The 434,707-nt window shown below is 38.7% G+C and overlaps 18 protein-coding genes and 2 non-coding genes across 35 annotated transcripts in view; 8 read left to right on the top strand and 12 right to left on the bottom strand.

The window, feature by feature from the left end:
• The window catches only part of LOC148424837 (histamine H2 receptor), a 4,802-nt gene extending 3,620 nt beyond the window's left edge, over positions 1-1,182 (bottom strand). Inside the window, exon 1 of the mRNA XM_088413681.1 lies at positions 286-1,182. Within this exon, the coding sequence (XP_088269807.1) occupies positions 286-1,054 (769 nt within the window). The 5' untranslated portion in view covers positions 1,055-1,182. The remainder of the gene's footprint in view (positions 1-285) is intronic.
• Positions 1,183-25,419: 24,237 nt separating this feature from the next.
• On the bottom strand, positions 25,420-62,661 carry cpne7 (copine VII). The gene is made up of 16 exons (XM_088413090.1): positions 62,520-62,661; positions 58,640-58,876; positions 54,983-55,165; positions 54,814-54,888; positions 53,041-53,115; positions 48,778-48,861; positions 48,606-48,695; positions 47,180-47,278; positions 46,936-47,022; positions 46,461-46,520; positions 45,809-45,942; positions 39,137-39,191; positions 36,176-36,227; positions 34,266-34,399; positions 33,486-33,722; positions 25,420-30,782 (listed from the first exon to the last, which is right to left on the bottom strand). Exons 2-16 carry the CDS (start codon positions 58,811-58,813, stop codon positions 30,630-30,632), a joined length of 1,692 nt encoding a protein of 563 aa, XP_088269216.1. The 5' UTR covers positions 58,814-58,876; positions 62,520-62,661; the 3' UTR covers positions 25,420-30,629.
• Positions 62,662-67,339: 4,678 nt separating this feature from the next.
• rpl13 (ribosomal protein L13) lies at positions 67,340-70,861 on the bottom strand. The gene is made up of 6 exons (XM_088414004.1): positions 70,794-70,861; positions 70,204-70,321; positions 69,791-69,932; positions 68,212-68,385; positions 67,954-68,010; positions 67,340-67,531 (listed from the first exon to the last, which is right to left on the bottom strand). The coding sequence occupies exons 2-6, from the start codon at positions 70,305-70,307 to the stop codon at positions 67,373-67,375; spliced, it is 636 nt and encodes a 211-aa protein (XP_088270130.1). The 5' UTR covers positions 70,308-70,321; positions 70,794-70,861; the 3' UTR covers positions 67,340-67,372.
• LOC148424835 (small nucleolar RNA MBII-202) lies at positions 67,607-67,677 on the bottom strand. The gene has a single exon (XR_015865514.1). It is a non-coding gene; the product is annotated as a small nucleolar RNA MBII-202 (small nucleolar RNA).
• LOC148424834 (small nucleolar RNA MBII-202) lies at positions 68,472-68,550 on the bottom strand. The gene has a single exon (XR_015865515.1). It is a non-coding gene; the product is annotated as a small nucleolar RNA MBII-202 (small nucleolar RNA).
• A 1,739-nt stretch (positions 70,862-72,600) lies between the features above and the next one.
• Positions 72,601-76,263, bottom strand: gcshb (glycine cleavage system protein H (aminomethyl carrier), b). Its single transcript, XM_088413505.1, has 5 exons — positions 76,067-76,263; positions 74,581-74,660; positions 73,002-73,065; positions 72,792-72,923; positions 72,601-72,719 (listed from the first exon to the last, which is right to left on the bottom strand). The coding sequence occupies exons 1-5, from the start codon at positions 76,245-76,247 to the stop codon at positions 72,625-72,627; spliced, it is 552 nt and encodes a 183-aa protein (XP_088269631.1). The 5' UTR covers positions 76,248-76,263; the 3' UTR covers positions 72,601-72,624.
• Positions 76,264-76,906: 643 nt separating this feature from the next.
• On the bottom strand, positions 76,907-85,219 carry kars1 (lysyl-tRNA synthetase 1). Of its 3 annotated transcripts, none has more exons than XM_088412797.1 (15): positions 85,137-85,219; positions 83,881-84,046; positions 82,765-82,903; positions 82,523-82,688; positions 82,344-82,437; positions 80,923-81,109; positions 80,115-80,240; positions 79,875-79,994; positions 79,576-79,738; positions 78,977-79,150; positions 78,782-78,867; positions 78,637-78,722; positions 78,426-78,552; positions 77,624-77,767; positions 76,907-77,406 (listed from the first exon to the last, which is right to left on the bottom strand). In XM_088412797.1, the coding sequence occupies exons 2-15, from the start codon at positions 84,018-84,020 to the stop codon at positions 77,332-77,334; spliced, it is 1,827 nt and encodes a 608-aa protein (XP_088268923.1). In that variant the 5' UTR covers positions 84,021-84,046; positions 85,137-85,219; the 3' UTR covers positions 76,907-77,331. The 3 variants fall into 3 exon arrangements, with proteins under 3 accessions (XP_088268923.1, XP_088268924.1, XP_088268925.1); XM_088412798.1 differs by lacking the exon at positions 85,137-85,219 and adding an exon at positions 84,826-84,880; XM_088412799.1 differs by lacking the exon at positions 83,881-84,046 and having other exon boundaries at positions 85,137-85,200.
• A 777-nt stretch (positions 85,220-85,996) lies between these two features.
• Positions 85,997-120,716, bottom strand: nfat5b (nuclear factor of activated T cells 5b). The gene is made up of 13 exons (XM_088412795.1): positions 120,519-120,716; positions 106,596-106,718; positions 100,027-100,651; positions 98,115-98,301; positions 97,320-97,510; positions 96,683-96,855; positions 95,786-95,920; positions 95,649-95,701; positions 94,913-95,045; positions 94,159-94,227; positions 93,127-93,218; positions 91,085-92,729; positions 85,997-89,998 (listed from the first exon to the last, which is right to left on the bottom strand). The coding sequence occupies exons 1-13, from the start codon at positions 120,589-120,591 to the stop codon at positions 89,832-89,834; spliced, it is 3,666 nt and encodes a 1,221-aa protein (XP_088268921.1). The 5' UTR covers positions 120,592-120,716; the 3' UTR covers positions 85,997-89,831.
• Positions 120,717-121,330: 614 nt separating this feature from the next.
• Positions 121,331-142,802, bottom strand: pkd1l2b (polycystic kidney disease 1 like 2b). Its single transcript, XM_088413155.1, has 41 exons — positions 142,481-142,802; positions 141,720-141,878; positions 141,445-141,633; positions 141,073-141,183; positions 140,791-140,938; positions 139,404-139,636; positions 138,917-139,327; positions 138,727-138,833; positions 137,919-138,054; positions 136,984-137,182; positions 136,733-136,844; positions 136,500-136,641; positions 135,992-136,180; positions 135,770-135,912; positions 135,479-135,658; positions 135,270-135,407; positions 135,014-135,163; positions 134,813-134,937; positions 134,551-134,671; positions 134,331-134,459; positions 134,013-134,238; positions 133,345-133,535; positions 133,028-133,258; positions 132,401-132,502; positions 132,147-132,325; positions 131,669-131,815; positions 131,371-131,570; positions 131,034-131,260; positions 130,697-130,910; positions 130,119-130,591; positions 129,501-129,597; positions 129,275-129,415; positions 128,200-128,385; positions 125,933-126,263; positions 125,711-125,844; positions 125,506-125,633; positions 124,772-124,932; positions 124,154-124,364; positions 123,675-123,776; positions 123,445-123,576; positions 121,331-122,002 (listed from the first exon to the last, which is right to left on the bottom strand). The coding sequence occupies exons 1-41, from the start codon at positions 142,800-142,802 to the stop codon at positions 121,814-121,816; spliced, it is 7,446 nt and encodes a 2,481-aa protein (XP_088269281.1). The 3' UTR covers positions 121,331-121,813.
• Positions 142,803-143,701: 899 nt separating this feature from the next.
• Positions 143,702-145,922, top strand: bola3 (bolA family member 3). Of its 2 annotated transcripts, none has more exons than XM_088413365.1 (4): positions 143,702-143,860; positions 143,958-144,081; positions 144,582-144,670; positions 144,847-145,922. In XM_088413365.1, the coding sequence occupies exons 1-4, from the start codon at positions 143,798-143,800 to the stop codon at positions 144,910-144,912; spliced, it is 342 nt and encodes a 113-aa protein (XP_088269491.1). In that variant the 5' UTR covers positions 143,702-143,797; the 3' UTR covers positions 144,913-145,922. The 2 variants fall into 2 exon arrangements, with proteins under 2 accessions (XP_088269491.1, XP_088269490.1); XM_088413364.1 differs by having other exon boundaries at positions 143,943-144,081.
• A 1,515-nt stretch (positions 145,923-147,437) lies between these two features.
• vat1l (vesicle amine transport 1-like) lies at positions 147,438-160,177 on the top strand. Its single transcript, XM_088414068.1, has 9 exons — positions 147,438-147,897; positions 148,716-148,845; positions 149,312-149,527; positions 150,391-150,533; positions 151,532-151,635; positions 152,381-152,436; positions 152,567-152,761; positions 157,223-157,306; positions 158,588-160,177. Exons 1-9 carry the CDS (start codon positions 147,683-147,685, stop codon positions 158,684-158,686), a joined length of 1,242 nt encoding a protein of 413 aa, XP_088270194.1. The 5' UTR covers positions 147,438-147,682; the 3' UTR covers positions 158,687-160,177.
• A 1,962-nt stretch (positions 160,178-162,139) lies between these two features.
• clec3a (C-type lectin domain family 3, member A) lies at positions 162,140-165,292 on the top strand. Its single transcript, XM_088413556.1, has 3 exons — positions 162,140-162,313; positions 162,401-162,481; positions 163,766-165,292. Exons 1-3 carry the CDS (start codon positions 162,205-162,207, stop codon positions 164,161-164,163), a joined length of 588 nt encoding a protein of 195 aa, XP_088269682.1. The 5' UTR covers positions 162,140-162,204; the 3' UTR covers positions 164,164-165,292.
• Positions 165,293-166,335: 1,043 nt separating this feature from the next.
• usp47 (ubiquitin specific peptidase 47) lies at positions 166,336-188,908 on the top strand. The gene is made up of 28 exons (XM_088412210.1): positions 166,336-166,581; positions 172,366-172,560; positions 173,444-173,560; positions 174,144-174,297; positions 174,382-174,478; positions 174,670-174,815; positions 174,933-175,012; positions 176,696-176,845; positions 176,953-177,048; positions 177,150-177,302; positions 177,450-177,608; positions 178,356-178,487; positions 178,651-178,727; positions 178,838-178,893; positions 180,869-180,981; positions 181,091-181,192; positions 181,273-181,480; positions 182,457-182,572; positions 183,055-183,174; positions 183,316-184,120; positions 185,249-185,424; positions 185,507-185,587; positions 185,665-185,780; positions 185,853-185,971; positions 186,498-186,628; positions 186,746-186,793; positions 186,881-187,011; positions 187,690-188,908. Exons 1-28 carry the CDS (start codon positions 166,537-166,539, stop codon positions 187,862-187,864), a joined length of 4,098 nt encoding a protein of 1,365 aa, XP_088268336.1. The 5' UTR covers positions 166,336-166,536; the 3' UTR covers positions 187,865-188,908.
• Positions 188,909-188,920: 12 nt separating this feature from the next.
• Positions 188,921-198,536, bottom strand: dkk3a (dickkopf WNT signaling pathway inhibitor 3a). Of its 3 annotated transcripts, XM_088412219.1 has the most exons (8): positions 198,451-198,536; positions 194,285-194,479; positions 194,141-194,206; positions 193,950-194,009; positions 192,881-192,973; positions 192,505-192,649; positions 190,455-190,590; positions 188,925-189,604 (listed from the first exon to the last, which is right to left on the bottom strand). In XM_088412219.1, exons 2-8 carry the CDS (start codon positions 194,336-194,338, stop codon positions 189,517-189,519), a joined length of 642 nt encoding a protein of 213 aa, XP_088268345.1. In that variant the 5' UTR covers positions 194,339-194,479; positions 198,451-198,536; the 3' UTR covers positions 188,925-189,516. The 3 variants fall into 3 exon arrangements, with proteins under 3 accessions (XP_088268344.1, XP_088268345.1, XP_088268343.1); XM_088412218.1 differs by having other exon boundaries at positions 188,921-189,604; positions 190,455-190,575; positions 194,141-194,479; XM_088412217.1 differs by having other exon boundaries at positions 188,984-189,604; positions 194,141-194,479.
• On the top strand, positions 195,647-230,101 carry mical2a (microtubule associated monooxygenase, calponin and LIM domain containing 2a). Of its 5 annotated transcripts, XM_088412211.1 has the most exons (23): positions 195,647-195,838; positions 195,912-195,985; positions 206,177-206,548; positions 209,375-209,582; positions 210,171-210,287; positions 211,383-211,484; positions 214,092-214,247; positions 214,371-214,471; positions 214,893-215,150; positions 215,289-215,404; positions 215,501-215,627; positions 215,707-215,797; positions 216,195-216,342; positions 217,600-217,799; positions 218,618-218,721; positions 218,843-218,914; positions 219,199-219,330; positions 219,612-219,776; positions 221,838-222,095; positions 223,807-223,914; positions 225,960-226,140; positions 226,399-226,478; positions 228,770-230,101. In XM_088412211.1, the coding sequence occupies exons 3-23, from the start codon at positions 206,285-206,287 to the stop codon at positions 229,136-229,138; spliced, it is 3,357 nt and encodes a 1,118-aa protein (XP_088268337.1). In that variant the 5' UTR covers positions 195,647-195,838; positions 195,912-195,985; positions 206,177-206,284; the 3' UTR covers positions 229,139-230,101. The 5 variants fall into 5 exon arrangements, with proteins under 5 accessions (XP_088268337.1, XP_088268338.1, XP_088268340.1 ...); XM_088412212.1 differs by lacking the exon at positions 195,647-195,838 and having other exon boundaries at positions 195,843-195,985; positions 219,666-219,776; XM_088412214.1 differs by lacking the exons at positions 195,647-195,838; positions 219,612-219,776; positions 221,838-222,095 and having other exon boundaries at positions 195,843-195,985.
• A 9,816-nt stretch (positions 230,102-239,917) lies between these two features.
• tead1b (TEA domain family member 1b) lies at positions 239,918-279,160 on the top strand. Of its 4 annotated transcripts, XM_088413086.1 has the most exons (15): positions 239,918-240,065; positions 240,507-240,636; positions 250,956-251,208; positions 264,237-264,301; positions 266,496-266,558; positions 266,650-266,712; positions 268,749-268,760; positions 269,903-270,034; positions 270,320-270,366; positions 270,687-270,748; positions 271,083-271,207; positions 271,983-272,156; positions 274,339-274,479; positions 274,563-274,715; positions 275,729-279,160. In XM_088413086.1, the coding sequence occupies exons 3-15, from the start codon at positions 251,052-251,054 to the stop codon at positions 275,840-275,842; spliced, it is 1,308 nt and encodes a 435-aa protein (XP_088269212.1). In that variant the 5' UTR covers positions 239,918-240,065; positions 240,507-240,636; positions 250,956-251,051; the 3' UTR covers positions 275,843-279,160. The 4 variants fall into 4 exon arrangements, with proteins under 4 accessions (XP_088269212.1, XP_088269213.1, XP_088269214.1 ...); XM_088413087.1 differs by lacking the exon at positions 266,496-266,558; XM_088413088.1 differs by lacking the exons at positions 266,496-266,558; positions 268,749-268,760.
• A 955-nt stretch (positions 279,161-280,115) lies between these two features.
• rassf10b (Ras association domain family member 10b) lies at positions 280,116-283,256 on the top strand. 2 transcript variants are annotated; one of them, XM_088413539.1, is made up of 2 exons: positions 280,116-280,902; positions 281,830-283,256. In XM_088413539.1, the coding sequence occupies exons 1-2, from the start codon at positions 280,213-280,215 to the stop codon at positions 282,313-282,315; spliced, it is 1,176 nt and encodes a 391-aa protein (XP_088269665.1). In that variant the 5' UTR covers positions 280,116-280,212; the 3' UTR covers positions 282,316-283,256. The 2 variants fall into 2 exon arrangements, with proteins under 2 accessions (XP_088269665.1, XP_088269664.1); XM_088413538.1 differs by having other exon boundaries at positions 281,827-283,256.
• A 4,396-nt stretch (positions 283,257-287,652) lies between these two features.
• btbd10b (BTB domain containing 10b) lies at positions 287,653-296,237 on the bottom strand. Of its 3 annotated transcripts, XM_088413900.1 has the most exons (9): positions 296,139-296,237; positions 295,625-295,795; positions 293,168-293,361; positions 292,232-292,538; positions 292,056-292,158; positions 290,699-290,819; positions 290,354-290,551; positions 290,173-290,283; positions 287,653-288,611 (listed from the first exon to the last, which is right to left on the bottom strand). In XM_088413900.1, exons 2-9 carry the CDS (start codon positions 295,723-295,725, stop codon positions 288,280-288,282), a joined length of 1,467 nt encoding a protein of 488 aa, XP_088270026.1. In that variant the 5' UTR covers positions 295,726-295,795; positions 296,139-296,237; the 3' UTR covers positions 287,653-288,279. The 3 variants fall into 3 exon arrangements, with proteins under 3 accessions (XP_088270026.1, XP_088270027.1, XP_088270028.1); XM_088413901.1 differs by lacking the exon at positions 296,139-296,237 and having other exon boundaries at positions 295,535-295,678; XM_088413902.1 differs by lacking the exons at positions 293,168-293,361; positions 295,625-295,795; positions 296,139-296,237 and adding an exon at positions 292,661-292,842.
• Positions 296,238-297,962: 1,725 nt separating this feature from the next.
• Positions 297,963-298,368, bottom strand: pth1b (parathyroid hormone 1b). The gene is given in 3 exon segments (XM_088413199.1): positions 297,963-298,071; positions 298,073-298,195; positions 298,289-298,368. Coding segments are annotated over 3 exon segments (312 nt in total).
• Positions 298,369-359,656: 61,288 nt separating this feature from the next.
• galnt18b (UDP-N-acetyl-alpha-D-galactosamine:polypeptide N-acetylgalactosaminyltransferase 18b) lies at positions 359,657-431,507 on the top strand. The gene is made up of 11 exons (XM_088412221.1): positions 359,657-360,091; positions 393,009-393,204; positions 393,959-394,125; positions 404,802-404,985; positions 405,318-405,515; positions 406,959-407,073; positions 421,693-421,878; positions 423,719-423,856; positions 427,235-427,330; positions 430,034-430,198; positions 430,560-431,507. The coding sequence occupies exons 1-11, from the start codon at positions 359,848-359,850 to the stop codon at positions 430,704-430,706; spliced, it is 1,836 nt and encodes a 611-aa protein (XP_088268347.1). The 5' UTR covers positions 359,657-359,847; the 3' UTR covers positions 430,707-431,507.
• The last annotated feature ends 3,200 nt before the right edge of the window (positions 431,508-434,707 follow it).

Here is a 434,707-nt window from a genome sequence, read left to right as displayed (position 1 = left end):
GCATGAGCTCATGTCATTTTCAGGCGACATATAAGTCAGGCAATTTTGCTGCTTCATTCTTCTTCCACAAATGCAATACTAAGCAAAATAATGTATTCAAACTGGTGGGCCCCATAGAACCTATTCATTGCAATTAGAAAAGCTTTGACTTGACTTCCTTTTGTGACCAATATTTTCAAGAGGCTATTTTTTCTTAGTTTGTGTGCCAACAGTTGTGAACCAAGCATAACTTACAAAATTTCAAGCGTGTTCTCTTTAGATATTGACATGTGCACTTGTGCTTACCGTTATAGATCATCGCTGCCATGCACGGCGTCCAGCAAGTAAAGTAAGCAGCCATGACTGGCACCAGCACCCTGGAGGCCACGTTGTGTCTCCTGCGATGCACGCGCTCCAACCGGCGCAGTTTGCGGCTCTGTCTCCGGGCTGCGCACCACACTCTCATGTTGGCGTAGGTCATGACCACGGAGCACGGGAAGAAAATGACGCAGGCCAGGCTCAGCGAGTAGCCCACGTTGGTGGAGTAGGACGGGTTGCAGACCAGCGAAGCGGTGGAGAAGTGCACCTGGATGATGCCGTCCGGGAAGCAGATCGGCGCAAGGAGGCACGGGGGGAAGCACCAGGAGAAGGCGATCAGGAGCAAAGTCCGCCTCCTGGTCATCAGGGACGAGTACTTGAGGGGGTAGAGCACCGCGATGTACCTCTCCAGGCTGATAGCGGCCAGCGTGTACATGCACGTGGAGTACACAGTAGCGTTGCAGTAGGCCACCAGGTGACACAACTGGTCGGGCCCGTCCGTGTAGTCCTTCAGGAGACTCACCGACAGGTTTAAGGGCATGACCAGCAGCCCGAAAGCGGAGTCGGCGGCCGTGAGGGAGAGGAGGAAGTAGCGGGAGCTCCTCGACCAGCCGGCCACGGAGGACGTGATGACCAGCAGGACCGCGATGTTTCCCAAAGTGATCATCACCCCCAAAACGATGATGACGCTCACCTTGACCGAGCGGTGGTGCATTTGCACCATCCTTTGGGTGTCAATGTCCAGTGAGGCGTTCATGGTTTTCCCTCACAGAAACATTTCAGGAGCGATTCTCCCCCCAAAAATGTGGTGCGTTCAAGACCGACAAGCTGCTGGCTAACGTTGGCAGGGAGGTCGCCCTGCAGCTTCTTGCAGCCATTTGCACAATCAGCTGCACACCTGAAGCAATTAGTAAAGGAAGGACAGACGCAAGCTGCCTGAATGGCCCTATTAAATTCATTTTCATTCTGTCAACCTTTTTCACTAAAAATATGCCTGTATGATTAGTGTGGTATAAAACAAGATGAGAAAAGAAACATTTCCAGTTTTGACTCACAAAGAGTTATTGGGATATTTTCAAGATGAATCCACAATTGATGAAAGATTATTCAACAACTGAATGATGTATGACTAAACGATATCAAATAAACAATGACTGGGTGATAAAAAGTATTTTAAAAATGGTTTTGTAATGCAAATTAACGCAAATTTAATGCATTTTTTGACAGAATAATCGATTGAAAATATTCAATAGTGACAAACTATAACCTTTCTATAGCAGAACCAGATTCGAACTTCTCCAATGATTTAAACGCTCTACTTCCAGTTGTTCAGTCACATGCATGCATTGAAACATTTAGAGAAAGTCCAACTAAAGGGACAATGCGAACAAAAAAATAATTCATTTTAAAAACCCACAATAAAATTCAATATGCAAACATTTTTTCTGTCACATGAACGTCAATATTTTTATATAATTGTGGGTCTAGTAATTTGTATGACATATATCGCATCTACTTAACAGATGACTTGACATGTTTTGCCACCTTCTTTGTGTTATGCATTCCTTAAGGAGAACAACTTTGGGAACACGGTGTTGTGGTAGTAGGCTAGCAAAGTGTGATTTCTAAGAGACTTAGTAGTGTGAGTGCTTCAAAATTATTGCATTCTCATAGCTCACCATTAAATGGCGCTAGTTTTACACACTGTCACTTTAAGTTGTAAAAAGATTTTAAAGAGACACTGTGTAAGATTTTGACCGTTTTTCATCAAAAAATGAATACATCAAAATATAATAAATTTCAAAAACTTGCAAATACATGTGTTCTTAACAACCAACAGTGTGTTTCAAATATAATCGTAGGTCTATTTATCATTAGAGTGCACAATAGCACAGAATCTACAAAACCTGGGCAAATATATATCAGGCTTCAGTGGACAAAAACAAGGAAGCCACAGCCAGAGGTGGGCAGCAGTCCATCAGTGTCAACGAATGACGACTGACACACATGCTGCACAGCATAGACTTCATGGCAAAGATCTAAAACTTTCCACACAAAAACAAAAGCAGTCTTACCTGTCAAATACAATGCAGGACAGCAACATCAAGTATAGTAATTCTGGCACCTGAGGCTTAACACTTGATCACATGGCACTTCAAAGCAGCAGGCCAGTGGACACAACAACATTCTCTTTGCAGGCTGTTTTCTACTATTAGATTCTTGTTGTGTTTTTGTAGTCTTTGCTGGAGTTTTCTTTTGTCTGGTGATTTCAAATGCTTAGAATAACTGTTGTCATCGTAACCCTAAAACAGATCGTTGAGCCCTGTCGTGATACTTTCTTGGGTGATACATGGAACGGAATCCTTCCTTCCTCCTCCTCCGCCTTCAACCGCTCCTTCTTCTTTCAGGGATATTTACGAGTACTAAAGGGTTAATTCCGATTTACGCTGAAATTTGGGTTACGTTAACAGTATGGGAACAGAACTCGCTTGCAACCTGAGGACTGCCAGTGCATAACTGTTGATGTGATAAAATAACTTTGTTTGCAAGTTATTAAAATTTATGGTGGATTTTTAAAACGAGTAACTCACTATATTAGTCACACAGAAACTTTAAATCAAGAAATAATAATACATGTAAATTGAGCTGAAACATAGACACACGAGCTTCAACATCTTAAAAATTTTGACCTGAAGGAAAAGGTATAACACGTTGTGCTATTTTATTTTTTTTTTTTTTTTTATAAATCAAATTTATAAGCACTTACATAAGGAGTCAGTTTTGTCCAAGGTTTTCAAAATTTCTCAACTATCCTCCTCCAGGAACCAAAATGTACAAAAAGTATACGTCCATCTGTTCGTAGTACTGCTTGTCCTCATTAGTGTGGCTTGTGAATTGGAGACTATATATAGGTAGAAGGTGATGTATGTCAGTATGCTAACCTACTTAAGTGGTTTTTGTGAAAACCCCACACAGAAGATAAAAGTCACCCTTGAGTCCACTGCAATATTTATCAACCACTTGCTTGAGATGCAGATGAATGACACTGACACAATTCATCACGATTTGGCCATCCAACAATAACAACCACGACAACAACAATACACAACAACAATAACAGTGAGTCAGACCGCACAGAAAATGCATGTATCCTGTATCAATCCCAAACGAGCTAGATATTTCTTCACCAATCATGTCAAATTTCCCCAATCACACATCATCAATCAAGCTTGTGTCATGCGCCAGTTACAAAACAACAGGCTTTGGTGCTTGTGCTGCTACAGTGGATATAGGATTTGGTTTTAATTCCATTTAATTGTATTTTTGTTATTTAAAGGTCACGTCAATATGAGACAAAGTTGTTACTTTTTTATTCATTTCAATGTTGTGTATATCCTAAAACCTGGTATTGATACAGAGGTGTGTAAAATTTTGATAACCACTGTAAATGGTCGACACCAGCTGCTCACCTTCAAAACCATTGCACAACAAAAGGAGGAACAGGAAATATGGTCCCTCACCAACCAATCTGTTTTACAGTTTGTGACAGCCAGGTGATTAAAGCGATATATGCTGGCTTCCTCTGAACACTGTCAGCCAATTCCCTGTGCCCCCAGGCATGGTAATATAACCCGGAATTGATCACCGTCCACAGATACAACCATGCAGTCCTACATGTCAGTGAGACAATTTATATGAAATACACTATTTTAAATGCTGTTTATCTTGCTGAATTCATCATATCCTTGGAAATTAATTTACTTTCATATTAATGGGATATTTTGTAATGGAGGAATAACTTTTTTTGTACGGTTGACAATTTGACTGATATATTTACAGTAGGTGCATATTCATTTAAATAGCAGTGTGTTTATCCATGTGTTTGTATAGTTTGGAGTAGAAGTGCATTCACCTAATTAACCTTAGGGAGGCTAGCTTTTACAAATAGCTTTGAAAAGGTTTGGTTTTACCTTTTCAACCTTTAATACTTTTCCTTACTGAAATAAATGTGAATGTCATTAGATTATTTCAAAATGTACCGTATGTCTCCAAGTACAAGTCTTTGTCCAAGTTTTTTTTTTTTTTTCCCCTCATTTTCAACCCCCTTATTAGGGGCGTTGACAACCGCATAACCCAAAATAGACAGATTTTTTTCCACATATCTGTGTTTGAATAACATCAATTTGAATGTGAAATAAGTTGTATTAAGTCATTTACAAAGCATAACATGATTATATATACCTCTAATTCGATACAGATATATTCTCTCACCACCATAACTTTACATGTCCAGTTAAAGGTTGGCTAAAGCCTGAAAACAGAACACACGTGAGAAACACCACTTTCAGGCTAAACATGCATTGTAATGCATTGCGTTATTCTCATTTATAACGAGTCCAATATTACTATTTTTGTGCGCGTAATATATTACACTATCACATTAAAAGGAAATGCATTACAGTTATTATATTAAATAAATACCAACTTGTATCTTGTAAATACAGTGTGCTTTATAAACCTCGTGATTTAAAAAAGAGTATATCAGCTGCTGTATGTGTGCCACATAAGAAATTATATAAGGTATGGAGTATGCATGTCATGCCCTTAGGCACTGGCTTACTACCGGGATCCCTGGCGAGAACTGACAGCTACCTGCCTTTTGATATATTACATTCTCACTGTTCTAAAGAGGAGTGTTTGCTCAGTGTCCAACATGAACCATACAGGATAGGTGTAAGACTCCTGCTCTGGGATCAATTTTCTCTTCTCATATCGCCTACCAGATTCTCTTTTTTCGTGTTATGAAAGGCCGTGGAAGCATCGATGATACAGTATATTCTTTATTATTCATATCAGTCATGTTGCCACACTCATCTACAAATGTTACCACATTGTTAACTATTAAATTAGGAGTCAATGCATGAACATCTTCCATATTGCCTGATCACAAAAACAGGGCCCTTAGAGTCACATTTGAAGTGTCCTAACTATTTTTTTCCTTCATATCATCTTTAGCAACTTTGATCTTAATATCTTTTGCCTCTCCCTGAACTATGAACTTTTCATGGTGGAGGAGTTTGTGTGTCCCAGTGAGCTAAGGTGTGTGCGGGTTTACGTCCCTGGCAGCGTCACCCATGGCAAACCAATCTGATGTGAATGACAAGACTAACGACAGCTCAGAGACCCTTTATGATAAATAAAAATGTCAAACTCGGTTATCCCTTGTACAGTTGCGTTACTCCGCGAATCCCTTCTGGGGCCAAGCCTCCAAATGGGGTTTATCAGTGAGCGCCTACACCCATGGGACTGGGCCAAACACAACCCAAAGAGCCAACGAGGCTCCAAACATCTAACCGTTGACTAAAAGAAGAAACCATTAAACCTACTGTATTTGAAATAATGATCGCGTGGGAAAAGGGACCAAGCTACTTGCTTCCTGTTAGTCGCTTCGCGGCAAGCGTCAAGGATGTGCCATGTTGCCATCTGTTCCCCCTTGCACAAAATTAATGGTGGTTAGGCACCCTAATTCATTCATGAATCCATACTTGGAGCCTTTTTGCTGAGTTTTTCATTGAACAGAGACAGGTTGTGATGTCTTGTATGTTTTTGTGTTGGCAACGGTGGTTCTTACATGTATTAATATAGTGGACCCCAGGCAGCGACTGACACAATGGAGAGATAGCTGATGTATTTGTCCACGCTTCCAATTGAATATCCTGTGAGTGGGCGGACTCCTCCGCAGGCCACCCACTGTGTACAGAGCTTCCCGATGTGGAGGAAGGTAGCCATTGATTTGATTTGTCTGTGTGTGCACACATTTGTGAGTGTGCGTGTGTTTGTGTGGGTAGCAACAGTACCTAATTCGGCCAGCGCAGCTTGATGGATGATGTTTAAGAAAGATTGTGAGGCGGCGAGGTATGATTGCCGTTTGATGAAAAGCTGACTGGTTGTCTCACTGATAACAGGCTTCTGCCAAGTTTGACAAAATCATCCTTCTAACATCGGCTGTGTTTTTGCATCCATCCGTACTCACCTTGGAATTTGAAGTAAAGGCCACTCTGTGGTGTTTGGTATGGAAAAGGTTGGTGAGGCATCAACCTCAAATAGGTTGCATACCATGAAAACCAATATGCTTTCGTTCCCAATTACTCTTCCAGTTACCATTGGCCCTATGCAGGGTTGACACACCCATTAGAAAATGTAGGTGGATGCTAACGGGGCGATTCCACTGCATGTGTCTCCTCTCCGCTGCGGTCCGCATCAGCATCGACTCCGCACACTCTCACCCACTGTGCATCCGCTGTCCGCTGCGATGCGCCGCGCAGTTACGCTTTCCTTGGGAAGTCAAACTAATATACAAATATATATTACTGTTTGAGTCACGATTCAATAATTCACTTAAACGTCAAAACGAGCTTTGTATGTACTCACCCATTGTAACTGAAGAATGTGTAACATATTTAGTATGTATTGTCTTCATTAATTCACATTTGTTTTCTGTTTTGAATTGATGTGCGTCAGGAGTTAGCGTGTTTGACTGACGTGCGCGCATGAGAGGAGGAAAAGAGGCAGACTCGCGCTGAAAGAAAAAAGAGATTTGATTCTGTCGTTTTATGGTGTTTTAGCATGGTATTCATTCACGGCTTCACAGTGAATGGGACCCGTGTACAGTTGCCTTCGGAGACCTGAGAAGCCCTTTTTACAGCATATGCAATGAAGTGTTATCCAAGCAAACCTTCCACAAATGGAGCGTGGTTTGTTTCCGGAAGTTTGGAAAAGTTGTTTTTTTTTTCAATCGACCGAGTTGATGATCCCAGGGCCTGCATGGTTTGACTTCCCAAGGAATGTGTGATGCTGCACGGCCCATCGCGCCGGAGACGCACGCATTGAGCATGGGTGTGCAGAGTCGTTGCGGATGCGGACCGCAGCGGAACGGAGCGGAGAGATTTCCTGAGAGTGCATTGGTACACGCAATGGACATTTGTCTTGTCGGCATGAGGCCGATTCTCGCTCAATGACTGTCAAGTGTGTCAAACTTGTGAATTGTTGTTTGTCTCGGTGTGCTTAATAATTGGTGACCAGTTCCAAGTGGTCTGCCTTTTACCCACAGTCATTTGGGATAAACTCTAATTTCCACACCCCCTTAAACATAATCATTTTAAAATAGATAGATGGGAGGAGATGCTATACCTACAGTCCAAAACCCTCCAAAATAAAAAGGGTTCTAAAAACCTGATTTATTGATTTAAGGACTCTCAATGAAAATGATATCTAATGTTCTATAATCCATTGACTGACAAAAAAGCAATGCTCCGGAATTGGACAAAAAAATTCAAACGCAGGCATGAGCTACCCCTTTGATCCGAAAAAGATATCACAGAGGGATGACAACAATACCACTGTGGGAGTTTATTGATTCCGCTTCATTCCTTTTCCAACATGTAAAATTTCTTTTGGATTTTTCAGAACAACCCTGTTTCTAAACACTGCATGAACCCAAAGATAAAAATCTGGTGTTAGAATGCTAAAAAAGACATCTTGGTAATTATAGCATCCTGTATTGACATTGTTACACAATATATGCATGTCATAATGTCTCTGCTTCCCTCCTGAGTCCAAAAATATCAATTATAGATGTATGATTTCTGCATTGCATAAGAAATCCAGTTAGGACAAGCCAGGATCCCAAGTATCATTGAAGGTGAATATGACCACACATTGGCCACATTTGGGATATATTTTCAGTGCTTTTAAAAACTAAATAAAATACAATAGAGGTCTGCTGTGGACAACTGCAAACTACATCATGAATATGTTGATATATTTGTGTCTGTCAGACACTGTCAAAAAATTAGTATCATAATCTTGTATAATCTTAGTTCACGCAAGTGGTCATAATGTTGTGGCTGGTCGGTGCCTTTCTAAAATAAATTGTTTCATGTTGACAGAGGAGAGAAGAGCAACATTTGTCATACTGTTCTAACACGATTTGGGTTTTCAACAAAGCACAGAAGAATAAAACACCAGCAGATCAAATCACAAAGACTGTGATGAGGCTGACAACCTTGTCTCCTTTTTGATTGCTCTTCCTCCACAGCCAGGGTCTTCTTCTTTTGTCAGCTCCTAATGATCGCAACAAGAAATGTTTATCTGTTGACGTCATGCAGGCGTGCGTCAAACTCTGGAAGCTGAGTAACATGCAGTGACTAAAAATGACTTGCTGTTTAGAATCAGAGCCACAGAGGCCACTCATTTACCAAAACAACCTCCCCTCCAGCCTTGCTCTGTTTTAAAAGGCAAAGCTTATCGGCAGTTTATTTGTGCCAGCAATCACAAATGACAGGTTGATTGTCATGTAAACACAAAATATTGAAGCAGATTATTTTGTCAAATATCTGGTGGTCAAGCTAATACCGGGTCTACTCCTCAGTAATCATCATATGAAGAAGACAAATCACAAGTCTTATTTTTCACCCCGCTGGGAAGGATGAGGAGAAATGTCTTATTTTTTTCTAAAATACTTGATAGTATGGTAAAAAGCCTTGCCATTTTTTGCATTTACTTTTTTATGAATAAAAGTATAGACTTTTGTATTACAACTAGGACTATTATAGATATTACAGGTGCAAAACCTCAGTTTTATCATTTATCATATTTAAAATTGTTAATTGACCCTCAGAGAATGAAACAAAATGTATATGGACAGTACCAGACTGACTAAATACACAATACAAGCAGGGAGGAACATTGAAATGGATGAATACAGAGCGAGTTGCTTGCAGGTCCAGCGTGAGGCCACAAAGGTCCCAGTCCAGAAAATTGGGAATGATGAAAGACATCAGGGCAAATGTAGCCTTCTTACTTCATTCACTCCTTTCAGTAAACAAGAATATGTGCTCAAGGCGACAGCGATCCTATTTAATCATACAGGAAATGCTTCATGTAAAACAGGAATGCACAAACATTTTTTCCGTGAGATGTACAGTACTTTTACAGCACTCCCGAATTTGTGTAAGAAACCATGGTTGATATACCAATAACCAGTCATTGGCGGCAAACACAGAGGAGAGCCAATATAATAAATTAATATCTCCTCTTTTGCAGTGATATCACCAAGCAATGTTTAGTGATATCATAGAGTGGTGACACTATGATACTCATGTCTGTACATTCAACTCAACTCAGCTCAACTGCAGTGAGAGATGGAGTCTGACTCGTTTTGCTTACTTAGGCTTGCAGTACAGTACTCATCACTTCTCCTTTCAGACAGGGAAGGGTAAAATGACCCTGACAGGATAGACACTTTTACTATCTGTCTTTTAATATCTGTTTTTTTTTAACTTAAAGTGCAATGAGACATACAGAAGAATGTGCTGCCTGTCAAGCCAGTATGTTATTTTAAAACGGCCAAATGTTGTGAGCAGGCAAGCCAATGCTTCAAAATAAAATATAGGATAAAAAGCAACGGAATGCTCTGGTATGCTTGCATCCCTGCATCCTAGACGCATAATAGTTGCCAAGGAAATATACTTTCAAATCAATGTGCGTCCACTGAATGCAGCATTTTTTTTGTAGAGGTGTGCTAAGAAATGGTTTCACATCAGTACCACTGTACGTTACTGCATCGAATTACGGCGAGGCTAACATGTTTATGATACTTTCACGGAGCGTTGTATCTGATATTGCTCGAGGTAGGATGCGAGCAATCTGTCGAGCTAAAATAAATAAAATGTGTAAATTTTGGTGGGTCGCAGGGAGCTCAATAATTTGATGGAATATTTAATATGATGATCGGTTTTAAAATTCAATCGTGACAACCCTACAGACCACAAGTGTTTTTTATTAAAATTTTATAATTATGGTTGAGGTTACTGTAATCCCAAAATATTGACTAGCTCTTAATGGTGTTTGGAACCATCCATTATCCCATTCCTCTTTTCAATTCAAAAGTCAACTCAAATGTTGTCTTGACGCCTTCTATTTAGCTGTTCTGGACTTTGAATTGATAAAAGCACGTACACCGAAATATTTTTACTGTCACGCTGTCATGTCACTGTCATCTAATTCTCTCTCAGCAACCACAATTAAAAATGTCTTGCTCTCGCGTCTTGCTCTCGCAATGGGGAGCTATTTTCAATTGATATACTGTACTAATAAGAGTGAGTGTGTATGTCTTCATTAAAACAAATTTGAACTCAAAGTGGGCCGATCTTAGCCATTAAATTCCAGGGCTGAAAATGAGTCCCACTCCGGCCGGTTCTGATTCACACTATAAGAGTAGTGTAAATTCAACACTGTTTATTTTTGAGTTGAGTCTCATTTGTATCGTTATTCAACACAGTAAAGCAATTGAATTTTAAATTCAGTCACGATTATTAGTTGTAGCTATTTTATGGTGCAGGAGACATCCTCTAAAGTGATTTTGATGAATGATAGAGTGCTACACTCACCTACATGACACAAGCTTTGCACGTTGCACATTCACATCCCCACAGAGCACCGCTTCCTGTTCTAGATTCACTGCTGTTTATCTGTCGGAGCAGGTGTTTGCAGAAAAATCTCGCAGGATTTCAACTTTGTCTGAGCCTTTTGTTTACCATTCATATTGGTGCCCTGTTCACTCAGCATGGAGCTGCATCCTCAATGTGTCAGAGCTAAATAGAAAATATGGATTTCTGGAAGCCATACAAAACACTGCAGTTTTTTTTTTAAAGTTTATCAGCAAAAACAGCCATTGGTCCATTGTGGTGGTGGTTGTATATTGCCCTCACATAGCTGCCATTCTATTATTGATAGTTTTTACATTACCAGACGTGTTGCTCTCATTATGTTTTCATTTGGCATCCATTTATCCCTTGCAAATTCTTCCATTATGACTATGTTTTCTCAAGATGCAGGAAAAGACATAGTGACCTGTTGGAGGAACAAACAGTTATTGGATAGGAGTTACAGAAAGCATAAATCTTTCACCAAAATGAAAGGAACCGTTACTCATATTTCTTAGTATATTTATTTCTTTTTAGATTTGCTGAAAAAAGGGCATTTCAACTCAAAATGTTGAATTTAAAAAGTTCCACAAATTGTTGAAGACGGTTATGAGAACATTTTGCACCATGCTTGCACCATGTCCATTTAAAATGATGACACAAAAGGAAGTGTGGCTTGAGACTTCTTCAACAACACGTTTAGTCCTCCCAGACATGGAAAAAAATGTATTTAGAGATTGGCGATTTCATTGTTTGCGTGCGCTCTAGAATGGCTGCGGTGTGGGCTAAATATGAAGCCATTACATGGAGACACACTATCTGTCTATGGCCAATGGACAGTGGGCCAATGCCCCCCCCCCCCCCCCCCCCCCCCAGCATTGACTGTGCCACGGACAGCCCTAGTATTCAAAAGGTTGGGAAACACTGGTCTATGGACTGTATATGTTTTTTTTCTTGTAGGTTTTGCGAGTGCGATATTTCTTAATGTCATTTAAAATTGAGTTTTTGTGTTGTATTGTAAAGAAATGTAATCTTTTTAAGACATGCCATTGTTTGAATGCCCTTGTGAAATAGTTTGCAATAGACTTGCACAGTGGTGGGAATATGCCCTTACTTTGTGTGTTATGACTTTTCATATGCAAACATCATGACAAAATATTAATACATAAATAAAGTGAACAGAAAAATATAATATAGCTGGTGTAGCTATACACTCACAATCACACACAAGGGCAATTTGCAGTGCCCAATTGCCCTACCATGCATGTTTTTGGGATTGTGGGAGGAAACAGGAGTACCCACAGAAAACTCAGAGGAGAATATGCAAACTTTACACAGAAAGGATGGAGCTAGAATCAAACCTGGGACCTATGAACTGTGAAGCGAACATGCTAACCAGTCTTCCAGCGTCCTGCTTTTCTACAAATTACAATGACTTAATATTTTTTACTAGTTTTGTTTTTTATATATATAACGGAATTGTTAACTCATTTTATGACATGAATACACCTAAACCATTTTGGAATGTAGCCATTTTATTTTGCACAAGGTTGTGTGAACATTTTTGAAATGCTAACAAAAATTATTGTAGCTAAAGGCACCCAATGTACAGCTTTCTTTTAGACATTACAGCAGATTTGATTAATTCTGACATTGTGTCTCCTCACTAAACTTTTCCATTTATTCAGCCTGCCAATCATTACATCTATTATCCAGCTCTGCGTCCTGAGCCAAGATTGGAAATTGGCGTAATCTTGACACCATCTATTCACATGATATCTGCATCAAACTTTTGTAAATGTCAGGCACGCTGACATCAGGTGGGATGTCGGAGGAAGTTTGTTTGTGCCGCGGGGGGGGGGGGATTGACAGGAACTAAGGGGGAATTTTTTTCATCTCATCTTCAACATATCTCTGGGTTTCAGCACAGATATTAGAGGAACATAAAGCAGATGAAAGGAAGAAGCTCAATAACTTAAATGGGGTTTTAGAACAATTAGCTGCTTTAATGCTTTCTGTTATGATTCTGTTCTCTTCTGTTATTACTTATTTCCCACCATGTTGAATGATCCACCAAAATGTCATAATTACCAGTGAGCTCATATTTTGTCACTCTGCCTTTTTTCTCAAGTCATACTAGAAAAACACTGAATATAGTCAAGAGAATCCAAATTTAAATCAGATACCTCTAAAGATGTAGTCCTACTGCTGTGTCATTAATATTCTGCATATACACTGAGAAAAAAGAACGATTGACTCGTGACCTTTTAATGGCTTTGGGAAAGAGCAGAAAGTTGAAAAGCTTATGGAAACCACATGGAAGAAAATACTCCAAATATCAGCTCTACGTTTGAGATTTGAATGGCTTCATGTTTGTGTTAGGAGTCCTCACCTGAACCTTTTTTTACTGACAAAAGATGGGAGGAAAAACCTCAAGGCTGCAAGTCTTTTGAGAAATAAGAGATTGATGTGACAGACAGACGATGGAAATATACATTGAGAGCACTTTTCAAAACAGCTATCCTCAATAAAAGTAAATTTGTATGCATTGCATCACTAATAGCTTGTATGTGACTATTTCCAAATGAACTCGCCTTGCGCCTGATGCTAAAAGAAGCAACGGGACACATACAAATTCAAGTTCTCAAGAAAACTTTTACATCTTATTATTCATAACAGGTTGTTGTGTGTTTATGCTGCTGAACTTTGTGACTTCACGTCCACCTCCCGCTTGGGGTTTCTGTTTTGTCACTTATGCCTGGCCTCCAACAAGCTGCTTGTCAAACTATAAAAAATAAATACATGAGAGCCATGGTCAGGAAAAATGCTCTGCTGAATACCAAAATTAAACAAGAGATGCATAATTAATAACAGTGGTCATTATTTCTGCATACCTTTTTAATTAAATCACTGCTTGTACATTTTCTGTTATCACTGGTAATAAGAATAGAAATGCAAAAACATTAATTTAGCATACAAGACATTATATAAATAAAAATCACATCTACGGTGGAACCTTGGTTTACAAACTTAATTTGTTCAGAGGCCGCAAACAAAATACTTGCAAAGTAAAGCTGATTTTCTAATTAAAATGCGTTGAAATAGAGTTTAATCAGTTCGGAAATTATGTGAAAATAGATACAATTTCTATTTTAATTTTAGGTGGAACAAATTTTAATTTAATAAATGTTTAAGTATATTGTTTTTATTTTCCCATATCACATGTGGCATTGATGCTCAAATTGTTAAATTTGTTAAATTGTTAAATTTTAAAAAATTAAAATCTGTCTCTTTTATCATCAATACTCAAGCCTGTATTTTAATGCTGGGCATGGTCTAATACTCCGACAGCAAATGTTTTAGGTGCAAATTGATGATGTAAAAAGCATGAGAATCATATTTTCTAGAGTGGCTCCTGCTCTAATTAATCATCAGGCACATTGTTCAGGTATATTTTGTGTATTATGGGCTTGCGCCCCACAAAAGTACAGTAGTCATCTTTTTTAATTGCAGCAATATTTCAGCTTGTCATCTCTAATAACCTCTACTTTGCGTAAGAAGAAATGTCCAAGTCATACAAAAATCGTAAATGCGTCTGAAAAGTCGCAATAAAACGAAGTAATGACAGATGTAAATCGATGACTGCAGACCAGGAAGAACATAACATTAATTTGGTATGTATTCAAGATTTTGTCATTTTAGGAGCATCTTAGGACAATTTACCCAAGTTTGTTAGCTAACAAAAAAAAAAACCAACACACACACACACACACACACACACACACATTAATCTTAACGACAAAACCAATATAACACTGTGGAATTTAGCAAAGACAATATCTATTATTGTGATTTTCTGCTTTCTCCTGGGTGCTATTGTAGTTATTAAAAAGCAGAAAAAAAATATAGTTGTAGTCTTGGGGCTGGATTGAGTATTTTGTTGATCCATGATTCTTGAGGTTCAGCAAGGTTGCTGTTCATGGAGTTATACCTCACATCTGGGAGGTTTTGTTTCAGCTTCTTGCAAATCGTTAATTTACTAATTCTTTAGCGTCCTTTCCCAAGTCGTTTTTGAATTTCTGAAAATAAAAAGAGAAGAATAATATAAAATAAAAACTGAATAAATTCATGAAATCAGGTTTGAGTAAACCCTTGCGATTTAGCTAGACCTGATCAGGGTCTACACAGATGTGGAAAAAAAGTTTTTATTGAACTTTTTATTGATATTGTGACAAGAGGTTTAACATGACTTAGAGTTAGGCCATTAGCCTAATGCAATACTACATAGCATCAACAAAACAAACATATAATTTGCTATCAGAGGGTAGGAAGAGTAATTGCACAGTAGCTTACACTTGAAAAAGGGTTACCTGTCTATCTCTCGAAAGAGACATCTTATTCGACATGTGATGAGGGTAATTGTGATGGCTGAGAGAGGCAGACCAAGGAGTATTGAGCTAGTTCCTCGCCCACGCCCAATCACATACTGCGGAAAATCAATGACAGTGATTGAAGCGTTGTTGAACACGTCATCAAGTAAAGGACACAACCTACAACTGGACCAATAAACTGCAAACAAGGCAAACCAAACCAAAAGAAAGTGGCTTATTCGAGACACAGGCCTTTTATGACAAAGACAGATGTTGTTGTTCATTGGCTGTTTGGTCACACTGTTGGTCAGGATGTAAGTGCCATAGCACAAAGGTTTAATCTCCACGTTCTTCATTTAAAAAAGAGACTTGGACGAACAGCACTGTTGTAAAGCTCTGTTTTTGTCTTCATCACCATAATCCTGATGAAATGTCTTTGCAGTGAGGCGACCTTTGTCATCCACTTCAGTGACAGTGACAAAATAAATGTTTACATGTGCAGAAAGGCCAGGGAAATTCTAGATTGACTATCATATTTGGTCAAAAGAAAATGGGCCTATTTAATCACTTCCTTCTTCAATGTTGCTGTCATTTTGAGGTTCTTCAAACAGTAAAGTATACTTTGGTTTATTTATGCACCTCAACATTAAAATTAAACAAATCAGAAGTCACATTTTGATGAATTTCATATTAAAAAAACAAAAAAAACAAACTATATTATTCAATGATGGTTAGACAAATTGGACATGTCTGAGTTTTCTGAAAAGTGATAGCTTTGACTGTATGAGAATTCTGCTCCAAGGCAGCGAAATGATAAAAGTGGGTCATTTTAAAGGAAAATGTACTGTTATCTGGTAGGCTAACATTGCTAACCCTTATCATGTCTGACAGACCCACATCAGAGGAAAGGCAGTGGAATAAACAAACAAACAAACAAACAGACAGACAGAAAGGCAGACAGACCGACAGATAGATAGATAGATAGATAGATAGATAGATAGATAGATAGATAGATAGATAGATAGATAGATAGATAGATAGATAGATATTGTAATCTGCTATATTTGCCCTTTAAAATCGAAAACAAAAATTGAATTATTTGATGAGTTTTTCCATAATAACGTTCAAACTACACCCCCGTAATAACTAATAACGGCAGAAAGAAAGAAAGAAAGAAAGAAAGAAAGAAAGAAAGAAAGAAAGAAAGAAAGATAGATCAAATTCATTTTTGCCAGTTCTCTCTGTTGTAAAATGACTGTAGCAGTGCTCTCCTTTCCCTGTGTCCCTGCGTCCTAGATGCATAATTTCGACAGGGAAGTGTCAGGTTCACCTGTTAGGCATTTATGAATCCATACACAAAGGCGGAGAAAAGGCATTCTTTTACCAGATCATGCATGAGGAGTATGGAGAATGGCCGCACGAATACAATTCTGCTGAAGCAGTCTTTCCGAACACATTCTTTGTAGTTAGACTTTCTGACGATATTTTGTAAATCACAAGTGAAATGAGATCTGTCTGCGGTTTGAGCTTGGACAGGTCGGTTTGAGCTGGCCTTCCCACTGACAGCTCAAACCGGCATTTCTTCATTGCAAGAAGGTATTTTGATTGTAGCAAATGTAGGATCACTTTATTTACAATTACTGTATTCTGACAGGAAGCATATTTTCAATTCATTGTGCATCCGTCAGACGACATTTAACTTTTATCCCAAAAAGCTAAAAACAAACAAACAAACAAACAAAAAAACCCTGATCTTGTCTCATAGTTACTGCCCCGTAAATGTGTCTATCCTGCCTGGGTCATTTTACTCTTCCCTGCCTGAAAGGACAAGCGATGAGTACCGCAAGCCTTAGTAAGCTGGATGAGTCAGACTCTGTCCCTCACTTCAGTTGGACAAATCTGAGCACACGAGTGACACTGCTCAGATGTATATTTTCATTCATGGTGTTTACTAAACTGTGATATCACTAAACATTGTTTGGTGATAACACTGCCAAAGAGGAGATATTCATTTAATATAGTTTGGTGAATTTGCATCGCTGGTTATTGGGACATAAACAATAGCTCCTTACAAAGATTCTGGGAACTTTTTTTTTTACTATTTCCTAACGTTGTCCTTTTTACTACGCAATTTTTGGGACTCCAAATATTTCTGTTGGGACCCATATTTTTTTAGTATTGCAAGTCCTGGTTACCCAACAGTTTCCTGCAGTAAAATGAGCTTTGCTATAGGTGAAATGTTCTTATTGTAATCCAAGTCTTTATTGTGATAAGAGTTTCAGGGACCCCAAAAGTTACTTGAAATATCAGCTGATTATTTAGTTATGAGAATTTCATTCTGAAAAATACTAGAATCAGTATCGGCCACAAAAAAAAAATGCAATATTGGTCGGGCCCTACTTCTCTTGCAGCTGTCGGTTGCAGCCTGATTTTGATTCTCTGTGTAGCAGCACCAAAGCAGACTGTGACGGATGAACACAGAAGTGACTTAACTGAAAGCTGTGAAGACGTGTAGAAATTGTGTAAATGTCAAGTGACGCGCTGGACTTTGATGCAGGCAGCGTGGGCTCACATCTCACTCAGTGATGGCGTGAATGTGACTGCGAATGGTTGTCTGTCTCCCTATATGTGCCCTGTGATTGACTCTATCATATTGGACCAAACAAAAACATGACGGCTTTTTCATGTCATAGATTGACTAACAGCTTTAGTATAATCGTGGGCTTTAGAAGCAGAGCAAATAAACTGCATTCACAGTGTGCTGATGAGCACCAATATCAGCCATTGACAGCTGTTGGGAATGTGATATGTAGGGATGGAGCTCACCTTCCAGTTAGGACTACTTGTTTGTTTTTTGTGTGCACCACAAAACAATAAACCTTAGATATTGCTAGTGAATGGTGCGGTTAAAGCAGTGGCCATAATTGAACATTACCATTTTTGTGGGGAAGACCTTTTGGTTGACTCAAAACATATTATAGTCCCCCAAGATGAATGTTTAATTAAAATGGCTACCCCGACCTCATGTCTTCCTTAGGGATGGTCCGTGCTTGCAAAGCAGCGAAGGAGTTCAACGTTGATAAAGGTGGCAATGCCTGCTCATACAGGATGCTCCGAGGGACAATGACATCAATTTATAATTGGCTACCATTCCCACAGGAAGCATTATTTTATTACAGCACTTACATAAGGGTAAACACTAATTGCGGAGGCAAGTGCATGATGAAGATCCTCACGGGCCTCTCTGTGTTAATCACGACTTATCCTCAGGTAATTTGGGGTTATTAGTCACTATTTGTTTGCGCATGGGAAAGAAGGCTTAGGGTTGACATTGGAACATAACCTTATGAAAGTCATTCCGCAGAGGTTAATTAAACAAGAATCAAACATTAAATACAAGGGATTTTCATCTTCTTGTAGCATTGTTTACATCGGCATTGATTAAAAGTGAGATGAATGGGACATAAACACATTCTACCCATTTTCTAACCTCTGCATTTATTTTTCAAATTACAGGCTATTTTACAGTCGCAATTTCCCATATTTTTTCTGCATAGTGAAAAAAGAGAGCAAGTCTATTTTGCTGATTTCTACACACTAGGGTTCTTATTCTGTACAGGAAAGAAATTACGTGTTACATGCTACACGGGTCACCATGTCTGCTGAGATATTGCCCCTATCCGTTTTAGTCAATGACATATCATGATATCATAGGGCAAAAGAGATGCTATTCTTTTTTAAATAATGAAGGCTTGGGAATGAGGTTTTGGGGAGTCTTGACCAGACAATTGATATTGCGGTTCATTAAATTACAGACCAGTTCGGTTGGCTTTGATTGGGATGTTAAGGAGCTGAAGAAATGAAACGCATTTGGAATCCAATGCAACTCATTCCATGACCACTCCTGTAACTAACTATATTTTGATCTCAAAACATCTTTCTACAATGAAATGAATGAAAATGCAACTAATCACTTCCATCTTCGCCCAATAAAATGAACAATTGACAAAAAAAACCCGCTTTAATATTGTACTTCAATAAGACCAACATTGAATACAAAGTAAAGAGGTAAAGTTTTTTGTTTTTTAGGTCTTAAGTATTGTCTATATTTGTTGCTCCACTGTTTTTGTTTGAATAGTGATTGTTTAAAAGATTGTTTAAAAGGTTGTTTATTTTGTTTAAAGTACATAGTTCAAATTTTAACCACTATGAGCAAAAGTAACATCAAAACCAACAACAAATACCAACAAAAATTCATATCTTGTAAAAAAAAATGTCGGGTCTTTCGTATTTCTACAGTACAATTAGAGTCATACATTAAGACATTATATTTTAATCCACATGAAATACTGTTTATATTCTCATTGCTATTGTTTATGATCAGCATTGCTCAATTGGGTCCTTTAAACAGTGAAGACGGTTTATTTTGGGATTAGTAGAATAAGCCATGAATGAGGAAGCTAAGCGAAGGCAAAGGCACTAAGACAAGCAAACAGCTCAATAGTGAATCAATAAACATAAATGGTCAGCAGGTGAAAGAAATGTCGCAGGTAAGGCATTGACTGGGCTCATTAGATTCATAATACAAAGTGTAAAATATAAGTATAGCCGAAGCATTGATGGAGTCCTGTTTGGGGGTCTCAGCATTGCATCTCTGCTATTTGCGGATAATGTGGTGCTGCTGGCTTCTTCAGGCCGTGACCTCCAACTCTCTGTTGAGTATGAACCCTCTGGGATGAAGATCAGCACTTCCAAATCTGAGACCATGGTCCTTAGTCGGAAAAGGGTGGAATGCCCACTACGGATCGGGGAAGAGATCCTGCCCCAATTGGAGGAGTGCCTGACACTGATCAGAGCTTGATGAACGATATAAAATTAAGTAGATAACACCCCTTCGCATCGGAATTACAAAAGAAGATTAATCCATCCTATTTGGAGGCTGTCAGAAATAGTAAAAACAAAAACACAATTGTCTTAATCAGTAAAAAAAAAAAAAAAAAAGTAAAACGTAAGTTTAAAAAGCAGGTCATAGTAACAAACTCATAACAATTTTCAGTTACAACTTTGAGGATCGAGACCTTTCTTTAATAGACTTCTTCTTTAAACACACTTAGATGGAACCTGGACAGCCACTTATGATGGTCAACTTCTTCCCAAGTATGTGAACAAACAACAAAATTGTTCACCGGCCTTGATGAATTCCTTGTATGAAAATATATGTACAGTATATGTTCAATGCCCTATCGCTCTTACATTGACATTATGGGTAACTGCTCTTCTTTTATCCTATCGAGAATATTTTGCTTTAAAACTACAGGCTGAATTGATGTTAGAGATAGTCCAATTCGTCTTGTCAATATCTGCGATCCCTGGTTTAAACCTCCAATAAATTTTGCTCACTGCTGATCAGTGGAGATCACATTTAGATAAGTAAATGTTTGTTAGTTTATTGTTTTGGACAATTACCAAGCTCCCCTTACTTTTCAGTATATGTTCTTAATGCCAGCAAAACAGCAAGGAGTGAATCAATAAATAATTCAGGTACTGGGGACTCTACATGCTAAATGACTATAAAAGTGATTGCAAAACACTGGGCTAATTTGAGGTTGGGGAAATAATCCTCCCAATGTTGATTGTAGATAATACTCATGTGGCATCAATGTGTGATGTTAGTAGGCAACTTGGGCCAGTTAGAAACTAAACACCTCAGAAAATGAAGCCCATTTATCATGGACACGAGCAACGAGCTAGTGGAGGTCTTAAACAAGTCCATCACTTTATTCCCTTCACATGCTCCAATCAAACCTGATGGCTGATGATACATGAGGTGCAACTTTGAATCTTATCTCATTAATAAAAGTCGTTGAGTCATCCATCGTCTTCTCCTGGTACGTTTGTGAGTTTTGTTATTGATTTAGTCATTGATGTGACTGGTGAAGTGATTGATTACTGGAAAAATCAATAACAACAACTCTGAACTCCTGCCGTATGAGCTGTGAGCCCAAGCACATCTGAGGTGGAAAATCAAGAAGAAGATTTGTTTGTTTAAAATATTCATTAATTTCATAATACTATTTGTTTCAGAGAGCACACTATTTTTTGTTAAAAAGAAGAAAACACATGAGAATTAAAACTATTCAAAAGTAAGAAGATGAAACTCAATGACTTTCAACTCAGGACTCTATTGGGAAAATAAACAAATAACATTACAAATGATATACAGTACATATTTTATACTTCTTTATATTAATATACAGTTAGGCTTTTGGGTCGCTCTGATCTACAATACAGCTGTAATGAATTGTTGATTCTAGTTCCGCTTAACGAGCATTTTTTTTCTTACAGATACAAAACATTTATTAATTTGCCTCCTATTTTGCTGTTCCAAATTGAATGTACTCCGCTTTAATGTGGTTCCAGCCAGATGTCAGTGAATGGAGCTAAACTCAAGCACTTTAATCCCGGCGAGTGGCATTAATCTTAAATTAGCGTAGCAATTAGCATGACTTCTCCGTCTTACCTCACCATCCCTTGATGAGATCGATTCTTATCAGTAATATAAGTTATCCGCCTACAGAGATGTTGATTGCTGACTTAGTAGTGATCCAAATACAAATTAGTTCACACAGCATGCTGCAAATTTCACCGTTTAATCTCGAGAGTTACAACTGGTTGCCTGGATGCTCTTTTGAGGTATCAAAACCAAAACAGGACTGGAGCCTTGAACACGCAAACACAAGTACAATCAAAGGTGGAAACCGGGCCGAGGCTGGAAATGAGATGTCACACTGATTAAACTCTCCTCTTGTCAATACACACTCACACACACCTCGAAATGGAACACGCTGATGTCTAATAATATCTAATGACCATCAGGGACTAACAAACAGTATCTTACCTTTGACGCCAAAGAACACCGATTTCCCATATAAAGGTAAAAACAACCCATTCCTCTTAATATTTTGATAACATATGCCGCAGCACGAGGTTTCGTGACTTGATTTGCCATTAAATGATCTCTGTGCCCTTACATATGAAAGCTCCTTTAATGTATTTAGCTGCTGTTTCTCATGGAAACCTTAAGAAAGCTGACTCTCGAATAAAAATATTTCAAAAACCTTTTGGGATCCTCTCGGCGGGCGCTCTATTCTCAGTTTTGTGATTCAATGTTACTACTGCGCCATATACCCTTTCAATTGGCTCTCGGGGACAAATAAAGTGTTTTTGAATTGAATTAAATGTCTTTGCTTGAGATGCAAAGTCCTAAATTTACCTTGTAAGCTGCAACACAAATCTACTTATTTCGAGCCTTGATTACATAAACATGAACAAATATACCATGAATAACAGTTGGTATAATCTCTATAATATTTCAGTTCAGTAAATTCCCCTTGTCAATGATACTACAGTACATCTATAATGTTACGCACAAGATTGCATTAAATGATTAAGAATTTATCTTCCTTTTAATTTGAGGATAAAATATTTCTCCAAGCATATGACATGTTTTTCGAATAACTGTTGACGCACGCTGGCCTTTATCTTGCGATGCGCATCCCATCATTGCATTTTAGTTCAGAACAGATGTCATTTTCTGATAAGACAGCACACGCACAGTTATGACCCCTTTTCCGTGGAGCTGAATCACAACATGACTGATGTTATAATGCACACCCATGCAAGCGTGAGTGTGAAAAGGCTGTACAAAACTCCACTGCAAATACATTTGGGAGCTGTCACCATAATATTGACTGGATCAGATGTAAATATTTTGCCTTTTTATGAGAAATTGCTGATTGGCTGTCATCTCATAATTTGCTGATCAATCAATGATGTCATGGATCGCATCCCCAAAATAAAAGACAATAGCAAGCACAATCTTGTTCACTCAAGATGTTTTTTGGGGGGGTTAAATATGTACACTTTTACAGTGACTAGAGTGCCAGATAAACTAATCAGTTTGTGTGGTTGATTTACCAATATTCCATGATCAACAATACACAAACAATTGCACAAATCTAACAAAACAAGGGCTGTAAATTGATTGCATCTAATCATCCATTGTACAGTATGTTATTTAAAGGCAACAAATGAAATCCATATACGGTACATTAATCCATAAAACCAGAATGGAATTTCTTATTGATGTCATTGAACGTTATAAAATCACTCAGCAAAACAAATAAAACCTTACTTAAGAATGGCAGATTGAGTACTCAACTGTAATTTTTGGGTCCTTAATACCTAAACCATTCATTCCTCTTTAAATGCGCTTTAACTAATTCAGTTTTATGAACAGTTGGGGAAAACGCTCATCTGAAAGGAATAATTCTTAATGGTTAGCAATTTGTCATCTAAAAAACAAAACAAAAACATACATACATACATATTCAGAAGTAGGTAGAAACAGAATGTAATAAGCAGGTAGCTTATCTTTAGATGAAAAATGACTCCAGCATAGTTTACGGTTCAAGGTTTCCCCTATAGACCCTTTCATCGTAACTACCAAGACGATCATTTCTTATTTTTTTAGTATTTTTTTAGTATTTTTTGAGTTTCAAAAGTGGTACACAAAGCAAGAGATGACTTCTTGCAACTGGTTCTTTTAGAGCGGACTTTTTGCTTTTTTTTTTTTTTTTCCAGAGAAACCCTACAATACTCCTGACATGCTACAAGAATCTCCTCACTCCATTAATTGACACACTCATGTAAACCAGTGTATCAACAACAACATGCATCATTTGTGGAGTGCAGTATTGCAGCAGCGAGGTGTGTCACAGCATGGAACATAATAAAAAGGGTGCCTGCCGTTAGCTTTTATTTTTCTAAGTTTGATTTGAAATCCTACGACTTGTCTCCTTGTGACATCACATAGCACCTGTGATTAAAGTGGACCTGAAATTGAGCCTTGGGGTATGCCACAGTTCAGTTCATAGCTCATGAATATTCATGCAAGCTTCCAAAACCATCTTTGTTGCTAAGATAGAGAGAATATGCCCCAAAGGACCTTGCATAAGTGCTTGCTCACAGAGCAAGCCTTCTATAATGCTGACATGTTATCAAGTCTTCTGTCAAGCACGTCAGTCGTTGTCACGCTCAGATAAACAAAGCATCATTGTTGGGGAAACAACATTAAAAATTCATTGGTCGTTTGTCACAGGCCGTTTGTGCAATGTCCTGTGTGTCCACTATGGTGCGATCACAGTGTTTGTGTGATATTCTGCGCAGTGGGGATTCTACACAAAAAGTGGGGGATAGGAATCATGTGAAAAAGATCAGTGGAGCTCACTGGAAGTCTTTCAAAGGTGTGCGGTGCTCCCTTGGGGGAAGGAGGAGACAGCTAATTACCACTGAGCTATTCCACTCTTCGCCTGCCGTTAGTTATTTCCTCGTTAGTCAGGCAGCCAAATGCCGAGAATGACAATGCTCATTCAGCGGCTCCGTCAGGTTTTACCTTAAAAACAAAACAATGCGGCTTAAAAGGACGCTTAACGATGAGCGCTCATACCTTTCCATAAGTACGTATTTGATGCCGTGAACATCAAGGACAGCGGTCCCTTGCCTTGTCTGTCAATTCCGATCGAAATCCTCGTGTTGGAATGAGAGCATGAAGCAGCGTAAAAACGACAACCACTCATTCCAGAGTGAACACCTGCTGTAGTTTTTATTGCTAGTACCTATCATGAAGCTGTGTTTAATTGTCTCCATCAATCAGTCCTAGCAGACAAAAAAACAGTAGAGCAAGAAGATAGGTTGAGGGTGAAGAGGCTTCAGTCGATCACGGCCTTCACCTGTGTCTCGGAAGGACAATTACCGGCCTCACCGACCACCTCAGCCGTTGCATTTCGCTCGGCCCACTTTTTTCATTTTCCCACAGTGCAGGGCGCATCTAACATTTGTGTCCCTGAATCTGACAAAAATGAAGGTCTTCCCACAAGTAGGTGTCACCATGGAAACAACCGTTTTTCAGCGCCCTCGACAATGGCTGTTAAATGAAAGGAGCTGTCTGATGGAATTAAGGACTGGGCTCAGTGCTTCATGCCATCCACTAAGTGCTCACATCATCAGCACCGGCTAAACCGCATAGAGCCAATGTGCACCTGATAGCTGAAACGATCTCATCAAGCGCATCAGCACTCCTGTGATTAGTCGTTTGTGAGCCCATCACTAAATACTTTTCTGCTACAGTGCACCCGGGGTGAAAAAATATGTAGAGTATACAGGCATTTAAATATGGATTTGTCATTGGAATGATGCAATGTCGCTCTTTTTGTATGGCCAGGTTTATTTACATAAACTGCAAGACAAATAGCGTCAAAGTCACAAACATCATTTGAGCGAATGCAGGCTTACAAATCACGCATTTCATTGTCAAAAGAAAAGACAACACGGCATAGGTTCACAATCAAGGTAAGCATGCAAGTCCCTTTATTTCCTTTTTTTTTTTTTTAAATCCTATCTCCACAAATGACAAATGGGTTGCTTCTTACCCATGTGTAGTGTTGCATATTCGTGATATGAACTTCAAACCATATCCTGGGCAGTAGCGGGTATGTGCAGGGTAAAAAAAAAAATTCCCAAGGTGAAAAGCTTCAAAATGGTTGAAAACTTCGGACTTGCGGGATCACAAGTACAAAGTTAGATAAGAGCAGCCATGCAGCTCAGTTGAATTTATGGTGCTTCTTTTAATCCTTATGCAGCATTGTTGCTGCCACTATCTATGTTTGCACCATAGTGGTACAAAATGACACCTAGGCACCATAGTTCGGCTGGACTATGAATTGCAGCAAACTCAATGCCATTGCGATGAGGCAATCAAGTTCAAAACTTTGAAAAACACATATAGAGGTATTTCATAGAACTCAAAATTCATACAATGCTTACCGGTGCAACTTGATGTTGATATTTGGACTGATTAGATTATCACAAAACAAATGTAATTTTGCATTAACTGTAACTTGGGGACGAGTAGCTCACGTTTGCGTTATTTGCTGGGGTATTGTTGTTCAGTCTTAACCAGCACACCTTGTAAGACCACACACGAATAGTATTTACAAATCTATTTATAGATATATGCATATACGTATTTATACATATAAATATATGTATATTTTTGTGTTTATACGTATATTGTTGGTAAATATAAATTTACAGTGCTGACAAATTAATTCATAATGGAAGATGACGAGAAGAAACTCATTGCTTTACACCCTCTCAAACTGAGCTGTACCACATCAAATCAAATTGTAATCCTGCTGAGTCGAACGGACTTGCCCCGCTTTAAATGTGTATAGCTGCCAATGTGGAGGAAACATGTTTGACTGACAAACCCTTTTGAATGCAAATATGCAAGTACTGTATGTTCAAACGTACTCGCGCACACGTATTTGCAAATATCTTCCAACGTGCTTCCAAATCTGTCCAAAACTACTTGTAGGATAAGTGTTAAAACCATCACCTTTTTTTTTCCCCATACTGTGTACTGACTTGCACATGCACATACCCCATGGCACTAAGGGGAGAAGCAATAAAGCTCCCAAAATAACTGATAGCTATTGTTTACTTACTGATAATTTGCAAAACTGGAGGCCGAATTCTAAAGTCGAACCACAGACAATAGATATGGTAGCTCAGACAATAACTCGTGGCATCATGGGGAAAAAATGCTACGGTTTTAGCATTTATCTTACATGTAAGTGCAAGTGTATTCGCATGTACATTCAAATATAATTGCAAATACATTTAAACATATTTGCAAGTACATTTAAATGATTTTGCCAGTCAAAGATGCTTACTCCACATTGGCACTTCCATCCTTTCGTAAAAATGAAGCCCCTTGATTTGTATCTAATCTAAGTCTAAAAATAATTCGAAGTTAACTAGCATGCCGTTGGCTTACAACTTCAGAGCTCACACTGTATTTAAATGTGCTGTCTTTAGACTTGCCCAAGAAGAACCCTTTAAAATGTGTGAATCCCTCATGACTGATTTGACGCCAGACGTTTATGAGAGAGTGGCAAGCTGCTAACCGAGATAAATGTTTTACAATATGCTTCACCTTTCTGATCGGCATTTGAAAGTGGCACACGCTTGTGGAAATTGTAACACACACAATGAAACACTTTACACAAGGGGATCATTGAGTTGACCTGCTGTGATAGGTCAAGACAAGCTCCTTCGATCAATTGCTGTTTACTCCAGCTGTGCTGCTTTTCAATCTTTGTTTCCCCTGCAGTATTGCACACCGGTCACGTAAAGATTGTTTTTAAGTTACGGGGCCAAACTTCCTTTAGGATCATTTAGAGGTATAAGTCCATATCCAGGCCCTTTGGATCAATAGTCCTCGCTGCGTGATCCACGATATGACAGGTTGGTCCTCCACAGTTGGCTTCTTCAAAGCAGTCCAACAACTCTGCGTGCTTGTGTATGTGCATGTTGTGTATCCACCAGTCAATAGTTTGCATCAAGGGAAAGCTGGGGGAGCTCCGGAGGACAGATCAAAGTTACTGTAATATCTGTGTCTTTGTGCATGGTGCGTGTGCTTGTATGTGTGTGTGAGAGAAGTAGCGGTAAACACAGTGACAACGTCCTTTTTAAGTTGACTTTTTTTTTTTTTTTTTTAGCAAAGTTGCGCGTTTGAAGAGAACCATTCAGCAGTTATGCAAAGCAATTGCGAGAAGACTTGGCAAAAGGAAATATACTGAACAAAAATACAAAGGTACCATTTTTGTAAAAGAGCACATTTTAGAGTGGCCTTTCTATTGGGGCCAGCGTATCATTCTGCCCAAACAGCACATTGATATGTGAAAACCATGAGGTGGTTATTCTTGATAAAGTAGTGCTCATTGCCAGTTTGTCAACAATACCCGTGAAAAACAGGCCTGTTGTTTACATTAAAAAAAAATTAAATAAAATAAAATATATATATATAGCATTTATAGTTTTTGTTCAGTGTATAATGCCATTCAAGCAACAAATACTGTGTTTTTCAAGAATTATTATTTTCAACTACATCATATTAAATTCCTATGAAGAAAATGCACATTGTGATTTTCAAAGAGGGGATATGGCTTATTTTCACAAGGGATAAAAATGGTTAACAAAGCTAAGACAATAAAAAAGAAAAAAAATCTTTTGAATGATTTTTCTGTGCGCCAAGGTTGAGGAGGTATATGTGTCATTTTGTATGAGAGTTTCTGGTTCAAACCCAGACAGCTCACAGGTCCACTATCATTGCGTCTTGTACATAAACTAAAGTGTCCTATATACCCTACTGTGCATGTATAGAAAAAATATAAACACACTTCTGTTTGAATGCCAGATTTGTGAAAAAAAAAACCCATTGAGACCAAGATGATGCCATTTAAACCTTCATCTACAAATAATGTGAAAACCTTGAGTGACGGTGAATTCTGAACACCGCAATGTTCCAGTCAGAAGACGCTGTGCGTAGCAGTGCGACCGCAATATATTACTTACTAATTTTCACTTCCCCTGTCACAAAGTTTTTTCATTTCATAATTTCAATTGAGTTGGGCAGGTTACAAGCCACATTGATGGATTTTTTTTTTTTTCTTTAAGATGATTGTCTTGATCTGGTTTATTTTCTCATCACCCTGGGATTTGAACAGGGGTGTGTAGACATTTTAGGCACACGACTGAATATACTACTTCTGTACTATACAATTTCTGCTTGTGTTGCCAGTCTGCTGTGTGCTTTGAATCTGATTATTGAAACATCTTATAAAGTTGCACAAAATGAAGACCTCTACCACATAAAAGTATGAGAGAATGTAAACAACACAAGGTTTTGGCCCCTTGACAATCTTACAAAAACAGGGGCCACATCTTGAAGTGAATAGTTCAGAGGCAGTTTCACAGACATAGACAATGATAAACATGACAAACCAGAGATTATGGTGATAACGATCAATATCCTAATATGATCGGAAGTAGCTCATCACACATGCAAGATATGCTGCGCTGACAAAAGCTCATAAGCGCTGTGCTAAAATTTTGAGACAGGACTCACATTCAATAAGCAATTACGAGTGGTGCTATTGTTGCTCTTTTTTTTTTCCAAGGCATCAAACATTTTTTAAGGAAAATCAGTTTGATAAAATGTCTTCCACTGATAATGTACATGACGCCGTTCAGATCTTTGATTGTCTGACGGCGGGGCATCTTTCTTGCGTTTGCAGTGCTATTTACCCTTTTCATAATAGTCTAAGGCAGTGGTTCTCAAATGGGGGTGCGGGAACCCCTGGGGGTACTTGAAGGAACTCCAGAGGGGTACTCGAGATAGTAAATAAAACAATCAAACAAATATGAAAAAAATCCTTTCAAAATAATTATTGAGGTAATGAAATGTTTCAGGAAACTATAAGTTCATAAAACAAATGTTATATTCACTAGATTATTCAATTCAATTTTTTAAAACCCAGAATTTTCCCCATATTAGAATGGTTCGACCCAACTTGTTACCTCTCGTTAGCTGTCAAGTAAATGATTCATTTTTGTGAACAGATGTCTCCCAAAAAAAGGACTCCTTAAGTTGAATACTTTTCTGAGGACAAATATCTATCAATATTTTTTTTGTTTTTGTTTTTGGTTTTCAGAGCAGGTTTGACACTTTATGTTGATTATTTTTTGTGGACATTTTTTTTTTGTAAATTATTCATTAAGATTTTTAAAGATTTTTTTTTCAAGATTCCTTTTTGATTTCCTTTTTTTCGAACCCAAAAAATGCTTAGGGTGAGAACCACTGGTGTAGGCGACAAACAGAACCTGGTTGAAGAGTGTTCCATGATGGATAATTCAAGTAGAAACTTGGACAGTTTGGTAACCCACCCATATGACATATGCATAGCACACTGAGTGGGAAATGTTATTGTGTCACCATTGTGAAGGCTTGATCAATAAATAGTGCCCTTAAATAAAGCCAAATGCATTCAAGTGCATGTGATGACTGATGGTCAGTGTAGCAATCCCACCATGGAAAACGGATCGCCTTTCATTGCAGGCCGCTATGATGAATGTATCACAGATTGATTGCTTGTGTTACTCTTTGAAATATAGTTGTTGTACAGTTTTCTAAGCAATGATACTAGAAGAAAAGAAGATAATATGAAGAAAAAAAAAGTAATTCAGGTGAGGAATACCAATCCTCCGTCTGTGATTAATGGTTGACAGATTGGCTGGCATGCACAAAGCCATGGCAAAGAAATATAATCCTTCAGATGCCAATTCAGCTGGGACGGTTCCATCGGAAAGCCAGGGAGATGAGCTGAATCCACACTGAGCAGAAAAAAACGTAACTCCCGATCCCAGGTGGAAAGTCGATGAAATCTTTTGTAGGAGTGGAATAAATGATTAACGAGAAGACTATTTCTCATCCCAGCGGGCAGGCATCGGCTCTCCCTCTTAGTTTGAGGAGCAGGTGCTGCTAACGCAGTCCGGGACTAGTGGAGTGGAGTTATTCTGTTGGACTTGTGGCAACCGGGCTGAGGATGGGCGTGGGCAAATCCCTCAGCGGACACATCGGGGGGATGGCCTTATGGCTGTAGTACTCCACAACCTGTTTGGGCACCTCTGCCAGGACACATTTGGCCAACGCAGCCGGTGAAGCCTGAAACACAAATATTGAACGCTGGTGACACCTCCTCAAGTTAATTTATTCCGTTCTTTTACCTGAGTTGGGAACTGTTAAACCCTTAAGGGATATCAGCTGTCAATCATAGCCCAGATTTTGGTAGACTGACATCTAGTCACACTCACGACTTTCCCTCAGCTGAGAGTGAAGGTAGGAGCGAGGCTCATCGAAAAGGCCATCTCTATTTTTTAGACACACACACATTTTTGCTACCATATTCATCCAATCATTTTCTTCACTGCTTGTCCTGTTCAAGGGCACGGGTAAAATGGAGCCTATCCCAGTGACTTTGCCTGAGTGGAAGGGTGTGCCACAGACTGATCACCTGTCAATCACACAACTGGCACAGAAGGACCTTTTTTCTCGCTGCAAGGTTGAACAGTCCTCTCTCTGCAGCCTGCATTTTTATTAGTACTAATTTAGTCATTGCTTTGTGTCAGATTGATGCTTAGGGCGTTTTGAGCAGTCCTGCCGCAGCTCCTGTCTTTTCTCAGTCGTTAACAAAACTAACTTTCTTGAGGCAGGTGTAGCAGCTTTGCAACAATGAAACGATAATCCCCAAACTATTCCACATTAATATTTTATGAGCCATTTTACCTCACAAATATTTTCACTCTTCTCATGAAACATTCACTTAAAACCAGTTGGATTGTACTTTGGACATAGCCTGAGGGAGTCCGGATCGCTTTTTGAGGCATTTTATATTGCCCTGGATACCCTCTTTTAGTGTGAAAAAAATGTCAAATCAATTGCAGCATTAATTGCTAATGCTCTGCATGACAGTAAAACACGCTGGTAACATTTTTGGAAAGGCCAATTTCAAAACAAAACTTTGCTCACCAAATAGAAATATGTGGACATGAATGCCTCTGTATTCTTACTTTAAAGTTGCACCAGGCAGCATGTCTCGGCTTAACAGCTTGACTAGTATTTCTACTGCAAGTATTCCTAGTTTACTAGCGGCTCGGGCTCTCTTATACCTGCGTCAAACATAAATCATCCTGCTAGATAGCAGTGCTCTTGTGCACCATATAGGCTGGTATGATAGATGTAAATGACTGTACACTTTAATGCTGACAGCCTGACACAGTTGCCATTCCAACTGATCACTTTCTAACAAACCATGCTGACACAAATGTGCTTTTTCAGTCTGCAAACATACCTTATAGACCAAAATTTATGGAGGATGAAAGTAATGTCTTGCTAATCACAGTATAAATTTGAGTAAAAAAGAAATGTTGACCATCAAAAATGATCAAAGTTGGTCATCCATAATTTAGTGGAAATAAAGTATTTTGTGCTCTGTGTTTATATAGTTGTTCCACCAAGCAAATCAATAAAGTATGTTTTACTTTTCAAATACACTATACTTGATTAGAATTTACCATCAACTATCCCAGTACCAAAAATACTCAATAGCTGGGATGAACCAAGTTATCTTATTTAGACACAGACAGTCAAAGCTTTACCCTCCATTATTTTCAACAACTTCCACACAGATCTTTTATTTGCCGTCTAAAATGGCTAAAACAACTACACAAACATGCCTCGTGGCCTGTACTTATGAAACAATCGTACATGGAGGAATAAAATCTGTTTTAAAAACGATTGCATTCCTGTCATCCAAGCAAATGTCAAATTTTTCTTTCCAGAAGCAATGGACATGAGAGAAAATCTCACATTCCTTCATGAATATTGGAACATAACACTTTTTAGCGAGTGTATATGTCGCTCAAGATAATAAGCTTGATAACGCTTCTCCAGTAAATTGCACTTTTACAATGACCATTCGCAACACATTATTTTTATAACCAATATATACGTCAAGTAGGATATTAAAAATATAGTTTTTGATAAGGATGTGGAGGACAAGTTGGTGCTCATTCTCAGGCTACTCGCCTAGCATGCAAATGTTTTTTTTGTTTTTTTATGGCTTAAGTACTGGGATGCTTGACTGTTGTCTGTGTTTTCAAAACAGCAAAAAAAAAAAGACTTTAAATATTTGTGTTTTCTTGTCACTTGTGAAATAAGTGAGCTACAATCTAGTAGATTGTAGGGTTTGAATGAGTCTAGAACGTTTTAAATTGATGACACAAAAAATGATTGTGATGTGACATTTTTTTATGCAATATTATATTATATTATATTATATTATATTATATTATATTATATTATATTATATTATATTATATTATATTATATTATATTATATTATATTATATTATATTATATTTTTCTGTTGTAAACTCACCATCTGCAGACCTATAACACAGGCCCCATATAACACAGGCCCCATGATTCTCTCCTTGGTCTCGCTGGCTCAACCCCAGTCCGACTCGTCCAATCAGATTCAGACCCTCGCTCATCCATTCACATTCACACACCGCATCGTAGACAGTCGAAATGCTAATATGGATTCATGGAACACAACTCCGACTGTGAGGTAGTGGAACTCTCCGGGGGCTTGGTCAAATGACAGGCGGAAATGGAGCATGTGTGTGGAATAAAGGGTTGAGCAAGACACTGGTTGAAAGTTTCTCATTAGCGTGGTTACGAATTGACTCTACTCCTTTCGTTTCAACGGCAAAGCAGATGCTATACTTCGTTTGTTACATATAACATATAACATATTAACCTCTACGGGTAAAATCATTTTGTCATTGACAAGAGTTAACTGACCGTCTTGAAGTCCCGGAAGGGCACAAATTGCACAATGTCCCTCAGGACCGGCTCGCCCTTCGGTGAGCGCAGGACACCGTCATCTCCATCCAAAATCTGCATGTCGGTGAAGTCCGCGTTGCCAACCCCAACAATGATTATGGAGAGAGGTTGATAAGAAGCCCTGACGATGGCTTCGCGCGTGTCTGCCATATCTGTCACCACGCCATCAGTGAGGATGAGCAGGATGTGGTATCGCTGTTGGAAGATGCAGAATGTTTATGTAAGTGTTGCCATCGGGCTCATTACACAGTAGGTTGTGGTTATGGGTGGTTAAGAGCACTTTTAAATGAGTGGTATCATAAATAGAGTCAAAAGAAAAATGAAAAGCCCACTTTGCTGTCGACATAACGGATTGTGAGCTGAATATGTTATTTTATGGGGAAAAATTGCCCTAAAGGCCACAGGAGAAAATGAAGCATTGACTTTGCGTAAATAATGAGAGAAGGTCAATGCCCAAAGTGAGATTAACAAGCAGAGTAATGTTATTATTGGCTTTTTGCGGCACACAAAAAATGCCAACAAAATCTTTTGCTCCACAATTATTGTGTTGATATGTAACAGCAGTCCAATATAAGGGAAGAATACTTGTTTATTTATATGGGTCTTCTCATCTCTGCTTTCTGTATCATTCCTGTAAAGAGCGAGTTAAACCACAGGCTGTTCACTTGAGGGACTCAGTAGGAGGTGATATAACAAAGGCTTCATTACATCCATATGTATGCGTGGAGAGACACTCACAGAGGCATCTTTAATGTTGCCGTCACCAGCTGACAGCTTGGCTATCCTGTTAATGATGGGAGAAACATTGGTGGGGCCGTACAGCTGAATTTTAGGGAGGCAGTTCTGGTAGGCCTCTACCACGCCTTGAATCTCTGATCAAACACAACAACAGGACAACTGTAATCCAAAATACAAGGAGATAGCTGTAGGGTGCAGTGATAAAGATGTATTTTTGTAAAGATGGGAATGGGCATGTTTTCTTTGCTGATGAATTCTGAAGGACAATATCCACAAGAAACACAAACCCAGAGCTGTAATGGAACTACTGTTAACGGCAAAGCATTCAGTATAAACATTACACTAGCAGACTGAAAGCCTATGTGGAGAGGTTAGTAGAAATTAGGGCTGGGTATTGTATCTTACACGTGTATCACGATGAATTCCGATACAGCAAAGGCATATTGCGCTACGTATTGCGACATATTGGGCAATGTTTGTAAAAAAAAAAACCTTTTTGGTCAGCTCCTCGGCTCTTGGTGAGTTGCTCTCATACTTTTTGTTACATATTTGGAGAACAAGTCAATTATAGACGGTTGAGTTTGGATATTAGTGCCCTTCTCTGGAAGACAGGAACATAAACAGGAGCTTACTAGGATGACTTGATTACTGTGCAGAAGCCCGAGATGTTACTCCATCAGCAGAAACGAAGAAAAGGTATCTTTGTGTCGTTTTCTTAAGTTTTCCTTTTCTGCTGTTTGCCCTCCCTCCTGTTGCCGCCATGTTTGTTTTGAAACATGGGCTTACTCAGAAAGGTAATGTACAGTATTGGAACATTTAATGTGGTGTTTTTGAAGCGCTTGGAATGCTTTACTTGTAAAAGACGACACATAATATGACAAAAATTAATGAAAAAAAGCCACTCCGGAACGAATTGATTTTAAAATATCTCATTTCAAATTATGAAAAAAGGCATTTCAAAATGATACACAATGTATTGGAAACTAATGTCATATTGTAATATGCGTATTGCGTCATTTCGGATTGCAATATATCGATATTATCGTCCAGCCTCAGTAGAAACGTACTATGTGTACATTTACTCAGTTACAGTTACTCGTGTAACTTTTAGAATAAATTGGGTTTCGTACTTTTAGTCCATGTTAGCAACATTTTTTTTTGTCAATTTATTCATATATTGTTTGTACAGTATGTGTTCTTTTTTAAGACAGAAGTGTTGGATACACCATCATGTGATACACCATCAAATTCAGAAAGAAAAATACCCCCAGCACATAATGTCAAAGTTTACGAGTGTACGAAAAATACGTTTCAATTGGTATTTCTTATGATGGGACTTTTGGCTATTTAAACTTCATTTGTGAACGGTTCACTAAAAAGAGATTGGCTCTTTCTTTAGTTTATTTTAAAACATCAAAGTTTTACTCTTAAAATAAACACTATTTTTAAGATATGTAAATGGAAATGTCTACAAATTAAACATGCAATAACTTATTTTTCTCTTTAGAATAAATAAATATAAACATGCAGTGCATCAGAAATGTTTTGACAAAAGTTATTACATAGTCTGTAGCCAGTAATGTCTAAATGACATCTTTGGCAGCTTCTTTGCTCCACCTCTGCCCCTCACTTCCTTCTCTCTATACTCAGTACCTGTGTTACTTTTTTGTACTATGTCCAGAGCTGAAACAAAAAAAACCCCACACACATACATAATACTAATATGCTAAAATGGACATGCTCTGCAGAAGTCGCGCGCTGCATAAGTGAGTGGCTGGTGGGGGTGGGGCGGTGGAAAGGAAGGGGGTGATCGACAGGAGGGAGAATGAACAGCAGGTTACAAACACTCCGGTCCCAATATTAGTATGCAAACGTCATATCACTATTTCTGAAAGGCCATTCAAATTTACCTTCACATTCATCATCTTCTGGATTGAAATTGATGGCAAAGTCATGTGACACCTGTAGCGAGATACAATGAATTGAAAATTATTATATACAGAATCTCTTTAACAGGATGATAAACTTGCCCATTTCATAGCAATTGAAGCCTGTGTTTAAATGGAATGAATCAGGTTTGAGAACTATTGCAAATAAGATGAGGGAAGGCAGAATTTGTCCTTTTTTGAATATTCTGTCAATTAAAAAACAACGCATAACAGATGAAGTTTTGGGATATTAAAATAATACAATTTATCAGGGAAATAGGCATTCATTAGCATGTTTTTTTTTTTTTTTAATAGAATGCAGGCCATCAGCATTAGCACTATTGGCTTAGTCCTTTGACATACAGCTGTTATTAAACGTCACCTAGCGACAACAACACAAACCCAAACCAATGCATGATATAGGTGTACTGTATTTACGATTGATTAATCAACATAGCACCACCCAACCACTCTAACTCAATTTTATTGACAAATTGCAGGAACACCGCAAGCTCTATGTACCGGTAATAGTTTTCTCTTCGCCTTTCATAGAGAGCCAAGCATGCATGTCCCCAATCTTCCAAGTCTAAGAATATTTGTTTGTTTACTGAAGTGGCTTGGACTGGCTGCCCGGGCTGCGTATCATTCTGGTGAAGGAGATCGTTTACGTTGTCACCTCACAGTTGACAAAGAATTTACCTCTGACTTTCATGGACTAATTAAACCGAATGAACCACGCAAACCATAACTGAGAGACTTATGAAACTTTTCGAGGGTGCATGCTGGCTGTGTGCGCAGAGATGGTGCGCTGCTAATGTGGGTGTGACACTAAGAAGGAAGAAGAGGAAGACCGTTTTTAATGAAAGAAAAGGTGCGTACCAAATATCATATCCTGGTATGTCCTAATGAGCGTAACCCACAAAAAAATTATGTGCACCAGTGCATATTCTTACTATTTACCTATTACTTAGTTAATTCATTCGCTGCCAATAGCTGCTGTCAAAGATCAATTTTCATTAGATAGGTTGACAGTGAATAAAATAATAGACTAAAACAATGTTTTAAACATCTGGTTGTTTAAAAAAAAAAAAAAAGGCAAAAGAAAGAAAAACTGTGCTGCGGTTTGAGAGCCACTGCATATAAAGCATGTATTTATAAGTACCATAAGAAATTGCCCACACACAAGACATTCTGATAAACAACTTTGCTGAATTACTAACGTGCAATACAGTAAGAGCATGTGTAGAAATTACTACTTTAATTCTATTACTTTAACTGCATGCAATTTCAAAATAAACTTGTGAATTTTTTCCCCTCCGAAAACAGTAGCGACTCTAAGATAAAAACAAGTAGTAACTTCTCTCCATCTGGCGGAGTAGTTTTTAAAGGATTCAATGCATGAATGTAAAATGGATAAAGAGATAAATTGGAATGGTTGCCATTATAATGAATCATGCGGATCTTCCTTTAGTTTCTACAGTCGTCCTTCACTGCAAACTGCGCAAGTGTGACTAATGCAATCAGTAATAAAGAGGCGTGACAAATGACATCAGGAACGCACAAGTGTGACTAATGATGAAATTAAATGTGGTAATGGCCACTTGTTCAGGTGTTCCACTGTGATGTTTTATTTGTGTGCCAGCTCCATCTGACCATCGATGACAGCAAATTTAAGGTAATTAGTCTCACTTAGGGTTATTTCATTATTTAGCGGCACAAGCTCATCATCGTGCATTGGTGTTTTTTTACATGACAAAGTAAATAGGTGACATGTTTTTGAGAGCAATAAGAAAAAACTGATATTAAAAAAAGAGCATAACATACTAATGAAATTGTCTCTGTGAGTCAAATGAATGATTTCAAATGATTTCTCCTTTAGGCCTAGGCTTCTTCTTCTTTTTTTTTTGAATTTGCAAAAGAACTAACTAAAAGCAAATGTTGTGTCGTTGCAAGAGTTACAGTTAGCACTGACATTGCGGTCCAGCACATCAACATCTATATTCAGTGTAAGAATATCATTCATTTGGACTGTAGCCACACCTAAAATTAGAATCAAACCATGAAGTTTAATGAAAACATGAAATGTTTGGTGTGGTCCTTAAGTCTAAAGTGGAGCAATATATAATAGCCCTAACCCTTTTCTCACGGAGATAACTATGGTTCTCGTCAATTTGTGTTTGAATTGAAGAAAGTTTTATTGATGAATTTTTATGAGACCACTTGGAATCCGGGGCCTACAGGGGTTTCCTGCGTTTTCCTAATGGAATGTCTGCCCCTGCAGGGACTCAAACGCAGAACCTCTGACAGTGAAACAAACACATTAAAGATATGCTCCACTGTGTCCAGATATAGTTGTGACTGTAAATGATATCAATTCGTAGAAAAATGTTTTTATTTTGTTTTTATGTACAAACAATGATGAGGAAATTGTGAGTGATATTTAGCATAAATCTACAACCATTAGATCCGTGCAAGACACACAATTGATTTGTGTGTGTGTATGCGCACGTGCGCATATGTTCATGTGTGCCGCAACTCCCTGGAGCCGCAGCCAATCACAAGAAGCCTGCGGTTACCTAAGTCCAATTTACTTAAAAAAAATGCTCTCCCACTTATGAGTTCTTGAACGTAATGAATGTAAATTGAGCATCACCACCAAGGGGTCTATTTTTCTATCCCGACATTATTTTCTCGCAACTAGTTGCTATTCCAAGGTAAGGGTTTAATGAATAAAAACAACAACATAATTAGTTTTAAATGTGGAATTGGGATCGCATGACGAATTGTGTTGTCAATTAGTTTTTTATGGAAATCATCATGAGCGGTTCCTGGTTATTTGAAAAGGCAACTGAATATAGAGTGTGTATGTGCGTATGCGTGTGTGCATAATGTCGCCTGAAGTGAAGGTCAATTGAATGCATAAGGCAAAAGGTGAAAACTCACCTCATAATTTGGTGGGATTCTGGCACCAAAACCTAAGGCTGAAAATCTTTTGTCACTGGAAAGAAGAAAAAAAAACCATCAGGCGCATATAGCAAGTCTATAGTGGAATTTGTGAAAGCTTTTGACAGTAATCTCAAACATATTCATAGTTTATCCATCTGTTCACATATCCAAGGTCAAACCTCCTGCTTGTTTGCATTTCATAAATGTTAAAAGCCTGAATTACAATTTGAAATTTCTCCCACGGTCCCCGCAGGCAGCTGCTGCACCTCATCTTCTCAGAGACCAGCTCACAGTCTTTATCTTCTCCACTTTCCTTCATGTGCTCGCTTTAGATGGTCTTGATAATAATGAAACATTGGGAGCTCATTGTGATGTCACCAGGTATTAATGGCAAAGATGAAGATTTCAGTCTAGCCAGATGAAGTGATGCAGCTACAGTGTTAGGGACTGAGATGCAACTGCAGGATTGTAAACAATAAAAAGGAGGTGAATATTTTTAATGGGTTAATTTGTCATTTATTATAGTAATTAGAATTCCCCAAGGGAGAAATTCAACTCACTTTCCGCGCTTTATATATTTGTTGCTCATCAAACAGAGGACCAGATCATAAACTGTGGCACAGCGCAACTAGATTTCTCAAGTGGTCGTTGTCGGCCCCTCATTTTTTTTTCCAGCCATACAAATATTGTAATCGTCTGTCTATCAGTCACCACCGTCATTCGTCGGTCTACTTCTGTCTGCACTCATACTAATTCTTTTTTCTGTTTTAGTGATTACATTTAAAGTTAACACCATGTCGATGGTTATACAGTTACACTGTATTTGAAACACAACACAACACGTGTAACACGAAAACAAGGCTAGCTAAGGGGTTTAACCCTGGGCTATAATACACAATCATGTTTATGATGCATGGGACAAGAGTGCCAATAGTAATCACGTCTACTGAGTGGTATTATCATGCTTTACATGACTCTCAAAAGGTGGATGTCGGTTCTCATTTATAACTGCCTGCCCTACAACTATAGAAGATTGTTTCATTAACATTTGTATAAATTTCATCTGTCATATACACTAATAGTGAAACAAAGCTATGCTGAGGTTGAATATACACATATAATACACATGTAGACCATATATTTCGTCATGGTGTGTACCATATATATGTATATATATATATATATATATATATATATATATATATATATATATATATATATATATATATATATATATAGATTATGAGGCACCTGGGATTATAAGGAACCATACGTTATATGGGACACACCAGGCGCATTACGGCTCATTAAGGTAAACAAACCAGTACAAAAACTTGATTCAACTTCAGTTCAGCATGCATACATAAGGTGCAATGTCCATTTTTAACAAAATTAAAGGATAGTCCAAAAAATACAATATTTATATTTACATATATTCTTTTAATGCAAAAGTATTATTTCACAATGTGCGTGTTTTATTTCTGTATTACAATATTATGAAATTTGAAAACTAGGCAAAAAACTTTTTTTTTTAATCACCAGTATTATTAAGTGTCTCTTTTCGGGACTGGTTTGAGAAACCTATACACGAAAAAAAATCATGCTCAAATTAGATATAACATAGGATACCATTCATCTACTGTCTTCAGTTAAAAGCTACACTGGCAATGAGGTAATTCCACAAGATATGCTTCACTACCTTCAAGAAAACGTTCCCTTTTGAAATTGTCATGTCGCTGCACCGCCAAAGATTTTGACGGATGGATGTTGTTGTAAAATTTTGAGTGACATTGAAATTGAGTGGCAAAGTGGATTCTTTCTTCACCTCCAACTGTTTTTGGTTTGGGTGGTTGGTCTTTGCTATCTGTCTTGCAAGACTTTTGAGTGTAACCTGTTTTTATTTCACAGTGAGTGCACTTCACAACCAGCGTCATAACCCATCTTCATGCAACGTGTTTCAAATGTCAATGAGAGAACACATAGTGTATTCCTCAGTATGCGTTCTTTTTATAAGGTTCCTTTCAGGTGTATGTTTCACTTACTGCAGGGTCAGTACCTCTATAAAGTGCACGTTTTGTGCTACTCACCAGCATTATTCAGTCATCATCAAATTATAGCAGTACAATGACACTGAAGGGTCTTACTATAAGTCATATAATAATAATAATAATCCCGCTGTTGAGTGTTTTTTTTCTTTTTTGTTTGTATGTTTGTATGTTTGTTTGTTTTGAGGTAACGCCTAAACACTTTCCTTTATGTTTTTTTTTTTCATAAATGGCAATTAAAGAATCTGAATTATTATTATTATTATTATTATTATTATTATTATTATTCCAGGCCAATGGTAAGATTTTTTAATGGTGTTTCCTTCCTGAGGTTTTGACGTGTGCTACACACTGCTTTACCAACTATACTTAGTTATATTGCTTGATAACTCTGTTTAATAATGTTATTTGTGATGTAAAAGTACTTTTTTGTGTCATAATCAGAAAAAAATATGGTATGTTGTGATTGAGACTGAAATTTTATTAATTCATACTGAGGCTTTAAAATAAAGGTTGAATCATTTGTTCAAGCCAATTAGGCCGTTTTCTCAATCACTGCTTTGGCCAAATGGATAAAAAGGACAAATTTGAAGAGTCTGTTACATTTGACCATGACCAAAATGAGCAAGTACATAGGTATTTTTATTGACATTATGAAAGCAAGATACATATTTAATTACATGATATAAACAGTGAACGTGATGCCCACATCCATTAACCACTCTTTACAAAAAACACATGTTTTTGATGGTAAGGGTGAGGGCATTGAAACAATTATTGCAAATAGAATTGATGCTGTTTTGATAGATGCCTGAATCCCATTTTGATCGCCATATTAAAATGGGCTGTGGACCCTCTCTGTAAACCCACAATACATAATACACGATACAGCTTAATAAAAAGAAACTATGAATACAAATAAAGCAGTCATTTAAATCACTCATTAAAAAAAATGTCTATAAATACCTTTTTGTTTCAGTACTCAGTTCTTAAGAGCGCAATTAGGGATGTCAGATTAAGTGATTATTTGTGATGACTTATTTACAGTCAAAGTTAAAGCATCATGTTTTGTAATCGTGTTCATCTCATTTTTGATCTGCAACTTCATGGTTTCAGTATGCTGGTTAGATCCATTTTTATGCATCGAGATTTTTGTGCTTGAGTTGTTGGGGGTTGGAAAACAAAGATCTATCACACCTTGGAGTGGATGGACACTGGTTGGCTGTCATTGTGTTTGTCATGATAGGCTTCTGTTGTGGGTGGGTAGACAAGTTCAGAAGCAGAAGGAAGACATAAAAATGGAGGCTTATGTGAGGGTTGTCGGATGAATGGTAAATTTAACTTTAAAAAAAATGTCCCGATGGCATCATTCATGAAGGTAGAGTGCTTACCACAGGAGCAGCTCACGTTTGGCCAAGCACATCAATGCGAAGCAAAAAGAACAGTGACTGCAACCATAGCTACCCATAACAACACAGAGACTAATGTGGAGAGCCATAGCAAAGCTTTTTGCCCAATTAAAGACGAGAACACCACGCAATTGAGCAAATCTTTGACGGCCGGGATGGACAATATTGTTTTGTTAATTATTTGGCGATTGGCAAAAGAAAACAACATCATTCCTTCTGATGGTCAAAACTAAAGGCTGCAGCAATTACTTGGGACTCAGTAGATGGTTAATAGTTACAATTGCATTAGTAATTTCTGTTAAAGGAAATAAAAGACTGAAGACATTTTTAATTGTTGAAAATCAATCTTTTGATGCGCCAGTCAGGAGATGAATGAGAAGACAGTGTTAAAGCACTTTGAGTAATGAGTACCATTTTTCTCAGTGTTCATTAATTATGAGAAATAAGAAAAATCTTAATTTACTTGTGTTACTGAAACAATACATCATTTTTAAGACTTAAAAGAGTCAGTTATTAGAGTCAAATGAATCTTTGCAATCTGTTTTATTTCCAACTTTTTGAGTTAAACTAACTCCACAGTGTACTTTAGTGGCATAACTCCCACGAGGACAAAGCCATGAAAATAAGTGGCTTGTTCATAACTCCACACCATTAAAGTTGCTGATAACAGCAAACTGCGGAATTTAATAGACACCACTGAAAGAACGCTGATTTGTTTTCTTCAATAAAGTTGTTCTATGAGAGGGATGAAAAACAGGTGAGTCTAGCCATGCAGCCTGTTCCCATTCAGTACAGCGTATGCTCACCCAAATGTGAGCATACACTTCTAATAAATGGGATTTATTCTGCTACTATGTGACGCCATTGCCCACATTAACCTTCAAACTCTATACATGTTGTATACGAACACAAATATGATTCCTATTATACGGTATAGGGTTTTGCGGTGAGGTACGCAGTGGTCTTTTTTTATCCCACTTTGTCAGCACATGGAGCATAATAGCACTCTCAGCGAGGTAAATGAGCCGCTGCCCACACAGACAAAAGCTTGTCATGTTAGCTTCCATCATGCACTCCTCTGCAAGAACTCGAAAAACCCACATCACCTCTATTCACTAAAGGCTAAAAGGTTTGCTTGCCCACATTTTGTACCTCACTATTTCAATTTTGCAGGGAAGGGCTGCCTACACTCGTCACTCCAAGACCCATTAGCATGGAAAATGCACTTGTGTCTCTCTGTAAACACATACACAGATAACCTAAATCATAAGTCTTCATTCACCGTCTCCAGCATTATCTCTGGGATGCTATAATTAGCCAGACAGTCATCCCCTGATATTCAATAGGAAGATCTGCATAAATCAGGATCCAGTCGTAATCCTCATCTGGCTGAGTTTCAACAGATAATGGAGGTCTCACTCTAAAGCAGGTCATGCAACGAATCTGTTCATATTAATTGACAACTAGTCATAGTATCTGACAACTACGGTATTGTGTTATTCGATATGCATCAGCCATCTTTCTGTTCAACATGGAGCTCAAACATGTCTAACTTAAGGTAAAGCAAAAGCAACACCCTTAAAGTATGCTTCTTACCAGATTCACAACATGATTACACTCTCTAGTTTGCATAGTACTCTGCCAGTACTGCATGTGACGTGTATGTGTGTACGGTTCAGGGTAATGAGCCTATATAAGCAAAGCGGATGAAGTGTGAGTTGCAACAGATGCAGAAAAAACCTTCTCACACATTGGTGCGCTACATGCAAATAGTAACGCTCCATATAAATAGCACGGCGTACGGATCGGAAGGTTCTGCACCATTTGTTTATATTGTCATTGCAAACCTTTCAAACCAACGTTATAAAACAAAAATAGTCTATTTAGAAGAGGCTGTGAAAATGATACAGTAGTATTCATCTGTCTCGTTCCAATGCATCCCTGGAAATTAAATATTATGAAAAAAATGCATATTTATCCATTTCAGTAGTTCAATTCAAAAAGTGAACATGCAGTTGGCGCCAGGTTTCAAGTGTTTATTAAAAGTGGTCCACTTTGATCTGGTTTAATGTGTTATTCCATTTAGCTGGCAGGAATTAAAACCTTCCATTTTCAATGACTCATGGTGGAATAAATGTACTTAATATGCACTTAACATTGACTGCACTGTTCAGCCACACTTCAGTGATCTTATATATTTAACAATTACTGTTTATAGATCTGCCACATGCTCACATGCTATAATAAATACAACATATTTTGTAGAACTATTAAGATCAGAAAGGAATAAACATTACAAATGTGTCATGTTCTGTTGTTGTTTTTTTGTTGTTGTAGGTTAACATTGGTGTTCCTATTCATTTCTGCTTTGGGGTTCTTATTCTATGTTCCTGTTTTGTTTCCCTCACATCTTTCCTTATTAGTGCGAATGGTTTCCACCTGTCTGTGTGTATCTGACCCCCGTGATCCTGTTTTGTTCCTGTCCAGCTGTTTCGTGTTCCCTTGTTAGGGTTGAGTGTATTTCATTCTCAGTTTGCTTTCAGCTGGTTGTTGGGTTATCGTCTACTATCATTTTTGTCCTCTGTGTTTTCTGATCTCCAGTGTTGTCCAGTCCTTTAATTGCAGGTTTTGTCACTTTGAATGCTTTTTGTTCATGTTTACTTCCCACCAAGCTTTATTACACCTTAATTTTCTCAAGCCCTACTTCCCTGCTGCCCTGTATCTTGGGTCCACCACCACACCCGACAATGTGCAAATGCAACAAAAAAAACAAACACTTGTTGCCATCATACCCGAGTTATGCAAGAATGAACCATTAAATGTCAAAGAAATCATTTCAAAGAAAGTGCGAATAAAAAGGGATTTATAATGGCTGATAGAAAGGTCAAAATGACATCTTTGTAATATATTTTCCTGTTCCAAATGGAAACACATCATCAGGCGGTGTGTATAGAATATTATAACAATATTTGTGACTATGCTGGTTCACATATTAGCTTCACGCAATTATGCCAAGTCCAGGGAGATCTTGTCACCCACAAATAAATAGGATGATGGTGTTTTCCCAAGGCTGACTAGTTGCTTTAATGTATTTTTTATTATAATCGTCATTTGGTTATATCAGTCGCCCAAATGATTGATGAAGCATTTTGAAGTCTTTTTTTTTTTTAAAGCACACATGACTGTCTTTCCAGCACAAAACAAATGTAACAAACCTATCATAGTCCTGGCAGATCTCGCCCACAGCAATGAGAGCCTTCAGGTACTCATTTGGCTGGTAGGGGTTAATGTAATGCAAAGAGCAGCTGTTCCTGGGGTCTCCATTCGAAGCTGTGAAGTCAATGGCGACCTGGCGAGGAAGAGAAGAGTTTGATTTGAAAAACACCGGGCCAACCACGCAATCATTTACCTCAGGAAACGATCATGTCAGTTCGTGTCAGCCATCCATAAATAAGCGGAATAAACGGTGTGATTGGCGCCAAGTTGTTGCTCTTTATACGCCCACACAGATTGAGCAAAAATCCCCCTCCGTTCGGATTCTGACAAACTTTATGTACCGCGGCGGTGGTAGCATTAATATTCATTGCTTCGGGATTGAACTGATGATGAAAAAGGCGCACAAGAGGGGGCCCACCAAAGGGCATGAGTTGAAGGAGGCTCAAGTGAGTGAATCCATGATGCTGCCTACAAGAACAACTCTAACTGTGCACAGTGAGGAAAAAAGACACGTGAGTCACAGTGAAAAAGTTGAACAATCTGAATTTAAACAAAGACACAGTGTGTGATGCAAGCCTAAGTTAGTTCACAACAACACAAACAATTAAAATCACAGTGGTGACAGTGAGGTGAGAAAACAGCATTATTTACCGTAAAGTGAATTTGGCATCCTCCCATGATGTAATCCAAGAAGGAATAAACTCTGTGTAGCTTCAGGAAAAAAAAAGACAAAATAAAACATATTTCTTTCAGTGAAAGCAAACAAAAAAAAAAACCAGTCTTCCTGTTCGAGTGGGTGCTGACCATCTGGTTATAACCATCTGTTTAAGGCAAACACCGTCATATTGAATGTTGTAGATTTGAAGTTTATTTTAATGAGATTTTACACACAATACGAAACGTGTGCATACAATGACCTTAGACAACAACAAAAATATGCTGGATTGTTATTTCTAACCCACTCACTTCGAGCATTTTTGGTTGCGTTTACCCAAGGTTGGGTGAATTATTTTTGACCCGGCAGATACGGTTGAAGATTGGGTCTGGGCGAGCTGAAGGTTATAGCGGGGTTAAAATCTCATTCAAGGTGAACAGTAACATCCATTTGAATCCACTTGAATCTTACCTTGACATCAGTTAAGATGACAACGCCGGAGTTTTTATAATTTCTTTTCTTCTGTTTGTATTTGGGATTTACACAATCCCACGTTACCTGAAGTATGAATAAAACAACAACATGATACTTAGGCAATATGCTTCCAGCACTCGTTGAGGCGGCTGTTTGGTCTGTGAGAGGTTTTAGTGACGGGATGCAAATATATAATAACAATGTGATATGACTGTCTCTCCTCCTCCTCTGCTTCACTGACCTTATTTCCACTGGAGATTTTCTGCATTTCTTTGAAAGTAGCGTAGAACTCTCCGATGAAGTCATGCTTGCCCCTGGAGTCGTAATCCCACACGAGGCACTGTAGATAAATACACAAATAATAAATACACTGCACTATTTTGTTTCATTTCTGTTGGTAGGACCCATACAGCCATGTAATGTTCATAAATCATTTCTTGTCTTTTACTTGTCTCCACTACATTTGTTGCTCTGGCGCAATCTAGTGACGAGTGCTGTATCAAAGTTAAGACTTTAGAAAGATAATAGTTGCCAGTTTTGATACAGTTCGAGAGATGCGATATTAAATTTGAGCTATCAATCATTTATAACTCATTATGGGCGATCCTGAATGAATGTTTCTAATATTCGTTCTTCTCATTCATATCAAAGCCTTATAAAGAAAGTGTTAATATTAATATTATTGCATTATGAACGTGTCAGTTGGCTTCAGTGGTCCATGGCCCACCGCACAAGAATTAAGTAAGTTATACATTACTGTTATACAACATGGGAAAACAAACAACCTTAACCTCGAGAAGAAAACACCATTAGAAGTAGCTACTTCGAAATGCAGAAAGGCATGCTGAGAAAGTTCTTCTCTTGATTGAATTTGAATTTCAAATAATGTTAACCCGTTGCATTACTGCCAAGCAAATGTGGAGTATGGATGTACTGAAATCTATATGTATACTTCATGGAACACAATTTCTTCAACTTTAAATAAATTATAAAAATGAAAACTCAACACTCATCATCTTAATTAATAAAAAAAATCTGGGATGATCCACAACTTGAAATTATCCTTTGACATTTTGACTAAATGAATTTTCTTTTATACACAGTATATCCATTCATTCACTTTTTAATGTTTCCTTTGATTTTTCATTTTTTTGTTTTACCCTGCTTATAATGCCTCATCTCATGATATACTCTGCGAAAACTCGAAAAGACTAAGTGGTTTGATGAAGGGAAATTGCTGTACTTAGAACTGCATTTAGTGCAATGTGAGTTACATTTATAATCATATATTTTAATTCATTTTATGTCTTCCTTCCATAAATGTGTTTTCATTTGAAACTGCTTTGTGATTTTAAATCAAGGCTGGAGTCAAAAAATATCAGTGATGTTCGACTTATGCTTGACTTTTATCCCAACTATAATCAACATTAAAATATATATATATATACAGTATTTAGTTCAATCCCTACTCTTCACTGTAAAGGAAACCCAATTGGTACAAGCTTGGTATTGGCAGGTTTTCAGGTTACAGTTTGCGGGTTTACTCAATTGTGTGGCAATAAAACATCAAAATATTGGACATGTTGTTTTTCCCATTTTCTCGCTTTTATGATTCCAGCTGAGTCAGAACGAGAAAACAAATTGAGATATGTTTTGGGGTCATTTACCTTGAGTTTCCTCTCCTCATCACAGCTGCACAGGGATATAAGAGACACTTTGAAAGGCTCCCAAACAGGATTCAGGTTGTTCTTGATAACCTGTTTGAGGAGGACATTGAGCAAAGTAATTGTCAGGGGGTGGAAGGCGTCTGCGGCTGAACCCTAAAGATGATAGCTTTACCTCAGTTCTGTGAACAAGCTGCTCCGTTTCGTCGTCGTTGATACGATATATTTCCAAAAAGGGGTCAGACTTGCTGAAAAGGTCCTGCAGAAACAGAGCAGACTGCTAAAATGCCCGGCCCTCTGGCACTGAATAGTAGCAAATTCAACAGAACGTCCTATTCATTTTGCTTAACCTTATTCATGCATATTTTGGATGCGTTCTTTCATAAATTCATCATGAGGCTGGGACAGAGACAACATTACCAAGAAGTGTATAATGATGATGGGTTATGTGAACAATCATCTCCATGGCATTTGCAAGCAAATATCATCAAAAGGCTTGTTGAGGTTGATTTATGGTGGCCGATTGTGGAGGCAAGTGAAATTGTGTCTGTGATTAAAGGTCAGAGAGAAGCAGCGCAAACATTTACTGCGCCGCGAGGTGCCTCCTCCTTTGGAGAAGCCACGCTAAATAATCATCGATGTCAGCGTTAGAACACGCGAGCTTTCGCATCACGCTATTCGCTTAGATATTGGCAATTACATACGTGGCCACATATCATTGTTTCCAGCCAACACATTTCAATGTAGAAACTTTGAGAAAGCGCACCGCACCTGGTGCTCACACAATACAGAAAGCTCAGTGAGAGAATTTACATTTAACTTGGAAAACAGTGGGTAAATATGACGCACTTTTGAGCATCCCCCCGTTCTCTTCATGTGTATGTCCGAGCGCTTATGTTGTCTTGTACTCCAAACGAGACATTTAAGGCTGCATTTCCCGCCACATTAGCCTGAAACGGTTCCTGGGGGACAAGAGCATAAGGAGCTGCAGCATCCTGTCTTTGTTGTCATGGCAACGGTCAGCCAGCGGCACCGGCAGCAGCGCGGACCGATCAGACAAGTCCAAATGTAATCTCGGGCTAATTACAACTAGCTGAATGATTGATCAACTGGCACAAGTCATTATGTGTAAATAGGATATTTCATTGTTAATTCCCCTGTGCCATTCAGTGTAATTGCCCGACGGGGTTTGGTGTGCTTGTGTGAGTGCCAACAGGTTGCAGTGATTACACACACCAATGCCTAAAAACAACAGATCATCAGTTGTGATCAGCTGGTGCTGAGGAAAAATACAATTATTTAAGTCAATCAGGGTTTGTCAAATAATAAAAAAAAAAGAATCATTAACATGTGAAATGGGTTTCATTTGACAGAATCAATGAAATGGCCTTTTCTAAATAGTTTCTATTAGCTCTTTCCTAGATAGATTTGTAATGCATGAGATTAAGTGTCAGTTTAGGTCTATTCACCGTGGAATTGATTTAAAATAGTAATGGACAAATTAAGTACAAAAAAATCCTTTAACAACATAAATATGAATTGCATTGCCTAATTTATTCCCCGACATCTTGCTCATAAACTTTAAATCATCTTTCCCCACTGAAATACATGGAAATGCCATCAATCCGTTCCACATATTTCATATTTTAAAAAGTTATTTGGGTAGTTTACCTTTAAATATATTTAAAATTTTGAATATTCAACATATAATTCTCTCTGTTCTATGAATAGTTTGACAATACACTTCAACAGGGAGTGGCAATAAACTACTCTTTTTTTTTTGTAAGTACTATTCACCATCTACAAAACCACTTCTTTTGAGTCAGATCAGTCATTCCAGTGCGGAATGGAAACTATTAAGTCAATCACGTTTGAGGAGGCTCTAACTGTAATAAAAAGTTATTGACGGACATACTAAATTCTACTTAGGTGTTATCGGGTGAATTAATGGTTGTTCGTCCCAGTGTTCCCTGCATTTGGCTGGCAACCAGTTCAGGTTGTCCCCCGCCTACTGCCCGAAGTCAGCTAGGATAGGCACCAGTAAGCCTGTGACCCTTGTGAGGAGAAGCAGCTATAGAAAATGGATGGATGGATGAATCCAATGACTACAAGACTCTCAAGATTGATCATGATTTCAGTTACAAGTTGTAAAGGAAAGTCATTTTCATGCTTTGTATATCCATTCAGAATATTTGTTGGGGTCTTTTTACCCCTTTTGCGGTATTTTGTCAATACTAAAGGGACAGCATTGAAAGAAGACACCATGAAGCTGAAATTTCACCCAGATAGTGACAACATTTCAAAGTTCAACATGGCATGACTACTCATCTATCACAGCACCAGGAGTGTGCCAGAAGACTAAAAAATTTTGTGGGAGAAAATGATCCAAAAATAGCAAAACACATGGGTTAAAGTAGGCAGGCATTTTTTTTTCTTTTTTTGTCTTTAGAAATACCTGCAGAAATGTTTATGTTTAAGAAAAGCTTATGAAGCAAATATCACTTGCGCTCTTGGAAGATTTCTAATTAAGACCCTCGATCATTTCCCTCATACACGTGTCAGCTCAATCCCAGGAGGGGCTGTAAATTGCACAAGTGTAATTAAAAAAGAAAGAAAGAAATGTACACTTTGTAGGACTTTCTTTTTCTTTTTTTGTCCAGCTATGCTGAGATGCGCCGAGTCGAGCGCACGAGAATCCTAGGAAGAACATAAAGCACTTTCACAGCATTGCGGTTAAATTGGATGTAAGCTCCTGCTGCCTTTTTGATTGAAATATGCCCTCAGCCAAAAAAAGAAAAAGAAAAGAAAAAAGAATAAAAGGAAAACGAAATCTGGGAATGTGATGAGGATCAGCTCAGGTCAGCATTACCCATCTGTGATGCGAATGTTAGTGTGACATATTGTTGATAAGATCAGTATGGAGGTGTCTTAATATGCGTTGCCTGACTTCATTTTTGAGACACAAACCGTCGTTTGATCATTTAGCTTCGACTTGTGAGCAGCGATTTTATATATGGTTTTTTGAGTTGTTTATTGACACTCCCTAGTTGCACACTTTACTGTCAGACTAAACCTTAAACAAAGACAATTACACATCGTTGAGAATAAACACATAGCCCGGCCTAGTATATTTCTTGAACTAGTACAATACAACATCTTGAATCATCAGTTGGTATCTCGGGGTCAGCATTTTCTTGGTTCGGATCTTACATCTCAGAATGCATCGTGTCTCTCACGGCAATGTGCCCCCCGAATCTTTTACTGTTTCTTGTGGTGTCTTGCGGGGGCCAGTACTTGGTCCTTTACTCTTTAACATCTACATACTCCGTTCTTGGTGATATTATAAAGAAACATGTTGTTAGTTTTCATTGCTATGCTGATGATACCCGATTATACATGCCTTTAGAAATAACAAATCCGTGTAACCTGGTGCTGTAACCTGGAGATCTGCCTTTCAGAGAATAAACAATGGATGTCTTCCAGTTTTCAGCTTCTCGACCCCTCTTGGTCCTGCTCATCATCAGCGCTTGTTTGGGAATACCAATTTCAACCTGGATAATTGTGCTTTTGTGTCTCAGCGAAAAACCTCGGTGTGGTATTCGACTCAAGTCTCTCTTTTCAAATACGTTAAGAACACGAAAATAGCGTTCTTTCACTTTCGCAAAATAACCAAAATTCGCCCTATTCTGTCTCCTAGCGATGCAAAACATTAATTCATGCGTTTGTTACTGGCTTGACTATTGTAACGTATTGTTTTCTGGACTTCCCATGTCTTTCATCAAAAGTCTGCAATCAGTACAAAATGCAGCAGCGAGACTCTTGTCAAGGATGAGAAATTTCAATCATACTACCCCGTTACTAGCCAACATGCATTACACCTTCCAGTACACCTGAGATGTGATTTCAAGGTGTTGTTACTCATAAGATTTGTAGACGGGTTAGTTCCTTCCTATTATCTATCGGGTTTGTTCATTCCTATGCTGTTGTGTATTTATGATGTTCTGTATGACCTCTTTTTCACCCGTAAAGCCCTTTGAGACTGTGGTGATTCAGGGCTATACAAATAAACTTGACTTGACATTTAGCTCAATGCTAATCCATAGACCTGACTAATACTATCTGTGCCGTTGTTTCATCCTTAAAACTATAGATGCATGCACACAAATGGTGAGGCACACGTGTATGTTTCTACAGTTAGAGTAGTATATTTTTCCTCATTATTATGGGAGGTGGGGTGCTATAACAAGGTATTTACATTCCATTCGTTTTACTGGCAAAAGATGATTGCAGTGTGGTCACAGAATAAACCTAAATTGGAGCATCAAGGCAACACTGTAGTAATATAATTCTCGCTGAGGTTTGACTACAGCTCTTCCACTAAGCCATATTAGATTGTTGATGTTGTTGAACATATCAAAAAATACTGTGACACGCTCACCTTATCGTCAAGCTTCTTTGCACAGAAGGACAGCTCCACATAGCCATTGTTGCCGGAAATTTCCTCTGCATGCACCTGGTAGGAGATAAGATTTTATTTTAACATTTTACATTTCATATTCTTAGTATTCATGGATAAGAAAAGATACACGCTCATAAAGTAAATGTCATGTTGAAAAAAGACTTGATGCCCTGTGAATGCAAACAAGGCCTGTAGATCTTTTTTTCTAGTAGATAGAATTTTTATTTCATAGCCTTTGTTCACATCACCTTTTATGATTACTGTTACTAGGACAGGCGAAATCTTCATCTATCATAAACACGTTTACTCAAAGTTAATTAATTTATTTGCTTCATGGGCATCCAGCGACCAATTCACCCAGGACTAGTTGCCAGTCACACGCAAGGCATGTCAATGAGAATCAATGACAGGCCATTTACATTGCTCCCTTTTTCTTAAAACGAGTCACCATGAAGGCTGTTTTGTGGAAGACCGTGGATAGTGAACTGTTTAATTAAACCCTTAATTGGAAAAGGCTTCCTGGACACTTAAAAAAGGACATGAGAACACAGAAGGGCTTCATTTTATGAGTGTAGCTGTCTTTCAAAGCGATGTAGAAGGTAGACACACGGAAAAACACACTTAATGGGCCATTGCCAAAGACCTGCTGCAATATGGGGGCAGGATTCCAATGAGAGGTGAATTCCCTGTGGCAGGTATGAAGGTACGTTTCTGACCATGAAAGACCATAAAAAGAACATATTTCAGCTTTGTTGCACGCTGATTTTAAAGTAAAAACGTCTGCATTACGAGTTACGAAATGTGGGCAGAAGAGTGTGGTGTACCCAGAGAAAACCTTAGTAAACAAAGAGCATTCGAGCCCCACACAGAGCTGAGTCAGAGTTGAGATTCAAACCCTGAGAGGGAGACGTGCTATCCAAATGCTACTGCTATTGCAGAGAATACAAAAAAAATTCAAAGTGAACCAAGTCAGAGTTGTTAAAAATCATTGAAGTTGCACATTGCGTCAATCTAACCCTTGGGTGAAAATATCCATCCATCCATATTCTAGATCCGCTTATCCTAACAAGGGTCGCAGGCTTGCTGGTGTCTCAGCTGGCTCCGGGCAGTAGGCGGGGAACACTCTGAACTGGTTGCCAGCCAATTGCAGGGCACAAAGAGACGAGCAACTATTCACGCACCCAATCACACCTAAGAACAATTTAGTATGTCCAATACGCCTGCCATGCATGTTTTATTTTTGGAGGGTGGGAGGGAGCCGGAGTGCCCGGAGGGAACCCACACGGGCTCAGGGAGAACGGCAAACTCCAAAATGGAAGGCCGATGCAAGATGGATTAGGACTCGGATCCCTTTAACTGTGAGGCGGACATGCGATACACAGCGCCACCGAGCTGCCCGGGTAATAATTAAAGAAAAAAAAAACTATTATGAACAAATTATTATGATTTTAGTTGTTTTGCAAAGAACATTCATTATTCCATGGACTTATGTACATGTTACTTATGTATGAAAGCCTATAAATAAGACAAATCAGATTAGAAGAATTCACATCAGTAACGGAGTAAAATTTCAGGAAGACAGATTTTACATTATGAGCTAATTATCTACTAGTAGTCCAATTTCTGGAGTCAGATCTACTTTGGAGCTGAAAGCGAATGCTGCAACTGCGAAAAATGTGCCAAGTATGACAGAATATATCTGCAGCAAAAAGTCCTGACAAAGTAATGCAGTTACAAGTTGAAAGGCTTTACCGTGATGGTGGATTTGCCAGCGTATTTTCCATACTTGAGAAGTAGAGGCTTCACCATCTTCTTCTGGGCCACAATCTGCAGAAAGCTTGGCTCAATTACACATCAAACAACACTAGCGATTCAAGTGACATTGAAATGACCCCACCGAAGATGTGTAATTCACACAGACCTGGCCGAGAGTGCACTCAACCCCACCCAAGAAGTCATCGTCTCGCGTCCCGATGCTGTGAGTGCCGTGAATGTCGTACACTTCGAATCGGAGCTTCTGAACCTCTTCAAAGTAGTAATCCAAGGAGAAAACCTTGGCGAAGACTGGGTGCAAGTTGCTCTTGATCACTTCTGTCCTGTCCAACTGAGAGAAAATATGCCTAATTCAACTTTTGTACGCCGCTGACATTTCATTTTCATCCATCACGACTCAATCGATATCAGAAGGGATAGCCGGCCTTTTGGTTGACCGACGGGTCACAACTTTGCAATTATATTCTCACAAAAGAGAGAGACGTAATCAAACAAATGTGCCATTATTGAGCCAGACCATTCTCTTATCATACTCAGTCAAGAGGAAGATATGAGAGAAGATTGGAGGATTCTGACATTTAATCTGAGTACACAGACGATGTCTGAGTCTGCCTTGCCTTTGACTGCCTGGCGAGAAAGATGAGCCCCATCTGTTCACGCTGTAACATTTTTGCTCGCCCAATGCATACGAGCTCCGCACTGTCTAGTATGTTGAAGGTCAAATCATCCAAATGTGAGTGTGTGTGTATGTAAATATATATATATATATAGATAGATAGATAGATAGATAGATAGATAGATAGATAGATAGATAGATAGATAGATAGATAGATAGATAGATAGATAGATAGATAGATAGATAGATAGATAGATAGATAGATAGATAGATAGATAGATAGATAGATAGATAGATAGATAGATAGATAGATAGATAGATAGAGAGATAGATAGATAGATAATCTAGCCTCGCAGCACGATGGACTATTGGTGCCGGCTTTATTGTTGGGAGATTAGCGATTCAAATTTCAGGTCTATCCTTACTGATGAGTTTGCATGTCCTCCTTGTGGTTCCTACAACATTGGAAAACACGCATGTTATGTTTATTGAACACTATAAATGATCCATTGTTGGTTGTTGTTGCTATGCGACTTTTTTCACCCGATTTTCTACTAAAGATCTTGTTGTGGATAAATGGACTTGTTAATATACAGTGTGCTCCAGCTTCAATGTTTATTTTCTTGGACTGCTCCCAGGCTTATTCAGAGTGTAGGAGGCAAGTCTGTCATTTCCCCTGTTAAGTCTTGGGCAAACGCCAAAAACAGTGAGCTATTCAGTTACAAGTTAATCATTCTTTTAACATGGCATTTAAAGGGCTTATATCATGATATTTTTACCTTTCCTCTGATAAATATAAAATATAATATATAATTTACATTTAGTACATTGTTGATTTAAATTCTTATTAAATATGAGTTGTTGTTTTTGTAATCCTGACATTCTAAACTGGAAGTGAAATGTCACCTTTGACCGCCCCTCTCACCGTGTGGCTGTCACACCTCCCCTAGGGAAACCACCACTCATAACAGTGCTGAGTATATTATGTACTACAAGAGTAATTGTCCAACTGTGTATTCCCAAACACATCTTTTTGCCACTTTGACCGTTTCCACAGTAAAACGTTGTAACTAATAAATGAAACGTTGCTGTTTAATTGGCAGACTCGGTGCAAAACCCCTCCTCTCCAACTCCGGAATGAAAACGATAGTAAAAGACATGAATGTCTCCTGGATTTTTTTTTTTTTTTGCATTGGTGGTACGGGGTGGTGTAGAGGCCGTAAGAGAGGCTCTTATCGTCATGTTGCTTCTCGCAAGCCTTTTGCTCAGGCGGGGCTGAGCATACAGAATAAGCAGGGAATCCTTAGAAATGCATCAATGAAGAAAAATAACACTTTGTGTCGTGTTTAGGGTGAGAAATCATATTATAACATGGTTGATAGCTCCCAAAAGTCGAATTTAAATTCTACAGGTCCTTTAAAAAGTGATTAAAGAGAATATATTAGATGTCATAAATGTAACTTCACCTTACTGCATATGATAATGGAGTATTTAGATACTATTTTAGAAACTAAAACACTTGGCAGGGAGCAATGAGGACAGCTATGGATTTTTCTGGCTGTAATCTGAGACACGCTTGTCAGATGGGATAACTAACCTGAGTTCAGTGTGGCATGAACACAGCAGAATATCTACACTGGATATAAAAAAAAGCCTTCAAGCAGCAGTTTTTTTTGTTTGTTTGTTCGTTTTTGAAAATAAAACCAAGATTAATCATTTCAAAACATTTTCAACCGTTAATGTATTTACATTTATAAGAGGGTAGGTAAAAATCAATAACTGCGATGATGAAGTTGCATAAGGGCACTCACCCTCTCATTCCTGAAATATGACTACATTCAGAATGAAACAGCCACATTCTAAGTCATGTTATTTTTTTTCACATAACTTGGCACTAGAACATGGTGTGCGGACTTTTCACACCTGCTGGATCTATCACCACCACTCTTTAAAAAAAATCAATAAATAAAGACCACCAACTCATTTTTGCTATGGCCAATTTCCAGATGAAATGCTCATTTTGATTTGTTGCCAACCAGCAGATGCGTGCATATAAACAACCCTCATGCGTCCATGCTAATGAATGTGTTCAAAAACCAGATGTGGATGCATGTCAAAGGCTACAAGGCTGCTTGGTGATCAAACTATGCAGATAAAACTCTTTGAGAAGAACTGATTAAAAGGAACTTTAATTTCCCATGGCAGGGACGTTTCTGTAGCGGAGGCTTTATACCTACAACAGCATCCTATTCTCTGGCACGAGCTATCCTCTGTTGCTTAGATTAACTGTCATCAAGAAACAGACTCATCAAACTCATCCCAAATCTGTCCATCCAGATGGCACCAAATGAAGAGGAGGATGGTGAGGAAAGAAAGGATGAAGAGACATAGCTTGGCTGGCGTTTCTTTGCTTTTTGAAAATAATAGGCGTATGCACAGGTTGCATTTAACCCCCCCAGAAAAAATCACAGTAGACCTCCATATATTCGTGGATTTTTTTCGATTAGCAAATCCTCTTGGTTTTTGCAGAAAATTTGATCTATTTTTTGTTTTGTTCTAAGGGAAAAGTAAAAAAGAAACAAAAAAGGGATAGAAGGGATGACATTTGTATTTATTTTTCTTGAAAATGTTAACTTTTAAGTAACCAAGTTGCTCCCAATGAGATTAAGAACTTTTTTTAAGAAGAAAACAGATAAAACCAATAAACACTATTTTATAGACATACTGTACAGTAAAGGCCAACTGTTTGGACGCACCTTCTTATTTAATGCATTTTCCTAATTCCATTGACAATTTCTATTGTACATTCTTACTGTATGCATTAAAATGATGAGTGAATTGGAGTTATGTACTTAAAAAATAGAAGAAACAGAAACCATGTTTTATTGTCTTATTTTTTTATTTTTATTTTTTTTCAAAATAGCCACCCTTTGCTTTGACTACTGCTTATATATATTTTTACTATTTTGCCACTTTGGTGCTTAAATGTTAAAATTTATATTACGAACAACTGTTGAAATTAATATACAGTGGTTACCACATTTTTTGTATGGGAGGGTGCTGCACAGGACTAATGTAAGATTTACAGTGTGCAGAAATAGTATATTCTCTGAGGGATTACACTATCCCTCACTACTGACTTAAACAAAGCATCAAAAACTAGACAAAAAAGGAAAAAAAATCTCTCACCTCTGTCCACTGTCCGTTGGTCTGTACCATGAGGATCACACAAGGGTCTGACTTATTCAGAGTGTCTCGGTCCAGTAGAGCTTTACAAGACACCCGCAGCTCTACTTTGGAGACGCAGGTCGCCGGACCACCGAGACTGGTGGCTGGGGAGGTGGCCTCCTGAATGTCATTCATCCTGGCGAGGGGATGAGAGGAGCAGCCGAGCAGCAAACAAGTAGGAGGAGATGTGCCCTGTAACTGTGAGGAATGAGAACAGGAAGTGGTTAGGCAAAGGATGCTGACAGGAGACAACTGAGCAGAGATTCTCCTGTGGTCCCAAGGGGGACTTTTGTGTGGCATATTATATTACCTATTATGAGGGATTGTTGGAAGTGGGCTTTTAGGGATTTTAGATTACAACCCTAGATGGATAGAGTCCTATAGTCAGTGGCAGCATATACTAAGAAGTGTATCATATTAAGACGGTTTCATGTATATCAGGCTTTCGAAGTGCTTTTTGAATGAGGTGTATGAAGGATGGAAACGAATACTTACATATATATATATATATATATATATATATATATATATATATATATATATATATAATTATTCTCCATATCCTGTTCTTTTCATGTCAAATTACAGTATATCTATTTGGTTATGCTCCTTCTAGTGTTGTAATTTTAGGTTATAGTTTTTAGCCAATTAGATTTCAGCTAGCTTGTGTCGCCAGGCTGCATGAAATCTGACTCTGAATCTCAGACCCTTTTTAGGGCATTCGCTAGCTAGAGATGCAGGCTCCCGGGTCATGTGTATATATACACAGTGTTGGGAGTAATGCATTATAAAAGTAATGTATTTACTTTAATGTATTTGCTGTAACACAATACTGTAATATATTACACACAAGAAAATAGTACTATTGTATTTGAATTGTATTTGTTACAAATGAGAGTAAAGCAGTGCATTACAATACATTTTTAGCCTGTGGTGTGTGCCCCCCCCCCCCCCCCCACACACACACACACACACACACAAATTTGCCAGAAACACAGCGAGACAAAAGTCCGTACACAAGATGAACATACGCTCAGTACTTTCAGTTCATCAGAGATAAAGACAAGAAGAATATATAGTTATTGTTAGGTGCCCTTTGTGCGCAACACCTAAGGAGCTGTCCACGTCGTCAAATAGGACCAGTAATTTGACAAACCATTTAGAGCAGTGGCATAGTAACGTGAAGTTAGCGAAAAGAAAACAGGATTGCACTCTCTCGCTCAGGGGATTAGCCCTTTGACCTCAAAAGGTTAGGAGATTCATGGCAGACTACTGTATGTCGAACATTGAATATATGCTGCCGTTTCCCACAATGGATTCAGCAGCATTTGGAAAATTGGTCAGCAAGACCGCTGTCACAACTCGCAATAATGACAAGGTAAGCTAACGCTAATTTTCACTCTACCATTGCTGTTAATAATAGTCTAGACATACAGTAGTGCTGGTCAATATGTATCAAGATGAAGCATACAAAACTCATGTAAACACCTTAAGTATGATGTAGACTAGATGCTCACGTTAGCCCCACTGAAACCATCTAGTTTTTAAACGTCTGTCACTAACCTAGTCGACTGAAATTGAATTTGAATATTAACATTGAAATTGTGGAATGCACTAACTGTTTCTTTTCTAAAGCGTAAATGATGCTTCACCATACTGTACTGTGAAGCAAAGTAATAAAGGGATTGAGATACAAAAACAAAGATTTTGTATCTTGTCTTTAAAAGGTTAACAATACTGTACAATACAGATTAAATGATTAGTACTGTTTTTAGGCTTAAACCAACCTTTCACTGAGTGTGTAATAAGCGTAATGAGCTACATTTAGAATGGCAAATCCATATTTCCAGTTATGGTGGTGAGAGTAATACAATATTAGTGCAATTCATTATATTTCAAAAACAGTTATATTGTAATGTAACTAAGTACTTTGAAATGACAGTAATAAGTAATAAAAAAATGCATTACACTTTAGAAGTGTGATGCTGTGTGGCCTATCTTCTGTTTTTTATTTTTTTATTTTTTTGCTTGCCACCAGGGAGCAATCTTTCAGTAAACATAGGGAGAAAGAAGAAGACATCATCGCAGTATTGAATGCTAAGTTTGAAGTGCCATTTTATTCGCCACCATGGCTCACTCTCCTCTAGTAAATTTGTTGGTGCATTATTTTAACAATCTGAGTGTGTTATGTTGTAAATATGTTGGTGCTGCTCTTATTTCTGAACAAGCAGGCATGTTCAAGCTGTGTTGAAAGTGTGTTGATGCCGCTCTAATTTCTAAGCATGCAGGCATGTTCGGTCTGTGTTGAAGTCATGATGTGGTTGCAAATGTAACCAGACCAAAAGAATGTTTGAAATAATATAATACACACACACACACACACACAGATAAACATATATATATATATATATATATATATATATATATATATATATATATATATATATATATATATATATATATATATATATATATATATATATATATTCGATGTGCAATTCTCCACCAAACAGCAGCATGTGATGACAAATAGTGTGTGATATAACTTCCAGTGGAGACAGGATTTTTAGTTAGCAAGCGGACACAAGCATAACAAACCTTTCATAGTTGCAAATGACCCCCCCCCCCCCCCCCCCACACACACACACACACAAAAGTCATATATTCCCACATCATAAACTTAATTTATAGCAATTACTCTCGGAAATTAGTGATTGCAAATCTGACAGTTTAATTTGAGTGATCAATTCACAGTGGAAGTAGTCAATTTACATATGTGCAATCATTTTGTTGCGAATTAGAGTTTATGAGCCACACCCAGAGATCAGGTTTATAAAAAATGGGATATTGAATTCATACTGTAATATTGAACTTCATAGAAACATAGCAAGATTGCATACTTAAATTAGAATGTTAAGAAATTAAACCATTTTTGACATACAGTATTTTTTAAGAGCGGCTCGTTGGCAGCCTTGTTAGCAGATGTCGTGGGTTCTGTGTGTGTAGGTGTGTGTGTGTGTGTGTGTGTGTGTGTGTGTGTGTGTGGAGTTTGCATGTTCTCCCTGTGCCTGTGTGGGTTTTCTCTGGGTACAAATAGACATTTCGAACTGACACTGAGTAGCGACATACATACATATTTTGCAAAGTAGAAGCAAAATACAAGTCACACAGACATAACGGGAACATGCAAACACATAAGTTCCTGAGCACTGCTTCATCATGCTGCTTCATTTATACATACTCACTAACCAATATTAAGAATTAAATTGACCATACATGGTGCAAACAAAAATAGCATGCTTTTTCCAACTACAACACCATCTGTCACATTAATATACACTGTATGACTATATGACTTTATATATATATATATATATATATATATATATATATATATATATATATATATATATATATATATATATATATATATATATATATATATATATATATATATATATATATATATATATATACATACACACATATATACACACTCCTACTTTTGTATTTTTACTTTATGCCGCCCTTTAAATGTAACATAGCAACAGGTACAGACAATCAGCCACCAAAGACGCACCTGCTCCTGTTGGTTCTGGCACTACACCAGAGAGAAAGCCCAGGACCAAATTGTGACCCTAAAACTACTCAGAAGAGCTTTGCAAAATGCACAATTGACACAAAGCATCTGCTTCAGCAAAACTGGCAAGCAACGGCGAGTCAAACAGAACTTGGTGACTCATGTGGAAAAAAAAGAAAAAAAAATCAACATTCACCATTCTGCTTACAACATATGGCTAAAAATATTTCTCCAGTAAGACAATGAGAGACATCTACTTACTTATTTGTCCAGGGGTTCAAAGACGCGGGCTCTTCATTAACCCTCAGTGACAAACATTCATGTCACCCCTTCACTCTTTATTTACTCTTCTGTAGTGTGCCACTTTTGGATCCACTCCCGTAAAGCAGCAGCTTCATTTGCCTTCCTCATTGGTCACCACAGTGTGTGGGAAAAATGGAGAGAAAGAGAGGGTGAGGGAGAGGCTGAGAGCGACAGAATGGGAGAGCAAGCAAGAGAGGCTGGGCTTGTTCCCTTCCGCTCAATGAGTTGGAGACGCTAACCGAGCCAGCGTATTTGGTGAAACGAGTGAAATATGCAAATTTACTCTGATTATTCAAATAAAATGAAAGAAGCTATTACTGCTGTGAAAAAAATACAACCATTACAAATAAACAGCTTATGTCCTCACCTGATGTGATTTGTCATACTCATGTGTTAACTCATGTGCCAATCAAACTTGCAATCTTTTGTTTTGAAAACAATTAAACCCATGCAGAGGCCGGACATAATTATGCTAATCTACACTGACGAAATGACATTACACAGACAATTTCTTAGGCGGGGCAAATCCATTTGAAAAATGTTCACCAGTTGCAACTCCTTAGTGATGCAAAATTTGCCCTTACACAAGTGGATGATAATTTTAGATTGACCAAACTACAAGTATGACTCGCAAAGTGTATATAAAAGAATCATCACCCGAATTCAGTTCAGATGTTTCATTATTTCAAGAATCCCACATGAGAGAATTATCAGGTGCACATTTCTGGAGGAACCTGTGGATGAGGCGTGCAACTCCTCCATCACAACGTTCATGATGTGACACACCGTGAGTCTCTTCCATCTTTTAGCAGCAATATCTTATGTAATGCATTGTTTCCACACAGTGTTGATGTATACTGTGCAATACACCCACAAATGGATTCTTTTCATGAATGTATCTCAATAAATTGCATAATATCTTTTGAAACCATATGCCGGAATGGAAGAAAGACTCCACTGTTTGGGATGTTGCCAATTGGGGCCGTAGATGACCAAAGACGTACGAATGTGGCCTTAAACTGAAAGGAAAAAAAAAAACACACACACACAATTTGGAGATGAGTCACTCAAGCCAGTGTGCTGTTCTGAAGAAAAAGTGCGGGCATAATTGAAAGCACTTTCAAACAAATCCTATTTTCAGTGGCCTTGTGCTGAGAACATGTTTGTTTTGTTTGATTTTTCCACTCCGAAGCATTTGTCTTGAGTGTTGCAGGCAGCACTATTGGCTTCATTCCGCAAATTAGTCGAATAAAATCATGCAGCTTTTAGAAGCTTTTTGTAAATTCTAAAACTATACTAAGGCTTTTTTTCTGAAATTGCAAATAGGTAACATTTTTTTACACTCATAACCACTAAACACAAAATAATTGTAAAAATGACCTCATCTTACATTTGTCTATAAAGTGAAGATCTACATAGATATACCGTGCTTAAATATAACAAATGTACATACATATTGCAGCATATAACACATCCATTTTCTTAGCCACTTGTCAAAACACTTGTCGAACAGACCAACAACCATTCACACTCACACCTAAGGGCAATTTGGAGTGTCCGATTCACCTTCGATACATGCTTTTGGGATTGTGGGAGGAAACCGGAGAAAACCCACACGGGCACGGGAACAACATGCAAACTCCACACAGGAAGGTAGGAGCCGGAAGCAAACCTGCGGCCTCTGAACTGTTAGGCAGACGTGCTGACCGGGCCACCCGGTATTACACTTAACACAACAAATTTTATAACATAAATGGTGGAGCAACACATGTACATACACACAAGATACCAATAAACGGTGAATGGAGTGCACTGATATAGTACTTTCTACACCATATGATGCTCAAAGCACTTTGCAAAGTTCACATTCACCCATTTATATACACACAGTCGTACACCAATGGAGAGTATTGCTACACAGGGTACAGTCGGCTCCACTGGGAACAAATAAGGGTTCAGTGTCTTGCTCAAGGACACTTCAGCATAGTCGCAACGGTTGAGGATCAAAATGGGAAATTCTGTCACTGAGCTATGCCACCCTGTTATACTGTATATTCTATGACTATATTCTATTCTATCTTTGGCAAATGAAAATTACTCTAGGATTAGTCAGGCATTTTGATTGGCTCCATGTACAGTATATCCTTACATCTGTATAATACTGGCCTCAGGTGGCTAAAGTATACACGACATATGGGGGCCATATTGCCTCTTGATAGGAGGCAAAACAAAAAAAGTGTGCTAATTTTGTTCATAAAAAACGTGTTTTTTCTTAGGGGGGGAGCATACTAATGCCATTCTCATTCAGTTTATTGTGGGAACGTAATGGACGAAACGGTGCTTTGAGTTACAAGTATGGCCACACAATGAATGAATAAAACTTGAATTTCAAGGGAATGCTGTAATAAAATAATGAAACACAACTTAAATCAAAAGGCTACCAGATAGAATTATAGCACACTCGTTTTGTTCTTTACAAATACAGTAATATGTAAATAAGTTAAATGTTACAATCTAATCTTTCACTCAGTCTTTGTTATTTTTACATTTCGTAGATTCCATGATTATTATTATGCACAATATCATTTGCTAAAGTAATTATTTAGTTATTTACTTTAGTTCCTGTATGTAAGCACAGAGCTAATGTTCAACTGTGCATTATGCACAGAGGTGTATGATGAAATTAATACTTTTGAGGAGAAAAATTGCCATATACTGCTTTTTAATATTGGCCATCAACGGTGATACTAGATGGTGCTTTGTATAAAACTACTGAGAGCCACAGTTAAAACATGACTTACACCACACACACCAAGAGTATTACTGTATTGAAAACAGCAACCCCTTTCCATCGCAGGGGGTTAGTGAAATACACTATGAATTATTCATTACCAGGTATAAACCCTATGGTGTGTTGTGACTGTTTTCATGGCTTTTTTGTTTCTAAATGTATTTCATATCTTATTCCGACTTTGAGTTGATTAAAAATGTATTTTGATTTAACCAGATTAACAACACCTGCACTGTATGACTGCACAGAACAGACTGAACGGTCATTTGGGAACTGTAGTTCACCCACTGTATAAAAAATGATGTAATACTAAAACTCATAAAAACGAAAGAAAAACCAATAACCCGCTCTCAATATTAATAAAGACGAACTGAATTTGAAGAGAGAAAATAAAAACTACCTCGAAAGAAAAGTCTCGACTTTTATGACCCTGACACACATAGCCGAGGCACGCAGTTTTCATCCTTGCCTCCTCTTGAGTGAAGCGTCTGCTTGAAGGCACACACCTGAGCCCTGCAAATATGACGCCCATCTGAGGCCCCTCTCAGGATGTTCTTTGCTCTTACACATGGTTAATCAATGCACACATGCCCCTACCCCCCCGGCAGTCTCATCCTTGTCACTCTAGCAACTCAGTGTGTCTAAAGTTGCGTTTGAGTGGCATCCCCCTGCAGTCTTAACCACGAGCTCAAAGATTATATTTAAGTAAACATGAACGTTTGGAAGTAACTAAAACCCAATTCATGACAAAGTCTTATTTTGGATAAATCCAGCACTAAACAGATGTTGACTAACATCCGTTTTTAGTTCTGGACATCACCTAGACTCCATGTACCTCATTTTTGCCTTTTGTAATCATCGTTTAACCCTGGTCCACCAAAAGTGATTTTCGAGACAGCCAAGACAGAAATTGATTGAATATGACACTACTTAAGCAGTCTCTTCGCCAGGACGCGATACAGTTCTGAGGTCCACATTGATTGACCATGACTGTAAAACAGATGAGCCCCCAGTGCTATCTCACAAAAACTACATTTTTGTGTACACTTGCGTAAGCTAAAGTCATGCCTACAGATGATAATCATGTAATTGATAAGCAACAGACTATAACAATTGGCCTTGATACAGCTCTTGGTTGGGTTCTAGATTTCACAATTTGCCAAATGCTGTTGACTGAAAATTACATCACTGTTGCTCATGTAACGAGTAAGTGACCCCACAGCTCAGTTAGCGAAAGTCACATGACCAAGTCAAGAAAACAGGCGGTCATCCCCTGAGCGACTGTGATTTTCAATTGACTGTAGTAGCAAAATGGCCACTCGAAGTTTAATAAAACGGACTGTTCTTGCTGCTTAAATCTGTATTCAACAAATGCAGGAGCTATTTTTATATTAGCGGGGCTGCATATAACATTGTAAAGACGCACTTGACTTGACTTCTCTTAATGTGCGTGGAGGTTTGAAAGGTGGGGTGACATATCATTGTGATTACTGGTGAGGACATTCTCGGTGACTGAGACTCTCCTTTCTCACAACAGGATAACAGTCCCATCCATTCATCATTAGATCCATCTAAACAGCACACATTATACTGCGAAAACATTACACTTTTAAGGTTTGATTGTCCAAAAAAAAAAAAAAAAACATGAAATGCAAGCAAAGCAACCATTAAAAATACAAGACAATGTTAAGATTACAGCATTCACCAAATGCTCTCATCTACTTTCAGGCATCTTTCTTTTGCTACGCCTTACTAGGTAGTGCAGAATACATACCAAACGCTTTCAAAGAAAGCATTGTGACTCTCACGCCATCTACTGACGTTAACAACTGTTGCAACAGATGTATTTTAGTTCTAGGCTTTTTGAACTTGTCATTTGAGTTTATTCCCACACTGTGATGTTTTACAGTGCTCAGTTACATGTCTGCCCAAAACTTTGAAAATAACATCTCGTGTTAGGAAAGAGCTCAATAACAAGGCTTGAAGGTTCATCTTTTTGAACACTTTATTTCGCCAACTTTTACTTTTTTTTCTCCACATCCTGCTCAGCAGCCTCTTTAGCTCTCTTGGCGCGGATGCCAAAGAGACGAGCGTTAGCGCGAGCCATGCGCAGGCTGGCAAAAGCCTTGAACTTCTTCTCATCTTCAGAGATAACCCGGGCCTTCTCTTTCTTATGCACCTGGAAGCACAAAAAAAAATAAATCAACACCGGCAAAATGTGGTTCATGATAATGCTCAAGTTATTTATTTTTTGAACAACAGTCATCAGAAAAAGGGGTTCAAAAGTATCATCAATTAAATACAGAGATTCCGGAGAAATTGTCATCATCTGACTGCCACAAAGTAAATAAAGTCCAAACAGGTTTTCTACATGGAGTGCATATTAGGCAGGCTCTAGATTAGTGGTTCTTAACCTGGGTTCGATCGAACCCTAGGGGTTCGGTGGAGCCTTCGCCGCAAAGGTCCACCCCCCAGTCTAAAAAATCATATTTTGTTTTTTACTAAAGAAGGGTTCGGTGAATAAGCATATGAAACTGGTGCCTCCAACACAAGGTTAAGAACCACTGTTCTAGATGGTGTAAACAGAAGCATGCGACTCACATTTCTGATGCGCATCACTGGTCCTTTGAGCTGAGTGGCCATCTTCAGTTCCTCCTCCTGAACGCATAAGAGTATTACTACTTGAAGCATCAATGTACAGCTTTCAAACATCCTGCATAAACTAAAACTTCGTGGCTTAGACATGCATGTAAATACTTCCTTTGTTTACAGAACTCGCACAGCTTAAAAAATGCCGGTTGGGCAATGGTGTTGCAAAATAAGTGCTACTGAACCTTTCGTGCTACACTGGGAACTTACAGTGCTGTCTCCCTTCTTAGGAGCAGAAGCCTTCCTGGGGAATAGGATGAGCTTGGAGCGGTACTCCTTGAGGCGCTGCACGTTGGCCTGAAGAGATTCTGCGGACCTGTTACGGCGACGAGGATCCACGGCAATTCCGATGGTGCGGGCAGTCTTTTTGTGGATGCCGGCAGCCTGCGAGTGGGAGCATGGCGCATTAAGAAATGAGATATGTCAGGTGGATACTCATTGGGGTGAGGGAGTCCTGATTGGTTTTATTTGTTTAACAGAAACAGTCATCAGAGAGAAGGGTTCAATGCATTCATCAAGCAAATACAGAGATTCTGGTGATTGTCATCATCTGACTGTTCCAATTACAAAATGAGATACAAATGCTATATATACACTATATATATATATATATATATATATATTTTTTTTTTTTTTACTGACAAATCTGCACTTTTACATGTGTATTTCAGGCATGATCCAATAACCAGTTTGACAGTATACCATGATTTTAAAACGGACCATATCTGCCATAACCGCTATGTTCTTGTCCCTCTCGAGCAGTCAGCTTTAAAGAGCAACTACAGTGTGCAGCTGCAGCATACTCCTCCGCTGCAGGACCCAGTCACTCATTACAGCTGCTTTTGTCTAGTTCCTGCTTTGTGGGATTCGGTATCAACGAGTTTGCTATTGCGGCTAACTACCTGGATAACGTGCCTAACAACTTTTTTTCCTGCAGTCCAAACATAAGTCGGCTGTGTGGGCCATCTTTCGGTTTCGAATAAAGACCAGGGGACCGCCAATTGGAAAACTATCCCACTTGCAAAACGTGCATCCAAAGAGCGGCTTTGGATGGAGAGAATATATCCACAAGTCACAAGTGTTGGATAAATTCTAAGTATTAATATTAAACACAAGTGTCTTCAAATTAACGTTGCGAGATTCCACGGTTAGCGCAAGAGTAAGCACGCGTTTGCATTTGCGTGCGCATCGGCAGAAAATAAACGCTCAAGCGTCAACATCAAATGACAGAATCCAAATTGCACTATTAATTGATACATACAGTGGTTGGAGTGATGTTTTATCTGAAATCATTTCTTAAAGAATAATTGTATTGTAGATGTATACAGACTACGCACAATTGTTTAAATTCAATGATTTTAATAAAAAGAAAATTTGCATGTGTTTACTGTTGAGCTGACGTTTTGCTTACTTTGTTGTTTTACATTTATTTTCGTTTCGCAAGGGAATTGCTTCTTTGCTGTATCATATTTTGATTAAAAAAAAATAATGTTCATGCATTCATGGTGTATTCGTGGTCATTAGGTGTTTTTTTTAAAAAAACTGTTGTTAAGGTCCATACAGAATAAAAAAATTCTAATCTTAGATTTACAATAGAACTATTAGATTTAAAATAAGACTATTTTAAATGATGGTTATCTGTTCATAAGATTAAAACCACAATCATTATAGCAGGGGTCACTAACTTTGGACAAGCAAAATGAATCTATTGGGCGTTATTGCAATCATTCTGCACTTAGTTGAAATGTTTTATCCAAAGAAAGAAGAAAAAAAAATCCTTGTGAATTACCTTGAGCTCCTCTAAAGTGAAACCACGTCCAGCACGGACCTTAGTGTGGTATCTGATGGTGGGGCATCTGACCTGTGGCCTGAGTGGTCCGGCGACAGGCCGGGGAGCGATGCGACGGGCCTTAGCCTGGCGGGCCTTTCGCCTAACAAAAGACAACTCTCAATTACATTTTTACATTTGCCATTGAATCCAATACATTGGGGGGGGGGGGGGGGGGGGGGGCATTCAACTCCAAACAACCATTATATTTCAATTATATCGTAAACAAGAGGCCAGGCAGTAGCAAGAGATGTCTACCTGTTTCATGTTTACATGGATTCGAAATCACTTAAGACATGCATCACAGAAAAACGTAAGGTAAAACTTACATTCAGGGCAAAGTAGCATGACGCCAGTTGGCAACGCACACTCACCTGCGGAGCTTCCTGGCTGGCTGGTTGAACCAAGTGCGGACTCTCTTCTGCCAGTCTTTGTGGAAGTGTGGGTTCAGGATCATTCCATTCCGGCTGGGGGCCATGGCTGCCTACTTCCCTGAAACACAACGCGTTTCACGGGCATGAGAGTATTTCCTTGCCGGTACCCTAGCACCATGCATCTATTCTGCTCCGGCAATGGCTGACGGAACGCTAGTTAGCCACGCTAGCAGCAGGTCACTTCAGAACTGGCACGTTTAAAAGATAACTTTTACGAGTGAACGATGTGGAATTTTGACCTTGTGTGTTTTTACAAATTGACAAGTATGAACAATGCAATGTTCATAAACTGCAAACTGTAGTTGCTCTCATTTAGCAGCAACTCTAGCAGTCACGCTACTGCTGGTGGAAACCGCTGCAAAAACAGCCGCTTTTAGAGACTCTAACTAAAATAACACTGTCAATATTCATCTGAATGAAAAGGTGACCAGACATACTACTGAACGGAATAGTGTGAATCCGCAAAAAAGTATGCCTGTGTAATGGATTAGACGAGATTATCATGAAATGAGATGAAGACATTTTCATACCTACACGGGAGGAAAATGGCCGAAAGGAAAAAGGAGGAAGATCAGTGTTGGATTGTGGGATATGCGTCTACCAGCCAATCACCGAGCAGTAGCGCGAACAAAGAGTGCATAAAATGTCTAGATAGTACACCTCAACGCTTGTTTGTATATGTGTACGCCGTACGCCCTGTTTGGAAAATAAAAATAAAAAACTAAACTCAACTAGGTTGGCCTGTACCTGTCATTGTTTTGGATATTACGTTTGGCAGCAGATTTCATAACTAGAAAACAACAACTGGTTATTAGATTTTTGTTTAGAATTAGAATACAAATGCCTAATTTAAAATATGGCCACTTGACTTTCTTTTTTTTTTTTGTCCGGAAGGATCAAGGTTAAAGCTAAAATTTCACCTTTACGTTTTAGAGTCTAAAAAAATAAATACAGTATTTCCAAAACCAATAGAAACTGACAAGATTACATCTTCATACTGACCGGGAGATGGCGACAGCGTGGCGACTACACGTGTCATTGGTACGAAGGAATCAGATCTACATCACATTACAGTAATTGGTATACAGTACCTAACACTCTTAAAACGTCTATTTTATTTATTACATATATTAAATGGTGGTTGAACCTGGAAATGAAAGCAATGCACAACCACGTATATGTTTGGCTATTGCCTTTCACTTTAAAGCTGTTTTCTCGATATGGGCGCTGTACGCTTTGTCTTCATGCTGGCACACCAGCTGCACTGAAAAACGTTGCTGAACTCATCCGGACTGAGTTACAGAACAATGCAGAGAATAAAAGCTGAATTATTACACTAGCCTCACTTTGGGTGTTGCTCAATCAATTGACACGACGTACCCGTACAAATACAGAGAATTTTTTTCGGATATCTACAGTTGTGAAAACACAAAAACAAACAAAAAAAATATTGTGCCAATTTTTAATTAATTGCTGAATTTATAATTAATTGTTTCAATGTAAAGAACTTGCACTGTGTTACGCACACGCTCAAGACGATGCTGTATGACAATTGTGCAAGTTTGGTAAACTGAATGTGTTTTTTTTGTTTTAATTTTCTTTAAAAAAAGGGTTAGGGTGTGATAATGTGATAATCGCTGTTTTTGCATAATTGTACACCTCTCCTTAATATACAGCACGCCTTGAAATATGAAACTGTAGTATCAAAATCTTACCAATGGCTTATTTTGGGTCATAGGAACCCATTCTTACAACTTTGCACTCCTCTGACTGAACACCGGAACGTGCAATAACTACTGTTTGTCGTGCCATTAATTTTAAAAGTGCTGCCGCCTCATCAATCATTAATCAGGCTGCCTCAGTACTCTCTTCATATCTGCACCTAAAGGGGCAAAGGTCAAGGTGCATTGACTATAAGCAACAAGAAGCACCAAGATCAGGTGCACACACCAAAACCCTCATCAGCAAAAGCGATATGATGGACTTGTTTTGTTTTACTCAATTGCATTTTTGCTTTTGAACCAGTTTTGCTGTAACAATCATCCATTTACATTTGTGAAAATAAACTTGGACTCTTGCGTTTTTCTTCTCAAAGGAATTTTTTTTTATTTAACGGTGACAGCACTTTGAATCACTGTCCACTTTTCCATCTCATTTAAAATCAAGTGCACCAAAAGCGAGACCCAACATTTCTAAGAGCCCTTAAGTGGTCTTACCAACTAAAATGATTTAGAGAAGTTACTCACAAAAGAAAATATTCTCTTGGCACTGTTTCAGGATGACAATAAATAGCACAGACGATGAGGGATGTTGCGAAATATTACTGAAGTACAAAAGTAGCACAGCGACTCGAATGATTTATTATTCCAGTGATTTGAGCAACTTGTCATAGGCCGCTTGATCCATGAGGCCTTGCAGCTCATCCGGCTTTTCGATGGTCATCTTGATAAGCCAACCTGAGAAGAGGGGTCAAGCTCAACGACCGAGGACATGTTTTATGCCTCCGATTGTCTTAGCTAGATGCTCACCGTCTGTATAGCAGGCTTTATTCACCAGTCCGGGATTGTCGGCCAGCTCGGTGTTGATTTCCTTCACTTCACCCGTCAGCGGAGAATACAGCTCGCTGGCGGCCTTGACGCTCTCTAAGGCACCAAACTCCTCTGCGACGCAAGCGCGAGGCAACGTCACGCACACCTTATCTCACTTTTGCACAAGTGTACGGCGTGAGGTGGTCGTACCCATTTGCTCAAGGCTTTGGCCCACTTCGGGGAGTCCGCAGTACACCACGTCGCCTAAAGCTTCCTAAAGGAGAGGAGACAATGCAGTACATAGGGTTTAACTTTTTTTTTTTTTCCCCCATCGAGAATCCCTCCTTCCATTGAAACGATTGGAAATGTCAATCTGTTCCATTAATTTAATGAGGAAAAGCAGCACCTCATATTATTGCACTTTATAAAAACATACTGTTCAGTACAATAAAAAAATGGAATCAAACCATTTCATGTCACACTTTCTCCTTCATAATATGCTGCTCTTTCTGGTGTGCAACTTGAGGCCAGTATAATATAGTCAGACAATCATTAGGATGTCTCAACTCCTGGAACTCATCAGCGTGGCATTAATATTAGTTATTTTTTGCAGAGGATAAACAAGCGAATCAGCAATGACCTCAGGCACCACTTTCATTGTTTTACTATAATTTGCCATTTGTATTTGTTCAACTCAAATGCCATTATGTTTGTCTTATATTGTGGTGTGTTAAAGTAGAGGAACTGAATCGTTTTGCCAGTTTGAAAAGGGCTCATATCGTCCGAATAAATGGGTTGGTTGGGCCCTACTGAATAATGTCATATTGTCCTTCTGTGTGTGTTGTTGCACCATTGAATACGGATCGTTATTAAGTTTGCATTAAGCGAGTAGACTGAAAGCTTTAGCTGATTGTTTGCTTGAAATATTCAATGTGTAATTCTATTTTAAGTTAAACAGTACCTTTAAGCTGGGAAAGCAAATAAACAACTTGAAGCCTCTTTTTTGAAAAACTCCACTACTTTGTTGATTGTTGTGACGCGAATGGAATTAATTATTAGTTAACCTTTTTGAAACTTTATTCCCCAAAAAGTAGATGGTTTGTCATTTAATATTGTAGAGGTTTATCTTCTGTGGCTTGGTCTGGAACATATCCAAAACTAACCAAACAAAGGTATCTTGCAAAGCCTGAAACGCAATCCCCAAAGGCGTTATCATCTTACAAAGCATGATATCCATAATCCAAAGTTGTCAACACATGACTAAAAATGAATACATCCAATTATGCACATGGACTGTATTGTTCTAAGTGTCCTGCGCCGTTTTAAATTCGCCATTAACAACATCATGTGGCCTTCAGTGTGGAGAGTGGAGACCTAAATAAAGTTCAGGTTTCATGGCAACTTTACAAAGTTGTGTCTGTTCTGACTTAACCAATCATTCTATGGCTTTAGTTTCTGAACAGGTTTTGTCTTTAACACCCCTCACCTTCCAAAATTGCCGTTTTTGGCAATTATTTTTGATTTTTTTTTTTAATACAGCTTTTGTACAGAATCCTGTGGGAGCATGTGAGAGCATGAAATGTAACAGATTTTTTGCTAATACGTAAATGATCCGAACCAATGACAATATTCATAAAAAAGTGAACTTGCTGCAGGTGAGGACAAAGTACGGAGTATGCTAAACTGCTCTGCAGCTTCTCAACCAACCACACATCAATCACCATCAAACCTCTGGACCAAATGTGCCATAAAATGAATGATAAGCAAAGAGACAAAGACAAAGGCTTACCTGAGCATAATTGCTGATACCGACAGTGCCAATGTCACCTTCTACTCGAACCCACTCGTGCTTATCAGTGAACTTTAAAGCTGCACACAGAACAAAGCAAGAACAAAGATCAACAAAAAAATTAATAAGTTCATGACAATTTGTTTTACCCCAAAAAACATTTACCCTAAAATTTGTTGCACAATTGATAACCATAGGCAGAACTGTTGCAGAAATTTAGCAACACCAAAGTGATTCTTCATCCTTTAGTAAAAGCAAATTTTGAATACAACTTAAAACATTCATTACTTCTGTAGGTTAAAACTTTTCCTTTTTTAATATGATGTAGACTCTACAAGTGTCATGACACATCGCACCAAAACATGCCAGGCATGGTGGACGAGTGTTTAACAGTTTTGAGGGTCAGAATTTAAATATGCACTACATTCTTACTATGGAGTGGAGTGTGGAATTTGTCCGCACATGGAATTTATTTAAATAAAATGTATTTAAATAAACAAAAATAAAATACACCGTAGGTTTGTCAATGTCCTCCTTGATTGGCTGTCAACCCGTTTAGCATGTTCCATGTCTCTGTGTGTTAGTGAGCATAGTCAGTAGAGAAAATGTATAACTAGACCTCTTATGAGTCAGTTTATAGTAACCATCAACTCGTCACCATAAAACAGCTTCAAGCCAGCACTCGTGTTCTCTTTTTATTTTGGAAGTCTCTTTTTTTTTTACCCTCAGTGTAAACTTATATGAAAGTGTCTCATTTCTTGCCAATAGAGAAAGTATGATGGAACATTTCACAAAGGGTTACTTTTGGGATGTTTCAATACTTTCTTGGACCTATCTGCCAATACCAAACTCCAAAAATCATAGTCAGAGGTATTACAGACAGCGTATGCAGAAATATGTTACTTCTGGTTTTGGTGTATTTGGATATGTAGGTCAGGGCAGGTGCCAACGAACACAGGTTGGTCATAGACTTCAGCATTCCATTATTTCTATAATCAATTAGAACAGTGCTAGTGATTCATTCCCCAGTGCTGGCACCATTTCACCATGCAGACAAATACAGGCTGAAACCAGATTGTAATATGTTGATGCATGGCTGGGAGAGCACAGCCAGGGATGCTTTCCCCCAAGTGAGAAGGCTTGGATGCATTCTTTTTTAAATACAACATTCTTGCAGACTGCAATACTATTCAACACCGAATCGTAGGCATGACATTCATTTACTTACGTCATGTGGCATACGTTTAATGAGTTGCTACATGTTGCACAAGAAGACACGTGTTGGAAATAACAGGTCGCCTGACTGAAAGCGTAATAACGTCAGACTGAACAGCTAGTTTTAAAATGAACCGAAGCGTGGCAAACAAGCTGCCGCTAATCTTCAACACGAGTTAAAAGTTTTGCGCCTGGTCAGCCAGTCGAACATAAAGTCCACTTCCGTTTGGAATTTCCAATCCCAATTCCCAAGTACTGTACTGTAATGTACCTTCGGCGCGGGCGGCCGTGCTGCTTAGTGTCCTCGTCGCCCACACTAGCCGTGTCGCCGGGAGAGCCGCAGCGGACGACCGCAGAGGGAGTCTGGACGGCAAGTTTGCCGAGAGGAACAGGAGCCCCGCTTTCAACGCCATCTTCACTTGGTGTGGGTACGCGTGGGATCCCGAGCACATACACTTGACCTCGGGAGCGCGCATCATCAACGGGGGAGGGGACGGGCGCACGTGTTTGCCGACATCTAGCGGTCAATACGTACATTCATTCACGGAGATTATCCCGAGATTTCAGCCACATCTTCGATATACCGTACTTGTATTTTTTTCGGTGACACAAACTTGCAAAAACGTGCACAGGTGAGAAAAATGCTTTTAATTTAGCTTTGATTTAGTTGATGTGTGTCATTTTTGAGGGATGCAATTATTTTAAACAGGGAATAAATGTTTAAAATACTGTACTCGTTTTCCCAAATTAGAACTAAATGGGAGAAAAGTTAGAACACATATTTTAGAAACAATATCAGTAACGCATGTGTCAAGCAGTTGTCACTTGTCTTGTCATTTAATTGTTTAGTCTTGCAAACATGACCAATTTCAGGGAGAAAGTAATAGACATGAAAATTTGTTCATGTTGACTTATCATACTTGGTCGTCAAAGCGGCAGGCGACTAACATGGTGCCATTCAATCGAAGCTGACCGGTGGTTCTCTTGACAAGAAGCTGAGCTGCAAAGTTCCCATTTCAGTGAGATACAATAATGCTCAAATCGACCCAGGAATGGATGTTGCACTAGTGGTAGTAATTTTAAAAGTATTTAAAAAAAAAAGAGGCAAAGAGAGATTCATAAGCGCTTTATTTAGATGAACTGGATAACTGACTTTTGGAATTGGTCAATGGCAAAAAAACATGAGCATACATAATTGAAGAGACGGCAGTATTGAGAGGACTCAAAATATTTTTATAGACGTTTCGGTTGAATTTTGATGCAAATCACCTCCATATTTCAGTCGGACTTGAGCAACAACTGATTGTAGAATCGTGAAGTGCATTGTGAAACATTACATCATGATCTGCAAAAAGTGATCATTAAAATGTATACTCGTTGACAAGTAAGACCCAACAATTATGGTCACAAAAAGTGTAGAAAATATCCAAATGAAACAGTATTTGTTATGATTTAACATTTAGCCTAGAAAAATGCAGACCATTCATATTGAGCAATTGAGCAACCAAGCCTTTTACCCCATTAAAAAAAACAAAATCAGACAGAGGTGCCTTCTGCGGGAACGCTTGCTTTGTTGTCATCGGGCTTCATGGCTGGGAAGAGCAGCACCTCCTGAGAAAGACCACAAGAATTGTTAGCGGATCTTTTCACGTGATGATCCTCTTCAGCACCTAATGGAGAAGAATGATTCATTCTAATGCATTCATTTTAGATCAGAGCGGTTATGTGGTTCTTGACATTCCCTTTTTGCTTACAATACGGTTAAAATGGTTCTGACCATTTCATCACTTACTGAACTTAGGTTAAGGTGTGTTCAAGAAGACGTTACCTTGATGTTATTGGAGTCAGTTAGGAACATGGTAAGACGGTCGATGCCCATTCCCCATCCGGCCGTTGGTGGAAGACCATATTCCAGCGCCGTGCAAAAGGTCTCGTCAATGAACATGGCTTCGTCATCACCCTCGGCCTTGGCCTGAAAAATGTTGTGGGGGGGGGGGGGGGGGCATGAATATGTTATACTATATTTCCAGATAAAAGGGTAGCTGGTGAATAGATGGATGGATATACTGAATGTATGTAATGTGCACGTTCATAAAATCGTAGAGTAAACTCAAATAGATCATTTAAAATGACAGACCTCTGAAAGACTTCTGCGATAAAAAATTGAATCAAAATTGACTTCTTGAATATTTAACAGTATCGGAACCTTGATTTAATAAAAAACTCAAAACACTCCCTGACACACGTATTCAAATATTTTCAAATATCACCCACCCACTATACTGGAGGTTTATCAGTTTGTTTGTTTGTTTGTTTTTTTAAGCTTTTATTTTTCCGTCCTAAAATGTAAAAACAAAAAGTACTTGAATAGCATGGGCAGTCAGCCGTCAGGGATAAGCCCTTAACACAGTCCGTTAAATCAAGGTTCTACTTTAAATACATTGCATATATGGCTAATCTTACATTTATATACCGGAAAGAAGAAACGTTAGTTTTAAACCGGAACGAGAAAAAAAAACAACTGACAATCAACAAACTCTGTAGGTCAGCCTCTCCATTTGAAGTCTTTATGCGAATGGTCCGTACTCTGAGTATTTGCATCACACCATAGTACAAAGTTCATTACACACCTTGGCTTGCTGCTCAAAAAGCTCCCTCTGTCTAATGGGGTCATTTAATTCAGTGTAGGCATTGCAGATTTCTTTTTTCATCACGAAAAGCTCGAAGCGCTCCGTTAGACCTTTCTCTGATCGGTGCCTATTTGGAAAGAAGCATTTTACCAGGCATGCAGGAGCCTTTCCGAACGGATCAATACATATGAGATGGGGCGTTCCCCCTCACCATTTCGCTAACGGGCTCATGATTTGAGGGTGATCACAGATGAATGTGGGGTTGATACAGGTGACCTCAAGGAAATCTCCCACGAGCTGAGAAATAAGAAAACGCTCATTATTGAATATGATTTATTATTAAATAAATAATGTACCTTGTCAAGTAGGCGGGCTGTTGTTCTAGGGGGAGGACATTCAACTCCCTTCTGGGCACACAGGTCATCAAAGAATTTACGTGTCTCTGAAAATTGGAATGAATACATGGGATTGTAATTCCTGGATACTCACAGCGCCAATAAAATTGACCAAAACCATGAATGTTCATCCTTCATATCCTATCATAATCTTACCGGCACTGTCGTAACTGTCAGTGGGAGGGAATTTGACTCCCATCAGCTTCTCGAGGTCGTGTGTCATGCTCACTCTTCGAAACGGCGGAGTGAAGTCGATCTCAAAAGCTTCTCCTTCTGGACCATCGGGGTGGTAGGTCACTTTGTAACCTCCCGTGATGTGCTTTACCATTCCTGAAACAAAAACAAAATACAGACTAGGTATTTCTGTTCTAGACCTGACGATGTGACAGCCCGATGAAAAAGAAGTCAAAATATTCTCACTTAACAACTTATCAAATAAACAATGCATTACAGATAGGACAAACAAAAAGCATTGCGCGGTTACAGTCCTGAAAGTGAATCCTGCTCCAGTTTAGAACACTCACAAGATCAATCCAGTATGTGGCATGTGGTAGCTTATCAATTAAACGGTTATTCAGGCAGTCATCATTTTTCATTTTACGCTGTGCTTCTCATTATTTTGCAAAGCCCTCCAGGAAAGAGAAAACACGCCTTGAAATACACACACATACACACACCGCATCATGGTGTCCGCATGAAATAAAATGGTCTAATTCTTTCTTGACCCTGCACAATCAGTTTATTTCCATACTTACCAGACAGGAGTTTCTCTGTAATGTCCATCAGGTCGTGGTAGTCTGCATACGCCATGTAGAATTCACAAGTAGTAAACTCCGGGTTGTGAGTTAGATCGATGCCTTCATTCCTGAACTGACGGCCGACCTCATACACTCGATCTATCCCACCGACAACGAGCATCTAAAAGAACACACAGCGTAGAATGAAGAACATCTACAGTCCACCCGAGGTTATTATGCTATAATAAAACAGAAAATAATTATTTGATTGATAATTTATGATGTACTCAGGTGAAAACGTCCCCTCCTTGTATTACCTTGTGGTAAAGCTCAGGAGCAATCCTCATGTATAGGTTCATATCCAACTCATTGTGGTAAGTTACAAATGGACGGGCCACTGCTCCACCAGGAATAATGTTCATCATTGGGGTCTCAATCTTAAAACAACAATAAATATGTTTTAGAACGTAATAACGACAATAAAAGATGGTTAAGGAATGGAGAAAAAAAAAAAAGAGCATATTTTATAGGTTGTGATTTGTGTGTGGAGCCCTTACCTCCAAAAAGCCTAGTTGGTCCAAGAAGCTGCGCAAATATGTGATGATTTTGGCTCGTGTTACAAACTTCTGCCTCACATAGTCATTCAGGATGAGATCCAAGTAGCGCTGACGGAACCGTGTTTCCTATGAAAGTGTCAAGCCAATAATAACAAAGATTTTAAAAAAAAAAAAATCAGTTTTACATTTAGGTGAATCTACCACTTTTCTTGGTACCATTTAGGGCTGGTGCATCAAATGGACAGCTCACAAGGAGATTAAATCCGGCCCACAAAATAATTTTGTCACGCAATAAAATAAAAAATGAATAGGACTGACTCAATTAGTCCACCGCCCATAATCACTAGACAAAGATGGTGGAGCCGTACACTAGCATTCACATTAGCATTAGTAGCTAGCTTTGTTGTGCTATTGCAAGTACGTCATTACTTGGGTGCCACAGCGTTCAAAATGAGACCCTACAGCACCATTTTATTCAGTTTAATTTTCTTTGCACTACATTGTAATGCTTGAAAAGATATTCTATTACCACACCACTTATTTTGACTGAGAAAAATCAATATATTATTGACAATATATTATTGACAGTATTTGTTCTTAGGTTATATTCAACATTTTTACCAGTCCGGCCCACTTGAGAATACATTTTTCTCCGTGTAGCGGTGTAAAATCTAATTGAAAACTATAAAATGCATAAAACGGCATAGGCAAAGTTTCCACTATATTTTTGAACAATGTCCTTGCGGAATGAATAATAACACAGCGTCTTAATATGTAAGCATGGTTATTGCAGCTGGTATTTATTTACCTTGTCCTTAAGTCCAAAATGAAGGTGAGGCAGCATGTGAAGACAAGGTGAAAGCAGCGTCATCTCAATGGGGATGATGGATAGCTCCCCCTTTTTAGTCTTCCCGGGGTTTCCGCGGACGCCAATGATGTCGCCGCGCCTGAGCTTGTTGTTGATGGCCACAAAGGCTTCTTCAGACTTGTAGTTTCTGAAAAGGCGAGGAAAAACTCATGTGTTAAAAGCATCGGATTCCATAAGTCCATCAAGCTTTCTCTTTGTTTTCACACCTAACTCAAAGCACAATAAACTTTCGATATATAAATGTTGGGAAGACAACATTGCCGCTCTCTTTTTTTGATAATGTAGCGAGGGTTAACCCATTCATTGTCATGGACATTTATGTCAGTCAATTGGAGTCCAACTGTGTACTGTAAAGGCCTCACCAAGAAGCCGGCCTTTGAAATTCATGTCTGTAAAGCACTGTCATAAGTAATAAATACCTGAAGATGGCAGCATTAATTTAGATCAACACAGCCCTTGGGTAAAAAAAAATCAAATCTATTATGATGAAAAAAATGCCAACACACATTAAGACGGTTAAGGTCAGGTTTACTTGAGCAATGCATATGCATGGTATAAACATAGTGTGTGCTGTGGTAAATAGAAGAAAGTGTCTTGCCATCATGCGAAAAAGTGATGGCGGACATCACAAAGAAAAAAAAAAAGATCTTTAATTCGAGGCACGGAGTTAAGTCAGTGTCGCTTACTCCATATTTCAAAATCATTTATTTCTCCATCAATCCATTTTCTTTTGCCGCTTATCCCCAGTAGGGTCGCTGGGTAGAGTAGCAAGCACTGACGCCTATCCCAGCTGTCAACGGGCAGTAGGTGCAGGACATGCCCAACTGGTTGCTAGTAAATTGCAGGACAAACCACCAGTCACGCACCCAAGGACAATTTAGAAAGTCCAATACACCTGCCATGCAGGTTTTTGGAATGTGGGAGGAGGCCAGAACGCCCAGCGAAAATCCATGCGGGCACAGGAAGAACATGCAAACTCCACACAGAAAGACGAGAGCCGGCTGGAATTGAATTCAGAACTCTGTGCTGTGAGGCCCCAAAGTCATTCATTTGCAAATATTTATTTTGAAACCGAAAGCACTTTATCCTTTGCTTTTTCTTTAGAAAAGAATATTTATGGTGAAACACCCATGTGCTACTGATGAGTAAAATGTTCCTAAAAATATTTTCTAATGAAAAAATAATCTGCTTTGTGTTTTGACCTGTTGTGATGATTGTTTTTGTCAAAATATTAGTCAAAATCCCCTAGCTGGCAATACAGGCAACTTCTTTGAAAATGCCCGGCAGTGAATTGGTGAATCAATAAAAATGCATCCACATAATAGTCACTGAGGTAACAGGGATTAATTATGATTCAGTACCCGGAGTTTGCCATAACTTGCAACTTGGTGCCTTCGCCTCGCATGTCATAAAACAGCAACTTGGCACCAGAAGCCCTCTTGGCATGGATGCGGCCTGACAAATCAAAGGTTGAGAAAAAAAATACATCATCTATACACTTCAATCTAAACATTTCCAAAATATTCAAGCATTCAAATACCTGACACATTAAGAACAACATCTTTTAGCTGTTCTCCTGGCTGTAGATGATTGTATTTCTCAATGAACTCTGTGAGCGACAAGTCAACGTGATACTTGTGCGGGTACGGGTCCTCAGCTGTACCCTTCAGCTCCTGAATGGCCTGAGTGCGAATCTTGTAGTATTGCTGCATTTGGATGGAAATATTCATATAGACTTCAGTAAATGATGAGTGAAAGCCAACATGGCTACGAGAACCTCACGTTTGGGTCGAGCGACTCCTCATCCACAGCAGCATTGTCTGCGCAATTATTGGATTCGTTCTTTTGCTGCTGCTGTTCTTTGGCCTTGGCTTCCTTTTCCACAGCCTTCTTCTCCGCTTTAAGTCTCCTTTTCAGCTCACTGAAAAGACAAGAAAAATCCAAACAGTCCATGACCAGAAGTCGACATAAGTGAAACCCAGGGGAACTTTACTACACATAATACAGTTTGTCTTTCCTTCCTTCTTCCCTCCCTTGCTTAGCTTCACTAGGGTCGCTCGCTTGCTGGTGCCAATGCCTGCTGTCTACGGGCAGTAGGCAGGGGACACCCTGAACTGCTCGTCTGCCAAGTGCAGGGCACCCAAGGATAAACAACCATTCACGCACCCAATCACACTTAAGGACAATTTAGAGTGTCCAAAACCCCTGCCATGCATGTGTTCTAAGTATGGGAGGCAGCCGGAGTACTCGGAGCGAACACACGCGAGCATAGAAGAACATGTTAACGCCACACAGGAATGCTGGAGCGAGCAGGGCGCCACGGTGGACGAGTGGTTAGCACATCCACCTTACAGTTTTGAAGTCCTCTCTATAGTACTTTTTATTGTCTGTTAGCATTAAGCTAATGGACTTTCACAATTTATACATCTATGTGGGTAAAACATGCATTTTCAAAATGTGCTTTATGTTTAGTTTGACAGTAAACCTTTCACCACACACTAAACAACTTACTATTGTTGTGTTTACTTCAATGTCAAAGCAAGAAAAAAAATTGCCTAAACAATGGTTTGTACTTTGAAATAAGTTGAGTCATGTGAGTATCTCAAGGCACTACAAATTTTTTGTAGTAGTCCATACCTTTGAGTCACTTTTGTTTTGTCTTGTGTGCCGAGAAATTTCAATCATGTACAACAGGTTGTAAACACTGGACTGATGCAGCGGTCAATAAGACAGTTCCACTTACCGTTCATCATGCGAATGATGTAAGACAAAAAAAAAATGTGAAAGAGTATCTATTAATACTCAACTGCCCACTGTAAACAATTAGAAAGGAACCCACATTTACCCTGGTGACAAAAGGTTGGTTGTTATTCTCTCCCAAAACGAAAAGCCACCAACCTTTTGTCACCTCTCCAACGTATCCCGTAAATTTGGGCAGGCACTGCAGCTGTGCAAGGATGGGCATGATTATACCACTGTCCCCTGACTTCAATGGCATGGCACAGCTGCTGCCTGACTGCCCTGACCAGGCAAAGCATGCTGAGCCACCAGTTAGAAGAGCAATCTGGGGAAAAGAGATATATACAGAACATGCAAACAAGGTGTACAGCAAGCAGAGCGAGTAACAATTTTCTTTGTGGTATGCAGACCCCATTTATTGCTATGCACCTGGAACACATCTTAATAATTATGTTAGTACTTTATTTCCATTTTCTTATATTTCAACAGCATGTTTTGAAATGTGTAAATTTACAGTGATTTACAACACCATGTCTTTGAAAAAAGTTTATACCTCATTCTGTTGTTTTAGATGACAGAATAAAAGCTAAGTATTGCAATGTTTCCATGTATTAAAAAACTGCAATAAAGTCATACATAATTACTTCGGCTGTGTAATAAAAAAAAGAATAAAACTGGTTATTGATAACCGCTCTAAGGAATACAGTATAATGTGCAGAGATGATTATATTGGTTGTGCTATACTGAATCCCTCTTTAATGTGACAGATGACAGAAGCCATCAATGATCAAAATATGCACGAGGCGAGACAATCAACATCAGTTGATAGACAACCAAAACAGAAGGTACACACTCATTCATGTTAACGTCTAGTATACAAACTAGTGTACGTACACACCCAAAAATTGAATTCTTTTTTTGGATAGCTAGCACGTGCTTAGCGGTGTTGCTAGCATATCAAAGGAAGGTCAGAACAACTGGAGTAAAACGCATTTGTCATTAACAGTACTCTCTTATCTTAGCTCCAATAACACAGACTTTCGTTTTCAGAATTACAATATTTTCACGTAACAATATTTTAAGAGAGAGAAGTCCCAAATTTACCAAGTCGGCTTGTGAACGACCTTTCTTTTAGAACATTATGGAGCTTGTAGTTTTAATCATACACAAAACAAACCAACGTTGTAGGTAAATCATAATTTGAAAAACTACATTCCCCATTGACCAAAGCGGACAGAGTCCGGGGAAATGTAGGCTACAGAGCATGCCTCCGACGGGAAATTTGTTTCGCTATTGTTTTTACATACTGTTGCGTCTGCAGCCATCACTTTTCAATTTAATGTGACCATATACACCTGAAAACGAGGAATCTAAGGTTATGTGTTTAAAGTAAATGGAAAACACCTGAAACTCACTTTTTGCTGAGTTTATCACCGTCCGCCGCTGTTACGTCAGCCATGATGGTTTTGGTGTTGCGCGTTGAAGATTTTACGCATGCGCATAACATATCAAAGTGATCGACCGGTGATGCATTTAAGAAACTGTCGGAATTTTCAGAAGGAGCGGAAAAGATGAGTGGAAAATTAAATCGGGCATAACAGTTTGCGAAAACCAATAAAAACAACATGGTTTGACTGCTATTTGATAAAACCATTTAAGTTCATCATGTGTATTCTATCCTTCCCCAGATATATTACAGCTTTGGATAACAACAAGAACACAGTGAAAATAACTGTTGTACAATGTGAAAATGTGCTTTTTCTTTATTATAATTACAATTTATTTATTTATTACATATTATTTACATATTTATTTAATACGCATCGATCAGAGCAGTTTCCCATTTATGTTGTATACAATAGAGTAATGCACTGACACAAAGGCATTCTATTTTAATACTCAGATTAACATTTTGGATATCACTCAACATACTGTCCAGCCAACAGTCCCTAAAGGACACGGTCACATGTTTTCCTTGACATAACGACCAATATTTTATCTTTGATCACTAGATGAAAGAGCAAGTGAGTACAACAAGATTTACTTATGGTTTGTAATACCAACGTGTGTCGTTTGATGCTGCTGAATTTAACATGTGCATGCTGTTATTGTGATGTGTGCTGTTCTCAATTTAGTTGTACGCCTACATTGTCATTCTACGTTAAATTCACTAGAAAAAATAACAAAAAACAATGTCACTCAAGGACTGTTTGATTGATGTGTGTGTATATCTTTGAGTGTAATGTGCAAGAAAAGAAACTTCACAATAAATGTATCTAGCTTGCATATGTTTAATATAGATAGCAGCAAGTTTACAGAAAAATGAATCCAAACAAAGCCTGATTTTATGACAATTGTTCACATTGTTTGAAACCTAAAATTTGAATCGTAAAACAAGGATTATAAAACAAGAACTGAAGGAGTGCTTTAATTGTGCTGGGAGACTCTCAAAGTGAAACTGTGTTTTTTGCTCACAAGAATTAACTCTGAAATGTGATTAATGAGAAGTTTCCAAAAATTACAAATGGAATGTGATTCCATTTGGAATCGAGTGAGCTGATTTTTTTTTTCCTGGTCCCAGCAATCAAGCAAAACATCAGAGAAAAAAGCTCAAGAATGTGAAATAATGAGATGGAAAATCATTTTGCTTCCTGTCTTGGTTAAAAACTGAGCAACTACATAGAAAAATATATATTTAAAAACTTAACGGATCTACATTTACAGTTTTGCTGCATAGCAGTTTCAGAAAACATGTGCATCCATGTCTACACAAATGCATTGGATATTTCAGTACAAATGAGTATGCATGACAGACATTTCAAAACAAAATTAAACTATCACATCCCTGCTGTAGAGCATATCAGTATATTTAAAGTGTCTTGGCTTGCATCGTTGCAACATTGGGAAACAAGCTGGGTGTTAAGCAAAGTATGGTCGATGACAAGAACAATTATTTACAGTACAGTATCGAGGAGTGGTGCCTTGCGATACGTTTTTAATTGATTCCACCACAACTGTAAATGAAAACACTTGAATCTCATTAGTTTACCATTGAAATGAATGGGTTCCATTCCATGCTTCCTCCCAAAATGCATCTTCATGAGTAATAAAAGAGAACTTTAGAATGTTGTATTTGTTTAAAACAAACAAATAAAAAACATTGCAAGATTGATGCTCTTTAGCAGTATAGCTTGAACGTCGCAGACTAAATGACTAATCTATGATTTTAAAAACACAAAGTATAATTCTTTGCTTTATGTTTGAGTAAATCTCAACTGAGACTGACAAAAACAACCCATACCTTTGAGTCACTTTTGTTTTGTCTTTTGTTTTTTTGTTGAAGAATTGTTCGCGACTTACCCAAGTGCTACTTAATGTGACGTGAGATAGATGAGTTAACAGCTACAATGTCGTATCTCAAGACACCACTGTATTTGAAGTTATATTTTGAAGAGCGGTTTCAGCAAACTATACTTAAGTTTTCAACCTGGTAATACTAACAGCTTGTTCAAGAGAAAAAAAATGGATCAAAGAACTTCAATCGGTTTTCCCACACATAAAAATATGTACCTGTACCTCCTCAGTGTGCACTCAATGCAACTTAATATCAGTTAGATGTTTGCAACCCCTCTGTACAATCACAATGCATAGTCATGCTACTCTGACATCTTATCGCTTTGTATTAGACATAATACTGAAAGTTGCTGTTCCTATTTGAATGATGACAGTTCCTGTGTAGTTTGGTGCCATCAGCTTCATAATGTTTTCACTAGAGTGTACTTCCATACAAACTTAAAAGTATAACTTTTGATTTAAAAACAAACAAACAAACAAAACACTTATTTTGGTGTCAGTACAGGTTTCCAATTGAGAATCAGCAGACATGCTATTACTATCGGTCACAGTTCGAAAGATCTAAACCCAACTACACAAATAAATACATACTCCTAACTACTGTACTAAACTGCTATAATAACAAAGAAGTAAACAAGCAAAACAACACAACCATAAATACAGTATTTAACACTTGGAAATCTTCAGTTTCACATAAAGAGAGCCAAAAGACACGTAGCTGTCAGCTGTCCTTTTGGAGTAATGGCCCACTGAAAAGCTCTGCTCAAAGCAGCATATCATCATGCCATTAATCACATTAGTCGAGGTTTCACTGTACCACTACTTCTATTAGCCAACTAGCTGTTATGCTGGTGGATAACTACAACTTTGATGGGAATGCAGCATTTCCAAAACATAAAAACAATGACATCCACACAAAAACAAGTACATTGAACTTTTTAACCCCATTATGCCAGAGACCAGCCCCTGAAACGTCAGAAACAAAGAGAAGAAAAATATTGCTGTATGATTTTTTTCATACATTAAATAGATAGAAGAAAAATATGGAAGCAAACGGGCCATAAAACTGACCTGTCATCAGGTTTTATACAAAGCCAGGCAATAATTGCAAACTACTTACCTAAGAATGAACAAGAATTGGTAATACATACAAATGTTAGTCTACCATTATATATATATATATATATATATATATATATATATATATATATATATATACTGTATAGTATACACACTCTGTTCAAATGCCATTTTTTTTTGCATTTATGCTCACCTGGAGAATTTGTAGTTTATTTTTGCCTTTTTTAATTGTATTTTTGTTAGACTCTTTATTTATTTAAGATTTAGCTATAAAGATTATAGGTCATAATAATAGTGGAGGAAAATGTTTGAAATTATTTTGCTTATTTTCATTTTTGGATAGAAAAAACATTTTTTACATTTGAATAGGGGTGTGTAAACTTTTTACATCCACTGTATGTAACATATTCTCTGGTTTGAAACCGTGGCTCAGGTAGCATTTTGTCCAAACTCTCAGCTCCTTAGAGCCAAACAAATTGGCTTGCATAAATCAGTTTTGTCCACTTCCTTATTTTTCAACTTTTTTCGGGGTAAAGAGGCTGGAGTGCTGATATTCACGCAGTAGCGTGTTACAGTTCGATTATTTCCCAAAAATAAAAGAACAGCATTAATTTCCAAAACCTTTATGAAAAAGACAGCAAAGTAAACTATTTCTTGACGAAGGAAAGCTTCGGAACATTAACGTTTGGTTACGCGTACCTGACGCAAAGTGAGTCCAATGTGACTCCAAAGGACAAATGACATAATATTGAACTATTAACGTTTTGTTGTTTGTACTCCAGGTAGACACAGTCCAATACGATTATTCTTTCTAGGACATCATTTGAAACACTTTTGCTTCAAATATTCTTCACTTATCTCAACTTCAGTGCTACCTTTTGCAAATAATGTTTCATTTTGAGATGTGATAGTAGTTTGGCTCACAAAGGAATCGTATAAGAACTTGAAGTTGGTTGTTTGTCCCATCTCGAAAAACTAGCAATTTTATCCAATAAAGTAAAACTTTTTTTTTTTCTTCAATCACTCTTGTATCGTACTTGATACCATCCAACATTTTTTCTCATGCAGTCCAAAATGCAAATAAATTAAAGCTCAATTCGACAAAAACTGACCTGACATAGTTTCATCAACTCTCTGGTGAAAAAATTAAGGTCAATGGCTAAGGATGAGATCTCAAGTACTGTTTTAAAGGCACATGGGTGTCAAATATGGTAATTTAAAAAACATGACATTCGCTGCAGTTTCTTTCAATACACTTTCTATGCTCCTTTCAACCACATAACCACCATATTACATTCAAACCACACTGTTCAAACTTTCCTTCCACTTCTATCGATCTCACGACCCTGGAATCCTTTACAAAGTTATAGGCATTTCCACTTAGAGACATCCATTTTTCTCAGTACTTAAATCTAGTTAACCTGGACTCTTCAGAGATATATTTTTTAAATAATTCAGAGCCCAATGAGAGATCAAATCAAATCTCAAATGAGCAGATAACAATCCGTTCCCATCTACAATCTTTCAATGATATTTTTACCCTTTATGCACATTTGATAATACAACAAGGAAGTAATGAAAGACGAATCCACAAAGTTCTCTGAAGATTAGTATCAATGGGTTATGCTGTTGCCCGACTCTTGGCTGACCAGCACGTTGTCAGTCGACTCCTTTCTCTAGGAAGATTTCAAGCCGCTCTGCGCCGGCACTGACTGCGACAGCGACTGGTTGAACAACGACTGAATGCGGGCCTCACTCTCTCTTTGGTTTTGACCCGACTGGCTGATGGCTATGATCTGATCAGACACTGTATTTCCTGGTGCGCTCATCAGCTGGCCACATTCTGCAGAAGTGGAGAACATAAAGTTACGTATGAGAATTGATTAAGTAGTTTTTCTGATGGCATTATAAATACTGCTTATCTATCCGATTCATTATTAATGTATTTATTGTTTCTCAATTGGAGAAAGTTTTCTTCTAGATTAGACAAAATATACAGCATTTCCGGTGTGCCCAGATAATTGGCTATGTCATTTTTGGATTGAAGAAAAGGTAGGTTGTTTACTTCTTGAAGAATGATCAGAGACATTAACGGGGCAAACAAACATGCCAAACTCCTTTTAAAATAATTATTGAGTTAATTGAATGTTTCAGAAAACTATAATCATATAATTCTAATAACCAATATTCAGTATTCAATTTCCTTATTTTCAAAACCCAGATTCTTCCCCATACTAAAATTATTTGACTTGTCACGTGCCACCTCTCACAAGAATGATCTATTTTTGGGAACAGATCCCGACTATGATCTCAAAAGAAGACCCTTTAAGTTGAATATTTTTTCCGTGGACAAATATTTATAATTATTTCTTTATGAGAACAGGTCTAACAATTTAAGTTGATTTTTTTTTTGGACAAATATTTGTTGATAATTAAGTTATTTCTTTTTGAGAACAGATCTCTTCTGATCAAAAAGTGACACTTTATGTTGATTATTTTTTTGTGGACAACTTTTTATTAATAATTAAGTTATTTCTTTTTCATAACAGATCTCTTCTATGAACTAGTTCATCTAAAGTTCATTCCATTTGGATTATTAAGTGTCAGTCGTGGCCCAGTGACACGAGCTGTGGGCTGATTAGTTTGAGTTTGACGTGGTTTTAAAAAGACAAGGTTTCAATAACCACTAATACTGTCCGTGATCTGTAAAGGGTTCTTGTATTAGGTTTGAGAGGACTTGTAAACAGGGCACAATATAATGGGCTGCTTGCTAAGTTGAGTTAACAAGCTGCAAATTCCGAGGATATTTTGAGCTGTCATTTTAGTACAGTGGTACCACAATATTTTTGCGCACAGTTATCATAAGGTTAGAATTTAGTATCGGCCCACGCCTAAACCACAGGTTAAAAACAGTTAATAAATTGCTCACCATTCTGAATTCCAAAAAATAAGAGTTCAGATTGTTGAGTCTGGCTGGGCTGACTGATGGTCCCACCAACTGCAGACTGAAACAGATTCCCTGGCTGCTGAACAGGGGATGAGCTGGTCGTCTGGAGATTCGGCACACTGTTGGGTGACGCAAATATGGCCGACTGTGCGAGCTCCTGTGGCAATCCGCCTTGCAGAGGGGCCATGTTTGGCGGAGGCATGAAGAGCCCCACGGACTGTTCTTGTCCACTGTTTGTGGTGTTTCCAAGTTGCATTGGTTGCTGGCCTTGGTATAGCATTTGCTGGCACGCATCATTAGGGTCACCTAAGGCCATGGGCTCTGAACGAACCTGCTGATTTACCGTCACCATGCTGGCCTGTGAGAAAAGCAGGGAAGCGCTCTGAGGATCTTGGGAAACCAGACTGCTGCTGGTCAAAGCAGGCATCTGCCCCTGATTGCTGAAGAGCATGTTGGATGTTTGCTCTGTGGTGGGCAAGGGGTTGTTACAAAAAAGTAGTCCAGCTGGCTGTTGTTGAGCTGAGGGGAGCGTGTTTGCAGGTGGATGCTGAGAGATGTTCTGAAACAAACATTGCTGCTGATTTGTCTGAGAAAGGGGTTGAGGTTGGGAAGGCTGCTGCTGCTCCATAGGTGCACCTTGCTGAATTGGAGAGAGCTGAGGTTGCACTTGAAAAACAGATTGTTGATCGGGGACGGGTGTTTGTTGTAGAGCACCAAGAAAGGCTAGTTGCTGTTGTTGGCTATTGCTGCTTGTAAGCTGACCAGAAAGAGACGTCTCGGGCAGAAAAAGATTAGGGGTTGAAGGTTGCTGGTCAGCGGAGGGGAGAACTGACATTGGGTTTTGGAAGAGCACAGCCTGCACCTGCTCCGGAGCGCGAGACGCATTCTGGTTACAAAACAGACCCCCTTGGGAGTCGTGCGCTTCAGCCAAAGGACTGGGATTGTGAAAGGCTGGTGGTGAGGGGTGCGAGGTTGTCTGCTGGAGGAAATTGGTCTGCTGAAAGAGAGTCGTTTGTTGTTGCTGCTGCTGAGCCTGTTGGAAAATTGAGCCCTGGTTTGGCAGAGCACTTTGTGAGGAACCTTGTTGCTCCACATTCCCACACTGCATTTGAATTTGAGATTGAAAGATCTGTTGTTGGAGATTACCCAGTGCCTGCTGCTGCAGTTGCTGTTGTTGCTGATGAATTTGCTGCTGCTGCTGCTGCTGTTGTTGTTGTTGTTGTTGAAGTTGCTGGTTTTGGATCTGTTGATGCTGCATATGGTGCTGCTGGTTTGTCATTGAGTTGTCTGTCTGAAGCGGCATCCGACTAAACGCTTCGGGGTTAAGTTGTCTGACTGCCTCCTCCAACTGGGCCACTTCATCTGAAGGGAACATGGGGAGTTGCTGCTGTTGAGTTCCAGCACATGCCCTCACCGCAGACCCAGAGCTGCTGACTTGCCTCTCCTGCCCAAGACCCACTCTTGGCTGGATTGTAGTTAAGGGCTCTGTGTTGGTAAAAACTGACGTCTGGCTCTTGTCTGGGTCACTTGAGGACTGTGGCATGGTGTTGGAAAATTCTCTTTTGTTATTTAGATGGCCCGTAGACATGTCTGGGTTCTGCTGAGCTGGACAGAGGTCCAGGGTCTGCTAGGAGAACCAATGAAAAGCTAAGACATTAACGTAATATGTTGTTTGTAGGTAATACTTAACGTTTAAGTCAACTCAAATATTTTCTTTTTCAATAATAGATTCTATGCACCCTACTAGTCTAAACACGTCATTCTGATTACTACTGCATTTGTGGAATATAAATTAGATAGCAGAATCCACCTGTTTTTACTCATATCGGGGGGCATTTTGCCACTCACTGTTTGCCACTCACTGTTGACTGAATATGACATCGCTGTTGCTCAGCACTCAGGTAACAACCAATCACAGCTGATGCATTTTCTGAGTTAACTCTTGTGGCATCCACAGGATGAATCATTGCCATGAAAATTTGGGGGCTGACTTAAAAAAGAGTATTAAGAATATAATAAATTACCTTGAACACTCCTGATACTTGGATATTGTTGGTGACCTCCATTGGAGTGACTTCTTCTTTCTTCACTTGCGGAACCATACGAGACACCAGAACTGTAACAAGATGAAAGCTTACCCATTTATTGGTACATATGTACAGTAAATTCTTCTTAAAATACGTATCTTCTCGAAATACCATTTTTTAATTCAAATGTGTATGAGCAGACAATTTGGACTAATATGAATAGCTTAATGAGTTTGTTTTTCATGTGACAGGACATTCACACCAGTCACTATCGCAGCATCTGCGTTCTGCCCCAAAATTTTAGTCCCAATAAACTGAGCTAAAAGCGACTGAAGTGGACTGTCACAAAAGAGATTACTGTCGACTACTCATCGTCGCCCGCCGAGCCGTTGAGCAACACACATAAACCAATGTGCTGTGACGGGAAAATTCTAACCCTTTTCTTCTTTGGACTGGTGTAATACCAGAACGCGTTATTGTCTGAAAAATATGAAGCATTTGAAATTACAAGTATAGTTAAGTATTATTAGATTACTCATTACATTTTGTATTCGCTTGGGTTCAGTTGCTTGCCTTCAATCAGTTTCCACCACATCACTCTGTGTGGGGCAGTTTTTTGATAGAACAAAATCTAGTTATCTTTGAGTCTCATGCAAAGGTGCTGCATGAATCGGTTGAAAACATAACTCAGTCAAAGCTGCTTAATATGACTGTCACTAACAAGTTAAAAATAAAAACCACAGAACTGACTGTTTTGAGATACTAGCTTGTGCTCATGATTGTCAACTTTTATTTGTTTAATGCACACGTTCAAAGTCTAATATATCATTGTGATTCAATGTCATTCACTTGATTATGTCTATATATATATATATATATATATATATATATATATATATATATATATATATATATATATATATATATATATATATATAATAAAAGGAGGGTAATGCTTTTTTACATTAATTTAAACAGTGGTTAACTTTGATTAACTTAATACAATGCATATAAAGCAAGAAATTTTACTTTGATCATCAAAAGGACACGTCTTCACTGGAGATGATGTCTCTTTCTTCACAAAAATGTCAGTGCTTGCTGTAAGAGAAAGCAGTCACACATTTACATGTGATGGGGAATTTGCACTCCCAGCTTGAAAGAATTCTGAAGAACATTTACATCAGATTTCTGTAAGACAGAATGAGTCGAAATTTGGCAGGAAGAGTCTCAGTTTGAACAGCACCATACACAAAATTTTTACTGTTCATGATGCCACTGTTTACATATATTCATTGATCAAAGGATGGTAGTGGTGCAACAGAACTAATTTACTAATTTTTTATTAAAGCTATGAAGAACACACTTGCATGTAAACTTGAGTTACAGGGACAGACACAATACATACTGTGTGGCAATAAATGGATCTCCCTCTGCCTCACTGAACACACCCCCTTGTCTGAGTAGTGCCAAGGTGTTGGAATGTCTCCTAATTGCTGGTACCACTGTTGCGATTATATCACGTCAAACACTACACGTGCCGGGCGATACTTTGTTTGCTACGACATTGATACAGAAATGAGTCACATGTGTCAAAAATGTGGCCCAGTCTTAACAAGGACCAGATCTGATTCGGACACTTGCTTGAAAACAGTGTGGACTAAAAAGCCCTAAAAATCTGATTGGAAGAGGAATCTGACTGACGTGCCTGCAGTCAGAGCACAGCCTGAATGACGTGGTAAACAACATGCTGTGCAGTTGTTGCTCAGAAGAGATGGGTACAAACCTGAATCTGGATTATAAGTAAATGGTTGAACATCATGGGATCTGCCAGCATTGGTGACCACATAGATACCCACACAAACAGCAGAGGTGATGCTTTGGTTCTGGTAAGGTGGAACCTTCACTACCAAATGATTCTAGGGGAGTAGTGTGAAGAAGAAAGATGAAAGAAATACATTGTTAAATACTTTTCTCGATCACAGAGTTCACATTTCCTATAAACACCTCTTTGATAGTCTTTTAGAACAGCAAACATTCGTTTCGTTTGTCGAACCCCGAGCATGCTGCTTGTGATTGAGCTGAGTCAGCTTTACAGGAGAAGAGGGAGACTGTGTTTGTGTGTTAAGTTAGTTGAAGGAATGGATTCTTGGTCTGTTATTTGTTCTTATTACTGTGAGTGTTAATGTTTGTCAGATTTAAAAATGATGTTGACCTCCCTGGGATTATCTGGTTAAATAAAAGCTGTTTAGAAATGCATAGCTAAAGAGTTATATTTTATTGTTCCTTTGGACTGCTTTGTTTACAAGAGCAAAGGTCAAAACTGTCAGTGTTGAAACACTTTCGAGACTGTGTATTTAGGTCACAATACAAAGAGACCACTCAAACCTTTGAACTAGCAGCCATATAAGGTGATTATATCTAAATCACCATGCAAATCTCAAGTGGCTTTCACTTAGCTTATTATTGATTGCCACAAATTACTCAATTTAAAAAAACAAAACAAAACAATTGAGTCCAACCTGGTGAAACAATTCCATGTCAATTTCCGCCTCTGTCTTCCAAGATGCTTCATCTGAAAAAGGATAGAGCTGTTCAAACGGAAATGTTGCCATTCTGAAATTAGAATCTGTTTCATTTAAAAACAATTGTTTCTCACCAGAGACATTCTCTTGAAAAATGACTTTAGCATCTTTGAGAAAATTCTTGCCAATGATGAAAAGCTCATCTCCGCCTCTCACTGAGCAGCTGTGCAGTGATTTCTTCAGAATCTCAGGCACCCCTGCGGGCTGAGCTGTTAACGCAGCAGGTATGCACAATACTTAATTTCTGACAATGAAATGCATCCATTTTTTTGTGCTTTATCACTTTATGTTTTTGGCCACTGTGCATTGAGTGGAAAAAAGTTACAGTAGTATAGAGTTTATGACATACATAAGCCAAGCAAAGACTCACCAGTTTCTCCATCTTCAAACCAAATAATACTGTTTGAGAGACAGTACTGTAGTGTAAACCTCTTAGGTAGGCATACATTAGATTTTATTTTGACATTCAGCAAATGTAAAACAATGGTTTTCTCTCTCTAGGTGTAGAAAAACAACAAAAACATGTACTTCTGAAACATACCACTCAAACACACTTGAACATCTTTGTATTTCGCATTGCACTTACTTTATATGGAAAGACACTACTGCGTTGCGTGACGGCTCAGCGTAAATAGCATCACACGTCTATTGTTTTGTCCTTCCTTTCATTCCTCCCATGTCAATTCTACTGAATTAAATTTCCTACGGCTGTAACCGTCTTTCCTGTTTATGACGCCCACCACACCCTCATACTGTTTTCATTATCACACATTACATGAGATTTTACAGAATTTCTTCAAAAGCTTGCATAAAAAAAAAAAAATACATAGAGCTTTAAAACCTATAAGGCTGAATTAAATTTAGGACAGGGCTTTTTCAGGTAAATACTAGAAAAAATCATTGTTGTATATGTGTAATATTTGCTTAATTTTGTTCTTTCCTCAGTTCAAGAAAACAAAAGCTTCGCTTACTGCAAAGGATGGAAGATGACAGCGTTTGGAGTGTGAGGACTGAACCGTCTGGCCGTGGGATGTTGACCCGAAACACGAGCCTCGCACGGGTGCTCTTCTTCTTTGACCCTGCCACCCCAATGCGAGCCTCCACATCGGCATTTCGGAGTTTCAAGATTCCAACACAGTCCACACTGCAAAAAGACGCAGAGTTAACATTGTGAAAACATGCAGCCCAAGTAAAAACTCAAAATGTTCCACAACGACTGATAGATAGAGAGAGAGAGAGAGAGATGGATAGATAGATGTGTTGATCATACTTTTTCCTTTAGCATTTGTTCTACAACAGAGAGGAATTTGCCAATACAAAAGCATACAAAATAGTTAACCTTTAGTTTAGAGATAAATTTAGCTTTCATTTTGGCCCATAAATGTATGCCTGCCATACAAAAGCAACATAATGAGTCAAGTTACCTGAAAAATGCCCTTTAATGTAAACTCACATTTCTTATACTTCATTATTTTCTCACCATTTGGTAAGAATTTCAACAAATACACCGTATTTTGAGTCTGGGTTAACAATAAAACCTTAAACAGATCTAGTGTATGAGCACAAATGGTCAGTGTGCTCACCCAAACAATAAAGTACATAACATACGCTAAAGTCATGTTGGTGCTTGGGTCCAAGGGGACTTCAATGACTGTCGTGCCCCCAACGTCCACCTCTTTGCAGGCTGTTGTGTTGCGGCCAGTCACTCTGCAAGCTTGGTAAAATCCATGGGGCCTCACCCGCTCAGCATCGACTCCCACAAAAACTTGCAAAATGACGGGTTCATTCACACCCTCCAACTGTAAAACGTGAATTACAAAAATGAGCAAGTATAGATGGAGGTAAATGCACTAAACTGGTCACATGTTGCAAGGTGTCTGTCAACTTTTTCATAACCATATACAGTAGATACATTCTAAGTTAACTTCTTAACCAGGTTCCAAAAGATACTGTAACTTCTATGTCAGTGTTTGCCAACATTCATTGAAGTAAGACACATATTTATATTAATGATTAAACCTGACAGTAAACTGTCGTATTAAAATGCCACAAAATGTTAAATATAAACAGTACCGTGGGGCCTTAACATACACTAATTACATTGTGCCAAATCTTAGCTCACTGTAATTTTAAAGTTACCATTTGTTTTTACACTAATTGTGCCCGGCGTAACCATAAATTGAAAATGAGAGTGGTCACCAGCGATAAAAGCAGCACAATGATTTATTAGAGATAAAAGCTGCCATTCGGCTGTTATGGCTACCAAACCATACAAAAAAGGCATTGACAGGCTAGCAAAAAGCACTCTTGATGAAGTGTATCAATTCATATGAGAATGGTCATGCCTCTGTGAAGAAGCTGCTTAACAAGTTTTCCTTGAGAGAAACAAAACGAGTTAGGTACCTTTACAGTAGGGAAGCCCTGCTGAGAGCGATCCTTCACGGACCCTCGGCTGCCCTCAGTCAGGTAGCGAGCTCGGTGCTGAGACTCAGGCTGAACAAGGATCTTCAGCTCCTTCTGTTCACTCCTAGATGGGTATTGCATAGATAGGATTCCTTTTTGATGAGGCGTCGAAGCATTTACTTCTAAACTGCAAAAAAGAACAGACAAAAGCAAAGGTTGACACAGTTTTTATTTATTTTTTTTTTACAGATTTTATCACCCCTGGCCTCGAAAGCATTTTCAGGTGATAAGACTGAAAAGTATTTTCTTTTATATTTCTTCCCCATATTGGTAGTGTCAGTTCATGTGTGATAACATTAGTATAATGAAATACATTTTTTACAATAATATGTTCTTTGTGGAGTATGAAGGAGGCAGCCAAATGTAGCTGTTAATGTAAAATGTTAATGTTAAAATGTAGCTGTTTAATTCATCTGATGGGGGGTCTTTTTGGCCACTTATTGTCAAACATTATTAACATCACAAATGCTCAGGGCTAGGATAACAACCAAAGTGCGGTCATGTGATATTTGCAAGCTGAGTCTGGATTGGCCATTTTCTGCGCCTGAGGCAACTGTGATGTCAATTTCATCCAACAGCAAGTGGCAAAATGGCCATTCGTCGAGATGGATAAAAACAGCTGGATTTGGCTTGGTCATTTCATGCGCCACGTTTGAAATATTAATCTGAATACTGTGTTAAGACTAGTGGAGCGGCATAGAACATAGTATTGTAAAGAAAATCTCTGGTTTGAACTCCCCTATAATCCCCACAAATTGTTTTTCTACCAAACAATCAATGCATTTACTTGTATGCAGTTTAATTATATGTTTTGGCATTATACTGTACGTTTGGCTTATGCAAATATAAAAAAAAAAGGACATGAATTGATATGAATGAGTATCTTTACTCATTAGAATTTCTAATGGAACACTTTTACTTGCAATTCTTGTTCACAACTTTGCAACTTTCTGACAAACAAATGTGGTGTAAACTTCCATTCTATAAGTTTCTAACAATAATGCAAACAATTCTGTGGCTTTTTCACTCCAACTTCTTTTGCTTCATGAAAGAATGAGATGTAAAAATGTGGACTGTAATAAATAACACATATGAAAAAAACAAAACAAAAACGGCAACAACATAAAACTGACCGACCAAATGTTGATCAATAGGCAATTAAATTGCATCCTGATAAGCCACACCCACTTTCTTGAGCGAAAGGTAGTCAGTCTGGAAAGTCTCCCAATGACCACAGTTAGGCCTGCTGCAAAACGAACCGTGCAAGCAAATTCAGAGTCGTTGTGACCTGCTCTTTGTGACGTGCTTCATGGCAACTGTGCCCAGACTCATTCGCTGGTAAGGCAATGAGTCTAGTTCCCAGACTAACAAAGATGTATTCCCTTCTCATTTTCAAAGTGACTACAGTAACTTTTCAGTGTTAATTGCGCCTACTTTTAAATAATTGCAAAGGTGAGGCCGAAACCTTTTTACTCGAAATTATTAGCGGGTTTGGACAAAAGTCAAAAATTCCCTTTGTTGATCCTGTAGCAAATTCTGGTGATAAAACAAAGTATCTAACTATCAACCTTAAACAATCAGTAGCGAAAGTTGCCATGGTGCACTAAGCAATGTTAATGGCCTTAATCAAGCAAGTGAATTGTATCTGTTTATTTAATCGGCTCTGCTTACCCTTGGCCTTTGGGAGGGCCACTGTAATTCACAGTTGGCAACAGTAGCTACTTCCTACTGTTTGCGACTGTGTTTAGCCAATAGGCCCTGCACTGAATAACTTGACTGAAGGTGTTGAAGAGTTTGGTGGCCTAATCCTTACAGAGTTAGCAGTTGTCACCTTATTAGCAGTTGTACAAACCTTCCTTTTTGTCCAGGCTTGTTGTCTGTGCCAAACTGGGATATGACAAAGTGCGGTCCTTGGGCACTGTCCGCATCAAAAACATCCATGCTGGCTTCATTTGCACGCAAAGACTTGGGCCCCGGCCTTTGTCGCGGGGTGCGTTTGCGTGACTTTCGCGGCACTTCAGTGTTGTCGTTGTAAGAGGTCGTGCTCATGATACTGAAGTTGGAGAGCGAGTCTTCTATCCTGATGCTGTTGCTGTGCTCCGAGTCCCACGATGTTTCAGCTTGACAGGACATGTGACTATCGCTAAGCAGGTCTAGCGGCGGAGGAGAGATGTTCAGTTCGGTGCGGCGCTTCGGGGGCATCATGTGCTGATGGGGCTGATCCTCCTGGGATGCCACACCTGGCCCTCCTCCAACCTCGTTGGTGGGCAGGCATTGGCCGCCGCCATTGCTGTTCGCACTTCCACCTTCGGCACCGAGGCACTCTGGTAGAGCTCTACAAGTTCTGTTGTCCTCTGGGTCAACATTACCACCGTGAACAGGGTCACTGGCTGAAGAACTGCAATGTTTTGTGGTGCTGGAAGAGCTGGAAAAAGCACTGCAGGGGCCATCCATGGTCATGGAGGAGGACATACCATCTACAGAGGAAATAATTGAAAAGTTAATATCATTTCATATTTTGTAGGCAATTCGTTCATTTTCAGAACTTAAATTTGTTATTGCTTGTTTTGTGGTGCCTTGAGATACGAGTTACTCGATACAACTGTTTTTCCCCAGACAATTGTAAACAAAAAAAAAAAAAAATCAGCATTCGGTAGCTCTCAACTGAACAATAATTGTTAGTTTGGCTAATAGTGAAAGATTAATAATAGAAAAAGAAGCTTTAGGAACTACGTCATGGGCTACCTTCCCCAACACCCCTCCCCCAGCCATCTACGTTGTGAGAGATATGTTTTAGTGTCTTTTTGTGGACGCATGTGTGGCGATTTTTTTTCCAGACTTGAGCCATGCCCTCTATTTGGGGTGTGGTCGAAGACTTTTTTCTTTTTTTTTTTTGGTGTCTACCTACCCGTCAATCGTATCAATTGTATTGTATGTTTCTTGGCCAGCTCAAGCTCGTTAATTCAAAATGTTATACCTTGTACTTGTGCAGGTATAATGTTAATGAAGGCTATCTATCTACCTACCAACCGAGCTAAGCTGTTTAATGCCATTCCTTGTTGGAATTTACAAACAAAATGTAAAACAAGGAGAACATTTTATTCACCTTAAATAACTTATGTATTTAAAAGAAACACAGTTTAGCCTATAATACTTTCAACAACAGACAATACACAAATGGTGCGGCAACATGTAGATCAACAATATAATAATAAAAGCATTAAAGTTCAAATGACTCAATGAAGCCTTGAAGTACACTTGCTACTGCAATAAGATTGACTGCTGCTTCCAAGCAGGAGGGTCTCCAACTCATGGGATTCAGAATAATCCTCCAATGAACAGCATAGATTGTTCTGTTTTATAGATGGCCATGGTGGGCAGCACCGGAATGAGCAGTATCATCCTGGATTGAATATGACTGATATGGTTTACTTCTTTTTAATTTTTTTACGTCAATACTCTTTGCGTTTTATAAATTAATATAAAGAACAATGAAGTGTGTTTTCCCCATTAAATACAAATGTACAATTTGCTTTGTTGTTCACAAGGGAGCAAGGATAAAAGAAAAAAAAAGTACATTTCGGACAATAAACGTTTTTTTTTTTTCTCACACTTTGAGCCCCGTGGCTTATTGAGCAGTCCAACGGATCTGCAGTTTTTTTTTTGTTTTGTTTTTTTTGAGCCAACAGGGGGCAATCTCCATCACATTCCATAAAAGCAGCTATTAATAAAAGAAATCAATACCAGCTGTAATTCCTGGGGTCACAACAAAATATTGGCAGCGATTGGACATCAGCATGAAAAATGCATGGATTTAGTGCAGAAGGGTGAAGACGAAGATGACTGCAAAATAACCTCCGTTGGGCTTTCAATCAGGTGTGTTTCTATTGAGTTGGTGCAGTATTCTAACAATCCAAGTGTGTTGGTGTTATGTTGAAAATATGTTACTGCTGCTCTTTGTTTCTAAACATGCAGGCATGTTCAGTCTGGGTTGAAGACATGATGTTGTAACAAGACAGTTTGAAAAAAAAGGTTTTAAAATAAAATGAAAATAAAAATGAAAAAAAAAATCCATGCACCATCTTTCTGCATAAATATCAGATGTTTCAACCTGTGCCTTATAATCCAGTGTGGCCTATAAATGACAAAATAGATTTTCGGTTAAATATTTGTTGCTATGGCTTATCATTTGGTGCATTTTATAGTCCAAAGTTGACGATAGACAGAGATGCCGGTAACATGGGGAGGCGGAGCCTCTGGAATGAGTTATTCTGTACTTGCATAGTGACACTACCTAATTGAATGCCTTTTGTTAAAGGTGAAAATGTTAAAATGCCAGTGATGATGATATATTGTTTCTGTAAAAGGTGGTGTATTTAAGTTCTCATTAACGTTCTCATACTTGTTCTGAAAAAGGTAATATCCCTGCTAACAAGTTAATGATATGAAAGTGATTTGGTTCATATTAATATTTAGGATAAACTGTCAAATGGAACATGTTGACTTGCATTGAAAGTTTCTACAATGAATGAATCAATATTATCCAAAAATGTTTGCTTAAGGTTAAATTAACCTTATTTCTACAAGCCTGTTCAGTACAATTGTATGCAATACAATTATATCTCCCCCAGCACCTCCAACTTCCACTGCCTCCACAGTGCCCGTATAATAAGAGTGAAGATAAAAAAATAAAAACAAAATGCCCATAGCGGGACTCAATAACGATGATATTTGAGGATGTGGTTGTTCAAAAAAAAAAAAAAGAAAAAAATAATAATTAGCATAACTGGGGAATAATGAACAAAAACAAATAATATCATAGGACCTCTGTTTAAATTCTTACATGACTCTAAAATGGGAAAAGCAAAAAGGAGTGATTTATTTATTCATGAACAAAATGTGGCATGTCAGTCATCTGTGCTTCAATTGAGGTAAAAAAAAAAATATTGTGCCTCGTTGGGACAGAACTAGCCACAAAGACAAAATAATTGAGCTTCTGACCTATGAAGCAGAGAACTGCAGATCATTTTATATGCAGACCCTCCCTGCTTCAAAGGGAACCTCCTGGAAAAAAATGAGACAGCAAATGAGCAATAAGGGCTGAAAGTGAACAATAAAAAAATCTGTCAGGTTTCTAAATAAACCTACGCTATTTTGTATTTAAAAAAAAAAAAAAAAGTTGCTCCAGCATGTCTGCACACTGTAATTTACAGTAGAAACAATAAGATGGATGATCGGAGGAGAAGTCGTGTTAACTTGCAAGACTGGGCAAGCAATTGAAATTTAAAAATGATTTTCTTGGAATTGTCTTCTTCTACTCTTCTTATGCATGCATGGAAGTACACTGCCCCCAATAGGTCAATGCGTGCACAGCAGGTACAACTGGTTAAGTACTTACATTTATTATTTTTCATTCCTATCATTTTAGTATACAGTATTTGTATTGTAGTTTGTTACTACTTTCTTTTTTTAATTGTTTTTTTTTGTTCCAAATTATATTTAACATTGAATTTGAGTTTTTTTCTTATTGTCGTACCAATATACACATTTCCCCAAGAGTACATAAACGATGAAAGACTGGGTCCCAGGTAAGCCTAGTAAGTAATAGTGATTTCAATATCAAGCTGAATATTTGTGGGGGTTTTTTCCACAATCACACAGCCCTACTTGCAAAATATAAACAAAGTAAAGCTGCTGCTGGCATTATGAACTGCTTGGGGTTTCACAATTTTGCAAACAAAGCAAACCGTGAAGGAAGAAATGAGTGGCGTCACAATAGAGTACATCAACATTATTCTCAATCATTGAAAAAATATAGTTGCATCCATGGAACCATCCCTTAAAATGGAATCATCATAATGTATTCTGAAATAATGAGTCATAACAGCACGCTCAACACAAAAAGAGTTATCATCGTTTTCAGATTTTGTTGGGAAGAAAACACCAACATCCATTAATTTTCCACCACTTATCAGTCCAATGGGATGTGTGGAAAATAAACACACATCACAGTGGTGAAAGATAACCATAATTTTCACAAACTTTAAATACAGTTATTGAACGAGAAATAATGCTGTTTGAGTAAGACAAATTGTTGGTTTCACTGGACCAGGCTTGACGACAGAGGAATGTGTATCTATTGTTCTCTTTTCCTTTTATTAGTCTCTCTTGGCAACTCTGCCTTAAAACAACAGAATCCAAATCATCTTTTCATATGCACTAGGACTTAATGTACTGTATTTTCAAGTAACAAGTTGAGAATCATCTGTTTCCTCAAACAATACTTGATTATCAACTATTTGCCATCCTGCTTGCTTACGTGAACCGTGGCCTTTCTGGAATTAGTGATTTGAGCGATCCAGTCAGGTGGTTTAAAATTCGAGAAAGAGAACACGTTATGCTTTGTTAAATGCAGGCGGTATTTTCCTGAAGAAGTAGTGTAGAACAGAATGATGTTTTTTTTTTGCAAACTTGGCTGTAATGTGCTATTATAGTAATTATATTAGTTGCCCTATTTTATGCAGCACAACAAGTCTCGCATTTTCATAAGTAACTAATTATGTTCTACTTTTATTACTGTAAATTTTGGATTAGTAAAAAAGCCACAAAGTAACCATCAAATGGTCCAAAAAAGTATTCAAATAAATCTGAAATGCTGCATATTCTCTCAAGCAAAATCTTAACCTGTTGTATAATTACTTCTGACCACATGTGACATGTTTTTGTGGAACCCATGTATGCATGAATGCCAGAATGAAAACAAGAATGTGGGGAGCGGAGCACCGTTTTTTTTTTTTTTTTTTTTTTCCCCAACCACACAACCACTATTGTTTTCTGCAATCATAAATGTTTTGCATTAGCAAAATATCATGCGTAAGATTGCCAGTTTAACATTTTTTTTCAAGCAGTGTTCAGAATCACTCTCAATGCGTTTGTCATTTTGTGTAGAAGTGTTGTTCAATGTGTATTCAAACTAGATTATCCCCTACATTACATACAGGAGTAGCCACAATGTATCCAACAATGCATGTTGAAAAAGAATGAACACCCAATATCCACTTGGATTGCAAGTATATCTCCTGATGTAGTGCACTGGTATACTAAAAAGAAAATCACAAGACTGACAAAGGGATGCAGTGGGTGAAGTTAATACAAAAATATATATAGTGCTTTGCTTGTCATAGTTATGTAAATGAAAGACACTCGCCTAAAAATGATTATTCAAGATTCAAGAGTTTTATTGTCATATGCATTGTAATACTGCGTAATAATTCTTATTCTGTTCACTTCCCCGAGCAGACTACATTCCATAATCGAGCAAATAATAAAGAAGGCAATGAAAAAAAAAACAGTAATACAGAAATAAGGGCAGTTATTATGAACCACTAATAAATGAATAGACTTACATTCTGAGGATATTATGGAGTAGATGGCGTGAAAGAAACTGTATACATATGAGGATGACAGTGCAAAATATGTATTTAGCAGCTTTACTGCACTGTGCAGGGTTTGTAAGGTGCATGTGTGCTTGCGGTAAAGTGACTCGTGATGTGGCAGATTAGTGCGTGAGGGATTTGTTCAGACACTGGATGGCCTGTGGGAAGAAGCCCTCAGGCTACTGTAGCGTCTGCCTGATGGCAGCAGTTTAACAGGTATAATTATTATCATTATTATTATTATTTATGTGTTAACTGAAGATCCACAGGGTGACTTTGATCCACTGTAATCAACAACAATAATATACTTGAAGGCAACTGTGTGTTTGAAAACTACTTTTCATTTGGGTGATAAGAGGACATTATCCACAACTCCCACTATTTGTAGTGGATGGGAGTCAGGCCTTGCCACAAATAGCAAAAACTCACAAATAACTGTCGCCCACCCAAAGCGGCTATTGTAACTATATTTATAGATGCTGTGAAGCAAAACATCATCCATATAGGATGTACAGTACATGTTACATCGACAACTGTTGTCGGTAGTTAAATTATTTTAAATGAACAAAGTAAATGAGGCTCATCCATATTACTGGTGAGCATTGTATTCTAAAGATAGCATAAGCTGACATCACATAATTGCACACACACATACACACATGCACACACAAAAGATTCTCACCCGTTACTATATGATTTTTTTTTTTTTTTATGTAAATAACAGGAGAACGAAATATGGACCATGAATGAGCAGGGATTCACTGTAGTCCAAGATATTCCCTAACCCTATCGTGTGATTAGGGACTAGGGAATAACAATGACTGAAATTGAAGCATCAAATTTACAGCTCCACCATAATAGAATGCAGCAGATTATACATCTTGAGAAGATGAAATAGCACCGAAAATACAAGTTGTATGTCTATTGTTTGGGGGGGTTGGGGACACCTTAACCTGGTCAAAGAAGAAACAAATAATGACAATACCTGAAGCTAAAGCAGCTGATGAGGGTATGGCCTCTCCACCGCTGGTTTGGCTCATGGTTGATGGGTTCTGCTGGATGGTCGAAGAGAACTCTGGTTCCCTGGGCAGAAGGTCATACACCAATTCTGGAGGATGCAGAAGTGATTAAAAATACGAGAAGTTTCAAGCAAAACACACTCACACAACAATCAGTTCAATCAGAAAATGGCAAGCAAGAAACCACAGTGTAGTAGAAGTGATCAAAATGGCTTGCTAGCATTAGCAACCACTTGCTTCACCAGCATGCATTATTCATTAGTGTTGTGATGTTTATTAAAGTTCTGCATTTCAAAGACTAAGTAAGTTAGCAGCTAACAAGTGGTATGCTTTGTTTATCAGAATCAGGGCATCATGCAGGAAGTGAATGTCAACTGTGTGAAATTGTAATTGTTGACAACTCATTTGATTATAAATAATATTCTTCATCATATTTTGATTTAGGTAAATTCAGGCTTCTCTCTCACACTCCCAAATGTTAAAACCCAATGCAGTGGAACCACACAGAATGTCGTTCGGGATACGGATTGGGGTTCTTTTTTTTCTGTGCCAAGCTTTTCTTTTCTGTTTTCATTTAAAATTTATTGGAAGATTATGTGTTTTATTTTAAGAAATTCTTTTTATTTTTTGTGTGTGTTTTGTTTTGATTTGTGTCCCCAATGCATTCCTAACGGGCGTCAATTATCCGCAGATTTTCGCTATTCATGGGACGGCCTGGTTCCAAAAACATAATGAGCAAGTGGTATTTCTTTTTTTAATTTGCGTCAAATCGAAAAGAAAAAAAAATAAAACTTTCAGTTTGTTGAAAATGAAAATGTTACATTTTGCTTTGAATACTGCAATATCTTTACATGTGGCCGGACCAACCGACAAACGAACAAACTTAATTGTAACGCTGTGCCAAATTGCGATTGTTCGCCTGTGGCGCAGTTCGAAGATTAAGTGAGTTTTATCCATTGTAGATATTATAAGCCACCTTCCTGAAACAATAGGTTACAGGGAGTTAAGATAACAATGTCTGTAGGGATGTCCACTTGAGTCCAGTGAAATATCAAACGCATATCAAAATGACAAAGCAACTGAGGCGCGTGAACAAAAACAGCTCTTAACACAACACAGGGCTGTCCAGCACTTTTGGCTGTGCATTCTACGCCTTGGGTCAACACACTGACTAGTAGCCTGATTCATCAACCAAATATTATGCTATGAAGCTGGAGCAGCCATTAAAGTTGCCCCCCCACCCCAACTGCAAGCTTTAATTACTTGCAGCAGAGCCCTGTGGTTTGGTGTGCATGTCAGATACTTAACCTTCCCATTGTTAGCTCTCGCCATGTACAAAACCCAAACTCGGAACATACTGAAACCAGCCTGTGCCACATTATTCCCAAAGCCCTCTAGCCTCGTAGAGCTCAGGGCAGATGAGCAGGGAATGCTGATTCCCAGAAAGGGGGCTTTATTCTGACTTTCATACAGAATACTCAGGGATTGAATGTGGATTTCACAAACTCTCCCTCCTGCCACCTCGTACAGAAAAACATTCTCAGAGCCAGTATCTCTGTTTAAGGCGCCTGTTTTCTTGGGGCTCACACACAGAATGCACATGCAGAAACATGTGCTTCAAGTGGGCAGCCTTTCCTGTAAACACATTGCCAACCGCACAGGCAGAAAATATGTACACTTCCCTCCACTCACTGGTCTCGCATCACTGGCTGGACTGTTCAAAGTGTTTCCACAGAGCCTGGATGTTTTGAGAGAGTGAAAACTGCTGAATATTTGTTTCCCTGTAAGCAGACAGAGTGCAATTTTTCATTTGCACATGACAAAACACGCAGACTTTCACGCTAACTGTATAAAAAAAAACAACAAACTTGCACGTTTGAACTCAGTAGTGGTGATTTTGATACGCGTTTCTCATCAAAGATGACCACGACTGCCTGTGATCTTCATCACAAGGATTAGACTCGCTCATCAGATTTAGATTTACACTCAAAGGCTTTTTGCTCCTGTGGTTAAAATCTGGTATATTTGTTCTCTTTGCTTCAAGCGATACAGCTTGCGTTAGATTTCTGTGCCAGTAGAACTAAAAGCACAAGCAAGTAATGCCAGTCAATATTTCATCATCGTAACATGTGTCATTGTGTGTTATGGTAAGACGTGCAAAAAAACAAAACACTCACCATGTGGCCGGCGGCACTTGCACTCCCATTCATTCAGTTCACATTCCTGCTGCTTGCTCTTACTAGCCCCAACACCTAGGGCGTGGCACGTTTTTTGGGAGCTGATTAGAACCCTCCCTCCACTCCACTTACCTCTCGCTTTCTACCCTGACTTGTACACTATCATTATGGAATCATGTCTCGACTCAAACTTGTCAAGCAGGTTAACATGAACTCTGTCAAGCAGAACGACAGCCAACAGCATTTTTTTTTTAGATGGAGATATATATTTGGGATCTTGCTTGATTTGTAAAATAATTAGACACACAAAGTTGCTGTGTCAATATATTGGGGCTGGTGTATGCAAACCTTGTGCAACAACACTGAAATGTTTACAGCCAAGCCTACATGATGGCTGCCAAGGATTCCATAGCAACGCGGATCACCGCACAAGTTGAATTCAGGCTAGGTGGCTAACAAGGGAAAAGGAAACAAGAAGACAAGAAAGCTCCTCAAACACAGGCAGAGAGCAACCAAGAAGACAAGAAAGCTCCTCAAACACAGGCAGAGAGCAACCAAGAAGACAAGAAAGCTCCTGCAACGCATCCTTGACAATTCGTGAGACGAAACAGAAAAGACTTTTAGAACCTCATGACATAAAATATAACCACTAAGGTACTGATTGAAATGTATATGTGTATTTTTCCGAGGATCCCTCTAATTTCATATAAAGACTTTAGACTCTTACTTCTGGCATTGTATTTTGGTTAAATTTCTTTCTTGCAGATGCTAATCCTTAATTTCCTGCAATTGATTAATGAAGTCTATGAATGGGTGTGCAACCGAGACCTGTGTGTAACCTAGACCTTGACAACATCTCCTCCAGTCCTCACAGTAAGTCAAAGTAAAACGTATTGGAGATGGATGGACGCTACCACAAGCAAGGTTGAGAGCAAAAGCAACTGTGTGTGAGCTGTATTGTGAATAAGCCTGGTCGTCTGCTTAGCCATTTTCTGTTTCAACAAAATTTAATAGTTATTGATTAGGCAAGAAACATGGTAAAAGTCAGCTGGGAAGTCAGAGAATTCATCCCCTCGCGAGTTAGATTAGTTATTTTAAGAAAAAAAAACATATAATACCAGTAAAAAGTTTGACAACACTCCAATTATTACTAGAACTGCAACTATCATTTAATGCACATAATTTTGGAAGTAACCAGGTAATTGGATGTAAGAAAAAAAAGAAATCTTTTAAGTTTCCATCCTTTATTCAAAAAGGATTTTTTTTCAGATGGTGCAGAAAATGTTCTACCGTTTTTTACAGTTAATTTATTGGCATGGTATGAGTAAAGTCACAAATATGGCTGAAATATGAATAGTTACTTTCGTAAGTAGGTTTATAAATCACTTTTAAATCGACATAATAGTAATCAGTCAGCTTTTATGGCTGAAAATCTGTTGTGAAATTCCATTAGTTCTTTTGAAATTTAAGCTTGTCTCATTGTACTGAAATGAAAGGCACAGAACTCTCACACAATTTATGTAACAAAAGGAATCGTGGAACCCTTTCAAAAACCAATAGGAACTCTAAACTTGTAACTGTGTGGCTCAAATTCTGTTCTGAAATTCTCATTTGTTTATTTGAAATTCAAGCAGGTTGTCTCATTGTATTTTGAGATGAAAGCAGAGAAGTAACATACAAGTCAGGTTACAAAACAAATCATGAAACCTATCTACATATAAATGAATAGGAACTCTTTCCATGTAACTCATTATAGCTACTTTTGGTGATTTACGAGCTTAACGTTGCATTCTTTGTAAAATGAAAGTCAAGCATTATACAAGTAAGTTCTTCTTAACTCTCTTGAATGTGAGGTACAAGTAGGTTTATGTGTTTTTATGTCCAGTACATTCCAAACCAGCTGGATGGGGTTTAAGTCAGGAGTCTGTGCCTTTGTGTATCATTTTGAAATGTACATTATTTTTTATGCTATGGAGTAACTTTTCCTGCATTTTTTGCAGCCTTTGGCTCCATTTACATTTGTACCATTCAAGTAATGATTTAAACAAACTGGATTCTTCACCTCAATAAAAATATGCATTTGAGTGTTCTAAAACACTTGACCATACAGTACAGTACAGTTTTGGTGCAGCTTCGCAGTGCTAATGTTTAGAGTTGAAAGCTGCAAAAATGTAATTATTTTGGTCACAGCTTAAATGTTGCAATGCGATTCTATTTTTTTTTTTTTGGAGGGGAAAGAGAATCTAACAGTCAGCCAGTTGTTGAATCTCATATTCACACAGTATACTACACATAGTAGAGTAGATAGTTCAATACCGTATTTCTCAGAGTACAAGTCGAGTTTTTTTTTTTTTCCTCATTCAACCCATATATTTGGGGGGTTGACATAACTGCATAAATTAAAACAGACATTTTTTTCACATCTGTGTTTGAATAACGATGAATGCGAAATTAGCAATATCATGTCATTTGCCAGGCTTAAACTAATTATATAAACGTCTAATATGATACATATAGAGCATTTGCAAGGGACATCTCAAAAATGCACTTTGGCCAAGTTTCACCTAATGCCTCTTTGTTGTCAACAATGAGGCTGCGTGTAAACGTAAACGTAAACTGTAAACTGTAAACGTATTATGCAAAGGAAAAGACGGCTTGACTTGTCTCCTGCCATTAGATGCGTGCTTGAACAAGCCGCCATGGATGTCAGATGAGGGGAGAAATGGCATCACTCCACGCTCAAATCTCACAACAATCGTAACTTGGGTAAAGAACATCCCAAGAAATAAGAGAGGACGTCCAAAATGGGAGGAACTATTTTGCATGTCAGATAGTAATGATAACTTTAGGGCTTTTTGACCCAAAAAAATAAATAAATAAAAAAAATTACGCATTAGACTTCAAATCATTTTATTGTTGCAACATTAGTTTCAGCATCTGCACTTGTCTCGTTTCCGCCTTCCCATAACAGCAACATTGTTATTTTATACACGATGAAGAAATACTTCTGAAAGTACCGTAATTTCATCATTTTAATAACACACACCATGTGCTATAACTCAGGGGTAGACTTATAAGCGCTTTTTTGTAAAATTCACACAAATTGAAAAAAAAAGGAGGGTTGACTTGGACTCTGAGAAATACGGTAAGTTTCAGCCATATTGCCCAATGTGCGGAGGGCCAAAGAACAGTCAATTGATATCTCGACACACTAAGGTTCAAGATAAAAAGAAAACTGGAAAATTGAACATTTCACTCAAACATAATAATTGGTCTCCATATGGATACATTCTTGAACCTAATGCAGGCAGCAGCTCAGAAACTGAAGCAATACAGTATTGTGCTAATCTAAAATAACATTGAGCGTGAGATGAAAGCTGGAGCAGCGGAATTCAAACGATTTTAGATAACAACATACGCACACATGATGGCTCAACAGAAAATGCCACCTTCACGCACACACCTCTCTGAATGAACTGTAAATTTTACACAGTCTACTATTGAAATCAGAAAATGGCAAGCAAGCAACCACAGTGTAGTAGAAGTGATCAAAAATTGAGCCTTGCGTAAGCCCGGTCATTTCTGTCTGATTCACAGGAAAGTGATACTGAAGAAACAGGAAAAGCCTTTACCAACAAAGGCACGCATACGCCAACAACATGACATCATCAAGCGACAATGCACACTGAATGATTGAGTCAACGCCGCGAAGACAGTGTTGCGAAACTTTGTGCAAAAGATGTATGGAACTAGCAATTAGTCGCCTACCTTACATCTAAACTGCTTGATGCTAACTGCTTTGGGCCAAATAATCATACATGATGAATGAACAGTGAAGCTTGCTGATAATATGCATACATGTAAATGACAGGAAACAGGTCAAAGTTGAACTCGGTAATAGTGGTTTGTTCCTCGCATGATATCAGTAAACACTTGGAATTGTTGGCTATTGTTAAAACCAGTCAAGAGAATTAAAACAACTTGGGACACGGAGAATTAATGCTTGAAAACATATGATCAGATTTGACCGGCAGATTTTCTCATTAAATAAAAACAACAAATTAAAACAATACAATAGCTGGTAAAAAGTGAACGTTTAGTTCACAGTAGGATGATCATATTCAATCCTAAGGCACTCGCTAGGTCACAGGAGAAGAGTGAGAAGTCCAGTCCATAGAAATAATAAAATGGTAAAGTGAGACTGTTACAAAACAAGCACAGCCTTAAGGCAAAAGCAGAGAGATCAGATTTGTCATTAAAACGGACAACAAGAACTTAAAAGAGATGTGCATGAGATAATTATCTATTTTTATTTCTTCAGCACTTAAAAAAACACTGTAACAAAGTGCTTGACACAAATAATTAAAATATTCCTTTTATATTCAAAAACACTATTTTAAAAACTAAATCCTGCAAAGCTGCCACTGTGTCTTAAAACCAAACTTGAAAATAAATGACACCAGTATATGAAATACTCACCTGCATACATAAAATCACCTTTTTTTTTTTTAAGAGAAAAACGCTCAATTAAAATGTCAGCATGTAATGCCTTCTACATGTTAAACTGCATTTATTAATCATCGTTTTCCAGCACTGCAATACCTGCAGTAAACATGCCTGTGTGAGCGGCTTCAGGTGTAGAGCTTGTCAAATTGTCTGCAACACAACAGCGTGCAATTGCATTACACCGATTGTTTGTTACGTATTGCTGCTTTGGTAGCACAATTGGAATTTACTTTTGTAACATCCATGTGTGAGTCAGTGACATGCCCTAATTTGCACATTTTCATTCCCAACCACAAAGTAGGCTCTATTTTCCATCCATCCATCCATCCGTTCATCCAACTACTCTGTGGGAATCCCCTGGCATCCCCGAGCTAGCTGCGAGACATAGTCTCTCCAGCGTGTTGTCTGCAGGGCATCCTTCCAGTAGGGCATTCCCAGAACTCCTCATCAGAGAGGCTTCCAGGAGGTATCCTAACCAGATACCCAAGCCACCTCAACTGGTTCCTCTCAACGCAGACATGCAGCGGTTCGACACTGAGCCCCTCCTAGATAACTCGTAGAGCATATTCAATATGATATGATATGATATGATATGATATGATATGATATGATATATGATATATTTTGGTTGATGGCGTGGCTTAGTCTGTGTTGACATACCCATGAGCTGGTTAAGAATGAATAATGTGGGTTAATGACTCAAATCTTCGTACGGAAATTTGAATCACAAGTATATGCCCTCAATTACCCTGTACTGTATCCAATGAGTCCACAGGCTGTGAAGTACACAAGGTGAGTTAGCAGACATACAGAAAGCTGGATGACTTAAAAAAAAAAAAAAAAAAAGACTTAGATGATTAAGTTGCATTGATTCACAAACTTGAGTTTTCAGATACACTGTAAAGCTGCTGATTTAGACTTCATATAAAGTACAACGGTACAAGAATGATCGACTCTTCATTTAGAGTATTTGTCTAACTCAAAATGACAATATGTAAGATTTAGAGCTTTTTTTTTTATTAAAACGAATGTTAAATTATTATAAATGTCAAAAACTTGCAAATGAATTTGTTCTTAGTGATCAACAGTTTGTTTTAAATATTATCGCAGGTCTAGTTAAACTAAGTTATTTTTATTTTTAATTCAATCAAATTATATGACATGGCGGGTGGCACTCCTGCGAGGTCGCCATGTTTGTTATAGCTACGGACAGCCGGAGGAGGAGTGTGTATTGTTACATTTACCGTAATGCCCTTAAAGCTCCCATGGGGGCATGCAAAGAAGTACACATATTCCTCCTTTTTTAAAAAATAAATAAATAATTTAAATATCTGCCATTTGAAATCAAATAATGTAATGTTTCTGAATGAAGGGATGAAAAAAAAATGTTGACTCAAGTAAATATGCTCTTAAAAATAGCAGAAATGTCAAATCAAATTGAATCAGGCTTGGGCTTGCCATGAATGGATGGATAGATGCATCATCCATGACAATGTAATCAATCATAAAATAGCATGACTAAGTCTACTTCTGTGTGTCAGTGTTTGAAAAAAAAATGCAAGCTTTTTAATGGCACTCCGAGTTGAAGTTTACCGTGCTTCTATTTCAAACAGGCAAACTATGTTGCTTGGAGATTGCCTTCACATGCTTAATAACAAATTTAAAAAAGCCACTAATATGCTAATGATTAGCAATGGTGGTTGTGGTTTTACAGCCCTTACACAATAGATATTTGAACACAAATGGTGGAAAAAAAAGATGTAGAAAAAAAATCTTATATGCACTTGCATATATTTTTAATCCTCTAGCAACAATGACTATTACTGCAGAAGTTTACTGACTTGCATTATTACAAGTCTATTCTCTTCATTTGTGTCTACACACCTGCATTACTGTACTGTATAGAGCACTACCTCCAGGTGGCTGATGTGGGTACGCCAGAAGGAGCAGTGCAATGAATTGGATTACAGCAATAAACCATGATGCACAACATTTTATGTAATTATTCTACAATTTGGATGAAGTAACAAATACAAATTGTTCTATAGAAAAAAATCACTTTTGAGAGAGAGTCTGTAACAAATGAATAACATTTCAATTCATTTCAAAGGGGAAAAGTTTATAAGAAAAGTGTTTATTATCAAGACATCACTGGACATCATTTGTGAAACTAGTCCTGGAAATTTTCTGATACCTCCAAAGTTTTGTTTGTAGAAAGTAGGACAGTGTCCTCACACACCCTCCCTCCTTCCCTTTTCAAAACAGAAACAGGATTATCTTCATGATGGTTATCGCCTTACAAGTCAACAATAGTACAGAACAACACTCTACTTTTAACTGCTGCAATTTTTACTGCGATGCCCACAAGGCTGTTAGATCAAATCTCGCTTGGCTGCCAGCTGACACAGAACGGGAATCCAAAATGTTAAATATCTATATTAGCTGACCGTTTGGTATTCTAAATGTTTGCACATATTGAAATACACATTTGAATGCATACAATGAACCAAGGGCTTCATCTCCAAAAGCCATCGTAAATCCTCATTAATCTGTTTAAGTGATGTTCAAATAAAAGAATAAGATCAAGGCCATTCAGTGTTCATGACATTGAAATTTTACAGAAATGTGACTATTCTAAGTCAGTGTTACACAACTGATTATACAAAGGTCTTTTTGCCTAACAAGCATTTTATTATCTCATTCAAAATTGTTATTTGTTTTTTTAAAGAAACCACTGTAAATTTCAAACATGGGTACAAATTAGGTTGAAGTGACTTAAAAAAAGCAAATAATTGACCTCCAGCTCAATATCACAGCAGATAATTATATAGATTTCCTATGTTTTAAGAAGTACAAGTTTGTGTCAAGACCTGGTGAATGTGGCCATAAAACAAAATTTGAAATAAAAGAAAAAAGATTTCCAATAATAATAGTTTTCCTCTTCAATCAAAATGAAGACCAAATAAAAAAAAAAAACATTATTTAACATTTATTTGTAAAATGTGAAAAAGTGTCACTCTAAACACAATCCTTAATGTATTAATTTCAACAACAATACAGGAACACACTAAAAATGTCAATAACAATTGCACTCTTGTGAAACTAATTCTACTGTATTTATTTGCACCAGTCGGAGCAGCATTCCTACTGCGAACTACACATTATGTGCAGTTACAATAAAGGCATTCCATTTGATTTTAATAACAAAAACATTCCATTCATTCAATAAACATAACATGAATTAGCATGCATAATGAGCTTTTGTTATTTTTGGGTATAGATTCTCCTTCATAAGGTCTGCAAGCTAAAACGAGTTTGAAACCTCTGGTCTCAGCAGAAAAAAAACCCAAGTGCATCAAGGTGCCTGAAAAAAAAAATGCTAATCCTTATTTTATCGCAATTACATTTCAGGTGACAAAAACAAATCCTTTTCCTTGGGGTCAACCGCACGCCCCAGGGAGGCCCTCCCCCCTATTTGAGTAAGACTAGTCTAGTGTAACCATACTGGTTGTCAATACCGCCAAGATAGAGTAATTTCTATAACATACACAATGCTAATTTTTGCACCTGAAGACATTAACAATTAAGCCATTGTTTTTCATTATTCTTGTAGGGCAGATTAGTTTTCACGCTAATTGTATTTTCAATGTGTTTTATCCACTACTTTTTACAAGGGCAAGTGTTGAAAACCCTAACACCGCATTCTTTGTATTATTCTGAAAGTTTGATGAAAATATGTAATCCCTCTCAACATTATTCTGTTGGGTCTTGATTGCTTCAAGAAAACTTGAGCTGAACTTCCATTCTTATTCTCCACAGCGCAACAGCAAATCTAATTGAGATTTTATTTCAGGATGTGAATATTAGACTGCTGCAAAGACACCTTCACTGCAGTGTCTCTCATCAGCCAACGGAAAGAGTCTTGACAGCCAACATTGCCCTCACTTAATATTTAATGACGTCAGATGCATGTTGCTGTGGAAGGAAACGTGAGCCCGAGATGTTAGATCTCACAGGTGCTCTGGGTTTTTCGCAGCTGATTGGCAAATTCAGTGCCATATGATAAGAATCTCTACCCATATTGGAAATCAACTTACACGCATTCAAAGTTGTTTACAAATGACATCAAACCCAACTCGACTAACTTGAACCTTGGAGGAGGAGTTGATATGGATCCAACATGCTGAGGCAAATTTTGCTCCAAAGCAACACTTTTCATCAAAACCAATGTTTTTAAAGGAAACTAATACGATCATGTGCCCAAACAATTAGGTTTGATTTTTCACAAACATCACGCAGCTGGAGAAAATGGGCAGCGCTTCAGGCACAATCCCTGACCACCAGCTCAAATCGGAGTCTGGTGGCTTCAATTATTTGCCATAAAACCGTTTTATAAAATTAGATACACTTCTACAGTGGAACCTCAACATTTGAAATGTTGTATAATTTGGAAAACAATTCAACTTTCCTGGAAAAATATCCCTTAAAAAGCCTCGTTTTACACGTGTGACAATGTTAAAAAATGAGATGGATGAGGTCTTTTGTAAAGGTCTCCCTCATTCAAATTATTTGCGGTGACATTTATGTGGCTAGAAAAAATGTTAAGATTTTCGATTGAGGCCATTTTTATGTCGTATGTGACCCCAGTAGACTAAACATAGCATTCTGATTTACTTTGCACTCATGGAATTTAAAAAAAAAAAAAGGAAATGGAATAATTCATTCATTAGGGCTGGGGAAACTACTTTATATTTGATCAGCCAATATTAACTTCTTAAAAAATCCACCTGTCTTTATCCATCTTAGGAGGCTGCCATAATGCTACTTGCTGTCTAGTGAAAATGACATAGCTTGCAAAGGTCACAAGACCAAACCGAAAAAATAGGTGACTCCTGATTGGTTGTAACGTGAGCCCTTAGACATTGTGATGAGGCAAAAGGGGCACCGGCTTGGATGGATAAAAATAACTGGATTTTGCTGCTTAAATTATTTTTCCACAAATGCAAAATTAGTCAGAATATCATATGAACACTTGTGAAGAAAACATTTTTTTCCTTCCCCTACAAAAATAAGATCAAGTCAGCGCTGGGCAATTTTCTGCCGCTGTTTTTGCCTCGAGATGCCCTTGATAAGTATCTGGTAAAGGGACTGAGTTCAACCTTTAAAGATTCCTTTGTGTAGTACACATTGTCCAAGCATGCTCACAACAGGTTAAACCACTCATATATTGGAACGTGCGGCTCCAACAAAGTCATGAGTGTGCAGTAAATACCAGAGCAGGTGATATTTTGACCTGAACAAGATTTGTCTTTTTACTAGAGTTTGTTTAAAGTCAATGATTAAATCAATGAGATTCAAAAGAAGGTAGCAAGTGAGTGATCTCCGCCGCAATTTAATTGAGCATTATGCCTGGAAAAACAAACCTCTTTTGGATTCATTGAAAATATACAAAGTGTGTAAACCTGTCCTGGCGTGAAATGTCCTTGACAGGTGAAAGTCCTGCATTGTGAGAAAACACCCTGAATGGAGTCAATGCCGGGCCAGCCTTTTTAGATGACTGCACATTACAGAGTCATATTTTTCCAAGCACACCATAATGTCATAGAGTAGATGGCACACATTTTTCTTCAGAAAACTAAACTCACATTGAGTTCCAAATTGATGAGAGAAAAACAGAATCGTTGTAAAACACAAGGTCAAATTTGACGATTTACCCCAAATTTTATTCCCCCAACAGATATCAACAACTCTTCTAGGAAATCAAGTATTTCGAAGCACATGCCTGTTAGTTTGCTTAACACAGCAGAGTCAATATTAATCCAGCAATTTAAACCAGGGTTTACACACGCACTGCGCAGCCAGCCCTTTTAATGATTGACCAGTCTTTGCTTGGGTGTCAATATAAGAAAACTATTTAGAGATAGTTGTCTTTGCATTTCAGAACTTCACAGATTGAACGGAAAAGTGTGATGTTTTAACGTTTGAAATTTTAAGAGCACAAGAAGAAAATTTAGGGGGCACAAATACTTGCAAAGTAAACTTTCATTTGACTTTACTATGTTACTGATACAATTGTTTTTCAGCACCGAAAAAATAAAATAGCTCAAACAGGCATGAGTAAATGAAAAATGTTCGTGCACTCAACTTTTATGCACAAAAGTCACCATTTAGGGGCAGTCTGGTGCCCTGTGCGGAGTATTAAAACATCATGGAAAAAAAAAGAAAAAAACTGCAGCACAATATGTGGAATCTGCAGGTAAGGCTCGATTGCACATTCAGATGCTCGAGCACTCGAGCACTCACTCGCTCACTCACTCACTCACTCACTCACTCACTCACTCACTCACTCATCTGCAAGCCACACACAGCTCCGTCACGGCAGCTATTGAATATTTTTAGAATCAATTAATCAAATTTTAGTTTGCATAGTTAAACAGAGAGTTTGGGAGAGTTTGTTTTCACTTGGGGTTGCCCTCCTAGCTGCCACTGCAATATCTGTGACCGAGTGATGCGGCTTTCAGGGTTAAGATATTAACTGCTTTAAAAGCTGACGATTGAAATTGTGCACAAATTGACAAGAAGCAAATCCAATATTGCAATAAACAATGGCAGTTGCTATACGTGTGTTCTGTTTTGCTGTGTTTAGACTGACGGGGGCTGCATAGATCACTTTTGTAAAGACAATTTTGATGACTTTTAATTTGAAAGAAATTTTTATCCATTTTCTAAAGCCACCGAGCCTCACTAAGGTTGCTGGCTTGCTGGTGCCTTCGGGCAGTGGGCGGGGATACCCTGAGCCGGTTGCCAGCAAGTTGCAGGACATGAAAGAAAATGCATTTAGCAAATTCAATTAAAGTTGTTGACATACATAATAACTGACTGGGATTCAGTCTGACAGTCTGACAGTCTGAAATTGCATTGTACTACATTACGATGACAATACCTTCGTATAGTAGGTATATAAAAACGAAATATCAACCAGAAGCAGAAATGCATCACTTCTACTTAAGTAGAACTTTTCACGTTAACCTGAGGGCTTGTTTCGGCCCCTATCCGAGCACACGCTTATGTTTATGGGTCAAGCCGCGTCCACACTCCACTGATGTTGAGTCAAATAAACTTAAACCGGTTTGACCGCTGCGAGATGGGCTTTCCGTTTCAGGTGTCAAGCAAAAACACAACATGAGGTGTCAAGAAAGTGCTTACCTTTCGAGCAAAGCGATCCGGACAAGTTGAGGTCGAGCTCCCCGCTGAAAAGCGCGACGAAGTCAGAGGGCATCGCAATCCCTCAAGAGGGCGGAAGCCGGGCACTGTTGGGCAAAAGCGTGACGTCACGGCTATTCTCTCCTATGCCCGATGGTACTAGGGGGAAAACAAAAGTTTCCAAAAACGTGTCCACGCCACTGTTCCTACCTCGGTCCAGCTTGCTAAACGTGCGCAGTGCTTGTGTCGATTCCTCACTCGGGCTCACACACCCGCGATCTCGTCTCCGCCCCTCAGACCGCCCTCCAAAGGCACCCACGACACAGTGCCAGTGGCACCGTGCGCCACGCCCACACAGGTGACGCAAAACGTCACACCAAAAAAACACACACCCGTCCGGGCACTTTATTAGGAACACTTGCACAATCTCACGCGGTGCTGTTTCACAATTTTTACTGTTTTGATTGGTAGCAGGTGGTGTACTTCGGACCTCTGACTTTACATTAATCTAGTTCTGATGAAATCATTTCAAATCGACATCGCAACGAATGCAATTTACGAACCACAAATTCAACAATATTGATGAAGAATTGATTTATTTCTGCAACATATTTCATTTTTATACAGAATCCATTTGGACAATTGATTGATTTATGCAGTTTTTTTTTTTCAACAGCTTCCAATAAAAAGCATCCGTTATGTGCAATACTGTTATTTATACTTGTCCAGATCCAGATTCATTATTTTGAATGTACACTTAAAGAATTTCTTATTTGAATGCTCTGATAATACAATTGAAATAAACACGATGATGCTACATGTGCTTTCATTTATTTTAAGTTAGTTCATTTTTTTAGTTCCACAGTCAAGTCATTGGATTGTTATTGAATACATTTTACTCTACAGAAAAAGGAAAAGTTTATTGGTTTATACAAGAATAAGAACATTTCTTTAGGAATTCCTATGCAAACACAATGTTCCACATTTAGCAAATATTCTAAACTACTCAATCACGATCAAATACACCAACATGATTAAAGCATTGCGTCAGTGTATTTGATGCATATCGATACTTACACAGACTAACTGATTTAGCTTTTCTTACATTACATAACTGATGAATATAGTTAACAAATAATGAATTTACAGGAGCCTTGATATGCATTCAACAGCACAGTGGAACCAAATGAAGCAAACCAAGACAAACTACAACAGAAGCAAAGCACACACTGTGTTAGTAAAAAAAAAAAAAAAAAGTAACACTGTGTTACATTTTTTTTTTTTTTAAACATTGTTGACTAAAGGAGAACATAAGAGTCTTTATCAACACTCCCTGGAGAAATTGTGGCAATTCCGTTATTCGCAACACACGAGAGTCCGGCCTTCTCGGTCAGGCTGTCATCCTCTGCCTTAGCCTTGCATTTGATTCCGAACAGACTGCAAATTTTCATCATCATCATGTCCACGATCTCTTCCTCCTCAGATGGCTGCAATAAAGCACAATCAATTAAATGCTCGTTTCAGTCCAGAGCTAAATATACTAAAGTAACTTTTTTGTCTGGATGTAGGTTATTAGATTATTTTCTAATTTTACTTGGCTAGTTTGTCTTAAAAAGAACCACTTCTTTAAACTCATTTGCCTCATGATCTGCTAACTACTTGCACTTTTAATCACAGTGGGTTTATTTTTGAGTGTGCTATCTATTTTAATTCATCTGATAGACTTCTGTCACAGAAGCAACATTTTCAAGACAGGATAGAAATTGACATTTAATAGAAAATGGATGGATGGACAATCAAAAACAAAACAAAGTAGCTACAGGACTATCACATGCTGTTATGGGTGTCTACATAAAAATGCAGACTGCAAAGGACTCTACTTGAAATTTGAGGAGTATATAAGAGACAGTTTTGTCTGTGTTTTCAAAATATTAGTCCGTGGACTAAAACCAACAGGTCAACCACAGCTCATGAATGTAAATTGCAGTTCTTCCGACCCACTCAGACCCCTTGGAGCTCGCTGTTTCTTGCCATAGAAAAAGCAATCCATAATGTACAGGGTATACTGAGCACTTAAGATCAAGATATAAGTTGGCAGAACTCACATTTTTAAAAATTCATAAAATAGATGGTGACAGATGAGAAATGTGGGTAAATCCATCTGTTGAAGTTCAATAATCAAATTGCATATATATTGCAAGTTATATAGTTATATATTAGTTTTTTTTATATTAGTTATATATATCTATATAACTAACTATTAGTGTGTTATTGGGCAATACTGTATTTGAATTTGCATATTCAGATTTATTTTTCGGTATATTTAAGATCATTGTGCTTTTAAAAAAAATGCTTGAGTATTTCGTCGATCATCCAGCCATTCTCTTAACCGCTAGTCCTTACTGGGATCGCTGGTGTGTTGGAGCCTATCCCAATTGTCTTCAGGCAGTAGGCGGGGTGCACCCCCAACTTGTTGCTAGCCAATCGCAGGACACACACAGACTAACAACCATTCGCAGTCACTAACACACCTAAGGACAATTTTGGATCATGCAATATTTCTAACGTGCAGGTTACTTCGAGAATGTGGGAGGAAACTGGAGTACCTGAAGAAAGCCCACACAGGCACAGGGAGGGAGAACATGCAAACCCCACATAATCAAACACATGACTTCCATACATGAGGAGGACGTGAGTACTTCAATGAATACTTTTTACATGTTCTTACTTACATTGTTCTAAATTAAGAGTACACTGACTTTACAATTTCATATACTTTACACATCTTTGATTGAAATAACTACTACATTTGCAAGAAAAAACTCATTGTGAAATGGAATTATTACGAACAATCGCTCATCAAACAGTGCTGTTATCACTATCATGTCTTATCATGTTATCATGATCTGTCTAATATGGGCTGTGTTACCTTGTGATGTATCTGTTCTTGACTGAAGGCCACAAGGATTACAGAGATGAAGAGATTGAGCACCACAAACGTCATAAACACGATGCAGGAGCCGATGAGGAAAGCACCCAGGATGGGATTGTAATTAAGAATCTTTCAGACATAAAGCAGAGGACACAATAAGAGTGTATTTTAGTGCAGCTGATTCATATGTTACAGTATGAGGGGTTTAAAAGTTGAAAAACCTTTACCTCATCATAATTAAAGATGCCCAGTTGCAAGCTGACCATTGTCTGGGCAGCATCAAATAGAGTGCGATAGGAGTACAGCTTCCACCCGTACATCAAGTTCGCCTGAAAGAGGGAGTTTTAGTTATTTTTTTTCCATGAAAAAATATGTATAGTGTACCTACTTTTGCAGTCTTTCTATAGGCCTACATTGTGCTTTTGTAAATGTAATAATGTCTAATAGCATTACCAAATCCGAGGTTTTTTTTTTTAACTTTCCTCCCAGTAGATAAAGCGTAAGATCATCAATAGAAGGGCAACTAACCAACATTTATGTTCTGGTCTCACCACAAGATCACATCACCTACTATTCTGCCAGATAGCGCTGAGGACATTTTTATAGCCTCAAAGAATTATTCTATGATTTTTTTTGGCTTTGTTCACAGAATGTCAACAAAGCAGAAAGGAAACTATCAGCTCTTGCGGTGTGGGAAACTGCTCACAGCAATGGAGTAGGCCAGAAACATGATGGTCATGACCACCAGGAAGCCGGAGATATCAGTCCAGGCTCGCTGGAGTGTTGCTGTGATCATGTGCAGCTTAGGGTTGAGTCTCAGCAGGTGCCACAGTTTGACTGTGGCGAGCAGCACCAGGAAGGCAATCAGATAGCCCAGCACTGCATCAGCCTTGGCCGTCTCATGAAAACTGGCGTATCTGAGGACATTGCAGGATTCATTTACTATTGATGATTAAAAGTTTTGTCATATTGAACGGAAAAATATTGTTGCCAGCCCCCCACCCCAAAAGATTCAATATTACAGTCTGATGTCATGGTAACACATTTGACATTAAATATTACCGCGCTACAATTTTGAAAGTGTGAAAATTATAATGTTAAACTCATCATGTTAAAACAAGAACATTATTAATTGAAATCTTGGGAACAATTAAGACTCTTTTTTTCAGTCTTTTTTTCTTCGGTAATAAAGTAACAAAACTTAATATTTTTAAACTTTTACAGAATCCTTACTTGCTTTGCTTGTGCAAACACTGAAAACTACGGTAGTTGTTACTTTTGAAGATAAGTATGTTCCCAGTTTGCTGCAATGTGCAAAACTTACTGGTCTTTGTGATTCTGGTAGTACTCCATGTCTCGCTTCCCCAGCAGAGTCCTCTTGATAAAGACGGACAGCGCGCTCCAACTGAGAAGTATGATCGCCAGCTCGAGCAGATTCAGTTTACTCTTGAAATAAGCCCATCTCTGTTGCTTCATCAGCTTTCCCTAGAGGCACATTTGAAATAGAGTGAGACCTTGACTTACAAGTATAAATTGTTGAGTGACTAAGCTCCTAATCCAATTCATTTGTTTCCCAACTAGAAGAAACTGAAATTTTATCAATCCCTCCTGCGAAGCAAATACCATTAAATATATTGGAGTGAAGTTACTGGACAGTAGTTTGTTTCGGTCACAGTTCGGTTGAGTTTAACTAACAGTAAGTACAACAAATGTGCTTTTTAGGACTAAAAGTAGCAAAATAAATGCCTCTGTTTTTTGGGCGATATTTTAATTTTGGTCATTAAGGTGGCTTGAGGAGCACTGTAATCATGTAATCATGTACTGACGCACGCTTTCGAAACGGAGTGGCCTTGTGAGTGACATCAGATCCTGTTGGCAATTTAGCAGTTAGTTCTGCATTTGCATGAGCTCACTGTTCCGTGCAAAATCCTGTAATTTAGCCTTTATGTAGATGTATATTCTATTCAACAAAGCATGGATCTCCATTTTCTGTCCAGCACTTGAGCGTAATAAAAATGCAAATTTGCTAAAAATACATTATTAATCAACAGGAATTACCTGAACAAACATGTAGTGTAGAATGAAGAGAAAATAGATGGCTTCAGAGGCCATGACAAAGATGTGGAGACCCCCCGTAGATTGGTAGAGACGAACATTTTGCAGCTCACTACGAAACTGGAAAGCCCCTGATTATTAAAAATACAGATGTTGAAAACATGAGGGGTATACATTTCCGTCTCATAGCGCATAATTGACATTTTACCTATAGCTGTGGTCTCTAGCATGAGTGTGACAATGCAGAAGAGGTTGACATTGGCGTTGTACACGGTGAATTCGACAAAGATCGCTTGGGTGTGCGCATCAAACCAACGGTTTTCATACAGATACTGGAGGGATCTGGTGGGAGCGCAGGGTTGATTTACACTTCGTATACATTTTTCACAACTCTCCATGTGATGTTAAAAATACACGTGTTGGAAACAACCTGCTGGAGTTTTCTAAATCTGGTCCCAGATCCACCACAAAGCCTCCTCCCCTATACAGCGTCATGCTTCCCCAAATGGGATAGGCCCTCAGTTTACTCTGGGACTGGTACTTCCAGGGACTGGGGAGGTTCACTGATGTATTCTCAGCCTTAGAGTCATTCCAGCCTGGACTATAGGAGCCCATGTCCTCTGATTCCCATGAGTACAGCAAATGGCAGTCATGCACAGCATGTTGCATGCGCCGCGCCACATTGCAAGAGTTTTTCTGCACCCTCAGCTGGCGAAGACGAGCATTGCCCACTAGCTTTGAGTTTCCGTCCGTGATGAAGCCTGATACCAGTAACGAGCAAAAACACAATTAGTGATAGCATTTACAATGATCTAGCAGCTTTTTTTTTCCTATCCAAATGATCAATCCGTAGTAATGGCATACACAATTTTCAAAAGGCTATAGGTGTATTTTAGAATGGACATGAAATGCACTAGTACACAGGAGTCAAACTCAAGGCCCGGGGGCCAAATCCGGTCCACCACATCATTTTTTGTGGCCCTCGAAATGCTAATTACGACTTCAAGGTTCTGACTAAAATATTACATTTGCAAGTTATTTTCCACTTTTAAAACGTTTTTTTTTACAATACATAACAAGCATTTTTTGTGACTGATCCCTCTTTGGAACAGTTTTTATTGGCCTCTGATCTCAAAACTATGTAAAGGTGTGACGATCATATTTAAAAGTGATTTGACTTTAGTCATAACGGCTGATCGACAGAAACTAGAAGTACAATTTGGCCCACGATTCAACTTGCTTTGAAGCTTCTGCATTGGTATAAGCTTTACTTTGAACTTAGCTAAAATTTTGAATGCACGTCCAAGGTTTCGGTGCAGCAGTACCTTTTTCACAACTTGCTGTTCTCTAAAAAAGTGCACAACATTAAATTTTCAAATGTTCTCTCCTTATCCTGCTGTCCACATTTTGATGTTGTGATTGACAAGACCTTGCTGTTGCAAGGCTTCAAAAAGGTTTTCAAAAGGAAGTCAACTTTGAGTGTCAGCGATACAGAATAGAGACACAGAAAACTAACTTCGGAGAAATGTATAAGTTGATACAATGCTCTTGTCATTTGGCTGTTTAAAAAAACTTGTGAGAGAAGTACTGTACAATTTTAAAATTAGAAAGGCGGTCAAAGGTTTAGAGAAGTTCTTTTTTTTTTAGAATCAAATATCAACCAAAATACTTTGCAACTCCAAGTACTCCCTTTACATTAAAATGCAGTAATGTTATGTGTAAATGTAACTGTCACGTCTAGGCATGGCGACGTGAGGCGGTGGAGGGAAAGGGGCTCAAAAACGCAGGAGGACGGAGAGGGTTTGCTCAAACAAAAGTGCTCTTTTAATAATAAAACAGGGCAGGAAAAGCAGAAGACAAAACCTTGACAAAGTAGCAAAATAAATGAGGAACGGAATATAACTCACGAGACTAAATGGGACTACGGGGGAAGACTGGAGGACGAGAGGCACAGGGAACACGAAGTGACGAGGTACAATAATCCGACAAGAGCAACAGAGGGACGGTGGTTTAAATACAAGGAGACTAATTACTGACAACACACTACAGCTGGATGGGGACAGGAGGCAGGGGAACCGGATAGGCTAACACGAGAGGAGCAGGGGCACATGGACAACAGGTGGACGAGATAAAACTAACGAGACAGAGAAAGGCAGATGCAGGGAAAAACACGAATGAATGACGAAATGAACCATGAACTACTTAAACTAAATCCAAAAACCCGAAAACCCCAGACAGAACGTGACAGTAACAGGTTTTATTCCTATTTTTTATTACTATTTTATGCCACTGAATTACAGTATTCAACAAAAAATGCAGTACTGAATATTTGCTTTTTAAAAAACAATCAGATACAAATAAATGCAAATGTATTATTTATATTTTATTTCTCAGGCACGGTGCACTAAAGTCGAAAAGTAAAAAAATGTTCTGAAATGGTTTAAAAAATGTATATGCAAAGGTACAAGCTGGATTTTATGTTTGTGTGTCTCATTTTGAATGCTGCAAAATTATTTGTACTATATTTGATTCAGCACTTCTCTTGCAAATGTATGATCAGTGATACTCACAGCATACTTAGAGATACTTACTGCATTCTATATTCATCCCGACATTTCAGTACAATACCCAGCCCAAAACATGTCCATATCCATTGTGTTTAAATGTTATCAAACACTTTACATGCTATTTTGTCACCTGGGTGTTCTCCGAACAAGTTGCTGAGCAGAGTTGTGTTTGCCCAGTTGAACACATCTTGTATGCTCATAGTGTCTGAGATGCCTTTGCTGAAGCTCTGGCGAATGTGCTGGGTAAGGAAGTAAGCATTGGGATCCCTCTGTCCGTAGGCCACCAGAAGCAGCATCCACATGAACCCCATGTAGGCTGCATTACACGAGAGATGCAGGTTAAAACCGTGACAATGCTTTTAACTAGTTGTTTTTCAAATAAATGTACCAGCTGAAATGAAAGGAAAAGCTATTGATCTGGACCAGGCTTTCTCTCCGCCCCGCAAAAAAAGTCAAGTGTTTTAATGTAGGAAAACAGTGCTCTATGGTTTTGTGTTTTATACAAACACACAGCAATGATAGTTAAATAGATTGTGAAGAAAGTGTTGCCACACAGTTTTGTTTCATTCAGTAGAAATTGTTCTGCGCCTTTTCGTGTGCATGGCTTGGCCACGTGGTTAAGCACAGATGCAAAGAGACTGTCTTGCCTCAATAACCGTGCAGTAAGTACATCCAGTCAGTTTTCAAAGACCATTATAGATAGAATATGTCTGTTAGAATTTGTTAGTGTATCCAAGCATGTGTTGTTACATGTTGTGCTTAAAAAATAAGCTGTTTAAATCTGTACAGCTGCAATAATATTAAAGTTAGTTTTCTTGAGCCCAGCTATAGCATTTCCCATAATGTGCTCAGCTAGTAGATCGTTTTATGTGTAAGCATGAAGCTAACACTTTTTTTGTAAGGCAAAGTTAAATACATAATATGTAAGCTTCTTAGTTATATCTAATTGTTGACAATAAAACTAAACTGGGAGTGGCAATAAACAGCTATAAGACTATTTTTACAGTATTGGCGCCAAAGTGCTTATTGTTGTGAAGCGAGTTGAGTTCGTTGCCACTTCGAGCACCCACATTTCTAATTTTTGCTAACGTCAAAGCAAAAAAAAAAAAAAGTCTAAATGACAACTCATATCTCATGGCACCACTGTACTTTATAACGACATATTGTGCAGCATTTTTTTTTAACAAAGTCATCTGGGTTCTTACCCAGAATCTCCCTAATGAGAGCAAATACTTTCTGCTCTTTAATCATGTTGTTCCTCATCTTCTCTATGTCCGTTGGAGGTGGTGGCTGGTAGAAACTGCATGTGCTATCTCGCCGTGCTGCTCGCACCCTATCAGGATCATCTGCGCATGAAATTAAAATAGCGTGTTTAGTCTTTCATGTTTGCACATGGATGTTCAGCACATATTGATTGCACCAAGAAGGTACCAGAATTCTTAAGGCTCTCATCAATCTGAGGCTCTCCATATTCTTCTTGATCCACTTTCTTTAGCACAAGTGCAAAGAAGGCAGCAAATCCAAGAACCTGTAATAGATGTTTGCTTGCGTTATCGCACCACAGTGATGATACCCCTCACACACTGGTACATAAATAATTTCTTATATCTTTCTACAAGACAAAACTGATGTGATGGTGCTTTGCTAATACGTAGCCAGTCTTATACAATGGTAATTACTGTCCATTCAAAATAACGTGACACACACCCATTAGAGCCTAAAGCACTTACAAAAATTGCGAGTATAGCACTGAGGGAAAATGTGTGAGCGTCATTATTTTTCAGCACTGATAGATGCACTTTTATGGGATCCTGGCTGGCTAAAGAAGAGAGGCAGCATAGAATACCAACACTTAGGGCCCAATTTAAACATTTTCACTCTGGGGTGTACTCACTTTTGTTGTGAGTGGTTGAGACATTGTAAATGGCAGTGAGTTATTTTTAGGAGAAAGTAAATTGTATTCCTCATACCTTTTTTGGCAGTATTTGATTTTAAGATCATTTCTGACCTTTCAAATGTATGAGTCACTACGCATTACACTGTGCTCACCTTAAGAGGTTGTGTGATGAACAAACTTTCAAAGAAGGACACCACCATGGAGATCAACCAGCTTATGGAACGATCTTTTCCATAGGTCAGTCCATACATCATGGTGAAGTATCCAGACACACCGCTGGTCGCTATCACCAATATCCAGCCGATAAAGACAAACCACCATGGCAGCCCCCCTTGACAGCATTTCTTGCCAGAGCCCTTTTTGGCACTCTCGTCTGGACTAGGACTACGCTCCGATTGTTCTCCATCGAGGTTGTGTGACGGCAGGTGAAATTCCAGCAAATTCTTCATCCCCTGAACTTGCTGCATGGCTTTGTTGTAGCTGTCTGGGTTTGGAAATCGAGAAGATCCCAGAAACCCCAGCTTCTTCTCAACGTGACGCAGCTGCCTGTAAAGATACCTGCTGTTGTTGCTCTTCTTCTCAACCCCATCTGAGGTCTTCTCTGGACTGCCCCAAACAGTCTTTTCTGCACAATTGGACATTTGTAATGAAAGGTGTTATCATGTACTCCTAGAATTTTAAAAAGAGTTGTATTTAAGCAATATATGACAAATTCATTTTCATCTATTACCTTGGAGATCAACTGCCCCGAGACTGAGAATAGAGCGCTCTCTTTTGGCAGTATCTGTGTAAAAGTCAGAGGAAGTTCGGTTTTGCTGCCTGATGATGTCTTCCACCAGAGACAAAAGAGTGTTGATATCAGTTTGTTGACCAGGTCGAAGGTCCAAATGAGGCAAGGGACTCTTCATGGCTTTTGACAGTGACTGAGCTATTCTTTTTATGTCCTGGGGAGAAACCACAAACAATTAAGAAAGTAACCGTACTTCAGGGGATCATCGCTGAATGCCACACTTCTAAACAAAAAGTGAAAAGGTACATAGAACAATTGACTGTTGACATTTTCTCACCTTCAGGACGGTGTCTGGAGTGATGTCCTTCTGCTCTTTCTGAGGAGAAGACGTCTGCGAGGGTGATACTCGAACTGTCTTCCCCTGCTTGCTCTTGTCCGATTTTGGAGCTTTTGCTCGTGGACGGGTGTTTCTGAAGATGCTCACAATGAGGAGATTTATAGGAAACATGATGATTGAACTTTGAATACCAATCATGACCTGTTGCCAGGTGAATTCGATGTGACCTATGAACATACACAAGAACTGATTGTGTTAACAAGAAACTTGTTGGAACACTGACCATGGAAACTTTTGCTTTTATTGCACGAAAATGCCATCTAGACTCAGATCATACCCAGGTCCATGGTCTGCTCTGATGGATCTGTGGGGATGCCCCAAAACATGATGCTAGTCAACATAGTGCAGAGCAGTAGGGAAAAGCAGCAGGATACTCGTTGCACACGAGTGAAGGTGCTGCATGGAGGTCGACTGATGACCGAGAACCAGATGTGCCCGTCACGGAAATCCTTAGCTGTCTTCATGAAGAACAGATTGCTAGAAGTGCAAAAAAATAACAAAATCAAAGGCAACAACATGACAGCACCATTATATTTGTGGATGATCCTCAATGATCACACTGAGTTGGGTCAGACCTAAATCTCTTCAGATCCTCCTCAGTGGCCACTGGAAAGACCTTGTCAAGGGTGCACTCTCCAACGTCGACAGCAAGCCAGGAGTTACAGAGAAAATGCCACTTCTGACCACTCTCCAGATCTTGCACCATGACTTTGTTGACATACCTGCATGCAGAATTCTTTTTTTTCCATTTCATAGCATTTCTCAAGGTTGCACTGAGTCCAGTAGATTATGTTGAAATTATGAACAATCCAATGTTTTTAACCAATGAGACTTTGAAAATAACATCAATAATTTTCAATTCATCCTCTGACAGGTTAGTCAGAGAAAGTACTGTTCTGTATAGTACTCTATAGGGATATTTAGAAATTATAGCTCTCATAACATGATAGAGATGGTATAAACAGCTGGTTTGAGTCAGAGGTCTCAACAAAAGGCACAGATACCAAATGCACGGCCAGTCTCAACAGTCAAGTCATCAGCTAAATGATCTACCAAGCGGGGTGTGTGCCAGAGTTGTCATGCCACAGCCTGATGCTTTGCAGCTCTCCAAGGGAAAAGTGTGTGGTCAACAGAAACACATCCTCTCCGCCTCTTTCAAACAGGGGTTTCTCAAGATCAGTCAGGTGGTGGGGCTCGCTTTCCCCCTCTGTTCCAAGTAGGGTTATAGTCACCTGGACAATGATGTTTGCTTAGGAGACACAAAGATTTCCAATGCTACTGTTCAAGGGCAGGAGCATGTGACTGACCTGTGAGGAGGTAGATGCGCCATGGCGATGCCCTGTGCTGATTGTCAGCATGTAACAGTATTCTGCCAGTGGATCATTATCTTCAAGCACTGTTACTTTGACCTTGAAGATAATGCACACAACAATAGAAAAAACATGAGTCATGAAAAATGTTTATAATATGCTAAATAGGTACTCCCTAATAAACAGGTTTTTTTTATTCTTATTACATGATTTTTATTACAGTTTTATGAAAGTGGGAACAAGAAAATTAAGCGAACCACAAAATATTGTGGCTATAAGTGGCCTGAAGTACGGGTTAACTTAATATGATCACATGATCATATTAAGTTTGTGTTTTAAGTAAGTGTGTGTATGTTTGTGATAAAGTGTGCATACCTTCTTACAATTGGAAATGTATGTGTGCTCAGAATTTACCATCAAATTCAACCTCATGTTAAATTGGAGGCAGTTTGTATAATTTAAAGTGCATTTGATAACTCCAAATAAAGTTCCGCATTTTTAGTAGGATTGTCCTAACCAAAACCTGGCATTTCAACAGGGCTGTGCAGATCTTACAATACAATTTTAAGCGTGTTCTAAATACTGTATGGGAAGTTTTTTGTTGTTGCTGTTTTTCAGAGTTACCTTAGCTGAGTCCTGGATGTCTTTTCTGCGCGCCCATATAACCACTAGAAGATAAGCACAGAAAATGGCCCCCACAAAACACACAACCACGGGATTGTTAAAGAAAGTAGCAAAAAGCTCGGCTGTGCGTGTTACATCCACCAAGTTTGGCATGACAAAGAAAGAGCTGCCAAAGAAAGTTAAGTGATTACACAGACACTGAGTGAGCAAAGGTGTCGTCAGTGGGCCGACCTGTAGAAAGAAAAAAAAAGGAAAAACAGCTTCGGTTGATGCTTTTCGAGTCACCTGAAAAGATGGTCCAAAGTTTTCACACTTACCCTGCAGCCATCTTCGCTCCAAGATGACGCGTCTTCATCCCAGTACTTGCACTGGGCAGCAATGGTTACAATACTGACTGTGGCATTAACAGATTTGACGCCTGGTTCTACTTTGGGCTTCAAGACCAGGTAGTGCACACCAACATCTCCTGTTCTGTCTTTAGGACCGAGGACCCAAGTATATCTTTCCTCTGTGGTAAATGTTTTAAAAGAAAATAATTTATCATTTATTGAACCAAGAAATTGTATGGTATTTTTCTTAAATATTGCACTTTCAAGGCTACCAAATGTTAATTTTAACAGCAATAACTTCAGCTCATTTTACTCTATACAAATTTAATCCATAAGGCCAGTATTATTACGCACTATATAGACTATATTGGTGTGGCTTCGTAGTGGTAGGCAGAATTCTATTTTGTAACCACAAACATAACTTTTGTCATGAACGGTTGTGCTCTACAACAAGGCATTTACTGTATAATTGGCTGTTGCACCTGGGACCTTGGCGACAGCATTATCCTGCGATTAAAAATTCAAATCACAGCAAAACTAGTGACTGATAGTCAGTCACGTTTGAACACATCACTTAGTAAGCCTTACTTAATACAAAAAAACAGGATATTTTGATTTTATATATAAAGCACAATAACCTTATTTTTTCAATATACCTTCATTTACATTCTCCAAAGGCATCTCGGTTTTGGCCACGTAATCCTCAGTTGTTGGGTAATCCTTATATCCCAGAAGCAATACAAAGGTAATATTTTCAGAGGGCTCCATTTTTAGCACCAGTGTAACATCAGGTGAGGGAACTTCAATTATTACTGTGCTGAAATTGGCCAGATCCAGAACTGTACTGTTCTCTTGTCCAACGTCCGGCCTGGGCAAGAGAATCTGAGAACCCCATTAAATCAAAAACACACTAGTGAGGACACATATACATATTCATACAATGTTTAATATTGGTTATTTAATAGTTTTACTACCTCAATCTCTTCAGGCAGATTCTTAACAGGGATGACTGTGCCATTTGTTCTTGTTAGAGACACAGATCCCACAGTTCCTGAAATGTTTCCACCTTTCCAAGAGTATGGATTCTTTTCAAAACTCATCATCTATGAGATATAACATGTAGTTCAAACATTATTAACATTTTAAGGTCGGTAAAACATTCTATATCTGCACTGTAGAATGGTATACACTTACTCTGACATCCACAGGATCATCTGGAGAGAGAACATCAGAAGGTAGCGTCGGAAAGGAAAATCTAGAGGCGCTGCTCCTCTGGATGTGTATATCCTGCATCTGCATGGTTCCTGGAGTGACCCTGCAGAAAACCAGAGTTTATTTGCAGTTTCAACTACAATCAAAGGTATAATTTTACGTTACATTACTTGCAAGTGTGAGTGTGTATCACTGAATCTTCAATAATATACACATGTACCTGTTAAAGACAATCAGCTCTCACCTGTTTACATATACACTGATCTGATTAGAATCGATGATGATCGGCTCTCCGTCCAACTTTTTATGATTCAACAAGGCATTTTGTACATTACTCATTCCAGTCAGAAGGGAATTGGAAACTTTTTCCTGAAGAGATCACGTTATTTAGTTGGTGCTTTCGAAAGTGTCTAAACAAAAGAAAAAATGGTAGTTTTGCTCTTACGTTAGAGGAAGCATTCAAAATATTACTGGCTGCTTCAACAATTGGTGACGCTCCATCAACAACTTCTCCATCATCACCACTCCCATCCTGGTTAACACTGATGATGTTGAGGGAAGAGCTCAGGTCAACTAACAGTGAGCTTGCTTCTTCCTAGGTGTTAACACAAAAACGAATTGGAGTTGATCAGACTTAAATAGTTCAAACAATAAGCATTTCTCTCCCAAAGCTGAAGTTGATCAGAAATTTTGATCAGTACCTGTGCAGCTGGACTGAGCTCATCTGAGCGCTTTGTGAGTCCAGCTACGGCTTTAGCTGTCACTTGTACCTCATGACTAGTGTTTGACGGGGAGTCCTGTAGCACTGTTGTCATTTTGGTTAGCATCTGCTCTCTGAGCTGAAGTCAAGGAAAGATGCGTTGGTATCGCAAGTCCCGGGACATACGGTAATGCCGTTATTCCTAAATACCTTCGTCCTTGCGTCCTTCTGTTCCTCATCAGCCTCTGTGTTGAGCATGTCTGCTACAGAGGTGACAATTTGGCCAAGGGCTTCACCAGAGAGTAGGCCATCCTCCTCCAACTGAGAGACTGTATCTTCTAGAACTGACTGGAGAGCGTCCACGGAAGCACTGGAGTTGTTTTTACGAACCTTTAAGAAATAAATACTTTTTAAAGAACTTAACATCAACACTTTAAAAGCGTTTCTTCCATAACATAGATGTGCCCATTTACTCTGTTTCATTTTAATTTGTATGATTACCTGAGTATGTATTGTCGTGGTAGCTTCTGTGTATTCGTTTTTTACAGTCACCACAATAGTCAAATTGTAATTGTTCTTTTCATCTCCAACAGGTAATAGGATAGACTTCACAAATTCTTTATTACTGCAGCGCAGTTGTTTGCCTTCAAAATAAATGAGCAGGTTGGTTTTTCATTTCAATCAACAATTGCACTGGCAGGCAACTAAGTTGAATTTTCTCACCCGTGTCTGTCTTGAAGCAATAAAGACAGCCTGAAGAACAAAAAGAGCTAGCTTGGCAGGTGATCTCAAATGAGTCAAGCACAGTGCCTGAGAGTGGAAGGATGCTGCATGAGGGGTCTGTGGGGGCTTGAGTTGGTTCGGGATCCGGTATAGGTAGGGTGTACCTGGCATAACCTTGCTCCGAAGTTCCTGGTTTGACAAAAATGAATTGTTGAATGAGCCTACAGTAAGAAATCACAAAAAGCTAGTCTTTCAAGTTTTAACTGACTCACTGCCAGCCCAATGATGTTGACAATTATAGCCATCAAAGGCTGTGAATTAGTTAATTTTGCTAATTGTCCTCTACCATTTACCATCAGTATTATTCATGTTAGAAAAGCAGTTACATTAAAGTCAAATCATTGTACCTGTGTAGTTTGGATGATGCTTCAATTAAGAGAGAGAAATTGACTCCTTCTGTGACCCAATTTCTGACAATGAATTCAAGAGGTGAATTTAAGAAGCACACCTTGAGCGATCACAGTGATGTTGAGCAAATTGTCCCTTGAATATTTCAGCTGTTGGCTGTTTACAAAAAAATCAGAGTTGCCCTCTTGCTTTTTCACAAGTGGCCTTCTTCCTGCTTGTGCATAACAGGTTTCAAGATCATCCTAGAAAAGGTAGAGATTTTCTTTTTAAAGTGGCTACCCACCAGAGTGATATACATCACACATTGACAAAAGCGGCAGGTTTCAGACTTGCCATCAGTGGTTTTGAATCCTCCATGTACCAGTCCACATCTGGACAAGTTGCCACACAGTTCAGTCTCAACTTCACAGGGTTGTTCACAGTAATTGAAGTGCAATTGTCACAACTGTATTTGTAAAGATGAGAACCCAAATAGCAAAACATCATTTTTATTGCTACTTATGTCTAAAATGATCACAAATCCATTACAAAGACACCATTTGGACAAAATAATAGAATGCTTGATCTAAATCACAGGATTTTACCTAATTGAGACATGTTTGAATTCCTCTGGAACACTAGTGATGCACTTGGAAGCAGAAGCTAATTTGACCCATTTCCTAAACCAGGCTGTTTTCTTCACAGTCAGAGTGTAGACAGCCATCTCAAATGTAGTCGGAAGGCACTGCTTGTCTATTACGATGGTTTCGTCATTTGTTTGGTTGCTGCATTTGCAGTCCCCCCCTGAGCCGGAACAAAGAGAAAGAAACATGACAAATGAGGTTCACCGTAAGCCAGGTATGACCATTGAGTTCAAGTCACTAAATTAAGGTATCATACTTTAAAGTCAGCATAAAGAGAGGGAACAAATACTACTGACAAACCAAGCTGTGGAAAGCTTGATCTCCCTCCATGTAGAGCAGGAGTGGGCAAACCTTTTGCTCAAGGGCCATATTTCATGTTCAAGACACAAAGATGTGAATTATGTGGTGTGTATGAAAAGTTTTAAGCATCAGAAAAACTAAAAGGGGCAAAGGATTTTAACATTTATCTAACAATTAACATTTATTTTTCAACATTGTCCCCATCCCCTAACACTTGCTGAAGCACTTTTATCCCAAAAGAACTCATTTGTTTGGAACACACTTCAATGCTTCTTATACACAACGCTTAGTTTTTTTCATACACCCTTTGTAAAATACTTAATTTTAAGTATGGGCTAGTCTTAATTTGTAATTATTTAAAATGTGTATTAAATTGTTCAATTTAATCATATTCATTTTAATATTTAAGACAATGCAACAAGCAAGGGATTCAATGAAAAATAAAAATGAAAACAAAATTTAAGTGATTCATTTAATTTATTAAATCAGGGAACAAAACGGGCTCTTTATGGCCTTATTTTGCACAACCTGTAGTAGAGTGACTTGAAGTATTCATGATACAAAATTCCTCCCGGAAGACGAATGCTTGTACTTACTACACTTCCAGTTAAATTTGAGTCCTTTGCTGGGCAGTGACACACTTCCATTAATGCTGAGGGTGACATTCTGAGTGTTGTCAACTACAGACTCTGGAGTGGAAACAACTTTCAAGTCATAAGACACACCAGTAGTCTGAGAATGAGAAGAAGGAATTTAACAGCAATTGTACACCCTTCACAACTCACATACAGTGGTTTCAGGTTGCAATATTATTTCTAATTTTAAGTCAAATGCCTGTTTTTTGTATTCTTAAAGAGAGAGAACAAGGTAAACTCATTAGACCTTAACAAAATCTCTCAAATGCGCGGGGAAATGTGTGTTTGTCTGATGAGAGCAAGGTTTGACATTTTAGCTATGTGCACAAACCTTCAGGCTGAGGCTTGAAAGCAAAAATAATAATTATCAATAGTAAGAAAATATAGGAATAGAATTGTGGTTAGCAAATCTGCCTCAGAGCAGAGGTTGTGGGTTCAATTCTGACTTTAATTTTATTGAGTTGCATATATTATAGGTCACATTAAAAGAGCAATATTTGTTTAAATTATTTTAATCTGATTCTTTTATATTACAAAATCTTGGCATTTCAACTGCAACTGTAACCTAAAATCTGCCTGACATTTTCAATCAAAACGGAGAACATTCTTTTTAAAGGCAAAGTCTATGATACACCTATTGTAACTGGATGATTATAATTAGAAAACTCAAAGGAAGAGGCCATAATGTGGAGTATGTTGTAATGTATGAAAATGCAAGTTGACAACGTACATATGCTAGTATTAATCATTACTTTTGTGCAGTGCATACCATATTTTCAGAGTAGTTCTTGCATGCCAGGAATATACTCTCTAGGCTCACGTTAAAGTCAGATGTCGAGAAAGTGTTCACAGCTTGCACATTCAATTTAAATTGTCCTACATTAAAAAAATAAAAAAAAATAAAACGTTATTCATCGGCTTTGAAAATGCACAGTATGAATCAAAGCCGATTGACATACCTTCAACTGGCCTGTCAAAGGTGAACATTTGCAAACTTCCATTGAGCATGTCTCTGGTCTCAGAGCGAGTGACATTATTGACAGTCAGTGTGAAGAGAAGCTGCACAGGGGCTCCACGCTCCAGCGAGACCCCGATAATGAGGTCACTGGAGTCGGGACACCGGTCGTCCTCCGTTATCACAGAGGCCTGCAGCCCCTCAACAGGCTCCAGAAGACACAGCTCGAATTGGGTGGACACTGTTTGGGTGGTGACCTTGTTGGAGGCCGTTAAAGTCAGGTTGCTACAGCCACGCCCAAGCTGCTCCACTGCACTTGCATTCAAGGTAATGTTGTGGGGTATAATCCCTTGGTCAGCAGAGGAGTTTGCAAGCAAACGGTCCTTGTACTGAAGTACAAAACTAACGTTTGTGCCTATTTTGAACAGAGAATATTTGCTCATTTAATGCTACATTACAACATGTTTACCCAGCAGTTTAATAAAACTGACCTGCCTCGACTGCGACCTGAACCTCAACAGGCTCTCCCCTGTAGAGCAGGCTGCAATTACTGCCGCCTTCTGATGTGTTGGCGCTGTAGCACTTGATGTCTCCAAACTGACCTACCGGCTCCTGGATGCTTATGGATTTTTGAGCTGTCACATGCCAGTCGCTGGTGGAACACTCCACCGTGACCATGAACAGTCCAGGGGTTTTGAATGTGTGCATCACCGTGCTTTCCGTTCTGTCAAATCATGTAAAAACAGTTCAACAAAGCCACCATCTGGGCTTGTATATACTGTGCCAAAACCTTAAACCAAGGCACATTCTTTACATGGCTGAAAAAATCTCTCAAATCTCAATCTGTGATATGATGATGAATTTGGATTGACACTGTGCAGAGGTATTAACTTAATCATTTGTATTATTGTTTTTGTGATTGAAGTTTGCAATGTACAGTATATCCATATTAAATATGTGTAACTTTAGTGCTAATAATAAATATTTTACGTATTTGTGCAGGTAAATTGCATACCAAGGAGTCAAAACATTATTGTGAGACCACTTGGACAAATAATATTTGCCTCCATATAGGCAAAAAGGCTCCATTTTGTTAGACCGTCAGTGAACATTTCTTTTCCATTATGATTTATGCTGCAAAGTCAGAAGTTTGTCAAGTATCAGGTAGAAACCTCTGATGTCCAAATTTGGTAAATTTATCATATATTTACTTTTACTAATTATTGACTAAGGTAAGGTGTTGAAGTTACTTGCAATCTTTGATAATGGTTAAAAAAAAACGGTTATGTTTTCTGCTCTGGGTTTTGATTTGTCTTCTTGCATTCTGGGTTGTTTGTTCTTTTGTTCGTGTTCTTAGTTCATGTTTCTTGATCCCCTTGTGTCGGTGTGATTGCGTCCACCTGTCTTCGTTAATCCACTTCCCTTGTGTCTGCCACTCAGCTCCCTGCTCCTATTGTGTCATCCCAGATGTTCCTTCTTTGTCTCATCAGTTTTGAGTGTATTTAATTTCCTGTTTCCGTTAGGTTCTTGTCGGGTCATTGTTGAAGTTGATGTGGTTGTTTCTGTCTGTGCCTCATTGTCCTCATAAGTTCGATTCCTGAGCCTATAATCAAGTGTTTTTTAAAAAGTTTATTTCTTTTTATTTTTTGATACTTTTTATGCAGGTTTTCGATGTAGTCTATTTTTTGTAACCTTCATATTAGATTATTATTTTGAGCACAACCCACATGTCTACCATGATTTCCTGCATTCTGTGTCTGCACCCTCTCCCATCATGTTCAGACGTAACAAAACATGCCTATTTGCGTTTATAACCATAATGCTGTGGCTGGAAGATATATTACAATATAATATACTGCAATATCAATTATAGCTCACTCTTCTGGTGTGATGGAGTCAATAGTGTAGCCATCTCCAGCATTCAAAGCACATGTGAGGTTCCCCTCATAAGGTTGCAGGAGCCACTTGATGTTGATTGTGACATTATCAAACACAGATGCCAATTTACTTATCAGCAAGTGGAGTCCTGAGAACAAATCACATCACTGAATATAAATAAACACAATCGTATTAACAAACCTATGCGCTAAACTAAAATATTTAGAGGTTACTAAATGGCAACTTTGATTGGAGCAGAGAAGTGAAAGGAGGATATCTGACCATCTTTGCAGCGGTATCCCACAGACAAGTAACTTCCTAAGAGAGGACATGGGTCGCCGTAAGATTTAGCATCTGCTGGTGCTTGACAAGCCTGCAGGCCATGGCAACTGCCTGGAATGATATAAAAGGCCTCAATATAGGAAACTAAAAAAATATATAGTTATTTCACTGTTACCATGTATTGGAATTTGCAATGAAAGTAATAAAAATGGAACCTAAATAAAAGCTTGAAAATAAATTCTATACCGGTACTGTATTTCTAAAAGATTGAATGCAAATGCAATACACTACAAAGTTCAACACAAGCGCGTAAGATATACTGTATATATTTTTAAACCACAGTAACATTATGCAGAGTATCCTTACAAATACCTTTTACAAAGTCTGCCACATCTGTCGAAGTGCACTCCTCCACAGGAGATGTGGGTGTGGCTGTGAGTTTGGTCCGGCAGTAGTGAATTGTTTTTCGGCCATAGAAGCTGTCGTCTATCTCTATGACTTGACCAGAGCCGCACTGCAATGTGGCGTTTTGGCCTTCGCATGCAATAGATCTCCTCGAATCTGAAACCAAACCAGAGAGAAAAAAAATATTTCAAATGGATGAAACATAATCATAAACACAATTGATTGGATATGAGTGTATATACCAAACTGGCAAATGAAGCTCAGTTCCTGAGTACAATTCTCTGACGCCTCCCACCGGTAGCCTGACTTTTTGAGGACATATCCACAGGTTGCTTGTGCATCAGGTTCATTCGCCCAATTATTGTAGCTGACATTTGAACCATCCAGCCATGCCAGAGAAACTAGTTTTGAAGATAGGGAAGGGTAAATCACATGCATCATTGCTTTTGATATGAAAACAGTTCAAATAAGCTCACCCGAAAGTAACATTTCATGGCTCAGAACAAAACAGAAGGATCTAGAATGCATTATGAATAATGTCTCATGTTCTGTCAAGGGAATGAAAGAGCAATTGTAAATCATGGACTTGACAATAAGCCACTTAATAAGTCATTGTAAATGAGAAATAACCATGGATTCTTTTAGGGATGTACTGTACGTAATGAACTTCTGGCGTCGGGTCAACAAATAAACTACTCTATGTCTTATCTTAACCTGCTCAAAGAGATGATAGTCATTCCAATTTCCTTTTCATATAGTCAATTTTTTAAAAGAAATCTATTGTATAAACAAAAATAAGACTTATTTATTCATTTTACTCTGAGTACCATAACATCATTATATTTTTAAGAATAAAATGACCCTCTAAAACAAACTTTACACAAACGTGATCAGGACATAATTCAACGGAAATATTAAAAAAATAATAATAGTAATATTTGACATACAAAAAAAGCTACATTTATGCAATCGCTGGTTAAGTTGATGTGACATGACCCCTCACCCTGCAAGGCAGCAGTGTCCAGCGTGAGGTTTGGCGCAGCAGGTGCCAGTCCGAGCCACCAGTTCTTTTTGGGATCGAGGTGCCTCTTAAGAAACCGCTGCGTCTCGTCATTCAAGATGAAGGCTAGGTGTCCTCCTCCTCTCTCGCACCATTTCTGGGCACTGAGGAAAGGACGTTGCAGACCCACAAACTCGTAGCAGGAGCCATCAAAGTTCTCCTGGTATTCAGTACAGGAGACAGCATCTGGTTCAACTGCAGCAAAGCAAGTCACGCTGAGAAAGAGAAAAAATAAAGTCAGGACCGCAAAAGCAGTATGGTCCATCTTTGTGCACCTGCACATCACTTGCGCTCAATGTGGTAACAACATGACTTTAAAGGACAATGACGTCAGTGGCTCTGACAAAGGCCTGCTCTTTCGAGACATTTTTGACAGAAGGATAATTTACTCAATGGCTATCTGGCTTTGTGCTGCGCATATAACTCCTGTGCACAAACAAAGCTGAGCGATGCTCTGAAAGGAGACAAAAGCTAACAGTCAACACCCACTAATGGCTCCACAACCTGCAGAGAGAGAGATAAGGTTGTTTTGGGACCTGCCTCACAATGTTGATTTTACGTTTAAAAGCTGTCTGCATTGATCTGTCTTGTGGATCTTTTGTTTTGGACACTTTTAGCATTTACTGTACTGTAAAATTTACCTGCCTTCTGATTAAACTTTTTTTTCATGCCTAAAGCATCAAAAGAACAACAACATTGCATTATTTATTAAAAAATAAAAAAAATAATTAAAAAGGGTGACTTACTTTTAAAATGCATTCGCTGGAACAAACATGTTTTGCATTTTTTTTCTCATTCTGTACATACAAGCTGTAAACGCCTAAAATTACCCTTAATAAAATAAAAAGGTAGAAAAGAAGTCAAACTGATTTTGCAGGAAGGATGCATGCATTGGTTTTATGTCGTCTTAAGATACATAAACTGTTTTCGAGGTGTGTCTTGAGGACACCGTTTTAATTGGCCGATAGAGAACTGAAGTTTTCGGAATGTATTATTTTATCCTACAAAACAGTGCACCGTTGAACACATAAATATTTGTTTCGATAATAATTACAGCAATAAAGCAAACTTTTTGTCATTGTTATTTGGACTGGTCTTGAAAAGTATTCACAATTGTCTCGTTCCTTATGTACCACGGCGTTTAAAAAAAAGAAGATGCCCGGATGTGTGACGTCATATTTCTGGGACATTTGTGATAGGACATGTTTTCATAACAATTCGTACAAGTATCGTGAATAAAACAGACTTAACAAGCGTAGGATGTTTGCCTGTAAGGGAACAAGCGGTGTCGTTCCTGCGCTTCGGATTCTTTTCAGGAAAGAGGTAACTGAAAAGTCATACTTAAAATTTTAAACGCCGCATCCAGTGTGCCTTTATGCTAAGTGCTTGCTAACGTTCACCTCAGCGCCCTCACTCACAGGCAGTCGTCCATGGGCAAGCATGGAGATGTCTATCCACGCAAACTGACGGAGAGATTCGCATTGCGAAGGTACTCAAGGAAAAGTTCCCACTGGCGTCATCGCTGAAAGTTGTAGATATATCTGGTATGTTCTTTCATATCCTTCATGACAAACTGCTAGTGCAGCTTTTGAATAAACGAGACCTTTGACAGGATCAACTCAAATGAGTCATAGCTTTAGTAATAAATAGAATGTCGGTAAAATATATGAAAAGTAAGCAAAATTAAGTTTAAGCATAAATTAAGCTTACATTAATTCTACATTTGTGACACTGCAATCTTTTTTGTGTTTGTGCATATAAGTAGTGAGACATATTGATCACATATGACTGTTATTGTATCTTATAGATACTTGACGTGAGTATTTACTTTTTGATTACTTTTTTTTTTTATACTAGGAACGTGATTGCATTGTCTGTAGCGTGCTGAGACTGTACGACTGCGCTGCATTTATACTTTATAGAAATGCTCCAATACTATAATGCCGAAACCACATAATGGCCTGACATTGACCTTTGAAGCAGATGGCTTAATGTCCCACACCCTCACCAAATTTTACATAATTCAATGTTTTCTTGTGTCCAGGAGGCTGTGGGGCTATGTATGAAGTTCACATAGAGTCAAGTGAGTTCACAGGGAAGAGGACTGTTCAGCAACACCAGCTTGTCAATCAGGTAATAACTGTAATGGTTAGTCTCCCATTTTTATATAGTCACATGAAACATCAGTCAAATACAAACATTCAGATTTAAACCGTGTACCTTGTGGTATGGTTAGTGTGTGTATTATAAAGATGACTTCTATGTGGATGTGTGTTATCTATCATCATGTATTTCTTTGTTCTCCACAGGCTCTGAAGGATGAAATTCAAGGAATGCATGGACTTAGAATATTCACAGATATTCCAAAACAATAGTTCTACATAAGCAACAGCATAACTCCACTCAATGTTCATAAGGCCCGTTGCAAGTTGACAATGACTATGTTTACTTGCAGTCAGTAACTTTTTTGGAACCAGCACATTAATCTGGTTCTACAAGACCATGGAAACACCACCAAAAACCCAAATATGGTCACATTTAAATAAAAAAAATAAAACTACAATAAGTCCCTTGAAATACTTTTTGCTAACCTGAATATTTGGTCATATAAATGTATACAGAATATCCGAATTGTAAAGAATATTCACATGTGTTGCATGTTCTACCTGCAATCTTAGTGTTTTGAATACAGGAACTACCAACATAAAATGCAGCACACAACCCTTCGGAATTGTAAAAACGGAGATAAACTAACCTGGTGAAACTCAGACACAGCACAGCACCACACTTAGAGCGAGGAGGTAACTGACTACTTCATCAATGTGACGATAGACATGAATATAAAGCTTTTTATTAACTGGAGGAAGTAGTAAGTGACGTGTATTTGCATTATGATGTATTTGCATCATGATGTTGATGATCACAAACATGTTGTTATTGCAAACGTATCAAAAACTTATTATATTGACTGCATATATATATATATATATATACTGTATATGCATGTGTGTGTATGTATTAGTCAATTGGCGCTGCATTGCGCGTATTGCTTTCTGCAAGTGTGCATGTGAAAAATGCATACCAATCACTTCAATCACTTTTTAAACATAAGCCACACTTTAAAAAATGAGTGCCGCATACACACAAAATGTGAAAATTACCTTTTTAGTCTTTTTCGTGGTTGGTGAAGTTATTTTTGGATGTTAAAATATATATTGTATTATCATTTTGTCTGTAGCTGCAAGCAAATGTATAAATTATCGAGTATAATTTTTATTTCATTAGTCTGTCAGCATACTACACATGAGCCTATTGTATAGATACATCCAGCGTGAATCATATGAGTAATATATTCTGTTTAATAAAGCTCTTTATACTTAACTCATTCAGGGATGTGTGATGTGATTTATGATTGGTGAGGCACTAATTCTTCCTCCTTTCATCTCTTGGGGTGCAGTTTGTGTTCTTAGTTCATGTTTCTGGTCCCCTTGTATCAGTGTCTTGTTAGTCTGATTGCAGCCACCTGTACTTGTCGGCCCGCCCCCTTGTGTTAACCTGTCAGCTCTTTCTATCAATTGTCTCTTGTCCATGTGTTCCTTGTTGTCTAATTAGTTTGGGTTCTATTTAGTTCCCTGCTTTCTTTGAGTCAAGGTCAGATTGTTGTCATGACATGGTTTCCTGTCTTTGTACTTCTCTACCTGTCCTGCTTTCCCTGCGTCCTGGTTCCGTTTACCCTTTTTGTTAATTAAATACAGATTTCAGCATCAACTCCTTGCCTCTGAGCCTCCTGATTATAGTAATCGTAATTAATATAAGGTCAAGTTCATTGTTGTTTCTCGTTATTGTTTCATAATTAAAAAAAATGTTATGAAAGCCTCAACTATTAAAACTACATGTCTACATAGTATCATAACAATGTACATGTCTAATGTTTGGAAGAAAACGTCAACATCTGGGATTTGATGAGTTACAAGTCTAACCTTTTTCATTTTAATGATGCATTCTTGGTTGCAGCTCACTGGCACAGTGGTTAGCACCTTGGCCTCACAGTTGAGGGACCTCAGTTCAAATCCGCTTAGCTCTGGCTGTCCTTTGCGGCGTTTGCATGTTCTCCCCTACCCTGTCTGGGTTCTCTCTGGCCACCTGTTTTTCCCAAACTCCCAAAACATGCATGGCAGGTGTAATGGGCATACTACATTATCGGTAAGTGTTATTGAGTGTGTGAATGGTTGTTCGTGTCTGTGTGCCTTGCAATCGGCTGTCAACCAGTTCAGGGTGCCCCCTGCCTGTTTTCATGTATCCTGGCGTTTTTCTGATGGTAGCTACTGCGCCAGTTCCAAGTGCCCTTCAAGCACGTGTGTGGTGGTGCCACCCTGCAAACTTGCATCTCATTTCTTTTGCTCTACCTGGTGCTAGAGACCTGTAATTATTTTATTGCATCGTGTTTTAGACTAGTAGTGCGGGTACATTTGAAAAGTCCAAGTTCCACATGTCATTAGATTAGAATATGGCACGAGATATATTTTTAATAATAATATCGAGATTAAGTAGGTTTCGGCCTACAGAAAATGTGATTCGCGTATGTGTAGTGTGAGCTTTACTGTAATGCATATTTTAGTAGGCTGATATTATATTCTACAAACGCATTTCATATGGGAAGGGAAGTAGTGTTTATGAGAGAATTTCAGACGTAATCGTTAAATCCTGAATGACGTCCTTAAACGCTAGCAAACAATCAATGCACTGTAGAAGGATGTACGCAGTATATTTGATTTTTCCGCGTCCCCGAGTGCCTCGCACTTGTTGATTGACCGGCCACGACGGTGATTTATGAGTCTTATTAAACTGCAGATGGCGCATTTTTCCAACAGATGGCGCACTAGATACTCAAATCAAGCACATGCACCACCAATTACGCCCAGTTTCTTGAAATGAGTCATTAATGGACCTTATCAAGGAGGCGAGATGCTGTTGGTAATGATAACGTGATCATCTTCGTTTGGATACGCATTCGGGAGTGGATGGAGCATCAGACGACGAGCTGAGTGAGGCCGGGCTAAGGTGCACGGCGCCACGATTGCAAGCTGCAGCGCACATCAGTGAGCCGTGAAGAGGCGCGGTGAGACGCACACAGCCGGGCTCGACATGGCTCAAGACGGGACAGATTTGACGGAGGAAACCGAGTGCATGATAGAGAGAGAAGCAGAAAAGAAACCAGGGATCGGGGAGCCTTCCGGTAACGTGAAAGAGATGCGAGCGGTGATGTTATCAGGATTTGGAGGGCTCAACAAACTCCGAGTGACCAAGAAGCTTATGCCCGAGCCTCAGCGTGGTGAAGTGAAGATCCGCGTTAAAGCATGGTAAATATGACCATATTACTACTGCTTCATTGTATTTTCATGACGATATATCTATTTTTAAATCACTTTTTTCACACATCACATACATGGAGTAGCTACAGCAACACTATGGCAGTGGAAGCCACAGGTTCCCCCGCCCCAACGTTTTCTATCAATAGAGAGCAACCCTACATTTTAAAAGTCATTAATTCCCCCATACGTTGATTTTTTTTTCATCTGAATTGGTCACAGTTGGCTTTTTCACATCAACTGGTAGCAAAGTTTGGGAAAATACAATTTTAATCTTTTGCATTCAGGGTGAGTGCGTGACTGATGAATGTGGCCTTGCATTCAGAGCCCGTGACTCATTGCTCATTACAACTGCATAAACATGCTCATCATGATAAACACATGTAGCCACTGGTGACCAAACTAACATGGTTAGCTGCTGGTGCACATCTAATGAAGTCCAATACAAGAGAGTGGCACCATTTCTGCTTTTACGAAGATAACAATGCACACTTGATACTGCAAGGTAGAGGTTACAAACAGAAGGCTTGGGGCCAGATTTGGTCGGCCACATTATTTTATGTGGCCCACAAACCCAAATCATATTGTGCATGGCGATTTCTTGTTTGTTGCTAAAACATATTTACAACATCGTACTGCGAGGCAAAAGAGGCGCTAACCACTAAGGTTCTGTGCTACCTGTCATAACAAATCCTGTCAATTACTTGATCATTAATAACTCAGTCAATCGTATAGCATTGTTTGCTGGAAAATAAAAGCAACCTTCTGTGGCACAACACATTATTTACGACATGTATTGGATTTTTCAGTGGTTTAAACTTCCTGGATTTGATGGTACGTCAAGGGACTATTGATAGCCCTCCTAAGCCCCCTCTTGTTCCTGGCTTCGAATGCTGTGGGATCGTAGAGTCTGTGGGTGAAAATACAGAGGGATTTGAGGTTGGTGAAACTGAAGCATGCTCTCTGCCAGTAATGCACAAATACGCCCAGTGTATGAAGTGTATTCCAACTTTTAACTATAATAGAGTACACATGCATTGTCTGTGACATTGTCAAATTTATAAATATCAGCCTTTTTATAATATCAGAGAGTTTTTTAACAACCTGTTAAAGTTTAGCAGGACTGGCGAGGTAATCAGTCAGTCAGCTCACAGGCATTCCTACAAGACATGTGATTGGCTCCCACTGCGACATTAACCAAATGAAGGCAGGAATGGATTACAACTCCTGGGCAGGATTGGTTTACGAATCTGCCCTCATTGGTCAATGTCGCGGTGGGTTTTCGGTCCCCATTAACCGCAAAAAACAAGGGAACACTGTATTTACACAAGAATCTATTAAGTAACTTTCCAGCGTCTATAGTGAATTACTTTACCACCATCTGCAATAAACATGTTTCTTTCAGATAGGCGACCGAGTCATGGCTTTTGCCAACTACAATGCCTGGGCAGAAGTTGTCTGCACACCAGAAGAGTTTGTCTACAAAATGCCAGATGAAATGACTTTTGCAGAGGCCGCAGCATTTGCTCTGAACTTTGTCGCTGCCTATGTGATGCTCTTTGAGGTGGCCAAACTCAGAGAGGGGATGTCGGCGCTGGTACACTCAGCTGGGGGTGCTGTTGTAAGTCACTCTTTATTTGCCAGTTCATATAGTCCATAAAGCTTACAGCTCATAGAATCAGCTCGGCTCATCCCCTTTAAAGTCAGCACTAAAGAAACAAGCGGACATGGCAGAAGCAGCTCAAACCATGCACTCAGCGCATATAAATGTATTGTAAAGGAACTGCAAAGCAGACCTTCATGGATGGTTGTAAATTTGGCCACCACAATCACATATTACCGCTCTTATCTCATTGTCTAGAGGTGTAGTTTCAGCAAAGTTCCTGAAGCCCAAGGTAGCAAGTCAACTTGATAATGAGAGGGTATGCTAATACATGGCCAAAGATTGACACCTAATGGTTGTTTCTTTTCTATCTCTTGTGCTGTGCTTTCTTGAAAATCAAATTAGAGGTATGTAGGATGAAGCCATAGAAGGATGATTTCATTCATTCTCATGTATTACTGCCAGGTTATAATGGCCCTATTAACAACTATATAAATAAAAAGTTATGTTTCTTTTAACTAGACGATTTTTTTTAAGGTGGATATCAAGGAAACTGATTGAAATGCTCAAACAGCTTTCTATGAGTTACCTTATTGAAGGGCTACATTAAAGGCTGTCAATCAAAACCAAACATTATTCTAATAATTTTCTAACAACTATCTTTATTTAAGAAAATGAATTGTCAGCAGTCTCATTTTACTATGCAGTTGTACCCCAACCGATCTAGTGTTTTTTGCCTCAAATTACAATCATTTGAAAAAAAACAGTCTTTATAATCTGGATATATATGATTTCAGATGCAGTTATGCATTCTGCTCATTTGTATACTTACACTCTGGCAACTGCTGTTAAACTATTGCACATGTCATTGTTCTTTTCAGGGCCAAGCTGTGGCTCAACTGTGCTCTACTTTACCTAATGTTACAGTCTTTGGGATCGCCTCAAGTTTGAAACACTCTGCCATCAGAGACTCTGTGACTCACCTCTTTGACCGAAACACTGATTACATACAAGAAGTCAAAAAGTAAGCTTCAATTCCAACAGATAAATGTGGAGGTTATATTGAGTCGTTTTTTTAAAGGCTATCAGGAATTGGCTCCTTGTTATAGCATGGACTTCACAGAGCGAGGTTCACCTGTCTAGTGGTTTGTCGTCATGGTCCCCATAGCAACAAAGCACTAATCCCACAGGCACAGTGGAGGTCTGCTATTGAGCCAATCAGGAAGTGATTCATGATAACCTGGATTTTGAAAATGAGGGACTTTATTTCACAGCTTCTTCTAATTCATACAACGTTAAAAATTACACATTTTCCCCTGTCAAGGAAAATGTCCCCCATATTGTATGTATACAATATAGATAAACACAAAAATCTAATATTATACAAGTTCAAATTGCAATGAAATATTGCTTCTTGCTTGCTCCCTGCAAATCAAGAGTAGCAGTGGATTAATTTGGCTTTCATCTCCCTGAACCACACATTCCACCCGGGATCAAGACCAAAGTACAATTAAATGAGCGTGTTTTACTAAAGGGAATCACAAGACCACCAAGCAGTTTAGGTGTCCAAATCTTAAAGGCGAAAGTAAAGAATTTAGTTCTCCATGAGTATGGTATGCCTTTCATCCTTTTTGTAACCCTCTTTTTAATCACAAGCATTTTGGGCTGTTGATCACTTGTGGCGGCGATTAGCATGAGGCAGATTCGTTGATTCATTATGTTGTACAGTATACTGTGCAAAAAAAATAAAAAAATCAACCTTCTGAAAGTATGGTATAGCACTGGTAGATTCCACTTCTCCAAGCATTTGAAAGAAGCACCCCCCCCCACTCCCCTAGTGAAGTTCAGTTGTATTGACCATTAAAGTTTATTGTTATTTAACATTTGCATTTAATGTACAGGAAGTTACGAATGGTTGGTTTTAAAACACCGATTTAGGTACAGTTTTGTTGTATTTTATATTGAAATATTTTCATTATTTCCTTTCTGACTAATGAACCTTCTGCTTCACTCCTGATTTAGGATATCTCCAGAGGGAGTAGACATTGTGTTAGACTGTTTATGTGGGGAAAACACAGGGAAAGGCCTAAGTCTGCTGAAGCCATTGGGAACATACATACTCTATGGTAAGAGTTCCTCTATGAAAAGTATTTTTATTGCAAGTTAATGTTGCACTATGCACCATTTTAACACAAACTAAACTTAAACGCTTCCGATTCTGTACCTGCTGTACAATGACAATAAAGGGATTCTGTTCTATTCTTACCTTTTGAACTGAGCATCAAAACAAATCATACCGAAATCCCGCCGAATCCAACCGAATCGAATTGATCCACTTCAAAATGAGCTATCCTTCAATCAATTTGTAACCCTTTATAGCATATTTATGAAATTTTCATTGACTGCAGAAATGCACAACTTCTAATGTTCTTTCTTGATTTTTCATTGCTTATAACGAAAAGAAAACAACCAAAGTTGACCCTGCTGGTGAAAGGAGTAGTTGTCCAATTAAACTAGTTGTTTGGCTGAAACACTTACCTGTCACCTGTCTAAGCTTGAATAAGTAATGTTCCATACATAAAACATAGCCTGTGAGTAAAATGTATTCTCAGTCACATCTGAGCCTCTAATCCAGCCCCTGTTAATCACTTTAATTCTCGTCAAACCTCATGAATTAACCAGCAAAATTAACAGTCAATTAACGATTAGTGCTAGTTATATTGCAAAGACATGCATGCTTGGACCCTGAATTCTGAAGGTGCCAATTTTTCCTCCCCCACCTCGCCTTCATGTGTTGCTTGTTATTGTCCAGTCACCTCTGTCCAACCAGTTGCACCGCACACAACAATCCTTTTATTTCTGTTTTTTCAGGCGCATCGAACATGGTAACTGGGGAGACAAAGAGTTTTTTCAGCTTTGCAAAATCTGTGAGTCAGAAATTCCGTCTGTCATCTTCATTTGACGCAGACAGCCCTTTAACACCATTTTACGACAAATGAAACACTCAATTCTCAACTGAATTATACGTCTCTGACACATGCTGTTATTTCTTCCAAGTGGTGGCAGTTGGAGAAGGTGAACCCTATTAAACTGTATGAGGAGAACAAAGTCATGGCAGGATTTTCGTTGCCCAATCTCCTCTTCAGGCAGGGAGGAGCCCTTTTGGTGAAATCGGTGATGGACAAACTCATGTGCCTCTACAAGCAAAAGAAGATCAAGCCAGTGGTTGATTCTCTGTGGGCTCTTGAGGAGGTAAGAATCATAATCAAATTGAAGAGGCCTGGTTTAAAACATGAATCCCCTATGAGCCTAATCATGCTTGGGGGTTGCAGCAGCAGAAGGCGGCTATTGGGGCCAAACGCAGACTTGGACTGGTTGCCAGGCAGTCGCAGGTGATGAGGGCATTGAGTTCACTGAACTAAGAAAAATAAACTGCAAAATTAAAAGAGCAGTGAAGATGTTTTTTTTTCAAAGTATTGTACAGAAGGTATAAAAATTTCAAACACGCGCTTTCAGGTTTTTGTGATGCAACAAAAAAATATAGAGAAATAATTTCAAAACATTTTATGTGGCTTATAGCCTATATACTGGTCTGTGTTAGCACAAAGAAAGAAAGTTGTTACTCCGACATTTTAAATGGGTCTTCAAGACAGCAATGAACACTAAGGCAAGATACACTTGGAGCAAGGACACAATTACACTAACTAGACACTGACACAAGGGGACCAAAAACATGAAGAACTAAGAACACAAACTCAAACCCAAGACAACCGGTGTCCTGTATGTTTTAAATGTAACCCCGGCTGCAACAATGCTAAAATGCTAAGCTTTCGCAGCCCTGCTCTGGTCATTGGAATTAGAAGACCTTGAGCAAAAGGATTGAAGACCCCTGATTTAAATGATGGCAGGCCTGTGCTGACTAAACACTTTCAATTTGACTTGTTAATTCCAAATACAGCTACATTCCAGAGGTTGTCCCCACATGTGCAACCACGTTATTTTAGTTCTTTAGTTTTACTTCCACTCTCGAAATGGCTTTTAAAAAACTCCAACTCAGTTTCACAGGCTATGCGCTAAGAGTTATAAAATAATGAGCTTAGTCTTTTTATTTTCAGGCCAAGACCTCATAAAGTCACATTTTTGTGAATTTCACATTTTCCCCAAAATATTTACTCATGGTCAGTCCACACATGGGTGTTATTTTCACAAACACTTGACCAATCTTAAGTGTTACAAAAGGTGTGCTCTCTTTCATGACGCAATGCTAATGGTTGAACAAAGTTTCCACTTTTGGGGACTTCTGAAAACTGATGATTTTGGAGGTATGAGAATTTTGACCAACGCCAGTGATATCACATAAAATCTGTCATTTGAACACGGACGGGTGTGCAGACTTTTTATATTCACTGTATATATTCTGTATATTCTTCTCTATATTCACATCGCGGACAGCAAATAGTCTGATGTCACTCTTGATTTGTGTGGAAATACTGTCAGCTGTGGACGTTCTCCCACAGATGGTATGTAGGTTGTGGCTGTGTATCTTCTTGCTGCACAGTTACTTCACTCCCACACTAAAACCAATGGACCACCAATCATTTCAAAACAAGTCATAAGTTGATGGAATGAAAACACCTTATCTGCACACTGCCAGAAATACGATCACTGTCCCACATATTACCAACTTACACATTACCACATTACCAAAGATGAAAGACAAGACAAAAATTCACACAAAAAAGGGCATATGAGAAAAAAAGAGCACTCAAGAAAAAAGGAGCACAAAAGAAAAAAGAGCACACAAGAAAAGAAGAGGACACAGACAAAAAGACAACACAAACCAAATGAAAACACTTAAACAAAAGTGTAAACAACAAAAAAAGAGCATGCTAACTTTTCCTTACCGGAAATAGTTGGTGTGGGTGGGGGGAAAGGAGGTGTGGAATCTTGGCTGATTGGACGACAGCTAGCAACTTGATTGGTTGTGAACACAGTTTGTTCTTTGAGTATGATGTTATTTCTGTGACAAGTTAATTTTCCTCTTTTTAAAAACGAGCGCTACCAGCGATTCAGACGCTGTTGCTGCTATCAAAGAATCGTGGCCCTGTCAAATTGCTTCCCAGGAGCTAGTCAAAATGAGCGTAAACAAATTAGGCACCTTAATAACACACGTTTAACGCTACACATATTACTTGTACATATTTACACACCGTCCTCAAGTGGTGCTGTGGTTTTTGGCATCTGTGTTTACGCTGGTTTTGAATCCCTCAGCATTACGGGTTCATACTCACTGGTGACATCTAATTTTTCAGTTGTAGTTTTGTTTTTTGTTTTTTTCCTCTATGTTTACAACTTCTTAAAGACAATCAGTAGCTGAAAAGCAGCTACTTTGTTTCACGCATGTATTGGTGAACAGAACAGTTAGGCCCTAAGTGTTATTAATGAACAGAACACAGAACACTGAGGGTCTAACTGTTTTGTCGTGTTTTTTTTCTCCATTCTCTTTTTTGTTTGCTTAGTTTTTTATTTTTCTCATTTGTACTTCATGTCCACTATAAATAGCAGCAAAAATAATGGAATCGCTCTAATGTATCGCTCTACATTCAAAACCTCCAATATTAAAAGCAATCATAAGCAAGCAGTCCATTCCAGACTATGCTCCTGCTCTTCGATCCAGCAGTATTTCGATCTAGCATGCATCCTTTAGTTTACCTATTTTGTGTTTATATTATTTAAGTGCAGTTTGTCGTTGAATTTATGTAACCAAATTCTTTAGAATAAATTCATCACGTTTTCTCATACCTCCTATTGCCGACTATGTTTCTTGTTTTGAATAGTGTCACATTTCATACTAAAATGTAATTTAAAAAAGCTGTATCATATATATATATATATATATATATATATATATATATATATATATATATATATATATATATATATATATATATATATATATATATATATATATATATATATATATATATATATATATGTGTGTGTGTATGTATATATATATACACACACACACACACACACACCGTATATGTACACATTTTTTTTTATACGTCTGAAATGGTCCTGAACTTTGAATAATCTTTGTCTTTTATGCACTCTTCTGTCATTCACTTAAACAACTGTGATACAATGAACCTGCCAAATGGAAACTGCAATATGGCAAGGGATTGCTGAATTCCCTATACAGTCTTATTAGAGGTGTTATGAAACTCAGGGTGAGTCATCACAAATGTCAGTGCAATTATCTGCTGGTAGAAAATGTGAAGTAGTGATCTCTCGTTTCATATGTGCGTATTCACAGCAATTTAAAAATATCATAGCGTGTTGGGGATATGTGGGGAATGCATCACCTATTGATGTGTTGTGGTTGTGACAGCGATCTGGGACCATAATTGAAATTACCATCCACTCGTCCAATTATCCATACCATCTGTAGCCGATCTGGCTACTAGGCTGAGAACCCCGCAGACTGATTACCCAGAGTCAGAATTACGTGTGGCGTTGGGGGTATAGTGGTTAGCATAGCTGCATTCCAAGCAGTTGACCTGGGTTAAATTCCCAGCCAATGGATGTGTTTTAGGAAAGGTTGACTGTAAAGATTCACTGAGTTGGCTGAAGTTGAATGTTCATGGAATCCTCCAAATTTGTGTGCTCTATAGGCATGTCCAAAGTACAAGTAGGTTTTGATCAACTCCAGTCAGCATTAGGATGAGCATGGCACTTTTATGTCATTATTGCTTCTCATCTTTTCATGCATGCATTTTTTAACTTTCCCTAGCAGATTCCGGTTTAGTTGTTTTTTCGTGGTAGAAATATTTTTTTGTTGTGGTCATTAAATCTTGGCAAAATGTGGCGGCCATTAGTTGATCAGGGGGTGGATAGCGTGGGATGCATTGTCAGGGCCTCATTTGTTCATATGCCTGGAAGGAAAATTTACCGCTTGATTGTTTCTGCGTTGACTATGGTAACCTATTCTCATTGCTAGAATGAAAAGCTGCGTGCGTCATTTCATGCAGGTGGAAGAAATTTTGAATTTAGAAGTTTAAACATGTTAGTATAAAATGTTTGAGTGTGTTCATTTTTTATTTAAAGACATTAGTCTGAATATTTTAAGAATATAATAACCTGCCATAATGCATGAGACCAAATATTTTGACCTATTTTCATTCTTGCCTGGTGGTCGTCTCTAACAACTCAATCTATGAGACACAATGCCTTCTAAACAAAGGGGGGCATTCAATCATGTTCCACTAATGAGGTAAAATATAATTTATGTGATCTTGTCCCCTCAATGAATAAAGCAACAAAGTAAACATAGCTTTTATGCAACAACATGTCATTATTTTACCCTACATGTCATTATTTTACTGTATTATAAAGGCTTGAAAATCATTCAAATTGTAGTCTTGCCCTAATAAAATTGTGACAGAATTGTGTTTCTGTCATTTGCATGGTGACCCCAGATAACTACTTGTTTTCCGGCTCTGTCAATCATAGATTAGAGTTAGCCCTCTCACTAGTGCTAATGCTCCACACGGTGTTTTTATAAACATTCATTTATTGACTTGCTTACTGTAGGCTGTGTGGATTTTTGATTACGTCACAGATTAAAGTAATCTTTTATGCCCACTACATTTTATTGATTAAACACATAAGTGAAATTTTTATTTTTATTTTTTTATTTTTTTTTGTCAGGTTAAGGAGGCCATGCAGAGAATTCATGACAGAGGCAATATTGGAAAACTCATTCTGGATGTCGAGAAGTCGCCTACACCCCTGGTAACAGAAATTTCTCTAAAACTCATTCTGAAAACACATTCCTGTTACTCTAATTGATATGTTAACATTATACAGCACAGCTATTGTTATTATTGTTGAGTTAACATAAGTCCTACAATGTTTTAAACTTTATTTTATGGTTTTGCCTTGACATTAATTTTGTGACCACGCTGGTAACTCAAAACACTAATATTTCAAATCATCTTAGCCTTGGAAAATGCCATGATTTTTTTACAGTCCCGCAAAAAAGATTTTGCAACATGTTTTATTGAGAAAAATATTACTAAGTATTGTAATGTATCAAATCGGACAAATAAGAACATAATTAAATAGAATTACACAATTTGTGCATTATGCATTCTTTATTGTGTGGCTCCTGCCAGAGGATGGTATGAAATGTACAAAATGGATATAAATGAAGAAGATGGTTACAGTTATGACTGCAGAACAGTCAATCCCCCCTAATCGCAAGGGATAAAGCCCATGCCAGCAAAAAATCAGTCCATGATGACCATTGAAATTATATATATTATTTAAACCTGATTTTTTCCCATAAAATATGTTTTTCATGAAAAATGGCCGGGGGGGGGGGGGTTGACGGTGACTGAATATATTGATTCTCTTCATTTGTTGTTGCACTTATTGTGTTTGAATATTTGCTATTTAGTAGATACACTGTTGCATTAATACTAATTTCGCGAACCCACCGTTGGCATTTTGCTTTATATGTTAGCATTAAGCTAAAATAATTCATAATGAAAAGTTATGTAGTTCAATTCAATATGCAGCATGTAATTCTCTTCATTTTGTGTTCATATTGACAGTAAACCTCAACTGGCAGTGCCAATAAACAAAAGGACCCTTATTTCCAGCCATTTTCTCTTTTGCTTGCAAGCCAGGTCACTCAGAAGTTGAGTTACCACTCTATATGAATGCAACAGAACATGTATTATGAGTAGAAATAAATAACGAAAGAGCATAAAAATGCAAGTAGTTATTGAAAATGAGTCAAAAACATTCATTTCACAGGAAAAAGAAATACTATTCAATTTGATTTTAGAGAAAGTAAAAACTTTTTCCTCTTTGGTGGTGGACTATTGGTGGACTATCCTCTTTTCAAATCGTTATGTTAAAAATCCAAAAGTGTTGTCTTGTGAAGGTGTGTAAGTACAGTATTCTACAAAGTAAATGAATGTGTTCTTGTACTTTGTATTGTTGTGTGAGTGCTTCACTTTTGAGGCACTGATGGACCAATAAATCCTTTCCCCCCCAACCCATCAGATGGCCAGTGACAGCACTGAGACCAGTGAAGCAGGAGAGGAGGAAGAGGAGCCAGAGGGAGACAATGACAGCAAAGAGCGCATGCCTTTTATTCATTAGTGCTAACCTAAAATGCCATGAGATGCTCCCTATAGGTTTATCCTGTGAGGTTTTGCTGGCAGAGTTGTCCAGTGTTTGTGCATGTAATGTACTCTCATGTACTGTAAGTATTTCTCCTGTTCGTTTTCTGTTGTTACTTGCAGATAGAATGTTTGGAAAATGACCTGCTCGATTTTATGCATGTGCCAAGTATGAAGTGTATCGTTTGGTTCCTTTTTTTTAGTTTTGCAACAATCTACTGAAAATGTTCATAATATAGATGCATATGCATTTAACCTCACTGACTTGCTATAACCATTCAGCAAATAGTCAACTTTAGATTTAATAGACTGTCAACCAGTTTAACAAAACATGTTGAAAATCCTCCCTGTGCATGATTATGACTGATGAAGTGAAATAATTGTCATGCAAGAAATATATTATTGCAGAGGGTGTTATTTTTAAGCATCCCTGTAGGTACCAACCTTATTATATTATGGATCACATGTGCCTTGTGTTTGATACTTGAAGTGTTTTTTTCCCAAAATGCCAGGCTAAGTGAACAAATGTGTCTTTATCCAGAGTATTAAAACTTATCAAAAATGATCATATTCTCCTTTATGAATGGAGTTTAATGATCTCTGGATGAATTTACACAGCAGTTGAATTGGGGAAAAAAAAAACATTTTATTACCAAACCTTTGCCAACATGAGCTATTTTATTTTGGCAATAGAAATAATAATGTTAGTAAAACACTGGGCTCCAGCGATATTTTATTTGAAAAAACTACTTTCTATATATGTCACAGGAAATATGAGGAAAAGAAAAAAGACTCAGATTGTCTGTAAAATTGTCTCAGAAGACAATGATGATTTCTTCATCTGGGCTACCAGTTGGGAAGACTTTTTATCACTGGTCTGACTCAAGGTAGTGTATTTACTATCTGGTGCCTCAAAGCAAACTTGACCTGAGAGATTGCTTATTTTTAGAATAAACAGGCCATCAAATCCAGACACACCATCAAATGAAGGGAATAGCACAAACACTCCAATGACTTACCCAAGTGAAGTATGTAACACTAAAATAGAAAACTTGAATTGTATTTCACACTACCGGATGTTTTTTCTCAAGTGCCGACTCACTCAAAATAAGCTATAGGTACCAGCTCATCAAAATCAGGACTAACATTGAAAGGAAATATTGTTCATGGTAGAAATGTATTCAGATATGAGTAGGAAATTTTATGTTGAACGTAGGTACAGTATTCATCTTTTGGATCATCTCAGTATTGCGTAGAAATCTATATGATACAGTATGCGTGCTTATAAGAGAAACGGAAAAGCTGCATGTTTTGATATGTTTGTGTATTAAGTCATAATTCATTGGGGTAAAAAGGAAGACAAGTATTTAGTGTTTTGTTTGTTTATTACCTGTCTACTATTGTCAAGTATTGTAGTCTTTCATTGTGGATTTTGTTTACATGAAAATAAATAGATCTGCAAAGTATCAAACTGAGAAAGCTTTCATTTCACAGATTTGAATATAATAATAATAATAATATAGAGTAGGAATAAACAAAATTGTAGCATGATTGTCAGGTTCTTACATTTTTACTTATGCCTCACATTTCGTCGAGTTGTCTGGTGTCCTTTCTTATACCAAAATTAATGCATGTTAAGTTCATGGAAGGGAAAACTCCAACTTGTCTGTAATGTGAGTATGAATGCTTTCTTGTTTATTTGTGACCTGATCGGCTGTCAGCCAGTCAGAATGCACTCAGAATCAGCTGGGATATGCACCAGCTCACATAGCCATGACCCAAATGAGGACAAGCACTATAGTTGATGAATGGATGACTGAATAAAGATAAAGTGGTCATCGGTATCAATTTGATGTACCCAGTATACACCCAATCGCCATCAAATTCTGTGCATGTACACAAAGAAAAGAAGCAAACAAGTTGCCTCAAAAAATGATGCCTAGTGTACAACAGAGAGCAGTTTTATCACCATATAGCTGCATGTCATTAAAACGGGATGAAATAAAAAAGTGCTTTGATGATCCGCAGAGGGGAAATTCAGATGTTATAGCAGTACAGGGTAAGGCAGCACACAACAGACTTAAAAATAACAATAAATAAATGGAAAAATACATACAGTATAAGAAATCGCTACCTATATATATATATATATATATATATATATATATATATATATATATAAATAACACACAATTTCTGTGTGTTGACATCCATCAGCAAGGCTTTTTCTATGACCATAGAGGCTAATGCTGAAATCTGCATGTTGTGTATCTGCCATAAGTTTTAAGGCATTTCATTGGCAAGAATGAGCTCTCTACAAGAGTCCCCAAACATTTTTTTAAAGTATCGGTACTATAGATGATAAGTACCAAGCCATAATTGATGCCTCATTGCTGCTTTTGTGAAAATATTCAAATTGATGTTCAAAAATCCAAACAGGTCCAACGAATGAAAATGGTGCACCAAAGAACATCTGCAACGAGATCTACCTCTTCTTCTGCCATCATGAGTTAAAAAACAAACAAGCAAAAAAAACAATGTGTCAGTAGGAAATAAATAAATAAATAATTTGAATTCACAGCATTTTGCAGCAAAATGACACTGTCGGCCTCCCGAAGGAACTTATTCAATCGCAGGCCACCTACGTGTGGATATCGCCATGGGCCTAGCAACTTGTGCTGAGGTCATTGTCTAGTGAGATGACTGGTCAAAGCGTTAAATTGAATGAGCTTTGTTCACTCACCCATAGCGTGCGGACCTTTGTCTTTTCCGTTTAAAGGCTCTGACAGATTTCACAGAACGTGACCACACTAGCTAGCCGAAATATGATTGGATAAAAAGTTTTTATCCAACGTTTTGAATGGAAAAAACTCTAATATAATACAGTATATAGCCAGGGAAGCACTGCAAAAAAGGTGGCTGTAGTATGTCATGGAGATAACAGACAAGGGAGAATAATATTTTTTTTAAAAGATTTATGAATAAATGTGTTTTTCTGAGTGTGTTCCAGCCAGCAGAAAAGGCCTTGCTGGCCAACAGGTCCCACCAGTTTTTAAAGCTACATATTGATAAATTAAAAAAAAAGTGCATCAACTGATAAGCTTGATTATATCCTTGTTTTTATTTTTGCATTGACTAAGACGTTCACTGTGGCATTTGTTACTTGTTAAAAGTAGACATTGCACATCCAAAAATGCCAAAGAAAGGAAGTGCCAAATGATATTTCCAGTTTTTCAAATGAAAGGACACACTGCTTAGTGCACCGTGTTCCAAGTCAATATTCCCCACAAATCCCAACACAAGGAAGACATTATTTGTCCCTCCAACCCAATATCTCCCTTACCTCCTCCTCATGTTTGGAAAAAAAACATCATGAGGGCCAATGCAGTTGCAGTCTCCATAACAGCACACAGAGAGCTAGTATATACTGGGCTGTCCTCAGACTTTTTGACTCCTTTCACGGAAGTACAACGTGTAGCACTGTGCGCAGCCTCCGGCATGGCACGTCTGGGCCTCCCCGTATTAGTCGTTCTTTGCTTCTCTTTGCTCCACGCAAGCTCTGGACGCCCACCTCGCATCAGAAAAGCCGTTTCGCCTCGAGCAACAGGTAACCAAATGCATTCATCAGATCGCATTGTCGCCAATGTGCATCTTGGATTCACATAATAGTTTCTTCTTATATGCGGAAATGCAGAGGATGGTGACGTGAAGGGCCAGCTTGAGAAGTTGTGGCAGGAGGTGAATTTGCTAAAAGAGATGCAGGCTTTGCAAACAGGTACCATACTACAAAAAATGTCTTTGTTGTGTTTTTATTTTCATGACCAAAGTACTACATTTAATGTTTTACTCATTTATGGTACAGTACCGTTGTATTTATCTTTAAAATCTTCTATGCTTACTAATATTTATTAAGTACAATTTCTACTTAACTATTGTGTGCAGTATTGATTCACTAAATCAAAACATAGGTTCATTAATAAGTCTGATTTTGTTGATATATATATATCTTCTTGTACTGTACTAAGACATTTGTATTTGTCTAAGTACACGTTTCTATATGTTGATGTATGAGTGCTCAAAGAATTGATATCAGTGCTGTCACTGATATAATGTCAGCATTTATGGCACACTTAATAACGCGTATAACATACTGCACACAATGTGTACAGAAACATTATAATGTCTAAACAATTCCGCTAAGAGAGTCTGTTTGGTAAAGGTCATTATAGATTTCAGAAAAAAAAATCTTGGCGGTTGAAATTGGTAATTTGGGCTTTTGAATTTTATGTTATGGCATAGTGCCAAACAAGTTAGCACATCTGCCTCACAGTGCAGTTTGCATGTTCTCCCCATGCCTGTGTGGGTTTTCTCTGGGTGCTCCCCTCCACGCTCCAAAAACATGCGTGGTAAGTACTGTACATATATTGGGTTATATAGGGATCATTTTTTGTTTTAATTTTATGTTATGCATTTTAAACTGATTTTTTTAAGTTCATTTAAAAACCTCCATGATTGCATAGTCCAAATTTGCTTGTTTCACCAGTACTGTTATCTTTGTTTCAATTGCTTCCCGCTGCCTCCTTACTCAAACTATTCCACCACTATCTACTCACGTGAAGCTATTAATAGAGAAGATGATTAAAAACTTGGGGGTGGTTGTAAATAAATTGACACGACAGCTGCAATCCATGTATTCTTTTTTTTTTGTTCCAAATGACAGTCAAACATGAAAGTCATTTTGTCAAACTATGAACAATTCTGAGAACTTGATTGATTTAGATCCCAACTGAAACGGGATCTAAATAATAACCGAAACCCAACCCCGGTCTTAGAAATCTTAAACATCATTTTAGAAAATGTTTATTTACTCATATTTATTGTGATGCTGCTTATTTAATGGCATATAAAGAACTTGGTTTGCATGATAAATGTGTAAATCTAATAAAGTCGGTGTCTCATCAGCGGTGAACCTCACTGCATGTCACTTTCACTCAGGAGTATACATAATTGTGTAGTTATCATTTGATACAAACATTAAGAACATTGTCTATGTTCTCAGTGTGCCTCCGTGGCATCAAAGTTCACAGGAAGTGCTACCTCATGATTGAGGAACCCAAACACTACCATGAGGCGAACGAAGACTGCATCGCTCAAGGAGGAACTCTTGCGACGCCGCGAGACATCATGGAGAACAACGACCTTCGAGACTATGCCAAGAGGAGTTCCCCAGGATCCAAGGACTTCTGGATTGGTGTGGCGGACATAGTGAAAGAAGGACAATATGTTGACGTCAACAGTCAACCTGTTAGTTACCTCAACTGGGACCGGTCCAAGAAGCAACCCACAGGAAACAAGCGTGAGAGCTGCGTGTCTCTTTCGGTGACTGCGCAGGGCAAGTGGTATGACGAAGTTTGCCGCAGTTTGAAAAAGTACATTTGTGAATATGTCATTCCCTAGAGACTACATGTATTGATTCCACCAATGCAGGCTAATGATGACAGTGAAAGTTTGGAGCAAATTAACACTTCCCTCAAATAGGCATCCTTTAAAAAAAAAAAAAAATCAACATTTTATTTTGTTGTAGTTTTGTTATAGGTTTTTGAAAAATAGCACACTACATTACATTATTGTAAAGCCATACAGATATACTGTACATGAACAAAATACACACTACTGCTCAGTTAGATGCTTTTTTTTCACAAAAGGAGGAAAAAGAATGTATGCCTGCGAGCATTGTTATTTTGTCTGTCTACAAGTTTTGCTGTTCAAACTATCCATTGCTTAAAAGGTTACAACGGTGACCTATGAAAATTAGTTGACAATTTGTGATTATGTCACTATGCCAAATGCCATTGTTTGTGGAAGTACAGTTGATATTTGCTATTAAAAATCTAAAGATGGCTGATAAAAAAAAAAAAAAAAAATGTGATGGGGCTCCTGCTGTGGTGAAATGTTGTTTGTTAATGTTCACTGATCTGTATGACCCAAATGTAGTGTACAATTATTTTATTTAATTCAAGATGTACATGTAAAATTCTAATTACTCAAAACTAAAAATGATATTTAGAATGTGTTGCTACAAAGTGTTCAACTGACATTTGTTTAATTCTCCTTCAGTTACTAATTTTACTGATTGATTGATTGAATTGTCCCTCTGTAATGACCTATTTACCTTTCCTTTGAATCAGTTTATGGAGGTGTGCGAAGTTGTGCTTACCACTCTATGATACTGATACTGGTAGTCAGAATGAGTGCAATGCTAATATTCATTATCAACATGGATGTGCAATGTCTTATCAACCCCTCTGTGACAATTTCAAGCCAATTTGGGCATTTTATCTTGGTACATTTGGCAAAAATCATTGAAAAAAAAACACTAGGTCCAAAAGGGAACACCACATTCTTTTCAAATTGTTTGCAAATGTTTTTTTTTTGTTTTTTTATTGCAAATGTTACGCTAGGAACCTGTATGACCACCGACACCCAGGGGTTTTAAGCAAACAGTCGGCAAATGTGAAACAATAAAACTATCAAATGCAGAATTTATAAACATACCAATTAATGTCTGGTGCATTCACCCTTTCCTTGCTGTATTTATACCACTCCAGAAATGATTCATTTTCCTTCTTCACTGTTTATCATTGATAGGAAACTTTCCAATCAAGGCCCACAGAGAACTCACTCATTGGCCACAGAGCAAACAAATTTACAAGGGCAAAACTTAACAAAGACACTAATATTCAGTTGATTGTAAGTTCAAGAGATTTAAGATTCAAGAGTTTTTCTGTCATATGCATAGTAAGACTACACAATGAAATTTTATTCTGTTCACTTCCCCGAGCAGACTACATTCCACAATCGAGCAAATAAGTTCATAAATATGTTACTTAGCGGTTCTTCTTGTTGTTGTTCTTGTTGTTTGTAATTCCTAATTAGACCTCTCATATGTTTATGCAACTTACACAGCCTCTGGTCAAGTTAAAGATGATGTGCGCAAAAAAGAAACTGTCATGATCCAAAAAGAGTTGAAAAAAATATTGTAACTTAGTAATAACACAATCACCCCTTCTGAAATAGATAGACAAACACAGCCAAACTCTGGCATTTCTTCCAGAAAGTTTCTCCTCCATAATAACACAACACATACGTTTATCTAATGTTACATTACAAGAGCACATTTTCATATTTAGAATATTTGAAAAACTACCAGTTATAACTGTTAGCAATTTAAAACGAGATACTTGCGTTTTAATTTTACAAAACGTCACAAAAGCGACAACAGATGACTGTAAGAGCCGAATATGGCTACAGAGCCGCCGGTTGTCGATCGCTGCAACCAGCATTCAGCTCACCGGGTGGGAGGAAAGCACAACGAGTGCACTTGCGCCGTTTAGTGACAAAATTAGAGAACTACAGGTAAGTTGACCTTTTGACAAATGTCATGAAATTCGTGCGTATATTTTTTTGTTTTTGTACGGACACAGAAAATGTTTGAGATAAAAGTGCTTAAATATGTCCTCCTGAGAGGTATAGTTTAAATGTCAGAGAGCGCACACGTACGAGACGCAGAGTCGCGTGACGTCAGAGGTTCCTGAACAAACTCGAGCAAGAGCACACCGGCCATTTTTCTCTGTAGCACTGCTGCTGGTTTGGGGAGTGGAAAAGCGCTTCATAACAATTTGGAAAGCCTACAAGTTTGGACAAGAGTGACACGGCTCTGCAGACGTGGGAAAAGGCGAAACGACAGAAGGCGAACCATGCTGCCGTTGATGCGTGCAAAGTTCTTTTGCTGACATTGTCCGGATTTGGCTTGTCTAAAGTGTCGCACAAATGGAAATGGTGCCTAGCGAGGAGAACCAGTTCGTTTCCAAAGAGGTGAGCCGATCCGATCCGAGACCCAGCCCGGGTCGCACAATTAACCTGTCATCCCTAATTATCATCTCAAACCCAAAAACACATTAGTGTGATGTCAACGCTATAGGTGTTAAAAGAAGCTTGGTTGGTGTTTAGAGGCTAACTTAGCCGCTAGCTGTTAGCCTTCAAACATGACTTGGACGGCCTATCGTGACATGGCTAACTAACACTGCCGTTAAAAAATGTAGTAGAGTTTTGTAACTAAACTGGAGCTTTTGTGTCAGTTCAATGCCTAAATTGCAAACTCTATTGTGTAATGGCCACGGCACTTTTAGTTGACACTATTTTCCAAAAATACTATTTACTTAACTTACAAGTAGCATGAGCTCGGTGCCTAGCTAAAGTCGTCCGATAAGTCCAAACATTGGCAACACCTCTGCTTTGCTAATCTATCATTAGATGCGTTCAATGAATTCGTTAGAAGTGAAATGTTGTCCTCTTGGAACAGTGCAAACCACGTATTGTCATGCTGCGGCTTGCTTTCAAAATAACTTTTAAATGTGTTTTCTTCAAGGTGTGTCAGGTGCAAAAGACAGGCTCATATAACACAATTACACAACTCAATTAACACCAGTACTTTTGATAATATGCTCACCCAGACTTGTTTAATTTTGCGTTCTGCTTGGACGAAGAGTCTCCCAAAGCGAGCCTTTGGGCTCGATCCAGAGCGACCAGCTATCCCCTAGCCAGAGGTGGTTTAGATGAGAAAAAAAAACAAAAATAAATGTTCTCCACTCGGAATACTGTTACTTTATGATCATTTGACCCAAATGAAAGTAAAAAGCACATATCCATAGTATTACCTGGGTAACAGAACAATGTGAGACTACATATAAAAAAAAAAAAGAAAGGTATATTATTTAGGACATAGTACCAGCTATCCTTGTATTTCCTGTGTATCTGGGGGAAAACTATTCAAGGACTAAGTAACTGGTGCAAATCTTCTCATTTACCGGTTTGAATAAAAGCATACATTTCAGAAGAACCGCAGTATAAAATAGGAATCTGCAACCTCCAATATTGCCCAACATTTAAACTTTAACCACAACAATATTGGATACCAATCATTCCTTGCTATGTTGTGATCCACAATGTGTGTGATTCACTGTGTAGCAATACAGTTACCCCACTAAAAGTCTCCAGTAAAGCCAACATTGTTATGATGGAATATTGTCTAGCATTGCCTTAGAATACTTTGCAATCCATATTAGGTGGTTAAGAGAAAGAAAGGATGGAAACCACATGACAATAATACAAAAAACAAAGCACAAAAACTAAGCCTGACACATTAGTAAACACTGGCATGGCTATAGCTATAGCTTGTACAAAACCGACAAAGTATTATGTCCTCATATGTTGATTTACATGTCCCTCAACTGGCCAACCCCATTTGCGAAAGACATACTCACATTCACTGGCATAATAACTAGAGCGCAGAATGTGTGGAAAGTGACCACAAGTGGACACAATCACTGGTTTTTGATGGAAGTGTTTGCATGACATGACTGCACCTGAGGCTCAACTCCTTCTAACAAAGCAAAAGACATAGATCACACTTACAGTAATATATACATCCAAGGAGAAGTAGAGAGCAGAATTTTACTCACAAGAGTGTAACAGCAAAAGTAGTTTCTTGAAAAAAAAAGTAAGATAAGCCTAAAGTATGTTAAATTTACGACTTCTCTGACAAGTATAATTTGTCAATAAAAAATGAAATCAGGTAATTGTAATAGAGTATAGCTCAAACACAGTCCTGTAAATTAGCTGCTGTTGGCTTTCTGTCACTTCATTCATCTTCATAACGCTAGTATTGTGGTACCTTGACTTACAAGTCATTGAATTATGATGTTTCAAGGTTTGGGTCATTGTTCCGGCTATTTATTTATTAATTTTCCTTGACGCACAGTCAAAAATTTGACAAAAAAAGGGTATATGTTGGCAACAATAAGCAAGTTACAGTTTGGCAAATAGTGAACTATTCTTGAAAACGATGCTCTGACTTGTTTATTCAGACTAACTGATAATGTTTACCGTCAAATAAACAATAATTAATTAAGTAAATAATCATTTGTGTCTTTAAAAAACAACCACATAATTGGTTCGGCAAAGTCTGATTGCTTAAGGCTAATGTACAATTGAAAACGGCATGAATGAGCAAATAAAAAGTTGCCGCACATACACGCAATACAGGTATATAGCCTTTAACCCAGGGATCACCTGTGTGGTGCCGCGGGCACTGGGTAGCCCCCAAGTGTCACATGAGTAACATCGCAGACCTGTTCAGCAAATAGTTCACAAGTGATAGAACCTGGTCATTTTCTAGGAATTTTACCAACAATAATGCATATATGACATACACGTTACATACGGGAAAATCAGGTCTGGAAAGTAAAAACCCTGCCTCAATTTGTCATTAGCCACAGGTTCTTTTACTCAACTGGTATGTTCAACTCATTTGACTGCAGGTTGAGTAGAAGCATCTGTGCCTGTAGCCAAACTGTTGCAGGGTTTTATTTCTGTGAATCTGGTAGTTTATATCCTTTGTGAGTGCTCCTTCTTGCCAACAAGCCCACAGTTATAACAAAAATGCACAATACAGAAGATAAAATTCAAGTCCTTGGTTTCTGATCAATATCTGCTCTGGTTAAAGGTCCTTTCAAGGCAACCATTATTTGAACAATCACAGGAAGTAGAAACTGTCCAAAATAAATAGTGCTGAACAACATAGAAAAGAAACCTCATTTGTGGCCTGTCATTATGGAATAATTCCAGAATCGATGATCTTACCAACTGTTCTGTTGAGTAATTGACTCCTGTGATAATAGTAGAATAGATGTTTATGTGGCCTGGAAATGGGCGTGTAGATGGCATACATGGTGGCATCAACAACAAAAACTATGGTAATTGTTGCTTTTTTTTAAATCGACTTTGTCAAATTTATCATTGCCCCTATAAATACTGTGATTTATTATGTGATAAATTTTCACGGTCCCCATCACTTTTGACACACAGAAGCAATAAACTAATTTATAGTACAGAAAACTATCAGATTTACTGTACATACATATTTTGGTCTCTAAGAGCAAATGAACCGTGAGTCAAGATGAACGACTGTTTATCACTCCGTTGGCTTTAACTTTCTAAATTTTTTTAACTTCATAAATTCTTTGATCTGTTTGATTGATGAGGTAAAAGTTTTTTGTTTTTACCCCAATCTGGAAACATGACACCTGCTCTTAAGTCTGTCGCAATTGAAATGGCTGTAGTGGTATGACAAGTTGAACGCGACCAGTTAACTCAGATTTTGCAATGTGTTTCATGTGACTCCGTGTTCATCCTGTGTTGACATTTTCACTTTCACATTTAAATGTTTTGCTGTTACTGGGGTTCTTTCAGTGCCATTATTGAATTTTTGAGTGTGCTCTAGATAGTGTTGTTGTGATACAGTGTTGACTATAGTTTGTGTGACTACAGATTGTTTTCATCCAATTTTCTTCTAAATGACAATTGATTGAAATATAGTTCTGCTTAAGTGTCATTCTCTTTCATCGTGCAGTTTGCTAGCTTTTCTGTTGTTCCGTTTATTGCTCTGCCCGCTAATACTGTCCTTTGAATGAGGCCATAATGAAACAACAAAAGTTTATATTTGTGCTGTGCCACTGCGTGCGTGTGTGTCTGTGTGTGTGTTATTTTGGCTCCCAGTGATTATATCCATGGCAAAAATAACCTTTAATCTCATAATGCACTTGTGTGTTGTCAGCTGCAGCTCCTTTTATAGAACATGTTGCTCATGTTTTCCCTCAATTACAATATATACATTTCAAAGTTGTGCAAAAGATGAATGTTATTCTCATTAGTGCTTGAAATAGCCACTTTTTGCTCAAGCATGAGTATAGCATGTAGCTGTCTGATTTCAAATATATTGTACAAGTCTTCCATCTCTTTGTTCAATATTATTAGGGTATGTTTTGGAGTTGCAGACAGAGTCTTTTTGATGAAATGAAGAGGCTTTCTCAGGTAGAATTCCCTTGCATTTATGTGTGCAGTGCACTGAGCTCTCCTGGTCAGCATGTTGCTAGATAGCTGCATGTGGTCTCACATAAGGCATTAGCACTAATAGACTTTTGAAACATACAAAATATATAAAGACCAAAACTGAAGTTTCCCATTGTTTTATTGCTAATACTACTTAAAAATATGATGATATATGGACAACCGGGATAACAACGGCAAAGCAAGACAGACATAACACATATCACATCTGCAATTGCCAAGACAAGTTGTCAATTGTTAGCTAATTCAATGTAGCTTAGCATCGGTATTTAAAACAATCGCACCTGCAAGTGGTCTATGATCAAGCGGTGAACGATAGAAGCAGCAGTCAATGCTCTTTCAATCTCTTTATTGAACTAACGGTAACAGAATAAACAAGATATATTGACCTTGAATTGATGGGTTAATCAAAAGAATAATTCTTGAAAATTCTCAAAGGCTGGAAACAGCCCTACCTTTCAGATTTACAGAAGACGAATGTATTATTAGCGGCATCAGGCTTGGAACTTCAAGCAATTGGAGGTTACATTACAATTCTTTTTAATATTTGCATTTTGTACTGAACGATTATGTAATACGATTTAATTGGATTTAGTTTAGGAAAAGACTGGCTTCACTGAGTCTTAATCGAACTCTTGCATCATAGTGAAACAAATTGCCTGTAACCAAGCAGAGATGAGCTTTTGCATGTTACCTGTCAGGTCTAATTTACAATATTTAAAAATATTTCCCACACAAACTGTTGCGCAGTTGCCTCTACATTCCCTCCGTGTGTGCCATCTTCGTCCTGCTTTAGTGTGAGCAAACAGTATGCTGACGAATGTTGTGCTCAGTGCATAGTGACTTCATCACTTCCAAGAACCTCCTTTACACACTAGCTCGACCATGTTGGTCTGAGAGGAAGAGGGTTGGTGGCCAAAGTACACATGCGAACACGGACACATTTTCAAAACAAAGCTGCACTGTTCAATTTGTTTAAAAAAAAAAAAAAAAACACACTTGTACCTGTCATGTATTTGCTCATCTAGTAGTATAAGAATATAAACAAAATTGTTTATGTGAAATGCAAAGTCTTCAAACGGTGACATATTTTTACTTTTGCCATCAAGGTATTCTGACATTCTTAGTTTTTGTGAATGTGTATGTAAGTTGCCTCCTCGGTTAATTGATATAAACTAAACTTTGTGAATAGGGCTCCGTAGGTCTTTGGAAAATATACTTATATTTATATGTCAACAACTTGCCACTTGTTATTGAAACCACACTTCTTCTTTTTTTCCACAGTCTTCATCGTTTGTCATGATTTAATCAAGATTTATATGCACAGTGTGGTTCTTGAGACACGACACCATAAACCATATTTTACACCTTTGGAAAACATCAGCGATCTCCAATAAAATGCAAACAGAGGGTGAAATTAAAACTTTAAGCGTTTCATTTGAATTCTCTGTGCTACGGGCTCATTTGAATCTGGCTGGAAAACCTGCTGTATGTTTTTAAGAAATGTCACTCAACTTGTATTAAGTAGGTTGGATCTGTAACACGGCGTGGCGTGACGACTTATGCATGTTGAACAAGCATTGTGCAATAATTAAGTGTAAACTTTAAGCATCTCATAATAGACTGAACACAGGATGGAACACAGGGGCCACCCAGTCCTGCTGACTAGCTTCCCATTGTCTGGTATTGCAGATCCAAAAAGCTGCAGAGGAGCCCAGAGTGCTGTGTATCATCCAGGACATCACCTGTGCCAAGACTGTCAACGAGAGGTTAACCTTCAACCTGCCAGCATCCACCTCCCTCTCCAAACTATATGAAGATGTTGCCCACAAAGCAGGATATGTCAACGGTTCCTTTGAACTCGCCTGGGGAAACACACAAGACATGGTTGGGAAATTCTTCTAACTACACACCACACGATCAAAACTAAGTTGATTGTCGTATATGTTCTTTATGGTTTACAACACGGTCTCATGACAACTGTTCCCTTGAGGTTGTACTGTACCTGAACCTTAGGGAGGCTGATGATAATGCAGTCATTGAAAATCACACATGGCCTTAAAGTTTGAGTCAGTAGTGGATTTGGACATACCATTGTTGACATGCACAAAGTAAACATCATGTGGGGTTTTTTGCCAAAGATGATTGTCCATATTTGCTGATGTTGAACAATATGGAAGGAGGGCAATGTGTGCTCTTGTGTGTACATACCGACCCCTTTTCTTAAAGGAGTCCAAGCTAATCCTGTGGCTGACTCAGGCCAAAGCCTAGCTGCTGTGCCTGTTGTTATCTCACTGAGTAGGTCAGTGGATTATGCTACAGTATGTTTCCACTGCAACTCCCTCTGCTTGCTCATCCTCAGCATGGCCATCAGGAAGTAAATGTGTGATCTCGCTCCAAGCTGTTTGACTTCATTTAGAAAGATGAATGGTGAGAATTTTCTAATAATAATTTTAGAGGGAAGTGAAGCTTTCCTGTAAGTATGACCTGTTAGAGAAGCCTTGGATTTTGACTCCCAACATACATTTCACGGTTACAAACAGCACCCAATGTTTTAATTTGTGCATTGATATAATGATGTCAACACAGAAGACTCCCTCACTTACTACAAGTGCTGGGACCACCATCTTTTGGCATTTATACATAATGACAAATGTTACAAAATAAAACAAATTTGAACTTAACTAAGGACGCCACTTGCAGTGGAAAGAATAACTGTATTTACTCTAAAATACTATAACTGAATTGTGCTCTCCTTTTGTACATCTAGACACCCCTAGAACACAGCGGAGATGTGTCGCTTCTGGATTCTGGGTTTGAACCTGGTGGTAAGAGGAATTTCCTCCAGATAACAGACAAAGATGGAGAACAACCACATGTTGCCTCAGTGAGTTCTGCACAGATAATTGATTGCTTTAAATAAGCAAAATTGGTAGAGTCTCATCTGTAGGATCATTACAGTTGGTCAAGTTGTTCGAATTGGATTTTTGAACCCTAAAGATGTGATCTGGGGGTAAATAAGGTATCAATCTTTATTGATAAAAGAAACTTTTTTTTTTAATCAAACCTTTGAAGATAGTTGATGTAAAAAAAATTTCCATTATAACTCACAGCTATTAATACTAGCAAGGTTTCACACATTTCTCAATGGAACCAAGGCTTAATTGCTAGTGAGTTTAAAGGTTTGACTCATGAGCAATGGAAATTTAGGTCTCGAATGACTTTTCTAGTGTGATTGGTAAATCAGGTAAGATGAGAGGTGAACAATGGACTGCAGCCATCAGTCCCAGTGTTTACTGTACAAACCTGTGGTGCTCGTTTTTTTTTTTTTTTTTTATCACTGCTTGTGTCAGTGGATCAGGTTCATAAGTTGGACGTTGGGCAAGTATATTGATGGGATAGCACGAGGTTGTTTTTGATTACTATAAATATTTGACAATTTCTTTCCTTTGATGTCCATGCATTTATAGGATGAGTCAGGAGCAGCAGATAGCAGTGGACTGGATGATAGCTCCCAGGAGCGATTCATTGGGCCCCTCCCCAAAGATAGCACCATTGGCTGCAGTGGCGATTGCAGTAGCCCCTCTTACTCTTACACCTCCATCCTCAACAAATCTGAGACGGGTGAGGGGTTGCCACCCATAAAATGTGTAATGTTTTTGTATAGCCTCAGATGTCTTCTTAATTTGCTCTGTTGCACTGGTCTAGGTTACGTTGGTTTGGTCAACCAAGCAATGACCTGCTATTTGAACAGTCTCTTACAAACACTGTTCATGACCCCGGAGTTCAGAAATGCATTGTACAAGTAAGTGCAGATATGCAGTCAACCTCTTTGTTTTGCGGGTAGTATGGTTCCACTTTGATCAAAAAAAAAAAAACAACCCTAAAACAACGTATAAAGTGAGACTGCAGATTTTTGGGGAGGGGTATTTTGCCCCACCCACACACTAAACACATTTGAATATATTAAGCTTTTGCATATGTTGCTCACTTCAGCTGGGAGTTTGAAGAATCTGAAGAGGACCCAGTCACGAGCATTCCCTACCAGCTGCAAAGACTATTTGTTCTTCTCCAGACAAGTAAGAAACGTGCCATCGAGACCACTGATGTGACACGAAGCTTTGGATGGGACAGTAGTGAAGGTAAATGTTTCATCTCCCCCATGCCTGCAAAATGATTTTATTTGAGGGGGAAACCTCACGTCATGGCATTTCTTCTTTTTTCTTTCTTTTCTTTTTTCCTTTTTCTTTTAATCCTAGCTTGGCAACAACATGATGTGCAAGAACTGTGCAGGGTCATGTTTGATGCCCTGGAGCAAAAGTGGAAGCAGACTGAACAGGTGGGAGAACGCACAAACAGAAAATCAGCCCCAGATCACAAACAAAAGGGTTTTTGTAAGAAAAAGGATATAACCAGCATGGTTTGACACTTTCCTTTTATTCATTTATTTATTTTTTTACGTCATGGACCAAGCGGGATTGCAAACACTCAGGCCTGTGTCTGTGCTGACCACATGGCTGCACATGAGACAAATAAGCTTGTGATTGCCTTTCACTAAAAATAATGCGACTTACCCACTAAATATACTGTGGAAGATTTTTTTTTCCATTCTACCTTCTCTGTTGAGAAGAAATGTGAAGCTTGAAAAGTCAATACCGTAAACTTTAAAGGGACAATGTGCATAATGTAGACCATTTTTCATTAAAAATGAACAAATTAAATGATTATAAATTTCAAAAACTTGCAAGTAAATGTGTTCTTAATGACGAACAGTATGTTTTAAATATAATCGTACGTCTAGTTATCAGTAAATTAGATTACGTGGGGGGTGGCACTCCTCCGGAGGCTGCCATTTCTGTTATAGCTATGGACAGTGGTAAATGCAGCACCTCCTGCTGTCCGCAATGAAAAACGGGTCTAAATCTTACACATTGTCCCTTTTAAAGTTGAATTAGTAGGATGTCAGACAGAGGCCTTGAAAAGGCCTTTTCAGTGTGCTCTGTGGACAACAGAATAGGATTCCATGAGGTGACAGAAAAAAAAAATTGTACTTCTGCAAGTAATAATCCAAGCCTCTTGCAAAAAAATCCCCCCTTTTTTAATACAAACGCTGAAATTTTAGAGGCTAAAATGAGATTTATTTTATACCAAATTAGTTCACCATCCAAAATGAGGCAGAATATATATTATGTGATCAAATTGAGTTGAAATTTACTATTTATTTAAAATGGCATTTTGGTTTGATTTTAAAAGATAATAAACATGTAAGAAATATGACTTTAGGGTTCCTCATCTATGTTCAAGTTTAAACAGCTTAACAATTTAGGCTCTACAGGTAACCCTAAAGTACAACTATTTGAAATTAAATACTACTTCCCCCTTTCGTCTATGTGTCAAAAAGACTTCATCAGCAACCGTAGTCTTTGCCATTGCTCATTGTGCAAAATTTGAGATTTACTGTTTAAAGTACATCGTAAAGCAGCACTGCGATGTCCTGCTTAATGACGAGGAAAGATTTCTGTCTGTTTTTGTTCAATAATCTAAAGACAAAGTCGATAGTATATTATAAACCACATGAAAAAAAAAACTTCTATCAAATGAGGCTCATGTAATATTAATTAAATAATTGTTCACGTGTCCAAATCAGTTACCATTACGTTATATGGCCTCCACAGTGATTAGTGGAACAAATTTTAGCCAAACAGAGAAATCATGTACATATATTATCACCTCTTTAGTGCAAAGGAAGTGTAAAATTGAATGGTTGAAAAGGAATCCTTTCAAAATTGGCATCCCAGTGAAAGCCAGAAAAAAAAGGCCCACTGACATGTAACAACACTACAGGCTTCATTGAAATGTCAAAGAGCTCCTTCTATGTGAATGTTTCTGGCTGGGACAAAGAATGTGAGACATGTCAATTGCTTTTTTTCCCCACTCATGACTGTCTCTTCAATTGCGTTGCATGTTGGATTTTTTTCCATGAATCATGTCAGTGAAGGCCTGGCTTCATTCCTCTCTTCAGGCTGACCTGATCAACCAGCTATACCAGGGGAAGCTCAAGGATTACGTTCGCTGTCTGGAGTGTGGCTACGAGAGCTGGAGGATTGATACTTACTTAGATATCCCTCTTGTAATAAGACCATTTGGGGCCAGTCAGGCCTATGGCAGTGTGGTATGTTCACCTCGACATTCACTTTTTTTCGACCCTCATTTCACAAAATGTTGTCATAGGAAAGCTTATTTGACAACTTTAACTTGAATTAAATGTTGGTACTCCAGGAGGAGGCATTGCAGGCATTCATTCAGCCGGAAACTCTAGACGGGCCCAACCAGTACTTCTGCGAACGCTGCAAAAAGAAATGCGATGCCCGGAAGGTGAGCTCACTAGGAATGAGTTTGCACAATCTGTATGCAGAATGCAGAAGAGCCCTTCTGCGAATTCAGTTATTCCTCAAATCCACATTATTTTGTCATAGGGTTTGAGGTTTCTGCATTTTCCCTACCTGCTGACGCTGCAGCTGAAGCGATTTGATTTTGACTATTCCACTATGCATCGCATCAAGCTCAATGACAGCATGACCTTCCCGGAGGAACTTGACATGAGTCCATTCATTGATGTGGAAGATGAGGTGAGAGCAGTCATAATAGGAACATGTTTGCTGGTGATTTACAGGCTTTAACCTGCATTGTGACAAGCACTTGATTAGTAAAGGTTAGTGCTTGACCAATTGTCAATGAAAAAAAATATTGTTGTGGTTTGTTTATGTAATTTGTAGAAGTCCCCTCAGACAGAAAGCTGCACTGACAGTGGAGCAGAAAATGAAGGGAGTTGCCACAGTGACCAGATGAGCAATGATTTCTCAACTGATGACTGTATGGATGAGGGCATTTGCCTGGACAGCACTGCCAGCGCAGAGAGGGTCTTGAAGCCAAAGGTATTTGCTTCACAGAGGTCAATTGTTGGAATTGAGATCAAAGCATGATCCAGACCATGACTATTTTCATTTGAAACTTTTTGTTTTGAAGAAATTAGTTTACAATACACATTACATTTGAGTACTTGCTGATACTGAATATTGAATTTTGATCTTTGTCTTGGTTGCTGCGCTGTTTGGGTTCCATAATTATTTACATGAAGATCTGTATTGAAAGATCGTTATTTGTCAGCCCGTCGTTAGTGTTTCGCATTGTGTCAGCCAAATGAACTAATGAGCTAGCAGACTTTTGCCAAATGAAGTTATGTGTTTGCTTAAATATGCCGACTGTAATACTCCTGATTAGATGTTAAGTTTACTGTAAACCTAAGCAGTGTTTTATAAAGAGCTTGAAACTAGCTCATGTTGAAACTGCATATCATATATCAGAGCACTTAAGTGAAAATTGGATTATGACAGGCTGGTACAATAGTATCAGATGTCCTAGTATTGTTGTGTTTTTAGAAGTATGGAATATCAGCACAGCTATCATATTTATTAATTCATTACTCTACATATTATTCAACCCGGAGGGATATTTACATGGTGGAAAGTGTTCAATGAGTCGTAGTCAATGCTAATTTTGTATCACAAAAGTAAAAAGCAAGCATGTGATTTTATTTTTTTTCCCCTTTTGTCATGTTTTGTCAATGTGGGTATTATTGCTCCTTAATCTGAGCAAAAATATTTTCCAACACTTTTTGTCAGAGTTTGCCATGCTTTGAGCTGTTCTCCGTCATGGTCCATTCGGGAAGTGCCGCAGGTGGGCACTACTATGCCTGCATCAAATCCTTCACTGATGGCCAGTGGTACAGTTTCAATGACCAGCATGTTAGCAAGGTCAGTAGCAACCACTGAGGGCTGTCATGTCCTCAGGATTAATATGGCCGCTTCATTTCACCCCTGTGAAATATTCTCTATGTTCTTTTTCTTGATGAATGATCCTCAGCATTGTCATATATCTCTACCATTACTAGTTGATGTGTTTTCTTTTTTTGGCTAGATCACTCAGGAGGACATTAGAAAGACTTATGGGGGCTCCTCAGGGAGCAGAGGATATTATTCCAGTGCCTTTGCAAGGTTGGTTTTGTATGATTTTCTATTTTGCAGAATTTTACAATTTGAACACCCATACACTAAATGAATAGGATCACCTTGTGAAAATGTATGTTTTTTTTTTTCTCCAACAGCTCTACAAATGCTTATATGCTGATTTACAGATTGAAAGATCCCTCAAGGAATGCAAGTAAGAAATCGTATAGTCCTTCATGTTACTGGTGGAATGATTAACTTTTTTCCTGATCCAGTGTTAATCATTTCCATGCAAAACAAATGTATCACCAATTTGTAAGGAACTTTCTTAAGACTCTTGTAGGCGTTATTGATATGACGTACAGGACAGTAGCAATGCTTCAAGCAAAAGTATATGTGATGTACGGTATATCATTAAATGACCTCTCATAAGGAAGTACTTAGAGCCAAATGGTTAATATAACTGTGATAAAATGGTTAATAAATAACTAAAACATGACTACAACATTGATTAATGATTATCTTATTCTACTGTATGCAATTACACAGTGCCTAGTTTGAAAGAGGAACAAATTTGACAACAAACATTGTGAGCTCTTATACACGAACAGTGTGTCAGGTAAAGAGATATGCAAAATTGTTTAACCACTCAAACAAAATCAGAATGAGTACAGCCAGGCTGTCAAAGTGAAAAATACTTAGTGTTGATGGTGCACTGCTTCCTTCTGAGACGCCGGATGGTGGACCAAAATTTCCACAAAGCTGTTCGGAAGTTGTTTTCCATAGTTTTTGCCTCTGCGACTGCCAAAGCCGCAACCTGCAATGCCAGTTGGTACCTGTCAGCTGCCTCTGGAGTCCCACAGGCCAAAATGGCCGGATATGACTCCTTCTTCAGCTTGAAGGCATCCTTTCAGTGGGTTTGAGGATTGCTGCCATGAAAAGCACCGACCACCTTGTCGCCGCAACACCGATCAGCCGCCTCGACAATGGAGGCATAGAGCATAGTTCACTTGGACTCAATGTCCCCTGGCACGTGGGAGAAATTCTGCTGGAGGTGGGAGTTGAAACTCCTTCTGACGGGACTCTGACAGACATTCCTAGCAGACCCTCTTGATACGTTTGGGTCTCCCAGGTCTGACCGGCATCCTCCACCACCATCGGAGCCAACACACCACCAGATGATGATCAGTTAACAGCTCCGCCCCTCTCTTTATCTGAGTGTCCAGAACATGCGGCCGCAAATCCAATGACACAACCACAAAATCGATCATCGCGCCTATGGTGTCCTGCTGCCAAGTGCCATACGGCCACAACTATGTTTAAACTTGGTGTTTGTTAGACCAAGCGTGACAAGCTCAGAAGTCCAGTAACAAAGCACCGCTTGGGTTCAGATCAGGGGGGCCGTTCCTCCGAATCGCACCCCTTCAGGTCTCACTATTGTTGTCCATGTGAGCATTGAAGTCCCGCAGCAGAACGAGGGAGTCCCCATAGAGGGTGTTCGCCAGCACACCCTCCAAGGACTCCTAAAAGGGTGGGTACTCTGAACTGCTGTTTGGTACATAAGGACAAACCACAGTCGGCACCCGTTCCCCCACCCAAAGGTAGAGGGAGGCTACCCTCTCGTTCACTGGGGTAAACCCCAATGTACAGGCCTCACGAGAAGACTGGTACCTGAGCCAAGCTGTGTGTGGAGGCGAGTGTCTTGTCTCTGTCAGAGAGGTCACATTCCATGTCCCAAGAGCTTGCTTCTGCAGCTGGTGATCGGAGCGGCAAAGTTCCCGCCTTTGGCCCCCACCAGGCGCTCGCTCGTGAGCCCCATCTCCTGACCTGGCTCCTGACGGGGATCTTGGTGGCGAGGGAAACTTGACTCCATTTATTTTCTTCATCATTAGATGTCTATGAGCCGTGCTTATTCTGGTCGCTCACCTAGGACCTGTTTGCCATGGGTGACACTGCCATGGGCATACAGCCCCTGACAACTTAGCTTCTAGGATCATTGGGACACACAAACCCCTCTGCCATTTCCACTTCAGGAAAAAAAACGCAACAGCTTAAAACGCAGCGCTAATGTTGTTAAACTACAACTGTATTCTAAAATGTGTTTGCAATGTATAAGTAATAAGTATATTCTTGTGTTATGAACTATTTATTAGTTTTCACTCAATCCTGTACATGTCTTTTTTATGAAGAGTATTTAGCTGTAGATGACTTCCCGGAGCACATCAAGAGTTTGGTTCAGAAGGAGAAAGAGTCTGAAGAGCAGGAGAAGAGACAAAGAGAGATTGAGCGAAACACTTGCAAGGTAAACAAATGGATCTGCTTGCTTGATATCTCCTCTTCTGCCTGTGTAAAATCCCATGGTGCATTCTGTCTGTATTCCTTCAATTGATCACTCGTGTTCTTTACTTTAGATCAAGCTTTTCTGTATGCACCCTTCGAAGATGATGGTAGAGAGCAAGCTGGAGGTGCACAAGGACAGAACTCTTAGGGAAGCAACCGAAATGGCCTACAAGGTTTGTTTGTTTGCAGTCCCTGTACTGGATAAAGGTGATAAACTCAGATCAACCTGATCATATACTGTACTGTGTTTCAGCTGATGGAGCTGGAGGAAACTGTCCCCTTAGACTGCTCTCGTCTGGTGAAATATGATGAGTTCCACGAGTACCTGGAGCGCTCCTATGAGGGTGAGGAGGAAACACCCATGGGCCTTCTGCTGGGAGGTGTCAAGTCTTCTTACATGTTCGACTTGCTGTTGGAGACCAGACGACCAGAGCAAGCATTTTTGCCTTACAAACCTGGAGGTGAGGGTTGTCAAACTATATTATAGCTTCTTTTCCATTGTATAAGGTCTAACCTGGCTGGCTCGGTGGAAGAGTAGTTAGCATGTCAACCTCACTGTTCAGAGTCCCAAGTTCAGTTCTAGCTCGCTCCGGCCTTGCTGTGTGGAGTTTGCATGTTCTCCTTGTGTCCACATGGCTTCTCTCTGGGCACTCCGGCCTCCTCCCACATTCCAAAGACGTGCATAGTAGCTGTATTGGACACTCTAAATTGTCCTTATGTGTGATTGGCTGTGTGAATGGTTGCTTGTCCCTGTGAGCCCTGCAAATGGCTGACAACCGGTTCAGAGTGTCCCCCGCCTATTGCCTGTAGACAGATGGCTGGGATAGGCACCACCAAGCCAGCAACCCTAGTGAGGATAAGTGGCGAAAGAAAATGTTTGGATGAATGGAAAGTTTAACCTGAAACAGTGTGGTTCTGCCCTACTGCATATGGTGCATTTTCCATTTCAAGGCCCAGTGGTGACAATGTACAGAACATTGTGTATGGCTTTTTTTCTTTTTTTTTTTTTTTAATGTCTGAGCCATATTATGTTCATGCCAAACATACCTTTTGGAATTCTGGCCAAAAGATTCATTTGAGTTTGAAATGTTTGCAAAAACACATTTAAATTTTCACAAATGCATGTAGGAAAGTTTAAAGTTATGATCAGAATAATGATGGCAAAAACAATTGGAAATGGTTGATCCTGGTCCATCTTTTTACTTCAACAAAAAATGGCATTTGGACATGTGTGTGTGACCTTTTTAATCTACTGTACTTTGTACTTTTCTTAAAAAAAGAGTTCTTCGTGGCCCCAAAAGTATGAACAGTTTTGATTGTATTTAAATCATTCTACACAGAATATTAAGGCATACATATATGTATATTAATATATATTGGTATTATAAGAATTGCAATTTCCTTGTCATGTATGGATGTGGTTCTGTTTTCCCACAGAAGTGATGGTGAAGGTTCATGTTGTGGATCTGAAAACTGAGACCATCGCCTCTCCGATCAGTGTTCGGGCTTACCTGAACCAGACCATCACGGAGTTCAAGCAGCTTATTGCACAGGTTCACATTTTCTTTCTGTTACTGCTATCCTTTCTTTAGTCAAACGACTAATCTAGGGATGAAAGCAATTTTTAGAAAGGATACTTGATAAAATCATATGATTTAAAAAAATAATAAAAAATGAATCTTCCTTGCTGCTTCTAAATGATTGTTGATCACACACCATTCTATGTGTGAAAACAGTTGGTGGAGAGAGTGTATAATAAATATAACGCTCAAAGTTTGGGATAATATCTCACCTAATTGATAACTACATTGCATCTGCAATCACCAACACAAAGAATCCATGTATGGCACTGCTAGTTATAATGCATTCAAGAACAAGTGGTCAGGGATAGACACCACTGTCGGTGCATTTTCAGTTGCTGCACCAAATGGTAACTGAATACACACATAATAGGCTTTTACTTAGACAATCTAATTTGTTCCTTCAAGCAAACTGGTTTCTTCAAGTTATATACTTAATCGGTGCTTCCATTTAGGCTACAGGGCTATCATCAGAAACAATGCGCGTGGTTCTGGAGCGCTGCTATAATGACCTGCGTCTTCTGTATGTTCCAAACAAGACACTAAAAGCGGAGGGGTTCTTCAGGAGTAACAAGGTTTGTTTATTCATGTGTTTTACAAGGCCACATTTTCATAACATAGGTATTTTTGTTCGGTTATGGTTAAGGAAACTTACCATCAATAAACATTGATTACAACCCTTTCACTCTGTTTTTTTACATTTTGTTTTGTCTTAGGTTTTTGTAGAAAGCTCAGAGTCAACTGATCATCAGGCTGCGTTCACTGACTCGCAGCTGTGGAAGCTTTTAGATCGCCACGGGAATACTATTCGACTACAGGTCTTGCTACCTGAACAGTCCCCTGGCACCTTGGCCAGCAGAACTATTTGCCAAAAGGTTGGCAGTGACTCAGACGTGCCCTTTGAAGGGTCAAAAGGCAACAGGAAATCAGTTGAGGCTATCCTGGAGGAGAGCACAGAAAAATTAAAGAACCTGTCTCTGCAACAACAGCAGCAGCAGGGATCCAGCACCAGCGACAGCCAGAAAAGCTCAGACACCAGTGATTTTGAACATATCGAATCCCTGAGCCAAGAGGTGGACTCAAACCCGCCCTGCGTGGCCGCAGACAACAGAGAACTAGAGAACCGGATCGAGAACACGGCTGGGTGCAGTGGCAGTGCCTCATCTGACCCAGAAAACCACTTTGCCAGCGAGGAGCGCTCAGACTCAGAGGTAAACAATGACCGCAGCACCAGCTCGGTGGACAGCGACATCCTGAGCTCGAGTCACAGCAGTGACACGCTGTGCAATGCAGACAGCGGTCCCATCCAGCTGGCCAATGGCTTGGACTCGCACAGCATCACTAGTAGCCGTCGCTCCAAAGCCCACGAGGGCAAGAAAGAGACCTGGGACACTGCAGAGGAAGACTCTGGGACGGACAGCGAGTTTGATGACAATGGGAAGACAAAATCGGAAGCCCAGTACTTGTACTTCAGGACAGAACCTTGTTCCCAGGATGACTCTACCTGCAATTCACAAAAATGTATGAACTTCCTATTCACGATGTAGTTAAAAGAACCTTTTATCTTCAAGTAGTCATCTTTCTCATCATCCTAATTGCTAACAGATGCCACATGGTAGTGGCACAGCACTACTCCTCTCATCTAAATCAGAGGTGCCCAAACCTTTACCAAACCATTATGAATACTACCTTGGTGATCTAGACTCATCAGCACCCCTGGTCTAAATGAAGTTCCTTAATATACTTCCACATAATTTCTTTTCATCAAAAGGGCCTTAAAAGAGATGCAATATAAAGTACAACATCCATGTTAAGCATAACATGCCCCCTTGATATGAATTGCTCACTTAATTAGAGCCTGTGTAGTGTTTGATGCCCAGTATCCGATTGGGTCTATGTGTGGTTGATTGATAGGGCGAGAGTTTTTTTTTTTTTTTTTTTAACACCTGTGAAACAGCTGTTAAGTTACTTTTGCTATCTGCACATACATGCTGCTATAAATCAAAGTAACTGTCAAAAGAAGGGAACTCTGTTCCTATTATGGTCGAAGTTCAGTGCCCTCTTAATGCAATGAGCAATGCTACCCAAAAGGTTACTTCACAGCCTGTTCAGTCACTGTACATACTGCCATTATGCTGATTGTTTGACTGTCCGAGCAGATGAAGGGTGCCCCAAACATCACTAGACGCATCTTTTTTTTTTTTTTTTTTTTTTTTTTTTTTCCTTTGGACTGGGGTTTCTGTAAGCAGGGCTGGCCATTTAATATTGGAGCAGCACTGCAAAATGATCACCTAGCAAGAATTTGTTTCTTCCCCCAACTGCAGAGCAAACCATTTTGAGGTGTGTCACAGAAGCGTGGGTTGTCGTTTTATGGATGCGTCGCCCGAAGCGAAATGGTCCACTCAACCCAGTGACATTGCACACAAACATGTATCTTCGGAGAGCCTTATTCATGAGCAGGAATTTCTGCTTTGTTGCAAAGCCAAAGCTGTTAAATGCTGATGACCTTGTGTCGGTCAAAAAGATACTCAAATGAAATAGTAAAAAATGAAGTGTACAATGGTTTTTTGGACACCCTGTATAACAACTATGTTTGGGGGAGAAGAAAAGATATGCCTGCATTGAGTTGTTTCCTGTGCTGTTCCCCAGGTATAGTGGTTCATGTGGACAAGCGGATAACGTTGGCTGCGTTCAAACACAATCTGGAGCCCTACGTCGGTGTCACCTCGACCCAGTTCAAAGTGTTTCGGGTTTATGCCAACAACCAGGAGTTTGAGAGCGTACGGCTCAATGAAACGCTGTCGTCATTCTCTGACGACAACAAGGTCAGGATCCATATTGACGATCGATCGGACCAAGTTGTAATCGAGTAACACATTGCAATGCAAACTCCATTGCGTTTCGCAGATAACCATTCGGCTTGGTAGAGCCCTGAAAAAGGGTGAATACAGAGTAAAGGTGTATCAACTCCTAATAAATGAACAAGAGGTGAGAGGGAGAGCAAAATAAAATCTGCTGTTGCGAGCGAGGAGAGCTAATTGTTGTCTTTGACATGTGTTATGTAGCCCTGCAAGTTTCTTGTGGACACGGTGTTTGCAAAGGGCATGACTGTGAGACAGTCTAAAGAGGAGCTGCTTCCTCTCTTGAGAGAGCAGTGCAAGCTTGACCTCAGCATTGACCGGTAAGCCCCACACATGAATGGGTTGACGCACATGTATTACATACCAAGCAAAAATATTGTTGTATTGGTCAGGGTGCGTCTCAGGAAAAAGACGTGGAAGAATCCAGGCACAGTATTTCTGGACTACCATGTTTATGAAGAAGACATCAGCATCTCCTCCAACTGGGAGGTTTTCCTAGAAGTCCTCAATGGTAATTATGTCAGCAATAAACTGTACTGGGCTATAAGCCCCATTTGGACCTGTTTGCTTTTTTCCTTGACAACCATACCATACCGTATGTTTTTGCAGTTAAATTAAAAAGTAAAAGTGTATCAAAACATGATAGTCAGTCATACTTTTAATACATCGCGGCCGTTGCAAATGTAGTGATCAACAGACATTTTGAAATTGGAAGTCATCAATAGAACAGGGTGGCCTCTGCGTTCTTACATCCTGTCCAACAAGTGCTTCAGCATTTGTCGCAGCATTTGGATACTTTTAATAGAATTTGTTTATTACCATTGTGTTAATGAAATTTATTCATTAGCTAAATGGGTTGTTTATTGTAAATAATTGCATGTTTATTGTAAATAAGTGCATTCACCGTTACCATTTTGCCTTTCGGTATTTTGATTGTAGCATAATGCTCATTTCATGCCAATAGATGCCACTTCCACATCCCAAAATTGAAGAGTTGTCGGCCTGCTCTCTGAAGTCCCTTTTGATGACTTTTTCAGAGCACGAGAAGATGAAGTCCATGTCACAGCTGGCTGTCCTTACACGTAGGTGGAGTCCATCCACCATGAAGCTGGATCCCTTCCAGGAAGTGATTCTGGAGAGCAGCAATGTCGAGGAACTCAAGGAGAAGGTATCATCTCTCCTGCTAAATTCTTTTGAAGCACTGATTCCCATACATCATAGATTGTGGTAAACATCCTAATTTGTGATGATTTCCAATATAGCTGTTTGTTGTATGTCATTGCAGCTCAGTGAAATTAGTGGTATCCATCTTGAAAAGCTGGAGTTTGCAAAGGTTTGTGAGATGCTTCCTCCTTCCTTATTTTTTTTCCTCCATTTAGACTTGTTTGTGCGTGAGGCTTTCCGCATGTGCTATGTGCAGGGTCGAGGAACGTTTCCCTGTGACATTTCTGTACTGGAGATCCATCAGGATTTGGACTGGAACCCCAAGGTGTCGGCATTAAACATGTGGCCCCTATACATCTGTGATGATGGGGCCGTGGTCTTTTACAGGTAGGATCTTAAAACAAAAAAACTAAAAAATCAATGTTCTAATGAGATATTTCTTATCATACACAAAGGTTGTCAAAAAAATAAACAATGAGTCTTATACCAGTGAATATGAACATCAGTTTTGAATGAAAACTAATTTCTTTTGGTATTCATCTAATTACAGTAACAGTGTTGCAGTTTGATGCAACATTTTGGTCTAGAATACAAACATGCTAGCTGTTCGCTGCTGTGCTGACTGTCCAACAATCTTAAGTAATAATCAAGAAAAAACACTGGGGAGAACAAAAAATCTTCTAGATAAGTGAAAATGTTTTATAGGAATTTCATGGAAATACATGTACTATATGAGACACTATTTCAAAAGGCAATTATTTCGATTGAAAATATGTTTATGATTAAACAAAATGCTAAGCAAATTATTAGCTAGACATTGCAGCTAAATTGTATCAAGAGACTTCTTTTCATATGTTGCAGTTGATGTGTCTTGTCATTCAAGAGGGAGGGATGAGAAAACACTTAATTTATTTATTTATTTATTTTTTCCCTACTTTTAAAATTTTCTCACAAGATGACTAGAACGTTCTGCATGGATTATTTGCAACTTGTTTTGACTGGACAAACAATATCCTTCAATTACAGCATGACCCACATTTGAAAGCCTCCTTACTGTGTGTGCAGAGACAGCACAGAGGAACCGATGGAGCTATCAGAAGATGAGCGCAATGAACTTATGAAGAAAGAAAGCAGCCGCCTCCTCAAGACCGGACATCGGGTCAGCTACTCGCCGCGGAAAGAGAAGGCCCTCAAGATCTACCTAGATGGGGGTCCTGCCAAGGATCTAGGGCAGGACTGAGTCCCACAAGCTCTCCCCATGTCAATCAGATCTTCTGGATACTCTCTTGGAGTCAGTGTGGTTGAGCGATCCGAAAAAGACTTGAGCGTCAAGCGGCGTGAGGTAGAAATGCTCTCACCCTCCACTCTGAGTTGTGCACTGTTAGTTTGTGTTGTACTGTAAAGTTGAAAGGGAATTCGAGAAACTATTCCTGACAGATGACGAATCAAACGCTGTTTTGTCAAATGCCCCTGAAGCTCTGGAAAGGCTTGAACGCATACACGTCTCACAAGTCAGTCACCCTCTGCTTGTTCACGTCATCTCAAATTGACCCTTTCCTCAGAGATCAATAAGTGCTCACTGCTCTGCTTTTCACCTTCCTTTGAATTCCCTACAGTAGGCCCCAACAAAAAATGGATCCTCTCAGAGATACAAGCTTCTTCTTCTCACTTTATCTAAAAGCTTTCTGATGTTAAGCATCACAACGCGTAATGTCGCTCTAATGCGGAGCGGTGTGTTGACACAGGTTTGCTTTTCATCTGAGCTTCTTTGGCCTTCGTCACCAGCGCTAGATTTGGTCCAATTACCCTCTTCCCTTCTCCATTTTAACAAATCAAGTAAAGATGATCATCATGACCACTGTCTTGTTTTTGTAACTTTCATTCGACATAATCAACATTTGCAGGTCCCCACACACACATGCCTAACTGTTTTCCAACAGTTTGTAGCTTTCGTTCTCTCCTGCTTATCCAATCTTCCTGTGCAACATACTTCGAGGACGGGAGCTTCCGCATTGGGTTTTTTCGGACGAGCACGCGAGGTGGAGGTGGCGCTTGAACCCACTGCTGCTTGATAGATGGACACCAGAGGGTGGAAAAAGTTCACCGGGCCGCCTGTGTCTCGGCCTGCGGGGCTTTCGATACAGCCACCAGCTTTTCACTGTAGAAATGCCAATATCTGAAATTGTTTTTCTTCTGTTGGTGTTTATTTCTTTTGAGATTCAAATCCTGTGTGAAAATAGTTTGAGATGATTTTAGAATTTAATTAAAATGCTTTATTTCATAACCTCAGTTTTTCTTTTTGAAAGTCAGATGGTTTTGAACATTGTCAGGTCTGCCGCACGCTAAGCATTGCAGCCGAGGGCGACTAATGTGCAGAGGCCATTGAGTAGTCGTATGAGCGGCCAAACGTCAGATTTGCTGCAATTCAAAATTCAAGAAATGGTGTCAAAACAGTTGGACACTTGCTGCATGTAATGAAGCTGCTACTTATACACACAACACTTCAAAAAGGTTTATGTCCATTGTGTTTTGCTTAGATACGTGCACAAATCCAGTTCATACCATTGGGTAATATCAACTCTGCTGATAACATTCAGTAGAAAATGATTTTCAAACAGTAGGCAGTACAATTTTATTGCTCTTGAAGTGTTTTAAGCTATAATGCATAGTTCAAGCAAGGCTAAAAAAACAAAAAAATCCTGAACTTGATAACTGTTCCACGATGTCTTTATCGCTACTCATGCAGTGGACTATTATCTGTTGACAGACTTGTCAACTTCTGGAAAGCAAATCAAATGTATTTTTTTAAACATTTCATGCTTGTTTGCAAACAGGAAGTGAGCACAGATCCTGAGCGTCCTAGGGGAAACATTACTGCGTGAATGAAACATTTTAGAGGACGTAGTCAATGGATGAGTACAGGCTGTCTGTTAAGTCCTCTTCGCTTGAGTCGATCGCTTTAAGGCACATGGATCCTCGTCTGTCCGAAAGGAAACATATCAATTCACGGTTAATTCTCAGAATGTTTCCAGTTTGGCGTATTTGCAAAATTCCTCAGCTTCAGTTCAATTAAACTGGAGACATTAGAGACATGGAGATATTAGTCACCCACCCAACTGCGTTTCGGGCCGAGAACAAAACATACTCATAAAAATGAAAGATGTATATTTATTATGTGGGACACCTTATTAAAAGGTGGTCAGCCTCACGTTACTGAAACCCATGTGTTCAAATCTCTGCTCTGGCTTTCCTGTGTGGAGTCGGCATCTTCTCTTTGGTCTTGCATGGATTTTCTATAGCTTCCTCTCCTAATCCGATGCATGTTATTTTATACAGAAGTCTCTAAATTCATTCCATAGGTGTGAAAGTGAGTGTGAATGGGGATGAGCCGGCACACAGTCAAGGTGGTACCCCACCTCTTGTCAATTCAGCTCTGACATCCCTCCGCTCACCCACGAACCCAAGGATTGTCACGTTGTAGAAAATGGGTGGCAAATTTAAAGATACTTGTATTATCATTTCCCCCCACTATGCCGTATAGATACAACTAGACAGCATCAAACCTTTTCTATAAGGGCTTTGGCCAGAGCACAATAGTGGGACTTAAAAGGAAATGACAAACTAAAAGTTATTAAAAAAAAAAAGTAGGGATTATCAGCTACATTACATACAATGAAAGTTGAGTTTAGATTTCTAAAAAAAAAAACAAAAAAAAAAACAGTACAGTACTTTGTAGCTAAAACTGCAGACAAAAATTGTGCACAAATACACAATGCAAAGATTTAGTATATGCAAAATGCTACAGTATATGGCCATGGAAGGATGCTCACCCCAGGTGCTGGCAGTGGAGGTCCCCAGCACAGGGACAATGTTTTCTGGGTTCGTCATCCTCCGTCAAGTGGTTGGGGGTTTGAAAACAGCGCTCGCGTTCAATAGGCTTAGCAGAGCAGACTGGGAAGAGAAGGGCTGAACACAATACGCCATGGGACAACATGAATGCATGCTTTATGAGGGGATGTCAGGGATGTAATTCACTATATCCTCTCAATCACTTTTGAAATATCATACGCACCACTGAAATCTTATTATACACCATTAGAAAAATTTATATTTCAGTACAGTGTTCCCCTGTTACACTGTGGTTCAGTTATTGCAGCGTCACTGTAATGGATTTTCATTTATGACTAACTTTCTATTGGAGGTTTATGCCATGATATTTCTTGGATATGCATTTTCTGTTTGAGCAATAACAATGAATAAATAAAACAAAACGCACAGTATAACCCATAGGGACCTTAAATTGCACCCATATAAGAGTATTTTAATAAGTAATGAAATACAAAAGAAAAATGTTTCCAAGTGGAACTATATAGATAATTGTATTAGGGCCTTTGATAGGTCAATACATCATCATATGACTGATTTTAATCCCTTTCTATTTTTGGAGTAATGGCAGAGTTTGAAAAAAAAACCTTGTACTTCACCCAAGCTGATTTTAATTTCAATTACCAGGCAAAAAATAGCAATACTATTCATTTAAAAAAATAAATGGCAAAAATCAACCTCTAATTATATTTTCATTTATGACCATATCTATTGCAGGTGAACTGTGCTATTTTTCTATGAGAAGTGGAAAATACTGCTCAGCACCAACATAGTAAATTTATAATTCGTCTTTTACAGTGATATCGCTAAACAAAGAGTAAAATGGCCCAGGCAGTACAGACTTTATCAGGCAGTAACTAGTAAGGAAGGGAATAGATGGGTGTTTTTTTGTTTTATATTTAAGGCTTTTGGGTCAGAAGTGCATTGAAACTCACAGGGGAATGGGCTGCTTGTCAATCGACCCCATTATAGTGAAACAGCCAAATGTTCTGATAAGGCCAGTCAATGCTTCAAAATAAACTGCTGTTTTTTTGTTTGTTTTTAAGACATTTGGGTCAGAAGCGCATTGAAACACACAGCAGAATGGGCTGCTTGTCAATCTACTCCATTATAGTGAAACAACCAAACGTTCTGATAAGGCCAGTCAGTGCTTCAAAATAAACTGTACCTTTCTACACTTTTATTTTGAAGTTCCTTCGAAAGCATATTTCTAACAATGGTCTGCTTGATAATCTTTGCCTCTCGGAGAATGAGATTCTCCCAATTGTAAACGCAGTTTTGTTTTGTTTTTTTCCCCGATTACTTGGTTCCACGGGCAAGGCTTAGGTTGCTCTTGCTTCTATCTTCTGTTTTCGGTTTAAGGCACTTTGGTGCTTGCCCAATGCGCCCGAGTCCTGGACCCCCGCATACTTTAGTTCTGAGACCTGAGGTAGGCTCCACCTGGAATCTTACAGCATGTGGTATTCCCAGGTGCTTTGCTATTCAAGTACTAACCAGGCCTGGCCTTGCTTAGCTTCCAAAAGCGGGGCTTTGTTTGATCGTAAGATCAGTTTTTTCGGCTGACTCAATATTGAATAGATAGTACAATATTTGAAAAGCATTCATAAACACGATTAGACCCCATTCCAAATCATGCATGTTCATTAGTAAACCCCTTACTGCTGAAACATTTTCAAACTCACAATTTAATCACGGTCCCATATGTTTTTGTAGTATAAACACTACTAAAACACTCACACGACAGAAATGTTTTCATAAACACCAATGAAATTTGTATTGAAGTATATTATGGGTGTATTTCAGTAACATTTAGGAGAGAGGATTCTTGTGTGTGAGTGATTGAAAAAAAACAAAAAAATAATTAGTGGATGTATGTAGCATTTAAGTTGTGTAATCAAAAAATAAATACATAAAAATTGCCAGTGTTTCTGTAGTAAGCCAGGGCCCTGAATTATGTCCCCCTTATACATTTGGTGCAGTGGCTTGTAGCATCACCTGCGTGAAAGGCACAACAGAGGTCCGGGTTGCAGTCTGCCTGATGCTGACATGTGATGCCAGCTTGTCCTTTAGTTGCATTTGGACTGCACTGCCCCCAAACACACAAGTATCCACCGCAGCACTCGTCATGCTTAGTGCAGGACTGCAAAGACACCCAAGTAATACAATACGTTCGACCGGCAACATTCATATATTGTTTCAATTATTTTCAGCTATGTTCTACCACCACATAGTCAGGTACAATAGGGGTAAACACACCCCACCAATAGCAAAGCCTCTACTACAATTTTCCCATCCTGTCCTTGTTAGCCATCAATTTTGACGAAGAACCCACAGGCTCACCAGTCTAATTTGTCGGTCCGACATCACTTACCACGTCAGTGCCTTTGCAAGCTGTACATCTGGATTTGTGGTTCTCATGCAGACAGTACCTCTCCTTACCACAATCTATAGTGGTGATGCAGCCCTAAAACAGGCACATTCACAGCACATTCAAACCACAGAGCTTGCCTTGCAACTTTGATTACATTGTGTGGCTGTTTTTACTTTTTTCATAATTGAGGTCAAACTATTTTGACCAACAACCCAGTTGATTTATTCTTCCGTCCTGTAAAATAAGAGTCAAGAATTGTGTTGCCTTAATTCATGTTAGGAAACATTTCTTCTCATTTCAATCTAACCCTAACCCTTGACACTGTCCTCTTCTTTACGAGGTTGCATCATTTATCAGTGTTTGGACAAGTGAGTAATTCGGAGTGATGTTTCTATAAGAGTATGAGGCAATTTGAGGCTGTAATAATACTCTACGTTAGTAGCAACACAAGGAAAAAGGTGGAACTGAAAATGTGTAAAACGTCTACATGTACGTTTCAACCGAAAGGCTTGATTGATCATTTCAGCATTTTTACTTTTAACTTTGTTTTATTACTATTAATGTGACTTATAACTTGGAAAGCTAACAAATAAAAACAAATGAGATTATGTGGTTGCATGGCATGCACATCATTTTATAATCCGTGGATGTGTCTGTGTTGAGAATTACATTCAAACACATTAAACAGGATTCAACAGACACCTGCCACCTCAAGTACCTCTGAACAACCCTGAGCAAAAATATTCTAGTAGGCCTTTTCTGACATTTTCGTAGCCAAGTTTTGCATCAAAAGTTGTTTGCATTTTTTTTAAAATCTTTTTTTTTTTTATCATGGTCTCATTTTTTTTGTAAACTCCCATCCCTAGGCCCCCACCAAAAGGCATGACTGCAATGACTGCATTGTTTTGTGCATCTGCACTGAGCCAACAAATTGAAAATGAAAAGGGTGAAAAATAAAGAATTGTTATTTTAGATTTTGTCATTTGTGTGCAACTGTATCATTTTGATTCTCTTAAGTATTGAGTGGATTATAGAGAGACCCTCCTTGTATTGAACAGGAAGTACTCACAGTATCAATATGGTTGTCCACCTCAGTTGACTGCACAATTGCTGGAGGAATTGTTGTCTCCTATGTGAAAGTAGACATCAAAGAGTCAAAATGACGTCACATTATATTTTTATCTCAGGCAAAACACCTCCGGACATTTAGCAGTCTAAATTCACACACAAAATAAGAATGCAGTATCATGTTTTCCTTACTTGAGGTTCTGGCTTTAGCTGTTTATCCTTGGCCAGTTGCTGCACTTGCACCACCGCATGATCCTTCTGTACAGAATTGTCCTGGATAAGGTGAATTCCTGAGTGCACTAACTCAGGTAAGATGCCATTGCAGGGTGCCAATACCGTTAAAAGTAGAAGAACGGCTTGCATGTTTGCAGTCAGCAGTATCTTCATCATTAGTATGAGGTTGCTGCACCAGGAGGGAGGAGAGGCGGAGGCGGGCAGGGCTTGATGCTTGGAGCCTCCGCTGCGTCACATGACATTGCACTGAAATGCTGCACTGTGGACTTCCTGCTCAAAGTCCTGTTTTAAGGTGCTCTATAGCATAGAAAGCACAAGGTTGGCAGATGTTATATATATATATATATATATATATATATATATATATATATATATATATATATATATATATATATATATATATATATATCATTCACTCTCACTAAAGACAATAGGCACACGAGCACAACACTGAAAAACCCCAAAAATAATAAATATACTGTATTGTAATAATTATTTTAAATATAATACTAATAGTTATTTTTCAAGCTTCTCAACATTTTTACTCAACACGTTTACATCCGACAACTTTACCTTATTAAATGGGTACAACAAGCAAAACCAGTCCTGCAATTGGCTGCCCTACTGCCCAGAGACAGCTGGGACAGGCACCAGCAAGCCAGCCACCCAAGTGAGGATAAACTGTAGAAAATGGGTGGATGCATGAAAGTAAAAGAGTCATCCGGCCACAACAACACGACAGAACTTTTTGACCATATTTTTATAATTTAGTGCAGACACAACACAGCTGTCAAAAAGTGCAAGGAAAAGTCAACTAGAACACCTTAACTTTATTTGATTTCAGAATTTCATTATTCATTATTTGATAAACAGAATAGGTGACAGGTGGGTTTGAACGTGACTGGCACAGTCAGGTGACTCAACTCATCACAGGTGACAGATATGAGTAAATGTTCTTCAAAAAACAGGCTTCAAGCTGTTTATTGTCACTCCCAGTAGGTTATTGTCAAACGAAACCTAGGTTTTCTACTGTCTGTACAGTACGTAGTTCCTGTGGTATTTTTTTTAAGTTTGTTTCCGCTAGATGGTGCTATTTCCACAATGGCTTACTCATTTTTTACAAATTGGCCGCTAGATGGTTGCATTTATTAAGTCAAAGCATGGTAGATCTGCTGACTTTCGCGTCTTGCTGCTGACCGACCGAACCATCGTTTTCGCTGATACACTTGAAATATGTCGCGTATCGTCGAAAGTGTCAGTAAAAGCTTACTGGCGCCATGTATCGTACTAGAGTCATTTAAACATCATAGTCGACCTGTCCGCTTTGAAATTAACCCGTTTAGGGATGCGTTCAAAGGACCAATCAAGGTGTACGAATTTGTAAACTCTCCCTACTCTGGCAGTTAAACGATGCACTCAAGGAACGATCGATTGCTCATAAGCAATATGCGCAGTAATATTGTGTCTAATTCGGCGTCGATCATATCAACTTTATTTTTTTAAAGAAGACGCGTTCTTCCGTGGAAAAACAGCTGAGCCATTCAAGCTGGGGGCGTTAGCTGTGGGATGTGTCTGCGTCCGAGCACCGCCCTCACACACCGGCTGACGTCCGGCACCGAACACCCACGAGGGAAGTTGCTTTTTACTCCGAGACATGTGAGTGTGAATTACGTTCACGTCAGTGAACTGCGGGCGAGACACCTGACTTGGTTGCTGAACTTTTCTCAAGGCTTCAACATCGGCAGCAGGAGGACATTTGGATCCTGCTTCAATGAAAACTATTTCAACGTAACTCTCTGTGAGGTAAGGCGTTTATTGTTTTAATTAGCGTTGTGGGGATTCCAGGTGGGACAACCATTGGTGTTTGTCTCATCTCCCTTATTTAAAAAAACAAAAAACAAAAAAACAAACAAAAAACTTTTTATATATTTTCCCGCTGAGCTATCAGTGTGCCATTAATCTCTTCTCATCAAGATCATTGGCAAGCCTCATTTGTTCACCTGTTTTTAAAACATTGTTATTTAAAGTGATCCAAAACCGTTTGAACATTTATGTAAATATCATATCCAGATTAAGGCCTCCATATATTACCGTGCCCTCTTTAGTAGGACGACGACTTTACGGTTGTGGCATTTCTGCATTACAAATTTTGACAACCAAAATTCTACAAGTTGACATCTCGCTGTCACAAACACAGTTGTCACTTAAGCAAATGTTATGCTCCACTGTTAACATGTAGTTGTCCTACTGGTATGCAAATATTTCCTATTAACATGCAGAAAAATCATACTGTAGTTCCAAAACATAAGACACTTGTGCTTCTAGTGTACTGAATTGAAGATGAATGTGTGCTAGATGAACCTGTGGACTTAAGTGGACATCAAGGATATGGAACAAATGGATAAATAGCCTTACTGTATAACCATACACTAGTTAAAGTTACTGATGGAAATGAAATACTACTAAGAGACAGTTTGTCTACTAGTGCAGTGAATTTTCTGACAAGCGAGGACAAAGAGTGTACTAACCAAACAGACGGATACTAGATGGACTAGATGGATCAAGGAAACCCAGCATAAGTGAAGCACTAGATGTTAACTACTTGAATTTTATGTTTGTTTGTCTTTTAATGACTGCTAATAGTGTATTTTAAGTCACTATTAATTGTAGTATCAATCAGTCGTCTACTGTACTATTGCAGTTTTGGCTTCCAAGTACTACGCATGGTTCTCCAGATAACAGTATTGCATTCTTCCTTCTCATGTATAGAGCTGTCATACTAGAGTGGCACAAAGATTACATAGTAAGAGATTAATTCCGCAAGTAAGCCAAATCGTCCTAATGTCAACAAAGTTTGTACTTGTTCATGAAAATTAAGATGAATACAAGCGATTGCTTTTTTTGCAAATGGATGACTTCTGCTCTGTATGTGGACAGTTTTCACAAGCCCACCTGCACAGCAGCACCTCTCACCATGTAATTGGTAGTGGTGGCGTACACACACTAGTACCCAAAGAAAGGTGTGTCGACAAGCTATTCTGTCAGCCTACCCAAAGTAGGCTGCTGAATGACAAGCCTGCTTGTTAATGTTTTTTAAAGAGACGACAGGTCAAAATCCAGCTACTGTGCTAACAAACATAACAGAAACCAGGTTAAATGGGAGTCAGCACACACTTGGCACGCTCATTAGTCACAAATGCATTTTGGCTATTCATGTAAGCTTTTCCTGGCATTTGCTGAATATTAATACAGTAATAATTGGATAAAACAACTTTGTTCCACCCAACCAACCCACTGACACGGCTACTACTGATCAACCATAACTAACGTTAAATTGTTCTAGAAATCATCATGTGGGCACTGGCTTTAAGGCAGTTTTGTGCTTGAATTTCAGATAAGGCCAGAACAAAAATGCTTGTAATGTAACTATTTGGATGTGCAGTATGACTTAGTCATCTCCTCCACATGTTTTGTCTGGGATGATTCACATGTCGCGCAAGATGAGGCGTCATATCTTGAGCAACTTATCGTCTTGTCAAGCACTTATTATGTGTTTACTGCAAAGGCTTTTTTGGGCCTAATTTTTTATTCATTCCACAGCAAACGTGTTGGAATCTAAACTTTGCGCAACAGCTCAAGTTCATCTCCTGTGTCGCGTCCATAACCATTCAGCAGCGCCACAGTATTTATGGAATTTCCCCCAGTCATTCAAAAGAAAGTTAGGGCTCATTAAATGTTATTATAATATCCCTTTGCTCTTATTTAACAGTGTCTGGCTGTCCGCCTTATGTTCTGCACATGCTTGGTGATTATTGTTTTTGCCCTGATTTACATCCTTCCTCTCTTTTCAGTACACTACTTGCCCAGAGCAAAATTAGTGTATGCAAAATATTATCAAGACAAAGAACTGTTTTAACTACACATTTCAGATTACATTTACATTATAGAAGAGACATTTTTCCCTTGCTTGAGTTCCAATGGAATGAAGAAGTGAATGAAACCTTTACTGCTTATTCATTTGCCAGTCTTGGGGTTTTTACCTTGATTATACCAGCCTTATGGCTTTTTACACTCCGAACGTGTGAATAAAAATGTAAAGCAGGCGAATAAAACTACAAAAGGTGTATAAATCAAGCAGCAGGATTGACAAGTAAAATTTGGGTTTATAAAAACACCCGTCATGCTGTGGGTGAAGTGGATGAATTCAATCACACTGTGTTTCATGTGGTGCAATAAAGTGATCGTGAATGAAAGCCCACACACTTTACCGCCAGGGAGGTGTTGTAAACATTCGCCTTCCATCTTGCAATGTTTCCTTCCTTGCTTGCTGCTTGTCACCAAAATGGACTTGTCTACAAAAAAAACATACATTTTGGAATTACAGCCCTAATGTTCACCCTTGCAGTGCACTTCCACCCCATACAAACCAAAGGAAAGCCTACTGAAACAGCTTACATTTATTTGGAGTTAACCAGAGACACTTTATATCATAAGTGTCAAACTCCAGTCCTCGAGAGCTGGTATCATGCATGTTTTTGATGTTTCTCTCTCCAAAACTTGTGATTCAAATTATTAGCTCATCAGCAAGTTTTGCAGGAGTTTGAAAATGATCCTAATCATTTCAATCAGAAACGTTGAAAACATGCTGGAGCAGCTGTGTGGCATCTCCCATTTAATATGCTTTTGAACACAGCCACATCACAGTTGTAAGAAGGTACGAGCAGTTCTGCAACTACAATATGTCAGTTGTTTCTTTTTATTTTCTTTTGGAAAGTTAACAAATAAATCAATATATCGTAGGTCACAAAGTTTTGAAAGGTTTTGTCCGTCTCATAATCACCAATATCTGTCATTCAACAGGGGTGTGTCAGCTTTTTTTTAATCCATTTCATTTTAAAATTATTGTCTCCGAGTGGTAGATTGATGCAACAGGTAGATAAAAGTCTTACAAAACCAACAAAGCTGTAACTTGTTATGGCCACAGATTAAAATAAAATCGTAATTTGGGAAAAAAGATCTTTCACTACTCAGTGATTTTTTTTTTTTTTGTAGGCCAGAAACAACATTAAAATGTTATTTCAAATAAACTCATATCTTTGACACATAATGCATAAAAGATTTATTCAGGTAAAGTGGCCTTGGTGTTTGCAGTTAAGCACTTGCCTGCCAACAAGTTGAACGTTGTCCAATGTTTGTATCTTGTTTACATACTCCCTTGTCGGTATCTTTTACAGGTCATGTGTTGCAACCCAATAACATTTGTCTATTCTGAGCCTGCCTCAACTCATTGTTGATGGACAAAATTGTCTATTCTTGGCAAGCGGCTGCACCCCTTTACTGCTACGGACGTTTGCATGAAATATTGTTAGGGTTCCCGCCAAACCTTTAATCATCCTGTAAATCTGAACCATTTTATGGCATCCTGATGTGGAAGTGAGGGGAACACTTTAATCACGCCCAAGCCCTGTCTTATTAAAAAAGTTGTGTTTTGCCACCATCTTGTGTAAGCTGTATGCGATAATAAAACTTTTAGGGTAGAGGTTATCATTAAGTCAATCACGGTTGGAGTGCCTAATTATTGTTGGTTGTCCACTTGACGTCGCACTATATATATATATAAAAAAAAAAAAGAGTATGAGTCACACCGAGAGGAGGCTGCAGGTTACTGTGCGACAAAGTGATGTCTTGACAGTATCTCATACCGCAGTTCAAGGACGAGAACTAGCCGCCGAAATCGACTGCCTTTCACTGTCAAAAATTGCTGCATATCGAGCACGATGTCCGTTTGAGAATCTCGTGTTATTTTGGAAGCTCATGCTCTTGATGGGTCCAGTGGCGATGCAAAAGCGTCTTCCTCAATTGGAAAACCAAAATGTTGCTACATGGATTAGTTAAAAGTAATCAGAGCTTTCTGCATTTCTTCTTTCTCCTTTTCCTTTTCAATTAATGGTGGATTGCAAACAACATTGAGGTACATACTGCCATCTACTGTATGAGAGTGTAGCACTCACATCTATCCTTCAACCTCAATGCATTACACTTCTGGCTCAATAAACCAATACACCCTCCACAAAATGTGAGAAGGAAATTAATCTAGCATGACGGAACAAGAAATCTTGTGGCATTTGAGCTCGCGAGATCTCGTCTTGCGATATCTCGTCCCATCCCTATGAATAAATAACAGTGTATTAAGGCCGTTCACATGACCATTAATTGATAGCCTACCGTTTATTTTGAAGCATTGGGTGGCTTTCTCATAACGTTTGGCTGTTTCACAATATCACAGAAGCTTGACAGGCTTGACATTCTCCTGTATGTCTCATTGCACTTCTGGGCCATAAGCTAAAAAAAACACCAAACAAAAAAAAAAAACAGATCTCGGCCCATACTTAACTCCCCTGTAAATATGTCTGTTCTGCCTGGATCATTTCACTCTTCCCTGCCAACGAGTCGGACTGTCTCTCACTGCAGTTGGACGAATCTACGTGTGTGAGTGACACAGCCCAGATGTGTATTTTTATTCGTATGGTGTTAACTAAACTGATATCACTGCAAAAGAGGAGCTATTAATTTATTATATTGGTGCTGAGCTGTGTTGGTCACCCATCACTGGTAATTGTGATATCAGCAACGACTCATCAATATTTGGCAGGTGGGCATCTCTAAAAGCAGATCTCGGGCAAAAAAGTTTGCGCACCCCTGCTTTAGGGGGTGTCAAACAAAAACGTCAGATTGGCAGGTACCAAACAATTCTTCAAAAGCATTTTGGTGGCATGTTGTGGAAAAGATTATTGGCATTTCATTTGAATTTGGGTGGTTTGTGTTACGGTACGGACATGTATTTCAGAGTAAATTAAAAGCATAACTGCAATTCCCTTTTCTAGTTTTCGTTAAGTCATATGTAGGTACCGTTGTAAACCGAGAAGAGGAAAGAACATATTGCATCTTATTTATGAGACATTCATCATAATTGTTCAGACACTTGCCTGATATCAGGGCTGCAATAACACTGGTACCTCCTTTGACCTTCATGTTGATGGACAGAGCCCGTTGGCACTGTGGTTGCTTATCAGGGCGAACGGATGGTTCCTTCCTGGTTTTCTAAGGCCCAGTCTGTAATTACGTGCGCTGGCTGGCCGCACTGTTTGTGTGCGCGCATGTATGCGCGTTTCCCAGCACTCCCAATGTTTTCCTTTGTGCCGTCAGCTTCCTATTGTATTCCCTTGGTGATTGCGTCACCGCTTGCTCACTTGATGATCGCGTCTCTGTCGTCTCCTCCGGTTTCTAGGAGTTGAAGTTTCTGTTGATTGTCTTCCATTTAGGATGTGTCTGTTGGGTCAACTCTGATGACCTCTATACTATATTGTGTCCGCTTTGTGTACTTTCTGTTCTTTGATAAGCTCCACATTCCAGTTTAAACTTCCCACGGAGTGTTTGAATGCTGCCAAATGTTATCCACAAGGAAAAGAAGCATAAGGTTTACATAAGGGAGCCCTGTTATGGAGCTACAGTACTCTTACACAGTCTTATTTCCTGTTGTGGAGTGGAACTTTTGTTTTCCAATAAGCCTGTTGAAGAAGAGTACAGTACATCCATACAAATATTTGTTTTAGCTGCTGTGTTATTAAATTGGAAGGTTGGTATTGGATGACAGTAGACACAAGTGGAGCGATGGATAACTAGATAACTGGCACGCTAGATAGCTAGCAAGCTGCCTCGCTAGATATGCCCATGTTGGAATGCTAACGAAATGATCGGAAATATGTAAATTGAGTGAAGTTCACATGTATTAAGCTATTAGTTATTAAAAGAAAAAAACAACTTTAAAGTTTCAATCTTTAATTTATTGGGAAACAATCTGTTTCTTAACTTTTTATAGCAGGCCCAGTTTTTAATTTACTATGTGAAAATGCAATAGACAATGATAATGCACTGACCCAACCCGCTGGATGTTTTATTGCAAATATGCTTTTTAAGGCTACCTCCTTGAGTGAGAACACTATACGTTGTCATTCTTACAAGTACAGTACTGTATTGGACTTTATGGTGAAATGTGTCAGAACACAGTTCACACGTACATGTCTAAGTGTGTATATGTGTGTGCTGTTGTGTGCATGTTTAGTCGGGAGTCCTTCAGCACAGCAGTCCAGGTGCAACAGGTACATTCCTAACATTCCAACTGATGTCTCATGCATGCTATGTCTCTATGCCTGCATGGCCAGGCAGCCATTCTTTATAATGGCTTTCACTTTGGTATTCATGTAAATGGATAACAATACAAATTGGAATTTTACAGCCTTAAGTCATTTGGTTGATAATGTAGAGATTTCCACTGTTTATTTTTGAAGATATAGTTTGTAGGAGTGCAAACCAAACTGCATGACATCATACCCAAAACAGTCTAGTATGCATTTTGTCAACCATCAAGTCAAAATATTCAATTTTATTGTTGAATGAATATTTTGCTTTGTAGTCTTAAGTGCATACATTTGCAGCCATTTAGTGTACAAATGCAAAAATATGTTTGCGAACCACTTGGAATGGTCTTGATTTATTCTAACCAATAGGCATAAAATACACTGCTGGCCTCACTATACAAACATGCACAGTTCAAAGTAGAAAAGGTCTGTGAACCTCTGAGTCAGCCACCCTTCAGTCCAATCAATATGTGTTGAGTGGAGGTGTTAGGTAAAGCTGCCCTGTTCTATTAAACCCACACCAGTTAAGATTTCTATTCACAAAAAGTATGTATTGTTTTAATACATAATCAAGTGTCAAGGTAGGTTTTGCGGTACAAGTCTTTGGTATTGGTTTTCATTGGCTTGCTGCACAGATATTATTATTAGTGGCATTTAATACAGTGAAAAAATAAAGATTAAGCTGAACATCAGTTTTTTTTCAAAGGGCCTTCATCATGCTAATTCAACTTTGTGGAGCTTTTAACCATTTTAATTCTATTTCTCGGGTTTTCCCATTATTTTTTTAATTGTTTGCCAACAGCAATATCATCTCTTTAACAGATTGAACATCCCGGCATGTTTAGTCTCAACATATTGATAGAAGATGGATGGATATTTTCAACATATCAGCAAAAACAGAAAACAAATAATAATAGTAGCAAAATCATGTTTCCTATGAAAATAAATCTCAGGTCTTTTTGTCTAAAACCAGCAATCATCTAACTTTTTGCTGATCAAAGTAAGAAATAGTACAGTGTCACCCAGCGAGATGTTAAAAATTGACTTTGTAGGAAATTATCCAACGCTGTTAGACATTTCACGCTCCAGCTGTGATGTATGCTGCGTATTCTTTCCGTTTTGTCTGTCATTAAGTCGTATTTTTACAGCCGTGCTGCGGCCTCGACGTGTCTGCCCACAAGTGACTTTTCCATTCTGTCAGCATGCGATGGTCACGTCTACGCTACTTCAGTTGAGATGATCTGAGTTAGCGAGAGCTTTGACTTAGCTGAGGCGACGTTTAAGTGGTAGCTTTTCATTAGCCTTTGTGCATATGGTTCCACTCATTTGTACCGTTTCATTATTTTTGCGGGGTTCTTGGACAGAACCACAAAAGCAGACTGAGCGCTGTCAAGAGAATTTTTTTTTAATGAACATTCTACGATAGCCAAAAGATTTATGAGCTCTGGGAATATTGAGGAATAATTCAGTTATAAGTAGGTAGTAAAGAGTTCAGTTTCTCACCAGTATTGTCTTAATCACTCATGGTGATGGGTGTTATGTCAAACGCTTACCACATGTTAGAATGCACTTTTTGCACCATGCTTAAAAGCACCTGCTTCATCCATCATGTATTTTGTAAGTGTCTGGGCAGTGGCCATGTAACAAGCCGGTGGTTAACCTAGATCCTACAATAATATTATCATGTTCAACAACAAAGGTGAAATTGATAGCTGTAAACAAGATGGCAGGATAGAGTTACTCAAATTTTGGAACAAACCAGATGTGAAGTAGGTTCTAACAGTACCTACTTAGCATATACATTATACCTAAAGGCACTGATAACAGTGTCCAAGCTGTTTATTGACACGCCCAGTTGAATATAATGTCAAGCGAAACATAAAACAAAGGCATACATGCATTTACACTTGCAGTATATGAACCCAAAAAGTGGAGCGACACAAAAAAATTATTTAACACTACTCACAGACATATATTCTTATTATCTGATAAGAATAACTCTGTAATGGGTTGCACGTTTAATTTTGGGGTCATCTTCTATGTTACTGTGTAAAGGACGGATTAACACTTTTGTGACAATGTAAAAACTTTAGCACAACAGAATAAGTCTCACCTTTGTAAATTCTTCACATTTTCTTGTTTTCATATATGTACGTTATATATTTGTTGCCGATAAGTGTGTTTCAGATTTCTCACATTGTGAGTGGTCAGTGAACGCTGCGCCAGTGTGTATAAAAGACAGCGTGGTATTTTCATTAAATAACACAAACATAAAATTTTAGGGTGGCTTGCATTTAGGGTTACAGCAAGCTGGAAATATTTGGATTTCACGTGAGCAGAATACGGCTGATAATGGAGGGGGACGATCAAGGGGGCTGCTCTCCTGTTGATGGGGCAGATCTGAGCTGGTTGAGGCGCGTGGCAGAGGAATGTGCTCTGGCTGTGTTTGAATGCCTGATCTGAGGGGTGAAAGGTCTTGTTTGGCAGCAGGCGAGGTCCAGTAGGACAATGGTATAATTATATGAAGCAGGCTTTGTCTTTGAATGCAGCGGCTCAGGTTTGTTGGATGTGTGTGCTGGTGTCTGGCTTAAAAGCGCTCTATAAACAGTTTCATTGCGCTGCCACCTGAGGCCCAGGGTGGGGTGGAATACTAATAGGGCATTACTTTGGGTGTCGGTGTCCCGGAACAGCCAACCCATGTGGCTCCATAGGACATTGTTGAATATCAAAGGCTTTATACTTCACAGAATTGTGGTCTCCACCTTTTGTAAGTTCCACATTTTTTTTTTTAGATCTGGCTCCAATTTACTGGCTACGTGTTTAAAACGTTTGTTGGCTGACTGCTGGTAACACAAAAAAAGTTCTAACTTTTCAAAAACGTTGAAATGCATTTTTATTGCTTTTTGTTAAAGCAAGTGTAACTAGTGAAGTTACAAAAGACGTTTAACAGGTTTGACTTTTTTTGGTTGGCTTAAGGGGTTGCAGTCAATATATAAAGTCTATATACGCACCCTGTTCAAATTCCCTTTTTTTATCTTTGGAAAAAAAAAAAATCACCCATAGTTCTGCAGTTTACTGAGGCGGGCGTCTGCATTACTGCCCCTGGTGACCAAATGCCTCCGCACTGATTCTATGGAAATTTAAAAAATATGGCACAAACCTTTTAGCTCACGTGTGGCAAACTCATTTTGGCTCAGGGGCCGCATGGAGGAAAATCTATCCTCAAGTGAGCCGAGCAGGTAAAATCATGCTATGACAGTGTTAATGTAGATTTTTGCTCCGCACAAACCTGATTTAGGTCATTTGAGTCAGCCACTTGAGTCAATGTGTTGAATGGAGGTGTTAGGTAGATTTCTATTCACAAAAAGTATGTATTGTTTTAACACATGATCAAGTGTCAAGGTAGGTTTTGCGGTACAGGTCTTTGGTATTGGTTTTCGTTGGCTTGCAGCATAAATATTATTGCTAATGGCATTTAGTATAGTGATTTGGGTCTTTATAATTATGTCACTTCTTGTTTTTTTTTCCTAAAGCCCAATACAGTATTATTATGCTATTTTAAAAAAAGACATCAGGCCGGCGAATGTTATTTATTCATTTAAATATGAAAGATGATATGACCGTTTTGAGTTGGCGAGGTCATGGAACAAAACATGTCAATTCACTCATGTATTAGGGTAGTACAGTGGCCGAGTGTTTTTTTTTTTTTTTTTTTTTCTCAAATATTGTAATGCAATCAAAGCATCTGTATTGTTGGCCACCAGATGACATCACACAGTGTGTCTTTTCTCCTCAGACTGGGCATGATGGCACGGGCCGAGCAGAGGGTGTAGCCACTTCTGGCAGAGCGCTTGCACGAAGCACGAGCCTCAGCGCACCCAGCCGTTCGGCGCCATAAGGGGACATGGGAGAGACTGAGGACGAGAGGGAAAGTAATACCGGGAAGCTCTTTGAGGACTTTGCCCAGGCTTCCACTTGCAAAGAAACTCTGCAGGCCTTCAACATCCTATGCGGACAGCTGGACCTTGACCCCACTGACCATGGCACCTTCTATGACAGTCTCAAGGCCAAGGTCACCTCCTGGAAGGCAAAAGCACTATGGAGCAAGCTGGACAAGAGGATGTCCAATAAGGAGTACAAGAAAGGTGAAGCCTGTGTGGGCACCAAGGTAGGATTAGTTTTGTGTTGCATCAACCACAATTTTTGGTAGTTTTTTTCTTTACAAGTTACTGCAATGGACGGCGTGCATTTATTCCCTCTATATAGAGTATGGCCAATCATTTCATGCAAAGGCTCTGTATGGTAAAACCAATGTGTGCCCATCTGGAAAAACTTTCAAGTGTTTTCACAGTTAAGGCTGAAATAGACATGTGACCTCATGCCAATCCATGCACAACTAATTAAAATGTAATTATGCTTCATTGCTGTATAGACCACAGACCCACTAGAAACTGCAATTCCATCAAAGAGTGCAGAGAGGGAATGAGTTGTGTCTTTATCTATCAAGCTATCGGACTGTCTATCGGTCGATCCATCCATCAATGGTCCTTTTACAATTTTAAACAGATCCAATATGACAATGAAATGATTGTGACAGGATGAAAAACTGGCTTACATCTTATCTTTCAAATCTTAATTTTCTTTGGTGCTTCCATGTACTTCTTTATGCTGCTGAGTTGAATTTCCCAAACTAATCTTGAGCTCACATTGTGAACATTCCTGCTCATCTGTTTTCTTGATTTGTTCTTGTGATGGTCACGAAGCAAGCCCGAGGGCAGTTGGACGTCAATTTCAGTTGACAGCAGAGGGTGTTATTAAAATGCCATTATGGCAACTCCCTCATATAGATGTAAATGGATAGTTTAATCTTCTTAATTCTTATTCCATGAGCATAAGAATATTGTGTTTAAACTAGAACACATTTTTCCAAAGTTTTTTTTGAAGTTCAAAACAGTTGTAAGAGCATTTTTGCACTCTACCTCTGATTTCGAGTTATGAGTCACAGAAAAGTCTACTTGTACTTGACTACTAAATTGCCTGTGACTGTTTTAGGCCAACTTTAAAAGTGGCTCATGTGATATCACTCAACACTCAATGTTTACTTCATTGCTGTCGAGGACATGATGTCATCTGGGTTTTAAGGCGGGACCTTGCTGGGGGCCTGGATCACTCGGTTAGAACTACTGAAATAAACTGACATTGACTGGATTGTCTATGGAGTTGATCTGTCTTGAGCTTTTTAATGAGTTTAGCTCACCAGTGGGGCAGTGGACAAGATGGGCTAGGCAGTTTGTGGACATGGTTTCCTCTATGACATTGAGATTACCTCATGGGACAGGAAGTGTGATTGTCCTGACTCAGCAACTGGGCTGGAAAAAGCCTCTGACATGGAAAATACACCAGTGAATGGGAACAGGACTTAAATTAGCAAAATGCTAGTCACATTTTCATGGCTTTTCCACTAGATTGCCTTTTACATTGGTTTTTAGCTAAACTTGTCAAGATGGCAGTAGGCCTGTACGGGCAGTATGTCACCGGTGTAGTTTGACACCTGCAAATATGTTGTGCTGATAACCTCTGGAATCACATGCTAAAACATTATGTCATTACCCTTATCCCTGTGGAACCAGATGTAAAAACATAGTATCTACAGCCTCAAGTCATCACCTGTAGCGCAACAATAATTATTATCAACACAAATGTTCCCACCATTTACCTTGAGAGTTGTTATTTTAACACGGTCAGCAAGAGACTCACTCATATCCAGTTGTAAGTGGTACTTTGAGTCATTAGTAGCCCAACATGGAAAAAGTAATCCAGGATTTCATAATATAATTGTTTTTGAGCTGTGATGGTCAGTGAAACAATCCTTCCAGTTAGAGAACTTAGATCTTGTTATTTTTTTCCACTTTCCACAGTGAAATATATGCATATAAATTATATTTGGCACATTGGTAATTTCTTCTTAAGTTTTATGGTATTTCGAAATAGGAAGTGAAAGGTCTTGTTTACTGAAGCTGCAGCTCTCACGCTGTGGCTGCCTCACCTCACTTATGTTTGGCTGATTGTTTGGTTTTCAAAACACACTAAATGAAACTTTGCTGTTTACTTGGCTGACTCGGTGCAAAATCTCCCCTTTTCAACCCTGGAACCAAAAACAACTAAGGTATTACCTCTTGCATGGGTGGTACGAGGGATTACTATTGTTGTCAGGCCTCTTGCATGTTTATGTGCTTGGGCAGGTCCATTGCTGTGAGCGTAGAATAAGCAAGGAATGCTAAGAAATGCAACAATGAAGGAAAATGACATTTTGGGGGTGCTTAGTGTGAGAAATCAACATTGTTACATGGTTAAAATCTCCAAAAGTTGAACTCCCATGATATGGGGCCTTAGTTACTGGCTGTCTCAAAACTGGATCCCTTCAGTAGCTACCAAAACTAGCAACTTTTTTTTTTTCATCCTGTATGATATCCCAAAAGGGAAAAAAAAAACGATATACCACTGAACCACACACACTTGTGTTTAAACATTTAGAAAGGAAGAAAAGAAATAGATTTCCAGAAAGAGTACAGCATACTTGCGTCACTGCTTTTCATCTATCATCCAAGAAGGTGATGTCATGTTTGGACCCGATTCTTAGAACAAAGACAGACGCTCGTAGCTTCACGCAAGGTGACTTCATATGCTTTGTGGCGGACACACGAGGAGAGCATCACGTCCGCTCATGTCAGGCTGTAATCATGGCTCATGCTGATACAAGATTTTGGCAGATGTTCGCCTTGGCAACCTCTTCTAAGTTGCTTTTTTTTTGTTTAGGGTGATGTCACCTTGCCTTTCTCCCCAATCGGCGCAGTATAGTGATGATAATCTGCGCAAGTGTGTTTTAACGCTTAGAAGGGTTTTAGGAAATAAATTGAATGTCATCCCTGCAGGAAAATTTGCACTCTTGTGTGAGTAATGTGAAACCTACTTAATCACAACTTGTCTTCCTCAGTGCCTCATCATCGGAGGAGGACCGTGTGGCCTGCGCACGGCCATCGAGCTCGCCCTGTTGGGGGCCAAGGTGGTGGTGATCGAGAAGAGGGACTCTTTTTCCAGAAACAACGTACTGCACCTTTGGCCCTTCACCATCCATGACCTGCGGGGCCTCGGGGCCAAAAAGTTTTACGGCAAATTTTGCGCCGGGGCCATAGATCACATCAGTGAGTTTTAGCACTTCATTATTTGGTAGTCAGGGTAGGAAGTTATTACAGCTGTGGTATGTTCTACAGTTAGTGTTCAGCTAAGATGACATAATGAAACACAGCACTCTACAATAGTATTAGCTCAACAATAGTTTTGTTTGAATGACGGTAGTCAGTTTGAAATTGCACATTGTAGAGCAATTTGGTATGAAATTAGATTTTCTATTGTAGTTTTTTTTTAAGACAGTTAAATTTGTCATGCACAGTATGTGATAAAGTGCTGTGCGTGAGGTCACACTAGATACTATTTCAGAGTTGTTTTTCCTGTATGTAGTCTGAAATAATTGTTTCTTACCAGTCTATGATTACTAAAACAACAAATTCTTCAATTCTGTTTCCCATTTACGCTAATAATAGAAAAAGATAACAAATCTTCACAAACATTTCAACTTTCTCAAGTTTAGAGTAACCAGGTCACAACACAGGGCACAACTCAACAGCCAGTCTGTACACACTTTATATATTCACATATACACAATACACTAACAATGTAGGAAGTGTTCCTCACCCACAGTGAAGTATAGGCTATTGTACTGTGTCTAACAGGTATCAGGCAGCTGCAGCTGATGCTGTTGAAGGTGGCCCTCATTCTTGCAGTGGAGTTTCACATCAATGTGGAGTTTGTCAAGCTTTTGGAACCTCCCGAGAACCAAGAAAATGAAGGTACGTGTGAAGGCTTTCACCCATGCTGCACCTTCACCCTTGTATACTCTTTTTTTTTTTTTTTTTTCATGAACATGTACTGCAGTGCATTCAAAAATCGTCCACATGCAAATTTTTGTATCAAATTTAGAGCTATAGTGTTTTTCAGAATGTATAGCCTGCGTGAAATTTAAGAATTGGATGATTCATCCTTAACTCATTCACTGCCATTGATGTTTACAGACGTCAAAGTTCCATTTTTGCTGGCTTGGCATTTGATGGGATAAAAAAAACAAAAAAACAATCATTGTTTGTTTGAATACAGTACAAGTACACAACGTTACTGTTTGTAAGAGATTCCTGTTTGAAAGAAAACATGTATGACATGTTAACCCGTTTTTAAATCACCCTGTTTTTATTGTTAACATATACAGTACTTTAAACAGTTTTGATTCAATTTTAGTCGACACAGGTCACATTTGAGTAAGAACATTTCAAAATATTTTTATTGTAAAATGTCAAAATCAGTCATTTTTGACTTGAATAGTATGTAACAAAATCTAGCCAGGCCATATTAATAAAGGATTTCTATGTTTGCAAAAGCCCTTCACACACAGCTTCATTGTGTGATGGTAACAGGAGGAACAACTTGAGTAAGCCACTCCCAAGTTTGACTTTACCGCTTGCTTCCAGCTGTAATATCAATACGCTGATAACAACAAGAGCCTCGCCTAAATTTAGACATACTTCTTCCCCCTCTGCTGCGGCTTAGTTGTGCCCTTAATATCCTATTGCACAACAAAATACCAGCGTGTTTCAGTGCCCCTTGCAGTCTCATGCAAGCACTAAAATTGGGTTTTCATAGAATGTGTCTTGAGCCAAGATGTATTTGCTTCTTGAAATCATAATGGGAAGAAGCATAGCACTTGAAGGTTTAGTTTAACTCATATACAGTGTCCCTAAAGCCAAAGTGAGTCCTGATCAACTGACACCTCTCATGCTATGTGGCCATTTCTGTCTTCGCCAGAGGAATAAGGCACAAAGCGAATATTTATATAATGTGTTTTCCCTCCTTCCCCCCTCCCCGATCGTTCTGTGGTCGTCTCCTTTTTTCAGGGCCAGGGTGGAGAGCTGCAATCCGACCTGCTGATCACCCCGTGGCTGACTTTGAGTTTGACGTGGTGGTGGGGGCTGACGGGCGCAGGAACACGCTGGAAGGTGAGGGGACGCCAAAGAAAAGGGATGAACAGTGTCCATGCCTCGGGGTTGTACTTTTACTTGAAAGGGCCAAGGGGACAATGCCTCTTATAAAGTTACCACATGAGGTTGTAACAAAAAGAACATCCAAGACTCAAATAATCTTTTCCCACCAGTGCTGGAATCACATGGTTGGAATACTTTGTTCAACCAAAATATGTTTGAAAACAAAATGAAACTGTAGATAACCGCTGAAGGAAAGTTTTGCTCCTTCGGTATTTGCACTACAATATTTTTGACTCAACAAATAAGAGCATATTGTAGTTTTTAGTTTTAAGTCTATACTGCTAACAATATACACTACATTAGAAGTATAAACTTTTCATGTATTTTTATTTTTTGATTATCTTAATTAGAGTCCACTGGAGTCCATCCTAGCTAGCATGGGGGGTATTGGGTTCACTCTGCAATGTTCTCTATTGTCAAAGACATTGAAATAATAAATAACAAAATAATAGTCTAACAAATAGCATTTATGTGGGAGCGTTATATGCAACACATATCAGAATACAAATGGTTAACACATGTAGACGTAGATACCAATACTCATAAGCATATTTTCACTAATCTTTGATAAAAACATCTCCTATTACTGTGCTTTACCTCACACTTCTGTTTCTTTGCATGATTTACTATAATGCCCCCGGTGGCCAAGTTTTGCACACCACAAAGAACCACCGTGATGCACAAACCATTTAATTTGTCACATTTTATAATCTAATTGCCCTTCTTTACAAGTATAGTATTGTATAATGCTAGATTTAAAAAAAAACACACATTACAAATAGTTTTGCGGGTAGGCTTGAAATAATGTTTAACATGTTTTCCATAGGGGTGACTGTGTGGTACAGTGGTTAGCAGGTCCATTTCACAGTTCAGAGTCCCAAGTTCAAATTCAGCTCACTTCGGCCTTCCTGTGTGGAGTTTGCATGTTCTCCCCTTGCCCGCATGGGTTCTCTCAGGGTACTCTGGCTTCCTCACACACTCCAAAAAACATTCATGGCAGGTGTATTGGACACTGAATTGTCCTTGGGTGTGATTGCGTGCGTGATTGGTTGTTTGTCCCCCTGTGCCCTGCGATTGTCGGGCGAGCAGTTGTGGGCGGGTGTCCCCTGCCTCCTGCCCATAGACAGCTGAGATAGGCACCAGCAATCCTGCAACCCTAGTGAGGATAATTGGCTCTCAAAAATGGATGGATTTTCTCCCTAAAATATCATTTTAAAATATAAAATGTATGCATTCTTCAAAATTTCTACCAAACCACCAAATAATGCGCCTATCAAAAACATACAAGTGCACCAGTGTGCCTGTGTGAGGTTGTAATGGTCACGTTGTCAAGGCACAAAGGATCTGAATACATAAATAGAATTGAGGTATCCTTGAGTGGAGCAGCTGATGCTCGCTGGAGCCACTGCATAACTCTGTATCAATGTTTTTGGAATCTCAAAACGCTGCTTGCTGTGGTCAACCCAACAAGCAATACACATCTGAGGCTTATTCCTAAAAAGGTCAAAAACAAGACTTTTGGCTCATTCTTTGGTTATGAAGCAGCTCTGGGGAAATGAGTCACTCTGAAGCAGGTCTGTGTTTTTTTAGTGAGCTAAATGTGGCAAAGCAGCCCAAAATACATCCAGATTTTTTTAACAGGTTGTTTTGTTCTCATTTAAGCTTTCATTTTCTAATGCTGAGAGTTTTAGGTTTAATTTTGACTATAAAATGCTTATCTAAAGTGGAACCTTCACTAAAACGGTGTTATGTGCAAAAGCCTTTGAAATTTGATTGGGTGGGTGTCTTGCAAAGTAATGACTTCACTATTCTTATTACCTCCATTAAAGAGCACAAGTTTGGTTTGTTGATGGACTTAGAAATGAACTCTCATGTTAATGATAAGTCCTCTATCTTAAATGAAAATGAATTTGACAACATTTAAAGGATACAGTATCAGTACAATCAAATATGTTAGTAAGAAATTTTTTCACAAATATTTTGAATCTCATATGGTATGATTATACCCTTCAAAGATTGCACATTTTAAGTGCATTTAGTTGCATTTCAGTTGTATTTAACTTTGAAGTTTAGGCACAATATTTACTGTTGAACCGTTGATGAACATTTAAGGACATTATTTATCTTGCATGTGTTAGTTGACCTCTGTTAATCATTATTTAACAATATTGGTAATGTTCAAACTACACACTATTTCATTGGTTTACAATAATATTAAATATACCTTTTTAGAATAACACTTTTCTTTTTGATGTGGTTTAACATTGGTCATGATGGTACTTGGAGAGAGTTTTTTTTTTTTTTTTTTTTTTTTACTTAAAGATCTACTGTACTACTGTATACTGTATATCTAAGACACGATTTGTCGCTACTATATCAATCAGTGATCCAGCTCAAAGTTTTTGTTCTTGTTTTCAAAAGCTGTGTAAACCCTTTGAAATAACTGCCCTGTAATTAGCCTTTCAGTCTAGTTTTTCAGACACAAGGTCACGGGTCTTGTTTAGTTTTCCCTCCATTCTTGCCGTTTCGCTCAATGTCATCCTCTCTGCTTTTCTATGTCAGGCTTCAAGAGAAAAGAATTTCGAGGCAAGCTGGCGATCGCCATCACCGCCAACTTTATTAACAGAAACACGACGGCAGAGGCCAAGGTGGAGGAAATCAGTGGTGTGGCCTTCATCTTCAATCAGAAGTTCTTTCTTGACCTCAAAGAAGAAACAGGTGGGAGAGAGGAGAGCTGTGATGTCTCAGAGGACACGACGCGAATTATTTTTCTGCTTGATTCATTTTCTGCTTTAAAAACGATTTGATCACAAGCATCTGACAGGTCTGTCTTTGTTGTAGGCATTGACCTGGAGAACATTGTGTACTACAAGGACAACACACACTACTTTGTTATGACTGCAAAGAAACAAAGCCTGCTGGATAAAGGAGTTGTCATTAATGTGAGTTAATAGTTTTGTTTCCTCTTTCCTCTCATTGACACATGCAGTTGCTCGATGGAAGAAGCATACTCCACAAGTAGCAGATATTGAATGATTCTTAAGAGGCCAAGTGGTTGCCTCAAGCTATTAATTGGTACTCCCAGTGGATGTTTACTGTCAAACTATACTTAAAAAAAATGAAAATTACATGTTGTTTAAACCCCCAAATTTAAAGATAACAAATGATTTAATTCTTTCACTCTTTTGTACTTTGTGAAGGCATTTCTTTATTTATAAAAATGTGTCATTGCTAAGCTGGGCTAAAATAAACTTATATAAGTTTATATAATAAACTTACTTTTATAAAATAAAAGTGTCATTGGTTAGCCAGGCTTATATATACCAAGACGAGGCTGATATTGTCCTGTTTGCTGTGTGTCAGGATTACATGGAGACACAGAAGCTGCTGAGCAGTGATAACGTCAACCAGGAAGCTCTCCTGTGCTACGCCCGAGAGGCTGCCGACTTTGGTACCAACTACCAGCTTCCCACGCTGGAATTCGCCATGAACCACTGCGGGCAGCCCGACGTGGCCATGTTCGACTTCACCAGTATGCACGCCTCAGAGAACGCCGCTCTGGTTAGGGAGAGGTTTGGACATCAGCTGCTGGTTTCGCTAGTGGGCGACAGCCTGCTGGAGGTAAGGGGACGTGGAGGTTATTAAATAGACTATAGACACAGTTGGTGGCATGGTGTAGCCGCAGCCATGAATTATAATTACATCTCATCTGTTTCATTTTACTTATTGGTTGCGTTCATGTTTGTGTTGCGTTTGTAGCCTTTCTGGCCGATGGGAACAGGCTGCGCTCGAGGGTTCTTGGCAGCCTTTGACACTGCCTGGATGGTGAAGGGCTGGGCTCAAGGTCGAACAGTTCTTGAGTTGCTGGTAGAGAGGTATGGGTTGAAAAAAATGACAAAGCACAAATTTTTGTATGGTTAACACTCACCAGCCAGCCAGAGTTTACATTCATGGGTTTTCTGTGTATTTAGAGAGAGCATTTACAGGTTGCTGCCACAAACAACACCTGAGAACATTGGCAAAAACGTGGATCTGTACACCATCGACCCAGTGACGCGATATCCTAACCTCATATCCTCGTGTGTCAGGCCTCACCAGGTTCAGACAAATAGAAATTCCAATGTATACACTTAAGCAAAAAAATACTTGCTTCTTTTTGAACTTTTTTGTTTTTCAGGTGCGTCACCTCTACTTGAATGGAGAGCTGAATTTGTGTTCTCTGGAGCGTGCCTCCTCCATCCGTCGTCCGGTTAATATTTGCCGGCAAGGTAGGCAAATCGTTACTACACAAGCTGCAATGCAGTGTTTACCATTGTCACCTGACTCGCACTTTGAAAACTTTTTTAAGCTAAAACAGCATGCAGAGAGGAAGTCATATTCTGTGGTTTGTTTTCGCATGTGGGTTTACTGCAAGGAGGAAGCATGAAATGGGAGTTACCGAGTAAAAGAGTCTCCCTCGCCAAGTTCAGTTACTCGAGCTTCCTGATTTAAATCCAAACTGAAAAAGTTCCATTTGAAAACTTCTTGTGTTTATCTTGAGCAAATGTGAATTATAAGCTAGGTCTTGACCTTTGCCTCAACTGCCTGGGAGTGGTGCCTTCATTCCGGCATTTACTTGCTTGGACTATCATGGTGAAATTCAACCTGTTTGTGTCTCCTCTATAGATTCTGAAATCAGGCCGGCGAGGCTCCTCACATGGTGCCAGAAACAGACTGAAGGTTACAGGAATGTAAAAGTCACAGACCTGACGTTGTCTTGGAGCAGTGGCCTCGCCTTGTGTGCCTTAATCCATAGGTTCAAACCCCATCTGATGTACGTAAACTTTTACAAAGCCGGACTGAAGACTTTTTCCCTACATTACGACCTTACAAATTAACAAGTAACTTAGCTGCTTGCGTTAAACTTTTTTTTGGCATTGCTTTGTACCTCTCTCTATTACAGTTTCGGATGAGTCCGTTTACAGAACAAATTATATCCTCTCTTGCTTAAATTACTGCCTTCATACCTTCTTGCATGCCACTGCAATTTCATGTGGTCCTGCAAGTTTTCAGGAACGTGCTGGCATTCGCCCCCCTTTTCCGTCCCCCTAATGTACGCCTGTCAGCACAGTGGAATTCTGCAAAGTGAGTAGATTTGCAGAAACTAAAGAAAAAGGAGAAAGGGGGGGGCTGCTAGATTATAGTGCTTTTTTTGCCATTATTTCTGTATGTATCTCCACGCTGTCAGTGTTGGCTGAGACGCTAGAGCTGTTTCTGTTCTTCTATTCATCAAGTCCTGTGGTGCAGTTTTTTTGGCAAAAATGAGTGAAGAATGTTTTATGTGCAAAGCTACCGCTCTGCTCAGATGTTATCTAACAATGGCGACTCGCACCTAGCTAGCAAACCGTGCCTGTACCCAAAATACATCTTTCTCTTCAGGTAGTTCACTAGTCTGGCCACTTTAGATTGCCTTGTTTGCAGTGAGTGTGTACGTTACAGAAAAAAACATTTGAAGAACAAGGCTGGGGAAGTCTGAGGTAGTATTTGGGCTTGATTTTTGTCCTGTCTTCATTGTCTTCATTGCATCATCCGGTTTTGATGTTCAGAAGGATGTATTTCGTGGCTAATGTTCAGTAATATCTAGGTACAAGAGGAATGCTAGACAAAGGGATGTTATTTTATCGACAGTCGACTTGGGTGTTTCAGGGCATCACAGTCACAGTGTTGCAAAGTATAAGTTGTGAAATACACTTCTGTTTTGTGTAAAATTTACAAGCCATGAATGGCCAAAATGAGTAATTTGCAATATGATTGTCACAGTATTTACACCAGGTGTCCTTTCTGACACAACCCATTCACAACAGTGGCCAGCTTGTTTACAGTTATTTGATAGGACCATTGCCTTTTTCACCTTCCTGTCTTGTTATTCAAACCATCAATGATACTTAATAACTCTCCCAACTCACAATAAAAACTAAAACACATGCGCAGAATGCAGTCACTTCTGTGTAGACCATAGCAGGCAGGAGTCACCCAAGACATGTGCATGATCTGCCTCCCACACACGCCACTATCATCTTCTGTCCCACAGAGACTTTGAGTCATTAAATGAGGAAAACCAGGCTGACAACCTCCAGCTGGCTTTTGACATTGCGGAACGGGAATTTGGTATCAGACCATTTGCATCTGTGAAAGAGCTGAGTGGTTCCCTGGAGTTGGAGAAGACCAAAATAATCAGCTACCTATCCAAAATATACGAACTCTTCCGAGGCACACCTGTACCCGATGCAGGTACGACAGTAAAGTCATACTATGCTATGCTCAGAGTAATCTATAAATCCCTGTGCTATACTCTACCATCCTATATTGAATTTACGCTACGTTACACTAGCCCAATGTCTTCTCAGTTATATTTTGCAAAGCCCACTATCTATAAACATGGTATGATAAGTATTAGTAAAACTGCATCCTTTTTAACATTAACAAAAGAAAAAAAGCAATATAAATCAACTTTCAACAACTGTTCACTACTTTTTTTACAGCATTTATGCAGGTTACAGGGTTAGTCTAAAGCTGGAAAAAAAAACAAGTACATCAAATATTCTATGCCCTATTTTGCTTTCTAACCATCTCATATGATAATGTTTTGTTCTCAGCTGCACAGCATGGTACTATTGTTTTCTCATATCAGTTATATTTTACCATATGTTACTAGTTCATGTCTTCATATTTCTATTGTTCCCCCACATTCTGTAGAAAAGAAGTGTAACTCCCATCATTGCTGTTGATTTCCTGTGTGTGTTATGAATTCCTACCAGCCAAGAATGCTGTGATGTGTGGAATGTGTATTTGTACCAGCCCTGTGAATTGCTGTGGACTGACACTCTCAGAAGGGCCACTCACTTTATTTAACTTCATCCATATATTTCTGCCACTCTGACATGATAGTTATGTGTTTAAAGTAAAATGTTTGCCAGCGTCGGTTCACTAGCTCCTTATTACAGACTCTAGTCTGTTATGGGCATTATGCATTGATATTATTTGACGTTTATGGCTGCTGCGATGTGGAAAGTCTGAGCACTTTAATTCAGTCACATGTTATATCACAGGCTCCAAACGAGTGGATGAAAACCGGGAAGATTATCCATCTAGAGAAGTCCGAAGTAATAATAATGTTCTTAATCTTGCTTTGCCAAGGAAACGCATTCCGAAGGTAACATTGGACTGCATACTTTATTGAGTGTTTTGTATTATCTTTTTTTATTAAAAAAAATATTGTGTATTGAGTTGAAAGTCTTTAAACTCTGTGTTCTCCCCCTCTGATGGATTTCTAGGATGAGAAAACGACAGAGGGTACAGATACCATTTACAAAAGGAGGAGAACATTTTGCACTTACCTAGAGGAGGTTTGTTGAAACAATTATTGTAAAATGGTTGTAAAAATACTAATTCAAAGCACTGATTTAATTTAAACTGCAAGTCATCATTACTCATATAATCACCCTTTAATTCACTCACCATAGTAAGAAGACAAAAGTGCCATCTTGTTACTAAATGCACTGCATTTGTGTTGCTTGTAATGTGATGTAAGAAAGATTTGTCACTCAAGCAAACCAAAATTGCCAACGCACAGATGGCACCAAATGGTGTGTAGTATGTATGATTTATATGCTGTCTTTCTTCCATCCAGGCCACCAACTTTTCTTCTAAAGGGACTTCAATGAGGGATGGGAGGGAACCCAAAGAGAACAAAGTGCGCTCAATGGCGACACAGTTGCAGGCTAGAATTGAGAACACAACAAGCCACACCCAACGGAAACAGGTGTTGTTTTTATTATTATTTTCATCGTTATTACTTTTATTATTATGATTATCTAGTACTATTAATGTTATTATGTTAATGTTGTCATTTGCATCACAGTTTTGAGTGTAGCCATTTCGGGAGGCGATATTTTGCCATTCATTTGTGCATAAATTACGTCTTCCATTTCTTCAAATGCTGCGAGTTGGTCTGTGTGGATCCTCTGCCAGAAATGTTCCTGTTTTTTAACCGCTAAACTTTTTCCTGCCTCGTCTCTTACACCCAGCATTTGATCCTTTCAGCCTCTCCCAGCTCTGTGCCTTTTTATTAACTCTCTTCCCAAACTTTCTGCCAAGTCCCAGTCAGACTGTGAGAGTTCCGCCCCTCTTCAAACGCTCGTCTCTGCTGAGTGTGCACACTTTAAATTATCGCCTCCCATCCCGCCCAAGCCATCGCCTGAGATACAGGTAGAGCCATGAAGCCAGTTTGCAGTGGAGAAACACATTCAACATACACACATTCACATTTCAACATACAGTACAATAGCACATTTTTATGTACTATTTATCTTATTAAAGGAACAGTCTGGTGTTTCATTTTTTTTTTTATTTTTTTTTTACATTCTTTAGCCCTCACTTTCTTTGCTTATCAGCATCCATAAATTCCTCTGTGTGACATTGAAACACTGCCAAAAATTGTATAGTGCTTTTTTTTTTAACGTTAAAACTCAAAACGTAAAAACAGCAATGTGTAGTCCTCACCACACAGTGATTGGATTTTTTTTTAACTCTAAACCAGCACAGGGTTGATCAAAAACATGCACAAATACAGCCTTTAAACTCCAGCTACCTTCATTCCTGAGCAGTGATGGTCATGTCCATGGTTTTTCAATACCTCAGGGATCTGAACTCTCCTTTTCCTCCTTCTCCTGTTTTCTTCCTCCTGACATTTTTCTCAAAGTTCAATATCCGCTGATTTATACTTTAACTATACCAATTTGACCTCATTCAGTGTTATGTTTTAATGAAAACAACTAGGTAATTTGACCAAATGCAGTATTATGTTTAAATGAAAACGAGGTAAAATAAAATAAGTAAATTCACATGATGAAGTACGTAATTTGCTCCTGTGCTTTGCGCAAACTCTATTTCGGTAGTCCACATGAAAACATAATAGTCAAAGTGACCCAAAAAAACGTGCTGTATATAAAAACCAGTGCACAGTACAGCACAGAGTGATATATATCATGTTATTTAGGTTAAAAAAAAAAAGAAGTGAAGTTTCCAACTCAACCAACCCAAAATGTCACTCATTTAAAGATAAATGTTAGAAAGCTTGATGGTATTTGTTTTGTTCTATGTTTGTTTTTGCCTCAACACTCAGAGCACAATCAAAACAAACAATATTAAAGTAAAAGTGACTGGAGTTGTTAATTTTTCAAAAAGGTCACATAAGAACTTGAAATGCCACATTACAAAGTTGCAGTCGCATTTCTTGATAAAGCTGCTTACATCATTTTATCCTTGTATAAAACTCAGCTGGCAATAAATTCACTGTGATGGATTATTCCTCAAAACTGATTGAATAAGAAAGCCTGCCTAAATACTGTTCAATTGCACTAATGTTTTTTAGTTCATGGACTGAAACATGGTAGAGTAGTGGATCATATACAGTAGCTTACTTTTGTGCAGCATTTATCTTTATCAATGCCATATTAACAATGGGCCCTGTGATTACGTAATCAGTTCAAAAAGTGAGCAGGACTAACCTTACTCGGGTATGTTGATCTTGTTTTTAATCAGCGGCCACATCTCAGTATGTTTGATATTCTTTCAGCAGCTCAGGATATCCGCAACCTAATTCCTTAGTTGTGATTTTTTTTTTTTTTCAGCAAAAGAAAGGTGGGAGTTGATTTATCGATGATAACGTTGATATTTTTCTCAGTGGTGATTAAACTAGCCAAAGCTATCAAGGTTAATCGCTACTCTAAACTACAACCGGTTTATTTTTGTACGCTTGGACCTGCTCATACGTATGATGATGTCTCTTGGGTGGCCGGACATTTCACTGCTCCACAGCCTTAAGTATAATTAAGTAGGCCAGCAGATAGGCATCCTCTGTAAATTGGCCAGCTGAAAGTGGAGATTTCAGAAACTTGATTATAGGGATGAATTGCTTGTAAGCTTCAAACATTGATGTAGTCCAAGAGTAGTCCACCATTATTCACCAATGCGGTTCAACCCCTTGTGGCTAATGTGTGTGAAAGGTACATTTCTTGTTCTTTACCCAAAATGCTTTCTGCGGAAACCCTAACAATCACTCCGTTGACTTTCGCAAATCATTGTGCAGGCCTCGTAAATGAAGTAATAATCATGGAGGGCCAGATTCGATATCCGTGATCTCATCTAATGCAATAAGTCGTTTGGAAATGGAGTGACGGGCTGAAGCATGTAAAAGCACCAGTACGGTTCCATGTCATAAGCTTGAGCCTTCAGCTACGTGACAGCGTGTGTATCATCACTTTTCAGTTTCAAGTCGATATCAGACGCATGGCCCAAAATTTAGTCCCAACGGGGCCTCGACCCAAAACCCAAGAGCTCCAGCCTCCGTCACAATGCTGCTTCTCCATAGTGAAGCTCAGACATGTTGATCAGACACACAAGCAGCCCAAAACCTCACCAGAACCGGAGAGTGATGTGTGTACCGCACCCTCTGCCCAGTCTGCGGTCGCGTTCATGTCCAGAGTTCTGCAACGCCTCAAGGAGGTGGATGAACTCATCTGTGAGGTGAAGTGTTCTCCACCTCCTTCCTTAATGACCTCTTTCACTCCTTTTCCTCAATGTGATTGTTGTATGTTGTGATGGAACATGAAGAAATGTTGATCAAGTCGCATAACTTGCGTAACATGCACTCAGATAATTGAAGTCATCCTCTTAATTATCTCTCCAGTTGGAACACGACAAGGAGTGGGCTAGCAAACCTGGCATAGCTTGTGGCATATTATTGAAAAACCCACATCATATAAAGCCACCCGCTATTAAACCACACGGCATTAGCATTAACATAGAAAGCATGAAACAGTAGTAATTTCTAGTTGTAATTTCTAATTTCTCAAATACATCTTGGGACTAGCAAATGCCATGGCAACCCATTAAAAGAACCTTTTATGTTGTAATAGTGCTCGTGTTGATGCCAACCTTAACTCCAGAAGCAGAAATTTGCAATAGGAACGACTTAGATGGCAGTGAGCTCAACTCACTTAACAAAAAGCAGCAATTAAAATGTTGAAGATGGTTGTCAAACTAAAAAATGATACAAATTACATTTGGTTTATCTGCTTGATTAAATGCTAACAAACAAAGCCGAAAATTTTAAACAAGCTAACAAAATCCATCAAGGTTACATTGTTATAACCCTTTAACAAAGCTGAACATCATAAACAAGCTAACAAATGACCAAACTTACATTGTTATAATTTATAACCCTTTAACTCTTTCAGTGCCATATACAAGAATTCTCATCTTTTATAATAGTAATAACAATAATAAATAATCAAATTCTCGTCAAATACATTTTTTTCAGGGTAGCCGTCACCCTTGTAATACGTATAATGTAAGCCAATTGAGCGCTGTAGTGATAACTGACCATTGGATGGCAGTGTTTCCACACTTACGACAGATATTACCCACATGCAATTCAAAGTAAGGACTGGAAATCAGTCTTTCATCATGTGATACCACCCATATTTACATAGACAACGCACACAATATTCTGTCGGCCTTGAAAGGTAAGTGAAAATGCTAAATGTACTGGCCCTCTAGAGGTTTCCTTTTCCAATATCGCTTGGCACTAAAAAAGTTCAACAATGGATGTTCGAACATCAAAAGTGCCTAAAATTACTGCAGTTTGCTGCAGAACTAAACCAAAAGTATTAATTTGGTTTGACTTTGTGGCATATTGGCATCAAGAAAACATGTGAGGAGCATCATCAAAACATAGTAATGCTTTGCGGTCATTTTGTGCAAGGAATTTGTTGGTGTTCAGGAGCTTTATTTGGACGAATGCGGTGCTTTGCCACCAACCCGTGGCATCCATAGGCGATTACAAAAAATTGAAATGGAGGTGTCAAGCAAGTGGATTTCTGACATTTTTGGTAAAGCAGGGCTGGGTAGGCTCCGATTATTTTTCTAAACTCCTTGAGCCATTGAGTGCCCTATGCCAGGTTTCTGTGGCTTTCTCATGTTTGTGTTCCACTGCATTTTAATTCGGCACACCAGGTTGTGTGTGAACATTAGGAGGCTTTTCACATTCTTCTCACATTTGTTAGTCTAACTAACCGTAGCAGTAGCAAAAGAGTCAACATTTTACTTCGTTGGTCATAGTGATTGGAGATGAGCATGCGTGTTTCTTCGAAGATGTTTGGACGCTGCTATTTTGCTTGTGTGTCAACACACGGAAGCATAGAGGCTGATCTTTGGTTTCCGTTTCATGTTTTAGAAAAAAGCTCAATCACAACAAACTAGGGAATTTCTGTCAAAGAGCATAAAGGAGAAAGCGCTTCACCTCAGCGGTTTGATCTCAGCAGACAGCTCTGTTGTTTTAAAGGTGACTATCACATGCTCGACCTTTGACTTCTCTCTCCCTGTTGCTTGCATGTTTCGACACCCTTGCGCAATGCGTGATTTGATTATATTCAAACTGCTGGAATTTTCCCTCATTAATGAGTGACCACTGATGATATTGGGTTTAAACAGTAGGGGTGGACTAATGTTTGCACTCAAAAGCCACATAGGATTTTTAAAAGTGAGATGTGTCTTTATTGTCAATAGATTAACCAATTATTTAATATAAAAAATAAAATGCCAACTGTGTGCACTATAACATGTTGACTGCTTCTCTCACTATCACTCATGCATGGATGCGTCCTGAAATGTCGCACTTCTGTATGCATGTTGGCTTTGCACATATCTGCTTTTTCTGCACGTGTGCTGCAGCAGGGCCTCACAGAGGAGGATGTGGTTGTGCAGTGTGTGCACGCGTTTGTGTGTGTGCGTATGTGTGTGTCATTGGTGGTTTCCTTTTGGTTTTTACTCCACCCATATAGTCCGCATCGCGTCATCATCCACAGGTATAGGCAGTTTTCACGGGTTGCACTTACACAATATAGTATTTTCTTTTTGGTGCCACTTTTTTACTTAAATATTCCCACTAATGACTTATGATCTAGTTGGAAACATGATAGGAACTCCTAAAAACTGTACTGTGTATATACAGTATGCCCCTCGTTCTGCAACAAGCTTAAGTTGCCTTATGTCCCCCCCTTCTGTTTGCACTAAGCATGCACATAGTGGGTTTCACAGACACACAATTGAAATTGTTGAAAGGGTTAAAATTGTTGCGTTCACAAAAATAAAACGTCAAGCAGTAAAAGCAATTTCCAACAGTTTATTACAAAATAAACATGCTTACGCATCAAGTTCAAAGTTTTAATGAGATATAACATTTTTTTTTGTTCAACTATGAAGGCCATTACAGACAGCTAATATAAAATATTTGTTTAGTAATATATATATATATATATATATATATATATATATATATATATATATATATATATATATATATATATATATTTTTTTTTTTTTTTTTACCTCTGACAGTGTCATGGATAAGCCTAAAATTTGATTTTGAAGACATTCAAACATGCTTGGATTTTGCCTTAGAAAAGGAACCTGATATCATTTTTACAAAGGGTTTATGTCTTGATTAAATTTAAATCCTCAATTCACGGCAAAAAGAAAACAAATCATACAAAAAAACCCTGCTTATTCAAAACCAATTATTAAATGTATAAATATGACTGCCAGTCATTCACTCCAAAAATGAGCATCTGTTTGAAATGCTATACACACTTAACAATAAGCATGCTTGGCCAAGAGCAGGGGTGGGCAACTCCAGCCCTCGAGGGCCGATATCCTGCATGTTTTCCAGTTTTCTCTCCCTAACACACCTGATTTAAACCATTAGCTCATCAACAAGCTCTGCTGGAGCTTGAGAATAATCCTAATCATTTGATTCAGGTGTGTTTGAGAGAGAAAACAGGAAAACATGCAGGACACCGGCCCCCGAGGCCTGGAGTTGCCCACCCCTGGCCAAGAGTGACCAAGTCATCAAACAGAAGAGCCTCAGGAGAATCACATCTTGTAAAACAGCCAAAAAAAACTGCCTCAGGAAAGAGGTCCTTCTAGCTTAATGCTAACACATATTAGCATTGATGTTGCTTTTTAACAACAGATTAAACTCACATTTTTCTTGAGCGAGATAAATGATATAACACTCACTACTCAGTCATAAAATCATTAATGTTTGTGTAGGATGACTAATAGTGGCTTAATCTTGAGCTCAGGGAGGTATCATCAAAAATGCCACTTAGTCCAAGGCAGAACATGTCCCACTACATTGTGATAGATTAGTTAAATTTAATTAGAAGGTGCAAGTACCTGGTAATATCTTCAACCCAATTGCGCTGCATGTTACAACAATTTTTCTATAAGTACACTATATTTGGAGTTCATGTACCTTTTGTGAGATCTTTTTTTAAATGAAGTCTTCCCAATCTATCATGATCCTTTGTGTGTTACGTTGTTCAGGGCAGCTCGGTCCAAAGGGCGTTCCCCCAATCTGGGGAGAAATGCCACTCATGCGAGCGGCGCGTTTATTTGGTGGAGAGGATATGTGCCGAGGGCTTCCATTTCCACAAGGAGTGCTTTCGCTGCACCACCTGCAGTTCTTCCCTGCGCCAGGGATCACATGCTTTTGACTCTCAACACGGTACTACCAATTTCAATTTTGAAGATATTTATAGCATTATTTAACATGATCAAACACATTATATCAAAAATGCAGTCTTTACTAAGACGTTCACGAATGAACTATTGATGTTGCTTTTCCAGCTATAATGGGTATGCTGAAATATGCTACGAATGAGCATACTATCTTCGTAAGGGTGGAAAATAGAGCTTCTTCGATTATGCGGGTGCATCCAATGATTTGGTTGGGTTTATATTAACAATTGATATGTTCTGACAGGTAAATTGTACTGCAAGCTTCACTTTGATCAACTTAACAAAGGGAAAAGCCTGCATCGGAGTGTTTCATCTCCTCGATTGGTAAGAACTGAGCACCCCAAATGTGGGCGTATGCTCCGTCGGTGCTCTCCTTACTTACAGACGTGTAACAATAAAAGATTCTTTTACATAACTTTTGAATGACTTGCCATTGATTCCTCGAATTTGCTCACTAACATGTTTCAAGTTCTCAACCATTAACTGGAATTTAAAAAAAAATAGAACATTCAAACAAACTGGGAAACTCTGATACCAGGGCACCAAAATGCCTTTTACTGTAGTGCCCATGGGGTCAATGTGAAGAAAATGGTGAGATGTATGAAAGATGTCTAAAATTCATTGATAATACCACATGGAATCAAAATTCATTCATTCATGAACAAACCCAAGTATAAGTATAAAAGAGATGTCTGACTGAACATAAAAAATGCTGCATATTTATTGTTTAAACGAGAGTGCGTCTAACTGAATTCTGCAACTCTGTGTGTTAATGCATGCATGCGCAAATTTTATAGATATAAAAATGAATGTTGACTGTTACATGTTTCCAAGTTTTTGTTTTGTGGACCCCCTGAGATAGGCTTGACAACCCCAATGATTAAAGTCCAGCTATGTCACTGAAGTGGTCACACACTACTCAAGTTTAAGTACAAATACTTGTGTTAAAAAAATGAAACAAAATCAGGTTTTAATTTAGTGACTGTAAGTAGGCTATGGGGTTGGTTTCCAGTTCAAGACTTGGAACTTTAGGCAAAATGAACTATCTTTTTTAAATGTTTATTTTGTTTTGTTTTTTGGTCACTGAAGTTGTTATTAAACTCACTTTTAAACAGAATTAATGACATGTCTTTTAGCTAAAACAGCCACGTAGTTTTGCTGACTAACTCTGTTTCTAATATTCAATGTAAAATTCTATAACAGGCTGGCAAATACTGCCAATGTTACTGTGTTTTAACCCCTTAACTAAGATATATTTGGATAAAGTTTCACATAAGTAAGAGCGGATCATTAAGACAAAAATATAGATTTTGTCCAAAAACACCCTCCTTAATGTACCAGTTTTAATTCCCCAACAGATGAAAGGTTAAAATTGTAGTTGAAGTGTTTGAAAATAGGGGATTAGCATACGATGCGCATTATTGCTAATGTGTTTTTATCCGACTAGTTAACGCTTCTCCAAAATATGATGGAGAGCCTATCCTCAAATGTAATTTCCTCAGGTTTTATATAAATGCACATCACAACCAATTAAAGTCAGAAAATTACACTATCATGTTACACTTCAGCAAGAAATCAAATAAAAGACATACTTTTGTACAGCTCTTGTTTCCAATGTTGACAAGTCCGCTTTGGGCTGTATTAAGTGGGATGAAAATAAATAAAATGATTCATGATGAAATATCAATAAACTCTCATGTCATAAGCCACACCATGACAAATTATCTTGTGACACAAAAGTCCTAAATCAAATTTCCCATTGAGGTAATGCAACCAAACACACAGGTAGCAATAATAAAGTAAGCAAAGCATGGCAGATGCTGCCTCAGGAGTTGGAATGGAAGCATTATCTTCAAAGTTGTTTTGAGGTTGATTTTTTCCCTGTTTTGTTTGTTGAGAGGTCAAGCCTCCTCAGGTTTTAAGCTGAGTGTCAAAATTTTGAATGATATCCTTGCCTTCTATAGGAATTTATGTTCCAGTGGTTTATCAACTACTTAAAATTTAAGGTTTATCTTTTCCCTAAAGTACTGTTTGGTATGGAAGTTTGAAAGATGTATGCGCCAAAAGTATGGATTTCAACCTAGCAATATTAAAATTGCTGTGACTGTACATTTTTGAGGCACCTCCGTATATTATATATATATAATTTTCAAGGGAAATAACTATAGAATGAGAATATATGAATAACTCAATTTTGCTTTTTTGGCACATGAGGACACTTTTGCCAGAGCACATATTAAGACATCAAAAAAATGGTGGATTACTCCAGTACAATAAATAGTGACTGTAACAGTACTCACAAACATATTGTCATCTATAAAGAATGACTAATAGGTAAGCAGGTAAGGCAATTAAAACAGATTCTCTTTTGTAATCCCTATTAGTGACTATTAGGATTATTTTAATTCTATTGTTGTTACTGCAACAATTTGGACCAGCTTCATGTGCACTTTACAGCATTTGCATGTCTATTGTACTACCCCCTGGTGGCCAAGGTGGATACACCAGAATGAGCAGCACAATATCCCAAAAAGTTTTTTTTTTTTTTTTTTTTTTCTACAGTACAGAGGTGTTGTGCATTCCTTCCCACCACTGATGGTGTGTTTCTGTTCCAGAATCATTTTGGAAGTCGGTTTGGTGGCCAAGGTGCTGCCATGGAGCAGGGCGCCGCCTCGAACTGTGCCGTGGCCGGGCCGAGCCAGCCTGCAGCAGGTACCTTCTGCTCTGTACTGAGGAAGCAGCTGAGCAGGCCCTTGAGCGTGGCGCGTGCTGTGTGTAGCGCCCCCAAGCATTTGTGCCGGCTGGTGCGCGGTGCGGCGCAGGCCTTTTTTTGGCACCTCAGGGACAACGCCCAGGACTACGCTTTCCTGTATGAGCTACTGAGCGTGACTTTGCCCTTGCTGGTTATCCTGTACGATGTTCTGCTGCAGATGCAAATGGAGACCGTGCCTAACGGGTCAGGCTCTCTGGTCATGTGGGTGTAGAAGCGTATCGAGCCAAGGGCTCATAGAAACGCTAATTTTACTGTCAACACCAATCTGCGTGTTAGTATTTTCCACAAACATTTGAGGTGCACCTGATACGAAGTTAAACTAGATATGATTTATCAAGAAAAGCTGCATCAAAAGTATTTTTTGGTGTTGTTAAAGCTATGGAAAGCCATACTTGCCAGCGGGGTCTCGTTAATTCATCTCGCATTCAATGCACTTTATTTTCTTGGTAATATTCGGGCAAATTTGAGTCAGTCTCACAATTTTCCACAGTCAATACAGACGGATTGGAAAAACTGCAAGACTGACGCAGATTCACTAGACTAGGACCAAGAAAATAACATACATTGAATGGCTGCGCGCATGTTATGAGAAAGAGCTTCTTCGACCTATTTTAAACTTGCGCTAACACAAGCAGCAAAACTAAAAGCACATTTGAATGCAGTTTCTCTTGATAAATGTGTTTCTTCCTCAGCACCACAAGCACATTTTAAGGTTGGATCAAATACAGGACTTTTTTTTTTTTTACTTTTATGGGGGAAGCGAGGAAATACACAATTATTTCAACAAATAAGTCTTGTTTCAGCTTTTGCAGATAACCAAGACCTGAATGACTGAGAATTTACAAAGATGCAAGTTTTTTTTTTTTTTTTTTTTCGGGGTCAAGTCATTACTGTTGTTTTTTTTTTTTAATTGATATTGCGACACTAAGTTGAACATGACTTGCATTTATGTTATCAGGCTAACTTTGTACAACGGTTCAAGCTTTGTGAGTGTAGTAGATGTGATAAGTGACCTTTAACCAAATAGGTACCGACCGCAGAACTTTTCCCATTTTGATCCAGAGGAAAGTCTTATTTCAAGTCAGACCCAAAGAGCATTAGAATTAAATCACATCTGAGTATATTTAAATATAGTAGCTTCTGACCGCACAAAACGTGAAAATAAAAGTACTATATATATTATATATATATATATATATATATATATATATATATATATATATATATATATATATATATATATATATATATATATATATATATATAGGACTGAAAAAAATCATAGCCAAGCATTTGGCTGAATATCCAAAAGTAAACACTGCAATTTGCACACAAATAAACCCAGATTGCTTAAATAGCATACTGTGTTTTAGCGAATTTAATGTTAATGTAGTTTTTGGCAAGAGGGTGTGTACTTGACTTGAGATGTTAGGCTGATAAAATAACAAATGGTTGTCGGATGTTTTCCTAAGTGATTCTTGGAGTGGCTTTTATAGCACACTTCCAATTGCTTGACTCAGTTCATGATGACTGACTGCCTTCATGCACTTTATATTTGAGAACTGCCTTAAGAATTTAGCAGCAGGGTGGGGAAAAAGGACTGAAGTCAAATGTGCAATTTGCGTTAGTTCATACAGTGGATTTAAGAAAAAAAATCATATTTAATGTGTACTTTGCTGCCATCTACTGTCGAGTTCCAGTAAAACAAAGACGAAAACAAGTTTTAAGTTCTTTCCAGAACTGTTAAGACTCCGTTGTTTTTTTTTTTTTAAATATTTACTGTTGACAAAAGAGACTACCAAGCTCGCCACTCTTGCTGTATCCTCTTTCATTTTTTTTTTTTTAACAAAAACATCCCAGTTACTTCCTCCAATGGATTACGGCAAATTTGGTGTTGGATTTGCTCTCATAACTTTTAAATGCTGCATTGCTGAAATAGCTTTCAACCAAACTGAAATTGTGTTCATCACTCCACTGGTAAAACCTCATTGTTTTAGAAAAAAAAAAGGACTGGCCAACTTGTGTATGTTTATTTGCACATCACTTCCACAAAGGTGGAAACCAATCACTAAGTGTCTCCTCTCTAAATGAGTACTGTAACTTGTTTTCAAGGTTCTTTACTTTCCTTCTGTGTATATTCTTTGTGTCTTTAGACAATTCTCTTCACCTCGTATGATGTGTCTGAGCCGGCTGGATGGTTATCATGTTAAAGGTGATCTCGTGCATGGTCACAAAGTCATTTGATTTACTACCTGCACACATCAATTTCCAAATAATGAAAATACTGTAATACTTAACTGCATTTACAATTGTGAGGTGATTAAAGTTGGCCCTGGCTTTGACGTTACTCACCACGGCTCTTGAAACGCTTGTGTGGCCTTGTGTTTTGAAAACATTACAACTAACAAGGTTGTTCTTTAAAATTGACTAAATAGACATACAGTATTAAGTTTTAATTTAAGAAATTATGCTTTAACATACAAAATGGCTCAAAAAGTCTACACATACTCTTTTCAAATTTGCAATTTCTCTCTCTCTCTCTCGCTCTCTCTCTCTTTCTCTCTCTCTCTCTCTCTCTCTCTCTCTCTCTCTCTCTCTCTCTCTCTCTCTATATATATATATATATATATATATTATTTTTAATCTCTGGAGAATGAGAAAACAATTCATTCAACTCGTACAGGTTATATGCCACATTAATGGAGTTTATATATATATATATATATATATATATATATATATATATATATATATATATATATATATAAACTCCATTAATGTGGCATATAACCTGTACGAGTTGAATGAATTGTTTTCTCATTCTCCAGAGATTAAAAATAAATGATATAACATGGTTGGACAAGTATGCACACCCTTTCAGCAAAATTGTTTTGTTCTGAATTAACCAATCCAATTCAAATTATCCCCCCCCCCCCCCCCCCCCCCCCACCCACCCATATGTGGCTGGGAGATTGGGAGACACTTTTTTTTTTTTTGCACATTTCATTTCCCACCTTTGGGCATCTACTAGAAGATAAAGATAATGGCAGGAAAACACTGACATCTGAAATTAATCTGATGTTAATCAGATGTGTACAGCTTACATGAATGGTGGAGAGCATTTTAAAATAATTTGTCTTGGTCATCACAAAAATCGTGAATTTATACAAGGGGGTGTTAACTTTTTAAATTACTATATGCGATAAACAGGAATCAGCCACAGTTTGTTTTTTTTTGTTGTTGACATCATACACAGTCAAGAAATAGCTACAATGATATTTTTAATGCTGCAATTGGCTAGCAACCATTGAGAGTGTGCCTCGCCTACTGCCTGAAGCCAACTGAGATAGGCAACAGCAAGCCTGCGACCCTTGTGAGGATAAGCGGAAAATGGATGGAATATCCTTTTAGATGTTCCATATGTATTTTAGGACAATGTCTTCAATATGGAACATGAAAACTTGTCCTTGACTTTTTCCTAATTTGTGATTGTGAAATAACTGAGAGATGACTGGGAGGTCGAGTTTTGTTATAAAACTGATTGTGCGTGTGATAAATCATGCAACACTTCCTACTAATTTTGCATGTGGCTGGTCCAAAAAACACAATTTAAATGAAAGCGCAAGCTTACAAGCAACAATGATCCGTAAAGAGGCGCACTAACCACCAAAGTATTCTACAGTGAGGTCAGTATTTTTATTTTTGCTGGAGGCTGAAAACCTTTTGGTTTGGCATCAAATTATGATGAGATGAGCAGTTCATGTTTTATTTAAAAGTATTGCTATATGGTTAGATTTGATCCGCAACAGAAATAGACACAACATCTTAAATTAGGAACTACAGTTTTAGTTGAGCAAAAGCATTGCACATGCTGTTTAATACATACTGACATGAATCAAACTTTTAATGCTGCCATTTTCACTTGTTTAGTTGCATTTTCTATATGGTTGAGGTCAGGACACTGACTTGGCCAATGTTGAGCTTTGCACCTTCTGTCTCCGATCAACTCCTTTCCTCGTTTTAACAGATCGTTTAGTGTTGACATTCCCAATCAGTTTGGTTTCTTTCAGCTTCTTTAATCTCAGAATGGTTTTTGTAGACTCTTTGGTTCATGTTTGTACTGAAATCGTGTTCTATCATGCATGAAGATTAATGAGCCCATCCCGGCAGAAGAAAAGATCTAAGCCATGACATTTACCTCAATTCACAGTTGAGCTTTTGTATGTCGATGAGTGGATTTCTTTTTTCGATGTTTTAGCCTGCTAATCACTTGGATACAGGTTCATCTTTGTCTTTGCAGTTGGCTGTCTACTTTTTGGCAAATTCCTGCCTGACAATATATGTTGCTAATAAATGCTATGCATTTAATGTATATTGCTGTCATTTGGACAAATTCGATTTTTGGCATGCAACACATGACTCACTTCACTACAGGCAACAGATCTTGAGCAATTATTTAATAAAAGGTTTAACATGATCTTCCTAGCTAGAATTGACTAACAAGAAGCTTTAGATATACATTGAAAATACCGTAACTATATAGCATTGATTTTTAAAAAGGTCATATTACTTTAAATCTAACAATGCAAAACACCATGAACTAACAAATAGCATCAATGAGGCAGTGTTAAAACGCTTCGTGGAAAGGATATTTTAACACAAACGGTCCATCAATACATGTAGACAGACTGGGTTAGTCACAGTCGTATATTCTTCACCTTATGTTTACAAAAAAAGAGAACTGACAGCAGTTTGCTGAGTTGCGAGTTGTTATGCTTTGGTCTATATAGCTGTTATACTGCCTTCTGGTGGCCAAGTCACGCAGACACGAAGAGGTCACACTGCATGAACTGATTCTTTACCATTTTTTTTAAAGGAAATACTACATTGTAATGGGGTGCTTCATTTATTTATGTATTCATTATTAAAATAAACATTTTTAATTGAAGATGGATAGAACAGATCGACAGAATTCCCATACATTTTATTGTGAGTGTCTCAGATTCACAAATGCTTGTTTTTTTGTTTTTTGTTTTTACTCTATATCGGAGCTTTCATGTTGGTTGCACCACTAGCTAATGTCTAGCCTTCACAATATCCAAATCTTAAATTGAGTGTAGATGTGTAGCACTTTTTCATTGTTTGAATAATCATTAGTCACATTAAAAGGATAGATTCAATGGAAAGGTTCTATCTTCTGTTCATCTCTGATGCCTAACCCAAATGTTTTCCGTCTACAGCAAAACTAATCTTTTATTCAAAAGAGGAACATATTGCCTTCGTGCGGTGCTAGGGGTTACTGACCTTTTTTTTAGAGTTATGATTAATCGGATGAAAGCCAGATAGATGCAGTCTTAATTAACACTTAATAATTTCATTTCACTGTACTAGCTTGAATGAACTGAAGATGTTTTTTTTAATTAACATTTTTCAATGGTGTATTGTGTTTACTTCTCTTTAGAGACAACTGTACAAATGAGCTCACGTCATGCTCCAAGGATATGTGTTTCTTTCAATACCGGAATGATTCCCAACGTGATTGGCCATATAACTATGACACTGTAATATCAAACTTCTCTGTATGTGTTATTCTGATGACATTTAGTCAAGGTTCCCAATCATTTGTAAATTTCAGTTCTGTTTTATTGAAATACTGCACATATTTGCCGTCATAGTTGTTTGTCTTGACTTCTTTGCCATGCTCCAGTTTAGTGAACATCCTCTAGGTGAAATACATGTGCTGAATAAACCTCCTTGAGTTCACTTAAGTGCTTAGAGAGAAGATTACTCACGGACACTGAGTGACATATTTGCTGTAGCTGTTATTGCTGTAAATGTAATGCTTTTCCTTGAGTTTTAAACCAGAAAACAATTTACACAGTGATGATGATTAGTATTTGAGCAACTGGGCAATCAGCCTGAAATTGGACTAAAATTACAAATGCCCTAAAAACTGATGAAAACACACAAACCGCATGGAAAAGAATAATCTAAAACATAATGTCAGCACTTAGACATAAATCATCTCTTTAAGAGCCCGGGTGGAAGAAGATTCACAATGGGCAGTAGGAATAAATTGTTTTTTGGTCTATTTACATTTCCTCTACGGGAAAAAGATAATTACACTCTTCTCAACCCAAATGCTGCCCAGCTCAGTCAATATAAGCCAACGTTAAATGGCAGAAGTCCTTGAAGTTGTGGGCTTGCTGTCAGTCATGCAGGTTTCCTTTTTTGTCGACTGAAATACTGAGCAACTTTCAAATACATCCCTGCAAAATACATGAAACAACCAGGCGCTTTATTGAAGTATTGCAGTTTCAGCTAAAATGTACTTTGAAATGAATACGTTACCCTTTTAGCTTTGGAGGTAAGAGGCCATTCCGAGGCTTCCTGTTTCTAGTTTGAGAAATGGCTACAGGTTTCCTTTCTCCTTCGAACTGAATGAAATGAACAAGGCACGATCATCGAGCTCCACGAAACAATGCAAGGAAGTTCCGGTCAACGGAGTCTGACAACATCTTTAACCATACGTGCTGGTACTTGCGCTTGCGTGGCAACTTGTGGTGGAAGTCCACCACCATGTTGCTGGGGATTGAAAGAATACACAGTACTGTATTGTCTCCATCAAGACAAAGTTGTGGTGTGATCTTGTTGTTGTATTTTGAAGATGAAAAATGTGAAAACATTTCAGTGGAGAAATGAAAACGTTCCTATTCGTCTGCATATTAAATGCCTTTTTCATAGTTGCAATATGGTTTTTTTACATTCTCTTAACAGAATAATCTGGCAGGAATGTTGTTGATCCTTGGACTAGATTAAATAGGCATCCACATTAGAGACCCGATACCAAATAAATACCTTAATACAAATATTTACCAAGCATTTGTACCCTGAAAAGGTAACCACGGAAAGCACATTAACTGTGTTTAGTGGATTCAGAATTTTTCAAATATGTTACAAAACTCAACTGGAAATTCTTGGCAGCCTGCATGCATGTTCTCCATTCATATTACCAGTTGGTATTCTGTTGATTTGCCTCTGAAAGGTTTTATCTTATTTTAAAAAATATTAGTTTCTCGCGAAATCAAAATGTGATTATACAGTCACTCTATAACTATTATTTAGTTAATTTATTTTAAGAGCGTTACAGCAAGCAAACGAAGCCAGAGGACAACAATTACCAATTGTTCTGGTCCACCATCATCCCTAACATCCCTCATCCGCCAAGTGTTTTTTTCACCCAAAAGGAAATAATCACCCATAATCAAACATACAAACAGATGTTTTAGGAAAAAAATAAGCATTTACGACTATGAATGGGAATTACACTGCCGTCTTCAAGTATTGTACCTTGGTATCAAATAAGCATGTTTCATGTTAAAATGAGCGAATTTACATCCTTTTATAAACTCACCAAATGGCGACTGCGGAGGGAATGAGATGATGAGTAGCTTATATGCTAAACAGTAAGGAATTTGAAAATGTGTGTTACTGATTTGACAATTTCACTTTCCTGTCACCGACTTCGTCCGTTTGCAGCAGTTCAGTGAAAGCGGTGCTGTCGTTCCAAACATCAAGTTGTAGTTGAAGTAATTGTGTCAGAACACTTTCTAGATATTTCAGGTCAAACTGCGTTACAGCAGAACAATTTTATTGCCAGATGGCAGAATATCTCTTTCTGTTTCTTTTTGATAATCACACGCAAAGCTGGTTGTTCGAAAAACATGTCTCTGTGTGATATGACAAAATCCCTCGCCTCTGCAAAAATCTGCATGCACATCTGGTCATAATCACATTTTAAACATTGGTTATGCAATAATCTGACTTTAATGTCTGTATCCTTCTGGCTGTATCTTCTCTTGCACAGGCAACGTTTGCTGCCTCGGAGATAAAGAGATTAACCTGCAAGTGCGCAAACTGTTTGAAACAGTGTGACAACCAAATGGGTAAAAAAAAAAAGCACATTAAATTTCAAGGAGAGTTTGTCAGGACTTCATTCTTTTTTCTTTTTAACTTCCCTCTTTATTTCCGATACCATGCTGCAGCAGGCCTCTGAGAAGCTGTTTATGATTTCTGTATTGTTAGAATATTTTGTTCCTATTGTGCTATAACTTGCAGAAATTAGCTCAGGGCCGCATGAATGTAAATCAGCGAGCCATCCTTGATTTCATAGATTCTTCCTTTTGTGCGTGAATAAAGCAAAAGAGTGCGGCCAGCTGAGCAGTCAAAGAGCAGAGAGCCAGCGCTTGGCCTCAGACGCCTATCTGATTAGAGAAGGTTGGCGACCAGACTAAACCAGACCAGACAGTTGCAGCAGCAGAGTATATCTGGGGGGGAAAATGAACCGAATTAGCCTAATTCTATTGTACTGTGGCCGCCATTGGAAAGTTGAAATCACAGCACTGCCAAACACGTCTTTTGTCATGAATGTGATGGGTTGTATCAAGTAATAATTTTGCCTGGGAAAAAAACGTTTTAACTATCGATGTTTGCACACCCCTGATTCAAATGAGATGTTTAATGAGGTAAAAAAAAAAAAAAAAAAATGACAACAAACTTTTTTCACCATTTATCTGACCATTAACCTACACATTTTTTTTGAGTGGAAATATACAGTATGTAAGAAATTTCAATGGTGAGGATGCATATTGGCACACACCTGGCACCATTCAAGTTACCTCTAATTAATCCAAGATAAAGTTAAGTGGTCCTGGTAGGATTTTCCTGGCGTTATTTTTAGCAAATAAAACAGCCACATGCTAGTTACAAAAGAGTGTGCACACTTAATGCAGCTAGTCTCAGTTGTGTATTTTTGATATATACATTTAAAGCCGTTTTGGGGTCATTGAATCATACAGGTGAAAACAAGTTTTAAAATATTATTCCTTGCTCTCCTTTTTTTACAACATGTTGGATAGCAGTTCTACTAACTGCAAACTACAATCATGACAATAAATGTTTTTAACTGAATAATTATTTGATTACCTGATTTAAGGCAGTCCCTTCTCAAATATTGCTGCAGGCCCCCCTGGAGGGTTTTACTTCAAGCTTTCATCATGTATCGGGCTTCATTTGATGACTAAAAACACCTCCAGCCAGTCAACATGATAATGTAATGTATATTTAACAAATGATGAAGTTAAACGTGTGATGGTTGAATAACGTGGAACAAAAGTTGTATCGACAGACAAGAATGATGGGCATTTCTATAGCCTGCCTTCCATTGCTTGGGCCAAACGTGCACAGACAGGCGTTAAAAAAAGTGTGGATGGATGTCTTCAGAGTGGCAGTCGTTCATCTTTGCGATGGTTTTCTTTTGAAAGACCCGTGTCAAAACATAGGCTCTCTCTCTAATGGATGACTTGTTCAGACAGAACCACAGTTATGTATTTGGCTCTATGGACACACTCATGTGAATCCAATGAAAGACTTCTTTTGTAATTTGAAGATTGAGGCAAAGACCATGAATATGAAATCTTGATGTTTTGATGATGATCGTGATATTGGCTTTTAGCTTGAAATTTTGCTGCTATCATAGCAGTAACATGAAGTGGTTGAGATTACTACAATAATACAAAATACAATTTTAAACCAGAGAATGCAATGTCATCTTTCCAACTTTTCTTGCTTCTTTGCTCTTTCTCTTTGCCAGTACAGTATTACGCTTAGTTGTTTGTAAAGGGCAGGGATGGGCATTTTTCCCCCCCTGGTGGATATTCTACTCTGGTTTCAGTAAAGCTCCCGAAGCTCAAGGTAATATTTCGGTGTGGGGCTGCGGGGTGTACCCTCTATGCGAGTGTAACTGAAAGTCTTCTATCTCGGATTGGTTGTTTTTCCCTAAATGCGATAGTTTCTTGCAAATCAAATAGAGATACAAAATGAGTTCAGGGAGGGCTGATTTTTTTCACAGATCATCTCAGTATTGTACTACTTCTAGTTTCTAAACTTGAACAAATTTGACAAAAATAGTAGGGCTTTTCTTTTATATAAAGCTCCCCTCTTAATAATAATAAAAGAAAAAACACCATGCATTAGGGGAAGCATCCAACTATTTCTCTTAGCTGCTTCTCATGAGGGTCATGGGTGTGCTGGTGCTTATACCAGCCGTGTCCGGGCAGTAGGCGGGGTAGACCCTGAACTGCCAGCCAATCTTAGCACCCACAAAGACGAACAAACACACAAAAAGGACGATTTAGAGTCTCCAATTTACCTACCCTGCATTTTTTTTGGAATGTGGGACGAAACCTATGCATGGGGAGAACTTGCAAACTTCACACAGCAAGGCCAGAGCTGCAAGTGAGCTCATGACCTCCGCACGCGAAGCAGGTGTGCTAAACAGTCAGTCACCTCGCCACCCTGAAGTCAAAGGAAAAATAATTGATATGGCAACTCTTTGCCACATTTGACGTGATTGAATACTGCACATCAATTGACGCTCTGAAACAGTGACCTGTATGTGGTTTTGAGGCCGCACATATGCAATATGTATTTTAGTTTACGCAACCTATATTGAACCAAAAAAACCTGGTGCGTTGATCAAGGCAGATGTGGATACACAGAAAGAAAACAGGCCATAGTTTTACACTATGATAATATTGTTGTGAAACAGAGGATTCTGAACTATTGGTATGTGTGTCATGGTGACCTCCAGTGCGTTGTTCAAAATTCGACTTAGAACCAGGAAACGTATATTTTATATTTGCACAGCGTATCAAACAAGTCAGAAATGACTATCAGGGGCTGCGTGATTGTCAATGTTCGACTACTCTGTAGCGACAAACCCGACTGAATGAGACCGTGACGAAACTGTGAAGTCGAACTTTCCTCGCGTCCCTGAAGGCCACAGTTCCCGGGATGTCAACGCGCCCTCCCTGTCCCTGCTCCGCCGAGAGAGGCAGCGGGGCTCCGGGATGACGCCACCTCTGGCTCCGCCCCCAAGACAAACTCGCTCTTTGCGTTCATTTCATTCCTCTTCTCATTCCGAGCATTCTTCGCATCTCTGTCAGTGAGCGAAGCGATTCACCTTTCTTGCCGACCCAGAAACACCAGAATAACTTGACATTATTATTGTAAATACCCAGTTACACCACATGAGCTCAAAATGGACAATTTTTAAATTATGAGATATCAATAACGAGGTAAGTTCCATTGCTAGTTGCAGGCATTCCAAGTGGATGTTACTTTTGTTCGCTGGGTTTAGTTGATGACTCCTCAAATACTGGATAGTTGATTAAAAATATATAATAACGCTGGCCTGTTTATGTTTGTTATTCCTCCCCACGGAGAGGGCGGCTGTGCTGGGTTAGATGGCCGACTCGCTGTTGCAACAGGCACTTTGAACGCTCGCTCTCGTCGCTCGAGCGGCGAAAATCTTTAACATTTTTCACATTTTTGGAGAAGAAGGCTGCTCCTACGCCCCTTTTAAAAGCGCCACATGCGATGTGCTCCGTGTCAGATCCCCAGAAACACCGGGGGGAAATTTAAGCCTCAACTAAAGAAAATTTACACCCAGCTCGGAAAACTGTTTTTTTTTTTGGACAACATGACGGTTGAAAGCGTCGCTCTTCTGCCCTCTCTAGTTGTTCGCTCGGTGGACACTTGGGGGATTTCACCGGAGGCTTTTCGGACCACCTCGACGAAAAACACCGAGAAGACTTGTTGCTTCGCCACCTTGGACGTTGCTTTTTTCAATCGCCGTCGAAGTTCTGTGTGAGTATGATTTTGTTTCGTGCTTCTTTTTCCCTTAGCCTCACTTTTATTAGACAGCCGAGAGAACGGCGGGGGAAAATAAGTCAAAAGTCTTGTCACTGCTTCACGCTATTTATTTAACGTTCCCTCGTGACACAACGGCAAAATAATAAGCGTGTTAATTCGAAGGTTGAACAGCGCCTTCAACTGAGAACCTACACAGATTTCTACGTGCAAGTATCCCGGGGTTAAAGGTTTACTTGTTGGTACAGTACGTGTCGTAGGAATATGATCGCAAATTGACGCGTTCCTCGTTCGGTCATTAGATTACTCCGCTGTCTGGGACTAAGTTGCATGAAATGCTTAAATGAACGATACATTTTTTGTCAAATGTCACCATTGGCATTTTTTTTAACTTTTTGCCAACACTGTGTTTTCCTTAAGATGACTTCCTTTAGTTTGGGAACAGCCTGCTCAGCTGAAAGTAAGCCCATACAAGCGGTCCACTAAACCAGTAGCACCAAGTGTTACACGACTTCTTCCACATTTTGCATGCAATTTCTCCAAGCGATTCCAACAATAATGAATGGAAATAAAATAGGAAGAGTTGCTCTGCAACAGCTGCTTGTAGAAGTTCTAATAGGTATTCCAGACTTTTAGCAGGTATAAGATTTGATAGCTTTTGTTTTGTTTGAACCAAAGCAGTGCTGTAAGGTCACAAGGTCACCATTTGCACGAAGATAGGCTGCTTTGATTAAACTATAAGTCTTTTTCTCCCCTAAAATAATGTACTTTTTTTCAGACTGAATGTCAACAGTGTGCTCAATGTTGAATAAGATGATTAGAAAGATTATTCTCCAGCTGGACATAAATGCAAAACAGACTTGCGGAAGCGCCGAAGGAATTAAAATGCGCTCTCAAATATTTGTGTTTTAATGCCGGTTTATCTATGACATTTTTCGCATCTACACCTTCAGAACACTGCCAACTTCTTAGCTCTGTAGACGATGAACGAAACAAAACATGCAACAAATTGGCATAATAGGGTTATTATTTCCATGAATAATTCTGAACTCGGCACAACCCCAAACATTTCAGATTGTAAATCTTTTCGCTAGTCGAGGAAAAAATGTAAGGGCTGGAAATGGATGCTTTGTATTCAGTTTGTGCGATCAGGCAACCATTTGGACCTAAGCCATTTCAGCTTTTGTAGAAGAAATTGACATATTTTTTCAAGGTCCTACCAACATCTGTTTGCTTTGGATCACTTTTGACACAACACAATTTATTTAAGCTTGATGAATTGAGGTGTATTGTCACGAGTAGAAAAAAGCTAAAACTTTTTTTTGCAGTTTGCAGAGTTGGCTATTTTTATAGGCTTTTGTTTAAGGTAGCGTATTTGTGCTACTGGAAGAAAATATCGGCTTAGACTTCTTTTCATTCTTTCACCATTTTACAGGCGTGCCTGCATTACATGAGGAAATATTAATTGAGTTAGTTAATAATAACACAGTAATAGAGTTCTCTTTTTATCATTCAAAAACATCTTTCTCCTAGTTACTGTGTTTAAACGATTTCATTCATTTTCATAACTTGTTTTTATGTTTTGCAATCGTGGTAAGTCCCCATTTATTGCCATAAATGAGTTTTTGCTTTCTCTTCTATTTGCATTTACAAGGATATTTTTCACTTGTATTTTAATACCGCGGAATGTATTGTATTTTTGTCTTTTTTTAATTGAATAATTAAACACAACTGGGATTGTGATACGATTGTTGTATTTTGTTAATGTAAAAGTTTCTGTAGTATTCTTGAGTTCCTAAATATCAAGATTTTGCACTCTAGACTACGTAGCACTGCAGACTACTAGGATCATATATCTGCTTTCGTCTGTTAAAGCAAACTTTAAAAAGAGGACACTCCCGCAGGCTCCCAGACTGTGCCCTGAGGTAAACTCTGGTGTAGAAAGGGAATTTTAGAGTGTTTGTGTATTTGTGTGTGAGTGTGTGTGTGCGCGCACGCGATCGCACGCTGCTGCTCAGCAGTTTGAGCAAAGCCCGCTGAGGCCAGCTGAGAGTGCCACCAAAGATGGAAAAGCTGGCTCAAAGCCACTGACGTCATCTAAGAAAATCTGCTTCAAACTGGAGCCATAAATGGTCCACTAGCTCCCGGAAACACTTTGGTCCTGTCAGACCATCTTAGTTAAAGCGACACGGTTGTTGTTTTTGTTGTTGTCTCAATATCCACACAACTGCAAAAATAGGATGGCACTGTTTGTCTTTTGTGTTTTCAGTGTTCCAGTCCTGTATAAACTTTACCATAGATACATGTAATTTAATCCAACGGTGTCAAAATTTCATTTCTTTATCATGTTTTTTGTGGAGAGTGTTACTATAATTTTTTTGTATGAGGTCAAGAGACAATAATAAAATGCAAAATACTATAGTATTCTCTCAATCATCATACGGTATGAATCACTTTTTTCACTGTCATAACAACTGGAGTTCTTAACCGCAATGAAGGCAGGAAATCTGGGCTTCAACAACTTCCTCTCCCAGTGCTGGCAATAGTAGTGACCATGGTGCTCACCCTTCAATGATTAATATGAAACAAAGGCATGAGGCCACTTCATTTACTGAAAGTGTGTATAATTTTTGGCTTCTATTCAGACATTTATTCAATCAGAGCCGGCTATAAATTTCCACATGACACCTCTTCAATAGTTGCTGTACTGTAACCTGGACCGGTAGGGATAAGGCTCTATGGCCAGAAAGTGGTCAGGATTCTGTGGCAGCAAGGATAACCTAAAAGGAGGCTTGTAATAGGAAAATGCAGAAAGTTTTCTTAAAGTTAGTTTTTAATCTTTGGCGTCACAAATGGAAGTTATGCAGATTTGTCTTTCTATTTACTCAACGGGACCTATTTTACTACACAGCATACGTCTAGCACAAAAAGCTGTCTAGCTGTGCTCATGAGTGGAGTTTTCCTTTGTTCGGTAATTTTGTAGACGGGTGCAATTGGAAATGGGCGTTTGCAGGAGTAAACACAGCTGACTTACTTCCTGGCCAAAGGAAGCTGCTCCACTCGTTCTCTTTAAATCCATAGCAGGAGATGCACACACAGTCTTTGACGTAGTGGAAGCAGAAAAGGACTCGCTGGAGTCCATGCAGGAGGAGACTGACGTATGCAAAATACTGGCTGTTGATTTAAGGTTAGCTTAGGCGGACACATATCACCACTTTGAAGTGGGCACTTCGAGACCAACCGCCAAGGCACTCGGGCCTTTTGGCTTTTTTTTTTTCTCCTATTTTTTTTTTTTTTCAGAAAAAAATCCCTAAATGCTATTACAATGTTTTCTATTTTTTCACGGTTAATGGGACAAAAACAAAACACGGACATTGTATGTATATTAATAAAGTGTGTGAAATATGTTTAATAAAACTTTGCCTACTTTTCTTACACAAGCCCAGTGAACTTCTAACTGTACTGTAGTACGGAGGCATAGCTGGCATGTGTCGCTTTTTGGGTACAAACTCTATTTTCCTTTACACCAAAACATTTTCAGTGCGCCAGAGCTAACTCTCCCCACCGCCAAGTGAAAAGCGCTACCATATAAAAACACAGTGCCCATTCGCCTCATTAGAAGGTTCTCTCAAAGCGCGACGCTTAGCCTTTGTTTTCTTGTTCACATCCCCTGACTGTACGTTGTCAGGAGATACAGGGACATTTTCAATCCAGAGCTGAAGTTGCCCTTGTGGTAGCGGGCTACGGCTGTCGCGCGTTGACCAAACCGGAGTCACAGGAGGGCGGGGAAGCAGAGTTCACAATGTCGCAGTTATCTTATTTTAATTGATTTCTGTTAACATAACATAATATAACAATTGAGAGAAAGGATTGAATTGTTGCCACTGCAAATTCTTTTGGGCCAAAATTCCCTTTTTATGTCTCGACTCCATTGATGTAGAATCACCTCCAAAAGTGCCTGTATTTAACAAACTGTTAGACTGGTTCAGACTTCACTGGACTTGGCGTGGGAGTAATATTGCAGTACATCGGGTAGGCACTGCTATAAGGCAGTGACGTGAAGTCTCCGCAAAATGGAGAGGGAACACTGTTCAACATAGTGAAGTAGTTTTTATTCTCTCAAATTGTTGATGAAAGGCGAATGTTGGAGTAAAAAGATTATTGCCTTCATCATGTGCTCGCATGACCGACTAATGGCCCGATGGAGGGTTTCTCAAATGGTCATTTTGTCACATGGTCATATTTAAAGACCTCCTGCACCCCCACCAAAGGCGAGTGCCTTGAAACAGTCTACATAAAATACATAAAACGGTTCCCAAGTATGATGTAAAATGCGTTGAAACCCCACTAACAAAACAACAAACAAACAAAACATTTTGCAATATATGGACACCCCCAAATATAAAAAAAAACCATGTATAATACCATTCAAAAATCTTTTAAAGGGTTTCTATCTAAAGGCAGGACCTATGTTACAGTATTGCGTGCATACATGAGGGCCATTACTCGAAAACGGTTGGAGGCAGGAGCCTCGAGCTTCATATTCTTTCATTTGACATCAGAAGGCACTAACAGAATAAAAAAAATCTGGCAAATTGAGGAGGCGGCACTCTGGAAGTTCGGGGGATTTGAGTACATTGACATAGAATGACTTTCTACAATGGTTCAGAGGGTTCGATACTCGCGGTTGTTGTATTTATAAAAGAAATCTAATGAAATCCACCACACATATCAGGGGAACGCAGAGTTTGTCTGGTTGCAGCTCGACCAAATTGTGATACCCCACCCTCGCTATAACTTAGAACTGTTCCAACAGTCTACCTTCGTCAGTCTACCTTAGTCTAACTTCGGTCAATCAATTGTCCGCTACGCGTGCAAAAGAAAATGCCCTTGGTTCACCATAATGCAGAGTACGGCATTGTGCAAAATGCAAAATTACTTAGCATCTGAAAAGGATTTTGTGTGAAACGTACTATGTAGTAACTGGCAATTGGGAAAAAAATAAAGGCAAAGGTGTACAAGCGCAATGATGGCTGTAGACAAGGAAATGCAAATGCAAATGGTCGACCTCACACTCATCACTGTGATTTGTTTTTTCATGCCTGTCCGCACGCGTCTTGAATGAGCCTGTGGCTGCGCGCTCATAACTGTCACAAGATCCTTTATCTGACAGACCTTTATTTACAGCTTTAATTTCCTGAGCTTTATGTGTACAGCTCGCGCTCCACGCCACTGCATGCTTGCTGTCTGGAATGCACTGCATATTTTTGATATTTGAAAGGCACCTTTTATTTTTGCGTATTTCAGTATGACAAGCTGGAGACGTTTTCTATTTACTTATTTATTCAGCCTTAAATTTACCGACAAATGTTTCCTCGCGTTATCGTGGGCCACCTTTTAACTGTCTCCTTTTGGGACTGCAGATTTGTCTGATGTTGTCCATCCAGGCCATGTTGTTGCTACGTGGCTCTCATTCTGAGGCGGGTGGAGAGAGTGGCTGCTTTGATAGAACCTGTAAATCAATCCTATTCGCTGGCAAACAAAGATTGATCCCACAGTGGCCTGACTGGTTGCTGGGTGTTGAGGTCCAGGCCTCAGGTTTGAGCGTGATGACATCAGACAGATTCACAGCATCTAAGCCCACCGGTTCAAAGAGGCATGAAATGAGCGCAGAGCAATTGCCGAGACGGGCAGCCGAAGAAACTTTCCAAACCTCTTTCGTCAACCATCCTAAATTGGTATTGTAGTATTTTTTCTTCTTTCGGCTCTAATTTGACATTCTACATGAAATACCAGAAATATTGTTGTTGGGATCACTTGAATTCACATTTCCCACTCAACTTTTGTCCCTTAAATTGAAAAGTCGCACATCATTTTGTTTTCCGCCTCGGAAAAATAGTTTCAGTTTGCAAGCCTGGGGTCAGTGTGTCACTTTGGTTTAAATGAAATTCATAGTTGACTTTGATTTGCGTGGAAAAGATGGGTCAATAAATTGAATTGGAAAGGTAATTCCACAAGTATTTGCCTGGATTCATTTTTGCATTCAATTTTGCATTCATTCTGTCCTGTAAATGCATCTCAAGGTCTTCAAAGATGTAACACAATTTTCCTCATTACTTTTTTAATTTGGCATTATAATAGAAGCTGTATGATTATGAATGCTCCTAGTTGTTTGCACATTGCTCAAAATGAAATACTTTCGACATCGCTGGCATGATTACGTCTTTACAGCATCCGGAAAATGTTAAGTTTTTAAATTGCACCATAATTATGGTTTTACACATTGCGGCCTTAACTACCGTGGGTTATTATGGAGCCCACAAAAGTCATTCATGGAATCATTATTGCACCTTCTGAGATAACAGCACAAAAGAACTCCACATGGAAAATTACATTTGAGACCTCTCATCTGCTATTTCATTACCTTGCTCTGTCTGATGGCTGAAATGGGTTCTCTTAATTTAAGGAGCTGGATTCCAGCTCGGTGAGTGGTTTATGTAATCTCACTGTAAGTATAATTTCCCATAATGCCGTGTCACAGCTACTACTCTGCTTAGCTACCACCGTCACTTATTGCTATGCTGTCCATCTCTCTCCCCCGTATCTGACAAGCAAGACCATTTCTATGGTGTTCACTCTGAAAGGAGAAAAATATGCAATTATCTGTAAGCCACAAGTGTTTCTATGGGTGACATTCATACCTTCCTGTGAAAAACACAATTAGGCCCCAGATTCTACGGTACTAGGAGACCCCTTCATTGACGACTCACAAATAGCTTTTCGCCGAAGCATCCAATTTAAAGATGCAAAGAAACTAATCTGCTGAGGGTGGGTATGACTTGTGTTCAAAACTATTTATTTGAACCAAGAACCAAGTCAACAAACAAGACAGACTTACGCATCTTTTATATCTGTATGTTAAAGTAAAACAAATGTGGAGGATTAAAGAAGAAAATAAACAAAAATGTGGAAAATCAAAGACAAACCCTTTTAAATGACGGTAAATGTTGCAGTTAAATGAGAAAATGTATGCACCCATGATCTGGTGTATGAATAAAATAGGGAGATGCAAAAAAAACTCCACTGATTTTAAATGGAATCAAATTCATAATTTTCTCTCTAATTGTTGCAACAACACTTAGCACAACCCTGCAACATATATCATGCCAATAACTAGCTAAATATTTATGGTGAGAGTGAGTATCGTGGTTATCCAATTCATGATACGTTATTCATCTGTCGATCCAAATGCATTAATATGCAGTGCTAGACAAATTGATCAGGACACCATGCATTACTAAATGTAATCATATTAGAACAACTAGCATCACTAAACGCTATTGTGCATAGTTTTTGAATGTCACTGAATTTTTAAAACTCTATTTATCAAGGTTAAATAAACAGTTTTAGGTAGACTGCAAACTTCTATTAGCAGGAGAGGGAAGCACAGCATTCTTGCACCTTTATCCAGTCTGCAACAAAAGTAATGGGTTCCTTGGTCTGTGCCCCACTGTTTCACACATTTTCCTGGAAATATGTTACATAGTCTTTGGTAATCCCGGTGCATCACAAAACAGGCAGGAAAAAGTTACAAACAATGCTACTTTGAATTGTAAGCTGCAATGGTAAATTCGCACTTACAAAGGGAATGTAGAATATTTTATAAGGGATTTGATTTTCTTTTTATATTTATCAACTTTCGAGAAAAACTAACAGATTTCAAGCTTTGACAAGCCTCACAGTGTGAGTACAACACAACTTCAAGAAATGCGCCGTGCTTCACATTATTCTCCAAAATGACACTGCATTGTACGTGCAAAATGTACTAACATTTAACACTTTGCTGTTATGGAGTCACATTATGGCGTAGCTTTTCTAAAAATCCATGTTTGATTTTTCTGAAATTATTGGCTTGAAATCCTGAAATCTTCAACAGAAAGCTCGAGCTAGAAAGGAATGAAAGAAAGCAAGAACAGGTAGATTTAAGTTGGTGTGATTCAGAGACACTGTCATTAAGAGTGTCTCAATGATGACAAAGAAGACCTGGTTCCTCCGTGTCCAAATCAATAGAGCCTTTTACCCAACCGTTTCAGGCGAGCGACGTTATACCGTGGCTGTGCTTTGCTGCTCTATAGAAACAGCACGGCGACAGAATGGACTCGCGTAGAATGTCAGACTGCTGCAGTATATAAAGGTACAATAAGTGTAAGCAATCAAGGCATTTTTTTATGACATTAAGTGGTGTTAAGAAGCTAATGTATGGAGTTTAATCTTACTGCCTATTAGTCGAGTCGTATACTTGCTTTTCTATCTTTTTGTCCCTTTTTGGGTGCCCCCCCCCCTCCCTCCACCACCTGTTTTTTTTTTTTTTTTTTAATACTATGTCTTAGGTTTGGAATACAGACCTAATTTAATGAGGATTTTTTTTTTTTTTTTTTTTTGCAAGAGCTTACAAAAGAAGCAACACATAAAGAAAGACTTCTGACATTTGACCCCCCCGCAAGCACCTCACAATCGTTTGTCAAATAGTTTTGCGGTATCAGCAGTTTGGACACTGCCCACCCCCATTCATGAACTGACATGCTGAAAGGAACATACTATTATCACAGCTTACAGACAACATGCACCCCGTGAATAGGCTTCAACTCTCAACAATTGAATGTATAGAATGGCATATGAAAAAAAGAGTTGAGCTGTTGGCTTGTTGTTTAAAGTTCTACAATTGTTGTGGGAAATAATACCTTTAAAGATCAGGAAATACAGTACACTGCTAAACTGTTGATGTTAACTTGTCTTCATATATGAATCACGTTTTATTTTGAGGTGAGCTATACAGTAAAAGTCTTAAGTATATTAACTACAATGGAACTTCCAAAGATTTGGTTTGTTTTTGGACATCAGAGAGAATGTGTGACATCAGCCCCTAGCTCACCTTGCTTGACCCTATTCAAGCCAGCAGATGTAAAATGCTTTATTAGCTTCTCATGCTTATCTACTAACATGATAGGGTTATCGTTTGTTTTCCAAGGGTAGTCTTTTATGCTTCTGTTATATTTTAAAGCTTTACATGACTTTCTGTTAGTGGTTCATGTACTGGGATTTTATACTTGTATTGATACTAAATGGAGGGTAGATTTTTCAGATCACCACACAAAACAAAGCAGCAACACACCCTATCCACCATCAGTATCCATAATGGGACTGTTTCATAATAGTGAGTTGACGCACAATCTATCCAGTGGATAGTAAGAATAATTCCCTCTTCCGATAAGTTATATAGCAGAATAATATAACATAATATTTTGTTTGTTTTTCCGATGCATTGCTATGGCAACGGGATAACTGTTTATGGCCTTGGCTGGTATCGTTCTATGTTTTGATGAACTAGTGACAGAATTGAAAAATCATTTAGCATACAATTCATGACAATACATGTTCAGAATGCCTATGTGTGCTTACATCATGAAAACCGGCATTCAGAGTGCGTGCATTGGCTGAACAGATATTATGTGCAGGTGGTGATTTCTGCGCAGCTTTTGGACAGTAGAACATGTTGGTAAGATGCTTTTGTTTTTAGAGGAATGTTTCAGTGTGTTTGAGAGCACAAGACAGTCGGAACCCAGGCATCTGCTTTTCTAAATCAGTGTATTTTAACCTTGTTCATGATATTGTATGTCTGCTTATTTAGTAAGAAGTCCTTTAAGTCTACAAATTGGTTTTGCAAGCGATTGTTTTGTGTGCTTTGACTTGGAAGGAAGCTATAAGATACAAGCACAGGATGGTGCCAGCAAACTGACTGACTTCAACTAACTTCATAACAAGTAGACATTTGATAGTGAGCATTTTTTTAAAATGTGGCTTCGCGCTATTTATTGGCTCCCTAAAAATAAGATAATTTCATGTTGTGCCTTTCACAGAACCAAGTAACAGCTTTCGGAATATCTGCTAGTTTGATCTAACATACTTTGCAAACTACCATAGATGGGCTAATGAATAGCATTGGTGCCACAGTGTTATAACCCTTTCCAACAATGGACATTGGAATACAAGCAACACATGTAGAAAGACAATAATAAATAACAATCGTTAAAGACATAATATACATTCTTTTTACTCACAGTATTACTTCAATCTTGCTGTAGTTGTTGTCCTTTTATAAAGATATATATCTCTGCATACTACAAACAGAGCACACTGTCAATTTCAGTGCAGAAAGATTATTTGTGAAAGAGTTTTCAGTTATGAGAGTGCTCATTGAACAAATGAAACTTGTCTGTTTGATAAGTTTTGCTGTATGTGATATATATTCTTTCCAGGTCTCACCCTAGTCTGATCCAGGCCTCAGCTTGGATATCCCAACCGCCAACATTGACCCCAGCAGCTGGAGCGGCAGTGAAAGCCCTGCCGACGACATGGAAAGGATGAGCGATTCAGCAGACAAGCCTGTGGACAATGATGCAGAAGGGGTGTGGAGTCCTGACATCGAACAAAGCTTCCAAGAGGCATTAGCTATTTACCCTCCTTGTGGACGTCGGAAGATCATCCTGTCAGATGAGGGGAAGATGTATGGTGAGTACAAATCTGCCATTTATGACCTGCTATTTATGACCATGCTCAAAAGGCACTAATTTTGAAAATCCAACGTTTTGGATCTTTTTACCACGCTACGGTATCTCACCCTAAACACCCCCAAAGTGTTATTTTCCTTCATTGATGCATTTTGAAGAATTGCTTGCTTTTTCTGCCCCCAAGCCAATAATGAGGGACTTTTTGTCTCACATCTAATTTGTATGTAAAAATTAGAAGGAAAGCCCTAGTATCACCGTCCCCATAACACCCATGCAAGAATAAATGCACGCCTACCTTATCCGAGGAGACGTTCATTCTGGGTTTGGGGAGGGGAGGTTTTGCACAATCGGCCACATAAAAAGCAAATTTCCATTCACTAGTTTTACTGTAGAAAATGTCCAAGTAGCAAAAATGTGTGTTTGGGAGCACACAATCAGGCAATTAACGTTGTAGTACATAATTCACCTGAAACTGTTGTTGAGTAGTGCTTTTCCGAGAGGATCAATTTGACAGGAGGAACTAGCGTTACTGCGTGTGCTCTCTTGACACGTTTTTTTACCTGGTTGGCAACTTCAGTTCATTACAGTAAAATGGCAGTTTTTAGCTTCTTCATTCACTCCACCTCTGACTCCTATTACTGATCGCTACAACGGTAGGTTTAAAGTTGTTGTTGTTGTTTCATCAGGGCGGTCGGGTTAAGAAGTAAATAATTGGAGCGCAGCAGCCAGGTGGTGAGAGGCATGGTATCAGTGAACCCGTTTCACTTGTGCCAAAGTGCCAAAAGCAAGATCCCATGTAACTTTGCATGCAGAAATTTAACTATGAAAAGCTTAAAATACCATGATACAGGCCCTTTAACGACAAAGAACCAAACAAAAGCAGTCAAAAATATAGTTTTTCATGGGGCATGTTGATTTTTTTTTTTTTGTTACCCGCCCAAAAATATTCTAAAAATTGTCATGATGATAATGGTCTGGCATTCATTTTCCTCAAAAACAAAATGTGGGGAAATAGGGAGCCACACCCCATAACATTTTTTTTTTAATATAAACAGAACAGTATACATGATTGCCCTCTGGTTGATCAATTTCCTAAAACTATCTAATCACTCAAGCTTTGACAATCACATCTATAAATGTGTAAAAGCCACTCAGAAATCAAAAAGCCACTTTTTCCAGCTTGTGTATCAGACATCCATCCGTCCATTTTCGAGAGCCGCTTATCGTCACAAGGGTCGCATATCCCAGATGGCTTCGGGCAATAAGCGGGGGACCCTCTGAACTAGTCACCAGCCAGCTGCGGAACACACAGAGACAAACAACCATTTACACACCCAATCACTCCTAAGGACAATTTTAGTGTGTCCAATACTACTGCCATGCATGTTTTTGGAATATGGGAGGAAGCCGGTGAGCCCAGAAGCAATCCATGCGGGCTCGGGGAGGACATGCAAACTCCACACAGGAAGGTCGGAGCGATTAGGATTTGAACTCGGGTCCCTGAACTGTGAGGCGGACGTGCTACCCACTGCTCCATCGAGCCGTGTGTATCAGACAATAAATAAAAAATGGCACCTCAGTATTTCATTATGTTCTTCTGCCCTCTTTCATCAGCAATGAAAAAGCCCAAAACCATAGCAATAAAAATCTTGTAATTCATAGTGGATATTCATTCTCCTTTGGGCGTCCCTGCAGCAACAAAATATTATTGCTATTTATGAGCATTTTCATTAAGATTTGAGAATATTACAAAAAGTGAATTGGGCAAGTAAACCACAATCACTGCACTTAATACATGATGGTCAATCTCAAACTAACAATGTGGCGGCTGTGCAGATGCTTAAGTGCAAGTTTGTAAGTAAAACAGCATGAACTATTAGTCGGTGGCAGATGGTACTGTGGCTGCCACCAGCTGTGCCCCTTCTCCCCCTGTCCTCCTCCTACCCCATCTCTGGCTTGGTGATGTCATGGAAAAAAAGGAATATTTTCTTTCTGAGAAGTTGCACAGCTTGTCAATGTCAAGTGACGGCAGAAAGCCCCACAGCACATTCACTTGCAGCTGCCATGTGACCCCTCCGGCCAGACAAAATGTAAATTGTAGGATTTGCAAAGGAACCCCTCAGCTGCCACTCTGGCCTCTTTTTTTTCTGGGGGCCTATGGTGCAATGTTTTTGATACTGAATGTTATAATCCAGCAAGGGCAAATTCTCTGCTTTGTTGTAGAAAGAAACTCACAGACAGTGTGAAATCAAATTTCACTTCCTTTGTCCAAGAAGTATTGCTTATTAAGTGCGAAATCATTATTGTTCCTATTTAGTATGTACTGTGTGTCATTGGCATACAGTGAGAGAACAAATACTGTAAATGCTTCGATGTCAGAGTGACAGAAATAGAGAAAACAACTGTTGTCATTCATTCAACACAATAAGTCATGGCTTCCTACTAGTACTGTATATCAGCTTTGTGTTCAATTAACAGATTCATTCCCACCTGGGGTTGCAGCTATCGAATATATAAATACATACAAAAATCATAAACATATTTTTGCCTTGTAAAGAATAATTATGAATATAGGAGACACTAAAACACAATTTCACTCGATAAATGTAATTTTTTTTTTTTTAGATAACTGTGTGTGGCTGCAGATTATTTTACTCTAGAAACATTAGTGAGATTTTAGCCAAATATCTCTGTATGCTGGCTTTTTTCTGGCTAAAACAGCACTTTTGAGCCAGTCAGATTTGTACAGAAGTGATCGGTAGAAACAGCATCAGTGTCAGTTGAGCCCCAGCTACATGGGGCAGTTGATTGTTGCTGGTCGCTCACGGCGCTATCAATTAGTGCGGCTCGCCTCTACCACTGCTACTAGCTGCTAACGTCGGAGCCGCTAAACACTGGCAACAGATAATACTGTACAATGCCAGTGTGCATGACATCTTTTTTATTATAATTAGCAATTGGACTTGATTTTAGGACATTATTAGTGTCAGTAAATGTCAGTAATGAGTTAAGTCAGCATTATGCTGCGCCACGTTACTGGGATTTATGTGCACCAAGGCAGTGATGTCCTTAAATTATGATTTATTTTGAAATGTGTTTTCTTACCATGTTTATGGTGTGTTGCTATCATGCGTATCATGAACACTTGCTGCAGGTAGCTTGACTTCTTCCTGACAGTGTATCCTAAGGTACTGTAACTCCCGCCACTCAGGCTCATTTACTCCCAGCCTAGTTATGAATCTATGAACGTTGTCAGTGCCATGAATGAGTTGAACAGGACCAGTAAATTGAGATGAGATTATCAGTCGTCACACTTCTGGTGCCTTTTCTTTTTTTTTTTTTTGGGTCATATCCCTTAAGATTTCTGCATGCAAAATGTGTGCCTTGGATCAGCACAATTTGGGAATCGCAGAAAAATGTGTTGCACCAAAGGTTTTTATTCGTTTTAATCCGTCTTTTCAAGCTTTTTTTTTTTTTTTTTTATGGGGGGCAAAGTCTTTGCAGCGCGTGTTGTGATGGTCCTTTAATCTCGGTTTATAGTGCTTACAGAGAGGCACAGCCACTCATGGCATCTGAGATGAAAGTTGGCTACATGGAGACTGGTATTTTGTATTTGAGATGCTAGGGCTGGTCATGTGTTCCAAATGCAGAGCTCATCTCAAGAGAAGTCATCCTGAGTGCCATTAAGCCCTTTGTCATCCAGGGGTAGAGTGCAGTTAATTAGCAACAGTCTCTATAGCAACTGTGTTGCGGTACACACAATTTGTAATTTCTGCTTCTTAGTTTATTATTCCGGTTTTTACCTGAAGTGATTCACATATTCCGAGACCTGTGTTGACCAGCAATGTGCACATTCTCTTAACCTGATTGTAACTCGGATATAAGACATCTGCATAGAGCATTACCTCAACATGCACTTGGCCTGGCAAGACTTATTTGGAAGAATATTTAGAAAAGAAAGGCAAATAAGGAGCTCTGGCCCGAGCCAAAGCATTTGCACAATTCACCTGCTGTGCAAGGCTGCATTCATTTATTCCAGAAATGGCGATGATAAGTGAAACAACACGCTTCACTCAAAGTGTATGTTTATTCATTGAATTATATATTTGTACTTGTCTTGCAAGCTCAAGGACATATTGTAGGTACACTTTTCTCTTACTGATCACGAAAAAAAATATCAGTTGCTTCCAAAATAAGAACTTTAAAAACCATTGTACACCTATAATACTATTGTAGTTGTTTTTTTAATCTTGTCATTTTTTCAGTCTTGTGTGAATATATAAGTAGTAATAAATCATCAAATCTGGATAAACCACCACTGTAATTATATACATACTGTAGTCAATGGTTACAAGCTGAAAAGCTGAAATTTGCACAATTTCTTCTCGATAATAGAGGGTTGTAGACAATACGTGAATTTTGGCACATTTATCCTGTAGCCCCCAATGCTAGACAATATACAGTATTTGTGTGTGTGTGTGTGTGTGTGTTTTTGTCTTTCACTGCAAACCTTTTTCTATCAGCTCGTTTTGTTCTGCCATTTGGTCAGTGATCTAACCTAGACCCTTCCTGTGGGAACTAAGTGGCACTTGCTTTGCAGAGATGCTAAGAATGAGTTCGATATAATGAGTAGACCTGGCTTGGCCCCGATGGCCCAGCACTTTGCGCCTGTGGGGCTTGTATCACCAAGCCGAGACTGCTCTGAGACAGAGTGTGCAGACCTGATCCTCCCTGCTGGGCAGATAATTAGGAATTCTGGGATCAGCACAGACTCCCTGAGTCACCTGCATTCACTCAAAATGGAGTGTGAGGGACTTCGGGATAGGAGAGGCATCACACACCTCAGACTGACTCTTTGTGACTTATCAATAATACTAATTTTTTTTCATTCATTGAAAGAGCTTTTTTTGCACTCCTCAACATTTTGTACCGGGAACATCTCAATACATTTCGCTATTGTGATTCTATGTTACTCAACAATCAACTTCATTTTGACAAATTGAGACTTAAAACAGATGAAATGTTTCCTATCTTTTATTTAATCTTCACTGAAATATATGTATACCAACAGAATTGGGATTTTATCAACTGTTCTTTTAATCACAAAAACATTATGCAAATTAATCAACAAAAGCAATTTGCTTTTGATGGTTAAAATTTTAACAGAACTTGGGTAACCATACTGCAATAGAACTGAGCAATACTTGGATTGGTGACGATAAGTTACTCAAGTTCATCATCTTTGCTTGACTGCATTCTTTAGAGCTTGGACTCAAAGGGGGAAATCAATTCAAAAAGTGCAACGATTAATCGGCAATGAATTGCTAATGAAATTAATTCATCATTATTTTTGGTAACCATTATTCGGTCGTGGGTTCACTTCCGACTCCGGCCTTGCTGTGTGGAGTTTGCATGTTCTGTCCGTGCCGATGTGTGTGTGTGTGTGTGCGTGTGTGTGTGTGTGTGTGTTTTCTCTCCAGGTGCTCCGATTTCACCCACATTCCAAAAAAACATGCATAGTATTGGGCTCGCTAAATTGCCCTCGGGTGCGTTAGTGTGCGTGTTAGTGTGAGTGGTTGTTTGTGTGCCTTGGCTTTCAACCAGTTCAATTATTCCCTGCCTACTGCTCAGACAGCTGAGATAGGCTCCAGCACGCTCACAAACCTTATGGGGATAAGCGGTTTATTTTATTGATGGATTAATCGTTTAAAGAAAATTGTCCAAATTTACAGAATTTCTGAATATTTTTATTTATTCTACTGTGAGAGCAGATTGGTGTTAAATAAAATAACATAATATAATAATAAAAATAAGATCTTAACAAACGTTTGCATTTCCTCTGAAAAACAACTAGCAAGATTACATCATATTTTCTGACTAGTTGCGATCAAAACTGTCATCGAGAAATCAAAGAAAGTTTTTATTTGCGATATATTTTTTCGTCCGTTACCGGTAATTGACGAAATAATGAACTGATTAATTTGTTGCAATTAGTTGCAACCCTGAAAACAATCTGGACAATGATATGTTCTGTGCGGCCCCAACTATTATAAACACCCTCCTTCCGTTTAATATTGAGTGTGTGGAATATGAATTAAACTGCAAACTACGCCCATTGTTGTCCGTCTCAAGAGGTGGCTATTTTGCCACTTGCTTGTTGAGTAAAAATGGCATCGCAGTTGCTCGGGGCTCAGGTAATGACGGCTCACCTGTTTTTGAGTTTGGTGATGTGTTGCTCATAAGCTGAGAACAGTAATTGATTGTTACCTGAGCACTGAGAATTTGTGATTTTCAGCAAAATGGCCACCCCCTGAGATGGGTAAAAACAGGTGAGTTTTAATTACTATTCCAAAAATGCAATATGCTATATCGAACATTTTTTTAACCTTTGCCTTAAAGATTTCTCTTGGAATTATCGACATAATTTTTTCGAGTCCAAGGAGTTTCATTATTACATCCAAATAATTTTTAGATACTGTAGGTGTGGTCTCGGTTTGAAGTTGTTTGCTGTGGGTGGTAGGTAGCAGGCCACTGCCTGTCTGAATCAGTTGTACATGGGGTGTGTCCCAGCTGCGAGGTCTGTGTTAGGCCCTCGGAGCCAGGCTTCTGGTTTCAAGTTGCATGTTGCCAGTCGGCTGCTTTTGTTTGACTAAAAGACCGAGACGCGGCTCCTCTTAAAGACGCAGTGTCACTTTTGTCCTGTTTTCAAGAAATCACGTCTCACGCTGATTACATCATATCCCATTGATGAAACACTTTTATTCTGATGAGATCATCTCACACTGATAGGACCATTTTGAGTAATCAGCATATGAATGAAGTCTGAATGCTAGTGTTATTCTCTTGGCTCGAGATTGGGGACTGCACACCGCCGCTAACGGAGCCTGTCATCTATTCTTTTGCTGTTTGATGACAAGTGACAAATGTCTCTCAACACGGCACAGAATCACCGTCGACAAAAGAACTACTGACACCAAATGATCATATGCTGCGGCGCTTCTGTTTCAACATATTCTACTCGGCCCACAGTCTTATTAAATAGCGATGTAGTTTTACTGCATGCCTCTTGGGAACGTCAAGGTATCGCCGCCGTTGAGAGACTAAAGTGCCTCACAATCCTAACCGTATCTGACGACTCCCTCAGCCTACGATCATGATTTCAACTTGAAATAGTCGTTATCATGACCATGAAGTTAGGCCCTTCGTTTCTACATATTTATTGCAGGCAGCCTCTCTTCCTTTGTGCTCCGACGTGGCATTGATCCTGAGAGATTGAAAATATTGATTTGACTCTGTCTTACTTTGTCGTAGGGAAGGGGGCAGCGCAACTTCCTGACTGTTACTACCGTGTTCACACATTGGACTTGTGGCACAGGCAGTTCCTCGGGAGACTCATAATTATAGCCGTCTTTTCAGATTAGTCCAGCAGCCTGTCCAAGTGTAGCGTCTTTCCCTGGTCATTTTGTTCATCCCTCTCTTTCTGTCTCTGATGCTCCTCTCTTGAGAGATGCAGCTGAGCACAATGATCAGGCCAGTCCCTACAATAATGTATGTGATGATAAACACAGTGGCTCCTAATTGATAGAGTGATTCAGACAAGGGCTGGCTGCGCAAATTGGTCCCCTGTGAGTATATTGCATAGAGTGGAGCCTCGCAGGTTTCAGCTCTTAGCTATGTTCGAGGGGCAAACAGCACGGGGCAAGAAATCAGAACGAGATGGACCAGCCCGGGTGATAAAGATGCTGTCTTTGCCTCCTTAGCCTTGTCTGAATGCAGCTAGAGTTCAGCAGAGGTTGCTGCTGTAATCCTCTCAGTGTCTCCAGGAAGGCTCAGGTTAGTGACCCGCTGCTTTGTGATGTCTTGTAAGATTTTGAGAGAACACCTCACCTTTAATCCCCCACTGTTCAACTAACACATTAGCTGAACCGTGCCTGGCCCAGCCCCTGCAATAAAGCCTTTTAGCCAGCTCAATAAGGTCCTTTGAAGTTAAGTATTGATTTCTTTTGGTGTCCAGAGTAGGGACAAATGGATTTTTAAAGAGCTGTTAATTACAGTTGAATACAGCATTCTGAAGAGAACTTGATGTTCGCTGTGGCTGAATTTCCAAGTGGTCAGTGAAATTCACTAAACATTTGCCAATTACCCTGAAAATCTATGCAGCCACAAAGCTTGTGGACAAAGATTCATTCAGAATTATTCTTGAAATAGTTTTATTCATTGCATAGAAATGTTAGTTATTGACTGCAGATACAGCGTGTATACTAGAACTTTGTTTTTATGGCCATGCTTTTACTGGCGGAATTTGTTATTCCGTTTCCATTCATTTACATGGTATGAACAGAAAATCTTCAGTTATGTAGTTCCAATAATATGCGGTCCGCATACGTCCTTGTTTTTGTATTTACTTAATAGTGACTGAATAACATATTGTACCCGACGCATTAATATGGAAAGCAAGTCTGTCGTGTGACAAAGAATAACGTCAGGCATTTCAATGTATCTGCATCAAGGAGTGTATGGCCTTGGCTTTTTATTTTATTTTTTTTTTAAATCCAGCAGCAACTCTGTCACCTGAAAGCGGCTTGGATGGAGCCCGATGTCATGATGGCTAGATGTTATCCTCTGACTTTCACCAGCAGTGGCCTGAAGGCTAAACGAGCCTGACTGTTTTGTGGGGTAATAAAATCACCGGCCCCACTGTGCCATAGGAAACCACTGTGAGACACTCATTCATATGTTATTTCATTTCTATTTTGTTGTTTGTTTGTTTACAAATTATTGAGATTTAAAACTATATGTGGATTCTTGCAAAAAAAATCAATGCAAATAGAATGAGAAGTCAGTAACTACAAATCATATAAACGATCCTGGTTAGTACCCACTTTTCCAATAGTATCGTACCTGACGACAAAGTAGGATTTTCAAGGGGAAAATCTGTCACTTTGCAAAGCAAGAAGAAAGAATCATCAGTTGTTTTGGCATGTAAGAAGAGGAATCCGCCATTGTGCTGGTATGATAGAAGAGCAATAAGTAACGGTCAAGAGGCTGTGTGACAATTATTTCCTGGTCGTTAGAATGTACTGAGTCCTTTTTAAAGATTTGAAAAAAGGGCCATTGATAGCTCAGTCTCCACAGGCCAGCCACTGTGGCACATGTGCTCTGTGATGTGAGAGGCTGCTGTGTGTCTGTCAAGCAAAGTGCTAGAAGCCACACACTTGCAGACCACTTGCAGGCTATCTGCAGGCTGATTCCAAGCCAGGCTCCGTGCTGGAAGAGTGCTACAACCCAGATGTGGCTGTGGTTGTGCCTGCATTAAGGGAAAAAAAAGGAAGAAAATAAGTGCTATCACAGGAAATTGATGCATTTTAAAATTGGGGGAAGAAAAAGCTGGACAAAAGCTGCAAAGCATTGTTCTCGGAGATCAAAGGAGCGAGCCAAGACTGTTATTTGTTTAGCCTGCCATGACCTAAATTATCCTGCTTATGTTACAAATGGCTTTGTTTCCGAATTGAAAGAGAAGCGTTTTTGTTCTTACCGGGATTCCAAAAGTGCCTTACTCCTGGTCCACCGCCACTTCTCCTCAGGATAAACGTCTTGACTTGTCTTTATTTTATTTGGACACCTGTTGTTTTTCTGTGAGGGAAGTCATCTGTGGGTGTGGCATCACTGAGGTTGATCCACAGCAAAACGTGACAATGCCCCTCATTGTTATTCACAACAGAGGATGTCTGTCACAGCTTCCTAAGAAGGGATGCTGGTAGCCAAATTGGATTTCTGACTGAATGAGGAATGGACTTCTCGGGGATGGCCTCGTGAAAGTTGAGCTGCCATCCTTTTGTGGAGGTGCTGGTGGAGTGCCATTCATATTTCCTTGCTCCTCCAGAGTCATTGAGATTCAGAGGCAAATTTACTTGGGCGCCCTCCTCCAGCTGCTGAATGGCACACATCTTCTTGTAGATCACACAATAAATCTTTAATCCTTTTCCTCCTGTTTTGAGTGACAAGAACATGCCTTTAAATGGTTAATTTTCTCAGGCCTCTCCAAGCTTTAGTGCAACTGCAGGGTTTTACTAATGCGTGGAAACTCCCCCGCTAACTAGCAGAGCTTAGTCGAAAACAAAAAACAAAACCAAAACAAAAAAGCTATTAAGGCAGTAATCTTGTTTCTAATATTAAAACAATTACAAGTCTAAATGTTACTTGCACTAAAAGCTCTTTTATCACTTTAATGTAAAGTACTAAATGTGTTTTTCTATGTTTTAGAAAAATGTCTACACTTTGTGTAATAATTTATTAACAATGGCTATAATAATAATTAATAATCATTTTAACATCGTACATGTTCTTTGTTTTCGATGCTATTGCTAAAATTAAGTGAACCCATGGAGGCATCTCGTATCCTTGTGTTTCTTGTTTTTTGTTTACCCCCCCAGATATGCCAGAAATACTATTAATAGCCCTTTCATAAAGCGGAAGAACAACTTCATTCCAGGTTGCGTATGTACGTCATAACACACTTAGCCGTTGTCATAAACCGATATAAGTATGCTTATGCGGGAGTAAAAATCATGACAATATTTGTATGAAAATGACTTTGGTCAATTGTTAGAGACATTACATAATTGCCTAGGTCATTTTTATAATGTTTTGGGTAAAGAAGAAAAAAAGATCACAATTTTCAGAGCACACATTGGTATTTTTACTTAATCTTTTCCCTTTTGTTTACACAGATGGTTAATTGCACACTTTTTTATATTGCAGTAAAATTAAAAATAATTGTACTGCAATATAAAAAAGTGTGTTCTAATAGTTATTTTCTTGTTAGCAAAAAATATTGACAAATGGTCAGCAATTATGCTATGTGACCAAGGAAATATAAAGTAGTAGAATGAAAAACAGCAACACAAAAAGAAAGGGTGGATTATCAAAACACTCCATCCATCTGCTCCTGGTTCAGCCAGCGCTGTCAAATTTTAGAACCTTCTGTGGCCACTTGTGTCAAAAGGTTTGCCCACTCCTGGTCTACTCTGATGAATGTATTTATGGCATTATAGACATTGGACAGCCATAGCTAAGTGGTTAAGACCAGGGACCCAGGTTCAAGACCATCCACCCCAACATACTCTGGACATAAGGCTGTGGTTTCCTGCACAGCTCTTTCTTTCTCTCTTTATCTCGCTTTTTTTAAACAACTTTCCCCAATGGGGAAGTGAATTTACTAGCCCCATTTGGCATTTAACTTGCCCATGAAAGTCAGGCAGTCATTATTATTGATCCATGTAATATCTTGGTGGAACAACTCACCATATGATATTATGCCCCGCTCAGTATACACTGATGGTGTTTATGGCTTCACTTGGCTGCATCCGGAGAGTGTCTAAAGGATTCTGTAATGGCCTGCTCATGAACAACTAAGACCTTAATAGACAGTTGGGGTTTTTGCAAAAACCGACAAATCTGTTATGTGCTCGCGCTCCAGATTCTACATGTACAAATGTGACAGAAACATTTCTGCACTTGCCCCCCACCCTCCCTTTTTTTTTTTCCATTTTGCTTGAGGACTAATCTTGCACCTTATTCCAGATTCCAGGTCACTAAGGCAGAGTTTTGTCCGAGACATTTTTAAGCCATCATTATTTTTTTTTGTACAAACACAGGAGCCACCGAGCTTCTTTCCCCCCAGTTTAGTGAAAATAATGAATTATTCAATAGCAAGCAAGCTTTCAGCTGGCCATTTGTGTGCTTTGATCTCAAAATCAGGAGGTTGCATGAATGCCTGTATTGTCATTTTACGTTTCCACTGTGTGTGAATTATTGAACTCTTTACCCATCTGCTAAAGTATACAGGTCACAGTACAGGCAGGTTTGAGCCGCAAATCTCCTGATATTTATTTCCCGTGAGAAGGCATGTGGCTGTGTGCACTCAGGCTGATCTAACCTCAACATTAGAACTATATTGTCATTTGTACCATATTTATATTGTTAGAAATGAATTTCTTTGCAAATATTACACTATATGTAATTTTCCTTCAAAGAATAATATGGTTCTTTTCAAAATAACAATATAAAATAAATATCGAAAGTTTTTTTCTATGAATTTAGATTATGTTTGCTTGGTAACAGCATCTTGAAGTTTATCTTACATTTTAGTTGTATTTTGTCACTGTCCTACAGCCACAAAAAGTAAAGGTAAATGAATTTTGGCGATATGACAACATTTCAGTTTTCCTTTGCATTTGCTTCCTGGTATGCCACCGTTTGTAAATTTGAAGTGTCATAATTCCACATATTAGTACTTGTGTAATTTGTTCAGATTGATGGCGGGAATATCCTCTGATAATGAAGTGAAGAGACTCAAATATTGCAACAATTTGCAGAAAGAGGTTGCACATTTCATAGAACGGTAGATCAGAACCTTGGCATTGCTTGGCTACAGCTGGACACATAATTAGAGCCCCCCCACCCCCCAACCTATAATTTGTCTAATAGTTTTGTTTGGCGGCATGTTATTAACATATGAAAGGGCTAAGCAGGGGTCATGTGCATTGTGACAACAATTAGAGCAGACCTGAGGGCACAAGAATGTTGAGAGCTATTGTTAATTGGAAATCTGTGCAAAGATGCACATTAATTAGAATCTAGTCAGATCTGCTCTTTTCTAAACTTATTTAATCCGTTTGCTGCAATAGGTTGAACAGCTACATCTTTCATCTTGTTAGATTTTAAAGAGAAGAAGCTTAAATTATGTTCATTTGAAAGGCTGTGCTCATGGAGCTGTTTTTCTTGTTTGTTTTATTTTAATGCTGTTTTCGTGTAAAAGCAGAGTTTTGTGGGTTTACCAGCCACATAACTAAAAACATACTGTTTAGTATTTTACAACAGAAAAAAATGAATCTTCCAGTTTTCCATCAAAAGTCCAAAGGCGTATGATGACTAAGCACACTCAAGTGCAACCATGTGTACCCGTAGTCACATTAGCATCACATGACCTCAGCTGATACCATTGTTCTTTTTCCAATGTTCTCGTAGGTCGGAATGAGCTGATTGCCAGATATATCAAGCTTCGGACCGGGAAGACGAGGACTCGCAAGCAGGTAAAAAGAGAGGGCCTTTTTCCATTGCATGGCGGACTAATCCCCTGTCACGGCCATGTTGCATGAACAGATGTCCCTGGATTTAGACATCTCTGAAATTGTCACTTTAGTTCCACTTTGAAACACACATAAGAGCCTTAGCTGTAATGAATTTGGAGATGAAAACATCAGTCAGTTTCCCCTTTTACTATTCTATGAACTCATAACCACCCTTTGCTCAAAATGCAGCCTTTAATTTAATATGATAAATCAGTTTTACATGATGCATTTATGAGCATCAATGAGATGTCATGTAAAATAAAGCAACCGCACTTACTGAAAATATTCCTTGTCCTTGTAAACTAAATCACAGAGTTCATGCACTTGGCTGTGGTAAAAGTCTTTATTAATGGGGGGGAAAGTCAAGGCCTTAATAATTTGGTACCATCTTTGACCAAAAAGTGGTTTTACTGCTGTCTGTGTTAGTGAGTGCATCCTGTCTTCAGATGGCTGTACACACAGCTATGACCACAGATGACCTCATAATTCTGTATCAAAGTGATGAAATGCAGACTACTTTCACATCTGTAAATGACTAGGGATGCATGACACTACTGTTTTCAGACCACATTCAAGCTTGAGTTCTTGCTGATATCAAGTACTAATGTGTGATAATGCCATTTCAACTGCATTTCCTTTGTTTTTATTTTTCATCAAATATGTTTTTGAACATGGCACTAAAATACAAAAAAGATGATATACCAGTCCTGATAATTTAGAACCCAGACTTGCACCGGGAAAGAAGAAGAAGAATCAATAAAATTTAGCAAATACCGAATTGAAAGGACAATTTCTGTTGGGATGTAAAGCAAATCAAAATGAATTGATTAGAGCAGCCAGATAATACGAAAAGATGATTTGAGTCTCAAAGGGTCAAAGAAAGAAATTTCCAAAACGATGACGCTGTATAAAATGACTTTTGGTCATTGAGCGTAAGTATCGATCCGGTCGAAATGAAAAAAGATTTCTTTGTATCTCTGCTTTTCGACTCAAGTCCACATCCAATGGTTGGTTATAACACACACACACACGCACATATATATATATATATATATATATATATATATATATATATATATATATATATATATATATATATATATATATATATATATATATATATATATATATGCATATATATATATATATATTTTTTTTTTTTTAATTTGTTCTGTGACCATGCTCACGACTCAAAACACTCATATTACAAACTGTCTTTTCTTATTCCAATGGGATTGTTTATTCTTACCTGACATTTTACTCCACCCAGTGTGCGTGCCTTGGCCAATGGTGGGGGATAGTATAATACACCTATATGGATATATTAGAAGAGGAAACTCACGACTACCCAGTAAACTGTAGTTTTCAAAGAGGATAAAGAATATACCCCAGTGAATACGTTTAACTTTTGTACATGGGTTGCTACACAGTGGAATTAATGCTATTTGTTAGCTGTGTTTGCTGCCACCATCTTGTGGTCATATCTAAAATTCCAAAGTCAAATTCTAAAGTCAAAGCAGAAAATTGGCAAAACTATAGCTTGTATTCTCCAAAAATCTGTGAGCCAGGTCACCTGTAAGTCAAGGTACCACAGTGCAAATGACTACACATTGACGTAGGTGTGACAAGGGCCATGCGGATTTACCGTTCCCACTTCCATACTTAAATGTTTTTAATTGTAAAATTTTGATCTTAACTTTTGTCCGAGTCCCCCATCGCGTACAGGTAATAAGGCCTGTCAGAGTTCCTGTTGCACAAACCTCAACAGGTAATCATTTCCGTTGACGATAAGAAGCCTTCTTTGACACCCACCTGCCGGCATATTAGATATGCTTTTATTTACAATGCCGCCGTATTTTGTGCGGGGCGGTAACTTGGCCGATGAAATGCCTCGTCCAGTTCCCATCGGAATATGAGACGAACCAATTGACATTCAGTACACATCAGCTCACATCTGTGTGCTCTTAATGTGGTCTAAAGGGGCCTGCATCCTCCTTAATCAGCTCACTTAAGTGACGACGACACACAGGATAATGCTTTATTGGATGCTAGCAGGGTGTGCTGTGTGGAGATGCCACTGACCTGCACCTTGTCTCCCTGACAAAGGCGTCTGTTCTCGTTTTGTTTATGTTCCCCTTTTCTCTTTTGAATGGAGGTGTCTAGTCACATACAGGTCTTAGCAAGAAAGAAAGTTCGAGAAATCCAAGCTGCCATTAAGGTACGTCTGGCTTTGCCCAGTTACAGTGGGGCTTTTCATTGCTATGGTTACAGGCTCTTCCTTTGTTTTCCTCCCTTCCCCTACCCCGCAGGTGTCTAGTCACATTCAGGTTCTAGCCAGAAGGAAATCTCGTGAGTTTCATTCCAAGCTAAAGGTATGCGCTTTTCTGCTTTTGGCCTTGTTTGTTGCTGTGCGTCTGAACTAAACTCCCTTTTTCCCATGAGGATTAACTCATACCTGACGCTCCCCCCCGAACCCAAATCTTCTGTTGGCTTGGTCCTGCTTGTTCTCTAACACCTGTTCACATTGTCACTGCCCCTCACCTTCATACTCTCCAAAAATTTGATTTTTTTTTGTTCCAATATAAATTAAATATTGGTGGTGTTGAGCGTAATCCTCGTATCTCCAAAATCATAATTTATCAGGAGTCCCTAACAATTGCAGGTTTGTTCAACCAATAACTGCATCATGAAAGCGATCAAACCATCTTCGAGCTTCTTGACCTGGCACAAACCCGTCAGGACAAGATTTCTTGCCAGGCTGGTGGCGGTTTTGCAGTACTGCACCAGTGTCAGTTGGCAAGATATGGGCGAGAAAATAATAAGCTTAAAAAATTGCGAAACCTAAGATTTTACTTGGTGATGGTCTCATCTCTGTCTGAGAGAAACCTAAGACAAAGAAAAAGGTGTATTGTATAGTGACTTTGGAAAAATCCCGTACGCCATTGATGTTGGTGTGAGCCATAGTTTACCTTTCATATGAATCTGCCAGAATCTTGAGTGACTCTGTGCTAAACTGTGTTAATGTGGGAACCATTCTGACATTGGCTGTTTGGTGATTGGCTGACAGTACCAGCGCTGAGGCAGCTGCTCTCTAAAGGGGCCTGGCAAAATGGATGTGTGTCTCAATGAATAATTAAAATGACACACACACACCCCCGTATTTGACAGCGTAACCTAACTTCCCTCTGCTGTCAAGAGCTCAGCATTCACAGTGTAGAATGGCTGACATGCAGGCAGTTTAGTAAAATACGTACTGCTTTCCGTCCTCTCTTCTACCTGTTGAGAATTCAACAAAACCCTCTCAGTCATGTGGCTTGCCCTTGCTTTCCTTCCTTTTTATTTTTCTTTGGTGGTCCCATCAGAGGTTCTTTCATTTGTACTAACATTGAAAAATCACCCAACTGCACTAACAGGGAATTCATATGAAATTGAACAAATTCAAGTGAAGTTCATGAAGAATGAAATTTTACTACGCAGTACTACTATACATTTCGACTTTCACACGTTGTTGTTTCACTCCCAGTATTCCATCCATACCCGGTAATGACGCCTCATTAATCTGTGGTGTGTCTATGTGTAAAGAGCCACAGAGAGTGAGGCCGCCACATGAATGCCTGCTCTTTCAGAGGCGCAGGCAGCTCTGTGAGGAAAAACAGACAGCTTTTGTATGAATCCCTGTCTTTTCTCATTTAAAGCAAATTAGGCTCCAGTGGCAAGTGTGCCCTTCCTTTTTTTTTTTTTTTTTGTGGGCAGGGGGTGGTGGGGGTGGGGGTGGGGGGCAGCAATGAAAACCTGCTGTTTCTACTCATGTGTACGGCACCTCAGTGAAATGAGTCATTATGCTACTGTTGTTTTTATTTCATAAGCCGAGCACTGGACATTGGCATAGAAGTTTTTGCTCATTTACTCTAATTTCTGTCTAATTTCTTGGTGTTGAATTTTATGGACTACTCTTCAAGCGTTAGTGGTTCTTAAACTACGTTGAACAAAATTTACAATGTTAAATTATGAGATCAGGATTAAGATCACATGTTTACGATGTGTAAAATAAACAAGTAAATTCCTGTACTATGATCTATAAACTACGGAAAACATTAACAATATTCCTTACATTTTCTCATGAGATTTAAAGTGAAGAGAAAGAGTATGTGTTTCTGTTGATAGTTATTTTGCCTATGATGAATGCCTTTTTGACGTTTTATGGCTAAACACTAATTTTGGCATTAAGTGTAGCAGATAATTCCATATAAGTAAACTACAAAGGAGTATAAAGGCCACTGGAAAGGGTGGCTAACAAATCCTAATAACTCTAATAATACTGTTTATGCAGTATGCACTAGATTGTTTTAAGGAAATACATTTTCACCACATTAAATTATACAATGTCATTTTGTGTGTTTGTGTTCAGGTTACAAGTATGGTAAGTATTTACTTTTATTAACTTTATGTTTACTGCTGTTCTTCTTATTCTTTTCTTTTTTCTTCCCTTTTTTGGCCATACTCCATCGCTGCTGGTTTTGTGCCTGTGATTATAATATAGTGAGAGTATTTTCCAATGTATTGGTCCCTCTGTGTGCTGTCCTGCTGCTGTCGCACTGTAGCTGGACTCACCGGCTGTCAGCATGCTTACCCTTTAGCATCACTTTATTACATCTGCATGATTTCTCTAGATCAGGCGTGCATGCTCCTTCAATAAGGAATGCTTTCATAAGTTGAAATAGTATCATTTCTCTTTAAATTGTTAGAAGTGCACCTTTGTCCAACATTGTAGTGCTATTAGAAGAAAATAATGTTTCAAAAAAAGAATTACATCATCAGACAGCAAATAATATCCCTTTTTATGGTGTTGTGGTCTGTAACAGAACAGATATGATTTGCATCATTTTGCTTGAAAACAAAATTGAAAAAAAAGTTATAATAATTAAATGAGGACACTATTAAAAACCTAAACCCCAGGCATTGCACAGCGCCTGCTCCACTATTTGAGAATGACGGGCTTCAATTGAAGTAACTTTCTGAAAGCACATTATCGTCAAACCAAGTCTAGAGGAATTACTTAAAGCTCTCACAGTGATTTGATGTTTCAATATGAACATCTGCACATCTTTTTAATTACATCTAGTCCTGATATTAAAAGAGGTTCTTATCCGAGAGGAATCTGTGTCCTTCAGTTTTACTCAGCAAAACTGTTTACAACGTTCGAGGTTTTTAACATGCTGGTTGTTGAAGCCTTGACAGAAGTGCTGCTGCTGCAACTGGCTGTTTTTTTTGGGGTTTTTTTGAGTCAACAAGAAAACTTTTGCTCAAGTACATACCACTACTTTTTATTGTGATTAGGAATCCATGTGTTCGTTGTTCAGTGCACTCAAAAAGCTAACACTTGAAAAGCCACGCTGTTGCATCTTCATTTAACCTGCTTGTGTTGTTTGAGAGGTCACAAGTGCTTTCCGTGTGTTTACTGGGATCCGGTTGTTGCTACCTATGCAACATGCACTATTCCTCCCCTTCAATCGCCCGCTTCTTTCTGTGCCAGAGCTAAGCCTTTTGTGTCTGATATTAAAGGACCAAGCTGTGAAGGACAAAGCCCTCCAGAGCATGGCCTCCATGTCATCAGCGCAGATCGTCTCTGCCACGGCTATTCACAACAAGCTGGGACTGCCCGGCATCCCTCATCCAGCATTCCCCGGAGCGGGGGTGAGGGCCTCGCACCCTGACACCCTGCTATTGATCAGTCCTGTTCAGCTTCACGCAGGGCGGCTATGAGGCCCGCGCCAAAGCCAAATCACATTACACACACCAGGCTTTGCTCAACTGCCCCAATCAGATAAGCACATGATCAGAAGGAGTGCTTGCGGAGATAACTTCTTTCCCAGAACAAAGAGCTATTTTCATCTTGCTACAAAAGTAGATCGCAATTGGCTGTTCATTGTTGTTTGTTGTCTATTAATATCTTATTCTTGATTGGATCTAATTCTTTAGATATGGCAAGGGATGATATCAGCCAGTCAGCCAGGATCCTCACAAGAGTAAGTGTGCTCATTTTTTCAAATATTTCTTTAATACAAGGCGCACATGGAAAGCAATGTTGATATGGAATAAACACCTGCAAAGTTAATCAAAATCACATGAAACTGGCAGTGAACATAATAAACAGAAAAACACAAACAATGAACTAAGAACTAAAGTGGTAAGAATGGACAAAGAAAAGAAGACTTACCGTAAAACATGAAAGGAATCTTGCCGTATATGTTATATGCAATGTGAAAATTTGTGTATATGTCATTACAACATTTAACATCAAATTATGGACATGTTTTCATGGGTTTTTTTGCCTTTTTTCTTGCAGCATCAAACCCTTCACCCAGCAAGCCTACCCCATCCAGCCTGCAGTCACGACCGCAATTTCAAGTGAGGGTCACTCACACGCCACACTTCAAGAAATATTGTGGTCACCAAGGTGGAGCACTGTCAAGTTTATCCATTCTTCTACTGAGTAATTTTAGGGTCCAATTCTGGTATTTTCTGTGACGCTGCGTATATGATGCACCAACTGTTTGCCAACAATGTAAAAACTTTAGCAAAACAGAATAGATCTCATCCTTGTAAATTCTTGATACTTTCTTGTTTTCATCTTCATAAGTTATAGATTTGTTGCTGGTTAAGTTAAGCGCATTTCCGCTTTTTGAGCCATCAGTGTCAGCATAACATTGGATGTGCTCTCATTATTCTCGTGTCACTGTAGGCTACGAGCCCACGGCCGCTTCTGCTCCGACAGCACCGGCATGGCAGGGCCGCTCTATCGGTACAACCAAACTGCGACTGGTGGAGTTCTCTTCCTTCCTGGAGCAACAAAGAGACCCAGACTCGGTAAGAAGAGCATTACATTTAAAAAGTTACATCTTTTTTTTTTAAATACACGAGGACTTCTTCCACGGATGTCATCTGGTGAATACGAAAACAGGAAAAACATAGGGATGTAATGTTTTTTTTAAGTAATCAGCTGTCTACTAAAACTTTTTGTTTGCATCCTTGACTCATTATCAGTAAATCTTTTAATTCAAAGCAACGTTTGTATTTTCTTTTGCATTGGATACCACATGCAATCTGTCACAAATCTCGCACGCCATTTGAGTTGTTGCATTTGTCCTCAAGGCAACAAACACTTTGTGAAAATGCCTCCCACACAATCTGCTCTTTTATGGATGCAGCAAGGGGTAAACTACGCTCATAAATGTAAATGTTGTTCAGTGGTTTGCCACAACTCATTTATTTAGCTATTTAATTTTGAAAAAAGGACTTGACCTTCCTTTAGAAATTTTCTGTACTTTGATGTAATTAATTTTCGTCATGTTTTGAATTTCACACTGCCACTTTTTATTTGCCTTGAATTTACTCGCTCCACTTGTAAAACCTCTATCTACTTTTCAATGAGATAAAGCTAAAGCGTCAACTCTTTCTTTCTTATATTCTGAGGGTTTTTTTAAATTCACAGTTCTTTGTCTTCAATTAAGTAATTTTTCTTTTTGTGATTATAAAACTGAAAGCTCCGCTCACTGACTGTAAATTGAATAGCTATTCATTGAAAACCAGTTGTTTTCACTTCAGTTTGTGACTATAGTACATCTTTTATTTGTCCTTTCAGTACAACAAGCACCTCTTTGTGCATATTGGACAGACAAATCATTCCTACAGCGACGCCCTGCTGGAGTCCGTGGACATTCGTCAGATTTATGATAAATTCCCCGAAAAGAAGGGAGGACTGAAGGAGCTATACGGAAAGGGTCCCCAAAATTCCTTCTTCCTTATAAAGTTTTGGGTAAGTAACATTGTTACACTTGCAGGCATGCATTTTAGCCCCAGTTGAACGTGCATGCAAATTTCCAATAACATATGCTGGGTTCACATTGCAGTCACAACATTCTGATTTTTATATATACGTATATATGTTACCGTGTTCATTCTTAGTTTCAACACTTTAGACTACGTACTCAATGACTTGTAAAGATAACCGGCACATGTGAGGATTGATCCATAGTAAAGATTTTTTTTGGGGGGGGGGACACGCCAAAATGTGACGTACAAGGTTTCGGCCCGACGCCAGCAAAATCTTATCTTCTCTGAGTGTATAATTTTCAGCATTCAATTCAAAGAAAAGGATCACCGAGAGCATTAGCTTGGTACGTTTTAATGAGCTCCGCATCAAATCTTTCTGTTCAAAGACAATAATGCTCACTTTTGTTTTCAAAGCGCTAATAGCTGTGCGTCACTAATGAAGCGCGCCGATTCATATTAAAATAAGGCAAGACACAGCTCCAATTTTGATGCAGAACCATTCTATACCCATAACTGCAATAACAGACACATGTTATTAGTGTCAGTCAAAAGGGTCCAAATAATTATTTCTTTATCCCCTTTATTGGAGGTTGCATCTAGTGAATGTCAGTAGTCTACTTAGAGGAGATCGTGCTCTTATTGTTTACAGAATGCGTTAGGCTATATTTGGATGGGCATAGCAGGAGAGCTTCTGATCAAAGCTCTCGCTAATTCAGTCTAATATCTCCAAACAATGGCATGACCCGGTTGCGCCGCATAATGGCTGTTTAAACATTGCACGTCTTCCCTCCCCGATGCGAAATGCTAACTAGCGGCGGCCAACAAAGTAGAAACCATGTACTTGGACCAAGTCCCCTCGCATTCCTTTTGAAGTGACCGGCCAATCTAAATTTCAAATGAAAAGCAGGATCTGCACAATAATGAATATATAACTGACCTGCTTAATGAAAGAGGAGAATGTTGGAGGCGGACGTCTCCGCTTTTTGTGGTCGTAATTAACAGGATGTGCGGGGTGTAGAGACAGGGCAATATGGACGCTCAGTATCAATCTTTTAAAATTGCTTGATCCTTCTTAGTATTTCTACTATGGACATCCTGGGTCTGCTGTCATAGGATTGATTTAGATTGATTGATTAATTGATTGATTTTATTGACTCTATAAACACATTGCAAGATTTAAGGATAAAAATAAAGAAAAGAGGGCGCAAATGAAGAAAGAAATCAATAGAGATTACAGTTCGGTGCTGTTTAAATGTTCAAAGGGAGTAGGAAGGAACCAACCCGGTGTTTTCTATGACGTTAATAAAGTAGTTAGTTATTTACATCTTAAAACAGAAGAAAAACAAGACACACTCTTGTTATCAGGTTTGAAGGTAAATTCTATATGTTATCATATCACACATACATACACCTGTATAAATAAAAAGATTAAAGTTTTTGAAATGCCTTTAAAGTAATTTGGACATTTGGAAGATGAATATGCCAAAACTTTAAACATTCAAATTGCCGTTACCTTGCCAATTTTTGATCTACCAGAATTGATTTTGTATCATTTTAGAGGGAATTCAGTGTAGAATAACAATATAGCAATGTATCGCAAACATTTTTGGAGACATAAGCATGACTTCATGAAAATGCATTACACAAACACACAACTAGATTGTTTAAATTATATATGAATGTGATTTACAAACTTTTATACACGATTTTATTCAGCTTTTTTCACAATATTGTAGTACTGTACTATATTTTCAACTTTGTTTTTGGACAGAGCCATTGATTCTTTTCAATTCTTTTTCATAGTTGTTAAATTATATCAGCAAACCTTCCTAATTTTGATGATCTTCTGAATGGAGCTTCTGAGTATTTATTTTGATCAATCATGGGTTTGTTGGTTCTGCATATTTTCAGCGGTCAATAATTTTCTGGCGCTATAGACAGACCGATTGTTTGATCTCCGCACAGTAAATCAAGTGTAACAATATTAACGAGCAATATAATGTGTATAATGCTTTTTTATTGAGGAGCTCTCTGGTTTTAAAATGGACGACTGTAGTTTGGATATCTTTCTTTTGACATTTTCCACATTTGGAATGGACTCAAGCTGTCACGTCCGAACCTGCCGTAAAATGCCGTGTAACACTGTGGACCTGTGTGCTTCTCAGGCCGACCTCAACTGCAACGTTCAGGATGAGAACGGATCTTTCTACGGTGTCACCAGTCAGTACGAGAGCTCCGAAAACATGACCATTACATGCTCAACCAAAGTGTGCTCCTTTGGCAAGCAGGTGGTGGAGAAGGTCGAGGTAAGAAGCGCCTTCGTTAGGTTTCAGGAGTGTCTCCCAAAAGTGTACTTGTTGACTTTGCTGCATTCCGCTTCGTCTTTCAGACCGAATACGCACGGTTTGAGAACGGACGCTTCGTCTACAGGATAAGCAGATCCCCCATGTGTGAATACATGATCAACTTCATCCATAAGCTAAAGCACCTACCTGAGAAGTACATGATGAATAGCGTGCTGGAGAATTTTACTATCTTATTGGTATGAGATGAATTTCACCCTCCTCATCTTTGCCTTCAGGCCGAGTATATGAAGGGGGGATTTCATTGTGGTCAATTTTTCTGGTTGGTCATACATTCTTTTCATTCCAAGAGGGATGAAACACGTATCTGCAGAGTTCTCGATAGCCTACAGAGTTTTCCAAACCTTTGCTGAGCCTAGACACACATTTTATATTTGAAAAATCTACAAAGACTAATGGCAGAAAAGAATATATAACAGTTAATGAGATCGTGGCAACGTTGTCCGATTCTACTCGCAAGTTTATCGGCTCAGTGTGAAATCTGGACCTGTGTAGTTGAACACACATCTACTTTATTATTCTTTTGTATGAATAGCAACAGGTGGAGTCGCCGGCTAACTTTATTATATGACTATTATAAAAACCTGATATGTTAGAGTGAGCAAGGGCAGGGTTTGAATCGATGCAGCGCAGACTAAAAGAAACGAACAGGTAGAGTTGATCGATGTCGTTTTCAGACCCAGTCATTGAAATTGTATCTTTCCAGCATGTAAAATAAAGATAAACAGTGTGAGATTAAAAATAGTAAGAAACATATTTGTTCCGGAAGACTTAGGAACATTTTTGAAATGGGGCGTTCACCACACTGCAGTTGTACAATTTTAAGAAAAGATGGCTACGCAAATTATTATACAATTATTTTTTTTCCATTGATACGCCTTTTCTGTATTGCGGATGATTATGCAGAACATAGCCTTGATATTACGGCCGAAAAGTTCAACAGTGGTTCATCAGACCGTAACAAAATCTCCCCAGCACGTGGGAAAATGTGTGCCAAAGTTTGGACGGTGGCTCCCAAACGGCCCTGGGATTGAACTGTAGTTTACGCGGCGGTTTTGCCATTCTCACGCAATCACGCCTGTTTGCATGCCCCAAACCAACACAAGGTGATAATGCGCAGTGGAAAAGACAGGCAACCACTCCCATTGACCTCTTAAGACAATCTTTTATGTGTGTGTTTGTGTTTTCACAGGTGGTGACCAACCGAGATACGCAGGAGACGCTGCTTTGCATGGCGTGTGTGTTTGAAGTGTCGAACAGCGAGCACGGCGCCCAGCATCATATCTACAGACTGGTAAAAGAATGAACGAGCCGCTCTGCTTTTCTCACACACTCTCTGACCTCCAGACAAATGGCAGTGCCTCTCGCCTAAAGTCACAGCGACAACACTTTGCGCCCATTACCTGAAGTCTCTTCTTATCACCGTGTTGTTTTTGTGTCGTTGGACTGCAGCTGTGAGTTGTGGTACAGGTGTTTTCGGTTTCCTTTTGTTCATTTTGCTTCCACTGCAGGAAATCTGCTTGAGAGATCATGTAGAATTTGACGTCGACGTACACAATTTATTCGTTTATTTTGCTCAATGGAATTGTGTGTGGTCTACTTTTTTTTGTCTGTATATATGCTATTGGCTGCCTTTGTGCCAGTGGCCCGGTGTAATGTTTGGGTGTGTTGAACATACTTGTGATATGTACCAGCCCTCGCAGCGCATAACGCTCCAAAGAAACTATCCTGACACTAGACATACTGTATGACTTAATTTAACACTTTTCTATTCATCAACGGGCAGTCAATTAGGTTCCCTGTGGAAGCGCAACATCATCACAGCAGTTGGATTTCTTGCTAAAATCAGACACTGCACTCACTTTGCTGCCTTTCCGCGTGCATTTAAAAAAAAAAAGAACTCCAAACTTCTCAGCATTCGTTCGAGAAGACTTAAACTGACTCATCCAAAAGCACTTTGATCCTTCTGCTCTTGAGCAATCGTAACACTATCTATTCTCGTGCGACAGCGGGCCGTGTTTACCTTGCGGCTTCTCCTCGTAAAGCGGTGGCATTCCCGGCATGATCTGAGTCAGGGCGCCGCTCCCTCGTGTTTCATTCCCCTTCTCGTGGCCTACGCCACCCCCAAGCCTTAAAAACGCTACAGCTGTGCGGCCCGTAAGAGACGCTACGAAAACTGTGACGTGTCTCTTCGTAAAGGCTCGGCTTGCAGGAGTCATGTGAGAGAGTCCCGATACAGTCTGCCAAAGTGTTACTAGTACAGTGCCTTAGCGTATCTAGTCCAACTTTAGTCTGCATTCCAATTTCAAGTCAGGTTGATGCAGGTAAGATCTTTCACCAGTACCCTCCTCTATTTTCACATGAACTACATGAAAATGCCTCAGATGATATTCATGTATTTTTTCCTATAAAAGTCGTATTCCTTAAATGTCAGCTTTTTTTCTATGAGGCTTGGTTGAATTTTCTGTGGTAGAGGTAATAACCATAAAAACAAACTACAGCAACAGGAAAAAAAAACATATTCCCTAGCTCTCTTATAATGTTCTGTGTAGTAGAAAAAGGTGCCTTTGGTTTCCAATTTATGATTCAAACTGACACAGAAAGAAAGCATTGCGAGACCAAAAACGAAATAGAACCACATTGCCTTTTTCTTCATGCAGGGATGAGGAACAGGACATTTCAGATGGCCCGTGTGCCATTCGGAACACAAATACAACCTCAGAGGACCTTTCAACATTTCTCAAAATATACTTTGAACAACCTATAAAAGCAACAAAAAAGGTTTTGCTCTCTTTTTCACAAGTTTATCTCAAGGAGCGATGCCTTTTGGTGTCCACAGAAGAACTATTTCAAACATTGTTCACAAATTTGGCTTGGTCTGCGTCTTGATGCTCTTGTGTTGGCCCAATGCAATTTAATAATTCTACAAAATTACTAGAATCGTGTCCGGCTTAATTTAGGCGGGTTGAATAAATGTGACACTACTACAATATAGAATCATAATTGTTTAATCCGCATTTTTAGATGTCACTTATGAGTTAGATGAATTATCTCAATAAAAGTGCTCCCCAATACAGATGTAGTCACATTTGTGAACAATATTTGTGAGAAATAACCCTTTGTGTAAAGGTCGTGAAAGCTTAACAAATCAAACAAATTAAAGTGCTGCTTTTCAGTTAAATAAATATAAGCAATTACATCTCTTTTTTTATTATTAAAATTTAAAAAAAATCCTCTGAAGACTTGAACTTGAAAAATGTTCCCCGACCATCCATATCAAACTAACAAGGGGAAGCTGCTCACTTTTTTCTTTGGCTATCATAGAGATGTTTAGAAGGTAAAATTGCATAATGTCCTCGAGCTTGAAAAAAAAGCACTGCAGCGCGGCCTGATCAAATAATCGGCCGGCCGATTATATCTTACTATAATCCTTCTTTTTCATGCGACATTCAATGCTGTTCAATAAATATGAACACGATGTAAAGGACATGTGCACAACTGACAAAATAGACAAAACATTACTCTGTGTTTAATGACTTCCTTAGTCATCTTCTCAAATGCACATTAAGACTGTAAGTATTTATCATGTCGATGATATTTGTTTGAATTTATCGGGGCCAAATTTCCTAATCGGCATCAATCTAAAACAATTAGCCGGGCCCTAGACTGCAATTCACTTGCAGGTTCAAGTGGTTTCAACTAAAAAGAAGTTTCTGAAACTTGAATTTCTCCCTTAAACCAAGCCCAGTTTTATAACACTAGATATTTGAAGGTAGATTTTTACGAGCGGACCAGAGCTACATGCGCCTACACTGTTTCTTAAAAAGAAAACGCTCTGTGGTGAATGCACATTAATGTTCAATCAGTTTTGCCACCACAGTCTTAAGAACACTGTGCTCTTCTATTAGACTTTGTTTACCCTGTGTATCTGTTCATGTATCGATCTGTACCCATGTTCTTCTTGTTCTTGTTATACAGTTGTATGGTTGCGTGTTGACAAGGTCTGTGCATTGAGATGCTCATTGTTTCACTGCTGGTACAATACATGTTGACGTGTGGTTTAAGTACTACGCGACAGGATCGATGCCTTCGTAGGCGTGGTTATTTGCGCCCTTTTGTCCTATAAAATGAGCTTTTCAAAACCATTTAAAAAAAACAAAAAAAAAACAACAAACAAACAGCGTTTGACCAGGGGCTGCGAGAGTATCAGCAGTTGTTTTGTTATTTGTTATAATGTCAAGGAAGAAGGTACTGGTACCGTTCTGTTTATTATGATTATTTTAAAATTGTGGCTTGAAAGTGATCTGACTTCAAATGCCTCACATGTTTATGGTTTGTGTGCACACTTTATGTATAAAGGTGCTTTGTACAAAAAAAAAAAGATATTCTAGTGTTTCTTGGTACACATGTGTGATAACTTTTCTTATCTGCGACAGTTACGTGTTGGAGCAAGCAAGAGAAAAAGAGGCTCTTTTATGTTTGTATGTTTTGCATATTTACGATGATGATGGTCTTGTCTTTGCTGTAACATGATGCCTTCTTGATAATACTAGATATTTTGTAGCTTTCTAGATCATTTTTATGTATGCAATATTGCAGCTGAATAAAAGTCCAAACTACGGTTTTTGTTGGTGGTTTTACTTGTGTTTCAAGAATGCGTCCAAAGTTTTCGCTCGCTATTGTAATATGTCATACGGAAAATCAACGGTAGAGGTCGCCAAGTGATTGCAGGGATTGCTCTTTCAACTATATGGATGAAATAACCTCGTCGAACACCAGAGGGAGGCATTTATCTACGTGAGATAGTTGTTCAGGAGGCGCAAATTGATTTTTGAACCTTAACACACGTTAAAAGTCTCTCATTCTGTCATATGGACGTCACAAAATTGTTCAAATGACATATTTTAAGACTTAAAATGAAATGCATATCTTTATGGAAACAAGTGCTTTTATTAAAGTTGAGCTGGTCATTTCTTTTTGTCGTCACAATTTACAGCACAGGTAGAGATCAAAAACGTTTTTCCAAGGCAATTACGGTCATGATGAAGGTGATAAAATATGGCACAACATTACCAAAAACTGGACATCGCTCCAACATAAAAATACAAAAACTGGTTAGGGAGGACGACAGCAACTTTGAAGAAGCTGAATTGGCTGTTTTTCTATACGTGATCTAGCTCTCTCTTCCTTTCTGGACATAAGGAACGGTACGAAGAAAACAAACAAAAACAAAGGTTGTGACAAAACTAATCACCAAAAGGAGATACCGTCAGTGAAGCATCACGGTCTGTTGAAGTTTGTCTGTACTGGACCCTTTAACAAGGTAGGAAGAAGTTACAGAGAACAGTTCCAAACTATGGTGGGAACGGGTTTTAAATTGTGTATCCTGGGCTCAATTAAAAATAACAATGAGAATATAAACGAAGAATACATACATATAGCCTAATGTAAACTCCGAATACAAAAAAAAAAAAAAATCTGCGTGTGACGTCATCCGCTCTGTCCCACATTCCCTTGTGGCCACAGTCACGTCATCCAGCTTACTCAAGTTTTTTCCACTTTGCGCCATGTCACTTTGTACTTCTGCTGCATTTCTTGTACTGATGACCGATTGGACCCAAAACGCAGGGTGAATGCAAAGAGTTAAAATAGAAATAAGTAGTATTAATAATCATAATGGATTCCGTGGAAGGGAGGATCTCGGTGTGGGTGTGCGCGGAGGAGAAGCTGGTCGTGGGCTTGTCCAAACGCACAACCTGCGGCGATGTAGTCAAAGCGCTCCTGGAGGACGTAAACAACCCGAACCATCAGTGCTACTGCATCGCGGAAAAATGGAGGGGCTTCCAGAGGATTCTCCCCGACCGGACCAGGATTTGGCGTCTTTGGGTGGCCTGGGGGGACGAGCGGGATCGGGTGAGATTCGTGCTCGTGGGCTGCAGCGAGGTGGTCCGGAGCGCAGAGGCGCGCGTGGTGCTGCTCGGCAAACCCAACTTTGTGTCCAAATGGACTCCGGGCTCTTCCTCGGCGGAAATCCCCCTGGACAAGCAGCGCCGGATCGTCAGGAAAGCTTTCCGAAAGTTGGAGAAGATGCAGAAAAAACAGCTTTCCTCTTATGGCGCGGAGAAGATGCAGGATTTGGCGCACTTGGTGGTGTCCCAGGACCACACCATCCGCCTGCAGGCTCTCAGGATTCAGGAGCTGGATGCAGAGATTGAAAGACGGGAGGCCAAAGTGCATTTGGACCGAACCCGAACCCACGGTCTCAATTATGTGCAGAACACTTATTTACAGGCGGATTCTGTCGCAGAGGAGTCCAGCCAAGACCTATGCTCTTTGGAAGGCTTTCTTCACTTGTGTGACATCACAGTAGGTGATAAATAAATACATTTTATCAATCCGATATTTTCATATGTTATTAGTCACTTATTCTCACTTGGGTCGCCCGCGTGCTGGTGCCTATCCCAGCTGACTTCGGGCAATAGGCGGGGGGCACACAGAGACAAACAACCATTCATACTCACCGTCACACCTAAGGGCAATTTGGAGTATGCATTAGACCTGCCATGTATGTTTTCGGCGAGTAGGAGGAAGCTGGAGTGCCCAGAGAGAATCCCCAGAACATGCAAACCCCAAATAGGAAGGATCAGGCGAGCTGGAATTTAACTAGGAACTTCTGAACATTGAGGCAGATGTGCTAACCGTTCTGCCCTATCTATTTACAATCTATATTAAAATGAATGGAAGTCCTGATGTTCCACTTGCATACCAAACAAAAAGTAGGGGGAAAGTCTGTTGTGGTTGCCCTTCATTCATATTCTTTGATGAGTGTACGTTAACTCCAAGCACATCCGTCTCACAGTTCAGAGGCCCCTGGGGTTTATATCCTCCAACCTTCCAGTGTGGAGTTTGCATGTTCACCCCAAGCACGTCCGTCTCACAGTTCAGAGGCCCCTGGGGTTTATATCCACCAACCTTCCAGTGTGGAGTTTGCATGTTCACCCCATGCCCGCTTGGGCTGACTCCGGAAATTCCGGCTTCACATTCCGAAAGCACGCATGGTCGGTATATTGGACACTCAAAATTTTTGTTAGGTGTGATTGGGAGCATGAATGGTTTTGGGCGCTATAATTGGTTGGCAACATGTTTAGGTTGTCCCCCATCTACTGCCCGAAGGCAGCTGGGTTAGGCACCAGCAAGCCAGCAACTCTCATGAGGATAACCGGCTATAGAAAATGTTGAACTGTCGATTGGGAGAAAAAGTTTGACGCCGCAATCTGTCACTTGTGTCAGAAGGAGCTGTGGAAGCAAGAGGCGCTTGCGGACATGTTGACGGTGCAGATGGAGGATGAATTTAACCAGCGTTGGATGCAGAGGCGGCGAAAGGAGGAGGAGACCCCAGCGTCCTTCCTGGCGGAAGGAGACGAGATGTTTTTGAAGGAGCGCCTGAGGAGATTGCTGGACGCGACTTTGTATGTGGGCCTGTGCCTCCGCTCGGATTTGGAGGCTATTAGGGGCGATTTGGAGCTGAGCCGGCAGATTTGCGGCAGTCGCGAGGAGGAGATGAGGGATTTGCTGGAGAAAATCAACTCTTTGGGTTCGGAGGATGGGTCTGACATTAAGGGGGGGATAGATGAAGCTGAGAGGAGGAGTGGGTGGGTGGAGCAAGCCAGGGGTTTGTCCAAAAGTCACAGGGGGAACGATGACGACTCAGACACGGGTTTAAGTTCTCTCCACAGCCAGGAGTCCGACAGCCTCGCCGTGTTCCAGTCACTGGTATAGAATCGGACCGTTCGGGAACATGTAGAAGCAAGCTACCGTGGACCATGTGACCACGATGGTCACTCTCAAACTGGTTGAGTCAGAACCGTGTTTCAGAGTCTGGAACTAGATATCACTTTAGATAGAACGCAATTAAGTACAGCGTGCACCACTGATTCTAGCGCTGGCCCAACCCTGTCTCGATTACCTGACCAATCAGTTTTTATTGACCTTTATCTTCTTCTTTCTTTACACAATTCTTGCAGTAAATAAAATGCATTTTTAAACTAGCTGCAACCGCTTTCATTCTTGCATGTCGAACCGATATCTGGTGTTACCTTTTAGATAACCGCCAGGTCAGTTGACCTTCACACTACTGGGCTGATTAAAACTGAAGCGTACATATAAACGTGAGTCAAAATCAAACACAACAAAAGTACTGATATTGAAAAAGTGTGCAAGAAGAAAGGAAACTGAAAACTGACATCTCAAATGCTGAAGTAGAGATGGTGGCTTCCATTTTCAAGTTTGACTTCCCATCCAGGCATTTTGTGTTTTCACATATTTTTTTTCTCTCACCCGGTCTTTGATGCATGACTTATGAGCAAATTTTCTTGTACGCCAGCTATACAATGACAATAAAGGCATTCTATTCTATTTTAAAACCTAACAAAATGAAGGCATGAAATGTTTTGTAAAGGAGTCACTATAAAAGACACTTTATAAATTCATTTGCTCTTATTTTGAAAAGATAGACGTACTGGGACTGTTCCTGTCACAGCAAAGCATTGTTAGATTAGCTGATACCTGGAGGAACCTGCTGCATACCTCATATACCCCCTGAAGTGCCTTCATGTACTGCCCAGGGAAAGCTGTAGCCCCCATTTGAAAACTACTGCTTGCCGTCCAATTTTTCACCTGATTTGTCAGCCTTGATAAACATCAGTTAATTTGACCTTAATGTGGAGCACGTAAAATTGCAAAGAAAAAAAAACTGAAAGCAGAAAATAAAATGAGGACATTCCTGGCTTTTTGTCTTAATGTGTGAGAATTCTGTGATTCTGTTGGCTGTTTCCCATGTGACTGAATGGAATTGCACAGATATCACGTTGCGACTACACGAGGAGTCCCAAGATGTCTCAAGCCACTTCAAGTGCATTCAGGAATCTGGAGTGCTCCTCTCATCGGAGCTGTTCATCAAGTAGACAAAAGATGTGAGAAGTTGCAATGTTTGCTTCATTGGAGACACTTTTTGTTGTTCCCTATGATATCTTTGCACAAAAATGTAGGCAGAAAAATGCACTTTAAAACATTTTGGTGCAAATAAAAGAGTAGCATATGTTTGCAGACATTTTAAGTAGGAGTCAAAGGAAGAATTTGATGGTCCTTTTTACGTGCTTGCACACACACACATACACGCGAACACACACAGATATACATACATGCTAGATTCAATTCAGCAGCATACATTATTGTTTTTTTTCCATTTCGAACCTCTTTCCATGGCCCTGTGTCCTTTGCTTGTAGGTTGCCTTCGTAGCACAAAGACAATGGTCCTCGCAAACTACCATATTCTTTTCACCGGGTGTCCTTTCTGTGTCACCTTTAATTCACATTCTGAATTAAAAGGCTCAGAAATATTTCCAGTGATTGTTTTTCCTCTTATTAATGGGCACCTATCCGCTTTGCATTGCGCATTTATGGCATTCATAGACAGGAATTCTGTGCAAGATGGTGGTGCCCGCGATTGCTAATAGCATCCAGACTTGCCCGTCAACGACTTCACGTCACGCCAAGGCCTACGCAAAGGGGTACACTTTGACTTGAAGTGGCAACATGGAGCTTGAAGTATCTGCTAAACTGTTGCTGGTTGTTACGTGAGCTAAGTTCACAGCCCCAATCTAGCATTTATTTCCAACCCGCGCTTCCTGCTTGAAATTCCAAGGGATCTAATTCCATCTTCGTCAAATTTAATGGTTTACTTGGCCTGTTGTCGTTCACATTCCTCGCCCATCAGGAAAAATATCTCTTAATGGTGCCACCGGCTTGTGCTCTCTAATCCCAGGAATGTGTCGCCATCTTTCCTTTGTTGGACTTCTGTGAGCGACGGTCCATGCGGTCGCTAATGAAGGCGTCGACGGCAGAGCCGAGGGTGCCGAGAAGTGAACTGCTCAAAGCGTACTTAACCTCAATGGCGGTTCGTTAGAGTCCATTGTGCTGCTGGCAGGTGTGTTAATCCTGGAAGGTTTTGGCGCTGACCTTTGCTGGAGCGCCTCTCAAGGCGTCAGTCATCACACTACAACACAACTGAAGAAACAAGTAGTCATGCTAATATTGCAGATGCTTTTGCTGGCACAACAAAAAGTTAGACGGAAGCTCAGCTTAACTTTTGATGGAGGTGGAAGCTGTTTGCTCTGCTTTTTTTTTTCCGCCCTTTCCTGCCCGCTTTGCTGATTTTGTCCTCCTGTGTTGTCTTTTGTTCTAGCTATTAGTTGAGCTTGTTGGGGGTGAAAGCCTCATGGAGGTCTTCAGGTGGGCACCCTTGTTTGGTTGATAGGCCCACGACATCTGCAGAGGGCTCAATAGCGACACCTGGCGTCTCGGGTGTGCCCCTCTCTGCTTTTACCCCTCCTTTTTCATCTTGCAGACCAGCTGGGTTCTTTTTCCTGCTAATATTTTAGACTGCAGCAGTGTTTTTCTTCCATTTAACCATGAAATTGGTCATCTGTATTCTGGACGTGATTGAGAGAATTTGCTTGAGGCAGACGGGAATATTCTTGCCCCTCTAGGACATTTACCAATGGGCACACCATGATTTCCAGAAACAAGCGGAAGATGGTGCGTCTATCCATCTTGGCCATAGGGGATGTGGAGAACGTATACATTATTGGAACCCTAATAACAGGGGTTCCTAATTTCTCGCAAAATGCTTCAGAAAGGCACAACTAAATTGGAGATCAAGCTGTCAGTCTTTTTTTTTGGATGTGTAGGACAAGTGGGACGGGTGTTGGTCATTGCCTTTGTATCTTTCTTGGACGGTTCCAGCATGTGAAGTGAAATTTTGTTGCCTTGTACTTCTGCAGGTGTAATGTCTATAGCAGTGTTTCTCAACTATATTTTGCCAGGCCCCCCCTAGAAAAGAGAAAACGTTTTGCCCCCCGTTGATGCACTGAATATAAATAAGATTATTATTGATGAAAATTGTTTAAGTATACCTCACATGTATCCTTTTTAATATTAACAATAGAAAAAAGCAATATAAATCAACTTTCAACAACTGTTAATTATTTTATCGTGTTTATACTTGGTTATAGCTTAGTCTAAAATGAAAAAAAAAGAAGCAAGTACACCAAAGTGCCTGAAACTAAAAGAAAATGATGAAAATTATTACTTCTTTGCAATTACATTCCACATGACAAAAACAACGCCTTTTTCCTGGGATCATCCGCACCCCCCCTGGCATCACCTCGCGCCCCCCCCAGGGTGGCCCGCGCCACTATTTGAGAAGCACTGGTCTATAGCAAACTTGAAACTTAAAAATTAGCATCTATTGAGAATTAGCAGCCTCTTGATTCACTTCGCTGTGAAACTCTTCTTTTTCAAGAGTTTTTATAAGGTATGAAATGTTTTGACAGCCAGTGGATGGCTAGTTGACATTCAGAAAGGGTGTAGCCAAAGTTCAGATCCTAAAATTGCCTCTGGCTGAAAGTATTTCTGTCACAAACAAACACAAAGCCTTTTCCTAAAAAAGACAAAAGTTTCATGGGTGTGCTTGTTGTGTATCACTTACACACTAATATATCTATGTGTTTCAGGAAATACAATGAGTGAACTTCTCAGTTGCATTCAACGGAAAGTTGGTGAATGAAGTCAGCTCCAGGATAAAAGGACTGGCTTCAAGTGTCCTGGTAGTGGATTGTATTGCAAAACTGCATTTTTTTTAAACACATGCACACATACACACATATAGAGGCAGAGAGATAATTATCGTGAAAGCATCATGTAAGATAGGTTGCTAATATACATTATGCAGCATGTGTATGGTCTTTAAATTCTGACCTTTGTTGTACTGTAGAAAGTAGATTCAATAAATTTGCAATTTAATAAAAAACAAATGGTCTCATTTTTTAAAAGTCAGTATCGTCCTTACAGTAGTACATGAGGAAAGCAATTTGTGAAACAAAGCTGGAGCCACCTTTTTTCTCTACTTTGGCTTCTACAAACCCAATTCCAACCAGCTAGTAATCATATCACTCATCAAAATATGAAGAGAATCTGGAGAAATCACAGCATGTGAGCAGTAACATTGAATGTCTGTGACCTTTTGATACCTCAGATGACATTGCATCAAAAACCCAAACTCACCGTTTAAAGATATCACCACATGTGCCCAGGAGCGCTTCAGAAAACCATTCAGTAAATACAGTTGAGTGCTACAGACTTAAGAGCTACTTCAAACTTGATTATGCAAAAGCATGAGCCAGAATTGCTGTCGGCTTCTCTGGGCCTGATCTAATCTAAAATGGACTGATGCAAAGTGGAAAAGTGTTGTGTGGTTTGATGAATCCACATTTCAGAATGTTTTAGGAAACTGTGGACGTCATGTGCTTCGGCCAAAGAGAAAAAAAGAGCAATCCGGACTGTCATGGATGGAAAGTTCAAAAGCCAGTAGTGTCGTCTTTGTAGGTTATTAGGTTTGATTATGATTTGTTTTATAATGAACACAATGTCCCAACTTTCGTCGTCTTTCGTCGAAGTTGTTAAAGACCACTGCCCCTGAGAAAAAACAGTCAGTCAGATCAAAGTTGTAAGCACAGTAAAAGAAAGCACGCTGACTTGGCACTTTGTGAATTTTGCTGAAATTATGGAAGAATATTAACGTGTTTTTTTTTGTTTTTTTTTTAGTAAATCGCGTACAAGCAATCACCATTACAGAATCAGTTCTTTTGCACCTGCATGCTGTAATATTGCGAGAATTATGTTACGAGGGATATGACAGCCAAATACTGAACAAACGCGTCCCCTTGTGGCCATTATGACAATTGGCGGTTGCTCTAAATTTTCAGATATATGTAATTAATTACCTTTCATGTGTATTCACTTTGATTTCCAAATGTTTCGGCAATAAGCAAGCACTGAGAAATAAAGTTGGACTATTTCAGAAGAGCTATCACCACAGCAATCACACCACTGTTGGTTTCACGCAATACATGATCGAAGTCATTGGAGCTGTTTTTTTTTTTTAAATCTTGCACAAAATTTACATACAGGTTCTGTTTGTCCCTACTCGAAAGCTCAAATGAATGCTCCAAAGTTAATGACATTTTTTTTCAGATCAACAAAATGCAAACAAAAAAGTAGTTTTTCTTTCTTTATTGAACATTTTTACAAGTTTCAAGCTTTGCACTAAAAGATGGAGAGCGTGCCAGCCCGTGTGCTGCTTTTCATGTTTAGTCTGCGGTAGGAGCGTCACAGCACATAAAACATCCAGCCAATGACAGAACACATCCAGTTAGACTGTTAACACGTGGAGGTCAGGTGACAAGTGATGATTGCCTCCCCCTGTCCCCTTATGACCAAGTCTTCAAAAAAAAAAAAAAAAAAGCACACATTGTAGTCATCGGGCCACCTGGGAACATTTCAATCCAAACAAAACGATTGGTGAAGAGACACTGATAGCACAAGTCTGCTCAGGTAAACCCAACAAATGAGGGTACAACATTGTCAAATAATAATAGTAAGAAGTGTTGATGAATATATAGCAAACATAAAAATAAATGGCTTTGGTCAAGTAAAAAAAAAAAAACAAAAACACCAAAACAAACTAAAGTAAATCAAGACAGTCCACCAGGTTGTTGGCTCTCTAAGGCTGCGAAGGAGGTGTCAAGGCAATATGGTTATGGTGCCCCCAATTCTGGTGCGCTCCATGCTGCAGCATGCTGGGAGGCGGACAAGAGGGACGGGATCGCGGTCCGACGGGATTCCTCACACGGGTGGAGGGGGTCCCTCGGGGTCGGGCTCGTTGCTGTAGTTGTTGCTGTAGGGGTGGCCTCCGGGCGGGTGGTTGGGCAGGATGTCCAGCTCGTCCACCTGGGGGCCCGGGTGCAGGACCACCAGCTGGTCCTGGGGGATGTCGGCCGCCGCCGCCGCCAGATTGGTGATGGATTTGGATTTGACGCATTGGAAGTCCACGTGCCGGCTCTTGCCCTCCTCCTTCTCCCATGACATGCGGATGAAGGGCCTCTGGACGTAGTTGTAGATGACCTCCGGACGACCTCCGGGACGCTTCTTCACCTTCTCCTTGTATGTGGGGTAACCTGGACAATGGCGTGCAATCACGGGTTCGCTTCAGCTAATTCGCATATTACGGCAATACAGATAAATGAACATTTTGAGATGAAATTGAAGAAATTAATCACAAACGTGGTTCTGTAGAATTAACCTGTTGCCATTCATATAACAGAATAATCCTTGATTTTTTTTTTTTTTTGGAGGGGGGGGGGGGGGGGGCTTTCACTAGGCCTCAAACACAATATTTGAATAGACAAATTCCTATCCTAAATTCTTTCATTTGATCACCATTATAATATTACTACTGTGGCTTTTCACATGCAGGAAATTTGCATACATGCTTATGAACAACTGCTAAGCCAATCAGAGAAGCTGTTCTTATGACATTATCAGTCTTGACCAATAGAAATCATTGTACTTGTGGCAATGGCGTAGTACTTTAAAAAGTATTTCAAAGAGTATTTTAAAAAGCAGTATTCCAATAAAAAAAAAAAAAAAACATTACAAAACCCAGTGTATGGTTACAGCGCATATCGTGACAATAGTGAGAAATGTTGCTGTATATGTATCGCTGCAGCAAAGAAATCTACTTCAGAGTCATTCAATACGACGACGTGTGCTCGTTTCGTAGAATTTGTGCTTTGGTGACAACACCTGAGGTGAGTCAAGACGAAAATGTACAAAGTGTGGTGCAAGCACAAGCTGCAAACCTACAAAAAAAATAGCTATGACAGCAATGCTGTGCTTGCCAACAGCTAATAAGTACTTGCAGGTTTTGGCGACAGTACAGCTATGTTAATTTGAGCCCCCACTCCCAAATTATTTTATTTCATTATAATTATGGGGTGGAGTCTTCATACATGGGTTATTTGAGGGTTCCACCCTGTCATGGGCATGTTCATGTAGTCAGTTATGGAAATATTCAACAAAATTTGATAATCCTCTTCCATGATTGACTTTTTGGTTGTTGCTTTTTTTTTTTTTTTTTTTTAATGACAATGAACGTAAGTTCAGGACAATTTTGTACCGAATTTATGCAAAAGAGCAACCATGCTCAAAATAAATAAATTTAAAAACTGTGTATACGCTAAACACATTCAGATCTTTCTTGTTACAGATATATATTTTAATTACTGTATTTCGAGTACAAGCTGAGGCTGCGTGGATAATTTTTTTGGCGGACTGTGATGCATTATGAAAAGGAAAAAATGGCTTGAAAAAATGCGAAAGGGTTAAATGGATGTCAGCAGGTGGGGGGGGGGAGTAATACAGTGAAGGGCACCCTTCCATGCTCTGATCTCGCCACTGCCACTTGTGTGAAGAAAGCTTTGGCAAAGCATTTGTGTAGACCTCCATTTCAAACAAATTGGATGGGTCGGAAGACGACTACCGGTGGAAGAGTAAGGAGGATGTTTGCTAATATACTAATGTTTTTATTTTCCTACCAAAGTTCAGACATATCTATTGACATTGATGGAAGGAGATGCAATTTTCAGAGCTTCAAAATTTCAGTCCAATTTTTGGGGGGCATTTTTTTTAGGTGGTGGTGGGGTGTTAAACACTAACCTGCAGTGAATAAGGGCTTACCTTCAATACCCAGTCGTATTTTCTTCAATCCCCTCTCCTTCAAAACGGACTTGGCAACATCTCTGTTCTCAATGTACTTGAAGAATCTGTACAGTTTTGTGCTGTATATGACTGCAAGGACATTTCCATGAGTTTCTATTTGGATTTACTTTGGGGATTTATTGACGTGCGGCGCACTCACTTTGGGAGTACTCTTCCCCCATTTGCGGCGGGTACTCTTCGTCCCAGTCGACCACGTCGTCGTCGGTGAGGACCACGATGTGGCACTCGCGCTCGCCGCTCTGAGCGCTCGCCACCATTAGAGGTAGAACCATTTCTTCCAGGTAGAACTCGAACTGTTGCCGGGCGCCGTCGTTGGACAGCTCGTGCATCAGGGCACCTGAGGACAAGGCCAGACGGCTGCTCAAACCTCTCTGTTCTTTTGTTTTTATACAAATTGTTGAAATAGCACCAAACTAAGCAGGGCATCTTTGTTGTGCATTTTTTGAGCCCGCCCCCCAAAACTAACAAAAAAAAATGCACTCACTGAGGTCTCTGCATTTGATGGTGCTGTAATCAAAAGAGATGCATAGATAGTCACACGCCTCCCGCAACTCGGGGATGGAGATTCCATCAGGACAACGGATTAGCCCCGATTTGTAGTAATCCTGTCAATTAGACACAAATCACGCATTGGAGTTAGCGGAAAATGCAACGAGACAACTTTAGTTAAGTATGAGTCCTTGTCAAGAGGACTCATTGCACAATCAATATTAAGACCCCCCCCCCCCCCGGAAATAACATACAAAAAAGAATGTTGATGAGCTAGAAACACAACCTGTCAGACTAATTATTAGCTACAGTATGTTGTCCCTCATTCTTATGTGGCCAAGTGAAAACATTCCTTCCTCCCACTCATTCACTCATTGACTTCCCATTACTTGAGCCTGATTTGCAAGTCATCGCGGATAATCATTTTTGCTTCTCCTAACCGGGCTCAAGGCACCAGCCGAAGTTACACGAAGGGGACTAGTACTTCAAAATGATCCTACACAACATAGGATTGAAGAGAGGACGCAAAAATGGACTGCGGGACAGCGGTATACAGTATACTTATTTTACTTTATGTTTGACAATGATGTGGCTATTATTGAACTACTGTATTATTAAAGGGCCTATTAGTTTAACCTTTGGCATATTGCCTTTGCTGCATTGGATTTCTAACCAGGAAGTGAAATGGCTGAAACACTCATCTCTCATCATGTACCTGCCTACCCCCCCACCCCCCCACCTTCATGAAGTCGCTCAGATGCAGACCGCCACGACGAAACAACAAAAAAGCTAACATTGAAGTGAGGGGAGTCAGAGTCCGAGTGAATGAAGAAGCCAAAAACAGGTGTTTTACTGACACTGTAATGAACTGTTTCTAGCAAAACAAAAGTTGTGCCAAGAGAGCACACCCAGTAAAACTCATTCCTCCAATCAAATCGCTCCCCTCGGGAAACCACTTTTCATGAAGAGTGTACTACAATGCTGATTGTGGGGCTCTGTGCTGCCAAGCACCCATTTTCGGGCATTTTCTACAGTAAAACATTTTAACTAATTATAATGTCTCATTACCTATTTATTTAATTACTAAGCTATCGACATTTTAGCCTACAAAATAGCAGAATATAACACCAATGTATTATATTAGTCTTTCCTAAACAAAACGTGGATACACAGGTTAATAATTCACCTTCTGCCATTGACGAAAATACACTTAATTGTTCTGGCTAGGATAGATCGCTCAAAAAATTTTATTTGTGGTAAAAAGTCTTGGGACCAATGAAGTGAAATGGGATCGTTTCTCATCAGTGAAGCGGAGAATCATGAGGAACTGAAGACCGTACAAAGTTACTGACCAGAATTGCTCGGAAAACCGTTGAACTGATTCCTTCAGCCACCTCAAACTCTCCCTTCTCATTGGGCCGGGTAAAGTTGTGCTCTCGTCCCGATCCGAACATTCTGAAAGAAAACAACCACGGTTACCACGAGAGATTCCAGAAAGGGTCTGACAATGGGGAAGCCAGTGCTGTACCTGCCCAGCATGGTATTGGGCTGCGCAGTGAAGATGGAGGGATCGACAACAAAACGCGTGTTGTCGACAATCAGCGTAACCCTCTCAGACGTCCGCACGTTCCGGTTGCATACGGCGGCGCCCTCCTTGGCGTTCTCGTACACAAAGACCATTTCTCCCACTCCCAAACTTTTGAAGGTTCCCTCGGTGCTGGACAAGCTGCTGTTGCGGCTGCTCACCACGCCGCTGCTGCTGGAGCCGCTGGGGGAAGCCCTCTGCGGACGTGGGCTGCCGGGCCTCGACGAGGGCCCGCCATCACGGTCGCGTTCTACATGCACACACAAAGAAAGGGAACATACCCCATGTCGGCTTATGACGTTCCATGCACAATTCTACTTTTTGAATGTGCTCTCTGCAAATGACACTGATGGTCGCAATATGTTCTGGTACCTGAATTGGTTTTAACAAGTGCGCTTGTCTTGCAGCTCATGGCATTTCCTTGCAGAAATCTTTGGGCTACTTTGTTATTTCTATTTTTTTTTATTTACCAACTACTACCAAAATCTGAAATTATGCATAATCAACAGAATAAGCTGCTCCAGCACAATTAAGTTACCACCAGAAGCAATGACAAGGGAAATAAAAAAGTTCGAAACTTGCCATTCCCCATGAACACAAATGTTGTCGAAGGGGGAACTGACTAAGAACTATAATGCAAACTTCTCTGGAGGGGAAGTTCAAAGATGAGGTCGTGGTGGTAAAAGCAACGACACATCAATGATGTCACGCTGTGTCATGCCACAAAATTCTCCAAATTTGACAGATGAAAATACTCCAGTAACAAGACACCAATACTTCTCCAGCCTGATGTATGCCTTCTGCTTCAAAACTACGCCACATGGGTGCAAATACAGTACTTTCAAAGCAACTCAGGCCCTTCTTTCCCATCATACTCACCACTGGTGTGCTGGCGGGTAGGTGAGGTGAGGTTGCGAATGCAGGGTGTGAGCTGCCCCTCTCTCTCATGCGAGGAATCCCTGGAGCGATCGCTGGAGCGGCGGCGGTCACGTGAGCGGTCACAGCCCCCGCTGGCACCATGCAGGCTCATCTTCCTCTGTAGGGCCTCCAGTCGAGATGCGCGGGCTGGACGGCTGCATTTCAAAACAAAAAAATGACTCAAACATTTGTATGGCGGACATTTCACTTTATTGTCGGAGAGCAGCTACAACCGCACCAGCGGGGCCACCACTTTGTATTTATCTTGTTTACACACGATTGAAAAGACTGGTGGTTGGAAAGAATGCAACCTGGACTGCAGAGTGTTGTTACTCAACCATGATTCATGTCCACAGAATGCAGTCAGGGAGTATCAACAATTAGATGAGAAACAATGCAAAAGCGATGCCAAGTACACATCTGCCGAACTTAAATGAAGGGCTACATTTCAAAACACCATAACACTAATGTAACAAGACTTTTTTTTTTTTTTGGGGGGGGGGGGGGGTGACAGAGACAATGGCATTGGACAGCAATCAAGAAGAGATGGAGGTGGTGATAAAGATGTTGAGCATTTTCAACATTATTAGTGTGTCACAGAATGCTTTGTGTTTGACTTTTCAAGCGACCACTTGAAATAAGTAAAGTACAGTGGACCCCTGGTTTACGATGTCCCTGGCTTTCGTTTTTTTTTTAACCTTGCGATGTCTACCATGGCGTTTTTTTTTATGTCCCGTTTAAGCCATTTTTTTCGCGTAGTGACAAAAAAACCTTCCTCAAACATTGAGGTCAGTGTGCGTGCGTGACTGCGAGTCGCAACGCTCATACGTCTATACACGCGTCACCACTTACGTCACTGGAATGCTGATCTGCTATTGGTCAGCATCATATCTCCTTAAGATACTGGTCTGCTATTGGTCTGTGTCACAGAAGCACCTAAGATGCTGGTCTGCTGTCGGACGGCGTCACGGTTTCCAAAATGGCGGAACGTTAAAGCTTTGTTCGCCTGTGAGTGCTTCCAAAAATATATTTATAGTGCATTTTAGTCCTTAATTCAAACTTGAATTGGTCAGCCATGGGTCCCAAGACTGCTAGTGATGTTAAAGAGAGAAGTAAAAAGATGTTTTATTTGGAAACGAAGCTGGAGATAATCAAGAAATACGAAGAAGGCTAAGCTACCCTCACTATGGAATATGGTCATAGCAAGCTCCCACGGCACTCAAAGGTCAATAAATCCTTTCCACAGTTTTTATTTGTGATGTTATTTAATTGTAAACATGTATATTATGTAAAAGTAGCACTCACTATATTATTTTGATACCAAATTTAAATATGTATATACAATTTTGATGTTTTTACCTGGGATTTTACACGCATTTGCTATTTAACATAGGTTTGGAATGCCCGCTATAAGGCAAATTCGCATTACGATCCCAACCGCCAAACAGATTAATCACGTAAACCGGGTGCCCACTGTAAATTTATTTCATTCACACATGACCAAAACACTAAATATCTGGACTGTGGCTACAACATCTAATAAGCTCAGACATTAGGTCTGAACAATTCATTGAATTCAAATAAACGGTGCAATATAGTGGAATTCAATTTTCGAATATAATAGGCTACAATTATGCAAAAAATGCATAATTTCTGCCACCAAGTAGGCTTCATTTTTCTATACATAAACACTGTATTGTATTTATGGACTTGTATAGTGCCTACAAATGTTCGGTGCTGAAAAAGTGCAGTCCATATCATGTTTCGATATCACTGTTTTATGAAACATGAAAATTAACAGTGATAGTCAAACATTGATTTGCATTATTGTTGTAATCTGACTTATAGTTTAATAATTTATGTTCATGTAAAAAAAAAAGATATGATGGTGATGCAGATGAATATATTGTCTGTTAAAAATACATAGGAAAAGGTCCTAAAAAATAATTGCACAATATTATTACGTTTCACAGTCATTGATCCCTAAATTGTACCACTACTGTCACTGAAATACATTAGCGTTGCTTATGTGATAACCAAATTATATTGAGATCGCTGCATGATACAAATATTAACATAGGTATATATTATATTCAGAATAAAACTCTGAGAAAATGTGAGTTTGTTCAATTAATAGATGCCAATCTCTCATCGGAGATACGGAAAACCTCAAGACATTACAATCTAGTTAAACGTGTACGATATTACAAATCATTCAATCGGTTGCTAGATCAGTACTCAAAAATATAAAGCGTAAGCTGCAAACAGTAAACAGGGCAGACAGCAAACAATACAGCTGATGAGATACAACTACATTGAGGTACTTACATTAATACCATTTCGAAGTCGTTGGCTTCCCTAATAAATCCTAATGAATGTGGGCTTCGCTTACTTGCTGATCGGCTTTGGCTAGCTCACCTCAAATGCTTGCACAGTTTGCGAGGTCGGCTTGTCGCGTTCCCTTCCCAGTTTTCTGTGTCACTGGAGTTACTGTCATATGACTGCAGACGCGTTGCCATCACCCGTCCAAGGGGAAGTCCGCTCCGGAAGTGTCACTCGTCATATTCAAGTCGTCGTCAAGAGGATCCGCTAATCACAATTCCACATAAAATCCACCAACTGTTAGCACTTTGTTCCCAACAGAACTACCCAGCGGCGTGCTTTTAAAAAGATCATCCTCCTTTTACTCACACTAATGGTCGAATTTATTCATGAAAAACACTCAGTCATCAGACTTCATAGGGAAATTTATCACTAGCAATAGCTTAACGTGTTTCCAGATTTAGCACTCTAACGCAGCTAGCGCCAGCGGCCGTGTGACAAGACCTCAATTTACATCAACACTTTAAAAATATTTTACGGAATATTGATCAGCCCGGGATCGAATCGGCATTAAGACAGTGAAAGTACAATAAAACATAAGTATAGTCACCGAACCGCCGTAGGTCTTTGGTGAAATGTAATCCCGACGGCTAGCCAGCTAGCGAGCCTCCTTTGAAAACAGTAGCTGACGTCACGTGACACTGACGTAAACGTTCACGTCGTAATTTCCTATAAAAAAAGGTGGAAAAATAGTTTCTATACTAGAGCGCGCGTAAAAGGTTTGTAGTTTAAAGATAAATACATTAAAAAGTAAAAACTCATATTTTCTTTTGAGTTCACATTTCAAAGGATTAAAAAGCATGTTTGCCAAGTCTCGCGATATGTGACTTAACGTTTTTTGTTTTAAATACTGCACTACACGTAAGAACTTCAACACAAGGTTATTGGAATTTTCTTACATACGACACTCGCTGCTTTACAGTAAATTGAAATAGTGGTTTTATCTTATTTTCGATGCCAGAATTATAAAAAAAATCAATGTTCGTATCTAAATACGAAGTGCACATACATTGTCATATTGAACATGGATGCTCATCACGTTGAAACAATAACAGGATTGAATAAAAGAACGAATAGTTACTCTTGTCAACCCCCCCACACACACTTCTTTCCCTCAGTCTGTGCTGCAGGGGGCACCAACAAGCCTATTTAAAATAGGTTCTGAAACGCACTATCATTGGTGGATTTCCATCCAATTAAATTTTATTATCCATGTTTGAAGACAGAAATCTAAGTTTGTGAAAAATATAAACATTAATGTGCAACATGTATTTTTTTTATCTGTAAATATTCACAATTTGAAATGATACTTTCTGTAACAGTCCAAGCATATTACAGCGTTGGTGAAACCTGCTTTTACGTTCCCTAGACTGGAATAATGTGCACTATAACAGACAACCTTGTATCAGTTATATCCATTTTAACCAAAACACATGTAAAAAGTTATTTTCATTAAAAACATTTTAATGAAAATTACACAATACAAAAGCTTTACAATGTAGTACCGTACAGAAGTGGGGGTTTCTTTGCTGTCTTTTTTTTCTTCTTCTTAAGAGATCAGGTTTCATATTAAATACACAATTTCTCCTAACCAAATACAGATACATTATTATCATGGGTGAAGAGTAGACCCTGGAGCATGCACAGTCATGTGTGTATTGACAGTCTCTTTATTCTAAGGGAGGACTGGTGGGAGCATGGACAGATAGGTAGAACAGGGGTTCTTATCGAAGCAGCAGGAAGGGGGGTAGTCCAAAACGGTAAAAATAAATAAATAACCAAGTGCATCAAAGTGTCTGAAACATCAATAACAAAAAAGCCAATCCTTATTTTATTGCACTTCACAAGGGAAAACAAAAGTATTTTTATTTTCCCTGGTATCATCCCTGGCCCCCTTGGCATTGTCTCACACACCGTTGTTTGAAGAAGAGCCAAGATGAGTCAAGAATGAGGGAGGCAAACGGTATGAGATCGATAACATCATAATTTAATTAAAACAAACAAACAAACAAACAAAAACAAAACAGTTTAAAAAAATGTGAGTGATCAAGAGGAGTACTGTACTTGAATTGGTCCATTATTTTATATTGAATTACAGTATACAATTGACTCATCATTGGTTTACACAAGTCGGAAAACCTGGGAGGTTATAACAACCTGAAGTCATTGACAATTTTAATGCTTTAAATAAGAAATAATGTTGAGTTAAAAAATAATGCATACATATTATACATACATATTACTACATATTACTTATTAAGTATCACATTGGCAATTACGAATACTAAAAAACAAGTGCATTTTTGCCATGGAAAAAACAGTGCATAAAATTTTACATAAATAAATAAAAGTAAAGCTGAATTTAATAAATTAATCAATGACAACAGACATAGGGAATACACAGTAGAGAATACTTCTCCACTGGTTGGTTTTGTTTTTCTCCAAGAAACTCATTTGGGGATATATTTTTGATGATGACTACGTTGAAGGTTAGCACTAGTATCAAGAATGTCTTTTAATTTTTCCTGGAGCCACTCCTGTCTGTCTCCCACCTGCTTGTGTTCCTGAACATTGTGCATCAGTTGTACCTCGCTAATGGTTCTCTTTCTGCACACAAAAATGACGAAAAGACCATTACTTTTGTTTCATGCTGTTTGACTGAAAAACCCTTAATATTCCACACATTAGAACGGAGTTTACCTCAGTGGTTTTGCGTTTGTGTGCAAACTTGAAAAAAGTAGAATCAAAACAATTATTTGAAAGCAGCGTAGCACAAACATGCCGACGATGAGCTGAAAATAAAGATGATGCTGGTTTCATTAAAATTATTTGTGAACGGTGGCTGTATGAAACAGTGGGTTTATTTTTGTCAAGCAACACTGTTTCTAAACTAAAAAAAACAGTCAAGCCAATATCTTACCAGTTTTGTCCTTATATCCAGGAAATGACTTTTGATGTTTGTTTTTCTTGTTTTGATCTGACTTCAGGTACGTGAACTTAAACTTGTTGATCAGCCTTTTGGTGGGAGCGGGCTTGTGGTCTTTAAATACACATGGGCTAGCCCTCCCCCGGTCATCGATGAGCAATTTCAGAGTTGATGTTGATGTCACTTTACCAGTGCATCGATGGGGACAGGACAGGAATCTGTCATCATGACACAAGCGCTTACTACCAACTCAGCTTTTGACACATGCGCTGCCCTCGTACTCTGCTTTCGCCCTCGGTCCAGTTTCACACTTCATTTGAAATAATGCCCCCTTATTAGCACATCAGCGAAATACCTTTGGCGGTCTGCGGTGTCGGTGTATGGTAAGTCTTATACTGTGGGACTTCGATGAAAAAGGCTACTTTGAAAAGGCAACGACTGTCAGTTGAATTTATTAGCAACTCAATATATTTTATGGTTTATGTAGCTCACTGTATGTATGTAAAGGTCGTGTCGGTCGGGCAATCCACTGTTACTAATCCGCTAGTAACTCACTTCACTTAAGCCTTTACAGGGCACTCAAATAACCCTGGATAGTTATTGTGGTATACTGTGGGACTCCAGGAACAACATTTTCAAGAGTACTATGTTTATGATGTAATTCTTCACTCATACAGATTAAAAAAAAATGCTGTTTTGTTTTCATATTTAAATTTTTTTCTGAGATGGGAAAGCATTTCATGTGAATTACAGTGAACCATTGTAGGCCAAGGAGCTTACAACAGAAGGAGCAGCACAATGTCCACTGAATTGAATATGAGCTGAATAAAAAGCACAGGTGTCAAAACTGGTTCTCAGGGGTCAGTATCCTGCATGTTTTTGAACCTTCTCTCTCAAACACACCCGATTCAAATAAAAATGATTGAAATCATTTTCAAGCTCCCGCAGAGCTTGTTAATAAGCTGATCATTTCAATCAGGTGTGTTGGGGAGAGAAAACTGGAAAACATGTAGAATGCTGGCCCTGGAGGACACCTACAGTATGCTATTGAGCAGTGCTTCTCAAATGGGCGTACTTGAAGGAACTCCAAGGGGTACTCGAGATTTTAAACGAAACAAACATACAAAAATACTGTAAAATCATTCTTGAATTAATTCAATCCTTCAGGAAAATATAAGTTCATAAAACAAATTTTATGTTCAGTAGGTTAGTCAATTTTATTAGTTTGAAAACCCTGATTCCCCCCACCCATACTAGAATGGTTCGAACCAACTTGTCACGTGCCACCTCTTGTTGATTATTTTTTTGTAGATAAATATTTATTAATAATTAAGTTATTTCTTTTTGATAACAGATCTACTCTATGATACAAAAGAAGACACTTTATGTTGATGAAAAATGGTTGAGAACCACTGCTAAAGAGTGTGCATTTACAAATACATATAGTCCTGGGACGCAGCCTATTCAATTTGTTCTCTGTATTGGATGATTTGGGGTGCTTTATTCCATCAATTATTCAGCGACAATACTCAGTCCAAGTTGATGTCTCACGTTGGGTTGGATGCGATTTTTGGTCATTGGCGGACTGGCCCAGTCACAATAGCGATTGACAAGTTGACTGTATTGTATACCAATGTATAAAATAATGTGTTTTGAGACAGTTTTTAAACAAAAAACTTATTTGGCAAAACATCACTAAGGGCATAACAAACTCAACTTGCCTGTTTGGCAAGGTGCGACAGATTTAACGAAGAAAAAGATTCAGATTTCCCTTTTTAGAGAATTGACTTTTTTCTTGTAACAATAAGCAATTATACCTCCACTGACATCATTATTATATAATAATATTGAAATTATAAACACAAAGATCTCTGTCATCTTGGCCATGTGTGGTTTCAAGTTAACTATATATTTTTTTTCATACAAGGGTACTCCCACCCGACCAAGCTGTTTTGGTTAGCTCATGCAGTCCCGATGTGAGCAATGGGAGTAATGGTATGCTGCTGGTGGGCAGGAGGAATTGACATTGAAGGATGCGAGAAATTGCATGCCAATCATTAACCTGCCATGTCAGAGTAACACTCATAAAAACCCTCTTTGAACTTCAAATGGTGGCATTTGTTAAATTAATTTCTAGCAAGATAATATAGTGTGATTGTAGTTGAAGCCCCAGTTGATTTTCACGTGAATATTTTCATCAAATGATCTTACTTGATATGTGTTCATTAATTGCAGTCCCATGAAGAGTTTTACTGAAATTACATGTGTACTATACTTGTTCCCAAAAGCCAGTGTATTGAATGTTAGAAGGTATGGTGCTTCCCTTGATTTCTATATATAGTTTGGGTTTTTTTTTTCATGAAATGAGGTCACCTTGCTTGAAGATATTGTATGACAAAAGATGTATATTTAGACTTGACATCATATCACCTTTGCCTGTGAAACCAAACAAACAAATAGAACATCTAAGTCATACCTTTCGGATAACCAGTTATTGCGTTTGAAGGGCGTTACAATCCAGCAGGCGATAAATTGTTCCAATGGTGATACAGCTTCATCTTTGCACCCCTGCCACTGTTTTGCCAAGAAAATCTGGCCTTTATCCCGCCGTTACAAAGGCTTGCAAAGACATTCAAGACTTGTCAGCGTGGTTTTATGTGAATACTTGCACATCAATCCATCACATATCCTTAATATGAGCGTCTGACTTCCCTGCACAGGTGCTGCTGGTGTCAAGCTAGAATCTCATCACTGAGGTGCACGTTGAGGCTCACCAGAGATATGGCCTTCGGTTCAACTACTTATTCTCTGTTATACTTTTAACACAATGATAACACTGCACCTGAAAATGTATATATATATATATATATATATATATATATATATATATATATATATATATATATGACTGTCTCACGATTCGATTTGATTCTGATTTGTTTCAAAATCAATATTGATTCAAAGCGATATTTGACTCAAGACAATTTGATTTGATGGACTGCGTTGCTTTCGATGTCCTTGCATCATGTTACACACACTGGTCGTTTGAGTCAAACCACTGCCAACTTTTCCTTCAAGGTCTTTATAAATCGAGAGGTTATTGTGTGCCTTGGCTCCATTGTCTGCAACATTTTCTGCCACACTCTAAGGGCATAACCTGTAAATCTTTGTTTGCGATGAGGACAGGGCTCAATTTGTACTTGCTGCGTGTTTCAGTCACAACAGGGGTTGACTGTCTTGTACATTCAAGTTTAGCTGACAGGAAGCAGATCTAACTTTGTTTTATCTATAAAATTGATTTGGGGGCAATTTAGATCATCTGACATACTGTATATACTGTACATATTGCATACACAAACACACACACACACACACGCACACACACACACACACACACACACTGGAAAGTATTCACAGCGTTTCACTTTTTGCATAGTTTGTCAGGTTACACCCTCATTCCAAACTGAATCAAAATAATCTCTTGTCTCAGAATTCTATCAAAAAAAAAAAAAATTCTGAATCATTAAAAATAGAAGTTTTAGAAATCAGATTTATACATCGGTAAGTCAAGAGCACTCTGGAGCAGGTTTTCATAACTGTGTTATGAGTATAGGAAATGTCTATAGATTCTGACTAGTATGCAAGAAGGTGTCGGAATGTGAATTTTGATAGAAATGCGACAGGGGTAGAGGAGGACAAAGGACAAACATGAGCATGTCACCTTGCATCACAATCTAATATGGAGACAATGGAGACTGGTTGATAACCATTCTTAAAAAAATCAAAAACAAAACCAAAATAAAAAAACTATATATATATATATATATATATATATATATATATATATATATATATATATATATATATATATATATATATATATATATATATATATAGATAGATAGATAGATAGATAGATAGATAGATAGATAGATAGATAGATAGATAGATAGATAGATAGATAGATAGGTGGAATAGGTGGAGAACGCACACATAGTACATGCCTTACTTATGCAACAGCTCTACAGTAAGAAATATAGGATTCAGCCACAAGAGGTCACTGTGAGACAACAGTACTGTATGACAAAACCGAGAATCCTTAGAGACAAGTAAGACAACACTATTGTGATGAGTGACATTGCAAGTGTTGGTAGTGACCTAGTCCTAAAGAAAATATCAGACCAGTCGCAATACTGTTGCTAAATCTCAATGACTTTTGGTCATTTTTGTAAGCCCCCACCCCCTTCCACTGGGATTATAGTTTAAAACAAGAAATGGATTTGGGTGACTTAAAAAGGAAAATTAAAAATCCTTCAACATCATAATAGGTAATTTTGTTATCTTGCTAGTGCCTTTAGCAGGTAAAAAATAAATGGAAATAAAAAAAAAACTTAATTCAAATAGGACCTGTATTTAGACGTCAGAAAATGTACAATATTCATTTTAACATATTTTTTATAAGATAGGCGAATTGCATTTTTGATTTGGCGAATTTAACAAATGGCCAGTGGCACTTTAAAAAATAATATTTACTCATACTGAGGATGAATGATATATTCTTTCACCATTGTTAGATACCATTATCATTGTTGTCTGGCAACTGGTAATCCTGCTTCTTCCTCAATACCATCCTTTAGGTTTGCCTTTCTCTGACGGTATGTAATAGTTGATTGACAATAACAGCATGGTATAAATATGGAACACAGTCAAACTTACACTTATACAACAGGTAAATGAGTTTTTTTTTTCACAAAATTGATGGATCCGAGCAAATTACTATCCATTATGTATGATTGACATTTTCACGCACTGCTTTCAGACTGTCATTAGGGAACACTTTCAAGGTAAAGCTGTGAGCTGCATAATTTTTTTTTAGCAAATAAATGATCTTACATTCTTCTTTTACTTACATATTGTATGCAATAGATTGGATAGCACTCCAAATCCATATCATATGATAGGAATGAATTACAAATGCAGCCAGGATATTTCCCAGCAAATAGGATAGAGGCTAGCTATCACTGCTGAATTATTTATAATGCCATGTTACAGTTGTGTTGCAAGTCTCCCACTGTTTTGTGCAATACTGATATAGAACAGATAGCAGAAGGGAGCCTTGAAAGTCGCCAATTTTCCAGTAAGCCATTCATGTCAGGTTGTTGTCATGATAATGACCGCAAACAAACCAATTTAAAATCCCATCACAATCTCTGTAATGCACAGAGGTACAAATGTGACTCACTACTCTTATGGAGAAAAGTTGAAGAGGCGCAACCTGCATGTGTGATTTGCTGTATATGGCAGATTCGATTTAGGCCTTCTAAAGCATTGATTATATCATCTTTAATTCATGTGGGATTTTTAGCGGAGTCTCTGAAAGATGCTTTACATACTGTACATGGTTATGATAAGATGGAACATAGAAAATAACATTTGCTTGGGCAATATTTAATTATATAGATTCAAGATTACACAATCTTTTTATATTTTTTTTTATCATGTTCATCTTCATTAGAATAGCTCATGAGTAGCAAATGTACAGTACTGTACCAATGCTCTGGACTACTAACATGAACAAAAATATTGGGGCACCTGACTCCTTTGACAATTGTCCAAAATGTCAGATACCTTTTGACAAAATAATTTTTGGAAAAAAGAAACCCCTATTAAATCCAAACACTGATATAAAACACAACAAATTGCTTATATCACTTATATTCCTATTAATGAACTACAAATCTAATGTTACTTGTAATTGAATGTAATGTCATGTGACATGCACAGCAATGTAATAGTTTATTCTTGATAAAAAATATTCACATCTGAAATTTACCAGACAAATTATCTGACAAAGGATTGGCGCATACCTCTATCCAATATATATTTAATGCAGAGGAAGGTGACTTTATAAAATTCCGCGAGAACCAGTTAACTACAGCCACAAACCTGAGGATATGTCCGGGAAGTTTCAGTTTCTTCTGTGATCTATATGTATCTATATAAATTCTAAAAAAGTGACAAGAGAAATGATAGGTGACAGAACAATGGAAAATGTGACATCGACAACCCATAGAAACACAGAATTTGGCCCAACTCATCAAGTGTGTAAATTTTGTTTGTGTTATATGTTAAGAAATGTGATTTTTCATCAATTTTACAATATTGTGCTACAACAATGGGGCAAATTAACAATAATACCATTCCAACATGTTTTGCTTGGTGAAGATCTGCTGCTTTCAAGTTACAGTCAGATAGTGGCATGGTTAAGAAGTGCTCAAAAAACGGCTTTTCTTCTGTCTAGGCTATTTGGGAATAGAATCTGCCTGCCTCACCCCACATAGCAGTAATGAAAGCCCATTGTCATAAATCTTAACTCATTGTTTATTTGGATTGAAGAAAGACAGATGCCTTTTTACAGACACCTGTAGGAACAGTTTTAAATTGTAAAAAAAGTGCATAATAGAACCCCTTGGCATAACACAGATTGTGGGTTTGCAAGTAAAGCAGCCACTTTATCCTCCAGTGGGTTTCATATAAAACAACTCCCTCATGCCACCCAGTTTAATCAAATACAGGCATGCACAACTGCTTTCCCAACTTTTTGTGACAGAAAAAAAACTATAGCAATACATAATACAATAATTATGACTTCAGCCAGGGAAGTGAGTTTGAAAGTAAAGTTTTCTTTATTTTACACTTTGCTGGAAGCCTTTTGCCTGCTGATTTGGCTCCAATAAAAGCAAGCTGTGGTGGCCAAGGGATGAGATGCATGAATGGATGACCTTCTCAATGTCGGAAGGAAGGAAGGAAGGAAGGGAGGAAGGAAGGAAGGAAGGAAAGAAGGAAGGAAGGAAGGAAGGAAGGAAGGAAGGAAGGAAGGAAGGAAGGAAGGAAGGAAGGAAGGAAGGAAGGAAGGAAGGAAGGAAGGATGGAAGGAAGGAAGGTATGCAAAAGCTGGCCAAAGCTCCCTGCAATGCATTGGAGCATTTCTGGCTGCTTGTCACATGTCTGCTAAAGCTTGAACAGCACTTAAGTGGATGTGTCTTTTTCAAGTTTTCACTCAGTTAACACTCTTGAATTATTAATTCACAAGGCAAAGCACTGTTTACTTGCATTTGCGAGCAAATCTCGTTTGCCTCATGGCTGCACAGTGCACTAAAGGTCCAGGCAGTACGGGTGGTTTGAATGACAGTAAAACTGTTTTGAGAAACAACAATTGAATAATGAGATTCTGTGATGTTATTCGTCATTTTTTTACATTTGAATATTTTTTTCGCAATGGTACCACATTTTTACAAGAATGTACACTAGCTGAGCGACCCCCACCACCAAACAAAGAGTTGTTTTGAACAATGAGCACATTTAAAGGGACAGTGTGTAAGTTTTGTACTGTTTTTCTTTAAAAAGAATACATTAAATGATTGTAAATTTCAAAAACTTGCAAATGAATGTGTTCTTAATGACCCACAGTATTTTTTTAAATATAATTATAGGTCTAGTTATCATTTAATTGTATTACATGCGGGGTGGCACTTCTAAGGAGGCGGACATGTTTGTCATAGCTACAGACAATGGCAAATGCAGCACTTCCTGCTGCTCCGTAATGAAAAACTGTCTAAATCTTACACACTATCCCTTTACACTCTCCAGGCAGGCGTTGCAAATTTGGAACAATAATATGAGAGTCCCCTAGGTATTCTTCATGAATATTGATTGAGGCATTTTTTTAGAAGTTTGATAAAATAAATAAAAACTTCTGTGTTCTGTGAAAAATTCTGTGTATTTGAGTGTCGTAATTTCTTTACATATGGATGTTTTGCTTTTGATATACTGTATTTCTCCGAGTATATCGAGTTTTTTTTTCTCATTTTCAACCACCATATTAGGGGTGTCGACTTATAAGCGTATAACTCAAAACAGACCAAATTTTTCCACGTATCTGTGTTTGAATAACATTATTTTGAATGTGAAATAAGTAATATCATGTAAATTTAAGTACAGTACAGTACAAAAAGACGCACACGGAAAACATAACACAAAACTTAATCTAATTGGCATGAAAAACACAGAAGCGTATGTATTGCAAAAGACCCCAATTTAGTACTTTTACTAAGTATTAGGGTTTCAAAAATATTTTGGAAAGTGTGGCATTTAAAAATAAGCTTTTCATGACGTGCAGACTTTTGGAGGTGACAGGTGCTGATATAAATTGCAGAGCTGTCAACTTGAATAAAAAACACCAGCCAACAGGGTGATTGCAGAAGTTGTCAAAGAATTATGGCTTGTGGTAAAAAAATAAATAAAAAAATCTACTTTGAGCACTGTTATTTTTACGGCTATTTCTCAACAGCACAATGCGCATTGGAATGGAGAGTTGGTTTGTCCAACCCCCACCGCAGTTGAACACATACAGTACACAGGACATTTTAAGGGGGATAAAAGTAATGATGAAAAATATACCCAGCATTTAACTGTTACATCATTTTATTGAAGAGTTTTAGCTCAGTGTTATGAAATGCTGATTTACAAACATATGCACCCACCCACTCAGTCTGGAAGGATATAAAAACATAAAACAAATTGCAGTCAGTGTTAGCAGAGAAACTTCAGGTTTCTGCCATAAAACAAAAGAGCGTAATTGAACAGCTGAGCTTTCCCATATCCCAGTAAGTAGGTATGCCTACGTGTGCCAACAATTGACCATTTTTGTTACTCTTTACCTCCCCTCTCTAAAGGATTTCATTTCTTACTTCAAATTGAGTTTTACAGGTCACCGGTTACATTAATTGTCTTAAAAATGGAGTCCAAAAAAGTCCACTATATATGACATACAAGTTGCACTCAATAGTCCGAACATTAAATATAAATGTTGACTTCTTTTATGACCGTTTAAAAAAAAAAAAAAGCCTAATAAAGTGTCCAGTAAGTGAAAGTTGAGCAACACCGCCAAAATCCTATGCAATATTGTTCTGAATATGGTTCTGATGACTTTGCAGGGATTAAGTCTTCTAAAAATGAATTTGGATTATAAGCTTCTTAACCTTCCTCTCTCGCATCAACCTTCAGGTGACTGAAGGCTTGCTCCCTTCACAAATCTATTCTCAGGTGATGGTTATTCTTCCGCTACATCCTCCCAAACTTCCTCCCAGCATCTAAAATGAGCTTTCTCTCTGGCAGCGACATCAGGGGGCTTTGTGGATTCCCCAAAGACTTTTGCAGTGCACACAAACAAAGCCGGCACCTGGAGAGGGATTCAAAGCAAATGTCACATGTGAGAGGAATTGTGTCAAAGGATTCAGAGTCTGCTTGATTACGGCATTCACAAGATTGCACTAGAAAGACTTCATCAAATAGATATTTGTTTAATGCGCTGATTCCTAAACTGTATTTTACTTTATACATATGTAGTAAATCTTAAAAATGAAGCGTTGACCTTTTGCAACCCACCAGCAGTGGGTTCCACACATGCCCAGTTAAATTACTGTGAAGTAACAGGAGCTGTGCTTGTTTTATTATCATCAAAGACTGTAAGTGAAGAAATCCCACTAAAAGCTGGCTGCTGGGATGCCATAAACAGAATATTTAAGTGGCTCCTCTAAATAGAATGTCTTTATGCTGGAGTGTGAAAGGCACAAAAGGAATTTAACGAAAACAAACGTCGAGCTCTGCTTTGAGGTGCCGCGCGCAGTTTGAGTTGTTCTGCTGCCACTCTTCAAGAAAGGGGACACGCGGATCTGTAGCAATTACCGGGGCATCTCTGTCATCAGCAGTGAAATGAAAGTCTTCGCTTTGAAACTTTTGAAGCAGTTTCAGTCATGAGGCCCATGGCGCGGATAATTCAAATTCAGCTGTAAAAACAATCTAAGCATTGTGCCTATAGGATGACCGACGTCCATCTTCTCGTGCTCTTTTCATTGATCTGTGAGTCACACAGCTGTAGAATGGCTGTTCTGATTAATGGAAAATCGAAATAGTTGACCAAAGATTTTCACTCGGAATGATTAAGGACCTCGGAGAGACTGCTGCAAGATCCTTCTTCCTTTAGGAATTTGGCCATTATTATTATGATTGTTATTATGATGATGATTATTATTTTGAGGTTATGGGTTAACTCTGGGGTTCCCAAGCTTTTCATCACCACGGACTGGTCAAAGCTTGAGAAGGGTGGGGGGCATAAAATATGAACTCATCACCAACGGCACACTAAAGGGAGCACTCAGCTTGTTTTTCTCTACACACAGGTGCGACGTTGGGAGTCTCTAATATACTTTTGAGGATGTCACCATTTTTTACGTTGGTTTCTTACTCATTTTGTGACTGAATTTTTGATGCTCAAACGACTGAATAGAATCCAAGAAAATATGGCGAGTTTTCAAAATAAAATAGCTTTCAGGCTCAGACAATTCATAAAACAGAAATACTATTTCGGGTGCAGCCCATGCGGCCCTGTACGGGTTGATCCACAGACCGGGCCGCGGACCCGTGGTTGGGGACCTCTGGGTTAAATGATTAATTGCCATCTATTACCTACTGTCAGAACTAAAGCATAATTTAATCATGTCAATCTATATATTTTTTTTTATCTCTAACTTTATGCTTTCTATGCTGACGAAATCCGTTTTCATGGATTAGGGCTTCTTGTGCTTGACATGGTGGGGGTTGGAAAACAAAGGTCAATCACATGGGAAAATGGAAGTGCACGTGGGAGTTGTCTGCTAATGACTGGTAAAATTAACCAAAAAACAATCACACCAAGAAAATGCTTGCTTACCACAGAAGTAGCTTATGATAAGCCTATAGGGGCGGGAAATCATATTTTGCTTTTAAAAATGACTACTATATTTTTCAGACTTTAAGGCTTACTGGATTCTAAACTACTCCAAAAAAAAAGTAACAGAAACGTAATTTTTGTCATGTATGCACAGAACTGTAAGATGCAGATTGTAACACCGCTTTGAACCCTGCGCCTTATAGTCCAATGTGGCTTATCTGCAGGGTTTTTTCCTTGCTACCAGGGAAACAAAAGGAGACAGAAGAAGAAACTATCACAACATTGATTTTGAGTTTGAACTGCTATTTCAGTCGCCACCGGGGGGAACTCTCCACTTGTAAACACAACCACGTTACTGTTGTGTAGGTGCATCATTCTAACCATGCAATTGTGTTGGTGTTATGTTGGAAATCTTTTTTTTTTTCTAAACATGCAGGCATGTTGAATCTGTGTTCAAGGCATGATATTGCTGTAACAGGCAGTTTAAAAAAGTTTGAAATAGAAACAAAACATTTAAAAACTTCCATGTACCATCTTTCTATGTACGTGAAAAAAAAGGAGCAAAATTCATGGTACTTATTGAAGCACTGTCAGCCGTAGCTTTCACCTAGCGCTATGAAAATTGTGAGGCACACGTAAGAGACTATTTTATATGCTATTTTAGATTTACTGAAGAATTTATTGCAATTTATGTTTGCCTTCTCTAGAGCATGTATTCAAATGAACTCCAAGAGAATTTACCTGAATTCATCATCTGCAAACGTTACATGGTTCATCAAAGATGTTTAATTTTAATTGGAATGACAAAACAGTATCTGTAAACCTGGCTACCCTTGTGGCGCCTGCCTGATGACCCGCAACCGTACTTGACTGTATGACTCTTTCAAGTACCTCGACTCTTCGTTCATAGAGACCTGAAACGATACCGCCCCATCGTCCTTTGTGAGGGGTTACAAATAACATCGTTTCAACAACACATGTTGCCTGAGACCCTACAGGTGTGAATGCCGGAGAATGTGAGAATATAATCGCTCCAAAGTCATTGACATAACAAATGCTACTTGACATGTCAACATAATGCACAACGCTCTTCAAATGCATTTGGCTCTTCCATTGCCGTTTGTGGCTTATTCTGTATGAATGCTTCAGAAGGGGGTGTTAAGAGACAAGCACACGGAAAAATTCAAAACATGTACAAACATAATTAGGCACACATTATGAAAGCATAAACCACCCCATCACTTTAGTTTTAGGTGAAAAAAAACCTAATTCGAACAATCCTTTCAACATTTGAAATGAATGAGTGAATCCTGTCACAATAATGATCGAGTAGCTGCTTAGTGAATGTGACTGATTCAGCAAAGCACTTGAAGTGGAACAAGTGAGTGGAGCCGATGAGCGAAAAGACATTCACACTTGAAGGCAAAGTGCCGGGAACTTTTCTTGTTACTGCTCCATCTCAGGAATGCTTGGGAACATCTGGTGTCAAGTCAGATATGTTGACTTGCAGCAACTCGTCCATTGTGTTGTCTCGCTTGGTGGCAGCGAGCGCTCGATGAAATTGGCCTCTTTTGAAAAGGGAGATAAAGACTGGAAAATTGTTCAAGATGCCTTCCTGTCTTCTGGAAGATGGACAGTGCTAGGGAGAGAGGAACGAGTTCAGCACTTGAAAAAGGCTTCCATTTCCACAAGACCGTTTTCGAATCGCAGCTATGTGAAGGAAAAGCTTCAATTTGGAAACATTCAAAAAAGATATTGATGGAATTTGGAGTCCTTAAATACCTGTGAAGTTTGCTAGTAGGAAAAATTTGACCCAACTCGGGCTTTTTGATGTTATTGATGTGTGATATCAAAGGAAAAGCATACGGAAACATTACTAGAAGGCTAAAATATTGCATAGTTTATTTGTATGTTCGTCAAAACATGACAACTTTCAATATGTCACGCTGTCTTCCCTTTTAAATGTTTGCAAACGGGAGGTCGAGAGGTACACCCTATAATGTCATTCAAAATTGGAAATATTGTCAATTTTGGACATGTTGAAAAACAGATTTTTTATAATGCATTTCCCCCGATTTTTGCATTAATCCTTTCAATTTCACCTCATTAAGGGGATGCAATAGACATTTTTGTGTTGACCCCCCCAAAAACACCGGGTGACGCTGGCGGCCAACTTAGGACATCTGCAAGCCTTTTAGTGACTTTGACGAATGGCTTCGCTTGGACTCCCATAATGCAAAAGTCTTCAAATGTCATAATACTCTAGTTATGGCATAATAAATAGTCCTACTTCAATTTCATGAATAAATAAATATACAGTGTAGGTATATTTGCTATTATCACATTTTTACAATTTTGGTACATAAATGGGGTCTAAAGTAAAATATATTTGTATTTGTTATGACCCATTCAAAGTCAGCCCAATTTGGTTGGTAATAAGGCCAGGCTAGTGAAAAATCCACGGACACTCGGGTTAGAATGCTCATTATGAACCAAGAGTCAGAAGATAGTCGAAACAAGAACGTATCAATATGAAGTACAAATGCATTTTGAGAACAAACATTTTTTTCTATTAAAGGCAGTATCACAAATTTCTTCTAATGTGCTACATTAATTAGCACCCGATTGCTGTATCAACACATCATCAACGCCCCCCTCCCCCTCCCCCCCAAAAATTGCACTGTATTCTAATACTCCTTCTGTCTTCTTTCTTTCGTGTCAGCCAAAGTGCGGTTTTAGATGCTATTTCATGCGTAATCAAGCTCAAGTTGGCCAATTGAATAATGACCTTGGGCTTTTCTGCTTTTAGCTCTTTAGCGCTGCAGTCACAAACATGAAGAGGCTGCATTAGCTGTCTTTTCTTGTGCCTTGCGGACACAACATTGGCCAACGCAGCGTGGGCTTACAGGTTTGTCATGCGTCTCCAGGCATTGAGCTGCATCAGACAAACACTGTAGGAGTAGAGATCAACAACTGACCTGAAATTCAAGATGACATTCACCTTGGAGTCATCCTTTGAGAAGCTCAATCTTAAAGAAACAGGAGATATGTGGAAAAAAGTAGATACATTGGAGAAATAGTCCTTTACGGTTGAATTAAAACTGCAGTTTCTTCACAAACTATGGATGCTGAGAGATTATATACTATACTCTATACAGTCTGTTTGTGGCCTCTGTGTTAATGCCTTTTCACACCGCATATAGCACATGTACGTATATAAGGACTTGTCTCCATGCCAACGATAACCAGACAGTCTGTTACTGGGTCAATTAGAGCTCAATGCTGCGAGTGTGAATTTTTAACTTTCTCTTTCATTGGCAGTTTGTTGGCATATTTTTGGCACTGTCTGCTGTGGGAGCCTCGGTTACTCACAAATGGTGTGTTGCTGAAAGAAAAGCGTGTGGTGAAAATGAGCTGCTTAAAGAACAATGAACTGCACGTCACTGGAGGTAAAACAATTCCCTGTACTCAATTCGTCAACCAAACAATTGCCAAATTAACGTACTGCATTTTGATCAAATAATCATTTAGACATTGGACTTAAAAATATTTAGGTCCATGGAATGCCACCCTACAAAATCATTCACTGCCAGCTCATTCATTACAAACTTTTTACTTATATAGCCGTCAATGTCAGTGATTGAGTTAAGGGCCAACATAATCAATTATATTAGGCAATTCAATACAAAAGTAATCAATTACTTTGGGTATGAAAGTACTAAATTCAATAATCACTTGAGGCATTAAAGCACCGGTAATATATTACCATAGTACTTGGGGTACCAAAGTAAAATGTAAAAATACTGTATGACATAGGATTGAATGAGTTAATTACCTAAAATATTGGATTACTTGAGTCCTTAATTAATTTTGTACTTTAAAAAATTGTGATCACACTTTTTGTCACTTTTCTGACAGTTTATTTGCCAAACATTTTCTTTACTCGTCTCATTTCCTAACTTGTCTCTCATCTAATAAAAAAAAAAAAAAAATCCAATAGATTATTCACAGGTTTATCTATCACCCCACCAACAATGGAAAGTACAAGTTCCAGACAGTTTAGAGCGAGTATTGCATGAAAACGTGCCTTAGCTTTCAACGTGCTTTCAACGTTTTAGCTCAGGGGCCGCAAGGAGGAAAGTTTATTCTCAGATGGACTGGCCTGGTAAAATCATGGATTTTTTGTTTTTTAATGTGTGAAATGAATGGAAGTTTTTGGTGATATTTACTTCACAAAACACATATTTTGTATAGAACACATAAGATGAATGAAAAACAAATAAATAAATTAGGTAAAGTCATGAAAGAATGAATACCCATACACAAATTGATAAATAAAAAAACCTGAAAAGGAAAAATGGCCCAATCAGAATAGGAGATTGTGTAACTTTTTTTTAAAAAGAGAAGTGCTCAGAAAATTAAACAGGATTAACAGGCCTCATTTTAGACACTGGGTGGCACTCACAAAATGACATACATGACAGAAGTTTTAAACTCACAAAGAAGTCATAATGTCACAACAAATATGAATACGCAGCGTGGTAACTGCTGAGCTGTAAATATCCAGCCATCCTTTTTCTTCAGCCACTTATTGCACTATGGTCGCTGGCTTGCTGGTGCCTATCTCAGATGTCTATGGGCAGTACGTGGGGGACACCCTGAACTGGTTGCCTGCCGATGAGCTGCCCTATCTATTATTAATCATTATTAAAATGGATGAAAATGCTGATATTCCACCTGCGACAAGTCCCCCAGTCCCAAGCCCCCCCCAACCTTCATTTGACTTCACTGCTTTACACGCTCAAAATGTTTTGCACTTTGAGCCTGGCCCAGCCCTACTGGGAGATACGTTTTTTTTTTTCTTCAGCGGAAGAGCTCCATAATACTTTGTGCCCACTGAGAAAAGTAACATGGTGTTAATATTAGACTAGCTGGAGGAAAAGTGCATCAAAAGACAAACATTTATGCGAAAATGGCCTCGATTCAGAATGTGAATATGGATTTAAATAATGGCATGCTTGCCACACCTTGAAGAGTGGACAAAACATCAAGGTTGCTGCCAGTTTAAATAAAACAACACATGAAGAATACGCCCACGCATGTCACAGAATATGTTCCGGAATGAATGGGTGGTTCACATTCAACTCTTTTGATGAGCGCTTTGCCTGAGGACAATGACATAAACATTAAGCTAAGGATGGAGATAATGAGCGGATGAACATTGTTATGCAGCACAGCACACAAAAGTGATGGCTCCAGGTAAGGGAGCTGCCTGCAAAATATGTGAACTTCTCTGACAAGAAGAATGAAGATGTGAACAGAGCACCAAAAAATTTGGTATAGTTAGGGTTATCATTCACACATTCTGCCCTGGGAATGTTTCTGTTCTCTCCATGTAAACCTCTAAAGCTGCCATTTAAAAAAGTTTGTGATAGACTAAAATGGCACTCGTGACGTTTCTATATCTTATGAACTTACCCTTGCCTTGATGGCCCTGGTACAGGTGTCATTATACAGACTGAGAGAATTCATCATGCTGGAACGTTGTTGTGCAAAGTCATACCTGTGTATGCCTCTTTTGCACAAGCCATGAAATACACAATATGAACAAGCCTGTTTTTTCAACTTTAGTACTGCAAAATCATTTCTGTACTTTATTTAAACCGTGAAGAAGTGAAGTGAAGTGCATGGGTGCTCAAGGCCAAACTTCAATCAAGACTGTGTAAATGCCAAATATTCATCATTACAGATGAGTTACATGTGCCCTATACAAATTCAAGAAGCTTAATCACTCATTTTTGTTGGAGGGCCAATTCACTCTAAAATCACTTATGCAGTCATTTATCTGGCTGAAGGAAAATGGCTGCCGTTATGGGATTACAGGAGCTGTGTGCGCACATTGATAAACCATACGCTCACACGTACAGATTGTCAAACCAGTCATTATTACTGTGAAGCCATTTGGAACCTCACACCTTTTCTGGAAACAGAGTGAGTGCACCTGCGTTTGTGTGGGTAGTGTCAACATTTCATGCAATTTCCAGCTTAAAGTAAAGTAGAGATAATAAGCAATAGGAAAACAATGAGGTCATTTATTCGAGTTAAGTAAACCTTCCTTGTCCTTGTGGTTCAACCTCGTCCTTGTCACCTGCAAGGACAATGAACATTAACAATTTAAAATCTCCCACGTGCATGAGGAGTGTTTAGACGATTAATTCTTTAAAAGGGCCTACATCGCTCTCACATCCACACGTGCCTCTTATCACATCAATCCCTGTGGAAACCCAGTATTCATGACAATAGTTCCGCGCGTGGATGTATTATTCCCCACTGACGTTGATTGTCTGGCTGTGTCCTTCCAAACACGCATTTTCACCACATTTTCTAAAATAAAATATTGTAACTAATAAATGAAACGTTGCAGTTTACTTTGCCAACTTGATGCAAAATCTCTTCCACATTAAGCTCCAGAAACAAAACAAAACTAAATGACGTGGTCTTCGAAGTCGACGTGTAATTACTCATGCGCACGGGGGCGGTTTAGGGGAGGTATGAAATTCTTCTGTCATAGAAAGTCATTTTTATCTGCTCGTGCGGGGCTGGCTGGTGCAGAATAAGCACGGAATACTCAGGGATACATCTAAGAAGGAAAATTTGGTATACCTACTCAGAACAAAATACCCTGCTCAAGTTACCTCCACAGGGCCTCACAAATGCTGATTAGCAGAAATAAACCTCAAAGAGGGCAATTTTGAGAATTGATTCGGTGAGAAGACTTTTAAAAAAAATACCCATCATAGCGAGTAAGAACTGGTGATTTTCTTCAACAATTGTGCTTTACAAGAAAAGAATAATATTCAAAGGATTAAAGAAAGCTATTAGGACAGTCTTTGAAACAAAAAAGGTTTTATTTGATTATTTTATGTACATTCCAAGATTTTTCACAAGTAAATATCAGTTACAGGTTTCATAAAAAAAAGAAAAAAAACCGAACGACACAATCATCACAATTACTTATGAAAAACGTGATTAATCAGTTAAAAAATTAATCACCTGACATATATATATATATATATATATATATATATATATATATATATATATATATATATATATATATATATATATATATATATATATATATATATATATATATATATATATATATACACACACAGTGGGCCCCCGGTTTACGGACTCCCCCTCTTACGAACTTTTCGACTTACGAGCATTGACCGCGGCGTTTTTTGTCTTACGAACAATCCGACATGCCGCCGGTAAATGTGTTTGCACAATTATTTTCGCTTTGCTGCATCAACGAAGTTAATTGTTCACGCTTGTCATGGTCACGCTGAACGCTATTGCTTTTAAAATGTCACAGTCACTGTCCCAGTCACGGTGTCAGTCACGGAGTCAGTCACGGAGATGCCGATATGCTATTGGTCGATTAAGCTCACAGTCCCGGTCTCTCTCACGGAGATGCGGATATACTATTGGCCGGCGTCACGTCATTCACAGAAATGCCGATATGCTTGGCCGAACGCCTTCATCTAGCTCAGTGTTTCCCAACCTTTTGATCACCGCGTCACATTTAAAGCCTTGAGAGTGAGTATGGCCGTAACTGCTTGGCAATCTTCTAAGGGCAAGACTTTCCTTGCCGGGGTACGGACCTCGGTCGACAGCAAAATGGAGAGGCTTCTTCTATTATGGATTAAAGAGAAGGAAATCGCCAGTGATATGTTCTAGTTTGAGAAAAGTTCCCGTTTAAGAAAATAAATCAATAAATTCTGCGGGTTGGTCTCTGCTCCCCTCCGCCTCCACCCAGCTCAAGTCACGTTGCCCCAAAGGTAAATGTCATTTTTCCTTTGTATATGTTATTTAATTCAACTGTACAGTAGATTATGTTACTCATTTTTAATATGTGTATAAAGTCGTGATGTTTTTACCTAAGGATTTTGCATGCGTTGCACGCATTCACTAATTAACATAGGTTTGGATTGCCCGTCATACGAGCAGTTCGAGTTACGAGCGTAGCAGCTGAACGGATTAAGTTCGTAACACGGGGGCCCACAGTATATACTGTATATATATATATATATATATATATATATATATATATATATATATATATATATATATATATATATATATACATATGGTTGAAATTCTTTATTTGCACACTATTTAATATTTTGCCTGAATGCAATTTTTTTTTTTTTCATTTAAATTCTGTCTCTCAATTTGAAAATGCTATGGGGGTAACAACAACTAGTTAAGGTACCCCTGTACTGTAGATAGCAGTGATAATTGTTACACTGCTTTGAATTTGTTTGGCCCACTTATGCAAGTAAATTATGGCAGGGGTACTCAAACTTTTTGGAGTCGGTGACCCCTTTTTGAAAAGCAATTACAGGGGTCTATTTGACACATTTCAAAATTATTACAGTTAAAAAAAATATACGAAACTGGTTGAATTGGTTTCCTTATTGAATAGCTACAATTTAATAATAAAAAAAAAGAAGGAAATGAACACAGACACATATTTTTCATTAATAACCCAAACTATTTCACAAACCGCCCGCAGTCAGGCTACGGACCCCCAGGGGTGCGTGGACCCCACTTTAAGAACCACTGAACTACGGTACCCTTAACGGTTCAATACTGGAATAGAGGGCTCCGGATTAGTTTACAGATGCTTGGCTCGCCCTGGGAGCTAACAAACCACACTCGATGCCTGCTTTAATGTGTGCATTCCTACTTAACACCCTTAAGTCTCTGCATTGTCAGGGAGAAAGCAGACAGCGGAAATCAGCCACTCTAGACACTATTGACTCATTTGCTCCAATTTCGTCTGAGTGACTTGGCTCCGTGTTGTTTTCGAAGAGCTTAGTAAAACAGATGCATTTGTAAACATTTCACAGCAGACCCCACCTGATCCTATGGCTAACTATGTGTCGTCTTTAATCTGCAACTGTTCTTCTTTTCCGAAGTTCTACAAGGGCATCAAGGTGAAGCATGACAGACATCTTTGTCTCAAGAGATATATGCTCCAGCAATTTCGGTATTAAATTTTCAGGGCCAGTCACATCATGAGGCGTAAGGTAAGGCAGGGCCAACTGTTCATGCAGCAGGAGTCTAAAAGTGAGGCGATGCACACGGCAGAGCACACGTAGCCACAAGCGAGACTTTAAGGAGCATTACGGAAGTGCTGACAGCAGGAAGCAGTAATGATGCTCTCGATATAAATGAATGCAGTGAGTGGTCCGTGTCTGAGAGGGATACATTTGGGTAAAGGACTGTGAACCTTTTTGGTTGTTTTTGATGAATTAGACATTAGAAGGGACTGATGGCTGAGGCAGTCAGAAAAATGTGACAAGAAAGATATGGCGAATACATTAGTCTTCTAAGACAGTTGAGGAAGGTTGCGCAGATAAATGGTTACTACAGCAACCATCGGTGTGAAACAAAGCTAAGTGTGAATTAGAGACAGTATATTTTTAGACAGGAGGAAAAATGTTGTGATTGGGATGCAAATTTAATTCATTTAAAGAGATCGTTCAAAAACATTGAATGTCTTAGGGGCTTCAAATAGGACTGCTTGCCAGAAATGAGTTTGAATCTCTTTTGGAACATCTGTTTGACGTGTTCTCGTGGTTGTATGGCTTTTCTAAAGGTACCACATAAAAACACACCTTTAAACAGACTATTAAAGACTCACTAATTACCTTAACCTAAATGAAGACAAGCAGATGAATATACAGCAAGAGATAAATATAAGTGTCAACCCATTTTTAAACTCATCAAAATCCATTTTATCACTCAATATGTGTTTGCATGTTTCTCAAGGTTATTTAGAGCCATGTGACATGCCAAATGATTAGCGGAATTTGGATACAGGAGACAAGACAGAAGTGAGAAAGTTGGAAATTTGTACACACAAAAATCCAGTGTAACCACAGCGATCATCGGAAACTAGATCTGGAAACTAGACTTGGAAAGCAACTAGTAAAACAACTTAACATGACAACTTGAAGTTCTGTCAATGTGTCACTGAGGGTCTATAGCTTAAATGCTTTTCAGAAGTACCGAAGTACCCGGAGAAAGGTCATGCAGGCAGGGGGAGCACATGCAAACCCCACACATCAAGGCTAGTTGAAAGTGAATCCTGGACCTCTGCACTGTGTGGCAGACGTGCTAACCAGACTTCCACCATGCAGCACCTATTGGGTATTTAATTGGACAGGGAGGTGACCTAGTAAATCCCTCAGCTTGTTCTAATTATTAACTTTGTTACATAACTATAACTATGTTATTCTTTATGTTACTGTATTGATTGAATTTTACGCCACAGGAGACTGGTGGACTTCTTGTCTTGACTTATTGTGGACTTCTCATTGTCAAAATACTATGATTAGTCATTTCACACTTTGAACTGCACAGTCCAACACTGAGCAAGTCCATATTTTGTCAATGGAAGCAAGCAACACCACAAACAAACAGGCAAAACAGTTGGCTTGTATTTCCATCTGCAAAAGGGGGATGTCAAAGCGACGGACATCTGACAGGACGTCTATCCCGACGATTACGACGACAGATGAAACACACCCTTTCTGATTTTCGTATTCCGCTGTTTTTTGAGTGTTCTCATCGCTCGACGGTCCGTCGGCAAAACAGGTGTTTGTCGGTGACGGAGTGAGGGACAGTCCATCTGCGCTGACAGATTGCCCACCCCTGATATTTTGTACACTTGGATCTCTGAAATTTCTGGCCTGAGATTAAATGCTAGCGGCTTTAAAATCCTAGTTATTGACCATATTTTGCAAATCCAAGATTTAGTAGAAGTCTGCACGCTTGCAGATATAGACTGTTCAACTATATCATAACATAATACATAATTAAACTCGCACAAGTGATGAAGCCCTATCGAGCTGAATTGCTATACGTAAGAACACGGATGCATCCAGGCTCTCAAGCATGAATAAGATTGCTGGAAATATTGAAAACAGAACAGCGGCTGGCACTCAATAGAGAATAGATCTGTTCCAAAGTACACTCACATAGTAAGCAATCCGTGCCTTTCTCGCGCATACATTGTAATCTACTGACCGTGCACAACCAGGTTTGCGTCTGCCAAATGATGAAACTGCTAGGAGGATTATATGCAAATTTATTAATTTAAGATGTGCATGTGATTTATCAAAGCTGAGACCAATTGAGGTTGCTCAGTTTGAATATTTAAATAAGGCATCTGAAAAGCAGGTGTAGGCCAGCAACCCTTTGTGTCACCATGACTGATGATGAGGCGTAGGCAAAAAAAAAGTTGCAGCAGCTCGGATTGTTTTTGTTGGTGTAAATGTTTTTGAAAAGCTAGAAGGAAATTAGGACAATCCATCTATTCAGCTATTAAATTTAACTTTTGAATAATTTTAACGAGAGTTTGGCTTTTTCTTGGATTTTGGTACTGTCAGGTCGTGTGGTGTTGTTTGTATTTTGCTTTTGGCTTTCTGCCTACAGTGTTGGCATGTGGCAATGTGATCTTTCATGGACCTGCAGCAGGGCCCACCTTGACTCTTATTTCCTTCACCAACTGGTACAAATAAGAATGTTAAGCGACCTCATTCATGTTAACTTGAATATTGTATGTACAAAGAAACAAATAACAAAAGTGATAATGAATAAACATGTAGCAGATTCTGCTACCGAGATCCTAAAGCGAGCCAGAAGGGGGACGTACGTGTCAGTTAATAAATGTTATCAATGCCAGATCATTAAATCACAGCGAGAATGTTTTTTTCATCATTGCAATGAGATGTCAGATTTTTTTTTTTCAAGTTTGTTTTGCTCAACATCTCTAAAGGATGTGATGAATGTGATTCCAATCCCTTTTGAGTCCCTAGCGGGAGAATTTCCACACACTGAATATGCAACAGTAAATTTCCTCCAACAAATGAAGTGACTGGAGGCTTATTGCTCTCTTTTCTCGTCCATGACATGCGCGCCTTTGTGTTTCCGCAGGAGATAAGCGCTGCAGACGCCCACATTTGCCAAAGATGTCACAATATGCACATTCATTCAGTTTACTGGTAGATTGAGGCACAAAGCAGGAGAAGGTTAACTTCCAGTGGAGTCATTATTAGTGATGGCTAAGCCTGACTTAAAGATTGTAAACCTTTTCAGTCTTCTTAATGAGAAAGGGCAGAAGAGATAAAATTTTTATGTCACTTCTCATCCTGGAGGCTTCCACCACCCCCACAGTGGAACTCTTTTTCTATACTCTTGCAGTGTGCGCGAATGAGTTACTTCTATATTCCCCTACAAAAAACAAAAACAAATGTTTTGTACCATGAAAAGAAAAACTATTTGACACGTTTTCACAAATTAAAGCTTATGTCCACGAAAATGAAAATTGAGATGTTATTTATTGATATGTTATTTTTGTACAATTCAATTACAAGTTGAATCTTTTGGCTGTTGGGAAATGAATGAAACCTTTATGGCTACATTTTTGCTTCAATACATCGACTGTACTGGTCCCACTATTATGTACACCTTGGCTAACTGAGTATAATACGACGGAAGAGTTACAAATGACTGTGGCTACAAAAATATTATGCTTTACAGAGCTATGGTGATACTCAAAATAAATATATTTTTTATCCTTGTAACTGTGAAGGTGTTTATTTGACATCATATGAAGGTAGTGGTTGACAGAAAATATGTATTTACGTGGTTCTGCAAAATCTAGCACAACTCATCAGAATTGAGGCACATGGGAGCAAAATGTCAGAATTCTGTCATTTTAGGCAAGTGGAATAATGTAAATCCAGCGTCCTATAATGGAAAGCAAACCATAGCAACACTATAGTACTTCAATAAAAAATAGTGCACACTCTGTATTACAAAACAATCATTGGCAAATTAAGATTTTTAACCATAAGATGAGGAAACATTCCCAAAATTTACATTTTTAATATCTCAAAAGCGTTTTTTGAGAGATGCCATGATGAAAAATAATGTGTACTTGAGTGAGTTAGGTTGAGTGTCTAAAAATGGCTGGTACTTAATTTAAATACTTAAATGATAATGTTTTTATTTACAAAGCATCTAGAAAATCACACAAAGTCCTTTAACAACAACAACAAAATAAGCACACATATAATAAAATAAATGTCATTGTTGTGTCTATCCTTTCCATAGACTCTTACAGGATTGCTCTAACAAAGCCAGTATAACCAAAATATGTTTTGATGCCCTTTTTCTTGATGAACCATATATACTGTATTTGTTCTTCCAAAATTCAGAGGCACAGTTTGAGGAATGGATTAAAAATGTCACAGATTTTGTGCATGTAAGATCTAGGGGCAGTTTGTTCGACAGCCAAACGCTCCTGACAGAGGAAGCTCTATCGTGTTTAGTTTTAAGCCTCAATTTTGAATTGTTCTACCTGAAGAGCTTGATCAAGCCATACACATAACGATATACCCGCTCCAAAACTAGAAGTCTGCCATAGTACAAAGGGCTGACCTACAGGTGGTGCCATGCTGTCACAGGAACACATTACCAGAATGCCTAGAATCTCAAGTCGAACGATATAAATACAAATCAACCAAACAGCCTATCATCGAGATGCTTTTTTTCCTTCAAATTTATGCTTAGTCCACAAACTGAATGCAACTTGATGAGCAAAACAACCTTGAATATTGATACGTTCGGTTTTTGCCCCGAGGTTTTATCGTTTTATATTAAATAGCCTCACCAGTGAGGAAATAAACATTCCAGCTGTCATATCGCTCCAAATATAGGGAGACATCTGAATTCCAACGTAGCCTTCTCTATTGTGAAAAGTATTGTTCTTTTTCTTTGTCAAGCCTTTCCCACTATTAACATACACCACATTTCTCCAAGGCAATGCATGATACACCTGCTCTCTTCTAATCCGGGCGCAGGTGTGGAAAACGATGCCCATCAATTCCTAACATCTTACAGTGGAACACAGGCATGGCCTTCATTGCCGCCACAGCTCCACAGAGAGCTACTGTTCACACTACTACACTGAATGTCGGTTTTGTGTACAAAGGTGAGGAACAGGTGAGGAATGGGAGCAGGTTTATGTAACATGTGCGCATGGTGTCATGGTGGATCAAATTGAAAGGTGTTTCTAAGTTTATTGTCAAACTGGGTGTACAGTTAAAGCTCACACAATTTAAAATACATTATTGGCAGATTGCTTGTAGGTGTTGCTTGAAGCAGGGGGATTAAAAAGGTCTATCCTAAAATCTGCTTAATTTAAAATGATGAATATGAAGTGTTTTCAAAATGAACTCCCTTCACAATGAGTGGTTTCTTCAACAGTTCTTAAATAAAGTTCTTCAAACTTTTCAAAGCTACTTACAGTTTAAACTTACTGCCACTACTACAGACTATCAATAATTATAAAACATAATACCTCACAGCTTGAATAATGGCATTTTCCACTATACCAGGAAAGATGATTTGGGATGCAAGTGTTTTGAGCTAAGTGAGAGGTCACAGAATGAATGAAACATATTTCAAGATCACAGTACTACAGAATACCTACGAGTCATAAAAATGCAGTTGATGTTCCATAGCAATACAAATTACATCCACGATAAACAATGAATTCATATCTCTCACAATTTTGATCAAAATGCAAAGTCAACATTTTCTTTACAACCCTTGCATTATAATTTGTTGCACTGCGTGTATATCATAAGCTGTATAATATTCCTACAGTATGTGTGACAATAGCCTATGCATCACACTGAGCATTGCACATTTTTAAACATTTAGTGACTTGTCCTTTTGTTCAGAGTTATATCTTAACTCATCTTTCACATTAAACTTTCACCACCCACAAAGGGATGAATACTCCACAATCCCAAGACATTTTCATAAGTGGGCTTGCAAATGTACAATTTATATATTTCAATTGTTGGAATCTCGCTGTGGTCCAGTGCACCTATTACTTACTGTATGTCTCAAAATATCCTTCTTTCTCTTTTAATACACGTCCGTATATTGTACACTACCTAGTTTTCAACTGACTACAACAACTCCAATAATAACCGGATTGGTAGAATAAACAGATTTGGTTAAAGAATGGATTAAGGCTAGTTACCATTTTGGTTTATAGAAGTTGAATTGAATTTAAAGTAAAAAACATCAGTCGTGGCAGGATGAATTTAAAATTGTCTCCAATGGCACCATTGATACAAGTAGAGTGATATGCATTCTTAAAGAAGAGCTTGCTTACTACAGAAGCAGTCTTTTCAAATTATTTGGCCTGTGACAAAAGAAAATTGTACCGTTATTTCGTTTCACTTTCATGTTGTACGGTGTATCAATCTTTTGACATGCCACAAAACACAATGTATCTAAAAATGGTTGAGGGGTTTTCTCAGATTTAATTTTAGGCAAGGATAAAGGAGATTCATTTGTTACATTAATTACTGATCTTAATTAATTTCTCAAGTTATTCAATCTCTTGATGGCACTATTCTTAACACAGCTAAACTGATAACCTGATACTAATTTCCTGGTAGCTACAATTCATCAGTTTAGGTTTTTTTTTTTTTTTAATTCTTTTTTGCCTCAAAATCTTGACTCAACATGTAGGGTCAAATTCACTACCGTTGGGCATAAGTAACACAGAATTGACTTGAGAACCCAAAGCACTGGGTTAGCTTTTGATCCCAAATTGGGTTACTGTTAACCCATCAGTTTTAAGAATCCAGGCACCATCAGTAGTCAACCAAGTCTCACACTTGATTTGAACCTCAACATTAGCTATGCAAGCACAGTGGCTGCTACAACCTAACACCTGTTCAAATGCTGTAATCACAAAGTCTTACTCGCTGTTTTGCCTGCGGTTAGCATTTAGAGACATACGTACCTGCTCAGCCGGATTGGGAGCTAAGTATTTTTTTTTTTCTTTTTTTTACGTTTCGTCATTGCATACTGATGTTTTCTATGCGTAATTGGTGATGTCTTTCAGTGTAATCTAGGTCTTATGAGGGGAAGTGGTACATGATTGCATATGATTCGTCAATTTCACAGCTGCAAAAACAGTGGCGAGGTGTTGAATATGTACACATTTTATGTTAATTTTGTGCTCTTCAAAGGAGGAAAACGTTTTTTTTCTTTCTGCTGTTGGGTTTTGCTGTTTGCTATTCAAGTGGTACCTCAGCGAGGATGTGCGCTCACAGCTGTTATCCGCCCCTTGAGCCCAGGATAAGACAGGACAGGCTTTCCTCGCTTGCGTCGGCCATCTTTAGATGGCTCGACTCCTGCTCTTTGTGCCCTAAGTTGACCTGGAAAGCTGGAAGTTGAATGAGAGCTCTGTGGAGACAACAAAGCCGATCTTTAATATCACTTTGCTGTCAATCTGCTTCTCCAAACTATCACTGGACCACCGTGATTTTTGAGAACAAAACTGCATCCAACTGGTCAAAAGAAAATTGTTTTTTTTTGTGTGATTGACTATTGGCCATGCTAATCATGCCAATCATTGAAAATACAGTAAAATTGTATATTGCTAACTAACTTATACACAGACTAATGAGAATGTTTACTTGCCTAAACTCTTGTCAGGCAGCTTCCGTTCACTTCCCACACAGTGATGGTATAATCGCACTGCATTCCTAACAAATAATTGACATATCAAAAGTTGGATTTAGTCATCGTTCTCATCGAGAAGACCCACTGAAGCATCTTACAGATAATTAGCAGTGTGATGACAATAACAATGACTTTCAACACAGGACAGACATAGAAAGCGAATGGAGTCAAATCACTATTTGCTCAGTCACTGCCACCACCATGTTGTCATATTTCTAAAAAAAAAAAAAAAGATATGAATTTGGGATGTCCCAATTACGTTTTTGCACGTCTGAGACCAAGTTACCTGATTTTGAGGATCTGACGATTCCGACTCAATAGCTAGACATTGCATTCATGACAGAAAAAAGTGCATCCTAATGATTTGTTTATGTTTATTTTTCTTTAATTACAACATCTTTTATAGGGCTTGTGAATTCAGCAGTTTAAACCAAGTTGCCTAAAATATTTCAATGTTCCCCCGCTGGCTGTATTTACTTCCGCTGTTTCCAGATATGTTGCCATGTTGCGTATAATATAGATAAATATGTGTATTTTTTCTTTTGGAAATATCTGTCTTCATTTCTAGTCCTTAAAAATTGAAATAAAGAAATAAATGAATAAAAACAAGTGCCTTTTTCTTAACCCTGTTTTTCCCCATTGCTCAGTAGCTCAAAATTATGTAATAAAATACAGGTACAAATCAATAATAAGTGAATAAATGATTTTTCACATTCTTGATCATCCATAATATCCGTAATTACACAGTGCCAGGAGATCATTACACATTATTATAGAGAATTTCCAAGCACAGTACAATAACTGTAACCCACTGCCACATGGCCTATTATTAGATGCAAGTTGGTTAGCAATTAGAGGACATTTGATGATTATCAAATGAAAAACTTAATCAGAACCAGTGGAACATTTTAGCAGCTCATAAGATTTTAGATTACTGTGACAATATAATATACTGTAATATGTTTGCATGTGCCTTCTCTCAGCCTATCAGAAATGACATACGGTGTTCCATAATTACAACTAGTTGACTTGATGGTGCCGGTCCGCCTGCACTGACTTATCTAGCAGACAATAATCACCTACTGGAAGATGAGAAAGATGAGCCTTAATGAATAGAGTTTCAGAAACATTCCTAATAAGAATTCAAGAATTCTGATCACTGAAATAACTAAACCTGTGTGGTAGTATTTTCGTGAAGATGGGCCACACTTAAGAAAACAGACCAATTCCGTTCCACTTTTAAAGCTCAGCATGCAAGTCTGGTGCTTTGAGAGCTTGGCTGGTGTGTGGTCCAGCATTTGTAATTAAGCTGCATACAAGCTACAGTAGTGTGTGGTGCAAAGGACTCCTCCAGAGAATTTCACTTAGTGCTTTTATTTTGTATTTTCATGTTTTATGGGATTGTACCTTGCTCTTAATGTTGTGTGTAGATGTGGTTTCTTATTAGAATTTGCTTCGACTTGCTTATCAACGTTGAGGCCACACTACAGTCATTTTGTGTGTTTTGTGTTGTTTCAAAATGTTGTGTCCCGTCTGATGACTCTGGAATTTATGTACGCATGATAATTAACTTAATCACTTGAATTCCTGATTGTTTTGGAGAGAGTGGTGGACAATAATGTGTAATAACACCACAACACTGCACAATTGAAAAAAATCATCTCAATTAGACATCACACCTGTATGTTTGGCTCAATCATGATTGAACGATAGGTGGCATTTTATGCAAAATCTTTATTGGGCTGTAATGTCATAATTTGCAGAGCAATCAATGATGCCATCGATAGGGTCTGCAAATAATAATTTATGAACATTTTGCAGAGTAACACACCTTTTATTTACACTAGTGTGACTGTTAGTTGTAAATTCATTCTATGAATGTTTGCTGTAGCATCAGTTTTTTGTTACCACCATTTACTCGGTGCTACAAAGTAATTGAATTACAATTTAGTATTGTAATGACAGTAAGTTTCTGCATAGATTCTTTCTGTCTCAAAACAGGTGAACAATTATTTTTTAACCTCCTTATCAGCATTGATGATCAGTCCCAAAAATAGTAATACTGTACTGTGTAAAACCTATAGTAGAACTCCTCTACAATGAAATCATGTTTGCAGTCAGAAATATTTCACAACAGGGGACTTTTCACTATAGTAAATCTATGTCTCAGATGTAAACATAAAAATAGCGTTATGCAATCTACAATCTGACTGAAGTTAAAAACAAAACCATCCAACATTTAAGAAAAGAAAGAAAGACATTGCCGAATCTACAATAAGCATTCATTTTCAGACTTCAATGCATGGATTTTTTTTACATGGGGGGTATCTTTGCACATGCAGGTTTCGTTGTTTACTCTCAGCTCAATTGTGATGTCAAAACAATTATCAACTATTAATAATAGTGCTGGATAATATTGCATAATATTGCTCATTTGTTCCTGTGCTTTTAGCAAAATAATCAGAGAAGCACCCATACTAACCATCTACTCGTAGGCTACTTCTCCTTGTAAAAATGCTCATATGTCATTTAACTATCCTGGTTTAAACCTCCAGGGTAGCAGGCATATCAGTCATATGGAGAAAAAAAGTGTTACATTTCAATGAAATGTATTTGTATTGTACATATATAAAAACATTCTTATTATCTTGGTTGTACTTTACTGTTGTACACAATATTTACATCACACCAAAAGCTGGTTCCTTCTTTTTTGCACCTCCCATGAAGCTGAATAGGGCCCTCCAAGAATCGCACACATAATTTTAATGTGGCTGATCAATGTGCAGCATACCAGTGCAGTGGATAACAATGTTTGACCTAATCACATGGCCATCAATCTCAGGCAACCAAAGCATTATAAACCAATTTCTCAAGGGTGAACCATATATGTAGACTGCAATAATTAAAACTAGCTGTATACAGTATGTGTGTATCAAAAGTGTACTCAAGCAACCGAGTGTACGCTGCCTAGACATAACAACATTAGGCAACCTGCTTTCTTGAACACTCCTTTGTATGAATTATAATTGGCAAGATTATTAAGCAGTCAGGGCAGAGGCTGACTACATGAGCTTTGCCTCCAACTATATGGGTCTTGTGTAATAGGGTCATGCTCTTTAATCACATATTAGCACATCTATATACACTTTATAGCATCTGATAACATTCATTCTAACAATCAATTTAATATGATCATGTGTTAAATAAATACAATGAATCTTAATACATTTTAGGAGTTGGTATAAAATGTTTTGATAAACACTTGGGCCTATTAAATTACTCTACTTTAATGATGGTCATGATGCCAGTAATTAGATTAAGTATGTTTTAGAGGTGGTACTCGTGTGAAAACTTTGTTAACCTCTGCTCTGTACTGTTCGATGTGGCGGCATCATTAATCAATGCCTTAACACATACACGCACACACACAGCCACTCAAGAAATGCTACTTGTAACCACAAACATGTTCCCAATTACTTAAACTGGTATTCTGTTTTAAAACCTTTAAATTGGTTTGAATACATACACGTGCTCCTTGCACCGCCCCCCAAAAAAACCCAAAAAACAAATTAATAAAACACATTTCCATATAAGGTTCAATCCCATTAATTTCAATTCATAACAAAAATAAACTGTACTCACTCATGAACTAACCCCGTAGGCCTTGCCCTCAGCACATTTACAAGTCTGTAATAAGTTCACTAGCGGGCATGACGATTCATCCCTTGTGGCTGCGCCAGTGGCGAGGATGACGCCTTTTGACCACCCGGAGCGGAACGCGGCAGGGAAGCCAGCTCAACTTTGGCGGGAGCTGCGGTGGTGGGATGATTCTTTGCCTTGTCTGCGCTAAATAACAGGTCTATCTTAGCCTAGGTTTCTCACGTTTCTTAGCTTTGTAATGTTTCTTTTTGCCTTTACTGCATGCCACTTACTTTTGATTTTGCTAAGTGTGACACATCCACTTGTTATTCCCCCCCCCCCCCCCCCCCCCCCCCATTTTGGGGGGTTAATAAATGGACCCTACCAGTCTTTGCGCTCCTGCGCTGCATGGGTTCTACCTCAATATTTGCACATCTGCATCATTCAATTCCTTGTGTCAGACGCACAACATTTGCACGGCCAGTTTGTCGACATGAGCCTTTTGAATTGCATGAAGCCGTCCCTCTACAAGCACTAGCCTCTGAGGAAAAAATGATGGCGTGTAATTGTGTGACTCCTTAAAATGAACGATGACCCTTGTGTCCTTGCAGGATATCTTCTCTCCTATCTTTATTGCGCTACTACCTTCTCCTCTGTGCTCTATTTAATGAAAAAGTAGATATCCACCTACTGTGTAGTGTAGCCATGTTTTGTTGAGGCTTTGTTTGGAGAAACTGTAATATCCCATCCCATGAGTACCAAATAATACTTTTACTTAAGCCACAGCAATTGAAACTACAAACTTATCAATTATAAATGATCAATATTTAGTGTATTCTAGAGTTGCTCCTATCTATACAGTTCATTTCAAGCGTCACTTTAAATTGGTTCTGCAATATTACAGTTCTGTAAAATCCCTATATATGGGCTGAGAGTTGTTATGTCTGGGGAGAACTGTGGCACCGCACCATGGTGAGTCACAGGGTCATAAGACCATGTGACTTCATTCACAGTGAGAAAGTGAACTCAATTTAGAACTACAGCAGGTCAAATGAGGTGGAAGTGGTTTGGTTTTTGTCGTGAACACTTTATGGGCATACACTAAAAATTCAGCTCCTGCACTGGTCATAATATGAGTCAGGCTTTAGCTTTTGAAGGGACGGAAATCGTAGAAAACCGAGAATGACCCATTTATCTAATGGCACACATGTCTCCAATAGTGACTTTATACTTAAGAGTCATAATTAGTATTTGCTCAGAAAATATACTTGAAGTAGCACTGTTATTCATCCATCCATCCTGTTTCCATAGTGCTTTTCCTCATTAGGGTCACAAATGAGCTGGAGCCAATTCTAGCTGACTGGGTGTGGGGTTCACTCTAGACTGGCTGCTAATCAATTGTTGGGCACATATAGAATAACAACCATTCGCCTGACATTCACTCCTTCTGTGCTCATTTGGAAGCAGCTGTGTCCAACTCTTTTCGTCATGGGCAATGCACTTTGTGGTTATAGTCCCCTCAGAGGGCCATTACCAGTTAGAGAGCTGTATTGTGTACAGAGTGTGTGTAATCACCTCATCATCTTACATATACACAACTTGCCCTGCATCTGAGTGAGTTTTTTTTCTTCCAATTAACAGCAAAGGGACTTTAAAAACAAATACTTAAATGTATGAATATTCACTTTATAGTGCGTCATGAAGAGGGAGTGGTTTGCTCGTCCGCCTCACAGTTCAAATGTCCCGGGTTCAATTCCATCTTGACCGATTCTTCCTGTGTTTTGTATGTTCTCCCCGTGTTCACGTGGATCTTCTCCAGCCGCTCCTGTCTCCTCCCACACTCCAAAAACATGCACGGTAGGTGTCTTAGACACTCCAAATTGCCCAAAGATGTGATTGTAAGTGTGAATGGTTAGTCATCTCTGTGTGCACGACGACCAGTCCAGGATGTCCTTTGCCTATTGTATGAAGATGGCTGGGATAGGCATCTGCTAGCCAGTCACTCTGATGAAGACAAGTAGCTATAGAAAAATTGATGTTCAATTTATGTTAATGGATTTGGTGAGAAAAAATACTGGTGAGATTTGTTCAAATTGAATGAAATGAGCTAATTTTGTTTAGATATTCTGGCAAAACTAAACATTTAAACTTGGTTTAATCGGTCCATTTTCCAACAAGAGTTTGGAATATTTCAAGTGTGTTTTTCCAAAGTCTTGAAACCGAGGTTTAACTTTTCAATTCAGGAAGTTATGTAAACACAACAAGAATCATGCTAAAACATAACTGGGGCCTTTTCGGCCTAAGATCGGACGTTATGAACAGTAAGAAAAATGAGGACAAAAAGCAGTCTTTAGCACAAAACCTCCAGGCTTCTATTTGGGGTCTCTAAAAGATCTTGTACAGAATTAAGTGCATTCTATAAGAACAAGCGTCTTGCATTTCAAAATTTAATAATTCAGTAAAAACCATCAATAGTGAACATGTTCATTTTTTACCTTTCATCTCAAGTTTCTTTGTGTCTTGCCTCACTGTCTGCCAACTGTCACTCAAAAAGTCATGGACCTTCAATTTCCTCCACACCTTTCTAATATTTCCCCAGAAGCTTTTACATGCATAATGAGATTACCTTGTAAAAATGATTCCAGTGCATGCAAATCTCCAGCTGTGAGCATCGTAAAACGTTTTTCCGAAATGTACTCATTTTCTTCTCATGATTGCAAACACTGCTAATTTGTACACTTTTTCTATCTCTAACTTGCTTACCTAAATTAATTACCCTGACGTAAATTGCTTCAGTCGGTGTGGTGGTGCTTTGAGAAGGGAAAAGCTTGCAGGTCAGGACAAAAACAGAACAATGGGTTCCCTGAATCCAATTAAGCAGAAGAAATGTGAAGTCTCCAGTAAAGGGAAAGAGCAAATGACCTGCCTCTGTCTTGCCTTTAGTACATGCGGGGAGAAGAATTGGAGTGATAACGTTTGCTCCTCACACTCCCCGTGTCTAGGAATTTAGCTGAATTTCAGACTTGATTTTCATGCTGGAGCGATGAATACATTATGCAAGATTATAAACAACGTTTCACTGGTGAATACTGTCAAAGTGGAATCTTACACTATTTATGCCAAATTCCTGGAAATAGGAATTTAAGCCTTCTGCGCGTCCACAATTGTACTCACTTAGATGCCTAGAAATGAGCACATTCAATGGAACATACTGGATATACTGAATGTACAGTATACAGGGGCCACACTAGAATGTACCTCATTAGAAATTGACATTCCATGTTCATCCACTGTTATGTGAAGGTCGTATAATGACTAGACATCATTACCGGATTGTGACTAACATGCGCCAAATCTCCTTTTAAATTATTGTTAGTCACGAATTTGTCCATTTTGTTCCCAGGCTGGTGGGAGTATAATGCAGACGTTCAGATATATACTATGTAGATAGAAATAGTACATACTCATTAAGCCTCAGCAGTATTTGGGTTTTTTTTCCTACAGAGGACAACATGTGTCTTTGAGTATTTTAAAACCCTCAGTCTACATGTGCTGCTCCACTGTTACTGTTCAAATAGTCATTCTCAAACAGTTATAACACTGCAACACTGATGTTATTTTATAGGTAAACAATAGCATTTTTCTTAAAGAAAGCAATGTGGTTTATAGAGAGGGTGTAACTGTCTCTCAATTTTGTTCATTCTTACTGGCGTGGTAATAAACCGTTTTAAATGTTCAATGAGAAAAAGTGGCATCTAACGATGATCTAATGCAGCAATTTTGAAGCATGTGCTTTACGGTTTTTCAGAGGGATGGCATTTTTCAAGCCTGTGACCAACAATGTTGATGCGATAGAATACATTTTATTGCGTGTTAGTGAAATTTATGGTGGGATTTGAAAAAGAATAACTTTTTTGTTCTTCATTGAATATTACTGACTTGATCTTAAGCTGAGTTCATGTAACCATACTATGCCCTTATCAAAAAAAAATCAAAATATAATCTCCCAAAGATGCATTAATTTGCTAACAACGTCTCCTACACCACATTCACAAAAGTAAATCATCCAGCAAACAAATGCAATTTCGAAATGATTTATTTGTGGATGAATAATATATTTGTTCAAGTTTTGCCACTTATATTTGAGAAAATACAACAAATAAACTTGGGAATGGTTCCCTTATTATGTGGTCCCTGATCCCAAAGTTGCCAAGAAAAGAGCTTAGTGAGCTTAACTGATGAGGCAATTTTTGCTATTTGGTCTTTGGGACAAATATTTGCCCACCAAGAATTCTGCTTTAGCCAAAACAATCATAGCAATTCTGTTAATTTATGTCACGACTGTCTATCCATTCATCCTTTTTCTAGAGCTGCTTATCCCTACTCAGTGGCTTGCTGGTTCCTATCCCAGCTGTCTATGGGCAGTAGGGGGGAACACCCTGAACTTCTTGCCAGGCCGGCCAATCACAGGGCGAGGAAGCCAGAGCACCCGGAGAGAACCTGCACGAGCTCAAGGAGAACATGCAAACTCCACACAAGAAGGCCGGAGCGAGCTGGTTTTGAACCTTGGACTCGTGAGGACTTGCATTGTGAGGCGGGCGTGCAAACCAATCTTCCACTAAGCAGCATAATGACTGCTCGTGCAAATTACAGCTACCACAGCTGAAGGAAAGTCTAAGATTACGCTAATAATTTTCGCTTTCAAGCTTTTCTATCATTCAATAAAAAGCAAGAGTTATGGGTTGGAAACACAGGGGATCAAAATGTATATAGATTAAACAGATTGAAGTGTACAGTCGGGCATAATAGAGGATTGATGGATGTGAAGTGATTTAACTTGATATTCTTCATCGCCTCCCTGAGTTTCTCTGTGAAGTTGAGAGGCACTGCATCATCATTCACATTAGTTTATTTCTCACGTAGAAGATGACACATTTTAAGCGGGGAAGCATATCTTGATTGATGTGATTTGAAGAACAGAAGCATTTGATCATACAGTTTTGCACCATTAGTAAGAGGATGCAAGACAGATGTCGGGAAGCGGAGGATGACTTGACTTCTTAATTAATTTTTGCTCCTGTTTCAACTCGGAGATGATGTCAATTTAATTGGCAAAGTTTCATTCTGAGTTCCAGACATGATGAAAGACGACACCACTTTGAGTAGACTTGTGCTTGGAGTAGACTTGTGCTTTTGCTATGCCTCAGTATTCCATCCGTCCGTCTGTCCATCCATCCATCCATTCAACAGCTTCAGCAGGGGATCACAGACTTCTCTCTTCCTGGTCGCTTGGTCCAGCTCCAGACATTTCCAGGCCACCCGAGACACATAGCCTCTCCAGTGTGTCCTAGGTCATCCTCTGGGCCTCTTCTCGATGGAGCATGCCCAGAACACCTCACCTGGGAGGCTTCCAGGAGGCATCTTAACCTGATACCCGAGTCACCTCAGCTGGTTCCTCTCAATGTGAAGGAGCAAAGGATTTACTCTGAGCAATTACTTCTGCATAAAGTGATGGTTTATTGATGTTCATAGTGAGATAATGTAATTTTGTAATTTTTTTGAAAATGTACTGTATTTAGCAGAATTTATATACAGTACACTGAAACCCTGTAAAAAAAAATGTGCTACATTGTGCTCTCTCAATATATAATACAATAGTATGTTTTTAGGTTTGTTTACAAGTGTGTTTAAACAGCCTTAAAAAAGGTGCCATAACTCATAACCCTAGAAAACATGCTAAAGTAGGTATCCTTTACTGTCATTACCTGCAGTATAAGGCAACACATTTTTTACTTAACGAGCTCCAACCAGCCACGATACATTCAACACAATTTACTGACATGCGAAGACAAGACGTCAAGGCCCGACGGTATTCATCGCCGGACAGCAAGAATTTGTTACATAAGGAAACGAAAATGGCGGAGATAAAAAAAAAGCGACTCTTCGGCCATGCTCCAAAATGAAGGCCATGGCTAAAGTCTAGGGGAAAAAAACAAACAAAAAAAAAAAAACAGAACACCATATCTTGCACAACAAGAGGATGGGGGGTGAAGAGGGGGGGATAGTTTGGGGCCAGCTGGAGCAGCCAGTGGTCCCTTGCATTCGCAGCGTAGTCCCATCACGTAGGTGAAGATTAGGACCAGCTGTGACGTTGAAAAATGGGAGAGTATGTGTTTTGAAGTCTGTGAATGTTATGTGTGTATAAGAGTGCCCTTGAAGTGCCAGGCCAGTCCAACCAATAGTCCTAAAGCCACCTGATAGGGGGGAGAGGAAAGATTGTCATATCTTGAGGACTCCTTGTCTTCCGGGGAAAGAAGTCCAAATATAGATCATTTTGGAGTGTGATCAACCTTGAGTTGGTAGCATGACACTCTGAATGGGCTACAATTTGCCAAATTAGCCATAAATCCTTCATTGCCAGCCAACTTCTCCATGATCTCATCCGTTCTGCTAGAGGATTCAAGAACCGCATCAAGTTCTCGGTTCAGGCAGGAGAAGAACAAAATGTGACCGCCTCCTCCGAGAGCCAAGCAGAAAAAGAGGGTGCAGTCAAGACTGCACGAATCAAGACCAAGTCAAGATCAAGATTTTTTTGAAGGTCGAGGCTGGGACAAGACCAAGATTGTATATTACCATGAGGCAAACAACATTACCAGTCTCGTCTTAACTGGTCATAATACAACATAACAGTCCTTGAAACCATCCTGTCTGAGACGACACAAGACCAAGTAGGTTTCTAACTCAAAATGCAATCAAACTTAGTGCACTCATACACCAGTGTCCTAAGTACAGTTTAAAAATCAGTTAAAGAGGTGAACCGAGTAGGCAACAAGCACCTCAACGCAAAGGAATACAGATTGACATGATCTATTTAGTTGTCCTGTCCAGACGTTAATGCACCCAGCGGTCCACAGAAATATAAACATAACAGTAAACCTTGACAGACTAACCTCCACAAAGACTGAATGCTGACACAAGAGGTAGCTTATCCCCTTTTTCATTAGCCATGAGTTTAGAAGGTATAATATAGTAGGATAAGAGAAATGCAGCAGGAAAGAGCTGACTACACACAAGATAGCAAGTCTGGTTGTAAATTTGAACTGTGGACGTTTTCACAGTGGTCATTGAGCTTCATCTCCAGTCATGCAGTTGGTGCAAATATATACATTCAAAGCATTAGAAGTTGACAATTTCTAGAGAGAGAGAGATGAAGGAGGAAAACCCAAGTCAATCTGACTCAAAATGCACACCTGCTAAAATTAAAATGTTTTCCCCATCAGTCTATTCCAATACCCTACAGCATATCTGAATTAATGCTAATCACATTCAAGTGTATCTCATGGTGGTAAAAAAAACCTTCAAACTTAATGTATACCCATATAAAACAACAACAATAAATGCATGTTGTGCAGTATACCTACGGTATATAGCAAGCCGACATGCAAGAAATTTGTTTGCAAGACTGTGACTCTCAATATATAACAATGCTAAAACCAACATTTTAGTCTTGAGGGAGACACTGAAGTTGCTGGAGGCAAAAAAGAAATTCATACCTTAAATTTATTCATTGCACATAAAGCTTCAGGGACAGGCATGAGCATTAATACTCCGCACCGAGATTATTACCATCAGGGGTTTGTGGGGTAAGACAGCCGAGTAAGTGAGACTGGGGAGGTCGAAGAGGGTCAGTACTTGAACAAAAGCTGATTGGGTCGCCCGGTTCACACAAAAGATACACACACAGAAGACACTCTGAGACTACCGTAATATGCTTTGGGAGGGGCCCTATTATCAAATTTCACAGTAGCACTGGAATCATGAGAGATGCAGTTTAATCTGAGAGTCATACAAAAATTAAAGCATGGGTTTTCTTTGTTTTGAAAGCCTTCATCAGCACAAACGAAAGGTTAGAAGACATCGTTTGAATGTCAAGCCCCTCCTTTAGACATGAAAATAACCAACAATCATCGTTGCTTGGGTAGTGATGTAATTTGCCATATATTTATCATATTGGATATTGTTGAGTCAAATGTGTCCCCTTTGTCATAGTGTCTATCAAAAATAAATTAGAATTCTTGTCAAACAGTGCATTCATCTTTCTGATTTAATCATGATGCTAAGTGAGTGTACACCATGTGATCACTAAATGCTAATAATCGCATTTGTTTTGTACAAGTCTCAATGCCAACTCATGATAAATATCTCCAAAACTGGATGATATTTAAACAGAAACAAGAGTTGTCAAAAGGATTTTATGTCATAAAGTCAGCGGCATTGCCTAATAACAAACTACCAAAAATCGGCTTTTAGCTAAAAATCACATCATGTGGACAACCCCTGCTGTAAGTAAAAATATTGCATGAAAAACAATGTTTATATGTGCAAGTAAAAACATGATATAGTGAGTAAGATACTAAGTTGGAAAGCAAGAAAAAATACTTTTACTTAAATGTTACGTCAAAACAATATAGCCTAACATAAAAGTAACTGGAGTTTACTTACTTTTAGTCAGGTTCAATTGTTTATGTGTTGCAGTCTTGAACCTGTGACAGTGGAGAACAGTATTGGTTGGTAATACTTTTTATAAAAAAAAAAGTTAATTTCCTCATCGCACCTGGGGGGGAAAGTTGGTTCAGGTAATCTATTTAACATGAGGCATTTTGGACAAGGGTGTAAATCAATGTTTAATTTCCTCTCAGCAGAACATCCCTCTCTTCTCCTTATTGAGCTCTCCTCCCACCCACAACAGCACGATGCTGTTTGTATCAGCCATTACAAGTGAACATTTGAGGCCAGTTTAATAATGACAATTTGATTTATGGATCTTGAAGAGTAGGTCAATAATTAAGTTAAAAGATGCACTCCTTGAGGTCAAGTGATTCTCATACCTATCCAATTATTGACTGAGCGCATGCAGGCCGAACACAATCTTTATGCCTTATTTAAGCATTATTGACAATATGTGGTGAATTTTGAAACGACTGCATGCTGCAAGACTAAATGAATACTCCTTCGTGCTTGAAATGTATATATTATAGGAAGAGAAGTAACCAGAAGGTAAAGCCAATACTCAATGTAACAGTTCGGTTATCAGCAGATTTCCAACTGTATGGGGATTATTGGTCAGAATGGCAATGGTATGTGTGCATGAAACAGAAATAATGGTAGGCTATTGGGGACCAAACCATCTATCTTAGTTCCCCTCTCAAACTTTATTTATAAAGCACAGTCGTTGGTGGGTATAACATTTTGTACATGTAGTGAAATTGATTATGCAGTAACAAAAACAACAGTTATTTTCTCCTTTGCATCAGGTGAGGTATAGGGCGTAGAAAATTGCTACTGCTTCTATCAATTGTTTTGTAACCATTTGAAGTTTAAGCCGATGAGGTTGTTGGGCCAATATACCCAAGGCCTGGTCTCACAGACTGAAGTCCGAAGAGACTTGAGGCTGGCTCCACCCTGGAAGCTTACAGTATCGGGTATCCCAGTCTCCCGTCCAAGTACTTATTAGGGCCAAACCCGGCCTAACCTCCGAGATCCGATACTATGGCCATAAGCCCCCATGCAAACGGGAACCTAACAGACTCTGGGCCCAGGTCAACTGAATGGTGTATGCAGGTGCCACTGAAGCCAAACACCATAACCGGTTTTGTTTTAATTGAAATTCAAGAAATTCGGCACCACCCATGCTTTGATTTCCTCTAGGCCACACTCTATCTCACGATAGCACCAAGGAGCCTGAGTTCGGTTTAATGTTTCTTCCATAAGGAGAGATTTTACTTGCATCTGTCACCAAGTGTGTGCTCGTGCTTAGTTAGTTTTCTGATTTATAATGTGTGAGGAATGCTGTTATTGACCTGCTCAATGAGTAGGTATCTCAAGTGCCTTGAGATTCTTTAACTTTTGTTGTGAAGTGGCATGATATGAATAAAATTGACTTGACCTGCTCCCATGTACTCACTTCCTATTTCCCCAGATGCTACATGTAATTCTAATGATGGGCTGCAACAGATTTAACAACTTCCACTGCTTAGCAAAATATCTCCAACTGCTCCTGCTGAGGCCATTAGCTCTCTGATCAAAAGGCGTTGAGACAAACAGAATTCAGCAAATCTAAAGCATTTGATTAGATGTGGACCTAAAACACGTAGAGAGGCCCAGCAAGGGCTCAGGGACTTCACATTTTAGTTTTAAACTACCTCCGCATTCACACACATCACTGTAACTACAGTCATATGCAGCACACATGTTATGCATGGGTGTATGCAATTGAACCCAGAACCTCAGAAGTGTGAGGAAGACATGCTAACTACGCATTCACTGTGCTTCAAGTGCATCTAGTGCATTTACAAATAAGTCATTGGTATTCATTGCCGCTGTATGACAGCTAATCCAATTTCACCCTAGAGTATGCCTTTAAGAAGAAATATGTTGGTTTCGTGCTCCCTTTGTGGCACTCAGATCTGCATCTTTCTGTAAAACCATATTTATTTGTTTCCTAACCATAACAAGATGACAATAGCCACAGCAGTATCTGATTTGTGGAAATAAGATATAGAGACAAACTGAGTGGTAATGTTAACACAGAATTTAATATAAAAGATATGTGGAATCAAATTCTGGTTTCACTCTTGAACAACACAGCAAAAAAACAAATACTGTTAAAGGTAGCTGAAGTCATAGCAGAGCTTCTCAAAAATGTTTTGTAAAGCCCCCCCCCCCCCCCCCCCCCCACTTGCCACATCCACAATAATTAAGATTATTTATAAAAATTGTATAAGTATATCTAAAACTGTATCTATTTAAACATTGACAAAAACAAAAAGCAATATAAACCAACTTTCAACTTAACTATTTTTTTACAGCATTTATACAGGTTTTGTTTAAGCAGAAAAAAACAGGAGGATCAAAATGCCTGCAAAAAAGATATCAATCCTTATTTTATCACATGACAAAAATAAGTCATTTTCCCTGGGGTATCCCCCCCCCCCCCCCCCCCCCCCTCCGTGGCATTGCCTCACGCCCCCCAGGGAGGGCCTGCCCCCGCCCCACTGTTTGAAAAACATGAGTTACAGTGTTGTGTACTTTCTGTTGGTTACTGGATATTTATCTAAAGCATTTCTTAGTGTTTATAAATAAAAAACAGAAAACTTTCAAACTTGCAACAGGCTGGTTGCAGGATTTTTCTGGATGATAAATAAATTGTAACGTTACTACCTTTTATTACATATGAAAAAAAATGTCAAATGGGGAGGGCATGAGGGAGGGAGAATATACAAGCCTTCATTAAGTTAATCCACACGCTGGCAAACTGGGGCACATTTCAAAACCATCATTCAAAGTTCTCCCGGAAACTCAGAAAAGCAAGCTGAAGTTAGTCCTCAGAGTCTAAGTAGGTCACGCAGAGAACATGATATATACAACAGATTCTTTTCCCTTCTTCTTTTGCTTTATAGCTGTGAGAGGAGCTGTTTTGACATGACTGGAGTTGCATCTGCACAACCCAGCTGAGAGTCAAGGGATCTCACAGGTTGAGGCAAGCAGCACCTTGCATCTCCCCAGTAAACATCTTTCTCAAGCTCCCAGCATGCCCTTTGTGTGAGCTTGTCTCAAAATAGAAGCTAGCTGAAGCACCATTCAGCCTATAGAAATCCAAGAAAATCATTTTTGTGGCCGCCGAAAAAGTCTTTGTTTATGATTTGGTTGGTGCGGGTGCTACAAAAAAGTTACTGAATGCACACCACCGAGCATCCGACATCATTTCCTCATGCCCAAGCGGGGATTTTAGTCTAAGTGAGAGGTATATTTGATACATGAATGCTCTATGTTGGTCGTGTTTTATAAGTGCAATCTTTTCTCTGTCAGCTAACAAGGCAGAAGTTACAAGGCACACCAACGCTGACCGCAAAACCAGACTTAACTAGACAGTCTTACAGTTTGGAAATTAATGTGACATAGGCCTATGCTCTGAATTACAACTGTTTTAAAATTCTGACACAATACAGTGTTTGTGTTGTGAAATTGTTTTCAAAGGTTTGGTAAAGAATATTTGTGAGAGTATTGGAATACTGTAGGTTGTTGTATAAAAGAGTCTTAGGACCGCACTGCAAAAAAGTGTTATTGTTCTGAGAAGAGCGCTTTATAATGATGAGTGGTGGTATTACAAACGTTGTTTAGAGTCATTAACACCATATGGTGCTTTTGAAACGTCATCACTTCAACCCCATATTTGATTTTCCACTAGAATTCATTGTCATTGTATTAAGTAGATGTTTTGCTGTTAGAAATACAAATTTTCAAAAATCCCCCACTGTTTTTGTTATATGAGAAATAAATTAACAGGCGGAAAGTAACACGCAAATGGCAAAACGTGACCTTCCCGATAGGGTGGAAAATGACAGACTTGGCATTTTTGGCTCATGTTAGGGTTTAATGAGTACACGCTGAACCCTCACTTAGCAATGTTATTCACTCATATTCACTGTGTGGTGGTGTTATGGAAATTAAGTATTTAGCAAGCAAAAGCATAACATTTCAATTCAACATTTCAAAAGCATAACATTTCAATTTTTTGAACAAAGAACGATTCACTTGTACATACAGTATATATATATATATATATATATATATATATATATATATATATATATATATATATATATATATATATATATATATATATATATATATATATATATATATACTGTATATATATATATATGTATATATGTATATATGATATAGTATTTAAAAACCTTGACAAATAAGTCTGTTCCAAAAATAAATAGTTCTTTGTTTTAGGTTTGTTCTCTTCCTGTAGTAATTGCCTCCTTGTAGCCACAAAATTCAAACCAGTTCAAATCTAATGCAGTTCAGCACTTTTTGTTTTTCCACTAAAACTCTCATGAGAATTCATCACATAGTTGCTGGTTCTATTAGAGCTGAAACTACCTTCACAATGTTAATTTTGCACTTGTAATGCAAAGAATGACTCAAGCGGGAGACCCAAAGTCAACTAATGTTATACTTGGGGAATAGAGAAAAGTAGAGAAGGTGGTATGCATTAATGTATCAAGCTGAATAGGCAAACAAAAGAACAGACTACTGGACTGGAAAATTCTCTTCAGTGCATAAAGTGCCATACAAGTAATGTGCCGAAACAATATTTTCTATTTTTGTTGAATTGTGTGAATTCTGGACGAACACATGTTTTTTCTCCCTCTGCTTTTATTATTATTATTATTATTATTATTATTATTATTATTATTATTATTATTATTATTGGTAGTAGTAGTAGTAGTAGTAGTAGTAGTAGTAGTAGTAGTAGACCTTTTTGTTCCGCCATGTTTTGCCATCAAAAATTTTCAACATTTTTTTGGTGTTAAATTTCACCATTTCTCCCAATTCTCACATTCCAAATCTAAATTGTCATCTTTAACCACAATTTTTTTTTTTTAATTTCAAAATACAATGAAAAACTCAAATAAAAAAATGTTTTATTGGCTGATTGCAACCATTCTAACTTATAACTGTTCAGCTTATCCCTACCACATTTTTGTTGTCACAACTTTTCATCTCTTTGTCTTTTCCTCTTACACTTTTTCATCATCTGTTCCAAATTTAAAATTTTCTGTTCATCCCTACTGTAATTGCTTTTCATACATTTCTAAATAAAATAAACAAAAATCTATTACATTTAATGATTCCAAGTTATTCTTAATGATTCCATAATTTTCTATGGAGCTTTTAGCATTCACATGCAATTTCTCCAGAAATTGCAACATCTATTGTCTGATAAATATTTAGTGTGCTCATTAAAAAGCGCACACCTTTACTCCGAAAGAGGTGAGGGTTGAAATGTCAAGGAAAAAATATCAACGCATACATTATTCAATACCTGTTTTGCTGGCATTCTGTCCTACTTGATGATGTTCCATGATGGATGATGTTGTAACTGCCAATTGCCTGACCAGTTATCATGTGACATTTTCAATAATTTAACTTTTTCTCTGGTATCCTTTTGGTCTGACCTTTGTTAATGCCACTTGCACTCAAAATGTGCCTCATTGACTTAATTCATGGCAACGTAGCTTCAAGTGTCAAGAATTCAACTGTTCACAGTACAAACCAGGGAAACACACGTTGGAGATTTCTCAGCAATGATTTCAAGATGTAAAACTGACCAATGAAATGTTTTACATTGGTTTATTTGTGAGTCATACCCCAGGCACTTGGTAGTTGTTTTGTGCTCTGCCTCCTGCCTCAAGGTGGAGTCGATTATGCGCAGCTAAAAGCTCATTTTTTGATGACTTATATAGCCCAGGTTAGTTATAATTATAAGATACTATCCCTTTAACTCATAAATACGGTTTAATACCTCATAAAATGACTTATACTGTAATTCTGTCTTATTATTTCATAACTACAGTTAACTTCATCAGTTATTACGTCATGTGTTGTAATTATGACTTAATGGGCCCTATTTTCATGCAGAATGTAATTCTACTAGAAAAAGCAGCCTGTGCATATGGATGATTTTTTTCTTGTTAGTACTTTCCCCGACTTTAAACATGATTGAATTGGGCCTAACGTGCCATTTGCGACGTTGTGCGCTATGGTAGGCCAGATCCAGCCGAGTATTTGCATTATAAATCATGTCATGTGACGCTCAAGAAGAGTTTGACTTTGCAAAGTTTAATATAGACTCGTTGGTCCGTGCATGACATTGACGTGCAGTCATACAAGTAACATGCAGGATTGACCCTTGTGAGAAACGTTGTTGGCGGTGCATGTGATGTGTGCGACCACCTTGCAACCACGAACGTGTGCCCCCCCAATTGCTGTGCCGGGTGGTTCATGGCATGCTTGTAAAGGATTTATGAAATGATAATGATGAGAATTTGTTTAATTGATTTATGAAATAACTCAGGGGGATTGTCCCACACTGTTGGCAAAAGGAGACCATCTTTGAACATGGATACTGTTAATTCTCCTCCTTCGGTCCACAGGTGGCTAGTAAAATACTGTATTTCTAAAATGAAAATGAAATTTGTAAAATTTATAATTGAAATACCATGATGTCCATTACAAACACTGAGAATCTAAAAGTGGAGAATCTGTGTGCCTGCGCCTCTTCGCCTGACAATTGCCCCATGGGGCGAGTCCTGTCACATCTGGCGGAAAGATCAATCTGGCATTCAGTCTACCAAATTCACAAACTTGTTGAACTGGATTTCCATGAAAATTAAGACGCACTTTTTTTTCACATCTCTCTTTGATCAAACTATCAGTGGGTGGAGTCGCAGCAATCCTATGCACTCCGTAAAGGCCAGACAGGTAATACACCACCCCATGGTAGTAACATTTGTCAGCACCAAAATGAAGTTGCACTGGACTGAACTAAAGTACTATTGTAACAACACTGTTGTGCACACAAACTGTGTAATCTCTTTTGTTAATTACACAGATGTCGTGGTAGTTTGATTCAAGCACACCTAGCGTTAAGCACGTCATGTGTAAGATCTAATTTTCTAAGAGCCAGCATGTATGACTCACTTAATCCGCATGTATACATTGAATGATGCCTTCTGGTTGGAGCTATTTTAAGTCTAACATGCGGCACCTGATCTGTGAGCTGACAGCCGTGTTTCATACCCGCGAAACATGCGGCTCTTATGTCTGATGTCAGAGGCGTGTCTAATAAAGGAAGCACGTTCTCATTTTACAGTCCGAGCAGCCTTTCGGGTTGGCGAATCGTGCAGCCTTAGGGAAAAAAACGGAGAGAAAGCAACAGAGAGTGGAGCCTGGAGTTTGACTCGCTAATCAACTTGGAACTGAAACACCGCCAACTCTGCAACACTTCAACCTGCAATGACCTGAGCGGGACAAAAACCTGCTCTTTTATCCACTTCACCTTTGTGTTGGCCAGCCTAATGAAAATAAAACTAAGCCTGGGGCCTCACCATCTTTCTGACCCCTCCAACTTGTTATGTTGTGGTGCTCCTGGAGGTGGGCAAACTTTTTGGCTCGAGGGCCGCAAAGGTTTTTAAAATTTGACAAAAGGGCTGAACCAGGAGCAGATAGTTGGAGTGTTTTGATAATCCACCTCATAATAGGAAAAACATGTGGGATATCTAGAAAACATGGGCTTTAAATACAAGTTGTATATATTTAACTGTTTCTTCAAATGACTCGTCCAATTAATTGAAAATTATACGAACAAAATACAGTACATTTTTTTAAATTTAGTAAAGAATTGATAGTTCCACTATCCTTCAAAATATTAACATTATCCTTCTCCTTCTGGTTGATCATTTCTTCAAAATCATTTGGCCCCCGGGCCTGAGTATTCCCCTGCCTGTCCGAGAGTCTTCTCATTTAAATTTCAGTTTGAACACCAGGGACCATTTACTTTAACTGGGCCTTCCTTGCAATAGATATGCAAGAGTAAAGATGGAATATCACAATAATTAAGCAAACAATATCAATTATGTAAATCATAATCCAGCCAATGGCAGCCCAAGCTTGAATGGTATCATTTGAGAGATTCCATTTTGTATCCCGCATTGTTTGTGTTTCCACAAGTGGAAAAATATCAATAGAAATCGTAATGATTGACATCATGCCAGTAGGAAACTAAATACAACTCTCTTTATTTACTCCTGATAAATATCATTGTCAAAAGTGCTGTGCTCGAATCAGTGGTGACCCGATAAGCGAATGCGGTAGCAGTTGCTGCAATAAGGCAAACTTTTGAATTAAAAAGCAATTTTTTTATGGGCTTTGCTATTTATTATTCATAGTTCTGACTCGATGATGCAGACGGATTTTCGATTAGTACTCAGAAAAAAATTCTTGATTCTTACTTTGTGAGAAAAAATGTATAATTGCATTCTTACCAAACAAATGTGAATTTGGGGTTTTTCCTAATTTTTTTGCCACACACTGTAACATTATTTGCCATGAAGACAAAAAAGACAGCAAATGCGTATTTTGGGTGTGTGTCCAAGCTCTAGTAATCACTAAAAAGGACGAGGAGTAGTTTTTCATGCGACACACTGAGTTATAAAAAAGAATAGGAGAAGAAGGAGAAGCCATGCTAACCATTAAGCCAAAGTGATATGTGAGTAGTGAAACGCTAATGTGCTCAGGTGGTACAGCACACTTTTAACAGAGGCCTGGCTAGAAACCTTACTCTCTTGCCCAGTCAGCTATGGATCGACTCCAGCTCACCTTAATCAATAGGTCAGACGCTATGGAAAATGGAGATATAGATATATGCTCAGGTTCCAATACCAACAACAGACATTATGCCAAAATTTCAATACTTTCATTACTATGTTGCTCGTTTAAGAAAGTAATTTGTTGTGGTAAATTACAATATTGACATTTTGTCCTACCTATGCAACCTTTATAGTCTCGAAATGTGTATTATTTATTGCTTTCTATAAAAAAGTCACAAGCCAGCAAAATGTTTTTAGATACATATTGCAAATTATGGGTTTAATGCGATTATACATAATTCACAAGACATCTATTGCCTGCAACATTTCCAAACAATAAAAAAAAGCAGATATATGAAAAGTCGCTCCTCAGTTTATAGACGCCTGACACTTGGTCATTAAATATTCATGCAGGTCATTTCAGCCGCTATGGGTTTTGTCTTCAGCAGCTCTTTCACAATTGGTGATTTTTCAAATTTGATTTATTTTAAAGCATGAAGTCAAATGGTACTCTATACTGTACGTGCATGCATACATGAAGTCTTTATCTCCTAATTCCTGGCATGTTTAAGCCATTGTGTATCCCTGCCAAGGTACATTATTTCTCCCTTTTACCCAACCACCCATTTTCTATACTGCTTTATTTTTCATTCAGGTTGCAGATGATGAGCTGAAGCACAATTGATTGGTTGCCAGCCTCTATAGACTAACTCAATTTATTTATATAACATTTTAAAACACTCAGTTGAATACAAAGAGCTGTATATGGAGTAAAAATGAGTCATGCAATAACAAAGATAGTGAAAAACAATAAATTAATAATGTAAATGCCCTATAAATTACTAAAACAATGCAGAAATTCATGATGAGTAAAAAGCCATAAGATACATTAAACACATATGAAAATAATTAAGAAAACAGCAAGATATCGTGCAAAACAGATTCACCATTTCAGCTTCACTTTTTTTTTTTTTTTAATATCTGAAATGGGGCTTTGTGACGCATGTCAGCTCCACCATGAATCACCCCTCGGCCGTTATATGAAAGCTTGATTATCTTAATTCACATCAACAATTATTTGCTGTAATTTCGAGATGCCGGTAGCTAGCTAGCTATACCCACTCCCAGAATTTACCCTCCTTCGAATGGTTTGCTGACATGAACTCAGGAGTAACTTGTCGGCATGCACACACAGGGAAAAACTTAAACACAAGCAGGTAAAAAAAAGGACAACTAAGTATGGAGAAGGTCTTTGTGCTGGTGTTGTCACTCACCTCGTTGTCACATTTTTGGAAAGTCCTGTGACGACCCGCTAGGATACAGCACCCAGAGGCTTTAAACAAATATATTTTCTTCACTCACTCATGTAGTTATGTGTAGGCAAAACAAGGAAGCTATACAGTATACGAATTCGCATTCATTTTCCAGGTTAGAGCGTTAGTCAAATGATTGACAATTGAACGGTGCTTGGTGTCTATATGCATATCCAACACATGCGAGACATCATCTTGAACTCAGTGAGTCACAAAGGTGACTGTAAAGTTGAACAAAAGTTTGGATCATTTCGACGAGGGTGAGGTGACTTTGAGTTAAAACAAGGCGAGGCATATTTAGTGAGGCGTGTGGCTGTTAGAAAAGCCTATTTGCCGGCTAATCACTGACAACAGTGGCCTGCTGTCATGTCAGAGTCCTTGTTTCGGGATCCACTTTGTCTTTTTCTGTCTTTTCCCCTTCCTTTATCTTTTGTTGAGCAAGTTCAACTCGAGGGCGGTCTATAACGTTCTACCTTGGGCAAATGGTGATTGCCTTATTTGACTTCCTCTGCCAGCATACTTCGACAAATGCTCCCTTTTCAAACGAGCAAGCCTCCCAAAACTGGAGTGAGCTCCCATTTTTCATTTTCCTTCAATATTCTATCAGACATGACAGAAGCTTTGAGCCATGCCCTGACCACCAGCAAGTCATCCCACATCCAAAACATTCGGGAGATTATATTTGTCGGTGATTTGTTTTCCTCTTGCAAACACAGTTAACACATGAATGGTGAAATCAAATAAAACCTGTTAGTTTTAGTCGGACGTTACTGAAATATGCTGGTCAATTACATGTAAACTACTCAGAGATATTGAGGTGAAATGCCATGATGAATCTAAAAGATACTATAGCCTTGAAAGGCGATCTGTCAGCTTTTGCATACAAATCTCCAACTATTCAGTCTTTCAGTAATTTTTGTTGTTCTCTAACATAGTGTCTATATAATGGTGCTCTAACCCTTTTAAGAATGGACTGAACACAACCACAGACAGTATAACGGTACTCACAGTCACATATTCTTTATCCAGTGTAGAACTGCTAATATTAGTGCTGTACTGTTGGCCGAGAGGAGAGTCGAGACATCTGAATGAAGTGTTATGAATTGCATTTATAGGCAGGATAGGGATTCCCAGGGATTCCACAAAATGCGTTGCTTCTTTGCTCTGCTGCACTGCATGTGTCTCTGTTGAGGAGTCCCTGGAAAATCATACTGCGCTTGCGTGATGCCTATTACCGAGCGTGATTTAAAAAAAAAAAAAAAAGTTTTCTGAACTTCCGGAAACAAACCAAGCTCCATTTGTAGACAGTTTGCATGGATAACACTTCATTGCATGCTTCATTCACAATGGGTGAGTACATAGTAAATACAGTATACATTTCAACTTTTAAGTGAATTGATAGAATCGTGATTCAAACAGTACATATATTTATACACACGTTACAGTGCCAATGAACAGGTGGTGAGCTTTTGCTCCTTTTGTCTTGATGACAATGGAATTTCCCACAATGGAACATTGGAGAGGGAAAAGCGGTCTCTTTCGGGTTCATCCAATCAGAAGAAGGCAATCTTGTCCATGTAGAGTGCTTTGTCTTTGTAAATTTGGTTTGGTGCTTTTTGAACTGCGGAACTGACCATGGCGTACCAAGTCATGGGTAATGTTGGCGGAATAGTTGCCAGCAGGGCAGAGCACAAAACCTAAGGAGGTACCCCAGACTCAGTCAGTTAAAGCCCTTCCATCCATCCATGCATCCATCCATTTTATAGAGCTGCTTATCCTCACAAGGGTCGCAGGCTTGCTGGTGCCTATCCCTACTGACTTCGAGCAGTAGGCGGGGTACACCCTGAGATGGTTGCTAGCCAATTCCACGGCAAGCAGAAACAAACAACCATTCACACACTCAATCATACCTAAGGGTGATTGTGTATGTCTAATACACCTGCCATGCTTGTTTGTGGAGTGTGGGAGGAAGCCGGAGTGCCCTGAGAGAACCCACGTGGGCTCGGGGAAGACATGCAAACTCACAGGCAGGTCGGAGAGAGGTGGATTTAAACTCGGGTCCCTGAACTGTGAGGCGGACATACTAATCACTGCGCTGAGACACCTCGGTTAAAACCATTTGATTTAAAACAACAACAAACATTGTTTTGTTTTTGAATTATATTGAATCAATTTAAGTCAATACAATATGATTTTACACAATTTTATAGAGAGGAAGTTTTCTTATAAAAATACTAATGATACAAACCATTTCATGTTTTTGAGGGAGGCAGTAAAAGATAACTACAATTTTTGTTGTATGGGAGATATTTAATTAACGAATCGGCCACAGATAGACTTTGGAATAAGTAGCTGCTTTTGCACAATTTGTTGCAACTTTCATTCGAATTTCCCTACTTGCTAATTAACATACAACACAGGACCCAAACACGGCTATCTGCATTAGATGTCTGATACTTGCTAATTTCATTTGCAAGGTTCAGTTGTTCCATCGCATTCAAAGACATTATTTACATAAGATCTCGGATCTCAGTCATGGTTCAAATAATGTTTTGCTATTTTTACCTTGTTTTCTTGGTGTTCAAGCCTTCACGGCTTGCTGAGGATTTTCCCCCTTATAATAGACTTTCTCAGCAATTTTGTGGTGGTTGGAAACAAGGACTATGTCATTTAAAAAAATGGTGGGACTGAGGGGAGAACCACAATGTCATGAATCAGCTGTGGTGTAACCTTGTACAAGAGTCGCACATTCACCAAATGCGAGGCGTTCCTTAACAGCAAAGATCGAATCCAAAGAGTCAGCTCCTCTTTCACGGCCTCAACAAAAGCATTGTTAATGTGCTTGACCCAGGCCAGATTTATTGTAGTGTCAATGAATTGGATTGCAGTAGACTTTTAAGTACCGAGGCGGAAAAAAAAAAAATCCCCACGTCTTTTTTACCACCCTGGATTCAGCCAGTTTCATCATGTACAAAATTACAAGCGCTTCATTTTGTCTAGTGATTGATTGTGATGAAAAGCAACCAAAATAGGTTCTCACTTTCATCTTGTTAACTCTGTAGAGATGCGCTGATGAAGGGCACTATAAATAAACAAGCTTCAGCTTAATTTGCTTCTCATCTCAGAGGCCTGGTGTTCACATTAAAAAAAAATAGGTTATTACTTACCTTAATAAGCCGCCTTGTTTGAAGGAAGAAACACTGACAACACCTGAGCTGAAAAAAGGAAAAGAAAACTTTTTTGTTCTCTCATTTAGCAATACCTCACTTTGCTGCATCACCCTCAAGGCCACACCCTCATTTGCATAAACAAGCATAGTTCTCAAACATTTGCGTGCATATCCAGCTTCAATAACAGAGCAACACTCCCGATACTAAGCTATCATTAGCATTTAAGACATGGTAACCATAAACGAGCGTTACTATAAATGCTATATAATATATAAATGTTGTTTCATAAGATTTTTTTGAAAAATACAATCAATTAGTAATTTAAAAAATAATAAATGTAAAAACTTAACTTAATAAATATACTGTACCTGGCGGTCGGAAATTAATTCCATAATCTGTGTGCATCTGTGTATGAACACTGATTTATGTATAATGTAATTCAAAGGTATGCTGGAAAAGCATCCAACGGTAATGTGACTGTGTGGAAATGGCATTAAGGCAGAACCAATTCTGTACAGATTTGTGAAACTATGCCCCAAGATGTGCTGGTGGCTGGAGAGCCATGTTTCTCCGCCCCTGAATTTCACGAGTCCTGCAGTCAGATGTTTTCTTGAAAGTCATTGTACAGGCTCAAGATGTGGCCAGAGAAGACTGCTTTTCTCACATATCATTTTGGTCATTTACAGGGCTGGACAACTACACACACACACACACACACACACACACACCAAAAAAAAAAAAAAAACCACAACAACAAAAAACCCATCCATGACATTTTCACTGAGGCCTAAGTAACTCTGCTGCTGATGTTGATTGGTGCAGTTTGCAGTCTATATCGTAAATGGATTAATGTGCTGATTCTTCGAACGCAGGGGTGGGCAACTCCAGCCCTCGAGGGCCGGTGTCCTGCATGTTTTCCAGTTTTCTCTCCCTAACACACCTGATTTAAACCATTAGCTCATCAACAAGCTCTGCTGGAGCTTGAGAATAATCCTAATCATTTGAATCAGGTGTGTTTGAGAGAGAAAACAGGAAAACATGCAGGACACCGGGCCCCGAGGCCTGGAATTGCCCACCCCTGTTCTAACGTGTGAGCAATTCTCTTGGGGTAAAATGAAGGTCAAAAGCACCACATAGGTCCCTATAGACCCTGGCCCACCCGGCATCACTCCAACTCCGTTCATGTGCGACTGTCAAGTCAGACTGACAGTTTTAACATGTACAGTGAGCTATGAGTTCAATTTGTTCTGCGACCACCTTTATGACTCAAAATAGGAACTACTCTTACTGCAAATTACATTTTCCAATAGAAAAAAGTAAAAAAAAAAAAGTGGTTAAATGGTTAAGAAAGGAAAATTGCAAACTTCCTCCTTAAAAGGGGAATTTTAGGGTATTCATTTAAATGAAATACATTACATTTCAGGTTTAATTCTTGACCTACAAGACAGCTGCAACTCTCCAATGATTATTAGATAGAACAGTGACCATCATGTTAAAGGATTCGTTTAATTCTATTATATTCAAACAATATTAACGCCATTAGAGGATTTTGCTGGTAATCCCAAAATGAGGAGAAATGAATTCTTTATTTTCAATTTAATCTCATTGATTAGCTCTAGCAGTCAAATAGAAATAAAATGATTTTTTGAAATGATCTTGCTCCTGCTTGCACTCCATCAACTGAGACTTCATAAGAAGGGGTCAGATTGACCCAGAGGAGGTGGTGAGTGTTGGAATTTAATGCCAATCAAAGGTTTATTAATACCATTTTCTATATCATTTGAATGACTCATTGGATCATAGTGAACAAAAATATTTGTCAGTGTTGTCAAAATGTAATGTACTGTTTTTGCTCATACTGTTTGTACTTTTCTTATTAATGGTTTGTGTCTCCAAAGCTTGATAACCTTCACTGGCCGTGTCTTCATCTCGTAGACCTTGCATCCATGATTGCAGGATAACCTTTCTCACACTCTAATTAATCATGCTCAGGCTAAATGTAGCTGTGGCTTCCTTGACTAAAAAAAACAGGAGAACTGCGGGTAAACTACCTACTGTAAAAACACTGTTTAAACCTACCAAGTGATTTGTTTTAGTTTGGAGCACATCTCTTACCTTGTGGCAGCCTTACCTTCCGGAGAACATCATGCCTTGCTTGAGCGGATCCTCTTTCTCTTGTTTATATATTTTTCTCTTGACACCCACACACCAAAACCCAGACTGAGGCCCACATTATGTGCATGGCAGCTGTAATTAGCAATGGGTTGTCCTTCTATTGGGAGCCAATTCTAAACTACACAAATGACGTACCATACTGTGAAAATCCCATTTTCAGAGACCTACAATTTCTAACAAATGCTGCATTCATGCAGCACAAATACATTTCACAAATGCATTATAATTGTTTACATTTAATTTCTACGTGCACCAAAAAAACCCTCAATAAAATATCCCACACATTACCCTCCTAAGACCTTATAAAATGTGCATGTGGGGCCTCAGTAAACATTTGCCTGATGCAGCAGAGGAGAACAAGGTCTATTACCACAGTTTTCAACTAATTAAATAATAATTGTGAGCATTACAAGCAACAATTTGGCTCAGTGCTTGTGTAGGTTCTGTGGAGACGTTAGTTGCAGAGCTAAGTACTTCTTAAGTAGTAAGAAGCCCAGTTGAAGAACCACTGAAATAAAACAAAAATGACCATAAATCGAGTTGCTTCAATACCTTTGCCAAGCAAAAAAAAAAAAAAAAGACAGATGAATACACTGAAGCCTATAAGAGCTTTTTAATAGCTCTCTGCATTTTAAAACAACCCCCACATACCACACCCCCTAGAGACTGAACAACATTCAGGGTGACACCAGTTCAATTTCATTCAACGATTAGCGAGTGTAATCTTCCAACACAGAACTACATCATCCCCTCACAATTACATACTGTATAGAAAGTTGTGCCACTTAGTCCAACTTGCATATCACTCCAGCATATACATATTCTTTATTTTTGCTGCCTTATGCTCACTTTACATTACACATGCACAATATACAGTATATAGTATTTATTTATTCATGTACAGTTACCACATACTGTACATTTCTGGTCATGCCGCTTGCTTATACTGTATGAATACATACATCTGTGTGTATTTTTGTGTATTTTTCATATTATTTTGTGCTACTAGTGGAATTTTTTCCATTCACCAAAAGGTCTATCTGGTGTCATGAGCACCTTATTCTCTTGTTCACGGATAAGCATTTGTTAAATTGCCTAAACTTACTTGCTTTTCATTGATTCTTGATTCTCCCGTCCAGACTTCCAACCCACCCAAAAGGAAAAAGATAAAGCGCACTTTAAAGTTGCAAAAGCCTTAGGTAAAAATAATTAAAAAAAAGAAATAGTCAAAAAATAGTCTGATTGTCACATACATTGAAATGTAGGCTCAGTAATCATTTGGTGATCTAACTCTCCTGAGTGTCAAGCAACATTGTTTTGTGTGATCTTATGATTGGAAAGATCATAGAAGAAAAATCCTTTCTCAGGGCATACACTCGATCATGAGGTCACTGAGCTGGTTCACACTTAGATTTGTAATATTAATAATGTGAATATGACTGCATAATTTTATAGCCTCAATGAGACTGAAATTCATTATTTGTTTTTCACCGCATACAGGGAGTCCTCCGCTTACGACGTGGATCCGTTCTTACGACGCGGTGTAACCCGAATTTCAGCGTAATCGGAACACCAAACAAATAATAACAATAAATACATATAAATCATAAATAAAATAAATATATTACTCTATACGTACTGCACTGAAAGTCTTGTACTACTGTTCTGCCTCTTTTTGCTGTTTTGTCAGATAAACTTTGGTTTGTTGTGTTTTTTTTTTTTTCTGAGGGGTACAACCGGAAACAACGCGGCGGCCATTTTTGCCCCAGTGCACTTGTGTGTCATTCTGTTACAAGACATGCAGACGAACAAGTTGGGCCCGTGGCCTGCAAGAATGGCAGTGGGGAGACAGGGTCGACCTCAACCACTTTTTGTCACTTTTATCACATTAACAAAACCCAAAAACGGAACATAGGTCTCTCTTGCGTGCAACAACTTGTTCGTTGGCGTTTCACCATTTTTAGACTGCTTAATAATGTTTCATTTTACTTTCATGGCGATGGCCTTATGAAGAATCTGCGTTACACTTTGGAGCCATAACGAAGGGCAAAAAGTTAAAAAAAAAAAAAGATCAAACGTGTGAGAGAGAAGAGAGAAACACAACCTGAGAGACGCTGTCTTCCTCACCCACAACCACCACAAAGCAAATCCTTCTGCTGCGTGCAAGAAATTAGTTCGCAATTGTTTACAACAAGCGTTCGTAACCTTGAAACATCGTAAATCGAGATTGTCATAAAACCGAGGGACCTCTGTACTCATCTTGTCTAAACTTTAAAATAATTACAATACTGTAATTACAAAAAGAAAACTTAGCACGATGAATTTGTCTGACTTGCAGAAATTAGTCCTTTTTTTTTTAACTCATTTGTCTTGGGCATGAGAAGAGACAATTATTTTTTGTTTAATCCGGCTGATCAGTTAATCATCACATTATTACAGCACTGACAGACCTCCATTGTTGTAAATGACTTCCGTCCAAGTCAGCATCCTGAGCTTAATGGCACACCAGGGCATCATTTGTACCGCAGGGGAGCTGAAATCCTACAATTTATTGACTTTCAGCACAACCTCTTGGGTTACGGGAAGTCATTAGACTAGCAAAAAAATCAGATAACAGACTTTCATCACATACTGCTCGCAAAGAGAAGAAACGCCTTTCTCATTGTGTTTGCGGAGCTGAATTTTCAGCGCGCTCCTGCACTCAGTTAAAGGACTGCTGTTGAACACACGCAGAGGTGGCATTTGTTTGTTACGCCCAGATTGTTGTTGAAAACTCATTCTGGGAAAGCTGATGTTCTTTGTATAAAAACACAAAGTATCAGCAATTATGATGTATGAATTTGAGTTGAAATAATTCCAGTTCATCGTGCGATGAAAATTAAGCGTTTGTGTCTTTTTCCATTTCGTCACACTCCGCAGTCGCACTAATGAGTTTGTTTTCACCCTACTATAATTGTAGTCTGCCACAATAATGTCCGATAAATGTTGCTGCCCTGTGATTGACAGCATCATTTAGAAAACAAAATGATAATTGGCAACTCTAATGATAGTTTTGCTCCACTTCACTGAGCATCATATGAATGCACAGAGGTGTGCTTTGCACACTTTGCATGTGTTTGACTGAGAAAGTCTGTGATAACCCAGAAAATATCAAGCATCTGTTTATGCTTGGACATACAGAACACAATGAGGCTAGTCATGACGGCAGAACCGATCTAACCTTCAGCAAACAAGGCGTATACTTTAACTCAAATTGGACAAAAATGAATAGGAAACAATTATTTATAAGAGGTGAGTTCTTTGTTTCTGTGAAGTCCCCCAAAAGAGAAACGTGCTTCAACGTTTTCAGATCAAGAGTTAAAAGCATTTTAATGTGCTATGGGACCTTTTTTTCATGCAAAACTCTGCACAAAGTGCATTCTAACTGTGCGCATCAGTGGGGATTTCTTTCTTTTGATATATTTTGTGGGTGTGAACATGGCCGATTTGTTTCCAAGCCAATGAAGGCGGCTCTGCTCATTCCTTTTATATTCAGTGCAGGAGAGCCACGTGCTGGAGTTCATGCAGAAGATAGAGGTGTGTAAAGTTCATTTATAAGGAACTGCTAGCAGACCTCTAATTGCAGATTATGTAGAGTTAGTCAGGGTGTCTATGACCTTTTAACCCACACTTGGAGCGGTCGTTTACAAACTATCATAAAAATGTTCATAAAAATAGCACAGTGGCAAGCAAGTTAGCAGAGCCGCCTCACAGAGAGGTCCGGCTCCGGTGGAGTTTGTGTTTTCTCCACATACCTACATGGATTTGCTCCTGGGTACTCTGGTTTCCTCCCACCTTCCAAAATTATGCAGGGTATTATATTATTATATTGGACACTCTAAATCATAGGTGTCAAACTCCAGTACTCGAGGGTCGGCATCCTGTGGGTTTGAGAGAGGGGTTGGAAAGCATGCAGGATACCAGCCCCCAACACCTCTCTTTTAAATTGTCTTGAGGTGTGTTTATGAATGTGATTTGTTGTCGCCTTTTTGTCCGTCTTTTTTTGCCCTGTGATTGGCTGGCAACCAGTTCATGGCGTACGCCGCACTTAATTGATAGGCTGCAGCATGACCTCGACCCTTGTGGGGATAAGCAGTCAAGATAATGGAAGGATGGATGCATGTATAGATGATCATAATTATCTAATTGATCAAAATCACCATACCCCAAACCTGTTTTTAGATGCCGAGTGTACCAAACTATAAGGTGCAAATATACATAAAAGAAAATCCCCACATTCTGCATAAACCTCTAGAAAGGCACATTCCCAAAAACCGGCCTACGAGACTTGAAAATGAAAATGAAGATGCACCCGTTTTTACGACAAGCGCAGGTGCACCCTTCTACAAAAGTAGATCTTTGTGTGTCAAAAAGTAAAAGAACCAAAACACAATAGGAAATAAAAGTAAGTTATTTCTGTATCCACACCACAATGTCTTTTTTGTAGAAATCATTTTGAAGTTGTAGTTTTTGCTTTTGCTTTCATGGGTTTCCCCAGAAAACATCTTTGTTGAGTTGCATTAAAGTCTTGAAATTGTCCTAAAGAGTGAATGTGACTCTCAATCAGCTGGGGTAGGATCACGTTTGCTCACAATCCGAATAATCACAAGTGCCGTAGAAAATGGATCAATGCATTAAAACATTAACCTCTCGCCTGCTCTTGGCGGTCATTAGGTCTTTATGGTTATTTATCGCATTCATCTCCTTTTTTTTCATACAAGCACGGCAAGATGCAGTGAATTGCTTTAAGCAAAACATAACTCCATAATAGTGATAATGGAAATACATCAAGCAATGCTTACAACATACTGTACTCTAATTGTCTAGGACTATTTTTGTACTTTCTAAATGTTTTAGTGTGCTCTCAGAGCAAAATCAGCCTGTGGTTTTCCTGCTGCATGCCTTAATGAGGACACAGACAGACACATTAGTAATGTTTACTTGGTTCATGTTACAGCCCTAGCCAGCCTGGAAGCAGAGGATGCTGACCTTCAGTGAGAAATACCAAGAGCAAAAAATGTTGATAGGCTTTCAGAAAAAAAACAAAAAAACATTTTATTCAAGTAAAACGTTGGGCCAATCATGAAGGAGTAGGGTTGGCGGTAAAGATTGATCAATATAGTGTTTTGGTAAAATGGGGTGCATGCTTTGGCTGCAATCAGCAGATTCATGGCTGCAGATGCCACTGTTTTCCATTGTCACCTTATATTTTTTTATATTAGGAACATACTTTCATGTCCTGTCTTCTTCCGAACCCAAATTATGTTCCTCATGCAACTTTTATATAACAACTAGCCTATGACTGCCATACCGCATCAATAAATATACATTATACAGTACATGTATTGGTTATTTTCATAATAAATTTTCTTTAAGAAATGAAAGTATTATTTCAAATACTAGAATTATTGGAAGTTGATGTCAATCAAACAATAGCAATAAGCCAGAACTGGTGCCAGGATGAGCCACACTTTTTGCATTCACACAGTAATAGACAGTAAAATAATCGGTGCTATTTTTGTGTATGAATTTCATTGTCAGAAGTATTGCATGTCTTTGCTGTTTTTACCAACGTATAAAGACAAGAGCATGAAGGTATTAGAATAGGATAATATACTGTATGCACGCAAATTGTTTAACTTTCATGATTTTTTTATGAAGCTAATGACTATGCTTTTACGGTTATGCATTTTTGCTTTTAAAATTATGCAAGAAGTGTGCCTCAGTGTGTCGCTACCATATGATAAGAATAGTATTTTATTGGAATACCACACAAATCAAATCATTAATGACTTTGCTAATCGGAGTTAAGCACTATTTTTTTCAAATGACTGTTTAGTTCAGTTACATTATGCATGAAGTCTACTCGGTGGGTAATACCTGCAAATAGTTTCCTTTTTTTAAAAATTAAATTCCATTATGATCTTACTTCATCACTGTACCAAAGGTTGAGTTAGTAGAATGCGATTGTGAGAGAAGATTTATTTAATTTATTTACAGAAATAGTAACCCTAGAGTTGCTGCAGGTCCAAGAGCGGCCAGTGAGCGAGTCTGTAACCGGGGAAGGAGGCGTGCTTCACGCAGCCAGTCCGTCATCTTCACGCCTCTCATTGGCTGCAGCGAGATGCTGGCCGCCTCTGTTTCTTTCGCTCCCTCATTGTCAAATGTTGTTGGACCTGCCGGAGCTTTGCGATGGCTCGACAGAGGTAGCGCTCACCTGTAGATGGTGCACCCCCAATTTGAAGATTTCGGATTATCACTGGATTAAATTCGCTTGAATATTTCACTTTTTTTTGCCGTTGTTTGGAGATTGTCGTGTATTTTTTTCTGAAAGAATTTGAACCTGTATGGAGGGATGTGGGCATGGCTTGCACGAGGAGAACCAAAACTTTGGTGTCCACATGCGTCATCCTGAGCGGCATGACCAACATTGTGTGCCTGCTCTACGTCGGTTGGGTAACTAATTACATCGCCAATATTTACATCAAAGTGCCCATGCCTTTCCCCGAGAAAAAGTTCGAGGAGGGGGACAAAAGATCAGGAGACACGCTCCGGCTCATGGAGCGACTTGATCGCCTGGAGAATGTGGTCAATCAACACATTCAAGGTAAATCAAATTAAATCGAAACAGATTGCTTGTAAAGTTTTTCGTCTCGTGCGTAACCTCACCTGAAGTGGAAAGTTGTGAGAGCCCGCTCGGGCCACGGGTGTGTGCGTGTGTGTGGGTGTGTGCCTGAGTGTGTGTGCAAGCCTTAATAGTTTATTAACATCAAATTTGTTTTGTTAGTCGCATAATGGAAGGATTCCTAACACGTCCCATTTAAAATAACTGTGTATATTTACACGATCTGCCCACTAGCCTGTAATGCTCTCTCTCTCTCTCTCTCTCTCTCTCTCTCTCTCTCTCTCTATCTATCTATATATATATATATATATATATATATATATATATATATATATATATATATATATATATATATATATATATATATATATATATATATATATATATATATATTTATTTATTTATTTATTTATTTATTTATCGAATTCAGCTGGCTCCAGCCTTCCTGTGTGGAGTTTGCATGTTCTCCCCAGGCCCGCGTGAGTTCTCCGGGCACTCTGCCTTCCTCCCACGTTCCAAAAACATGCGTGGCAGGTGAACATACTAAATTGTCCTTAGGTGTGATTGGGTGACTGGCAACCAGTTCAGGGTGTCTCCCGCCTACTGCCCGAAGCCCGCTGGGATAGGCACCAGCATGCCAGCATGCCCCCCCCCACACACACACACACCACCACCACCACCACCGCGATAAGTGAAAACCGCGAAGTAGCCCCCCCAACCCCCACCACCATAACTCTAACCCTAAAAGAAAATTAATGTGAAAAGTCTTCATACAATACATATTATTTAAGACAAATATTGCTGCACTACTGTACACATATGTATTAAATATGTATTTATTGAACCTTATACAGTAACTGTACAGTTACTCCTTTCCATCCTTTGAAGTCTGGCCGCGGTCATCAAAGTTGTAGATTATCAAACATAATAACAATGGGAGTTTACACTTAAAATACTTGTAGCATTTTATTATAAAAGGAATCTAGGTAAGAGATTTCCAACGGTCCGGTGAAGGTCTTTGCTCTTCTCTCTTGGCTCCATCCAGAACAACAGCCTGTGTGTTTTATGATTGAGACCGGCACGTCCAGGTCTGTACAACAAACGGGAGTTGGGGCAGGAGTAGATTACAACTCCTGCCCTCATTAGTCGCGCCTGGAGCCAATCTCAGGTGTCTCAAATCTCAAAATCAAGTTTACAGTGTCCTGCAAGACATTCAAACGTGATTTCAAGAGGGAGAGGCACTTCTATAAGACACGCGATTGGCTCCCGGCGTGACCATCAGCCAATGAGGGCACGAGTTGTAATATATATATTTATATATTGGGTATATTTACAAATTGGGTCGAACCATTCTAGTATAAGGGGAGAATATGGCTTTTTACAATTAAATTATTTGGAATTGAATGGAATTAAATAATCTACCAAATTGAATGTGTTTTCTGAAACAATTAATTAATACAATAATTATTTTCAAACGAATTTTGCAAGTTTGTGTGTTTGTTTTGTTTGAAAACTTAAGTACCCCCTGAAGTACCTTCAAGTACCACCAGGGGTACTAGTACCCTCATTTGAGAACCACTGCTCTAAATTGTGCTTAGGTGTGATTGGGAGCGTCCCTGTGTGCCCTGCAAATGGCTGGCAATCACTTCAGGGTGTCCCCTGCCTACTGCCCAAATACAGCTGGTACAGGCACCAGTGAGCCTGTTTCTCTACTGAGGATAAGCGGCTATAGAAAATGCTTAAATGGATCGGTAAATAGTATCGTAGCAGTATATACTATATTGCTATATAATATAGAAATAGAGAATAAAGCTAGTATAATACTCTATTCTCTCCTATAATATATAATACTGCAATGTATAATACTGTACTATATATGATAATATCATATAGATCAGGGATCACCAACCTTTTTTGAAACCGTATGTATGTTCTTTATGTGAAGACCCTGATTGATTTCTAACAAAAATTAAGAAACAGCTGTAGTAAACATGTAAGTCAAGTGTAATATGTAATGTATATGTCATATACATATGCATAATCGTTAAAATCGTAAAATCATAATTGTAAAATGTCTAGTAAACCTGTAAACTATTTGCAGAACAGGTCTGCAGGCTACTCATGTGATACTCGGGGGCTACCCACTGCCCGCGGCCACCGCGTTGGTGACTCCTGATATAGATTGTATAATATTGTAATATTATAGTGTAGCAGTGTTGTAGACTGCTATATTTAGAGGCTGGGAGTAGTGTGTGTTGGGGGAGGTGTTGGGGGGTAGCACTGATGTATTATAGGCTGAAATTCTAATTGCTCATCAACACTTGGAAGCCAGAAGCTGATTTTGTAAATGGCTTCTATCTTTGTTGATTTTTCACTGATTATTTGGTGCGTTTTAAAATGGCTCTTCTGAGTGGTTGCACTTTTCAAATTAATTTACATAATACCTAAGCTCAGTGCAGCACTTTTTTCTAGCGACAGAAATTTGCAGTGACATTCATCATTACTTATATCACTGGCAAGAACACATTCTCATAACACTTCATAGTCCACTGTGTGTGTAAATGTGTCACAACTCCATTAACCTCCACCTCCATAACTTTATGAAACCAACTGCTTAAAAATAACTGACCTTGGAAATATACCACCTCTGACATGTTCCTTAGTTGTAGGGATGCCATGAATTGTTTTTCCGCTTCCTCTCATCGTTTCAGTCACTTCTGGTCTACGGTTGATGTATGCTTGATTACACTTAGTTCATTTCTTTCTGTTGTTGGTCTATAAAATGAGTTATTCTGGCAATCATGTGGTCGTGTATGGTAAGTGATCTTGTGGCAGATCTCAAATCAAAATTGCGTGGTAATGGTCAGTGCCCAAGTGAGACGCCACAGGAATTCATTCATGGAGGTCAGAGTGCTAAGGCTTTAAGGGTAAGCTCGGCTAAACATTCTTAATGGAACCACGTCTCCATTTCTGTTTGCTACCCAAAAAGCTCCTGTGCGGTACTGTGCTATGCAGGTATCCCAGTTCACTTTCAGTAAGTACGGCTTCTTTCTTTAAAGAGTTTGTGAAATTTCTGTGAGTGGCTCCAACTTCTCAGAAGAGCTCAAATGTACAGTATGCCAAAATGTCGGCTTCCTTCTGATTGGATAATATATAGTCTATCCCATAGACTTGTCGGTGTATAAACAAATATTTTTTTTCCCCCCTATGTATCAATTCTCAAACTTCCAGGTCATGGTAATCTACGAATGTTGAAATGGAGGCAACATTTACCTTGGGATATGGATATGTATTAGGCTGACTAAATGTAAGAATGACGCAGCAGAGTGCCATCCCTGTAAGCGTCCAATCACATTTCTCTGACACCATTCCCTATAGGCTATAGTGCTTCCGGTCACTAGCGGGTATATTTGCATGGTATCTGACAGTTGCTGTCATGTATGGATAAATCAGCATGTCATATCATAATTCATCGGACCTGGCAGACTGGCCCAAGTGTTTCAAAAATGTGAAGAGTAGATGAGTCAGACTTACTAGCTTTATGTCAGAATGCATGACTGATATAAAGCACTGGCATTGACATGACAGTCAATTGTACCATGTGTAGGGTGAATGCAGCAAAAAGCACAGATAGAATTTACATTTAGAGGCTGATTTATTAAAGGTTTGTGTGTAGAAAATTTACTCGGAAACTGATGAATAGCTGTGAAAACTACCGGTAATCCACTGACGGGATGTGCTCAGGATTTCGTCTGCCTAATGGGTCAAATAGGCATGCCATTCATTTTGTAAGACACTGTGAGGTGCAACAGATCAATTCAGCATGCACAACGTGTTTAATCAAACCTGAGAGGAATTGCGAAGGCTGATTTTTCCAATGTAAACGGGCAGCACTGTGCATAACGATGACTGCAGTTATTATGGCAAAGAGAAGACAAAATGATAGGCGAAGTGTTGTAAATATTTGCCAGAAACAAATTCAGAAAACAGACAGTCAATTCAGTTCAAATTTGCCATATGGAAGCTTATAAATGCTTTAAAAGCTGACTTGGTGACAGTAACAACAAAGGAAACATGCAATGCCATTAATGACGTCTACATTTTCTTCAGTCTCATACATGTACTGGAGCAATTGCCTCTCCTAGACCAGTTTTTCAGGTGTTTTTACAGTGTTACGTAAAATGGGTAGATACATCGATCTCACACACTCGGGATTAAAAATAGCTATCGTTTAAGTGCAAAAACACCATGGTACATGATCCCAATACCATTCATCCATCCATCACAAAAAACATTATTTACACTCAAACACCTAAGGACAATTAGTGCCCAATAAACCTCTATTGTGTTTTTGGGGAATGTGGGAGGAAACTGGATTACCTGGAGAAAAATCATGCAGGCACGGGGAGAACATGCAAACTCCACGGAGGAAGGCTAGAGGCAGAAGCAAAACCACAAACTAGGCACTGTGAGATTGACGTGCTCTTCGACCATGATGCCCTGGTCTCAATCCACTACAAGATAAAATAAAAAGTTAAAACACTTTACTGTACAAAAACAAAGGAAACAGAAGTATAATGATACAACGGTAACAGACCAGGTAGTTGAAATACTGAGTAAAAAAGTATGTTTTTGATAATGTGTTTGTATGCCTCTTCCACTAACCCTTCCAATTCCATCACCTTAAACTTGATCTAGTACGCACCCAAATTTTATAAGGTAAAGACTGTCAGGATTATATAAAGTGCGAAAATACAATTAGTGCCCTCTATTTGGAACCTTCATGCGCAAGCGTTCAACAATTGTTTTCTTCTGAGGTACTATTTATGTGCAAAATTTCACCTGCTTCCATCTAAACTTGTTTTAGCCGATTTCTCTGAAAATAAGCACCTTGCCATGTTTGTCAGCTCATTTGGGCATTATTGTCTTTTTGTGCCACTTTTAAAAGTAGGACAGACATCAAGTAATTAGTTTGGTCCAGGTCTTTTGCATATCAAACACTTTCACACTCTCGATGTCTCAGCACCTCGTGCACATTCAGCGGCTTCGTGATGGTGGCTGCTTTGGATCTGTTGTATTTCATAAATGCCAGGCAAAGTGCAGGGGCGCAACATGGATCAGATTAATACCCACTCTATATTAGCTCCTGTTTTGCAGCCTTCAGTTTGTTGACATGCACTATGAGTGGGATGAGTCAAGCTTCCTCAGACTATTTTCAATGCTGTCATTGCATTCTTACATATGAGTGTGAGGAGGTGCCACTGTCTGGATCACCCATCTAATTGCCCCAAGAGCATTTACTGAAGTTATTAGTTATATTTGCCAGTGGCGTCAACAGCCAGCGAGTTATTAATTCACTTTCACAAGTCTTCCTTAAAGTACATGTTCTATTTATGACAGCGCGGGACAAGTATAGGAGTCTTGTCCTCATTTTATGGATTCTGACCTTGGCATTTTGCAGGGGCTGTGACTTCTACACAGATGCGCGATTAACACATCTACATACCGAGCATGCACTTAGTTTTAGTGCACCAATATTCAGTCCCAGACTAAAAAGCATGTAAAGAACATTTATTGAAGCTGGCTTAAGAGAAAGGTTAGTGGCGTCAGATGCACAGTGTGGGAGGAAAAGCACAAAGTGACATTGCAAAGTATCCTGTTGCCACGGCAAAGCAACATGGCAACAGCACATAAGCTGCTTGAACTCCATCTTTTATCACATTGTAGTCAGCCTGGGGAAATTTATTGGCGAGTTAGGCAGTGCAGGTTCACACACGCCCACCATTAGGGCTGTGCCACTGCGCTCGTTGCCTTCTACTGTAACTGCAATCAAATGTCCTGGTTAAATTTTGCAGCTATGTGTCTGCGTTTTCCTCGCGGTCCAGAGAACACTGTGTCTTTTGTGCCAGTCAATGCTCTTTGTTTTAGTAGGGGAAAAGAAGGAGTAGATTGTACTTTGCATAAAGATATAATGTAATAGTTGAGTGAAGGGAATTACCTGGCAGCATTAATTTTGAAAATCTGCATGTTAAGTAGGTTCGTAGGAACAACAACTTAAATTGACTTTTACTATTAAATGATTATGTTTGTTTGTGTCTCTGCTCTTTGGCTGGCGCGTATGAGTTTAAGGTGTGCTTATTAATCAGCAGGCCTAAGCTACTGGCTAATGTCAAATAATAGTGTTGATAAGAAACTTACCAGATGGCAATGATTAAAACAAATTATTAACAAATACTAGTGGTGAGCCATTCACAGTTTGGATCAAATCAAAGATTTGAATGAAAACATATGTTTTCACTAATGAAAAAATACATGAACCATTTGTGGCCTTGAACCATCGCACTTGGAAGATGATCTGTTGCACTTATACCAAATAGATAACATTACTCATTGAAATGGTCAAAAATCAACATCAATAATCAACCCAGAACTGCTCAACTGTCAACTGTGAATCCAAAACCACTTAACTGACATGAAATATGGATGCCACTTGATCTAGCATCTTTATAATGCCTCCACAAAGCTAGATGTTTGAGCCACAAAATAGATCCAAAGCCTTCAGTGACTGGAATATTTCCCACAGGGTTGTCACGGGGCTTTTCCACAACAGCCCGGACTCTCTGAAAGCAAGATGCATGACATCATTACAACATCAGCTATAAGATGCATAAATGTCTTTTCACACGTTTTCAGTAATTATCCCCTAACATACATCATGCATTTTAGCAATGTATCTTTGAATTCACTTTACATGGTCTTGAACATACCGTATATCATGCGTTTGTGTTCAGGTGTTAGTTTTTAGATTTTTCTGCAGTCTGTAACCCAAATGCCCTGGATGATTTAGAAAAGCTGTCATCACACAGATGCTCCAATGGAGCGTGTCTTGAATTCATTTTTCCACTGTTGGCGCGGTTACATCACAGCTGATCAGATGATGCAGTGGACTTGGAGGAAAGTGACGTTCCCTGTTGAGTTTCTAATTGGTTTGGGAAAACCAAACCGGAACAGCATTTTCCTCTTTAAATACACTGTAGCACTAACAGTTTGTTGCCTTTGTCCCCAAACTGACTGTTTTCATTCCAGCTCCAAAACGCAATTACACGTGCTAATCCTTTTTTGATTATGAGATTACTGTTTCAATAAAAAATAATGACATACAGTACCTGGCCATTACGCCCACAAGTTAGTAAAGACGGAAGACATGATTGAGTTGGTAGGCCGAGTTCACAGCTATAATAGCTTCAATTTTTCTCTACTAGATGTTGGAGTGTATCTCTGGGATTTTTTTGCCCATTCATCCAGAAAAACATTTGTCAGGTCAGAGTTCACTGATCACGACCAGGGATCGGGGAGAGGCTCTGCTTGCTCACGATCTGTCCTCGTTCAACCCAAAATGAGCCGAATGAACGGAAAGGGCCTACTCAAAACGGTAGCCACAAAGTTGTTCACAGATGAAGACTTAGGATTCACAGCCAGACCAACACCCGATTGATTAGGACACGGATTGTGAGTGATGGGGGATAGTGTGGCTGAAGGAGGGAGGGATTTGCTGTCATGCAGCTGGAAAATAACTCCTCTTTCAGTATCCTTGAGACAGATATCAAACCCCCAGCTGCTCCTGATGGTGTCATTATTGTGGATTTAAGACATTTGCTTTGGTTAACGTTCCCTCCAAGACTCGTCGGGTTCAAACATTCCCCCGTTCGTCTTTTCCTACTTACGTTTTCCTAAGCACGAATAATGATCGTGATGTAGAAATACGCATGATTCAATATGCGTTGGCATGGCTGACATTTTTTCAACAAAAACCATCACGATTTGGAGGTTCATTAAATAGCAGTTTGTTTGAAGGCTTCCTTTGGACCACTAAGGATTTGTGTCTTCCATTGTGTTGCCTGATTGAATGGCCAGGAGGCTTGCGGGAGCTTGTGATTACCACAACGATGATTTATCCCCAAATGATTGTGACGGTTCCAGAGATGGCTTCCAGCAAATCCGCACATCACATCAGAAAAGAGGCTCGGTTAATCAGTATTTCCATGCTCGCGGGACATTGATATTTGGGCGTTTATCTGATGCCATTTTTGAGAATGACAATGGCTAAGGCGGCAGAATAAATGAGAGAAATCATAGTGGTGAGTGTGTTTACGAGGATGTGCGCGTGTGTATTGTTCAGTATGTGGGCTTGGTATACAACTTGGTCAACTAAGAGCTTTTGCACATACATCATTCCCTTTGAAGCGCTCACTTTTATAGAGGATAGCCAAAACACTCATTTGTTCCTTTGGAATGAGACACAATCATGTTTCTTCCAAGAGATACCACTCTCTTCTTCACTCGTAAATCAACACCTTAGAGTCATTTTACTTAGTCACAGCTTCAAATGTAGGGGTATAAATAAAGTGCACTGCTTGACCCGCAGCCAGAAGAGGCGCTAATGATTCAGCATCAACTAATCTGCTCTTTAATAAATACTGTAACTACACACCATCAGTTTTGAGATATTTAAGATAGAGTACACACACAAATAACCCATATGTGGTATATAGTCATTGTGTGCCATTCTTCTGCATCATCAGAAGAAAATGACCAAAATGACCAAAATATGACATAAGAGTAGACAAGGCAAACATATATTGATATTTAGGCAATAAGATATTCTATATACCCCCACTTCTGTAAACACTGTATTCTGATGAATATTATAATGCATTCATTTATCGATCTTTCCATCCATTTTCTATGGCTCTTCTGAGTGCTACCACTCAGAAGAGCCATTTCAAAATGCATCAAATAATCAGTGAAAAATCAACAAGGATAGATAGAAGCCATTTACAATATCAGCTTGTGACTCCCAAGTGTTGATGAGGAGTTTGCATTTCAGCCTACAACACACCAGTGCGCCCCCCCCTACACACACACACACACACACACACACACACACACACACACACACACACACACACAAATGCGTATACAAACATACATGGGAACGTAGAGAACATGCAAACTCCACATAAGGGAAGCTGGAGTGAGCTGGAATTGGACTCTCGACTCTGAACTATGAGGCAGATGGGCTAACCACTCTTCCACTGTGTCACCTGTGGAGTAGATATATTAAATATTAATATTTAATAAATATTAATATTAAACAAAATATAAAAACAAAACAAAACAAAAATATGCCATGATTTCTTATCTGATCCCCTAGAACATGTGATTTGATTTTTAGCCAATAGTAAGTTGTAAAATGAATTTTGAAAGGTGTTAATTGCACGTGAAAGTCATTAAATCAATGATGGAGCTTGTATTAAAAAAGGCTAAACTAGAAGCATCTGTTTAAAAGTTTAACTGAGGTTAAATGAAGGTTTAAGTTTGGCAAATTTATAGATGCTGCTGCCATGCTGACGAGAACGACAAAAAAGTCACTAAAAAAAGCATACTAACAGGAGTCAGTCTTCCATAATTATAAAGAATCTGTAGTGTCATCCCAATAAAAATGCTACATCTTCCATAAAATCCCCGTGTGAATGTCCTGAGTTCTTAATAGCTTTGAGTTTTTGTTATTGTCTTTACGTGAGTGAAATCATATTGCTGAGATTGATTGGGTGTGTCTTTGTTACCTTGTGATATTCCTCCAGCGTTTTTTGAGTTTGAGATTCATTTGACCTGGGTTGCTACAAAGATTGCGCTCTCCATTTATTAAAAGTCTGAATCATCTGCCAGTACAGCAGCCTGTAGGCAGTAATGTAGACGCTGTGACGGAGGGTGTCTGGGGTGATGAGTGCAAAGCGGGGTAGAAATTCGGTTAGATTGAAACTACAGGAATATGGATGCGCTGGAGGATGTTTGCTAATGAAAACAATTAATTACATTGAATCCAGTGGAGAAAATCATGACAGAGTGCAAATCAGGCATGAAGTAGCAATTCAGCAAATGTCCCTTGGCAAATTCTACTAAATAGATAAAGTTCCCTAGCGCACATATTCTCAGTTTGCTCTCCTCAATTCCTACATGCTGCAAGCTCCGTTAGTCAGACACAAATGCGCACTTTTAATTACGTCTACCTTGATTGTGCTCACAGTAAAATTCAAGCAAAATGGCAATTATTTAAAGCCATACTTCAAAATGTAAATTTAACATGTTGGTATTCTGGACCATGGTGGACCTCCTGCCCCGCAACTAGAGTCCACGAGGTACAATTTGTGCATCACTACTAATTCATTACCACTTCTTCTGGTGTGGGCTACTTGGTCACTCAGGGGCAGTGTAATACATTTATGAACACACAACCCAACAAATATGTATGGCTACTGTAAATAACTCACTATATTGTAGTAATACAAGTTGTTTTTTGCAGAGGAAAAACAATATGCCTGAGAGTCAGGGTCCAAGCAATCCCTGTGAACAATTTTAGATTGCGTGTCTACATATGTTCATGCATCGTTTGTGTTCAAATATTTATTTCCAAAAGGGTGATATGATTGAATAATAATACGTTTTTAATCATTCTCATAAAATTCCTCTGATTACAGCATCTCAACAGTGTTATCACAAATTTCACAACAAAGGGAAAGCACTGAAAGAAGACACAGCTGTACCAGATTGGTACAACATGTAAAATTTTAGTACTTAGTTCACACACTATCAGCAGTGTACCATCCCTTGGCTAAAATACTGTAAGAGTGTTGCGGACAAAAATGACCCAAAACGATCAAGATACTGCACACAGGTTTCTCAAATACTTTTGCAAACATTTGAATCAGTTTTAAAAAGACGCTGGAGAGTACAACATCAATCCCTCATGTGACATTGCTCATCGTCGTGTAGGTTTCTTAATCACTAAATCAAACCAAATTAACAACAACAAAAAAGTTTTCAATAGATAGCAATCAGGCAAAAAATAAAAAAAATCAAAGGAATAATTTGCCAGATGATTTCACATCAAACACATTTTTGAATGTTTGAATGTTTTTGTTGAATAACTCACTGCTTTGCTTCCAAATGTTTTCAACATTTGTCAACAACAATTTTACTTCACATTCCTCCTCTGCCCTTGTTTTCATTATTAATGTCGCAAAGTGTGTAAGTGGGCTACGTCTCCAACACCCCCGTGCAATTATGTTCAATCTTTTCATCTTCTGCATGAACAAGTGTACACTGTCATTTCCTCACGGCGCGCGGCACTCAAGACGTCTCTTTGAGTTGAAACCTGAATGTCTGATGCAATTTGTCACACGCACTGCCAGACCATGAAATACAGCGCAACACAAGCAAAGGTTAATTTTATGCTGTAGCCGCAAATAAATATGTTGGAGGCGCAGCAAACCTGGCGGATTTGTTGTGTGCTGGATGAAAGAAAATGACAGAATTTTTTTTGGTTTTACAAAAAATGAACCAAAAAATGAACTTGATGAACAAAAACATATTCTGAATGTAACATGCTGTTTGAAATTTGATTCCTCTAATGAGTCAAACAAGAACATTTCTCACATATACCAAGAGTTGTATAAGCCGGTGCGTTCCAGGTAGCAAATCGTGTGTTGCTAATTTTCATGAAAAGTAAACTTGCACAATTTTCATTTGAAGATGTAAAGCCTATTTTTACTTGTTTTTCTGTTAGATTATGTCCAGAATGTATTTTCCTTGTGAGTGTGTTGTTATAGCTGAGACAGTGTATACAAACCACTCTTCTCTGCACTTAGTTTTCTACGTGCTTTTAGCGATTGGCCAACATACTGCAAGAGCATATGAATTATTTTTCAAATTCCTGAAAAGTGCTTGATAGCCTGTCAATGTTGCTGTTACCACTGATCATTTTTGAACAACCCAGGGGGAATCATATGTACTGTTTCAGTCAAGAGCATCACTCCTGTCTAAAATCTGGTGGTTCTAGAGTGGAAAGTAGTTTAAGCACAGTTTAAATTTAGGTTTAAAAAAAAAAAAAAAAGGTCATTCATATTTCAACTTAATTGCATTATTTGTTCGTCTTTGATCATTGACTTTTTACCAAGCAAAAATATATATTTTCAGTTTTTCTGATTACTTGATATAGAATTCAACTTTTCAATGGGCTATTTGTATACCAATGTTCTTGATCAAATCTGATGGAAGCACCAAGCACTGTAGGACATGTTCCTTGCTCACCGTTCAGTCCCTATACAGCTAAATAAATACTATTTTCCTAATTGTATCTGAATAATTGATTTATTGTTTACAGCGTGAAAATTACGTTTCACATTTGCAATGCAGTCATGTTCATAGTCGTAGCCATTAATGCAACGGTACCATACATTGACACTAATTTATTTGGTTGTTTCGGTTTTCGACCAAGAATTTCTCTTTTTCCTGGTTAAAACCTTACTTTGATTGTTGGTCAGTGAATATAAATTATTACAGTATTTTTTAGACTAAGCTGTAACCCACATAAACGCTGTAAAAAATAATGAACAGTTGTTGAAAGTTGATTTATATTGTTGTTGTTGTTTTTTGTTCATGTTAAAAAGAATGCAGGTTTAGGTATACTTACTCTACAGTCAGCGTGTTGTGTGGGGGGAGGTGGGGCTGGGAGTTTTCTCTTTTCAAAATATAATTTGAAAAATATAATATAATTGAGAAGCACTGTGCTAAACTAAATAAGTAAGCATCCTGGGACATGTTTTTGACTGGAGTTAGCTTGGTTGCAGGCAAAGCAACAAGTTTGTGTTTGCTATTCCATTTTGTTCTCTTTCATGTGAATAAAAAAATTAGACTTGACATCTGCAGGTTGATTAGTCATACTAAAGTCATCTGCGGATTAGTCTTAATGTAGAACATAAGGTAGAGCACAATAATAGTCAGAGCATGTTCACAATTCATGTGATTTTGACATTCACCAGGGCGGTCTATTTAAAAGGTGAAGAAAGCCTGTGGCCACCTGCTTGGATCGGTCCTGAGATGTGAGGTGGGCAGGCCTGACGAATCAATAATGAGCAGACTATGTATAAAGCTGTCAGCGTGTGAAGCTAATCCCTTAAACGTAATTGATCTAATGAGGTAACCTGCTGAGTAACCGCTTTGACTCATTTTATCTTGGTATATTTAAAGCTTCGTGTCTTCTCCACTCAGCACAAACCTCCAGTTTAAGTCATTGGGTTCGAGCTGTCATTTTTATACTGTGTATCCTTCACTTTTATTGAGTCAGCACTTCCAGATGGGGGTTATGATGGAGGTGGGGGGGGTGGATTAAAGGGTGAGGCCAGACAGGGCAGAAATGATTTACTCTGGCCCTAAAAACAATATTCATCAAAGCTACTTATAATTGAGATTTTCTATCCAAGTGCACACTTCCACCCTTGGCTCATTATGAATTCATCAGTGAACGCGATAAAAGTGGAAGTGCAGCCAAGCAGTGATGAGCCGCGGCCCCGCTAATCCACAAGCAAACATTGATATGGATGCTATAACGATGATCATCCCAATCTTAATGCTCTATTTCAAAGCTTCCTTTGGCGGGATCTCATGCTTTCCACATGTATATCAATGAAGGTGCTCATAGAAAATTCAAGGCCCTGTTGTCAAGCGAATTCAAAGATTTGTTTCAAAGTAAATTGTACATTTTTGAAAAAAAGATGGAAGATGGAAATCCTCGTGCTTTCAACTATTTTTTACAATTCACTACATAACTTGATTTCTACAAGCTACATAGCTTGTTTTCCATGTACCCTCTTGGGTACTCCAGCTTCCTCCAAAATGTACAGAAGGTATATTGCACTCTCTGAATTGTCCTTAGATATGACTGTGAGTGTGAATGTTTGTTTTTTCTTTGTGTGTGCTGCGATTGGCTGGCAACCTGTTCAGGGTGTCCCCCCCGCCTACTGCCTGATGATGCCTGGGGTGGGCCCCAGCACGCTAATGACCCTAGTGAAGATAAGCAGCTGTAGAAAATAGACGGATGGATGTTTTTATTCATTTTTTAATAAGTCTGGCGAGATAGCCAGCATGTACGTTTCAGCCAGGTATGGCTGCTTGAGAGCACCTCATTGTTGGGATGCACGATATGTTTGCTGATGTCATCGTAAAAGTATTTGATTGACAGTTGATTGCTGAGCGGATCATTGGTTGCATTGCATTTTCTGCACTGGGGAACAGAGATAATTGTTTGGTTTTACATGATTTCAAAGCTCCTAATTTATGTAATTGAGATCTTTTCGATCCTTCCGGTTAGGCAAGGGTGTTAATAACAAGCATATGACATATACAAGAATATTTGCACATATATTGCTATATATCGTTTATCCTGTACAGATCTACCAACCTCTGAAATATTAAAGAGCTCTTGGGCAAAAATTTTCCTACCTCTGAATTGATAATATTACATGCACAAAACAGTGATTATAAGTTCATGTAGAGTTCACAGATGTGTGATCTGTTCCCGCCCACACTAATAATTACACTCTTCATGGCCTACTTTTCATTTCCCACAGCACTGACAGCCACTGAACATCATTTTATTTTCTCAGGAAAGCCAAGATGTATGTACCGACACGCAGGTGTGAATTCCGCTTTAAATTCTTCTCCTTCTGCTCTCCACAATGCTCTTACACACATTTTTTTTGAATGTCTGGCAAAAAGATTTTTTTTTGGTGTGTTTTCAAATTCATAAGCAGGTCTTGATTGAATGTTGTGCAATTAAAACAGTTTGGAATTATGCTGTAACTTGACAGCGAAAAAAGTGCTGAGCTGAATACTTTTTTCGTCTATATCATCTTGAGGTTTCAGACGTGTAGAAATAGTCAGATGTCTCTAAAAATAAAAAAAAATTCAGATTTGCTTATTCAACCGAACCATTGAGACTTTTTCTCTAAGCAGGATTTCAGAGGAGACTCCACTTCTTGAGGAGAAAAAACAAAGAATACAACAATTTCCCTTTAAATATTGAACAAGGTAGCAGGTAGAATCTGTGAAAATGTCAGATTGAATTTATACGGCACTTTATTCCATTTTACAGCAAAGTGCTTCAGAATGGTGTTTGACAGCAGATGTTGTAAAGATGTTACAACATTACAACATGAGAAGGTGCCCTGGAGAAATCCTATTGTATGAAATCATCAGCGTCACCCCAATGTCTAACCCTTTCCACACGCTCAGATTCACCTCGTGGACCCATCTGGAATCCACATGATGCAATCTGTGGGTAACCACTCATCTGCATCTCTGTTTTCTATGGTGTGGATTGCGTGGTCACATCTTGTACGGATCACATCTGTGATTTAAACAAATCCCAATCAAATAAAAAGGATACAAATTCCACTTACCAGGTGGCTTTTGTAAAAAGGGATGAACTACTCAGCTTCTAAAGTCAACTGATCGCTTATCATTTATGGTTTTCAGAGGTGTGTCCAAAAAAATCCATTTACATGAGAATCAACATTCCTGTTTACACAGATTCAGAAATGATATAAAATGTCCCTGAATCAATTTTATTGCCAACTGTGCCAACTACACACAGCCTTTATTAAATCATATTCAATCGCTGATTAAGGACACTAAGACAGGCTGCCACTGTATGATACGCCACAAGTCTGCAGCGTTGGCGTTAGCCATTAACTAAGTGGTGCATTCAAATGTACTCAGACAACTGTAACTCACACAGAAAAAAAAAAAAAAATAAAAAAAAAAATATATATATATATATATATATATATATATATATATATATATATATATATATATATATATATATATATATATATATATAAATGACAGCTTTTATAAATTATATATGTTGACATCTATTGAGAAGAATGTTCGGGGTTTTCGACTTGCCTGTCTGCTGCTGCCACTGAACTGTAATGCTCTGTGTAGCAACAACATAATGTCCGGCCAACAAGGTGACACCATCAATCTTCTTCGACTCACCTTTCATCGGAGAATAGTTGACTGCATAAAAATCCGTAGTTGTTCAGACGCCAGCTGATTCAGTTTTTTTTTAATTTTATTTTTATTTTTTTATTTTGGGAGGGGGGGAATCTGTGTCGCAGTACAGTGCTTATATGGTTGTTTTCGATGGGATGAACTTTGTAACCTCTCTGTTTTCCTTCATTTCACTTCCTGTAAGTGAAGCAAATTGTCTCAATGTAAAATCAAATGTATGATGACCAGTTGCTATGACAACCAACTGCTGAGGTAGTCAGTTTGACGCCGTCTGTCCTGCTGTACAGTAAGTAGAGCATGACTTTTGTAAGAGAGGAAAACATCATACACATTTTACAGTGTGCACTCAACAAAAGAATGTTAATAGTGAACCGAACTTAACCTAATGAAGCTCAACTTTTTATTTGACAACCCAAGATCTGTTTGATTTGCATTAGCTTCTAATATTTGTCTTGTTCCCCAGTCCCCTGCCGGTTAAAACGAAGTGTACTACGAGCACACAACAGATTTAGGTGGCACATGAAAGAGCATTTGATGCCTGAAGCAGTTTGCCAGCATCCTCCAGCTGTCTGTGGCTCCTCCTGTTGAGACAGCCGGAGCCATCAAATATTCACAAATTCCTCCAGAATGCAAATGCTTAGCATAAAAATAGATTCCATCCATTTTAAGGGGGTGATACAGTGCTGAAGCGAAGTCATTACAAAATCTCCCAGAAGAACTCGGCTGGTATTTGCTCGGGGATGTCTCTGTTGGATTGTAGAAAAAAATAGAACACCGTCTCAGCTTTTTCGAGCTTTGTTTTTCAAGAAATGGACAACGTTGTGTGCAGGGAAGGCCTTTTGAAGAAATTTCATTCATTGATGATCAGGAAACTTTAGCATCAATCATGGCTTCATTTCATATGGTGGAAAGACACAACGAAGAAATAACCTTTCTTCCAAACATTCAAGCAGTTGAAGAATTCAAACAACAACAATCTACTTTCTCTACAATTCAGGAAATTTTCAAAGAAAAAAAAAGCTCTGAACTAGATTGTTTCCCATCTTTTGTTTGATACTGTATATAATGTGTTATACTGTATATAGTTTCCAAAATCTTCATTTACCCTTGACGTTCGCTGTTCCTTCATGCCGATTAGGCAGCAAACCAAGTGCAACGCCAAATAGTCAAATCCATTATTGCTTGAGGGTCTTGTGACTCCACAGCGCTCACATTAAACCTGTGCCCACCACTGCTTGTGTACATGCAATCACAACTTGTATGGCCAGGCAGAATTTTTCCTTAATAAATAATAAAATAACAATGCTACCCTGAGGCTATCTGTGTACTGTTTCTCTAACCCTGCGCTGTGCAAGCATTTGCAGTTTTCTGACAAAACATGACGGGTCCAGCTGTGAGGCAGCATTTTGGCAGCGTTCTACTGAGGGCAGCGGCCGCCATCAGCCACTAGCCAGAAGCGCTGCACTCCGACTGGCCAGTCTTTCAAAACAGAAAGAGTGTCAAAGTCGACTGTCGTGTGCGTTTGTCTGCTGTGCAATGATAAGCGCTGTGCCGGTTCGTATTTTTGCAACACAGCAGAGTTTTAGAGCTAATTATTCATCTCATTGTTTCACCATTAGAAGGTGAGAAGATGTGTTTGGGAGCGGTAGGCAGCACTCAAATGATGTTGAGGAGTGTACAAAAAAAGGCACTGGCTTGAAGGCATATTTGTCACATTGTTAACTGAGAAATGGTTAAAACAAATTCCAATTATATTTGCGTGTTCTACACAATGTCCTCCTCACATTAATGGGGATAAATTGACTTAATAGCACTGAGTGTGAAATAACAATGGAACCACAAATGGAATTTCTTTTGAAAGCTTTAACAATTAAATACATTGTCTCATTTTGTGCAACGATAGAGGGCTTCATATTTTGCCTTGCAGCCAACCTCAAGTTTAATGTAGGTAATTTGGGGCTATTTCAAACTACTTAAGTAAAATTACTGTTACAAATGCAAAAAACTACCGGTACTCTGATAATTGTAAAAGTACTGCTGTCACTCTCTTACTTGTATAAAAGTACAAAAGTACCAACTTAAAAATGTACTAAAGTAAAAATAAAGGAAATTGAACTTTCAGCCCACAAATTTAGATGTATTCATTCTTTATTCTCCTCTTGAAATTCCACAATGAGCCGTTGAAAGGTTCCTTCAGGGCAGGCTGTCTTCTTTTTCAAAGGAAGAACTGTGAGACTTTTGTCGCTCTAGATGACTGGCATGCATTCTCTGTTTTTAAAAAAAAACAAACAAAAAAAAAAAACAGGAATATGATTAGCCTGAAAAGCCAAAATATTTCATTAACATATTGAACATGAATTAAAAGCATGATACTAAAAACTATGAAAATCAGGATTAGGGTTTTACAATTGCCACAATTTTAAAGCAATTTATTTATAACATTGCCAAGAAAAATGAGGATATCCAAAACTAGGCCTAAGTGAGCAGTTTATTTGTATTTTATTTTCTGTCATGGCACCAGGGAAATATACGATTGATGAGTGTAGAGCGGGACATTTTTGCTTCTCCAAAACTGAGTGTTTTCTCGGTTGCTTGTTCTTTGTCAAGAACAGGAGATTAGATGATTGATCTCATTATGACTTGAACACAATGGTTTGTGCGACTCTGAATGCATGTTTTTCCGTAAAATTCTCAACCCTTCAACTTTTACAACTGGATGTTGCAGTGTATTTCCATATATTCTTCTTGAAATGATGCTTGTTGCTGCCTTTCATCTTTCTACAATGTATGAAAGGTGATGGTTTCGCAACAGAGTGGCATATGATTTACTCCATTTCCTTAAGGATAATCTATCTGCAGCTTCTTGAAAGTTTAAATTGCTTTTCAAAAAATATTTCTCTTCTTGCATTATACCTTGTTTGAAATGTTGAATGCAAACTTGAGATAAAACTGCCATGTGGTGGCAGGTGACTCAAGTCATCAACCAGCAGCAGTTAAGCACATAACATTAATATTATTAAATAAAAAAGCTTCATGCTATCTGGTCTCACTGAGCTGAAGTTTACTGTCAATCTAAATGTAATGTAAAGCTAAGTAGTTGTTCATTTCAAACAACCAAAACCTCTGCCTGACATACAATATTCTAACATACAATGATAACAGATCTCTCTCTCTCTCTCTCTCTCTATATATATATATATATATATATATATATATATATATATATATATGTATAGTGTATAGTATAGTTTATGCGTAGTATATATAAATGCACATATATCACACGCTCATCTATCTAAGTATACTGTATAATATGTGCAAAATTCCTCAATAGAATCATCAGCAAAATTCTATGTATAATTTTCCCTACCTTATCTGTATCAATGTCACAGGATGTGTGTATACTTTTCATCTCATCTACATCTGTTCAGCAATGATTTCTTATACTTAAAAAAAAAATCCAATTTGTCCTACTGTCCGTTCTGTCTGTCCAATTGCTCCACAAAAATCACTAAGGTGAACATAGATTATTCAAACATATTTTTTTACCAGTCCAATGTTTCCAGAAGTATAAATAAATGAAGTAATGTATACATGCATGAATATTTCTACTGTAATCTACTGTAATGTCAAAATTATGTTTACTCTATTACAAGACTGCAAGTGACCCATTTTCCTTCATCCTCTTCATTTATTTTTGTCCATTACATTGGGTCAACATTGTCCTCAAACAGATGATATTACACTTCAACACCTCCAACACCATTTCCTTTCTAGCCAATCACTGCACCATTGGATGTATTGATCTATAAGCCTTCAATCACAGAGACCAATTGAAAGAACACGTAGAACCGGTTGCCGTGTGAAAGGCTGCCATTCAGCAGACAATCTCTTATCACACTTGATGTGCTGACACTTCAACATCACAATGCCTCACATTTAACTTCCTTAACGTTTTGTCTTGTTTAAGAAGACAAAAAAAGATCCCACGGTTTGATACAGCGAATTCAAAAGATGCTGTGTGATAAAAACAGACAAAAACCTCAAAGGACTCATTAAAAGTCTCCTCATTGAAATCAAGGGCAAACTACAAATAAGGATACCCTGAAAGAACTAAGAGCCGAGCGTGACATGTTATTTTTGCCTCCATCAGCCCTAAAATGACAAGTATATGTAAGCAAATAAAAACCAGCCTTTTCAAAAGGGAAATAAAGAATCAGGTCATTGAGACCGCAGCTACTGCCAACCAGCCTGATACAATTGGATGGGGAACTTGCATGACTTCATAATGAAAACATATTTTTATCTCAATCTCAATCTCAAGCAAATATTACATTTCTTTTTTATCGACCTCACAGAATTACAAATCCTGCACGGGGTACAAACTCACTTTTGTGTTTGACCAAAAGTGCTGTAGTAAAAAGACGTGAAACATTAATGGATATATCCCATTAATAGATATAATAGAACGGTGAAACCTTTAAGGACCAACAGAAGAGATACATTTAAAACTCACTGAAATATAAATAGAATCTGTTGCTAGTTACATCAAACTCCCGCCCACATGCTGGAAAACCTCTCCACTGACTGTAGAGGCATTTCCAGTAAGTGCCATACAAGTATACGTGAATGCACATGCATGCACGCACATAAAGTGAAAGGATTCAGCCATTTTGCTTGATGTTTGATTGGCCTTATGCATGTTATTCATCTCACTTTGTAGTAGCAGTAAAAACAAGTTGGTCGCTAGACTTTACATCTCAGGATTTTTGGGACCAATCACAATCGTGGATCAATGAGATTAAAAATAGCTGATCACCGAACACATCACAAGATTGTGCAATATATCTATTTGCATAACTGCTTTGGTTACTGCATTTACTTGTATACCTTTTATATAGAGTATAAACAAAAATATGATATGATATTTATAAAATAAATATGGTTTGACAAGCCTACCAAGGCCAAAAGAGATGCACAGGTAAAACACCAATGACGGTTGTCAACTGCTACTTTTTGATGCTAGCTGTAAATTGTATAACTTTTATAGAAAAAAAAAAGTAGAACAAGATACACTGTCATTTCACAGCAAATTGCAATACTAAAATAATATGTGAAAAAATGTTGTCCAATGAAAAATATAAATATATTTCAGTACAGTTCATTTATGATAAACAAGATAAAAAAAAAAAAGAACTTTTTGAAGTGCGCTGCTAAGTTATGGGCAAACCATGAAACGTGTACCAGTCTGTGTACCTGTGAGCATATTGGAAGCATTATCAGTCAGTCACAATCAGTAGATTTATGAGAGTTAAGGCCCGTTTGATAGCATATTTTTTCAATCTAAAATTTTGATTTTGGGCATTTTAAATCAAATGTAGTAAATGTTTGTACAGTTTATGTGTATTGATTTTTTTGGCACACTCATCATGCTCACTCAGCAAATTATGACATTACAGCTGATCACGGGTTGTGCGGCCAATATCGTAAAAATCAGTAAAATCTATTCATCACTGTTTTTCCTGAAACACATAATCACAAAAACGCTGTAATTACACCGTGATTGATGCAAGGATGTTTTTTTTTTTTTTTTTTTTAGTGTTTTGAATATGACTTTGCATAACCTCTGGTAAATACGCTTCATTTTCTGAAGTAAAATGATGAGCTTTGAAAAGGGTTATCATATCTAACAGTGTAACTGCCAGGGTATTGGCTCAGAAAGATGAGTGGAACGGCCCTCTTCACATTACTGGTTCATAAGCTACATTATCTTATCTCGCTACTCAGAAATGTATTTCTGATTTATATCCCGCACGGGCACTTGAAGAGGCTTTCACTCACACTCCACTTTATTAAGGACCGCCCCTACCTCCATATAAAATGGTGAGTCAGTGATTCCCACCAGATATGAATTTTGTGAGGTTCTGCATTTATCTCTGAAAGATTTCCAAATGCCTTTGGCTTTTCACAGGGTTTCCACCTTAAAAGCCAGCTTTTCATTTTTATCAAAAGCATAGTCCTCCCTTTGATTGATACGGTTTTCTGGAGGGGGTGGGATCCTCACTCACTTAATGTCATGCCATTCAATTTCTAACACTAACTCAGTTTCATTTCATTTTAGTTCCATTTTTTCAGTCGTAGGGGGACAGGTGTGGTAACCAGTCACTAGAATCTTTAATGAACCGAATATGACCGAAGTTTTTTGAATGTAGAATGAAAACAGAAAACCAACATGCAACATGCAAATTTTACACAGAAAGACCTTAATCAAGATTAAAACTAGTGATGAAACGTTTGACTTTTTAAAGGGAGCCTTTCATTCACAAGTGTCCACAAAAAAAGTCCTTCAAAAGATTGTCTTTATTTATTTTTTTCATGTCACACTTTAAGTATTTAAGCAATGTGACATTAAATATTGTCTGTCATTTGGCAATTGTACCAAACATTGGATTGTATTTTCATATGGAAAAGTGAAAAAAAATGACATTCAATAACTTTTTATTCTCTTTAGAACATAAGTAAATATAAATATGCAGAACATTTCCTACACTTTGGCTAGCACACATGTACACTTCATCGAAAATATATTGGCAAAAGCTTTCATATCTATCAAATCTAGTTCCCTTTTTTTTTTACCCACTAGCTAAAAACCCTCTTACAACTGTAGGGCTAATATGCTAAGATGACCGGGGGTCAGGGGTGGGGGAGGCATGAACAGCTCTTTACAAAGACTCGAGTCCAATCATTCACAATGAAGAGCCGTTCAAAAGACTCAATTCAATTTTGAACGTCAAACCTCTGAAAAACTTTTTCAAGTGTCATTTACCCAGCTGGACTCTTACTTACTAAGGGAAGGCAGAAATGGTGTTTTACACAATACTGTATTAGAGTGCTGTAAAGGGGATCCTCAACTTACAACGTGGATCGGTTCTTAAGATGCGGCGTAACCCGAATGTCATTGTAAGTCGGAACACTATACATATGATACCTCAAAATAAAATAAATAGATTACACTATACGTACTGTACAGTAAAGTATTATGCTATTGTTCTGCCCCTTTTCGCCCCTGTTGCGTCGGATAAACTTTGTTCTTGCACCTCATTTTATTTTGTAGAGAACTCTTGTTTTGAAGGGCCATGCAACAGGAAACAGCGAGACCCCAGGGCTGCACATGTGTCATTTTGTTACAAGCCTGCAGCATGCTGCCGGAAAGAATGGCAGCGGGGAGGCAGGGTCGATCTCAACCGTCACTTTTATTACATTAACAAAACCCAAAAACCGAACATAGCACTTGAACACGCAACAACTTGTTCGTTGGCGTTTCACCATTTTTAGACCGCTTAATATGTAATTTCACTTCCATGTGATGGCCAATTGCTAAATGCATGCGGTCATACCCTCGAAATTCGAAAGTCGCGACCTTCATAACCCGAGGACACCCTGTATTTGTTTTGGAATGTAGCAAAGATAGAATACGATAAACGAAGACGATAAATCACTACTGCATTTACACATCTCAGTGTTTGTAAGATTTTGCACTGGATCATATAGTGAGCAGAGCCCTCACGGAAAGTTGTATTCATGGAATTCGACCTTTTTTTGCAATTGAATGAAGCAAGCACTGCGACCTAACAATCAATCCTTGTGTTTGAGCAAGCCAATGCAAACTGAGATTATCGCTCACATGGAAGCAGTTTGGATTCCAATGCCAAGAATAAGATTGCAAAAAGCTTTGAAAGGTCAAATTCTATCAGACTGACATGGCTTGTAAGGCTGTGAAAAATGACTAAGACGCCACATTTATTCATGCACGAGAAAATACAAGATATATAGAAATGTTGTCAAAGGCATAACATGTGGAAATGTGTCACAAAGTCAAGGAATACGATACATTTAAACCAATATTGTCTTACTGTAAAATTGCTCTTGTTCCTGCAGAGAAGCAAAGTGTCTGGTGGCTCGTTGTGACACTTTAGTTGCTCTAATGACAAAGAATTTCAAAAGGAGAACGCTTCTCCCAAAGATGAAAAAAAGCACAGAGAGAACCTTTATACCCTTATGAAGGGCAAGAGCGATTTCTGGGTTTAATGAGGAGAGTTGCACAAAAGGGGTAGCGATGACAAAGGATGCCGCAAGTAAACATGACCCTCCTACTAAATTCTGCCTCTGCATATCCCCTCTTGGGAATAAACAAAGAGAAAGACAAAGCAGCACACAACCTCTCCTCTTTGAAAAGGAAAATGTCAGTGTGATGTGCCAGCCTCTGATGCATCCTAATGAGAGGACGTGTCCCCTCCCGTCCCAAGCCGCAGAGCACCTACCACTGCTGAACCAAGCATCACTTGCAATCACTTGTTGCGGATTTTTGAAATGGTGCCAAACCTCCACTTATATCTCGATTAAACATTTACACCCCTTTCTGTCGTAGTCTTTAAGCAATTGTTCTGCATGGGTTTTTACAGCATCTAGGCAATTCAGAATTTAAACTCATGCACCTTCTGCGTGGTACCGCATTGTGCCACAACCTGCTTCCAGGAATTTTCCCAAAGAGAAAACATGACTTTGAGTCAGTTTTAAAATGGAAACAAAGTGAACGTAACACAAACCCATGTGTTCTGATTAAAATCAGGTTAGAAGTCTGAACTGAATGGAAATGCAGTGTGTGAGTCCCTGAATCGGAATTAATGGGCTGAAACCAAGCCAAGCCGAAACTTTATTTCGAACTAGTTGTACTTTCTCCTCCCACGTGACAATCCATGATTCACCACCAATTGTTATCTCCTACTCAAAGGCTGTGCTGATCTCAAATCCAAAGCAATCTTCAGGCATTTGTTATTCATTTAAGTCGTTTACGAGCAAAAATTCCACAGACATACTGTCTGTTAGCAATGCTTAATTGTCAGTGGCAGTAGATTTCATTTGACCAATATAAATGTGCATGGCAGTGTAGTAGTTAAGTTAGAAAAATATCTTGTGTAGATTGAAATGTCAACGTTAAGGTCAAAGGTGTGCCATATTTTTTTGCAGAAAATTTGGGTCAAATTCAAACTTTTAAGACTTCAGTGTCTGAAAATAGTTGACTGGTGAGTGTTTTTATTCTCCAACTTTTGGTTTGCTTGTGTTTTAACAGACAAAGAATTTGTCATGCACAAACAGTACATTTTAACCCTTATTTCTATTTCTGTACTCTCCCATCATGTACCACTATTTCAAACAAAAGCATTGAGAGAACAGCTGAATCGGATGCTTTGCTGTTCCTCTGAAGTGAAGCTTCTTATCTTGAAGTTTAAAATTCTTGCCACATTTCTTTTGCTGTGTCCAAATTTAGTTCCAAATCAATTGATTGTCATGAGATCTGACACAAAATGGCGCCAGTAGCTGAGATTACCTCAAAGAAAATACATGTTGCTTTTGAACGCTCTCCCAAATTTCAAACTGTCAAGGTTAACTACTCACCATAATAACTATTGATTTTCAAGGAATTCAGTCCGTCAGTCCACGTGGCTTGGATCCAGTGGTTTTAACTTTAGTGACACACAGATCAATTGATGTAGTCAAGCATGGCACGCATTCTTGGTGGTATCCGTCGAGGCCGTGACAAATATTCTACCCCTGCCTGTTTTAATTCTCACTGTCCCAATCTTTTAGTCATAAATGTAACAAATGTGGGTGTTGGATCGCAAGTCATTTAAAAAGTTTGAAAGTAGCTCCCCCCACGACACTCACAAAAAGCCAAAAGCAAAAACATAATGGAAATGCACAGCATTGAATTCCTCTGCAGGAGATGCATTTGGAAGAATATTACTGACGGCATGTGGGTGATTTTCTGCATGAAAACGTCTGAGTGTCAGATGTTTTCTCAAATACTTGATCTCTTTTGTACGGTAGCTTTTTTTCTTACCGAGTTATAAATATTTGACAAGAATGATGAGATCAGCGTGTAGTCTACATCAAGGTCCCGTCCTGCCTATTAGTCGCCATCCCAAGGAAAATTTAATTCATATTGTGACAGCAGCAAAGTGTCTGATGTCTGTGCTTTATATGCAGAATGACACCGTGGCTGAGGATAAATTGTAAAATGTCTGCCTGTGTTTGGACTGTTGGAGCAGATTTGCTTAAAACGTCTGTCTGATGTCAAGTTGATCCTGAGATCTTTTTATCTCTTCACATCCATTTGACTTTGTTGTCAGCGTGCAGCAGCACTAGTGAAACAATCAATGCATGTTTCAGGAAACACATGTACTTTTTAGTTTTCAGTCTGGTGGTGCTTCAGGATTTTGCTTTCATCACTATACTTGGATCTGAGCCAGACTGACCATTTTACAATTGCGGAGGCCACTTTGTTGTTAGAAGCATTAAGTGTACCATTTTCTGTAACCTTGCCAAGGTTTTTGCCATGCAACAAAACATATGGAGATGGGAGGTGACTTTCCAAATCAAGTCCGACCCAGTGGAGTGCATACATTACAACGAGAATTCAATCGTGACATACCAGCTTTTAACACGTCGTATGCAAATGGGAGGAGATAGGTTTGATGGCAGAATGTGAGATCATGTATTACGAAAATACAAATGCTGTCAGGAACATCCCAGTGAGATCCAGCCTTCTTGTTGACACTCTTACATAAGTCAGAGCTGCTCCAAAAAACATTATTCACATTTCAACAACTTCACCATGGGAAGAAATAGGCTGAAATAACAGCATGGCTACAATTCTACATCCTTGGGCTATTTTGACAAATGAATGCCAAAGATGTGTCACTAAGACTCTGGAGAACTGAGATGAAACAAAACAAAAATCACAATACACTCCTTAAAACTGAACTACTTGGTCTATAAACCGCACTACCTTGGAATAGGCTTGTATTTGTTTTTATTTGTGAATGAATGTGAAGCGACCGCTCAGAACCCGAGTTAAGTACTCTTTTTATTTCTACTATGTTGCACCAGGCGAAATGGATTAATTGACCATTTGAGCGGATGGTTAGATTGTTTCCTATCTTTTGTTCTTTAGATTTTAACTTGTTTAATCAATGCAGGCGATTTAAATGCAATTTGTTGTTATCTTTATTTTTGTGATGCAAAATTGTTACGCTATAAAACCATTTTATTCGTTTATTTAGTTTGAACCGCTGTTGCACTCCAAGTTTCCCCATATAGAAATGTACCATGCTGGGAAACCTGTATTCAAGTAAAGCAACTGCAGTACAGTACATCACTTGAGGCAATTTGGATGCGCTCTCTCTTTTTCTATGCTTTACAGAGGTATCGGATCAGTAAATGATATTGCCAGTTACTGAACGTCAAGTGACTTGGATTCTGGTAGAAAACAAATAAAGAAAAAGATTTGAGCACCCCTATTAAAAAGTGCCTCTTGCTTAGTTCCACTGTGCTACACTGGGGTGACTAATGTCGTTTAATTTTCATTTCTGTAATCACCCTCTATTCATACTAGTATGAAAGTGAAAAATCTTTTACATTTTACTTAAAGTTTTGCCTGTACAGTTAATGAAGGATTCATGATAGTGACGGTTTAACCATAGACTTAGATTAAATTCCACTTCAGATTACAACACACCATTATTTATCGCCAGCAGACAAAGGTATCGTATATTTGTATATCAATGTAAGTTAGCAGTACCTCCACCCCAAAAGACCATTAGAATGCTGCTTCACACATTATTGCACCTCACCTCTCTCTATACAGTACAACAGTCAATGATGGCAGTTTGTAAACGTGCGGTAGGAACTGTGGCGTGTTACGCTTCATCTTCGTCAGTGGAACAGCTGGAGTGCTGGAGCAGCTCATTCAAAATACATTTGAGTTTAATAAACGAAGCCAAATTGCATCAGCAAAAGAGTCTATTAATTTTAAAAATGATGACATTTATTCAGAATTATACAAATAAACCCATTAAGGCTTTGGTAATGCTGTTTCCAACTTCTACAGTTCTCCATAAATATAGTTTGCATATTTTGTTGAAAATCATACAGTGCAATTTGAAATCATATTAGAATTGTTAGGGTAGGCTATATCGTAAAAGCAAATAGCAGCAATGAGTCTGAATTTAAAGTAATGTACATTTAAATCTAAAAATTAAAATAAATACAGACGATTATAATATTGCTTGTTGACTTTGATTAGAAATAATTGCAGTCGAATTATGCTGTTGTCATTTGGTTGTTATCTGAATGTTAAATAATGATATACTTAAACTTTGGAAACAGTAATTAAGATTTGCATAATATTGTATTGTTATATTTGGTTCTCTAATTGCAGGTTATTTATGGTGATGATGGTATTATTATTATTATTATTATTATTATTATTTACCCCACATGCCCTTGTACTCTTTTTTAATAGCCATACATGTTTAACCAATTCCAAAGACTTTGTGAGATGCTGTTGCTGATGACAGTCTGAAAAAAAAAGAAGTTCTGTATCCGACAAGACATTTTGAAGTAATCCTAAAATATCATCAAGATTTTAGCAGTGTAGCTGTAAGGTGGATAATTGGTTAAAATTGCCAGTTGCTAATGTACTTGTGTGACAAGTCATGTGATCCAAATTAAAAGTAAATTTAAAAAAAATAGTGAGTTTTCATTCACCCTGTACTGTAGTGTGACAGCAAAAAAAAAAAAAAAAAAAGTCTTTGGCAAAAGAGCATTATTTTCAAGGTTTCTGATGGATGATAAAAGTCCACAGGCTACAGGACACAAACGAATATCATTTGCTGAAGTCTTATTAAGTGGAGCAAAACGTTCACATCAATAAACTTTCATGGATCAAATATTTAACAGTTCATTTGCTTTTGTTATGATTGACAAATTACCTTGTTAGAATTTCAAACTTAAAAAAACAACAATATTAATGAGGACCATGGGGAGATTTCTGGCAATACGATTCCATCTGTAGTCAATGCAAGTCATGCATTCATGCACAAATGAGTGTGCAGGGACGGCAATGATGCGTTCGGAGTGATGGGACACAGGGCCAAACATCAAAAACCTGTGCATTCGCCCATTTGTTCAAGTTGGTAAAATTGATATTCACGGCAGCCAAATGTAATTTTTGAATTGACAGCTACGATTAAACATGGTGATGTTTATGAAACAAAATATGCCCTGTATTTAAAAACAGCGAGTGTGTACATCCTGTATTTTTGTATTTTTTACTTTTACATTAAACACTAGCTGGTATGTTATTGAACAGCTGACCGCAGGCTCAGGAATGAAATTTGTCACATTTTTTGCCATACAAGTGTCATGGTCCTCTCACAACAATGTTGATCTTTTTTTAAACGTGTTGTGTTCTTTAAAATGTAAGAAGCAAAATTCAAATCATGATTCAATTTTGTTCGTTTTCTCTCAATTTGGTACATTTGCAGAATTGCAAAACAGCAAGTGCTTTTCTAAATATTAATAATAGTAATCTGTGGATTTCCTGCAAAAGGAATTTCATTCTAAAAATCGTTGGTTCATCTCTGAAAAGTGGATATTTGTGTCACTTAACCTGCCAGAACGACAAATGTGTACAAATAGCAAAGACTGTCAAATCGCATCGTCATGTTAACAGTCACGCAAAAGACCGGGCAATATTTACTTTTCACGTTGACTGTTTGCACTGTAACTTGGTGGTAAAACATATCACTGTGATACAGAGAGTCAAAGACAGAATTTTATGGCACAAAGAAGTCAAATCAAATAAAAGTGAGAAATGTGAACATTTAACTTCCTTAGGGAAAATTGTTCATACAACACTGGAAATTACAGGAAATTATTTTTTTTCTATATCAAAACAATTATCTTCACTTGCCATGAGTTTTTGAGGAAACAGGCTGGTTTTTGGTTGATCTAATGATTCACACATTTCCTTTTGTCAGAAAATATTGAATATAATAAATATCTGCAGACTTAAATTTGTATGAACAGGCTTTACATATAATGACACTTGTTGCATGTAAAGATTTATACAATGGATTTATAGGATGAATGGCAAGATGTTGTTGGGTGTGAGACATTTTAAGGGACCAATTGTCACATTCTGATCAACATGAGCAATTACAGCCCAGTTTTGAACATAATCATATGCATAATGCGCCAACGAAATTGACATTCGTTCAAAGAAATAAAAATGACTTATTTAATGTGTTGCATTCATCATGAGTATGATAATATTTAACCTTTGAGAACTGTTTGTTATCAAACTTTAGTATTTTTAATCATGCTGTCAAGAGATTAAAAAATGAGACATTAAGGGGAAAACTTGTATTTAATACATATCTTTTGTGACACCAGTCCTGAAACATTTCTGGCACACGTCATTTGCATTCTTTTTTCCTTCGTCCTTTGAGTCATTTCATTGTTTACTGCAAGTGTTCCCTCGATACTGGCATCCATATTGTAACGGAAATGACAAGGTTGTCACTCATATGTTACATTGACAATCTGCCCATAAATATTGAATGTCCAATCTGCTTAATACAAACAAACACACACAAACATTTCGTATAACCTTGTAATTTGCTTCTCGGTGTCTCACCAGGGACTTCAAGGTTCTTTGATAATGAATATCATTACTAAAGCAAGATACACTGTTACCTCCATCTTCCACAACATCGCCTCCAATCAACTCAAAATCTCGACACAATTTAGAAGGTCACAAACAATACTGATCAATATAAACATGTTATGTAAAAAAACATACATAATATGCACTGGGGATGCTAATGTAGCAGACATTTATTTGCTCTCATCTGTAAGGTAAGCTAGCTGTAGCGCTAACACATACTTTTCCAAAAGTCACCCCTACAAATAATTTTCTGGGTTGAAACAGCATGGGCTCTGTTGGACCTATACCCAAATCCTCCCTATAAATAATAATATTTGATGCACATTTTAAGATCATCATCAAAGGGGTAAAAATGACTGACTATTTAGCTGAACCAATTAGAGCAGTGGTTCCCAAAGTGTGGGACTTGGTGCTACTCACGCTTCCTCTGATGGAAAACATGAAACAATCACTGAATTGATTGTTTTGTTCAAACTACATATGTTACAGTCCCATTATCATAAAATATGCCTGTGACTGCCTCAGTTTTTATTTTGCTGCAGTGTCATGTACAACGTGTGTGGGACACTGTTAAAACTGCTCTTAGATTTAAGAGGATTAAGAAAAAAAAAACAACTAAACGAAGAAACTGCTTCCACTTGCAGTTAAAAGGTGTTTATTAGTTGTGTCAGGCGGTGAATTATTCTTCTGCATAACCTCAATCTGTCAGCAGTATTGTAGGCTGTTAAAGCTGTGTCATAAAACTGCTCCTTTATAGACTCAATAAGCCACGGGGATTAACAGATGATACCAAAAAGCGACTTTTCAATTTCTTTCATTTCTTTCTTATCGGGACATGCAAATGAACAATATATACCATTATCTTCAACAAGCTTCTCTCCTTTATTCATTGTAACAGAAACTCAATTGAGTTCTTTTTTTTTTAATTGGTCACGAGATACCCTATTGTTGCTTTTAACCTATATTCACCAGTGCTTCCGCGTAGTCATAAATCCCATTTTCATTCCATGCACTTGGCTGGCTACCAGTCTAGGGTGCACTAAACCAAACAGTTTTCAGTACAGGCTTCAATATTCACGCCTGAATGTGAACATTCCTGGTGTAATGCCTCAACAGGCAGCAAGAGTGAAAGGAATGCCTCAATTTAATGAGCGACCTGTGGAATCCACAATAAGCATGCATTTTTGCCCCCTTTTATAGGCATTCCAACCTAGTTGCTGTGAGGTTAGTGTCTTGACTGTTAAACACTTCTGATTTGTATTTGCAACGCTCTGGGAGGCAGCATCGAATCTTCTTGTCTATCAGAACGGGCTGCCGGCATATTTGGTTTAGGTAACTGAAATATGCACTGTTGTTAAAAGTTTGCCTGACTTCCTTTAATGCGGTGACTGTCAGTATGTAGAGGGACAGGCTCCCTCTGGTGGTATGAGAAAGGATCACTGACTAAATTGTATTAACAGCAGCTACTGAATATTTAGATGAGAGTAATGTAACTATTCATGGGTAAAAAGTTAGTTTGCATTATTAAATATCATCATGTTTAGGATGCAGGTATTATTTTTTTCCACTTGCAGTCACCACCCACTGCTTCTGCTGTAGTGTACATGACTTTGATTGTGTATGGCAGGGGTGCCCAATGCTCTGGTCGAGCACCAAGCTATTTTGGTTGTCGGCGTGTAAAAATAAAACCAAATTTTGGAACAATACCGTATAAATGGGACTTGAAATATAATAAGACATTCTGGTACATACAGAAACTCTGTTAAGATTTCACATTACCCCCTGAAGTGCCTTCATGAACCCTCAGGAGTACACGTAACCCCATTTGAGTACTATTCTTCTCGACCACAAAAAACAATTCAAATGAAAAACAATAAGAAAAGGAAAACAATCCCTAACATTTACTAAGGTATGTGCGACTGAATTTTGTTTTCGCAGACCAAAAAATAAGGTGACAAAGGGCACGATGCATTTAATAAAAAAAAAAAAGTATGGACCTTATTCTTTCAACGACGTGCATAGATATGGCTTCAAACAACGTCTAGCTGTGGTCTTTGGTAAGCCTAGACTTTGAAGGTCTCGCAACTGCCCCAGGCAGGGTGTCGACGTGCTGGGATTTTTTCATTTACCTCCCAGAAGGTCAAAAGTCAGAGTGTCTGCAAGCACAACCACTGGCTGCTTTTAATGATTGGATCTTTTGTTCAAGGACACTTGGGCTTTTCGGCCAGATTGTATACTCCTGGTCTGTTTTGACAACTCTGCCTCATGCTTGATCTGATCACAGGAAAGTCATTAATCACAGTGAATGTATCATCACTGAGCTGTATTTTTTTTGCTGTCACTTTGTCTATACTTGGAGCACCTGTGGTCTAGACAACCCGTTATGCCATTTGTCTTCTTGTGTCTCAGAGGCTCCAGGCCGAGGAGAGGATGAGCAGGCCGACACGACCTTCTCAGATTCGTCTCTCTTCGCTCACTGGGGTCAGGAGCTCAGCGCCGACAACCGACGAGTGGCGCTCAAGATGTTCCAGTACTACGGCTACAATAGCTACCTCAGTGACCGTCTCCCGTTAGACAGACCCATAGCGGATCTCAGACCCACTGGGTAAGAATCACCTACAATATTGTGCCCGGTTAAAAAAAAAAAAAAATAACAGTTTGAAGTCTCCCAATTTGAAGAGCATATGGTAAAGAATGTTATTAAAAACCCAGCCAAATTTGAATGATTCAGAAAATCGTCAAGGAGCCTATTGCTTAGAAAATGTATGTGAGAAATTTTATGGATTCATCTGGATGTAGAGCAGAAGCCTCAGACAAAAAAAAAAAAAAACCACATAAATAAACCCTCAAACAGGACATCACTTTGAACGGTGACATTAGCAAGGTTACAGGAGCCTACAAGGCGAGGTCCTGGCGCTAATTCTGGCACAGTTAAAAGTCTCCAGGGATGTTTTCTCCATTGCATTAGTGCACTCCCTCCAGAACATCCTTTGTCACTAGTACAAGCTGCCTGGCTATATTCAAAACAGTTTGGGGGGTGCATTCATCACATATTTGGCCTTGACGTTGTCTGAACACATCTTTCAAGACATCCTCATTATGTAAACAGACTCTTTGCTTGAACATGGTGATGTGATTTTGTCTAATGTGACAGTGGCATGTGATGTAAATAATTTCATTGCTTGGAAGAGAGATATGACAACATTAATCACTCTGTGTGATTGAATTCTTATTTTATTTATTAAAAATGTAACTACAATATTGTACACGCCAATGAATGTCTACTTTGTGCTGATGTTGATATAATTACATTGCTTGAAGGTTACTTACCTCACCAGCTGTTTATTTGTCCTCTGCAGATGCAGAAACCTCACTTACCCTTCAAACCTGCCGCAAGTGAGCATTGTGTTTATTTTCGTAAATGAAGCCTTGTCGGTCATCCTGCGGTCCATTCACTCTGCCATTAGCAGAACGCCCTCCCATCTTCTTAAAGAGATCATACTGGTGGACGACAACAGCAATAACGGTAATCAGCAACCTTTTACATGACAGCAGTTTATCTTGCCTTTTCCACAATGTCCATTCATAAGCCGAGCAGCTATGAATACAAAGTGTGGTTTCCTTGTATATTTATATATATATCACAAATGGGTGACATCGCGTGCTTTACAGCGCACATTTGTGTACCTACCTACCTTTATCCATGACAACCGAGCCTGAGCTGAAAAAAAATGTTGGCTGACTGAAAAGTGGTTCCAAGATGTAGCTTGAAGCACACTTTAAAGTGGTGAAAAATTTACAGCTCATATCCTCAGCTAATTTTCAGTCATCTTTTATTTGACAAGTATGAAAAATTGTTATTGCTCACAAACAACCAGTCAATTCAGGGTGTACTGAATCTTTCAAAATCTTACTGAATCTCTACTCATCTTCGGCGTTACCTGACCACGTGCCTTTCAAAACAAGTTCTGATACATACTTTAATCATTTCAAAAGAAATACAAAAATAATAAATGAATTCTCAGGGGTTTAATCTTTTAACATGTTGTTGAGTTATGCTGTGTACATAGGAGAATGAACGCTCGCTTTACGGTCGCTGGCCGAACAGATTACGGTGTACAGCTTACATGCTTAAAAAAATGTTTCCACCTGTACAAATGACGCCAAAAGATACAATTTGACAAATATGCGAGCTAGTCAGGAAGAATTGGCTAATCGCCCTCTTACTGGGTGGCAAAATAAACTACAGGAGCAATGGCAAACTGCGTAATAATTTTCTCCTCGCCTTCCATCAAGCTGAGCATGCGCGTCCCATGTCTTTCTCTTCTGAGGATATTTGCTTCTTTATCTGAAGTGACTTGGAGTGGCTGTCTAGGCTGTGTGTCAATCTCATGAAGGTGTACAGGAGATCATTTACGTTGTGTCACTCTACAGTGACGGAGAATGTACCTCTGACTTCCTTGGACGGATTAGACTGGGTCTCAAACATTTCCATCATTCCATTCCATTGGTGGGTACATGTTCCTTGTCACTGTGTCAAAAATAGGGCCGAGAATGCTCCAGCAGGTGCGCAGTGGATAAGCTTGATGCCCATTGTCTACCTACCACCTGCGCTATTGACTGTGCAAGGCTGATTATAGAAATTGGTTTGCAGTCATTTCAGGAAGCAGAAGGAGTTTCACCTTCTATGGAAGGTAATCAGTACTGCTCCTGTGGTCTCTTTAATATTGCCCATTTAAAATGTTTTTCCCTGGATTTAATTAACAGCTTACTAGCCCTGATTAGAATAATTGCGCCATGGCTCATAGCTATACTGCAAATGTTTCTGCATTCAGGTGGTCCCTGATTCACGATGGAGCCCAGTTCCTATGATACAACTATATTCCAACATTTTACAGAAGCCAGAACACACATCATCTCTAACATAAATCTATGCTATCAGAGTCATAAAAATCATAACTATAAGAAACATTTGCTTGATGACTACGCCTACACCATAAATGTAAGGAAATTAAAACAGTTTTTAAACAAATCTTGCCTTTATTCCTGTGGTTGTTGTGTACAGTGAAAACATTGAAATTGCATAGGTCGGAACTATTGTAAATCAAGGACCCCCCGTATCAAGTTTCCATAGCAGACTACTATTGGTAAATGAATGCCACTCTAACCATTGTCTTTGAAAAGGAACAAGCATTTTTGATACAGCTCTAGATCTGTTTCAGTTGAAAACTTTAATTGGAAAAGTAGTTCCTTCCTGGAAAAATTCCTTATGTATTACCATAACATTGGCATTTACTTTACATAATCTAAAGCTAAAGAACACAACGGGCATCAGTCAAGACGCCCTTTGCCAAGAACAATCGATAAAATTGCCGGCCATCCATTATCCTGTTCAGGGTTAGGGGGAGCTGCATCCTATTCCAGCTGACATTGTGTAAAAGGCAGGCCACACCAGGTATTGGTCACCAGTCAATCACATTTAGAGAGACACAACATATTACACCATCAGAGAGAGAAGTGTAGCCATATGGCCTACACGGGAATCAGGCAAATGAACCACAACAACACAACACCATCAATGACTCAACAAAATAGCTTACAGCATTTACTTGGACTATCAGTGTTTCAGTATAAACTGCGCTGTGCTCCATTTTGGGTTCTCATTTGGTTTGGGAAACCCTAGGTTATATTGTGCAGATACATGACAATGTGGCCAACGAAATTATCAAATTTCTCAGAGTACAAGTCAACCTTGCTGAAAAGTTGACACCCCCCTTTGGCGGAAATGAGACAAGACTGCGCCTAGACGCAAATGCTGAAACTAATGTTGCAACAATGAAATGATTTGAAGTTTCAATGTTTTATTTTTTTGACACAGCTAAATATAACTTGTCCAAAAGCCATCAAAGTCATCTTCGCTATCTCACATGCCAAATAGCTCCTCCCTCCTCCTTCCTTTGCTGTTTCTCCCCCCTACCTGCCGATGTCCATGCACACGTTGTAGGGCTGAAGGACAAAAAGTCAATACGTCTTTTCCTTTTCATAATACGTCAAAGTCTGTCGAAAAAATTAGCCATGCAGCCTCGTTGTTGACAATAAAGAGGCAACCAGTTGACACTTAACGAAGGGGCATTTTGCGATGTTCTGTGCAAAAGCTCTAAAATGGATTCATACTATATCGAATTAGAAGTATATACAATCATTTTAACCACTGTAAATGACAAAATATTACTTATTTCACATTTGAATGAATGTTATTCAAACACAGACATGTGGAAAAAATGGCTGTGTTTATGTTATGCAGTTTTAAGTCGACCCCCATAATATGGGGGTTGAAAATGAGAAAAAAAAAAAACTCAACTTGGACTCGAACAAATACGATAGTTCGGCTCTTACAACGAAGCAGTTTCACAAATGAGCCTAAACTCCCCCAAAGCCATTAGAATCGGATAAACACATACCCTTATTTTATTGCTTTGTGTTGCAACAGTAATAAAACTACTGCAGCCAACTACTTAATGTCCAGAGCAATGGGAAAGGGTACTGGGTCAATTCCTTTTCAGTTGTATTACAATCAGCATCAAATATTGTCAAACTTGCATCGTCCTGCACCCAGGAAACCAAGTGCATTGTGTAAACTCTTAATAATACTCTGTGAAGGTCATGCATCTTTAGGATAACTGTTTTTAAGTCTGTGCATGCAAACTATGTTAGACAGCCATTAGATGTTATCAAGATGGTGACTACTGGCCCTGAGAGAAGTTTGTTTACCCAAGTCAATAATGCAAAACATGCAGCTTGTTGGAGCAGCATGTAAATCAGTGTTATGTTATCTTAACATGCTGGGATGACAATAATCATACTGCCCCAGGCTCTAGATGGCCTGAATTTTGGAAACATCCGGTTATAAATGTGTTACTAAAAAAAAAAATCAAACAAAAAAATACATGCACAAATCGAGAGCTCTTCACTCGCCATACGTTATCACATTACTTCTTAAAAGATGTATTGTGCATCTTTTAATTGGCAGCCCGAGAGCTGCCCGCTTTGGTTCCTCCAGGAAGCCAAGTCACGATTTGACATTTTGCAGGTGACGTTCCATCCCGTTCGCCACTCATGTTGTTGTTATGACAAAACTTGATATCTCCCGAAAATGCCATTAGCCTTTTGACCTGCAATGTAGCTGCCATTGTGGAAGGGTCTCATGAGCCGCACAGTTAATGCTTGAATCAGGCTGTTAGATTTTAGCCCCAGTATTGGCCCTGTTCGCCATCACAATTTTCCAGATCTGGCCCAAATTATTTTGTTAGGAAGAAGAAAACTGGCATAATCCTCGATTAACTATTTGCTGTCAGGGAAGCCTTGATGCCATATCTAGGATTTTTGATTATTTTCAGAGGGGATAAGTGTAGCATGTCTTATCAACAAAAACACTGAGTCTTGAGACATAGCACCTTGACCATTGTTGTTCTTGTTGCCACTATAATAACGATTGTATCGAATGCGTTGACATTTTCCAGTCTCGCCTTTTTATAAAGCTTGATTTGACAAGATTAGCCCAACGATCGTAAAAGACAGGTTACAGTAATATCTTAATATACAGTATGACATGTAGTGTTGTCAGTGACTAAGACATGGCAGGATTTTATAGCAGTCTTAGAACCTAGTGCCATCACGAGAGACCAAATTTGTCTCATGGTCTGATGCAAGAGCAGCCTATCGGTCATGCGCTGCATTACGTTTGTCAACTGCTAGTGCCATAGCTCACGTCCCACAGACATTAGCATGCAGGAGAACATGTTGCCGTCAGGGGGTAAAGTGCAGGCTGGGAGAAGGGGAAATATACCTAGCTCGTTCCTACTTAATTGGATAACGTCCCACTTTGTGGCCTGGAAAGTCTTGTCTCTGTGAGACTTGTAGCCTATCACATGATTTATGATTCGAATAAGCCACATTTTCTATTAATTTCAAAAAGGTGTTAATGTGAAACTCTAAAGAAAAAGTGCACTACTCTATGTGGTGCCTCACCCATTCAAATCATCAGTCTGCACTCATTTCTTAAACACTTGACTCATCTGTGTACTTGATGGTCATGCTGGAGACAAAAGCCCTTCCCTAATGTATTCATATTAGGCTGGAAGCAGAGATTCAGAGGGTTTTAAAATTCAATAGCGTATTTTCAAACTGTTGTTCTCAAAATGCCAATCTTTGCTAATAGTAACTGCATTTAAAAAATGCTCTCAAGCCACTAACTACAGAATGATTACAAGAGTTATCATGACAATCGATCAATGAATTGTTTGATCTCCTCAACACAAAAGTCACCTGAAACGTAATTGCTTATCATTCTGTGGAGTGGATTGGCTCCTGGGGTCACGGAAGATACTGAATACAAGTATAAAGTGAATTCACAGCACAGGAATCACAAATGTTTTTCACTTTTTTTTCTTTTTGTTTTTTTTATATACAGTACTGTGCATTGATTTTCCCCCCCTCAAGATATCCCACTACTCTAACACCTTTGGCTGTGCATTACACATAATGGGTAAGACAAGCTAAAGCAACAGAAAAAGATATAGAAGACAAATACAATAACACATTTAGACATTGAATATAAAATCGCAGTCATTTTTTTTTGTCCTCTGCAAGGCGGTGAATCTGCACAGAATTATATTTAGCTGTGATTATGCTTTTATAAACTACAATAGCTATTGTGTACTCTATACCCAGTGATCCATCCACTGAAAAAACAGTTCAAAAAATTGGGGTTTTGGAGTAGGCTTGAAAAGTTAATTTTGTTTTATAAATTTCAAAAGGGACAAAGAATATGAGACACAGGTGGTTTGAGTTGCATGCATGGTCACAGAACAAATTGAACTCCTATTTGAAGACACCACTGTACTGTTAATTTACAGTTCCAAGGTACACTTCTTTGTTATTCACAAAGTAAGTACAAATGTGTAACTTTATGAGGTAGAGATCGTAAGAAGACAGCATTGAGCATAGGGGACACTGTTGTAACTTTAAATGTCCAGAGTATACATTATTTCGGGAACAAAAGTAGGGAACAAATGTGCCATAGTAAAGGGAAAAAGACATCTTCAGGGGTAGTCATCAACCGTATGTGGTAGAATATTACCTTTAAGGGATAAAGGAAAAGGGCCCCTACTGCCAGAAGCGTAAATATCAATGGTACAGCCGGGACACTGGGTACAAGATAATTTGTAGAAGCCTATTTAAAAAAATAAAATAAAAAACAGCCAGAATTATTTTGTGTCCCACCAAGCTGGGAACATTGCTGAACCTAGTGAATTTTACATTTAGAATTTGAAGAGGTTTTTGTCTCTGCCATTTTCTGACAAAAGGCAACATTTTGGTGACGTAATAAGTTTGGTTATTCTTTTCGATTCACTCGATTGATCGGCTTGATATATTGATGGTGAACATAGCTACCTATGTAATCTGCAAATTAAAATAATGTAACATAAAAAAAATAAACTAACAGGTTGGCGCAGGCTTGTCTTCATAATTATCCTTGATGAACTGGTTCACAACTTCTTACAACAATAGTTTTAGAAACCAATAGAGCAAACCTTAGCTTATTGATGACTTGCATATGAATTCTGTAGCAATTTTGATGCAGATTATATTAACAAACAACATACATGCAGCTATGATACAAGCCATGTGTTATTTACTCATCGGGGCTGTAAGATCATCATGAACTTGCTCAATAGGGCAGCTGCTCAGAGGGAACGAGCTATGCATTCATATCCATGCGCTGGACCACTTCTTTGAAAATGTATCATTAAAGCTACCTTTTTCTAAACAATGGCATAGCATTTCAAAATGTCTTGTGCAGCATATGTTATCATGTTGGCATTTGATCTAACAACTGTGAAGAAAAAAAGCACCGCATGAATCATGCTCATTTGTTTGCTCGTATAGTTCCTCTTTGTTATGGACGAATTAGAGCGCGTTAGAAATATTTCCAGAGCTAAAATTTGACCATGTAGAAGATCGTTCAAAAAGTCAGACTCTGACTGGGGACAGTTGGCCCAGTGTGCCATGTAGGACAACACACCAAGTGCTTTCACTGTGCTGTTCACAAGTGCTGTCACTGCAAAGTGTACATCACAAGATGGCGGCGCGTGTAGACGCAGCGGCCACTCGCTCTTCCGACAATGCGTTGTGTACATGAAAAACGCAGAGGATAGTGAGAAACGCAATTTCGATTCCTTTGCATGTTAAGCACATGTGAAGAAATTGACTGATTGAATAAACTTGACTTTGACTTTGACTTGACTTTTGGAAATCATGGAGAGTGTAGAAGTGCTCTCAGAGGGGAAAGATTTCCCAGCAACAACGGCGACATATTGGCTGATTCCGAGCCCCAACATTGGCGAAAATTAAATAAAATTAAATCAAATTATCAAATTTGCAGGCCCTACAACAATCCTTGATGACATGTCGCAGTTCTGGAGTGGCTTTATGCATGCGTTTGTGTTTAGGGCAGAGATCTGAGGGCACGAAGCAAAATTTGCACCAGGGCCTATCACCATGATGTGAATCCACTGCATACTGTAACATTTTTCCAACAGCATGGGGCTAATATGCTCCAAGTAAATTGATGTGCAGCACAAAAAGGAATGTCACAATAAAAAAATACAAAATGGGAACAGACAGGAGCAACAAAACAATTGAGCAACGATAGAAGGGAAATGAATTGTTACTACTCTGCAAATGCTCTTTTCTTTGATATAGAATAGAACAGCTTCTGTAATTCTTTCCACCTACTCCTTACATAACAAAAAAAAAAGACACACACAACAAACTGCTGCCGCTGTGTGTTCATCCAGTTCTGCCAATGTTATACAGTTATTACTCGCTGTTGTTCCATCTTAAATGTATTATTGGATATACCACATGAATGCAAGTGCCTGTTGCTCCCGTTCAGCTCAGTCCCACAGGCCATTGCTTTCCATCACAGTGACACTAGTTTATCATTAGTGAAAGATGGATGGCTGCTAGCCAGCAGTCTCTCCTGCTTTAATGAACTGTTCCTTATTATGATTTGTTGTGAGGCATAACACGCCATCATTCTTTTTTCCATTCACTCACTTACAGAATACCTTCATTAATGACAAATCTGAAATGATTAAAAGTACAAAAATTCGTTGGTGCACTGGTGTAAATGAATAACTATAGTGGCTTGGCTAGAGGAAAAAAAATTCTAGAGCGCCATTTTTATAAATTAAAATGCTAAAGGAAATTTAATGACATTCGATTTGCATCTGCATTTGAACTACAATTTGGACTTCATTTCCCTTAGTGTAAATGAGCGAGATACTGTTCCTACAGTCGCTCATATTTGTTGCTTGGTAGAGTAGTTAAGAAGAAACGCACAGCTGAATTCTGTCTTCCCTGATGAATTTCATAAACAAAAAAAATTACTCAAAATCTTTACTGTAATAATCCAAATGAACAATGTGCTGTTGTGGTGCACGTGTTGTTGTGATTTACATTACACATTAGCTCCATTGCTAAGAGTGAAATGATCGCATACTTTGGACTTTCTCTGTCATTTAGAAACTCTTTCATAATTTCTGTATGGGGTCTGACTCAAGTCACACTAGAGCATATCGAAAAGTGGACCTGCAAACCTTTGAGATTTTGCATCAACCTTTTTTTGTAAAAAAAATAATTACGCTGTACCATTGATTGTTGGAGCCCTAAATTTTTTTAACATACAGCAATAAGAAATGACAACATTCAAAATGCAGTAGAAAGTATAATTCGGAAGAGAAAATAAAACAAGCTCAGTAACACAACAATCGTACCAATACGTCTCTAACGGTGATTTGCCAGTTAGGTACATTCACACCGCAGCCTGAAATGATCCAATTCCAAATTTTATGCGACTTGTATCTGATCTTTTAATGGCAGTGTGAAAGAAAAAAATCAGATTTTTTTTTAATGAGGGTTCAGGCCCCTTGTTTATGTGGTACTGAATCCAAGCGACATCCAAACTTTTGCCATACGACTTCAGTCTGAACGACCAGGTTGCATTATTCCGACTCGCACGTAACAAACAAGTGACAAACATCACAATTCTGCACTCAAAAAGGTGGGAACAAGTCGGAAAAAAACAAAACAACCGTCGCGGATGCAGATTACTCAATGGAGAGAGAGTGAAGTATATATTTTGTTTGCTCTCACACTTGGTTGCTCGGAGCAAGTGAGCCGAACGAAACCTTTCTGGCATCGCACAAAATGCTATGGCCAAAGGCCTCACCCAACCCTTCCTTAATTTCTTCCTTAAATGGAACAGATCTAAAATTTTCTGGCTCCGGTATAACAGGCACTTCCATAACCTGTAACGTTTTTGCAAAAGTTTTTGCATTACTAGGTCAGCTTTTTTTTTTCTTTAATTCAGTTTGTCTAGGTGGGTAGTACTAAGAATTTTTTATTTTATTAATTATTCATTTTATTTTACCATTATCAACCTGTGAATGGCATCAAGCTCTTTTCAGTGGGTAAGATCATAGGTAATGAAGGGTACACCCAAAACCGGGCAGTTGAGCCGTTAAGCCCTGTCTTTCCCCCAGCTTCATTGGTTAACGTAATAACAATTTCAAACCAGAAGCCCATTATACAGCCGCAGTTCCAAAGCTCGTGTGTAATTCGTTTTTTTACATCGATCGGATGCAACACGTGTAGAAGAAAATCTTTGCTTTGCTAGGGTAGTGATGATCTAATCTGATCTTCATTTAAGATCCGTCATTATACAATTCTTTTCACTCTTGGCTTCCCGTGTTTTACGATGAAAACAGCACAAATAATGTGGAGAATAGGCAAGTACGAACCAAGTTAATTCACAAAATCACGTAATGGATTTGATGGACCGAAATTGTACTAATCAAGAAAACTAATGAAAAATCAAATCTGCTCGGCAATTTTTTTGTTGAGGTCTTGGCTCTCCTCTGAGGCATTCCAGTTCATATTGGGTCAGCCCTTTATGCAGCTCAGCAAACGGGTTGAGTGGCTGTCTCTTCCTAATAGCTTTACCGAGACTTGCCAACAACCGGAAGCCTGCCGAGGGGAACCATTAGCGCACTTCACGGGAATGCAGTGCTGGAGCCACATTGCTGGATAACGACATCCTTGTTGGGAGAGTGAGCCATTTGGCTCAGAAATGGAAAAAAAACATTTGAAATGGCATTCGCAGCTCTTACACCTAACTCTTTTGCTTGCTAATATTACATATGTTTTTCTCTGAAATATTTTGTGCCGGATTGTCCCTAAACAATGGTAGTGGACCATTTGTGAGCAACTGTCCATACAGTGTTTTAGCAGCACAGGGCATAGCTAAAGTTAAAAATGGACACAAGCTGTGTTGTTTGCCTTCACTAATCGTATTTACTATCTGCTGTACATTCCGTGGCAACAGAAATGAGGAAATTTGTCATCTCTTCCTTGTTTTCCACCAAAGACACATTATCAGGTAAAACACGAGTAAAAAAATGGCTCAATTTATGATTTTTAGAGATACAATGATAAACAGCCTTTAATCACATTGAGCCTTCACAGGCTCGGTTGATAAATATTGTGGCCCTTACAATAAGGCAAGGAAAAACTCTCTCAGCCGTGCATCTACTGGGTATTTTAAAATTTGTAAAAATAGGGTTGACATATTTTTTTGATCATTCTTGTATAGAGTAACACATAATGTCAGAAAGAGGATAGCGACATTCAAAACGCCTCGCACACCCCGCAAAAATAAAATCTGTTTTACAATTGATCAAATGTTAAAAGACAAAGTCATGTAATTATCAAATGTTCTGCCTGTAATTTAAATCTTTATTGTTCTTACTGTTAATGGACCTAAAAGAAGTTAATTTACTAATTGCATTCCTCCTTTAGTTAATCAGTTGATTCATCGGTTAATGGAGTTTATCCTGCCAAATATCAGAATTAGCATCGGCCTCCAAAAATCGATATTAGTCAGGTCCTAGACTTGTTATTTGCAGAGGCCTCTTCAGTCCATTGATGCGAGCATATACTCTTGGATTTATTCCAATAAAAGGATGCCCAGTGGAGCAGAATGCGGGTGGAAGTTTATTCACCAACACATTTCGCTTGACTTCATTCGCCATCTCCAGGAACTTTTTGAGATACTGAAAATGTGTGCGTGTTTTGCAGAAGAGCTGAAGGAGAAGCTGGAGGATTTTGTGTCGGAGACCAACAGCGAGCGTCCGGGCTTCATCAAAATGGTACGGCATGCCAAGCAAGAGGGCCTGATCCGGTCCAGAGTGAGCGGGTGGCGAGCCGCCACCGCTCCAGTCGTTGCCCTTTTTGATGCCCATGTGGAGTTCAACGTTGGCTGGTGAGTCCCTTGTGATTCTGAGTGGATTTGCTCGAAATAGATTTTAGTGACTTCCTGGCCTCTGTTTAATGGGCCTGTGAACAAATACAGCACGATAATCATTTGTATTCAACCGGAAAGTGCATTTAAATGCGTTTTCAAATTGTTGTTATTTAGCATTTTCGTCTTTGCGCACATTACACAAGGGCACTTCCTATTAGTTTATCAGACGTGCAATAAATGAATTCATCTCTGTGCCCTCTCATAAGCACAAGCATGATAATGAGGGTGATAAGAAGCCAGCAAACACAAATGCTCCAATTAAGTGCGCGCTCTCTCTGTCTCATTTAAAGGGCTGAACCCATTCTGCAGAGAATTCAAGAGGACAGAACTCGCATAATCTCCCCTTCGTTTGATAACATCAAGTATGACACGTTTGAGATTGAGGAGTATCCGCTGTCCGCCCAGGGCTTTGACTGGGAGCTGTGGTGTCGTTACCTCAACCCCCCCAAGTCCTGGTGGCACAAGGGGAACAAAAGTGCTCCCATCCAGTAAGTGAACGTCACATTCGGATAAATTATGCCTCACAAGCAAAGACTTTTTTGTTGTTAAATTACATGTGTGAATTAGTGTTGGGACATTGTCGAGCCTAGTCAACCCACATATTTGATGACTTAACTTTCTTTCAGAAATGTTTTTAACCGTTTTTGTTTTGTGTGGAGGGGCAACCCTCGTCTTTCATTTAAAAAATACCCCTGATGCATGTATAATGTCATGAATTGTGTACAAATATCCATGAATTGTGTCCAAAAATCCATATCATGCCGTCATTATCCTCTATGACGGTGTACTATGAAACTCAAGATGTGTAGTCTCCTCCACAAGCCATAGCTAAATGACCAAAAAATAGAATGGTGCCCTTAGATACAATCTGAATTGGTTTTGTGAGCATGTTTGTTTTATTAAGGAAAATGGCATGCCAAAGACTGTAACTGTTTGCTTACCATGATTATTTGTTACAGCTCCTCCTGATGTGTGCCACTTGGCCACTGGGTAACAGTATAACAGTCAAGCAGAAGGACAAAGACTAAAGCCCCTAACCTACTGAGATGCAAACATTGACAAGTGTGGGGAAAGATAGAGGCGCTTTTGATCTCGTAAAGGTCGCAAATGTTCTTAAGATATTCACAGGACACTGTGAAACAGGCTTATTTTTTGTGCCACAAGGAATTTGTGAACATGTTCAAAACAATTAGGTCTGTTGCAGAATGTCTTAAGAACAAATGCGAACCTTGAACGAACCCTAACGAATCCCTGAAGTAAACGCCCATTTGCTATTTTTGTCAACAATGGCAAATGTTTGCATCTCAGAGTGATAAGGATGTGAATTTTCATTATTAGTCATGTTTTACTGAGAATAAAGAATATATGCCAAAGTATTATTACAGTATATTGTCTGTTTCTATGCGTCACTCCACCATTTGTGTTCTTATGCGGGCTATAAAACCTTGATGCAGAGGAAGTTTGGTAGCTCATCTATGACAGTTGCCTTTATTTTTCACCATGAAGTAAAAAAGAGTTTTGTAAGACTAAACTATTTTTATGTTTTCAAGATGGAACATGTAATTCTCTTCTTATATGTTAACTTTGAAGAATTGTTGATGATCTGTCAAACTGTTACTTGAGTTCAGTGCCACCGTAGAGACTTGTCATATTTCTGCTTGCGAGTCAAAGCAAAAACTAGGCCTAAGCATGGCTCATACCGCAGGGGGAAAACAAAACATGTCAGGTCATTCGCATTTCATGGCACTTTTGTATTCTAGTAACAGCAAGAAAATGAATGAGTTACTTTGCGATTCCTTACCGCTGCGAGCAGTATGGAAGCTTGTATGTTTCTTCTTCATGGCCAAGGTTACAAGGCCTCCTCTTGTTTTGTGTCTGCATGAACTATAGCAAGCTGACAATATTGAACTGCGTCCCTATTCCTCTCACAGGAGCCCAGCCCTGATTGGCTGCTTTGTGGTGGATAGGCTGTACTTCGAGGAGATAGGTCTGCTGGATGAAGGCATGGAGGTGTACGGTGGAGAGAATGTGGAGCTGGGCATCAGGGTGAGTAATGTTCTTGCTTTGTGTGGCCAAGGACCATTGTTCATTCATGAAATATTTGCAATATTACCAAATGTAATGGCACTTTGTGGCGGCTTGTAGAGCAAGGTCAAACTGGGGCTCACTTTTCAATTTCAGTACCCACAGTCTCTTAAGAAATATTGATCAGACGAGTGTTTTTTTAGCCATAGACCGAAAAACTGACCCATTGTGGTTAAGTACTGTGATTTGTGGTTAAGAATGCCATTATAACTACATTAGTATGGTCTGATACGTAACAGATTTGCATTGGGCGTTACAGTTGTTTTTGCATTGTGGTTGACTCAGTATGCGTCACACATAATTAGGTTTCCTTGTATCACCACTGCTTCAGTCCATCGTCAGCTTTTTCTCAAAAGCATGCAGTCTTATTTTTTCAGGTCAGCAACCAATTTTGATCACACGCCTTGCAACCACATCAGTTTATTTGTGCTGCAAAGAACAGCAATTGTGTTGAGAAACCATCTCAGGAAGGGAATAAAAAACATTTGTTAATCCATTAAGAAAAATTGATCTGTTCTGTAATCCAACACTGTACTGTATGGAGCTTGTTCTGTGCACTGAGAACAGCAAAGGGCTTTCCTTAAGCTGTTTCCACTAGGTGGGAAGCATACAATTGCCCCCGTAACTATTGGTTCTATAATCCAAGCCCTGATTGATTGAAATGTGTCATATTTCTTGTTGCACTCATTTCTTATGTTATCGAGACACATTCCCAAATTAATTTACTGGGGCTTTCTTTTTCCTTGTCAGCATTTTCCAAAGGAAAAGCCCAAACCCATCAATGCTATTAAGTCCAGCTGCATTAGACCTTTGTTGAATAAGCCTTCTAAAGTGGTCTGGCGATATGGCCGCAATAACTGTCTTCATTTTAAAAGACTGCTGCTCTGCGCTCACCATGCGCATCATCATAAAGCACAGAGCAGCAAAATTGTACATGTGTGGTAAGAGCACGACTCCTTATGTTCAGGGGTGATTGCACAGGTGAACTGTTTCATAAGAGAGCACGGGTTCGTTGTTGGCTGAGATCCTTTAATGAAAACATTTTGTTTTTGACAGCAACTACGTCTATTAGAGTCTATTTTCTACTTGTTTTGATTATTGTGCCTTCTCTTACTGTAGGCAAGAATTGACTTGTTGCACACAAGGTAGCTGGACCATGTAACACATTTCAGTATTAATTACTGCCATTAATGCATTTACTACAAATTGCAAAAAAATGTTCATCTACCCTATGCCATATTTATATTGTCTACCACATTTACCTTAACACATCATGCACCTGTCGCTGTATAGCACCAAATGTGGAGAATATAAGGCTACATTGGAAACACTACAGTAAAGAAAATCAAAGCAAATAATTGGAGGGTCTTTGTGTGGGACAAGTGTCCAGACAAGACAAAACACAGCTGAGGTTCCCCTACATTAGAGATGCCCAAACTTTTTTGCCAGGAGATCTATTGTTGATATCCCAAATAACCAGTGATGCAAATACACCAAAATATATTCAGTTAATATCTCCTCTTTCTCAGTAATATCACCAAACAATGTTTAGTTATACAGTATTGCAGTTTAGTAATCACCATGAATGAAAATACATATCTGGGCTGTGTCACTCACATGTTAAGATTTGTCCAACCGATTTGTCGAGCGGTAGAATGAAGCAAAAGGGATTAGGTAGTGTGAAATTGGTGAAACCAAAGGCAAGGTCTTTGGCAGTCTGTACCACCACTAGGAACATCACATCTGTGACAAGGAATGATCGTCAACTGATTTATGAGGTCAAGAGGTTCCACACACACAGCTTGGGCTTTTCTATCCGTCCAATTGGGAGAATTGGGATTCTTTTCTACTCTGCAGTTGCCCCTGAGCAGTAGAGGCCAATATTTTTTTGCCATCATGATTACCACTGGAACACTTTTCGAAACCCTCTCACGCAGTATATTTTCAATATGTTATTGTGGGCCAGAGAAGCATCAGTTTGAATTGAGTTCTCAGCTTTCACTCTACAGTCTGCTATGTTTTTTGTAAGACTATGACTCAGTTGCCCTGGATTTTGCAAAAAGATGCAGAATGCAGAAAGGTCACTAGTGACAAAGATGGCCAAAAGAGGCAAAGCTCATGCTGTGAGTGTTTTTTTTCGAGGAATGACATTGTCTCTCAGACTCAAACTGTGTGTTGTTTACTGGCACTGTTTGAGACTGGTCCTCACTCGCCTCCAGGCTGACAGTGCAGCTATGTTTTGAAAATGCAGAGCCTGCGGAGGCTGGCTGTCTGCTGTGTGCCGGTCATGCCGTCACACCAGATGCTAGCATGACTGGCAGCTGAAGAATCCTCAGAGACAAACTAGGCCGACAGCTACAGTCTTTGGCAGAGGCTCTAAAGTGGTATCCTGGGTAAAATGAAAGGGGAAATTTACTCGGGCTGTCTGTTGTCAATCAGTCATTGCACTCTAATTAGCTTCACTGACACAAATGTTTATTTTATGTGATTGTCTCCGGAGATAAGAAAAATAGATGCCCTAAATCGTGTATCAACTCTTTTATATTTGGTACAGGGATTTTCATGTTCTCAGTAGTAGATTTTTACTGTCTCAGGAGAAGTAAAACATTTTAAAACATTTGGCATCCATCAAAAAAACTGTTATTGAAAATTTAGTTACTATTAAAATAGTCATACTCCTTGGTTGGCAAGCAGTAGAGGGTGTCTTCCGCCTACTGCCCGAAGTTAGACGGGATAGGCACCAGCAAGCCTGCAACCCGTGTGAGGAGAAGCGGCTCTAGAAAATGGATGGACGGATCATTATTACATTGTGCGGTTGAATTTTTCAGTCTTAAAACTCTATAGCATTAAACTGAGAGCTTGCTCTAACATTTTGTCTCATATTAAAATTCAAGGTAAGGGAAATATGATGTATGGATATGACAATAATTCTAAAAGGAATTGGATGAAGGAATTATGCAAGAGATCCTTTTAGTCCCTCGTTCTACAGTTTAATTTAATCTAAATGCAAATGCTATCATTGTCTCTTGGAAGTAATTCTAGAAGTTATAGATCATATTTCACTTTATTGTGCAAGGTTGGATACGGCCTGGTCCTAGCAGGACCTTTTTCACTGCTTTAGGCTTACTCCATTCAAAGCTAAGGATCACAAGGTTGAATCCCACTGCAAATTAAAGTATGAAAATTGAGATTGGTTATTAATTGTTGGAGAGATGCATCCTTGAGCATGGTATGACTAACTCCCAAGCTCCTTAGGGATCTGCCACATTTATTGTTCAAGCTCTCTCCATCCTGCACGGCCATATGATTTTTACTACACTAACGCTAAATCACAAAATAATGTACCAAAACACCACTGAGTAGCAGATATTGTGCCAGTGCAGCCTACCTGGAACAGAGGACCTAAGCAGTTATTATCACTGGTCCCAACTATTCCTCAGAAATGTGTATTAACAAAATCATCTTGACCATTGAAATACACACACGCACACACACACACACACATATATATATATATATATATATATATTAGTAAATGAAATGCAATAAAACGCTACAATTGAGATAAAAATCATAACTACCATTTACACTCTAAAACTGTGCAGCAGTATGCAGCATTGGCTCCGTGATGATTAAATTGACACACAATAAAAATTCATGTCAAAAAGTTTCTTGCTTTAGCAGAAATACATTTCAAAATGAGTTAATACATTTGAACAGACAGTGGGATATTTTGGTTCCCATTCATAGCTACACGACTGCAAACTGCAACCACCAAAATGAAAGTAATGCATCCATTAATACATTGCTAATATTGCCCATTACAATGAACCATAACTATCTTCATAAAGTCGTATTTTTGTACAGGGTCTCGTAAGATTGTGCAGGTAGAGCTAATCTTGATGCAATTGAACGAGGAAGTTAAAGATAGTGTGAGTGCAGTATTGCACACTGGTTGAAGCCCTATAGTGCACGTCAACACACCTTCTGGGGGGATTGAATAGCACAGAGAGAATGTGAAAGCCTAATCGTGGAACCCCGTGGAGGGAATGCAGACACAGCAAAGACTGCTACACAGTAGTGTCTGGTTTGCAACATTTCCGCTCAATCTTCATCTTCAGTCCAGTATTGACACAATCGGAAAATGACTCCTGAAGTGATATCCTAAAACCGTGTTTACTGTGTCACAGAATTGTGTTTTAAATTCCAAATTGACTTTTGTTGACACGTTTCTTTGTCTAAAGAGTTAAATACTGTAACGGTGTAAAGCAATAACAGTATGATTTGATGCAACAATTGCATTCAGTGTTCTGTTCCCTCTGATGTTCCTGTCTTGGCCACCGGTAAGCATTAATCCATCCAACCATCCATTTTCTGTAACTGCTTATGAGATGAAAATCAAGAAAAACAAGGCGTTTTCTGATGACTACTGAAATTGACATTGTCCCCCCCCCCCCTCTTAATTTTGGAGTGACTGTTTTTTTCGCCCACACTCAGGAAACTGGGAACACGTCAATAATATTATCGGTCTACATGTGTTTCTCCATTTTTGTTCAAACATCCATTGTGTAATCACATTTACTCTCTTTCCGCTTACTTGATGTTTGAGGCATTTAGTTTTCTGTCAACAAAACAAATCTTCACACACACACAATGTGTTCTCACTTTGCCAGAAAATGCTTGCCATGACAGACATTGTCGCAATATTAATCATGGCTTATCTTTAGAATAGATGTAGGTGGTGAGACGCCAGGAAATACAAATTTCCTATCAAACTACAGACCATGCCCAAGTTTTAATACGCCCTATTACGTCAGGTGTTGTTGCATGCTCTTCATTTTACTGCGACTGAGTAGGTCTATTATCTGCAAATTGAGTACTGTGACATTTTTTATTCTTTTTTGAAAGTGTAAAAACCTCTGGGGTATCCACGGCAATCACAGACTGTTACGTTTGACCATCCTGTTTTAACTGCAGTGTCCTGAAACAGGGCTGGTGTAGCTTTTTAAAGCGTAATTTACATAAATGTAGCGTTATTTCTATTTATGCTCTAAAACAAAGATCAGTAAAAAAAAAAAGTAGGACAGAGTGACACAGGTGGAAGATGGGCATGTGCTAATTTTATTTACAGCTGATGAGGTCTATAGCTAGAGGTAAAATGGTAAAATACATTTTCTGCATTGACTTTATTAGGATTCCAAACATCTGTTTGTACTTATAAAGGGGACAGCTGGACTCAGGTTGTCATTTCCCATCTGGAAAGTTGCAGCTTCAATTCCTGCATCCTCTGCAGACCGAGAAGTGTTGCCTGAGCCAGATTTTTAAGTCACTTCTTGAAAGTTGACTGTTTAGGCAATATATGGTCAACACTGTCCAGTGTTAGTAGAACTAATGTGTTTAGTCTGACTAACTCCCTCTGGAAGGGTAAATGTAACGGGGACAGCAGGTGCAACTCGAACTTTTATTGCTTTAACTTGTATGTAATCGCTCATGTGGCATCTGCGCTAGCATGGTGACAGTAATTGCAGTAGTAGTAGTTTTAGCAATGGCAGCAGGTTGCAAACTATCAATCCATCCCAGTCCCGAGATTGATTGAATCAGGTGACCGCTTGCAGCTGGACACTGACATGTTTAAATAGAGCCCCGCCCACCACGCATGCACAAACCTGAAATCAATTGTAGGCAAGCACCCCACCCACAACACAATCTTCATCTGTAAATCTCATGTTACTCAAATGATCACAATAACAAAAATGAATTGAGGTTCATTCAGCAGAAAGTTCTACAAACACTAAGTCCCATCTAACAAGTTATTGGTTCAGTTATATCAATAGTGTCTGAAGCAAAGGGCAGTGCTGAATTTGTTTTGGTACAAAATATTGTTCCATCAAGCGCTAGATCTGCAATTTGCCTGGCAATTCTTTGGTTCGCTTTAACATAAGCCAAAAAATGGATACACTCCAAATTTCATGGACAGCTGGTTTGATTACGCCATTGTGCACAATGACCTACTTGAATCGGAGTGACGTCCTGGACACTGTTTAGAAAAAGAAATACTGTGAAACTCCAAAGGTTTTTCTTCAACTGAGTCAAAAGATGGTCAAAGGAAAGTCATTTCTCTTCATTTACTCTTGTTTAAATTGACTCATCTCAGCTCACTTGGAAAAAAAAAAATTGCAGAGGCTCACTTGAGTTTGGCGTGGTTGTTTTTTCACCCACACATGGGAAAGTGGGAACACGTCTAAGACATGCTGATAAACATAATGCAGGTGAAATAAAACTTGTAGCTGGCTCAAAGGTACAGAAATTAAAATCATTTTCCTAGTGCCATACACACACACACTTGAAGAAAATACTAGGATATTGTTGCTCTTTCTCGTAACTTAAGCCCCTCACCCATTGAGGGGCAAACGCTTACATTTGTTGACAAAGGTAGCAAATGCGCGATTATGTCAGGGGGTCAGTTTGTTCCAATGTAAGAAACATTTGCCAAACATTCTCCAGCCATTCACCAAACATTCAGCAACAGTTATCATTTTCTTTCTTTTCAAGGAGATTTTGAGCATGTTCAAAATTTCTTTGCAAGAAACATACAGGCGCAACTCTTGGCAAATGGCAAACACGGGTACTGTTAAAATGATGACAAGGGGTGAAATTAGGCCTAGCAGCACTTAGACCTTGGAACCAAAAAAAGGGACTTCTACCAGAGACATCAGGGGTTGTAACCTCCCTTGAGGAAGCAGTGCTTCCTTCCATAAGCCACCAAATTACACTTGCATGTAGCAACAATATACAGAGCCAACAACTTCATAGACTTTGCCGTTTATCAGAAGCAAACATTGTTAGTTTGTCCTAATTTATGCATCCGATAATATCTATTGCAGCTTTGCTTACCTTGAGGGTGTGACATTATATTCCAAAATATTGGCGACTGGACTCTGACAATCACTTGAAATTGGCAGATTTTTGTCTAGACTAGCTGGCATCTTTTGTGTGGAGACTCATCTAATGGCAGCTTTTATGCAAATGAACTGCACTGCAACGTAACAGTGGAGCAGAAATGTACACATTTTCAGAAATAGTTGTATTAATTGAATTGGTTGTTTAATATCACACTTAATGGCAGGCATTGGCATCAGAACTGATGGAGCGTGATTTATTTCATCTGGCCACATCTAATAGAAAATAATATAGTGCCATCTTTTGCATCTACAGGCAATTTCCAACCATTTTTTTTCAGGGAGTTAATCCTTCAAGTTAATCACAAATGTTTCACTTTTCACAGTAGGGTTTCCGCTCCTAGCTAAGACGAATCACATGGATGCACTGTACAAAAAATTAAAAATTCAATTATTCCCAATACATCCCTTTCAAAACTATACTTTTAAACACCCATTTCTCTGTGGACTAGAAATACAAGAAAATGGTTGAGTAGTGGTTCACATAACAGACTTTCGGGCAGCTGCCTTGGGATCACTTCCCACTTAACGTGCCTATTGTAAGCTGAGATCCAGCCCCTGCAGTGGCGCTGAACGGGATAAGCTTAGTGGAATGGAAAAAAGAAACGCCACTACAGTCCCATCTGCTTGACAAGGTTGGGGGCAATGACCCACGAGCCCTCGGAGCAAAATCCCTTTCTTTTAGCACAGCAGCAGTGAACAAGATGGACAAACTTTCTACATTGTAACCTCCGTTCAGGTCCCAGCAGCAGCAGCAGTAACTACAATTTAACTATCCCAGTGCTCGTATGTTCCAGAAGAAGAAAACAAAACTTTTTATAATGCAAGAAGGCTATGCCGTTCAAGAAGTAAGGCTTGGATCATAACAACCAAGACCAGTGGGATACAGTAGCATTAGCCTCAGTGTAAATTTAAACTCTGCAGCCTATATTAACAATATAAACAATCTAATCAAAGCGATTTCAACAGGAATCAAAGAAACACTATTTAACATTGTGTAAGATCTTGGCTCAGAGTATTGTGCTGCCGCCTAGTGGTGAAGGGTATTTATTACATGATAATGCTGCAGAACACTACTCTCACAGCCGACTACGGCACATTATGTTTAAAAAAAAAATACACACAAAAAAAACTGAAATTGGATCATTTCCTCTAACACACCTGCCTATATCTCACAGAACACTACTGTGAACGGGGCACAGTCGTTAAAATACACTGATTTATGGAATACCTACCATCATATGAAAAGGCAGCTATTAGCTAATATATTATTTGCACAGACACATGATGAATTGTAAGCGAGCAGTGATGCATAGTCTAACATTATTTCAACTATGTCAAATCACATGTTTTTTTTATGAGAAACACGGTTGAAGTATGGTGGTATAATGTGAAAATAGTGTGGAGTGGCAGTTAAGTGTACTGATAGCAGACAGTGTGAGATGATGCATACAAGCGGCAAGTCGATGCCAATTATTTGCGCTGCTCTGGGCAGCAAAGGAGGAGGAGCAGCTTTACCTTGCATGTGCTTTGATGTGAAGAGTTATCGTGGCTTGCTGAGGAAATGCAAAATGATTGCAGCGGGAAATATTTTTGTGTGTGTCTGTGTGTGTGTGTGTGTGTGTGTGTGTGTTTTTAAGCACCCGGCATTGAAGGATGTGCGAGTGGGTGCAGTGAGTTGAAAGTAAAATGCTTCTGAGAGACATACAAGTATGAAATGGAAAATGAAATTTCTAAAGAAATGTTCTCAATCGCATGTGCGTTGAAAAGTTCCCGATTTTCTCTTTTTTTTTTTTTTGTCAAGAGGCCATTTTTGCTTTGGTATTAGGCTTCTCTCAAGGATGTGCAAAAAGTGCTTGAACTTTTGTTGAAGTCAAATGTAGTCTAATGTAATGTTTTGTAATGTAAAAAGTGACAACCAAGAGAAATAATTCTAAAAACTTTTTTTCCACCACTTAATGTGGCTTCAAACTAAAACCGAGCAATGTGTCATATTAATTCGATTTAATCATTGTTTTAAAAAATCAAAAAAGCCTTTGAAGGGATACGAATCAAGCATCAGTGGAATTCAGAATTTTTTTTAAGCAATGCTTTAAATACTGCAATACTGTGTATTTTAACATTCACAACTGTAAAGTGTATAAATTATTAACCATTGTTAACATTAAGATGTAAATACTACAATTTTATATTAATTGTATTATAGGACGCATTTCCTCATATTTTTTTAAATACCGTTTGCAGGCAATGTGCATGCAAACAGCAAATGCTTACTGTCAAGGTGGACAATGACAGAGTACACATGTAAGGATAACATTAACATTTTATGAGGACAAGGTAGACCTTCACCTTGTAACCTGACTGTGTACTGTTGTACAAATATATTCTGAAATCCGGGAAGGTTTTTACGTCAATTGATATTTCATTATTGCAGAGTACACAAAACTCCAACTGCTCACATAATATGAAGAAAACTGCGAAGCATAAGTGTAAGATTTAGTCTATCCACTACTTCAGCCTTCTTCTTCAGCCTTCTTTTTCTGCTTACCTCTCGGCGGATGCTTTTTGCGCTGCTCCTTCCCCTTCTTAACTCCCTGCTTTACTGCACTCTGTCCTGTGCTGTCTTCTGTCCTAACTATTATTGTGACCTATAGCAGTATTTTCCCTTGAAATCTAACCATGGAATTGGTCAGTTGGGCTCTAAACTCAATTAACAAAAAGTTCTTGGAAAAGCCTCCTTTTCCATCCAGGACATACACCGCTGGATATGCCATGGACCCATGGAACAAGTGAAGGATGGTCTGTCTGTCGATCTTGTCCAAGGAGGATGTGGAAGATATCGACATTATTGAAATTCTGATAACAGGGAGCCTCCCTTATTGAGGTTGATGGATTCGTATCACAAAGTTTGCCAGACGGGCGCTTGAAGGCATTGGGTGAACGAGCAACACACAGACTCATGCTGCGAGGGTGCTCAACCGCAAATTGTATGCGGTTGTCCAATCCTCGAGCATAACTGTTGTCAACATGGAGAAGTAGACTTCTCAGATCGAAATAATCGATTGGTAATTCGATTATTCTTTTTTTTCCAACATGGCACACTCTATGGCGAACATGTTTGTCTGCAAATTGCAAGTGCAAATGTTTTCCTCCTGTTAAATGGCACGGTATCATGTGTACAAATATATATTACTCTTTGAGTCAATTCACTTAAAAGTTAAATCAAATACTGTATGTACTCACCCATTGTAAATGTAGCATGCTATGAAGTGTTATCCGCTCAAACACACTTCAAACAGAGTATGGTTTGTTTCCAGAAATGTAGAAAACTTTTTTTGGTTTGTTTTTTAATCTCGCGAGTTGGTAGTCCCCGTATGACTGTCCAGGGACTCTGTGATACGGCACAATGGCACAAAGATGCATGCATTGAGCAGGGGTGTGGGGCATCGTCGTGGTGGCGCACCGCAGCGGTAGCAGAGATGCAACGCGGTGTGGAATTTATGTCTGTGTTTTTGGCTACTGTTTATATTCCTCTGAGAGACAACTTCACAACCGGGTTCTACAAGATGTATGATGTCATCAGCGAATGGCACATCCAGATGCTTGACTCATCGTAGCCGTCAATTTTAATCAGTGCAGCCTAAGGACGGTACAGTACTCCCCAAATACCTCCACGTTCCAACCGCCAGAAGATCATTCTTGATAATGTCTCATCATGAAACATTTATTACATACTCTTTAATTACTGCATCAGAACAATGTGTGGAACATGCACAATCCTGTGCATCGAATTAAAAAACAAAAAGCTGTAAAGAAAACTGATTTTTAAAGACTTTTTTGTACCCGTGTGAGTGTAAATGCTTTGGCATTTACAATAAGACTGTTCATTAGATTTCAGAATGAGTAAATTATTCTGATGAGGACACCAAATGCACTTTATGGTGTTATTGACTGAAATGAACTATAAAACATACGGAGAGTTAATCCTTTGATTATTGCTGAAATGAGGTGTTTGTGGGGGTGATATGTTGGCATCTTATGGGTCAACATTTATGAAGACAGTTTTGACTTTTTGTAGAATTATAGGCATATTTTCCCAAAGCATGTGTATCTGCTGCCTGAGCGCCCTCACTATATTTATTCATGTTTTTTTTCAATGAGAAAAAAAAGAACCATGGTGTGTGCTCCAAAAGAAAAGCCATAATGGATGTGCTTCTATTAAATGACACGTCAGACTCATGATGTTTATCAGTAAAATGCAGCATACCTCAGCCACTTCCCTACCTCAGGCCTCCAGTGATGAGTCATGGCATGACTGATGGATGAACCCATGCTTCTCCAGATTTCAGGGTGAACAAGGCAACACTATAAAGCACTTTTAGGCCTGTGAAGATAGAAAGTCGATTTCAAATCGCAGCTTATTTATGTGTAATGAGCTAAAACTTGAAAGCTGTGGCAGATGACAGGGTGTAGTCTGTACTAAGGCATCACTAAGAATCCCTGAGCGCATTGCTTGGAATGCAAACTAAAATTATACACATTATAATCAGACCAATGTTTGACACCAGACAAAAAAGTATTGAATTATCAATCCCAAATCTCCTATATTGTCACTCAAATACAAGCAATCTATTCCAGATTCTATTCCAGATTCCATTCCACCTTTTCTAACCAATAAAGGTTTCTTATACTTACTGTTGATTGACTATTGGCCTTTGTTTTTAATCATATTAAAAAGTCTCTTTTATCATCTGAAACTACAAAATAATTTAAGCATGTAATCGTCCTGCTTGTATTGGATCAGATGTATATCGGTATCGGACAGTATAGTCATAACTACAGTATTTGTATTATATTAAGTAAAAGTTGTATTGGGACTGCCTTTGTCATAATACAATAATAAAATTTAGTAATGTGTTAGAATTACGGCCTAATGATTTTTAAAATAATTACTGGGTAATTTTTCCCAGTAAATATTGCAATTGCAATTTAGCGCGCAATTTTTTTAAAGGTCTTCTTTCCATGTTTATCGGAAAAGAGAAGGGTGGCTTATACAATTTCTAGATCATTGGCAAGAACCCCTCAATTCGAAGTCTGAATCACTAACGTAAGTTATTTGGTAAAAAGAAAAATTTCAGGTATGGTGTGCACAAGCCATGAAGATGATGATTTGGACTCTCTACACTGAACTTGTGTACAGAGTAAGAACATTTTAACACGTATAAGTCCTAACGTGAGTGTGAATATTGGCATATCGCAGTATCTGTCGCTCTGTTGTTGACAGGCTATAAAACATAGCTTCTGAGCTTTTTTGTCTCCCTGATCAGGATTAGCGGTATAGAAACTAGATAAATAAAAAAAATGCATTGTTTATTGGAAAGCATGTATCAGCTGCTTATTGGTTTCTACTCTCACCAGCCACAAAACAAGCTTAAATGGTATAACAACAAGTTTCCATATTGATCTTACAGTAAACGGAGCCTAAAATGTTCATCCATATGAAATAACCTCTGTTGCTTTTAAAACCTGTTTGCGAATAATATTGATTCTGGTGTAGCACTTGATTCCCGTGGAATCAGAAAAAAATTGGTATCTGGACTGAAAGGTTGCGCCCCAAAGGTTTATCTTTTTGAACTAACCTTGTGACCTCTAAAGTTTATGTGTGGATGATATTGACCAGGGTGTAGCATTTCACTTCCTTGGAAACAGATATAATTTGGGATCTTGACTGAAAGTTCTATCATGTTTTCACAGACAACAAATTACAACCTGTTAGGAGGAGGTCCTACTAAAGCTATAATTTAAATGAAGTGCAATTGGCCATTGGGTTTTGAAACTGCAGCAGTCGTACCTGCTGTGCATATTAGAAGACTGCACAATATGAAAGCTTTAAATGATTCAACTACATGCAGTACATGCATACATTTAAAAGCTGAATAATGCGCTGCAATCACATATTCAGTTGAGTGATTGGCATCAGGGAAAAGACAGCAGAACAGAGTCTAATGTCTGTCAGCTGACATTAAATCGTTTACAGCAATACTCTGCTAGTCCAGTCCTTGGGTGAAATAGTGCTATTTAGCAGAAAAAAAAAAAATTAATGTACCGATACATAATCCATTAACTGGGCAGTTGACGATAAAATAAACACCAGCTGCAGTGGAGTGATGACTACGCACGAATCATATTTAGACTAATACATTATTGTACTACCCATGCTACTAGACCAGAAGTACTAGTGTATGTGCAGTATGTAGATGTGAATATGAACAAAAACAGCAAGAATAGCCTCTATGTGATGACTAATAGATTAAACAAGGATCCATTGGACTTTGTACTGTATGTATGCAATTGGGATGAAACCAGCAATATTAATCAGTGGTGGAGAGATGATCCCCTGTGATCCCTTAAGATAGTTTGTTAAAAAAAAAGTATATCCGAAATCATCTTTTTCCATTGAAATGAAAGGAAATAGCATTCAGCCTTTCTAGGCTCCCCAAAAATGTAACATTTTTGCAAAGTGTTTAAATAGCACTCTATTATACTTCTAGAAATATACAATAATGGCATAATTTGAATCGAATGTAGAGATTTAAATGGTTTTACTACTTTTTTTTGCTTCAAATCAAAGGACACTGTGCTGCTCCTCCTGTTGTGTGGTCTTCTAGAATACACATGTTGATTTCTCTGTAAACCAGAGTAATGTCAGACATTCTTTGCAGAGAACAAAAAATATGCTTGTGAGCATGGTTATATTCAGTATATGTTCTCCTAAATGAATGTAGAGGAAACAATTTCATATGAGTCTTACCGTATCTGAAAGCAAACTGCATAATGAGCCATGCACAGTGCAGCTCTATCTGCTGGATCCGGTTAGCTAATGAACTGCTTGTCCCCAAAGTGAGGGTGAATGTAAACAGTGAAATGCAGAAATACATTTCTTAATACCTGATAGCATCACCATCTGCAGGAGCTGACCTGTTTGCGCCTAATCAAAATGTGCTTTTTTACACTTTATTAAACTTCCATTTAATAGCACTTTGAGTGTAGGAAAACATTTTTTTCTCTGATGGTCCATCACTAATGGTTGAATGTCAAGTCACAAAGGCATCAAACAGTCCCAAACCTCCCAGCAATCTTCATTATGTCATAGTTTAGTGTGAATGGATTTTAATCAACATATATTCCGGTTTCTCGCTTTTGAACATTTAGCATCTGGGGAGGCTCTCCTGACAGTTGAGGTCACAGAAGGCTAGAGAGATGACAAAAAAAGAATGCTTGTGAACAGGGGAGCTCTTCACTCACTGTGAAAAGGCTCCTTAGCCTTTCTCACACTTGAAAAAAAAAATGCAAAGCACCAGCAAATTGGAGCATAATGAATTACGGTCTCTCGTCTGTGCAGACAAAATAGCCTTCTCATTACAATAATAAAATGTAACAGTTGCAGAAGTGTTGTTACTTGCGAATTAGAGAGAGTCTTTAAAGTTCTGAACTTTAGATCTGTAAATGCAACATGGCGGCCTTTATATGACTCTTCTATCAACCTTACATGATATATCTGTTGCAAGCTAATGATAGGACTCTATTCCTCTTGTCTCCTTTGTGTTTTGCTCAAAATCAGGTGTGGCAGTGTGGCGGCAGCGTGGAGGTCCTTCCTTGCGCTCGCATCGCACATATCGAGCGCGCTCATAAACCTTACACGGAAGATCTGACATCTCACGTGCGCCGCAATGCGCTCAGAGTTGCCGAAGTTTGGATGGATGAATTTAAGAGTCATGTTTACATGGCATGGAACGTTCCCCAAGAGGTGAGTGACTGACTATCCATATAAAATGCCTGGCACGCCCCACTGCAATAAGGCCAAAAAAATCACTTTGCCGCAAATTAATCTTGCTGGAGGAAAAATGTAAATGCATAGTAAAAACTCATATCTGCGGTTTGGCTTTTGAAAACAAAACAAGAACACGCTGAAAATAACCATGCTTGCATTCCGGTGAATCTATTATTTCTATTCTATTTATTCTTTTTTTTTCCATATTATTCTTCTTAATGTTCATGTTATTATGCACCAATCAGTGCAGCACTCCAATTTCATTGTATCGCTGTGAACAATGAATATAAAAAGCATTCCATTGTATTCTATTAAATCATATTCCATTTAATTTGTCATATATATATATATATATATATATATATATATATATATATATATATATATATATATATATATATATATATATATTTTTTTTTTTTTTTTTTTTTTTTTTAATCACCCAAAAATTCCCTGAGAATTAAACAAATTTGTCATTTCGCTCAGTGAGGCCTGAAAATGTGTTCATTTTATTTCAATTTTTGTATGTAATAAAACATCACAGTAAGTGAGAACATGCTGTTGCTTCTAGACATACGGTGTACCCTTTTGCTAAAGTAATAACATTGTCCATTCATCCATATGCAGTTTTTGTTTTAGTCCATCTGAAAAGTGATGTGTCTCTTCCATTCCTAACTCACCCAAGGATTGCTTTTATGGACCTTTGCACTCTGGGAACATAAAATTGGCCTTTTCCAAAATGCTCCCATAAAGTTGATAAATTAGTTCATTTGTACGTTAATAAAAATATATGTTATGGTATGCCGCACATTCACTATCTTAGAAATTAAACCTTATATATTTTTGCCTCTCCAGCTCTCTCCAGACAAGTTTGTTGATTTGCACTTACTCCACAAATGTGTTTATCGTTTGGGGATAGTTTGTGTGGACAAAGGTGGTGATGACTGAACTGTCTCTGATTCCTCACAAACAATGGTCTATCAGGCTCCAAATTCAATAAGTGTTGTGCTAAAAACAACCACAGGTGAAATATTTCAAACTCATTTTGCATAGAAAAAAAAAACAAAGAAAAACATCCCAGCATAAAAAAAAACATTTCTGCAGGACCATGCAGCTGAACAGGACACCAACCCCCCCCCCAAAAAAAAGTCAATCGACATACTTTGATGATTGTCTTTGACTTTAGAGGTTTTACTGAGCAGTATTTAATTCTTCTTAACAGATACAATGTTTATAATCTGTTGAACTGAATTTGATGACTAATTAGATCAGCACACTATGTCTTCTTATGTTAATTGTAATATCCCTTTGGGGCCTTCGTATATTCTGTTGAATAGATGAACATCTGCAGGCAATTTATTCAGTCAATAATGAGGCATTTAACTTGGGCTGTACTCACTAAGCATGAAATTTAGCCGTTGCCCAAAGAATTAAGCACGCAGGGCAAATGCCACTGTTGGTTTACTTCAGAGAGAGCGAAAAGCAACAGCATGAGTCACTTCTAGATGTTTACTGGCCACCAAAGAACTGCAGTGACACTTGGCTTTGAATGCATTTTTGAATGAGACATAAAGAAAAGCATCACTGATGATGAAATGAAATGAGATTGACTATAGACTGAGCATGGTAATGTGGCACAATTTACAATAGATGCTTTGCAAATCTGAGCAGGAAATGTCCAAGAACCATAGAGGCTATTTGAAAGTGCAACAGATGGCCATGCAATGATTTGCACCACCGTCAATTGTACCTAATCAATGTTCTGCTTTGGATGCATTTGTGTGGTGTGTGTGCATGTGTGGTTGTGTGTTTTCAGGACTCTGGTATTGACATTGGCGACATCTCAGAAAGGAAGGCTCTGAGGAAGAGGCTGCAGTGCAAAACCTTCAGATGGTACCTGGTCAACATCTACCCTGAGATGAGGATGTACAGCGAAATTGTTTCATATGGAGCAGTAAGAAATTACAGTACACCTCTTAATTCACACCACATTTATGGGAATAAAACAAGGAAGAAAACAGCATAAAAAGTAACCACCAAAAATCCCTAATAAGATGACAACCAAAAACAGTAGAAGCACTTGCTCAGAGGGACACAGGAAACACTCACAAAGATGGCGAGGAATGAATGAACAGGGACAACATTGACAACCCACAACAGAAAACTTCACTAACCAAAACACAAACAAAACACCACAGAACATAACACATGAAACATACACACAAAAAATTATGAGAATATTACTACTTTTCAATAGGTTTTTGGAACTGGGGAGTTACATTTCAAACCCCTAGAATCATTTTGTCTCATTTTTTGTCTCAAATGGAACTTTTGCATGGAAATTGCCTGACTGCCCGAATACAGAAAGGATAGGTTCCAGCAAGCCAGCGACCTTAGTGAGGTTAAGCAACTACAGAAAAGGGATGGATGTTTTCAGTTTGCATCACAATGGAATATTTTTATAATTGTGAAATGTCGACCATTTTTTACTATTTTTTTAACACATGAAGACATTAAAACATAAGACAGAAATAATGACGTTTATGACTCCCCAAATAAATTGTAATTTTAAAAGAGCTACTATCAGCAGTTTGAACAGATCAGTCAATTCATCAGTTTGGCCTGGTTTGCGGAGATGCAACATAGTGCTACATGGTTCAAGCAGAAATTGCTGAGTCCCAGCGAGTGCCCCGATGCCCAGCTACTGCTGGTCCCCAGGAGAAAAAAATGGATCGGTTGTCATTTTTTCTCTCTTTGGTTATGTTGAAAAATACGTTGGGACAAAGTATTGTTAATCAGGCAATATTTTGCCTGTAATTAATGACCAAAATATTGAGACCAAAAATTGAAGTTGAGGTTTTTCATTTTATTTATATATATATATATATATATATATATATATATATATATATATATATATATATATATATATATATATATATATATATATATATATATATATATATATATATAGGCACAATACTCATCCATCCATCTATTTTCTTTGCCAGAGTGCTACCTACCCAATAATCAGTTATCAGAATTTTATTTCGCCAAATATTCGAACCAACATCATCCTCAACTTTCCATATCAGTTGAACCCTAATAGAAACTAAGAAGCGGCTTTTGTTCATGGTTCAACCTTTGTGGAGGTCAGCTGAATGCCATTCTAGTTTAAATTGTAGATAATGCTAATCCAACTGGAGGACTTTGCCGCAGAATTATATTAGTCAGGAGAATGCACACAGTTACCTAGGCATACACTGGCACTGTTTATACTGGCCCAAGCTGGAATGTCTCTTTGCACCCACATCTCATCTGAAAAGCTCTCTAATGCACAGTGACAGTCTGACTGCACTATTACGACCCCCTGTTGTATGGGTGATTTGTCTTGTAAAAACTGACAAACGGCAGCTGGAAACCAAGGAAGCAGGCCAGCCTTATTACCTTAATTCATGTTCGCAGAACTCATTATTCTGTATTTGCTACAAGCATTTCATGTGCTACTCAGTGGCATTGTTTTGACGAGGCACCACAGCCGCACACAAAAATGTAGCCCGCAACGGTCTGTTGGCATTCAATTTTGATTAGACTTCACCTTTTCTGTGTTTTTTTGTCTATGTATTCAAACAAGATATTGTTCTCAGGCTGTCCTTGCACCTCCAAAATCACATAAAAATAATCAATAATTTAATACACAACAATTGCTAATTAATTATTTTGTCATTCATTACAATGGTAGGAACGTCACCCTGTCGATCGCCCCGAAGAGATTCATAACAGGCAGACGTCGCCATCTTGGCTATGACCAGACATTCAGCTTTGGTCCGTGCTGTATTATAAACAATCGGTCTTGTATTTCTTTTTAAATTTACTTTATCTATAGCTCAGCATTTAGCACACAGTATTTTCGTATTTGACGTGACATCATGACTTCTTTGTCTTCTTCTTTTGACGTGTGTTATTACGTGGGTGCAACTCATTGTCCAAATGAGAAACTACTGCACAATTTTCTTTCATCCATCCATCCATTTTGTACTGTTCATCCGGGGTCAGGTCGCAGGGGCAGTAGCTTTAACAGGGAAGCCCAGACACCCCTCTCCCCAGCCACTTCATCCAGCTCCTCCAGGGATCCCCAGGCATTTCCAGACTAGCAGACATTCATAGCCTCTCCACTGTGACCTGCCTTTTTCTCCTCCGGGGGGCTGTGATGTATTCAAATAAGAGTCTCAACAGGAGTTAATTCACACATATTCAGTATATATGTGATGCGTTTTTCAAAATTAGCCTTATCTCTCTGAAAATGAAAATTGATTACACTTTAATTAAAAGATGATCTTTTTGGCTGCTGGGAAATGAAAGTTGTTTTTGTAGAAATCCCAAAATGGACATCTCTGTCCCAATTTGTAGGTATAAACAATATACACATGTATTGGTATATGAGACATACACATACCTCAAAATCAATAGACTTCTGGGATGTAGTTGAGCTAATTCACGAGCCAACATCAGTGGCCCCTGATTGCACAAATGAACAAAGATTGGTAAATGCCACAAACTGCGGGCATTAAGTAAAAATTAAGATGCTGACTCATGAATGATTGTCTTTAAACTTGCAATTGCCAATCAGTGCCTTCTTCAAACAAGGCATCTACACTGTCAAATTTTCCAAGTTGGTCGCCACAGGTATTGCAAACGTTGCTTTTTTTTACCACATGAAACTTGAAAGGTTTACATTTAAGCTCTCACAAAAGACTGTGTGCTGCCTGTGGCTTTACTGATTAGCACATAAAATAAACATCTACAGAGCCAGTGGGGAGTAGGATCATTCCTGGCAGTGTTCCTCTGACGTTTGCTCTCAAAGCCCCATTCCTGGCGCTCCTTGTGGTGCACCAATCAGACAGAACATGCTCTAATAACTGTGTGACAAGAGCATAGGTAATGCTGCAAAATTTGCATTTTTATGGAGCGAAAAAGAAATCCATATTCCAACGCTATGACTGAGGTTCTTCTGTTTTGCATATTCTGCCGTTGTTAACATTGAGTGTGTTCCTGTACATGCCCATTTCATATTTTTTTCTTTTCGAGGCTCATATTCAATAGTCACTCTTTACTTGAGTAGGGTTTTTTTTTTCATTGGATATTTACTCAAATAGTTATTTGGAGAACATTTTGCTTGGGTCGTTTAAGTAACTAACACTTAGGTAACGGTACTCTTACTTGAATGCATTTTTGGTTCCTCAAGCCACCTCTGGTAAACTCGGTCATTTTATTGGCTTTACTGACACTTGTGGTAGTCAAAATTTTGTGTGTGCATGCATGTGTCTTACAGCTGAAAAACTCTCTGAAGAACGATGTGTGTCTGGATCAGGGTCCTGACAATGACAATGTTCCCATCATGTACCTCTGTCACGGAATGACGCCACAGGTTAGAGGTCTTTTCTCATTTTACAGCCAGCAGTATTTCAAAGCATGCCGCTTGGCTGTTGCCTCACAAGTTTGAAACCTAATTGGACTGTTTGTTCAGGATAGGGCAGCCTCAATAATGACAGCGACTCCAAATGTCCTCAAATGTTAGCACAGCTTTGTTCTCATCTGTGTTTGCCAGCCTCATCAAGCTGCTATTGATCCCTTCATCCTTCTTTGTCTGGGCAGATTGTTTTAACCTTGCTGTGACTCACTTTTGGTCTTAAGTACTCCGGCTTTCTTTTTTCACAAATGATACCAAACTAATCTACTGCCATCATTTTTCACATTGTTATAAAAGTGTGCAAAGAACAATTTATTTTTGTTTCAGGGCTCAATTATGTTGTGTAATTTACTCTTCAACCACTGTTAAATACTGTACAAACGTTGTTTGATCATTTTAATGTCCCGTATGGAAAGTTGATTGAACATTTATTAAAAAGCCTTGGTATACACGAGTAAGCTTTACGTATTTACTAGTCAACCAACAGCATGCTAATTGAACAATTAAGTCTTACAGGTAGTTTTCTTTCACTTCTATTTCCAATTTTGGCCTACAAGTACTTAGGATGGACATCTAGTATATCAAAGCCATTTTAGCATTTTATTGAATCACTTAATCCTTGTTATTAGTATTCTTTGAGTATCCTTGATAACTTAAAACTTAAAAATAAAACATATTTTTCATCATCCCTTAAAAGACAATTTTGACATACTAATAAGCAGAGGTGGGCACTTCGTCAGTGCTGTCAGACTACTCCGTCCGCCCGTTCGTCCGTCACCGACGGATGCCCGTTTTGCCGATGTACTGACGGATGACAGGATTGCTTGAGAAAAAAAGGCTAATTTAAAATGTCAGAATTGTAATTTTCATCCGTCATTGTAATCGTCAGGGTAGAAATTACATCAGATGTCTGTCATAGGTCCGTCGGCCCGCCACACCCCTTTTTGCTTACTGAAATTCTACTGACTTGAATGTTCACCACCCATATTGCTGCATCTTTATAGTGCAAACTGTAATCAGCCTGAAGTCAATGTGACACGAGTCACTTAACAGCACCACCAGGCATTGGTGACATATGTTCAGTTGAGTAAATAAACTTGGTTGGTTCATTTCACTACTTGCCATTCACAGCTATAACATAGCTGACTTTACCGAAGATTTATTTGCAGTTGCTCCCTTTCTTTGTCCTTGTTTCAGGTTTCTTGCTGATAAGAGCATTCTGGGCATGCAGAGCAAATTTGCATTCTCTGATTGGCTCTTAGCCAGGAAATGCAAGATAGACTTTTTTTAATTCCCCAATTAGAGATTTTTTTTCATATTATTAAATTTACCCTCAGCAATACTTTGTTTTACTCGTAGTGTATGTGACAGATGAAATTTAGACACATTTAGAGAAATGTTAATGAAACTGTCTTCTATAGTTGTAGGGCAGGCAGTTATAAATGAGAACCGACATCCACCAAATGAGTGTTATGTAACGCATGATAATGCTACCCAGTGGACATGATTGTTAATTGGATCTTGTCCCCTGTATTTCTTAGATGTAGGATAATGAACACGATGGAGTATTATAGCCTAGGGTTAAACCCCTAAGGTGGCTTTGATTTTGTGTTACACTTGTATTAATGTATTTCGTTTCAATTGCAGTGTAACTGTAGGAACACAAACATGGCGTTAACTTTAAGTGTAAGTTCTAAAAGAGAAAAAAGAATTAGTGAGTGCAGACAGAAATATTCCAGCGCGTGACAAATGATGGACCAAAAAAAAAATAAAAAATCAAATTTCGCCCTTTAGTGGTGGCGGAAGGCTAGGCATAAATAAACCGACGGACTGACGGAGCAACAATTACAATTTCACCTGGCTTGAAAAAAATGACGGACCAATGATGAGGGAAAGGGGGCGAGGCTTTGACGAATGTTGGACCGGCAAAATAAATGTGCATTCTCCACCTTTGCTAATAAGACAACTAATTCTTAGTAAAACTAATTGAAAACCATTTGGTAGCGGTACAACAGTACTAGTGATGTAAAATTTGATGCAATGTAAAACATATTCTCTGTATGTGCAGTAGATTCCAAATTCAGTATCAACTTTGAGTGCATTGCAAATCATCAAACTCACTCTTCCATATTTAAATGCAAAGCCTTTTTCGTCTTGAACAGAGATTATTTCCCCACTAAATTCTCAAATGATCAGTATCCCAGCTAAATACAGGAAAGCCGATTCCCTTGAAAAAACGCTGTTTGGAAGGATTAAATATTTATGCTTGCTCCGAATCTATCCTGTGTACCTCATGTGTTGTCTGCCATTTTCATTTTCCTCCAGTCAGCAGTGAATTTAAATCAAGTAAATGGGTAGTCTTGATTCTTACAAAGGTGTTCCAAGATTATAATTCAATGACAATATGTTGAAAATATATTTAGAACCCTCATGTAATAATGGGTACATGGGAACATATCTGTCAAATACGGTATAATTAAAAACTCCACAGCCTCTTCTAATGTAGGCTTTGTTTTACAATAAGTCCAACCCACTTCACACATACAGGACATTCTCCCACTTGGTCTTTTTTTTTTAACGGTTCCATTTTTATTCTTGTGTAGATGAGCTCTTTCAAACCGTACATGTTCCTCACTGTCTTCCCTTGTTATGGTCTTACAGAATGTGTACTACACTAGTACTCACCAGCTTCAGGTGGGTCTCCTCAGTCCTACTGTTGACGATGATGACAACAAGTGCCTGGTAGATGTGAACAGCAGACCACGCCTCATTGAGTGTGGCTACGCCACAGCCAAACGCATGAAACTACACTGGCTCTTCACTCAGGTGACAAGTTGATGCTCTACGTTAAAAAAAAAAAAAAAGGGCCTGAAGTGTTTTTTCATAGCTATGACATGACACTTCATAGTATTAGGGTTAGATGGTTAGATGGGAATCTTGGAAAACTGCACTGGCAATCTGTGGTCTGTAGCAATATAGCTTACAGTGTGTGTGTATATATATATATATATATATATATATATATATATATATATATATATATATATATATATATTTTTTTTTTTTTTTTTTACTGGTATATACTTTTATTTTATTTTTTTTACAGCAATTTGTGTCAAAAACATTTTGAAGATAGTGTTCTTGTGGAGTTTGAACGATTCTAACCAGCAATTTTTTATTCTTTCAGGGAGGATCCATTCAGAACAAGAAATCAATGAGATGCCTGGAGCTTGTAGCAAACAGGGACAATGAGTTTGGTTACCAACTGACTCTGCAGAAATGCACTGGACAGAAATGGTTCATCACAAACGTGTTGTATAGCAATTCCCCTTGAGCACACCTGACTTACTGATTGATTGAGTGACCTGAATATGGAGTTTTGTTTGTACCTACCTATGAGTGCGGTGCTACGTTCCAGAATGCTGGGAAGTAGGTAATTTGGCCCTTGAAAATTCTGCCCTTCAACATCAAAGCGTACCAATCTGCGGTTAAAATTACCTTGATAAGTGCGTCGTTAGCATTTGAGTTTAAACCTGCAAAACTAAATACAATCTGGAACTCTGGTTGACTCTTCCAGTTTGACCCATGATAGGAAATACAGTAAAGGCCATTGAAATAATTATTGTTGTCATCTGTGATTGGCCAAATTTGTGAATATGTAAACTCAGTTCAAACACCGTTCAATGCATTTGTTTTCAAAGGATGGAAATCTCTGATCTGAGTTTTCTGGAATGCCGCAAAAAAACACCAAGTAGGGAAAAGAATGACACTTGGATGTCATTTGATACTCAGTCATGTTATGAATGTTACAACATTTAAATATACCAATGGAAAGATGAGCCGTTGGCATCACCGCTGATATTTTTATGAAAAAGTACTTGTATGTTATGGTAAAAGCAGTACAGTCATACTTTCATTGGATGAAAAAAGTACTGGGTTCAAAATGTTTTAGGGCTTTCTTCTGGCTACTGTGTAGCAATCTGTTTCTGCTGTAAGTATTTTATTTCACGGTCTCAGGTTTATTTTGTGAATTAGGTGTAAAGCTGATTGAACAAATAAAAAAAGGATTATTTTCTGATCATTAATAGCTTGGGTATTTGTAATACATAGTAAATTAAAAAAAAATAAACCATTAGCTGCAAGAGCCTTTTTTTTAAAAAAGACAAGATTTTTAATTGTCCATTAAATATTTGAAATACAATAAACACACAGGAACAGCCACTAAAGTAAAAGTCAATGCAAAAGAAAAGACTTCACCAAACCAAAGAATAACAGCTTTAGTGTCACAGGGAAAACAAAAGTCTGCTTTCAGGTTTTGAGGACGTGCCACTGCATTGTAACTTTGAGAGCTACAAAGGGAAGCCAAGTAATGAAATTCATGATGAAAACTACTACTTTGTACAGTGAAAAAGAAATGTGAATTGGGGTTCAGATAATAAGGTGCTTTTTCCTTTTCACCGGTGCACTTACATACAGTATCGCACCGGGTAGAAGAAATAGATATTCTTGCACACATACTGTATATGCAGCATCTCAAAAAGTACACCGCACGGAAACAGATGTCAGTGAGTCATGATAAATGCGGAGGATGAAAAATAGGTCTGCTCCCTGCACTGACTGTTTTGTGCACCTGAGGAGGCGACTGGTGGCCCATTCTGTTTTCAAAATGTCAGTCCTCATTAGAAATTGCATTTGAGCAGGGCTGAACAGACCATAGCATTAAATATACATGGAAACCCACTTTCATCAAAAAGACCATCTTCACTTGCACTTCTTAATAGCTAGGCAGACCTTGGAGAAAATATACAGACATTTTCTGGCTTATTTACACTTCATCAATTACACTTAGTCAATGAGAATCTGCACATTCACTGCCATTGATGAGCACAGTGTATTTATTGGTCAATGACAACGTGCCAGCCAGGAAACATACTATAGTCTCTCCAGGATGGCTTGGGTTCACACCTGGAACCTAATCCCAGTGAAACATGTTTGGAAATTCACATCATGGATGCGTCCAGGAGAAATACTAACTCGATGACTGAGCCATCACATATGGCTCCACTCAATGCGTTGGAGTAGCGCCTGTAGTTTGAGCCCTTGCCGGATGACCGAGCTTTTCGCCCTATCTCAAAGCCAGAGCCCAGACACACTGCAGAGATCATTCATTACGGCTGCTTGTATCAGAGATCTTATTCTTTCGAGCACATCCCACATAGCCGAGGATAGGACTATAGATCAACTGGAAAATTGAAAACTTTGTCTATCACTTCAAGCTCCTTCTTTACCAAGACATTCAGAGTCTGCATGACTTCAGACACTTCGTAAATACACATCGAAATGACGCGCCATTGAACCAGAAACCTTTATAATTTACTTCTTCTAGATAACCAAGTTTGAGCGTCTTGAGAATCTACATAGCTGCCCAAAACTAATTGTCCCATTCAAAGGGTAAGTCAAACAAAACATTCTTCTCTGCGTCCCCAAGAGTGTATACTCAGCATTCATTGAATATCCATCGATCCATTTTCTAGAGCCGCTTATCCTAACTAGGGTCGCAGGCTTGCTGGTGCTTATCCCAGCTAACTATGGGCAGTAGGTGGGGTGCATCATAGGGTACAGAGGGCAAACAACCATTCATGCACCCAATCACACGTTCATGATTTTGTTGAATCAATTTAATTGTTTAACCATTTTAATCAGACATATAATAAGGCATTATGCTTTGAATTTGTTTTCAAAATAGTAATGCTGAAATCATTTTTGCAGTTCAGTGAAAATTAAAAAAAAAAAAAAAAAAGTTAGAAACATACCTGAGCAGAAATGGATATGAAGCAAATTGCAGACTATGATTACACCTTTTCAGAGTGGTACAAGAGCGGTAATCCAAATGAACATACATTGTCACTTATATTGTCTGAAAATACGTTTGTATTATTATATAGTTATTTATTTTAGGCTAGTTACTGTAGCTGCTTAACAGCCAGCATGTACTCAGGCTTAAACATTGGCATTAGCGTTGATTTGCAACCTATTTATTACATGAATAAACATGTTATTTGGATGCTTGCAGTACTGTATACTTGTACTAAAATGAGTTGCATCAACAACAGCATTGCAAATGAAATACGATCAAAAGTGTACCATTGAGTATGAGCTGGACATATCAAATCATAAGATGGTTTACTATCTGTTTTTTTTTTCCCTGAAAACCACAAGTAATTATATTTCAAATACGGTACAGTAGTTCTTAGAAAATGGATGGATGGATTATCCAAAACGTTGGTTCTCGGAGCGCTTAGTCAATGGGTAGTGAGTGACATCTACTGGTGTACTTGAAAACATGCAAAGTAGAGGAGTGTAATAAAAAGTACAGTATTCATAAAGAAGCCGACTTGTCAAATGTTTCCATCGTGTTGGAAGTTATGAACACAATTACGTTAATATTCAGTTCAAAGGCATGTGTGTAAATGTTCTTTTGTGATTTCAATGAGTAGAATTAGGTCGCAAGAAAGACAAGACGATGGTGTTCATGTTCAAAGTGCACCGTGTCGAGGCCACACAGCAATAAATAGTGTCGGTAAGCAATAGTGCTTGGTTGGGGACATCATTTATATTCTTCATTCGAGCTGCACATCCAATGGAAAGTCCGCCTGAAACGGGGAGATAAGTATTTATAATCGTAAATTTGTAAAAGTAATGCATGTGACTGTGCTCAGGCCTAGAACGCGGAAAAACTTTACACTTGTTCATAAACATACAGTGGATTTAAAAAGTTTAAAAAACAACAACTTCAAAGGGTTTTTTTTTCCAAGAAGGATTTTTCTCTCAAGCAGAGGCCTATTTATTTGGTGTTCACATTCATTACTATTTGGAATTGTTCGTAATTGCCTCTACTTTGTACGCGAAAGCTATGTTATAGCTACAGACAATGGTAAATGCAGTAGGCTACCTCCGTAAAAAAAAAAAAAAAATCATCTAAATCTTACACATTGACCTTTTAGAGGGATGTTGTGTAAGATTTAAATTTAGATTGTCCTTTAAACTTTAGAGGACTGTCCCTTTAAAGTTTAAAGTGTGTAAGATTTAGATTGTCCCGTTGTCTGCTGCTATAACAGACATGGTAGCATCTGGGGAAGTGCCACCCCCCATGTAATATAATTCAATAACTAGACCTATGATTACATTTAAAACATAGTTGGTCATTAAGAGCACATTATTTTGCAAGTTTTTGAAATTTATAATCATGTATTCTTTTTTTTAATGAAAAACATATTGGGGTTGCACAATGGCAAACTGATTAACACGTTCACCTCACAGTGAGAAGTTGCATGT

This window comes from Hippichthys cyanospilos, chromosome 4 (genome assembly GCF_059441005.1).
Source record: "Hippichthys cyanospilos isolate Australia breed blue-spotted pipefish chromosome 4, RoL_Hcya_1.0, whole genome shotgun sequence".
Taxonomy (NCBI): Eukaryota; Metazoa; Chordata; class Actinopteri; order Syngnathiformes; family Syngnathidae; genus Hippichthys; species Hippichthys cyanospilos.
Note: the sequence above shows the minus strand (reverse complement) of the source record. Positions and strands in the feature narration are given on the sequence as shown.

Bases quoted from the DNA above. Each gene is read 5' to 3' on its own strand.
- tead1b (XM_088413086.1), top strand. From the start codon at position 251,052: ATGGAAAGGATGAGCGATTCAGCAGACAAGCCTGTGGACAATGATGCA. The intron at 271,208-271,982 runs GTAAGAAGAGCA...TTGTCCTTTCAG, and splicing joins AACAAAGAGACCCAGACTCG to TACAACAAGCACCTCTTTGT. The intron at 272,157-274,338 runs GTAAGTAACATT...TGTGCTTCTCAG, and splicing joins TCTTCCTTATAAAGTTTTGG to GCCGACCTCAACTGCAACGT.
- rassf10b (XM_088413538.1), top strand. From the start codon at position 280,213: ATGGATTCCGTGGAAGGGAGGATCTCGGTGTGGGTGTGCGCGGAGGAG. The intron at 280,903-281,826 runs GTAGGTGATAAA...CACTTGTGTCAG, and splicing joins TTCACTTGTGTGACATCACA to AAGGAGCTGTGGAAGCAAGA.
- rpl13 (XM_088414004.1), bottom strand. From the start codon at position 70,307: ATGGCCCCCAGCCGGAATGGAATGATCCTGAACCCACACTTCCACAAA. The intron at 68,386-69,790 runs GTAATTCACAAG...TCCCACTCGCAG, and splicing joins TCACTTTAGAGGAGCTCAAG to GCTGCCGGCATCCACAAAAA. The intron at 68,011-68,211 runs GTAAGTTCCCAG...TTATGCGTTCAG, and splicing joins CTAAGAAGGGAGACAGCACT to GAGGAGGAACTGAAGATGGC.
- gcshb (XM_088413505.1), bottom strand. From the start codon at position 76,247: ATGTGCTCGGGATCCCACGCGTACCCACACCAAGTGAAGATGGCGTTG. The intron at 73,066-74,580 runs GTAAGCCTTTGT...CCTCTCCTTTAG, and splicing joins GTATCAGCAATTATGCTCAG to GAAGCTTTAGGCGACGTGGT. The intron at 72,720-72,791 runs GTGAGCATCTAG...CCCTCTTCTCAG, and splicing joins TAAAGCCTGCTATACAGACG to GTTGGCTTATCAAGATGACC.
- btbd10b (XM_088413900.1), bottom strand. From the start codon at position 295,725: ATGGCAACGCGTCTGCAGTCATATGACAGTAACTCCAGTGACACAGAA. The intron at 292,159-292,231 runs GTACAGCACTGG...GTTTTCTTTCAG, and splicing joins CCCAATACCATGCTGGGCAG to AATGTTCGGATCGGGACGAG. The intron at 288,612-290,172 runs GTAAGCCCTTAT...GCCATTGTCCAG, and splicing joins AATACGACTGGGTATTGAAG to GTTACCCCACATACAAGGAG.
- dkk3a (XM_088412217.1), bottom strand. From the start codon at position 194,338: ATGATGAAGATACTGCTGACTGCAAACATGCAAGCCGTTCTTCTACTT. The intron at 194,010-194,140 runs GTAAGGAAAACA...ACTTTCACATAG, and splicing joins AGCTAAAGCCAGAACCTCAA to GAGACAACAATTCCTCCAGC. The intron at 192,974-193,949 runs GTGAGTACTTCC...TGCCTGTTTTAG, and splicing joins TGGACAACCATATTGATACT to GGCTGCATCACCACTATAGA.
- vat1l (XM_088414068.1), top strand. From the start codon at position 147,683: ATGGCTCAAGACGGGACAGATTTGACGGAGGAAACCGAGTGCATGATA. The intron at 149,528-150,390 runs GTAAGTCACTCT...TGTTCTTTTCAG, and splicing joins ACTCAGCTGGGGGTGCTGTT to GGCCAAGCTGTGGCTCAACT. The intron at 152,437-152,566 runs GTGAGTCAGAAA...ATTTCTTCCAAG, and splicing joins TTTTCAGCTTTGCAAAATCT to TGGTGGCAGTTGGAGAAGGT.
- nfat5b (XM_088412795.1), bottom strand. From the start codon at position 120,591: ATGCCCTCTGACTTCGTCGCGCTTTTCAGCGGGGAGCTCGACCTCAAC. The intron at 97,511-98,114 runs GTACCTAACTCG...CACGTTTTACAG, and splicing joins AGGGCTTCCCTACTGTAAAG to TTGGAGGGTGTGAATGAACC. The intron at 94,228-94,912 runs GTTTGTACCCAT...TTTCTCTTACAG, and splicing joins TACTTATAATCCAGATTCAG to CAAGCACTGACATTTTTGTG.
- mical2a (XM_088412211.1), top strand. From the start codon at position 206,285: ATGGGAGAGACTGAGGACGAGAGGGAAAGTAATACCGGGAAGCTCTTT. The intron at 214,472-214,892 runs GTGAGTTAATAG...GCTGTGTGTCAG, and splicing joins ATAAAGGAGTTGTCATTAAT to GATTACATGGAGACACAGAA. The intron at 218,722-218,842 runs GTAACATTGGAC...ATGGATTTCTAG, and splicing joins CAAGGAAACGCATTCCGAAG to GATGAGAAAACGACAGAGGG.
- cpne7 (XM_088413090.1), bottom strand. From the start codon at position 58,813: ATGAATGACATTCAGGAGGCCACCTCCCCAGCCACCAGTCTCGGTGGT. The intron at 53,116-54,813 runs GTAAAGCCTTTC...ATCTCCTACCAG, and splicing joins CTGGCAAATCCACCATCACG to GTGCATGCAGAGGAAATTTC. The intron at 47,279-48,605 runs GTAAATGACCCC...ATTTATCTACAG, and splicing joins ATGAGGAGAGGAAACTCAAG to TGCCTCGTGTGGGATTACGA.
- usp47 (XM_088412210.1), top strand. From the start codon at position 166,537: ATGGAAATGGTGCCTAGCGAGGAGAACCAGTTCGTTTCCAAAGAG. The intron at 174,298-174,381 runs GTGAGGGGTTGC...GCACTGGTCTAG, and splicing joins CCTCAACAAATCTGAGACGG to GTTACGTTGGTTTGGTCAAC. The intron at 185,781-185,852 runs GTAAGCCCCACA...TGTATTGGTCAG, and splicing joins CTTGACCTCAGCATTGACCG to GGTGCGTCTCAGGAAAAAGA.
- clec3a (XM_088413556.1), top strand. From the start codon at position 162,205: ATGGCACGTCTGGGCCTCCCCGTATTAGTCGTTCTTTGCTTCTCTTTG. The intron at 162,314-162,400 runs GTAACCAAATGC...GCGGAAATGCAG, and splicing joins CGTTTCGCCTCGAGCAACAG to AGGATGGTGACGTGAAGGGC. The intron at 162,482-163,765 runs GTACCATACTAC...CTATGTTCTCAG, and splicing joins GATGCAGGCTTTGCAAACAG to TGTGCCTCCGTGGCATCAAA.
- galnt18b (XM_088412221.1), top strand. From the start codon at position 359,848: ATGGCTTGCACGAGGAGAACCAAAACTTTGGTGTCCACATGCGTCATC. The intron at 394,126-404,801 runs GTAATCAGCAAC...CGTGTTTTGCAG, and splicing joins GGACGACAACAGCAATAACG to AAGAGCTGAAGGAGAAGCTG. The intron at 407,074-421,692 runs GTGAGTAATGTT...GCTCAAAATCAG, and splicing joins ATGTGGAGCTGGGCATCAGG to GTGTGGCAGTGTGGCGGCAG.
- pkd1l2b (XM_088413155.1), bottom strand. From the start codon at position 142,802: ATGGACCATACTGCTTTTGCGGTCCTGACTTTATTTTTTCTCTTTCTC. The intron at 136,845-136,983 runs GTAAAATCCTGT...TTACAAATACAG, and splicing joins TTCAAACATGTCTCAATTAG to TTGTGACAATTGCACTTCAA. The intron at 131,261-131,370 runs GTATGATCTGAG...GTATGTTCATAG, and splicing joins AGAGCAGACCATGGACCTGG to GTCACATCGAATTCACCTGG.
- kars1 (XM_088412797.1), bottom strand. From the start codon at position 84,020: ATGCTTTGCCTGGTCAGGGCAGTCAGGCAGCAGCTGTGCCATGCCATT. The intron at 80,241-80,922 runs GTAAATAAATAC...ACACTTTCATAG, and splicing joins ATTTTGGACTTAAGGACAAG to GAAACACGGTTCCGTCAGCG. The intron at 78,723-78,781 runs GTACATTATTTA...CTTATTTCTCAG, and splicing joins CAGCCCGCCTACTTGACAAG to CTCGTGGGAGATTTCCTTGA.
- bola3 (XM_088413364.1), top strand. From the start codon at position 143,798: ATGTTTGCCTGTAAGGGAACAAGCGGTGTCGTTCCTGCGCTTCGGATT. The intron at 143,861-143,942 runs GTAACTGAAAAG...CGTTCACCTCAG, and splicing joins GGATTCTTTTCAGGAAAGAG to CGCCCTCACTCACAGGCAGT. The intron at 144,082-144,581 runs GTATGTTCTTTC...TCTTGTGTCCAG, and splicing joins GAAAGTTGTAGATATATCTG to GAGGCTGTGGGGCTATGTAT.